Raw genomic sequence first — 550,934 nt, 5'->3', positions numbered from 1 at the left:
CTGTGCCCACATCTGTCCTGCTCATTCCCTCATACTTCCTGCAGTCTCTGTCAGCCCTTGTGTTTCCCATCCTCTCCACTACTGTACAGTAACTTATAATATCACAGATTCTGCTGTTTCTGAATGTTTGTTTCATCTGTTTTACATGTTCAGAATAATAAATCATTTTTTTGGGTGTGGAACCAATTGTCTGCATTTCTATGATTTCTTATGGGAAAATTTGCTTTGGTTTAAGAGTGGATTTGGATTACAAGCATGGTCCCGGAACGAATTATGCTCGTAATCCAAGGCACCACTGTATTACATTACTGCAGCTGAGTCATATGACCTTTTATCTCCCACCACATTGACTTGCAGAATACAGTCTGTATCCTCTATCTTTTTTAATCTGCTATCAATCCCATGATGCACTAGCACAACATCACATCGGCAGCTACAGCCAGTACCATAACTGGCTGCTGGGAGGACAGTGTATTAATTCTCCTCTGTATGTATCTCTAATTAAGCTAAGAGATGTAAGTAAACAGTGAGGCTAAACTGTAATCAAATCCATTGTACCTGTGTGACGAGAGCTGCATAGGAGTATCTGTCTCCCTCCATGTGGACAGCTACTGTGGAACAGTCCTTGCTGCTTTATAATATAGGAAGTTCTGGCAGAGATGACAACCCCAGTAAGGGTAGGTTCACACTGCATTTTAGATTTACATTTAACATGTACAGTAGACTGATACGTTTAAATGGATGAAACAGGTGGCATATTAGGGCCAGTTCACCCAAAGTAAAACTGGCAGAATTCCGCGACGCAGAATCCTGCTAGCCTCCGTGTCATACTGGCAGTCTATAGGAGGGCTTGCGCGCCTCCACTCTCCCGTTGGAAGATTTGACATGTCAATTCTTCCGCACGGAGAGAGGAGACACGAGCCCTCCCATAGACGGCCTGTATGACACGTAAGCTGGCGGAATTCCACCAGTTTTACGCTGTGCGAACTGGCCCTTATTGCGTCCAACTATGTAAAAAACAACAACTAAGGAGTGTGGTATGGGCATACACTGAGAGAGAGATGGAGAGGCAGAAACAGCTATTATTCTGAATATGCGTTGGGATCTTTTACGTATAAATCAAGTACTATGGTTATAAAAAAAATTGACTGTATCAGGTTTACCCTATCAATTATATTAGGGACTCTCAAGGTGCGTTTCACACCTTGTATATGGCGTTACATCAGTACCCTGACAAATTTAGTGACTATCTCCCCATGTCAATCCAGACATTTCAAGAACTACTTGTTCGACTTTGTGACAGGCTCCAAGGGCAGGACACCACATTTAGGAGGAGTATTTGTCTAGTCGTGACATTGAGGTGTATGTAATTGCCCCTACAGCATGAAACAGGCTACTAGATATGGGGTTTGCGAGACTAGAACTAAGGGACACAATCATTTGTGTTAAGTATCTGAAACAAATTGTTAAAACTGAAAGAGTAGTAAATACTTGGAACAAACTTACAGATGAGTTTGGTAAATCTACAATAACTGAATGTAAACCTGCCAGGGATAAACATATATCTATGCTAAGCGAATAATAAAGGAAATACTAAAAAGACAGTTAAAGGAGAAGTCCGGCCAAAATAATTTTTTTATGTTATTACTGATGGAAAGTTATACAATTTTCTAATGTACATTAATTATGGGAAATGCTCATATACTGCTATTTCCCTTAATTTAGTGTATCAGGAAGTGTTAAAATTCTATCAGAAGCAGTGACGTCACGACGAATGGTGTAATTCCTATGGAGTGTCCAGCAGGGGGGCGCACTATATATAGAAGTCAATGAGTACCATTGATTTTTATATATAGTGCGCCCCTGCTGGACACTCCATTGGAATTACAATGGATGTGTATGTAAATGTAATATACAGTGTTTTTGATTGAATACATTTATGGAATACTTTGGGGAGCAAGTGTCCTTGCTCCCCAAAGTATTCCATAAATGTAATAAATCAGTACATCACAGTAAGCCCGCCGAACCGCCACCCGCCAAACCGCCGCCGCTCTGGACTACACTCAACTACTACTCTCATCACCTGCTCATAGCATGAGCAGGTGATGGGAGAGTAGTAGCTGGGTTATATTGCTGAGCTCGCAGCCGCTGATGCTGCCGCGCAGGGGAGCCGCTCATCACTTTGCAGCTATCATCCCCCTCTGCTCCCCCCTCCTGCTTCTTCCTTACACTATGTAATGGCTGACTCCCCGCCCGGCCGCCGCTCTCCGATCACACGTGCCGGCCGGGGACACCAGGAAGCATCGGGAGCCGGCACGTGTGATCGGAGAGTGGCGGCCGGGGGGGGAGTCAGCCATCAGATAGTGTAAGGAAGAAGCAGGAGGGGGGAGCGGAGGAGGATGATAGCTGCACAGTGATGCGCGGCAACCCCACTCTGAACCATCGCGATCCCGGGTGCCCCTTGTAGCCCGGGACCGTGGCAATTAGCATTTTAAATGCAGCTGTCAGTTGCATTTAAAATGCTGCTTTGTCACTTCCCTGGTGTCTAGTGGGGGAGATAGCCCCCCACGACGTGGTCGCAAAGGAACGATCCCTGCATCTATCCCGACTCGGCACTGTGTTGCTTTTGGCTGCAGCAGCCAAAAGCAATAGAGTGCCTATCTCATGGATCTATGCAGTATATGTATACTGCATAGATCTCTATGAGAGATCAAAGCAGGCATACTAGAAGTCCCCCAGGGGGCTTCTAGTATATGTGTGAAAAAGTAAATATTTTTTTATTAATAATCACCTCCTAATAAAAGTGTGAATTGCCCCCCTTTCCCCATTTTATAAAAAAATAAAAAGAAACATATTTGGTATCGCCACGTGTAGTCACCTGACTATTTATTTCATTCCTGATCTCGTACGGTAAATGGTGTAAGCGCAAAAAAAATTCCAAAGTGCAATATGTTCTAACGCCGCACTACCCCTTTAACATAACTGCAGATTAAATTCTTCTAACATGTTATTTGTTTAAAGGGAACCTGTCACCGGGGACCCCCCCCCTTCCCCGGTGCAGCCCCCAGATACTTAATGACGAGTCCCGTTCCTGGACGCGGTCCCGGGACGAAGATATCAGCCCCCCGAAGCCATGCGCGCCCATAGATGAGTCCGCCGTCCATAGAGAATGAATGGAGCCGTCATTCTCTATGGCCATCGGACTCATTCCAGCAGCGCACGCACGGCTTTAGACGCTGATATCTTCATCCTGGGAACGGCTCCAGGAACGGAACTCGGCGGAAAGGGTAAGTATCCGGGGGCTGCACCGGGGGGGTCGGGCGGGCTCTGTGCCCATGTCCCCGGTGACAGGTTCCCTTTAACTATGTCTCTTTCCTGTAAAACTGAGCAGGAGGCATACACTGTATGCCTCCTGTCTGCCACAGGGGCAAAAGCCTTCTGCTCTTGACTAGGGAACCCAGTTCAGAGCAGGGACTCCTGTGATCATGAGGGGAGTGCAGGCTCCTGTACAGTAAGCAGTGGTGCCTGGGCACTCTGCACCTGACTGATGGAGTGGAAAACTCACAGATTTGCTACCCACTGCAGATGTTGACACATACAGCATCTTTTGCAGATATCAATGTAAGAGTATGTTCACACTGAGTAATACAGGCGCACTCTCACCTGTTTTAGGGTGGTATTACACGGGCCGATGGGGGCTCGATAATACCTGTAAACGTGCAGCGATCTGCTAGATCGTTGCTCGTTTACTGGACCTATTACACTGCCTGATAATCGTTAAACAAGGGCTGCAGGGACATCGTTACCGATGTCCTTGCAGCCCTTGCTTAACTATATACATTACCTATCCACGTTCCAGGGTTGCTGCTGCAGTCTTCTTCTCCATGGGTCCCAGGCACTCTAACTTCAGAGTGGCTGACAGGCCGCTCAGCCAATCACAGGCCGGGAGCGCCGCGGCCTGTCAGCTGACAGGCCACTCTGAAGCTAGAGCGCGCAGGACCCGGGGAGAAGAAGACCGCAGCAGCAACCCTGGAATGTGGATAGGTAATGTGTATGGCATACCTCTGAACTTTTGAAAAGAGGGACATGTGCGCTGCGGTCCCCATAGCCATGCCCCCATAGCGACCTTCCATAGCCACGCCCCCATATCAACCCTCCATAGCCACTCCTACAGTCACCACATGCTGCTGACTGAATAGTGCCCTATACAGTATCCAATCCCCCCAAAAATGCCCTATATAGTATCCAATCCCCCATTATAGTGCCCCACATAGTATCCAATGCCCCACATAGTAGCCAATCCCCCATATAGTGCCCCACATAGTAGCCAATATCCCCATATAGTGCCCCACATAGTAGCCTATGGCCCCATATAGTGCCCCACATAGTAGCCTATGGCCCCATATAGTGCCCCACATAGTAGCCAGTGCCCCACATAGTAGCCAATCCCCCCATATAGTGCCCCACATAGTAGCCTATGCCCCCATATAGTGCCCCACATAGTAGCCTATGCCCCCATATAGTGCCACACATAGTAGCCAATCCCCCCATATAGTGCCCCATATAGTAGCCAATCCCCATATAGTGCCCCACATAGTAGCCAATCCTTCCATATAGTGCCCCACATAGTAGCCAATCCTTCCATATAGTGCCCCACATAGTAGCCAATCTCTCCATATAGTGCCCCACATAGTAGCCAATCCCTCCATATAGTGCCCCACATAGTAGCCAATGCCCCATATAGTGCCCACATAGTATCCAATGCCCCATATAGTGCCCACATAGTATCCAATCTCCCTAATATAGTGCCCACATAGTATCCAATCCCTAATATAGTGCCTACATAGTATCCAATCTCCCTAATATAGTGCCCACATAGTAGCCAATGCCCCCACATATGTCCCACATAGTATCCAATCCCCCATATAGTGCCCCACATAGTAGCCAATCCCCATATAGTGCTCCACATAGTAGCCAATTCCCATATAGTGCCCCACATAGTAGCCAATGCCCCCATATATGTCCCACATAGTATCCAATCCCCCATATAGTGCCCCATATCATAGCCAATCCCCCATATAGTGCCCCACATAGTAGCCAATCCCCATATAGTGCCCCACATAGTAGCCAATCCCCCATATAGTGCCCACATAGTAGCCAATGCCCCCCATATAGTGTCTCACATATTATCCAATCCCCCCATATAGTGCCCACATAGTAGCCAATCCTCCCATTTAGCGCCCCAAATAGTAGCCAATCCTCCCATTTGTGTGGCCCCACCGAAAAAACAATAAACCAGTAACTCAGCTGTCCGCCGGGCCCAGCAGCTCCCCTCCCGGCAGAGCGCGCACTCCCGTCATCCTCCGGGGGGGGGGGGCAGTGGGGGGGGGGGGCAGGCAGTGGGGGGGGGGGGGGGGGGCGGGCAGTGGGGCGGGGGCGGGGGCAGGCAGTGGGGGGGGGGCGGGCAGTGGGGGGGGGGGGGGGCGGGCAGTGGGGCGGGGGCAGGCAGTGGGGGGGGGGCGGGCAGTGGGGGGGGGGGGGGGCGGGCAGTGGGGCGGGGGGGCAGTGGGGCATTAAGACACTGTGCCAGAAGTAATTCATGACAGAGGCTACAGGTCACTTCCGGCACAGTGTCTGTATACCCCGCTGCCCGCCCCGGAGGATGACAGGACTGTGCGCTTTGCCGGAAGAGGAGTTGCTGGGACTGGCGGACAGGTGAGTTACTGGTTTATTGTTCTTTTTCGGTGGGGCCACATATAATGCGGGATACTGGGTGCCGTCCCGGCATTGCGGGACAGCACCCCCAAAACGGGATTGTCCCATGGAATTCGGGACAGTTGGGAGGTATGTATATGGTCAGTTGCTGGCCCCGCACCGCTATTACACGTAGCGGTGTGCGGTTGGTGCCCAACGAAAATAGGTTCAAACCTATATCAATGATCAGCTGATGATCGTTGTTATGGGCTTATCATTGTATTTATTAGATGGAGTGTCAATCGGCCGATTATCGTTCCGTGTAATAGTACCCTTAGTGTGTCATTGCCTGTCTATGGGAGAGTGTGTGCTTCTCCGCTGAAAGAAGTGAGTGGAGAGGGGAGGAAGCGGACGTGTGTGCCCGCTCTCCCATTTACTCACAGCAGGACACTGAGCATGGTGGGATTGTTCTGTGTGAACATAACCCTAGCAGAATAAAATCTGCTGCAGGTCCTATATGTGTGAATGGGCCCTTATGTGTGTCACACGCATACACATCCGTATCTAGCCCTGTGTGTATAGATTGCATGCATATATGATTAGTTCATACACGCAGGAAATCTCGTACTCTCACAGTGACATCCCGCGTCCGGAAGATTTAGACCAGGGATGGGGAACCTTCGGTCCTCCAGCTGTTGAAAAACTACAATTCCCATCATGCCTGGACAGCCGAAGCGAAGCTTCGGCTGTCCAGGCATGATGGGAATTGTAGTTTTGCAACAGCTGGAGGGCCGAAGGTTCCCCATCCCTGATTTAGACAAACGATGGCACAGACGGTAAGGGAAACTAGTCACGTGACCCACCCCGCGTCACTGAAAAAAATACTTTCCTAATGCACTTTAGGACTGTTATGACGTAAATAACCATAAGAATCTCGCGGAAACCTCTTCATGGCCGGCGCTAGGACCAAGCGAGAATTTCTCGCGCTGCAGATCACAGACTCACACCTGTTGCTCTGGTCCTGCTATTGGTCTCCCAGATGCATAAACAACCAATCAGCGGTGTGACTGGACGCTCTTTCATATCGAGGCGTAGAGCGCAGGCGCTTTGTTATTGGCTGTGCGTATGTGACGTATTTCCGCTTCCTCACCCTGGCTCACCGGAAACACCAGTCAGCAGCTGCATTGGAGAGCGGTATGGTGGGGGTTTCGGGGATGTTGTGCGCTGTGTTATAGCTGAGAAGGTCCTGTACTGCAGCTTGGTTGTGCGGTCATTGGCTTGGTAGGAAGTCCCGTTACATGGCAGGGCTGCGCGGCTGTTATGGAGCTGTCTGTGCTCAGTGCCGGCAGACTTCTTTAGCGCTTGGGGCTCATTACTTTTGCTTGTCCACAGTTAATGTATTATTGGGCAGGGACATAACTTGTAGGTCTCAACCTGGCACCCGCTCGCTTTGTGCTGCTACAACTCCCAGTGTGCCCAGACAGCAGGATGCTGGGACTTGTAGTTTCTCAGCTATAGAGCCCCAGCTTGTAGGCCCACAGCACCATCACCGGGGTAATGAAGAATTACACTGTGCCCATTGAGATTGATGTGTTCTCTGGAAACAAACAGGCCCTCCAGAGAGAGAAGTCTATTGTCACCTCCCAGCAGCAGTCACCCCATCGCTTCTATGAACAATTTACCAGCAGAGTATATGCATTGTGAATTTCAAAACCAGACGACCCCTGTGAAATATGTTCATTTGCTCAGGAATCTTCTGGGACTGCCCTATTCATATGAATGGGATTTGCGGAATATATGCAAATTAAGTGTTATAATCCTTCCGTCTCTTCGTATACCGTATTAAAGGTACTAACACACTTGTTTGCAGCGATCCCGGCCCTGTTTACTCAATGGCAGACAAACTCGCAGCAGGGATATACCGCTGCAGAGTCGGCAAGTGGGTTTGTACCCTAAAAAAATGTATGTAAGGTTGCCGTCGACTTAGTAGTGACCCCACCACTGCTGGAATAGCAAAATGACCAACTTCTTGTAGTCGGATGTTTTCCAGTACCACAAATAAAAGAAAAACAAAACCATCCAGCTGGGTAAGGGAAGCTTTAGAGAAATCTCCCCATGTAGCTTCCTCTTTTTCTTCTGTGATGTTACAGCGTTGTTCTTTCCCCATTTCCTTTTGCGATTGGTCTAAATACCCAAACTTTGCCAGATCAAAATATTTGACATGGTTGACAGTGTACTTTCATCCTCTGAAGTTTACACTATAATATGGGGGACAGAAGTGTTTTTCTATCACAATTTACACATCTGTTTAATATATATAATTTTTTTTTTATTGCAGGTTGGTAACTGTAATATGCACTTGTGAGTAGACCAGCCATGGCAGACCTGAAGAAGCCCCATACAGATCCTGATAGGTAAACTAAAGCTATGGAAATTTTAGTAAATTAAATTGTCATTGCAGCTTCTGGTCAGGTCACATGAGTATATGTCTATTATAGATAACATGGCCGTAGAGAAAATAACTTCCCATTGTTTAACACAATGGGGGAGATTTATCAAACTGGTGTAAAGTAGAATTGTCTTAGTTGCCCCTAGCAACCAATCAGATTCCACTTTTCATTCCTAAGAATCTTTGAAAAAAGAAAGGTGGAATCTGACAATTCTACTTTACACCATGTTTAATAAATCTCCCCCCAATGTTTCTGAGAGGGTGTAAAAATAATTCAGATTTTGCCCTTTAATCTTAATTTAAGCAATTGATCATTTTTTCTTAACGATATGGGATAAAAGCTGATAACTACCGCCTTATTGACCCATTTTTGTTTGTTTTCTATTTTTCTCCAGATTTATCTGCATTTATCCTGCTTATATTAATAGTAAGAAGACTATTGCGGAGGGAAGGAGGATCCCTGTAGAAAAGGTTGGTGTGTACATTGTATAATACAGACACTGATATTCCTAACAGGAAGAATATGCACTGTATTTGCTGTTCACAAACCAATCTATGAGTTATGAATAAGAGAAACCTCCCACACAGATCATTAGCAATCCATATGTTTATTAAGAAAAACAGTTTTGCAATGGAAAAAGGCTAGCAATCCATGGATGCACTCTGTGTGATGGATTAATAACTAGAGATGAGGCGAATATATCGTAAACAGGACCAAATCATTTGTTGTGGGGATAATTTAACTTAAATTAAAATACCCCTTTAAAGTGTTGTCCACCTTGAACAATGCATCTTTGTTAGAGAGGTGTTTCTGCTATATGATGATCACTGGTTGCCCAGCTGGGGGACCCATAGGAGTCTGTTGTCAGGTGTGTGGAGGGCTTGAATCTGCCAGCATTGGTTTAGTTCTCCTACAGCAGGGGTAGGGAACCTTGGCTCTCCAACAGTTTCAAAACTACAATTCCCATCATGCATTGACAGCGAAAGCTTTAGCTGTCCATGCATGTTGGGAGTTGTAGTTTTGCAACTGTTGGAGAGCCAAGGTTCCCTAACCCTGCTGTAGGAGAACAGTGTCACCATTGGGTATATTAAAGTGGTATTCCCCCCCCCCCCCCCCCCCCCCCCCCAAGAGCTAAAAAAAATAAAATGCTCCCAAACATAGCTGGTCTTACTCACCAAATGACACCCCCCACCCCCGAGTATTTTGAGCCGCCTCCTCTCTTTCTAGCTGCTTCCGTTCCATAGACAAGTTTTTTTTTTAAAAAGCCAATCTATACCCAACATGGCGCCAGCCAGAAAACTACATCTCCCATCATGCAATGCTTATGCCTGATTGTTTCATGGTGTAGCAGAGCTGATATCCACAAGATATAGCAGAGTTGAGGCAGCGGCATAGCAGAGTTGAGGGGGGGGGGTTTGCGAGTGAGCACGGGGAGCCGAACTGTGCACAGGGCTGCTGAGGTGAGAACGGGGGCAGGATGGTTGCCCGCACTGTGGACTTGACGGGGGGGGGGGGGGGGGGGGTAATGCCGCTGATGAGGGGGGGTGGGGAGGAGGATCTGGCTGCACTGTGCAGTGGACCTTGGCGGGGGCCACGGGTGAGCGAGGGGGATCCGGCCGCACTGTGCACTGCACAGGGGGGAGGGCCACGGGTGAGAACGGGGGGGGGGGCAGTGTTGGGGGGGGCCACACAGTGTCGGAGGGAGATAGTGATCAGCAGCTGTCACTGTCTCCGTGTCCTCCCTCACTTCAGTGAGCCGGGTTAGTAGCGCTAACCCAGCCCATTGAAGAGACGGAGGACACGTGATCCCAACACGAAGGGGGGCCAGGAGCAGGGAGCTGTGTTGGACTGAGATTTGATAATTTTATGCGTTGTTTGGGGGGGGGGGGGGGAGGGGAATACCCCCTTTAAACATTACACATCGCTTATTGAAGTCTGTTGTTTTTGTATTCTGGTCCTCTAGTAGTGAATAGAGCACCATGTAGAGTGAGCCACTGCTGGGTCAAGAGATCGCATACAAATAATATAATGGTTGTGATCACAATCACTTGTATTCCCACATATGTAGTATTAAAGGGGTGCTTCGGCGGGGGGAGCACTTTTTTGGGGGGACCGGGGAGGAGGTGGCTGAAATAAAAGACGTCCACTTACCTCCCCGGTTCCAGCGGCGGGTCCCGCATCACGGCGCTCCGGTGCCCGGTTCCCAGACGCTTCCGGGTGTCTGACGCGGGCTCGAGACGTGACGTCTCAGGTCCGCTCACCCACTCAGTGAAGGAGGCGGGATCCGTTTGAAGTCCGCTCGGATCCTGCCTTCTTCACTGAGTGGCTGAGCGGCCCTGAGACGTAGCGTCTCGGGCGGCGTCAGACACCCGGAAGCGGCCGGGGACCGGAGCGCCGTGATGCGGGACCCGCCGCTGGAACCTGGGAGGTAAGTGGACGTCTTTTATAAAAGTGCCCCCACGCTGGAGCACCCCTTTAATGGAATGAGATGCTTACCACCTCACCCCCCCCCTTCCATTTTATGTTGATGTTAAATATGCAAGCAGTAAAAAAAAAAAAAAAAAAAAAAAGGGCCATCACCCAGAGAGTTTATGTAATAAGGTCACTGTTTATGTAACAGCATAGCTTCTTCCAGAAGAGGATTTGGCATCCTATTGTCACCATGGTGATATGAGGAACTTACCAGCAGATGCAGAAATGTGACTGTATCTGTGCTTGTGTACAATCCATTTACATAACATAGTACAATTGCAGTTGACATAACAAGGCATTTCATTATTTATAAATGAGAAGCTCTGGTCACCAAAAGTGAAATGTTATTTTTCGTGTTCTAGACATGAAAACTTTTCACACTCCTTTGGTGCCTTCCTTTCCTCTTCTTTTGATGGGATTTGATGACATTCTTATCTTATTTCAATGACTGCAATGTTGTGTATGTCCATGTAAACTGAAGAACTGAGATACCTGAGAAACAACGGAGAATGGAGGAAGTGTTAGTGTGACCTAAACCTATTGTTCATTTATAATCTTTATTTTCATGTCTGCTTTTTACTGCCCTGAGTGTGGGCTCTTCTTTGGGCTTACTCCAGAAGGACAGGAGATTCTAGCGCTTTCCACCTAACTGGGAGACCTCCACTGTCATCTTTCCTAACAGGTTATTTGGAAATGTTTTAACTAAACCAGGCAGTTCTCAGTTAATAGAGAATCGTTCTCTTTTTCAGGCTGTACAGAATCCAACATGTGTGGAAATAGCAGAAATATGTCGAGCCATGAAGTTAAATGTCATTGTTGAGGTGATACATTATTATGTTGTGGTTAGTTTGTCTTTCTGTAAAAAAAAAAAAAAAAAAAAAAAAAAAAAGGAATTTTAGTGTAACATCAGCTTCTCTACTCAGGGGGATAAGATGTACACACGTGAATGGAACCGGGATGTACAGTACAGGGGCAGAGTACGTGTGCAGCTGAGAAATGAGGATGGCTCAGCCTGCGTGGATAAACTTTTATCAAGTAAGTAATGTAAGGGTCCATTTACACAGATTATCTACCAAAAATGTGAAGCCCCAAAAAAATCTCAGGCTTTCCTTTATGACCTGATCTCTGTTTATAGTCTTTCTGGCTTTGGCTTCAAATCTTTGGCAGATAATCTGTTAAATAATCTTTGTGTAAACAGACCCTAATTGTTTGGAATCTATTCACCAAACAGTAATTTAACCCCCTCCTAATAGTCTGTAAACTCATGCATGCAAACAGGGCGCTCACTACTCATGTATGGATAATTATATGTATCTCACTGAAATGATTGCTTTTTGTCTATGTATGCACCCCCTGAATTGTAAAGTGCTGCGGAAACCTTTGGCGCTATATCAATAAAAATTATTATTAAAGTATCCCTAAACTGCATGCACTGCAGCAATGGGAAACTGCAACTGTTCATTATATATTGGATATTAGGACCCAAACTTATCAAAGGGTGTATAATTGGTGTAAACTGCTCAGAGCAATCAATAGCAGCTCACATGCTGAGCTTTGATTGGTTACTGTAAGCACTTTACAACTATTTCTGTTTTACAAACTTTGATAAATCTGGTCCCAGGTATTTGTCTTGTTTGTTTTCTTCCACTTTGCTTCCAAAACTGACATGAAATGCTGCTTTATCCCGAACAAGGGATTAAAGGGGTTATCCAGCGCTACAAAAACATGGCCACTTTCCCCCTACTGTTGTCTCCAGTTTGGGTGGGGTTTTGAAACTCTGTTCCAGTAAACGGAGCTGAATTGAAAACCACACCTGACCTGGAGACAACAGTAGGGGGAAAAGTGGCCATGTTTTTGTAGTGCTAGATAACCGCTTTAAGAGTGGATGTCCTTATTCTTAATATGTTTTCCTCATTATACAGTAATTAATGTTTGTCTCTCTGTTTTTAAAGGGAAATTAGTGATGCTTCGTGTGGCTGAGGATATCCCCAAACTTAAGACAAGAACACAGAAAAGTGGAGGTGGAGATCAAACTGTCCAGGTGGGCGAAGGAAGCAAGAAAAGTAGGAAAAAGAAGAAGTGATGGACTTCATATGATGATGAAGCAGAGATCAGGATAACAGTGCAGCTAAACAACAAATCGGAACCCTTCATAGTTAAGAAATAAAAGCAGCATCTCCAGAATCCGCTTCTTAAATAAATAGACTCATCTAAAACTGGATAGAAAGAAGTTACTGAGAACACATCCAGGAACTGGCGAAGATCAGAGTTTACTTTCATTTTCACACTGCATATGATTGGAAAGTGCAGGGGAGAACTTGGTTCTAATGCCTATGTTCTAGGTTAACAAAAATGCAATGTTAGTTCGTATTGTATCACCAAGAAACCCTAGAGAGATGAGTTGTTTTATTGACCAGGCTAATGAGTCTAAGCTGCTTTTTTTTTTTTTTTTTTTTAAATATATTGTTCACCTGTTCTAAATGAGTATTGTTTCAGATGCTGGGGCTTTGTTACTGCCTTATCTGTGACTGTACACGGTAACAATGAAACACAGATTTGTTTGAATAAACTAAGTTAAACAGATCACTGTCTACAGACTAGTTCTTTTAAGAGGAGAAAAGAATAGCGTAAGATAATTGTCAGTGATTAAACACAAATCAAGGGACCAAACAATAGCTGAAATATCAGTTTCCATTCCATTAAAACAGTGTTTAATATTAAGAGAATAACATCACAACTGCTTAACATCTATTCATCTATTAAACATAATGAAGCTTTTACTTCTCTTTATAACTATTAGTAATCCTATTTCATGACATCCAAATTAGGAGGCTTGATGCCAATGTTCCCTCACCTGTTAAGCTTAGTTGTTGCAAACTACAACCTCCATAAATGATATTGGCCTTTTCTACAACTACTACTTATGAACTAATGTGAATAAGTCCTAAACTATTGTTTTGGGGGGAAAACCAATGTTAATGCTAGATTATGGTAATAATTTTAGTAGCTGCTAGTCACTGGAAACAGGCTAGCAATGTTTAGTGTTGCCAAACTGTGAATGAATGCAAAATCTGGTGTAGAATATTATATGCAATGAGGCACATAAAGCCCACAAAGCGGTGGTTAAGTTCCTCCAGTGTTTAGGCCTATAGTTAATTGATTGACAACTGCCAGGAGGAGGTTTTAAGTTATTGTGTGTTTAGATGGAATTATCTGACAGATTTTTGAAGCCAAAGCCAGGAACAGACTGTGAACAGAGAGAAGGTCATGAAAGAAAGGGCCCTATTCCACAGTAACGATAATCGGCAGGATTAGCCCGATTCGGCCGATTATCGTTCGGTGAAATAGAGAGAACGATCAGCCGATCGTGTCATCGGCTGATCGTTCATTTAGGGCCAGACCTAAAATCATCGTTCCCCCACCACGCATCGCTACGATTGAATAGCGGTGTGTGGCGGGCGACCGACGATTTGACAAGCAGCAGCATCATACATTACCTGTCCAGGCGGCTACTCCGCGCTGTCTATCATCAGAATGGCCGGTCAGCTGACGGAGCGCTGCGGGACCCAGGGATGAAGACAGCGTGGAGAAGAATCCTGCACAGGTAATGTATGATGCTGCAAGGACATCGATAACTATGTCCTTGCAGCCCTCGCTCAACGATCATCAGGCCGTGGAATAGGCCCAGTAAACCAGCTTTGGTTTAAAAAATCTGTCAGATAAGTCTTTCTGTGTAAACCCACCATTAGGCACATGAGCCAGGTATTGTCTTAGGTGCCTGTGTGAGACAGCATAACTGATGTTAATCACAGGGGGAGGTTTAATACACTGGGGCTTAACCACGCTGGGCTTTTGTAGTTCTTGGGAACACCTCATGGTCTTTAAGTGCTCATTTGCATTAAATAATTAAAGAAAATACGTCCGCTCCCGGGCACTACCTAAGGTGTTCAGTGTGCTGTAGCTGGCAGCCCCCAGTAAGCATGGTGGCTTTTTGGTAATTTTCCGTGCAGCGGATTATGTACAATCTTATGTCTCCTCCTGTCACAGAGCTATTGTTCGTGCCACACTTGTCATGCCTCCTCCTCCCTCTTCATGAATAATCAATGCTGCCCGGCCTCCTGCATGCTCAGCTGTTAGATTGCAGATCAGTCCTCTGTAGGCAGGTTATGTCTGAAAGAATCTTTCCTCTGTAATGTGTTGGAGCTGTGGTCTAGGGGTAACTCTCCTGTCTAGAGACCTGCCAGCAGTTCATTCTCTGGTTTGAATCCCCTGATGGAAATTAATTAAATGTCTTTTTTTTTCTCATTATTGTATCATTTTTAAGGCTATGTTTACACACAGTATTTTTGCTCAGTATTTTCGTCAGTATTTTGCAATCAAAACCAGGAGTGGATTGAGAACACAGAAAGGCTATGTTCTCACACTGTTGAAATTGAGCAGATGGCAGTCATTTAATGGCAAATATCGGGCGTTGTTTAAAAACAAAACAAAAAAAACAGTAATTATTTGCTATTAAATGACAGCCATCCACTCAATTTTAACAGTGTGTGATTATAGCCTTTCAGTGTTTTCAATCCACTTCTGGTTTTGGTTGCAAAATACTGAGCAAAAACACTGTGTGTGAACATAGCCTTAAAAATGATACAATAATGAGGGGAAAAAAAAGACATGTATTTAATTTTCATCAGGGGATTCGAACCACAGAATGAACTGCTGGCAGGTCTCTAGACAAGTGAGTTACCCCTAGACCACAGCTCCAACACATTACAGAGGAAAGATTCTTTCAGACATAACCTGCCTACAGAGTACTGATCTGCAATCTGACAGCTGAGCGTGCAGGAGGCCGGGCAGCATTGATTATTCATGAAGAGGGAGGAGGATGCATGACAAGTGTGGTACGAACAACAGCTCTGTGACAGTAGGAGACATAAGATTGTACATAATCCGCTGCATGGAAAATTACCAAAAAGGCACCATGCTTACTAGGGGACTGCCAGCTACAGCACACTGTCAGCACCTTAGGTAGTGCCCGGGAGCTGACTGATTCCCTTTAAAATAACTTGCCTTCAGGTATGACATACCACTGGTGAAACATCTATTGTTCCTTCTCTTATTGTTTTTTCTCTTCTTGCCCTATGACTGCACCCCTGGAGAGCACCACTTCCTACTCCCATTGGACAGAAAACAGGGCCACTGGGCCTTTAAAAGAAGCGAAGCGCCCCACCAGTTACTGTTGGAGAGGTTTCTCCTTCTCTACTCTGCATCTTTAAGATGGGACTAGGGATCACCGGTGCAGGTCCTACTCACTGGCTTCCTGGGTGTCAGCCCCAGTCTGGCTCCTGCCCCCACACCTCCCAGTGGAACGGGGCCCTGCTTGCTCCCCTGGTCACTCTGCGTCTGTCGGCATCCCTCTTCCTCCTCCTGATTGGCTGCCATGCATGGTATGACATAACCGGGGTTTCCTTCGAAGGCGGAATCAACTGCAAGCCATGTTTTGCAGTGTCTGGGCTGCGTCCTGTCAGGGGATGGACTATGTCCGAGCAGCGGGATGGTGAGCCGCATTAGTGGCTCCAGCTATTTTGGTGCCAAATTTAAATGGCAGCAGAGACTCAGCGTTCTGAGTGCTCTGCACTTTCAGGTGTCTGTATTAGACTGTGGTGCAGTTCCTGGACACGGTTTTGCTACTACTGCCTGACTTCCATCCTCACCTCTGAAGCTGTGGAGCTGATGGAGTCCCAGGGCACTGAATCTGCTAAAACTCCACCGGTAGAGACTTCTCTGGTAGGGTGGGGTAAGCGGGGCTCCCACCATATTTGCTGTTTTGTATGGCTTTTATTACATTCTGTACTATTTGTAATTTATGACAGGAGGAGGCTGCTAAGAAGAATCATTCTAAGAGTAGAGACTGTCCCATCTGTAAGAAGAGACTGAGTAGTTAAAGGGGTTATCCAGCGCTACAAAAACATGGCCACTTTTCCCCCTACTGTTGTCTCCAGTTCAGGTGCGGTTTGCAATTAAGCTCCATTTACTTCAATGGAACGGAGTTTCAAAACCCCACCCAATCTGGAGACAACAGTAGGGGGAAAGTGGCCATGTTTTTGTAGCGCTGGATAACCCCTTTAATACAATAAAGCATTATTTGGTGGGTGTATGAACATAGTGCTGGAGGACCAGGGGTCTTCATTTATGAGAAACATGAGGGACATGATTTGGTAGGAAATTAAGGTATGTACTTGCCCCCTGTATTGCTTTTTTCCTTTGCTCTTGCCAGTATAAGCACAACACTGGTTTTTGTTTGTATTGCATGTCTTAGCGTGCCTTTAAGAGATTTATCAGACAGATTTCTGAAGTCAAAGCCAGGAAAAGACTATAAACAGAGAACAGGTCAAGGAAAGACTGAGATTTCTCCTTTTTAAATCCATTCCTGGCTTTGGCTTCAAAAATCTGTCAGATAAATCTCGTCGTGTAAAGGCCCCCCCCTTACGGGCTTCCCTGCCTTCCCAGATACTAGTGAGCCCTCCTTGGAGGCTCCTTCTGAGACTCCTCCTATTGAGATCCCTGGGCCTAGCAGACCTGCACCTCCCCTCTCCTCCTGTGGAAGAGGATCTAACTGTCTGCACGTTCTACTGCCTTGTCAAATTCCGCTCTAAGGACACAATGTTTGAAAGAGTGGAAAGGAGGTGCGAAATCAAAAGCAAAATTATACGCAGTGCCCTGTTTGGCTCTGCGCTTAATGCTATCCTGAAGAAAACCTCCGATAAAAAGAATGTTTTCCCCCTGATCCCTCAACAGATCAGACAGGGGTAGGGTAGGAAGACCAGAGGTGGCGGCTGAGCCAATTTGAAAAAGTTGAGGCCTGATAAGAAGGGGAAGGTCTTTCTGTTCCCTAGCTCTGATACTAAAAACCCATCACAATGAAGCCAGGTATCAGTGGGGTGGGGCTTGGTGGCGGCTTGCATATTATGTCTCAGAATGGTGTAACATTTCTACTAGTTTGTTTGTTTTAGACAAAGTTTGGTTTAAATATTTCTTTCTTGTCCTCCCCAGGGGAAAGATTTGTATCCACTGACCTATCCTTAGACCCTGATAAACATCCGGCCCTGATTTTGGAAGTTCACTCATTATTGAACAAAGGTTTGGGTTCCTATGCCTGAAGACCAGAGGGGAGTAGGATTAGGTCAAGAGACCTAATGTTTCCTATAGAGCCATCATCAACCTGAAGCCATTGAACAAAGTTCTCTCTTACGAGAAGTTTAGAATGGAATCTATTTCCACTGCCATTCTGAATCTTTCGGAATTTCTTCCTGACTACCTTGGACCGCAGAGATGTGTATTACCACATTCTGGTACATCCTGATCACCAGTGGTTCCTCCCAGTAGCAGTCAGGAAGGAGGACTTTGTTCAGCTTTACACTGCTATGCCTTTTGGTATTTCACAAGCATCTAGGGTCGTTATGGCGGAGGTTATGGCCCACATAAGAGAGACATTATAATCCCCTATCTTGATGATTTCCTTTTAGTGGGTAGTTCTATATCCTCTCTAGAATCTAACATTCAGTTTGTGGAGGGTGTCTTTTTTTTTCCCCCCTTGGGTTGACAGATTAACGAGGAGAAAGCTAACAAGATTTCCCTCAGCTGTGTAACATTTTGGGTATTTGCGCACAGAAGTCCTTCCTGCCTGATTACTCAGATTCCGATGAGAGGGAAGTTATGGACCAACCCCTCACCTATGTCTTTATTGCAGTCCCCTGGGCTCAATATCACACTAGAGTGCTTCATTCTTAAATCCTTAGTGAATGGAATGGCTTGGAAGATTCCCTAGATTCTCCTTTTCTTTTCTCTCTGCAGAGTGTAAGGGTGGTATTACACGGGCCGAGCAGGGCCCGATACCTGTAAACGAGCAGCGATCTGCTAGATCGTTGCTCGTTTACTGGGCCTATTACACGGCCCGATAATCGTTTGACAAGAGCTGCAAGGACATTGTTACCGATGTCCTTGCAGCCCTTGCTAAACTGGCATACATTACCCATCCACGTTCCAGGGCTGCTCCTGCCGTCCGCTTCTTCCGGGGTCCCGCGCGCGCTCTAGCTTCACAGCGGCCTGTCAGCTGGTAGGCCGCTCAGCCAATCACAGGCCGGGACCGCCGCGGCCTGTGATTGGCTGAGCGGCCTATCAGCTGACAGGCCTCTGTGAAGCTAGAGCGCGCGCGGGACCCCGGAAGAAGCGGACGGCAGGAGCAGCCCTGGAACGTGGATGGGTAATGTATATCGTTAGTCGCCGGCCACGCACCGCTATTACACGTAGCGGTGCACGGTCGGCGCCCGACGAAAATAGGGTCTAACCTATATCAACGATCAGCCGATGATCGTTGTCATCAAGGGGTCCATATCCTCATTGCACCCCTTGTTAGGTTTCTTGAGGGGTGTAGTTTCCAGAATGGGGTCACTTGTGGGGGGTTTCCAGTGTTTTGGCAGCACGAGGGCTCTGTAAATGCTACATGGCGTTCATCATCCATTCTAGCCAAATCCAACCTCCAAAATCCAAATGGCGCTCCTTCCCTTCGGAGACTTGCCTTGCACCCACATGGCGCTTTATGTCCACATGTGGGATATTTACGGACTCAGGGGGAACTGCTCTACACTTTTTTTTTCTCTTTTAACCCCTTGTGAAAATGATAAATTCAAGGCTAGACCAACATTATAGTGTAAAAAATGTAATATTTCATTTTCACGCCACATTGTTCCACATTTGTACCCGTCACCAGTGGGGTCCATATGCTCACTACATCCCTTGTTACATTCCTTGAGGGGTGTCGTTTCCATAATGAGGTCACTTGTGGGGGAGTTTCTACTTTCTTGGCAACACAGGGGCCTTTTGAATGCAACATGGCCTCTCGAAATCCATTCCAAATGGTGCTCCTTCCCTTTGGATGCTTACCCTGCACCCGCATGGCTCTTTATGTCCACATGTGGGATATTTCCGTACTCAGGGGAAATTTCTCTATACATTTTGTGTTTTGTTTTTTTTTTTATCTTTTAGCCCCTTGTGAAAATGAAAAAATCAAGACAAGATCAATGATTTAGAGTAAAAATTTTTTTAAAAATTACACTAAATGTTGATCTAGCCTTGATTTTTTCCATTTCCACAAGGGGTTAAAAAAGAAAATAAATGCAAAACGTGTAGGGTAATTTCCCCTGAGTACGAAAATACCCCACATGTGGATATAATGTGCCATATGGGCACAGGGCAAGCCACCAAAGGGACAGAGCGCCATTTAGAGGCTGGAATGGAGGATGGAGGCCATGTCGCAATTAAAAAGCTCCTGTGCTGCCAGGACAGTAGAAACCCCACACAAGTGACCCCATTAAGGAAACTACACCCCATAAGGAATCTAACAAGGGGTGCAGTGAGGATATGGACCCCACTGGTGACTGGCACATATGTAGAACATATGATGTGAAAATAAAAAATACAATTTTATTTCATTTTCACGTCCCAAATGTGGCCGTCACCAGGGGGCCATATCCCCGCTGCCCCCCTTGTTAGATTCCTTATGGGGTGTAGTTTCCAGAATGGGGTCACTTGTGGGGGGTTTCTACTGTCCTGGCCGCACAGAGGCTTTGTAATTGCATCATGGTATCCTCTAATGGGAATGGCGGCCATACCTACTTAGCTGGGGAAAAGGGACAATTCTAATTTATTTGGGGGTATTAGGCCAATTATTAGTTTATAAGGTTGAAAATGACAGGTGTCCATCAAATTCAACCTGTGTTGATCCAGAGGAAGGCAAAAACCCCTCGTGAGGCAGACGACAGTAGCCTCATCACAGGGGAAAAATTCCTTCCCGACTCCATAATGGCAATTAGAATAATCCCTGGATCAACGTGACCCCTGAAATAGGAATAAGGGACAGAATTTAGACAATGTAGAACACCAGTGACGTGTGGTGCGCCTTGAAGCGATCCAGTATGCAGAGGCCGGGGTGATCAGGACAGGTGTCACACTGGAAAATTGTGTCCTTCCTGATCCGCCTGTTACGGCACACTCTGCACTTCTTCTGGGGTCTCCCTTTCTCCAGTGTGGGGGACGTCACCTGGAGAATGTTGTCCTGGTGCGATACGGGGTCCTTCATATCCAGAAGCGCTGGGTCCGCGCCATGGCTGCTAAATATTAGGGCGCTATTACTGCTTCTGATATGTTCGGATCGTGCCGCAAGCTACAGTAGTTCGGGCAGTGACGGACCAGAAGAGGGGGGTGCAGGTATAAAAGTCATCCCCGTACGGGTGGTGACCTTTATCCAGCAGTGGGAAGATCAGTTCCCGCCCGATCTTCCCACTAACTCAGAGGATTGGGGGGAGGGGGCATCTGGGGGCTGCATTCTGGTGTCCCTTCCTACATACACTCTAAGGGTACGTGCACGCTGCAGAATCGCGACCGATAACCCTTCACGCATTCCGCAGCTGGCACCCGCCAGCGGACTGATGCGGGCACGCACATCTCCACACATGTCATAGACTCCATTCTATGTACAGACGGATTCCGCTCTCCGTCCAACGTATTCATTCTTTGGACGGAAAATAGAATCCGCCCATGCATAGAATGGAGTCTATGACACAGGTGGAGACGCACGCCTGCATCAGTCCGCCGGCGGGTGCCAGCTGCAAAATGCACAAACGGTTATCCTTCGCCATTCCGCAGTGTGCACGTACCCTAAATCTGTAAGTGTACCCTGAGGTACTCTCACAGAGTTAGTAGAATTTCACGCCATACAGTCATCTCTTATTGGGACGGTACTGGCGGAAAAGACGTGTCTGGGGGGCAGCGTACGCTACCCCCAGACACGTCACTGGATGATTAGGACGATGAGGATGAATGGAGGAAAAAAAGAATCCCCCCATTCATCCTCACTGGCTGTTTCGGTGTCGGAGGCAATAATAACGTATGCGTCTGATACCGAAAACACGCCAGGGGCCACTTTTATATGGAGATTGGTATATGGGGTATGTAGTGGTGTAGTGTAAAACTTTAATGTAGTGTGGTGTAATGTAGTGTTTTTTACGTTTTTTTACAGTAAGTATATAAAATAAAAAAAACCTACGCCAAAAATGGTGCACTTATGTGCGGCACTTATCAGCAGACCGTGGCAGTAGGATATAGAAAAAAAAAAAACACCCTACGCCAAACAAGAAGGAGTTGCTGATTAGCAGCGCACTTTCGGGCGATAGGGTGCGGAAAATAGAAGAAAAAAAAATTTGAAAAAAAAAACTTACTACATGCTGAACATCCCTATAGCTGCTGATACGTGTATTACACATATCAGCCGCTAGAGGGCAGCAGAGCCCAAAATCCGGAAAAAGACGGCACTGGAGCCGAAAAAAGCCGAAGGGGACCCTACGGAAGAAGCCGAAGACCAGACAAGAAGACGACGCGAACCCGGAAGATGCCGATCGGGACCCCGGGACAGGTGAGTAATGTACAAATACCTACTCTGGACCCCTCAGCTACCTAACTGAGGGGTCCAGAGCAGGTATTTATTACTTTTGGGGACTTTTATCACTGTGCCACCGGCCCGATCGCCGGTACCGGCCGGCCGTTCACGGCGATCGGGCCGGTGGCACTGTCACCACCATTACTTTTTACAGTAATGGCGGTCGGTGCCGTCCACGGACAGCACCGACCACCATTTTTTCCGGGTCACCGCAAAGGTGCCGATTGCCGCTATTGGCTGATCTAAATTGATCAGCCAATTGCGGCGGATCGTCAGCACAGGGGTGTTAATCACCCCCTGTGCCGAGAAGCTAAGATGGCCTGCTATGACTTATAGCAGGCCATCTTCCCTGATCGCTGTGTGTTCACAAACAGCGATCGGGGAAGATGGCCTGCTATAAGGCAGATTTACGCCCTGTTGCGTTAAAGCCCAGGCAACGGGGGCGTAACTGTACGCCCAATGTCGTTAAGGGTTAAAGCAAAAAGTGTCACATACTCGTTAACTGGCAGCACCAAATCTACTGTGTAGAAGCGAAAGGTATTGAGAATCTAGAGACCATGATTCTTGTGCACATGTGTATTTCAATATAGCAAGGTGTAACTTTTCCTGTCTCGGCCAGAGATGTCAGCAGAGAGGACTGTGTCAGACCAAAAATAAAACATTTCCTACAGGACATACAGCAGCTAATAAGTATGGGAGACTTGAGATTTTTTTAATAGAAGTAAATTTCATGCTGGCTAACCCCTTTAAGTCCACTCTAAAGAACATACAAGTCCGTGTAACAGATCAATCAGCTGTCACTACTTAGTGGAAACCTCTAATACTAGGCAGGGATGAAAGACTGATGAACATTCATTCTTAAGCAACAATTTTGATTGTACGAATAAAATGGGAAACATAATGATGTTATAGATTCTGTATTGCGTGAAGGTTATTTCTAACAAAATGCAAGAAAGTATTGTGGTATACTGAAAAAAAGAATACATTGGTTAAATATAGAATTGGGAATAAACTAATAGTAATGGATTGTTGGGTAGACAAGGTGCCTGAAGTAGAGCCTGTGCTCAGAATTCTGGCTGTTTCTCTCTGTGCCAGCCCTTTCTCTACATTATTTATATATTCTATTAAATATTCATAAGTAGCAGACATGTCATGTCAGGTTTTCCTCAGGCCTGAATTTCCTGTTTACCAGCAAGAAAATCAACTGCACCTAAGAGCTTACTGGTAACATTCCTCTCCTCTGAAAATACAGTAGTGTAAAGCAGGGGCATACCTAGGATTCATGGGGCCCAATAGCGTAAAAAAAAAAAAAAAAAATGGGGTCCATGGATCCTGTACGCCTCCCCCCCATACACACCTGGCCCGGGCCAGAGTCCCTCCAGCATCCCTTCATTCTCCCAGCTCCCCAGGACACAAGTCATGCCACTGCCTATGGTGGTTGTCAACTCCCAAACACACACACACATACATTACATTCATATAAATGCATACACAGAGGTACAATTAACACATATACAGATAGCACACCATGAATATACCATATACAGGTTAATCATCTCCCAAGTGTAATAAGAACTATTGAACCAGAAATATCTGCTGCAGAACATCTTTATATAGAGATATGTCAGTCACCGGTTGTTGGAATGAGAGACAGTATAAGCTGGAAAGCATTTTCTTTTAGTGGTGGGTTCTCTTATAAGAGTCCAGCATTAATAGAAGCTGCTGCAAAACGCCTTTGGCAGCACACCTGTCAATCATTTGACACTGCTGACAAACACACACCACTGTTACAGACACTGACACACACAAAGATACATACAGTAAGATACACACTGACATACATATATACCCACAGACATACATACACTCACTGACAAACATACAGAGCACTTACAGCTCTCAGGCTTCCTCATCCTCCTCCTGTAGTCAGGCTGATCTCCACACAGTAGTATTGAGCAACTGCGGGCCATGTGATCAGGTCCTTCACAACTTTGTGTGCAGGTTGTTGACAGGTCCTGCTCCTCTGCACTAGTGAGTGCGCTGAACAGTACAGTGGCCGGCTCCTCTCCCTCTGAGCCCCATAGCAGTTGCGTGGTCTGCCTTTATAGTAGCTATGCCACTGGTGTAAGGTGTACTAAGTGGTTTTTCCCATTTTACCCCCAGAAACATAATTAGATTCTGGCTGGAAAAAAAAAATTATCACCTATTCAGTTTTTTCCAGGCAGCCAGAGAAGGATCAGGCAGGAAGAAGCATATAAGGGTTATGCAGGATTAGAAAAAAAAAAACATAGCTGCATTTTTATAGTAACAGCACCAGTTGTCCTGTTTGGGTGGGGTTTTGCAGCTCAATTCAATTGAGGTGAATGGTGCTCATTTGTAATAACACATAACCTGAAGATAGGTGTCACACCATTTCTTTGGGCAGATTTGCTAAATACATTTAAATGGCAAAGATAACATCCCCTATGGGTTCATTAACAGGTAATGGACAAGTCAATTTTTATTTGCAATGATTTCTCTAATATCAGGGAAAAAGGAGAGGGAAAAAATTGTGACACATGACAGATCTTCTCCATATTTGGTCCTTGTTTTGTTTAGTAGTAGAAAGAATTGCACCCTATTTCTCTGTAATTTGGGTGCACTCTTGGTTTTGGATAGGAGTCCTGATTATGTGCTATATGTGATCTCAGCCTAAGATTTTGTAACTGTGCTAGACTCTTGTAAGGTTTTTGTTACTATGCTAGGATTTGCTAAAGACTTTCCACGGGAAAATAGTGAGGAAAATTAGGATTTCACCTGTTCCATTGATTTCAATGGGAAAACATCTTGACAAATCTGCAACATAAACTGTGGAGTTTTTAATCCACAATTTATGTTGCAGCTGAATTTCTGCGTGGAAAATTTTTCCTGTGTGTAGAATTAGTAACCTTTACTGGTATTGTAATCCGCTGTTTATTTTTCATGTGAAATTCCACAAGAAATATCCGCACCAAATCTGTTGAGTGCGCTGTGTGCGCTGCAGCTCATGCACTCTACACACTCCTAATGGATTCCCTACAGACCCAGATTGTGAGCAGACAGAAAATGCCTTCAGTAGAGAGGAGCACAATTCGAGCATGCTTTGGTCTGTCCAAAGGTGAGCGTGCAGCATTTGATTAGCGGTAGCTGAAGACGTTGGTTGCAGCCCTAAGGCTGCATAGAAAACATGGCTACAGCCATAGGCTATACCTATGTTTTCCAATACTCCCTGGGCTGCATTCAACTTCTTCAGCCACCAGTACTCAAATGCCGCATGCTTGGGTTCAGATTGACCCAAACATGCTTGAGTTGCACTTCTCTCTAGTCTTCAGTTTCACTGTAAGGAACTCAGATTTCTCAAAAAGCCTAAGGAAAGGGTTCAAATAAAACCTTAGTGAAGCCATACAATTTCTTAGATCTGCACAGGTCACTTTTAATACCTCAATATCAACACTAAGACTAAGAGATGGGGTGTTCAGTATGGTGACTGTTTATTGTGGTCCAGTAAATGCAGGACAAATCAATACATATAAAAGCCTTTCCCACACTGACTTTTTGAAGCTTTGGACACTTGATGGCTTTTAAATAAAAACGCTGACCTCTATAGACAACAGCAATATAGTACAGCTACTTCAACACATTCTTGTCTTCATATCAAAAAAACAGGTTTCCAAGGCAACAATATTATTACCCCTCGGCACCAGCGAGGTCTGAAACGCAGAGCTCCCCAATCTGTGGTCAGCCATGTGTTCCAGGCCCCCGGTCAGAGGAGAAGTACATATGATACCAGTGTCCCATATAACACAGGGGTGCTTAGTAGGGACTGCTTCCATCCACATGTCCAGGATTAAGTGCTCTTCTTCTCATCACCAAGCAAGTTCACTGTGGCCCGCTTAGCTAGAAGAAAAACAAGATATTAAGTCAACGCTCTAACATCTGTTAAGTCATTTCTCCCATAGAGGAGTAGCAGTCTGTAATTCAATCTATTTATAAGACAGACAACCCAAAACAAAGTCCTGCCTAAATAAATCTACTGTGCAACCAAACCTACACACACAACCAAAGAAATTGCACAAATAATCTAGAAGTATAACAAATCCTTTATTACCCCTCTTCATCAGTGAAGAGAGCGAAACGTGCGTCGGGCTTGTGGGCCGGACAGGGGTAAGATCTCAGTGTGTGTGGGGTGCCTGGACGCTGGAATGTGGTCACATATGAACTGCAATTGTATATGGCATTTTACTTTTGGCGCTCCTTTGTTAGTTGGTGGCCAGCTGAGGAATTACGTACCTGTTTTCCTCTATAGATTATATAGTACTGGTTTAGCTGTCCACTTCTATGTTGAGGTGTTCTAGTTCAACATTAATGCCTGTACTTTACTATTAGTGACCACCAGATGGCAGCGTTGTAATTGGCACATATTACACTATAGCACTTTAGCATATATGTGTATATATATATATATATATATATATATATATATATATATATATATATATATATATATATATATATATATATATGTATACTTGGTTGGTTTACCGCACTGAGATCTTCCTCCCCCTCTGGCCTTAGTGTTATCTGTGTCATTCCCCATGGAAATTTTGAGTTTTTAATATTATGTATATGATGTATATGGTAATAAAGGATTTGTTATACTTCTAGATTATTTGTGCAATTTCTTTGGTTGTGTGCAATCTATTTATAAGGTGCATAAGACGCTCTATATTGGCAAGACTAAATTCAATCCATATTTATGGGTTATGTCTGAAGGATACATCTGCAAAGCACTAATATGTTTCTGGCCCTTATCTAGACCAGATACATGGCCTGCTATAGATTGTCAAATCTGCAGGAAAGTTGTGAACAAATACCTTCTTTGCCAAAAGTATCTGCAGTCTCTGCAGCCTTGTCTTTAAGATCCTTCACAATGCGATCCATCTGGCCCTCGTGTTTCAGGAAAAAGGGGCGGATGATTTTCTTGTATAGCAATTCAGCACCATTGTGGGGGCTGGGAGACATACACCATAAGAGGAATCCACACTATAATAAGTAAATCAAATGTCAGACACCGCAGCGGGGTCTTCACTCTGCTAGGTCTCATTCTTACCGGTTCATCATGCTAATGCCTATAATGTTAATGAAGAATACTAGCCACTGGGATATTCTGAGGTCCTTGTAATATGGTGGACCGCACACCAACTACTGTAAAAGCCACAACAGTTATGTTCCCTGTATAGAACACCAATCGGCTGAAGAGGAGCACTGATTGGCTGAAGAGGAGGCGTTTGAAATTCCCAACTCCCCTCTTCAGCCAATCAGTGCACTGAAGATCGGAGGGGGGCGATCGAGCGGGCCGGGCTGCGGGCGTGCGATCGCAAAACGATTTTTCCATACGATATATCGTACCGTCTAAACGCTGATCGTTATGAAAAAAAAATTGTTACTCCGACATCGTTAATCGTACGATCGGGCCAATTATCGTTTCGTGTAAACGCACCATTAGGGATATACTAGCAGCATTATGACAATACAGTAAGGGCCCCATTACAATGGACGATTATCGTGCGAAAATAGTTATATCGTTCGAATTTAAACAATAATCGTTCTTTGTAACTGCAGGCAATGTTTAAAAAAATCGTTCGTATGTCAGATTTAGATCTGAACCTAAAATTATCGTTAATCGTTCGCTCAAGTTCCGCGTTTTTTCACTAATCGTTCAGTGTAATTGCACATTGTTTATTGCATTGCTGGGATCAGAAGGAATAAACGATCATAGTAACGATCACAATAACGATCATAGTAACAACCATCATTCTGTATAATATGGTGAACGATTTTAGCTTAATGATAAACAATCTCGTTTGCAATCGTTTATCGTTAGTCGTTAAAAGTCGCTCCGTGTAAAAGGACCCTAATACATTGCAATAGAGTTGTACTTGCTTCCAGTAGAAAGCTGCCTGATGACCTAAAATTAACAACTATCAGAGGGAATTATTCCCGCAGACAATACAGGGGACACCTGTGAGCCTTACAATGGATGGAGTAGGCTGCAGATTATCCTTATAGTAAACAGGGACAGAATTATCAGAAGACGTCTGATTTAAGGTAGTAAAACACTTGTGAACATGTGTTATGTGCGCCATGGCCGGTTTATTTAACTATGAGGTCACACCCAGCCACTGACTTACAATAAATAAATATTTACCAAAGGCTATGGGTGTGAACACAATGTATAGTCACAAAGCTCCTAGTCAGAATTCCAATAGAGCCACGACTATGTAGAATGCAGCTACATTATTAAAGTCTCAAGAGCAGAAGCAGCTCAATGCATTCTTTGTAGTATGTAAAACGCAATAATCATTCACTGTACAAAAATAGAAATGGATAGATGTAGACTGTGCAGAAGGGAAATTCCTATAGCAGAAACAACCCCCCCCCCATCCACTATTCTACAATGGAGTCTAAGGGTCCTATTACACAGAGCGATTTTTAACGATTAACAACTAACTATAAAGGATCACAAACAAGATTGTTTATCGTTAACCTAAAAAAGTTCACCATAATACACAGAACGATAGTTGTTAGTTATGATCGTTACTAGAGATGAGCGAACCTCGAGCATGCTCGAGTCCATCCGGACCCGAACTTTTGGCATTTGATTAGCGGTGGCTGCTGAAGTTGTATAAAGCCCTAAGGCTATGTGGAAAACATGGATATAGTCATTGGCTGTATCCATGTTCTCCAGACAACCTCAGAGCTTTATCCAAGGTCAGCAGCCTCAGCTAATCAAATACCAAACGTTCGGATCGACTCGAACCTGAACCCGGTTTACTCATCTCTAATAAAATAGTTACTAAAATAGTTATTGCGATCGTTACTATGATCATTTATTCCTTCTGATCCCAGCAAAACAATGAACGATGTGCAATTACAATGAACGATTAGTGAACAAATGCGGAACTTGAGCGAACGAACGTGGAATTACAGCGAACGATTAACGATAATTTTAGGTTCAGATCTAAATCAACGACATATGAACAATTTTTCGATTGTTGCCTGCAATTACACAGAACGATTATTGTTTAAATACGAACGAACGATATAACGATTTTTCGCACGATAATCGTCCCGTGTAATAGAGCCCTAAGTCTAAGCAAGGCTAAAAAATTCTACAGCCAGTACTAGATATCAGCGGTCCTGTTCTCTGTGTCTTTAGGAGCTTGTAAGGGTTCAGACTACGTAATTGTTCCCTGGAATTCCGTTGCCGCAGAATTTATCTGCAACAATTCCCTAGTCTGAACCCACCCTGTGGCTAAGCATGCTGGCAACTAGATATTCTATGTATGGTCTTTTATTTCTAGGCCAAGTGTAACAGGAGACTTTTACCTAAATGCTTATAGCCAGCTCCAATCATTTAGAAGAAACAGCTCCTGGGCCCCAGCTATGTGCCCAACAACCACAAGACTGACTATATGGGTCTAAATTAATACATTTATGAGGAAAAGCTATTAGTTAAAAAAAAAAAAAATGTATATATATATAAAATGTAATCTGTATGAAGAAACCCCTGATGTCTGTATTCCTTAGCAAGCTTGGGCATGGTAACACAGAAATAAAGGGACAGTGTGGGCCCCCATAATAAATAGCATAACACAAGTTATACACTGACTTACCTTAATCATGTAGTAGAAAGGAAACCAGGAGAGGAAGATATCAGAGAAAAACTCAATGATGCTGAACACTCCATACACTACCCAGTATGTCAGCCACTGCGTGTCATCATCCTTGTTGGGACTTTCAATGGCTTTGATTCTACAGGGGAACAAACACGTAAAGTACGATGATTTACAGGTAAAACACATTCTGTTTGGAGGATACAGAACGTTCAGAGAATGGATGTCTGGTAAGGAGAAGAGACTTCTGTGCCAGCATTGTAATCTCCTCTACTTTGCCAGAAATAACACATGTTCTTTCATTTTCTTCTACATTCCTTTGCTGCAATACTAAAAATAAGGGCTGTATATAAGGGGTCCTGGTTGAACCTCCCTTCTCAAATTAGTTCAGAAAATATGAATGATGCAACGTGTAATGCTTAAGTTTTCCTGTAGGAGTGCTGCAGAAAAAAAGAGCACTTTGTAATATATTGCTCCACGAATTACAGCCAATCAATGGCTTTGTTCCCACAATGTAGAAATAAGGGCAACTAACAGCCATGATCATGATCTTTAAAGGGGTTGTCCAGCAAAAACCTTTTTCTTTCAAATCAACTGATATCAGAATATTACATAGATTTGTAATTTACTTCTATTTAAAAATCTCAAGTCTTTCCGTACTTATTAGTTACTATATGTCCTGCAGGAAGTGTTGTTTATTTACATTGAGTAACAGTGCTCACTGCTGACATCTCTGGCCAAGGGAGGAACTTTCCGGAGCAGGAGAGGTTTTCCATAGGGATTTGCCACTGCTCTGGACAGTTCCTGACTGATATCAGAAAGTTATATAGATTTGTAATTTACTTCTATTAAAAAATCTCAAGTCTTCCCATACTTATTAGCTGCTGTATACCCTACAGGAAGTGGTGTATTATTTTCAGTCTGACACAGTGCTCTTTGCTGACATCTCTGGCCGAGACAGGAACTCTTGTCTCGGATTTCTATGAATCCCCATAGAAAACCTCTCCTGCTCTGGACAGTTCCTGTCTCGGCCAGAGATGTCAGCATAGAGCACTGTGTCAGACTGAAAATACACCACTTCCTGCAGGACATACAGCAGCTAATAAGTATGGGAAGACTGGGCTAAAACTGACTTGTTATATATGTTCCTCACGACGTTACGATTACAACGATATGTAACATGTATAACTTTTTTTGTATCTGATGGCCTGTAAATAATTCAAACCATGGTTAACAAATATATGTTCCTTAAAATCGCTCCATTCCCAGGCTTATAGCGCTTTTATCCTTTGGTCTATGGGGCTGTGTGAGGTGTCATTTTTTGCGCCATGATGCGTTCTTTCGATCGGTACCTTGATTGCGCATATATGACTTTTTGATCGCTTTTTATTACAATTTTTCTGGATTTGATGCGACCAAAAATGTGCAATTTTGCACTTTGGGATTTTTTTGCGCTTACACCGTTTACCGTGCGAGATCAGGAATGTGATTAATTAATAGTTTGGGCGATCACACGCGGCAATACCAAACATGTTTATTTATTTATTATTTATAACATGGGAAAGGGGGGTGATTCAAACTTTTATTAGGGGAGGGGGCTTTTTATTAATAACACTTTTATTTTTACACTTATACTAGAAGCCCCCCTGGGGGACTTCTAGTACAAGTACACTTATCTTTTATTGAGATCTATGCTGCATAGATATGCAGCATAGGTTAATGAGAGAGGCACATTGATTGCTTCCGGCTGCTGCAGCCTGAAGCAATCGAGTGACTAGCCGGGATCAGAGCGTGGCTGCCGCGTGGCCCCGCTCTGAACACATGGAGGCGGCCCTGGACGTACAGGTATGTCCAGGGTCGCCTAGGGGTTAATAGAAGTAAATTACAAATCTATATAAAACTTTCTGATATCAGTTGATTTGAAAGAAAAATATTTCACTGGACAACTCCTTTAATAATGGCTGTTATTTGTCCTTATTTCTACATTGTGGGAACATAGCCAATTACTAGTTTTGCTAATTTCTGGTCGCTTCATGTGAACAGGGTTTTACTATACTGCACTGTGATTTGGTGCAGAATTTAGACAGCAAATTCACCACATCTATTATAATGTCTAATGTAAATACACAACTTATCTAGTTAATACAGTTCCTCGTATTAGCAATAAATGTTATAAATTGGGAAGGAGCAGAAAAAAAAAAAACACACACATACACACAGTTCTGGAGGTCTGAGTTTCCATATTTCAGTAGACCATTGAAAGGTGGATATTAATAAAACAGAGTTTACATTCTTAAACACATTATTGTACCGGCCCTTGTAAAACTAAATTTGAGGCAGGCATACGAAATGTAAAGGGTTTGATGGCATATCAATAAAAAAAAAAAAAATAGGGCAAGCAACCCAGATGAATGGTGGGATTTGATTGGTTGCTAGGGGCAACTAAGACAATTCTACTTTACACCAGTTTGATAAATATGCCCCTTAGTCTTTTGTAAATTTCAAATTTTTTACCCTTTTTAAATAAACGCTAACATCTTCCATAATAGTAGATAAGAGAAGCCATTAGATACCCCAATGCATCTCACAAGGCAGAGTTAATTCTATATTCTCATTAAATGCATTATACTTTCTGCAAATAATTCTTATAAAATGAAGTTACACTATTTTTCGGTATACTTCTGCAGTGGGGTTTCTTTGTGCAAAACCACATTAAAAGCATTGCAACTGTGCAGAATCTCTTCATGTTTATTTTTCATTAAAAACACAGCACAAGTCATATACAGCATGATTCTGCAAGGTTTCTAACTTTATTGGCCAAAATATCATGTGATCAAAGCTGCCGTCTATGCACTTTTATAGGGGTGTAGCCAGCTCTACTGCAGATCTAACAGCAATCAGGCTATTAGAACAAATTGTTACTACAGGTAATGAAATTACATTAACAGCCTGCATTGCCCTAAGCAAACACTTCTCCAGCCATAAAAAGGGATATGTCAGGCTAGTCAAAATTAGATGGTGTAGCTCATAAGCCTGTTCTGTATTATCCAATAGGTAAACACCACTGAGCTACGACAGTGGAAAGATATGACTAGTCTAGGAAGCCTTTTTTGTTTTGTTTAGATATTGTGGAATTTTAAGTTATTAGAAAGGAATCCTACACTCAAGATCCTTCACCATGAAGCAAACAAAGAACAGAAGCAACAATAAGCTAGCAGGTGTAGGTTTATTATCATGATTTATGCCTGCAAGCATAAATCATGATAAATCAGGCATGGGAGGCCTTGTGTCCTCCCCGCCTTGCCGTACCGCTTTCCCGCCATCGGGTGAACATGGGATACAGCTGGTGTACACCACAGAAAAGGGCCAAATCTCACCCTTTTAATGAGGCGTACGCCAGAGGCGCATGTTAGTAAATGTCCCCCTAAGTGTCTAGATCACCTTTATTGGACACTGTGTAATGCTTCAGTGTTCCTGTGAGTGTGCTGCAGAAAAGCAGATCACCTTGTCATAGACTGCTCCACAGATTACAGGGGTAATTACTAGGGCTCCCAACAACTGGCTCTGATCTGCTAATTAAAGTGACACTGCCCCTTTGTGCATTCTGACTTCTCTACACAGGTGTAATGGGTAAATTTAGCGTTTTTCATACCTTATTTCATATCATACGTCATGGTGCTTGTTCAAGTAAAAAAGTGTCCTTTTATCAACTGCAGGTTGTATTAAGTGGGCGTGGCTTCACGGCACTAGCACCACTTAGCCCCACCCACAACAGCACCCTTGACGCCCATTGGTTGGCCGACGTAAAGGGGGGTTGGGTCTAGACCTTTCGGACAGCCTGTTTCAATGGCCCGCTTAACACAATATGCAGTTGATAAAAGATGACTTTTTACTGGAACAAGCACCATAACGTATGATATAAAATAAGGTATGAAAACCGCTAAATTTACCCTTTACACCTGTGTAGAGCTGTCAGAATGCAAAAAGAAGGTGACAGTGTCACTTTAAGGGTGAGTTCACACAGGACGACTCGCAGCGAAATCCGCTACGAGATAAGGTCCTGGCAGGTCCCTGTGAATACTCGCAGGGGTCTAAAAGCCAATTAAGGGGTTAGGGGCGGCTGAATTACATACATATGGCTGATCGGTTGCATGTGTGTGCAAGCATGACTATAAGTAACATGTAAAAAGCCTGCACATCTTAGAATTTATTTAAAGTGGGTTTTCTGCCTTTAGGGTTCAACTTAGGTCAGTCTTTCACATACACGAGCTTTCATGTATTTCCTGCAAAATGTTACAATTAGATACTGTCAGGGATGAGGGGTTTCAACATAAATGCGTAATATTTTTTTTGTGCCTTTCCTGTCTGTCTCAGCAAGACTTCTAGGGGAGAAAGGCTCCAGCATGTGATGAAACCGGACACAATCTGGATTTCCAGGACAGGAAAGAACTTTTTATGGCAATGAAAGTACATGGAGTTACAGTAAGGCCCTGTCACCTTTATGAGGTGCCTCCATGGGTGCTTTGTGTCCGTATAAAGCAGCCATGTGCATGAGGCCTTACGGTTTACATATTAAACATGCGCAGGTGGAAAAACTGGTTTGGGAATTGCAAATCTCCTATTGACCTTAGAATAAAAAAAAATAATAATAAAATGGGGTAACACACCTATAAGCTCCTCCAACCCTATAAATAACCATATCCTCTGACCTCAGCTTTTACTCATGATGAACATCTGCCTTGGCTTACAGCAACATCTTTGCAGTGTATACAAGTGCGGACTGAGGAAGGATTATGGGGGTCCATGTGACTCATATACACACCCTAAGCACAGTATCTAGGTGACAGGGCACATTTCCTCTGAGCAGATGAGTGTAAGAAAACCAAGACATTTCTTAGAGCGTGACTCAGAGAAAACACCCTGCCAGAAAGAAATCTGCCATCTCAGTGAAATAGACTGGAAGTTGTGCAGATTACAGAACATGACTTGGAGGCAGTGCTGCACAATGTAATGTCAGTCAGTAACATCATTTACATGAAGCAACAGCAAGCGCATACTAAACAAAATGAGACAAAGGTTTACATGATACAAAGGTTATATGTATAATACAGATATAACCAGAGAAGAGCTCATGAAGTAACGGCGGCCAGCTGGAAAGATCTGCCACTTCCTTGCAACTTTGTGTGGCCACATGTAGAAACCTTCATAAGAATAGGCTCTGTTACAGAGAAATCATAGAAGCCGGAAACTAAAAGAAATACAATCCTAAAAGAAAGTCTAATGTATCATCATAAAGTTACAGAGATCTCAAGCCAGCATCATGTGGTCTGCCAGCAGGCACTGAGGGAGATGAACAACAACTGTCTGGTTTTAATCTAGACATCTTAACCATTTAAGGACCAAGCCCAAAATGACCCAGTGGGCCGCTCAAATTTTGATCTTCATGGTTTTGTTTTTTCCTCCTCACCTTCTAAGCGCTCTAGCCTTTTTATTTTACTATCTACAAGGCCATGTAAGGGGATGTTTTTTACAGGAATAGTTGTACTGTGTAATGGTGCCTTTTATTTTACCATAACATGTATGATGGAATCCCAAAAATTATTATTTATAAAGCTATAGGAGAGGAGAGGAGAGGAGAGAAAGATGATAACTACCTGCCAGTGGTTTGATCGAGGTCTGCCTCCTTCCTTCCTGAGGGCGACTGGCTGGATCCTGGATCCAAGGTAGGGGGAAGGCCTGGTGTTCCGCGCCTTCCCTTTCTGTGACGGAGTGCACTTGGGTCCCTCTCTGGAGGCTCCCTGTCCGTAGTGCCTCGCACACCCATCCGGGGAGGGAGAGCAGGACAACCGACACCGCAATAGGAGGGCTGCTCTCCCTCGTGTGCGGCCTACTTCCGGTGGAGTCGTGCGGCGGCCGGAAGTCAGGCCTGGAGCGTAACCTCTGGTGAGGGGACGCTCTGACGTCACACTGGAAGTATCGTCACTTCCGGTCCGCGGCGGGTTTGAAAAGCAGTCTTCGCTGGTCTGAGGTCTGAACTGTCTTGCTGGTCTGAGGTCTAGCTGGTACTGGTCTAAGGTCCAAGCTTTGCTGGTCTAAGGTCCAAGCTTTGCTGGTCTAAGGTCTAAGCTGTGCTGATCTGAGGTCTATGCAGTCTGACTACCTGGAGTAAGCGATCCTGCTGGTCTGAGGTCTGGACGGCATCATGGAAGAATCCTCTCCTACCACATCAGACAAGCCCTCTCAGCCGCCGATGGCGGTAAGTGTGCCTACTTTGGCAGCCACACAAAGGGGAGGGGGGGGGGGGGGGGAGACATACTATATGTGGTTAATACATGCAGTTAGGCATCGTTCATCCACTGTAGGTCTCTCCCTATACCCTTACTTGGTATATACTAATAGCTAAACAGACCCTCATAAATATTATTATGCTCTGTTTAGGAAAAAGAGAAAGGCAAGAGTAAAGACAAACAAGATCTGCTTCTGTGAGGAGATGCATAAATTGTAATGCAAGACTCTCTTCCTCATGGAAAAAGAACATATGTTCTGCCTGTGTGAATGATATCATAGAGAAGGACAGAACCTCGTTTCTTGCTGATATCAGGAAAATGATGAGGGATGAGATTAATGCATCACGTGCAGCTGAAACTCCACCCGCACCTAATGTCTCTGCTCCACAGGAGCAGGTTATTCAGCCTCAATTAACCCCTGCTTCCATTGAACCTCCTGAACAACATTCAGCAGTTTCTTTGACAACTATTCAGGCTGTTAACCCTTCAGTTGCCCCTCCAACCTTCCTATCTCCAGCTGCTCCATTAATTCTGCCATCAGTTACAGGATCAGGATTTGGAGAAGGAAGTATATCTGTACAATCTGACAGGTCAAAAAGACGCAGACAGGCATCATCAGAGTCTGAATATGAGTCGGGCCAGATTTCAGATTCCGTAGAGATCATTTCGGATGGTGAACCTTCTCATTCTGAAACAAGAAGTATTATTTCTCCTCTGAGCGCACGGACAATCTAATACGTGCCGTCCATCAAACTCTGGCCGTAGAGGAAGTACAGGAGGAGTTATCCGCAAAAGATAAGTTTTTTGCGGGACTCAAAGCAAAAGAAAAGTTGACTTTCCCTGTACATGAGACTTTGCAGTCACTCATCACTGATGAGTGGCAGGACCCAGAAAAAAGACTTACAGTCCCAGGGGAGATGAAAAGGCATCTTCCTTTTAAAAAGGAAGATTTAGAGAATTGGGGTGAAATACCCAAAATAGACGCTCAGGTGGCAAAAGCCGCTAAAAAAATCTCAATTTGAAGACTCCTCACAACTGAAGGATCCAATGTATCGGAAGGCGGAGAGTCTTCTTAGGAAATCATGGGAGACAGTCTCATATTCCCTAAAAAATAATATTGCGGCAACCTGTGTCGCTCGAGCAATGTATGTGTGGATAGACCAGCTGGAGGAACACTTGAGGAATAGAGAGACATCAAGGGAACAGATAATTGATTCTCTCCCTGTTCTTAGAGACGCTGCGTCTTTCTTGTCGGACTCCACAGCAGACTCAGTACGAGTAGCCGCAAAAGATGGGGCCCTGACTAATGCAACTAGAAGGGCATTATGGATGAAAAATTGGTCTGGAGATAGTATTTCCAGATCTAAATTATGTGGCATTCCCTTTGGAGGAAAATATGTGTTCGGGTCAGTACTGGAGAAAATTGTAGAAAAATCAGTGGACAAAAATAAAGCGCTTCCAGAAGTAAAAAAGTAAAAAGCGCAGAAAAAGAAAGAACAGCAGTATAAGCGCCAAAAAACTCAGGAGTTTTATAGGGGGAAAGGTAAAGGGGGGGGGGGCTTGTCGATGGAGCTACCCTAAAGGGGGAAATAAAAAGAATATTTTTTACACCCCCAAATCCTCACAGGATAAACAATGACACCGGTCAGGTGGGGGGAAGATTGACCAGGTACCGAGAAGCCTGGTCAGGAATAACAAAAAATCCCTGGATATTGGACATTGTCAGCCAAGGTTACAAAATAGAATTTTTATCTTCTCCCCCCAGGAGGTTTCTGATTTCTCGACAGTCTTCTCCAACACTACAGGATTATCTGGTGAGATCAGTGAAGAAACTAATCTCATCGAATGTAATCATCCCTGTCCCAGTGCGGAACTGGGGACAGGGCATTATTCAAGCCTATTCTTGGTTCCAAAACCAAATGGAACTTACAGGTTAATAATAAACCTAAAACCTGTCAACAAATTTGTGAAGTACAAGCGCTTCAAAATGGAGTCAATCAAGTCCACCACTCCTCTAATATGGAAAGGCGCAGTGATGGCTTCCATAGACTTAACCGACGCCTACTACCACATACCAATCCATCCCGAGTCTCAAAAGTTCCTGAGATTCGCAGTACGGATAGACGGTAAAGTACAACATTACCAATTTAGAGCTCTTCCATTCGGAATCTCTTCTGCTCCCCGCATATTTACTGCTGTTATGGGGGAAGTAACCTCTTTTCTCCATATTCAGGGTATAAGTGTTGTTGCGTATCTTGATGATCTGATCCTCATTTCAGAGTCCTCGCAGAAACTCCCTTCAGGACCTGAGAACTACGTCCGATCTTCTCAAATCTCTGGGCTGGCTGATCAACCTACAAAAATCAGATCTCACTCCGGGTACAGAGAAGGTATTTTTAGGAATTCTTCTAAACTCCAATAGACAGATGTCCTTTCTCCCTACAGAGAAAAAACAATCCTTACCCCAAAAGATTAAAATCTTCAAGGCAAAACCCTTCTGCCGTGTTAGAGAAGCGATGTCCATCCTGGGATCCATGACGGCCTGTATTCCAGCAATTCCATGGAGTCAAGCTCACTCTAGAGTTCTACAGAGCCAGATCTTATCCATATGGAACAAAAGTAAGTCTGGTCTAGACAAAAAAAAATTCTTTGTCTCCCCAGGTTCGACGCTCCCTAGACTGGTGGTTGATACCGTCCAATCTAGAAAGGGGTGTTCATTGGAATCCAGCACCCAGGAAGATACTGTCTACAGACGCAAGCCAGACCGGTTGGGGACTCAAATAGACTCTCAGCTCTTCCAAGGGAAGTGGACAAAAGAAATTGCAGACAGGTCCTCAAATTTCAGAGAGCTCATGGCAGTATGGATATCATTACAACAGGCAGTGAGTATACTAAAGCAATCTCACGTTCATGTCCTCTCAGACAACGTAACAGTGGTGGCGCACTTAAGACATCAGGGCAGTGCAAAACAAAATTTACTGAGACAGATATCAGACAAGATATTCGCCTGGGCGGAGGAAAATGTCCTTTCCATCTCAGCAACACATCTCAGGGGGACAGAAAATGTTCATGCAGACTACTTGAGCCGACACACCATTCACCCGGGCGAATGGTGTCTAAAGCAAGAGATCTTCGATATGTTGGTACACAGATACGGACATTCTTTTCTCTAGATCCGAGGGATGGTCCGCAGACAATAGATGCTCTCTCCCAAACTTGGGACTTCTCTCTGGCTTACGGGTTCCCTCCGATACCCCTAATTCCAAAAACCCTACAGAAAATACAATCAGAAGGAACGACAACAATTCTACTAGTTCCTTACTGGCCCAGGAGAGCATGGTTCGGACTTCTCCAGACTCTGGCCCTGGAACCTCCCAGTTCATCTCCCCAGGATACCGGACCTACTACATCAGGGTCCATTCCACCATCCGGATCTACTCTCATTAAAGATGTCAGCATGGATCCTGAGAGGACGATGCTGAGAAGCAAAGGTCTCTCAGAGGAAGTAATTACCACCTTACAAAAAAGCAGAAAACCAGTCACTTCCAAGATATATCTTAAAGTCTGGAAGGTTTTTTCCTCATGGTGCCCAGAAGTAGTAAATACCTTTCCTGATGACCCAAATTTTTCCACAATACTAAACTTTTTACAGGCAGGATTAGAAAAAGGTCTAAAACCAGCCACATTAAAGGTCCAGGTAGCAGCATTATCATCCATATATGATTGTAATATCGCATGGATTATCCACAATATCGGTGGATTAAAAAATTTTTAAGAAGCGCTACTAGACAAAATCCCACTATTAGGGACTTACACCCCCCATGGGACTTGAATATCGTCCTTGAAGGACTATCCAGACCCCCATTTGAACCAATGGAGGAAGCAAATATAAGATTTATCTCCTTTAAAACCGCTTTTTTAGTGGCAATCGTCTCAGCCAGAAGGGTAGGAGAAATTCAAGCTCTTACAACTCAAGAACCATACTGTTCTGTTCAAGAAGATCGTATTGTGCTAAAGACTGATCCAAAATTCCTACCAAAGGTCATGTCGTCATTCCACCGCTCACAAGAGATAATCCTTCCTTCCTTCTGTGCAAACCCAAAAAATGATCTAGAGGAAAAATTTCATTCTCTAGATGTAAGAAGGGCAATTATACATTATCTACAAGCTTGTAGTGCCTGGAGGAAGGATCAGTCCCTGTTCATACAATTTCAGGGTCCTAATAAAGGAAAGAAAGTTTCAAAGAGCGTTTTATCCCGTTGGATAAAGGCGGCGATAGAAGAGACGTACAACATCCAAAAGATTCCATGTCCTCTCCAAATAAAGGCTCATTCCACCAGGGCAGTATCCACCACATGGGCAGAAAGAGCTTGTGTATCAATAGACCAAATCTGTCGAGCCGCAACATGGTCGTCTCCACATACATTTACCAGGCATTATAGACTGCAGCTTCAGCGTAATGAGGATCTAGCCTTTGGCAGGAAGGTTCTCCAAGCTGTGGTCCCGCCCTAAGGTAATGGTTGGTATTCTCCTGTGGTGCCGTCGTGAAGATGAGGAGAGAAAAAAGGGTTAGTCTTACTGGTAAGACGTTTTCTCCGAAGTCTTCACAACGGCACCAACATCCCTCCCTATAATGTGTATTAAGTTACACTCACGTGGTGCCAGATATGGTTAAAATTACACTGGTGAGAGTGGGAAGGGGAGGGGCTTTTAACCTCTCGTGTGTGTTTTTCCTGTCCCTAGGGTACGAGTTAACTCCTGTGGTGCCGTCGTGAAGACTTCGGAGAAAACGTCTTACCAGTAAGCCTACCCCTTTTTTTTTTTTTTTTTTACACATTTTAAGTCCTCTTGGGGGACTTTTACATACATTACTTTAATTTACTACACTGATCATTGCTGTGCCTCTGGCATAGGAATGATCAGTGTAATAGGCGATCTGCTCATTGAGCCTGCCTGCGCAGGCTCAGTGATCGGACCGCACGGAGGAAGGTAAGAGACCTCCGGCGGTCTGATACAACGATCGGGACCTCCGCATTCACACTGCGGGGGTCCCGATCGGTAAGCGACAGGGGACTGTTACTTACACTTAAACGCTGCGGTCTTTAAGGGGTTGACATGCTGCAGCGCGATCGCTGGAGTCTGTAATTAACAGTGAGGTCCTGGCTGCTCACTGCAGCCGGCCCCCACCTCCTACGAAGCGTGCTCCGCTGCGAAGCGCGCTTCATAGCAGGAGAAACACCCTGGACGTTCAGTTACACCCAGGGTCGTCTGGTGACAGACTTCCGTGGCGTAACTGTACGTCCAGGGTAGTCTAGGGGTTAAAGGGGTTATCCAGCGCTACAAAAACATGGCCACTTTCTTTCAGAGACAACATGACAACTTGTCTCCAGTTCAGGTGCGGTTTGCAATTAAGCTCCATTCACGTCAATGGAACTGAGCAGCAAAACCCCACCCAAGCTGGAGACAAGAGTGGGGCTGTCTCTGGAAGAAAGTGGCCATGGTTTTTTTTTAGCACTGGATAACCCCTTTAATACACACACAACATCTTAATACACACACACACACACAATCCTCTGACCAAACTTCAGGAGTACAGATTAGCAGAGCAAATCTGATAGATCTAAGGGTCTATTTACACAGAAAGATTATCTGACAAAGATTTGAAGTCAAAGCCAGAAACAGACTATAAACAGAGATTTCTCCTCTTTTCAAATCCATTCCCGGGTTTGGCTTTACATCTTTGGCAGATAATCTGTCAGATAATCTTTCTGTGTAAAGGGACCCCTACACTAATGCCCTGTATACAAGGAAGCCCAAGAAGATTTGTAGAAAAAGATTCTTAAGCAATAATGCTCCCATTCACGGACTTTAAGATCTCTCTGAGGCAAATATAATAATAACAGTATATTATGTAATGTGTCAAAGGGTTTGTCTGAGGCCATAGAGGGAGTCTTAGTGCTCTGGACTCCTCCCCCTTCTATGGCCTCCATGTATTGCTAAATTGCCTCTGCAGTGACTGGGGAAGTGTGACTGACTGTGGTCTTACCTGGCAGCCCTTCTCAGCTCTGCACAAGACTGGACGCAATGTACAACATATCTGTTATGTTTGGTTGTGACTATTGATCGCATTTGGACAATGTAGTCAGGTCTGATAATAGAAACTGTTCTATCCAATGCCGTCAAATAGACATAATGCACCATCCAGACAATATCTGAGCAGGTGATAGGTCCATAGAAGATAAAGCAGAACAGTATCTAGACCATTTTATCTGACTCTAGATATGAACGCTTTATCATATCTGTATATATAATTACGGGGTATCCATTAACATAATTACTTCGCTCGCAATAAAACCAGTAGATGGCAGCTCAAGTGCAATAAAATCTCGCACTGGCTGAAAACTAGAAGAGTCCGGAAAAAGGAATGAATGCAAGTGAAGTAAGCAGCTCAGACCAATGTGAATATGAACTATGACAAACGCAGAAGCTGAAAAGACTGGGTGCAAAGCCATTTCTGCCTGAATAGATGTCAGATTACGTAACACACCCAACAGACTTAGCATTGTGCTCTATGCAAACACAAAGCCCGAGGAGCATTAGATCAGGCTGATATTCATGCTAACTGAAGCAAGTCAGGTACAGACAAAGCACAGATGGAGAACTAGTGAAACAGGTTAAAAATATATTCTAAATTTGATAGACAGGTGTGCAGAAATCTCTATTCAAGTCTGAGATTTACAAAAACAACATAGTAACCTGCTAGACTTATATGGGAAAGCTGGGAATCCTACCTGCCTGTGAATATGACATAGATGTCTATAGTGCATCAGTTTTTCCATCGACTCCCATTTTAAAAACAAAAACAAAAAAGGATTTAAAAAAAAAAAAAAAAAAAATTATTGAAACGCACTGTTTTTTTTGTTGTTTTTTTTTTAGCATACACAAAAAATTTGGTCATGGCTCAGGAGTGCCTTTTTTTAGTATAGATTTTTCTGGAATGGTTTTTGGAAACAATGTTGCATGTGCACAACACTGAAACACTGGGAACCCTAGAAAAGTGGCTTCATTTTGTAATCTACACCCCTCAAGGAATTCATCTAGGGGTGTAGTGAGTATTTCTACATGTTCTCCACAGTGTTGTTGACCAAGTTGAGAGAGGTTAATGTTATTACTATGAAATGTAACTTTTGTAAGGTTCACTGCCTCAGAAAAGCTGCGGAAAATGCAATATGCCAGAACTAAATTAGAATCAGAGAGATAAAAGGTCCAGGAAGAATAGCTAATCCCCATGCTCTGCTACCTTACTTTGCCTCTCAGTTGCAACATTTGCAATATTATTGTCGCTTCTCAATTGCAACATGTGACACACCAAGGGCAGAGAGAGTATGGGAGTGATGGGACGGCTCATTTCTCAATGGTCTGGAATTCCCCTGTGTATCTGCCGGTAGGGCATCTGGCAGCCATTCTCCAGCTCCTACATTAGGTACAATTTCTAGAGTTTTGGACAGGGTAAAGGTCTTCTGGGGGTAACCAGGTCCACTCCTATCTGGCACAATCCTAAAATTGCCTTAGTATAAAGTGAAGGGACTTGACAGATAAAGGCATATTCTATACAAATGACATCTTTAAGAGCTTTGAACACGATCAGCACCAGACTAAGGGCCCTATTACAGGGAAAAATCATTGTGTGAAAAACTGTTATTTCGAAGTTTAAGCCATAATCTTTCCGTGTGTATGCAGACAACGAGTGTACAGACAGTCATAACTAATGACCATCGTTCCAGATATTAAGGTGAATGATTTCAGGCCGTTCACAAATGCACTCATCTGCAATTGTTTATCTAAGAAAACAACAGATAACTCCATCTAATAGGACCCTTACTTTGTTCTGTATCACAGGCCGTTTTCCAGCATTCACAAACCAGACTGACACGCACACAACTCAACTGCAAGTGTCACACCGGACTGTAGAAACCTAGATTAGATTATTACCAGTATAACTGGTTAGGAGCCCATAAAGGTTTCATCTCTAACATAAAAACATTCATGATCCCTAAAGTTTCCAATGCAGGGTAAAATAAAGTGGGAGCCAAAAGGTAGGGCTCCTATCACTGGATCGTAGAATGATGTATTGGAGCGTACTCCTATGTAAGGCCAAAGGGATAAAGTGATGAGTTAATGGAAAGTGTCCTCATGTACAATACGCCCATATGCCCCCAATTTAACCAAGCAGCACACAAAAGTAATAATTTTGGACACTGGAGAAACAACATGTTTCCAGATAGCCCTATATTCTATACATACACTGCTCCATCTATAAACTCAAGTGACCTCAAGGGATTACACAACCTGGGAATCATGTTCTGTCCATTTCTCAATCTTCTGCCTTCTTATATTATGTCTGGTCTTGGGGCTATATGATATGTCTAGAGAAAAGAATGTGTCAGCTTTTTCTGCTATCCTGTAATGCTTGAAGTAAGATTAACTGAGCAGTAAACATGGTATTTGCATCACATTTTGGTGATACTAATGTATACTGTACCAGGGGCAGGTGACTATAGATTTTATTTTTCTACAGCTCCGCCAATGTTAAGATGCCCGGATACCCTTTTAATGGACTGAAACATAGTCTACTAGTGAACATGATGTGTCCATTTCCCAAATGTATACTTTTTTTGCACAGGATTCAAAGACGCAGAACACTACTTGTGGGCCTAATGCGATTACACTATGGTCAGCATATAATTTTGCTGATATCTTGAGGTACACCTAAGAATATGTGACGTGAATGGGGCCTTAACAGAATGGAAACAAGAGAAAGAAAGGATTTGTACACTAAATTACACAGATACTTAAAGTGACACTGTCACCCCTTTGTGCATTCTGACATCTCTACACAGGTGTAAAGGGTAAATTTAGCGGTTTTCATACCTTATTTTAGATCATACGTTATAGTGCTTGTTCAAGAAAAAGTCATCTTTTATCAACTGCAGATTATGTTAAGTGGGCGGGGCCTCGCAGCAGTAGCGCCACTTAGCCCCACCCACAATGCCACAGTTAGCCCCGCCCCCTCACCAACCATTGGAACAGGCTGGCCTAAAGGTCTAGGCCCCACCCCTTCTAGGTCGGCCCACCAATGGCCGGTGGCGTTGTGGGCGGGGCCATGTGGCGCTACTGTCGCGAGGCCCCACCCACTTAACACAATCTGCAGTTCATAAAAGATTACTTTTTACTTAAAACAAGCACCATGCCGTATGATATAAAATAAGGTGTGAAAACTGCTAAATTTACCCTTTACACCTGTGTAGAGATGTCAGAATGCACAAAAGGGGGTGACAGTGTCCAATAATATGTCCACCAAATCAAACTCAGCATTATATACAGAGATAACATTTTCCTGCCCCGCCATGATGCGCAGGCTGGTAGTTGCAGGGAAAGTAGTGAATAATTTAGCCACAGATTAAATGACATCTTGGAATAAGGCGCAGCAGAAGCAGACAGCATTACATGCCGATAACTTATACCCATAGACACTTACGAGATGTATGCTGGATAGGCAAATCCAATCAAGTTGCAAAGCAGGGACGCTCCATAACCGATCACCAAGTAAACTGCCAAGATGCCAATGGCCGCTGTTTTAGGAAATAAGAAAACAAAGGAACCTTTTAATATGAGAGGATATACTGTGATGTGCACATAGTATACGCAGAAAAAAAACTTCCATTACCCCTTCAGGTTGGGGAAATGTTACTTCCTCAATTTTCTAACAAAAACGTCAGACATTTGTGAGTTCAATGAGTTCCAGACTGGGAAGAATGCAGTTCAGCCATAGGACTGGATCACTATATGGCGGCTCTCATACAAGTGTTTCTGATTAGCAAGGGGCAGAACTCCAATACCACAGAACATTCTCTCTCCTACACAGAAACCTGCCACAATCCATGCTTCTACAGACAGATGGAAGATTTACAATGAAAACTCTGTTCTGCCGCTTACCTGCTGCAAGGAAGCGAATCATCTTCCAGAGTGCTTGGCTGTGGCTTCCTATAGTGCACGTCAACGCTAGTGCTGCCAAGTCTGCCTCCCTCTCTTCCCTCCTACACATGCAAACAGTGTCGGACTGGGGTACCTTGGGCCCACCAGGGAAATTGATTCTAGGGGCCCACCCTACATACATATACATAACCAGCGCCAAACCTTTAACCTTAGTAAAGCAACATTGCATTCAGCAGTGTATGTGACCAGCGACATAGCCCACTGTCAGTCACAATCGTTTCTATGGCAGCATATGCAAATAGCATAGAGTGACATATAGGTTTCTTAGATGAAGCAGGGACACCTATCATCCAGACAGGAGTATAACTTGCAGTAATCTACCAGGTTTAGAGAATTTTCCTAGTACTTAGGCTGTGTTTACACATGGCATTTTTGTTGGGTTTTTCATGCCATTTTGCCATAATTTTAGCTACGGTAAAATTGTGCTACTTTATCATGATTTATGCAATAGCATTAAAACACCATTTATGTAGAAACTTCACTGAAAATGCAACAATATTGCTGCAAAAAAATATAAAACATAAAAAATGCCACATGTGAACACAGCCTTAGAAACATAGAAGATAAGAGAAAATGACCATCCACTCCTTTATTAAAATCTCCAGCCGAGGAGACCATGACGGAATATTCTATCCTCAGAACATCAAGGGGTCAGGCTAGAATAAGACCTTTAAGGACTGCCATGAAAGGCATATCAGTGGTCATTAAAGCATTAATGTCAATATGAAAGACAAATTTGACATGTCAGACAGATATGATAAAAATTATTGGTCGAATGTGCATTCTTCATGACTCTTAAAGCCCCTTAAATGTTTCTTTTTTATATATTGATACCAGAGCCTTCTATTTCCACCCCCTCCCCGGCCGTACACGGATTATACAGCTGGCCCGGAGTACCCCTTTAAGCTTATATGTACAGTCTACATTCATACTGCATACATTTTAAATAAAATCTATAGAAAACTTGTAGAGAGCCTACTATTTCTGTCTCCTCTGTATATGTCTCTAAACATCTATAGAACTACACACTACATAATATACACTGTATACATAATAGAGGTGCCCACACACAGACAGGCACATGACACAGACACAAAAATGCAAACACACCAAGACCAACATACAGACACAAGCAGATTACACACACACACACATATAGAGAGATAACACTCACATGAACAGACACATGATATACATGTACAAACACTCACACTAGGGCTGGGCGATATGGGCAAAAAATAAAATCTCGATTCTTTTAAAAAATTTTCTGGATTTAAATCTCGATTTTTTATTTATTTATTTTTGGGATAATTATGATGGGTGTAGTAGTAGAAGCATAGTGGATAAGGGGTGTAGTAACAGAAGCATAGAAGATTGTGTAGTACTTATATACACACACTGACTTATATACCCTCACACACACTGACTTATATACCCTCACACACACTGACTTATATACACACACTGACTTATATACCCTCACACACACACTGACTTATATACCCTCACACACACACTGACTTATATACCCTCACACACACACTGACTTATATACCCTCACACACACACTGACTTATATACCCTCACATACACACTGACTTATATACACACACTGACTTATATACCCTCACATACACACTGACTTATATACACACACTGACTTATATACCCTCACACACACACTGACTTATATACACACACTGACTTATATACCCTCACACACACACTGACTTATATACACACACTGACTTATATACCCTCACACACACTGACTTATATACCCTCACACACACTGACTTATATACCCTCACACACACTGACTTATATACCCTCACACACACTGACTTATATACACACACACTGACTTATATACACACACACTGACTTATATACACACACACTGACTTATATACCCTCACACACACTGACTTATATACCCTCACACACACTGACTTATATACACACACTGACTTATATACACACACACTGACTTATATACCCTCACACACACTGACTTATATACACACACTGACTTATATACCCTCACACACACTGACTTATATACACTTACTCACACACACTGACTTATATACACACACACTGACTTATATACACACACACTGACTTATATACACACACACTGACTTATATACACACACACTGACTTATATACACACACACTGACTTATATACACACACACTGACTTATATACACACACACTGACTTATATACCCTCACACACACTGACTTATATACACACACTGACTTATATACACACACACTGACTTATATACCCTCACACACACTGACTTATATACACACACACTGACTTATATACACACACACTGACTTATATACACACACACTGACTTATATACACTTACTCACACACACTGACTTATATACCCTCACACACACTGACTTATATACACTTACTCACACACACTGACTTATATACACACACACTGACTTATATACACACACACTGACTTATATACACTTACTCACACACACTGACTTATATACCCTCACACACACTGACTTATATACACTTACTCACACACACTGACTTATATACACACACACTGACTTATATACACACACACTGACTTATATACACTTACTCACACACACTGACTTATATACCCTCACACACACTGACTTATATACCCTCACACACACTGACTTATATACACTTACTCACACACACTGACTTATATACACACACACTGACTTATATATACTTACTCACACACACTGACTTATATACCCTCACACACACTGACTTATATACCCTCACACACACTGACTTATATATACTTACTCACACACACTGACTTTTTATGCAGGAAGCTCCAGGGGTCCATTAGTCTCCATCTTCAGTGTCTCCTCTTCCGTGCAGGCTGCAGCCTCTCCCCCTTCTCCCCAGCACCGACTCCACACACAGCAGCAGGAGGGGGGAGACATGACTGCAGGGGGATGGAGGAGGCCATGCTGCTGCTTCTCTGTGCAGCTTTCTCCATGTTCCTGCTGCCACATGTGGTCTCCTGACAGGCAGGAAGAGAGACACTCCCGAAGCTAATCAGGACCGGACCGTTCCACTTACAGTACAGGGGGAGGGGGGCCTATGAGTTTACAGTAGTTGTGTGAAAGAAGGGGCCCTGCTGCCATTCTTCCATCATTAGAGCAGCGTGGAAGGCAACAGAGGGCCCCTAAATCTACCGATTATAGGGAGATCCTGAACATGAGGCCCACCTCTAGCTCTGGGCCCTTTAAGGGGGGGAGGGCCCACCGGGGGATCCCCCGGCCCCCCGGTGGCCCAGTCCGAGCCTGCATGCAAATGACACGCACTCCCATACCCACAGCTGTCGCTCTGCTGTAACTACATGGGCCGCTCTCAGCTTACACCAACAGCTTTTTATACCACGGCTGATCAGTATGTATTATATATAGTGTAGGTATAAGAGGACAGATTACACCAAACACATATGTACTACACAAAGCTTCACCATTGCCCTGGCATTCCACACTTGCAGAAATGTCTCAGGCAAATATTGCCACCAATGAAGCACACCATAAAAATGCCATATAAAATTATTACATTACTGATTTTTTTTTTCTTTAAATTTATGTTCACATCAATTTTTAGCTTTTTTTTTTAAATAGAGAATTATTACAAAGGAAAGGCCTTACCCACCACCACTCTACCAGTAGGATGTGCATATTCTGCATATGGGCATGGTGCCTGGCTGGCAGTTCATGGCCTACAACCTGAGTATGCTAGATGAGGGTGCCATGAGTGATACTCTCCGCTACAATTCATACATATGATATCTGATGGAGCACCCTGCAATTTATGGCATTTTTTTTTTTTTATAAATCTGGAAGTATACAGATGTATATTACAGGCATGTGCAGGAGTCCATTATGTAAATGGTTCTGATCATCAGCATTTACAGGGCTAGAGCCTTAATTGCAGATGTAGACAAAGACTCTGGCCTGCCCCCAATAAAAGTAAGGCTATGTTTACAAACAGTAAAATTAGAACAAAATATGGTTGGAAAAATAAGTGAATAAAATACATTTGTCTTAGTTTTATAACATGCGGCGAAAATAAACAGCATGTCCCCAAGTGTGCTTCAGAGAAAAGAATAGATAGGGTCTATTGACATATGCAGGATATGAGGCAGCAGTATATCCTGGTGCAGACTCTGAGAATACACATCAAGTCTAGAGAGAATAGATCCTAAGGGCCCCCATTACACTGCCCGTTATTAAGGAGCAAGTGAGCGCCGATCTGTCCGGGGGGCCCATAGAAGATAGCAGCTGTCTGCTGCCTGCTACATGGAGCCATGGCCAGAAGACACTCGCCACCGTTCTCGTTTTAATCCAACATGCTGAAAGACAACGACCAGCCGACATTATGCAGAAAATAAAACTCTTCTCCCTCTTTCTGTGTGTAAAATTCTGCAGTGTGTGGATATAATGGTTTCATGGTCTTCCTAATGGTTTCATAGTTACTAGTTTATGATCTAGGAGTATATATGGGTGCAATGCCAGCCACAGTCACCCACACGTGAGAAGGGCAATTATGCCCGGCACTACCTGATCAACCAGCCGCCAGCTGATAGATTTATGGGTGTGAATGAGACTCTGAAAAGCCATTAAATACAATTACTGAGAGGCGGAGAGGGATGCTGCTTCCACTGTTATCAGTCTCATGACTGCGCACAGTTGGGGTTAATCACACATTACGTGTTGCCGTGCAGATCACATGTCATCCCTACATTGTGGTATAATCCAGCAGACAGAATGATGTCCCCGAGCGTCCTTACATTAAGATTTGTTACCCAAATCATATGCTGTGCCTTGTCTGTGTCAATAGGAACACTCAAAGGTAATTTGCATAATACAGAGGATCAGAGGGGATAAGAAACTTCCATCCCTCTCCTGGCCTTACAAACACCGACCTGAACAAACAAGAATCTTCCACCTTAAGGGCGCGTTCACATGTACAGGATTTGCAGCAGATTTCATGGCGCAGATTTGAAGCTGCAGATATACTTTAAGTCTGCTCCATCAAATCTGCTGCAGATCCTGTGTGAACGCACCATAAGACTGAAATCCTGGAAATTTGTTGTGGATTCTCTTAACCGAAATAGAGTGCCGACTCTTACCTCCCCTTTTGACCCAGTTGTGGGACAGTAAGAGTTGTCATGGGACCCCCATTCTCAGCAGAGTGCTGTGCCCATTCTCTTTCATGCTGGCACTGCTTGTGGTGGTGTACAGAGGACACTGCACACTTGTATGTCCAAGCTGAAGAAGCGGCACAGCTACAGTATGCACTCCTGCGCCCAGACACCGGCCGATCACACCATGGGCTTTGGCTCCTTTCACACCATGTCTGTAGTGTGAGTATACCCTGCAGTATATGTGTACATGGGAGTCTGTGTATGACAGACGACACAATGGCAGCCGCAATAGCTATACCATAGAAGTATAGGGCATCTATGTCCGCCCCCATCGGACGCCACATGAACAGGGTGTGAATACTGCCAGATTACACAGCTGCAGAGCTGCCACTACCATATGTTACCTGCCAGCAGTGGATGCAGCACGTGGAGGAGCGGCAGGTGTCCACCTGTTATTCTCCTGTACAGCAGTGACCTCCAACCTTCAGCAGTGAGGGCATGCTGGGAGTTGTAGTTTAGCAACAGCTGGAAGCCACAGCTTGGAGATAACTGCTGTTGTGTCCTATGAGCAGCAACACCTGGCAGGTAAGCAGCAGCCGCCCATGTACCACCTGTCTGTGGGGGGGGGGGGGGGGACTCTATCAGTGGAAAGAACAAAAGGAACGCACAATACATCTGTATAGTGTCAGGAATAGGATCCCATAACTTGTCACATGAGACACAGACTCTCAGGTCTAGCATGCATCCACTTTTAGAAAATGTCGCAGATTTGTGAAATAAAATATGTCTCCCAAAGCAGCCCAGCCACCTGCTGCCACATCTGACAAGTAGCTGTGTCTATGCGGTTCCTGCACTGGTCGCACAGCTTTAGTGCATGCAGCGCAAGTTAAGGCTGAATTGCGACATTTCCCCCCCGCGACACTTCTTATACTGGAGTCATGTGCGCCTACAAGGGCTGATAACAGAGAGCAGCAGTGCCCCTTCCCCAGGTGTGCCCGCGCCCTTTGTCATCCAGCCCTCCGCACAGATGCGCCTTATGTGGCGCTCACACACAGATCAGCTGATCGGGCGCAGCACTGCTGGCCGTGCCTCACCCAGAGCGATGTAGCGCCGGTTCACCCCGGTCTTGGCCTCGATCTTCTCCAGCAGGTCGGTGCAGACATTCTTCTGGTTCAGGAACTTGTCGAAGCCGTCCTTGAGTGCCGCAGCCATGCCGAGCTCCGAGTGTGATGGCTGATGTGTGACCCACGCAGCGCTGCTCGGCCCGAGGAGGAGGAGGAGGATGGGAGGGGCCAGTGGGCGGAGTCTACAGCCGAGCTGACTTCTCGTCAGCATTTAGGGCAAGTCAGGGAGACACGAGCCGTCAGCTGGCAGCCCGCCCTGCCCGCTTCTCCTGCCATTCCCAGCACTGCAACCACACCCAGAGCACACCGCAGTGCTGCCAGCCAGCAGCCCATTGTCTACCGGGAAGAGACGTCCGTCCGCCCGCCCGGGCTCCCTGCACCTGTGTGTGCGCCCAGTGTCCCGCTAATTAGTGATAATATCAGGGGAGACCAGCAGCCAATCAGATCACAGCTTACTACTCTAAAATACGGTCCAAAATGTAAAGAAAGAACGTGATTGGTTGTTTCTCTGTAGACGTGTAGTCAAGCTTTAGCTGCTGTGTGTGGCTGATGGTTGCATCTAAAATGTACAGAACAGAATGTGAACAGAGCCCAAACGGCCTTATGTTTATTTATTCGCACTATTAGGCTATGTTCACACAACGTAAGATCAGTATTAATCACGGCCATTGTTGCCAATTTTCAACAACAGTCGTGATTAAAGGGAACCTGTCACCGGGCACGTGGGCAAAGAGTCCACCCAGTAACAGGTCTCGTCGGAAAGGGTAAGTATACGGGGGGGGTCGGGCGGACTCTGTGCCCGCGTCCCCGGTGACAGGTTCCCTTTAAAACTGAACTTACATTGTGCCTTAGCTAGAGGGAATCCCGGACGGACCGTACAAACATAGTATACGCTCCAACCGGGATCGCTAGCAGCCCTGCAAAAAAACTGACGTCAGTTTTCTGTGGCCGCTATTCATTAAATAGCGGCCGCAGAGGACCTGTCAGTTCATACAATGGAGCGTGTGGCTCCGGTCGCATGCTCCATTGTATGCAGTGGAAAATTGAGATGCGGGCGCACACGGGTGCACCTGCATCTGAATTCAGCAGAATTCAGCAAATACTGCAGTATCGGCCAGGATGATCTTCTCTGACACCGGCCGTTCTGTAACCTGGACAAGTCACAGAACAGCCGGTGTCTTACGCCATGTGAACATGGCCTTATCCTGTACTCTGTATATCAGTGTTTCCCACCCTGTGGCCCTCCAGCTATTTCAGAACCACAACTCCCATTATACCCTGACAGCCATTCATTCAGAGAGAAAAGTTGGCTGAAACCAAATAAGTAAAATGATTCCAACCCCCCCCCCCAACCCAGTTCCCTAATCTGTGGCTTTTCAGCTGTTGCAAAACGACAACTCCCATCATTCTGCGACAGATGGCGTGAGATTTCTACGGTGAATCAATGTTGTTTCATGATATCTACAATGTAACAGTGTTGTGTCCTGATGTCTACAATGTATCAATGTTGTGTCCTGATGTCTACAATGTATCAATGTTGTGTCCTGATGGCTATACTGTATCAGTGTTGTGTCCTGATGGCTATACTGTATCAGTGTTGTGTCCTGATGGCTATACTGTTTCAGTGTTGTGTCCTGATGGCTATACTATATCAGTGTTGTGTCCTGATGGCTATACTGTATCAGTGTTGTGTCCTGATGGCTATACTATATCAGTGTTGTGTCCTGATGGCTATCCTATTTCAGTGTTGTGTCCTGATGGCTATACTGTATCAGTGTTGTGTCCTGATGGCTATACTGTATCAGTGTTGTGTCCTGATGGCTATACTGTATCAGTGTTGTGTCCTGATGGCTATACTGTATCAGTGTTGTGTCCTGATGGCTATACTGTATCAGTGTTGTGTCCTGATGGCTATACTGTATCAGTGTTGTGTCCTGATGGCTATACTGTATCAGTGTTGTGTCCTGATGGCTATACTGTATCAGTGTTGTGTCCTGATGGTTATACTGTATCAGTGTTGTGTCCTGATGGCTATACTGTATCAGTGTTGTGTCCTGATGGCTATACTGTATCAGTGTTGTGTCCTGATGGCTATACTGTATCAGTGTTGTGTCCTGATGGCTATCCTATTTCAGTGTTGTGTCCTGATGGCTATACTGTATCAGTGTTGTGTCCTGATGGCTATACTGTATCAGTGTTGTGTCCTGATGGCTATACTATATCAGTGTTGTGTCCTGATGGCTATACTGTATCAGTGTTGTGTCCTGATGGCTATACTGTATCAGTGTTGTGTCCTGATGGCTATACTATATCAGTGTTGTGTCCTGATGGCTATACTGTATCAGTGTTGTGTCCTGATGGCTATACTGTATCAGTGTTGTGTCCTGATGGCTATACTGTATCAGTGTTGTACCATGATGTCTACAGTGTATACATATGGGCCCAGATTTATCAAAGTGTGTAAATTTTAGACTGGTGCAAACTGCCCACAGCATTCAATCTCAGCTGTTCATTCACTTTACCAGAGATGGACGCTGAGCTGTGATTGGTTGCTGTGGGCAGTTTGCACCAGTCTAAAATTTACACTATTTATAAAATGCAAAATCTTTGCATACGACTAATCAATGTCTTAACAACCCAACATATTTTCTATTTAATATATGTGAAGAATCGTGGCATTACACTTAAAGTGTCACTGTCGTTAAATTTTTTATTGCAGAAATCAATAGTCCAGGGGATTTTAAGAAACTTTGTAATGGGTTTATTAGCCGAAAAATAAATTTTTATCATGAAAAAGCAGTTTGAAGCTCTCCCCCCTGTCTTCATGGTTTTCCTATGGAGAGAGGAAGTAAAAGCAGCAAAACAAGACAACAAAGGGTTAATTTACATTCACATCCTGGGCTCTCTCCTCTGACAGTCACCAGGACCTCTCTGACCTCTAATTAGGTCTCTGAATAGCTCCCCCGCTGAGCAATCCTTTGTTCTCCGCTCTCAGCTGCCGGATAATCTCGCTCCTTCTCCCTCCCCCCTCCCCTCTTCATAGACCAGATAGATCCGACTGATGAAAAAACAGTCGAGATTTCCTGATTCTGAGCAGTGGATGACAGAAAGGAGAGGAGGGGGGCCCTGGGAAAAGGCTTTTTAAATGCAGATAATGGCATATTTGGCTAGTAAACCCAATTACAAAGTTTCTTAAAATCGCCTGGACTCTTTAAATATGTGGTTGGAAAAATTAATGCAATTTACCATGGCACATCCACTGAAAGGCATGGAACACATATTTCATGTGGTTTTCATGTATTCATGGTTCCAATGGCCACTGCATGAGGTTTTGCTTTGAAACTTAAAAAATTTACAAAACCAATTTTCATGTACCTTATTATTAATGGGAGTGTGTCACCTAAATTTTCTTTTTGTCAGATACTAAAGGTTGTTCTTTTATTCTAATCTGTTTCTATTTTCTGACTCTTTTTATTTCACTTTTTTTACATTATTATGGGGGGTTCTTAACAGCATTTAGTGACATGCTTTACAGCAAGCCCCATGGACATAGATGAAAATAGACAGACTGTCAAGAGATAAACGAATATCGAACATGCTCGAGTTCATCCGAACCCGAGCGTTCGGTATTGGATTAGTGGTGGCTGCTGAAGTTAGATAAAGCCCTAAGGCTATCTGAAAAAGATTAATATAGTCATTGGCTGTATCCATGTTTTCCAGACAATCTTAGGGCTTTATCCAACTTCAGCAGCCAACACTAATCCAATGCTGAACGTTTGGGTTTAGACGAACTCGAGCATGCTCGATATTCGCTTATCTCTTAAGGGTGGTATTACACGGGCCAATGGGCGCCCGAAAATACCTGTAAACGAGCAGCGATCTGCTAGCTCGGCGCTTGTTTACTGGGCCTATTACATGGCCCGATAATCGTTTAACAAGGGCTGCAAGGACATCATCACTGATGCCCTTGCAGCCCTTGCTTAAACTATATGCTTTACCTATCCACGCTCCAGGGCTGCTCCTGCGGTCCGCTTCTCCGCGAGTCCCGTGCTCCTGTGCCGCGGCGGTCCCGGCCTGTGATTGGCTGAGAGCTGACAGGCCACTCTGAAGCTAGAGTGTGCGGGACCCAGGGAGAAGAAGACTGCAAGAGCAGCCCTGGAGCGTGGATAGGTAAAGTATATCGTCAGTCGCCGGCCGCGCACCACTACGTGGAATACGCGGCTGACGAATATAGGTTCTAACCTATGTCAACGATCAGCCGATGAACGTTGTCATCGGCTGATCGTTGTATTTATTACACGGAGCGATAATCAGCCGAATCTCGTTTCGTGTAATAGTACTCTAACTCTGTCCCCTTGAGATAAATGTGAAACATTACTAAGCATTACATTTCTAAACATTACTAACCTTTGAAAGGGTCATTCTACAGGGAGCTGCTATTGTCTCCTCTACTGGTGTCACATGTTGCTGCAATGCTGTACAGATCACTTTACAGAGGCCTTCTCTTATCACCACACACAGAATAGGAAGTCTCAGCTTAGTTTTACTCCCAGTGGTGAGAATTAAAACTGCAAGATTTCAGTATTATTTTATAATGTAGACAGAAAAGAAAAAGGAAAAAATGCCACCAAAAATTCTTTAAAAATATGTGTAACGTAAAAACATTATTTAACCCTTAGGCGAGCCTGGACGTACCCGTACGTCCAGGGCCGCCTCCCTGCGTTCAGAGCCTCCCTGCCGCTCTGAACCGCCGCAATCCCGGGTGCCGCATGTAGCCCGGGATCGCGGCTATTAGCGGGCACGGTGTGATCGCCGTGCCCGATAATCAGGTAATCGGAGGCAGCTGTCAAAGATGACAGCTGCCTCCGATTACCGGCTGCAGCACTTCCCTGGTGTCTAGTGGGGGAGGTTGCTCCTCCGGGACGTTGTCCCGGAGGAGCTATCTCAGTACCTGATGCCGGCCGGGGACCTCTCCAAGATGGCGCCGTCCCCGGCTCGGCACTCATTTGCAGTGGCGGTTTTTGGCACCAAGCACCCCAAGCGATCGCTTAGGGCCCCCGACATCCAGGGGGGCCCCCATGCCCCGCTCTTGTGCTCAAGACCGCTGGACAGGGCCGCTGCCGCGCTCGCTGCTGCCATCTGAACTGTAACTATGAGCACTCGTAATGAGCGCTCATAGTTACATGCAGCAGCACTGACAGGGCGGGACACTGGCTCCCTTCCTGTCAGTCACTCCTGTGCCCACACAAGGTGCTCCAGTGACATAACTGGAACATCGGCGCCAGGACAAGGAGAGTGCGGTCTCTTGTGATCGCAGGGAGAACCCTTCCTGCGGCCACAAGAGTGAAGAGAAGACACCCGGACCCAGGTGAGTATAAGTGTTTGTTTTATTGTGTTATATATATATGGGAGGGGGAGCACACAGGGGTCTGTTTAACTGGGGAGCGCACATTGGGGGTCTATATAACTGGGGGGAGCACACAGGGGGCTATAGACTACTGGGGCTTCACAGAGGGGTCTATATACTACTGGGGGCAGCACACAGGGGTCTATATACTACTTGGGGCAGCAGAATGGGGTCTATATACAACTTAGAGAGCACACAGGAGGTCTATATCCAAGTGAGAGAGCACACAGGGAGGCTATATACTACTGGGGGAGCACACAGGGGTCTATATACTACTGGTGGGGCACACAGGGGGTTTACATACTACTGGGGGAACATACAGGGGGTCTATATACTACTTGTGAGGCACACAGGTGGTCTATATATAACTGGGGGAGCACACAGGGGTCTGTATACAACTGGGGCAGCACACAAGGGGTCTATATAATACTGGTGGGGCACACAGGGGGTCTATATACTACTGGGGGAACCACACAGGGGGTTTATATACAACTGGAGGAGCACACAGGGGTCTATATCCAAGTGGGGGAGCACACAGGAGGTCTATATCCAAGTGGGGGAGCACACAGGGGGGGTAAATACCCCTGAGGGAGCACACAGGGAGCCTATATACTAGTGGGGGAGCACAGAGGGGTATATACAACTGGGGGCAGCACACAGGGGGTCTATATACAACTGGGGCAGCACACAGGAGGTCTATATACCTCTGGGGGGAGCACACGGGGGGCTATATATAACTGGGGGAACACACAGGGGTCTATATACTACTGGGGGAAGCAAACAAGGGTTATATACTATTGGGGGAAGCACACAAGGAGTATATATTACTGGCAGTAGCGCACAAGGGGTATATACTACTGGGGGCAACACACATGTTCATTCTTCAGCGCGCACAGAGCAGGAGCGCGCGCCTCCCATAGACTCCCATTATGAGCGGGAGGCTAACGGCATTCCGCGGCGGACAATTCCGTCGCGGAATTCCGCTACCTTTCCTCAGTGGGAACGGGGCCTAAGGCTGTCAGAAATCACTACCCATAAATCCTTCTCTTCTGAAGTCTTTTCCAACACAGTACTGCCGAAATGATACTCGGATAGAGGATTCCTCCTCCCCAAGTGCATTATTTTACATTTGGAAACATTTGGACCACTTATTTAGCAAAGCTAAATCATTTCCCATATTGCTGACACCTCCAGGAATATCAACCCTATTGCACACTTTTGTGTCGTCAGCAAACAGACAAACTTTACCTACCAACCCTTCTCCTATGTCACTTACGAACATATTAAAAAGAATAGGACCCAGAACAGACCCTTGTGGCACACCACTTACCTGTCTCTGCTAGGAATACACACCATTAACAACAACCCTCTGATATCTCTCCTTCAGCCAACCACAAATCCACTGAACTATCCAGGGATTAAGTCCAACTTTTCTCCAACTTCTCTATCAGCTCTTTATGGGGAACTGTATGAAAGGCTTTGCTGAAGTCCAGATAGGCGATATCCACGGCACCTCCTTCATCCAGCACTTTTGTGGCATAATCAAAGAAATCAATGAGATCAGTCTGACATGATCGTCCCTAAGTAAAGCCATGCTGGATTGGATCCATCAAATTGTTGATTCTTATGTGATCCATTATCTTCTTTTTTCCATCATTTTCACTACTACAGATGTTAAGCTCACTGGCCTGTAGTGTCCCACTATTAAGTGCCTTATGCACCTGTTGCAAAGTTCTCACTCCAGGTTAAGTGGTGATGAGTCTTGTTGTTCAAAGCACAGCTGAGGAAGGTAATGGGTTAATGTTATTGTTATACCATGTGTTCTGTGCCAACCAATAGGAGGTGCTTTCTCTTCTTCTGCCTATCCCTACTCTTCACACACTCACCCCCTGTAGGGGGAAGTGAGCAGTGCAGTCTAGTCTAGACACGAGTATGTACAGATGCAGCTAGAGACAACCAGTTCTTCCTTTACTATTGCTATACCTACTATGCAGTGCTGAGCACTTTGAGGGAAGAGGAGTCCAGGAACACCCTTACCTATGCCAAGGACAAGTCTAAAAGCAAAGGGCAGTATCCTGAACACAAGGAGGAGGATTTAGCCTGGATAGGACTATGGCTATGGCTGTATCCCAGTTTTCTAGGCGGTCCTCAGGCTGTATCCACCCTCTCCACGGAGCGGGCAGACAGCGGGAATCAGACGCCAAGAGTTCAGGTTCATACGAACCCGAACCTCGGCCGGTTCGCTCATTTATAATTGCAAGCTGGGTAATAATTGGTATTGGTGTCATCAAGATCAATGTTGCCTATCGGTGAGAGATTAGCCTCAGTATCACTGAAGTCTTTATAAGATGGTAAAGTCGGCAGCGGGAGAAGAATCATATGAAGGAGGAGATTAGGGGGCTTAGGGGAGGGTTAGGCAGGATTAGGGGTATGGTTTAGCAATAAATTTGCTGTAACTCACAAAGTGTGCTGTCATATGTCAAAAGTTGCATGGAATGCTAGCAAAAAACAGTAACCGTACCAATATTTATAGCTATAGTATACATATTTAATAAAATGCCTTCCTGCAGGGGTCCCGGGGCCTGTTACCCAGTGATTTAGGGGCCCGGGAAGAGGAAAATAGGTATTTTTAATTATGTTCCCCCCTGCCCCTGCCAGCTGACAAATTTTAAAAAGCAGCTGCTGCAGAACACCTTTAGAAGCAAAACTGCCAATCACCTGATTGCTGAAAAAAACTAAAGTGTAACATGAAAGGACAATATTTATGGTGCCTTCAATGTGTGGTGGGGGCCCCTTTGATTATTAATGAATCCAGCATTAATACCAGCTGCTGCAGAACATCTTTGGAAGTAGACTTTAAGTGGAATTATAAGCAGAAGTATAGCAAGATAGGACAGTATAGAGGAAAGACATCTCAGCATGAATAGCAGCTGCTGAGGAAACTCTTTGGAAGCAGACCTTTCAATCTCCTGATAAATACAACTCATCTACAAAATGGGTACAAATAGGGGAAGCATCTTTTATGTGTAATGGGCTGGGGTGGGGTCTTATAACGAAGAAAAAAAAAAAAAAAACGGGGCTCATCATAAATAGCAATTGCTGCATACACAAACTCACACTGACTTAGACACCACTGACAAAGACACATACTCCACTAGCACAAACACCACTGACACACACACACTGTCATGAATGTGCCTGGGGTGAACTCCGTGCGCCCCTTGGCTCGTGCTGCGCGCCTGAGATGGCGCTGATATTCAGAGTTTTTGTATGTTTGTGCGGTGTCCTGGGCCTTGTCTGAACACTGGCCTATTTCCTTCTGTGTTTGTTCAGCCACACCCGCTTTGCCTGAGATACTCCTGGCCACTCCAGGAGTTAACTCTGATGCTGGTTAGCTTGTCTGGTCAGGTTGCTCTTGCCCCAGGTGTTCTGAGGAGATCAGGGGTCTGGTCCAATCAGCTCCTGCACTGGACCTCTGGTCTCCTATATAGTGTCTGCCAGCCTGCCTCTCACTGACGGTTATTGAGCTTGTCTCAGCCTGTTTCTGCCTCTGTTTAGCTCTGTGTTTATTCTGACTATTTTGCCTTGTATTCTGACTATCCCTGCTTGCTGCCTGCCCCTGACCATACTGCCTGTTTATTGACCTTGCTTTTTGGATTGTGTTTTTGTACTGCGCTGCCCAATTGTTGTGACCCGGACTGTCGACCATTCTTTACTGTGTTTTGTCTGTCTGTCTTGTCTTTGTGTCCCACCTAGCCAGTGCAGGGACCGCCGCCCAGTTGCTCGCCGCCATCTTAGGGCGGATTGTGGCAAATAGGTAGAGGACAGTGGGCGGGGCTGAGCTTAGGGCTCACTGTCTCTGTGTGTCTGGTGTCACCGGTTCCTGACACACACACTCCACTGACACAGATACAAAGACACACACTCCACTGACACACACTCTGCTGACAGAAACACTCCACTGACGCAAACACCAATGACACACACACACTCCACTGACACAGATAAACAGACAAACTGGCTGACCTACAGATACATACATTTACTCACTGACATGCGGCAGTTATGGCTCAGTCTCGCCCTCTTCCCCTCAGGCTGAAGTCCCCACACAGTAAATATAAGGGCCTGTTAGTCATGTGACTGAAGTCTTTGATAATTCTCTTTCCCTTTCTGTGCAGCTGTGGTATCCCAATAGGAGTGTTGCAGTTATATACACCCTTTGCAAAAGTCTGTACTTATTGTATTCTTATTGTGATGAAAGTAGTACCAAAGTTCACCACTAGATGTCGCTATATTATGTATATGTATATGGGAACTGCACAGCTGAAGGATTTCAAAGGTTTATTGTCTTGTTTTATTGTTTGTGTCTGACCAGAATCTGTAGATCAGTCAGAGTTACTGCTTTCTTCTTTCCTATCATCTCCCTCCTTTCTTCTTCTATTGCACTCTTTCACCCACTTACAGTGCACCGTACACGCCTGGGAGGAAGTGAGTCACACAGGAGACAGGAAGGGAAGAGTCTGTCGTTCTGGAGGAAGGACACGAGCCAGATAGCTCTCCACAGTGGTCCTTTCTGGGCCCTGGCCCTCTGCCAGGTCCCCATACCCCAAAGCACAGTCTTAGTCAGTACCCCGCATGGGAAGGATGCAAGACAGCACACTGCTATCAACCTCTTCACTAGTAACACTCCAAAGCACTATGCCCTGTTAAACTCCTCTTAAGAGAGGACAAGCCAGAGACAACGTCAACCCACGCCGTGGACTAGGAGAGTCACAGAGCAGGACAGTATCCACAATAGAGCCAGGAACTGATCCGGACAGAGCAAAGTTGCAGTAGCCTATGAACTCTGTCTCACAGCGTGGGTGTCAGCAGGAAACCTTCAGCATTCCGCTCATCCCAGGTAACAAGGTCTGGGGCCAGTGTCACCCATTAGGAAGGTTCAACCGAGTCTAGTGGGCATAAAGTGGTGTGAAGATTGAAGTCAAAGGTCAATACACGGGCACTGGTGTTCTTCTTATTCTTCTTTTTCTTCCTCATCCTCCAACATCTCGGCAGAGCACAGTACTACATGGGTTGGGACTCTCACGGCATCCTCCTCTCTGCTGCTCTACTTCTTGTATTACTCAGCACAACTCAACTAACACGATTATATCCTACACTGCACTTATACTACAGATTTGTTATTAAGTGTTTATTGGAACTTTGTCAAGTGTGTCTCAGAGACTTTATCCAAGGAAACCTCATATTGTCTATTCTGTATTACCTGCTGCACATTTACAAGTAGTAAACCAACTCAACTTTATTCTCAGCCTCTGTGATTATTCGCCACCACCGACACAGCACACACCGCAACCTTGGGACTTTCTCCCCTTTCTGTGGGTGGAAGGTCCTATCATCCGGGAGGGTCACTATACCACTCTGGCCATCCGTGACATAACCCTAAGGGACCCAGTAGCAACACAGCAGGACACTGACCACAGGGGAAAAGGGGACAGCTGACCTGATAAAATAAAAGCAGGCGTGCCATCACACCTGTGTGCCCAGCAGGCACTGGCATCACGTGACAATATCCCAAGGTCCGGCTGTATCTCGGCCATCCACCATAGAAGTAGTGTCACACTACAACACCTAGCAAGTGACCTGCCGCTCCTTCGATATAACATCACACCAGGGGTACACCACACCACCCCTCCTAGTGTAATGGGTGGGCCCGGCTATAGTACACACCATCCCTGGTAAGCCAGTTTCAGGACAAATGTCCTGAATGGCAAACCAGGGACATTACGGGGCTAAGCAGGCCATCTGGCCCTCTAATGTGGCGGGCCCCGTAGCAGCCGCTGTGGCTGTTCCACCCCTAGTTGCTACATAAAAATTTTATGAATAAATATTTGATTTCTTCTCTTCAGACTTAAAGTTTTAATGTCATTTGGAAAAACTTTTGAAATGTTAGAGACAATCAAAAATTTTGATCAGCCCTGACAGTCTGAACACTGGTCCTGCAGGAAGTGGTGTATTCTTTCCAGTCTGACACAGTGCTCTCTGCTGACATTTCTGTCCAAGACAGGAACTCTCCAGAGTAGGAGAGGTTTTCTAGGAAAATTTGCTACTGCCCTGGACAGTTCCTGTCTTGGACAGAGATGTCAGCAGAGAGCACTGTGAGAGCAGAGAGACTGAAAAAAAACACCATTTATTGCAGGACATAAAGCAGGTGATAAGAATGGGAAGACTTGAGATTTTTAAATACAAATTAATTATAAATCTATATATTTTTCTAAAACCAGTTGATATAAAAAGATTTTCGCTGGATAACCCCTTTAAGTACAAGATGCAACTATACCAGTGATTTTACTTAGCAAGTTCAAAATAATCTTTGCTTTTAAGTACACTTTGAAGTCATATTGTTTTGTCAGGCACCTCACCATGTGGCTTCAGGTTGGCTTCAGTCCAATGCCAATATCCGCATTTGTATGCCTTTGTTCACAGGTTACATAGATTTCACTTCTAGTGTTCCTTGTATCAGATTGGCTACAAAACTACAGCTCTTCTTATTCAGTTGTTTGTCTAGCATATGATATTTTGCAGTAGTTTTCATTACCCAAATTTTAATTTCAATGATTTTATGGCATGGTTGTCATAAGCCTCACGGGATGGATGTACAGCAAATGTGTTAATTTTGCTGCAGATTTGTTGTGTAATTGTGGATGGTCTTTTATACTAGTGAGCGGTAGAATGAGTTTGGGGGCTGTTTAGAAACAGGACTTGTAGTCACTAGCGCCTATGCTCTACTATTTATGACCCTACTCTGTTTTTTTTGGGCTGTATTTGGCTGTCTGTCCAAAATACAGAAAAATATGCAAATCTGGTAAAAATGGTAGGGAATGTCGATTTGTCGTCCTCTATAGGCAACCGAACACCTCATCCGTTTAATCCCAAATTTGGCACATACGCACATTGGGTGCCCAGGAAGATTTATGAAAGGTCCTGACCTTGCCAGATGTACACAGCATTTGCTAATTGTGGTTCTCTTTTATCAGCCATTGTCACAGCCTGTAGTCTATAGGCATCCAAACGCTTGAACAGTTTGGGGGGTATTTATCAAGCTGTATTATAATAACATTCTCTTTTTTAACCCATAGGAACTAATCACAGCTCAGCTTTCATTTTAGTAGAGCAATTTTGCCCCAAATGTACATTGGGTGTTTTTGTAAAAATCCTGACCTTGCAAGACATATACGGCACTCGCTTGTTCTCTGTTATAAGGGCGTGATGACATTTTGGACTATACACTGGAAGAAGTAGATCTTTTCTGTTGCACTATTAATCCAGTTACACAGGAGTGTAATATGAACTGAGTGCAGGTTAATATTGTAAACATAGTGATCCGTGATGCTGTAGTTCAAGTCATGAGATATGGGCACAAAAATGGCCTGTATTATACCAATGTAAAATCAGTCTCTGGCACAGTCTCCATGATCCAATGCTTCTAATTTGAGGATTTTTCTTTTTACATTTTTATCTGGTAGTGGCAGGTAGTGAACTTTGCAGTGAAGTCATTGCCCATACAATAATTACTACTAATAGTGTAGTGTCCTAGTATGGGTTTTCCACTAAGTGTTATTCCACCTGAGTGCCTCTGTCAGGTATCGCACATAAGGGGATGAAGATGTGATATGTATTTTCCCCACTAGGTGTCACTGTCTTATTTATTTTCTGTATTGCCCAAAGCACAGCTGAAGGAAAGCCATGGGTTAACTGTTTTATGTCACATGTTGCCTTTTCTGCTATCACAGGAGCAGGTGCTTTTCCCTCACTTTTCTACCAGTTACACTTCTCTTCTTTTCTTCTTCTACAACTTCATCAATCACTGTGAAGCTTAGTTGCCCCTATAAAAGGTAGGTCAGTTTCTGATGGGAGGTCTTTAGTCAGTCGTCTTTTGTCAGTTGGTGTGGAGGGACTAAGACACAATCTTACATTTCCTCAAGCAAGTAACCTGTTCCAGTATGCACTGCTAAACCCTTAGGAGAGGTAGCTGTCCTCTGAGGAAACCTTACCCACACCTGGGATCCCTCTCCTATATTCTCAGGTCAGTAACCACAGCTAGTTACTGATCCCCAGTAGGACAAATAGCTGAAGCTGGTGTATCCTACTTACTAACGCACGGCTCTTCTGGGTTGGGTGGGTGGAAGCCAGTCATATAGCACCTAAACCTAAGGGCTCTATTACACGGGACGATTATCGTGCGAAAAATCGTTATCATTCGAATTTAAACGATAATTGTTCTGTGTAATTGCAGGCAACGATTGAAAAATCATTCTTATGTCGTTGATTGTTGATTTAGACCTGAACCTAAAATTATTGTTAATTGTTTGCTAATCGTTCGCTGTAATTCTGCATTTTTTCACTAATCGTTCAGTGTTATAGCACATTGCCCATTGATTTTCTTAGATCAGAAAGAATAAATGATCGCAATAACGATTTCAGGTTAACGATAAACGATCTCGTTTGCAATTGTTTATTGTTAGTCATTAATAGTTAAAAATCGCTTTGTGTAATAGGACCCCAAATGTTAGTACTGTTATTCGTCTCTTATGTTCTCTTCTACTACGAGCTCATCCTGGAAGATTAAAGTACTACTTGGATAAGGCGTCCCACTGTTAAGTGCCCTAGGCACCTGTCGTACAGTTCTCACTCCAGGTTGAGTGGTGATGAAGGTAGTATTTGGTAGTTTCACCACTGGGTGTAAGTGTTATTTCTAAGCCTTGTTATCTCATGCACAGCCGTAGTTAGCAATGGGTTAATGTTATTGTTATAGTTATTGTTTAGTACTGACCTATAAGAGATGCTCTTTCTTATTCTGCCTCTCCTTGCTCTCCACACACACACACACACCACTGTGTAGGAGGAGTTAGATAGCTCCCGTGTGGAAGGAAGTCAGCACAGTGCAGTTCGGTCTGGTCTAGTCTGAAACGCGTGTTGTCAGATGCAACTAGCGTTAGTTCTTTCAGTACTTATACTATATCTACTATGCAGTGGTAAACACTACTAAGGGAGAAGAGTCTGGGAACATCCTAGCCCATGCCGTGAACCAGTCTAAAAGGTGCAGGGCAGTATCCTGATACAAAAGAGGAACTAGATTGGATAGGACAAAGCTAGCAAAATGTTTACTTATCCTATCTCGCAGTGCAGGTAACTGGGATGCCCCGGGAACTTAGCATCATCCAGGTAACCCCAGGTAACTGGGGCTTGTATCAGTCACTCGACACTGTAGGGCAGAAGATGGTGAGACTATAGTCTATACACGGGTACAAGTAAACTTCTCACTCTATTCTCTCAAGTTCCGGCAGAGTACATTGCTACATTGGGTTGGAACTCCGTTGACAAACTCCTCTGCGCTACTCTACCTTACTTTCAACTCTTCAAGCACCGCTACAACTACCTCTACTCTACTTCTTCAAACATCTCCTAAGCACAGACAAGTTCAAGCACTAAAGTCTGTGTAAAGATTTATCTATTTGCTGCCAAAGTGTATAGTACTAAGAGACTGTACAGTAAAGCTGTTATATTTTTACATCACTGGGACTCAGTCATCCTTTCCTCCGCACCAGCACCTTTACACACTAGCTACACACCTTGGGTTATTTTTCCCCTTTCTGTGACTGGCGGTACCGATAGTCCCGGTGGGTCAATTGCCACTCAAGACTACCGTGAGAAGAGCCCAAGGGACCCATCACAACCTGGCAGGTCACCGACCATTTCTGGGGAATACAGCCAGCCAAACCACAAAGCAGGTACCAACATCACACCTGTGTGCTGGACTAGCACTGGAGTCACGACAATACCACTTTTTGCTGAGCTGTACAACAAAACATTCATCAATCAGTCGCGCACCACATAGGTGCTGGGGACACATAGGGCTACTAGCAATTTCCCCTTAAGGGAGAAGTTCCACAAAACTTAAAAATCACCAGCAGACAGTGGGGTGCGGGAACATAATAAAGAAAGTATACTTACCCATCTCACTGCTGCCTTCCTGATTTCTGGCAGCTGCGGCCTCCCACAGCCCATTCTGCTAAAAGGTCACGTACCAGGCTGATGCATTAGTGATCAATCAGTGACTTGGACGGGACACTGACTGGGTGAACAAGCAATCCATCAGCAGGGCCGTCACATGGCAGCTGCAGGAGCTGGGTTTGTGACATACCCAGATGGCAGCTGAAAATTACATGTGACGTTGTTTAAGTGCATCAAGAGTGGCGCAACAAGGTCATCGGGAACAGGTAAGTATACTTTCTTTCTTATGTTCCCGCACCCCCCTGCCTGCCTATGATTTTAAAGTTTTGTGGGCGGCCAGTAGGTGAGGCGGACAGCAGCGGTGACTATCTCGGAGGAGGTGAGGAGGAAGGGGGGGAGAGAAACCTGGGGATGGGGGAGAGAAGCATGGGGGAGAAACAGGGGGGGAGAGACAGGGAGAGAAGCATGGGGGAGAGAAACCTGGGGATGGGGGAGAGAAACATGGGGATGGGGGAGAAACAGGGGAGAGAAACCTGGGGATGGGGGAGAGAAACAGCGGAGAGGAGCAGGGGGGAGAGAAGTTTGATGAAGAGAAGCAGGAGGGAGAGAAGTATGGGGGAGAGAAGCACAGGAGAGAAGTAGGGGGGAGAAGTATGGTGGAGAGAAGCAGGGGGGAGAGAAGTATGGTGGAGAGAAGCATGGTGGAGAGAAGCACAGGAGAGAAGCATGGGGAAGAGAAGCACAGGAGAGAAGCATGGAGTAGAGAAGCAGGGGGGAGAAGTATGGCGGAGAGAAGCACAGTAGAGAAGTAGGTGGGAGAAGTATGGTGGAGAGAAGCACAGGGGGGAGAAGAAAACAGGCCCAGGTTTCACACTGAGTGAGTATAAATACATTTAGAATCTATATTATTAACTATATGTATAATATGTACTGTTTTAGTGTCATTTTGTGCCATTTTGGTTGGTGGTGTGCCCCTGGATTTTTTAAGTATAAAAAGTGTGCCGCGGCTCAAAAAAGGTTGAAAACCACTGCATTCTAATATGCAAATTAGCAGTTTTGGTGCCATGAGGGCATTCCCTAGTCTCCCAGTGCACCAATATGGCCACCCGGCCACTTCCTTACCAAGATTTATGAATGCCTTCAGCAGTGATAGAAACATAGAAGATTGTAGGCAGAAAAAGACCTCTTGACCCATATAGTCTGCCATGTAGTGATGTTGCTGAAATGGAATCCTAGTGTCACAGAGGTGTGCATTGTATTCCAGCCCTCCTGCAGCTTGATGGATAGGCTTGGTTTGGCTCAGACACTAGTTACAAAGGTATAAAATGTATACTTTTATTTTGATGTATTAAATGCATGTATTAAATGCTGGTTCATTTGTAAATTTGTGCTTGACAGGTTTGCTTTAAAGGAGTATTTCTACCTCATCTAATATAGCTAAGCTTTTAGGGCTCGTCAACTTGAATACTCACATATAGGTGTGGACACACTGATATGTGAGTGCATGGTGTTTATGTGTTTATTATGTTTATTCATGCAGATATCTTGTTATAACCGTGTTCTCTTTTATCACCATGCTATGAACTATTGATCATGTTGATCATGCTGGGTTGATAAGTGAATAAGGCTTTTGTAGAGCCCGACCGGGATGACGTTCATTTCCGGTAGGCTGATCTAGATGTGTATATATGTATACCAGTGTACTAGTTTTTCAGTGTCCTAGAGATTTGAGAAAGGGAGCCCAGTGCTCCGGAAACGTGTTATCTGTGGACAATTTGTTAATAAACTTCAGCTATACGCTGTAAACTCTACGGCCAGCGCAGAGGCAATTTCATTTCTTCTTTTGGACATTGTGTGAATACCCGTACCCTTGTGGATTGCGGTGGATGACCTCCTGCAGCGGCCTCCATACAGCCATATTTTCTTTGATGCAGTGTACAGTTGTGACTTTTCACATCCACATCAGGTGAGCCGAATCCTGAAAACTTACTATATCTAAATAGGAATATACTGAGTCACCCTATGAGGCGCTCTGCCTGTGTTTTTCTTTCTCTTATCCAGTGTAACAGAGATCAAACCTTCATCTTCCGCTTGTTGTGTTCTGCAGCTTAGATTTTCAGCTAAAGGACTGCTAAAGCTTCTAGTATAGCTATCAATCCATATTCTAGCCTTCAATCTCCCAATGACAGAATGATATATAGAGGAAGTAGCACTTTTCAAAGGAGGTTTTACTTCTTATTTGTGGCAGGATGCTTGGCAGTAGCTTAGGCCGTAAAAGAAATGTTATTGCTCATAAATGGGGTTTCATAATAGAATTCATAGAATTTCAGCAATAACATGGAGAACATTCACATTGGAATACTTTAGTCCAGATACATTTGCAGCATTGTAAGTTTACATTATCAGGCCATGCAGGGGCGTAGCTAAAGGCTGATGGGCCCTAGTGCAAAATTTTAGCTTGGGGCCCCCCCATCTCCCCCGATCAGGCAAAGTCCTATCTAACGTTATATCCAATTACTCTAATGTGCCACCATGTTCTAATGCCCTGTCACTGCCTCCACCTCATGTACTGCACTACTGCCCCCTATAATTAATGGACTGTACTGTGTCATTGTCTAATCATTGTATTCCAATCTTTGACTCTACAGCTGAAAAACTACAACTCTCATCATGAACTGCCAGTTGGAAACGATGGGGGTTGTAGTGCTGCAACCTGAAGAGCCACATGCTGCAAAACTACAACTCCCATTATAAACTGTCAGCAGGGCATGATGAAGTTTGAACCTCTGCAACCTGGAGAAGTCACCTGATATCACCTGCAGTCCTATGTAACACCACAGATAACAGTGATATCCCTCTGAGTACAGATAATGTAGTAGTCATCTGCAGTCCTATGTAACACCACAGGTAACGCAGTGATATCTCTGAGTACAGATAATGTAGTAGATGTCACCTGCAGTCCTATGTAACACCACAGATAACACAGTGATATCTCTGAGTACAGATCATGTAGTAGATGTCCCCTGCAGTCCTATGTAACACCACAGATAACACAGTCATATCTCTGAGTACAGATAATGTAGATGCAGCACAAGCTGGAGCTCAACGCGGTAAAGATACGGCCATAGGACATAGCTTGGGCCGCCAAGGCAGATGTCTGGAGGAGGGGGCGCTGGTACTTGCTGTCATCTGATTAGGTAAGAGGCCCAATCAGATGACAGCATGTGCCAGCGGGCGCAGCGGGACAGATTAGCGCAGTGCTTCCCAACCTTTTCCACCTCGGGGCACCCCTACTAAATGATGTTCTACAAAATAAGAAAACCGTCATACAGTGACTCACAGGTGACGTCTTCTTTGATCTGAGGCGTCACTTTCCCTTTTCCTCTTCATCCGGCCCAGTCCTCCAAGATGATTCCTTCCAGATACGTTTCATCCCCTTAGAACCTGTGAGACAAACAATTTAGGCTCCGCACATTTCTAGCAACTTCCTTCCCTTCCTCCCTCCTGTAGGCTCCCATAGTAACTGCACTGTTTGGTGTAATGTGCAGTAAAGTGAGTAGGAATGTGGGATGCCCCCTGTATGTAGGATTCCCTGCTGTGCCCCCATGAGCTAATAATGCCCCCAGAGGTGCCCCCATACAATAATAATGCCCCCAGAGGTGCCCTCATAAGCTAATTATGCCCCCAGAGGTGCCCCCATGAACAAATAATGGCCCCAGAGGTGCCCTCATGAGCTAATAATGCCCCCAGAGGTGCCCTCATGAGCTAATAATGCCCCCAGAGGTGCCCCCATGGACTAATAATGCCCCCAGAGGTGCCCCCATGAACTAATAATGCCCCCAGAGGTGCCCTCATGAGCTAATAATGCCCCCAGAGGTGCCCCCATGGACTAATAATGCCCCCAGAGGTGCCCCCATGAACTAATAATGCCCCCAGAGGTGCCCCCATCAACCAATAATGCCCCCAGAGGTGCCCCCATGAGCTAATAATGCCACCAGAGGTGCCCCCATGAGCTAATAATGCCCCCAGAGGTGGCCCCCATAAGCTAAAAATGCCCCCAGAGGTGCCCCCATGAACTAATAATGCCCCCAGAGGTGCCCCCATGAACTAATAATGCCTCCAGAGGTGCCCCCATGAACTAATAACTCCCCCAGAGTTGCCCCCTATGAACTAATAACGCCCCCAGAGGTGCCCCCATGAGCTAATAGTGCCCCCAGAGGTGCCCCCATGAACTAATAATGCCCCCAGAGGTGCCCCCATGAGCTAATAGTGCCCCCAGAGGTGCCCCCATGAACTAATAATGCCCACAGAGGTGCCCCCATATACTAATAATGCCCCCAGAGGTGCCCCATGAGCTAATAATGCCCCCAGAGTTGCCCCCCATCAACTAATAATGCCCCCAGAGGTGCCCCCATGAGCTAATAATGCCCCCAGAGGTGCCCCCATGAGCTAATAATGCCCCCAGAGGTGGCCCCCATGAACTAATAACGCCCACAGAGTTGCCCCCATGAACTAATAATGCCCCCAGAGGTGCCCCCATACAATAATAATGCCCCCAGAGGTGTTCCCATATACTAATAATGCTCCCAGAGGTGCCCCCATACAATAATGATGCCCCCAGAGGTGCCCACATGAGCTAATAGTGCCCCCAGAGGTGCCCCCAAGAACTAATAATGCCCCCAGAGGTGCCCACATACAATAATAATGCCCCCAGAGGTGCCCCCATACAATAATAATGCCCCCAGAGGTGCCCCCAAGAACTAATAATGCCCTCAGAGGTGCCCCCAAGAACTAATAATGCCCCCAGAGGTGCCCCTAAAAAAACAAACATCCTACTCACCTAATCGGCGCTGTGTGGCTGCAGGCAGCAGCTCTCCTCCTCTTCGGGCTCCATCTTGCGAGCCGCAGGGACGGGACTTCCGGCAGACGTGATGACGTCACATCCTCACGCCTGCCGGAGAGGTCACAGCCCGGCCTCCCTCAGGCTGCTGGTATGAAGTGCCGGCAGCCTATGGGAGAGAATACAGGAGGAGGACACTGACAGGTCCTGCTCCTGTATTCTGATCGCTTTAATGTTCCGCCCGCTCACTGTGCGGGCGGAACATCAAAGCGATCTGTGCATCCCGAGAAGCTGCGCGGCCGCAGCTTCTCGGGATGCTTAAAGTGACACTGTCACAAGTGGCAAGGGAGGGCCGTGCGGGCCCCCCTAGCGTAGGGGCCCGGTCGCCATGGCGACCCCGGCGACCCCTATAGCTACGCCACTGAGGCCATGTTCACACAATGTAAATTGTGTATTAATCTCAGCCGTTGTCGCCAATGTGCAACAATGGCCGTGATTAATACACAACTTACTTGCACTGTAGTTCGAGGGAATCCCAGCTGGAGTTTATACACATATATACACTAGAAAAAGACAATGGGCTTAGTTCATAAAAATACAAAGAATTTTTATTATATATAATAGGTACCAATACATAAACAGACTTTTACAGTATTAAATGAAGTTAAAAAGTATGACCACAGTAAAAACACATATAAAACAGGTGTCAGCAGTAAGGTATTTTACCCATAGCAATTTTTCCATATGGGAATATATCTATAAGGTGCGCAGAATCTCGTACTGCCCTAGTCCTGCCAAAACCAAATGACCATTATAACATTTAGAGCTTATTGCACCTACCCATGTTGTCCGACACCACACAAGCCGTTCCTACGTACGTTTCGCTATTGCACGCTTCCTCGGGGAACTGCCTACTTCTGATCTCACCCTCCTTAAATATGCTTCAATTCTAATTAACAACCCTGCACCTTCCGGGACTGCGGCGCGCTGGACCGGAAGCGGAGGCCGCGTCACATCCGGTCTGGCAGCTCACCCCAGGTGCGCATGTCCGCAACGAAAACGTCACAGACATGCGCACACCAGGTACTGAGGCCGACAGGATGCGACGACGACGTCAGCAACCGCCCCAGTGCGTACGCCCGGAAATGCTCGGTCACGGGACTCTATTTGGCCAATCATGGGTATACTCTCTATAGCGCTGAGAAATACTATCAAACCATTCTATACACAAGAAAGCCTGACTCCTAGCTCTACCACTGATATCATGTGCACATGATTGTAAACAATTACCTAATAATCATTGCCATAAAAGAAATAAATGTATATGTGTATAAAAAAGGTGAAGATAGTGAAACATGATTATAATTAAAATATCGCAATTAAAAATTATTGATTATAGTGAAAAAGTGAACGTGTAAAATATATCATTATGTTAAATAACACACAAAAAAACAAAAAACGCATGATGAAAAAATCCATAAATGCATAAATCCATATTTTAGGTTTTCTTACTATTTTAGGTTTTTCATTTGTTTTAAACTATCGGGACTATGAAGAAAACACCACCTAGTGGACATCTTTGGGACCCCCTTCTTTCTAGGGGGAATGAGGCTGATAACGCTGTGAGAAATATTTTTCTACATGGGAAGTGCTATGTAACATGATGTTGAAAAGCAATGTGATGAGTCATGTTACTTTTTTTTATATATAATGAACAACTTCTTGCCTTAGTTTGAAATTTGGGTGTATATACATGTATTTCACTTTGTACATATATATAAATATGAATTACACAATTTTTGGTTGAAAATATAATTTTTGGGAATATACTTTTTTATCACTATTCACATTTATGGATTTTTTCATCATGCGTTTTTTGTTTTTTTGTGTGTTCTTTAACATAATGATATATTTTACACGTTCACTTTTTCACTATAATCAATAATTTTTAATTGCGATATTTTAATTATAATCATGTTTCACTATCTTCACCTTTTTTATACACATATACATTTATTTCTTTTATGGCAATGATTATTAGGTAATTGTTTACAATCATGTGCACATGATATCAGTGGTAGAGCTAGGAGTCAGGCTTTCTTGTGTATAGAATGGTTTGATAGTATTTCTCAGCGCTATAGAGAGTATACCCATGATTGGCCAAATAGAGTCCCGTGACCGAGCATTCCCGGGCGTGCGCACAGGGGCGGTTGCTGACGTCGTCGTCGCATCCTGTCGGCCTCAGTACCTGGTGTGCGCATGTCCGTGACGTTTTCGTTGCGGACATGCGCACCTGGGGTGAGCTGCCAGACCGGATGTGACGCGGCCTCCGCTTCCGGTCCAGCGCGCCGCAGTCCCGGAAGGTGCAGGGTTGTTAATTAGAATTGAAGCATATTTAAGGAGGGTGAGATCAGAAGTAGGCAGTTCCCTGAGGAAGCGTGCAATAGCGAAACGTACGTAGGAACGGCTTGTGTGGTGTCGGACAATATGGGTAGGTGCAATAAGCTCTAAATGTTATAATGGCCATTTGGTTTTGGCTGCCTATATGTTGAATGAAACTGAGGCAGATTCTGCGCACCTTATAGATATATTCCCATATGGAAAAATTGCTATGGGTAAAATACCTTACTGCTGACACCTGTTTTATATGTGTTTTTACTGTGGTCATACTTTTTAACTTCATTTAATACTGTAAAAGTCTGTTTATGTATTGGTACCTATTATATATAATAAAAATTCTTTGTATTTTTATGAACTAAGCCCATTGTCTTTTTCTAGTGTATATATGTGTATAAACTCCAGCTGGGATTCCCTCGAACTACAGTGCAAGTAAGTTGTGTATTAATCACGGCCATTGTTGCACATTGGCGACAACGGCTGAGATTAATACACAATTTACATTGTGTGAACATGGCCTCAGTGGCGTAGCTATAGGGGTCGCCGGGGTCGCCATGGCGACCGGGCCCCTACGCTAGGGGGGCCCGCACGGCCCTCCCTTGCCACTTGTGACAGTGTCACTTTAAGCATCCCGAGAAGCTGCGGCCGCGCAGCTTCTCGGGATGCACAGATCGCTGTGATATTTAGTGGTGTAGGCTGGTACTGCAACCCATATTTTAAGATCATCTCTCACATCTATCACAAACCAGTGTGTGTAATAGTTTATACACATAGTATACTCACCAGCCGGGATCACTAGCGGCCGTACAAAAACCCTGGGAGGAGCGACACGAAGCAGAGCAAACTTCAAAGCCCACAGCCTGATGAGCAGAATGCAGATGGTGACAAAGCGCTTCACTTTTTCCTTACAGTAGATTCACTCATCTCTAATATCCATAATGTAAAATAAATTCTACCACTAGATACAAGATTCATCCTGCAGAATATTAAAGGGGTAGTGCGGCGGTAAAGAATTATTCACAGAATAACACACATTACAAAGTTAAACAACTTTTTAATGTATGTTATGTCTGTGAATGGCCCCCTTAATTCTTTACCGCCGCACTACCCCTTTAAGGACTCAAATAGCCTTAAGGGTCCTTTCACACACACTGGACCACAGCAAATTTCACACAAAATCCATTGCGGATCCAGTGTCAGTGCATCCCTATGAGAATACATACTTGCTGCGTGTATGTAAGTTAAAGGGGTTATCCAGCGCTACAAAAACATGGCCACTTTCCCCCTACTGTTGTCTCTAGATTAAATGGGGTTTTGAAATGGGGTTCAATTGAAGTAAATGGAGCTTAATTGAAAACTGCACCTGAACTGGAGACAACATTAGGGGGAAAAGTGGCCATGTTTTTGTAGCGGTGGATAACCCCTTTAACCCCCCTGGCGGCTGCAGCATAAATTACTTGCTCCCCGCTTTGGCTTGCTTTGGGGGTTCCCAGCATCTGCCAATTTTTCATTTAAGAATAATTTTTACATTTAACTTCTATGTATTCTGGCAGTCATAACATTTTTACTTTTAGGTTTGAAATTTAGGTTTTTATAAGGCCTTGATTTTTACCAGATTATCTGTGCTTTATGCAGGTGCCTTTTATGGTACATATATGGTAGCATTTAAATGGCCACTGTCACAATAAAAGGAGACATAACAAAAGTTTTGAGCAGACAGGGTCTGATTGTTCAAAACGCAACACATCAAGAGAACGAGTCAGGTGAAGTATGTGCTTTTAGACTTAGGGGGACATTTATTAAGTCCGGCGTTTTTTACGCCGGACTTATAAATGTCCCCGCATCTCCGGCGCTACGGGGATTTATGTAGAGGCGAACTGCCTCTACATAAATCCCGTGCGCTCTGGTGCGCACCGCCAAAAACCTACGCCAGCTGAGGACTGGAGTAGGTTTTCGGCATATCTTTTTGCTGAACAGATGGTGAATCGTGCGGACTCTGAGTCTTTGCCCTCCGTTCTGCCTCCTTCACACCCGCCCCCCGGCGCACCCGGCGGAAAGTGCCGATTTGCGAATATTTTATTCGCAAATCGCCCATTTGCGAATAAAATATTGCGCAAATCGGCAATTTCCGCCGAAAACCCCCGGACCGCACAATGATACATGTCCCCCTTAGAGTGACTCCTAATGAAAGTTTATGGGGCCATCTAGGTCTCAGAGCAGGGAAAGAGGCACACAACAGTGGGGACATCTCCCTGCTTATTTTAATGATCCATCAGTGTCTGAACACTCAGACCCTGGCCAATAAAAACTTTTCATATGTCTCTCTGACATGTCAACAGTTTACATCAGCCGGGCACTTCTGTGTCCGGCTCAGTGATTGCCTGCCCAGCCAATCAGAGACTGGGACGGGACAAGTCACTGACTGGCTAAACAGGCGATTGCTCAGCCTTTCAGCTGGAGAGGCCAGGTATGTACCTGGTTTTCAGCTGAAGATGACAGCCAGCTGCTGTGAATGGGACCCAGGTGGAGGGTGGAGTGGGAAAAAGAAGGTAGAGAGTATAGACAGTATAGAGACCCACACAAGCCCAAACACCTCTTTTTGGATTGCCTCTCACCCTTGATATGTTCTTCATAGCTTTTTATGCATAAGGACCTTCAGTCAGGCCCGGGGGAGACTGACAGTGTAGTGAGGCATGCTGGGAGTTGTAGGCACTGACAAGTATTTAAATAGGAAGAAGAAGCAGGAATCAGCTGTAAGATATCAGTGTGTGGTGGGGACTGACAGCAGCCAGACTGGGCATAAAATAGACAGAAAGGAAGCCACTACTGAGTCCTTAATGTGCGAGTAGTTTTTATTTTTTAGGGGGGTGGATGGAATTCTTCTTTAACCTTTTGGGTAACATACTGAAAAATCTAGCCCCCAGGGGGTTAAAGGGGTTATCCAGCGCTACAAAAACATGGCCACTTTTCCCCCTACTGTTGTTTCCAGTTCAGGTGTGGTTTGCAATTAAGCTCCATTTACTTCAATGAAACTGAGTTCTAAAACCCCACCCAAACTGGAGACAACAGTAGGGGGAAAGTGGCCATGTTTTTGTAGCGCTGGATAACCCCTTTAAGCTAGGATACTTTGCATCCCCAATTAACCGCCTGGGGGCCAGACTGATCTTACAGTGCACCTATAACAGAAAGGTGGGGGGGGATTAAGTGCCCCCCCTCCTTGCTGGGAGGGATGCAGTGCAGGATACAGGCACAGGGTACAAACAGCAACTCCCCTGTGCCTGCATCCTCATCTCACAGCCGGCCCGCAGAAGTCATTGCTTTAACCCTTCGTCTTTGGGTGGCTGAAAGAGAAAGTATAAGTGCTGCACACCTATGGATCAGCCGCAACGCACCGATTCCAGATCTTTTTACTGCATAAACTAATAAGCAGATCTGTTGTACTGTGGTCAGTGGTGGGAGGAGCTATTGGAGCACTGAGCCTGCCCCCAGTACAACAGGAAGGGTTAAAGCAATGAATCCCTTCCTCTGCGGGCCGGCTGTGAGCTGAGGATGCAGCACAGGGAAGCTGCTTTCTGTGCCTGTATCCAAGGGCAGTTTCTAGGTCTTTTTGGCAACAGGGCGACTCTTGATAAAAACGCCCCCCCCCCCCCCCCCCCTTCAGTCCTGGGGAAGAAAGGGGGGCTATTATCAAGATTCGGGTTAATAGGAAGAAGCAGTGTGTGTATTATGAAATAGAGCAGTTCCGCACCCCTGACAAATAATGTTCTCCTGAATAGAAAAACATCATTCAGTGACTCACAGGTAAAGTCTTCCTTGATCTGAGGCGCCACTTTCGTTTTCCTCTCCTTCTGGCCTGGACCTCCATGATGATTTCTTGCAGTTAGAATTCGTCTCTTCAGAACCTGCGAGACAAACATCTCAATCTTTGCACTTCTTCAGCAACTTTCTTCCTTTTTCCCACTTATAGGGTCTCAAAATGTAATAATTGTGCTGTTTGGTGCAGTAAAGTCAGTAGGTATGCTAGTTACCCTTTGTATGCTGTGCCACCATATAGTAATAATGTCACCCTGCACTCAACCTATATAGTAGTAATGCCCCCCTGCACTCCCCCCATATGTCCTCCTGCACTTCCTATATAGTAATAATGTCCCCTGCATTGCCCCTATATACTAGTAATGTCCCCCTGCATTGTCTCCATATAGTAGTAATGTCCCCCAGCATTGTCTTCATATAGTAGTAATGTCCCCCTGCATTGTCTCCATATAGTAGTAATGTCCCCCTGCATTGTCTCCATATAGTAGTAATGTCCCCCAGCATTGTCCCATATAGTAGTAATGTCCCCCTGCATTGTCTCCATATAATAGTAATGTCCCCCAGCATTGTCTCCATATAGTAGTAATGTCCCCTAGCATTGTCTCCATATAGTAGTAATGTCCCCCAGCATTGTCTCCATATAGTAGTAATGTTCCCCTGCATTGTCTCCATATAGTAGTAATGTCCCACTGCATTGTCTCCATATACTAATAATGTCCCACTGCGTTGTCCCCATATAGTAGTAATGCCCCCCAGCATTGCCCCCATATAGTAGTAATGTCCCCCAGCATTGTCTCCATATACTAGTAATGCCCCCCTGCATTGTCACCATATAGTAGTAATGCCCCCCAGCATTGTCCCATATAGTAGTAATGTCCCCCAGCATTGTCCCCATATAGTAGTAATGTCCTCCTGTACTCCCTTCATATCACCATACATACTCCCCTTTGGTTGCCCCCAATATAACTCCACCTCCCCCTTGTATGTATATTAAATTACCCCCCTCTGACCCCTTGCATTAACCCCTCAGTCTCAACAGTAATGCCCAAAGTCCGAATAATAAGTCTACGTTTAAAAAAAAACAAAAACACTCACCTGTTCTCCGTTCCAGCGTTGATCGGCCTCATCCTCCTGTAGTCTGCGGCTTACAGGTCTTCTCCTACAGGCGGTGCATGATGAAATGACGTCATCACGCACGGCCCGCAGGAGAGGACGTGCGCCGTTCTTCTGTACAGGAGCAGGGAGTCCCTGCTTCTGTACGCACATTACGTAATAAGCTACGAAATGTACGTACAGGAGCAGGGATTTCGCTCCTCCTGTACTGTAGTGAGTGGAAATGCGTACATTGTACGTATTGCCACTTACTTTTCACAGTTTTGAGCGGCTGAGCGGGCAGCCGTGTGTGGCGGCAGTGTGCAGGGCTTCCCTTTCAGCTGTGTGGCTGCACACCGCGCAGCTTAAAGGGAACACTGCCTGAGAATCTGACGCCCCCTCCAGGACCGCAGAAGCGGCACCTAGAGGTGAGGGGGGAGATGTGGGAGGTGAGCGGGGAGATGTGGGAGGTGAGGGATAGATCCAGAAGGAGGGGGCGCCTCCAGGGGGTCCGTTTTACCGCCCTTAGGGAAGGGGGTTAGCAGGGGTGCTGATGATGCCGTGAGTCCGGGTGGCTTGTCGGGCCCTGCCGTGCGCCCCCTAGCAATCGGCGCCCCGTGCGGTGGCCCGGCCCGCCCGGTTATAGAAGCGGCCCTGCTGTATCCTGCACTGCATGCGGGGCGCAGTAATGTGATAGGTTCTAATGGTAAGCCCATAGCAACCAATCACAGCTCAGCTTTCATGTTCCCAGAGCAATGTGAAAAATGAAAGCTGAGCTGTGATTGGTTGCTATGGGTCTCTTGCTATAGAACAGCACAATACATTTCCCTTAGTAGCCCATAGCAACCAATCAGAGCTCCCCTTTCACTTTTCCAGGGCAAATAATATGTGAAAGCTGAGCTGTGATTGGTTACCATCTGGAAACAAGGACGCTGTGTGATAAATCTACCGAGACCCCACCGGTTGTTTTTGTCTGGACAGCGTATACTCCTACATCCAGTGGCAGAGAGAAGAGCTGGAGAAGGAGAGTGACCAGCAGGGGGCGCTCCTGTGTGCTGTCCACCATGGTTGTAGTTCCCCTTTCCTCCTCACCTCACACAATAACGGTGAGTACTGCAGAGCGGCCATCTTTGGGGGAGCAGAGCTGACAGGTACAGTGTAAGGGCCGGTTCACACTGAACAAACACGGCGCAATTCCGCGGCGGAGCTCTCTGCCGCGGAATCACGCGGTACTCAGTGTGCTGCTTTGAGCGAATGGGAGAGCGCGCGTCTTTCCGCTTCCTCTCCTCTCCACTCAAAGAATGAACATGTTCATTCTTTGAGCAGAGAGTGTCGGCAGCGGACGAATGCGCGCCCTCTCCATTCACTTAACAGCAGGACACTGAGCACAGCGGGATTCCGCAGCGGAGAGCTCCGCCGCGGAATTGGGCCGTGTTTGTTCAGTGTGAACCGGCCCTAAGAGAGGTGGGGTATGGTGTTTTTAGTGTCCCACATTTTGCACACTTACACCCTCGGACGCCTTGCTCTACTGTATAGTGACATATAAAATTCTGGTCTATAATAAATTCCCCTTATGTCTATTTTCTTATAACAAGAAGAACACATTTTTTGCAAAAAAAAACAACACATTTATTTAAGTTTTTAAATCGTTTTGCTGTCGGCTGTAGGGATGTCCCTCGGAGCGTGCTGTGGTGGTGGCGGCGGGGAAGCCGCTGAGCACTTCCTTGGAGATGATGGCCAGGCATTTCCTCAGCTCCTCGGTACTGGTGAAGCATCGCAGGATCAGTCTGATGCTCTGTAGGAAGCCGATCAGCATCCTGCTGGTGGTGGTAGTCCAGGACAATGTCTCACTCGCTGTGATCGGCCATGAGAACCCGATGCAGCGGCTGGTCACCCAAGTGCGTAGCTGGAGGGTTGTGGCAATCCACACCAGCTTCTCACTGATGCTGCTCAGCATGGCTTGCAGATTGCTGGTGCTGATGGTGGAAATCCACATGATCCGCTCACCGGCGGTAGTGGTGGTGATCCAGGTGGCTGTGGTCATCCAGATCTCCAGGAAGCTGGTGAGGGTGGTGGTCCAGATGATCAGATCTCTTGTACTGCAGATCCAGGTGATGAAATCACAGGCGGTGGTGATCACACTCACTCGCTCTACAGTAGCTGTGATGCAGGTCAGCAGGTCTCTATTAGTGAAAGTTCAGCTCAGCAGGCGGCTGGTGGTGGATATCCAGCTAAGCAGGTCAGTGGAGGCGGTTGCTGCGCTCTGGAGATAACTAGTGATGGAAATGAGGTTACAGGGGGTCATATTCCAGTTGGGCAGGTCTCCAATGGTGTTTTTTGGACCCTGCATTTTGATGGTGCTGGAGTTGCTACGCTGCAGGTTGGTGGTGCTGGAGTTGGGCCTCTGCAGGTTGGTGGTAATCTTCCAGCTGGGCTGCTCTCTGATGTAACTGCAGGCCCTGGTGATGTCCCATCATTTTAAATCATTCGCTGTCGGCGGTAGGGATGTCCCTCGGAGCGTGCTGTGGTGGTGGTGGCGGGGAAGCCGCTAAGCACTTCCTTGGAAATGATGGCCAGGCATTTCCTCAGCTCCTCGGTGCTGGTGAAGCATCGCAGGATCAGTCTGATGCTCTGTAGGGCGCCGATCAGCATCCTGCTGGTGGTGTTAGTCCAGGATAACGCCTCACTCACAGTTATCAGCCAAGCACACCTGTTGCAGCGGCTGGTCACCCAAGTGAGTAGCTGGAGGGTTGTGGCAATCCACACCAGCTTCTCACTTATGCTGCTCAGCATGGCTTGTAGATCACTGGTGGTGATGGCAGACATCCACGTTATCAGCTCACCGGTGGTAGTGGTGGTGATCCAGGTGGCTGTGGTCGTCCAGATCTCCAGGAAGCTGCTGCGGGTGAGGGTGGTGGTCCAGGCGATCAGGTCTCTGGTGCTGCACATCCAGTTGACAAAATCACAGGTGGTGGTGATCACACTCACTCGCTCTACAGCAGCTGTGATCCAGGTCAGCAGGGCGCTATCACTGAAAGTCCAGCTCAGCAGGCGACTGGTAGTGGATGTCCAGCTGAGCACATCACTAACAGCAGTCAGCCAGCTGAGCAGGTCAGTGAAGGCGGTTGCTGCGCTCTGGACATGACTGGTGATGGACATGAGCTCACAGTCAGGCAGGTGTCCAATGGTGGTGTTTGGACGCTGCAGGTTTCTGGTGTTGTAATTGGACTTCTGCAGGTAGGGGTTAATCTTGTGGCTGGTCTGGTCTGTGATGGTACTGTTTGGCCACTGCAGGCCCCTGTTGATGTTCTCCCAGCTGAGCGGGTCGCTGATGAAATTGCCCCAGCTCAGCGGGTTGATGAAGGGTTCAATCATGCTGAGTGGTTGTCTGGTGGAAAGACAGCCCACCAGGATTGGAACCAAATAGCAAAGGAGGTTGCCAAAAATGGCAAGCTCCCTGTCAATCCTCTCCTCTCTCTCCATGGATTGACGAAAATCAGAAGCACTAGAAATAACTGTCAGTATACACAGGCAGAATGCAAGGTAGTACCAACAGTGTGATCGCTAGTGAGTCCCTAAGAACAGAGAGTCTGGGGCTCTGCACCTTCTTTTATAGGGCCCTTGGATGACATCACCAACTGTGTCACTTACATGATGTCACAGCTTGTCGTAGTGATGTCATGAGCATGCCCGGGCACGTTGTCAGGTTGTCAGGATGGAAGTTGTTGTTTCAGGTTGGAGCACATTGCACCACAGTCTTATTAGCCATGTCACCCACTGTACAATGTCAGATGTGTATTATACAGAGCAGGAGTCCCGGGGGCAGGAGAGGGAGCATGGGGCTCCTGCCAGCCATCTATCCAGTTGCTGATACAACTGAGTAGGGAGAGAGAGCAGCCTGGTCTCCATGGCGACCGCTGCAACCGCCATAGCTACACCACTGGGCATTTGATTACCGGTGGCAGAAGTAATTGGGTGCAGCCCTAGACCATAGGTTGTATCTATGTTTTCCAGGACTCCCTAGGGCGGCATCCAACTTCTTTAGCCTCTGGTAATCAGAAGCCGAATGATGGGACCCAAGCATGCTCCAGCGGTGCTCATCTCTACTGACCACATAAGCTGGCTGCACTTTATTCACTCAGTGGTCAAGAGACTTGTGTTCCTGGAATTAGTGATGGTCCTAGTGGTCTGACTCCCACCGATCAGCTTTTGACTCTTGATGTTGAGGATACACCTGTATTTTTGCTCAGTATTTCTGGACAGTATTTTGCAACCAAAACCTGGAGTGAATTGAAAACACAGAAAGGCTATGTTCACACACTGCTGAAATTGAGTGGATGGCCGCCATTTAATGGCAGATAATGGAAAATTAAAAAAAAAAAAAATAACAGTCATTTTTTTGTCATTAAATGGCGGCCGTCCACTCAATTTCAACAGTGTGTCTTAACATAGCCTTTCAGTGTTTTCAATCCACTCTTGGTTTTGGTTGCAAAATACTGTCCCAAAATCCTGTGTGGGAACATAGCCATAACAGGGATACGTAAGTGATCCCAACCTAGAGCTCCACAGAGGTTGCAAAACTACCCACAATATCGAAACAGCCTTCTTAATTTACTTTTTATAAAAAATCTCAAGTCTTCCAGTACTTATTAGCGCGGTTTTAGATTTTTTATTTTATGTTGTACACAATAAAGCTTTAATACTTTTTAAGGAGCTGTGGAAATCTTTCGTTTGAATACTTATCAGCTGATGTATGCCCTGCAGGAAGATGTGTTTTTTCCCAGTCTAACACAGTGCTCTCTACTGCCACCTCTGTCCATGTTAGAAACTGTCCAGATCATCAGCAAGTCCCTATAGGAAGCCTTTCCTGCTCTCCAGACTGGAAAGAAAACACCACTTCCTTCAGGACATACAGCAGCTGATAAGTACTGGACGACTGGAGATTTTTTTTAAAAGAAGCAAATTCCAAATCTCTGGCACTTGGGACCAGTTGATAGGAAAGTTTTTTTATTTTGTTTTTGGAGGGGGGTGGGGGCTAAACTGTCCCTTTAAAGCGGTTGTCCTACCTCCTAGTGAGATTGGTCCCCTAAGGTGGAGATGGGGAACCTTTAGCCCTCCAGCTGTTGCAAAACTACAATTCCCATCATGCCTGGACAGCCAAAGCCAGGCATGATGGGATTTGTAGTTATGCAACAGCTAGAGGGCCAACGTTTGCCCATCCCTGCCCTATGGGTTTGATAGCAGAAGGGGGGAGGGGGGTCTGACTGCTGAGACACTAGCGATCCCGAGTATTCTGGACATAATGTGGATTTAGGTCCTTAAAGGGGTAGTGCGGCGGTAAAAAATTATTCACAGAATAACACACATTACAAAGTTATACAACTTTGTAATGTATGTTATGTCTGTGAATGGCCCCCTTCCCCATGTCCCACCACCCCCACCCATGTACCCGGAAGTGTAGTGCTTTATACATACCTGATCCGTGCCGACACGCGTCCGCCATAACTATGCTCAGCCAATCGCGGCTCAGAGGCTGATGACGCGGCCGGCACTCGGGAAGATCGAAGGTGTTCGGGCCGGCCGAAGATGACGTTTGGCACAAGATGGCGGACGCGTGTCGGCACGGATCAGGTATGTATAAAGCACTACACTTCCGGGTACATGGGTGGGGGTGGTGGTACATGGGGAAGGGGGCCATTCACAGACATAACATACATTACAAAGTTGTATAACTTTGTAATGTGTGTTATTCTGTGAATAATTTTTTTACCGCCGCACTACCCCTTTAAGTAGGAAAATCCATCTGAGTTGCTGTGTGTCACGTCATGTCCTACAAAGCAGGTTTTGTGAACTGCTGCCGTCTATGATAGAAAAGTGTCAGGATACACAGAGCCTGCTAGTTTGCTGTATATGAGGCTGCATGGCCATATAATGCACAATAAAAAGTCTATATACAGTGGTACCTTGGTTTAAGAGTAACTTGGTTTCAGAGCGTTTTGGTTTAAGAGCTCACAGTTTTTCAAAATTGTGACTTGGTTTAAGAGCATTGTTTTGGTGTAAGAGCTCCCTGTACTGGGTGGGAGGGGGAGTGGGGGAGGGGCATGTTCTGCATAGCGGGGTCTACAGCACTGTACTCTGACCCAGGAAGTCTCCCTTACCTTCCAAATCATTGCATATCTACTTCAGGCCGAGGCTTACATCAGGGGACAGGACTGTGAAGGTAATCTCTCCATATCTGTAACCCCTCTCTCCCCGGACAGAGTGCTGCATGTATGTGCCCACATCTGCCCTGCTCATTCCTTCATGCTCCCTGCAGTCTCTCTCAGCCCTTGTGTTTCCCATCCTCTCCATTACTGTACAGTAATTTATAATATCACAGATTCTGCTGTTTTTGAATGTTTTACATGTTATTCAGAATAATAAACCATCATTTTTGGGGTGTGGAACAAATTGTCTGCATTTCTATGATTTCTTATGGGAAAATTTGCTTTAGTTTAAGAGTGGATTTGGATTACAAGTGCGGTCCCAGAATGGATTATGCCCATAATCCAAGGCACCACTGTATATAGTTTCATTATTTTTCTGGGTTATTCAGTCAGAATCCTGGTTGTGGCATTCCAGTCTTTCATGTGACAGTATTAGTGACTATAGAGGAGGATCACACGCCATACAGTAGTGCCAGGCCTTGTATTATTGCCCCTTTGGCTCTTTCAGCCTCTGTATAAAAAGACTGTAATGCACAGACAGCTGTAATAGCCAACATCCCATCTTCACCTGATATCAGAGAAGATTCTCAGACTTATTGTCCATTAAATTCTATATATTTTATTACATGATTATTACATGAAGCCATACCTCCCAAGTGTCCCTCTTTTGGAGGGACCAGGGATGCACGATGCACTGAAATATCGATACTACTATTAATATTTTAGGCAAAAAAAACGGTTTGGTACCAGGTTTTCCTGGTATCGATAGTTATCAATAGCTTAACATAAAGTATAACACAGAAAACACGGCGGGCAGCTATCTTAGCGCTGACAATGTTCTCTGTGTCGCCCCCTGGGCACACACAAGCAGACTCTGTTATCAGTGGCAGCAGGAGAGAGACAGAGCGCACAAACAGAAGGCATGGAGAGACGGAGCGCACACATAGGAGGCATAGAGAGACGGAGCGCACACACAGGAGGCATGGAGAGAGGGAGCGCACACACAGGAGGCATGGAGAGAGGGAGTGCACACACAGGAGGCATGGAGAGACGGAGTGCACACACAGGAGGCATGAAGAGACGGAGTGCACACACAGGAGGCATGGAGAGACGGAGCGCACACACAGGAGGCATAGAGGGATGGAGCGCACACACAGGAGGCATAGAAAGACGGAGCGCACACACAAGAGGCATATAGAGATGGAGCGCACACACAAGAGGCATAGAGAGACGGAGCGTACACACAGGAGGCATAGAGAGACGGAGCGTACACACACAGGAGGCATAGAGAGATGGAGCGCACACACAGGAGGCATAGAGAGATGGAGCGCACACACAGGAGGCATAGAGAGACGGAGCGCATACACAGGAGGCATAGAGAGACGGAGCACACACAAAGGAGGCATAGAGAGATGGAGCGTACACACACAGGAGGCATAGAGAGACGGAGCGCAAACACAGGAGGCATAGAGAGACGGAGCGCACACAGAGGAGGCATAGAGAGACGGAGCGCACACACAGGAGGCATAGAGAGACGGAGCGCACACAGGAGGCATAGAGAGACGGAGCGCACACACAGGAGGCATAGAGAGACGGAGCGCACACACAGGAGGCATAGAGAGACGGAGCGCATACACAGGAGGCATAGAGAGACGGAGCGCACACAAAGAAGGCATAGAGAGACGGAGCGTACACACACAGGAGGCATAGAGAGACGGAGTGCAAACACAGGAGGCATAGAGAGACAGAGCGCACACACAGGAGGCATAGATGACCTGAGAGGAAACCAGTGTGTGTGTGTGTGTGGGGGGGGGGGGGGAGACCGGTCTGTCGGCGGAGACAGGTCTGTCGGGGGAGGGGGGGGGGACACGGCCTGGACTGCAAGTGAGGAGCTATGTGCACTGCCCCCGAACTGCTCCACACAGAGGTTACAGGGCACCGGCAGTCAGCAACGGGTTAACCAGTGTGGTGCCGGATGACATTGCGGTTGCAGGGTTCTGTCAGTGTGCTTGGCGCTTTACACATTGTGCAGGGTGTGCAGCCACTTTGGGAGGAGGAGAAAGAGGAGAGCGGCTGAAACTTACTAAACCATAGACAGTGGCTGCATGGCCTGTCGGGAGAGGAGGGTGCTGATCTTATAGGGGAGGCCACAGGTCACAGCAGCACAGAGGATGTCAGGAGAGGAGGGTGCTGATCTTATAGGGGAGGTCAGAGCAGCACAGTGGATGTCAGGTGAGAAAGGTTCTGATCTTATAGGGGAGGTCACAGCAGCACAGAGTATGTCAGGAGAGGATGGTGCTGATCTTATAGGGGAGGTCACAGCAGCACAGAGGATGTCAGGAGAGGAGGGTGCTGATCTTATAGGGGAGGTCACATGGTCTCAGCAGCAGGGCCGGACTGGTGCTTAAAAGCAGCCCTGGCACACAAACCCCACCAGCCCACGTATATATCTCCCCACACACACACCCATTGCGCCAATGTCGAGACGAAGAATTTCTATTTCTACTTTGTCACATCATTTTCTTACATACATAAAGCATAGAAATATCAGAGAGAAAACTAGGTGTACACTACCAATATAATCACTAATACCGCCATACACTGACCATATAGCCATCAGATACCAGGTGTACACAGATGCTGCAGAGTATAGAAGAGTATACAGCAGTGATCAGAAACAGTCACAGAATACAGAGCCATTACAGAGGATCTGTCTGCTCTCCTGTCATTGTGCTGTTCCTCTATCAGACTCCTAAATAAATTATCCTAGACCCCTGACTAAATGGAATCCACAGACCCTGAAATAAATTCATAACTTGGCCCCAAAATAAATTCATACCCCAACATGTAACCTCAGACCCCAGGCCACATTAACTTATACTCCAAACACCAAAAGAAATACAGATCCTGGCCTCCCTCCCCCCACACAGCTTAATCCCCTCAACCTCCATTCCCTATAGTGCACCAACTCCGTACTCTGCCATTCCCCATAGTGCACAAACTCCGTACTCCGCCATTCCCCATAGTGCACCAACTCCGTACTCCGCCATTCCCTATAGTGCACCAACTCCGTACTCCGCCATTCCCTATAGTGCAACAACTCCGTACTCTGCCATTCCCCATAGTGCACCAACTCCGTACTCCGCCATTCCCTATAGTGCACCAACTCCGTACTCCGCCATTCCCTATAGTGCAACAACTCCGTACTCCGCCATTCCCAATAGGGAGCACCTCCTCCTCCAGGTAACACAGAGGGGGCACAACCAAAGTGACACTGCCAGGAGCCGCCCTGTGCGACAGTGTGCGATGTGCTGCATCACCGGCTCTCACACACACCTGTCCTCTCTGATCGGCCTCTTTCTTGCACAGTAAACACTTAAAGGAGAAGTCCGGCCAAAATTATTTTTTTATATGTTATTCCTTATGGAAAGTTATACAATTTTCTAATGTACATTAATTATGGGAAATGCTCATATACTGCTATTTCCCTTAATTTAGTGTATCAGGAAGTGTTAGAATTATCTCTGAAGCAGTGACGTCACGATGAAAGGTTTAATTCCTATGGAGTGTCCAGCAGGGGGCGCTCTCTATATAGAAGTCAATGAGTACCATTGACTTCTATGTATAGTGCGCCCCTGCTGGACACTCCATAGGAATTACAGTGTATGTAATGTAATGTAATGCACTGTACTTTTGTGACTTCATGAATACATTTATGGAATACTTTGGGGAGCAAGTGTCCTTGCTCCCCAAAGTATCCCATAAATGTATTCAATGAATACATTTGCTGGGCACCGAGCAGGGAGGGAGAGAGGTGCCATCTACCTCCCCCCTCCCTCCCTGCTCGGTGCTGGGAACATATACAAAGTACTACTCCCCCATTATTTGCAGATAATGGGGGAGAAGTACCTTTTGCTATCCCTATCACCGCCTGCGCCGCCGCCGCTCACACAGGGGCTGCTTTTCATGCCCCCCACCGCTCCCCCTCCTCCTCCCGGCATCAAACTTACTATCGCGCCGCTGATTCCCCGCCGCCCGCGCCGCTCCTCACTAACCGCCCGCTCACCCGTCCGGTCGCCCGTTCGCACGCCCCGTTCCTCACACTATCTGGCCGCCGCTCTCTGCTCTTGCATGCCCGCCCCCACCCCGGCCGGGAGCACAGCGCTTCCTGGTGTCCCCGGCCGGGGTGGGGGCAGGCTGACGCGGCCGGCATGCAAGAGCAGAGAGCAGCGGCCAGATAGTGTGAGGAACGGGGCGTGCGAACGAGCGGGCGGGCGCGGCGGCGCGGGCGGCGGGGAATCAGCGGCGCGATAGTAAGTTTGATGCCGGGAGGAGGAGGAGGGGGAGCGGCGGGGGGGTAAAGAAAAGCAGCCCCTGTGTGAGTGGCGGTGGCGCGGGCGGTGATAGGGATAGCAAAAGGTACTACTCCCCCATTATCTGCAGATAATGGGGGAGTAGTACTTTGTATATGTTCCCAGCACCGAGCAGGGAGGGGGGAGGTAGATGGCACCTCTCTCCCTCTCTGCTCGGTGCCCAGCAAATGTATTCATTGAATACATTTATGGGATACTTTGGGGAGCAAGGACACTTGCTCCCCAAAGTATTCCATAAATGTATTCATGAAGTCACAAAAGTACAGTGCATAACATCGATATATATATCTATATATAGAAGTCAATGGTACTCATTGACTTCTATATAGAGAGCGCCCCCTGCTGGACACTCCATAGGAATTACACCTTTCGTCGTGACGTCACTGCTTCAGAGATAATTCTAACAGTTCCTGATACACTAAATTAAGGGAAATAGCAGTATATGAGCATTTCCCATAATTAATGTACATTAGAAAATTGTATAACTTTCCATAAGGAATAACATATAAAAAAATAATTTTGGCCGGACTTCTCCTTTAATGATATTATTTCTGTGTCACAGCACTAGTACTACTATATAGTGTGTGAGCAGCAGGACTGTCCTCATAAGATGCAATATTAGCAGTCAGCAGGACTGGACACAGACAGTAGAGGACCCCTGTGGGAGGATGTGCCTGAGCCCCCCATAACCTAATTGTCCCCCCACTCTGCTCTCCCATATAAGTGATTACACTGTAGTTACATCCAGGGACTTACAGGTGACGTCTTCTCTGATCACTTTGCTTTTCTTCCCCATCTGGCCCGGTCATCATGAAGATTCTCCTGACCACAACTCGTCTCCATAGAATCTGCCAGACAAACAATTTAGGCTCCTGGCATTAGCACCATCCTCACCACTATACACAGTCCCCATGTATTGCCCCACGCTGTAATATAGTGTATGTATGTATTGTGCTTCCATATAGTATACATAGCCCCTTTTGTGACCTCATAAAGTATATATACACCCACTGTGAACCCATATAGTGTATTTATACCCCCTCTGTGCCCCATATAGTGTTATATGGCCCCTCTGTGCCCCATATAGTGTTATTTGCCCCCTCTGTGCCCCATATAGTGTTATATGCCCCCTCTGTGCCCCATATAGTGTTATATGCCCCCTCTGTGCCCCATATAGTGTTATATGCTCCCTCTGTGCCCCATATAGTGTTATATGCCCCCTCTGTGCCCCATATAGTGTTATATGCCCCATATAGTGTTATATGCCTCCTCTGTGCCCCATATAGTGTTATATGCCCCATATAGTGTTATATGCTCCCTCTGTGCCCCATATAGTGTTATATGCCCCCTCTGTGCCCCCTATAGTCCTATATGCCCCCTTTGTGCCCCCTATAGTGTTATATGCTCCCTCTTTGCCCTAAATAGTGTTTTTATGCCCCCTCTTTGCCCCATATAGTGGTTATATGCCCCCTCTGTGCCCCATATAGTGTTATATGCCCCCTCTGTGCCCCATAGTGTTCTATGCCTCCTACAATGTATTAAGGACTCCCGTGTGTGTATATATACCCCCTCTGTGCCCCATATAGTGTTATATGCCGCTTCTGTGCCACCTATAGTGTTTTATGCCCCCTCTGTGCCCCATATAGTGTTTTATGCCCCCTCTGTGCCCCATATAGTGTATATACCCCCTCTGTGCCCCATATAGTGTTATATGCCCCCTCTGTGCCCCCATATAGTGTTATATGCCCAATCTGTGTCGCATAGTGTTCTATGCCTCCTACAATGTATTAAGGACTCCTGTGTGCCTCTTAGTTTTTATATGTCCCTCTGTTCCCCATAGTGTTCTATACCCTCTGTGCCCCATATTTTGTACCCCCTTTGTACCACAATTAGTTTGTCTATGCCCCCTGTGAACCCCCTCTGCCCCTGTTTACCCCATATCTTTTATTTTAAGTGCAATCTGTGCCCCATACATTTGTCCCCTCTATGCTCCAATTACTCCCCCCGTGCAGTGCCCCCACCAGGAGAGGAGCTGCTGGAGTTTTTTTTTTTTTTTACCTCTGGCCCACCACACTGTCCTCAGCCCGGCAGCGGCCCTCGCCTGCTGATTAAGCAGCACAGAGGCGGAGGGCGCCGGCTGTGCTTTTTTCTTATAATAATGTAATTTTTTGTAGTCCAGGCGGCCCATGTACTGGTAATCCGGCCAGCCCAGCGGGCATTTGCCCGGTTTGCCAGATTACCAGTCCGGGCCTGCTCAGCAGCACAGAGGTTGTCAGAAGAGGAGTTTGCTGATCTTATAGGGGAGGTCACAGGTCACAGCAGCACAGAGGATGTCAGGAGAGGAGGGTGCTGATCCTCTAGGAGAGGTCTTAGCAGCACAGAAAATGTCAGGAGAGGAGGGTCCTGATCTTATAGGGGAGGTTACAGGGTCACAGCAGCACAGAGGATGTCAGGAGAGGAGGGTGCAGATCTTATAGGGGAGGTCACAGGTCATAGCAACACAGAGGATGTCAGGAGAGGAGGGTGCTGATCTTATAGGGGAGGTTACAGGGTCACAGCAGCACAGAGGATGTCAGTAGAGGAGGGTGCAGATCTTATAGGGGAGGTCACAGGTCATAGCAGCACAAAGGATGTCAGGAGAGGAGGGTGCTGATCTTATAGGAGAAGTCACAGCAGCACAGAGGAAGTCAGGAGAGAAGGATGCAGATCTTATAGCAGAGGTCCCAGCAGCACAAAGAATGTCAGGAGAGAAGGGTGCTGATCTTATAGGGGACGTCCCAGCAGCACAGAGGATTTCAGGAGAGGAGGGTGCTGATCTTATAGAGGAGGACCCAGCAGCAAAGAGGATGTTAGGAGAGGAGTATGCTGATCTTATAGGGGATGTCACAGGGTCACAGTAGCATGGAGGATGTCAGGAGAGGAGAGTGCTGATCCTATAGGGGAGGTTCCAGCAACACAGAGCATGTCAGAAGAGGAGGATGGTGATCCTATAGGGGAGGTCACAGGGTTCCAGCAGCACAGAAGATGTCAGGAGAGGAGGGTGCTGATCTTATAGGGGAGTTCCCAGCAGCACAGGGGATGTCAGGAGAGGAGGCTGCTAATCTTATAGCGGAGGTCACAGCAGCGCAGAGGATGTCAGGAGAGGAGAGTTCTGATCTTACAGGAGAGGTCCCAGCAGCACAGAGGATATCAGGAGAGGATGGTGCTGATCTTTGAGGGGAGGTCCCAGCAGCACAGAGGATGTCAGAAGAGGAGGGTGCTGATCTTTTAGGGGAGGACCCAGCAGCACAGAGGATGTCAGGAGAGGAGGGTTCTAATATTATAGGAGAGTTCACAGGGTCCCAGAAGCAAAGAGGATGTCAGGAGAGGAGGTTGCTGATCTTATAGGGGATGTCACAGGGTCACAGTAGTACAGAAGATGTCAGATGAGGAGGGTGCTGATCTTATAGGGGAGGTCCCAAAAGCACAGGGGATGTCAGGAGAGGAGGGTGCTGAGCTTATAGTGGAGGTCACAGCAGCGCAGAGGATGTCAAGAGAGGATGGTACTGATCTTATAGGGGAGGTCCCAGCAGCACAGAGGATGTCGGGAGAGGAGGGTTCTGATCTTATAGGAGAGGTCACAGGGTCCCAGCAGCACAGAGGATGTCAGCAGAAGAGGGTGCTAATCTTATAGGGGAGGTCCCAGCAGCACAGTGGATGTCAGGAAAGAAAGGTGCTGATCTTATAGGGGAGGTCACAGCAGCACAGAGGATGTCAGGAGAGCAGGGTGCTGATCTTATAGGGAGGGTCACAGCAGCAAAGAGGATATCAGAGGAGAAGGGTGCTGATCTTATAGGGGAAATCACAGGGTCTCAGCAGCACAGAGGATGTCAGGAGAGGAGGGTGCTGATCTTATAGGAGACGTCCCAGCAGCACAGAGGATGTCAGGAGAAGAGGGTGCTAATCTTATAGGGGAGGTCACAGGGTCCCAGCAGCTGAAAGAATGTCAGGAGAGGAGGGTGCTGATCTTATTGGGGAGGTCCCATCAGCAAAGAGAATGTCAGGAGAGGAGGGTGCTGATCTTATATGGGAGGTCACTGGGTCTCAGCAGCACAAAGAATGTCAGGAGAAGAGGGTGCTGATCGTATAGGAGACGTCCCAGCTGCACAGAGGATGTCAGGAGAGGACGGTGCTGATTTTATAGTGGAGGTCACAGGGTCCCTGCAGCACAGAAGATGTCAAGAGAGGAGGCTGCTGATCTCATAGGAGACATCCCAGCAGCACAGAGGATGTCAGGAGAGGAGGGTGCTGATCTTATAGGGGAGGTCACAGGGTCCCAGCAGCACAGAGGATGTCAGGAGAGGAGGGTGCTGATCTTGTAGGGGAGGTCACAGGGTCCCAGCAGCACAGAGGATATCAGGAGAGTAGTGTGCTGATCTTGTAGGGGAGGTCCCATCAGCAAAGAGGATGTCAGGAGAGGAGGGTGCTGATCTTACAGGAGAGGTCCCATGAGCACAGAGGATATCAGGAGAGGATGGTGCTGATCTTTGAGGGGAGGTCCCAGCAGCACAGAGGATGTCAGAAGAGGAGGGTGCTGATCTTTTAGGGGAGGACCCAGCAGCACAGAGGATGTCAGGAGAGGAGGGTTCTAATATTATAGGAGAGTTCACAGGGTCCCAGAAGCAAAGAGGATGTCAGGAGAGGAGGTTGCTGATCTTATAGGGGATGTCACAGGGTCACAGTAGTACAGAAGATGTCAGATGAGGAGGGTGCTGATCTTATAGGGGAGGTCCCAAAAGCACAGGGGATGTCAGGAGAGGAGGGTGCTGAGCTTATAGTGGAGGTCACAGCAGCGCAGAGGATGTCAAGAGAGGATGGTACTGATCTTATAGGGGAGGTCCCAGCAGCACAGAGGATGTCGGGAGAGGAGGGTTCTGATCTTATAGGAGAGGTCACAGGGTCCCAGCAGCACAGAGGATGTCAGCAGAAGAGGGTGCTAATCTTATAGGGGAGGTCCCAGCAGCACAGTGGATGTCAGGAAAGAAAGGTGCTGATCTTATAGGGGAGGTCACAGCAGCACAGAGGATGTCAGGAAAGCAGGGTGCTGATCTTATAGGGAGGGTCACAGCAGCAAAGAGGATATCAGAGGAGAAGGGTGCTGATCTTATAGGGGAAGTCACAGGGTCTCAGCAGCACAGAGGATGTCAGGAGAGGAGGGTGCTGATCTTATAGGAGACGTCCCAGCAGCACAGAGGATGTCAGGAGAAGAGGGTGCTAATCTTATAGGGGAGGTCACAGGGTCCCAGCAGCTGAAAGAATGTCAGGAGAGGAGGGTGCTGATCTTATTGGGGAGGTCCCATCAGCAAAGAGAATGTCAGGAGAGGAGGGTGCTGATCTTATATGGGAGGTCACTGGGTCTCAGCAGCACAAAGAATGTCAGGAGAAGAGGGTGCTGATCGTATAGGAGACGTCCCAGCTGCACAGAGGATGTCAGGAGAGGACGGTGCTGATTTTATAGTGGAGGTCACAGGGTCCCTGCAGCACAGAAGATGTCAAGAGAGGAGGCTGCTGATCTCATAGGAGACATCCCAGCAGCACAGAGGATGTCAGGAGAGGAGGGTGCTGATCTTATAGGGGAGGTCACAGGGTCCCAGCAGCACAGAGGATGTCAGGAGAGGAGGGTGCTGATCTTGTAGGGGAGGTCACAGGGTCCCAGCAGCACAGAGGATATCAGGAGAGTAGTGTGCTGATCTTGTAGGGGAGGTCCCATCAGCAAAGAGGATGTCAGGAGAGGAGGGTGCTGATCTTATAGGGGAGGTAACAGGGTCACAGCAGCACAGAGGATGTCAGGAGAAGAGGGTGCTGATCGTATAGGAGACGTCCCAGCTGCACAGAGGATGTCAGGAGAGGACAGCGCTGATTTTATAGTGGAGGTCACAGGGTCCCTGCAGCACAGAAGATGTCAGGAGAGGAGGCTGCTGATCTCATAGGAGACGTCCCAGCAGCACAGAGGATGTCAGGAGAGTGCTGATCTTATAGGGGAGGTCACAGGGTCCCAGCAGCACAGAGGATGTCAGGAGAGGAGGGTGCTGATCTTGTAGGGGAGGTCCCAGCAGCATAGAGGATGTCAGGAGAGGAGGGTGCTGATCTTATAGGGGAGGTAACAGGGTCACAGCAGCACAGAGGATGTCAGGAGAGGACTGTGATGATCTTATAGGGGAGGTCACAGGGTCCCAGCAGCACAAAGGATGTCAGGAGAGGAGGGTGCTGATTGCGGGTGCAGGGAGCTGTCAGTGTTCTGGGCGCTGTACACCTTGTGCAGTGTGTGCAGCCATGGCAACGTGCGGCTGCAGCCATGGCAACGTGCACACTGTGGGGCTGTCAGGACCACAAGTCTCAAGAACCCTGATGCTGAAAGTTGTTGGTATATTGGAAGGTTGCTGCTGCACCACTGAAACTTGAGGCAAACCTCTTTGGACACTAGAACTCCCAGCATACCTTCTTGTGCACAAGGGGTTATGCTGGGAGTTGTAGTGCTCAAGGAGGTATGCTGGTAGTTGCAGTTGTGCCGCAGTAGCCTTCCAATGCAACAACTCCCAGCATACCTCCTTGTGCACTACAACTCCCAGCATTATATTTGTTTTTTTTTTGGAGGTATCGAACTAGTATAAAGTATCCAAATAAGAAAGCTGCTATCGCTATTGAACTCAAAATTCTGGTATCGTGACATTATTAGGAGGGACAGTCCCTACTTTTGATCCTTGTCCCTCATTGCCGCTTACATGTCCTTCTTTCTGACCTAGGAATTAGATTGGTATTAATAAACTTTTTATGTTGCTCTAGAAAGTATCTGGTGTCTTCCTGTATAATCAACTCAAAACCTGCAGATTATTCCGCCATACAGTTGTTGTAGGAGTGGCAGTAACAACCAACTCAGCCCTGCTACACACTAGTATATAGTAGAGCACAGCTGACTATGTAATAACATATAATAGTCCAGTGGCAGCCATGCCTGGGGCAGACACAATGGCCACAGCCTCCTCCGTCTCCTCCTCGCCTCACCTTGGCCGGCTGTGTCCTGCCGGAGGGCCACCTCTGCCCGGAGCGTGTCCGGGAGGAGATGAACTTCCTGTCCGGGCCTTGCAGGGCGCTCCGCCGGGTCTTCACCATGTTGCTGTTGGCGGCCGCTGCCTGCGCCTTTTTTCAGTGTTTGCACTTGGAGGGGCCATGGGTTTCTATTAGCTACTTTTTTTCATTAGATTTATGTGCAAATTTTCATTTTTTTGTGCAAATCCTCCCCTAGCGTAGCTTTTTAGCCAAGTTGTTTTAGGCTGGGTGCACACTGCATTTTTGCAGTCTGATTTTTTTTTCCCATAATTTTTTTTGCAAAAAACTAATGAAAAATAGAGGGAAAAAAAGGGATGCATTTACGTGCCTCTGTTGTGATAAATTTTCCATTGAATTCCATAAATAAATATTAATCAAAAAACAGATCAAAATGCATCAGTTTTTTATAGCAGTCACAAAAAACATAGTCAACCTTGTTTTTGGGTAAGTTTGCAAAAAACTCAGCGTGAAAATTGTGAAATAAATTGTGTGAGATGTATCAAGGCACTTGGGTCTAATGATGATTTTTGCAAAACCACCGTAAAATTTTGCATAGCCCATAATAAACTGCTTCTGCTCAAACATATCGGGGCGATTTCTATAGACCGGCGTACAAGTATTCCAGTCTTATATTAGGCCCCGCCGCCTTTTCCATGTCAGGATTCATTAAGAGGCGCATGTCTCTTAGTGAATCCAGCTATCCGGGCGCACAAATCTGTGACCGCCGTACGCCGCTTCCAGCAGGTGTAGATTTTGATCATGAGGCACGGAAGGAGGACACGCCTCCTCCCCGCCTTATCACGCCCCGCAAGCTCCACCAGCCATTGGGGAGCGGGGCCAGGGAGGCGTACGCCAGGGAGAAGGGGCGAATCTGCCCGTTCTCCCTGGCGTACGCCTCGAGCGTACCTAAATGTCCCCCATAGTGCAGATGATTTACCCATGGGCAACGGCAGGGGCGGTCTTGGCATTTCTTGGGCCCCAAGCGAAGTTATGTCTGGGCCCCCCCTCTCGACACGTGTTCCAAAACAATAGACTGCTGTGTGTTGCCCCCAGTAGTATATACCCCTTGTACGCTACCGCCAGTAATATATAACCCTTGTGTGCTGCCCCCAATAGTATATACCCCTTGTGTCCTGTCCCCAGTAGTATATACCCCTTGTTTGCTTCCCCAGTAGTAAATAGACCCCTGTGTGTTCCCCCAGTTATATATAGCCCCCCCCGTGTGCTCCCCCAGAAGTATACAGACCTCCTGTTTGCTGCCCCAGTTGTATATAGACCCCCTGTGTGCTGCCCCCAGTTGTATATACCCCGTGTGCTCCCCCACTAGTATATAGGCCCCCTGTGTGCTCCCTCATAGGTATTTAGCCCCCGTGTGCTCCCCCACTTGGATTTAGACCTCCTGTGTGCTCCCCCACTTGGATATAGACCCCTGTGTGCTCCTCTAGTAGTATATAAACCCCCTGTGTGGTTCCCCCAGTAGTATATAGACCCCCTGTGTGCCCCACCAGTATTATATAGACCCCTTGTGTGCTGCCCCAGTAGTATCCAGACCCGTGTGCTCCCCCAGTTAAATATAGACCCCCTGTGTGCCTCACAAGTAGTATATAGACCCCCTCTATGTTCCCCCAGTAGTATATAGACCCCCTGTGTGCCCCACCAGTAGTATATAGACCCCTGTGTGCTCTTCCAGTAGTATATAGCCCCCCTGTGTGCTCCCCAACTTGGATATAGAACTCCTGTGTGCTCTCCAAGTTGTATATAGACCCTATTCTGCTGCCCCAAGTAGTATATAGACCCCATGTGTGCTGCCCCCAGTAGTATATAGACCCCTCTGTGAAGCCCCAGTAGTCTATAGCCCCCCTATGTGCTCCCCCTGATATATAGCCCCCCTGTGTGCTCCCCCCATTTATATAGACCCCCGATGTGCGCTCCCCCAGTTAAACAGACCCCTGTGTGCTCCCCCTCCCATATAGTATATAACACAATAAAACAAACACTTATACTCACCTGGGTCCGGGCGTCTCCTCTTCTCTTCACTCTTGTGGCCGCAGGAAGGGTTCTCCCTGCGATCACAAGAGACCGCACTCTCCTTGTCCTGGCGCCGATGTTCCAGTTATGTCACTGGAGCACCTTGTGTGGGCACAGGAGTGACTGACAGGAAGGGAGCCAGTGTCCCGCCCTGTCAGTGCTGCTGCATGTTACTATGAGCGCTCATTACGAGTGCTCATAGTTACAGTTCAGATGGCAGCAGCGAGCGGGGCAGCGGCCCTGTTAAGCGGTCTTGAGCACAAGAGCGGGGCATGGGGGCCCCCCTGGATGTTGGGGGCCCCAAGCGATCGCTTGGGGTGCTTGGTGCCAAAGACCGCCACTGGGCAGCGGCACCTACTGTTAGTTCACTGTAAGCACTGTACTGTATTTCCCAACAAGAGGAAGCAGCTGTGTATCTGAGTACGAAAAAAAATTAGAGATAAAGTGAGAAAACCAGTGAAGTGATAACATTATGAGCTGCAAGGATTTATTCTGGCCTAAGCTATTTTACACCCCCTGGTAGGGCTGGGCCATATGGTCAAAAAATTAAATCTGGTTTTTGTTTTTTTCTCAATCAAAATTTTTTTATTTTGATGGGTGTAGTAGTACAGGCTTGGTGGATAGGGGGTGTAGGAAAAGTAGAGGTCTAAAAGATAATGGGTGTAGTTGTAGATTAGGTGTAGATAAGGGGAGTAGCAGTAGTGGGATAACTAGTATCAGGAGTAAGGGTAGTAGTAGCCATAGTAATGGGAGTAGTAGCATCCGGGGTGGGGTTGGTAGTAGCCATAGTATTAGGAGTAGTAGTATTAGGAATAGGGGTGGTAATATCCATACTAATGGAAGTAATAGTAATATCAGGAGTTGGGGTGGTAGTAGCCATAGTAATGGGAGTAGCAGTATCAGGAGTGGGGGTGGTAGAAGTCATAGTAATGGGAGTAGTAATATCAGGAGTGGGGGTGGTAGTAGCCAAAGTAATGGGAGTAGTAGTATCAGGAGTGGGGGTGGTAGTAGCCATAGCAATGTGAGTAGTAGTTTTAGGAGTGGGGGTGGTAGCAGCCATAGTATTAGGAGCAGTAGTAGTATCAGACCTGGGGGTGGTAGTAGTAGTCATAGTAATGGGAGCATTAGTATCAGGAGTGGGGTGGTAGTAGTAATAGTAATGTTAGTAGTAGTTTTAGTTGGGAAGACGTGTTATCCAGAGGATTTCGGCTGTATCGTTGGACTACCAACTTTTTTTTATAGATAAAATGGCCAACGAGGGGTGTGGACGTGTTATTTTTTAAATAAAAAACTTTTCTCTATTGTGTTCTGTTTTATTTTTATTTTCTTCCAGGCCTAGTTTTGGAAGCTGTCTGATAGATGGAATCCATTACTAAGTCTGGGCCTAAGGTTAGCCAGTATAAAATGGCTAACACTAACCCCCTCCCATTATTACCCTAGTACCCACCGCAGTAAAGGTACTAGGAAGAGCGGTGCCAGTAGTCCAAAATAGCCACAGTCATAGGCTGTATCCCAGTTTTCCAGGCGGTACTCCCGCTTTATCCACCCTCTCCACGGAGGTTTAAGACAGCCGGAATCATTGCCGAGAGTCCGGGTTCGTACGAACCCGAACCTCGGCAGGTTCGGACCATCCCTAGTCCTAAAGTATCAAATTTGGCACTACTGGACTGGGCGGTAGCAGGCTAGTATTATTAGGCTGGGGAGGGCCAAGAAAAATGACCCTTCACAGTACTACAAGGCTGCTGCTGTTTGGTTGTAATCCTGGCTGGTTATGGAAATAAGGTGAACCCTATGCGATTAAAAAAAATAATAATTTAGAAAAAAAAACGTGTAGGGTTCCCCTTATTTCCATAACCAGCCAGGTTTAGAAAACAAACAGCAGCAGCCTAGTAGTACCAGGGTGGAAAAGGACATTTTTCTTGGCCCTTCCCAGCCTAATAATACTGGTCTGCTACCACCCAGTCCAGGAGTGTCAAATTTGACGCTCCGGGACTACTGGAACCCGGCTCTTCCCAATACCCCTGGTGCGGTGGGTACTGAGATAATGATGGGTAACACTAGGCCCCGACTTAGTAATGAATGCCATTTATCAGATAGCTTCCACTACTTACCCTTTAAGAAACAAATAAAATAAAAGACAACACAATAGAGAAACATATTTTATAAAAAAAAAAACACCTCGACACCCCTCGTTGACCATTTTATAAAAAAAAAAACAAAACGCTGGTCATCGATTTAGTCCAACGATTCCAATATTTGAAAAACAAAAAGGACAGACACAAAAGAGGCAGGAGCAGAACACCCATCATTTTGACAGGTGTTCTGCTCCTTACAGTATGCAGCATCTTTCCAGAAAGCTGCTTACAGTCTGGTACCCAAGGGGTTTAGCAAGGATGTATCCTGCTTAAAGGGGTATTCCGGCCAAAAGCTATATTAAAGTATTGTATTGCCCCACAAAAGTTGTATGAATGGTCAATAGACACTAATCACGTATTTTGTGCCTTTAGTACTTTCTTTCCTGCACTTACAGCCACGGGAAGTCTTGTAGTCCTATCTAAAACTATGTCATCATGTCAATGTAGCAAAAGTGTCATTCAGCTCACCTGGTGGGTGCTCGACCTGGGGTTTCCAATTCCCAACAACACAGCAGATAAAGAAGAAGATTGGTCGGCACTTCCAGAGTAAAAAATTCCAGCTTTATTTAATCCATAAAATTCATGTCACAAATCCATAAAAATAACACACGGGTGCACGATCTGACGCGTTTCTGGCTGACGCCCTTAATCATAGATAGCATGCAACTGGCAACCATAGCACTATTAGTAGGAGACTAGAGCCCTAGCTCCTCCCAACATCACATGCAGGCTAATGACTAATTAGTATATATCACATGATAGCCACATGTAGATGGAAAATTCAGCAACAAAATAAAAACATATACAATATTAATAATTAAGTAACAAATCAAGTCTATGGTTAAGTCCTGCAGGAAAAGATGTATCCATCATCAAGATCCAAAAACCTTCCCGGTTTAGAAGTTTCTGTTTCTTGTCTCCACCCCGATCAGGGTTAAACACCCTTTCAATGCCAGTGATGGTCAAGGCAGATACATCACCTGCGTGAACTGAAGCAAAATGTTTAGATACATTAGAAGGGTTACGTACGTTGCTATTTTTAGCTCCATATATATGTTCCCTTACACGATCTTTCAGACGGCGGCTAGTGCACCCAACATAACCTAATTTACAGATGGTACAATTTATGTAATACACTACCCATTTGTTGCGGTTTCGGTGCGGTTAAGTGAGAAGGGGACAATAAAGATCCTAAAGTTGGAGGTCTTTTGGTAGAATATCTACAGCCTGTTTCTAGTACCTTTTTAAGTTTTTCGTCCTGATACAGGACTGGCAGATATTTAGAGATGATTTTACGTACTGACTGATATTGCTTAGAGTATGTAGTTACAAAAGTTGGTGCATTACTCTCAGTAGATTTTGTATTCACTGCATTTTTTGAAACTAGCATTTCTTTTCTATCTCTATTTTCTACTTTTTTATATGCTCGGGTGATGGTGCTGTCACAATAACCGCGTCTTTTTAATGTAGATGTCAAAAGTTCAGCTTCTTGTTTAAATTGATCTAATGTTGAGCAATTTCTCCGGACTCGGACAAACTCACCCACTGGTAAACTCTTTTTGGTGTGTCCTGGATGACAAGAATCCGCTCGCAGCAAAGTATTGCCTGCGGTCGGTTTTCTGTAGTTTTTGGTCACAACTTGGTTGCCGCAACCGATCAAATAAACATCCAAAAACGGTATTTGATTACAATCCCATTCATATGTAAATTTTAACGAAAAGGGATTGTTGTTGCAGTAGGCAATGAAGTCTGGTATGGCCGCCACATCCGACGCCCATACAATGATGACGTCATCAATGTGACGGCCATACCAGACTATATCAGAACAGAAAGGATGAGAAACATCAAAAATAAACTGCTCTTCCCACCATGCAACGTCCAGGTTCGCCAACGCAGTATGTCATCACGTCACACTGCCTATGTGGGCGCCATCTTGGGGCTGTGATGTGGCCTATGTAATGTAATCTTAGTGGGGCCGGGCCTGAACCTGGGGGCGTGTATGCTGCTCTTCACACTTCCCCTGTCTCACAATACACTTGTCTCCAGCACAGAGACAGAGGAAGGGGCCGTGACGTAACGGCCCGCTCTCCTATGCCTGAGAGACATGGAACCCTGTCCCCCTCTCCCTCCCTTCGTGGTCGGCTGGAACATGGTCCTCCTGGAGATACGGACTGTGCAAGGGATGCACACAAGGAGTGCTGGCTACATGGCTACCAGTATGAGGGTTACCGGGGCCACCACTGCTAGGACAGCCAGGTCAGCAAGAGCCGCATCCTCCTCTTCCAGCAGCGGCTGCACATAGGATAGCAGCTCTGGTGCGACTAGAGGGAGGGTAGAAGAGTCACCGGGATGAAGCTTATATACAGGTCACATCATCCCGGTGCTCTCCCTCCTGTCCCCCACCCAAGTTCTGGGCTGTTGTGTGTGCAGTACGGCACACATGACAGATCCCCGATGTGAGCAGAATACAAGTAACCGGGGATCTCCTGGGTGAATAACTGCACTGGTACAGGATGGAGGAGAGACCTCCGTCCTGCATCGCCGCGCTGCTAGCCCCGCACATTGCAACGACTACTGGCTGGGTGCTTCAGAACTATACACACTCTGCTCAGGAGCGCTCTACAAACTCTGTGACGGTGTGCGGTGTGCGCTCTACAAACTCTCTAGGCGGTGTGCGGGGCTGGCAGCGCGGCGATGCAGGACAGAGGTCCCTCCTCCATCCTGTACCAGTGCAGTTATTCACCCAAGACATCCCGGGTTACTTGTATTCTCCTCACATCGGGGATCTGTCATGTGTGCCGTACTGCACACACAACAGCCTGGAACTTAGTGTGGGGGACAGGAGGGAGAGCACCGGGATGATGTAACCTGTATATAAGCTTCATCCCGGTCACTCTTCTATCCTCCCTCTACTCGCGCTGGAGCTGCTATCCTATGTGCAGCCTCTGCTGGTAGAAGAGGATGCGGCTCCTGCTGACCCGGCTGTGCTAGCAGTGGTGGCCCTCTTACTGGTAGCCATGTAGCCAGCACTCCATTTCTGTACTGTGAGAGCCTGTGATGGATAGGAGACCTACGAGCACATGGAGAAGAGCCTGGCTGTTTGTGGTGTCCATCACCGCAGCCTCAGGGGAGATTCAGCATGGGCAACACAGTGACTTCTTGTGTGTTCCCACTCCCTGGAAGCCAGTCCTAAACTAAGGCCGTTCCGCGGAGTGGTGGACCTGCCAGATCAGTACCAGGTACACAGGTAGTAAAAGTTCTGCAAAATAGAAAGTGACAGCTTGCAGAGCTACAATCTGTGGCTCTCAGGTTTGCATAACTACAACTACCATCATATGCCAATTATAAGGCATGATGGTGGTAGTAGTATTTCTTCAGTATTCCACAAGAGGTACAGGGAGGCAGGGAAGTAAGAATAGCTAGGGATAGAGGCTGGAGAGGGGGTGGAGATTGAAGTGGGAGGGAGACTGACAGTGTAGTGAGGCATGCTGGGAGTTGTAGGCACTGACAAGTATTCAGTAGCGGTCTTTGGCACCAAGAACCCCAAGCAATTGCTTGGGGCCCCCAACATCCAGGGGGGCCCCCACGCCCCGCTCTTCTCTTGTGCTTAATACCGCTAGACAGGGCCGCTGCCCCGCTCGCTGCTGTGATCTGAGCTGTAACTATGAGCACTCGTAATGAGCACTCACAGTTACATGCAGCAGCAGCAGCACTGACAGGGCTGGAGCCATTGGCTCCCTTCCTGTCAGTCACTTATGTGGCCGCAGGAAGTGTTTTCCCTGCGGTCACAAGTGGCTGCTCTGTTCTTGTGGTGTCGGTGCTCCAGTGACATCACTGGAGCATCAGCGCCAGGACCAGGGGAGCGCGGCCTCTTGTGACCGCAGGGAAAACCCTTGCGGCCACAAGAGTGAAGAGAAGAGGAGACGCCCGGACCCAGGTGAGTATAAGTGTTTGTTTTATTGTGTTATATACTATATGGGAGGGGGAGCACACAGGGGCCTGTGTAACTGGGGGAGCGCACAGCGGGGGTCTATATAAATGGGGGGAGCACACAGTGGGGCTATATAACGGGAAAGACACGGGGGCTATATATAACTGGTGGAGCACACAGGGGGGCTATAGACTACTGGGGCTTCACAGAGGGGTCTATATACTACTTGGGTCAGCACACAGGGGGTCTATATACTACTTGGGGCAGCAGAATGGGGTCTATATACAACTGGGGGAGCACACAGGAGGTCTATATCCAAGTGGAGGAGCACACAGGGGGGCTATATACTACATGGGGAACACACAGGGGGTCTATATACTACGGGGGTAGCACACAAGGGGTCTATATACTACTGGGGTAGCACACAGGGGTCTATGTACTACTGGTGGGGCACACAGGGGGTCTATATACTACTGGGGGAACACACAGGGGTCTATATACTACTGGTGGGGCACACAGGGGGTCTATATACTGCTGAGGCAGCACACAGGGGGTCTATATATAACTGGGGGGCACACAGGGGTCTATATACTACTGGGGCAGCACACAGGGGGTCTATATACTACTGGAGGAGCACACAGAGGTCTCTATACTACTGGTGGGGCACACGGGGTCTATATACTACTGGGGGAACACACAGAGGGTCTATATACTACTGGTGGGGCACACAGGGGTCTATATACTACTGGGGGCAGCACACAGGGGGTCTATATATAACAGGGAGCACACAGGGGGTCTATATATAACTGGGGGCAGCACACAGGGGGTCTATATACTACTCGGGGAACCACATAGGGGGTTTATATACTACTGGAGGAGCACACAGGGGTCTATATCCAAGTGGGAGAGCACACAGGAGGTCTATATCCAAGTGGGGGAGCACACAGTGGGGCTATATACCATTGAGGGAGCATACAGGGGAGCTATATACAAGTGGGGGAGCACACAGGGGGTCTATATACTAGTGGGAGAGCACACAGGGGGTATATGTAACTGGGGGCAGCACACAGAGTATATACGACTAGGGGCAGCACACAGGGGGCCTATATACTTTTGGGGGAGCACACGGGGGGGGGGGCTATATATAACTAGGGGAACACACAGGCGTCTATACACTACTGGGGGAAGCACACAAGGGGTATATACTACTGGCGGCTGCGCACAAGGGGTATATACTACTGGGGGCACCACACAGCGGTCTATTGTTGTGGAGTGCGTGTCGAGGGGGAGCCCCAGACATAACTTCACTTGGGGCCCCAGAAATGCCAAAACCGCCCCTGCAAGTATTTAAATAGGAAGAAGAACCAGGAATCAGCTGTAAGATATCAGTGTGTGGTGGGCACTGACAGCAGCCAGACTGGGCATAAAATAGGCAGAAAGGAAGCCACTACTGAGTCCTTAATGTGCGAGTAGTTTTTAAGGGGGTGGATGGAATTCTTCTTTAACCTTTTGGGTAACATACTGAAATATCTAGCCCCCAGGGGGTTAAAGGGGTTATCCAGCGCTACAAAAACATGGCCACTTTTCCCTCTACTGTTGTTTCCAGTTCAGGTGTGGTTTGCAATTAAGCTCCATTTACTTCAATGAAACGGAGTTTCAAAACCCCACCCAAACTGGAGACAACAGTAGGGGGAAAGTGGCCATGTTTTTGTAGCGCTGGGTAACCCCTTTAAGCTAGGATACTTTGCATCCCCAATTAACCGCCTGGGGGCCAGACTGATCTTACAGTGCACCTATAACAGAAAGGTGGGGGGGATTAATTGCCTCTCCTCCTTGCTGGGAGGGATGCAGTGCAGGATACAGGCACAGGGTACAAACAGCAGCTCCGCTGTGCCTGCATCCTCATCTCACAGCCGGCCGCAGAGGAGGGAAGTCATTGCTTTAACCCTTCCTCTTTGGGCGGCCTGTGAGCTGAAAGAGAAAGTATAAGTGCTGCATACCTATGGATCAGCCACACCGATTCCAGATCTTTTTACTGGATAAACTAATAAGCAGATCTGTTGTACTGGGCCAGTGGTGGGAGGAGCTATTGGAGCACTGAGCCCGCCCCCAGTACAACAGGAAGGGTAAAAGCAATGAATCCCTTCCTCTGCGGGCCGGCTGTGAGCTGAGGATGCAGCACAGGGAAGTTGCTTTCTGTGCCTGTATCCTGCACTGCATGTGGGGCGCTGTAATGTGGTTACCATCTGGAAACAAGGATGCTGTGTGATAAATCTACCGAGACCCCACCGGGTGTTTTTGTCTGGACAGCGTATACTCCTACATCCAGTGGCAGAGAGAAGAGCTGGAGAAGGAGAGTGACCAGCAGGGGGCGCTCCTGTGTGCTGTCCACCATGGTTGTAGTTCCCCTTTCCTCCTCACCTCACACAATAACGGTGAGTACTGCAGAGCGGCCATCTTTGGGGGAGCAGAGCTGACAGGTACAGTGTAAGGGCCAGTTCACACTGAACAAACACGGCGCAATTCTGCGGCAGGTGTGCTGCTTTGAGCGAATGGGAGAGCGCGCAGCTTTCCGCTGCCTCTCCTCTCCGCTCAAAAAATGAACATGTTCATTCTTTGAGCGGAGAGTGGCGGCAGCAGACGAACGCGCGCCCTCTCCATTCACTTAACAGCAGGACACTGAGAACAGTGAGATTCCGCAGCGGAGAGCTCCGCCGCCGAATTGCGCTGTGTTTGTTCAGTGTGAACCGGCCCTAAGAAAGGTGGGGTATGGTGTTTTTAGTGTCCCACATTTTTCACATTTACACCCTCGGACGCCTTGCTCCAATGTATAGTGACATATAAAATTCTGGTCTATAATAAATTCCCCCTATGTCTATTTTCTTATAACAAGAAGAACACATTTTTTGCAAAAAAACCCACATTTATTTAAGTTCTTAAATCGTTTTGCTGTCGGCTGTAGGGATGTCCCTCGGAGCGTGCTGTGGTGGTGGCGGCGGGGAAGCCGCTGAGCACTTCCTTGGAGATGATGGCCAGGCATTTCCTCAGCTCCTCGGTACTGGTGAAGCATCGCAGGATCAGTCTGATGCTCTGTAGGAAGCCGATCAGCATCCTGCTGGTGGTGTTAGTCCAGGACAATGTCTCACTCGCTGTGATCCGCCATGAGAACCAGATGCAGCGGCTGGTCACCCAAGTGCGTAGCTGGAGGGTTGTGGCAATCCACCCCAGCTTCTCACTGATGCTGCTCAGCATGGCTTGCAGATTGCTGGTGCTGATGGTGGAAATCCACGTGATCCGCTCACCGGCGGTAGTGGTGGTGATCCAGGTGGCTGTGGTCATCCAGATCTCCAGGAAGCTGGTGAGGGTGGTGGTCCAGATGATCAGATCTCTTGTACTGCAGATCCAGGTGATGAAATCACAGGCGGTGGTGATCACACTCACTCGCTCTACAGTAGCTGTGATCCAGGTCAGCAGGTCTCTATTAGTGAAAGTTCAGCTCAGCAGGCGGCTGGTGGTGGATATCCAGCTAAGCAGGTCAGTGGAGGCGGTTGGTGCACTCTGGAGATGGCTGGTGATGGAAATGAGGTTACAGGGGTTCATATTCCAGTTGGGCAGGTCTCCAATGGTGTTTTTTGGACTCTGCATTTTGATGGTGCTGGAGTTGCTACGCTGCAGGTTGGTGGTGCTGGAGTTGGGCCTCTGCAGGTTGGTGGTAATCTTCCAGCTGGGCTGCTCTCTGATGTAACTGCAGGCCCTGGTGATGTCCCATCATTTTAAATCATTCGCTGTCGGCGGTAGAGATGTCCCTCGGAGCGTGCTGTGGTGGTGGTGGCGGGGAAGCCGCTAAGCACTTCTTTGGAAATGATGGCCAGGCATTTCCTCAGCTCCTCGGTGCTGGTGAAGCATCGCAGGATCAGTCTGATGCTCTGTAGGGCGCCGATCAGCATCCTGCTGGTGGTGTTAGTCCAGGATAACGCCTCACTCACAGTTATCAGCCAAGCACACCTGTTGCAGCAGCTGGTCACCCAAGTGAGTAGCTGGAGGGTTGTGGCAATCCACACCAGCTTCTCACCTATGCTGCTCAGGATGGCTTGTAGATCACTGGTGGTGATTGCAGACATCCACGTTATCAGCTCACCGGTGGTAGTGGTGGTGATCCAGGTGGCTGTGGTCGTCCAGATCTCCAGGAAGCTGCTGCGGGTGAGGGTGGTGGTCCAGGCGATCAGGTCTCTGGTGCTGCACATCCAGTTGACAAAATCACAGGTGGTGGTGACCACGCTCACTCGCTCTACAGCAGCTGTGATCCAGGTCAGCAGGGCGCTATCACTGAAAGTCCAGCTCAGCAGGCGACTGGTAGTGGATGTCCAGCTGAGCACATCACTAACAGCAGTCAGCCAGCTGAGCAGGTCAGTGAAGGCGGTTGCTGCGCTCTGGACATGACTGGTGATAGACATGAGCTCACAGTCAGGCAGGTGTCCAATGGTGGTGTTTGGACGCTGCAGGTTTCTGGTGTTGCAATTGGACTTCTGCAGGTTGGGGTTAATCTTGTGGCTGGTCTGGTCTGTGATGGTACTGTTTGGCCACTGCAGGCCCCTGTTGATGTTCTCCCAGCTGAGCGGGTCGCTGATGAAATTGCCCCAGCTCAGCGGGTTGATGAAGGGTTCAATCATGCTGAGTGGTTGTCTGGTGGAAAGACAGCCCACCAGGATTGGAACCAAATAGCAAAGGAGGTTGCCAAAAATGGCAAGCTCCCTGTCAATCCTCTCCTCTCTCTCCATGGATTGACGAAAATCAGAAGCACTAGAAATAACTGTCAGTATACACAGGCAGAATGCAAGGTAGTACCAACAGTGTGATCGCTAGTGAGTCCCTAAGAACAGAGAGTCTGGGGCTCTGCACCTTCTTTTATAGGGCCCTTGGATGACATCACCAACTGTGTCACTTACATGATGTCACAGCTTGTCGTAGTGATGTCATGAGCATGCCCGGGCACGTTGTCAGGTTGCCAGGATGGAAGTTGTTGTTTCAGGTAGGAGCACATTGCACCGCAGTCTTATTAGCCATGTCACCCACTGTACAATGTCAGATGTGTATTATACAGAGCAGGAGTCCCGGGGGCAGGAGAGGGAGCATGGGGCTCCTGCCAGCCATCTATCCAGTTGCTGATACAACTGAGTAGGGAGAGAGAGCAGCCTGGTCTCCATGGCGACCGCTGCAACCGCCATAGCTACACCACTGGGCATTTGATTACCAGTGGCAGAAGTAATTGGGTGCAGCCCTAGACCATAGGTTGTATCTATGTTTTCCAGGACTCCCTAGGGCGGCATCCAACTTCTTTAGCCTCTGGTAATCAGAAGCCGAATGATGGGACCCGAGCATGCTCCAGCGGTGCTCATCTCTACTGACCACATAAGCTGGCTGCACTTTATTCACTCAGTGGTCAAGAGACTTGTGTTCCTGGAATTAGTGATGGTCCTAGTGGTCTGACTCCCACCGATCAGCTTTTGACTCTTGATGTTGAGGATACACCTGTATTTTTGCTCAGTATTTCTGGACAGTATTTTGTAACCAAAACCAGGAGTGGACTGAAAACACAGAAAGGCTAAGTTCACACACTGCTGAAATTGAGTGGATGGCCGCCATTTAATGGCAGATAACGGACAATTAAAAAAAAAACAAAAAAACTAATTTTTGGTCATCAAATGGCGGCCGTCCACTCAATTTCAACAGTCTGTGAACATAGCCTTTCTGTGTTTTCAATCCACTTTTGGTTTTGGTTGCAAAATACTGTCCCAAAATCCTGTGTGGGAACATAGCCATAACAGGGATACGTAAGTGATCCCAACCTAGAGCTCCACAGAGGTTGCAAAACTACCCACAATATCCAAACAGCCTTCTTAATTTACTTTTTATAAAAAATCTCAAGTCTTCCAGTACTTATCAGCGCGGTTTTAGCTTTTTTATTTTATGTTGTACACAATAAAGCTTTGATACTTCTTAAGGAGCTGTGGAAATCTTCAGTTTGAATACTCATCAGCTGATGTATGCCCTGCAGGAAGATGTGTTTTTTTCCAGTCTAACACAGTGCTCTCTGCTGCCACCTCAGTCCATGTTAGAAACTGTCCAGATCATCAGCAAGTCCCTATAGGAAACCTTTCCTGCTTTCCAGACTGGAAAGAAAACACCACTTCCTGCAGGACATACAGCAGCTGATAAGTACTGGAAGACTGGAGTTTTTTTTTAAAGTAGCAAATTACAAATCTCTGGCACTTAGTGGGACCAGTTGATAGGAAAGGTTTTTTTTTTTTTTTTTTTTTGGAGGGGGGTGGGGGGTAAACTGTCCCTTTAAAGCGGTTGTCCTACCTCCTAGTGAGATTGGTCCCCTAAGGTGGAGATGGGGAACCTTCAGCCCTCCAGCTGTTGCACAACTACAATTCCCATCATGCCTGGACAGCCAAAGCCAGGCATGATGGGATTTGTAGTTATGCAACATCTGGAGGGCCAACGTTTGCCCATCGCTGCTCTGTGGGTTTGATAGCAGAAGGGGGGAGGGGGTTCTGACTGCTGAGACTCTAGCGATCCCAAGTATTCTGGACACAATGTGGATTTAGGTCCTTAAGTAGGAAACCCCATCTGAGTTGCTGTGTGTCACGTCATGTCCTACACAGCAGGTTTTGTGAACTGCTGCCGTCTATGATAGAAAAGTGTCAGGATACACAGAGCCTGCTAGTTTGCTGTATATGAGGCTGCATGGCCATATAATGCACAATAAAAAGTCTATATACAGTGGTTCCTTGGTTTAGGAGTAACTTGGTTTTAGAGCGTTTTGGTTTAAGAGCTCACAGTTTTTCAAAATTGTGACTTGGTTTAAGAGCATTGCTTTGGTGTAAGAGCTCCCTGTACTGGGTGGGAGGGAGTGGGGGAGGGGCATGGTCTGCATAGCGGGGCCTACAGCACTGTACTCTGACCGAGGAAATCTCCCTCACCTTCCAAATCATAGCAGATCCACTTCAGGCTTGGGCTTACATCAGGGGACAGGACTGGGGAGGTAATCCCTTCATAGCTGTAACCCCTCTCTCCCCGGACAGAGAGTGCTGCTATACTGAGCGCACATCTGTCCTGCTCATTCCTTCATGCTCCCTGTAGTCTCTCTCAGCCCTTGTGTTTCCCATCCTCTCCATTACTGTACAGTAACTTATAATATCACAGATTCTGCTGTTTTTGAATGTTTTACATGTTATTCAGAATAATAAACCATTATGTTTGGGGTATGGAACCAATTGTCTGCATTTCTATGATTTCTTATGGGAAAATTTGCTTTAGTTTAAGAGTGTATTTAGATTACAAGTGCGGTCCCAGAATGGATTATGCCCATAATCCAAGGCACCACTGTATATAGTTTCATTATTTTTCTGGGTTATTCAGTCAGAATCCTGGTTGTGGCATTCCAGTCTTTCATGTGACAGTATTAGTGACTATAGAGGAGGATCACACGCCATACAGTAATGCCAGGCCTTGTATTATTGCCCCTTTGGCTCTTTCAGCCTCTGTATAAAAAGACTGTAATGCACAGACAGCTGTAATAGCCAACATCCCATCTTCACCTGATATCAGAGAAGATTGTCAGACTTATTGTCCATTAAATTCTATATATTTTATTACATGATTATTACATGAAGCCATACCTCCCAAGTGTGCCTCTTTTGGAGGGACCAGGGATGCACGATGCACCGAAATATCGATACTACTATCGATATTTTAGGCAAAAAAAACGGTTTGGTACCAGGCTTTCCTCGTATCGATAGTTATCAATAGCTTAACATAAAGTATAGCGCAGAGAACACGGTGGGCAGCTATCTTAGCGTCGACAATGTTCTCTGTGTCGCCCCCTGGGCACACACACCCTGGTGCCGGATGACATTGAGGTTGCAGGGTGCTGTCAGTGTGCTTGGCACTTTACACATTGTGCAGAGTGTGCAGCCACGAGGGGAGGGGAGGGGAGGGGAGGGGAAAGAGGAGAGCGGCTAAAACTTACTAAACCATAGACAGTGGCTGCATGGCCTGCCAGGAGAGCAGGGTGCTGATCTTATAGGGGAGGTAACAGCAGCACAGTGGATGTCAGGTGAGGACGGTTCTGATCTTATAGGGGAGGTCACAGCAGCACAGAGTATGTCAGGAGAGCAGGGTGCTGATCTTATAGGGAAGGTCACAGGGTCACAGCAGCACAAAGGATGTCAGGAGAGGTGTGTGCTGATCTTATAAGAGAGGACCCAGCAGCACAAAGGATGTCAGGAAAGGATGGTGGTGATCTTATAAGGGAAATCACAGGGTCACAGCAGCACAGAGAATGTCAGGAGAGGAGGGTGCTGATCTTATAGGGGAGGTCACAGCAGCACAGAGGATGTCAGGAGAGGAGGGTGCTGATTTTATAGGGGAGGTCCCAGCAGCACAGAGGATGTCAGGAGAGTAGGGTGCTGATCTTATAGGGTAGGTCACATGGTCTCATAGCCATAGGCTGTATCCCAGTTTTCTAGGCGGTCCTCAGGCTGTATCCACCCTCTCCAAGGAGCAGGCAGACAGCGGGAATCAGAAGCCGAGAGTCCAGGTTCATACGAACCCGAACCTCGGCTGGTTCGCTCATCCCTAGTTACTAGTAGTAATGTTTTTGGCATTTTGCAGAATCCATCATGCAAAGATCCACTTCAGAATGGGTGCAAGGATGATATTGGTAATCAACAGAGGATAATACAAAATAAAATAAAATACATGGTATATAATAAAGTAAGGATGATGACAATAAAGAATAGAAGGAACGCTCCATTCCCTTCGTCAGGGAATGCATTTTCTTCTATAATTATAATCCTTGTTTTTAGAATAATCACATTGTTATCACTTTAATTGTACTAATGAAAACAATGCTTTACCACTTTCAATTATGAGTGAACAGAACACATGACTACTATATCAACCTAGTGAGAGAGTGGGATTTCAGATGAATAATTTGGATGAATAACTTTTTATTTTTTGTTATGTAATGGAAAGAATCATTGTTGTAGAGGTAGGTGCACCAGAAGTGTTAGGTGGTGAATAAGTCAGTCTTTTATTAAACTATTGAATACAGAAATGCTGATAACAGAGTAGACTGGAAATTTTACAAATGAAGACCCAATGATTTAAAAAGAATAATGTACAGTCCTTGAAAAAAATAACAATGGGAATAGTTATCATAAGGAATCAGAATTAGAGTGCCCACACACATTGCGATCAAACCACGCGTTGCAATCAAAGTACATGTGGTAGCCCTGTGCGTTTTCTGTACTTGTTAGAAATCCTTAGTTTACCACAAATTGCTGCGGATTCCTGGCAAATACAGGGTAACCCCATGTAGTGGGGGGACACGGGGAAGGGGGCCATTCACTTACATAACACACATTACAAAGTTGTATAACTTTGTAATGTGTGTTATTTAGTGAATAATTTTTAAACTCCACACTGCCCCTTTAAGTATTCCTGAAGTAAAGGAGAGTTTATTTATGGTAACAGTGAATATTACTCTAACAACGACACAGTAATTGCACCTTTCGTAGGTCATCTCCCCTTTCTGTGGGTTGCGGTACAGATAGTCCGGGTGGGTCACAACTCCACTCCGGACAGGGCGATGAGGTGAGAGGAGTTTATTGCTCAGGGCGGCAGCTTTGTAGTTGCTTGTAGAGGCGGCATGTTTTATGGAACGGCCATAAATTATATTGTCTGCTACACACCACTGACTTTATTGACCCCATGACCTGCAGATGATAGATGAACACAGACATAGAATGCAAGGAAGTCAGGACTGCAGACACTGTGCAGGTATTGTTTTATGCTTCACACATCACTACTCTACAAGTGATCATTACCCCTGAAGAATTGGAAACGTTAAAACTTTTTCTGTCCTATCCTCAGCAAGGATGGAAGGTAGTGCTGAAACAGAGTGACTAATGGTGGAGCAGCATTGTATATACAGTATATACTTATTATTATAAGGTGCAGGTTTTGTGCACACAAACACCTTACTTATGATTTTCAATAGGCTTGGGGGGGGGGCATGATGAGGTGGTGTGGGCATGAGGGGGGCACCATTTCATGTTTTGCCTCAGGCAACAGAAAACCTAGAATCGGCCCTAACTCCAGACCACCGTGATAAACGCCCAAGGGACTTTCTCACAACCCGCCAGGTCACTGACCACAGGGGGAAAGGGTATAGCCAGCCTCCCTAAACTAAAAGCAGGTGTGCCCCCATACCTGTGTGCCCAACCGCCACTGGCATCACGACAACCTAGCATCTGGCTGAGCTATACTCCGACCAACCACCACAAAAGTGCCGTCACACAACACCATCTGGCAAGTGAACAGTCGAGCCTCACAGTAGTGCACCACACTGGCACTTGTGATGCGGCTAGCCCCCCCCACCCCCTGCGCGCCAGCAGCCCCGAGTCCAGTGAACCCTGCCGCCATGGAATCCCGCCTGCCTCATTGTCAATCAGTGTCTCTATGGGAGGGCTCGTACACCTCCGCTTCCTCCACTCAATGAACTGACATGTCAATTCTTTGAGCGCATAGCAATGGAAGTGGAGGCATGCAAGCCCTTCCATAGAGACACTGATGTAGGCAGGATTCCGCGGTGGAGAGTTGCACTGATTTTGCTCAGAGTGAACTGGCCCTAACCTGGTGAGATGGTACACACTATTCACATGGTTTGCTAAGAACCTCATTTTAAAGGACAACTCCCACAAAAAATTTTTTTTGCTCATTTAACACACATTACAAAGTTATATAACTTTGTAATGTGGTTAAATACCCGGCCTGGCCCCCTTCCCCCACTTTCGGACCCCCGACCCCCCACCCCGGAAGTTAAGGAATGTATACATTACCTATTACGATCGTCACGGTCCTCTTCTCCGGGGCGGCATCTGGTGACGACGACGTCAGAGCCGAGGGGCGGTCCGGGTCTTCTTCCTCCTCGGCGTCTTCATGCAAAGTGAATGGGGATGAAAAGGCTGCTGGTGCACATGCGCACCAGCAGCCTTTTCATTGGCTGGAGCGCATCACATGGCTTCCAGCTTGCTCAGCCCTGATTGGCTGAGCTTGCTGGAAGCCATGTGATGCGCTCCAGCCAATGAAAAGGCTGCCGGTGCGCAAGCGCACTGGCAGCCTTTTCCATCCCCTGGACCCGGAAGTCGGAGACATCGCTGGATGGCGGACGGTGGCGACGGAGAGGCGGACGACGGGCGAATCGAGTGGCGATCGTCACCGGAGAGATAGTGAGTATGGTGTCTGTGTTTGTTTTTTTTGGGGGGTCCCGCGGGAGTTGTCCTTTAATAATATTCTAAAGCAATTTTGCTATTCTAAATATTTATATTATAAAAAAAAGGAAAAAATTGGTCAGCTCTCCTAGAACACTGTTCACACTAGGCAGGAGCACGTTGCCATGGCTGAAATTGCAAACACACAAAAACACAGAAAAATGCAACAGCTCACCGCAACAGCAAGATACGCAACAAAAACGCAGCAGATTAGATCTAAATAACTGAACTCAGCATTAAATCTTCATTGCTGCGTATTTGTTGCGTATTTGCTGCGTATACGGTGTGTGGGTTTGTACCCTAATACCTGCAAAAATAATTGCACCACCTGGGTGAGACAGGTGGAGTGCACGACCAAATAGAGGCAGCCACTCCCCCAACTGGAATACAGAAAAAAGGGAAAAAATTGGTAAGCTCTCCTAGAACACCGTTCACACTAGGCAGGAGCACGTTGCCATGGCTGAAATTGCAAACACACAAAAAGGGTATAAACCCACACACCGAATATGCAGCGTATTTACTGCTGCGATATGCAGCAAATACGCAGCAAACACGCAGCAAAAACGCAGCAGATTAGATCTAAATAACTGAACACAGCATCAAATCTGTACCAACAAATCTGCTGCGTATTTGCTGCGTATCTGCTGTGTATACGGTGTGTGGGTTTGTACCCAAACACAGAAAAATGCAACAGCTCACCGCAACAGCAAGATACAGACCCACCATAGACATGAAAATAATTAAAAGCAGCCCCCCCAACTGCCCAAAAAATTCCCACAAAAATAATGAGTCTCTTGGTTACTATTTGCAAACAGCGTAAACTGCCTCACCACGATAAGGTGGACTCCTATCGAGGCAGACCCTACACTGTATGTACACTATGGCCTCTCCATGGCGTATAACAGTGTTCTAGGAGAGCTGACCAATTTTTTCCTTTTTTTTCTGTATTCCAGTTGGGGGAGTGGCTGCCTCTATTTGGTCGTGCACTCCACCTGTCTCACCCAGGTGATGCAATTATTTTTGCAGGTATTAGACGGATCTTGCATGCCCAGAGCATAGGCGTATTATACGCCATGGAGAGGCCATAGTGTACATACAGTGTAGGGTCTGCCTCGATATGAGTCCACCTTATCGTGGTGAGGCAGTTTACGCTGTTTGCAAATAGTAACCAAGAGACTCATTATTTTTGTGGGAATTTTTTGGGCAGTTGGGGGGGCTGCTTTTAATTATTTTCATGTCTATGGTGGGTCTGTATCTTGCTGTTGCGGTGAGCTGTTGCATTTTTCTGTGTTTTTGTGTATTTATATTATATACGGAATGTCTTAGCAATTGCAGCCTGCTGTTGTGTTCTTCCCTTCTTTGTGATGACAATGCCTCTTAAATATTTTGGATCATTTTTTAACTGGGGGAAGAAAACCAGAACACACTTCTGTCATAGTCATTGGGATCACTTTCAATCCATGTATAAGAACACTTGTAAAGCACATTTCAGTACTTCTGAATTACATCAGTGTATCATGCCCATTGCTGTATCGTGCATGATTGTAGCGGCCACCCGAGGATAACCCCTTTAATGACAGCTCAGCACAATGATGGTAAGAAGCACATGAGACTGTATTAATAACATGAGACGGATGCCAGGAAACCAGGCTCAGTCACGAACACTTTATCAAGACTTCTTGGCCAATATACTTATACTACCGTATAATAAATCCACACATTCAGTAGGAACGCCTACTATCGGCTCCTCGTCCAATCGGCTTACATCTTGTTGCCAGGGGCAGCACTGGAATTTACTGAATGCAGAACGTTGATTGGCTAGACACTTCCCCTAACGTCACGGTGGGATGGTGGGAGGGAGGAGACATAGGTGGCCGTGTTGTCTCGTTGATTGGTTGAGCGTCTTCCCGCTGCCTGGTGACGCTGTGCGCAGCCTATCCGCCGTGCGGCTGGGGCGGAGGTGACGCAGTGAGGCTGCTGAGGCTGGAGGACTGCTCTTGTTATTATTGTTGTTGTTTCGCTTCCTCCTCTGGCCCCGCCCCCCGTCTCCCGCTGCCCACAGGCTCCTGGACCGCGCTGTCTCCGGGATGTGCCTGTGTCCAACATGGAAAACAAGCGAGTGGAGGTTCCCGATGGAGTCCTGGACGACCTGTGCAGGTGACTACGTGCTTGATTGCTTGTGGTACTACAAGCCCCAGCATAAGCTGTCACCCTGCTAGTACAAAGCCCAGACTGCGCCTTACACCTCTGTATGATGTGAGCGCTGCGGTCTCCTCTATCAGTGCTGAGAGCCGTAGTCATCCTGTCTGGAGCAGTGTATCACAGGGCACATTACTGATGCACTACTGACTGGGGGGGGGGGGGCTGTGACTGTGCAGTGTGTATGGGGGGGGGGGGGGCTGTGACTGTCCAGTGTGTATGGGGGGGGGGCTGTGACTGTCCAGTGTGTATATGATGGGGGGGGGCTGTGACTGTGCAGTGTGTATATGGGGGGGGGGGCTGTGACTGTCCAGTGTGTATGGGGGGGGGCTGTGACTGTCCAGTGTGTATATGGGGGGGGGCTGTGACTGTCCAGTGTGTATGGGGGGGGGGGCTGTGACTGTCCAGTGTGTATATGGGGGGGGGGGGGGCTGTGACTGTCCAGTGTGTATGGGGGGGGGGCTGTGACTGTCCAGTGTGTATGGGGGGGGGGGCTGTGACTGTCCAGTGTGTATGGGGGGGGGGCTGTGACTGTCCAGTGTGTATGGGGGGGGGGCTGTGACTGTCCAGTGTGTATATGGGGGGGCTGTGACTGTCCAGTGTGTATATGGGGGGGGGCTGTGACTGTCCAGTGTGTATATGGGGGGGGGGGGGGGCTGTGACTGTGCAGTGTGTATGGGGGGGCTGTGACTGTGCAGTGTGTATATGGGGGGGCTGTGACTGTGCAGTGTGTATATGGGGGGGCTGTGACTGTGCAGTGTGTATATGGGGGGGCTGTGACTTTGCAGTGTGTATATGGGGGGGCTGTGACTGTGCAGTGTGTATATGGGGGGGGGGGGGGCTGTGACTGTGCAGTGTGTATGGGGGGGCTGTGACTGTGCAGTGTGTATATGGGGGGGCTGTGACTGTGCAGTGTGTATATGGGGGGGGCTGTGACTGTGCAGTGTGTATATGGGAGCTGTGACTGTGCAGTGTGTATGGGGGGGGGCTGTGACTGTGCAGTGTGTATGGGGGGGCTGTGACTGTCCAGTGTGTATATGGGGGGGGGCTGTGACTGTCCAGTGTGTATATGGGGGGGGGCTGTGACTGTCCAGTATGTATATGGGGGGGGGGGCTGTGACTGTGCAGTGTGTATGGGGGGGCTGTGACTGTGCAGTGTGTATATGGGGGGGCTGTGACTGTGCAGTGTGTATATGGGGGGGCTGTGACTGTGCAGTGTGTATATGGGGGGGCTGTGACTGTGCAGTGTGTATATGGGGAGCTGTGACTGTGCAGTGTGTATGGGGGGGGGCTGTGACTGTGCAGTGTGTATGGGGGGGGCTGTGACTGTGCAGTGTGTATGGGGGGGGCTGTGACTGTGCAGTGTGTATGGGGGGGGCTGTGACTGTCCAGTGTGTATATGGGGGGGGGCTGTGACTGTCCAGTGTGTATATGGGGGGGGGCTGTGACTGTCCAGTGTGTATATGGGGGGGGGGGGGCTGTGACTGTCCAGTGTGTATATGGGGGGGGGGGCTGTGACTGTCCAGTGTGTATATGGGGGGGGGGGGGGCTGTGACTGTCCAGTGTGTATATGGGGGGGGGGGGGCGGTGACTGTCCAGTGTGTATATGGGGGGGGGGGGCTGTGACCAGTGTGTATATGGGGGGGGGGGGGGCTGTGACTGTCCAGTGTGTATATGGGGGGGGGGCTGTGACTGTCCAGTGTGTATTTGGGGGGGGGGGCTATGACTGTGCAGTGTGTATGGGGGGTCTGTGACTGTCCAGTGTGTATATGGGGGGGGGGGGCTGTGACTGTCCAGTGTGTATATGGGGGGCTGTGACTGTGCAGTGTGTATGGGGGGGCTGTGACTGTGCAGTGTGTATATGGGGGGGCTGTGACTGTCCTGTGTGTATATGGTTGGGGGCTGTGACTCTCCAGTGTGTATATGGGGGGGGGGGCTGTGACTGTCCAGTGTGTATATGGAGGGGGGGGCTGTGACTGTCCAGTGTGTATATGGGGGGGGGGCTGTGACCAGTGTGTATATGGGGGGGGGGGCTGTGACTGTCCAGTGTGTATATGGGGGGGGGGGGCTGTGACTGTCCAGTGTGTATTTGGGGGGGGGGGCTATGACTGTGCAGTGTGTATGGGGGGTCTGTGACTGTCCAGTGTGTATATGGGGGGGGGGGGGCTGTGACTGTCCAGTGTGTATATGGGGGGCTGTGACTGTGCAGTGTGTATGGGGGGGCTGTGACTGTGCAGTGTGTATATGGGGGGGCTGTGACTGTCCTGTGTGTATATGGTTGGGGGCTGTGACTCTCCAGTGTGTATATGGGGGGGGGGCTGTGACTGTGCAGTGTGTATATGGAGGGGGGGGCTGTGACTGTCCAGTGTGTATATGGGGGGGGGGCTGTGACTGTCCAGTGTGTATATGGGGGGGGGGGGCTGTGACTGTGCAGTGTGTATGGGGGGGGGGGTCTGTGACTGTCCAGTGTGTATATGGGGGGGCTGTGACTGTGCAGTGTGTATGGGGGGGCTGTGACTGTCCAGTGTGTATATGGGGGGGGGGCTGTGACTGTCCAGTGTGTATATGGGGGGGGGCTGTGACTGTCCAGTATGTATATGGGGGGGGGCTGTGACTGTGCAGTGTGTATGGGGGGGCTGTGACTGTGCAGTGTGTATGGGGGGGCTGTGACTGTGCAGTGTGTATGGGGGGGGCTGTGACTGTGCAGTGTGTATGGGGGGGGCTGTGACTGTGCAGTGTGTATGGGGGGGGGTGTCTGTGACTGTGCAGTGTGTATGGGGGGGGGGGGTCTGTGACTGTGCAGTGTGTATATGGGGGGGCTGTGCAGTGTGTATGGGGGGGGCTGTGACTGTGCAGTGTGTATATGGGGGGTCTGTGACTGTCCAGTGTGTATGGGGGGGGGGCTGTGACTGTGCAGTGTGTATATGGGGGGGCTGTGACTGTGCAGTGTGTATGGGGGGGGGGGCTGTGACTGTGCAGTGTGTATGGGGGGGGGGGCTGTGACTGTCCAGTGTGTATGGGGGGGGGGGCTGTGACTGTCCAGTGTATATGGGGGGGGGGCTGTGACTGTGCAGTGTGTATGGGGGGGGGGGGCTGTGAATGTCCAGTGTGTATGGGGGGGGGCTGTGACTGTCCAGTGTGTATGGGGGGGGGGCTATGCAGTGTGTATGGGGGGGGGGCTGTGACTGTGCAGTGTGAATGGGGGGGCTGTGACTGTCCAGTGTGTATGGGGGGGGGGGGGGTCTGTGACTGTGCAGTGTGTATGGGGGGGGGCTGTAACTGTCCAGTGTGTATATGGGGGGGGCTGTGACTGTCCAGTGTGTATATGGGGGGGGGGGCTGTGACTGTCCAGTGTGTATATGGGGGGGGCTGTGACTGTCCAGTGTGTATATGGGGGGGGGGCTGTGACTGTCCAGTGTGTATATGGGGGGGGGGGGCTGTGACTGTCCAGTGTGTATGGGGGGTGGGGGGGGGCTGTGACTGTCCAGTGTGTATATGGGGGGCTGTGACTGTGCAGTGTGTATATGGGGGGCTGTGATTGTGCAGTGTGTATGGGGGGGGGGGCTGTGACTGTCCAGTGTGTATATGGGGGGGGGGGGCTGTGGACTGTCCAGTGTGTATGGGGGGGGGCTGTGACTGTCCAGTGTGTATATGGGGGGCTGTGACTGTGCAGTGTGTATGGGGGGGGCTGTGACTGTCCAGTGTGTAGGGGGGGGGGCTGTGACTGTCCAGTGTGTATATGGGGGGGGCTGTGACTGTCCAGTGTGTATGGGGGGGGGGGGGGGCTGTGACTGTCCAGTGTGTATGGGGGGGGGGGGGGGCTGTGACTGTCCAGTGTGTATGGGGGGGGGCTGTGACTGTGCAGTGTGTATGGGGGGGGGCTGTGACTGTGCAGTGTGTATATGGGGGGGGGGGGTTGTAACTGTCCAGTGTGTATATGGGGGGGGGGGGGAGCTGTGACTGTGCAGTGTGTATTGGGGGGGGGGGGCTGTGACTGTGCAGTGTGTATGGGGGGCTGTAACTGTCCAGTGTGTATGGGGGGGGAGGGCTGTGACTGTCCAGTGTGTATATGGGGGGCTGTGACTGTGCAGTGTGTATGGGGGGGGGCTGTGACTGTCCAGTGTGTAGGGGGGGGGGGGCTGTGACTGTCCAGTGTGTATGGGGGGGGGGGCTGTGACTGTCCAGTGTGTATGGGGGGGGGCTGTGACTGTCCAGTGTGTATGGGGGGGGCTGTGACTGTCCAGTGTGTATGGGGGGGGGGGGGCTGTGACTGTGCAGTGTGTATGGGGGGGCTGTGACTGTGCAGTGTGTATATGGGGGGGAGGGCTGTGACTGTGCAGTGTGTATGGGGGGGGAGCTGTGACTGTGCAGTGTGTATGGGGGGGGGAGCTGTGACTGTGCAGTGTGTAGGGGGGGGGGGGCTGTGACTGTCCAGTGTGTATGGGGGGGGGGGGCTGTGACTGTCCAGTGTGTATATGGGGGGGGCTGTGACTGTGCAGTGTGTATGGGGGGGGCTGTGACTGTCCAGTTTGTATATGGGGGGCTGTGTGTGACTGTGCAGTGTGTATGGGGGGGGGGGGGCTGTGACTGTCCAGTGTGTATATGGGGGGGGGGGGGCTGTGACTGTCCAGTGTGTATATGGGGGGGGGGGGTCTGTGACTGTCCAGTGTGTATATGGGGGGGGGGGGGGTCTGTGACTGTCCAGTGTGTATATGGGGGGGGGGGGAGCTGTGACTGTGCAGTGCGTATGGGGGGGGGGGGCTGTAACTGTCCAGTGTGTATGGGGGGGGGCTGTGACTGTCCAGTGTGTATGGGGGGGGGGGGGGCTGTGACTGTCCAGTGTGTATGGGGGGGGGGGGGGCTGTGACTGTCCAGGGTGGATATGGGGGGGGGGGGGGCTGTGACTGTCCAGTGTGTATGGGGGGGGGCTGTGACTGTCCAGTGTGTATGGGGGGGGGGGGGGCTGTGACTGTCCAGTGTGTATATGGGGGGGCTGTGACTGTGCAGTGTGTATGGGGGGGGGGGGGGTCTGTGACTGTCCAGTGTGTATGGGGGGGGGGGCTGTGACTGTCCAGTGTGTATGGGGGGGGGACTGTGACTGTCCAGTGTGTATGGGGGGGGGGCTGTGACTGTCCAGTGTGTATGGGGGGGGGGGGCTGTGACTGTCCAGTGTGTATGGGGGGGGGCTGTGACTGTCCAGTGTGTATGGGGAGGGGCTGTGACTGTCCAGTGTGTATGGGGGGGGGCTGTGACTGTCCAGTGTGTATAGGGGGGCTGTGACTGTCCCATGTTTGTTGGGGGGGGGGGGGCAGTGACTGTCTAGTGTGTATGGGGGGTGGGTGGGTATGCTGTTTATAGTGTATGGTGCGTAGGCATGCTGACTACCCAGTGTGTTGGTGGGTAGTAATGTAAGTAGTAATACCATTAATGTGCAGCAAAAGATACAGTATGTAGCACTCACCCATTTACTTCAGCTGAATGTCTTTATTTGAACCACAGAGAGCGGGGAGGGAGGATCTGAAGGTGCAGATGTGTCCTGGGGCGGCCGTTTCGGGGACTACCCCTTTGTCGACCAGGTCCACATCAGTAGAAGTTTGTTGTCTGCAACCCCGTAAAGCGATCTCTAGCCCACGGCAAGGACTTGTTAGCTGTATCCCTTGAGCTCCCTGTTCAGTGGATTCCCTGCTGGTGTGGTGCGGGTTGCTGTTACTTACTTATTCAATACCATTAATATATTGTAAGGTATTAATGCCACTTTTCTTTTGACAGCCGATTTATCTTACACATTCCCAGCGAGGAGAGAGACAACGCCATCAGAGTATGCTTCCAGATTGAACTGGCCCACTGGTTTTACTTGGACTTCTACATGCAGAACTTTCCAGGCCTGCCTCAGTGTGGGATAAGGGACTTTGCTAAAGCAGATATCCTTTTTATTTAAGTATGCTCAAAGAAGTCTGGTGAACATTTTTATTAAAGTATTGTATTGCCCCCAAAGCTTATACAAATCCCCAATATACACTTAATACAGGAAATGCTTATAAAGAGCTTTTTCCCTGCACTTACTACTGCATCAAGGCTTCACTTCTTTGATAAAATGGTGATGTCACGACCCGACCCCCAGAGCTGTGTGGGCTGTGGCTGCTGGAGAGGATGATGGCAGATGGATGCTCAGTGTCTCTGCAGTGCCCTGTGTCCCTCAGTGTCCCCCCTGCCATCATCCTCTCTAGCAGCCACAGCCCGCACAGCTCTGGGAGTCGGGTCGTGATATCACCATTTTATCCAGGAAGTAAAGCCTTAATGCAGTAGTAAGTGCAGGGAAAAAGCACTTTATAAGCATTTCCTGTAATAAGTGTATATTGGGTATTTGTATAACTTTTGGGGGACAATACAACACTTTAATAAAAAATTTCGCCGGACTTCTCCTTTAAAGGGGGTTATTTGTCTAGCTGGTGTTGAGGATGCAGGATAATTTTCTGGTCAGTACATGCATTGAATAGGCTGGGTTTACTCTGTGCTTATCCATTCTCTAGGTGGTATATACTGGCAGCAGGCCCATTAAGTTCAAAGGGATTTTTCAGTATACAGTATACAGAGCTCAAGCTGTACATTGTATAGGGTCTGTGCCATGTTACTGCAGCTCAGCTTCCATTGAAGTGAACAGCAGATCTTCAGGGGTGTGTGGTGTCAGCAACTCCACAATCGGCTGTTGGTGGCCTATCCTGAAGATAGGCCATCTTTCAAGTTTTCCAGGCAAAGCCTTTAATATCCTTAACATAAAAAAAAAAAAAAATATATATATATATATATATATATATATATATATATATATATATATATATATATATATATATATTTATTTACTTTTATTAGTGATGTGAACTGCTGCACTTTTGAGCCAACAAAGCTAATGTATATGGGCAATAAATGGCTGGATTAAATTGAACTGAATGGGCCCACTGCCACTGCCACATTTTTGTGTGCATCAAAAAAAGGATCTGTTTCAATCTTTGATCGTGACCCCAATAAATTCCTGCAGGTATGCTGTCTCTTCTGACGTAAGCAGGGAACGGAAATCCCTAAAGCACCATAGACTGCATTACAATTAGAGATGAGTGAACCTCAAACATGCTCGAGTCCATCCGAACCCGATCGTTCGGCATTTGATTAGCGGTGGCTGCTGAAGTTGGATAAAGCCCTAAGGCTATGTAGAAAACATGGATATAGTCATTGGCTGTATCCGTGTTTTCCAGACAACCTTAGAGCTTTATCCAACTTCAGCAGCCACTGCTAATCAAATGCTGAACAGTCAGGTTCGGATGGACTCGAGCATGCTCGAGGTTCTCTCATCGCTAATTACAATATAGTCAACTGTGTTCCTAGGAATTTACTGCCCTCATTAGAAGAGACAGCGTACCTACGAGAGTTTTTCAGTGTATTAAAGAATTAGTACGTTTTAATGTATTGCATAAATGGGCAGGTATGGTGTGATGCTGGAGCCACACTGTGCACCTCTATGACATTGATCCATCCCATGTAGGCTGTATGGACAGGACATGTCTTCCTACAAGATCTAGGGCTGCTGGATCTATGCTTCATGTGACAGGCTCAATACTTCAGTCTACTTGCCAATATTTGTGGCACTATTATATTCTGAGTGACTTTCCCAAATTTTCCTTTACAATCCTTGCACTTTTTCAACATTGCCCGTTTTTACTTCCCAATGGTGAAGATGTACAAAGGGTCTTGGATGAATGGAAGGAATATAAGATGGGAGTACCCACCTATGGTGCCATTATTCTGGATGAGACACTTGAAAATGTAAGTAATTTAGGTAAAAAGAAAGGCATAGACCATAGGGTATTTACCTCCCGTATGGAAGAAATGAATAGGTAGACCAGAGTACAGTGTTATGGCATATATCACAGGAATCCTGCCTGGTTAAACTAAAACAAATAACTACCGGCTTTGGTTTAATGACGAAAGATGTAGCTGTGGATCTATGAAAGTATACTGAAGAGGACCTGTTACTACATGAAAGGCTGAAAACCAGGAGGCTTAGCTAGTTGTCCCTGCCTCCTGGTTTCCAGCAACGCTTGTCCCTCAGTAGTGTTGTATGTGAGCTGTACAGTCAGGAAAGCAGCCTGTGATGCAGGAACTCAGGAATTGACAGTGGGGCAGGCATTGTGGAAAACAAGGGTGCAGCAACAGTCAAGGCCCTATTCCACGGAACGATTATCGTCCGTATTCGGCCGATATCGGCCGCTACGGACAATAATCGTCCCGTGGAATAGAGTGCAACGATCAGCCGACATCGTTCATGTCGGCTTATCGTTGCAGTCGCTTGTTTTTTAACATGTTGAAAAACAAGCGACTGATACAGCAACGATCTGCTGCCGGCACTCCGTTGAATAGGAGCATCGGCAGCAGACGCTGCTGTATCCTATGGGCTGCCCGGACGATCAGCGATCACCCTGGCAGCCTCCCCCCCCCCCCCCGCAGCTCCCCGCCTCCCCTCCCGCACTCACCCGCTCACTGCACCGCGTCGAATAGCGGCTCGTTTGCTCCTCTAGACGACCCGTGAAATATGGCAAGCCTCCTGGTGTCCAGCTGCTCATGATGTGCCAGGTCGTCTTTATGTAGAAACTGGTATAGACTGCTCACAGCAACCAATCAAAGCTCAGCTTGCAGCTGTAGAAAAATGAGAGCTTAGCTGTGATTGGTTGCAGTAGGCAAACGCCAGGATTTTCAGCTAGAGAGTAGAGATGAGCGAACCTCGAGCATGCCTGAGTCCATCCGAACCCGATCGTTCGGCATTTGATTAGCGGTGGCTGCTGAAGTTGGATAAAGCTCTAAGGCTATGTGGAAAACATGGATATAGTCATTGGCTGTATCCATGTTTTCCAGACAACCTTAGAGCATTTTTCCAACTTCAGCAGCCAACGCTAATCAAATGTCGAACGCTCTGGTTCGGATGGACTCGAGCATGCTCGAGGTTCGCTCATCTCTACTAGAAAAGCAGTGTATTCCCTTTATTTATTGACTGACTTTTCATTTATGTGTTATCATTTTTTCCAGGTGTTACTTGTCCAAGGGTATTTAGCAAAGTCTGGTTGGGGTTTCCCAAAAGGAAAAGTGAATGAAGGAGAAGCTCCTCATGACTGTGCTGCAAGAGAGGTGAAGAACTGTTCATCCTCATTTGCTTTAGACTGATTTCACAGGAGCAGTTTTCGAGGCCTGACCACTGGTGTGAATACCAGGGCTGTGGAGTCAGTAAGCCACAGCTCTGACTCCAACTCCGACTCCTGAATTTTATCAGGTCCGACTCCCACTCCTTCATAAATGGCCAGTCAGATACCAGGGGAGTTATTTATCACACTGGCTCAGCAGCTTCTTCCTAATGTCCTACATGATCCTGGGGCGACTTCTGAGGGAATAAGGAAAGATATAAAGCAGCTTTGTGTGTGTGTGCGCAGTGGATGCAGCTAGTCTCCAGCCTTCATGTCCTGAACAACTCACAACTAGACTAGATGGAGCAGATGGTCTTTTCCTGCTGACAATCTTCTATGTTTCTAACTAAATAGTCACCATACACAAAGAAACACTGCTATCAATGCCAGATCACTGTAATATAGAGGGGTCAGCTATAGCGATATACAGGGGGTCACACAGTGATATAGAGGGGTGTCACTGTGGGGGCACGCCATAGCATACACACACAGCCTGCTGCGGCCAAAGCTTACACACACACAGCCTGCTGTGGCCATAGCTTACACACACACACAGTCTGCTGCGGCCATAGCTTACACGCACACAGTCTGCTGCAGCCATAGCACACATACACACAGCCTGCTGCAGCCATAGCACACACTCATACACACAGCCTGCTGCAGCCATAGCGCGCGCACACAAACACACACACACACACACACCTGCAGCCATAGAACACTGAAGTAAAATACCACATTGAGGACAGAGGTTACTGCTACACTACTTATGTCTTCTCCTCCTCTATATTACACAAGATATCTTCATATTACACTGCTGCTCATATACAGTCATCCAGCATCCAGGAAGAGAACAACACCGTGTCCTATTAAAATGTTGCTCAAAAAATATATTGATGAGTAAAACTTAGAAAAATTCTTATCAAAACGCGATCCTAAATTTCTGAAAGATTGTTTTTAAAGCTGGAGTCGGTACATTTTTTCCGACTTCAGCCAAAACTACTGTAGCTCCGACTCCACAACTCAGACTCCAGCCCTGGTAAATATGCCCTATATTCCCATTTGATATGTTAAGTTAGGTGTAACAATGAATGATAAGGGACCATTACAGTGTTTTATTCTCCTCTTTTCCCTGCTAGTAATGTTGATTAGTTAACTAGTTGTGCTAATAATTTTCTTACTTGTGGCTTTATTTTTCACATACAATCCCTGTTGGTCCTGCTTTTGGTTTATGTTACAGACATACTGACTGTCTGAATCCCACAGCATTTGCTGTGTGACCTGGATGTCACTTTATCTGTGCATTCAGACTCACTTTAGGCAATTTTAAAAAGCTGCACTGGAAGGGTGGGTTCATACTGAGGGATTCTGGCGGTAATGTCCGTGGAATTCTGCTGTTTGTCCGCGCGCACTGCCGCGTGCCTTTCCGCTGTGTCCATAGACACCATTCTATAGGCCGGCATATTCCGCTATCCGTCAAAAGAAGTGACATGTCACTTAATTCAGCGGAATACGCCGGCCCATAGAATGGTGTCTATGGAGCCGGCAGAAAGGCGCGGCTGTGCACGCGGACAGACAGCAGAATTCCGCGGAGATTATCCGTGAGAATTCCTTAGTATGCACCCACCCGAAGACTGACTTCCAACCCACACAGTAGGCACCATGGATTTGGGTAGTAAGGGCATAGGTTGTAACGGAGATTGTAACAAAGAAATAAAGAAAATTAGCAGTGTGGCGGTTTCATCAGCTTTACTTGAGTGGTTCTCTAAAGAGGATGTCTGGTTTTGAACAACTCTTTCCCACATGGTCTTAGCTATGAGTGATGTATGTGTAACCATTTTTACACACATGCACGCACAATTATGATTCCTGCCATTAAAGGGGTTAGCCACTTTATAGTAAAATAGTTGGTATGATGCTTGGTATTCCACTGGCGAGTTCTGACCAATAAAAACTTCTTCAGTACAGGATAAGTAGGGCTTATGTCTGCTGTACAATCCTATATTGTGTCACCCTATCTGTTCATAGCTTAAGGTTGTATTTTTTCCTTATCCTAACTAGATGTTGATTTGTTTATTGGCTTTTAGGTCCTTGAAGAGACTGGCTTTGATATTAAAGATCGTATGTGCAATAATGATTACATTGAGCTGAGGATCAATGACCAGTTAGCCCGTCTGTATATCATTCCTGGGGTCTCAAAGGACACAAGATTTAATCCAAAAACAAGAAGAGAAATCAGGGTAAGTCTACTCAGCCCTGTGGCCTCTTACATTTATTTGTTAACTTATCACCCCTCATGCACATATATTTCCTGTTACCTGTGGAAGGAAGAACACACATCATTAATCTGATTTCTTCATACCTTTGTTATGATGCTGGAGGATGAGGAATCAATTAGTGACACTGAAGCCAGAACTCAGCATCTAATACTAGTTTGTTTTGTCTTAGAACATTGAATGGTTTCCAGTTGAAAAGTTGCCCTGCCATAAAAATGATATGACGCCTAAGTCAAAGCTAGGACTGGCTCCAAACAAGTTTTTTATGGTCATACCTTTTATAAGGTAAGGTGAGAACAAAACAGTATTTGTTTGGGATTAAGAGGGTCTTTAAAACCCCCAAAGAGGCCAAGAAATAGGAGCAATGTGTCCAGTTTGTTTTAGTGGAGAGGTGGCAATACATGGTCTGTCATATGATCAGTCAAATGTGTGACTATTAGAGATAAGCACAAGTTGAGCATGTTTGAGACTGATTGTTCGGCATTTCATTATTGGTGGCTGAAAAAGTTTGATGGAGCCCGGAAAAACATGAATACAGTCATAGTTTTCCAGGCAACTTTAGTGCTGCATCAAACCCTTGATGGTCATGCTCACCTGCTCCTTACCTCCAAACTGTGCACCGATAAATCAGAAGAAAGTGCAACAAAATATATAGTCCAGCACCCTAAATGGAGTTAAAGGGGTAGTGCGGCGCTAAGAAATTATTCACAAAATAACACACATTACATGTATGTGAATGGCCCCCTTCCCCGTGTTCCCCGCCCCCCCGCCCGTGGACCTGGAAGTGTAGTGCATTATACATACCCGATACGTGTCGCCCCCCCGTCCGCCATCTTCTAACAGTGATGTAATCTTCGGGAGGCTGGCCGACCCGCTCCTGCCTTCCCTCATGCCGGCCCCCCCTCTGCCGCGTCATAACTGTGCTCAGCCGCGATTGGCTGAGCATAACTGTGCTCAGCCAATCGCGGCTGAGCATAGTTATGTTGCGGCAGAGGGACAGCAGGAGTGGGTCGGCCGGCCTCCTGAAGATGACATCACTGTCAGAAGACGGCGGACAGGGGTCGACACATATCGGGTATGTATAATGCACTACACTTCCGGGTCCACGGGCGGGGAACACGGGGAAGGGGGCCATTCACATACATAACATACATTACAAAGTTGTATAACTTTGTAATGTGTGTTATTTTGTGAATAATTTCCTAGCGCCGCACTACCCCTTTAAATCACAACTTTATTTTCATTGGGGTGATACAGAGGAACAAACAAACACTTGGTTGACACGCTTTAGCGAACTTGCCTTGCTCACAACCTCTTTGTGGCTATCAGCAAGGCAAGTTTACCAAAGTTCTTCTTCACCACTGGAGATAGTTGCAAATGTTTCTTTGGGGGTGGTTCTGGAGAGGAAGAAGAAGTTATTTGGGTTATTATTTATAACATTGAACTACATGTAAATGAATACACAGAAGGAGATATATCTAAGTGAAGCAGGCCATGCACATTAGATATTTGCTTTGTTTTGCTGATAATTAAATGTTAATGGAGGCAGCCTATTATGGTTGCAGTTGCTGAGCATAAATCTGCAATCGCCATGATGGTTTTCAGTGTGCCCAGTCTTGCTTTCTATGAGACAAGCGGCATAACACATAACACTTCCTAAAATTTGGAAATTTTAGGAAGCGTTAATTTACCCAATTTCCTTCCAGTAATTATGCTTCTTGACCTTCATATTTGATTTTCTTTCTGGCTATTTTCTTAGAAAATTGCGGGATTGGCTTCAGAAGAGACTGGGTGACTCCTCAGATAGTGATAATGGATTGCTCTCTGCTGGAAGTACACCATCAAAGCCTAATGCAGAGAAACCCAAGTAAGAGCACGGTCCTGTATTGGAGAGGCTTTATATTTGAATGTGTAGATGATTTGTCTTTATCAATTAGTGCCAAAATTTATGAATAAAGTGTACATATTTGTAAGTGTATTACCTGCATTATTTATTGATGGGGTGTCTTCCCTGGTGCCATTTGTGTACGGCTTGATTTTAATAAAATACCATGAGTCAAGCTCCACTCCTGACACCCTAATGACTGACTTTGACAATCCTGCTGATGGCTGCCATTAACTCCTTAAATGCCACTATCTATAGTGATTGCAACATTAGGGTGCTTAAATGACAGAAGAAATGCCTGTTACTTTACCAGTCAGCAGCCTTGCAGTGTGACCGTGGGAATCGATACTCAGAACTGCACCCCTCTTTCCAGGTTAGATGCTCTGTGGTAAATGGTTCTTCAACCACTAATAAATACTGAAGAAATTAACCATGGCACTCTAAGTCAAGTGAAAATTTCTTTTTATTGCAAAGTGAATTTCTTTCAACCAGAATGAATGAGAAATAGTATGAGACCATAAATCCTATTTGGCAATGTTTTGGTCCTCCCGGACCTTTCTCAAGCCGTAGGGTCTATGTACCAAGTATGAGAGTCAGCCAAGTCTGGTGGAGTCACTTGACTTCTCAAACAGCGCTGTGGTTCATTTCCTCTTGTATCTGCAGTGTGACCATGGCAGCCAGAGGTTTTTACTTCTTCTCCATGCTGTCTGATTGCTGATCTGCTACTAGACTTTGCTATATGTTGGAACATAAACGTTTTGTTTCCCATCTTCATCTACAAGTAGTTAAATGACTGTATTCATGGACATTGCATTCCAAAGTTTGAGTGAAAATCAGTAAATATATTTTGTTGCTGTATAACTCAAGCCTATGTGTATGTCTAGACAAAGCCTTGTTCCCTGGACTACCTTGTCTATAATGCTGTCTTCAGACTTGCCTTGTTCAAAGTCGTCCATAGCCTCCTATGTCACAGTAAAAAGTCATGGGGAATGCTGATACCTCCCACTATATAACCTGTATGTCCATAAAAGTGCAGTTGACATTGATACAAACTTAGTCCATATGGTCTACAACTGTTTCAGTGCTTTATCCGAAGCAAAAAAATGCCTTCTTTTTAGAGTGCAGATACGTGTCGTAAATGTAGAAGCATAGAAGATTGTTGGCTGAAGACCACCTGTTTTATGAAGTCTGCCTTTATGTTGCTTTCTTGTTATATCTATCTTCGGATAGGATAGGATATATATTTGTCTCAGGTTTACATTCACTTACTGTGGATTTACCACAGTAAGTGAACCACACTTTCAGTAATGTTTTCTGACATGCCATCTCGGTATCTAAGACTGCAATTTATCTCTTTAATGATGTTAATGCTTGTTTCCTTGTAGGCCCAGAATGCGCTGCATGCCTCAGTTTTCTGAGCTTTCTCCAGGAGAACAATGGACAAAGCCTAAGGTACAATCACAGCCATAAAATCAGTTGTGTAGTCATCCGTTGGACACTTAAATTTATATATTTTAATATTGATTAGCTTGCTAGTGCCACCTATTAACTTTGAGGTGGATATGATGACTGAGCTTTGCCGAGCACCAGTTTGAAAAACCTTATGGGTCAACCTATTCTCTATTGTTCCACAACAGTTAGATTTTAATCCACAATGTTACTTCTGTTATCGATAAACAGTCATTATTACTACATTAACGGCAATGGTATGAAATTATTTATATTTAAGGCACCTTGATTCCAGCAAGCTGTACATATGATAAGGGGTTAACATACAGAGTCTAACATTAAATAATAAAAAAAGGGTATTAAGTAAATAATGCTGGCACATAGGGAGAGAGGACTCGAGGACTTACAATCTACAAGGTGAGGGGACCAGCTGGTCACAGTGCTGTGAGTTGACAGCAGGGTAAGGTTGGTTGTAGCCTAGTGTGAAGAGATGAGTTTTGAAGTTACTTTTGAAGATTGTGATGGTGAGTGAGGCCCAGATGTGTTGGGGTAGTGAGTACCAGGGTATGGGGGAAGCTCGAGAAAAATCTTGGAGGTGGCTGTGTGAGGAGTGGACAAAAGGCGATCACAAACTGAGGTATTGTGAGTATCGAAGATTATGTGAGGGGCGGTATCAGGAGATCAAAGATATCAAGTCAGAGATGAATGAAGGGGACAGGTTGTGGCCGTGTATGTCATGGTTAACAATTTAAACTGAATTTGTTAGGCAATGGGGAGCCAGTGATGGGATGGACAGTAGCAGAGGAGGAGCAAGAGGAGAGGTGGATTAATTGGGCAGCAGAGTTAAGAATGGATTGGAGGGTGTTGCAGTAGTTCAAGCGGGAAATAATATGTACCAGCAGTCAAAATTGAGGAAAGAGCAGATTCAAGAAATGTTTTTCAGGTGGAGGCGACAGGAGGTGGTGAGGGTCTAGATGTGCAGTTTGAATGACAAAGGAATCAAAGGAGGAGACAGAGTGCAGCTATTGACTGTGATTGACAGATTAGATGGGGTGGAGAGATAGACACTCTGGGATCCTGGATAGCAGAAGGGTGATATACGGAACAGAGAGAGGTTTGAGTATTCTGTAATCTGCTCCAGGCTAAATGTGTAGAACATGTTTTTTTTTCCTCTAGACACATTTACATGGCAATTTAGAAGCTATATCTATATATAAATATAAAGGTTTCCCTGGCAGGAATCAGCAGTCCAGCATCCAGCAAAGTGATGAATGAATAGCTTTATTTCTTTCACCACCCAGCGTGCACATAGTGTGGCATTACCTCCCAACCAGACGTCAACGCGTTTTAGCTGCCTTACGCAGTCTTAATCATGGCTTTGATTATTCACCCATGATTAAGGCTGCGTAACGCACCTGGAACGCAATGGTTGGGGGTAATGCCCCCTCTAACATCAATGACAGCTTGAAGTCTTTCGTGGTAGTTGTGGATGAGGCTTTTTATTTTCTCAGATGGTAAAGCTGTTCATTCTTCTTGGCAAAAGCCTCCAGTTCCTGTAAATTCCTGGTCTATCCTGCATGAACTGCGCGCTTGAGATCTCCCCCAGAGTGGCTCAATGATATTGAGGTCAGGAGACTAGGATGGCCACTCCAGAATTATCACTTTGTTCTGATACAAACTTGTATTAAAGGGGTAGTGCGGCGTTCCAAAATTACTCACTAAATAACACACATTACAAAGTTATAAAACTTTGTGTCCCCCCCACCCCCGGAAGTGTGGTGCATTATATTCACCAAATTATACTCCAGCGCGTCATCAGCTGCTCAGCCGCGTTTGGCTGAGCACAGTTATGCTCAGCCAGTCGCGGCTGAGCAGCTGATGATGCGGCAGAGGGGGACCGGCATGAGGAACGACTGGAGCTGTCAGTCCGGCCTCCCAAAGATGACGTCATTCGACCCAAGATGGCGTCCGGGGTCGACAGTAATCTGGTGAGTATAATGCACCACACTTCCAGGGGTGGGGGGACGCGGGGAAGGGGGCCATTCACTTACATAACACACATTACAAAGTTGTATAAGTTTAGTGTGTTATTTAGTGAATAATTTTTAAACACCGCTCTACCCCTTTAATGAATTGAATATCGGGGGCTCTGTAAACACCAAACCACAGTCAGGTAGACCAACAAAAATTTTTGCCATAAAATTGTTCGAGATGCAAAGAAAAACCTACAAATAACATCAGCTGAAATAAAGAACTCTCTGAAAACTAGCGGAGTGGCTGTTTCAAGATGCACAATAAGGGGGCACTTGAATAAAAATAGGCTGCATGGTTGCCAGAAGAAAGCCATTACTGCACAAATGCCACAAAGTCCCTCGCCTACAATACGCCAAACAGCAGAGACAAGCCTTAAAACTTCTGGAACAAGGTAATTTGGAGTGTTGAAACCAAAATCTGACTTTTTGGCCACAACCATAAATGTTACATTTGGCGAGGTGTCAATAAGACCTATGATGAAAGGAACACCATTCCCACTGTAAAGCAAGGTGGTGATTTGCTGTGGTTTTGGGGTTGTGTGAGCTACAAAGAAACAGGAAACTTGGTCAAAGTTGAAGGAAAGATGAATGCAGCACATTATCAGCAAATACTGGAGGCAAATTTGCACTCATCATCAGCCTGGAGGCTGTGCATGGGACATACTCGGACGTTCCAGCATGACACTGATCCTAACACAAGGCCAACTCGACCTGTCATTGGCTACATTACAAAAGTGAAGGTTCTGGAGTGGCCATTTCAGTCTCCTGACCTCAATATCATTGAGACACACTGGGGAGATCTTAAGCACGCAGTTCATGCAAGACAGCCCAGGAATTTCCAGGAACTGGAGGGTTTTTGTCAAGAAGAATGGGCGGCTTTACCAACAGAGAAAATAAAGAGCCTCATCCATAACTACAACAAAGGACTTCAAACTGTCATTGATGTTAGAGGGGGCAATACATGGTATTAAGAACTGGGGTATGTAAACTTTTGATCAGGGTCATTTGGTTGTTTTTTTTTTGGTTGTCATTATAATTTAAAAAGAGAAGTTTGACAGTAAATGACTTCACCCAACCACTAACCATGAATTGAAAAAAAAATTCTCTGTTCTCTGAAAAAAGGACAAGAAAGCAAAAATTCTGCCGATGTATGTAAACTTTTGAGCACAACTGTATGCAAACAGTGTTGCACTGTGAACTCTTATAGAAATAGTGTAGCTTGTGGTTCTACACTGTTTACACAACTTGCATTAACCTCTATGGGAGAATTACATAAACCACCTATTTAACTGTTTTTGGCTTCCTAACCACTTCTGGTGACCAGAAATTGTTAGGGGGTCTTTGATCTTGAGATAAGTGTAGTTCCCAGAGATAATCTCACAAAAGTAGGGTGTGAGCGCACACTACATAATAAACTATTCTAAGGAGTGCAGACAACCTCAGCAAATAAGGTAAGACAAAAAACAAGAGAAAGAATCTGAGGATAATAAAGTTCTGCACATCCAAAAATATATCAAAATTATTTTATTATACAAAAAATGAGAGAAAACACACAGAAAAAACAAGAAAGGCTGTATACAGCAATAAAACCCAACTCTAAGGGGGGAGAATGCAATACATCACCCCACCAACCGGGATCCCCCACATGAACAAATGTCACATGCCTAGATAACAGGCATCCCTCCCAGAAATACATAGAATAAACGGTACATCATACACAGGTAAAAGGTAAATCAATACAATGTATCAAAATACAAAAAATATATATGGTATATATGCAAGGATGTACAAACCAAATTGAAGAGGAGATGAGAGTGACCCCGGTACTGACCCTACCCAGAGATAAAACGCCTATTAAAAAAAATTGTGTTTTTTTGTGTTAGAATCAAAACCTTAAGAGTAACGGTAAGAAGCAACATCAAGATTCTCCAAACCAAAACCAGAAGAAGAAAGCAAATGGCGTTCAGAATCTACAAACTAAGCAGCAACAGAATATCATTCTGGTAAGCTATGACATTATCTGCCATGTTTCCCCAAAAATAAGACCTCCTCCGAAATTAAGGCATTGTGGAGGATTTACATGATAGTTTAAATTAAGGCTTCCCCCCCAAAAAGTAACCCCTCCCCCCCCAAAAAAAACACCCTCTGAAAGTAAGACCCTCACCGCCACCATGCTGCTAATCTCTGCCATGCTCCACAACCAGCTCCTTGTGGTCCTTTACCATAGACGCTGCAGGCATACCACTGGTTCATGGCACCCACATCCTGCCCCAAGTGCGACAACCGTGGTCTCACACTTGTTTCTGCACTACAGTGCTGTTACCGTTACCCGGCAGAGGTACATGGACCAGTCCTGAGGGGGACCAGACAGTGAGGGGAGAGTCAGGACTCATGGGTATAAAACAATATTAGCTTACTGATAAAAAGAAGTGATATCCTGGCTGTGGGGTACAGCAGAGAAATATGGGAAGCCCCTCCAAGCAAAGTATCGCCAGTTTAGAGGATAGGCACCTCTTAGAAATATGACCTAACCATCAATCATCTGAGCATATCCCAAGCAACCATTTGATACTGCATACAGTCCACGTTATCAGATAATATCTAATATCACCTGGTTGCTGTGGGCATATTGCCATGATTTTGGCATATGTATAGCGGTGACTTTCCCCAATCTTAAATACCAAGTTTGGTAGCTCCAACTGTGAATTATGATATTCCTTCAATATCATATTTTCACTTACAACATGTATTCCTAGTACTGATTTAACAGCATGTAAGCGATAAGGGTTAATGCAACGACCTTGTTGTTTTTTTTTTTCTTTTTGATAGAAATCTGATCGAAAGCTTAACCCCAGGAGACTAAATGACACATTTGATGAAGGTTCGTATTGTACTGTTTGGTTTTTTTTAAATACAAAAACTGAATGCTGTTATTCCTTTATGTTGTGGTGGTCACATCCAAAACAGTTATGAGGAGGACAAGATGGTTTAGATCAGGAATTGGGAACCTGTGGCCCTCCAGCTGGTGCAAAACTAAAATTCCGATCATACCAGGACAGCCAAAGGCTTTAGCTGTTCAGGCATGAAGGAATTGTAGTTTGTTTTTTTAACAGTACCAAAGGAATACTAGAGACCTTATAGTTACTGTCATTTGTAATAACTTTTCACATGTCAGGTGTAATTGAGTGTGCGGACGTGTCTCTCCCTGTCTGTCAATCAAATCTGACTTTCACTTTATTCTAGTTTATGAGACGGATCTTTAGAGGACTAGGGAGTGGAACGCACTGCAGTGCCCTCCCCCTGGCTGTATTTTGGGACATGTTATTACAAATGACAGTAACGCTTTAAGCCTAGTGCAGGGCCCGAGGTGCGGTGCAAAGCTTTTTTCTTTTACTTAGTCCTGCAATAAATGGCATCATCTGAAAGAGAAACAAGCCCCTCATCCTTGTAGGATAGGTGCAGTATGAAGGCATATGTAATAAAAAATACAGGTTTTTACTATGTATAATTTTATTTTATTATTTTTTTTTGTACATTGTTGCAGGGGGCTACCATCTTGCCTGAGCTGCAGCAAGCCACATAAAGGGCAATAGATATAAAATTGAAAAAAAACGTAAAATATTAACCATAACTTGATTCAAACAGTAGGTCATTTTCTGATGACAAATTACCTTTGATATTATATGATATTATATTATATGTTTGATTTTATTGTATTTATTTATTTTGCAGACTCTCTATTTGTTGTCGGCATCCCCTCTGAAGGCCAGGAGTACGACTATGGTGGTAATGACACTTGCAATGGGACTCTAGAGTACCCCTTCTCTTCCAAAGCCTTCCTGGGATTCCGGTTTGACAGGGATGCCATCATGAAATCCTTGGATTTCTGACCCACCAGCAGCTGCACAAGGTTATGAGTGCTGCACTATGGCAGCCAACAGTGGGTTATAACCAAGCCTTACCTTCCTCAGGTTTTTTCAAGGATGTGCAGGGATCTACTGGGGGTTAGGAGAAGGTCTGTCCTATGGACAGGACTTGTGACTTGGTTCTGTTCATTCTATGTAATTGTGAGTATCTGGTGAAGGGGGGGTATCTTTCCTTCTTGCACTGTTTTTGCAATATCAGTTTTTTACACACGAGTACCTTTTCAGTGTTCAACTCTCCTGTCATACATATTCAGTGGGCATTGCCTAGATGTAGTTTGTCCTAACAAACTATTCTCAGTCAATTTACTTCCCTGAGATAGATGTGACACTCTGTTTACTATATAGCTCTTACTTGGTGTAGCTTGAATGTAATATGAATGCGTTGTCAATGGTGACTTCAGCCTTGCTGCACACCACTTGTTGAGAGGTCTGTATTTTTGTTGCCTTGTACAATATGCACTGCACATTACCCGACATTAACCTCTGGAGTGGGCTTATAATATTCAGGGTTGGAAGGTCTGCATTACTGTGTCCTTTAATGTCTGTCCCTATCAATGCAGAATAATAGCAGTGACATCTACTGTAACATGTCCATTAGTGACTGTAAGTATACTGGGGAGGACAGAATGGATATTCCTTTAGCTTTCAGCTGTTTAGAGTCTTTACTCTTATGTGAAAAGACACAAGCTTTCCTCAGGCTTCTATCTTCTGCCCCTCTTCTGCTGCTCATTGATAGGACAGCCTTAGATGTACATAACATTTTATGAGGAATGTATTTACTAGGGGATCATATGCCCATAGTCTGTGTTTCATTTTAATGTGTATTGCATCTCCCTATTGTCTTGGCTATTTGTGTAGCCTTTGTCTCATTGTGAGCCAGTGCTCTTCCCTCCATCTCTCATTTTCTCGCTCTGTGGAATCGTTTCAGACATTCTTTGCCATGTTACTCATTTCAGAATAAGGCTGTGTTCATACTAAGTTTTTTCTGTACATTGTGAATGTTTCCTGATTCTTGTCACAGTACAAAAAAAAAAAAAGTATACTGCACGGTGGCCCACTGTATAGAAAAGTGTGGCCTGCTTTTCTTTCCTACACGGTAAAAAAAAAAGGTGTGCTGATGCCTGAACACTCTTGGCCTATGTCAGGTCAAAAGTGTGTGTGGTGGTTGGGTGTCTATGACTTAGTTTGGTGCAGACTTTGGAAACTTTCCTGGTGCGTATGCCAAACATGTTTACTTGAACACAGAGTGAACTAGCCACATCACATTATGATACTATGTTAGATCAAAGGACAGAATCACAAATTACATATTGGGGTGGCAGGACCACTTTTTATTGTGATCATTGGTAGGTGAGGGTGGACGATTTTACTGTATGTCATTGTCCCTAAAAAAGGACATAAGGCAGTTCTGCACTGAAGTGCTATGTGCTATCTGTAAGTTTGATCGTCTTTTGAGGCTAACTGGTAGCACAGCACTATATACTGACCTGTGATCTACAGTTTACCCTGCTTCCTTTGGCAACAGCCTAACCATGTATATGTAGCACAGTCCGATGTTTAGTCACTTTAGACCTGATAACAATAGTATTGGGGACATGGCATTTTTCCTTACTTGCAGGTCTACATATGGTGCCTAAGATAAGAGATATATGCAAAAGTGAACCAGCTGTGGTAGATGCCCAGCTTAGATGGAGATGTGTTCCACCCTTAGCTCATAGTGCAAAATGCCCTCTTATAATAATGATTTTCCGAAAAAAGTCATACTTGAAACCTGTATATTCAGAAGGGTTTAGGACCATGTAAGAACTAAGCTTAGCTCCTGTTGGAGTGGAGGGAGGTTCCTAGGGACACATGGCAAGGTGCCCCCTGTTGGTTAAAGTGTGCCTGTCGTTATTACTTTCAAAATCTAAATCAACAGTAGATGTGAAATAAAGCAAGTTTGCAATATACATTCATTATTTATTTTGTTGCTATCATGCTGTAATACAAAGCTGAAGTTACCAGAAATCCAGGTCCAGTCTCCTGAGGCTCACTGTGTCCATCAGTCACATGACTGCCTTCTCTCTGTGAGCGCTCAGATGGCCTGGGATACACTGGACTTCCTGTGTTTTGACTTTCTTTTTTCTTTCAATGAGTCTAAAAACAGAAAGTGCTGTGTTTTCCATGATAACTAAAAAAATATATAATACATGTAAGTGTATGTGTATGACTTGTTTTATTTCACATCTGCTGTTGATTTAGATTTTGAGTTATAAGGACAGCGGCACTTTAACGATCATGTAAATACATGGGGCATCTCTTATAAAGTACAGGACGAATACTACAAGTTTGATGTTTACTCATTGTTTGATTTCTTTTTGGTGTTATGTTTTTGTTGGGTTCTAAACTCTTATTTATATACAGTCAAATTGTTCACCTTGTAATAGTAACCAAATTTCTTTAGTTTTCACTTGGTTGTAACCCGTGAGGTTTTCATTCTGGTTGCCTGACCTATATCTAGAGCCATTTGTATACGGAATCACGTAAGCACTATGACACTTAGTTTATTACAGCTCCAAATTATATACTAGATGTGTGGAGGCTACCGGGAATTTTGTGTCCTATTACAAAGACACAACCTTTTCTCTTTTTTTTTTTTTTCTTTTAAGCTTTGCAGTTTATTGTAGTTAAATTATAGCATACTTGTCACAATTCTGTCTTCTAAACTTCTCTGTGCAGACGCACGTTCAGGTTACTGTGGAAATGTCTCAAGTTCTGTGCCCTATTCTTCTTAATCGCGTTCATGCAGAGAACTCACAGACTCTTTGGAACCCAAACTTGTGTCTACACACAGAAGTTTAAAAGACTAAACTGTGACAGCTAGGCAAAGAAACTATCTGTATGTGGGGATTAGGGCAGATATGGCTTTACTAGAGGTAAGTTTCTATGTAGGGCCACCTTTTTCAGGGAGGTTGTTTACTTGCCAAGGAGAGTGTACTAGGTGATTTCTGAAGGACAGACACTAGTTTATACATATTCCAACATGTCTATTAATACTCTGCCATATAACTCAATAGAGAGTGGAGGGTGCTGCAAAGTGAGTGACCTCTATTTAGTGCTGGATTCACAGCTATACTGCTTTAAAATGTCCTCTATGCTGCTGCTTCTTGTGGTGTGCCATAAAGAAGCAGAATCCCCTATTTTCTGTATGTTCTGTATATGGGAGACATCATAGCAGCTAGTGCACAAGCCTGGAGGAGAGAAATGGCTGCACATCGCACTTATGGTTGATACGAAAGCCTGTTCAGCTACATTAAAAACCAACATCAGAAGTTAGTATATAATTTAATCAAACCATATTGCCTCATGTACCATATGCAGGTCTTCTGCGCTAAACGACCCTGTGACGGTCAGCGAATGCCAACCCTGCAAAGTGTGCGCAAGGAGGGAAGGGACGGCCATAGAATGGCCCTTCAACCTCTTTGTCACAGGACCAAACCCCAAGGGCCCCCCCAAACCCCGCTGGCGGAGAAGGCGGCCGCCAAGCAACACAAGGTGTTACCGCTCACCATTGCTTCAGCAGGTAGAATGGGAGAAAGAGGAGATACTAACCATATGTTCACAGGTGATTCCTGCTAATTTGGATCACATATCTGTCCTCCAGGCTGGTGTCTCCACCCACTAGTTCAGAGACAAATTAAACTTAGAGATGAAGCCTGCAAGTTATACAATGGATAGAAATGGTGTTACTCGTGTACACATACAGGACAGCTTATCCTGAAAGGTTTGCTAAAAGCTTCATTTTGAGTTATTTAAACGGCGTTGCTCACATACTATGTTTTTGAAACTCCTATTAAAGTAACTGGCTGTTTTAACTTCCCAATCACCTCTGGTAGACACAAGATCTGTTGCCAGATGGGAATATCCCTTAGGCCAGTGCTTCTCAATTTCAGTCCTCAGGCCTTACCAACAGGTCAAGTTTTGAGGATTTCCTTAGTATTTCACAGGTGATATAATTCTACTCAGTGCATCAGGTACTATCACAGGTGATCTTTGTATGGGATAGCCTCAAAACATGACCTGTTGGTGAGGCTTGAGGACTGGAATTGAGAAGCACTGCCTTATGCTAAGTTTACACGAGGCGATTATTGGGCCGATCGTACGATTAATGATTTCGAAGTAAAGTTTTTTTTTTTTTTATAACGATTAGCGTTTAGACGGTACCATATATCATACAGAAAAATCGTTTTGCGATCGCGCGCAGCACGGCCCTCCGCTCAACCGCAGCCCCATGCGCTGCCCCGATCGCCCCCCCGCCGCCCCGGCCACGAGCATACGTTACCTGCTCCGCGTAGCAGGTCTTCGAAATCCACGGCTCCCCTCTTCAGCACATTGATTGGCTGAAGAGATGAGCCGGGAATTTCAAACGGCTCCTCTTCAGCACTGATTGACTGAAGAGGAGCTGTTTGAAATTCCCGGCTCCCCTCTTAAGCCAATCAATGCAAGGCAGCACTGATTTGCTGAAGAGGAGCCGTTTGACATTCCCGGCTCCCCTCTTCAGCCAATCAATGCACTGATTGGCTGAAGAGGGGAGCCGGGAATGTCAAACGGCTCCTCTTCAGCCAATCAGTGCACTGAAGAGGGGAGCCGGGGATGTGGAAGACCTGCTACGCGGAGCGGCGGGGGTGTGTGTGTGGAGGCGGCGATCGAGCGGGCGCAGGGGGCTGTGGATGAGCGGGGGGGCCGGGCTGCGAGCGGGCGGCCCGACTATCGCGCGACGACTGTTTACACGGAACGATCGGCAAATTATTTGAGAACTACGAACGACGATTTATGAACATGTTAAAAGATCAAAATAAACGATTTATCGATTGTTCGCCGCGTTTACACGTACGATTATCGTTCGAATTCGATCGTTATCGTGAAAATACGCCCGATAATTGTTCCGTGTAAACGTAGCATTAGGCTATATTATCACACAGTATTTTGGTCAGTATGTTTTATTGTAAACCAGGAGTGGATTGAAAACACAGAACGGCTATGTTCACACATTGTTGAAATTTAGTGGCTGCAAAGAGTCACTTTAGGCCCAAATGGTGCTTTCTGTTGGATCCTTGATGGGATGTCTGACAGTAATGTGAATACTTCTGCCTCTATGACCACTGCTATATTTTACATATCCCAAGAATGTATGTGAACAGGCTTTGTACTTTAGGTATAGGAGCTTCCAGGATGAAAACATCTTGTTTATGGTCTGCATTTAGACAACAGGATAACAATGCCCTGTAGATTTTAGGTTTCTATTATAATGCTTAGAACCCATTAAAGTAACGTAGGTGGCGTGAAAGCCTAGTAATGTGCAGTGCTTTATGCTTATGGCTCTGGTGCCTGGATGTTACTAGAGGGAGAGGAAGTCAGGTTGCCTTTGCACATCATCTTACATTTTTTTCACTTCAAAAAACTTCTGATATGTCACACAGACACATCAAAGGTTTTAATCTCTTAGGGTCTTTTAAAGTGGCAGAGACAAATTAATGAGGTTGTCCAGGGAGAAACTATTAGTGTAGTGACTGCGCCATGTTACTGGAGTCTTTGCTCCTATTGAAGAGAGTAGGTGGCTGCAGTAACCCAGCTTCACCACTACACTGCTTATGGCCCCAGTGTGCTGTGCAGTTCGTGTGCTGAAAAGCTGATTGGTGGGGGAAGGGGGTTGTTGACACCCCGCTGATCAATAATTTAGGTTTTTTCTCTTTCTGGAAAACCTCTTTAAGAGAACAATGAAATATCATTTTGGTGCACTATATGTTTGTATGGGTGCGTAGGCGTCCTGCGTTTCTCAAGTTTGCCAGACAAAATTTCAGTGTCTGAACACTCAGTTTTACTCTAAATGTAAAGATGGTAAACTCAGCCTAGGCAGCTTTTGAAAACAAAGGTTGAATATTAGGTCACTGTGAAAAGGTGTCAGGCACTCTGGATTGTAGCATATTCCTGGCTGTGATCGCTTACAGTCAGTTCACTCCACTTGCACTGTTGGATATATTGATCAACTGTGGCAAGTGGTATGATAGCCTGTGGCTGCACCATTCCTGTATTTTCTCTACCTTAACAAGTCAGCGTTACCTTTCAATCAATTGATGTGATCTGTACTGTTGAAGCCCTGTTCTGGCAGCTGTAACCTTCTTGTTCGTTTCTCTTTATAATGTTGCATAGCAATACTGTGAAGTTCCTTAATCCCATTTACTGAAATCTCCTCTCTATACATTTCTGTATGAACACCTCCACCACAATGTTGCGCCATGCAGGAAACATTAGTACATCACAAGTGTTGACACCAGTCAGCTTAAGCAGGCCTTATTTTACATGTTTTAAATCAAGGAGGGGGAATGTCTCATACTTTGGGTTTTGAAAGTTTTTTGTTTTTTTTGTCCCTGTTCATTCTTATGAGATCTATGTTAGGTTTTAAGTAAGAGTAATGCGTTACTGCATCTGTAACAATAATACAAATTTAGCCATGTAAATTATTGGTCAGAAGCAAATAAAAATTTAGGAAGCCTACACAAGTCATATTGATTGCCCAGAGTGGTTACGTTTGACTCATGCGATGACACTTTACTGTATTTGTCTTGTTGGAAGCTTTATATCAGTGGCATCTGCCCTCTGAGGTTTTACTTACTCAGACCTAGGTTTTATTGCTAATGATTTGTCTTCTTGTTGTATCCTGTCTAGAAATAACATATTACTAAACAGCAATAAACCAAACTAGTAAAAATATCCCTCAGCTGGTCAGTCTTTATTTTTATTCGTTTGGCAACTTTCTGTAAAGTATATTAAATGGTTATGGTATATAAACTCCACAACAGTGCCCAGTATGGCTGCCTCCACTCATCATTTACTAACGTCACATGAGCCTCCTATTCCTAGCTTCTACATGAAACTTCCTACTTCAGTCAGCAGAGATCAGTGCTCTAATGGTGCACTACTGGCAATCGGTACAAATGCTGTCTGAAAAGTGTTGGCTATTGTCAAAGAGGTGCTCCAGCTATTTTTTGCCCAAGCACATTCCCCAATATTAGGCTTACACTGCTATCACTTTCATTTAGACACAGCTGCATCCTAGCTTTTCTTTACTGTAATGTCATACTGTCATGTGATCATCAGCCTGAACCACTGAAAATCAGCATTTAATGTGTCAGGAAGTGGACTATCCTGGGTCAGCTGACTTCCCGTGAACTACAGGATTATGTCATTACCTACCAGATCCCTCCTGGCAACTTACTTTCTCTCTTACCAGCTCTATGTACGCTGCTTTCTCTATGGGATCAACATATACTGTAGTTAGATACCTCCTTTGAGGCTGTGTTCACACTTTCACCTCAAAATCACCACACAGCCAGGTGTTAAAAATGCAACATATGAACACAGTCTGAAATGTGAAATTTATTGTCCTATAAAACACATCACTTGTGATTAGAGATGAGGGACTTCACAGTATGAACGAAGCACTGTGTTATATCAACCTGCTGCCTTTGAACTCGGTGCTGCTCTGCTTAGTTTTTCTGAAAAAGCCGGATCAGGTCTTGGGAGACGTTTGCCAGGAATAAATTCAGCTTTTTCAGGCACCTGAAGCAGAGCATCACGAAGTTATAAGCCAACTGCTGAGCTAACAAAGCGCTTTGCTTTGTTTATACTGTAAATTTGCTCATCTCTACTTGTGATTATAGGGCAAATCACTTGCCTCATGACTGTTTGTCACTGTCGTTTCAAAAAACTTTTGACATGTTAAAGATGTGAAAAGTTTTAATAGGTCTGGGTCTGAGTGTTCAGACCCATACTGATACGAGTGGGAAGAAGTTTTTCTATTTTGTGAAAAGTTGTTTTTTTTTTAAACTGACAATTTGCACTTTGAATAAGAACACACATTCGAACTTCTTATAATGTGAATGATTGAGGCTTATTATGAGAGGCTCTATGGGGCAGCATTAGAAAATCAATATGGCTGATCTATTCTTTTACCCTAGGATATATTTGGTAACCTGTGTCCATCAATGCTAGTTTTAATACTGTTGTTCAATTGTACTATTTGTTGTCTTTTTTATGTCAATAAATAAAACATTGAACGTCCCACTGCAGAAACTTCTTGGATGATTCAGAAGTAGAGATAAGCAAACCTCGAACATGCTCGAGTCGATCCAAACCCGAACTTTCGGCATTTGATTAGCGGGGGCTGCTGAACTTGGATAAAGCCCTAAGGCTATGTGGAAATCATGGATATAGTCATTGGCTGTATCCATGTTTTCCAGACAACGTTAGAGCTTTATCCAAGTTCAGCAGCCCCAGCTAAACAAATACCGAACGTTCAGGTTCGGATCGACTCGAACCCGGTTTGCTCATCTCTATTCAGAAGGCTTTTGGGGATGGTGCAAACAAGTTTAGCAAAAACACTTCTGATCTGGGCATTCCAGAAACTAAATGTAACAGGAAAGTGTCAGCTCACCATATGCACTTGTATTCTGGAGTGTTTTGGTTGCCCAGGTAATCCAGGATTTACATTGTCTATGCGGCTAGGCCATTCACCAGCTGATGAACGTTACAAAGGAAAGGGAGGAGCCACAGCTCCATATATATATATATTATATATATATATTTCAAATGTATATTTCTTGTCTATAAAAAAACATCTTGAAACATTAAAAACAGGCCAATGTGTTTTGGGAATGATCCCCTAATCATGGCCATGATGAGGATATTTTTTTTATGGACAAAAAAATAAATAAATAAGCATTTGACTTTTTTTGTATATGGAGCTGTGGATCCTCCCTTTCCTTTTGTAAGATTCCAGAAACTGTCAGAAAGAGATGCAGGGAAACTGTGCAAGGTCCCTACTTGGAAGGGAACTTGGATGTCATTGTCCCATGTACAATGTCTCTTGTATGTACTTCAATAAATGTGCAGTGCTTTCATGGCTGGATAATTTGTACAAAGACCTTGTATGTATGTCTTTACCTTTGTTGCTGCAGCCGGTCTCTGATTGGCCATGGTTGTCCAGTTTACTGCAGCATTTATGATACACGGATGGATAAAGCAGAAAATTGAATGAAAGAGGCGTTGAGCCAGAGTAACACACACACAAAAATACCAGCAGAATATGCCACTAGAGAGGCAAAGCTTTGTGGTCCCCCATTGGTCTGTTTACATGCCAGTGACTGGGTCCAGAGGTTACACAGATGGTGCTTTATAGCTGCTGGCAGGGGGGATCACAGGAGTCGTATAGGTATTATGTACTTTTACTGGGACTGACCTGCAAAACCACACCCAAATTGAGCACAAAGTGCTGTTTCTGGCAGAAAGATGACATGTTTTTTAAAGCCCGGACAAATTGTTTAAGTGTAACAAGTTGTGAAATTAGAGCCCCTTTTCCAGAAAAGAAAATTCAGACACTGTTCCACATATGAAGTATTTATTCTGAATATAAGAACATTTGTAAAATAAATGTATTAAAAATTGCTCTGTATAAATAAATGAAGTTTATTTAATTTTTTTTACATTTTTGTATCAAATTAACATAAAATAACAATCTGACAGAAGCAGGAATATCTGAAAAGGCATTGAAACGTGATAGATGGTGAGGAGTGGACAAATACTGTTTACAAAAACTACACAATTTCAATGCATGGTACATTCTGACACTGGATGGACTGGAAAACTGGTAGAAAAATAGTACATTACAGAAATCTCTGTAAAGCATTAATCCATGCAGTACCCCGTAATACAAAGTTTCCATGTAGAATAATAAACAGCTGAGCATACAGTGAAACCCTTGGCTAGAATGATAGAATAAGCAAAACTATGGGGGTAAACTTATAAAAGTGACTGTACCACCAGTCCCAGACTGAAGCACTGGAGGCGGGCCGACCCACTCTTAGTGGGAGGAAACCCCCCCCCCCCTCTATGATAGGGTTCCATTGATTCTAATGGAGTCACGTCATGGAAGGGCTGGAGTTTCTTCCCACTAAGGGTGGGTCGGCCCACCTCCAGTGCTTCAGCCTGGGCCTGGTGGTACAGTCACTTAAAGGTATGTGCCTTGGGTAGATCACTCAAGTCACAAAATTGTGTGACTTTTGGGCAAAATACAGAGAGTCAAGTGGGTGGAGTTTGCCACTAAGGAGGTATGAAGAGGGTGTGTGGCCACCCCTGCACAAGAAACTTAGCAGGTGTAATTGTAGCCGAATTCTAGGCCAGTTTGTTAGCAAAAAAATGTAAAAGATCCTTAGCAACTGGTCGGCAATTTACTATTAAGGGCAGTGCATGTGGAACAGCTAACTCTTTAATTAAAGTTCATTCACACATACAGGATCTGCTGCAAATTATAATTATATCTGCAAAATCAAATCTGCTGGTCCTATACATGTGAATGGTACAAACGCCCAGCATTCAATTGCGCATCCAGCAATGTTGTACACGTCAACTGCAGCAGCTAGAGATGAGCAAACAGTACTAAGCGCTTAGTTGGCTCAGCATTCAGATTGTTAGCGGGCTGCCTTTGAACTCCGCTGCTATGGGTGCCTGGAAAAGCTGGATCCAGCCCTGGGAAGCTTCTCACGACTGCCAAGCTAATGATGCCCATTACTGTAAATTTGCTCATCTTTAGTAGCAACCCCTTACTAAGCGTTTCCCAAAGGTTCATCATTTAAACATGGCCATGGGTAGCAAATTTACAGTAGGAATGACGTGAAGCGCTTTGTTAAGATCAGCCAGCAGCTTCTCAGGCTGCTGGCTTTGAAGTCTGCTGCTCCGCTCCGTGTGCTGGAAAAAGCTGGATCCAGTCCTGGTCAACTTCTCCCAGTTTCCCAGGACTGGATCCAGCTTTTCCCGGCACCCGGAAAGTAGCGGCACGGACTTCAAATCCAGCAGCCTGACAAGCTGCAGGCCGATCCTAACAAAGCGATTTCCTTTAAAATGTTTCTCCAGTGAAAATGTTTTTCTTTCAAATCAACTGATGTCAAATAATCTCCAGTCTTTCAGTAGTTATCAGCTGCTGTATGTCCTGCAGGAAGTGGTGTATTTTTTCTAGTCGTCTCACACAGTGTTCTCTGCTGCCACCCATAAAAAACCTCTTCTGCTCTCCAGACTGGAAAGAATACACCACTTCCTGCAGGATGTACAACAGCTGATAAGTACTAGAAAACGTGAGTGTTTTTTTTTATATAAGCAAATTACAAATTTTAAAGAAAAGTTTTTTTTTTTTTTTTTTTTGTTTTTTTTTTGCTGGAGTGCAGACTGTACCTGTTTAGTGGTAAATACTCATTGCTCTATGTACCATTACCTGATCAGCTGTTGGCAAAATAGAACGTAGAAAGTAGAAAACTGCAGAAGATGCTGCCACCATAGACTGTATCCATGTTTTCTAGGACTTCCCAGGGCAGCATCCAACTTCTGCAGCCCCAGGGAATCAAGCACTGAGCGTTCATTCATGAACCTGAATTTTGACAGGTTTGTTTAATACTAGTCACAAATAAGTGCTAGGAATTTGTACCTACAGCTGACTAGGGCAGTGCCAAACTTCAGACTGGTGACTATTTTGGATCTTTAAGAATAACCTTTCATGCTCTTATTTCCTTAGCAGACTACATATTGAAACCGTAAACCCCGTATCCTATACACTGGTCTATTTATTTTAACATTTCTCGTAGGGCTATGGACGGAATGTGCAGTTTATGCATTAACTGTAGACAATAAACTTGAACAAAACTTCATCTGTAAAACTTACTAAAATAAGGACCTTAACAAAGAAAGTTTAAAGTGCATATTGATTTTACAGATGAGCACTCCTCAACACCGGAAGTTGTACAAAATAAACAGCTGCATTCACATTTCCACACAACTCCCAACCTACCATGACTGACTGACAGAAGCTAATGATAATGGATATATGCTGGATGAGGAACAACAGAAACCAATAAAAACATCAAAATAAAACAACAGTGTGGTCCTAAAGTTGCCATTACAATTAGTGATGGACACACAAGGAAAAATGGATATATATGATATTTAGGCAGAAAAGACAGCCTTTCCGTAGTCACCAACCAATGTCCTCATGTTCCACCTCCAGGTAATGTTTAAGTACAGAATATGATTATAATGTAAGTGGTTGACTTACACAATGACAAACACAATATTCTGTATATATTAAAAAGAAACGCATAAAAAAATAGGCTATGAATATATTTTGACAGCTCCCGGAAGAAGGAAAATCAAAGCACTTTTACTCACAGTGTACTAAGAAAAAACAGCTTCTGCATCAGTTTATCTGAATGTATTAAAGCTGTAGGGTGAGCACCCATCTGGCTGAGCCGATGCAGCGTTTCAATGTATTGGTGAAAACACTGGAGAATCCTCTCCCCAGTAGCTTAATCTTACAGTTTTTGCTGGTAGTCACAGCGCCTCTCTGAGTCCACAAGAGTACAATGAAAGTTTTTATACTCCTAAAGGTGCAACTCTGCTCAGGAGCATGCAGTTCTCTCTGCACACAACACATGGCACGACGTCTCCGCTTGTGCAAGTGTGACATACTTTTGGCACACACCAGTGTCTTAAAATCAGAGTTGTAAACCATCACAAGGAGGGCGTATATTTCCATATGTTCCTGGCAGCAGTATGTAAAGGGCGAGTATATAGTACATCCAGTCACACCCAGGAGCAGACAGCTGAAGAGCTTTGTGTACTGGAGAGAATGCAGAATGGCTCACAGAGAGGTCTCATTAGTATGAGGTCTGGAGTTCTCCTCCTCTAGTAAAGCTATCCTCTGTTTCAGCATCCGCACTTGTGTCTCATGTCTCTCCACCATCGCCATCATCTGGGACTCCAACTTTTTCAGCTTATTCTGGTGCTTCTTCTTTGCCTTTTCATAAGCTGCCACAAGGTTGCTGCTCAGTGGGAAAAGAACAACAGAAACATTATAGGACCATATGAATAATCTAATCATTCAGCGTCTTTATCCATGGGTTAAAACTGCTACTGTGTGTCTCTAGAGGACCCATCACATCCGAGCATTGCGTGTACTTCTTACTGGCTTCAATGGGCATCATGTAAGGTTTACGTTTCCCCCTGGTTACTGCTAGGTTTATACACATATAAAGTCTTTTCATGGGAACAACCACCCTCATTGTTATATCACAGATTTCTATTACCAAAAAAGTTTTAAATAGTTACTGACCTATTCGCTCTCTTCAGGTCATTGACAAACTCTGCCGACTGCTGATGCCGGATCTCACTGCTCTTGGTAAGTCTTTCTAAGGCGCTTACCAGCTCCTGTGCCCGGGACTTTAACTTCTTTTCCCTGCATTAAGGAAAAAAGAAATACACACAACATTTACAAAAGGTGACATCATCAGATCACATAAGTTCTGCAGGAAACCCTGCTACATGACGGAAATGGTGAGAGTGAAGAAAAAGACTAAACTTATAGCTAGACCTGAATCTTCACATGAGTGAAGCAACAAGACAGTTTTAAAGTTATGGCACATCCATGTGGATCTGTGCAGTAATTACATAGTAATGTAGTAAACTGCTATTTACTTCTAAAAGTATTAACAACATAAATTAACATCAATTAATAATATATAGCATACAATATAAGCAAACAATAATTTGAACAAATCTAATACACATAGTTGAGTGGGCTTCCATCCTGTGTAAACAATTCCCTACAATCCCATGTGTCTCAATTAGACAGTAGTGACTGCACGCTACTCAGCTTTTGGAACCCTGTTTCTTTTGATTATTTTTTTTGTTAATGAAAGGACAAAATGTTCTATACAAATCAGTCCTAGTAGAAATCTTGTTACAAAAGTGCTAGAAAAGCAATTACTTATATGTCCACTAGGTGTCAGCATTGCATTAGAGAATATCAAGCTGCTACCCTTAGTAAAAGCTATAATGTCCCTTAGGGTACAAACCCACTTGACGTATTTGCTGCGTGAATCAGTCTTAAAAATAAGCAGGCAAAATGCAGGTTGGCTTTATACGATTGTTCTGCGTTAAAATACGCAATTGCGTATTTTTGAAGCGTGAAGCTTGTTGTTAGCAAAGCATCAGTTGTTAACAACCTGTGTGAAAAACGCATGTAGCTTCACGCTTCAAAAATACGCAATTGCGTATTTTAACGCAGAACAATTGTATAAAGCCAACCTGCGTTTTGCCTGCTAATTTTTAAGACTGATTCACGCAGCAAATACGTCAAGTGGGTTTGTACCCTTAAAGGGAATCTGACAGCTGCAATTCACATTTTAAACGTCTGGCACTGTTATATAGCTGTTAGGACAAGGAGACACATGGTACTTGTCATTTATCCATCCATGGTTCCAGGATGTAGAAAAATGCTTTTATTTTCCTTTACTCTCCCCCCCCCCCCCCTATAAATGAACCTTCTTGAGATTCCAGATATCAATCAACCAGGGAGGGGGAGAGAGGAGGGGTTACAGCTTGCAGCAGATCACAAGCTTGAAAAAGCCTTTGTGACTCCTTGTGCCAGAGAATAAAATATTTTTTTTCTACATTCTGGACACAAAGACAGATATATGTAAGGTACCAGGTGTCTCCCTTACCCAACAGCATCTAACAGTGTAAGCAGTTTAAAACGTAGATTCGCTGTAACTATACCCATTGGGGTGGACTAGATCAAAAAATAATTAAAAGCTTTGTAATATTTCAAATTCTGACTAGTTTTCACACAAACACTGCTGCCCAGTAATTCTTTCTATATTAGGTTGTAAACTGATGGGCCAGATAGCACCAAAGTTACAGGAACAGGGTATTTGCCACTGTTTTGAGGTAAATAAGCAGGATAAATCTGCAGTCAATATACCCACAATATACAAGGATATACCCACAGCAAGACCATGACTAAGCACACCTGCGCAAAATACATCGGTCTATCTGCACAGCACTTTGAATTTTAATATGAATTAATAAAAGTTAAATTTTAGCGGTGACCACGTCCCGAAGTTCTGGCCTCCTCACATCACATTGAATTTAACCATACATTATGAAGGTCTGGCCCAAGCTGAAGTCCTGTACACCCTCCCCAGATCTTCATATTGTTACCTTCTAGCAAGTCCAGGTGAGCTGTATCTCCTCTATATCTTTTTATCTGCAATACCCACAGCATCCCTGGTAACCTTTTGTGAGCAGGCTGTTAGAAGGTCACATAACCCATTCCTCTGTTTTTGCATAATCCCCAACCCCCCTTTATTTTGCACTTCCCATAGCTCCACAACATTACTGATCAGTTTTCTTCCTGTGCTGACTGATGACAAAATAGTCCCTAGTAAGTTTTCCAATTAGTCTTTCCCCCTCCTCTGGCAACCATACAGTTCCCAAGCAGATACTTAGATAAAAAAATTATACTATGGAGTATGAAGAAGAAAAAAAACATTTGATTCTGCTCACAAGCTGATTGTTTTGAGCAGTCTTTGTCTTGCTGGGCCTTCTCTGACCAGCAGGGTGAAGGCAATCTACATTCAGTGATCAGGATCGCTAGGCTGAGAACAGGGATGAGTATGTGGCAGTGGGGAGCACTTAGTATGTGTTCTACCGGCACTTAGCTCAGTAAGTGGATGTGCACATTGATTTACATTTTAAACACCAGGTGGCAATATACCAAGCAGATGCAGATATAATAACTCTTCAATGGATACTTATTGTATTGACAGATATTGTGCTTTTTTGTGTGATATTTAAAATATGTACATTATTAACTTGTAGGAATATTCCCTTACAGTATACAAAGTATTAGGTGAATTCCTGCTATAAGGCTGAGCTTTCAGTTAGTGATGGTCAGTTGTGGGGTAACCTAATTCCTTTCGATTGCTCCTGAAGCCAGTCAACAAATTATAGAGACTACAAGAGGCTCATAAACCTGTCTAGCCTTTTGGCTGGCTGCAGGGTAGCAATTGGGAATTTCTTTACTGCTTCAATGCTGAATCTTAAGATCTTTACTGTATATTACAGAACTGCATATAAAGAGATCCCATCTTGAGTACTAAACTTTGTTTGAGGTACAGTTTAATAGGAACATATATATTTCATAGTAAGAGAAATGGCCTCATGCAGGATGCAACCATTATGAGCCTATATTCCCCAGATCATAGTCATACATTATCGGCCTGTAATATAGAGTGCCCAGTATGGACCTTGACCTCTATATATAACATCACTGGACATAGATCATTGACCGATAGAAAGATATCATTTATAAAATGCATTAGAATAGCACTTCTGCTTTTTACTGAATGCATTTTATTCCACTCCAGTGATGGATATGTAATGATAGCCATGAATGTTATTAACCTGTATTAAATTTACAGCACTAAACTATGGCCCTAATGATTTTTATTTGGACTGTGACCCTGCCCTGCTGGATGTAGGACAAGTATGGCTGTTCTAGAGCACAGCCGGGCCATCAGCAGAGAAAGAATGATCAGTCTCCACTCACAGGGCAGATGTGTAGAGGGCACAGCATGACAACGTTGTCATTGTATTAATTACACTAATTATTACTGCCGCAGCATGTGGGAGAGCTCCTCACTTATCTAATGCAACCCAATGAGTGGCATCTATATAACAGCAGACGGCTAGTGTGGTAAGAGAGTGTGGCAAGAGTCTGCCATAACCGTACACTGCAGTAATGCACCAAACAGCATGCTTCATGTACTATAATGATACTAGAACTTTAGAAGTGACGCCATTTAATGTGTTTAATTCCATACATACAGTCACTGTACTCTCTAAGCTGCGGCCAAAACTCCAACCAGCTAGATAGTTACTGCTGCTATTTGGCTTGTAAACCTTATGAGGCACAGACACAGGTTTTGCACCATATTTTTAGGGTGATGAAAACATTTGTTAAAAAAAAAAAAAAAAAGTAGACCCTGCTGTGATTTCACAAAAAAACATCATGTGGGTATTATGTTTAAATTACCCCCAATTTCCCCAGAAAAATACCTAGTCTAACCTTGGTGTATTGTTTTAACACACTATCCTTTCCAAAGTTTAGAGCTTGGAGAGAACACTGCATACAGTAGATAGAAGGTAAGTTGCCCATGATGCCACATGTCCTGGTGGGGCCTAATACACAATTTTACTCTCACTATGGCCAATCTTATATGCATGGTACATGTTGGGGGAAGAAAAACTAAATTAAATAGGTTTAATAGGTTAACCAGGATCAAAAAACATTGGCACCAAACAGTGCCATTACTGTCCTCAGGTTCTGCGTGATATTACAAATCAATGGAACTCAGCAGCAACGACACACATAAACTGAGGACAAGAGTAGCGCTAATTTTGGAAGGAAGCAGATATATTTTTTTCTACTCTCTTAAATAATCCCTTTAACCCCTTCTTGCAGCTGATACCACATGATAATAGATTGTATGCATCACACAGAAACTGGTGAAAAACTCCCTATGTCCCACATGTCGAAGCCACTGCCTCCACATTGGGGTGGTTTCTATAGAAACACATACAGAGTGGATGCAAATGGAAATGAGCACTGCTATCCTGCATGACAGCGCTCTGTACAGTAAGCATGTCCGCACCCATAGGACACCTATGGGGCAGTCCGTACAATGCCCATGTGCCACCATAACATTTTATTTTAGGGCAGCAGCTCCAGGTTCTAAGAAAAATCACATGGAAGCAACAGAACAGTCAACAATGCAAGTTTCTGAATCAAGGTACAAAGCCATTTTCTTGTGACAAGCGTGCCATGTTCCACAGTCACTGGAATGGAACGCAGACTGCAAGCACAAGCAAGCAAAGTACTGTAATTTTCAATTCATTCCAGAGGAAGAGCGTTCAGTGACAGGTGAAGAGATTTAATATTACATTTCCTTCAGAGGAACCAAAATGGTATTTCAGGCTCCGAGCAGAAAGGCTTGAAACTTAGCAACAGCATTTGTCACAATGGCAGCATAAGAGCTGGGATGGGGGCAGCCGCTGTGTGACCTTTATTATAGAAAAAGAAGGCAAAAAGTGACCAGGGTGTACTCCAGCTACAGAGGTCATTTATGGAAACAACCAGAATGCATGAGAGGATGGTCAAACAAATGAAGGTGGAGGACTAGACTGAGAGGAACCATCATGGTGTATTTCTGGAATATATACTACAGTGGTACCTTACATTATGTCACCGTAATCCAGGGAGTTGGACCATTGTGATATTTGAAATTGCAACCCCAAGAATAACAAGCTGTGTATGAATGGTCTGGTACTATAGCCTTGGACTATTCAAACATACGTCCCCTGTTGGCAGCATTGAGGCTATTAGCCTATATATTCTTATATTCTGGTTCTACCCATAGCACAAGGCTTTCGGAAGATACATATAGATACATATAGTTATATAGTATGATTGGAAAGACACACGTCCATCAAGTTCAACCAAGAGTGGGGGAAAGATGTAATAATTTCATGCGTCATAGCTGGCCATTTCTCTTCCATTCTGTCTTGAAAACCATGTACCTGCTGGTGGGAGGCTGGGAGCTGGACCTTTAATAGGAACCCATGATTTGGTTTTGGGACACAAAACCACTGTCAGGTCTTTATGCAGTATGTTTTTCTGTGTCCTGGTCTGGCAGTATGATACACTATGTAAGATTTTACTCACCAGGAGTGGAATCTGGATTTGTAGCCCCAGCATTTGGTGTAAACCACACTGATAAAGAAGAGACTAAAATCTCAGATAGCACCATGGGGACACTTAACCCCAGATGCATAAAGACAGGTTGGTGGTTTAGTGTCCCAAATTCATGTGAAGGGTTCCCTTTAGGAGGTATTAATGCCTTAACAGATGCTTACATTGCCCAGAATGGTAAAGCCGTCTCCTCCAGGACTGAAGTGTTATGAAACCTAGGATTTAGTCTGTTCAGAATATGATTAAACTTTCAGCTACACCAAGGCTGCATTGAACAATTTGATGACCTATAGTTAGTTTGCAACTTTGATCCATTGATGTGCCTTTATATGTATTTTCCCTTAGTAACTATCCCTACTGCCACAAAATGATACTATTGATTCTATGTATATTTCCCTATGCTTCTCCTTTGTATCTGATTATATGTAAGCAAGAATCGTTTTACATGGTCAATCCATTCTGTAACCATGATGTTATGAAAATGATGGCCAAAGAAAATGCTGAGATCCATAACCTAGATTTTTCTTCTCTATAGTCTTATATCGGGTCATATGTTTATACGCCTTGTGACCTTTGCTTTTTGACCTCACTTTTAGAACCATCCACATTATGGGCTTGCAGGCCTTTGTTAGTTTGATTAATGTTGACTAATGTTCTTGTTTCTGCCGCACTGTCTTAAATGTCAGCCTCTATTTGGGTGCATATGCTACATTCTATTTATGTGGACCTTCAGGTTTGTTTGTCTATATAAAAAAAAAAAAAGTTTGCGAACCAAATCCCCCCGAAACCTGTTTAATTGCAATGATAAATCTTTCTAAGGGTTAATCTTTAATGGAATGTTTCTCACTGATTCCTCTTTTGCTTCCATATTTTTCTATATACAAAATGAGGAACACCTTTCTTTCACAGTAGACATGTCCTTCTAGAAACGCGCATAGAAGGTCAGAATATCTTAAAGGGGTTTTCCAACTTAAAACTAACATGTCCCCTATCAAAGTGGGGGGTTCAACATCCATACACCCCAGCGATAATTAGATCGGCCCCCAACTCCTTTGTTTTGAATAAAGCCGTGGGTACGACATGTGACCCCAAGGCGCTAGTCATTCTCCATGGAGCATCCGGAAAGGGCCAAGTGCTGTACGGAGGATGGACCACCGCGATCTCTTACTTCTCCTCTATCCTGTGCATAGGGAACAAGTTACTTTTAAGTTGGAAAAACTCTCTAAGATCCACATTATGAGCAACAAACCTCTAATATAATACAACTTGCAATGATTTGCCTAATTCTCATGTGAGCTTCATATGACTTAATAGTGGAGTGAGAAAGCCAGTCTGACATTCCACGTAGCACAGCAGACTGGGTAACTTTACAGCCAGAAAGGACTGCATTAAGCAGTAAATGACCAGAAACGGACACCATGTGAACTGTACGACAATATTACACATCTAGCAGTGGAGATCATCCATCATAATCTGTTTGGTATATCCATCTGTACACATTGAATGAACACAATGACCACATTGAATGGTCAAACAACATCCCTCCAATGTGAATACTTGTTATCTTAACATATAACTTAATATCCCCCCAAAAAAGCTCTTAAGTCTTGGCTACTAGGTTTCTCACTTCTCTGCAATCTGTAGTCTACTGCTTGTTGTCTGGGGAAATCTGTCTCTTGTAACAGCCAGCTCAGGACAAAATATAGGACATGGGGATGAGCTTAGCCTGTTCTATGTGCAGGAAAGAGAGAGCCTGAAAAAGCCTGGGCTGTGCCCGCTGAGACGATCAACACTGTTCCTGAAAGCTTTCCTCCTATTTCTTACCACCCATAAAGCTTTGGGCAGCTGTGCTGTGTGTAAACAGCATTGTACTTGCTGTATAGAGAGAATGAAAAAAGCTGTACACCATGCAGGGATTCTTAAAGGCTAAGTAAAGAGCAGTGGGAGCAATAAAATCACCTTTCCACCACTCTAAAATGTTACCAAAGCAATGCGGGCTTATAAAATTCTTCGGAAGGACAAGTACACTTGTTAAAGGTGTTATCCAGCCCTATAAAAACATGGCCACTTTCTTCCAGAGACAATACCACTATTGTCTCCAGTTCAGGACTAGTTTGCAATTAATCTCCATGCACTTCAATGGAACTAAGGTGCAAAACCCCTCTCAAACTGGAAACACGAGTGGTGCTGTCTCTGAAAGAAAGTGGCCATGTTTTTGTAGCACTGGTTAACCCCTTTAATAATGTCACCACCTTAAACACATTGGCTGTGTGGCATCTCACTTGTTATACCATGTCCTCTGCATATTGTTGGGATATTGTATCGTAACTCATATTATAAATATTAAAATACTGACCAACAAGCATAACATACATAAATACAAGCCAGTTTATATAGAGAAATTGCTCCAGCCATGGTATACATCAGGGGTACTCAACAACTTTTAGTGAAGGTCCACTTACCGGGTTCTATTGTCAGGTGAACATCATTAGTTAACGTGTTGTGCTTCCCCAGTAGTATATAGCGCCCCTGTTGCTCCCCCAGTAGTCTATAGACCCCTGTGCGCTCCCCCAGTAGTATATAGCCCCCCTGTGCGCTCCCCCAGTAGTATATAGCCCCCCTGTGCGCTCCCCCAGTAGTATATAGCCCCGTGTGCGCTCCCCCAGTAGTATATAGCCCCCCCTGTGTGCTCCCCCAGTAGTATATAGCCCCCCCTGTGTGCTCCCCCAGTAGTATATAGCCCCCCCCTGTGCGCTCCCCCAGTAGTATATAGCCCCCCTGTGCACTCCCCCAGTAGTATATAGCTCCCCTGTGCGCTCCTCACAGTAGTATATAGACCCCTGTGCACTCCCCCAGTAGTATATAGCCCCCCGCTTTGTGCTCCCCAGTAGTATATAGCCCCCCACTGTGTGCTCCCAAAGTAGTATATAAACCCCTGCTTTGTGCTCCCCAGTAGTATATAGCGCCCTTGTGAGCTCCCCCAGTGCTCCCTCAGTAGTATATAGCACCACTGCTGTGTGCTCCCCCAGTTATATAGCCTCCCTGTGCTCCCCCTCCCATATAGCATATAACATAAAAACCACAAGCACTTATACTCACCTAGGTCCGGGTGTCTCCTCTTCTCTTCCCCTCTTGTGGCCGCACTGCAGTGGTCACAAGAGGCCGGTCTCCCCTTGTCCTGGTGTCGGCGCTCCAGTGACATCCCTCGAGCGCCAAAACAAGAGACAGGACAGAGCAGCCTGTGACCACTGCGGCCACAAGAATGACTGACAGGGAGGCAGACGATGGCTCCCTCTCTGTCAGTGCTGCTTCTGCACAGTAATTATGAGCGCTCGCTACAAGCGCTCATAGTTACTGTGCAGAGGGGAGCAGCGCAGCTCAGTATACAGGTATACTGAGCTGCAGCAGGGGTCCGGACCGCGGTCTGCCAGTTGAGGATCCCTGGTATACATATTAACTGTAGAAGATAATGCTTCATATTACTGGTGCTACAACAGACATACTGTATCTGGTTGCTGGCTCCCCAGTATACTTTTATGCAGATGCTTTTAACAATGTGATAACGTTCTACTGTTTTAATGAGTTTTTATGTATTCTATTTAAGATCCTAAAAGTTTACTAGTCTTCACACTTTTTTCTACTTTTGCACCTTTTTTTTTTTATCCCTTCTAGTCTTTGTTAATTCACACAGAAACTGATGTCACGGAGGGTAAGATTTTATGATGGTATATGGATCTAAGAAAGCAACACAAAGCTTAGCTTGGATTGTGTTTTGACAGAGATCCACTATAAATAACTGCAGACATTGTAGCTGTATGTGCTATGTCTATAGACATAAATTATGACACTTCACTCCCACTATTTGATACAAAGCCAGCATTTCACTGCGGTAAATCCTAGCAGCATGTAGCAGACATCATAAAGCTGTGACATATAAGCCAGTGGTAAACATCTCTATATGACTTGCCAACTTCTCACTGAGCAGAACTGCAGAAGCAGATGTTGTGATCTCACTGGAGACGACATTCCCTCACACGTGTAATAGACAATGCAGAGGTGGATACGTTCTCATTACAGGTTCTCTACCGTGTTAAACAACTGCTCAGCTGTCATCGCTGGCAAGTCACTCCGTTATATTCCCATAGGACAATAAATGTAACAGCAAACTCCAATGATAAAGCACTAATATGCGACTTGTGCTACACTAGTTATATATGTTATGAATGCAGATGTGACATTTGGCTCCAATCTCCAGTGTAACTACAATCCTACATGATACTATATACACGTATATATTTTTCGCTGATTATCTCTCCCCAATGTCTTCTCATGTGAAACAAACTTGTATCAGATAAAAAGAACATCTGCACAAGGCTGTGGTTACACGCACCCGAAAAACTACAGAAATTTTCAGACATTACAAACTAATGGACATTTGGAGATACATCTACTTCTATAAAAACTCAAGTTCATGAACTCAGACCGAAGATGATGCACAATGGACCAACACAAGGTCTGCAGTTGCTAAGAGCTACTCAGGAACTAGATCATCAGAAGTGTCCACTAGACAAGAGGATTATCGATGTACTATGCCAAACTAGGAGGATTTCTAGCCCATACAATATTCCTAATGTACGAGGTAAATACCTGGACTAGACACACATGTATGCATTACAGGCCGATAAGTATTCCAATGTACAATAACCTAATTCAGCGACGTTACATGGTCACCCACTGGTCTGCATTACCCTGATCACAGGAGCATTCACCGATCGTGTTAAGTGAACCAAACGCTGAGTGTTCGCATTCGCATAACATTGCGGGACCCGAACATTTTGACAGGTTCACTCAACACTATTCACCACTATTCTTTGACAGCATTGATTCATCTTACCTTTTCAGTGCACTTGTGAGCTCTGTTGCTAATTCAGCATCATTGTAAGTTCTCAACTCAGACAAGGACAAAGATGTTCCATCTATGGAATCCTATGGGATAAAATTTGTAACATTGGTTTTCTTCCCACTAAACCTCATGTACATAGGCACAACAATAATTATTAAAGGAGTATTCCATTAGCACTTTTTTTCTTTTTTTTATATTTGTCTCCGGGTGCTATAAAAATAATAATTAAGGCATACTTATCTGCTGATCCACTGCAGTCCCAATGGCTCCCAGTCCCTGCCACTTTTAGCAGCTTCCTGTGATATATTGTCACTGCAGGAACTGCCTGTTCAGCCATTGACTGGGTGAGTGGGGAGTTCTTATGGGGCTACAGGAATTAGTTGAATGCAGCAAGGACTGGAAATCATTGGGACAACCTATGCAGGGTATGGGGGCAGGTGAGCATGGCTTCTTTTGTACTTTTACAGCATCAAGAGTCAGATACTTCTTTAACACATCACTCCATCAGTAGGTATGAAAAGCCTCTTCAAATCATATGTGTAAACAACAAAGTAAAGATGTTACGTTCTTGTGATGACTATATGAGATATGCCATATATTAAATGATCTACAACCTCTTGGACTGCATCACAGGGCACAGCTAAACAATTGTACAAAATGTATTGACTTGTGCCATGCTAAATGAGAAAGGAAAACACTTTTCCTCCCAAAAAACATATCGGATTGCATGTGGACACTACAGCCTTCCATACTTTCCAGTGACCTCATTAGTAACCTGAGAACAGCAGTTCAATAGACTAGGACTGCACCAGCTGAGGTGACCTATGTAGCATTCACATCATCTCTATAAACAGAATTTTTAGGTTGGACAGTGTCAACAGCAGTACAGGTAAATGTGCCTCACATAGAACTTATTGCCATGAGCGCCAAAACAGTCGGACACATTTCCCACCTTTCCCAACTTGTCCTTGCCACTGCTGCTGGTTGAACTCAGTGAGCGCATTCTCTGCTCTTTCTGCTCCTCCACTTCAGATTTGAGGTGCTCGATATGTACAAGGTAGGCCTGTTCTTGGGCATCTCGAGTACTCAGTTTAAGTTCCATGGCTTTCTTTTCTTTCTCCAGCAGGTACAACTGCGCCTTGAGCTCAGCCATTTCTTCCTACCATCAAAAAGACAAGCACAAGGTTAATTCATAGGTCACAGCGAAAAGGAAGCCCATTTATACTTTAATGGAAGGTGGTTGGTGATCTGTCATATTATTTATAATGAGACGGGGGCTTGTTACTCCATTTTTCACATACAGTAGTCTTACTGAATTGCTGAAACATATTCCTGCACTTCAAGAGTATACCATTCACTATACATTGTAGTCATTGTTAGTGTACGCTTGAGTAAACTATCACACAAAAGGTTAATACACAACGGTCCTAGGGATCTTAGATCATAGACTAAATTGACACCATCTTTAAGTCCGGTGTGCGTCTATTACGACAGAATCCATTTAAAAAAAAAAAAAAAAAGTCTGTTTCCAAGCAAGATATCGCTAATTCTAGATGAGGTGAACAGACAGGAATTGTATTGTGACTAAGTCAGATGTTCTGTTCAGATGTAAAGGGCTGTTGTGATGGACCATGATAGCTAAATATATCCTTGAAGAACTAAGGTCTCACTGAATGGATGCTTTTGTATAAAGACTCCCTTTAGTATTACAGGTTCATTCATTAGCAAACCATATGAGCTCGTACAGCCCACAGACCTAGCAACATATAAAGGGCTATATCTGAAGTGCCTCCTTATGTACCTTTATTCATTCTTTTTCCATCTACCTCTGTCTGGAGAGCTAGCCTCTCTCTCTCTCTATAGATGAGATCTTATTTGTTGGTGCTCCAAATTCTTTCATTATATTCCCTAGGGAGCACAGAGATCACAGGCTGTTCCTCAGCCATTGTCACGCTGTCGCTTAGTGGATTTTTTCCCCCCAGACCTCAGAGGTAAAGTAATGACACATCTTAACCTAGCTGCTAAGACTCAGTGGAGAAACCGCTGCCTGTGACTGTGACGGCAGGGTTTATAACATGCAATATCAATTCTCCATCAAAACTGACAGCTGTAGCTCCACTAAGGGGGACTATACATTTCTCACACTAGTGTTTGCAGCTGGACCTCTGTCTTTTGCAGCAGCTGTGACTAGAACTGAAGCAGTTTGAAGCTTTGTCTGAGTAGCATTTGTTTTGTTCCCATCCGATGAACTAGAGCTGTCCTCAGAAGACGATGCATGGAGGTATATTAAATGCTATTGAATAAACATCACTTACACGACATGCCTATAATGAAGACGCTATTAGCGAAGGGGGGGGGGGATTGCTAGGACAAAACAAAATGAGATAAACAGTAGTGCTCAATAAGTATCCAAGATGCCGTAAATTCTCATTTCATGTTAAAGGACAGGAAGGAAAGGGCACTCTGAGATGCATTGTGCTTATTACTGAGTATTATACTATTCAATGCTCTGTGCATCAAATATGAAACAAGGCAACAAGATCCTAGATACTTAAAAGTTGCTGATCCAAACTTCCTCTGTTCCTATTTGTGATCATACAAATAAATGTTTGGCACTATAAGTCACTATATCCAAATAATGAATTTTTATATGAATCACCATTCATGTATAGTTCAGAAATGTGCACATATTATGCATGTATAAATTTAAGGTCACTGGTTGGTAAGGTGGTATACACCGCCAGCATTTCTTCCACTCCCAGTACCACTATCTGACCACTGCTGTTAGGAGCAGAAAGCATCAAGACTCCATTTATCAGAACCCATTCTGCTTCAGATTATCTAGTGCCAATTATTTCAGCTAGAATGATCATAGATAGACATATACTATTTCTTAATACTTGTTTCCTATAAGGTATGATTTGTAATTCAGTATTTTAGTTGTATTTCTTCCAAAGCAAGCTAAATCCTGAAAAACTTGTATCGTACTCATTGCAGGGATTTCGTTTGCCATGTCTGATTATATCCTTTTTATTACTACATATAATTATTATCATATACTGCATGGTGGGCCTTACTTGTGGAGCTACAGAGGAGAGCTTTGATTTCTCATGGCAAGCCTGGACTATAATTCAACACCATTTACGAGAAATCCACAATCTCTTCCAACCCTATCTGCTGCTCTACTAATATAACAGTCATGATGCATTGCCAGATAAGTAGTCCAAAACCATCTAAACCCACTGCCAGCCACAATATCAATCCCACAGGACATGGGCACAAATGATACCAAAGATATACAGCTGCACAAAACATTTGTGTCAAAAGCTTACGAGTCAAATATAATCCTGAGCTGTACTCAGGCAAGAAGAAACGGACAGTACTGTTCTGCCCGACCACAGCTCCAGCAGTGACCAGGGAGCAGCAGCAGGTAAATAAATAATAACCTATTCTGCAAACAGCATCCACTAGGGGAAAGCTATGAGTATACAGATTTATACAGCTATAAATGGATTCAATCCAAGCGATGCAGTAAACTCCCATTGTTTACAGCTTTTTGTCTAGATTACCAACCACCACTCTGCTCTAAAAGCAGTGGTTTGGCTGGTGGATATGATGGCTGACTGATAACCTAGAGAATGAGCTGTAAACAACAGAGGTAAAGAGCAAATATATTTAACTTGACCATCCCTACAAACGGAGATGGGAATACCCCTTTAATCAGCTCATTTATGACAATAAGCGAGATCCGATGCAATCTTTAACGTTTGACATGCCTACTGACAGTAACATTTTTAGATGACTGACAGGTAAAGTTAATAACTGTTAAGGGGTAAGAGTTCTGTGTTAGGGCGGGTTCACACTACGGAATTCTCGCGGACAATGCCCGCGGAATTCCGTCAGCTGTCCGCCCGCACATCTGGGCGCCTTTCCGCCGGCCCCATAGACACCATTCTATGGGCCGGCGTATTCCGCTATACGCTGAAAGAAGTGTCATGTCACTTCTTTTAGCGGATCGCGTAATACGCCGGCCCATAGGATGGTGTCTATGGAGCCGTCGGAAAAGCGCGTGCCCGTGCGGGCGGACAGCTGACGGAATTCCGCGGACATTGTCCGCGAGAATTCCGTAGTGTGAACCCGCCCTTAGAAGTTGAAAAAATGGGCAAATGTAAGGATCTCAGGGACATTGGCAATGCCACGTTGTGATGGCTAGAATGGGTCTGTGCATCTTTAGAATAGCAGTTCTTGTAAGGCATTTCAAGAAAGTAGTGGTTAGTACCACAAACCATCCATAGTAGGAGGACCAGTGACCCAGCAACAGGATCATTGGCTCAAAGACTCAATGATGCTTACAGAAAGCAAAGACGTGCCTTTACTTTAGGATTCCTTTATTTATATAGCGCCGACTAATTCAACAGCACTTCACATAGATTGGCCAATTTTGGCCCTTGTCCCCATTAGGCCTCACAATCTAAACTCACATATCTGTATGTTTTGCCTGTCTGGTCTGATCAAACAAAAGAGCTAACTACTCTGGCACAAACTGATAAAAAAGTTAATGCTGGCTGTGATAGGTGTCCGAAAACAGAGCATCACAGCTTACTGTGTATAGAGCTCAGTAGCCTTAGACAGCTCACAGTGCTCAATTTGACCCTTGCACGCAACCAAAAACGTCTACAACAGGCACATAAACATGCAGGCCGGGTCATGAAACAATGGGAGAAAGTGTCCTGGTCTGATAAGAAAAGAATTTTTGGTGAGGCTCATTCTTATTTTCTATTTTACTAGCTGTATTTTAAAATAATCCTCACATCTTCCAGTTTTCAGTCTCGCCATTAAGTCTAAAACTATGTTTGTTCTGTACAGATTACTTTTCAGAAATCTCCTCCTCCTCATCAGACAGGATTACCATAATAGTGGACACCTGTACATCGATAAGACAGGATGAAGCAATTCACAATAAGTGATAGTCACAGCTCACCCTCTCCCTGCACAATATTCTATGTGAATTACAGCTGTAGTGCATATATGGCTGTAGGCTTACAACACAAGGGCCACAATGTCTATAAGGGAGGGAATTTGAGTACAAATCCAATATAACCCTCACAAATACAAAACAAAAAACTATTTATCAAGTTTGCATGCTTTACCAAAAGAAATAGGTACAACATGATATAAACCCTATCTGTCTCTATTCATAGAAAAGGCCTCTAAATGTGCTGTTTATTGTTGGTTTTCTGGGAAGGCTTTGTCAGGAAAGATAAAAACAGCGGAGCACCAAACAAAACTGATCACTGTGGCGCTGACAAATGAGGACAACCGGGACTGCTATTCAGGAGAGATATGGGTAAGTAATACCATGTTTTTGCAGCTTACAAGGCGGTGTTAGACCTGATGGATCAAGAATTCTGGGCATTAAAAGAGCAGACAGGAACATTATCAGACTGAAAGGGCATCTGTATTGGGGACTAATATGAGTGATGCACTCCACATGCTAATGAACTACACACCATTTGTTTTCCTGCTGGTATTCACAGAAGATGATGTGCTGGTAATGTCAGCTCCAACTCAGATATACATGCCAATGGGAGATATTTATGCATGTCCCAGTATAACTCTGTGGCCAATTTGCTTCCTAGTTAGTATTTAAACTGGTCAGGACCTGGAGGCCCTAAAAATTGGTAAGGTCTATAATCTGGTATTCATGTGAAAAAGAAAGGATTTGTGGCAATTTTTGCTGGGATTAAAAAAAGTTATACCACATTAAACCTTTAATTTTTCAATCCATCCAGTCATAACATATTCCTATATAACATTTTTTCTTTAAACAGGACCAGTCTCATCAATTTTTCCTAAAGGGGTTATCCGGTATTCCCAATATAACCTACTAATATAGTATTAACCACTAATACTATAGTACTGGCTTCAGCATGCTTTAGCATGATTCATGACGGACAAGCAGAAGAACTACAAAATAAGTATTGTCTACAGTTCCCTGGTTCTTCTTCATAGACAATGCATCATCCTCAGAAGTCCCAGAATATATTCCTTTTCCTTAGCTGTTTATCACAGTCTTCCCATCCTGCCTACTGCCCTTCCTGAGCACTCCTGCCAGTTCCCTCCTCAAAGCTTTCTGCAGAACATTCCATTCACTGCAGACTATTGCACAATCAGCAATGAAGCAATGCAGTTTGGAACTTGTAGTAGTAAGAAACTAGACCAGAAAGTTTAACCACATATTACAGAGCTAAGACCTCAAAAGCAAATGGATTTTTACAAAGCTATATACTTCTGCAGTGTCTTTATTTTTTTTACCAAATGTCCAAGTACCCCTTTAAACATCTGCTAATACTGTGGCCAAATATATACTGCAGATATATCCCTTGTTCTTGTTTTATGCTCTTTATCTCTATTGATATGTTATCTCTATGTTCAGTTAGAGGTGTAAAAAAAAAAAAGATGATGACAGGCTTTTGACAAGTAGATTCTTAATGAAAATGTATAATTCTTGTATAATAGTCTATTCTACTGTAACTGGAATAAAGTGCACTGTAATTACTATTAACATACTGGATAAAAGCATTCAAAAATAGTCTCACAATTTACAATATCCTAAGTGCTTGGAGAAAATGTATTTAGTTAATATTACATTTAATAGAAGCAATTCCATGATATGTCCATGATCTTCTGAATTATATCTCTGAGAGGTGACAGCTAGGTTACTGCACTGTAGTGTCCCAGTACAGGGGTCACTAACTGGGAGCTGTGATTTCCCCCTCCAGCCACTAGGTGTCTCATTCTCTCTTGTGCACATCCTCAGTGTTAAGGTTTAGCTATGTGTGTGTCTAACCAATCACAGGTGCCAGGCACTCTACCCTTCATCTCTATTCTTCTCTTCTTCCTGTCACACAACCCTATATAGGATAGGGGTTTCCTGTTCTGGGGAGTTTGTGCTGAGTTTAGTTACAGTCAGGAGAGAGAGAGGATCTGTTTCCCTTAAGAGACTGAACCCACTAGTATGCAGTGCTAAGCTAGAGAAGTGGGGTAACTGTAGGTTGGGACACCCTTGTCTATGCCGAGGATCTTCTTAAACATCAGGACAGTCAACCCCTAAAAGAGAAGATGGAAATGGAGAAGAAGAAAGAGGGATTGATTCCCAGTAAGACAAAGCAGCTAAGTGCCGACGTATTTTACTGACAATGCTCGTACACCTGGGGGAATCTTCAGTGGGAGTTCAACCTAGAAACAGACCTAGGACTCGTACTACCCTACCTGGCTGTCTCCAAAGTAGTGGTGAAGAATGTGGTCATATATACATAGCCCATAGATGTTTTCTTTTACGTATCAACATTAAAATCCCAGCAGAGTACTGCAGCAATTAGACAAGGGCCTCTACACTATCCTGCTACAACAAGTCTCTCTCTACTTTCTTCAATTCTACCTAAAGTCTACCTCAAGAATTGTATTACCTTTTGCACTAGCACCTATGAGCAGTTCCCTTTGTATATTTTTGTATTGCAATAAAACTTTTATAAGTAAAGTACCAAGTACTGGTTAAGCGCTGGACTCAACTATCCTACTCTTCAAGCGCAGTGCCCCTGGGTCAAGGGGGTGGGTATCACCACTTCTGGCCACCGTGACAAGGTCCCCCAAACACCAGAGCCCACCAGCTGCCTCAAAACCAGTGTGCTGCAGCCTGGGCCACAGCAGCATCATATCTGAAGCATGCATTATAAGACTGACCAATCATACCTAAAGGGCTTTCTAGAACCATTAAATTGAAAATACAGTCCAAACTGCAGGCTGCATAGAAAAGAATAGGAGAGAAGTAGAACGGACTGAAACATAGTTTTGACAATTCCATAACTTGTCATTTATTCATGTAATGACTACCAAGTAGTTATGTGGGAGGTCCTACTTAGTGCTATACACACATGATAGTATTCATTAATTTGTTAGCAACATTTTAACAGTAATAGGAACATATGGCTGTTTCTGTTACCTTCATGGCCATAAGCTCTTGCATCAGGACCGCATTCTCCAAATCTAGTCTCTGACTGTCTCCCCGTGGCTTTACATCATAGCTCAAAGGATCAATATGGATGCTCTCCAGTTCCAGCATAGTGAGTTTAACTGCAGCACGATCATTCTTCAGCTGCTGAATGTAATCCTTCAACCTCTGCTCATCCTCTTTGGTAAACTCTGTGTCACAGCTACTGGCGGTAGAACTTGTAGTGCTGAAAAAGAAAATTAAGGAAACAGGAGAGAGTAAGATGCTGTCAGCCTAGGTCATTAGTATTAAAACCATCAATACAAAATCACCTGAATCTATTGTACTGGATTTTACAAGAAGAGTTTTATAAGAAACTGGGGAGTACCTAAAACAAAAAAAAGAATTAACCCCTAGACGACCCAGTGCGTATAGTTACGCCATGGAAGTCTGTCCCCAGACGACCTAGGGCGTAACTGTACGCCCTGGGTGTTTCTCCCGCTATGAAGCGTGCTCCGGAGCGGAGCGCGCTTCATAGCAGGTGGGGGCCGGCTGCAATCAGCAGCCGGGACCTCACCGGTAATGACACGCTGCAGCAATCGCGCTGCCGCGTGTCATTAACTCCTACCGCGGCGTTTAAGTGTAAGTGACAGGGAGAGTCCCCTGTCACTTACCGATCGGGACCCCCGCAGTGTGACTGCGGGGGTCCCGATCGGTAAAACGGGCCGCCGGAGGTCTCTTACCTGCCTCCGTGCGGTCCGATCGGCGATCTGCTACACTGAGCCTGCACAGGCAGGCTCAATGAGCAGAGCGCCGATAACACTGATCAATGCTGTGCCTATGGCATAGCATTCATCAGTGTAAAAATCCAAGTTCTGGATGTAAAAGTCCCCCAAAGGGACTTCAAATGTGTGAAAAAAAAAAAAGTTACACTTAACACACAACCCCAAAACCCCTCCCCCAATAAAAGTTGAAATCACCCCCCTTTCCCATTATATAAATAAAACATATAAAAATAAATAAACAAATAAACATATAATATACCGTAGCGTGCGTAATTGTCCGATCTATTAAAATATAACAAGCGTCATTGCGAACGGTAAACGGCGTGCACGAAAAGAGGGAAAAAAGTGCGCGGATTACCGATTTTATGTTACATTATATATTAAAAAAATGTTATAAAAAGTGATCAAAACGTCCGATCTTCACAAATATGGTATTAATAAAAACTAGAGATCATGGCGGAAAAAATAACACCCCATACAGCCTCATAGGTGAAAAAATAAAACCGTTATAAGCGTCACAATAGTCCCATTTTATTTATAATTAATTGCCAAAAAAAAGGATTTCATTTAAAAAAAATATATATAACATTAGAGAATCTGTGTAACCTGCATATGGTTGTGTTCGGGCTGACCTATAGAGTAATAGTATCATGTCGCGTTTACCATATAGTGCATTACGTAGACACAGGAACCCCCCAAAAGTTACCATATTGCATTCTTTTTTGCGATTTCACCAATTTATATCTTCATAAATAATATATTTGGAATTCCATCATACATGTTATGGTAAAATGAATGACGCCATTACACAGTACAACTATTCCTGTAACAAATAAGCCCTTACATGGCTTGTAGATAAAAAACTGAGAGTGCTAGAGCTCTTAGAAGGGGAGGAGGGAAAAACGAAAACACTAAGATCAAAATTTGCGCGGTCCACTGGGTCATTTTGGGCCTGGTCCTCAAAGGGTTAAAGGGGTAGATTAATCAGCAGGCATGACCACCCTGTGGACAATGGACTATATGTCAAATTACTAAAAGTAAAAGGATGAAGAAATAATAGAGAAGTACTACTGTAAAAGAAGTATGCTTATAAGAGGTATAAAGAAACTGGAAGGAGGCAAAACAAACACTGCTAAAGCAGGAGGAAAAAATGGCTGAATCTGTTAAAATGGACATTTTGGTTGTCTCATGCAGTCCACACAACATGACACACAGACAAGCTCTGTCAACAAACGCTGCAGTGTTCCAGAGAAATCATAGGTTTTAGCCCTGCCAGGAACTGGGTAATAAGTCATCAGGACAGTCCCCAGTGGCTGCTCTCTGCCCTGACAATCCTGACTGACTGGTCCATAACTATGTGTGTATATAGGAAGGATGTGTCAATCCAGGCTGGTGTGGCGAAGAGCAGCCACCAGGGAACCATGGCTTTACTGAGGGCAGATCATGTCAAACTAATCTCATTGATTTCTTTGCTGGATGAAGGTGGTGCTTTAGCAAAGCCTTTGATATGGTTCCACATAATGAGCTGACAGATAAGTTATTGAAAATTGGACTTAATCCCTCAATAGTTCAGTTGATTTGCAGTTGGCTGAAGGATAGATATAGCTGTTGTTAATAGTGTGTATTTTGTGCACAGACTGATTACAAGGGACTGTTATGGGTCCTATTCTTTTTAAATAAGTTTGTAGGTGACATAGGTGGTTTGGTGAGCCAGGTTCGTCTGTTTGCTGATGATACAAAAATGAGAAAGTGTGTTGTGGTAACTCATGTAGTAAAGCTAAATAATAGCTACATAAATTCAAATGTAGCTAAGTAAGTTTAAATGTAAAGTATTGCATTTGGGGGAAAAAGAATCCTCCGAGTACCATATCAGCAGTTCTGAGTTATAAAAGACTTCGGAAGAGGATTTAGGAGTAGTGATTTCTGACAAGAGATAATGTATCCACCAACCCACTCCTGCCAAACTACTGGTACCGGCCGTTTGATGAAAGTAAGTCCTTCACGGCCACATCTTTTACAAATGTGCCCCATGCGTTGGTTAGGGTCAATGAAGTGTGTCGTCCATGCCCTAGGCCTGGGACGCCTCTCCATTCTTCCTCCCCACACTCCTTGTCATTAGGAACTCCCCTGGGATTTTTTTTCCTATTCCTCGCTTGTCTAAACAGTGCCCCCCCCTCATTGACTCAACTGCTGCTGATTAGAAGATAATTTTTTACCCTAACCAAGGCACCAGGAGCATTTTAAAAGACAAAGGGGGAGATTTATCCAACTGGTGTAAAGTAGAATTGTCTTAGTTACCCCTAGCAACCAATCAGATTCCACTTTTCATTCCTCACAGACTCTTTGAAAAATGAAAGCCATCCCATAGAGACGCTGTGAGACACTGAGGCAGACGGGATTCCACAGACTGGACCTGGATTTCAGATAACTATTGCTTTGTTTTACAGCTTGATAACTGAAAATAAACATAATGAATATAAATTGCAAACTTGCTTTATATCACATCTATTGTTGATTTAGGTTTTGAAAGTTATGACGACAGTGATACTTTAAAGAACTGAATAAGGTTCTAGAGGGGAGAGTTTTTATTAGGAAACTGAACACAAAAATAGGGGGAGCCAATCTTAGGTTAAAGGGGTAGTGCGGCGCTAAACAATTATTCACTAAATAACACACATTACAAAGTTATACAGCTTTGTAATGTATGTTATGTTAGTGAATGGCCCCCTTCCCAGTGTTCCCCCCCCCCCACGCTAGACCTGAAAATGTAGTGCTCTATACTTGCCTGATTCGTGTCGACCCCCGTCCGCCATCTTGTTACACTGATGTCATCTTCGGTGGCCGGCTGAACCGCTCCGACTGTCCCTCGTGCCGGCCCCCCTCTGCTGCATCATCAGCTGCTCAGCCGCGATCGTGGCTGAGCAGCTGATGACGCGGCAGAGGGGGGGCGGCACGAGGGACGGTCGGAGTGGTTCGGCTGGCCGCCCGAAGATGACATCAGTGTAACAAGATGGCGGACGGGGGTCGACACGAATTAGGCGAGTATAGAGCACTACACTTCCAGGTCTAGCATGGGTGGGGGAAACATGGGGAAGGGGGCCATTCACCAACATAACATACGTTACAAAGCTGTATAACTTTGTAATGTGTGTTATTTAGTGAATAATTGTTTAGCGCCACACTACCCCTTTAACTGGGGCAGATGAGAAGCAACACAAATTACTATTTCCCTGAAAGAGTAGTAGATGCTTGGAACAAACGTCCAAAAGATGTGACAGCTAAATCTACAGTAAGTGAACGTAAGCATACAGCTACCCCAAGAGACAAAAAAACCCGAAAAAATTATAAGGGCAGAATATATAGTCATCATAGTCTATGCAACACAAATATCTATCTATGCATATATATGCATCTATAGAAAACAAAAAAAAAGATACAAATTTTAAAATTGAACTATGCTATTAATAATACACATAGAGGCTCCCTGTTGGCAACATCAATAGGTTCTAACAGCATTTAATGGGTGATACAGCAAAGTCCCACTGGCTGCAATGTCTGTTGCTAGGTAACAGCACACACAGAGCTCATACACATGGCTGTATTATAGCAGCGTTGTTCAGCCAGAAAACAAAACGGTGGCATGCTCTTTTGGATGCTATCTATACAGAAGTATCCTCCCCTACAAGCTCTGTTGCATCTGTATAAAGATATATAGTAGCACGAGCAGAGGGTCCTGCAGTGTACATGGGCCATTATTCAGACAGGAAGCTTAATATGCAGTCTGAAGGATTTCCTAATGTAAATGTACTAAAGCAAGCTTTTCTTCCCATAGCACATGCACAGCGAAAACTTCTGCACAGTGGAACTGTCAAGAGAAAGTTTGCTGACTACGATGCCTAAAAATGCTGAACATTTTAAATGTGTTGCAATGTCAATGGTTTGTGTGAATGCTAGGTGGACAAGCCATTCCCGAGAACTGCAGATGTGGGGCTGTAAAACACCAGGCACTGTCAGCGTTTTCTCTATAGGACAAGCAAAATGACAGAGCAGAAATAACTAAGCTACAAATAAAGTGTAGAAGGGTACATAAGATATAATACACAAAATTTACTTTCACCATATTCCTAAAACTTGTAACTTCATGGCCTTACTAAACCAGTCAGTGACTCAGGCAAGACACCTCTGTAGTCACTAACTGGCTGAATCTTGTGGTGTCATGATGACACAGGAAACGGGAGATTTGGGGGACCAGAGGGTGATGCAGCAGCTGTGGGGGCACCATTACAGGTGAGTATCACCTCAATATGTTTTTTTTATTCTTTTGCCCAGAGTACCCCTTTAAATATTGTTTAAATAAATGTTTTTATAAACATTTCTACATTCTTTTCCTGATTTTTTTAAATCTAATTTTCCATTTTACTATGTATATTATAAAATAATCCTGAAATCTTGCAGTTTTCAATCTCATCACTGGGGCTAAACTAATTTAAGACTTCCTGTTGAGTCTGTGGTGATAAGAGGAGGCTGTTATAAAATGATCTGTACAGCTTTGCAGTGATATGACACCAGTAGATAGAGGAGACAATAGCAGCTCCTTGTGGAATAACTAAAAATGTTTTACATTCATCTAGAGAAGACAGACTCTGTCTATTTTTGTCTATGTCCATGAATCTTGCTGTAAAGCATGTCATTAAAGGGGTTTTCCAGCGCTACAAAAACATGGCACTTTTCCCCCTCTTGTCTCCAGTTCAGGTGCGGTTTGCAACTAAGCTTCATTTACTTCAATGGAACAGAGTTTGAAACCCAACCCAATCTGGAGACAAGAGAGGGGAAAAAGTGGTCATGTTTTTGTAGCACTGGATAACCCCTTTAAATGCTGTTAAAAATAGCTCAGGTAAAATGGAATCCCCCATAACAATGTACAAAAAGTGAAATCAAAAATTACAGTCAGAAAATCATTTTAGTTGTTCCTTAAAGTGTCACTGTCGTTTATTTTTATTTTTTGCAGAAATCAATAGTCCAGGCAATTTTAAGAAACTTGCAATTGGGTTTATTAGCCGAAAAATGCATTTTTATCACAAAAAAGCAGTTTGAAGCTCTCCCCCTGTCTTCATCATTGTGTATGGAGAGGGGAGGGGTGAAGGGAGATGAGGCACCAAAACAGGACAACAAAGAGTTAATTTACAGCTACATCATCGGCTATCTCCTCTGACAGTCAGCACTTTGTTCTCTGTCTCTGCTGTCGACTCATCTCCCTCCTTCCCCCTCCCCTCTCTATAGAACAGACAGGGTTGTGTCTGATGCAACAAGTCACAATTTCCTGATATTTTGCAGTGAATGGAAAAGAGGAGGGAGGGGGGACCTGGGAGAAGTCTTTTTGAATGCAGATAATGGAATATTTGCCTAAAAGAACCAATTACAAAAGTTTCTTAAAATCACCTGGACTATTGATTTCTGCAAAAAAAAATAAAAAAAAAAATACGACAGTGACTCTTTAAATACTGGCACTTTAACCTTCACAGTTTCAGGAATGCTTATCACATTACCTGTATACATTGTTATCTGTCTTTTGCATGTTCCCTCCACATAACGCCACAGTCCCATGCACCAGCTAATCCATTATATCTTCCACATGCGGTCTATAAACCGCTTAATTCTAATCTATTCATACAATGTCAACAATGTCACAATAACAGAAATGAAGAACAGATGAATAGAAAGATCTAGTCTACGACCCATTAACATGAACCCTGGGACAGACTAATGTCCACTTCAGCAGAATTGCTTAAGGAGAATTTTATCCGGAGTTCTGGACACTGTTTCTTGCCCTGATTATTCAATTGTTCACAGAGATCCATTCCCTCCCACAGATGCCAACACAGCCCCCTGACACAAGGCTGCAAAAAAGCAACTTCTGCTGCGCTCTAAGCTAGGCCAATGGCTGTCAATCTGTCGACAAGAAGAGCTGAAAAGCAAGCAGAGAATGGAACAAAGCCCTGAACCACAGAGGAGAATATAATTGCATAGTGTGACATGCAGACCTCTGCTAGCTAACCCCTTCACTGCTGGACACACTATACTCTGCCAACCAGGACACTTGTGGAGCATATATCAGCAGAATGGTTAAGCTCCCTTTGGCATCTCTGCTTTGTCTACTACATGCTCAACCTGGCTGCAGTCACTCTCTTCAGATACCCATCCAGAATGGCAGGCTCCGCTCCAGATCTTAACCTTCTAGCTGTGTCTGACTGCTACTGTGCACTACTAAAAAGATGACATTTGCTTTACTAACCAAGTAACATTTGCCACAGTGAATGGCTGCTTGTGGCAAGGTTTTTAAAGTGGCTCCTTGCAATAGTTCTTTTCTGGATTTACTAAAATTAGGGCATTTCCTATAAAAACACACGGGTTATTACATTTACTGTTTTTTTTCAATGCTCTTTTAGTTTGTCTACTGACAAATATGAGGTCTTTATGGTGAAAAGACATAGAAGGAAGAAATGATATAATGTAACATACTTAATTCTGCACATAGTAATAGAAAATGTTAATACGTCACAATGCTACTAGCATCTCTGTCTAAAATGGACAATGCAGTGAGAGCAATATGGATACTAGAAAGATAAAGAGACCAGGTAAATGAAAAAAACCTTCTTAGCAGGGTTGTAAAACGAAATATTCCTAGACTATGCGTCATCCTTTACTACACCTTACAGGTGAGGACCATAAAACAAGAGTACATTATTATTCAGTGATGCAAATAAAATGGAAATACTTGTGACAGCCACTTGGTCTACTTCATAAAAAGAGAGTGCTTGTCACCATTGATATGAATTGTTCTAATTTCGCGAGAGCATAGAGCTTCTCATGAATGCCTGAGCAACATTAAGCTATGGGCAAATCTGAAATACTCCATGTAATAGCTGTATTACTGTATGCATTGGTGGAGTAACCACTGAATAGCCAAGTGTTATAGTTTAGGATATAGGATTCTCAGTCCAATAGTCAATAAACTCATATCATTATTACAGAGAAAAAAAACGTTACTCCGACATCGTTAATCGTACGATCGGGCCAATTATCGTCTTGTGTAAACGCAGCATAAGATTTACTACTTATCCCATACAGCCACCAAACTTAACCCATCTTCTCATGAGAAATAGACAAAATGGGACAACAAACTCATTGACACTCATGAGCACTAAGGGAACGCACATGGTACTGTAGGAAAGTTTTCACTGCTACCCAGTTTTGTCATCAGCATTGCTTACATTTAGAAAATAAAGCAATTCCTATAATTTATGTAAACCAGAGCATAAATGTAGAATCAATTCCCAAGTATATAACCGTACATTCTCCAAGGTGAGCCTTCTATCATTAGACTAGGAAATTGGATATGGTAATATAAGATTCATATTCCTACTATGTTTGCAGTTGCTGTCACTGTAGCCTACAATGTAATGTACATTCCTATACATTGCACAGGACATGGATATAAAGCTTACAAATCTTACAGGCTCTTGAAGGGAGAGTAGTAGCGGGCAACGTATGTGCCATGTGTAAAGGACAAACTGTTTTAGTCATTCCAAGAAAACAGACACTAGACCTTGACATTAACAGATACAGATAATACTGTCTTGCAGTCATAAAGGAACTGCAATGTAATACTGAGATGACTGTGCTGACTGTGAAGGGTTACAAGCACAGCCTATATGTCTCTATATGCTTTGCATTAGAAAACAGTCTGATGGATCTCTAGAGGACGGCTAATCATCTGCCGGTTGAGGGTTAGGTCATCCATTAACATGTCTGCCTGGAATGTTGAATGATCTCAGTTATCAGCCAGGGAATAACATCCCATCATGTCTTGTATTAAGTTGCACTGGTTCTCAAGCATTAATCAGCATCCAGCGCATTATTAACAAAGAGGCAGTGTGATCCTTCCAGGCAGCATGAAGTTGGAAATATGAAATATTAATAATCAATGCTTTCAAGATGAAGTTTGGAGAAATGTGATAAATTTGTACATAGAGCTTTCACATAAGACTACATCTTCCTATATAATATCCTGAATGCTCTGCTGTATTTCTGTATCTAGAGAAACATTGTGAACATTGACTATCACTTTCAATAAATGTACAAAGTAATACATCATACACATAACCAACTTTTAGCTGACCTGACATAGGCAGTGTCACAGAGAACTGTGCTTGTTAATGTATTTTCCTTACTGTTTGTTGCTTGTTGTATTAGCATTGTACATTGTGATTCTGATCAGTGACTTTTATGACTTCTACACTCTCCAGAGATGTCATCTCTACCTGGAAATATGGACCCACCCTGCCCCCTGCTAATTGATGTAGCAGAGAAGGTGGGTAGTGAGCTGTAAGTGTCTTTGTGTGGGGCAAATGAAGCTGTTTCTGACAGGCAGCGTGTCACCGAATGCTAAAAGCATGTCACAACTCACCAGAAGTAAACAGTTTCATTATAACAACATTGAAGCACCAATGATCCTGGATTAGTTTATACAATTATATGGGAAACCCATCGTACATAAATGTCACACAGTGTGGACCGCTATGACATAGACAAGAGTAATCAACCAGAAAGCCTCAGTAATCCTAATGCTTTCTGATAACGCTCCTCAGAAATGTGATCAGCAACTCTGCTAAAAGGCAATTCAATAGTATGCTGTTGTCACTTGAATGATTTTGATCCATTTCCAAGATAAAGTAATTTTTTTATGAAGTGTATCTGAAGAATAAATAAGTGCAAACTTACTGGAAAAAAATAACTTAAGACCCTATAGTGGGCAACTGTTTGTGAAAATACACATACACAGCGTCACATGCGTACTAGTCAGATTAGCTGTGAAATTATGTCTACTACAAACAATCAACTTGTATATTACCTTGTATGGCTATTTGAGGACAAACTTTCCCAAGGTTGGACACTACATCCAGTGACCGCAAAAGCACCCCCACAGCTGCCGTCCAGCTTCATCAGTAGAGCTTTTGCAGCATTTTCAGCGGTTTTCCTGCAGTCGTGTGCCCTCTTCAGCATCTGTGTGATGTTCTCATCCCCTGTTTGCTCACCTTAATCATAAAACCAGAAATGTCTTTTAGATACAGTCCCCTATGGACACACAGATTATCCTATTCAAAATCACTTTATTGGAGAATGTGGGATATACAGTAGCGTAGCAAGGTAGGCTGTTGCTAGGGAGCCCGTGCAGGAGTGGGGCCCGGGGGAGAAGGCAAGAGCGAGTGTCCTTCTGCTTAACCCACTATGTACTGCAGTGTGTAAGTGACCCAGTATTTCCTACATGCTGCAACACAAAAAAAGGGTTAACAACCAGACGAGAAAGAGATCTCCTCTGATAATCTCTGACCTCTGTTCTCCAGTTGTGGCCATGAAGTAGGAAAATGTGCAGGGCTCCGTGCAGAAGTCAGGGGTTATCAGTGGAGGAGCAGTAAAGCAGATATCTCCTTGACTTTTGAACATTGGGTTACTTACATACTGCAGTACATAAGGGGTTAAGAATAAGGTAGTCCACTCATGCAACTATGTATTAAACCAGAAGGGCATAAGGGAACCAGCCTCTCTGGTTTTAATTGGAGTGGCAACTAAGTGCCACTTTATTGATTGCCTATGGGGCGGCTGAAGAGTTGAGAGTACACCAATCCAATGCCGTAGTGTTCAAAACAAAGGAGTTGGGGGCCCTGTTCTTAACATCACAGGGGGGCCCAGCAGGTGACCCACACCCAAAAAAAAAAAATTCTGACACCCCTCATTCCCATTAAATGTATCTGTAGAACCAAACCACAATAAATGACAAGATATCAGTTCTATGACTTAATTTATACCAAGTTACAGGCAAAAGAATGCTGTGCAATTGAGTGGTAGATGTTGGGGCATGTAGGACACATTTAATCAGTACCTTATATGACAGATGTTTTGTGGTGGAGAATAATTCTTACCTACAGTTCCAACTCCAGCAGCTCTGAACTGTCCCAGAATGAGAGACTGTTCACTCTCTGCAAGTGCCAGCAATAATTCATATGCCTCGATACACTGCTCACTAAACCATAGGAAGAAGGGAAATACCAAATCAATATCTTAAAGTAGCTACTGTACATCATATTAAGACAAGCAGGCAGAATCCTGACATCTCTAAAGGTAGCACTTAAGTCCCTGACCCATTGCTGACCTTAAATCTCTGCTGCGTTATAAAAGTTGATCGGTATTATGTGCCATCTGTGATTAAACTTGAGAATAAAGCAGATACAGAAGGAAAGATGCCTATAAGGAAAAGGATTAGCCCACATGTCTTGTACTTCTGGGAAAACAGACTAAATCCCTGTGATACAGACCACTAACTTTAGATCTTAGCAAACAGGACTTAAATACTAGCTGTGGCGTCATTTTGTTTTTGGATTAGTATATGCTTTAAAGATGAATGGAAATATTCTGAGACTATGACTATTTACCTTGAGGGCAAAAGCAAAATAGAAGATAAATTAATAGATTAAAAATTCCCAGTAAATAACATCTGCGCTCTTAATCCAAGGCTTCTGAAGAGAGGTTACTGAGTTTGTGGTAGAGATCCCTGGCAGACAACATGACTTCTAAAATAGTGGAGGGGCCATAGCTAATCTCAGTGTGGAAATGTCAACCAAAAAAACGTATATAGCCATTAAGACACTGAACCGAAAATGTAAAAACAGAACCAAATAACCAGACGAAAAATATCACGTTATTAGAAGAGACCAATCAAAATCTAGGGTTTATGAATGCGGGTCGGTCTCCTTACAGTTTTGTTCAATTACAGTGTGCTTTCATGATGGTGCTGTGTGCTTTCCACACCTAGAAAAATCTATTTTGCTTTCATATGGGTGTGCCTGCCCACAGATATTCATGTATATCTGTATAGTTCTGCCATTCTTAATAACAAATAGCCATTTACCATATGGACAGCCTAAGCGTATTAGGCCCATTGTCTTGGTTACCAACCACTAATCAGCTCAAAAAGCAGTGGTATATAATATATATATATATATATATATATATATATATATATATATATATATATATATCGATTGCAGTGAAATGATAGAATCTAGTGATTTGATCAAATGCCGGGAAATGATGGAATGGCCGAGCCCTTCTATCATTTCCCTGAAGAAAGTCAGTGATTTGATCAAATCACTGACCCCTTTCAGGGAAAGGATAAAATGAACCAGTACAGGAGTCGCCCCGGCTCTATATATTTATTAAGTAACACAACAATAGTCATTTGAAATGAAAATTTATTTGAAACAAATTAACAAAGGAAACAGAAAGCTGACACAGGTAGCTAAGCTGATAATTTATAACAAATGCAATTAATAAATCATCCAGTTAATTCATCTTTTTATTCATTTTAATCATTTTATTAAAACACATTGTTGATTTGTGGCATCTCGAGTTGCAGAGTACCTTCCCCTTTTTTTTTTTTTTTTTTTTTTTTGTACAGGCACATTTTTTTTGTTTTACATTGCACATTGGACTGTCGGCAGGAACACTTCTGAAATCCTTGCCCTCCAAATAAGGAGAATTTTTCAGCAATTTCACGTAGACTTAGGTCAGTCTGGGGAGCTGTTTCGGTCAGGCAGACTTAGGTCGGTCTGGGGAGCTGTTTCGGTCAGGCAGACTTAGGTCGGTCTGGGGAGCTGTTTCGGTCAGGCAGACTTAGGTCGGTCTGGGGAGCTGTTTCGGTCAGGCAGACTTAGGTCGGTCTGGGGAGCTGTTTCGGTCAGGCAGACTTAGGTCGGTCTGGGGAGCTGTTTCGGTCAGGCAGACTTAGGTCGGTCTGGGGAGCTGTTTCGGTCAGGCAGACTTAGGTCAGTCTGGGTAGCTGTTTCGGTCAGGAAGACTTAGTCGGTCTGGGGAACTGTTTCGGCACCGGATTTTTACAAATGTGACATGAATACAACATGCTGACAGCCGGTTCCCCTTCAGATTTGTTAAAAATTATCAGCTTAGCTACCTGTGTCAGCTCCTTTGTTAATTAGTTTAGAATAAATAAATTTTGCATTTCAAATGACTATTGTTGTGTTACCTAATAAATATATAGAGCCAGGGCGACTCCTGACTGGTTCATTCCATCATTTCACTGAAAGGGGTCAGTGATTTGGTCAAATCACTGACTTTCTTCAGGGAAATGATGGAAGACTTGGCTATTCCCTCATTTCCCGGGATTTCATCAAATCCCTGATTCTATCATTTCACTGTAACATACACCAGCCAGACCATTGCTTTTAGAGCAGAGTGGTAGTCAGTAACCTAGACAACTAGCTGGCAATAGAGAGAAAGGGCAGCATATGAGGAGGAGGAGAAAGGTTAGCTAAATTAAATATGTAACTAAAACTTGTCTATCATTTAAAGATCTAGTGTCTCATATTCATAACTTTGAAATATAGAAAAAGCCTTATAGGTCAGCTGTACTCACCTGTACTGTAGAGCCAGCCTCAGGGCTGTTGCGTTCGATTCATATTTCCCTACTAGCATGCTCATTCTTTCGGCATTGCTCTTACACTCCTCCAGTGTTATCGTCAGCAAATCATTCTGGGATTTTAAGTGCTCGATTCGACTGCAAAGAAAAGATCAATATTTTTATCCTGCCATGTAAATCACAGCTTGTTTTTCTACTTTTCAAGAAGACGGCATTGCACTGAGGGCAATAAATACAGCCAAGTATGCTGAACTTGAGATCAATAAGCACTTAGGTGCAATAATCATAATTATACTGGCCTATTGTTGAGAAGCCCAGTTCAACATAATCTCTGCAAAAAGAATGCATTCCTATTGTGCATTTTCTTCTCACCTATAACAGTCTTGTCACTTTAAAGTATTACAATTACCCTTTGTCAAGTTTGTGTTCTTTGATTTGAAAATCCAATGCTATAAAACCAGCGTGAACTGTCTAAAAGCAACAACTAGCACTCAGAGAACATCGTGTACAAAATCTACTATGTTATACATACAAAAACCCATTTATACCAGTGATATATGGCACAATTGCTTTTACATTTCATCTATAGATAATCGACAATACACAGGTTACAAAATCACCTCTACTGGGCACAGTATTTCTAGGAGATCCTCTGACGATGTACTTACTGTACACTGACTGCAATATTGTGAATGGATATGTTTATTAGGGGGAAAAAAATATATACGGTAATTGAAAGAAGGATCTAGTGCCCTGTTGGGACACACCTAGCCTAGAAACAAGATGACATACAGGTAGGCATGGATGAATACAGGTTCCATATGGCACCCTGTGGCACATTTGCTCACAGATGTTATAGCTAGGTCTCTCAACAAAAGGTACACTACCCAAAGGTAGCCTCTGAGGGCCCTTTAATAGAGCACTTGCAAGAACCGCTGTCTACTCACCCCACACCAGTAATCATTTACATATTTACATAACAGCATGCAGAGTTGTATTACAGATGTATTATGTTGTTTTTCCAAAGACTGCATAGGCAAGATAGGGTGAAACGTTGCTGCTGAAGGCCAAATACAAAGTCTCTTGGGGAGTATTGTACCTGGCAAGAACATGCAGCAAGCCTATGCCTGTAATACAAGGAAACAGCAATTTGCATTCAGACCCAATGCAGCATAAGTAGTCTAGGTTGCCTAAAGGCCCTATGATATGGAAAGATTATCGGCCGTATTCAGCAGATATCGGCCGATAATCGCCCCGTGTAATAGAAGGCAACAATCAGCCGACATGAACGATGTTGGCTGATCATTGCTGTCATTCGTCTATCACAGACAAACGACTGTGATAGCAGCGATCTGCTGCCGTCGCTCCGTGAAATAGGAGACCGCAGCTATCCTCTATAGCAGTGCTTCTCAAACTGAGGCGGGCCTCACCAGTGAGGCGCCCCCTAGTTGTTGGTGAGGCCCAGCTAGGGAACCAGTTTTCACAAATTAACTATGATCTGCACAGTACTTTTGCTTTTTGCAGAAATCTCTATTTTAGCAATATTATTAATATATCTTGTACGAATTTATTAGTATATAGAGCTTGGGAGACGGGTGAAAGGTAGCCCTAGCCTTATTTTCAGCTTTTAAGTAGACTTTCACTACAGATAGTGAGGCCCCGGCATCCTCTTGTTCAGTCTGGTGAGGCCTAGGCATTGCCTTGGTCTGATGGGTGAGGCTCCAGTAGAAAAAGTTTGAGAAGCACTGCTCTATAGTCTGCCCGGACAATCTAGCGATCACCTAGGCAGCCCCCCCTGTACTCACCCACTCACTGCCATTGTGTGTAGTATCGGCGGTAGCGAGCGAGGAGCAAATGAGCGCTGACAGAGCTCGTTTGCTCCTCTATGTCGCCCCGTGTAATAGGGGCTTAAGAAATGCCCCTAAAAAATACACCTCATTTCAGCTGCTTATACCAGATAGATATGTAATCAGTCTAATAGAATAGAAGTCAAGTCCACAAGCTTACCACATGTTTGATATGGATACTGTGCTTAACAAGGGGGAAAAAAGCTAATATTCACGCATCATTTCTTACCTAGGAAATTCATAGAAAGCCAGTCTGGCCTGTCGTTTCAGCTTGTAAATCAAAGCTGCCATTTACACTAGTGGGTTACAAACACTGTGCTATTCTCTATGTAAGGCCATAGCTGTCAGTATTTTGGCATAGATTGCAGCATGGCTTCATTCGTCCCTACCTTCCCTAATAAGATGCCTTGCTTGTTTCCTCAATTCTGAACCTGTGCACACGCTGCTCTAACATCTTAGCAAAACTCTGGATGGTTTGACTCCCCATCAATGCAATAGAAAGCACCTACTTTGTAAAGGAATTAGCTCTCCTGTGAGGATAAACCCTTGAATCTTCTCATTCCTTCTCACCTGTAACCCAGATGGTAAGAGTGATATGGTTTTCACTCACAGATTAACAGCAGATTTATTGCTGCTCAAGAGAGCTTTTCGGATGTTCTCTACCTGCATATTACGGATTGCCAGACATAATAACCGGCTGCAAACGGTTCCATCTGGAATGCGTGCAAAGGTTTCCAAAGCAGCAGCTCTCTGGGAATAAAGGCACAAGGTTTTTTCCTTTACAGTTACATTGTGCTCTCTCCACTAAACGAAAGTAATTTTACTCCTAATGCAGAAAGCGACAGCCTACCCGGCAATCACTGATCATATATCTTCAGCAAAGGTGAAATCTGCGCTCACTAAATGTCACTTGAGATTTTTACAAACAAACAAACTATTTTCTGGCTGACATGCTTTCCAATGTCTGCAATTTAGTAAAGCGCATTTGCCCAGACAAGGAATAAAGTAGTATTTCTTTGTTCCCCTTAAGGATGTCACGTGGCAACAGATAGGGGAGATTTATTAATGAAATTTCTCTAGTTTACTGCCAGCATTAAGGAGTCCTGGCACATATACGGGTGGCTGCATCAGCCAAGAAGATGGTGGCTTTAAAGCACTATGTTGCTGTTAGAAGTAGCAGTAAACTGGACTTGTTCAGTACTTTCTAAAGCTGGCCATACACATTAGACAAGTGTTGGCCAAACCCATTGTGCTGGGACCAGCCAAACATAAAGTGTGAATGATGGCCTTCGGACTTTTCCAAGATTGCTGATATTTGGGAAGAGAAGCATTAAGACTGTTGTATTTCCACTGTCTGATCCTTTTGTTCACAGGGAAATAAAGGCGCTATTACACAAAGGGATGACCGGCTGTATTTGGCCGATTATTGTCCATTACAGCCGATAATTGCTTTCTTATCGGCTGATTGTTGCCTTTCAATATGTTGAAAGACAAACGACCACGATAGCAAGGATCTGCTGCCGTTGCTCCGTGTAATAGGACCGCCACTATCTTCTATGGACCACCCTCCCACACACTTTTACTCACACCATGACTTGCGTGTAATAGCAGCTTGCTGTGAAGAACGTGCTGTGTAATAGGGGTTTTTATGTGCAGAAAGGCTGCCTGTGGCTTTCTCCATACTCCCTATTGCGAATAAGCAAAGTGTGCATATTAAGGGGGAAGGGGGTCTATTAAAGAGGTATTCCCATCTTCAACATTTATGGTATATCCACAGGATATGGCATAAATGTTTAATAGATTTGTTTGCTACCTCTGGGACCCATATCTATCTTGGGAACGACAGTGCCCCTGCCCAATCTGGCTTATTTGCTTAAGGTGGTTGGAATGCAAATTCTGTTTTACACATCCTTCTTTTCTCCTATTCTTTTCTATCTATGGTCAGATGTGATAAAACGTGAGATGTTACTTGTTGTGTATAAAGATAGGTGGACTATGCATGAGACATATGGATAGGAGCATGAATGTGACCAGTGTACCTGTTATGATGATTCCTCACCCAATCAGCCTGCAGTCACACCTGCCACAGAAGTTCGGGTAACTATGGATAAGACAACGCTGGGTCGGTTCTGATCCAATAGGGCTTGTGATAGGGGCTGAATTGGTGTGGTTGTATCCATAGTTACCCAAACTTCTGGAGGGAGGTGTGACTGCAGGCCGATTGGGTGAGGAATCACCATGACAAAATGCATCATGACAAAATGCTGAACATGTTACACAAACAATGCAAACTGTAGTGTAAATGTTTGCCAGCTTGGAGCTAGTGTAGAATTCATGACGCCTATGCACAGCCTCACATACACCTGGATTCATGTGCAGGCATTCATTCTTCAAAGATCCAGGCAGGGAATATATTCAAGGGAAACAGTAACCTACAAAATGCTTGGGAGGCCAAACATGCAACCACAGTGCTCATTGTGCATATATTGCATTAGTACTTTTATAAGTTTACTCCATGGCTTTAAACATTGAAACAGTGCATTTAATCCCCATTTGTAAAATTCAAAGAGGTATTGTCAGTGCCAGTACCCTGCTCTGGTCTTTAACACCTCTTCTGCTAAAATTTTTTTCCCCCGGTTGCATTAAGTTACAAGCAGGGTGTGCACATGTACAGGATTTCCAGCAACGGTCGGAGAGACCTGTTTGTCAATCAACACGGCTGAGGCCAACATTTAAGCACCATGCTGCGGGATGTTACAGATGGGGCTGTAGCACAGACATGTCTTTTTGTCTCTTATAAACTTCCCCCAATTTTCATAGAATTTTTTTCTCACCTATTTAACCTCTCTGTCTCTACCTCAAACTCTCGTATTTTGCTCTCAGATATGGCAGAACCATGGGAGTAGAGCGTCTGGAAGATCTCTTGAATATTGGAGCAGTCTTGTAAGGAATGTGCCAGGTGTTCAGCCACACTGCTTGATACCTACAAAAAAACAACATGGTTTTCATAGCAATAGATATTTAAGAGTAATGTCCTATCCAATAGAAATAAAAGACACACTGCAATAACCACATACTCACCCCAATACTGCTAATCTCTGAGCCAAGAACTGGCCTCTCTGATGAGGACGATTCAGACCTGGTTTTTGACAGCTTTACCCGTTCAGCGATCTGCAATGAATACAGACACCATTATCAGCCAAATGTAAATAGTATTTTCTTCAGAATGTGTCAGTATATTGCTCTTGATTATAATTGGTTTTCAACATTTTTGCTGTAGAAGAATAAAGTAGCAGCCAAGTAGAAAAGATTTTAACAAATTTTATATATATATATATATATATATATATATATATATATATCAGACCGAAATGGACCTGTGGTGTGGATTTTAAAAAGCAACATGACAACTTCTGTAGATGATTTTAACTCTTTTGATTTAGAAGGTTGAGATCTACAGCAAACCAAAGATCCATTTCTGGATTTGCGGTGGATTTTTCCATCCCTTAATATGGAGAATATATGGATGGATAATAAAAACCGCTAGCTGTGAATCTAAATTACGTATTACCCCCTTTTCACTGTTATTACAGTCACAGATTAGTTTTACACATGTATATTTCTATAATAATCTTTTCATTCTTTTTCATTTAGATGAGGTTTTTCATTGAAGCACATGTACCTTAAGAATTAATCGCATAGAGAAAAGGTTTGGGATAATGCCATACACACAATCTCACCTTAGCTATGGGAATGTCATTACTGCTGCTGCTTGTGCTAAGCTCCCCAGTGCTAGGGTTTACTGGTCTACTTGCTGAAGTGAGCCGACCAGGACTGGAAGGACCTGTTGCTTGAACACTCTGTAGCCGCGTCTGCAGCTCCCGCACCTAAAATACAATGCAACAATTATACAAGTTACAACTTCCCTTCCTTACTAACACCTGCACAACACAGTAAAACTTTGTTTCAGTTATTTTATTTAATTATTTTTTATTAAAGGGGTTGTCCGGCGAAAAAAAATTATTCACAGAATAACACACATTACAAAGTTATACAACTTTGTAATGTATGTTATGTCTGTGAATGGCCCCCTTCCCTGTGTTTCCCCCCACCCACGCTAGACCCGGAAGTGTGGTGCATTATACTCACCGCATATCGTGTCGTCCACGGTCTCCGATCGTCAGCAGTGACGTCTTCTTCGGGAGCTTGGCGGATCTTCCCGAGTGCCGGCCGCCCTCTGCAGCGTCATCCGAAGCTCAGCCGCGATTGGCTGAGCATAACTGTGCTCAGCCAATCGCGGCTGAGCTTCGGATGACGCTGCAGAGGGCGGCCGGCACTCGGGAAGATCCGCCAAGCTCCCGAAGAAGACGTCACTGCTGACGATCGGAGACCGTGGTCGGCACGCGACAGGTAATGTATAGCGCACCACACTTCCGGGTACACGGGTGGGGGTGGTGGGACACGGGGAAGGGGGCCATTCACAGACATAACATACATTACAAAGTTGTATAACTTTGTAATGTGTGTTATTCTGTGAATAATTTTTTTTCGCCGGACAACCCCTTTAAAGTGTTTTCCCAGCTTTTTCTTGCCTTATCTCTCTGCCGAGGACAGTGTAATATGCTGGCGCTTAGTAGATAGTAATCACTTCTCTACAGCTGTCCATCACCAAGCTAAGTTTTTGGAGAAGAAATGGCTTGAAATCCTCCTGGATAAATTATTAGCTATAACATATGTTTATGTGGAGCCACAGTGTTAAAGGGGTTTTCCAGAAAAAATATTTTTCTTTCAAATCATCTGGTTTCAGGAAGTTCTTTAGATTTGTAATTTACCTCTATTTAAAAATCTCAACTCTTCCCATACTTCTCAACTGCAGTATGTCCAGCAGGAAATGTTTTATTTTCAGTCTGACATAGTGCTCTCTGCTGACATCTCTGTCCGGGCAGCGGCAAATTCCCATAGAAAGCTTCTAATGCTCTGGAGAGTTCCTGTCTTGGACAGAGACGTCAGCTGAGAGCACTGTGCCAGAAAACAACATTTCCTGCAGGACATACAGCAGCTGATAAGTATGGGAAGACTTGAGATTTTTAAATAGAAGTAAATTACAAATCTAAGGAACTTTCTGAAACCAGTTGATTTGAAAGATTTTTTTTCCCCGCTGGACACCCCCTTTAAACATAATTAATAATTTCAGACAGAGAACGCAGGGCCTGCCACATTCAGATATGGGGTACGTGTAAACTTTTTGACCACCCTAGATGGAGGATGCTGCACACGCAAGCTTTTCATACTTTAACCTTTCTTTTCATATACTATACTTTAGTCACAACCCAACTTACCAGTGGATTTTTACACCATTGTCTCGTACATATAAATAATCCTTTCTTCTCTTTAGAAGGGCCCCCATTACATTTCATATATTATACATAGATTTGTTATCTGTATAGCTCCCTGTTTACCACTATGTATAGCAATAAAAATGTTCTATGTATTCTGTATATTTTTTTATCAGCCTGGCTTTGCACATTTATATCATTTTATTTTTCCAGACCCCGACTGATTATATTTACTGCGCAAACTAATGAATAATTAAGAGTCGGCACATAATGAGGAATATGATTGCATTTGTAGACATGTGTTTGCCGAGGACAGAAAAGCAAAACCCACACGGAATGACTATGTTGCAGATCCCCACTGTCACAATACAGATAAGGCGATAGAAACAAAAGATGGAGGACGTCCCCCTCAGCAATTACCAGGCTTCAGACTGAGATTAGAATTACAGCATCTGACTTTGCACTTGTGTGTACCTTCACCTCTCATCAGTCACATGAGCCCCTGTGATAAGAGACTGGCAGGCTACCAGAAATCCCAGCCCGAGGAGCAGTGATTGATGACAAGCTGAATTTACTCTAATCTCATAAGTAATGGAGCACAGCCAGGGAACAGAAAAGGGAGTCTTAAAAAAGAAGATGCTAATAGACAGGTGGAATAAACCCTGCTCTTCCAGTAGTCAACACCAAACATAAAAAACCCTCTTTCTCTCTCTCTATGTATATATATATAAAACAATTTTTCTAAAATATAAAAATACATGCATTATACACTTTGCTTTTTACGACAGCAGAGTAATAAAACTCTCCACACTTATTCTATGTTACCTTGTTTAAAGGGGTCATCCAGCGCTACAAAAACATGGCCACTTTTCCCCCTACTGTTGTTTCCAGTTCAGGTGTGGTTTTCAATTAAACTCCATTTACTTCAATAGAACTGAGTTTCAAAACCCCACCCAAACTGGAGACAACAGTAGGGGGAAAGTCGCGATGTTTTTGTAGTGCTGGATAACCCCTTTAAAGCAGAGTTGTTGATTAAAGGGGTTATCCAGCGCTACAAAAACATGGCCACTTTTCCCCCTACTGTTGTCTCAAGTTCAGGTGTGGTTTGCAATTAAGCTCCATTTACTTCAATGGATCTGGGTTTCAAAACCCCGCCCAAGCTGGAGACAAGAGTGGGGGAAAGGTGGCCATGTTTTTGAAGCGCTGGATAACCCCTTTAAGGTAGTAGTCAGAACGTGTGTCATAGCATTAGAACGTGGTATCATGTAGGAAAAACCACTGCAAAGTAACAATGTGTTAATATCTCTTGCTTAGAAACTTAGGGGATTATCCCAACATCAAAAGCTATCCCCTACTGACAGGACAGGAAATAACCGGTTGATCCCCAACAATCCTACTAACAGAGGTCAAATGTCCCCCAGAATGAATTAGGCCAAAACATAGATGTGAGGCCAGGGCTCCATTCATTCTCTATGGGGCTTCCAAAAATTGCCAAGCACTGGTTTTATTTTCTAATTATAGAGAGTTTTTTTTGTCTAATTTCTGTACATAGAGCTGGCCATCTTTCCTGAACAGCATTTAGGGATTTGCTTTACAGAAGCCACGTGGACCAAATGAAAAATAGTCTGTAGTGGGCTTATTGTCTATAGCAGAGTTTGTAGGCATGCGCTGTATCCCATGCAGAGGTCATTAAGCATTGAGGTGAAGGAAGTAAGCTGTGTCCATCATATAATGAATGGTCTTATCCATGTTATCTATGTAAAAGGTATCACCCTTCATTGTAAGTCTGCCTGTGATGATAATAAAGACTGCTGGGAATTTTTACTCCATAGAACAAGAAGGGACAGTTTTTTTCATAGACCTAATGACAGAGTGAAAAGATATTTTATAATACCGATTAAAACATAAAACAAGTAAAATCACCACCAAAAATCGGTGGTGAGGTTGAAAACATACTTGTGAAAAATATGGGAAAAAAGGTCTGAAGACATTCCAAATGCAGTGTATATAACTTTGAGAACATTTGCAACTAAATGCCTTAAACCAATTCCTTGACTTATGTCCCTTTCACACGGGCAGATTATCGGCAAGGAGCATTGCTAGAAATGCTTCTTCGGCCAATAATCGGTCTCGTAAAAGTGTCAGCCATCAGGAGCAGGAAAACGCCCAATTCTCGGCTGATCACATAATTTGTGCCGCACTAAAATATATCGCTATTAGCCAGGATGTATAAACCAGGGATGTGTGGCCAACAGCAATATATTTAAATGGAGACACAAATGATACAGTGATTGTTTGTACGGCTCAGCAGTGTGATTTATTATGTGCCTTGTGAAGGCACAGCAAACAAGCACTGATCTCACTGATCGGTGTTCTCTTGTCATAACTCTTATATTTTTTCATATAACAGACCTTTTTAATGACCTCTTTCATATCATGAAACAAAAACTGATCAAAAGACTGACAGAAATACTGTGTGTTAAAATAGCTTAAGTCTGCCTGAGGCAGACTCAATAAGCAAGGACTCCAGGACTGCCACGGAAGGTATTACCCTCCAGCAGCCACAGCAACTGATCGGCACCCCCGTTCTTTGCTGCAGGGTGTGGCTTGGTCCCCTGACAGGTTTGGCACCTGTCGGGTTAGGCTGCATTCACACGTTCCGGGAAGTTGTCCGTGCTCACGGATCCGTGCGCACGGACAATTTTACAGCCCATTGCTTTCTATGGGGCTATTCAGATGTTCCGTGATTTCACGGATCCGTGCCGTTAAAAAATAGGACATGTCATTACTCAGAACGGATGCACGGAAAGGATTCCCCATAGAATTCAATGAGATCCGTGTTTTTCACGGTTGTACACGGATGTGACATCCGTGTTCATCCGTGAAAAACACGGATGTGATGTAATCAATGTCATTTAAAATGCTGTAAGACAGATCCATGAAAAAAACGGACACGGATACAAAACGGATGCAAAACGGACTGTTTTGCACGGATCACGGAGGTAGCTGCCGGACCACGATCACGGACCGGGAAAATCACTGAACGTGTGAATGCAGCCTAACACTGTGCATGTTGCAATAAATATTGATCGCTGCATGCAGAGGGTTAAATTCCCAGGATGGGACTGAAGTCTGCTCCCAGTAATTGTAGAGAAGTAACATACAGCTAGCACCCAATGCATATAGCATGGGCCCAGCCGCCGTAAAAAAAGCATATCAAAATGCCTAATCAATCTGCACTCAATACTCTATAATGAGAATGTGACAACTGAATTTAAGACCTGCAAATTTATTAAACTAAATATCTCATTGATATAGGTATTTCAACAATTTGCTATGACACTTCATATTTAGCTCTGGTGGCCTCCCATATGTTCTTTGAGATGTTTCTACACCTTGATTAGAGTCATTAGTGGTAAATTCAGTTGGACTTGACATGACCTGGAAAGACACAGCCATGTCCATGTAAAGTCTCCCAGCTGACAACGCATAACGGAGCAATAAACAAACCATATGGAAGAAAGAGCTGCCTGTAGAGATCAGAGACAAGATCTGTGTCTCCTTTTCAAGAAAAGATCTTAAATAGGGGAGAAAAATGACTGCTGCACTGAAATTCCCAAGAGCACAGCGGCCTCCCTAATTCTTAAATAGAAGACATTTGGAACAACCAGGACCATTCCTAGAGCTGGTCAACCCACCAAACTAAGTAATGGGAGAATGGTCATTCTGTCTGAGATCTAAATATCCTTTGTTCAGATGGAAGAAACTTCCAGAAGATAAACCAACCACCAGTCTGGGCTTTTTGGCACTAAGGGCTCTATTACACAGAGTGAATTGGCCGATTATAGCTCCATGTACTAGAGAGAATGATCAGCAGATGAAGTTATCAACAGCTGATCGTTTCTTTAGGTCCAGACCTAAAACCATCAGATGTGCAACGCTATGTGTAGTAGTGATGAGTGGCCGACAGCTGATTGTAGTATAAAAAAAATAAAAAGTATTTACTCATTCCCCGATGTCCTCGGGCCTTCCCCGGTCACTGCGGCTGTAGGTCTGCCTGCTGTTCCTGTCTCTGCACCGACAGGCCGCTCAGCCAATTACTGGCCGAGACAGAACCGTGGCCAGCGATTGGCTGGGCAGCCTGTTAGTGCAGAGACCAGAACAGAAGGGGAAGGCCCAAGGACACCAGGGAACGTGGTAAGTACAGTAAATACGTTATTATTCTATACTAAAGATAGCACGCAGCCCTTGCTGTCTGATAGTTGCCTGTGTAACTGCTTGGTAAACAAGCGCCAATCTAGATCGGCGCTCATTTACACTTTATGATCGGGATCCTAAGAAGCCTCTCTTCAGTAAGAGACACAAAAACTTTTCAAGCACCTATAGGACCCATAAGACTAGACAGCATTCTCTAGTCTGTCCTACAGTAAAGCATGGTGATGGCAGCATCATACTGTGGGGATGTTTTTTTAGCAGCTGGGGCAGGGAGACTGGTCTTAATAAAAAGCTGATTCAACTGCACTGGGCCAATGGTTCACCTTCCAACAAAATAATGACCCTAAGCACACAGCAAAGACAACACGGGAGCAGCTTAAGGAGAAATGGTGAATGTCCATGAACGGGTTTTCCCAACTCATAAACACAGTCGGTAATGCCTTCCTAGTAATTCTCCTATTACCTATATCACTTCCAGACAGTCTTTATATCAAACAGGCATTCCACTGCATCCAACCCAGGCCACGTTACAGCAACCCAGCCGCTTCTTTTTCATCTGATATCCAAATTTATTGCACGTTGATACCTATATAAATGTGATTTATTTTAACAGCATTACAACCCATTTGTTTTTTCCTACTACAGACTTAAGTTAGACTCCATAAAATGACATCAAGTGAACTCTCTATGACAGGTTTATCATTCAGTAAGTCTTCTTCAAAGAAAACTCTGGATCCTAATTTCTAACTTTTTATTTTAAAGGTGCCACAATATTCGGTCCCCCCCATTATAGTCAAATGACTCCCAGTATGACTATCTGCTCACCCCTTCGGTGAAATGTATTAAGTAAAGTTATAACAACAACTGGATCCCAGGTTTGATACACTGATGTAATCTTGGCTAATGGTGCGATTACACGAAACGATAATTGGCCCGATCGTACGTTTAACGATGTCGGAGTAACGTTTTTTTTCTTATAACGATCAGCGTTTAGACGGTACGATATATCGTACGCAAAAATCTTTTGCGATCGCGCGCCCGCAGCCCGGCCCGCCGCCCGGCCCCCCAGACAACCGCAGCCCCCTGCGCCGCCCCGATCGCTACCCCGGCCGCCTCTCTGATCGCCACCCCCGCTGCCTCTCCGATGGCCCCCGCCACGAGCATACGTTACCTGCTCCGCGTAGCAGGTCTTCGAAATCCCCGGCTCCCCTTTTCAGTGCATTGATTGGCTGAAGAGGGGTGTCGGTAATTTCAAACGGCTCCTCTTCAGCCAATCAGTGCTGCCGTGTATTGATTGGCTGAAGAGGGGAGCCGGGAATTTCAAACGGCTCCTCTTCAGCCAATCAGTGCTGCCGTGCATTGATTGGCTGAAGAGGGGAGCCGGGAATTTCAAAGGGCTCCTCTTCAGCCAATCAGTGCTGACGTGTGGGCTGCGGGCAGCCGGACTTTCGCGCGACCACTGTTTACACGGAACGATCGGCAAATTTTTTGAGAACGACGATTTAAAAACACAATAAAAGATCAAAATTAACGATTTCTCACTCGTTGTTCGATCGTTCGCTGCGTTTACACGTACGATTATCGTTCGAATTCGCACGATAATCGTTTCGTGTAAACGCAGCATAAGTCTCTCATTTATCCTCATCTTCAAACCCCTTATTTTAAAAAGTGCAACAAGATAAGAATGCATCCTCTTTACAAAGCCTAAGGCCATATTACATCACAAAGACCCTTAGGGATTACTTCACTTTTCTATCCCTCAAATAAAATATATAAAGCAGACCAGTCACCAGACAGTCACAAGTAGACATTAGCTCTAATAATGTCTATAATTCCTTTACAGACATGCTGCAATATATGTTTGACTACTAGAGATGAGCCCTCTCGAGCATGCTCAAGTTCATCTGAACCCGAGCGTTCGGCATTTGATTAGCGGTGGCCGCTGAAGTTGGATAAAGCTCTAAGGTTGTCTGGAAAACATAGATACAGCCAATAACTATATCCATGTTTTTAAAGGACAAGTGCCATGAAAAACTTTTTCCCAGTAATTGAAGCACATTACAAAGTTATATAACTGTGTAATATGCTTCAATCCCCTATCTGCCTCCCCTCCCTGTCTTTTCCCCCCCTCCACCCCTCCACCAGGAAGTGTCCTGACTCACACAGACCTAATTACTGTCGTCACCGCCACCAAGCTCTTCTCTCAGCTCCTTCTCCTGTTACACTAGCCTCCCCCCTCCCCTGCCTTGTCAGGTGCTCAGCTTGCTCACCTCCAATTGGCTGAACAACTGCAAGCCATTACTTGTCACATCTCACTTGCTTATCTTCCCTCTGACTGACTCCGGCACATAGGCAGCTCCCCCCTACCCTCATACCCTCTCTCCTGCTGCTGTGGACTCAGTGAAGGAGTCATGTCACTAGAGAAGATAAGCTGAGGAAGCAGAGTCACCTGACAAGGAGGGGGAGGCTGGTGTAACAGGAGCTAGAGCAGCCCTCCTGCTGATGACTCATCCTTACAAGAAGGAGCTGCCTGGTGACGGTGACGACAGTAATCAGGTCTGTGTAAGTTTAGGACACTTCCTGCTGGGGGTGGAGGGGGGAAAAGACAGGGAAGGGAGGCAGATAGGTGATTGAAGCATATTACAGAGTTATATAACTTTGTAATGTGCTTCAATTACTGGGAAAAAGTTTTTCATGGCACTTGTCCTTTAAGCTAGCTCTAGGGCTTTATCCAACTTCAGCAGCCACCGCTAATCTAATGCCGAACGCTCGGGTCCAGATGAACTTGAGCATGCTCGAGGTTCGCTCATCTCTGTTGACTACCTCTCTGATTGATGGCTTTCTGACATCTAACCGACTACCAGCATAAAAGCTATGTAAATGGAACTGGGGTCTGCTAAGCCTCATATTGGTCTGCTTTTTATAAACATTGCTGTGTGCCTATAACTACCAAACATCGTACCATTAAAGGCCGGCATAGAACAAATGTATTGACATACAATTACATATGTTTCTACAGTATGAAAGTGTCCTTTTTTTAAATTAAAGTATATGTTAGCTATATGGCTCACATGGAAGAGAAATCTGTCTAACCCTATTCAATAGCGTTACTCAAAGTGACTGCAAGAAAAAAAAAAATTAAGGTGATAAATTATTAGCAACTTCTTACTCAACAACTAAAATGGTTTGGTTTATTTGTATTATTTTCAATATTTGATGGTTCCTAAAGAATGAATTCCACACTGCGTAGGTCTACATACATATTTCACACCAATATTGGTTCCTTTCATGTAACCCAGCAGAGGGGTCTGCATTCACAAAAAAAGCAATCAGCCTATCTGTTTGCCACTGACTTATTCTTCCAGGCAGCACTGGGGCTTCTGAGTTGGCGGGAGGATCACATTTCTCTAAACTGTGACCAAGTATTTCTGTCAGCTGTATTTCATTAAAGTATCTGCCTAATTCATTAAGTCCTTTAAGTGTTACTTGCCTCAGGACATGTTCACACGGGAGACTTTTTCTACAAAAAACGTGTAAAGTAAATTTTATAACTTCACTGTCACTTGATTCCCAGTGTTTCATTTTACAATCTTAAGTCAGAGTGAAAAGTCATTCTAGGTACTGTATCTTTCACACACATACCATATTGACAAAACTGCTTCAGTGTGTGTATAAAAACTATGCACCAGGCAGAACAACACATATGATAAGTCATGTTACCGACTTTTGAAGTAGTTTTAGTTAATAGTTATAACTCGCTAATCGGTGTGGAACCAACTGCACCCCCGAAAAAGTACAATGCACCATGTGTACATGGCCAGGTAAAGAGGATTCTAATTGTTCTGAAGTGCATTTCCCTTTGTTCTCAGGATCAGTGTGGGTCCCCATGATCAGCCCGCCACCAATTAGCATGTTATCTATCTCTTGGAGACAGAATAGCTATTTGAGATAGGAATATCCCTGAGGCTGTTACAAACATTTTCTAGAGCATAGGTGTCAAACCCAGGCCCTCCAGCTGTTATAAAACTACAATTCCCATCATGCCTGGACAGCCAAAGCTTTACCTGTCCAAGCATGATGGGAATTGTAGTTTTGTAACAGCTGGAGGGCCTAAATTTGACACTCATGTTCTAGAGTGTCACTAGATGTAAAACTTTATGTTCACAATTTAAGAATAAATGGTTTTAAAAACAACAAACGATTATTTATCTGCCATTTAGAACATGGTGACAGTGACAGAGGTGTGCGATAGTAAATGAACTTCAATTAGGAAAATCTTCAGGGAGTTGAGGATTACTGGATACGCCAGCATATACCAACGCCACCATCACCGTGTACTGTGTGAAGGAAGGCTGCTGTCACTAGATCACTGTCACTGTAAATCACTGCTCCCACTGAGGATGCCGACTGGCACAGAAAATATATGCAGCTAAAAATGGATAATTAACAAAACTCCCATGTTTCCAAAATGTTCTAGTTTTGTGGATTTGAACATCAAAGAGAAAACCGACCGCATGAGAAAAGCCCTTAATGAGAACGGTTATATTCTCATTCATATCAAAGATCTTAATCATAATCTTTCCACAATCACACTGCGCCATCATTATTCACATAGGCAGTCACCAGAATCATGTAGTTACTAGTATTATGCTCCGTCCTAAAGCAACCAGAAAAGGATTTCAAAAGAAAGATTTGCTATTAAATCTTATGGCTGTATAAAAGACAAAGGATTTCAAGGCATATGAATCTGATGTTTATATGCTATAATATAATCTTAAAAAAAATATATGTGCTAAGATTGTGAGATGTATATTCTGTTTATGGCTTGCATGAGATGAATACATAGCTCACTTGTATATACCTGCAAAATGCTAGGAAATGAAGTAAAAGAGGGTATACATTAGTGCCATCAGGTATTATGTGGTCATAGTGAACGGTGAAATGCACCAATTGCAATCCTCAGAGAACCCCAACATCTTATGATTTCATCTTTACACAAGATGCGTGTTAGTAGTAGTATTACCTTTGGCTCACAATACTATAGCATAGAAGATGTCAATAAGCCTAAGGCACCGACACTCTAGACCAGGGGTGTCAAACTCAAATACACAGTGGGCCAAAATTAAAAAATTGGACAAAGTCGTGGGCCAACCATGGTATTTAATGAAGATTGCATGCAGCGTTTCTGGCACTGTCAGAGCAGCGTGCGGCATCCCTGGCACTGCCTATCCTAAAGTAATTTTCCTGACATGAAAGTTACCCATTATATTTCTCAAGCAGTAGGTAATCCCATAATTGTGCCCCATGTAGTAGCCCCCCCAAATAGTGCCCCACATACTAGCCAGGCCTACTATTAGAGACCTACATAGTAGCCAGCCTTCCCAATAGTGACCCATATAGTAACCAGCCCCCTATAGTGTCTTATATAGAAGCCAGTCCCTAAAATAGTCTCTTATATAGTAGCCAGCCCTCTCCAATTGCTTTATATAGTAGCCAGCCCTCCCCAACAGTCTCTTATATATAAGCCAGCCCTCCCTAATTGTGTCTTATATAGAAGCCAGTCCCTAAAATAGTCTCTTATATAGTAGCCAGCCCTCTCCAACAGTCTTATATAGTAGCCAACCCTCCCCAACAGTCTCTTATGTAGAAGCCAGCCCCTATTCATGACTGCCACCTTAGCTTGGACTCACCCTTCCTGCGGCTCCAGTGACTGAAGGAGACACCTGTCGGAGGATGCGCACAATGACTTCACCACATTGCCAGAGTTGGGGCACTACTGAGAAACTTCTAGGCCACAGGCTAAAAACTGCCTGCGGCCTACGAGATTATAATATGGGTGGTCCAAGCAGCTCTATAATATTAATTTGCTGCAACGTCAGGTGGGCCAAATTTACCACAGCAATGGAAAAGCATGGCGGGCCAAAAATAATGGCACCGCGGGCCGGAGTTTGACATGACTGCTCTAGACCACGCCAATTTGACACAGGGGTGCAAGTTTAACTGTTGTTTTTTAGAATAACTACATCAACTGCGGAACAGATCCCAGGACAGATCTTGGATTAAAAGCAGCTGACGGTACAAGCGGTTTGTGGGCGCAGACTGCGGGTACAGAGTCGCTTCAAGGCCCCTTTGCACAAGCCAATAATCATTCATGAGTGTTCCTAGGAGCTCTCACTCACCCGATAATTCAAAAGGGCCAGCAATCTTCTGTACAACTGGTAAAATCATTAAGTAAACAGGTAGTGTGCGGCTGCTATGTATTTTGATGGTCACAAAAACAATACAGGGATCATTTGTGTGCCCTGGTCGTATGAATAATTGTGCCTTATAAAAGGCTGTAGAAGCGAATGGCGCTCGGTTGCGGCTGTATAGGCTACATACTGGGCTGTGTAAAAGGATATTTACAACTCCAGGAAAGCTTGATTAGTATGAAATTTTTGTTTTCTTGTTCTGAGCTGTAGGTCTCATAACCTGAAAAGAATCAGTTCAAAAATTTTTGTAACTTTCTTCACACACTAAAGCAATAACAACAGGATAAAAAGACTCCTGGGGAATCTATGATACAAGACGACTTTGTTTTCCTTCTGATAAACAACACACAAATAATGTTAAATGCTTGGAATTCAGCGACTAAAGGAAATGATTGCTTCAGATCCTAATGAGCCGTGAGAAGCCCAGAATTAGTATCATAGACGTGGGCTCTCTGCTGCTGCTCCTAAACCCATCACAATCTGTTAGTGGAATACATTAAACACCTAATTTAATTACATCTGCAAGAATAGAAGAACCTATTGAGAGCACTTTGTATGATTACAGGCACAAGTGAAAGGAACAGACCTATTGATCTAGACAGCTCCAAATTTACCTCCATGTTACTGAAGGGGAGAGCTAGATAGACAGATAGTTGCACTGTCCTCTGACACACATGCACGGAAAGGTCAGACTAAGGGTCCTATTACACAGGATGATTATCACGTGAACAATTGTATTATATTGTTTCAATTTGAATGATAATCGTTATGAGTGAATGCAGGCAACGATTGAAAAATTGTTTGTGTGTCATTGATTGCCTCTTTTGGGCAAAACCTAAAATCACTGTTAATCTTTGCTGTAATTCCACAATTGTCCAGTTAATTTCACTTCATTCGTTCATTTTCTGGGATCAGATGGAGAAACGATCATAGTAACAATCGTAACTAATGACTGACTTGTGTGTAATATGGTGAACCATTTCAGGTAGCCCTCTTTTGCAATCGTTTATAATTAAAAATCGCTTCGTCTGTAAGAACCCTTATATTCCAGGCTGCAAGTTTAACTTAAGTGCTGAACCATGAAACTCCACAACTATGGAAGCCGATAAAGTCATTGTGCACAGGGTGCTGCAGCCAATCACTGGCCCTACTGGTCGCATGCACTAAAAAGTGCACAGGACTGCCAATTGGCTGCAGTGTCATGCACAATGTATGGCGTCATCACCAGGGAAATTTGAGCGGCAGTGCTAAATTTTAATTAGTCCCCAAAATGCTTTAATAACAAACAGCTACTCAACACCAGGAAATAAAAAGTACATGGCCTGTAGTAATACATTTTTTTGCCTTATGTGTACTATTGCAACTTCTAGAGATCAACAGAATATACCAACACCTGATCAGATATAAAATGAATATGTATCTATACGTCACAAACATGTTTATTGTATCCTCACTGGGTTTGCTTTGCAATCTTATTGCTTCTGTGTGTGGATGCATAAAAAAATCCCTCTAAATATGCCATATTGTTTCTTCACTTGCCATTTATTAGTCATTTCGTATTGCCTTTATAGCAGCAACATGTTGCATAGTGTTGTCTAGATATCATCATTCACACCAGTATCTCCAATTACACACAAGGGCCAAACTCAGAAAACACGCAAGCATTAACATGATGCTGCTGTTGGTTCAATACTTGCTCATACAAGTTAACTCTACAGATGACATATGTTTATAAACTTTTCTAAGATCTCTAGAGTACTCCATTAAATTATGTATCTCTTGACAAGTCTAAAGATAGACGAGGAGAGGTGTCACTGAGGAAAAGTGTGAGTCAGGAGTCTTACATCTTTCTGCCCAGCACAATGAGTGGGTCATGCTGCTTCACTCAATAAAGATTAGTACTGTCAAAGACTATCTAGCTACTAAATGCTCCTTTCTAAAAAGGACTAGACTGGGAGGAAACGTCTGGAAATATTAAAGAAGTAATATTTTCATTTAAAAAATATTACAAATTACACCGAAAAATAATTCTCCCATATAGAAGGATCATTTATTTTGGTTGGAATCAACTTGTAAAGAGTCTTTGAGGTCTTCTCACAACTTTTTGCTGTTTTAACATGATACACTTATTTTTCTAAGAACACACCTTATTAAATTGCCAAAAATAGCATTAATATTGGTCATTTCTCATATGAATATTCACGAACAGACTTTGTGGAGTCTTCAGCAGGATCAAACAAGAAGTAGGTGCTCACCTAGGGCTCCTCTCCACAGAAAGGGTTAGAAGCATATTTTATATATATTTTTTCTGTGCAAAATGGCAAAGACCACAACAAAACTTCAATATGCAATAATTCCTGGTATAAGTGGGGCAGGCTCGGAGGCACCAGAGAGCAGCAACAAGGTTTCAAAGAGGAGGAGTGTTTCAGCTACTGTACAGGTGTATGAGGTCTGAATTTATTTATAGGCAGTGGCGTAGTTACGGCGGTCACACCGGTCGCCGATGCGACTCGGCCCCCCTCCTTTCCACTGCACTGCCCTGAAACTTATCCCCTGCGCCCGCACGCTGCTGCCAAATTGATTGATCACTCTTGTGACCGCAAGCAGTGTTCTGCTTGTGGTCACAAGAGTCAGTGTTGGAGAGACCCCCGGCTGATCCTAGCTCCCTGGGGGTGTCCCCGGGATTCCCGGGCAGCACACGCACCAGGGAGCTGTGTGTGCCGGAGCTGTTACTTCCGGGTTAGGGAGCGTGCCGCTGACCCGGAAGTAACAGCCCCGGCGCACACAGCTCCTTGGTGCCTGTGCTGCCCTGGAATCCCGGGGACACCTCCAGGGAGCCAGAATCAGCCGGGGGCCTCTCCAAAACCACAGAAGAAGAGATGAAAAAGGAGCTGCGATGGGGGAGCAAAGTGTAAGGTGAGTTGTGTGTTGTTTTTTTTTCTTTCTTTGTTTTTATTGGCTTTGTGGAGTACAAGATAAGGGCAAGGGCCATCTATAAGGGGGGGGGGAACATAAGGGGGGGCGAGTATAAGGGGACACCAAGGGGGGGGCAACACAGAGGGGGACAACTCAAGGGAGAGTCTATAAGAGGACACCACAGGGGCAACATATGGGGGACAACAGGGGGGGCAGCATCTACAAGGCGGTGGCAATATAAGGTGGGACAACACAGACGGGCCAGCTATAAGGGGGTGCATCTATATGGGGCACAACATAAGGGTGGCATGTATAAGGGGGCAACACAGAGGGGCTATCTATAAGGGGGCAACATAAGGGGGACAACACAGAGGGGCTATCTATAAGGGGGCAACATAAGGGGGACAACACAGAGGGGCTATCTATAAGGGGGCAACATAAGGGGGACAACACAGAGGGGCCATTTATAAGAGGCACAACATAAGGGGGGCATGCATAAAGAGGCAACACAGAGGGGCCATCTATAAGGGGGGCATCTATATGGGGCACAACACAGAGGGGCTATCTAAGGGGGACAACACAGAGGGGCTATCTATAAGGGGGACAACACAGAGGGGCTATCTATAAGGGGGACAACACAGAGGGGCCATCTATACGGGGGGGCATCTATATGAGGGACAACATAAGGGAGGCATGTATAAGGGGACAACATGGGGGGAGCAACACAGAGGAGCCATCTATAATGAGGACAACACATGGGGGCCATCTATAAGGGGGACAACACGGGAGGCCATCTATAAGGGAAAAGGGGCAATGTAAGGTGGCCATCTATAAGGGAAGGCAACATAAGGGGGCATCTATAAGGGGACAACACAGGGGAGCATCTATAAGGGAGGGAGGGGCAACATAAGGGGGCATCTATAAGGGGCAGCAACATAAGGGGGCATCTATAAGGGGGACAACACGGGGACATCTAAAAGGGGGACAACACAGGGACATCTAAAAGGGGGACAACACAGGGCATCTGTATGGGGAACTACACAGAGGGAGCCATCTATAAGAGGGAATACACAGAGATGGGCAATCTTTTAAGGGCACTACACAGAGGGGGGCATCTATAAGGGGGACTACAGAGAGGGGGGCTGTATACTATAGGGGATACACAGAGGGGACCATCTATAAAGGGAACTACATGGGGGGCATCTACTATAGGGAGACTACACAGAGAGGGGCTGTCAAGGAGATGCACTTGGGGCCATCTACATGGAAGACCGAGCAAGGGGCCATCTACACAGGGGTGGCATATACTATAAGGGGATCATATAGTGTCAGGGCTACCCACTAAACAAGGGTGTAAAGGGGCCAATACAGATAAGCAGTGTGTAGAGAGATGAGGATGGTGCCAGGGTGAGGAGCCTAATATGTTTTTCTGGCAGATTCCGTGGATTCGTGGCTCAGAGAAGTTCTCATAATGGCCCAGGACAAAAGAAGAAGAAAATGAAAAGGGAAGAACTCCGATCAGAGAAGACGTCCCCTGTGAGTCACTGGATATAACTGCACTGTAATGTATATGGTGTACAGAACCTGTGTAGAGCTGGGTCTGCCTCTATATGACTGGATGAGGTTATTCAGTAGCAGCGGTGGTGTTAGTTAGTATGTACGGGTGTCAGTATGTGGTGGTAATATTTGATACTTGTAATCTGGTACTGTGTTTTATTGGATTTGGTATACTGGATTTGGTCAGTAACAATATGGTGGTGATGGTTGTGGTGCGGCGGTAATTTCCCCTTTATATACTGGTATAATTGGCAATATTGGTCTCAGTATACAGGATTTGGCCAGTAAAATTATGGCGGTAATATTTATGGTGATAATATTTACTTTATACTCCTAAATAATCTTCTATCTATCTATCTAGTCGCTTGTTCAAAGAAGGGGGGGGGGTAATATTTCCCCCTTATATACTGGTATTATTGGCAATATTGGTCTCAGTATACAGGATTTGGTCAGTAAACTTATGGCGGTAATATGTATGGTGGTAATATTTACTTTATACTGCTAAATAATCTATCTATCTATCTATCTAGTCGCTTGTTCGAGGAAGGGGGGGGGGGCCCAAGTTAAACTCTTGCACCAGGGCCCAAGGGACATAAGCTACACCCCTGTTTATAGGGTTGGGGATGTGTTGATTAGGAGTTTGGGGTCAAGTACAATGGGTCGAGTCTAGGGTTTGAATCTGTAAAGGCTCGGATCTAGGGCCTGTATTTATTCTGCAATCTGCTCTGTATTTGTTTAGGGGATTTGGGTCTTGTGTCAGTAGTGGTTTGGTCTGTATTTCTTTTAGGTAATGTATTTTTTGATCTATTAGTCTTGGGTGTGAGGAAGGAGTCATATGCATTACTTTTTAGGCTGGTGCGGTTTGTGGGTATGCCCTATGTAATTGGGCTAACATGCTTATCGGACAGCTTACCAAGTAACCAAGAATGGGTTTTGTGAGTAGACGTATGTGTATTTAATGCATATATTTACATTCAGACACAGTGCTCTCTGATGACATATCTGGGGGCACCAAAATGCCTAGTCCAGATCCTGGTCATAGGTCCCTTTGCATCAGTACCATTTCTAGTGACTGAAGTATATACAATTCTGAAGTCCTCACATGCATAAAGGCCCTATTCCACCAACAGATCTGACGACAGATTACCTGCCAAAGATTTGAAGCCAAACCCAGAAAAAGACTATAAACAGAGAACAGGTCATAAATGAAAGACTCGATTTCTCCTCTTTTCAAATCCACCCCTGGGTTTGGCTTCAAATCTTTGGTAGATAATCTGTCGTCAGATCTGTTGGTGGAAAAGGGCCTTTACACTCAAATGTGTAAATATTTGATGTGTCTAATAATGAGTTACATGGTTCTGATATAAGAACGCTAGACCAATGTAAGTGGAAGTATTAGCCATGGGAGTAATTTCGAAATCTAGTTTAAATCAAAAGGGTTGCTAGGAATAACATCTCCACTTTTCTTGTACCCTGGTTTTCATCAATAAGCCCCAGTGCGTTATCCCATAGTGGCAAATCTCCAACGCCATATGACACACTTAACGAGATGCTCGAGAAATGGGATGAAGTGTTAAGATGCAAGGAATATCGAAGTAGAAAGTGAACCATAAAGAAGGTGAGGGTGATACGCTGGGACGAGCCTTGCTGCCAAGGTATAAATGACCTGATGTAATACAGACAGCCACAACAATCTGTCTGCTGGAGAACACCAATCAAAACTACTGTAGCATAATGCAATGAAGCATTCTGCATTCAGGCAGCAAATTAAATGATAGCAGCCAAGGGGCAATCAATATCCCGGGCAGGGACAAAGCCGGCTACAAGAGCCAGCAGCCCATGTTACAAGCAGCTGGAGAATTCTACAATATTGCCATTACTTAGGAGCAGTTTTACAAGCAAACTAATGTGCCATACAGTTTAGTAGCAAAGGGAAAATTGCTGCTTATAAGACACCTTTATTTACAGATGTAAAACAGTGGGAGGTGCGGCAACTAGCAGCACTGCCGTGGGCAAATCTCTGAGCCTGCCCACTGGAGGTCAGGTGGTGCAGTAAAAGACAAAAGGTTACTACAGGGCTCTATAATAGAGCTGGGTACAGCAGTTTTCTCCTGCTGAAGGTACTATATTCTATGCTATTCTCATAGACGTTTTGGACAGTATGAGGTTAAGATTCTCAATAGGAAGACTTTGCTTTAAAAGGGGTTGTCCTGCAAATTTTTTTTTCTTTCAAATCAACTGGTGTCAGAAAAGTAAATAGATTTGTAATTTACTTCTATTTAAAAATCTCAAGTCTTCTCATACTTAAGCTACTATATGTCCTGCAGGAAATGTTGTTTTATTTACATTTGGACATAGTGCTTTCTGCTGACATCTCTGGCCGAGTCAGGAACTGTACAGAGCAGCAGCAAATCCCCATAGAATGTTATTCCTGTTGTTTCTAAACGTTAACTATACTGTTGGCACTAAAGTCAGTGCTTATAGATTTTCTCTTTTGTAAATTGTAAACCTCTCCTGCTGTGGACAGTTCCTGTCTCGGCCATAGGTAGCAGCAGAGAGCACTGTGTCTCTTGATGTAAATAAAAAAAACACTTCCTGCAGGACATATATTAGCTTATACGTATGGGAAGACGTGATATTTTTAAATAGAAGTAAATTACAAATCTATATAACTTTCTGACACCAGTTGACCCTTTAAGTCACATGTTAATACAAGATATTGCATCTTTACAATAATATGCATTTAGAAACATGCCAAGGTACAGCAGGGGTGTGCTATTATAACTCATGGGGATAGTGGTGATATGCATGAGGCCTTAGGGTATATGCACACTGAGTAAATGTCGCAGATAACTCCACACAGATTCCGTCGCTCGCCCCCTCTCCCCCCACAGTTCCGCCCGTCACATAGGCTCCATTCTATGCTTGGGCGGATTCGGTCATTCACTTAAAGAATTGACATGTCAATTCTTAGGGCGCACAGCGGAATCAGCCTGACCATAGAATGGAGTCTATGGGACGGACGGAGAACCAAGCGCAGGGGGGGTGGGGGGGTGGATGTGGGGGGTTGCGCAGGGATGAGTGGCAGAATTTGCACTTGAGTTATCTGCAACATTTGTGTGCATATACCCTTAGACAAGGAAGTTTTCACCTAATTAAAAATTCTGAAAGAAATTAACATAAAAATGTCGCAACTCACAACAATATTACAGGCATATATCATATAGCGTTCCCCAAGTAATGCTGGAACCTGTTGTACAATCTGACATAGTGTTGTGGTCTCGTTATAGTAAGAAGCCATGACGCACACAGTAAGTGTGTAAGTAAAAATAATGCAGGTCAGACCACAAGATAATCACTTTGTCAGGGTCTACACTGATAAATGTGGATATGTTGCATAAGAATTTGCAGGTAAAAGGAACCCATTTTATTTCTGTGTGTTATAGGGACCATACATTTCTTAGACCATTTTGTTGATCATGCTGACACTTCTGTATATGACCCATGTACATCAACATTGATGTAATATTTTATTAGGATACTAAATACAAAGGCAAACTATATTGTTAACTTAAAGCAGACTTACTCTTCTACGAAGTCTATCCCTCTCTTCACGGATGGCGTTCATTGTAGACTTGGTCCTGTTGAGATCTTCCTCTTTGCTGCAGAGCATGGCAGTGAGACTTTCGTTTTCTTCCCGCAGACCAGCCAGCTCTTTCTCCCATCGTGACCTTTCTTCTGCTAAGTTAGGATATAATTCTCGACCCAAGACACCCTCTATTTCTTCCACAGTCTGTTAAAAGACAAGGAACAGTACTAGGAGTTTGTATTTTGTAATATTATGAAAGACATTATGGGTTCATATATTGTACACGAGTACCCACTTTAAGCTGAAGAGGTGTGTGTACTGCAGTGACCTGTATGTGTTTGTGCATATAAGGAATAGGAGGTTCTTTCTGTCTGACATTCCCTAATATATTCATTTTCTGCAAAATATTACAAACTATTTTAGCACATAAGGCATATTAAGAAAATTACCTTGATGGCCAGGTCACAGTGTTCACTGGCTGTTGTAAGTTGCTCGATGTGTCTGTCAACTTCTGCCACTGACAAATTGCAGCTACTCTTTTTCCTCCCACAGACGACATTCTCTAGGCCTGTCAGTACCCTCTGCAGCTCGGAGTTCAGGTCACTGCAATTGTCTACAGTGAATTAAAAGTGTATATTAGAATAAATAGATAACACAAAGAACCTCAAAGCCAAGACCATAATTTAACACTAAGCTATCTGGGCTCAAAATTTTACAGAAAAGTATTTTAAGTAAAAACGGGCACTACCAATTTAAAAAACGTATTACACGGAACATTATCTGCCTAATTAGGTAGATATTTCCCCATGAAAGGATGGGTTCACACTACGGAATCCACACGGATAGGTTCCGTCGGATTCCGTCACTCGTACCTGCTCACAGCCCTCCAATGAAAGAACTGACATGTCAATTCTTTCGGAGGAAGCTGGAATCTGTCCGGCCATAGAATGGTGTCTATGGTCACGGGCGGAAACGTTCCAGCCGTGAGTGGGTATGAGCGATTACAGATGCACGACCGATTACAGGAACATTGCTAACAACGTTTATAAAGCCCTGGCCGCACAATTATTGAGGTTATAAAACCTACACAAAACTATAACCCTATCACTTTACATGCAGGCTGATAACTAACTGCGATGCAATATAAACCATTGTCTCATCTTCTAGCAAAAAAAAGTATTATTTATTAAAGCCTTTGAAGAATTTCTGCTTAACTTTTTAGACTTACAGTAAACCCAGTACTAAATCCAATAAGTAGTTCTAGTGTCAAACTAGCAAGAAGCAAGTCATTCCCTGACACCTTCAAATTCAAAGTTCAAATAAAAAAAAAAAATAACTCTAAATAGCATCAAGACAGAGGTAAGGAAAACAGCAAATGTTCTAGCGATAGAGGTAGCAATTCCAGATCACCTATGATGGCATTTCTGGTGTGAATCTCAATCGGTCCCACTGAAATGGAAGAGGGGTAGTCCCGCTACATAAAATGGCTGTTAGTTCAGGTGGTGATCCAAATGTCTTCTTTTAATAGAAATACACTTTAAGGAGTAAGATTGGATTCTGTCAGGGGCTGTAACGCTGGACCATGTTATAAATGAAGGTCTCACTTTACAAGTATGCAGTAATTCCCAATGGCATCACAAATGAAAATGTCTGTAAGGTTTTTCTTTGGTGTCCTGCTGCTGCTCGCTGAATTCCACAAGTTTCACAAGCTTCTTTCTTTCATATTCAACAGAATTGCTTTATTACACAGCTCTTAGGAAAGCAGGACGTTTGATACATACTAGATCTTCAGCCAATCCATGACATTCACATAACAGGTAGAGGTCTTACTTTGAAAGAAATGATTGAGAATGCCGATTGTGTTCAGTTATCCCAGAAGGACCACTACATACTGATTTATTATATCAAACTCCACTCTGTGCTCTTTAACTGCAATGAAGTCTCCACTCAGGAAGTATTATTCCTGGTTTAAACACATGTAATGAATAAAAATAACCATTATTGAAAAAAGAGAGGGCCCGACCAGTAAGAAGACAAAGGACCTGTCCAAATAATGCCAATCCTTGCTTCTATAGGAAACAAAGACAGGACATAATGTTACCAGAGGACCTGGGACTATGAGCAATTCATTTGGCATACTTATAGGACCCAGCAATTGGCTAATGCACTGGAGTGACAGTGGTCAATACAGACAATGTATTTTTTGGAAGAGGCTATTGAGCCCTGTGACTCATGATGTGATGGGATTTGTGACTTCACTGTAGTGACCATGCCAGGCTAATCCACAATATGTCACTTTATGGAACCCCAATAACCTCTCAATGTTTCCTCGTGTTCTTGAGTTCAATTTCTTTTTTCTAAAAACACTTCTCTCCTAAACCTTTTTTAGTCCTTTAGTCAAATCCTTAAGTCTTTCCTTTCTGTCTTCAGAAAGACACTGAAGCTGCTGAACACTCTAGCAAGCATTCTATTATGTCCCAGTGCACAGCTTATACTACTCAGTTTTGCTGTATTATGTCCTCCATGAAGCTGCTACTTCTGCATGTGTGTTTTAGAGACAGAGGGGAGGTTGATCTTCCCTTATGCATGAGACTCTGGGTCCCTTTTCAGTGACGGTTCCAACAACATACAATCATACATGCATCCCCTATTCTGTGGATTGGCAAAAAATAGTTTTTTTTAAACATTAAACATTTTAGGCTGAATACGGGCAGGGACTGTTGCACATAGCGCCTAAACATATACACAATAAGAATCACTGCTGTTGATTGAGATCAGAAGACATCTGTAACATTAAGCTGCCATTATAATTACAATTTCTGCATCAACATTTGGAAGAAGATTAAATTCATATTGACTTCATTTTCACCCTAATGAATATTGCTGACATACTGTGTCAATGCTACAGAAGGAGATTCTGCACACAGTTTATGAGCTAGAAAGACAAAAGGCAATAAAGCTCTTAAATTCCCACTGCAGATCTCCTGTCCATGGGAGCATGCAGAGTTGTTAAACTGACCTTGAAGCTATTAGACGTTTAAAACCAAACGTTACAATTTACTACAGTACAAGACTTCACCCAAAATACGCCTCCAGGGAAGAGGAGAATCAGTCGGCTCAGAGGAGACAAGGAATCTTTACCCTACCTTTAGAAGATCACAATTAATACATAAATCAGCGCATTAAAGCCACCCAATATATAGCTGCCCTGCTTTTTAGTTTATGATGTTAAGTTATACAAGTTAATGAAGTATGTGTAGATCTACAAACAGCATCAGATGGTAAAGAATTATTTATCACAGAGCAGATATGCAATATAGGAAGCAGGATCATTCACTAGTTTTCTCACCAATAAATGTCATGTGTATAGGCTACACATGGTAACTGCAAAAAGTTCAGGGAATAGACTGAAATACTGTGCAGCTGTTTTACTTATAATTCCCTGAACAGGTTTTGGTGTAGCTTTATAGTTTTTCCATATGGTACCATAAAACAAAGTGATGCATTGTAAACAGGAATCAGCCGTCACAATTAGGACCTGATGCTAGAGATGCATTAAACAGGCAAAAGCCATGGACTCACGTAGTGGCTGCAGGGTGGACAAATGGCTATCTGGTTTTGGTTTCTCTCCAAATCTTAATACGTATACAGTAAAAGGCTTCTCCCTAATCTATTATAGTGCGTATAATAAGCGTCAAAATAAACAATCCCCTCGCAATCAAAGATATACCAGAAAAAATGTGGAAGGTGCCTAAAACTTAACTTTTATTCTGGTCGTTTAAGAAATCCATAAATAATGTCCCCATACTAAAACTATTTACATATAATACAAAAGAATCATACACATCCAGAATGTATTGATTCTTGTTAGTAATACAAATCAGGCAAAATAGTGTAAGAGTAGTGATTACACCTCAATGCCCTAAAATGAGTATCCATGCAGACATGTAAGGGTAATCTTCCAAAGCATTTCTGCCACTGTCCTTAGTGTCATCATCACCATAACAGACCTCTATAGGATGTATCATAGGTCCCTGAATACAGTATTATGGCAACAGCAGAGTATTAGTGCACCTTGTCATATATATCATTTCTATGACTAAGGTTTATACCAGATGCCACTGTATTAGATACATATATATAAGGGCAAGCTGAGATACAAATGTGGTCATGCCAACAGATGGCTATTCACTGGCCCTGAAATCAGTGTGCCTTCAGGTGTAGTATGCAGAAAAATTGTGTTGCCCTGTACATGTCAGCAAGTTAGTGCAGTGGCAACTTATACAGCAAAGTATTGCATCCCTCGGCACAGCTCCGGACTATAGATGTTTACCGCGTCTGCAGTGGCTTATCCCTAATCTATCTCATAAGTGGTGGGAATCAGAGCGTCCCAACTAATCAAAATGTTTGACATGTGCATGTGACATGTGAAAAGGTTTTTAAAATGACGGACTTTTTAGTTTCCCCTGTACTGGTGCTAAAGGGAAACAAAACACTTACTGCCAGATTACAGCTAGGTGTTGAGGACCCCCCCCCCCCCACAGGGGGAGGTGGCCACTTTGTAAACTAAGTAAACTAACTAACCAAGAATGCCTCTAAATGAAAAGCAGGGTATTTCCAAAGCAAAGAACACCTTGAAGCCATAGACTTAGAGACAATACAACCATTTTTAATTTCTCAGATATACAGTGGTACCTTGGTTTAAGAGTAATCTGGTTTAAGAGCGTTTTGGTTTAAGAGCTCCCTGTACTGGGTGGGAGGGGGAGTGGGGGAGCAGCATGGTTTGCATAGCGGGGTCTACAGCACTGTACTCTGACCCAGGAAGTCTCCCTCACATTCCAAACCATAGCAGATCCACTTCAGGCTGGGGCTTGCATCAGGGGGCAGGACTATGGAGGTAATCTCTTCATAGCTGTAACTCCTCCCTCCCCAGACAGAGAGCGCTGCATGTATGTGCCCACATCTGTCCTGCTCATTCTTTCATGCTCCCTGCAGTCTCTGTCAGTCCTGATTGGTCCATGTTGAACACACCTCCCTTCCCCATTGCTGTCATGTGACCACACAGACCTCTGACAGCAGCCCTGCTTCTCTATTCTAGCCTGTTGTACTATGCTACTGCATTATGGGGATCTGCAGTTCCATCCTCTATCTACAAACTGCTGCTGTGTTTTTTAGGTTTATGCACTTTATACTATACATTATACTCCACATGCTGATTGCTGTACTGTACAGTAACTTATAATACCACATTCAGCTGTTTATAAATGTTTGTTTCTTTTGTTTTACATGTCATTCAGAATATGAAATCATTATTTTTGGGGTGTGGATCCAATTGTCTGCATATCAGTGATTTCTTATGGGAAAATTTGCTTTGGAGTAAGAGTGGATTTGGATTTCAAGCACGGCCCCGGAACGAATTATGCTCGTAATCCAAGGCACCACTGTACCTTGTAATGTTAATAGCGAAACGTTTTCAGAAAGCTTTTAGCTAAGGTTTAAAACAACAGCTACATGAAATAATCAGTACAATACAACTGGAAAAACAAGGGGTTTCATATTGTCATCAATGCTACACCATATGGCATTCTTCCAAGAAAACAAGGTAAAGTATCATTTGTGATCAATATTTTAATATACAGTTTTAAAATAATTGTCCTTTATGGTACGCTAAAACAAAGTAGGTAATTCAATGCAAACCTATGTTTTCCCTTGCTCTTCTCAGATTCCCACTATGACAAAACAGACATCTGTGCGGTCTCCTGTGCCCTTTCCATTCTTGCTGTACTATGCAAAGATTCTATTAAGCCTTCCCTATGCAACATGTATAATGCAAAGCCCTGCACACAGCGTCAGCCTAGCTGTCATCACTCTTTTCCATCTGTTCTACTTTTAATGTAGCTATAATCTGAGGCAGGGTGGCCCACACTGACATAATAGAACTTGTAATAACCTCACCCGCGCTGCCAAAACAGTGCGCTGGAACCATGGCATGACGGGGCTTGTGTTATAACTAATTATACATTTACCTGTCATTGACAAGAAAGAACAGATCAAAGTTTCAGATGTTCCTTACAAGGAATGCCAGTCGAAGAGGCAATCGACCAGAATGGGACACACAGCATAATGTATTTGTTTGTTTTCATAGTTTGACCATTTTTTCCCTTTAATTGATATTCGTTGATAGCTTATAGGTAGTAACCATATTATATTACAAATCGGTGTGTACAGCAATCTTCTGGCGTTATTTGGTGATCTCATTGTAAAAAACACAACACATGGTTCTAATAAGAACAACCTCAGACTATGTTGACAGCTGAACCACAACCTTAGAAAGCACTGAATGTGAAAAATCTGCAGCAAAAATTTGTTTGATATGGCGCAGCTCCTCTTTTTTCTACTGGGGGTCTCACTAGTTGGAACATGGTGGTGCCTGTGTCTCGCCACCAGTTATAGCGATTGACAAAATAACGGAAAATATATAAATAATTTTTGCAGAAATCAATAGTACAAGTGATAAGAAACTTTGCTTTTATTAAGTAAAAGAGCATTCTTTTGTACTCAAGGCTGTTTTCTCCCCCCCTCCCCCACACAAACTTCTTATCTGTTCATTATCACGCAAAGTAGTCTACATTAGAGAAGCAAAGTGAAGACGGGTTTGCTGTGTCCATTATACCTATGGCGGGGCTAAGGGGGATGATTAAGCAGGAAGAGCAGACAAGCAGCCGGTGCAGTTTGGAGACTTACTGGCCACAGAAAACACTGGATTCACAGGTCAGACTGCTTCATGCTGGCCCGTTGAACTTTGTGAGGTAAGATTGCAGGATTCTGTTTTGTGCTCCTTTGTCCCCTCAACCCCTCCTCCCTTTATAGACCATAATGGACACAGATAATGCAACAGATAAGTTGAGAGGGGAGAGGTAGGAAAACTGCTTTTTAAGAACAGAAGGAAACTCTTTTGCTTAATAAAACCAATTACAGGGTTTCTAAAAATTGCTTGTGCTCTTGATTTCTGCAAAGTGACAAATAAATAACAGTTACACTTTAAAGTGGTACTGTCAAAAATAAAGAAACAATTATGGTCCTAAATCTTGTGGAGAACTGCCAGGTAAGCATACTAAAGTAAGGTGCTTTACCAGTGTGCTACCAGCCTATCTGCTCCCTTCATGTCGCAAGATATAGCTGGTAGTTATCCAGGGCTGGAACAGGAAATAAAGACTTTGGGACCATCAGAAAATATATCACCACAGGACAGTCATAATTCATGTTTACAGATTTTGCTGCTTTTCATGACTAGAAACAAGGAGGGAAAGGATTTTTTATTATAAAGATCTTATACACAGTCCATATGTGATGAGTTCTCTATACATGCTAAACCAAAGAAAACAGCATTCTCTAAAATATTACCTTGGGCCAAGGTCAGGCTACATACTGTACATACCCCAGAAAAAAAGCATTGTAAATGTTGTTGATAGCTTCCATCAGTGTGCAAGTGTGAACTGATTTGTAAGGGAGGTCTAGAAGCAAAGATGACTTGGGCACCAATAGTAGGGGCATTTATCACAAGTAATAGGAATGCAGGTTTTGTCATCATGGAGCCGAGGGCTTGATGAACAGTTTAGATAGGCCAGCTGGTGAGGTTTACAGCACACAGCCAGCCATCCCCCAAAGGACTGAGGCTTTAATGTGAGAGGTTTCATGATTTTGATGATGGTTTAAGTAAATTGTAATATATCAGGTTTTGCTTGGTGGCTGCAAAATGAAGAAAAGCTGCAGCGTGACTTTTATCCTTCAGAAAGCACAGCATATATTTGATATGGGCTTGAGGTTTCAGGCATATACTGTGAAATAGACACTCACAGCGGAGGGCGGGTTGGGAGATTTAACTAAATAAACAGAGCAAGAGCTTTTGGTAACGGTAGTTTTGCTCAATCGTCAGCTTAGCAGCTAAGGAAAGGCTTAATTTATGACGAATCTGTGGTGTTGTCTTCGGAAAGTAAATAGGAACTATACTTTAAGGTCTGCTTACGAGTCAGTGCTTTCATTGTCCAATTACGTGCCTTTAGATTTTCTCGACCACTCGGGGCCAGTAATTTACTGCATTTTTTTTTCTACACTAGAGCCAAAATATGCAACAAATAACCTCGGCCCCATAACCACCTAAATTACTGCAATGATGTCACCCGAATGGGAAATGTTACTGCAGATGGAGAACATGCTTGGTCAATGTCATTCAATCTTCAGGAGCTGCTATATTTCAGGTAACTAGAGGAAACAGGATAGTAACCCGGTCTGTCACTGGGAACACATAAGCAACCAACAGCTAATAAACTCCACATCCAGCATTCACAACTTCTTACACAAAAGGTGCACATTGCAATATAAGCAACTGTCCCAAAGTCACTACATGGATAAGGTTGTGGAAACTCCAGAAAAGGGTAAAGAAGAGGTGTTGTTATGAAGGCGGAACACATCTCTTGTAACAACATACAGTATCTCCCTTTGGGAGAATAAGATGACTTGAAATGCCATTTTAGTAAAAATAAATAAATTAGACCTTTAGCACCCATTGAACATGGCAGAGCTGAATGTAAACAGGCTGCACATGCCACAACTTTGCCGTCAACTCAGTTCACTAAAAGGGGCATCTCCTCATAGACCACCATTTTCATACCTGGGCATCAAAGTCAGTAAACCGGCACTCCACCCTTAATCCTCGTGCCGTGGTGCTCGTAGATGAAACAGTATCAAGATTATAGGAAATTCTCGGCACTCACGTCTTGATGCAATTATGTTTATTTCATGCAAATAATAGACGCTGCACGCGTTCCGACTTGACGGCCTTTCTTAACAGCATGCTGTTTCCTATAATTTTCATACCTGGGCTGCTGAGAGCACCAGAAAACAGATAAAAACGATCTGGGAAAGCTGCGGTCCATCAGTGGTTTGGAAATGTAGCATTACATGGTGGCTAGTCAGACGAATGGTTACCGTATGGTAAGAGTAATTCTCTAATCCAGCTCATAGAGGTAGGGGGTCAGGGTCCTGAGTAAAAGATCTCTTCCTACAATATTCATAGATGGTGGTTGTCCCTTTTATTGCATATAAACCTTATCAGGTTGGAGACCCGCTCTACACTATCCCAAGCAGGTTACACTGTGGGGGACTCTGCACTACTATTAGATAGATAGCCACTCATGCAAGTGTAATACTGAATTTCCATGTCCTAAATTCATTGGGAAATCTGCTATACAGCTGGAGAATTAAGCTGTTGGATCTAGTAGTGATCATCTGTTCAACAGCATAAAGATGTTGCCCAGAATTAAAAAATATGGCTGCTTTCTCTCAAAAACAGCAATGTTACTGTCAAGGTCATCCCAAGGAGCAGGAATATCAGACATGACAAATGGAAGCCATTTATGAAAAACAGCAGCTAAATTTTTCTTGACGTCCAGTAGGTTCCGCACCTTTAACAATAATTGCAATGTATATGAGCTAAAGAAGTAATTATAAAAGGTTACAGTCAGAAGAAAGGCATTAGAAAATATTAGATGGTAAACTAAATTTACATTATTCTGCTTTTCTGCCTGAAAGAGAATAATATAATACATATATGGAAACTAAGAAATATAAACTAGAAATAGAATTCTGTGTTATTTTGTGGGAGTATAATCTTAACCGGACAGAATTCTGCACTCAATAAAAGTACAATGTGACAAATAGTTCAATATGCGACAGTAATGTAAAAAGCATGCACATATGCTCCGCATACTTTTTTTTTTTTTTTTAAGTCAAAAGCAGAAACATACTTTCCACAATGGAAACATTCAGAGAAAGAGATGTGATGCCAAAACTGCAGTAACCTCAATAGGCAACAGCAATGATGGGTGACAACGATGCTTTGGAATATTTAGTTGTTCCATATGTCAGTAAAGGAAAAGAATAGAGTATTTTATTAATATCCTATATTGGCATCTTTGAAGTATAGAATGGTCTACGCCTTGGCTTAAGGAAGCAATTAGGAAACTTTATGTCACTGTTAAAAGAGAGTACCAGCGAAATTCCACTATTTTTAGTTTGTCCTAGATTTACCTACGTATGGGATTTATAAGATATAGCATTGTCACATAACTGTTCAGTCTGTATCAATAACATTGGCCCATATGTACTAAACGGAAACTAACACGTTTTGCAGGCTTTTTTTTTTCCTTTTTAGGGTCCATTCACACGTTCTGTATTGCAGATGATTTTCATTCTGCTGTGAGAATGTAGACCATAGCTACTTAACTAATTAGCTGCAGAGCTTTAAACAAGGTGATCCTTTACCTGTCTGTGCTCCCACCTGCTTCTCCAGGTCACCGATGGTCTGCTCAGCCAATCAGTGCGCTGTCTTGCCGCAGTGGGCAGTCAGTGAATAGGTTGCCGAAAAAGAAGATGGGAATGTGGGCAGGTAAAGCTTGGCAGCTAATTAGTTAAGGGGGAGGGGGGGGGGGGGGAGTGTCCAGAGCCTTAGTAATAACAGTACAGTGTCACAGCGGATTTTACAGTTAAAAAAAAAAAAAAAAAGTACAGTAACTCAATTAACAGCAACCCAAGCTATGGACACACTACAGGACATGTATACGCGGGTATACAGCATACAGCTATGGACACACTACAGGACGTGTATACGCGGGTATACAGCATACAGCTATGGACACACTGCAGGTTGTGTATACGCGGGTATACAGCATACACAGGGCTCCAGATGGCGACCAAAATGGTCGCCAATGCGACTGACTTTTTGCAAATGGCGCCCAGATTTATCAATCTGGGCGCCATTTGCGACTGGCCCCGGCGGCGGCGGCGTGCTGTCTCTTTAAGATGCGCGGCTGATGCGCGGCTGATGCGCGGCTGATGCGCGGCTGATGCGCGGCTGCCGGGGGTGTCCCGTCCTATCCCCGGCAGCGCGGCGCATCAGTGAGCTGCCTGGGGCCCTGACTTCCGGCACAGGAAGCGCACGTCAGAGACGCTTCCTGTGTCAGAAGTCACAGCCCCGGCGTACAGAGAGCTCACTGATGCGCCGCGCTGCCGGGGATAGGACGGGACACCCCCGGCAGCCGCGCATCAGCCGGGGACAGCGTCCGAAGAAGAAGAGGATCGCCGGGGGAGCGGGTTGTCAGGTGAGTTTGTGTGTTTGTTTTTTTTTAAATATTGCTTAGCATAGAGGAAAGGGGGGGGGGGCATCTATAATGGGGGGAGAAGAGGGGCCATCTTCAAGGGGGGGAGAGGGGGCCATCTATAAGGGGGGGAGAAGAGGGGGCATCTATAATGGGGGGGGGGGAGAGGGGGCATCTATAAGGTGAGGGGGTATCTATAAGGGGGGGAGAAGAGGGGGCATCTATAATGGGGGGGGGGGAGAGGGGGCATCTATAAGGTGAGGGGGTATCTATAAGGGGGGGAGAAGAGGGGGCATCTATAATGGGGGGGGGGAGAGGGGGCATCTATAAGGTGAGGGGGTATCTATAAGGGGGGGAGAAGAGGGGGCATCTATAATGGGGGGGGGGAGAGGGGGCATCTATAAGGTGAGGGGGTATCTATAAGGGGGGGAGAAGAGGGGGCATCTATAATGGGGGGGGAGAAGAGGGGGCATCTATAATGGGGGGGGGAGAGGGGGCATCTATAAGGTGAGGGGGTATCTATAAGGGGGGGAGAAGAGGGGGCATCTATAATGGGGGGGGAGAAGAGGGGGTATCTATAATGGGGGGAGGAGGGGGCATCTATAATGGGGGGGGGGAGAGGGGGTATCCATAATGGGGGGAGAAGAGGGGGCATCTATAAGGGGGGGAGAAGAGGGGGTATCTATAATGGGGGGGGAGAAGAGGGGGTATCTATAATGGGGGGGAGAAGAGGGGGTATCTATAATGGGGGGGAGGAGGGGGGCATCTATAATGGGGGGGAGGAGGGGGCATCTATAATGGGGGGGAGGAGGGGGCATCTATAAGGGGAGGGGGTCATCTATAATGGGGGTAGAGGGGGTCATCTATAAGGGGAGGGGGCCATCTATAAGTGTAGGGCAGACTGGCTGCAGACACTGGGAGATAGATATATGCACAATTATTATTATCAGGGCCCCTCAGGTGTCTGTATTGTAGGGGGTCACTTGCATTAGTCACTAGGTGAGAGATATATCTATCTATATACACATCTTGTGGGGGGTCACTATGGCTGCAGTCAGAAGTCTAGCTCAGTATGTATAGACTGTTGCAAGCTTTTAAAGGGAACCTGTCACCCCCCGTGACGGGGTGACAGGCTCCCAACCCCCCATTAGAACCCCCTATACTCACCTCATCGCGCCGGGTCCCGCTTCTGAAGATGGTCGGGTCACGGAGATCTCAGCCGCTGCAGCCCGGCGCGCACACTGAGAGATGAGTCCAACGCTCAGAGAATGACGGAGCGCTGGACTCTCCCATCATTCTCTATGAGCGTTGGACTCATCTCTCAGCGCACGCCGGGCTGCAGCGGCTGAGATCTCCGTGACCCGACCATCTTCAGAAGCCGGACCCGGCGCGATGAGGTGAGTATAGGGGGTTCTAACGGGGGGTTGGGAGCCTGTCACCCCGGCACGGGGGTCGACAGGTTCCCTTTAAGTTCAAGTTCAGAAGAGTAAGCCTCATTAAAAGGCTAGCCAAGTGAAGCTGAAGTACTGAGTCAGACTGTATATGGTTGTCAAGTTGCAAGTTTCCATGTTGAACGTTTTCAAACTAAGAAAAGAAAGGATCTAAAGGAGGAGGCTGCTGCCGTGGCCTCTGCACACAGTAAGTCCCATTTAACATAACATTAATTTTACATGGTTTAAAATGTTGGCGACCAAATATTCTATTTGGCGCCTAAATTTTTCAGGTTAGGAGCCAATGGCTCCTAGGTAAATTTTTTAGTCTGGAGCCCTGATACAGCTATGGACACACTACAGGACGTGTATACGCGGGTATACAGCATACAGCGGTGACAGTACAGGGACACACTGTATACATGATGGGTATACAGCATACAGCGGTGACAGTACATGGACACAGTTAAGGGGACACTGAGTGGCACATTATAGGGGGTCTGTCTGTCTGTCTGTCTCTGTCCAAAAAGTAGCAGCACTCCAATGGAATGAAAAAACGTGTAGATTTATTCACAATCCATGGAAAAAACAGCTGAGGTTTCTGACCACAACCCTCATCTTTTCTGAAGCCAAATGTCATTTGGCTTGAGAAAAGACCACTGCACACACAGCACACATAAGACATCCTCCAACCTGTGATTCTCAGGGCTCAGACGGGGAAATAGTGAAAATACCGCAGATACCGTCCTGGCAAAGTTGAGGTCGGTTAACCGACGCCAGAGACTGTATCGGTATTTTCACGGTATACCGCCCAGCCCTAGTGACAACCCACAGATTTTCAGTGTCATGACTTCTTGGTGAGTGACACGCAAAATGTGGTGTCATGAAAGTCAGGGTTTTGGCGCAAGCAATTGTTTTTATATCCTTCACTATTTTAAATGTGCAGTCATTTTTTTTTGTCTATGACACATGCCACTCAGACCTGCAGGCGGCCATCCGCATGTAGCATCACATTGGTTCCAGTAAATGAAACACTGCGTTATTAAAACTAACATTAAGGAATAAGAGCAATATATTAAGTGGCAGCTGTCACTCAAAACCTTAAACTGAATATGTCCTCATAAAATTATGTTTCTTTAAAGTGTCACTGTCGTCATAGAAAACTTAAAACTTATTAAGACCCACAAAGATCTTCAGAACAAGCGGGGAGAGGACCGCATTGCAGCACGTCCACTCCCCACTCTGTGTCAGCATAACCAGCCGAGCTCCATAGACTTACATTATGAGCCCGACTGATCACATGAGACAGAGTCGAGAGAGGACTGTGGTCTTCTCCTGGCTCATTTTCCCCATCGGTACAGGTCTAAAGACTCAGACCCAGACCAATCAAAACTCTTGAAATGTCAAAAGTTTTTTTTATGATGACAGGTACATGTTTCCATGTTATATTTTATTTTTTGTGTCCCCGTTTTATCATCTATATAAAAAAAAATCCTGAAATTTGCAGTTTTTATTCTGACCACTAAGCCTAACAAAAAGCTTCCTATACTGTAAAGATCACTTTCCAGCAGTGTCCTCCTTATCACAGAGAAGCGTACAGTAAAATGGGACATCAGTATATAGATAACACTAGACTTCACAATAGATGATATATTAAGCCACCTGCACCCTATGGAATGACCTCTCCACAGGTCACAGACCATGACTAGAAACCTCTCTTATACAAATAATCAGGGTCTGGGTCTTTGCTGGGTGAATGATGCCCTATGAGTTTGTTTGGTCTACGTTTCAGGAGCTTTTTTTAGTGTATACGCCAAATGTCGGCTCATATCATGTAAACGAAAAACTTGAAACAAATACATTATTTAGCTGTTATATATGGCTGATGTGCGTCAAGGGAAGGCCAAGTATTAAGCAGTAAAGGTCTTTGGCACAAGTATCATCCAGGTGTAAACTCAGCGCTGAGTATGCTGTCATGTCTGCCAATACATTCACTTTCCAAATAGCATATTGATTTTTCAGTGACAATAATCTGCACTAGGATGAAAACACTTCCTGATGTTAAACATGATGGCCTCCCTACCTCACAATTAATTCTGCCTAAAGGAAACTTCTTTTTGTATGAAAAGAAAAAATCAACTGGCCGTTTATGACAGAATGCTGCGTTCTATATGAAACCTTCAACATGTCCTACACCTGCTTTAGTAAGTATTCTGTATTCTCATGTAATCTGATCGAGGACACTAGAATGCAGGGAAGCACATCTAAATAAAATGCCCCTCGGCTGCATTGTGACCGTGTAACTGCACCTTATTTCGAGGCAGAAGCCTAGAGGGATGGGTGCAGTTTGGAATCTGCCTTGGATGTCAAATACTTTGCCATGATTAATATTCATCAGAAAGTTTAATCCTGTACAACTAAGCTCATCCCGGTAAACAACCTTACTCTGTAAAGTGAAGATAAATAGTATGGTGTCAATCTTATATACCCAAGTCATATAATTGAAAATAATTATACAGTCTATATATGGATAATTTGAACAGAAATGTTGAGTAACTTGCTGCTGTGAATAACAATGGGTTTTAATATAAATTCTATTTCTCAGGTATGGAGCTAAAGTAATTATTTTGGCAGGAAAAAGTAAACTATTACACAATAAGCATACTGAACATATAGAAAAACCCGACTCTAACACTAGCTATTTAAGTGGACATAACCATACTTCTCCAATATCATACTAGCAAATGATAATACATAGCAAAATACACTCACCGGCCACTTTATTAGGTACACCATGCTAGTAACGGGTGGTCTTCTGCTGCTGTAGCCCATCTGCCTCAAAGTTCGACGTACTGTGCATTCAGAGATGCTCTTCTGCCTACCTTGGTTGTAACGGTTGGCTATTTGAGTCACTGTTGCCTTTCTATTAGCTCAAACCAGTCTGCCCATTCTCCTCTGACCTCTGGCATCAACAAGGCATTTCCGCCCACAGAACTGCCGCTCACTGGATGTTTTTTCTTTTTCAGACCATTCTCTGTAAACCCTAGAGATGGTTGTGCGTGAAAATCCCAGTAGATCAGCAGTTTCTGAAATACTCAGACCAGCCCTTCTGGCACCAACAACCATGCCACGTTCAAAGGCACTCATATCACCTTTCTTCCCCATACTGATGCTCGGTTTGAACTGCAGGAGATTGTCTTGACCATGTCTACATGCCTAAATGCACTGAGTTGCCGCCATGTGATTGGCTGATTAGAAATTAAGTGGTAACGTGCAGTTGGACAGGTGTACCTAATAAAGTGGCCGGTGAGTGTATATTCTCATTTTTTATTGTTTAAAAGTCACATCTCTATTATTACACTCACCCATATCCACTGTGACTACTGTGGACTGATTCTCTTGTACAGAGGTCTGGTCCTGGTCCATGCTACGAGAATCATCATTGGCTTCAAGCTGGCTGTGACTGTGTTCTGACCGCAGCTCAGAATACTCGTCTTCTTCCCTGTAAGAGAGAGAGAGCGAACATCACAGGTCATTCCTCACAGCATGAACAACTGATATTCAGAATGACTCCTTCAGAATGAACCACTGATCAGCAAGAACAGGCCAAAGAATGGACCTCACAAGATCTCTGATGGTGTCTTGTGCTATCTGTTGACAAGAGGTTAATAGCAGATCCTTTAGGTTCTGTAACTTGTAAAGTGGGGGCCCTATGGACGGGATGTGTGTTTTTCAGAACGTCCCATTGATTTGATAACTGAGACCTTGATTGTCAAAGTAGCATGCACAAGAAAGCCAATTCCCAAGTTTCAAAGCAGAATACTGTCAAAGGCTTTCCACTGCTTCCACCAGCTTGTTTGCCTCCCATAGTACATTCTGGCGCTATACCTTCCTGCATGGTCATGTACGAATGCTCATGTGTCCATTTTACGAGCTTGTGCCAGTGGATGGGGTTCAGCATGCATACTCTCTAATAGAAGGGCAAATTAATGGAATATGATTAATCGCTCAGTCATAATATAAGGTAAAATACGGACATGGAGAGAGAAAGGAGCTGCTGCACCTCACACCTATGGCTGCCACCAATGCCACTCGGCTACATTTCAAAACCAACGCCAGGATGATGGTATATAATTTCATCAAACCATATTACCTCATGTACCATGTGCAGGTCCCCTGACCAACATGAGTCCCTACACTAACTCAACACTCTGTCGGTCAGCGACTGCTAACCCCGCAATGTGAGCGCAAGCAGGGGAGGCCAAGGAATATTCCTGCAACCCCACTGTCACAGGACCAAACCCCAAGGGCCCTCCCAAACCCAGTGGGCGCCGCCGGCAGAAGCACATGTGAACACATGGTAAGTACCTCCTATTTCTTCCATTCTCCCATTCTACCTCCGATGCAGTGGTTAGCAGTAAGACCTTGTTCACACTTGTGTTGCTTGGTGGCCGCTTTCTCCGCCGGCAGTGCCTGCTGGGTTTGTAGGGGCCCTTGTGGTTTGGTCCTGTGACAGTGGGGTTGCAGGGCCATTCCCTTCCCTTCCCTGCTTGCGCTCACTTTGCGGGGTTAGTGGGTCGCTGACAGACACAGTGTTGATTTAGTGTAGGGACTCATGTGGGCCAGGGGACCTGCACGTGGTACATGAGGCAATATGGTTTGATCAAATTAATATACCAACATCCTGGCGTTGGTTTTTAAATGTAGCCGAGAGGCATTAGTGTCAGCCATAGGTGTGAGGTGCAGCAGCTCCTTTCTCTCTCCATGTCCGTATAATATAAAGTATATAAATATAAGCCATCATTTCAGAACCCTCTGCATCCTACAACTGTTGAAAAGATTTATGAACATTCCCAATGCACGTCTCCCATGTAGAATACACCAATTGCTTTTGCACTGTGGCCTACAAGGTAGAGAAGAATTATCCCAAAGGACTTTTTTTCTCTTTAACTGAGCACAGACAGAGAGAAGAAATGTCCAGGATACCACAGTGCCCATAGGTAATGTGGAGGGAACTACAACAGAGCATAAGACCTGGTTACCATATAGTGGCTGTAGCACAGGGTTTCCCACCTATCTGTAGATTGGTTCCTAAATCAACAGATCATGGAAAACTTGTTCACTATTTGTTAGTCTGCATAACCTCGGGGTCATGTACCTGATAGCTTGCCACGCAGTTTAAAAACAAATGCATCATTAAATAGACACAAACAGGAAATAAGTATTATTGTTAGAGCTTTAATAACATTTCTGATTCATCTAAAGAGATAAAGAATAATATCTCTCACTGACTATTAATTTACATAATTTTCATTGCAGCTGCAAAAAAACATGCATACACACTGTCTTTGTTTCTATACAATGACAATACAGTGTCTGGTACTTCATCATGCACAAACATATGTACAGATGAGGTATTGCTGCCTATTAAAGCAAGTAAAGTAGATAACAGGGTCCTATTTTTAAAGAATACGTCATGCCGTATGAGTTTATACATCCCTACATTTGATCACCAGATGGAGGGTATTTCTGCATTTAAACACAAAAGACTCAGCAGAGGGAAAGGCCATACTAAACCTACAGAAAAGGCTGTTTAAGTTGCGAGAAGTTCCAGAATCTTTAAATAGAAGTCACATGCCACTTCCTTTTAACCATTTTAAAGACCATCAGTCTTTTTTCCAATCCCTGTTTTACACAATGGCCTCAAGGTTCGTCCCAGTCAAAAAGCAGCTTGAAAGTTACCAGAAAACACATGTACACTCTTTGATGTCATTCTTCTTTTTTTAGGGCAAAGACAAAAAAATAAAAATGTGTCTTGACACTTGAGAGACAAAAAAAATAAATAATGTCTTGAGACTTGGGATTTCAGTTTACAGTGCCCGTCATAGTAGCTTCATGTCAGTCAGCTTACCAATACAAATTTCCTCCTCAGTACTCAGCAGCGATATCTATATCAAGTAACCTCCCCAGCTGCTGCACAACCTCATAACACCCCAGCTGCTGCAGAAGCTGTTGAAGAGCAGAAGTCTGGAGCTAAATGTCATGTTACAGCTGTCATGATACAGTTTGCTGACATACGTTGGAAATCCAGAGCCATGGGTTGTAAAAAGAAGGACACAATGTGCCTGGTGTCCCCTCCTGTGCTTCATGGGCTGAAATGAGGCACAGTGGATGATAAAAACATCGACTTCGGCATTTCTCTAAGGGAAACTATTGCAGATTGATAAACCCTCCATTTTTAGATCCCCCGAGTTTCAGTACACCCACCATTGAGAGGTATAGGATATAGAGCACTAAACTACAAGCTTATGGTTTATAAAGGGAGTGGTTGATCTCTATTATGCATTGGCACAGATGCATCATATCTAATATTCAGCAATTCCTTTCCCAGGTTATCAGCCATTAGTAAGAGGGGAGTTGTCTATGTCACACATCATAATCATGGACGTCCCAGGTGTATATATTAGCACACAATTGTCATCTCTGTCAGCCTCAGTTACAGTATATTATGAATGAAGCTTTACACTCCCTCTACCTTCTATCATACTCTTCTGTAATAACTAGAAATTAAGAATGACAAAATAACATTTCAAACCAACTCAAACAATCAGACAAGAAACAACGGAGGGAACACCCTGAGAATTATCTTCATGAGATGCTGTTCTTATGTGTACAATCCCCACACTATAAACAATGGCGCGCTATGGAGGGAAATAATGATATACATTAAACTGTTAGTCATACTGGGAAGAGTAAGAAAACAGGGCATGCCCCGTCACTGCCTCCACTCAAAGCACATCTGCTCTACACAAAACTACTTGGAAACTACTCTGTTTTATGTACTGAAATAAAACACAGGCTGGATGACGTGTTCATTCACTTTACTAATAGACTAAAAGATTTTATAGGAAAGAGAGAGACTACAGTCAAGAACTGAACATTTGGATTAGGAGACTCAGTGCTCAAAGGAGCCCAGAAAACTGATTTAGAGATTACAGAGCTAATTTGGCTTCCCTCATGTTTGGCCATGAGCAGCACAAAGCCATTTTATTATCACTGCGCTTGGTAAAAAAAAAAAACCATACCAAAAGGTCATGTCCAGCACAGTGTGAATAAAATCTTCAAAACTTGAGTTCAGTTCATAAGAAACATAGTACAAACAAATGTGGAAACATGGATGTGCTTATGGCAGTCTTCTGCCCTTAATCATAAAAAATACAGGAGGATTCCCATCTAACAAAGTTGTCCCCCTACCCACCCCCCGATCTTGAGAATGTGGACCCCAGTCTCCTCTAAAATGTAGCGGTGGGTGGTGCATGCATTCTCTATGGGAGCCACATAAAAAGCAGAGTACAGTGTTTGGCTGTTTCAGTCAGCTTGTATAGAGCAGATGGACCCCCGCAAACAGCTAGCTACCTCATATCTTGCGCCAGATAAGAAAGAGCATACGGCTGCCTAAAATGCATCCATGTTATCTATTTAATTGTACTATGGTTCTTATCAATTAAAAGGGGGAACTCAATTTTTTTTTCTTTCATATCAACTGGTGTCAGAAAGTTATATAGATTTGTAATTTACTTCTATTTAAAAATCTCACGTTTTCCAGTACTAATTAGCTGCTGTACGTCCAGCAGGAAGGGTGTTCTTTCTAGTCTTACACAGTGCTTTATGCTGCCACCTCTGTCTGTGACAGGAACTGTCCAGAGCAGTAACAAATCCCCATAGAAAACCTTTTCTGCTCTGGACAGTTCCTGTCATGGACAGAGGTGGCAGCAGAGAGCAACGTGGGCGGCCCTTTTTTCGTATATGGATTCTATAGGAAATCACCATAACCCTGGTGTAATTGCTAGCTGAACTTCTACTGTTTCATGACTTAGAGGAGAAGTCCAGCACAATTTTTTAAGATAATGTATTGCCCCCCAGAAGTTATACAAATCACCAATATACACATATTACGGGAAATGCACATAAAGTGATTTTTTCCCTGCACTTACTGCTGCATAAAGTCTTCACTTCCTGGACACAATGGTGATGTCACGACCCAACTCCCAGAACTGTGCGGGCTGTGGCTGCTGGAGAGGATGGTGGCAGAGGGACAATGAGGGACACAGGGCACTGGAGGAACACTGAGCATCCCTCTGCCATCATCCTCTCCAGCAGCCACAGCCCACATAGCTCTGGGAGTCGGGTCAAGACATCACCATGTTATCCAGGAAGTTAGTAACTTATTACAATAACATATAACTTTTGTGGGACAATACAATAAAAAATTTTGCTGGACTTCTCCTTCAAGGCTCTGTTCACATTAGCATCCAGGCTTTAGATAACAACATAGTCATGATCATAAAAATAAATACAAATCAAAATTAAAACTGATAGATCAGATTGGCTTTAGTGATTCTTCTCGGGTGTGTATGTTTTAACAGTGTGCGCTTTTCTGAATGGTGTTATGCCCCTATTACACGAGTCGTTTGGAGGAGCAAACGAGCGCTATTAGCGCTCGTTTGCTCCTCGTTCCCCGCTCGCTGCCGCCGCTATTCAACGCGGCGTCAGCGAGCAGGTGAGTGCGGGAGGGGCGGTGGGGAGCTGCTGGGGGGGCTGCCCGGGGGATCGCTGATCGTCCGGGCAGCCCATAGGATACAGCAGCGCCTGCTGCCGATGCTCCTATTCAACGGAGCGACGGCAGCAGATCGCTGCTATATCAGTCGCTTGTTTTTCAACATGTTGAAAAACAAGCGACTGCAACGATCAGCCGACATGAACGATGTCGGCTGATCGTTGCACTCTATTCCACGGGACGAATATCGGCCGAATACGAACGATATTGCTCCTCTAAACGACCCGTGGAATAGGGCCTTTAGTAAATGCACAGTAAGTAAATGGAATCATGCTTGGGATTAATATATATTCATATTAGCCATCAGAAAACCTGACAACACAGTGGTGGCACAACACCAAGAGGGTCACAATGCCTAAGCTTGCAGCGACCATTGCACCCACCTGGTAACAAACATTCACAAGAAGCGCTCATTCGGCTGATAATCGGCCTGTGTAAAAGTGCCCACTTGTTGGCCGATTGGATCTTTTGACCGGCCAGGAGACATTTGGCCGATAACAATGGATGTTGATGGCTGCACAAATGAAACAACAATCCTTTGTGTGGCCCGGCTTGTGATTGCTCATGCCTTCTAAATGTCCAAGGTTATTTTACATTATTCTAAATCCACATTTACAAAGGAGCGACTGAGCAATAACAACTAAATTAAACATACCTAATAGTTGTCCCTTGGAGTCGGTCAATCTTTTTATTTAGTTCTGCAATAATGCTGTGCAGTTCAGTGATTCTTTCCTCATAACGTAATGTTGTCCTTTCTTGTACATCCTCATGTTCCCTCATCAGATGAGACTGTTCACACTAGTAAAAGTAAGCACACTGTCAATAGGGCAAAGCATTATCCACCTCTAGTAGGCTAGGTATTGACATGAAATATTTTTGTGCTGCACACACATATTATAGGAATGATACCTTTAGTGGCCAACTAAAAATAATAATCTGTTAGCTTTTGTAACACAAAGGCCCCCATATTAGACCTCTTAAAGAACTGACAAGAGCACAACATTTAGGCCTCATTCACACGCCTGTAGTGCTCCCCATGGTAGGGCCTGCCCTATTTTTTTTAGTGCTGTCCAGAATTATGGGCCAGACTATGGGCATGTTAATAAGGATTTAGGGTATGTCTGCATTATAAATTTCCAAATGTTTTAAATATATATGTTCTCCTAGATTTGCCGTGGATTCAACATTATGTATTGCAAAGGGTCAAATCCATGGTGAAAATCTGAAGAAAGAATTGACATGCTACACACTGTTAAGAGGTGTTAGGACATACACTGGGTGATCCATCAATCAGACAAACGATAACAGTAGAACTGATGTCTTTATTACAGATGGAAGGGCAATAGAGGCGATGACCTAGAAATTCAGAGATCTAGAGTCAGTCTGCCGTGGTACAAGGGTGTCAAGTGCATCCATGTAAGGGGTCATAAATCCAGGTGTTAGACCAAAGTCCTTGTGCCAATGACCAGATGTTCTTATCAGCTAGAATTTTCTTCTCCCTAATAGTCTTAAATTGACTTCTTACATCGTACATCCTAGTCCAGAGAAAGGTTTACCCACGGGGGTGTCCATATTCCTTCTTGAAATGTAGCTGCTGCTTAGGTGATCCAAGGTATATGGACAGGGGGGTATGCACCAACCCCAAACGCTTGGCATCAGATTCCCGCTGTCTGCCCGCTCCGTGGAGCGGGCGGATACAGCGGGAGGACCGCCTGGAAAACTGGGATACAGCCTATGGCTATGGCTGTATCCCAGTTTTCCAGGCGTCCTCCCGCTGGATCCGCCCACTGCACTGAGCGGGCAGACAGCGGGAATCATTACCGAGAGTACGAACCCGAACCGAACTCTGTTCGGACCATCCCTACTCAAATCCCATTCAGACTTTACAGTTGAGGGTGATGCTATAACAGGATGCTACATGGTAAAGAATAGCATTACAGTGTCACACAGACATGCACTAGTTATTATTCTGGGACTTCTTCACATTAAGGTTTAATAGGGATAACGGATAATGACATGTTTACAAAATACTGTCTAAACATTTCTCATAGTGATGAGAAAGCTATGGTCCCCTGCGACTGGTAATAATTTATCAGTGTCTAAAGAACAATTGCTAGTTTAATACGCACACTATAATAATTCTGCCTAAAGTAATGCGCCACTATGGCCATCTTTACAGACTGGCAGAGCTTATTAATTTATCGCTTCTCACAAACATTAATTGTTTCAACTAACTGCGGTTAGGATTCGGAGCCTTGTTAATTTCCTTGTTAAAAAGAGAAGGGGAAAAAAAAAATAAGTAACATGGCAAAACAACATTGCCTTATTCACAAGTCCCGCAAAGTGATCCACTTGTTCCTACTGTTTGGCTATCTTTTTTTAGCTATAGCTAGAACCTTACAAAATAATTGCAATGAGATAGGCACATTGATTGCTGATCGAGTGCAGTGTCAGGATCAGCGCCATTACGGCGCAGACCCCGGACGGGGTAGGATGTGTTGTCCCGGAGCAGCGATCCACCCCACTAGACACCAGGGAACGGCTGCATTAAGTAATCGGATGCAGCTGTCAACTTTGACAGCTGCATTCGATTACTTTATTAGCGGGCACGGCGATCGGACCGTGCCCGCTAATAGCCGCGGTCCCGGGCTATGAGCGGCACGCTCTGAACACATGGAGACAGCTCTGGAAGTACAGGTACGTCAGGGGTCGCCTAGGGGTTAAATGGGTACTCCACTTAAAGATTTAACCCTGCTCATACTCGACTCATAATCTAAGCTTGTTTATAATAGGTTTCTATTACATGAATTGGGCTGTCTGTCTGCAGTACATCCTGACATACACCCTAAAGCTGCAGAAAATACTCACTTTCTGATCAACTCCTTCTTGGCTCCTTTGTCCTCTCCCTTCCTTCTAAGACCAAAGTCACATGATTTCTGTTTTTTCTGTTGCCAGGCAAGCTGTAACACCTCATCTGTAACCCCGCCCACCACTGACATCACACCAATTAGTGAGCACCTGGCTAAGGGGCGGGGAAACAAGAAAACAGTGACAGCCTCCTGAGCGGTACAGGAGAAAGGTAACAGTTGTTTCATCTCTCTCTTTCTAGATAGATAGATGGATGGATATTTTGTTTACAGTGTAAAGCAGAAGCAGAATGAGCCAGCGATACGCAGATACTTGGCAGTTGGCTCTGAGGTGCAATGCATGCTGGGCAATGTAGCTTCCTGGCCAGCGCCATCTTGGAAATACATCGGCTTTTAGAAAAACTTGTACTTCAGGAACAGCGGCAGCAAGAAAGACGGCAAATGGCTCAAAATACTTAAAGGGACTTGGTGAGTAAGACCAGCTAGGTTTGGGAGCATTTCATTTTTTAGATTGAGTGGAATACCCAATACCCAACTTCGGCTGAATGCAAAAAGGGACATAGACATGCCCCAACCACACTCACAACCTAAGGCACGCCCATAACCACACCCAAACACTTCATTCACAACCATAGGGCAGTGCAACACTGAATTTCTGCTTGTTTGCTCTTCCTGCTCACTCATCCCCCTCAGCCCCTGCCCCCTCCATAGGTTATAATTAGGGATGGTCCGAACAGAGTTCGGTTCGGGTTCGTACGAACCCGAACCCTCGGTAATGATTCACGCTGTCTGCCCGCTCCGTGGAGCGGGCGGATACAGCGGGAGTAACGCCTGGAAAACTGGGATACAGCCTATGGCTGTGGTTGTATCCCAGTTTTCCAGGCGGTCCTCCCGCTGGATCCGCCCGCTCCACGGAGCGGGCAGACAGCGGGGAATCATTACAGAGGGTACGGGTTCGTACGAACCCGAACCAAACTCTGTTCGGACCATCCCTAGTTATAATGGACCCAGCAGCAGGAAAACAGATTTTTTTTTTAAACAGAAAGAGGCCTAATAAAACCTATCACACAGTTTCTTAAAATTGCATGTACTATTGATTTCTTCACAAATATCTTAAATGACAGGCACACTTTAAATTGCTGCCAGACCAGCAGTGAATTAGCTACCTTTTAACTCCAACTACCTGATCCTTCTTTGCCTAGACACCTGTCATCAGGAGAGGCCCCACATCAGCTGGTCAGCCAATCCCACTAAAGTACAACTGGGCCAACTTTGATCCAATTTGTATGGCCAATTTAAGCTTAGCAGATACAGCTATTTCAGTAGCATCAGCAGATAGATACATAAGGTCTGTGGTCAGTGTAGTTTACAAATAAAGCAAAACCTCCTGATGTATTAAATGTTTTAGACCTTTGGTGCATATGTCTTTAAAGCAAACAGCATACAACTGGAACATAAAAAGTGGAAATTTACTTAAAACAAATACAGCTTATTTGCTATGCCAAGAACAGAAAGCAGAGAGAAATAAACATCACTTTAAAGGCATCCAAAGTCTGTACAAATACATCTCCAGGGGCTCCTCGAGTAACTTGAAGAAGGGGATTCGTTTGTACAAAATAAATGAGTTTTTTAGAAATTCATAAAATCAAAGACAATTAAACTTCCAGTTTATGTCAATTTAAGAAAAAGACACCAGATGTTTCATAAAAAGCATTGTCATTTCAGGCTAATAATACAATCCAAGCCATACAAATGAGAGGCTCATCGGACACAGCAATGCCATATAAGCAGAGTCATATAGTGGTGGCCTGAATAGGGTACACACGTGTCACTGTAAGGGTATGTTCCTACTACAGAACACAGGCATTAAGTTCAAGCGGAGGCCCCGCGGCAGACTCTGTTCGAAGTTCCACCTGAATTATAATTTCAAGCTTAATCCGCCGTCTGCCCAAAGAATTGACATGCAGCCTCAGCTTAAAATTTCTGCGCATTTCTGCGCAGTAAGGGAACATACCCTTACTCATCATTACAGAATATGATGCAGAATACTCTAATATATTCTTATCAGATACTCCCTGACGTACAGACCCATAGAAGTCTATGGCCCTGAACATGTAAATATGTGCCCTTTAGACCAATATTAGCAACTTCACATGGTAGATTTGGTTACACACTTATATTTACTAGTTTTTACTAGGCATATAACATTGGGCTCAATTTGCATAAACATTCTCCTTTAGATGTACTGCTTCTAGGCAAGAATATCTCTATACCAATGGAATCTAGTAGTGTTGGTATGGACGTTTTTAGAGGTACAGCTCTGTAATAAGGGTACATATAGTTGATAAGTGCTGGTTGGTAAATATACAGTACCTAAAAGAAAACCTGCCTGGGATAAACATATATCCATCCTAAGATAAGAAAGTAAATCCTAAAAGTGAAGACTAGATGGACCAAGTGGTCTTTTTTAACAGACAACCTTCTATGTTTAAGCCTTAACCAGATAGGACAAGAACTATATGTTACCTGTCTTTGTCAAACAATTGCCCAGATGCACTACAGTCACCTGAGTTACCCTTTATGCGGAATACTCCAGATAAGTTCTATGCCTGCATATTAGTATACAAAGAACATGGTAAGAAGAGTGGTGACCTGAAGATTAATAGAGACAGGACATCCTTTGACTTCACAAGCAGCAATAAGAACACAACTTACTGCCACTGGTGTTTCTGCAATAATTTATAGGGATGCGGCTTGATAGCTCTTAAGATGAATGTTGCACTTTTTTCTGCTGTGGCCTTGTACGCCTTATAAAAACTCAACTTATCGGCCATTATTAAACCACATCAGTCAGTATCTGTCTGTCGGATGAGAGATTTATCACTGTATACTCCCACATATGTGATGATTGTAATAGGAAACAGCAGGTATTCAGTTTTAACACAGAGCTGTACATAAACATCCTCAGCAATAACTTAACTGTTGCAGGAAATTGAAGTTTTGAGGACTAGACCTGTACGCTTTCAGCCAACAAAAATTCATTTGGTGCTGACAGAATAAATATTTTTAGGATCAAGACAGAAAAAAACCTATATATCACAGTCACTAACTCAGTATTTACCCACCAGATTCCCTAGAACCCTGGGGAAACTCAAAAGCCTAGGCAGGGATACCCCAAAAGACAACACCAACACCAGAGAGAGGTAGTTTACACAGTAGGACGGCAAACTAAATCAACCCACTCCAAGTCTTAGGCTGCATTCATATATCAGTAGATTTTGGGAACCTAGAAACATGCAGCGGGGAAAATGTTTGAATCTCTGCTGCATTGTAATGACAGAGCTGCGCAGATTTTGTGGACCTATGGACAGTGAATGCCTATCCTGGATTGTTTCCCTGCCCCGGCATGATGATGTTGATACATCATGCCAGGCAGGAAAACAATCCAGGTCAGGCATTCATCATCCATAGGTCCGCAAAATCTACAGACATGTAAATGCAGCCCAAGTCCAAAAGCAACAATCTTAGTCCAAAATGGTTATTAAATCCAGAATATAACACTAGACAAATTATGGGCTGCCTTATGTGCCCCTAGACCAGGGTAGAGATCAGAATGGACACACTTCATTAGTGAAAAAAGTTAATTTCTCCCACAGCAAAAACGATAACTGGTCTACAGGAAAAATGCAGCCATTTTGCCATTTGTACTTTGCTTGATGACTTCTATAGAGCACACTTGGCTTTATAGCATATCTGTTGCTAATAAAAACTTTAAACATGTTCTAGGAACATGTCAAAAGTTTTTATCAGTCAGCATCTGAGCGTTCAGACCCTGACCAATCAGTAGAACGAGCAGATAAACAACTGCGCTGCTGCATGCTCCTCTCCCTGCTCTCTGTCTACATAGACCTTTATACTAGGCAATAGGAGTCTGCCCGGGTCACATGACAGAACTCTGTAAGCGTGTACTTCTCTTGGCTCATTCTCCTGGCAGCACGTCATACATTTGTGGATTTTAACTAAAGTGAAATAAAGCTGAAAGCCAGTTTTATTGGATGCTTGAGCCTTCATTTCTTTGAAAGATTAAAAGTTCAGATCTGAAAGGTCCCAGTAAGGAAGAGGTGAACTGGAAACGTTTTTGTCCACACTGCTGGATGGAGCACAAATGCTGATAGTTAAGGTCTGTAATATATAAATAATATAAGCTTTTCCAAGGCAGCCTACTTCTCAGGAAACTGTGTAAATAACTAGAAAAAGAGCAGAAACAAGAAATATGGCAAGCTGTAAGCTGTCTACTGAAAGTGAGACTTTTGGGGAGAAACTGTGTAGGAACAGAGCACTACGGAGACCGTTTTACAATCACGCTGTAGTCATTTGCTGCAACAACTCCCAGCTTTCCTACTGTGTCCTATATAGGAAGCTTGCCAAGAGAGCATAGCACGCAGAGGAAGTTGTAATATAATGCTTTCTCCTTCATCCCTGAGGAATCACATGTGTGGATTACTACATAATTCATAACACACAGTGTAATAAGCAAATGACAATGTAGCAGAGGACAAAGGAATATTTTCTCTTTCTTTAAAACTACAGAACCCATTATAACATTATAGATGCTATATGTGACGACTTACCTGAGATTTGGCAAGCTTTTTCTCTAAAATGTCTCTCTCCCGCTCCGTCTGCTGAAGACGCTTATTCAGCTCCACTATGTCTCCTTTTAAGGAAGCCAGGGCTGCTAGATGGAGCTGAAAAAGAGGAGACACAAGGGTTACTACAAAACAGCAAAAACACTGAATATATAGTTCCCAATAAACAATGATCATTATGTTGCCTAAAGATCAATGCACTAAAAGGATAGACAATAAAACTTTATCATATCTCCTATCTGACACATACACAAAAGTAGGATGCTTTCATGATTTCCATTCTAATTTTCCACATTTCATGTAGAAACCAAATTATGTCTATATCATTTTACTAGGTTTTCAATTAGAACATAGTCCATTTGTGTCAGAATGAAGTTTACGGTTAAGCGTACAAATAGTGATTTACATCCTATAGATGAGGGCCAATCCACATCAATGAGACTATATGAGGTATATGAGGTACATTCTATTACACTACTTACCTGTCCGTAGGTTCCATGTTACACAGAACAGGTGCCTGCCCCCTTACTGTTGAGCTATCTTGTGGATAGCCCATTGGTACATTCCGCCAAGAAAACCCCTATTACCTGAAAAGTGATGTGAATGTGGCCTTATGTTGCATCTTTCTGAATGAACTATTTCAGCTGTTCTGGGTTGTTGGAAACTATCTTTCCTAACATTAAGAGTATAAACCCACACACCGTATACGCAGCAGATATGCAACAAATACGCAGCAGATTTGTTGGTACAGAATTGATGCTGTGTTCAGTTATTTAGATCTAATCTGCTGCGAGTTTGCTGCGTGTCGCAGCAGTAAATACGCTGCATATACGGCGTGTGGGTTTATACCCTAAGGTTATGTCCACACATACTTAATCAGAGCTGCAGATTTAAATCAATATAAATAAATAGCTGAAATCTGGAGCATTAAATCCACAGCAGATTAAGGATTAAGCATGTAGGAAAATCTGTGATTATCTACACATATAAGCACTATACTTGAAGACTATGTAAATATATGTGACGATAGCGATAACCTTTATCAGTTCAAGATCTGCTAGTTGGAGCGCAAAACCAAAAATTATTAAGTACGGTATATTTTATTGATTTTACTCTTCGTCTTCACAGTGATGTCCTCCATTCTCAATAATTATAGTGTTGTTAACACTGCAACTATGTAGCGGCCTTCAGGAAGATTCTCTCATGATAAGGTTCATCTGTGGGACCCCACTGTGGCCTGAGAGCTAAGGATTTTTTTTTTTACATAACTTCTTATAATATATCAGGTTCAAGACGAATTACTAAGATGACCGGCATCAGGCCCACTTACAAGGCACTTATCTCACAATGGCCATGTGAAGCAATCAGAAAAGACATTTATTTTGATAATCTTGTTGCTCCAGAAGCGGCAGCACATGCAATCAGAGTAAGTGTGATTTATGGCTACAGCACGGAGAGGATCCTCTGTGCAATCAACCCCTTCACCTCCAGCCGGGCACCAGCAAATGCACACTCTGTCTGCCAGGTACTGGTTAGAAAAGGGGCTAAGGCACAGGTCTAGGAAGCTGAAACTAAGGAAAGAATGAGCACTTTGCAACTGGTCCCATTACCACTAGCTCACAATGAGAATTGATACAAAGCGCTCTAGAAATCCCACTTTAGGTTATGTGATAAATCAATGGATTAACTAACAGCTAATCGTATGCCATACAGACACATTTGGGATACATCTGGCTAATGATACACTATGGGGGAGTTTATTCAGACCAGCACCTCACACTCTGGTTCTCAGCAGTTTAACAGCAGTAGAGCCATGTCAAAGGTTTTGATGAGGGTCTGGGTATTCAAACATTCACTGATCACTAAAATGAGCTAGAAACTGAATGGATATCCTTTTTAAGGGAGTCAGCTAGTTACCATACATTATTAATGGGAACCTAAAAGCATGAAAATACAGTCCAATCTACTGGCATCATGTTATAGAGCATGAGCTACTGAGGAGATTGATATAAAGTTTTTGGGGGGAGACCCATTATAACCCATAGGGTGGGGCAATTTAACGACAGCAAGTCTTCCCTGCATAAGTATTCATAGATAGCTGGCAGTCACCAATAAGGACCACCCACTAGGTCCAGAATAGGCAAGGAATCTGAATGTTATCTTAGTGTATCTCAGTCTGTTCCTCCTGCAGCAGCATGTTATAGACGTATAGATTGTAACAGGTTCTCTTTAAACCTACGAAATACAGATATGGTATGTTTCCATATATAATCACTAAACTTTTACTGAAATCAGCTGGAAAGTTTGCTTTCTCATAAACCTGAGAAACTCACAGCCCTCCACTGTTGTAAATGAGCGCCAATCTGCATATTATATGGTCCACTAATCGATTAACAGGGGCTGTATGGACATAGTTAGCCATGTCTGTGCAGCCCTCACCAAAACAGTCAATACTTTGCCTGTCCAGGTTCCAGATGTTCTCCTGAGCTCTGTATGTGTCCCAGCATAGCATGCTTCAGCTTCAGAGCGGCCTGTCTGAGCTGACCGTCCACTCAGCCAATCACAGGCGGGGGGTCCTGACCAGTGATTGGCTGAGCGGCCCGTCAGCTCTGACTGGCCGCTGAAAAGCTGCAGTGCGTGGTGCTGGGACACATACAGAGCTCAGGAGAACACCCAGAGCGTGGACAGGGAAAGTTTTTAACTGTTTGGGCAATCGTCAGCCTTGCATCACTATTACACATGGCGATGCACGGTTGGCGCCTGTTGATTTTAGGTCTGGGCCTAAAGAAAAGATCAGCTGATGATCGTTTCATCAGCTGATCGTTGTCTCTACTACACAAAGCGATAATCTGCAGAATCGGGTCAATTCAGCCAATTATCGCTCTGTGTAATAGGGCCCTTAGCAGTGAGTATTTCATTACAATAAAAATACCTTTACTGCTTTCCTGTAAGAAGGGCATTGGTATCTGAGGTACATCAAGCAAAAGGTTTAATAATTTACATTTCTCTTTTATTCTTTTCTTTTTTTTTTTTTTTTTTTTTTTTAGGGGGGAAAAAAAAGCTCAAAATCTTTATGATATATATCTGGGGTATTAAATGGAGTGGAGATCAAGGCTTCATTCTGTCCTGTGATTTATGTGAGGACAAATCACAGGCGTATGTATAACCTGCATACCTTATTCAGATCCCTGGATAATACTGTAACAATATTGGATGAAAAAGCAGAATGGAATTGCATTTCATGGGACGCTGTTACATTGATTGATTCTGATCACTTAGAGCTTTAGCATGATTTAAGTGAGGGACACATGGAGTTAGCCCCTCTACTCGTACAGAATGTTAAGTACAAACCAGCCAGAAAACATTTTACTACAAATCATTCCTGAAAAATTACAGGGATTTCAGAATTCTGGCAGATATTACAATATCTAGGAAATGTTCACTTTGTACTATTAGTTATACTGTAACATACTGGCAAAAGCTCAAGGTGACTCTTTGCCGGCCGGCACACATCAAATTTCCTGGTTCACAGCCCTGTAACATAACTGGTGGCATCTTTGCCATTCACACAGTCTAAGCTGTGCCAAGCATCTTAAGTGGCTTTTTGATCTTGGTAAGTTTCCAAAAATCGGTCACCCATAGTATTATTATAGCTGGTTTATTAGCTGGGCACAACACATCTATATTTAAAAAAAAAAAATGTATATGTTTATATCGAAAAAGTCCCATTAAAAATATATTTTTCTGTTTTACAACAATATAGAAACGCTAAACTGCTAAGATATAGAGATGATAGGAGTCCAAGGTGTGGTGGACCATGCCCAAAAATAGCTGTAGTAGAATATGTTTAGTTGACTAAAATCAATGGCATACATTAATGTGCTTTCCCTATGGCAGTGATGTACCCCAAATATGTCATGTGAATGGGGCATTATGTTTTTCTGTTTGGCCACATTCACATGTGGCTTTTTTGGAGCAGATTTTCCAAGCAGATTCCACATAAATAATCTTCTACCTTGCATGTTTTGTAACTGATTAGAGCTAGATTGGTTTTTGTTTTCCAGTTGTAATTTGCTTATTTTCATGTTTTTGTACATTGCCTCAGATTTCTGTTCAGCATTTAGAGATATGCTTTAAAGCAACTAAATGCACATAAACCATTGCGGTGCTGATCCATGAATTTTACAGGAAAGCTTTCTAGGCATGCTGTGTGATCAGAATACGCTGGGGAAAAATATAATAAATAAGGCAAACATTGATGTAAAATAACCTACAATATAAAAAAATAAATAAATCGTACTCGTTGCGTCGAATGACTTTTAGGAAAAGCCATCCTATGTGCGTACTTAAGTAGCAGCATTATATCTGGCCTTTATTAATCTTGTATATGGCAAGTTTTAACAGATTTCTGCTCTGCAAGTTTTCTTTTAGCTGTCTCTCCCTCAGCACTTGCCCACCAATTTTCCTCCTCCCTCCTCCATAGACTTGTAATCTGATCCCTCAACTAGCTATGTTGTAACTAGTATACTAAATATGTTGCTAATGGCCCTATTCCACGGGCCGTTTTAGAGGAGCAAACGAGCGCTATTAGCGCTCGTTTGCTCCTCGTTCGCCGCTCGCTGCCGCCGCTATTCAACGCGGCTGCAGCGAGCGGGTGAGTGCGGGAGGGGCGGCGGGGAGCTGCGGGGGGGCTGCTCGGAGGATCGCTGATCGTCCGGGCAGCCCATAGGATATAGCAGCGTCTGCTGCCGATGCTCCTATTCAGCGGAGCGACGGCAGCAGATCGCTGCTATATCAGTCGCTTGTTTTTCAACATGTTGAAAAACAAGCGACTGCAACGATCAGCCGACATGAACGATGTCGGCTGATCGTTGCACTCTATTCCACGGAACGATTATCGTCCGTAGCGGTCGATATCGTCCGAAAATGAACGATAATCGTTCCGTGGAATAGGGCCATAAGCTGAATTTGAGAGTGGATGACAGTTTAACAGGAAGGGGGGGGGGGGGGGGGAGGGAAGATCCCTTATAACAGAAGTAGGAAGCATTTTTGTCTGGCAAGATATATTACAAAGTTTCATATATTAAGGCTGCATTTACACGTTTTGCAGCAAAATCAAAAGCGATATGCAGTACAGTCATGCCCTATGGCCTCTGCATTCTTGCAGCGGATTTGTAACCTGCTGTGAAAATGTAGTCCCTCTGCCTTTTTAACTAATTAGCTGACAGTGCTTAGCCAATCAGTGCATTGTGGAGGGACATCACGCTGATTGGCTGAGCGCCGGCAGGTAATGTATGTGCTTCTTTAAAGGTCTAGCAGGTAATTAGTTAATAAGGAAGAGGGGCTACATTCTCAGTCTGCTCCAGAATCCAGAGGCCATAGAACATAACTGTACAGCATATGGCTGTGGAATTCGCTGCGGAAAATGCGGTATGTGTGAGCGCAGACATACTATAGATCTATGCAAAGTTTGCTGAAATGATGGTGATTTAAAATGACCGAGTAAAAATATATATTTTTCTATTGTCCATTATATCCTCTTTCAATCATTGCTGGCAGCAGGCTTCTAAGAATGTAATAATAATATCATGCTGACCTGCTCTACGTAACTAAATACAATGTAATCTGCAGGTCGCCTGTATGCTTGCTTCTGATAAATTCCACACAGTTTATAATCTCCCCATTTTTGCCATTTACTTGACGGAAGATTGCTTTGAATTAATACAAAAAATTCTGTGTCGTCTTATTGCATTTTTTTATTTGAAGCAACAACAACCAGAGCTGTTAATGATTAAAATCGTATTGATTCTTCCATTAGATGACATGTTTGGATTCAACGCCATTCTAATGTTTTATTGTGGTTCACAGTATTGTGAAAATATAATCGAGGAGGTGATTTTATAATGCAGTCGGTGAAATGAGGCATCTCTGACCATTTTTCTGATAGCAGCGGAAACAATAACTTGATATTGCAGTCATCTAGTCTCAGAACTGCTTTAGGAAAGAACAAGACATGAAGAGAGAAGGGGAAACTCTGCTGGCTAGCACTACCAGCACAAAGCCAGGAACCTGACAATGAAAGCCACAAAATTGCATCTTTCCAACTGCATCTCGAATTGTCGTGAAGAATTCAAGTAACCACATATTCCACATATAAGTCAATCAATAAGTCTATGTTCAGACTAGTCACATAAACACAAACACAAATACACAGAATAGCAGGGTATGAGGGTAGTGCATATTCTTCAACAACCAACGGCATGTAAAATGAGTGTTCCACACCATTACATGGAGGATCCATGGTTGTCACTGTAGTACTGCAGTCCTGTAAAGCTACATATTTTGGCTAAATAAGGACAGGTAGAAAGGTGAGAGGGGTGACATTATCCCTTTAAAGTGGTGATCCACAGTATAGTTTATAAGTGTTTGAGCGCTGGGGTCTGACTACTGGGATCCGTTGGAATCTCAAGAACAAGGGTCTATTGCTCAATTCTGATGGAACAATGGGGACCCCGTTTTTCAAGATCATTGGCGGCTAAGAGGCACAATACCTCTCGCTGTATTCCTGGTTCTGCAGCAGAAGCGTTACCTGACAGCTTAGTACCCCGGTGTTGTACTCTCCCAGCTCCCCGCACCCAGGCTGCAGCCTTCTCACTATTGTTCCCCCCCCCCCCCCCCCCCGGCTTCCACTCCCAAACCCCACACACAAGCCACAGCCTCTTCACTATTTGTCCCACTGTGCCATCACTCAAGGACCCCACTCACATGCCGCAGCCTCTTCACCCCCACCCCGCTGTCACTTCCAGACCCCGCCGCACACAGGCTACAGCCTTTTTACTATTTGCCAAAATCTGTTAGATAAATCTCTCTGTGCAAAGACACCCTAAAGGGGGACATTATATTAGTATTTTTATGGGGGGGGGGGGGTTATATGTCATTAGGTATCAACATGGTATTGAGGTTTGGTATTGTGACCTGTGACATCACTAGTCTGAGGGTAGCTTAACACAGTATAAAGACGATGGCAAAGTGAGAAAGGTAAACTTCAACTACAATTTCTCCCTCTGTTTGACAGTACAGATATGTTCACACTTCTGCTTCATTCCCCTCTAACAGAAGTCCTCATATCAATAAGAGTATGCCACCCATGGAGGGGGAAAGCACATTATCCAGGAGGATGTTATACTGGGACAGACTGGCTTCACTCTCTCTTTGTGAGTGGCTGTGTGTATGTAGCTGACCTCTGGCCTATAAGCTAAAAGAAGAGCAAAGTCCCTGGTGAAGGCCTACAGGTCAATGGGGTTAAACAGTTCAGTGATGTCTGACAGAGTTCATGTGAAACCTGGGACACTCATGCTCACCAGTCCCTTATGTTGTCACAGACAAGACACAAGGCTTTATGTATTGGAACTTTTTCCTTCTAGCAAAATATGTATTTTCAACCAACCAATGGAGAAAGTGGCGTTTTGGCCCTGAAATCAATTTCATCTATTTGATTCCATTAGAGGTGACGGTATTGATTTCATGTCTGCAGTTTATCTGTTAAATATATTAATAGCACGAGCGGAAGAACAAATAGACTGAAAGTAATTACATCTATTTAATCAAACTTATGGTTTTAATTACATTTTGTTTTCCTTTTTTATTCTTGGTTCCAGAAAATCCAACATTCAATCAGACAAAAAGTGTAGACAATGTCCAATCATAATTTTAAAGAGACACACACCTTTAATTTTTTTTCTCTCATTAATTTGGATTACTCAGCGGTATTCAACACAACCCCAAGTCGCTCTCACCACTGTTCGACGTATATCCATCTAGCTGCCATTAGCTTACTAGACCAAACAAAAAGAAACACTTTATACTTCCTTCCATTATATGGTAGTATGCTAGGGTAAAAAACAGAGAAAAAACAACCAAACAAGAGAAAGTCTATGTATGACAGATGACACTAAGCCAAAGCCAGGAACGGACTATAAAAAGAGAACAGGTAATAAAGGAAAGACTGGATTTCTCTTCTTTTCAAATCCATTCCTGGCTTTGGCTGTTAAAATCTGTCAGATATTGGTTGGTATAAGAGGGCCCTAACCCTTATGTCATACCTATGCTTCTGAGGTATATGTTTTGGGGGGGTCCACACAACATACTTCTCTGCTGAATGCTGCAGTCTGAAAAAGAACCTTATTAGGACTCTGGAATCAACTGAAGGAAAAAAAAAAAATCAAAAGATGATTGCAATAGACTGGAAAAAGAAAAAATTTAGACAGAATATTTTACTCATATCTGTATGGTAAGGCTAGGTTCACACTGAGTTTTCAGCATCCGTTTAACGCATCCGTTTTTTGCAAAAAACGCATGAAAAACGGATTGCAAAAAACGGATTCATTTGTGTGCATCCGTTTTTCCATTGACTTCCATTGTAAAAAAAAACGGATCCGTTTTTTTGACGGACCAAAACGGACAAAAAAACGTTGCTGACCCTATTTTTCTGGACGTTAAAAAAAACGGATCCGTTAAACGGATGCTGAAAACGCAGTGTGAACCTAGCCTAAGTTACACTGACTCACTTTAGGATCACCATCATAATGACAACAGTGATACAATTTGCAAAATCAAAACACATTCAAGGTTTAGGCTCCGTTCACATGAAGCAAAAACAGACTGAATCCTCCACAGCGGAATCTCGCCAGTCTCCATGTTCTAATGACCTGTTCTCCCTGTTTTAATGCGTATTGGAGGTTTGCGCGCCTCCTCTCTCCACGCTGAAGAATGGACATGTCCATTCTTTAGCGCGGAGAGACGCCGAGAGAGGACACGCGCGAGCCTCCCATAGACCATCATTATGACAGGGAGGTTGGCGGAATTCCGCCTGTTTTGCTCCGTGTGAACAGAGCCTTATTAAAGACTAAATACTAACCTACTGAACACTGACTCAATATTGTTCTGGTTCACAGATAAATGGTGTCTGCACCTCCGCTGCATTTCTCTGCAACACAAGACCCAACGTGAGGCAATTTACACATTGATAACCACTTTAGAAAACTTTTTAGGCTAGGTTCCTTATCACTATATACATGACTATGTACTGTCCAATAAATGAAAGTTTCCATCCAGAGTTACACTGTTCCCCATGCACCCGAAGGGGAAACTGCCAGTCTGCTTTCTATACTTTATGACAATGGATTCAGTAAAAGTAACAACAACCTTGAGAGCAGAGGAATTAATCAAAGCTGTGATTAGCTGTCAGGAGAAGAACATGGAAGTGCTCAGCATCGGCCGCTATGTCCTGCAAGGGTTATTACTCATTTTCCTGCAGATTTTCATCAACATATAAATAACACTTCTTTTCATCTTGTGAAAATCTTGTATACAGGCATGTGGAAAATCAGGATCACCAAGTGTAATATAACTGTACCTGTTACACCTCACTTCCAAATTCACATCATCATCTAAAAATAAAGAGAAAGTAAAGCTGGCTTCACACTGCAGATCTGTTTGGATCTATTTTTCCACTGACTTCCAGTATACAATAAGGATAAAAAAGCAGTCATTTTTGAGCGTACACTAAAATGTGATCGACCATGAGTTTGAGTGTGGTAAAAAAAAAAAAAAAAACAGCACAGAAAACCAAGGTAAGAAAATTATCTTCATCCTCGGCGCCCTATAGGGTCATATCAGCAGGTTCGATGCTTCTGAAGGCTGCTGTAAAGTGGTCTGTGCAGCATTGCAGCGTCATGTAATACCAGTACATGGAGGACACAATAGCAGCTCCTCAAGGAGACAGACTCACTATTGTCGTCTCTGTCCACGCATGTTGCTGTAAAGCATGTCACTAAATGCTGTTAAAAACAACTCAGGCAAGATAGCATAACAATGTACAAAGAGCAAAAAATAAAAATACAGCCAGAAAATAGAAACAGATTGTCTCCTACTCATCACCTGTGTCAGCCCGGCACATGGGCTGGATCGTTAAGGCACCTGTGCAATGTTCAGACAGGAGTAAATGTTCTAGGAGCATTCCTAATGATGAGAAGGGTGGGGAGGAGGGATGGAGAGGGTGTGCCAGCCTAATGCATACACAATCTAAGCCACGGTCGCTGGGCACGGGGCTGCCAGTTTAACCCCTAGACGACCCTGGACGTAGGGTTACGTCATGGAAGTCTATCCCCAGACGACCCATGACGTAACCTTACGTCCTGGGTGTTTCTCCCGCTATGAAGCGTGCTCCGGAGCGGAGCGTGCTTCATAGCAGGTGGGGGCCGGCTGCAAACAGCAGCCGGGACCTCACCGGTAATGACACGCTGCGACCGCGGCGTTTAAGTGTAAGTGACAGGGGGAGTCCCCTGTCACTTACCGATCGGGACCCCCGCAGTGTGACTGCGGGGGTCCCGATCGTTGAAACGGACTGCCGGAGGTCTCTTACCTGCCTCCGTGCGGTCCGATCGGCGATCTGCTACACTGAGCCTGCACAGGCAGGCTCAATGAGCAGATCGCCGATAACACTGATCAATGCTATGCCTATGGCATAGCAATCATCAGTGTATAAATCAAAGTAGTGAATGTAGAAGTCCCCCAAAAGGACTTCAAAAGTGTAAAAAAAAAAAAGTTCAAATCACTATTACACTACCCCAAAGCCCCTCCCCCAATAAAAGTCTAAATCGCCCCCCTTTCCCATTATATAAATAAAACATATAAAAATAAATAAATAGATAAACATATAATATACCGTAGCGTGCGTAATTGTCCGATCTATTAAAATATAACAAGCGTCATTGTGATCGGTTAGCGGCGTACACGAAAAGAGGGAAAAGAGTGCGCAGATTACCGATTTTATGTTACATTATATATTAAAAAAATCAATAAAAAGTGATCGAAACGTCCGATCTTCACAAATATGGTATTAATAAAAACTAGAGATCATGGCGGAAAAAATGACACCCCATACAGCCCCGTAGGTGAAAAAATAAAACCGTTATAAGCGTCACAATAGGCCCATTTTATTAATATTTAATTGCCAAAAAAAAGGATTTCATTAAAAAATACATATATAACATTATAGAATCTGTGTAACCTGCATATGGTTGTGTTCGGACTGACCTATAGAATAATAGTGTCATGTCGCTGTTACCATATAGTGCATTACGTAGACACAGGAACCCCCCAAACGTTACCATATTGCATTTGTATTTACGATTTCACCTATTTATATCTTCATAAATAATATATTTGGAATTCCATCATACATGTTATGGTAAAATGAATGACGCCATTACACAGTACAACTATTCCTGTAAAAAACAAGCACTTACATGGCTTGTAGATAGAAAACTGAGAGTGCTAGAGCTCTTAGAAGGGGAGGAGGGGAAAACGAAAACACTAACATCAAAATTTGCGCGGTCCACTGGGTCATTTTGGGCCTGGTCCTCAAAGGGTTAAAAGATGTTTTTTAGGACACTAACTGCATCACCTGCCAAACGGACACCAGAACAGATCTTGGATTAAAAGCAGCTATCCGAAGGTACAAGTGGTTTGGGGGGGGGGGGGGGGGTCAGATTGTGGGTACAGAGTTGCTTTAAAATGAAAGAACAAGTTTTTGTATCTGACTAATCAGTAAAGGAAAATTTAGTTGACACAATCCCTTTCAAAAGGGTAGTTAAGCAAAAAAAATTTGTAACTTACTTCTATTAATAAATCTCAAGTCTTTCAGTACTTATTAGCTGCTGTATGTCCTGCAAGAAGTGGTGTATTCTTTTCAGTCTGACACAATGCTCTCTGCTGCCACCTCTGTCCAAGACAGGAACTGTGCAGAGCAGTAGAAAACCTCTCCTGCTCTATTTTTGTAATAGAAGTAAATTATAAATTTCTGGCACTTTGTGGCATCAGTTGATTTGAAAGAAAATACCATGAAAACAATGAAACACAAAAGATTTTCAATCAATAACTAACTGCGGTAATAGCCAAATTTTACATATTGACTGTATAGCTGCATACTAGATAATAAAAAGAAATATTTAAAGATAATAAGGAATCAGCACTTATGTTAGAAAGCGTTGTATCTTTTCATGTAGGCTGGGTTCACATTGTGTTTATGCTGTCCCTTTAAATGGTCAAAAATGGATGAAAAAAATTAATGAATTTGTGTGCATCCGTTTTTCCTTTGACTTCCATTATAAAATACGGATCAAAACTAAAACACAAAAACTTGGTTGACGATTTTGTGTAGGCTAAAAAAAAGGATGTGTTTTTTTTTTATAATAGAAGTCATTGGACAAACATGCACACATGCAAGTCATCAAAACACATGCACACAAATGCACTTTAAGTGACTGTACCACCAGGCCCAGGCAGAAGCACTGGAGGCGGGCCAACCCACCCTTAGTGGGAAGAAACCCCTCCATGACGTGACTCCATTAGAATCAATGGAACCCTAGGGTTCTATTGGGGCTAGGGTTTCCTCCCACTAAGGGTGGGTCGGCCCGCCTCCAGTACTTCTGCCTGGGCCTGGTGGTACAGTCACTTTAAAAGGAACCATTAAATGGACAGCAAAAGCACAGTGTGAATTACATTTTCTTTTTTAACCTTTCTTTTTTTGCCATCCTACAGTGTTTTAAATGTCTTAAAGGGACTCTTGTCAGCCACAAATCACATTCCAACCCACTGACACGGTTAGATAACTTTTAGATTGTGAAGGCACATTTTACCTTTCATATATCCATCTGTGCTTCCAGAATGTAGAAAAATCATTATATTCCATAGTAAAAAGAGTAAAAGAGGCTCTCCAGTACCCCCCCCCCCACACACACACACACACACACCTCCCTATACCTGAGCCTGCTTGGGACTGCTTGCAGGCATGGTTAAACTATCAAATTTCCATCCATATGTCTGAAGCCTCGAACACAGACTTTCACTATATACCTAGTACCCATGTGTAGTGTTAGAATACAGGAAAGCTTGCCATTACAGTAGCTTAAAAATAGCACATAAAAACAGGTGATGCCATAAAAAAAAATACATTTCCAAGCCTAGAGAATTCTGCAGTCTTCCATATGTGACTGCTATCATCCCTGTTTAGAATAAATGTACTGATCCTGGTGATAGGATCCAGGAGATTGGTTTGCAAGAAGGAACGATAAAACAATCCATTGGATATGACTATTTACACATATCTGTTACATCAGATATCGATGTTCAGGTCATTGCAATAACGCCTGCCTGTTCTCCTGCCTTATGAATCATTTCCCCATTCACACCATATTGTATTAATTTCGGGTACCTTTTCTGCTAATATGAGGCACACCAAAGCCGCGTTTTTATCCTTTGACATGAGATGCATATGCACAAATATATGTTTACTAAGGTTTTAATCTGCTTTTTTCAACAATATGACTGGTCTTTTTTTTTTGCTGTATAACCATAGTATTAAATAATAAAGATCTTCTTACTCGTACCGTTATAAATGCCAGGGGCTTAGATTTCACAAGCAAATAGAATATAGCCAGAATTTTCCTGCGGTAAGACCACAGCAGGCATGCTTAGCAAGAAGAAGGAGCAGCTCAGATAAACTATTTATTACATCCATCCAAGGGAAATCTTCACTCACTGGTTCCAGCTACTGATGGGTTTGTTCCAAAAATGTAGATTGATAAAATTTATGTCAAGTGATCCCGCCACAGAGACGCTGCATTCATTATTCTGTCTCTGGGTTTATAGCAAGGCATCTAATATCTACAGCTGTGCATCGGGAAGGACATAACATATCTGCAGAAGGCCCAGTAGGTAAGGGGGATCCCCCATCACATTGATGACCAGAATCAGTAACTGGTTTCAGGTCAAGAGACCTCCAATCTTGCCGGACTTGTGGACACAGATGGGTGTATTGCAGTCCACCCCACTGGAATTGCCACAAGTGTCACTTATCATGAAAAAACTAAAAAGTTTCTAAAAAGGGTTAGTAAACAGTCACGGAAACTCAGATGTATGGAACGGATTTATGCAATCATTGATCATGCACTGAAAATTGTGACAAAGTGAGACCTATAGTTCCATAGAATTTATGGTCTGAATAACATAGCTTTAAAGCGCAAGTAAAGAGCTGTGAGTGTTATGTCATTGTTGGGGAATTGCGACGCCGAACATTTCACTCTGCGCTATAAAGAAACATTCCAAGCAACTGTTATTTGATTCCATCCTTCAACTGCATTCACCTCTGTATGATCTGAGGAGTTTTTACTGTAGCCCGCAGCCTCAGGTATTATAATAACAATGACTTAATATCTAATATTTTGCACTGTTAACCTTCTGCCAACCACCTTGCTGGCTAGAAATCCAGTTGTGGCGTTCCATAGCCTGCAGCAACAAACCTCACAGTAACATTAAAGCTGCTGAGGACTCATTAAGAAAAGAAATGATGACGGAAGACCATGCTGAGAATGCTTGGCTCAATTTAGAGGCCCTGTGGCAAAAAAACACAGGGGGAGACATCAAGTATTGACCCATCTGGTAAATGGTGAAAAGTACCAAAAATAAAAAAAATCCATGGGGGCAGTAGTGGGAAGACAGAAGCCATATTTCAGAGCCAAGTGTTTATGGCCTAAAGTAATGAATTAGCCATGTGACTGTTACCCCATGGCATTCAGCAGCCGCATACATCAAATTTCCATAGCTGGCAATAATCCCTTGAGCACAATGAAGAAGCAGTTTTAATATATTTCTATAGGTAAACATAGAGAATACTGAAAGCGCTATTTAATAATGCAAGCAATGGCTTTCCTACTATTATTAACACAGTTATTTGCTTAATTAAAATAATGAGATGTATCCACATAATCCTTCAGGTAAAGTAATTGATGATATTAATCACACAACTGTTTATCGCCATGCACAGGCCAGAAAGAGGATATTAGAAGTCACTTGATATTGTTAGTGTGCACTAATAATGGAAGAAAATTAACAAAAGGCTTCTTAAAACTTTAATAGCTGAGGAAATATTTTAGTAGCCTTTGGCTGTGTTCACAAGTGAGATTGGTGCTTGTTTGCTGTGCCTTTACACGACACAACATATCAGAGACGCAGGCTGCACGAAAGATCCTAATATTGTTTAGGCTGCCCAGGAAACTTACATTACGGATATGTATATTTCTGAGCTGTCAGTTTCCAGGTCACAAGCAGTCTATACTTACCACACTGCTTGTGATCCGACATCTGGCTTCTCCAGTCTTCCAGTTGCCGGTTTTATCTTCGGGCCCAGTCTCCTCAGGCTGTCAATCATACTGAAGTAGGTGGCGGCCTGAAGTTACAGCAGCGACTAGAGGACCGCAGAAGCCAGATAATCACAAGCAGCAGGAAATGACAGCATGGATATAAATATTTCTGTGCTGTAACTTTCCCTTTATCTTTATCGTGTGGGCATCTCCTGTTTATACAGGGAGATCTGTGGATGAGAATGATACATTTTAAAGCAGTTTCAAAACAGACCCTCATATGCCAATAATCAGGCATTTTCCCGGACTTTGATTGATGTCACTTAATCAGGTGACAATAATCAGCTTGTGTAAAAGGCCCCTTAGACACTTCTACCGCTGTTCCAGAGATATAGGGATCTTACTATTTGGCTTACTGACAGTGGCCCCAGCAGTATTCCACGTTATTTTAAAGGGATGATCCAGAATTAGAAAGACACAGCTATCTTCCAAAAACAGCCTCACACCTGTCCTCTGGTTGTGTGAATGATGTTTCTGGAAGAAAGCCGACATTTTCTAATCCTAAATAACCCTGTTAATGGAATGCTGTAGTCAACTAGTGACTATGTTTGGTGAATTTCCTAAATATATACGCTAATTCTGTGGGAATCAATAACAATGGTAGACCACTTTATGGACAATGGACTGAACTTAAAGCATAACTGTCATGTTTTTTTTTATTGCAGAAATTAGTAGTATAAGCGATTTTAAGAAACTCTGTAATAGGTTTCATCAGCCAAAAAAGCCTCCTTCTTTACTCAAGAAGCAATCTCCCAGCCTCCCCCCCTGACTTCTTATCTGTGCATTATCAGGCAAACACGTCTTCATTACAGAGAAGCCAGTGAAGACGGCTCTGCTCTCTCCATTGTAAGCCTATGAAGAGGGGAGGGGCTGAGGGAGATGAGGGAGCAGGAAGAGGTGACATGAAGGTCAGCTGTTTGTAGACTCTCTGGGCACCTAAAACGCTAAATTCAGGTGTCAGAAAGGTCAGTGCTTATCTATGAACTTACTGAGAGAAGATTGCAGGGTGTTGTGCTGTGCAGAAATCCTCCGTGCTCAGTCACTCCTAACAGCCCCTCCCCTCTCCATAGCCACATAATGGACACAGAAATCCTGCTTCATTTGATGTGAGGGGGGAGGCTGGGAGATTGTTTTTTCACTACAGAAGGAAACTCTTTTAGTACATAAAACCTATTACAGAGTTTCTTAAAATCGCTTGTACTGTTGATATTTAATGTTTTCAGAAAAATGACCCTGAAATGACAGTTACGCTTTAAGTCACTAGTTGACGACGTCAGTCCATTAAAAGGCAAGTCCTGCGAAAAAGAAAACATACAAATAGGCAGGGGGTGGGGAAAAAAAATAAACAATATTAACTTAAATATCCTTGTGCCCCATAGCGCCTCTCTCCAGGGTCCCTTTCACAGTAGTAGGTGACCTTCAGCTCACCTAGCTGCAACGTCATGCACCCAGCTGACTGATTGCCCCCTCAGTCAGTCAATAAGTGACTGGGGTAGGACACCACCCCAGTCACTGACAAGCTAAGCAGGCATGACGTTACAGCTGGAAGAGCCGGGTCCGATTTTCTTTCCGACTGGCAGTGGTTCTATTTGATAATCATGAAGTTAGCTGTACCACGTGTATCCTTCCCATCACTGGTCTAATTTCAGCCATAAACAGAATGTGATGATGAGCACAATCTAAATAATTGCTTATTATGATACAGAAAATATATGCAAACATGACCCGCTATAAACTAAGTTATAATTTGATGCCACATGATGGTTTCATATTCTTTAAAATAAGCAGGATGCATAAAATATCTAATTTACAAGACTAAAAATGTTTGTTATTTAAGCTGCTCCATCAATTTCATGCCAAGTCTCTAACTCAAAATAGCACAAGACTTCTCAATGCTTATACCTCCAGGATATGTCTGTCAGAAACCAAAATCCAGATAAGACACGCCAATCTGGTTGCTGCTGGATTCATCTCTTCTACAACTGGTCACCTGTACATTAGCTGTACAGCACAGCCCCACTCCACTGCAGTAAGGTGAAATGTAGTGCAGCTTTTGTGTCTGTTTTTTTTTTTTTTTACTACATTGTATTACTTAAGATATAAAAATATATATATAAAAAAAAAATATATATATATTTTTTTTTTCTGGAATATCCCAAGTGATGCAGTACTATGGTGTTTTGGATAATCAAAGGCAAATTTAGCTTTTTTCACCTATACAGGCTTTCATCTAAATATGTATGGGATACAATGATTATTCCCTATGAGCAAGGAAAACAAAGATTGGGCATTCTGGATTTTAATGTGTAAACCAATAAAGCAGGACACACACCAATTGCTTCAAACGTGCTTCTTTGTTTAGAAATTTATAAACATTACATATAACTTTTTTGAGCGGATAAATCACCACAGTGTTGCAGAAGAGAGGCAGGTCCTCACGTCGCAGAAGTCTAAATAGAGAAAAACAAATCCCTAGGGGGCTTTTGTGGACAAGTCAAAAAATTAAGAAGCCAGATTATATTTTTGGTTGCCATCTGGAGCCCTACTAGACAGAACTTAATGCATTCTATTTTATGACTGCGGCTGTATGTCTGTGCAGTGGGTAGTGAGCACTGGATCAGAAATACCCAGTTTAACGAACATAGATTATGAAATGAATGAGTAAATACATTTGGACTAAACAAAACAAACATGGTAATAAAAAGGTAGAGATTAACTATAATTTGTTCCCATTCATTTGTCCTGGCAACTGGACACTATTGCAGGGGACAGTAGAAGACAGCAGAGTACAGTGCTTGGTTGGCTATATGTGCACTCATGTAGACAATGGCTGGAGAGATGATAGAGTATGGACTGACGAGACAGTAGAGTATGGAATGATCCATTAGAGTTGTACTTCATGAGGCCCGTTCTAAAGATCATGCAGCGTATCAGCTATTGGATCCCTTGTAAGCAAGCACTTATCCCCCTATTCCAAAGAGTCCATGGAGCTCTCTTTAACATGTGGCTTTTATTATGTAGAGATGAAAAAAACTATTTGTCCAATTCTTCTTTTCTGAAATTTCTGCTGTCAGGGATGGTTCGTATACCCCTATACAAATTAAGAGGTTGTCTGACTGGATTTCTGACTACATGTTCAAAGAGCAACATGAAACATGCTTCATAAACCACACACAAAACCCCCCAACCTATCATTATACAAAACACTGCCAACTAGCCAAACTAATTCTCCATAAAATATATCCTATTAATAGAAATGTGAGAGAACATCTTGGCCCCAGCCGCAGAGCGCATGTAAACAGAGCAAAGTGATCATATAGAGAAATTAGCTGCATGAAAGAGCAGAAACACATTAGAGCTAATCTTCTTAGCAAAACTCTACGGGTCAAGGACAGACTGACAAAGACTAAAGGTGGGCGCACTAGTCAGTGGTCCTCTGAAGTCACCAGCAAATCCTCATTTCAGTGTCTAATTTAATACTATTTTCAGGTCGCAAGAGAAATAAGGGTGGGGGTCCTGGGGTAACTGACAAATAGGGAACAGCACCATGGCTTTTTTTTTTTTAGTCCGGCTATACTTATCCGTATTATTATTTTAATATCCTTGTTACACTCATCCTACAAAGCTTCCCATTTACATTTAAGACATTTCCTGCAGGTATACGTTTATCTCCACCAAGAGACAACATATAAACCTGAATGTAAGAGAACTTGACATAAATAGTCCCTCACTTTACTCTGCTGAACTCTTTGGACCTGATTTATTAAAAACTCAGCAAAAAGAAACACATTTTTGCTCAATCTAATTTGCAACTTTTTGCTGGGTGTGAGCTGTGTTCGCTAACTGGATAGGCTTGACAGATTATTATGCTGCCTTATATTAATTAGATTTGCTACTTTAAAGCAGATACTGTATTCACCAACCCACCCCTCAAACTGCTGGTATCTTCCGTTTGATGAGAGTCATTCCCGGACATGTTATCTTTTATTCTGCAGCAGTCAAGTCAGAGGTCTGGCCTAGAGTGTCTGTGCCCTGGGCCAGCAACACCTCTTCTTTCTTCCTCTCCGCCTTCCTCATCATTAGGAATGCCCCTGGCAGGATTTCTCCTATTCATTGCGTATCTTAACAGTGCACATGTGTCGCTTGGGATTGTTAAGGTACATGTGCACTGTTTAGACAAGTGATGAATAGGAGAAATCCTGACAGGGGCGTTCCTAATGATGAGGAGGGAGGGGAGGAAGAAAGGAGAGGCTTCGCAAACCTATTACAGACAATCTGAGGGCCCTATTCCACGGGCCGAGCAACGATGAAAACAAGCGCTGATCTGCTAGATCAGCGCTCGTTTACTGGGCCTATTCCACAGCCCCGAAGATTGTTTTGCGAGGGCTGCAGGGACATAGTTACCGATGCCCTTGCAGCATAGATTACCTAGCAGGGTTTCTCCTGCGCTCAGTCTTTCTCCCCGGGTCCCACGGCGCAGCATCAGCTTCGGTGCGGCCTGATTGAGCTGTCAGATCACTCAGCCAATCAGTGGCCACGGCGGTCCAGGCCTGTGATTGGCTGAGTGGTCTGACAGCTCAGCCAGGCCGCTCCGGAGTTGATGCTGAGCGCGGGACCCGGGGAGGAACACTGAGCGCAGGAGAAGCCCTGCTAGGTAATCTATGCTGCTTGGATCGTCGGTCGCCACCGCGCACCGCTATTCCACCGTAGCGATGCGCTGGTGGCGAACGACAATTTTAGGTTTGAACCTAAATGAAGGATCAGCCAATGACACGATCATCGGCTGATCGTTCTCTCTATTCCGCCGAGTGATAATCGGCCGAATCGGGCCGATTATAGCTCCCGTGAAATAGGCCCCTCTAAGCCATGCCACATTGACTCAGCTGCTGCAGATTAAAAGATAGTCTTTTACCCTAACCAAGGCACCAGGCACAAGACCGGGAAGGACTTACTGTCATCAAACAGACGGTACCAGCGGTTTGGGGGAGTGGGTTGGTGGATACAGTATCGCTTTAAAGAAATAAAGCCATAAACAGTAACAGAATTCTAAATCATAAGATAGAAGATGCTGTCATCTGCTGTCATCTGGTAACACCAAAATATACATTATAAATAGAAAACTGAACCACCACTTTCATGTCACCATTCATTCTCCACTTAATGTAAATCAATAAACAGTTGTGCATGTGACTTCCAGAATCCATGGGCACAAAAAACTTCAAGCAATCTCATTGATCTCTATTCTACTGTACGGCCACGTTCCTATTAACACGCTCAATGTGTCATCAGGCAATTATTTCCTTCAATAGAGAGATTAAGCTGCAATTCCATTTTCAGGAAACATCTGGGTGTAAATAAATATGTTTCTAACGTATGGTTGTCTCTACTTTGTATTCATTGGAATCAGTTCATGCCTGCAGGGCATTATTAGGGGTAATCAAGACAGTATTAAATGCACGACCATCCCTGAAGCCGCCCACACAGAAAACATGCCAAGATACAGGCACAGCATTTCATCTCTGGAGTAATGTGACAGCATACAATCAACTCAGTGGGTCCCCCATAAAGTAAATCAAGAGTGATATAGGTGTGCAGGATCAGTGCAGAAATTAAATGGAAATGAGCATCCAGAAATGTAATGCATCCTGCAGTCCCCTGGTATCCGCAATAAAAGCTTTAGTCTGGGAATTAGGGGGATATTTACATTAGTTGTTTTTAGTGCTCTTTTTATTTTTCATCTGTCAATATTCACAAACATGCATACTGAGGCTGGGCATTGTCCCTTTAACACTAGAGCTTTGAGCACAGTATACAGCTGACAAATTTACTTTAATATATGTATAAGTGTATTTGTGGATGAAATTTACCCTCAGCCTGTGGCTGGGGTTGACAGAATCCTCCTTTCAGTAGGAAATATTGGGGTAGAAACAGAGAAACAAGCAGAAGGTCCCAGCACCCCTAGTCTACACCCTATATACGCTTGGTTTACTTTACTGCACGATATCTATCACGTTTAGCAGTATGACCACGGCTGTATGATTGTTCCAAACTGTATAATGATAAGTGTTTCCCACTTATTCCTGGTAATTCACTGTGCTGCTATTCATTGTTCCATTGCAAAAAAAAATTCTTTTGCAAATTACTGTTGCATCAACTTGCCCAGAAATCTTTTATTATATTAAGAGGGGATATAGCAAGATTACAAGGGTCTTTTGTACCCCAAGTTATTGGAAAGTATGTGCCTGCTCGACCACTGCTCTATTTACTTGCTATGTAACTACAGAAGAAAGAATATAAGGCCCTATCTTCAATAGCTTCATATTCAATGAATGGACAGTCAGTCTGAAATGTGCAGTGAAACTCTGCTGAATGATCCCTTAAAAAGCAATCATACACAGAGTTAGGGCCCTATTCCACTGGACGATTATCGTTCAGATTATCGTTAAATCGTTCGAATCTAAACGATAATCGTTCGGTTGAAATGCAGTTAACGATTAACGACCGAACGAGAAATCGTTGATCGCTTTAAAAGACCTGGACCTATTTTTATCGTTGCTCGTTCGCAAATCGTTCGCGTTGAATAAGACATCGTTCGGTCGTTCGCAATAGATACGAATGCAATAGCGAATAAATAGCGAAGAAAAAACGATCGCAATTACGATCATAAGTAACGATTATCGTTCAATGGAAATGAGTGAACGTTTTCAGGTCTTTCGCAATAGTGGTCGTTTGACATCGTTAATCGTTAATGATATGCAAACGATAATCGTTTGGTGGAATAGGGCCCTTAGCTGAACCTGCTGATTGTACCATGACCAGGCCGCATGTCAGCGGAGAGAAGGATCCGGCATGTTGAATTTTAACTGACTGATCCTTTGTCAATGCAGAGATAAACTGCCACCAGAGTCATCTGACAGCAAAGCAAAGTGTTTTGGGAGGAAAGTATTCTGGTGGAATTCCCCGCACAGAAAGTGTTCTGCCCGGAATACCCTCTGGTAGAATTCCGCCAAATTCTTTAATTTTTGCAAATTCCGCGCTGAATTTCTGCAAACATTCCATGCTGAAAAATTTCAGAGCAGAAACTCACTGCTAGATTAATTACAATGGGATTCCGCCAGGGGAATGTCAATTCTTCTGGCAGAAAATTCTGTGTTGAAATTCCGCTGTGTGAACTGAAGAGCGCAAATTCTATTCAACTCTGGAATTTGGCTCTGCGCTATATTTTTGGGTTGAATTTTCAGTGAGGAATTGGCGTTTATTACTAAGTGTGAACTGGCACTTATTAAGTAACAGTGGTTTTATTTGCCAATCTTTAAATACAGATCATGGACTGGTGTAGATTTCTAACAAAGATACAGTCAATCTTAATAATGTGCAAGAGGCTGTACATTTACCAAGCACAGAGAGGGTTAAACTTCATTTATGTGGGGATATTACATTTGGCCAGCAGAACAGGGAGGAAAGTGCAGAAACTCCCACAACTAATAAAAGTGGAATGATTTGTCTCAGTGTAGAAAGAGACGGCAAATAATGACCCTTCCCCGAAAGAAATCATTAAACCAGCCTAGTACAAGGGTCTCAATCTCAGCGAGACCAGTGGACGTGACAACATCCCACTGTGTCTAGACTATTCAATATTACAAAGGGCCCTGGGGTGATGGATACAGCTCTCTGGCATTTCACAATTGCACTCCATCAGCACAGTTTAGCCAGGAATCTATGATAGCCTCACATCTTAAAATAGAAGGTGACTGATTAACTGTGTGACAAAGTGGACACTACAGTCCCCAACCTCTATGGTATACACTTGAATCACAATAAAGCCACATCCTCCATTTTGAACTGATCCGCTTATGTAGGTGAATGGAGCCTAACAAAACGGATACAAACTGAGCAACCTTCCCTTTACAACTATCACCATAGACCTTTAATGGTATAATTTAAATATACATTCTCTTTTAGAGATTACTCCATGTTTTAATCTCCACTGGAATAACAGAACAAACGTGTGCAGAGACAAAATCTGACCTATTGAAGTCAGTGGGATATATTTCTTCTTTCCTCGTACCTCAACATAACAACCAAACAGAAATGGGCAGGAGAGCTCAAATGTAGATGTAAACCTAGTCTAAGGGCCCTATTCCATGGGACGATTATCGTTCGCATAATTGTTAACGATAAACGATCCAAACGACCGCTATTGCGAAAGACCTGAAATCGTTCACCCATTTACATGGAACGATAATAGTTACTTATGATCGTTCTTGCGGTCGTCTTGTCATCGCTATTGCGTTCGTCACTACTGCGAAGGACCGAATGACGTCTTATTCAATGTAAACGAGCAACGTTAAAAATAGGTCTAGGTCTTATTAAACGATCAATGATTTCTTGTTCGGTCCTTAATCATTAACTGCTATTCAACCGAACAATTATCGCTTAGATTCGAACGACTTAACGTTAATCTGAACGATAATCGTCCCGTGGAATAGGGCCCTAAAGCATGGAACACCTGAGGACTCTTCACACTGCTATTAAAAAAAAAAAAAAAAAAGCTAACAAAAATAACTGAAGAGGGCCAATGTAGCTCTAACAGTCTCTAAGGATTTCGTTATGGCAGATGGAGCCATCATTGCAGCGAACCCACTATACATGCTGCACCCAAAGGGTAGCTTCACACTTACTGGATCTGCAGCGGATTTCACGCTGCGAGTTTGTGAAGTTGAATGGGTCACATACCCGCAGCGTAATTTTCATTCTGCTGCCAGTATGTGGCCCGGCCTCTTTAACCCCCTGCCGCCCGCAACCCCTGGCCCAGAACATACACTACCTGCTCGGCGCCGTGGCTGTGTGTGAGGCTCCTGGCTCCCAATCAGCGAATCAGTGCACGGCAGCACTGATTGGCTGATGGGGACCGACAGGAGCCAGAAGCCTCACACACAGCCACGGCGCCGAGCCGGTAATGTATGCTCCGGGCCGGTGGCTGCGGGCTGCAGGGGGTAAAGGGGCCGGGTTACATATCCGCAATGGAATAAAAATTCCCCTGCGGCTATGTAACCACATAGATCTTCACACTGCCAGGATCTGCAGCGGATTTCGCTGCAAACTCTGCAAAGCGTTAAGTCCGCTGCGGATCCGGTGTGTGTGAAGGTACCCTAAATGGGAATCACAAAGCATTCTGTCATGATCACAATCTTGGTTTTGCTAAAGAAACAGCTTTGTGGCTTTGCAAGCTAATAGAGGGGGATCTCAATAAGCAATGGCACTTTTTCAAACCTCTAAGATGAACATTTTGGGGAGAAGTGTCCTAGCTGGTGGTGGCACAGTCATCTGGCTATGTCTTTCCTAGAAGCTGTGAGCAGAGTGTCCTAAATGTCACATTAAGATTACTGATATTACAGCACTGGCGTTAATTCTCGGGTATGTAGGTATCGATTAAGTTGAACAGTTGTACTGTTAAAATTTTGTCCATTTACAGTAAAGAAATCTTGTTACAATCGTTCAAAAACAAACAAATCATTACTATTGCTGTGCATAAAAGGAGCTTTATATGGGATACAAATAATCCACCAAGACAACAAAAACACATTGCACTATTATTTGCAATTTAAAACCTTACTTCTAAGTCTTTTGGTAGTCTTGGACCATATTAAGGAAGAAAAGGGAAAAAAAGAGAAAAAACATGGCCAGCCTGAATAAGCATAAGGCACAGAGACATTTCATCTAATCCCCGACAAAGCGTTTATATGCTGCGGCGCACTTCACTTGTCATGTTCTGTCTGCTGCTAGTCATTTTTCAGTTCCTGGAGTTTTACTTGTAGAGCTTAGTTTGCCTGCGGGCGAAGAAAACCTTCTGGTAATAAACTCCCTTGTTTTGTTCAAAATCCCAGAAGAGCACTTTTCATATGAAGGCAGAAAAAATAGAAACCGAGAACAACGTACATAACATAGGGTGCCTGCTGCTGCTGCTTAACGAACTTGGGGAATATCAATCATCGCAGAAGACAAAACCAGAGCACACAATTACATGGCACACAAAGCAGAGCACAGCTAAATAAAACCTTCCTGCTAGAATACAGAACACTTCATTCACTGAATCACATGGGAGACTCGATTCATAAGTTGTGGCTTAAAAATCATTCATTACTCCTACGGCTACTATTACTATAGTCACTAGAAACACCAACCAGAAATGTCCAAATCACGTGTACGCACACGTGTATCATACTGCAAGAATGACACACAATTTGAGGCAGAAGCATGTAAGGGGTTACAGACCCGTACAAGGCTGTCTATACATATTCCTCCCAACCACCCCTATATATTTCTTGTTCTGAACGTAGTGGGAGAAAAAAGTGCTGCCATACACTTCAAGTGGCAGCTTGCCTAGTATGAGAACAAAAGGATCAAGCCTGTTGACCTTCCCTTAAAATATCTGCACTGGGAGAAAGTCATCCTCATACACAACAGATGGTTAGCCTTACCCACCAAATTGGCAGGTATAGCTAAAATGAACTACGCTCCTGCAAAAGATTTTCAGCACAGATTTGTAATTTTTTTTCTATTAACAATCTTAAGCCTTCAAGTACTTATCAGCTGCTGTATGCCCTGCAGAAAGGGGTGTATTATTTCCAGTCTGAAACAATGCTCCCTATTGCCACCTCTGTCCGTGACAGGAATTGTCTAGAGCAGGAAAGCTTTTCTATGGTGATTTGCTTCTGGGCAGTTCCTGTCATGGACAGAGGTGGCAGCAGAGAGCACTGTGTCAGACTGGAAAGAACACCCCAATTCATGCAGGTCATACAGCAGCTAATGAGGGAATACTTGGTTTTTTTTAAATAAAAGTAACTTTTAAATCTGTATAACTTTTTGACACCAATTAATTAAAAAAGAAAAGAAAACAAAAAAAATCTCTAGAGTACATTTGGATGGTACACATCATCTGTGGCAGGATCACCTTGAAATATACAGCTAGATTTTCTCTGCAATGGGCAGGATTGGAGCGAGCCAGTTGATAAATGTGCCCCTGGTGTGCTCCTTTTCCATGTGTACAGCCTGCTTGCCTAATTTATCATGATTTACACAAGGAACAGGTATATATTTCTGCATCGGCTGTCTGGCAAGCGTAGGTCCTGGCGGATTTACTAAGAGGTGTGCGCCTCTTAGTAAATCTGGCGGGGTAGATGGGGGCGAGGTCTAATTCAATAACTATCCCCCATGGACTAAGGATTACAATGTATAATATGGATTTTAATACTGAAGATAAAATTTGTCTACTTGTAACTACTTTTTGGTTAGTTTTACAATCATATATGTTTATCTGTGGGGCATAAGCATGTAGTAAACGGTGTCCCACAAACAAAAGGTGTATGGCCAGGGCACAAACCAAACATGATGTCAACTTTGCCTATATAGTATAGAAGTGTTAAAAAAAATACTCGGAGAGGTAGAAGATGATGCCCTGTAAAGGCCACATCCTTTCCCCCAAATCAACAACAAAATATGAAATGTTTTGTTATTTTTTGTTCTATATTGGTAACAATCCATATGTTATAATGTAACGTAATCCTACTGCGTATACTTTGTAAAGATGTCCATAAATGCAAGAAAAAGGCAGTGAGTTTGCATCAAACATAGTCCATGCCTCTGATGTATAGTTATACATTCTAAGAAGCAGCCTTCCGGTATCATCTACCTCCCCTTGAACTATTCTCCTGTAGTAAAGTAATGTGAACATCCCTCCAAGCATCATCACAATGAATATTTATAGCCCATTAAAACAGAAACTAGAATAAGAGTGGCTGATATGCTGGCATGACCACTTACATCTCTTTTCTTTTGTTAGATTTCTACAGAAAATAACACCAGTTCTTCCTTCTCCAAGTCACCTCAAGGATTCATCCAGGCTGTATAACTAGCCCAGGGAGACAGGGCTGATAAGAAAACAGCTTTCTCAATGACCCATAGGAGCTGAGACATCATTTAACTGACTTGACCAGGACCCGTTTCTTTGTCATATCATCTTCTTATCGGGATAAATTACAAGGTGTAGATTCCCATGGCAGAACAGCAGCTTGTTAAAAATGTACAACGTGACAGCAATTCCTGTGTACTACAGAGCGTTACATACTATCCAGAGTGGATTATTTCTAGACACAGACATGTCAGAAAAAAAATCTTCAGAAAATCTACGAGCAAAGGGAATGTATTCATAATGGTAAGGTACAGGGAGCAGAGCGCCAAGTCAAGACTTTGTTGTATAAAACAGATTATGGAAAGGTGTTTTCCACTTGTACGGTTCCTTTTATAAATAAACCAGAAGTCTTCCCTACACCATGCCTATAAGAGAATATTAGCAATAAGGTGTTCATCCGTATACCGCAGCGTGCCCATAGGGTATCAAACGTAGTAGTCTATTTGTCGCTATGCTTAACCTGCTTTGCACGTTATACGTTTTATTTGTGAAATACAATAGAGGAATCGTCTACGCCACTCTCTCTCTTACAAATGAAACGTATGGAGGAGTAAAGTGGGGCAGGAAAATATGATCTTCTGAACTTTTCTACCTAATAAATTAAACAAACTGGCTCAACATAGACTCTGGTATACACAGCAGTGAATGTTGGTGGACAGTGGAAACATGAGGTGAATAGGGCCACAGACATACAAAAAAACCCTCAAAATTTAAGTTGGTAAAATGTTTATTTAATAGAATTCATACAATGCAATAAAAAGAAAAAAGTGCATATCCATATAAATAACCCTAAACAATGACAAATACTAAAAATGTGTATATGTGACATAAGTTATAGACTGACTTTCAGGACAAGTTTTCCTAGACAACAAGGCTTGGATGCACTTTAGGAGATCATCCGGGCTGCTATTCCTAGAGGTCAAAGCAATAATAAAGCAAATGTCCTGAAAGAAATAAGATGGACCGACCCCAGGACTGCAACCAGCCCAACCGACCAACCAGTTACAAGATTCTCCTAGTCCTGTCAATAGACCTGCTATAAATACAATGTTTGAGGACACCTTTATTTCTGTAAATCTATGTGCATGACCTATTTATTGCAAATACTTCAGCAAAACAAGTAGAGGACATGTCGTCAATGATTCACGTGAGCTCTACCATCTGCTCACATGAGACGCATAGTTCTGTGCAACTGTCAAAACAGGCTACATCGATATGGTGCGCTCACTGAGGCTGGAATAAAGCTCCACAACAAAATCTGGTAGACAATTGTCATGTGCTTTTTTCCTTCCTATAATTTACCTTACTAAAGTCTATTTTTCTGGGTAGATTGATAATGGCAGCTGTAACTGGCCAGCACTCAGTAGACCCTACATGTAAATGCTTTACTAAGCAAAACTAAGGCTGGGTTTACATATATAAGTTGGCATCAGTTGCGTTTTTTGCCTAAAAACTGACCACAACTGATGTCACAACTGATGCCAAAAATGCATCAGTTGTCATCAGTTTTTCTATCCGTCTTTTCATTAAAAACCATCAGTTGCCATCAGTTTCCATCAGTTCCCATCAGTTGTCACAAGTTGCGCTCATCAGTTGACATTTTTTTCCCCAGTATGTTTTCCTGTCATTTTCAATGGGATTTGCGGGGGAGCGCATGGGGGCTATATACTAATTGGGGGAGCTCACAGGGGGACTATATACTACAAGGGGAGAGCGCACAGGGGGGCTATATGGGAGGGGGAGAGCGCACAGGGGGGCTATATGGGAGGGGGAGAGCGCACATGGGGGGCTATATACTATTGGGGGAGAGCGCACAGCAATGCTGTATACTAATTGGGGGAGAGCACACAGGGAAGCTAAATATTACTGGGGGGGCAACAGGGGGGCTATATACTACTGGAGGAGAAACAGGGGGGGTGATATACTACTGGGGGACCAAGGGGGGACTATAGGGGAGGGGGAGAGCACACAGGGGGAGATATATGTTTATTTTGTGCTACTATTTGACTGAACGCCGGATGCCAGAGCCGAACGGCATGCGTCCTGCCCGGCGAGGCATCCGGCGCTCTATTCGATTGTATTGGTGCTGCGCCGCATCACCGGAGCGGCGATCCGCCAGGACGCTGCAAGATGCGTCCTAACGCACCGACGGTCCGGCGATGCGGCGGCCACTAGTTCACCGCCGCACATTTTGAACGATCCCATTAAAAACAATGGGATCAGTTCAAAGATGCGTTTCCCTCCGGCGGGAAACGCCGCCGCACCGCCGGACATATGTAAACCCGGCCTTACTGATGACAGCATTGAGAATGCAAGACTACATGTCTTGCTTCTTCCAGAACAAGGAAATATACTGGACGATGCTCTGCAGTCAACAAGATGACTTAAAAGGGGTCATCTAGTTGCTTTCCTACCAAGACAGCACCACCCTGTTCTCAGGTTGTGTGTGGTATGCAGCTCCATTCACTTCGATTGAACAGATTTGCAATACTACACTCAAACTGAGGACAAGAGTGGAGCTGTTTCTAAAAAAAAAACAACAAAAAAAACCAAAACAAACATCTGTTTTTCTAATTCTGGATAAACCCCTTAAAGAGGACCTGTGGTTAATATAAATAAACCAATCATTTTCTACATCATTTAAAGTCAATGGGTGCAAGATTTGGGTCAGTGACACTTTGCTGTTATAAAAGTGGAAGCAAACCAATTTTCTAGGTCCAAAAGCCTGAGGCTCTATTAAGAGTATGAACATCAAACTTCCTTGATCATATTATAAATGATCTTGCTTCAGTGTTAAAAATTAAATTCAATTTCTACTTCTTTTATTGAAAACACAAGACCAGGTAATTCAGTCATAGAATATCTTTCTACCATCATTTGAAATAAAAAGGGGGGGGGTATTTAAATACAGAGAATGCTAGAAAGAAAGAAAAAAAAAGAATGATCTTTGTATGCCACACTATAAATGACACGGTGCACCCCTGTAACAAGTACAAATTCTGTAAAACAGGCTGAACGTTGCATAGGACAGACCCTGATCCACTACTTATTTCTATCATGCATCTTATGCGTCATCCATTTAGCAAAGGGATCAATTATCCCTATTTTAAGCTCTTTCTTTCTTTCACCATATGGTGAATGTAACAGGTCAAACAGGGACAAAACTGTCAGAGCACATCTATTCTTATGGCTGGATACCACCGAGAATAAATGCAGTTGCTATTCCATATGAAGGTAACTTCTCCTAAAGGTGTGCATACAAAAAGACAGTCAGTTTATTACCAGGATAAACACAGCAATTCCTCTAAATAAGCAAAGTTGTCCACAGAAGAACCTCCAAATACATTCTTCTCCATCCACTATCTAGGAAATGATCAGAGGAATATCACAAGTTATATCTCATCATGGAAAAAAAGACAAATTTGGTCAGCTCTCCTAGAACACCATTCATACTAGGCAGGAGCGCGTTGCTATGGCTGAAATTGCAAACACAAAAACACAGAAAAATGCAACAGCTCACCGCAATGGCAAGATACAGACCCACTACAGACATGAAAATAGTTAAAAGCAGCCCCCCAAACTGCCCAAAAAAAATTCCCACAAAAATAATGAGGCTGCCTAGTGTGAATGGTGTTCTAGGAGAGCTGACCAAATTTGTCTTTTTTTCTGTGTCCCACATGGATGGAGTGGCTGCCTCTGCTTGGTCGTGCACTCCACCCATGCCACCCAGGTGGTGCAATTATTTTTTCAGGTAAAAGACGGATCTTGCATGCCCAGAGCATAGGCGTATTGTACGCCATGGAGAGGCCACAGTACAGTGTAGGGTCTGCCCCGAGCATGAGGCCACCTTATTATGGTGGGGTGGTTTACACTGTTTGCAAATGGTTACCAAGAGCCTCATTATTTTTGTGGGAAATTTTTTTTGGCAGTTGGGAGAGCTGCTTTTAACTATTATCCTGTCTGTAGTGGGTCTACAATCTTGCCATTGCTGTTGCATTTTTCTCTGTTTTTATATCTCATCATGGGCTGCAGATATTGGACTTTCTAGATGCCTTAGGATCCATTTAAACAGAAAGATTATCACTGCAACTAAGCAACTCAAGAATGCATCAGTAGGCAATGAATGGCCTAAAACCTAACTTCTTAAATGCTTTGGTTGCTCTGTGGCATCTACACAGTTTAATAGCTGGAATCTGAGTTATCACCAATCCTGGCTGCTGATGTTGGGAGTCAGCTGCAGTTACTAGCCAGTAGCTGAGCTCAATCCATACTCCCTGTCCTGACATTTTAATAAAACACATGTCAAAAGTTAGGAAGCATTAAATCCATGTATGTTTTGGGATCTGGAGAAAATCCACAAGAACACATGATTATACAAACTCCAAGCAGATTTTATTTTGAATTCTAATGCAGGATCCCAGCACACTGCTAACTACTGAGCCCACTTAATAAAAAAAATTCCAAAAATAACACAGGAACACATTCTATAGGAAGAATAAGAACAATTTTCAAGAAACCTTATACCAGTTCCCTCTTCTTTTTCTTAGTGAATGAAATAACCCAAAAAGGGAAATCTAGGTATGTCACGAGTGATACACTTATTTATTAACATAAATGTAGGCCATTAGCATTGCCTCAATAACTATAACAATCTCATGTCATAGTTTACTATAACCAAAAACTATTCGATGACACAAAATATAGTAGACAATGGAATATTAATAACAGAAGTGTTTCCTGAAAAACATGTTTTTAAAACAATGCCGTCCTTCATCCTGAATTTCTACAATGTACAAGCAAAACAGACGGAAAGGTGAATATAATTGTACTTAGACCTAGGATGCTACACTTAACCCTGGTACATTGTGAACCCAAGTGAATTCAATAAAATGACTTTTACAAGACAATAAATTGTATATAGTAAATGCAATGGGGTTGAATTACGTGACAATAAATGACACATAAAATCTGAAGCTTTGCATGTCATTATGAAGATTGCTGCTGGATTATAGGATAATAAACATACGACGACAGAGAAACCATTCCCTAACATACACACGGCAAAGGTCATTTACAGAAGGCAAAATCTCCAAAGTGTCATAAACCTTCAGGACGTGACAAGTCTGGGCTTCCTCTATGTAAATGTACAACAAAAGGAATTATTCTGACTTAAATAGATTCCCAACACGTACTCTATTTAGTGACTGGCGGCTATACAAACGCCAAGCAATAAATACTGAGTGATGCCGAATCTTTTCCCAAACTACATGGCAATCGTGTATACACAAAAGCCTATTGGATACAATGGAGAGGGCTGGAGGAGGACTCCCAACCTGTAATTATAGGTGTCATATACTTCAGATAGGCCGAACTCTTTGCGGGCAGACAGCTTTTCCTACTGAGCCCGACACACACATGCATACTTGGCTCAATAAAAAGGAAAAGTCACTGACAGACACCTTGGATTGACACTTTTAGTACAGCTACAAAGTTTGCATGTCGTGGCCCTCTTAAACAGATGACTAAAGAGGTGCCTGGTGCTGGACCCCATCAATCTTATATTGATAGCCAATTGAGAGTACAGGCTATCCATATTATACATATTTTTTTCCCCTGCAGACAATGCTGATGAAATCCCTATCCACATGCACTAAAGATAGCGGAGTTCTCAGCTAATCTGTGACATGTAATCTTACGCTGCGGCTATAACTGGACATAAATGGCGCACAAAATGACTATTTTACACCTGGGTTTAGATGCAGTTTAGTTCCTGACTGGCTGCAAATTTTACTCTTTGCAATGACTGGCACTAATCCGTTTTTTTTTTTTTTTTCTAAAACCAAATCTGTGGTAAAAATAATGCCAAAATAGGAGAAGCAGATGCATTTATGTTTATCTGCACTCTGCTAGATGTAATCACAATACATGCTAAGGGTATGTTCACGTGTAGTGTTTATACTGTGGATATTAGGTTATGTTCAATTATTTATAATGAATCTTCAAGCATAATTAAATCCACAGCAAATATGCTATGTGTGAACATACCTCAAATTAATATTTCCTTAGAACAATCATTCAATAACTAGATCAAATACGGTAACCTACCAGCTAAATACGGTAAAGGACCAAAGGGAACCCCGGTAAAAAATGTCAACTCCTCCAACCTTAATAGTTTCTATCTTATAGTTTGGTGAATAAACAAACCAAACTATACTAGAGCAATGAAAAAGGTCAATGAAATTTATCTAAAACACTCTGTTGCCAAAGATAATACAAGAAAGAGCACAGTTCTAGGAGCCACAGGTGTTAACTCCTAGTTCTTGTTGATCTAGTAACCAATGTGCCCCCAGGTCAGAATACTTCAGTCGCAGTGGGGGGCATAGGGGCCACCTGTGATATGAACAACTCTTGCAAAGCTTTTCTTCCAACAATAAAATGTCACAGGCAGAAAATGTGAAGAAACAAACTCATCTAGTAACATCAGTAGTCAGGAAGAAAAGTGCAGAGCCACAAAATGGTAATGAATGGTAAGTTTATATGTAACCAATGACTTAAAATCCACTACTGAATAAATAAGGATTTGTTTGATGTACATGATGTTGATATAATGCTAGGAAATGTAAAGGTAATATCTGCAATGTAATCACAGTTTTAATATTCACTGTTTCCTTTATTACTGGGGACAACATCAAATCTTAAGAACCAAATCTGTGGTAAAATCTGCAGAATCACATGTACAGCACTGGGTGCAGATATCATGCAGAGAAACTCAGATTGTTTCCTGTGTGTGAACAGACCCTAAAAGACATAGCAGATCCCATGCAATACTTAATGACCTTAATAAACTAAAAACCAGTAGAGTTATAAAAAAAAAAAAAAAACACACACACACAGGGATACATATGCTATTCTCGCACACAGTTTTTTTTTTTTTAGACATCCTACTCACCTTGGGCTTCATGTAGGTCGGAATACGTCCTTAAGTGAGGAAAAGGTTTCCAAAGACCATAGAGTAGCTTGAAGTAGCCCCAACACGGAGCTGCTCTCTGATGAGAGTGAGAAGACACTGACAGAACTTTCGCACAGTCGCTCCCTCCTCTGTAGTGTGAAGCTCAATGAAGCAATCAGCCTCTAACACTGAGACACCCTAAAGCCAACTTCCTAAAAGGAAATCTGAGCAGTCCCACCCTGAATCTTAATAAACACAGCCTAACCTTACACAACGTGAACATATGCAGTCAGCCACTGGTACACCACATCATGGGGATCTACCCAGGAAATCAGTGCATCTGAGTCATGGCCTTGTTTCTATCCTAGTAAAAAGGTGACAGCTGCTCCAGGGAATGGAATCACTGGGATTGCTGGTAAAAATGAGTACAACACAAGGAGAAGGGAAAGTCAACTGACTAATACAATACCAGCAGTATACATGATAAATAATGTGCACGAGCAAAAAAACAAAAAAAAAAACAAAAAAAAAAAAACACACAACACTTTGATTACAATAATCTGTAAGCCGAGACCTGACCAATGACTAGGCAACTAGTTTTTATATATCTCTCCTGCATTTTGCAAGAAGCTATAGAGCATAAAAAGGTGAGCAATGGTTTTCTTCCAGCTCGTGTTAGCCACCATGTTTATTTTTATAGGGGTACTTTTTATTTGCAATGGGCCATATACTGTAAGTAGCTATACATTGACTATAGTGTTGTAGAGCTGGACTCCTCTTCTTCACTACTTACATTGCAGACAGCAGATCTCACCGCAAGGCTTTAGTCTGAACTTAGAACAAAGCAGCAGAATCTGGCCACAGGTCAAGAATACAGAGGAAAACAAAAGTCTTCACAATAGTAACTCCGGACAAGGCAGTATGTCTGGCATTTCCCAGTTTACTTCCCTCTTCCTTAGCACTAAAGAAGAATGTCATGCAGAGGAAAAAGCGTTCTAGTAACAGATTAGTCTGGTGACCGCACTGAAATGTCCCAGATTTATAGCTCCATCCGCTAGTCCATGGTATCAAGCATGTAGTAATGCAGCAGCATGCAGGAGAAAGCCATGTTCACACTTAGTATTTTGGGGCTTTTATTAAAGCCTACAGAAGATATCCTGGATTTTATTGTTTTGCTTGATATTGCCTAGGCTTAAAAAGAAAAAAAAAACAGCAGTCACAGACTGAGATTCCTTGCCGCCACTATTCCAATGGTACCTGGTCCCCGCCACTTACCACTTCTCGGTTATGCCTCGACACAAAGGAGTACCTTTGTACCTGGCAACTGTGGTAACACGTCTCAGACAAAAAATGTCCGTTTCCTTCTGTTGAGATATTACTGAAAAGTTGTATGCAATGAGAATCAGGCATTTCTGGAACAGTATCCCAGGAAATTATGACAGGTGACTACAACTTCTCTTTTTCAGCCTGCCTGGCCAGTAAAACCATAATACATTTGGTTGAAACAAAGTGTGTGCAAGGTCTTATAAAATAATACACAATAAGATCTGAGGGTTTTCAGATACTTTAAAGTATTTGCACACTATCAGCGAAGCAAGTTCGGCTGCTGTACTGCTGCATTTCAAGCATTTTCTGGCAGCATGATATAACACATTATAGCGTAAATGGCTTTTGCTGACACCAGTAATTCCTGAAATCATCCATTAGCATGGCAGTATACTGTACTAGGGTTTCATGTCCATGATCACACCAGCAGAGCATTACAGGAACTGGGAGAAGTTAACCACTCATGTAACTGTGAACTGCATCAGTTTCAACCATTCAAGCAGATAACACCATGTAAGAAATGTACAATGACATTACATCTCATTATTAAGTATAAAAACAAAGCCAGATAAGTTGTCATTAAATATATTAGACTTCCTTTCCACACACAACATTTTTCAGGAAAAAACAATGCATTGGGTGACTCTTTGATGTTGCATCTAGATGTTAGCTGGGGGTAAAAAGGAAAAGTACACCTACAATGGTTTTTGTGTTTTTTTTATTGTTTTGGATAAGTTTTAGTTTTACCAAAATGATCAACTAGTTTGTATTGTTTTTTTCTCTATTAAATCTATATTTAAAATACATGTGTAAATGTGTATGGGTTTTTTGGCTTATTTTTCTCACATTTTTCCATAGAAATCCTTGAAATCACATGATCAGTACAGTGGTGCCTTGGATTACGAGCATAATTTGTTCCGGGACCGCGCTTGTAATCCAAATCCACTCTTAAACCAAAGCAAATGTTCCCATAAGAAATCATAGAAATGCAGACAATTGGTTCCACCCCCCCAAAATAATGATTTATTATTCTGAATAACATGTAAAACAAAGAAAACAAACATTCAGAAACAGCAGAATATGTGATATTATAAATTACTGTACAGTAATAGAGAGGATGGGAAACACAAGGGCGGACAGAGACTGCAGGGAGCAGGAAGGAATGAGCAGGACAGATGTGGGCACAGTATAGCAGCACTCTCTGTCCAGGGAGAGAGGTGTTACAGCTATGGAGAGATTACCTCCACAGTCCTGTCCCCTGATGCAAGCCCCAGCCTGAAGTGGATCTGCTATGATTTGGAAGGTGAGGGAGACTTCCTGGGTCAGAGTACAGGGCTGTAAGACCCCGCTATGCAGACCATGCCCCTCCTCCATTCGCGCTCCCACCCAGTACAGGGAGCTCTTAAACCAAAGCAATGCTCTTACACCAAGTCACAATTTTGAAAAACTGTGAGCTCTTCAACCAAAACGCTCTTAAACCAAGTTACTCTTAAACCAAGGTACCACTGTAATTTAAATAAAAAAAAAAAAACACGCCAACTGAAAAGACAAAAAAGTGTGTACTAATACACAGTATCTTAGGAATAGGGATGGTCCAAACCTGCTGAGGTTCGGGTTCGTACGAACCTGAACTCTCTGCAATGATTCCCGCTGTCTTCCAACTCCGTGGATACAGCCGGAGGACCGCCTGGAAAACTAGGATACAGCCATAGCCATAGGCTGTATCCCAGTTTTCTAGGCGGTCCTCTTCTGCACGCTCCATAGTGTGCACTGATCGGGTTTTCTGTGGCCGCTATTCGCTGAATAGCGGCCGCAGAAAACTGACATGTCAGTTTTCTACGGTGCCGCTAGGGATCCCGGACGGAGTGTATACTATGGGGTAGATTTATCAAACATGGTGTAAAGTGAAACTGGCTAAGTTGCCCCTAGCAACCAATCACATTCCATCTTTCATTTTCCAAAGTGTCTGTGAGGAATGAAAGGTGGAATCTGATTGGTTGCCAGGGGCAACTGAGCCAGTTTCACTTTACACCATGTTTGATAAATCTCCTCCCATGTGTATACACTCCGGCCGGGAATCCCTCAGCCTGCAGCACTACGCAAGTACCACAGGAATCACGGGCGTTGTAACAGCGGCCGTGATTTCTGCCGAACTTACATAGTGTTAACGTAGCCGTAATGTAAATCTTGACACATCCACGGTAATTGATGATGCAGGGAACAATAGGGTAGCACACTGCAGGTGCATGCAGGCACTGTTCATGCACAGTGCTTGGCGCTGTCTATCAAGACTGTACGAGCTGGAGAAAAGGAGCAGAAAGGCAGTGCCAAACGTTCTTGTGTATGGAGTGGATGTAGCCAGACAAAAAAAAAACCTCCGGCTGTCAGTTATTGAAGGTGTATGGTCACTAGAAATAAGCGACCCTCGAGCATGCTTGTTTTTTTTAGTTGTGTGAACAACGCTTTATCCTAAGTAAACAATTGTAGACCCATTTATTTGTGACTTGTGGGTCAGATATGTATTGTTTTTATTTGTATTGTTTACTTGATACACATTACAACACGTAGCTCAATGCTATGTACAGTAATACAAGGGTGAACCAGGCCTAGCTAGTAGTGCTGTTTGCAATTTATACATTCTGTGAAGAATTTTCTTTTGCATGATCATTGTATGTTAATTGTCATATAGCCAAGGCATATTGTAAAGGCACAGTCTAGGACCTATTTTCTCTTTGCATCTCTTATACTGAATACTAAAACAGCTTTGCAACATATGGGAAGGGGATTTATTAAACATTGCCCCTAGCAACCAATCAGATCCCACTTTTCATTTTCCAAAGGGTCTGTGAGGAATGAAAGGTGGAATCTGATTGGTTGCTAGGGGCAACTGAGCCAATTTCACTTTACACCATGTTTGATAAATCTCCCCCATAAGGGCGGGTTCACACTACGGAATTCTCGCGGACAATGTCCGCGGAATTCCGTCAGCTTTCCGCCCGCACGGGCACGCGCTTTTCCGCCGGCTCCATAGACACCATTCTATGGGCCGGCGTATTCCGCGATCCGCTAAAAAAAGTGACATGACACTTCTTTCAGCGTATAGCGGAATACGCTGGCCCATAGAATAGTGTCTATGGGGCCGGCGGAAAGGCGCCCAGATGTGCGGGCGGACAGCTGACGGAATTCCGCGGACATTGTCCGCGAGAATTCCGTAGTGGGAACCCGCCCTAATAGTGTTCATTAAAAATATTCTGCCTCCCTCAAGGGCCCACTCCCTACTATACGGAGTGCTGCTGCACAGAAACATTGCAGCAGTGCTTAAGCATAACACATGGGGCTTCCACCCACTCAATGTCTTTGCAAAGTTCATGATACAAGTATATTACAAAGACAAGGTTTCCCCTGCAGCCGGCTCTCCCTTCGGCAGCTCCTTGCCAGCTGCATAAACATGTAGGATGAATTTCCACATGGCAGGATGGATTGTGAACAGGTAAAAGCAGCAGCAGATTACCGTACATGCAGATCAGATTGTAGAAGCCTCATACACACACTGAGGATTATTTCAACATGGAAACTCACCTATAAAGCACATTTTTAAATCCCCTGCAGGTAAATGTCCATTGTGGATTTCAATAGAAAAAGACCCCTAGCCGAGGAAAGGTTAAAACTTGATGTCCATTTTTTCTTGATTTTTTATTTCTTTGTGATGACAAACTGTACAGGCCATAACACAAAAATGCAAATATAACGCAGACAGGTTTTGACCATTAATATACTGAGCCGTCTCCCATCTTTCTAGCTGCTGCCGTTCCTGAGTTATAATTTTTTCTAAAAGCCGATCTATAACCAAGATGGGAAACTACATTTCCCATCATGCAATGCTTATTCCTGAAAGATGGTGAAGTAGCAGAGCTGAGATGGTGTTGATGCTGAGGATATAGCAGAGCTGAGATGGTTGTAATGCTGAGGATATAGCAGAGCTGAGATGGTGGTAATGCTGAGGATATAGCAGAGCTGAGATGGCGATGCGGAGGATATAGCAGAGCTGAGAGGGTGATAATGCTGAGGATATAGCAGAGCTGAGATGGCGATGCTGAGGATATAGCAGGGCTGAGATGGTGGCAATGCTGAGGATATAGCAGAGCTGAGATGGTGATGCTGAGGATATAGCAGGGCTGAGATGGTGGCAATGCTGAGGATATAGCAGAGCTGAGATGGTGGTAATGCTGAGGATATAGCAGAGCTGAGAGAGTGGTAATGCTGAGGATATAGCAGAGCTGAGATGGCGATGCTGAGGATATAGCAGAGCTGAGAGGGTGGTAATGCTGAGGATATAGAAGAGCGGAGATCGTAATGCTGATGATACAGCAGAGCTGAGATGGCGATGATGATGATATAGCAGAGCTGAGATGGTGGAAATGCTGAGGATATAGCAGAGCTAAGATGGCGATGCTGAGGATATAGCAGGGCTGAGATGGTGGCAATGCTGAGGATATAGCAGAGCTGAGATGGTGGTAATGCTGAGGATATAGCAGAGCTGAGAGGGCGATGCTGAGGATATAGCAGAGCTGAGAGGGTGGTAATGCTAAGGATATAGAAGAGCGGAGATCGTGATGCTGATGATACAGCAGAGCTGAGATGGCGATGATGATGATATAGCAGAGCTGAGATGGTGGCAATGCTGAGGATATAGCAGAGCTAAGATGGCGATGCTAAGGATATAGCAGAGCTGAGAGGGTGGTAATGCTGAGGATTTGGCAGAGCTGAGATGGTGGTAACGCTGACTGAGCTGTCAGGCCGCTCAGCCAATCACTGGCCGCGACCGCGATTGGCTGAGCGGTCTGGCAGCTCAGTCAGGCTGCTCCGGAGTTGATGCTGTGCTGCGGGACCCGGGGAGGAAGACGGAGCGGAGGAGAAGCCCTGTTAGGTAATGTATGCTGCAAGGGCTGCAAGGACATCGGTAACGATGTCCCTGCAGCCCTCGCAAACGATTGTCGGGCCGTGGAATAGGCACAGTAAACGAGCGCCGATCTAGCAGTTCGGCGCTCGTTTACATCTTTGATCGGGCCCTGTTCGCCCGTGGAATAGGACCCTTGGTGTAAGAAAGACAAAGATCAGCAGATTAAACGATCATTGGCTGATCGTTCTATTCTAACACTTTAAGGCTGGGTTCACGCTACGTATATTTCAGTCAGTATTGTGGTCCTCATATTGCAACCAAAACCAAGAGTGGATTGAAAACACAGAAAGGCTCTGTTCACACAATGTTGAAATTGAGTGGATGGCCGCCATTTAATGGCAAATATTTGCTGTTATTTTAAAACAACGGCTGTTATATTGAAATAATGGAAGTTATTTACTGTTATATGGCGGCCATCCACTCAATTTCAACATTGTGTGAACAGATCCTTTCTGTGTTTTTAATCCACTCCTGGTTTTGGTTGCAATATGAGGACCACAATACTGACTGAAATATATGTAGTGTGTACCCAGCCTTAAAGGGGTTGTCCAGTGAAAATCTTTTTCTTTCAAATCAACTGGTTTCAAAAAGTTATATAGATTAATAATTTACTTCTATTTACAAATCTTAATTCTTCCTATACTTATCAGCTGCTGTATGTCCTGCAGGAAATCTTGTTTTCTTTTCAGTCTGACACAGTGCTCTCTGCTGACATCTCTGTCCGAGACAGGAACTGTCCAGAGCAGGAAGGGTTTTCTATGGGAATTTGCTGCTGCTCTGGACAGTTCCTGTCTCTGACAGCCCTGCAAGTGCTCGCCAGACCTAGCCTGACTGCTATTAGGTACCAAGATGAGATCCTCAGACTCCTTGTGGAACAAAATGCTGGTGCAGTTGGCCCTGGGTTCCTCATAATCCAGGACAATACTGGACCTCATGTGGCTGGAGTGTGTCAGCAGTTCCTGCAAGATGAAGGCATTGAATCTATGGACTGGCCTACTCATTCCCCAGGCCTGAATTGAGCACATCTGGGACATCATGTCTTGCTCCATCCACCAACATCTCGTTGCACCACAGACTATCCAGGAGTTGGTGATGCTTTAGTACAGGCACGTGAAGGCCACACACAATACTCAGCCTCATTTTGACTTGTTTTAAGAACATTGGATCAGTCTAGAGTGTGTTTTTCCACTTAAATTTTGTGTGCGACTCCAAATTCATGCCTACATTGGTTATTAAATGTGATTTCCATAGATTTTTGTGTCATTTTGTTGTCAGCACATGCAACTTTGTATAGAACAAAGTATTTAATGAGAATATTTCATTCATTACTAACTAGGATGTTATTTAAGTGTTCCCTTTATTTTTTTGAGCAGTGTACTTACCTCTCTTATGATCATCGAGCAGTCTAATAGGCTGCCCATGTGGCCCATCTGTAATAACAACCTTACTAAGTTATAGTATAAAAAAAAAAGCATTGTAAAATTCAGTAATACATTATATTACAACATTCAATTAAAAATGGGGGGGGGGGGGAGATCTCCTTATTCCAAACAAGGATATTAAAAGTTACTGATCACCATCAATACTATAATAATCCAATAGACAGGCATTGGTGGCCACTGTGTAGAACATTAGCATGTTTGTCACTGTCAGAAATAATAGAGCAAACTGTTTATTAGCTAGTACTGTTCTATATATAAATAGTCATCAAAACATGGCACGGCCGACAACCCTATAACTTATGTTTAAACACTGAAAAGAATTTAAAAAGGTCCTGTCAGACACAAGCCAGGAAAATCAGCTGCAGCCCATCAATTCCACAATGGCTGGATGATACAGATAGTTGGTGGAAGGAGCGCTGCTTGGTACCATTAATCTTATGGAAATTAACTATGCTTGCAGACACTCTGACAGCAATATTGAGGTCTTCTATTCCTTCTTCTGGAAGCTTTATAACAAATCAATTAATCAATTCTAGGTGGCGCCAAGGACACCAGGGAACACAATCATTTACTGGGTACAAGCGATGAGCAGTGGACAACAATAACTCCGTCTTCTGTACACAACATAAAACTAATGCTGGGAATAATGCAGCCAGACGTGTCTGTCACAGGCAGTGTTGGATTTCTCTCAATAGCTGACTACTATCTGGGGAAGCTAAATAGGTTTTCTCATCTAAGCAGAGCGTCTCTACTGTGCTTCCACACCTTCACTACATGTAAAGTATCTATAAATCTATATGTAACTAAGTATTTCAAGGGACTACTTTACTGCTGAGAACTGCATCAAAGAAAACTATACAAGATGACAAAGATGGGGAGGATCTACTATCATAAACTCTACATACTCTACCCTACTGTCCAATGAGTACTAAAGTTTGGCATTTACTATTCCTGTGAACTGTTTGGGTGACAACCGTTTTGTTTTTTTGACCAATTCTTGTTTAGAGGGTTCTTTCCTGAAAATTAGAGACTCATTTTGCTTGTAAAGAAACAAACTTTAAACCTCAAAGGAAACCTGTCATATTAAAAACGCATGTTAGCATGTTACAGAGCAGGAGGAGCGGAGAAGGTCTATATATAGATTTGTGGGAGAAGTGCAGGATATTCATGAAAATCTCTGCTCATTCTGGGCTAAGTAGTCATGTGGGCGGTCCTACTTAGTGACCGTTCTACCCACCTGGCTATTTAGCCCAGAGTGGGCATAAACCATACTGCAATCTCCTCGACTCTTCATGCTGTCTGCACTTTGTGTGACAGGTACCCTTTAATGTCCTGCTTGGGCACAAATGGCACCCCATGAGTGTAATATAACTATTATGCAAATATAGCTGAGTAAGGTAAGTCAAAGCCATTTTGGAGCTGTAAGAAATGTATGAGATGTTACCATTTTAATACAGTAAATCTATTATAATATGTGGGGTGGGCAGCAGAGACCAGGGACCATTCCAATGGCTCGGAGACCAATGTCACACCATCATCTGCGTAATATAGAAGCTTGGCCTTGCTTGATGCTGCTGATGATTTGGGCAGCATGACAAGGTTTTATATTGATAATGATGTGAGGTGTATTTTAGATAAGAGTACATATAAAATCATGCCATGTGACATCCGAAGCATGCCATCTTCCGTACAGCTTAAAGAAAGTTGCGTTCTAACTGCACATCAGTTTAAATAAAAATCTCTGCCGCATTAATAACTCTAGACTGATATCTTATAAGAATTAATGAGTGAAGTAACTCAACTTCCAGTCCTCCAGGGAAGGATGCATTAGAGGGCAAGGCTGAAGCATTTTAATCCATTAGACAATTGTCAGGCAGAAGTAAGACCCATTTACTTGAAGGAGAGAGAGTGTACAAAAAGCAATGAGGGTGCCTATAAACTGTGTGCTATGTAGCAGAGACCTGAAAACTCTTTGCATTTTGGTTTTTTAATGTGTGACTGTTACAGGTTAATTTGAGTGAAGTTTGTACAATGACCAGGCATGGGGACCATTCCCCCAACGTGAGCTGTGTCTTTCCATGCTGATCTGTGAAGAGCACAAAGCATGGTAGCATGCCAGTGACCCTACTTTTTTGGGACACCAAGTTAAAAATTAATGTTCTTAGATGTAAAAGGAACTACAGTGTGGACTAAATCATGTAGGCTGTTTTTACACACACAGCTTTTTGGAGGAAAAAAAAGCACAATCATTTTCAGGAACTAAAAAAAAAACAAAAAAAAAAAAAAAAACACAAAAACAACAAGCTGTAGCTTCATATACTCGGGATAATCCCAATTCCCAATTTAAATTACATTCTATAATGCTGCAATGTTTACACAGCACGATTATCATTCGAATTTTTTCGAAACGATCGCGTTATAGCGATAATCGTTCCGTTTAAACACTGCAAACGATCAAACGCTGAGTGAAAAATCGTTCACTTTGGATTTGTGAACATGTTCACAAATCATCGTTGGTCGTTCGCTAAAATTTCGCTGATCGCTTCGTGTAAACCATCGTCGAACCACCCGCAGCCCGGCCCCCGCAGCCCAGCCACGCATCCTACAGCTGCCTGCCGAACACCCTCAACACACCCCCTTCCCCCCGCCGGCACGATCAGCACCCCCACCACCGCTGATCGCCACCCCGGCCCCGAGCATACGGCTGCGAGGGTGAACGGGGAGGCGGGGGTGAACGGGGAGGCGGGGGTGACGATCGCAAAACAATCGCAAAAACGATTTTACAGACGAGTTATCGTCCCATGTAAACACTGGTCATTATAAAACAAAACTCGTTGCCGCAAAATCGTTAAACGATCGATTGGGCGAATTATCGCCCCGTGTAAACGTAGCGTAAGAATTTCCCATTTTACTCTCTCTTTTGTAAAATCATCAGGAAATCTTGCCATTTTCATTTTCACCACCAATTCTAAAGCTAACCTGAGACTTCCTGTTCTGTACAGATCACTTTCCAGCAGTGCCCACCTTATCATTAAAGGGAACCTGTCACCGCGGAAGCAGGCACAGAGCCCGCCCGACCCCCCGGTGCAGTCCTGGGACCGGCTCCAGGACTGGAAAGGGTAAGTATCCGGGGGCTGCATCGGGGAGAAAGGTGATACCAGTGTATAGATTAGACCATTCACAATAGCTGAAGCTCAGAGTTCAGCCTCCTCCTCCCTGCAGAATGACTTCAGTCATGCTTAGAAAATGCTCCCATTCTAGTGAACAGGGGTCTTCTCCACTCTATTGTTTCCTATATCCAATATTAAAATGATGGTTTTATTGGTCTCCTTACGGGACCTATGTCTTTTCTAGGTCCTTCTCTGAAGGGATATCTGGCTAGTCCTGGCTTTTAACTGAGGCTCCGCGGAGCCTTTTGAACGTTGATGTTTCCCAGGGGCAATGCACCTAGGCATTCACTCTGAGTGCTTCAACCAGAAGCTGACAGTGTTATCTTTAGCTGGTCTCCCTGGCATCAGTGATCTGTTTACCCTATGTTAAAAATGGATAAGGGAAGGTAGCTACCCCATAAGTGCCCGTTCACACTGAGTAAAGCAGGTGGAATTCTGTGGCAGAGCCCCGCTTGCCTCAGTGTGTCAATGGGATGCCTCTGCTCTCCGCATAAAGAATTGGCATGTCAATTCTTTGAATGGAGACCTGGGGAGTGCGAATTCTGCCTGTTTTACTCAGTGTGAACATACCCTAAGGCCCTGGCGCCATAGTGTAAACGAGTCAATTCTTTGAGCAGCGAACAGAAGTACGCAAGTCCTCTCCATTAATACTGATAGTAGGCAGGATTCAGCGCAGAGTCCGTGAAGGGCAGTTCTGCACAGAATCTCAGCGCCAATTTCGTAGTGTGAATGGGGCCTAATAGTGTATCAAAGAATTAAACACAAATAACTATCAGAAAAGTAAAGGAGAAATCTTGTTGGATTGTTGGATGGTGCATGAACCATAAGCAGGGTGTACTAACAGAGTAAACTATAATGCAGTCTGAAACACTGAAGCATTTCAGAGAAATTATAGGTATATAAGCCACAGGGTATGGTGCAGCTAGTCTTCAGAGTAGTCCCTGGTGGGTACTTCCTGCCCCTGTCCTTACTATGTTCAAGTATATCTTTCAGGTTCTGTGCACACTGGTTTTCTGCGGGTCACGTGGTCATGTGACCTGCACTCTGAAGCCCCAGCACTACACTTCTCATTATCTTGTTAGGACTCATTTACTTTGTGTGGAAAGCTAAAAGAGCTTCGGCCCGTTATAATAATGTTTTTCATGGTCCTACATCTCAAATTGCATATCAACAATAATACAAACTAGTAAACAGAAACACACCTGTGAACAAAAAAAAATAAAATACAAACACCTCAGTGGAGATTTAGAGCACTCACCAACTGGACATTAAAAGGGCCTACCGTAGGGACTGTAAGAAAACGTGGTGTGCCACATGAAAACGCTGTCACCCGATTTGTGCGTGCTGAGACCTTGTAACAAAAATAAAGACGTCCAATTGGTGAATGCTGCAAATTTGTTCTGAGATGTATGGATTACATTGGACTTGAATGTATTTGCTGCTTAGCTTGCAGAGCACCATCAGGACTGGTTGAGCTTCCAGTGTACCATAGTTTGCACAGCTCCAGGTAATATATTTCTGTTTCTTTTTCACTATTGTTTAAAAAAAAAAAAAACACACACATACAAAAACCATTCTAATCCCACAAAGTACTCCCTACCTGTACTTTGCAGAACAGATCTGCAGGTGCATGACTATAAACAGAACTTGCCTTTACTATTTCAAGCATCCATGGGGACAATACTACAGAAAATCTTTAAGCCTCCTCATTAAGAGCCGGCTCTGTCATTACAAGTATTAGCTGAGCTTTACATGCAGCTCTGGTCAAGGTGCAGAGCACTAGATTAGAAAGTGGTGAAAAACTGAAAAGAGGTGATGGCTGTGGCGTGCCCGCTGTCCCACAGGAAGAAATAATCTGCTGAGTGAAGGGATAAGACACAAGCTCTCAGGCAATGAAATGAAGGGCTTAACTTCAAAGCAACGGTGCCATCAGCTTGACCATTATTCATCCCTAAATCATCTAGAGGCCCGCCAGCAATGGTCAGCAGATTTCCTCCCCACGTGTCTCATCCTAACTACATACAGGACACAAATTTCCTCAGCATTCATATTTTTAATGACACAAAAAATGCATTTTCAAAAGACTAGGAAGTTTAGTTGACAGTAAATCTCTCTGTAGCAACCAGTGTCCGGCAGCTGCTGTCAAGGCAAAGTCATGGTTCACGGGGCACATCCAAAGGTGCTAGATGCATATGATGAAGGAATAGCTTCAGCACTGGACTCATTATTAGTCAGACTGCACATATGATACAGTATAGAGTTATGGGCACAAAACAGAATAGCTAGAACAGATATAAAGGCAGGCAGCAACTAGAGTATTCAATAGAATGGGTGGACTACAGTACAGAGCAACCATAAAAATTAGTGCTATTTCAGAAAATTATATAGCCGAAAGGTGGTCTAACAAGGGGCAATATACAGATCTCTCCCATGATTTCTTTATACCCAAGATGGTAACAACAACAGGGGGGAATCCGTACCTGGCAGAGAGGTGCAAACAAATACGGATAAGGAATGGCATGATAAAACAAATCATACCTTTGTATTTGGTGGTGGCCATTTGTACAATTATAAAAGTGGATTTTTCTATAGAAGCTCAATTCTCACAGCCCCCCTCCCCCTGGTCTTCATGATAGATGTACAGGGCTAGGATTGCAGCATGGTGTGGCAGAGAGGAGGCATGCATGCTGCAGCTCAGTGCTACAGAAAAATGTGCTTTTATAACTTTACAAATGGCCACTAGCAAATGCAAATGTGTGATCTTTCCTTTCACCAATCTGAATGTGTCTGCAGCTCCATACCTGGAATTAAGCTGACAGATTTCAAGGCATGAATATACACTGATCAGCCATAATATTAAGACCAATTTGCAGCTACATAGTAGTGATGGCAAAGCGCTCTTTGCTGCTCCAGAAGTGTACACTGACAGATCTGCAATCTAAGATGCACATGCTCCAGTGTCCATACAGAGGCACAGCCTGATCCAAAGCACTGTGCGTTCGGACACCTTTCTATCATAGGCAGAATTATCTTTTCCAGCAATGCATGCTACAGCAGCCCTTCTGTCAGACTAGACTAGAAGGGTTAGTGTTCTCTCTGTGCACATCAACAAGCCTTGGGTGCACTGGTTCCCCTTCTTTGGACCACTTTTGGTTGGTAATAACCACTGCATACCAGGAAAAAACCCTGAGAACTGTTTTGTGGATGCACTGACCCAGCCATGACAATTTGACTCTTGATTCTTTCAGTTATTTCTGCTTCTGAATCATAATCAAGATCTGAAAGCTCATTTGATGCCTTATATATTCCACTCCTGACAAGTACTATTACCATAATATAATCTGTGTTATTCACTTAACCTTTATGTTATGGCTGACCAGTGTATACAGATGAGTCACTGACTGAAAACCATCTTTACCTCTCACTAATCTGATGTCATGTATCAGCTCCAACGGACAATACTTTTCATGGGAATAGCTCAATTAGTCATATAATACAAGAAATAAAGAATAAGAGCTGAAACAGAACAAAGACACTCACCAAGAACCCCGTCATGTCACGTCCAGCCAAATAAGTTAAAAGGAAATCTCAATGTAGAACAGCCGCTCCAACTGCAAACTACATATGCTTTAGATTAGGAGAAATCTGGGTTCACTTATTAACTTGCTGTAAAAATCCTATTTTTACTTGTGCAATATGAAATCATCACGTGTAGTGTTGTCTCCTATCTTAAAGTGACAGTCCAGCGTGAGGAAAAGACAGCGTCATGTGAGCAAAATAAAATAAACTTCTTCTGACTAGAAAGGTTCACAAAAAGGTCCTAGTCATAATAGCTATAATATAAGGAATCCTATACGGTGGATCTCAGATACAATGTTATATTAATATAAATGTATTGTGCACAGTATTGTAATAGTAATGATAACAATGGAACAATGCAATGTAACAAAAGGAATAATGAATAACCCTAAAAATAATCCTAATCACCAAAGGGACCAAACTAACCAGTAACAGATGTGAAAAGGCCATAGGGGTAAAAGCATTTACATTAGTTTGTGCACACCCCCACAAATCCTAGATTTTTTTACTCTGATATTCTATATGGGAAGTGTAATAATTGGAATGACCTGTTTGCCAGCATTACGGCACCTGTATGGGCCTTGCAGACACGTCCTCTGAGATCATGCTCCTAATTGATTGGACAGGAATACTTTTTGGTTGGAGGGTATCCATGGCTGTTACAGGAACTGGAGAGAGCTTGGATGTCTTCCACATGAGGAAAACAGATTGCCCAAGTGAGGGCTGTCCAACTTTAGTAGTATTTCATTTCCCTGGAAGAAGCTGTACACAGGCATTTAGCTTCCTTGCCTGATTTGCGAAGTCACATTTCCTCTCATATAAATAGCTTATATAACAGGAAGGACAAAGTCAATAAATACAATAATATCTTCACTTGAAGGCTGTTATGGACCTTAAATGGGATATCCAGCGAGGGAAAAGTTTTGATATATTGTTGCAAGTATATACAAAACAATAAAGAAGTTGGATCATTCAGCAGGGGACCCCAAAACCCTTAGGACACCAAAGGCGTGCAGAGAGGTAAGTGTAGCTCCTTTATTGTTTTCTATATACTGTACTTACAAACATATATTGAAAAGTTTTCCTCGGCAGATTACCTTGTACTTTTAGCCAAAACCAGGAGTGAAAGCAAGAGAGAAAAACTCTAATGGAAAGATTTGCATCTTTTCTATGTTTTCGACCCTGGTTTTCGTTAAAAAATACTGACCAAAATACTATGTGTAAACATAGCCTAAAGTTCCCTGGCAGTTTTTTCCCTGGTGGAGATTACAGCTGACAAGGAGCAGACTGTAGCAGTCTGTCAGTATACAGGTCTCTAAATACAAACTGTACTGGCGGAAGTAGTTGTAGCCATCCACTATTTCCTTTATTATATAGGCCCTATAGAAGCGCCCCATCTACTATAAATGTAATCGATGGCTAACATCCTCTTTTAGGGTACAAACCCACTTGACGTATTTGCTGCGTGAATCAGTCTTAAAAATAAGCAGGCAAAACGCAGGTTGGCTTTATACAATTGTTCTGCGTTAAAATACGCAATTGCGTATTTTTGAAGCGTGAAGCTTGTTGTTAGCAAAGCATCAGTTGTTAACAACCTGTGTGAAAAACGCATGTAGCTTCACGCTTCAAAAATACGCAACTGCGTATTTTAACGCAGAACAATTGTATAAAGCCAACCTGCGTTTTGCCTGCTTATTTTTAAGACTGATTCACGCAGCAAATACGTCAAGTGGGTTTGTACCCTTAAGAAATGTAGCAGAAAATATAGCTGGAGCATCACAGTTTTTACTCCGGCAATGGCATGCTACAGACCAAGAAGACATAACTAAATGTTAAAGGGGTTGTCCGGCGATAAAAAATTATTCACAGAATAACACACATTACAAAGTTATACAACTTTGTAATGTATGTTATGTCTGTGAATGGCCCCCTTCCCCGTGTCCCACCACCCCCACCCGTGTACCCGGAAGTGTGGTGCGCTATACATTACCTGTCACGTGCCGACCACGGTCTCCGATCCTCAGCAGTAACTGTGCTCAGCATAACTGTGCTCAGCCAATCGCGGCTGAGCAGCTGATGACGTGGCCGCGTCATCAGCAGCTCAGCCGCGATTGGCTGAGCACAGTTATGCTCAGCCAATCGCGGCTGAGCTTCGGATGACGCTGCAGAGGGTGGCCGGCACTCGGGAAGATCCGCCGGCCTCCCGAAGAAGACGTCACTGCTGACGATCAGAGACCGTGGACGACACGAGATGCGGTGAGTATAATGCACCACACTTCCGGGTCTATTGTGGGTGGGGGGAAACACGGGGAAGGGGGCCATTCACAGACATAACATACATTACAAAGTTGTATAACTTTGTAATGTGTGTTATTCTGTGAATAATTTTTTATCGCCGGACAACCCCTTTAAAGCTCCTTGAAGTACAGACGTACTGATATAATTCATATTTATACCTCTGGGGAGGACAGCACCAGTTTATGTTTTGCCTAATAGCTAAACTCCCTTAAAGCAGCCCTGGCAATAAAGAACCTATTTGTGGCATGTAAAAAAATCAATGCAAGTAGAATATGAATGATTGCTGTGTATTCTGTAGTGGGAATTACCGTATTTTTCTGACTATAGGACACAGCTCTACATATTGCATACTAAATATTTCAAACTGACTGGATCTATTACACGTGTGAAAAACTGGCTTTAAAGTATCACTGTTACAAAAAAAAAAAAAAACTTTTGACATGTCAGACACATGTCAACAGTTTTGATCAGTCGGGCCTGGGTGCACATAGAGAACTAGTGGAGAGAAGGGCTCGTGTAAGCGCTTCTCTCCTCATATCCCCTCGAAATGTTCCATAGATCTATCTGTAGTATCAGTCTCCTGCAGTGAATGGAGAAGCTCTCAGCTGGAAACTTCTCCCTGTTTGCTCCAGCGATCGGCGGGGATCTCAGCACCGACACAAAAAAAACTTTTGACATGTTTTAATGATTGAGAGCTGTATTTTTTTTTCTCTCCCACTCTCTATGACAGCACAGTATATACACACACAGCTCAGCAATGTACATATACCATATTACACCTAGCTCTGCTATATAAACATACATACACAGCTTTACATCAGCATACACACCGCTATGTTACATACATGCACACACAGCTCTGCTATATCCGCATACCCATGCACAGCTATATACATACTTATGTAAATACACACACATTTTATTACAGACAAGTCTCTTCTACAAGTAAAGTCATATGTTCAAACTTTACCAGAAAAGGAGGTTTAGGACCTGGCATGATGTTAATAAAGGTCCTACAGGACTCACATCCCATTTGGGCAAGTCTGAACATAGGTCCTTAAAGGGAACCATTCACCCCGTGGCCCCCGTTAGAAACAGACAAACAGTTACATAAAGGTCAATATACTTACCATATCGCTCCCGGTCCCGTCCCGCATCTCGTTGTTGACACGGAGAAATCGCCGATTCTTCTTCTCCCGCCCATTATGGTAATGAGCCGAGATGAGTCCAACGTCCATAGGAAACGACGGACGAGTCCAACTTATTCATGAGGTCCTCTTCTCGTCGCCGCCCATCCACGCCTCCTGGAAATTGATTGACGTCTTCAGTCTTCAGTCTCCTCACGAATTCCCGCGCAGGCGCCGTTGCGAAGGTCTCGTCATCTCTTCTGCGCCTGCGCGGTAAACAGGATACGTGCTCGTGACGTTCCTGTGTACCGCGCATGCGCGAAGTCCAACACGTCGCTTCAGCTCTGACAATCGGCGCACGCGCAGTAAACATTGAAGCTGTGGAGCGGCTTCAATTGTGAACTGCGCATGCGCCGAAAACGACCGTCACGGCGCCTGCGCGGGATCCGGCGAGAAGAAAGAAGACGAGGAGGAAGAAGACCCGGCGTCAATCAAGTGTCGGAGGCGGGGAGAAGGCTGGACTTCGGGCCGGCGGCGCTCATTACCATAATGGGCGCGAGAAGAAGAATCGGCGATTTCTCCGTGTCAACAACGAGATCCGGGACGGGACCGGGAGCGATATGGTAAGTATATTGACCTTTATGTAACTGTTTGTCTGTTTCTAACGGGGGCCACGGGGTGAATGGTTCCCTTTAACTTGCAAACGGAAGCTGGATGCAATGTGCCCAACATGTCCAGCTTCCTCTCCTGTCAGGCATGGGCAGATCAGAACTGGCCGGGGGGGGGAATCCTTGAATACTAGTGGTGGCCAGTAGGTCATACATATGTGGGTATTTTCATTACATTTTTTTTTTCTCAAGTGGAAAGCGACTATGCACATGTATGTTCGGCTATAACCATCATCCAAGATTCTCGAAGATTCTCCAATTCCGCATCACATTGAAGCTTAAAGTGTCACTGTCATAACCTTTTTTTTGCAGAAATCAATAGTATAGGCGATTTTAAGAAACTTTGTAATTGGGTTTATTAGCCGAAAAATGAATTTTTTTCATGAAAAAGCAGTTTGAAGCTCTCCCCCATCTTCATGGTTCTCCTATGGAAAGAGGGAAATGAGACACCAAAACAGGACAACAAAGAGTTAATTTAAAGCTACATCACCAGGCTCTCTCCTCTAATGTCACCACTGACCTATCTGACCTCTGAATAGCACTCTGAATAGCTCCCCCCTTAAGTAATCCTTTGTTCTCTGCTCTCTGCTCCTCAGTCTCTCTTCTCCCCTCTCCATAGCACAGACAGGATCAGTCTGATTGAGATTTCCTCATTCTGAGCAGTGGATGACAGAAAGGAGAGAAAGGAGAGGGGGGGGGGGCTGGGAAAAGTCTTTTTAAATGCAGATAATGGAATATTTGCCTAATAAACCTAATTACAAAGTTTCTTAAAATCGCCTGGACTATTGATTTCTGCAAAAAATTTTAACGACAGTGACTTAAAGGCTGAAGTCTCAACTGCAAGTCATTAAATACTTTGGAGAGAAAATTTCTTTGAGGCATTTACATATCTTGCCAACTTCTTTCAAGAAAATTTGTGACAATTCTGCTTTCAGTTTAATATAAGTAAGGGAAGCAGAAAAAAAAGTGTAAAAGCCTCAAAAATTTTATTTTCAAGGTCTTACCTGCACGGAAAATTAAAAAGTGACATGTTCCACATTTTCATGATAAAAGATTTGCGTGAGATATGTATTATATAGGTTCACATTTAGATACATAGAATGTAAAGTTTACCTTTGCTTCACCTTTTCGTAAACCGCTTTATTATAAAAGCAGTTCCCTAGAATACATTTACTACTGTTAGCAGACAGCTGTATGCTCTGCATGTTAAGGGATCAAAATTTACCCAACCTCAGAGACTTAAAAGTGTTATTCTTATCTAAAAAACAAACAAAAAAAAACGTATGTGTAATGCTTTAAAAGTTATGTATACTGTATTTGCAAATTGTTTTAATTACATATGAGTGGCCCAGGTCTTGATATATTTTTATTGCTCTTCCCCTGAATTGCCTAGTGTTCCAATCACTGTCTGGACTGGTGACGTCATTCTCTAAATTCAGCATCAGGAAGGCTGGCCATCCAACAGCACTTAAAGGGGTTGTCCGGCGCTAAAAAATTACTCACAGAATAACATACATTACAAAGTTATACAATGTATACATGCATGCATACATACATGTATGTTATGTCTGTGAATGGCCCCCTTCCCCGTGTCCCACCACCCCCACCCGTGTACCCGGAAGTGTGGTGCGCTATACTCACCTGTCACGTGCCGACCACGGTCTCCGATCCTCAGCAGTGACGTCTTCTTCGGGCGGCCGGCGGATCTTCCCGAGTGCCGGCCGCCCTCTGCAGCGTCATCCGAAGCTCAGCCGCCATTGGCTGAGCATAACTGTGCTCAGCCAATCGCGGCTGATGACGCGGCCACGTCATTAGCTGCTCAGCTGCGATTGGCTGAGCACAGTTATGCTCAGCCAATCGCGGCTGAGCTTCGGATGACGCTGCAGAGGGCGGCCGGCACTCGGGAAGATCCGCCGGCCGCCCGAAGAAGACGTCACTGCTGAGGATCAGAGACCGTGGTCGGCACGTGACAGGTGAGTATAGCGCACCACACTTCCGGGTACACGGGTGGGGGTGGTGGGACACGGGGAAGGGGGCCATTCACAGATATAACATACATTACAAAGTTGGATAACTTTGTAATGTGTGTTATTCTGTGAATAATTTTTTATTGCCGGACAACCCCTTTAACAGTTTTCAGTTCCATGCAGATGTCAGGGCGGGAAACTATTACTGGGCGCATAGAAGTGCTCAGAGGACTGCTTCTGGGTGCACGCACCAGCTAAGGCGACATCACCACAACACTGCTGGCCCAGAGAGCCAAAGCGGAGGCACATGCCAACCAACTGAACCAGGAAGTGTGAGCAGGGCCAGCTCAACATGGAGGGTGAAAGGGGAAACACAAATACCCGATTTGGAGTGAATTTTTTTGCACTGTACCAGGTAAGGAGCTGCAGTTTCCAACAGATAGATGCTAGGGGAAAAAATTAACCACATCCTTAGTTTTGCAGGAAAATGTAACATTGCTTTCTGCCATATTTTTCCATGCAGAATCCACACAGGTTAGCCAAGAATCAAATCTGCACACAAAGCCACAATGAAAATAGCTGAAAACAAAGAAAAAAAAAATTACAAATGTGATAACATGCCTCAGGTCTCAAAGTCTTTGCTGGATTATTCCACCATGGGATCCTGTCCTGAAGTTCTACACTAATTAGTGGGCTACATGTCAAATTTAATGAAATACTACACTGTAAATAGCCATATTCACAGCCAATTCAGTGGATATATGCTAAGAACTTACAGTTTCACACATAGTAATTTCAGTAAAAGTTTACGCAACAGCAGAGCCATAGAGTAACTAGTATGATTGATGGGTCTGCTTTGCTGTTCTTATCGATCACCGCCCCTGAAGATTGGGTGACTGCCTGAACATTAATTGTGCGCAGTGAGCCAACCTAACTACATGGGACTGGATTATTGGTCATTACTTTCATCCACTTGAAAAGAAAAAATAAGATCAATGCTTTTCCAGGCTTTAGATTACATACAGAAACCATGTTTGTGGGACATAAGATGTACAGCAACAAAAGGAATGGGCTACACTACAAAGCAATGCATTGCTGTTTAAAGCCCCTATTACAAGATCTGATGGTGAGGAGCATGCGAGCGCGTACCTGTCAGATCAGCGCTTGTTAGTTTGCTCCTTGTTCCTTGCTGCTGGCGCTATTACACGTGCCGACAGCCAGCGGGTCAGAGTGGGTGCAGAGAGCTGCGGGAGGGGCTCCCCCGACTTTAGATCATCCAGGAAGCCCACAGTAGATAGCAGTGGTTGTTGCAGGTCAGCTGATCATCGCCTTTTAACAGGGGCTATTACACCAAGTGATTATCAGCCGAATACGGACGATAATCGCTTGGTGTAATAGAGACTTGAGTAAATAACAAAATGTGCACCCGCCCTTATCTGCACAGGTTATTTCAGGATCCGATGGTTATCTGTGGCATAGTTCACTAAGGAAACAAAAGCTTACACACAATTCAAGAAACTTCAAACACTTCTGAGACCAGAGGCCTGGGGACACTCTGAGTGAGTACTTAAAGAGTACAGCGAGGGGGGTTGTCCAGATGTTAAACCTATTTTAAACATCCATGAATAATAGCTGGAGGTGCAGCCTGTAATATACAGCAGGATAGAGTGCGGCACCAGCACATTCACTGCGCTCAACATTTACACTGACAAATTAATCACCGCATGAACGTCCAATGACGGCTCTAATCTGCCCTAAGTCAACTGGTTAAGGGCAGCTAGACCCTGCTAAAAATCAATAACATTCCCAGCATCCGGATGGCTGGCAGTGTGGATATACGGTGTGCCTTATCAGCACTACAGTCAGTAGTGGCCTTCTCATGGTCTAAATCATCTAATCAGAAGGGCATTTTACTGAAAAGATTACCTGGAAAATATAGGTTCCCAGGAGACCTGAAAATACATTCTTCAACTAAATGTAGATGAAGTAAAAAAGGTTATTTATATGATAATAAGATTCAGTTACCGTGTGCCAAAAGGCCTTTATATATTTAATCATTTCACGTTATTCTGTATCCCCCTGTGTGGGAAGAATTGTCAGACATGAACCTTAACATATTAAGGCTATACAGGACCCAGCAGAATTGTAAATGGAACTAAAACAGTAAAGAGAAACTTTACACCCACATACACATAGGATTTTATCTTTACAGATGTATCTGTGTCCTTTGCCCAGTTTTCTGGTATCTAGGAATTATTGTTTGAGTTACTTTTATCCTCTTGAAACAGTAGACAAGAAAGTAGCATACATAAGACTACTGATCACAGTGGACCCACCAACCCCAAAAGTAGTCTATTGGGCTCTACTGGTTTCTAATGGTAGAGTCTGTAGTGCATGACCTGGACCATAATCACACAATATACATTTCCACTATAGATGAAATGATCAACCCCAAGAAATCAGCCAGTGGCTAGATTCTAGTAACTTGGTCTGAGGGCTTTCTCTTCCTTAACAGGTTGTCTGTGATATCTGGACAAATCCCAGGGGCCAGAAAGTCTATGCACAATAAAACATTACTGATATCTAATTGCTCGCATTGTTTTATAAGGATTAAAAAAATTCAAAAATGTCTGCTACAATTTGTCTACCCATGGTTCAAAAGTTAAACTCTTGTCAGAAGTTATTTTACCCTCCAAGCATAAGCAAGTTACTTTTCACCCACTCAGCAAACGCTGTGTAAATGGGCAATGGGGACCTGGGTTGACATAGTGAAACAGAGTACCAAAGAAAGAGGGCCATATAGGAGGAGAAAAAGGGGGAGGGGTATGGTTATCCAGTGCTACAAGACCACGGCCACCTTCTTACAAAGACAGAACCACTCTTGTCTATAGGTTCAGGGGAGGTTTGCAATTAAACTCCATTCACTTCAATAGAACAGAGTTACAAAACCTACATCCACACTGGAGACAATAGTGGTGCTGTCTCTGGAAGAAAGTGGTCAGGTTTTTGTAGACCTGGATAACCCCTTTAAGGCAAGTGAAAAGACAAAAATCAGAATAAAAGTAGGTTTATTAGACAGCAGCAAAAACTTACCCCATTTCTTTGCCTGCAACAGGTACCTGACAAGTTACGCCTTACCTTCACTAGGGCTATGTTCACACATGCACTATTTTGCCACAAATTGCACAATTCCCTGTAACAGTACAGTGTAATAGTGCTACTTTTGCTGCGATTTAGACGATGTGTGAGCGTAGCCTAATGCTGCGTTTACACGGAACGATTATCGTGCGAATTTGCACAATAACGATCGAATTCGAACGATAATCGTACGTGTAAACGCAGCGAACGATCAAATGACAAGTGAGAAATCGTTCATTTTGATCTTTGAACATGTTCTTAAATCGTCGTTCGCAAAAAATTCACAGATTGTTCCGTGTAAACAGTCGTTCACCGATTTTACCCATGTGCGAGATAGGCTTAAACGAATTTTCCGTACGATATATCGTTCCGTCTAAACGCTGAACGTCATAAAAAAAATTGTTACTTCGAAATCGTTAATCGTACGATCGGGCGAATTATAGTTCCGTGTAAACGCAGCATAAGACAAATCTCTACCCTGCACAGATGGAGGTGGTAATGAACACATCAGTCTGTCCACTGTGCATAGAAATGGGAGGTTGTCTACTCATAAAACATCATTTTTAAGACTGCTATAGACAGCAGACTGATCCTATGCTTTATAACAATGTAAGAACCCCTTGTTATTATAGGCCTTTTCTACCATATTAAAAGCTTACAATTTGTTGCAGTATTTAAAGCAGTGGAAATGAGCATAACAAATCCTATTACCCCAAAGGTTCTTACGCCACAACCCCTAAGGAAAAGCACTTCTTACAGATGATGCTGACGTGTTTATATCTTCTCTATACAAGACGTCATTATCTGAAGGTCACTTTAAGCCATACAAAGTGTGAGAACTGTTTATTTTCATAGAGGAAAATATATTAAGTGAAAGGCAAAAAGAAGTTCAGACAAAAATGTCCTGTTTCAGGGGGGTATTCCCATCTCAGCAAGTTATTTCCTATTCACAGGACAGGGGATAATACTGATTGATTGGGGTCTGACCGCTGGGACTTCCACTGATTCATAGAATGTAATTGAAATGTCCTCCAGAACGAAGACGAGGCCAGCGCTCTAATTCCCTGTCTATGGGGCTTCCAAACATTTCTAAATCAGCATGCACACTGCTTATTCCTGGGGATATTACACCTACGTTATACAGATAAATGGGGGTCCCAATGGTCAGACTCCCACCAATCTAATGTTATCCCCTATTTTGATCACTTTTAGACCATTTTAAGCATGCCATTTTTGTACATATTTGGTATAAGTAAATAGGGTTATGAAAACAACAGTTTTAGATAATAGAATAGAACTGTGTACAATATTGGTTTTCCAAGGAACTTGTAAAGCAGATCCTGCTTTTAAATAGCTGCACAGACAACCTACTTCATCTCCTCGGCTCCTATACTCAGCCAGTGCCGAAGAATCACAGTTCATAGGTATGAGTAGTGCACAGATATGCAGTCAGTCCATGTGAACTATTTAAAAGCAGAAGTTGCTATTAGAGTGCCCTCATACACATTTTTTGTGTGGCGTTTTTCAGGCCAATAAAAAAAAAAAAAAAAAAAAAAAAAAAAAAAAAACATAAAACTGCATTTTCTGGAATTTTTTCTAGCATTTTTTACTTTGTGTGTGAATCATCTTTTTTGTGGTGTAGGCATTTTTGTGTACCTGACTTTTTTTTTTCCTCTGCCATCACATGACCTAGGTGTTGGACCACACAAGGTGACAAAAAGAAATGCAATACGCACAGCAATGGTGTTTTTGAGACAACCAGAACAATCCCATTGAAGTCTATGGGAGAAAAAAATGCCACAGTTTGCTGGGAAAAAAAAAAAACAAAACAAAAAAAAAATGCTGCATTTTGAAAAAATTTCCACAGAGCCTCAAAAACGCCAGAAAGGGGAGAAAAACGCCACACCAAAAAACCACTACGGGGGAAATTTATGAAAGGGTGTAAATATACACCTGGTGTAAACTGCCCACAGCTCTTCTTATATTTTACCAGAGCTGAAATCTGAGCTGTGATTGGTTGCTGTGGGTATTTCACACCAGGTGTATATTTACACCCTTTTATAAATCTCCACCCACGTGTGTAAGGCATATCATAGACTTCCATTGACTTCCAGCTAACATCTGGCCACTGGCGTTTTTGCAAAAAGAAGACGCCATGTTGTTTATTTTTGCCTTTTTCCAGGATTTTAGGCAGTGTGAATCAAGCCTTAGTTAAACACTATAGCTTTAACTTCTGCACTGTAAAAAAAAACAAAAAACATTTGCAGCCTGCCTATTACATTAGTTATTATCTGCAGATTTTAACCGGGGGATTACTACCCACTGCAATGCAAAAAGGTCAAATCTACACCAAATCTGCATATAACATATGCAGAATTAGCTACGGATTTGTCCCTGCTGTGTCTGCACTCATCTGCTCATTGTGAATACTGTGATAACATAGCAAATAATTATTGAGGTGTAAGAACCAAAAGAATGTTCCACACCACTGAAATGAGCTTTTGAGTTTTCCTTAAACCTAGACTGCAGAGTCTAATAGCAGGCTATATGCAAGTCATGCAGGTTGTTAACACAAAATAATTTATAGGACTTTTATTGAATAAAGCTACAAACAAACTTCTCATGTGAGCTTCATCCCAGAAAGCAAGGATAGGGAACCTGTGGTGCTTCAGTTGTTGCAAAACTACAACTTCCATCATGCCTATGTAATAGAGAGACCCATGGGTTCTTCCAAAGCTGTAGACCAGTGTTCCCCAACTCCAGTCCTCATGGCCCACCAACAGGTCATGATTTGAGGGCATTCCATACAAAGGACAGCTGAAATAATGCCTGAGTACAATTATATCACCTGTTAAATACTTAAGAAATCCTTTAAACTATGGCCTACACAATGGGTGGATCTTGCAGTAATTTTGGCCACAAAATGGCAGCAAAGTTCTAATACAAGCAGTAACCTATAGCAGGAATGTTTTTGCTATAGCATCTCCGTCACCATATCGAATTGTGTAACCTTAATAATTGAGAAATGGTCTTGAACACGTCTTATGGGTTTGGTGGATTGAGCTTTGTAAAAGTTCTTTATGGCAGCTCAATAGAAAGATAGAGATGTGTTACCGAGTGCGGGCAGATATTCAGTTGTGGACTGGGATTTTTGTGAAATACTGACACAAAGCCAAACTCCATGTTTTTGTGTCAAAGTTTCTCACTTGTTTTTTCTGTGTGATATAATTATAGTGTGGGGGAACATTTTTACAATCTGACACCCCTCTATTCTTTCCCTTACAATTCTCAAGTGTTTAGTTGTGTTGCACAAGGCACAAACACATCCGTTACACTACACCCCGGCTAGTTCTTAAATGTCTGAGCAAATGACAAGCGGCACTTTCAGAACTACATCTGGAAGCAATATGTCAATATATGGTAGGCTAAACAGCACTGATAGAAATGTTATTATCAGAATGTGAGAGAGTCTCACAGTTACTGGGATTTAAGACAGCAGCCAGAGAAAGGAACATTAGTTCACACTCACATGGCAGCATTTTGATCCATATGTTACATAACTGTAAAATAAGGGCTAATGCACACATTTGCAAAAACTTGTCCGTGCCCAGATGGTGTCCTGCTGAGTGGACCTGGGATCTCCCAGTATCATGAATAATTATGATGTAGGGAGCTCAAATTCTGTTTGAAAGTTTGCGCTAGTGTACAGACACAGCTGCACGGCTGTGTCAGTACACTAGTGCGAACTTTCAAACAGTGCACGGACGGGTTTCTGTGGACATGTGCATTAACCCTAAAAGTGGGAATGGAGGGATATATAATGGAAAGATCTGCCTCCCTTCTGGCTTACAAATGCTGAAAAAATACAGATCAAAATAGTGCTGTCTGTTAGATGGCTGATCACTAAAGAGTCTATTACGTGGCTGGACCACTGTGCAGTGAGGAGGAGAGGGCTGCAGAAACGATTGCTGGACTGTTCATGAGGCCCTTAACTTCCATCATTTCTCAACTGCTAATCCCTTCACTTTTTTTTTTAAGCAAGGCAAAACAAAGCAAATTGTCATTCGCTTATTGGTCAGCTGATTGCTGGTCCTATTACACAAGGCGTTTATGGCCTGTTTGACCCATTACTGCTCCTTTACAAAAGGACCCTAAGGGTATAAACCCACACACCGTATATGCAGCAGATATGCAACAAATACGCAGCAGATTTGTTGGTACAGATTTGATGCTGTGTTCAGTTATTTAGATCTAATCTGCTGCGATTTTGCTGCGAGTTTGCTGCGAGTTTGCTGCGAGTTTGCTGCGTATCGCAGCAGTAAATACGCTGCATATACGGTGTGTGGGTTTATACCCTAAGGGTGAGTTCACACCTACAGGATCTGCAGCAGATCTGCAGCAGATTTGATGCTGTGTTCAGTTATTTAAATGAAATCTGCTGCAGAAAATCAGCTGCAGATCCTGTAGGTGTGAACGCACCATAAAGGGTTTTTTTTTCCAGCCAAAAGAGATTCCCAAGTATCTCTCCATAACTCTTTCCATTTAATTTCAAGAGAAGGAATCTTATGAAGAATAGAGAGATTAAGAAAACACACAGGATCAGTACACATTCACAAGTGATGAGCCAGTTCAGGAATGCTATGAAATACAATGCTCTCTTTACACAAGTGTTCATTGCTGGTGGCTGCACAAATTCCAGGATCAAAGACATCAAAATCTGCTGGACACAAGGACTGAAGCATAAAACTGTGTAAAAACATGGGGCATGAAGCGTGAATGAAGTGTTCCTTTAGATACCCACAGCAAGAGCATGCAAAAACTGCACTGCCTGCTAAACAAAATAGAGTCACTTTTACTCATAAGACAAGGAATAAAAAAAGGTTCTCCTCGATATATTAGAAGCAGAAACAAACCAAGGACTTCTAATCAGATTTGATACAGGATCAATCTGCTTTTACACACTAAAATCAAGGGTTGTCAAAAATATTACATTAAAGGAAAAGTCAGACGAAAATTTTTATTAAAGTATTGTATTGGCCCCGAAAAGTTATACCAATATACACTTATTACGAGAAATGCTTATAAAGGGCTTTTTCCATGCACTTACTACTGCATTAAGGCTTCACTTCCTGGATAAAATGGTGATGTCATGATTAGAGATGAGCGAATAGTGAAATATTCGATTGGATTCGATTTGAATAGCTCCCGATATTTGACTATTCGATCGAATATTAAATCCCATTATAGTCTATGGGAGAAAAAACCTTGGGACCTGGAAATCAAGATTCAACGTATTGGAGGTCACCAAGTCCAAGACATCTATAGAAAGTGATGCACACACCTCTGGAATGCATCTGGAAAAGCAGGGAAACAGTATTACAGGAATCTGTATTACCGGGATTAGCGATCCCCGGCAATAATGCTGATTCCAGTAATAGTTAATATTTAATTAATAAAAAAAAAAATTCTATCTAAAAAAGTTATTTTCATTGTTCAATAGCTTAATTAAAACAAATCCATGCTTTTGCAATTAAATATACTGTTAATATAAAAATAAATATGTAATTTATTTACAGCATATTTAATTGCAAAGGTATGTATTAGTTTTAATGAAGCTATGGAACAACGAAAATAACTTTATTAGAACAAAAATGTGTTTTATTAATTAAATATTTACTACAGGAAGCTCTATTGCCGATAATAAAGCTCAATGTACTAATAAATACTTTACTTTAATTAAAACAGCAAATGTTTCTTCTAATGATGCTATTTTTTCTATCACAATAGCAACATTAGAAGAAACATTTAGATTTATATGTCCACTCAGCTGTTTGGCTGAGCGGACATATAAAGAGCCGGTCCCGTCACACTAAGCTCAGTGTGCCGGGGACCGGCGAAGAGTGAGGATAGAAGACATCGGAGGGGTCACTTAACCCCTTCCTTGCTGGTATGGGTGCGGTCTGACATCAGCCTGGCCCCCAAGGGGTTAAGTAGGGACCCTTACTTAACCCCCTGGGGGCCAGATTGTTCAGTATGGCACCCAAAGGGTTAAAGGGGATGCAATGCATCCTCCCTTAACCCCTTGGGTGCCACACTGTAAGCAGCAATCTGTAAAGATGCTGCATACTGTAAGGTGCACAACACCACTCACGATGATGGGTGTTGTGCTCCTGTTTGTGTGGGGTTTTTTTTTGTGTGTTTCTGCCTTTTGTTTCTGCCTGTGGATTACGGCGGATTCGATGGACTACGTCGATGACCAGCGGTTGTTTGGATTTTTTTTCTTTTTATAAAATGGTCAACAAGAGGTGTGGGGGTGTTCTTATTTGAATAAAAAATATTTTTACTTGTTTCGTGTCTTTATTTCTTTACTATATAGACTTAGTAGCAGAAGCCGTCTAATAGACGGAATCCATTACTAAGTCGGGGCCTAGTGTTAGCCGGTATAAAATGGCTAACACTAACCCCCCATTATTACCCCAGTACTCAATGCCCACAGGGGTACTGGGAAGAGTCGGGTGCCAGTGGTCCCGAGGTGTCAAAATTGGCGCTCCTGGACTGGGCGGCAGCAGGCTGGTAATATTAGACTGGGGAGGGCAAAAAACAATGGCCCTTCCCACCCTGGTGTTACTAGGCTGCTATTGCTTGGTTTTTAACCGGGCTGGTTATAAAAATAGGGGGAACCCTATGCATTTTTTATAATTACGATGCAGTAGTAAGTGCAGGGATGTCAGGTGGAAGGTTTCTGAAGAAGCGAGATGACACCTCTTTGAGGGACAAACGGTCAACCCCATAGGCGACCTAGGTTAAATAGAACTATAAACGCATCTATACATATGTGTATATATTAGTTTGTTTTTTTGTTTTAAGCGACTCTGTACCCACAATCTGACCACCTCAAGCTGCTTGTACCTTCAGATAGCTGCTTTTAATCCAAGATCTGTCCTGGGGTCCGCTCTGCAGGTGATGCAGTTATTGTCCTAAAAAACAACTTTTAAACTGGCAGCCCCGTACCCAACGGCCAGGGCTTAGATTGCATATGCATTAGGCTGGCACAACCTCTCTGTCCCTCCTCCCCGCCCTCCTCATCATTAGGAATGCTCCAGGCAGATTACCTCCTATTCGTCAGCTGGATCGTTAAGGCACCTGTGCGATGTTCAGACAGGAGAAAATGTTCCAGTGGCATTCCTAATGATGAAGAGGGTGGGGAGAAGGGACGGAGGGGTGGTGCAAAGTTAGGGCACAGATACTCCCGTTGGGCACGGGGCTGCAAGTTGTTTTTTAGGACAATAACTGCATCACCTGCCGAACGGACCCCAGGACAGATCTTGGATTAAAAGCAGCTATCCGAAGGTACAAGTGGTTTGGGGGGTCAGATTGTGGGTACAGAGTAGCTTTAAATCAAAACGAACTTATAAAAAAATGAGTGTTCCAAGACTGGAATCCTCAAATCTCCTCTAACACTTCTGTTTTATATTCCTTTAATCCACCTCTGATTCCAGAATAACAGATTCTTTATGCAGACATATTCTGTTGCTGTGATCTGATGTATTCAAAATGCAGATCACAATCACAGAGTGAATCCCAATGACACATGGCAAAAACGCTGTCCTCCCGAGACCTGCAGTTTTCTAAATATATCACCCTTCAAAGAACACCGTATTATCCACATTTTCAAATGCTATTGATTTTACAAGATAAAACTCATTTTTAGAGTCATTTGTTGGAGGCTTGGCACCTGGAGGCTTTTCGCTGTCTCAAAGGCAATGTATCCAAATATACACGGCAGCTCTTACACCGAATACACTGTACAGGAGCTGCCTGTTACATCTACCTGATCTGAATTTCTGAATTAGAAGGCAGAGAACAGCGGCTCATCCAGTATGAAGTTCTTACACAAATCAGACATACAGTATTTACTATCCCACAGCACACAACTACAAGTCACACACTACAAGCAGCGGAACGGGCTGGGAGTGACTCCATAAAGCCCTAGAAGGCTGTCACAAGTATCTGGAGCCATAATGACTGCAGGGCAATTGCTGAGGGTGCATGGGGAAGGCTCTACATACGAGTGACCACAATGATTGAGGTGGTCTCACAGATGCTTAACTGGGTTTAAGACTGGGGAATAGGTTAGCACTTGGTAGTCTTGGGCTGTATTCATACGTTCCATAAATACGGTCCATGAACAGGCTATGTGCCACGGACTAGACCTTGGATGGGATCTTCCAGGAAGACAATATAACATGGATAGAAAATGTCTGACATTGGTTGAAATACCATGACCAAGGCCACATTCACACATTCCATAAATACGGTCCATGCATAAACTATGTGACAGAAACCAGACCTCGGAAGTCCCAGCATCATCAGTCATTATAATGCTGAGAGCTCTGAAATGGTTAAATTTCCGTGCTACTGTACTAACACGGCTGTGTCAGTACAGTGGCACAGCAGCACAAAGATTTGGCAGTTTCGCCACGTGTTGCAAGTTCTGGTACGTAGCACATAGTCCCTGCATGGACCCTATTTATGGAACGTGTGAATGCGGCCTTGGTCACGCTATTCCAACCAACATCAGAGATTCTATCCATGTTTCATTGTCTAGCTGAAAGATCCCATCCAACCCTGGGAAGAAAATCAGAATGTATGACGTGATCTTTAAGGAAGGATTCAAACAAGAAATGGGTAATAATGCCTTAAACATGGATGAGGAGACCCAGAGAATACTATGAAAACATCCCCCAGACCATATACCAATGGTTGCAGGGTGTTTGTTCTCTATACACTATACACTTCCTGAAAGCAGACAAGCTGACAACCAGTCTTAACTGGCTACAAACAGCCATGTACATAGATCCAAGTGGAGTTTTACACACAAAATATATTACATCAAGGTGTCAAAAGTTTATTTATATATGTATTAGAAGCATCAGCAAAAGCTTGTGCATTCAAATATTTAGCTGTCAGACACTACATTTTCATGTTTTTTTTTTTTATCAATGTGCATGTTCCAATGGCTTTGTATCTTCACTATTTTAGCACATAGAACTCAGTAGGTTTACTCAGTAAGAATTAAACATGTTCTGTTGTATAGTTCAAAAGCTTTTGACATGTCATTAGTTTTGATCCTTCAGGGTCTGAATGTTCGGAGTGACTAATAAGGAATGAGACGGGGAAACAACCACGCTGCGTTGTGTCTCCCTCCCCACTCTGTCTGTGGGGACATCTCGCTTACACAGACAAGTCCTTATTACACTAAACGATTTAATTACGATGGCAACGATCAGCTAACATGAACAATGTTGGCTGATCGTTGCAGTCGTTTGTGTTTCAACATGTTTTCAACATGACAAATGACTCCATCTAAGCAGAAATTACTTTTGGATTAGCCAATGATACCAGGTTACACAGTAATTTATTCTGTTACCTCTCACTGAAGAATACAAATATTTGTAGCAAACAGACCTATCACATCGATCAGGAAATCTGTCAATATTTGTTTAAAAAGTATGTTCAAGGTAAAAAGTTCTGAAGAGTTTTCTGTTGGAGATCCAGTTTTTCTGTTGAAGACCTATAGGCAGTGGCGTCGCTAGGCCTAATCATTCGGGGCCAAAGCCCCGAATGATTTCAGCCTAGCCCCGAAAGTCTTTTTGATCCCGCCAGCACAGAAATAACAGCAGCCGGGTCTGAGATAGATCACTATCAGAGGCCCCAGGCTGCTGTTACTTCAGTGCTGGCGGGCCGCGGGAGTGGGATCAGCCGGCACCACTTCCGGACGCCTTGTGACGTCATCCCGCTCCTTATTGGACAGAGGGCCGCAGTGGACGCTGCACGCTCCGGCCTGCCTCTCTCCTGCGCTCCCGGGACGTCAGCACAGGGCGCCGCCAGCTGTAGACCCCTCCTGCCCCAGAATCCGCGCGGACCCCGGTGCCGCAGCTACAGCCCCTTCACCCCCTCTGGAATCTGCGCTGACAGGTGGCGCCGTGCCGGGAGATACAGCCCACCCCCACGGACCCCTGGCGCAGATACAGCCCCCCCACACCCCGAGTGGACCCCAGCTCCCCCACTTACAAGGACTCCCCCTCCTGAATCCTTGCCAACAGAGGGATCCAGCAGCCACAGACGCGCACCTCCAGGACCCGCGCCGCAAACCCGCCACCCCCTCGGACCTCACTGCCAGGCTGACTGGCTGGAGAAGACAGGTGAGTAAAATGTTTTTTTTTTGTTTGGCTAGGCTGGGGCAGTAGTAGTGTGTATGGGGGGGCTCAGATGGGGGTAGTAGTGTGTGTATGGGGGGCTCAGATGGGGGTAGTAGTAGTGTGTATGGGGGGCTCAGATGGGGGTAGTAGTAGTGTGTATGGGGGGCTCAGATGGGGGTAGTAGTGTGTGTGTATGGGGGGCTCAGATGGGGGTAGTAGTAGTGTGTGTATGGGGGGCTCAGATGGGGGTAGTAGTGTGTGTATGGGGGGCTCAGATGGGGGTAGTAGTAGTGTGTGTATGGGGGGCTCAGATGGGGGTAGTAGTGTGTGTATGGGGGGCTCAGATGGGGGTAGTAGTGTGTGTATGGGGGGCTCAGATGGGGGTAGTAGTAGTGTGTGTATGGGGGTCTCAGATGGGGGTAGTAGTGTGTGTGTATGGGGGGCTCAGATGGGGGTAGTAGTGTGTGTATGGGGGGCTCAGATGAGGGTAGTAGTAGTGTGTGTATGGGGGGCTCAGATGGGGGTAGTAGTAGTGTGTGTATGGGGGGCTCAGATGGGGGTAGTAGTAGTGTGTGTATGGGGGGCTCAGATGGGGTAGTAGTGTGTGTAGGGGGCAGGTTTACTGTAGGCAGAGGGGGGGACTTACTATGGTGGGTACAGTAGGTGCTATATTACTATATAGGGGGCACAGCAGTGGGGGCATTTTTACTATGGGGGACAAAGCAGGGGGCATTATTACTATATTTGGGTGCACAGCAGGGACATTATTACTATATGGGGCACAGCATGGGTCATTATTACTATATGGAGGCACAGCAGGAGACATTACTACTATATGTGGGCACAGCAGGAGACATTATTACTATATGGGAGCATAGCAGGGGACATTATTACTATATGGAGGCACAGTAGGGGCATTTAACAATGTGGGAGAGCACAGCAGGGAGCATTATTACTTTATTTGGGTGCACAGCAGGGGATACTCTATATGGGAATAATGCACAGCGGGGGTATTTTATATGAGGATGCTGCACAGCAGGGGGGCTATTTTATATAAGGAAGGATGCTGAGCAGGGGGGCTATACTATTTTGAGGCACAGTTGAGGCCTATAATGTATGCAGACACAGAGGGAAGGGCGGGGGCTACAACTATATGGGGGTAGAGAGAAGGCCTATACTATGTGAGCACAGCTAGGGCATATAGGGCACAGAGGAGACCTAATCACTGTGTGTGCTGGAGCAAGGAGCCTAAAATGTTTTTCCTGGCAGATTCTGGAGAGAAGGGTTATGGCTGGGGCCGAATGGAAAAGAAAGAGAAAAGTGAGCGACTCTGATCAGAGAAGACGTCAACTGTGAGTCACAATTTCAAATACTAGCCTATGTGATCATCTGTTTTAAAAAAAAAAGTTATACACACACATGCGCGCGCGCGCACGCGCACACGCATATATATATATATATATATATATATATATATATAGTGTGTGTGTGTAACGTCACTGGAGAAGTCAACTCATGGGGCCTGTGCCCCGGATGTTTTAAGACCCTAGCAACGCCCCTGCCTATAGGGCATGCCATACGCTTTATGGTATTTAGGAGGCTATACTATTGTCTGTTGTAGTTGTATCAGAAGAGGCCAAGGAAAAAGTGCTTGGCGTGTACTCACTTTACATTTTCTTTGGGGAAGTTTTACCTGATCTCCCAGGAAATTATTTGTGTGCCAGCTATTTGGAGTTAGGCTGCGTTTACACAGGGAGATTTATCTGACGGTTATGGAAGCCAAAGCCAGGAACAGACTATAAACAGCGAACAGGTCATTAAGTAAAGACTGAGATTTCTCCTCTTATCAAATACATTCCTGACTTTGACCTCAGAAATCTGGCACATATCTCTCTGTGTGTAAACCCACCATTAGTCTTATGCGTGTCTGTTCAAGACAAGAAATTGACAAGGCCTATGCAAAGAACAAACAAATTGACAGATTTCAGAGCGTTTCGGTGTACCATTACTGATCATTTGCTAAATGTATTAATGGATAAGAAAAACAAAACTGTGTGTTAAACTGCAGCAATTCTATAAAACAGCATGTAACCTCTTTGTCAGAAATCCTAGCCTCCAAACATTTCTTGCCGCTAGCTCACGGTCATCACATTCCCATTCTGCTGTCTTGCAATACGCATGCTTCAGATCTGTCTGAGATTTTAATAATATTCCAGCCTTGGGACTGTGAAGGCCATAACAAAAATACAATCTTTTCTGTGTCTGCACAATATTCACAGTGTCACCGGCTGCCACCACAATCCAATTCCTAACAGAAGCACATGAAGTGGGCACAGAATTTTTACCCCATTATAGCCCCCCTATTACGGGGGATAAATGCCCATTGATTTTGGCTGAAATAATAAGACATCGCTGTGGCCAGTGATTGGCTGAATGGGTTGTCACTGCACAGGGCCAAACATTATATATATATATATATATATATATATATATATATTTAAATATATATATACACACACACACACACACACACAATTATATATATATAACCCAGCTTTGGAGGCACTTGTAGTTTAATTCAAAATCGCGTGTCCAAAGGTACAAAGTCACTTGCAAGTTTTTGGGCCAGTTTTAAAAGGTGAAACAAACAGATAGACCTTCTCCAATATGCACAACACCTAACCAACAAATATAACCATGAGCCAACTGTATAAAATGTATAACCTGAAATGGACAGTAAATTGCATGCCTTGTCTATATTTATTATCGTGCTGCAAGCCAAGTCAGTAATAAATGCAAAAAAGGATTCTATTTACAGTGTGCCAGCTATTGCCCTGCCAATACACAGATTCATTTTTAGCTTAATCTGTCTTCAAGAATAGCTGCACACGAATCATAGGTTACAATAAGTGGCTGACGCCTCTGCAGTCAGGATATGCTCAGTATGTCCCTTACAAATATAAAAATGTAAAAAATTAATTCACTTTATACAGATTTTACTTTATTTACATGACTTATGTAACAACTGTAGAGCCCATCCCTACTACTGCCCGACACCAAAGGTCACCATGTAGGGGTATGGGTGGTGAGTGCATTTTCCTACTAGCATGTTCATGCTGCATACTATAAAACAGCCTCTCCCATTGCTCTACCTGTACCTGCTGCAGACCAAGCAGACCAGCCAACCTGGCGTCATTGCCAGGGTCACCCAGCAGTGCCGCTGACAAGCTATTTTATACCATCTATAAATAACAGAAGTAATTCATGTCATGGGAAAAGCTGTGTAGGTGTCTTTTTAGTGTAAACTCCCATCAGAATATGTTGAAAGTTAAGGCCGTATTCCACCAACAGATCTGACGACAGATTATCTGCCAAAGATTTGAAGCCAAACCCAGGAACAGACTATAAACAGAGAACAGGTCATAAAGGAAAGACTGGATTTCTCCTCTTTTCAAATCAACTACTGGGTTTGGCTTCAAATCTTTGGCAGATAATCTGTCGTCAGATCTGTTGGTGGAATAGGGCCTTTACAGAGGTTGGCAATGTCTAGGAATCTGAGCCTGTCATCAATCTGTAAATCATCAACAGATTCGGTTGAAGGTTCTTGTCACTGTTCTGTCCCTCCTCCATGCTTTTTACTGCAGCTCTGTTTGGGATGATTGGTACATATGGCATCTACAAGCATATCTGCAACACAGGCTCACTAGGAGGGCAAAGCATTAAAGGGGTACTCTAACAAATAAATTTTTTCTTTCAAATCAACTGGTGTCCAGAGACTTGTAATTTACCTCTATTCAGGAACTATCCAGAGCAAGAGAGGTTTTCTTTGGGGGGTTTGCTACTGCTCTGGACAGCTGACACAGTGCTCTCTGCTGCCACCTCTGTCTGTGATAGGAACTGTCCAGAGCAGTAGCAAATCCCCATAGAAAACCTCTCCTTCTCTCCATACTGAAAAGAATACACCACTTCCTGCAGGACATATAGCAGCTGATAAGTACTGGAAGACTTGCGAATTTTCATGAACATTGCAAGCAGTAAATTATAAATCTTTGGCACTTTATGGCACCAGTTGATTTGAAAGAAAAATGTTATTGCTGGAGTACCTCTTTAACGAATGGATTTTCATTACAGAATTAAAAATAAAAGCAGGCAGTGATACCAATAAGATCACATGACGGCTGCAATATACAAACCAAATTTGTAAGTCTTTTGTTTACACAGTAAGGGTATTTTCACCTGTAGCCTATACATTGTATTATGATCAAAATACCAGGAGCAGGTCCAAAAATTAGAAAAAAAGGTGCAAATGTAACCATTCTTTAAAAGGTTCACCATCACTGCCCTATATTGTGGGCAGGGAATAACAAAATCTTGGGATAACCATTTTAAAGCACTTTTTACTGTAAGGTTTCTGAGGACAGCAATAAACTCCAACTCTCAGCAGTGATAAAAAAAAAAAAATAAATAAAGAACTCAACCAACTTAAATGAACGTAAGTTACTGGCAGCATTTTGTACCGACGGCAAAACACTGAAAAAGACACTGCTGTGTCCACTGGCCGCGCACCACAGCTCCATCAGGACAGTGGCGGTGTTGAAGTAAGGAAGATAAGTTACTCCCCAGAATACCCCTTTTAAGGCCACGACCAGGGTATCCCTTCACCCTTGCGTGGCATTTCAGTCAATGCTGACAGTCTTCAGCATCTCTAAAACATGACTGTACCAAACTGCTCTGCTATCTACCACTGATCAGAAAGATTTCTGATAGCTGATGAAGCCCTTTCATCAGATTTTTCCTAAAAATATGACTAAGTGGATAAGCTCTGTAAGCTCACAGGGACAGAGCCCATCCATACTAACAAACAAAGGAGGCCTTCTGGATGTTATTTTACAGCTGTGCAACATATGAACTAAAATACCGCACACCGCATGAAAAATACACGGCACACAAGACCCCGGATGACAGCTGGTTTACATTTCTTTACATTTGTGTACCTTTTACAAAGTGTTATTATACATAATTCTACACAAATTATCAACAAATCCTAAACAAGATTTTGGTCATTTTTTTTTACAGCGCACACACTCAGAAATTCTATATATCCTACCAAAAATGTTAAGTGGGTTTTATGGTTAGGATATGTTCACACTACGGAATCAGCATGGAGTTTCAAGCACTATCTGCGCCGGGGTCTCCACTTGTAGTTCCGCCTGTCCCACTGATTCAATAGAATGTCTCACGCGCACTCCACCATCCGCCCAAAGAATCAACATGTCACTTCTTTAGGCAGATGGCGGAGTGTGCTTGAGACATCCTATTGAATCAATGGGACAAGCACAACTACCACGCTGATTCCGTAGTGTTTACATACATAGTGGATTTATTCACATTCTGAAAACTTAGACAATATGTCAATAAACTTCCTGTATCAGTTGCTGGAACTTTACAATAATTCTGCTTGTACTTGTAATTGTTGAGAATCCTTATTGCTTACTTGAACAAAATGTGTCTTGGACATGTGATGGTCACACAGTTGCCTGGTAATTTCAAGCTCAATAGGGTGATGTCATATGGTTGACTCGTTTTGCCAGTGATACTACATGTCATCAATAATGTAAACCCTTAAATATTCTGTCATTTCAAACAATGTGTCTCAATGTGATAGCCTATGTTGTCCCTAACTACAATATAGCATAAACGGATCAACAACAAAGCATTCAAACTGGTTGAATTAATTGTTCTTCACAGTGATCTAAAGTACAAGTCAGTGCATACAGTAGAGGACCCCAGTACCAACCCCCTCTCCCGAGACTGTAGCCTGAACAGAGATGGATGCTTGGATGACCATAGACCAGATTACTGCTCTGCTGGAGGGAACATTTTATACATTCACCTCTAAATAGGAACACATGGAGGTAAAGTCACTGGATGTATTCATATAGGCAAATATATATATCTATCTATATATATATATATATATATATATATATATATATATATATATATATATATATATATATATATATATATATATATACATACACACACACACACACAGATATACACAATTTATTTTGCACTTTTTAGCATTCAATAGGAGTGTGAGGCTAGCATATTCACCACTAACTTCAATAGGATTACAATTACCGGATTACACGACTTTTCCAATTTGAGGTTTAATGTGCGTGTTAATGACACAATAGAGGGCACCAAAATTTGCAGCCTGGGATTCTGCTTTCCTTCTTTAGTGTTACTGTGGGTAATCTTGCATGCAGCTACTCTGCCAGGGACCAGTTCACCCAGTATAGCCTCCAATATGACAGGAAGCATCACTCTCTCCTTGACCTTGAGCACATGATGACACTTCAATGGTGGAATAGACAGAAGACCAGCAAGTCACCATGTGCATTCAGCAACTATTGCAGTCAGCTCTGCAAAACATATGGGCATTCCTGCCAGAGGTGGCACACCTGAGAAGAACACTGTGTTAGAGCTGTGTCCCCTGCTAGACATGACTACCAAGGTTATCCGGAGGTTTGTCTCTGGCAGGATCCCAGTCCTGATACAAGGAGTAGCAGAAGACATCATGAGAAGACCACAGGACCTGAATTGATATTACATCTTGCAGGAACTAAGATACAGATACAGCAAGTCGTCCTATTATGCAGGTATCTAGTATGGGGGTATTGAGGACACTGTAAGGTACATGGAGGATGCATTGTGCACAATTACAATCACCTAACTGGATGACATTTATTGCTTCTCATCTTTAATCATATCCAAAGAGAGAATAAGAAGGATTCCACCAAAGCCTAGTAACATAGAGCGACCTACAAGATGAAGCTGCAGAGAGAAACAGAAGAAGAGGGAAACTTCCCCAAGGCATCAACTTCCTTCCCCCTCCCCCCATAAAGATAACACTATCCAAAGCGGTCTAATGTTGGGGACATAAGAGACCAGGATAGTGTACGGCCGCTCTACTGCATTATAGCATTGGGCTTGGTTTACATGTAGCATTTGGTCAAACCCAGAGGCAGGTCTAAAACACGGAAAGAGATGAGAGTCTATTTCATCTGTTGTTTCCAGGCCTGATTCTGGCTGAAAATACTACATGAGGACAGAGCCTTACAAATGTGACATATCCTATAGTATCCTGTACGGTAAATGCTGTGGATTTTATGCTTTGTTCCTCTGTTTAGTTCTATTGATTTACACAGCGTATACAATGCCTGTAAGCATAGTGTATGCTCTCACTCAATATATACGCTGCCGACTTTATGTTGGCCAATCAGTGAGTAAATCTAAAGCAGGTATAGTACTATGAACAAGACCATAAAGTGTATCTCGTGCCACCTGGGCTGCATGGTAAGGGTGTGTTTACACAGACAGATTATCTGACAGTTTCTTGAAGCCACAGCCAGAAATGGATTAGAAAAGAGGAGAAATCTCAATATTTCCTTTATGTCCTGTTCTCTGTTTATAGTCTGTTCCTGGCTTTGGCTTTAAAAATCTGTTAATTAAATCTCTCTGTGTAAACTCACCCTAAGCAGGAGGCTTCTGGCATTGCGGCCATCCTTGAAGGAGCTCTCCTGGAATAACAGATAGGATGCATTTGTTATAGGTTGTGCGTTTTGATCCAGCCACATGAAGCAGATTCTAGATGGGTGCACCTGTGGCTGAGACTAGAGGTGAGCGAAGCACTTTGATCAGTGCTCCGCTCATCAAGCCTGTCAGCGCTGCCCCCTTCCTGCCACTCCTCCCAGGATGCCGGAAAAGCTGGATCCAATCCTGGGAAACTGGGAGAAGTTTAGATGAGCGCTTCGCTTATCTCTAGCTGAGACCCCTGAGATCTCCTCTAGAAGACTATACTATACAGTGCATGGTGTACTGTGACAACTTTTTCATTAAACTCTATAGGATGAGTCTGGTCACAGTGGACACTGATCTCTATAGGATGGATGTGGTCAGTGATCAGTATAGGATGGATGTGGTCAGTGATCAGTATAGGATGGATGTGGTCAGTGATCAGTATAGGATGGATGTGGTCAGTGATCAGTATAGGATGGATGTGGTCAGTGATCAGTATAGGATGGATGTGGTCAGTGATCAGTATAGGATGGATGTGGTCAGTGATCAGTATAGGATGGATGTGGTCAGTGATCGGTATAGGATGGATGTGGTCAGTGATCGGTATAGGATGGATGTGGTCAGTGATCGGTATAGGATGGATGTGGTCAGTGATCGGTATAGGATGGATGTGGTCAGTGATCGGTATAGGATGGATGTGGTCAGTGATCGGTATAGGATGGATGTGGTCAGTGATCGGTATAGGATGGATGTGGTCAGTGATCGGTATAGGATGGATGTGGTCAGTGATCGGTATAGGATGGATGTGGTCAGTGATCGGTATAGGATGGATGTGGTCAGTGATCGGTATAGGATGGATGTGGTCAGTGAACGGTATAGGATGGATGTGGTCAGTGATCGGTATAGGATGGATGTGGTCAGTGATCGGTATAGGATGGATGTGGTCAGTGATCGGTATAGGATGGATGTGGTCAGTGATCGGTATAGGATGGATGTGGTCAGTGATCGGTATAGGATGGATGTGGTCAGTGATCGGTATAGGATGGATGTGGTCAGTGATCGGTATAGGATGGATGTGGTCAGTGATCGGTATAGGATGGATGTGGTCAGTGATCGGTATAGGATGGATGTGGTCAGTGAACGGTATAGGATGGATGTGGTCAGTGATCGGTATAGGATGGATGTGGTCAGTGATCGGTATAGGATGGATGTGGTCAGTGATCGGTATAGGATGGATGTGGTCAGTGATCAGTATAGGATGGATGTGGTCAGTAGACACTGATCTCTATAGGATGGATAAGGTCAGTGGACAGTGATCTGTATAGGATGGATGTGGTCACAGTGGACAGCGATCAGTATAGGATGGATGAGTATAGGATGGATGTGATCAGTATAGGATGGATGGGTATAGGATGGATGTGGTCAGTGATCTGTATAGGATGGATGTGGTCACAGTGGACAGTGATCTGTATAGGATGGATGTGGTCACAGTGGACAGTGATCTGTATAGGATGGATGTGGTCACAGTGGACAGTGATCTGTATAGGATGGATGTGGTCACAGTGGACAGTGATCTGTATAGGATGGATCGGTATAGGATGGATGTGGTCAGTGGACAGTGATCAGTATAGGATGGATGTGGTCAGTGATCAGTATAGGATGGATGTGGTCAGTGAACGGTATAGGATGGATGTGGTCAGTGATCGGTATAGGATGGATGTGGTCAGTGATCAGTATAGGATGGATGTGGTCAGTATAGGATGGATGTGGTCAGTGATCAGTATAGGATGGATGTGGTCAGTAGACACTGATCTCTATAGGATGGATAAGGTGAGTGGACAGTGATCTGTATAGGATGGATGTGGTCACAGTGGACAGCGATCAGTATAGGATGGATGAGTATAGGATGGATGTGGTCAGTATAGGATGGATGGGTATAGGATGGATGTGGTCACAGTGGACAGTGATCTGTATAGGATGGATGTGGTCACAGTGGACAGTGATCTGTATAGGATGGATGTGGTCACAGTGGACAGTGATCTGTATAGGATGGATGTGGTCACAGTGGACAGTGATCTGTATAGGATGGATGTGGTCACAGTGGACAGTGATCAGTATAGGATGGATGTGGTCAGTGGACAGTGATCTGTATAGGATGGATGTGGTCACAGTGGACAGTGATCTGTATAGGATGGATGTGGTCACAGTGGACAGTGATCTGTATAGGATGGATGTGGTCAGTGGACAGTGATCAGTATAGGATGGATGTGGTCACAGTGATCTGTTTAGGATGGATGGATGAGTATAGGATGGATGTGGTCAGTGGACAGTGATCTGTATAGGATGGATGTGGTCACAGTGGACAGTGATCAGTATAGGATGGATGTGGTCACAGTGGACAGTGATCTGTATAGGATGGATGTGGTCACAGTGGACAGTGATCTGTATAGGATGGATGTGGTCACAGTGGACAGTGATCTGTATAGGATGGATGTGGTCACAGTGGACAGTGATCTGTATAGGATGGATGTGGTCACAGTGGACAGTGATCTGTATAGGATGGATGTGGTCACAGTGGACAGTGATCTGTATAGGATGGATGTGGTCACAGTGGACAGTGATCAGTATAGGATGGATGTGGTCACAGTGGACAGTGATCTGTATAGGCTGGATGTGGTCACAGTGGACAGTGATCTGTATAGGATGGATGTGGTCACAGTGGACAGTGATCTGTATAGGATGGATGTGGTCAGTGGACAGTGATCTGTATAGGATGGATGTGGTCCGTGGACAGTGATCAGTATAGGATGGATGTGGTCACAGTGGACAGTAATCTGTATAGGATGGATTTGGTCAGTGGACAGTGATCAGTATAGGATGGATGAGTATAGGATGCATTTGGTCAGTGATCAGTATAGGATGGATGTGGTCACAGTGGACAGTGATCAGTATAGGATGGATGAGTATAGGATGCATTTGGTCAGTGGACAGTGATCTGTATAGGATGGATGTGGTCAGTGGACAGTGATCTGTATAGGATGGATGTGGTCACAGGGGACAGTGATCTGTATAGGATGGATGTGGTCAGTGGACAGTGATCAGTATAGGATGGATGTGGTCAGTGGACAGTGATCAGTATAGGATGGATGTGGTCACAGTGATCTGTTTAGGATGGATGGATGAGTATAGGATGGATGTGGTCAGTGATCTGTATAGGATGGATGTGGTCAGTGGACAGTGATCAGTATAGGATGGATGTGGTCAGTGGACAGTGATCTGTATAGGATGGATGTGGTCAGTGATCAGTATAGGATGGATCAGTATAGGATGGATGTGGTCAGTGGACAGTGATCAGTATAGGATGGATGAGTATAGGATGGATGTGGTCAGTGGACAGTGATCTGTATAGGATGGATGTGGTCAGTGGACAGTGATCAGTATAGGATGGATCAGTATAGGATGGATGTGGTCAGTGGACAGTGATCTTTATAGGATGGATGTGGTCAGTGGACAGTGATCAGTATAGGATGGATGAGTATAGGATGGATGTGGTCAGTGGACAGTGATCAGTATAGGATGGATGTGGTCAGTGGACAGTGATCAGTATAGGATGGATGTGGTCAGTGGACAGTGATCTGTATAGGATGGATGTGGTCAGTGGACAGTGATCAGTATAGGATGGATCGGTATAGGATGGATGTGGTCAGTGGACAGTGATCAGTATAGGATGGATGTGGTCACAGTGGACAGTGATCAGTATAGGATGGATGTGGTCACAGTGGACAGTGATCAGTATAGGATGGATGTGGTCACAGTGATCTGTTTAGGATGGATGGATGAGTATAGGATGGATGTGGTCAGTGGACAGTGATCAGTATAGGATGGATGAGTATAGGATGGATGTGGTCAGTGGACAGTGATCTGTATAGGATGGAGGTGTATAGGATGGATGTGGTCAGTGGACAGTGATCTGTATAGGATGGAGGTGTATAGGATGGATGTGGTCAGTGGACAGTGATCTGTATAGGATGTAGGTGTATAGGATGGATGTGGTCAGTGGACAGTGATCTGTATAGGATGTAGGTGTATAGGATGGATGTGGTCAGTGGACAGTGATCTATATAGGATGCATTTGGTCAGGGGACAGTGATCACTATAGGATGCATTTGGTCAGTGGACAGTGATCTGTATAGGATGCATTTGGTCAGTGGACAGTGATCTATATAGGATGGATGTGGTCACAGGGGACAGTGATCACTATAGGATGCATTTGGTCAGTGGACCCAGTGTCAGACCCTCTCCCTGCAGGGGACTCTCCGTAGTGACAAGTCCCCGGACGTGCAGTGACTGATGGAGCCGCGGACAATGACCGGGCGGAGAAGTCACTCACCTCACTGATGTCCACCTGGGAGTCGTCCCCGTAGGTGAGCCCCAGGCCGGCGTTCATGGCTGCAGCCTGTGCAGTGGAGGCTTTCCCGGCAGCCACACTTCCTGCCGCTACGGCACACACATGGGAGAGCTCCGGGAGCAGCCGCACACATCCCCCGCTCCGCACCCGCACAACTTCTGCCGCCGCCGGCCGCACACATAGACCCGGCCGGGCTGAGCGGGGACAGGACGGGGCGAGCAGCCGGGCACGGCGACGGCAGCGACGGGGAAACTTTCCGCTGGCGGAGCGTGTGGCGAGTGAGAGGAGAGGCGGCTGTCTGCTGCACCGAGTAACGAGGGGCGGCGCTGGAGCGGGACACTGGGGAGGGGGCTGTGCAGGGAATACTCCTATCCTCCTCTCCTCACAGCACTCACCTCTGCAGCTCTAACTAGACTACAAGTCCCAGCATACCAAGAGCCAAAGGTCGGGGAGCACGGCTGCAATATATAGGGTACCCCACTTCTATGGACACCCAACTTTTCTATAGAATTATAAAGCACTTACCGCGAATTCACACACAGGAGATTAGTGGCAGAAACGTCTCCCTGTGACTGCTCTGCAATATCCCCATATGGATGAATGGAAAGGATGTTCAGCCCCAGGACCTTCTGTAACAAATAACCAGACGACAGGAGCGGGACTCTTGGAATATCACCCACATGCTGACAATGTTTTCTAGGTGGAAACCGCTGCGGATGTGGCGCAGACTCTCATCGTGAATGTGACCCCTCTCTGTGTAGCAGAGGGAGTCCGCACCAAAATCCTCTCTATACAGGACGAGGCTGAAGTTGGTTTCTTATTCGGCCAGTTTCTTATTCGGGGCTGAAGTTGGTTTCTTATTCGGCAGTTTCTTATTCAGAGGATTTTTCTTTTTCCTGTTTTAGCCATTATTCTTACAGAAAATGTATAATATTCATACCCTACCGTAAGTGAGGGGCCCTGAGAGGACTGGTGATAAAAATGGCCAAAAGGACCCCACGGCTGGCATAAAAATGGGCATCAAAGTTAAAACACTAAATTCTGATTTAAAAATAAAATTGACTTTGGGCCACTGATCTCACACTGATATTACACAGAGAGGGATGCCCTGCATCACATCCAAGAGAGTCCAGCCTGGCCCAAAGTGGTTCTGGGTATAAAAACTGGCATCAAAGTGGGCATGTAGGCATTTTTCATGATTTGAATAACAGGTGTTTTCAAAGGGTTAAATGAGTTTGGGCCACTGATCTCACACTGATAACACACAGAGAGGGGCTCCAGTTCTTATAATGGTCTGTATGTACAATGGAGCAAATGCCAAACTGTACCACAACGGCATCGAGGATGAAGATAAGAGACATCCCTTCATCCATGGCGTCTCCGCTGCAATAGGGACATATCAGCAGGTTAGATTACTCCCACCTCCAGGTAGTTCCCCTTTAAGGCCAGTTCACACGGAGTAAAATCGGTGGAATTTGGCAACGGAACTCTCCGCCTGCCTCTGTGACATACAGTCTGTCTATGGGAGGGATCGCGCGCCTCCGTTCTCCTCGTCTCGAGTGGAGAGACGCGGAAAACGGAGGCGCGCGATCCCTCCCATAGACAGACTGTATGTCACAGAGGCAGGCGGAGAGTTCCGTTGCCAAATTCCACCGATTTTACTCCGTGTGAACTGGCCTTAAAGGGGAACTACCTGGAGGTGGGAGTAATCTAACCTGCTGATATGTCCCTATTGCAGCGGAGACGCCATGGATGAAGGGATGTCTCTTATCTTCATCCTCAATGCCGTTGTGGTACAGTTTGGCATTTGCTCCATTGTACATACAGACCATTATAAGAACTGGAGCCCCTCTCTGTGTGTTATCAGTGTGAGATCAGTGGCCCAAACTCATTTAACCCTTTGAAAACACCTGTTACTTTTTCAAATTAGAAAAAAATGCCTGTGCCCACTTTGATGCCAGTTTTTATACCCAGAACCACTTTGGGCCAGGCTGGACTCTCTTGGATGTGATGCGGGGCATCCCTCTCTGTGTGTACGTAGTGTGAGAGCAGTGGCCCAAACTTATTTAACCCTTTAAAAACAGCAGTTACTTATTCAAATTAGGAAAAAATGCCTACGTGCCCACTTTGATGCCAGTTTTTATACCCACAACCACTTTGGGCCAGGCTGGTCTCTCTTGGATGTGATGCTGGGCATCCCTCTCTGTTTGCTATCAGTGTGAGATCAGTGGCCCAAGCTCATTTAACCCTTTGAAAACAACTGTTTCTTATTCAAATTAGGAAAAAATGCCTATGTGCCCACTTTGATGCCAGTTTTTATACCCAGAACCACTTTGGGCCAGGCTGGACTCTCTTGGATGTGATGCAGGGCATCCCTCATTGTGTGGGCAGTGTGAGATCAGTGGCCCAAACTCATTTAACCCTTTGAAAACACCTGTTACTTATTCAAATTAGGAAAAAATGACGGTCTGCCCACTTTGATGCCAGTTTTTATACCCAGAACCACTTTGGGCCAGGCTGGACTCTCTTGGATCTGATGCGGGGATCCCTCTCTGTGTATTATCAGTGTGAGATCAGTGGCCCAAACTCATTTAACCCTTTGAAAACACCTGTTACTTATTTAAATTAGGAAAAAATGCCTATGTGCCCACTTTGATGCCAGTTTTTATACCCAGAACCACTTTGGGCCAGGCTGTGACAAGGGCATGCCCACACTGTGATAAGGGCATGCCCACCCTATAAGGGAATGCCTACACTGTGATAAGGGTAATATGGGCATGCCCACACTGTGATAAGGGCATGCCCACCCTATAAGGGAATGCCTACACTGTGATAAGGGCATGCCCACACTGTGGTAAGAGCATGCCCATCCTATAAGGGCATGCCCACACTGTGATAAAGGCATGCCCACACTATAAGGGGAATGCCTACACTGTGATAAGGGCAATAAGGGCATGCCCACACTGTGATAAGAGCATGCCCATCCTATAAGGGCATGCCCACACTGATAAGGGCATACCCACACTGTGATACGGGCATGCCCACCCTATAAGGGAATGCCCACACTGTGATAAGGGTAATAAGGGCATGCCCACACTGTCATAAAGGCTTGCCCACACTGTGATAAGGACATACCCACCCTTTAAGGACATGCCCACACTGTGATAACAGTATGCCCACACTGTGATAAGAGTAATAAGGGCATGCTCACACTGTGATAAGGGCTTGCCCCCACTGTGATAAGGGAATGCCCACCCTGTGACAAGGGCTTGCCCTCACTGTGATAAGGGCATGCCCACACGATAAGGGTATGCCCACCCTTATAACAGACCCTATAATGGGGAATGGAAGATATGGACCACTGAACTAGGGATAAGTGGCTTCCTCCTTGATCAGACTTATTCCCCACCCTGTGCATAGAAGATACATTTATAGAACCAGGGAAAGACAAATGTATGATTAACATCACTTCCCCAATTTACATCTATTTCCTTCAGTTTACAGAGGAGTGATACTACTATGGTACCCAGAGATAAAAAGATCAGTGACTGATCAGAAAAACTCGAATCGGTGCAGTAGTGGGTAGAAAGAAATGGCATGTCCTGCAAAAAGCCCTTAATACTGATCACCTACATAAATTCTATTACTATGGCGGTCACCACTGACCCTCACTATAACTGGGCTGAGATCCACCCCCTCTATCCCCAACTGGAAAAATAAGAGAGTGAAACCTTAAGCTGCCCATACATCTTCACTAGCTGTCAGCCAAACAGCTCTCTCTTCCATCAACATCATATACATGAACACTCAGTTCCACCAAGCATGTGTGTTCTGGGGAAAAGAGGAGAAAGCCACTGCTAGGCAGCTCTGGCAGACGCTTATTTCTTGGAAAACAAAAGTTGTTAAAATCCAAACGGGCCCAATCATTCTGGACATCATCTGTCATGAGACTGCTATACCCCTTCATAAGAAACTAGCATTAACATAACATCTTTTCTTTACAAGGAAGAAAGGTAACAATGCAAACCATTTTCACATAGCACATATTTCTACCTTGCAAAGTAGAAGATCAGCCAATATTGCCAGCAGTTTACAATTATAGCAGTCTAGAAGGTGAACTTCTTGCCATGTCTTGCTGTTCTCTTTCTGCCTCTAGAGGGAGCACTGGGCCACTGGTTTTGTCAAACTCCAGTCTCCCTTGCAGACAGCTAAGCTGAAGTACTTGATCATCATCACTGTCTAAACATTTACAGCTTTCTGACAGTACTGAAGTAATGGGAATAAAAAGACACAAATCCGTACAGGGGGAACTGGGGGAGATAGCTGTCGGCCAAACAACTATTATCTTGAATGTCTGGCCAGTTTAGGAGTCACCTGATGTTACAAAACATCACAAAACAAATAGACAAACAAAACAGCAGCCTATTATAAAAATTATATTATAAAAACCTTAGAATTCCATTGATTGGGCCATAAGGCTTAGCCTGGTATTAACTACATGTGGCTGTGACTGGTATTGCTGTTCAGCCCAATGTAGTAGAAGCAGCCACAGGTAAACAAGCTAAACAAACACGAGGTGGGCTACTGCAATCTCGGTTAAAAAACTTGACATATTAAGGATGGCCGTGCAGCACATTATAAAGTAAATCCAGCCTTAATGGGGTATTTTTTTCAAACATAACTTTTCATATGTTCCTGCCCATGGTGAGACTAACAACTGATTCCATACAATTACCTATTTAGTCTCCTTCCCCCAGTTCTGAGCTGCTGAAATATGTGTGAGCTTTTCTCTCTGTCTCCCCCTCCTCCACCCTTCTTTCCAAGACAACTAATGTAAACAAGCCTCTGACAGGCTGAGGTCACATTGCTGATGAACTCGCTGTTATTAATCCTCCCAGCATTACAAAGGTACTACAAAGTTGCAGATAGGGACTTGTTTAAATCAGCCATCTCTGAAGGGAGGGAGGAGCAAAAAGCTCAAACACAGTTTTTTGTGTCTTCAGCAGAAAGCAGCAAGCTCAGAACTTGGGGAAGGAGACTGAATAGCTAGTAACAGGTATGGAAGGAATTTTTAGCCTCACTATGGGCAGCAACATATGAAAAGTTATGTTTGAGCAGAATACCCCCTTATGATATGGCTCCATTGATTCTAATGGAGCCGTGTCATAGAGGGGCGGGCCTGCCCACCTCCAGTGCTTAAGCCCGGGCCTGATGGTACATTCACTTTAAAGTACCACTGTAAGGTATGCGAACTATAAGGTGGTAAAACAGGTGCTAAAAGTACCCAGGATGATTTTTGCAGATTTTGCAATCTTGGAAGGTTGCATTCTCACATGCCTAGGAAAGTATGTGGCCAAAACTATGCCCAAGTGTAGTGACCAATAGCCACACAATGTTAGAAAAACACGTCTACTTTCTTCTAGAAATAGCGCCACTCTTGTCCTGTGTTTGTATGGGGTATTGCAGCATAGCACTACAAAGCTGTAATACTACACACAAAATGAGGACATGTGTGGTGCGGTTTTTAAAAAAAAAATGAAAGAAACCAAGTATATTTTTCTAATCCTAGAGAATTCCTTTAACTTTTTGTCAGTAATCCCATTAAAGTCAGCCCATAATAATTGCCTTTAGGAAGTAGACTGCATTAGACGGTGAAGCAAATGAAGCCAGTTTAGTGTCCCTTTAAATACTATTTATCTACTCCTTAACCCATAGATTTAGCAACGAACAGTTAATCTGACTATACAGTACACGGAAGGCTTTAATGGAAATGAGCCAGGATTTTGATTCCTCAAGCTAAGCATCTGTTCCAGCTCTGGCTCTACTGCAGCCTGTGCAGTCAGAAAATCACCTAACAGGCCAACAAGGGGCCAGTGGCAAGTCTGTGACTGCATTTTTCAGCACATAGCAAAATCATTCTGCTTGCTGAATAAAAAAAAAAAAAAATTTAAATGTCTGATGCAAGTGTTCTGGCTGACATGAAATACTTTGCATCGGATGTGTCAGTGATGTGGTAGCCACTTAAAGGGGTATTCCACAGACATGAGAGGGTGTTTTTAAAATGCAGCAATGGTGATCAACTGTGGTCGGTTTTTGTGTCAAAAAGCCACAAATTATTGCCGAATGATTTATCTACCTTACAAAATGTGCTTTTGGTTTCTGGTCCACCTTCTAAGATTTCTAAAACTTGTGCAACAGCATGAAATATTCTTATATTTCTGGCTGGTCTTATAGGCAACATCAAAGTCCCGGAGGAGCGATCTCCCCCACTAGACCCCAGGGAAAGGTTGCCTCCGATTAGCTAATAGCGGCGGTCCCGGGCTACATGCGGCACCCGGGAGCGCGGCTCATCAAAGCGGGGTCGCCGTGCGGCCCCGCTTTGAAGTGCTAAGGAGGACATATGACGTACGGGTACGTCATATGTTCTTAAGAGGTTAAGGACCCGTTTACATGGCCCAATATTAAGGAGCAAGCGAGTGCCAACCTGTCAGGTCAGCACTTGCTTGCTCCTCGTTCCCCGCTCGCTTTCGGTGCTATTGCACACATAGAAGATAGTGGTGGTCTGCTGCTGCTACTCCTATTGCACGTGGTGACAGCCAGCAGACCATCGCTATCTTTGTCATTCTTTTTGAACAAGTTTAAAGACAGCCTTTGAACATGAGCTGTTACACCAAACGATTAACGGACGGATAATGGCCAAATACGTCCGATAATCACTTGGTGTAATAGGGTTTTAAGAACTATCCTATATGTAACACTCTCAGAGTTTCATTCTTTGACATGTGCTGCATATTAGACAAATACACAAAAACTAATGCCGCTATTAGTATTGTTTAGAGAACTTGTACATTACCCAATGTTTATTTAAAAGGGGAAGGATTTTCACAAAAATGTGCAAAACGTTTCAAATTTAGATTGCACTTCTGAAGCCTGAACTATACATCTGCTGCCAATTTATTATTAAAGTGTACAGATGGTGCCTAATCTAGTAACAACACTTAGCCGAGTGACATTATATAAACCACAGTGCATCATATTCCCTAAGAGGAAGGACCAGGCTTCCCAGAGATCTGCTGTGTAAACGAAAGTCACCAGAGATATATTCTCCTAGTCCGTCTTGCAGCCTGATAAAATATTATGGCTGTTAATAAGAGATAAATAAAGAGAGAAAAGTGCTTCAAAATAAACATACGTCTTCCTAAATATTTACTTCTGTCACAATGTGGTGGGATAATATTATGCCTTCCCTTTGGGATAGAGTAGGGCTGTGCTGCTCATGTTTTAGGCCCCATGTACACAGCAACAGTGCCTTGAGAAAGTATTTGCCCCCCTTGAACTTTTCAACCTTTTGCCATATTTCAGGCTTCAAAAATAAAGATATATAATTTTAATGTTTTTGTGAAGAATCAAGAAGTGGGACACAATCGTGAAGTGGAACAAAATTTATTGGATCTTTTAAACTTTTCTAACAAATAAAAATCTGAAAAGTGAGGCATGCAATATTATTCAGCCCCTTTCAGTGAGGCAAACTCCCTCCAGAATTTCACTGAGGATCTCTGAATGATCCAATGTCATCTTAAATGACTGATGATGAGAAATAGAATCTACGTGTAATCACGTCTCCGTATAAATGCACCTGCTGTGTGACCAGGGAACACACTAGGCAGGTCCGAGATACTGTTGTGGAGAAGTATAAAGCCAGATCGGGATACCAAAAGATTTCTCCAAGCTTTAAAGAGGATGTACCACCCGGGCTGTGATATTGAGATATACATACCATACTGTTGGCGCTGACTTGTACAATACGCTGGCATGGAGCATTTTTTATTTAGCTGCTTGGTCGTCGTTATTTTTGCCACCAAACTAGTATGCAAATGAGGTGGGGTAAAGCACTGGAGGCGGCCTATTACCCCTTAAGGACCGGAGCAAATTTGATAAATTTGACCAGTGTCACTTTATTCATTAATAACTTCGGGATGCTTTTACCTATCTGGCTGATTCTGAGATTGTTTTCTCGTGACATATTGTACTTCATATTTCTTGTAAATTGGAGTCGATACTTATAACGAATCTTTATGAAAAAAACCAAATTAGCGTGAAAAATTGTGAAAAAATGCATTTTTCCAACTTTAAAACTTTTCTTCTTATACAGAAAGTGGTTATGCCACATAAATTATATATTAAATAGCATTAGCAACATGTCTACTCTATGTTGGCGGCATTTATTAAACTATATTTCATTATTTTTAGACAATAGAAAGCTTAAAACATTAGCAGCAAATTTCCAAATTTTCAGTAAAATTTCAAAATCGGATATTTTTAGGGACCTGTTCAGGTTTAAAGTGTATTTGAGGGGATTGTATGTTAGAAAGCCCCACGAAGCACCCCATTTCAGAAACTGCACCCCCTAAACTCTGCAAAAGCACATCCAGAAAGTTTTTTTAACCCTTTAGGGGAGTCACAGAAATAAAAGCTAATTGTGTAAGAAATTTGAAAATTTTAATTTTCTGTGCAGAGATTTTATTGTAATCCAATATTTTTCATAATTATAAACTTATTACCAGAGAAATGCACCCCAATATTTATTGCCCCGTTTCTGCAGTTTATAGAAATACCAGATATGTGGCCCTATTGCGCTATTTGACGCAACCACAAGCCTCAGATATAAAGGAGCGCCTAGTGAATTTCAATGGCTCCGTTATATTTGGTCATTTCTGACTGTACCACTTCAGGTTGGCAGAGGCTCTGGGGTGCCAAAACCTAAAAAACACCCCTAAAGGGACACCATTTAGAAAACTACACCCCTCAAGGAATGTAACAAGGGGTGCAGTGAGCATCTGGACCCCACAGGTGCTTCACAGATTTTCCGAACAATATGGCGTAAAAAAAAGACAAAAGTATTGTTTACACTAAAACGTTGTTCTAGCCTTCAATTTTTCATTTTCATAAAGGGATAAAAGGAAAAAAAAAACACAAAACATGTAGCGCAGTTTCTCCCGAGTACAGAAATACCCCACATGTGGACATAAAATGCCAAGCGGGCGCAGGACGAGCCTCCAAAGGGAAGGAGCGCCAATTGGCTTTTGGAAGCTGGATTTCACTGGAATGGATTTCAAGGGCCATGTCGCATTTACAGAGCCCTCGTGCTGCCAAGACACTGGAAACCCCCCACAAGTGACCCCATTCTGGAAACTACACCCCTCAAGGACTCTAACAAGGGGTGCAGTGAGGATATGGACCCCACTGGTGACGGGAACAAATGTGGAAAAATGTGACGTGAAAGTGAAAATTTTCATTTTTTCACTTTCACGGCACAAAAGTGCCCGTCATCAAGGGGTCCATATCCTCATTGCACCCCTTGTTAGATTCCTTAAGGGGTGTAGTTTCCAGAATGGGGTCACTTGTGGGGGGTTTCCAGTGTTTTGGCAGCACGAGGGCTCTGTAAATGCGACATGGTGTTCATCATCCATTCTAGCCAAATCCAACCTCTAAAAACCAAATGGCGCTCCTTCCCTTCGGAGGCTTGCCCTGCGCCCACATGGCGCTTTATGTCCACATGTGGGGTATTTACGGACTCAGGGGGAATTGTTCTACACATTTTGTGTGTTTTTTTTCTCTTTTAACCCCTTGTGAAAATGATAAATTCAAGGCTAGACCAATAGTGTAAAAAATTTAATATTTCATTTTCACGCCACATTGTTCCACATTTTTGCCCGTCACCAGTGGGGTCCATATGCTCACTACACCCCTTACATTCCCTGAGGGGTGTAGTTTCCATAATGGGGTCACTTGTGGGGGGTTTCAACTGTCTTTGCAACACAGGGGCCTTTTAAATGCAACATTGTCCCTCGAAATCCATTCCAGCCAAATCCAGCCTCAAAAAACCAAATGGCGCTCCTTCTCTTTGGAGGCTTACCCTGCACCCGCATGGTGCTTTATGTCCACATGTGGGGTATTTCCGTACTCAGGGGAAATTGCTATACACATTGTGTTTTTTTTTTATCTTTTAGCCCCTTGTGAAAATGAAAAAATCAAGACAAGATCAATTTAGAGTAAAAATAAAAAAAAAATTACACTGAATGTTGGTCTAGCCTTGATTTTTTTTTCCATTTCCACAAGGGGTTAAAAAAGAAAATAAAAGCAAAACGTGTAGGGTAATTTCCCCTGAATACGAAAATACCCCACATGTGGACATAATATGCCATATGGGCACAGGGCAAGCCACCAAAGGGACAGAGCGCCATTTAGAGGCTGGAATGGAGGATGGAGGCCATGTCGCAATTACAAAGCTCCTGTGCTGCCAGGACAGTAGAAACCCCCCACAAGTGACCCCATTTTAGAAACTACACCCCATAAGGAATCTAACAAGGGGTGCAGTGCGCATATGGACCCCACTGGTGACGGGCACATATGTAGAACATGTGCCGTGAAAAAAAAACAAAAAAACATTTTTTTCATTTTCACGTCCCAAATGTGGCCGTCACTAGGGGGCCATATACCCGCTGCCCCCTTGTTAGATTCCTTATGGGGTGTAGTTTCCAGAATGGGGTCACTTGTGGGGGGTTTCTACTGTCCTGGCCGCACAGAGGCTTTGTAATTGCATCATGGCATCCTCTAATGGGAATGGCGGCCATACCTATTTAGGGTGGGTTCAGACTGCGTTTTTTGCAATCCGTTTAACGGATCAGTTTTTTTTAACGGTCAAAAAAGTAGTGTCAACAGTACTTTATTGTGCGTAAAAAAAACGCATCCGTTTTGATCCGTTTTTTTTAATAATGGAAGTCAATGGAAAAACGGATCAAAAACGGATGCACACAAATGCATCAGTTTTTTGCAATCCGTTTTTTGCAAAAAACGGATCAGTTAAACGGATGCTGAAAACGCAGTGTGAACCTAGCCTTAGCTGGGGAAAAGGGACAATTCTAATTTATTTGGGGGTATTAGGCCAATTATTAGTTTATAAGGTTGAAAAGGACAGATGTCCATCAAATTCAACCTGTGTTGATCCAGAGGAAGGCAAAAATCCCTCGTAAGGCAGACGACAGTAGCCTCATCACAGGGGAAAAATTCCTTCCCGACTCCATAATGGCAATCAGAATAATCCCTGGATCAACGTGACCCCTGAAATAGGAATAAGGGACAGAATTTAGAATATGTGGAACCCCAATGACGTGTGGTGCGCCTTGAAGCGATCCAGTATGCAGAGGCCGGCCAGGGTGATCAGGACAGGTGTCACACTGGAAAATGGCGTCCTTCCTGATCCCCCTGTTACGCCACACTCTGCACTTCTTCTGGGGTCTCCTGTTTTCCAGTGTGGGGGACGTCACCTGGAAAATGTTGTCCTGGTGTGATACGGGGTCCTTCATATCCAGAAGCTCTGGGTCCGCTCCATGGCTGCTAAATATTAGTGCTCTATTACTACTTCTGATATTTTTGGATCGTTCTGCCAGCTACAGTAGCTCGGGCAGCGAGGGACCGGAAGAGGGGGTGCTGGTATAAAAGTTATCCCCGTACAGGTGGTGGTGACCTTTATCCAGCAGCGGGAAGATCAGTTCCCAAACGATCTTCCCACTAACTCCGAGGATGGGGGGCATCTGGGGGCTGGATTCGGGTGTCCCTTCCTTCATACACTCTAAGGGTACGTGCACACTGCGGAATGGCGAAGGATAACCCTTTGTGCATTCCGCAGCTGGCACCCACCGGCGGACTGATGCGGGTGCGCGTCTCCGTCCGTGTCATAGACTCCATTCTATGCACGGGCGGATTCCGCTCTCCGTCCAATGTGTTCATTCTTTGGACGGACGATGGAATCCGCCCGTGCATAACATGGAGTCTATGACACGGATGGAGACACGCGCCTGCATCAGTCCGCCGGTGGGTGCCAGCTGCGGAATGCACAAAGGGTTATCCTTCGCCATTCCGCAGTGTGCACGTACCCTAAATCTGTAAGTGTACCCTGAGGTACTCTCACAGAGTTTGTAGAATTTCACGCCATACCGTGATCTCTTATTGGGACGGTACTGGCGGAAAAGAAGTGTCTGGGAGGCAGCGTACTAGGGCTGGGCGATATGGCCAAAAAATAAAATCTCGATTTTTAAAAAATTTTGGCCGATTCTCGATTTAAATCTCGATTTTTTTGTTTTTGCTAAATAAATAGGACATTTTTCTCCCTGCAGCATCAGATACGATTTTATTGACGTTTGAGACAACTATATTGTTTCCCAGTGTAACAGTGCTCCTCCTGTGCCCCCATGTAGTAGACAAACACATTGTGTGCCCCATATAAGTAGTTTTCCCAAATATGTGCCCTATGTACTCTGTGCCCCCATATAGTATAGGCGATCTTCTTTGTGCCTTCATCTAGGTAGGGAGTAGTAGTGAGGGTATAGTGGATAAGGGGTGTAATAGTACAGGTAAAGATGAGGAGTGTGGTAGTAGTACAGGTATAGATGATGGGTGTAGTAGTACTACTGAGGGGGTATGGGGTGGACTGGGGGTCACTGAGTGGGTATGGGGCAGGCTGGGGGTCACTGAGGGGTATGAGGCAGGCTGGGGGTCACTGAGGGGTATGAAGCAGGCTAAGGGTCACTGAGGGGTATGGGGCAGGCTGGGGGTCACTGAGGGGTATGAGGCAGGCTGGGGGTCACTGAGGGGTATGAGGCAGGCTGGGGGTCACTGAGGGGTATGGGGCAGGCTGGGGGTCACTGAGGGGTATGGGGCAGGCTAAGGGTCACTGAGGGGTATGGGGCAGGCTAAGGGTCACTGAGGGGTATGGGGCAGGCTGGGGGTCACTGAGGGGTATGAGGCAGGCTGGGGGTCACTGAGGGGTATGGGGCAGGCTGGGGGTCACTGAGGGGTATGGGGCAGGCTGGGGGTCACTGAGGGATATGAAGCCGGCTGGGGGTCACTCAGGGGTATGGGGCAGCTGAGGGGACACTGAGGGGGTATGGGGCAGCTGAGGGGGTATGGGGCAGCTGAGGGGACACTGAGGGGGTATGGGGCAGCTGAGGGGACACTGAGGGGGTATGGGGCAGCTGAGGGGACACTGAGGGGGTATGGGGCAGCTGAGGGGACACTGAGGGGGTATGGGGCAGCTGAGGGGGACTAGGCAGGCGTGGTAAAGTGTCAGGACTGCGCGGTGAGGTGCAGGGCCGGCAGTCAGGAGAGATGTGGTACCGGCGGCTCCAGCCTCTTCACAGAGCCGCGGCTGACCTCTCCCGCCCCTTACACGTTAGTGCCGCGCTGAGCTGCGTCCCGCTCTCTTACTGTCACACGTGCAGGTCCTGTTCTGTGGAGGAGGCGGCAGGGATCGCAGCAGAAGGAGAGAACGTCGCTGCGGGTCCTGGAGCTGTACAGCGGGCAGCGACGTTCTCTCCTTCTGCTGCGATCCCTGCCGCCTCCTCCACAGAACAGGACCTGCACGTGTGACAGGAAGAGAGCGGGACGCAGCTCAGCGCGGCACTAACGTGTAAGGGGCGGGAGAGGTCAGCCGCGGCTCTGTGAAGAGGCTGGAGCCGCCGATACCACATCTCTCCTGACCGCCGGCCCTGCACCTCACCGCGCCGTCCTGCAACTCTCTCCGGACCCGACACTTTACCGCGCCGCCCGCAATGATTTTTTGTGAAAATCGAATTTACGATTTTCACAAAAAATCAAATCGATTCTAACTGTCTGGGCGATTAATCGAATTAATTCGATTAATCGCCCAGCCCTACAGCGTACGCTATGCTACCACCAGATACGTCATTGGATGATGAGGATGAGGATGAATGGAGGAACGAAGGATCCCCCCATTCATCCTCACTGGCTGTTTCAGTGTCGGAGGCAATAATAACGTATGCGTCCGATACCGAAAACTTGCCGGGGGCCACTTTTATATAGGGATTGGTATATGGGGTATGTAGTGGTGTAGTGTCAAACTTTATTCAATGTAGTGTAGTGTGGTTTAATGTAGTGTTTTTTACGTGTTTTTTTACAGTAAGTATAAAAAAAAAAAAAAACCCTACGCCAAAAATGGTGTTGCTGATTAGCAGCGCACTTTCGTGCGATGCTGATCAACACTCAGCGGCGATAGGGTGCGAAAAATAGAAGAAAAAAAATTTGGAAAAAAACTAAAAACTTTTACTACATGCTGAACATCCCTATAGTGGCTGATACGTGTATTACACTTATCAGCCGCTAGAGGGCAGCAGAGCGAAAAATCCGGAAAAAGACGACGCTGGAGCCGAAAAAAATCCGAAAAAAGACGACGCTGGAGCCGGAAAAAGCCGAACGGGACGTCACGGAAGAAGCCAAAGACCCGACGAGAAGAAGAGGACGCCGGGAACCCGGAAGACGCCGATCAGGACCCCGGAACAGGTGAGTAATGTACAAATACCTGCTCTGGACCCCTCAGCTACCTAGCTGAGGGGTCCAGAGCAGGTATTTATTACTTGTGGGGACTTTGATCGCCGGGAACGGGGGCGGTGGTACCGTGACCACCATTACTTTTTACAGTAATGGCGGTCGGTGCAGTCTTCGGACAGCACCGACCGCCAATTTTTCCGGGTCAACGGGTCACCGATGGCCCGGAAAGGTTCCGATCGCCGCTATGGGCTGATCAGCCAATAGCGGCGATCGTCGGCATGGGGAGGGTTAACAACCCCCATGCCGACAGGGAGAGATGGCCTGCTATGTATTATAGCAGGCTCTCTTCCCCGATCGGGACCCGGACGGCTGCGGCGCCCTCCTAAAGGACCCGCGTACCGGTACGTCATGGGTCCTTAAGTGACAGTGATCCATGACGTACCGGTACGTCATGGGTCCTTAAGAGGTTAAAATTCATCTCCTCCCACTGCCCGTGACGTGCGCCGCTTCCTCGAATTATGCACACCTTCTATGCTAATCTGGCAGGTCCTACAGTGTGCCGCACAGCCAGTCTCCTGTTTTCGGCCCGGTCACTCTGTCATCATCCCGAGTGCGGGCATCAGAGCGGGATATGAGTCCTATTGTACCCCGTTCTTAAATCCGCATAGCATAGGAGGTGTGCATAATACGAGGAAGCTGCGCAAGTCACGGACAGTGGAAGGAGAAATTTGAGTAGCTCACTTTCATACCCGTTCGGCTGCAAAAATAACAGCGACCAAGCAGCTAATTGAAAAATGCTCCACGCCAGCGTATTGTACATGTCAGCGCCAACAGTATGGTACGTATATGTCAATATCACAGCCTGGGTGGTACATCCTCTTTAAGCGTCTCAAGGAGCACTGTGCAAGCGATCATATTGAAATGGAAGGAGTATCAGACCACTGCAATATGTTTGGCGTAAAGGCAACATAGCTCATCACCCTGAACACCCCATCCCCACTGTCAGACATGGTGGTGGCTGCACCATGGCTTGGGCCTGCTTTTCTTCAGCAGGGACAGGGAAGATGGTTAAAATTGATGGGAAGACGGAGCCAAATACAGGAGCATTCTGGAAGAAAACCTGCTGGAGTCTGCAAAAGACCTGAGACTGGGACAGAGATTTATCTTCCAACAAGACAATGATCCAAAACATAAAGCAAAATCTACAATGAAATGTTTCACAAATAAAGGTATCAAGGTGTTAGAATGGCCAAGTCACAGTCCAGACCTCAATCCAATCGGGAGTCTGTGGAAAGAGCTGAAAACTGCTGTTCACAAACCCTCTCCATCCAACCTCACTGAGCTCCAGCTGTTCTGCAAGGAAGAATGGGCAAGAATTTCAGTCTCTCCATGTGCAAAACTGATAGACACATACCCCAAGCAATTTGCAGCTGGAATCGCAGCAAAATTTGTATTAACGCAAGGGGGCCGACTAACTTTGCCCGCTCAATTTTTCAGTTTGTTAAAAGTTTAAAAGATCCAATAAATTTAGTTTCACTTCATGTTGACTCTTCACAAAAAAATTTAAATTTATATCTTTATGTTTGAAGCCTGAAATGTGGCAAAAGGTTAAAAAGTTCAAGTGGGCCAAATACTTTCCCAAGGCACAGTATATTTCACCTTTTAGACCAAGCTTAATATTTATGAATCCAACAGAAGAAGTGGTTGCAGCAAAATTCCTTAAAATCCTTCCATTAAAATTAACGGGTATAATATGTGGAAAAAATGTAAACGTCCGCAATGCAATGCATGTTCACCTGCTCCGGCTTCACCCAGGAATCAGTGCTCATGCTTATAGTCACAAATTCAGACTATCACTCTGGGACTAGAGAACGAGCTCATTAGCGCCCTCTGGTGTGACTATTTACATCGGAGAACCAGAAAGACATTTAAAAAGTCACTGTCGTATTTTTTTTTTTGCAGAAATCAATAGTCCAGGCGATTTTAAGAAACTTTGTAATTGGGTTTATCAGCCAAATCTGCCATTATCTGCATGTAAAAAGCCTTTTCCCAGGTCCTCCCCTCCTTACTCTTTTCCATCCACTGCAAAAAATCTGAAAATTGTGACTTGTTGCATGAGTCGTACCCTGTCTGCTCTAGGGAGAGAGGAGAGGGGAGGGGGAGGAGGAAGGAGGGAGTTAGCCGGCAGCAGAAAGCAGATAACAGAGGATTACAGGCTGGGTGACAGCTGTAATCTGAGCTCAGACAGGTCAGTGGTGACTGTCCCAGGAGATAACAGGTGAGGTATTTGTAGATTAACTCTTTGTTGTCCTGTTTTGGTCTTTTCTTTAGCTCTCTCCATAGGAGAACAATGAAGACAGGGGGGAGAGCTTCAAACTGCTTTTTCATGATAAAAATGCATTTTTTGGCTAATAAACCTAATTACAATGTTTCTTAAAATTGCCTGGACTATTGATTTCTGCAAAAAAAAAATCACGACAGTGACACTTCAATTCAATATACAGTGGTGCTTTGGATTACGAGCATAATTCGTTTCCGGGACTGTGCTTGTAATCCAAATCCACTCTTAAACCAAAGCAAATTTTCCCATAAGAAATCACTTATTTGCAGACAATTGGTTCCACACCCCAAAAATAATGATTTATTATTCTGAATAACATGTAAAACAGATGAAAGAAACATTCAGAAACAGCAGAATATGTGATATTATAAGTTACTGTACAGTAATGGAGAGGGTGGGAAACACAAGGACTGACAGACTGCAGGGAGCATGGAGGAATGAGCAGGGCAGATGTGAGCACATACATGCAGCACTCTCTGTCGGGGGAGAGAGGGGTTACAGATATGGAGAGATTACCTCCACAGTCCTGTCCCCTAATGCAAGCCCCAGCCTGAAGTGTATCTGTTATGATTTGGAAGGTGATGGAGACTTCCATGGTGGAAGTACAGTGCTGTAGACCTCGCTATGCAAGCCATGCCCCTCCTCCACTCCCCCTCCCACCCAGTACAGGGAGCTCTTAAACCAAAATTATCTTAAACCAAGTTACTCTTAAACCAAGGTACCATTGTATATACAAAAGGTAATTCCTATAATTTAGACTAGTTGGAAAACTTGACCCTAAATTTAGTATCTAAAATGCTTCTCTATTGTGCATTTTCCTTTCCCAATCACTACCTTTGTTATTGTAAACCTTCTCTATGGCAAAGAAAGAAAAGAACTTAAATTGGTAATCCACTTTAACATAACTTTTGATATGCTGCACCCATGGTCAGACTAACAATTAATTCCATACTTGTTATTATCTACTCAGTCTCGTTCCCTCAGTTCTGAGACGCTGCTTTCTGCTGAAAACACAAAAATCTGTGTGTGAGCCTCTCTCTCTCTCTCTGTCTCCCCCTCCTCCCATCTCCCTTCTGAGACGGCTGATGTAAACAAGTCCCTGAATAGCTTTATCTGCAACACTGTAGCTTCTATGTAATGCTGGGAGGGTTATTCTGAGGTCAAGTTACTAATGAACTCACTGTGATTAACCTTCCCAGCATTACAAAGAAGCTACAAAGTTGCAGATGATGGGTCGGGCGGGCTCTTCCCTCTGTTCTCAGGTGACAGATTCTCTTTGAGGGTGGATTCACACATAGTTTTGCAGTGAAATCTGCTGTGGTACTGATTTCTATTAAAAAATTAACTACTTCGCTCCCGACACTATGCTTGCCTGTCTGCGCACTACCACATGCTTTTCTGGGTCCCTGCTCTAGGTTCTAGCAGCTAAATGGGTTCTGTGTACGCCCAGAAGGCGCAAGGCGCACATAGGCTTCAAGAAAGTGGCGCCGGCACCCTCCCACACTCGGATTAGTGTCGGTACTGCGCACTTCTCTTACGTACCCCAAGGGTAGCTTCGCACGTACCGGATCCGCAGCGGATTTCACGCTGTGATTTTCATTCCGCTGCCAGTATGTGACCCGGCCTCTTTTACTCCCCGCATCCCGCTGCCACGCCCCGGAGCATACATTACCTGCTCAGCGCCGCGGCTGTGTGAGGCTCCCGATGGTCCCCATCAGCCAATCAGTCAACGGCAGCACTGATTGGCTGATGGGGAGCGAGGGGAGCCGGGAGCCTCACACACAGCCGCGGAGCCAAGCAGGTAATGTATGCTGCGGGGGGGGGGGGGGGGGGGGGTTAAGGGGCCGGGTCACATATCCGCTGTGGAAGTGACCCCATAGACCTTCACTATACCAGAATCCGCAGCAGATTTCACTGCAAACTTGCAGCGTGAAATCCGCTTCGGATCTGGCACGTGTGAAGCTACCCTAAAAGTAAATGCACATTTATAGATCTGATCCAGAAATTTGCTGCAGGAAATCTGCAGCTAAATTTCCAAAGCATCATGTGGATTTAAAAATAGTGGAGAGAATGGTGCCAATTTGGTGTGGATTTTATCTTGTCCATCTACTTTAATGGAAAAATCCATGGCAATCACTTTGGGCTAAAAAAAAAAAATCTATACTGCAAGTCCAGTTCTGTTTGTATCTGTGAATTGCAAAATATCACATCTGTTTTTTTTTCTATGTGAAACTGTGTTAAAAATCCACTGCAATTCTGTCTTCCCAAGATTACAACTTATCACCTCGTCCACAGTATGCATGATATGACTGCTTGGAGTCTAACCACTGTAACCCTACAGATCAGGAGAACAGGGATCTCTAGTGCCCGTTTGGATGGAGCAGTGATTGGATGTGTACTGCTTCTCTATTCACTCACAGAATGCTGAAGAAGCTTCAACCAATGGAGTTGAAATATCACAAGCAACCTGGAGACAGATGTGGTACTGTTTTTGCAGGAAAGTTGCGGTGTTTCTCCTAATTCTGGATAACCCATTTAACTCTGGGACACTGAGATCCCAGCAGATCACACACTATCCTGTGATATTCCATTAATATTAAAGTCCTTGAAAATCTCTTCAGTACCTATATTCAACATCTATAACTGAGAAAAAAAAATTAGAAGAAAAGGGCCAAAATGAAAACTGATATGTTTAAGTCTGTGACAGTGGTGATTTTGCCGCTGTCGAAAGCTTTTGTTGGTCACCAGGCCTCCTGTAAAATACATTTTAAGTCCTGCGTCTGTCATATGATAGCAGCCATGATTTCTTTCAATGCCAGAACTTGAGTCATTGGCTGCAACAACTCCTATGCTCGTTGCCAGTGAGAAGCATTGTTAAAGAGGACATCCTCAGTAACATATGACATTTCTATTTTAAAAAGTTTAAATAGCAAAAACTTTTTTACTAAAGCTCCTGCACGCTGATAAAACCAAGCAATAGGTCAGAACATCCATGGTGTCTCTGTAATTCTCAAAGAATAAGAGAAAACCTCAACCTCCCGATCAGTCCCCAGCAGGGAACGCTCATTAAGGCGGCAGTAAATATTCACACAAATCTGTTAAGCTACAAGTACAAGTGAGTATCCATAACAGCGTGACTTAATGGCTGCAATCTGCCGACAATCCTCTTTAGTGTAGTGGCATCCTCTGATGGTGTACAGCTACCAGATTATATGTAGTGTGACGGATTTCAGGTCTAGGGGATCTAGAACATGGCTTACAACTGTAAAATCCTGCTATACAGATAACTCATTTGTTTACAAAAAATATATATTAAAATGATGTACTTATCAAAGCACTATGGAAAGCTGCAGGTGCTTTATAACAGAAGTAGGTAAAAAGCTGCAGGTGCTTTATAACAGAAGTAGGTAAAAAAACAAACTATAAAACAGGACTAAGGCCGGGTTTAGGTCTTTTGTGTCACTAGTAGACTATGATCGCTCCATGTACAAGTAGCACCTTGTCACGGCCGCGGCGGCGTCCCGTGCTCCGGGCCGCCGCCGCGACCTCCCTCTGCCCCATGCAGCTGCCGGGGTCCATGTGCAGGGACCCGGCGCTGCTACCTGTTCGGCCCCGGGGGGCGCCTTACCTTGCCCCGCTCCTGTCTCCGTTTGTGCCGGCCGGCGCGCGCGCGCCGGCTGTCTCAGATTTAAAGGGCCAGTCCGCCCCTAATTGGTGTATGCACACAATCACTCCCTATAAATTCCAGCCCTGCCCCACTACAGGTGTTGGAGCCTCTACATGCTTCCCATAGCGTTTGGCCCAGCTCCCTGTTGTTCCTGACCTTAGTCCTTGTCCCTTGTTCCTGTCTTCAGTCCTTGTCCCTAGTCCTTGCCCGCTGCCTTCCCATTGTTCCCGAGTCCTGTCCGCCACCTGCGATCACGTCTACAGTCCTCTGCCTGCACTATCTCCTGCCTACTGCTCCTGCCACGCCTCGCCTGCCGTCACTAGCAACCAAGCCAGGGGTAGCAACCTGGGGGTCGCCTGCCGCAGCAAGTCCATCCCGCCTTGCGGCGGGCTCTGGTGAAAACCAGCGGCCCCTTAGACTCCGCTCCCTGGTGAGGTTAGTGCTATCGCTAGTGACGGTCCAGTGGATCCACTACTCCAGGCGTTACACACCTTATGGAATTTACAGCATCAGCAACTGCCTGACCATCGAATGTCACTGCATATGCATAAAACAGAGCAGATGAACACACAGCTCCATTATGGGTGGAATGTGACACTGTAATTTAACAGCTTCCCTGAATTGGCTCCCATAAACTTAGATGGAGTAGAACTGAGTAGAACTGCTTACTGCTCCTTTCAAACAAGGTTACTCAGGATCCAAATTCTTGCGATCGTGGAGATCCCAGGTCTTACACAAGGCCAATAACTAAAGATTACAGACGAGCGAATCTCGAGCATGTTCAAGTTCAACCGAACCCGATCGTTCGGCATTTGAATAGCAGTGGCTGCTTTAGTTGGATAAAGCCCTAAGGCTATGTGGAAAACTTGGATATAGTCATTGGCTGTATCCATGTTTTCCAGACAACCTTAGAGCTTTATCCAACTTCAGCAGCCACTGCTAATCAAATACCGAACGTTCATCTCTACTAAAGATTAAAGTCATTTTATTTATCTCTCTCTCTCTCTCCAAGGAGGAAGTAGAGGACTGCTGCAAATCTAGTTTACTCCTACTCTGCCCCATTAAGAATGAAATGAAATGAGAACAGTCTATAAGTGAATAAAACTAATAAACAGCGTAAACAGCATTCAAGCTTTAATGGCCGACAGGTGTCCTAAAGGATTTTTAAGTAGCTCATAGAAAGAAGGCTTTATTTGTCCCGGTTACCTTACTTACTTGCATGCATGGATTATAAAGAATTATTGCCCAAATTTACTATTGTCACTGCTGAAATAATGTTGTTGCAGTCTGCGCAAATATCTGCCTTACATGCCTTCTTCCACCTTTAGGCCAAGTTCACACGCTGTAAGACACCAGTTGTTTTGTGACCCAGCCGTGTCACAATGCTGGCCGGATGAACTTCATTTGTGCTCAATTGGGATGTGGGCGCACATGGATGCGCCCACATCCCAATTCAACATAGCACACAACGGTTCAGCCGCACTTTCCATTGTGAAAGCAGTCAGTTCTGTGCGGCCGCTACTCAATTAATAACGACCGCAAAAAACTAGGCCATTAGGAATCTAGGCCATCCACTCAATTTCAACATTGTGTGAACAGATCCTTTCTGTGTTTTTAATCCACTCCTGGTTTTGGTTGCAATATGAGGACCACAATACTGACTGAAATATACGTAGTGTGACCCCAGCCTAAACATGTAAATGTATTAATCAGGTTCTAAATCTGGGGCTTTCTGTTCTGAAGCAAGACATGCCATATTTGTCTGAACTGAGTAAGCAGTTGCATGATGGGCAGGTTTAAATATTCATAAGAAACTACTGTCTCTGATATGGTTTTAGACTTGATGATAAAGCATCCAGGGACCGGTGTGGTGGGACTATTAAACTGTGACGGCGAATACATTTACTTAAGAAAAATGTGCTTACCGCAAGTCTGCTCTAAATTACCATCCATTTACTAAATGAATACGCAAGTGCCAGGAATCTCAGAAATTGTGTGAGCAGCTCTCATGGAAGACCATCTTTCTTTTCATCATTTATACACAAAGCAGACTGCTAGGTTCACATCTGTGCTACCAAAAATAACCAGTGCCAGAACAGATTAATCACGTAATGGGTACCAACAGTGTCTATTGGATCATATGGTGTTAGACTATTATAGGGTTCATTGGGTATCTGTCATTTTACCAGAAAAATATAAACATAGATGGATCCTATGATGCACACATGAAGAAAGCCTAACACATGTATTAGAGGATATGTACAGTTTCCTTCAATAAAGAAACAAGATTCTGTAATTTCCTTTCTGGGTAGCAAGTCACTTTAGTATGATATTGTCAAAGCCCCTGATGTAACCCCCACTGACAATACAGCACTGTTTCTAACTGATTATAGATGAAGTACTCCATCTTCTGCTAAAAAATTGAGAAACAATACAGACAAGTGGCCATTTTGTTAGCAGGACACAGAGATCTATACGTACAATTTATACCTTGAGAGATCAATGAACATAATCTCTTAAGTACTATAGATTACTAAATGTGGCCACTCAAAGCACACAAAGCTTATCACTACCTGAACATCCGCTATACTCACATAAACAATAGCTATATTTGATATTCATACTATAAAAGGACATTTCGGCTGATGCTGAACTGAGTGTACACTAACTAAGAGCCTTAAGGAGTTAAGCACATTAGAGTAAATGCACCCTTGCATCATTCTTCATCAAAATTTTATTAAATAACAAAGCCCTTACTATCATGATAATCTATTCTTTCCCATGAGGTCATAGGCTATTAGTTACCAGACCAGCTTGCAGCAACGGTGACAGTAACCCCAACACATTCAGCTAGGATAAAGGCAAATATAAGACCACTTTCCTTGTTTATGCATTGTAGCACTATGGCCTTAGGCAGCATTCTGCAAATAGGGAAAAACTAAAATTCTGTATAAAGGCTCTTAAATTTTATATATACACGTACACCCAAGGTTTATAGATAACAACATTTTCTGAAAGGTTATCTAGAATTAGAAAACCTAGGTGCTGTCTTCTGAAAACAGCACTATGCCTTCCATCAGGTTGTGTGCAGTATTACAACTCAGATCCATTCACTTCAATGGACAATGGAACTGAGCTGCAATATCACACAGAAAGAGGTCAGGTATTCATAATCCTGGTTAAAATACAAGTATTTCCTAAGTGTTGCACCTTTCCTCTGGTAATCTTGCTAGAAATGTATGACTAAATAGCCAAATGTCTGACAGCTTTGATTGGATAGTTTCAGAATGTAGGGACACCCCCCCAACTGGTAACACCCAGTTGGCTAATTAGTCATGCATTTATAGTAAGAAACAAAGTAGTGACAACACAGAACTTTAAGAAAAAAAGATGTTAAATACCATATACTGTAACTAGATGTATTGAAAGCTTGGTGACTGCAGCAGGCACTGTAAATGCAACCATTTCATGATGTCATCCTGCAACTGTAGGATTCATGCAGAAGACGATTCATACATTTTGAAAATCATTAAGAAATACAAACAAAACTGAAAACACTTCAAGAACTTCCACTTGATGTAATTATCTTAAGTATAAGAGGAAATGCTCTTTAACTGCTCTCTACTTGAGGAACTACCTGTCGGTGCTTTACAGACAGAGGGTATATGCTTATGTTTACTAGCCATAAAATGAGTGATTTACTTTATATGCTAAACAACCAAATGTGTGCCTGGCATACCGTTCACCAAGACACGGTGTACTGATGAAATGGGCCATTCTCATCACTCGGAGTATGGACAGTTTAACAGCAATGTAATTTATGTCACACATGGTGTAAGCAGATGCTCGCTTTCCGACTGTAAACAGACAAGCTCAATTCAGCATTTATGTTACAAATTAACATAAAACAAACCTTTAATGTACATTGCTGTAAAACCCCATAAATATACTAAAAGCTAAGTAATAAAACACCTAGTACATGTGCAACATGCTCCTATATAAACAAAAGATAGCAAGCAGTGCCCTATGCAAATCCAGCAGAAGAAAAAGACAGGCCTTTTCCATCTGCGTACACAGACGCTTTTCATTGACCGCTGTCTGCATTCGTCCATTTGGCAAGGACTACCTAAAACACTGCATTTCAAATGGAATGGGTGAATTCCCCAGTATCCAGTATTAGCTTCTAACACATTAAAATCCGGAGAGCAGTCATAAAACATCCCACTATGTAAGGACAACTCACGTCACATTTTACTACACAAATAATTCCTGAAGTGCTACTTGGCAGCAGAGCTTTGCATCATCGTATGGGAAGTGTGTCTCTAGGGTATAGTGACTTTGGCACCATGTCTTCAGACTGCAGGGGGAGAGAACAGTGAAGGTGGCTGTGCTGGGGAAAGACTGGGCCATTAATCTGTCTGAGAACTCCCCCTCATGACCAGTCATGGAAACGCAGAGGGGAAGACACAGGCTTGCTGCACAAACACAAAGTTTATCTTTGAGGAAACCTTTTCCTGCAGTGCTTTCCTAGCACAAATCCTCTAGCCCATGAAGAATAGGAATACTACACAAAATACATAAAATCCATTCATCTATATAACCACTGAATAAGCCATCAAAGCTCTTATATTCAGCTATATCTTCATTATGTCTGTTCCAGAAAACAGGGAAATCAGTTGAAGTGAACCTGTCACATGCAGACTGCTATATGGTCTTGCAGGAAAGGATTCAGTATAACCTATGGATCTACATCCCTGCTCATTCTGGGTTTAGCAATCCAGCAGCGGATGGTCCTATTCAGATACTGACAGCTAGCTCTGTATTCACACTCATAGAGGGAAGGATGCTATTCTTTAAGTGGGACCAGCTACTGGACTCCTAAGCACAGAAGGATTTCTATTTACTGAATCTTTCCCTGTAAAACCATATATCAATCTGCCCAGCTCCTCCTGCTCTGTAACAAGACGGTGGCATATTCAACATGACAGGATGATTCAAAGTGTTACATGGACACATCCCATGAACAACTGGTTTAGCAACTGCTCAACCAGAGAGCTGCACAGTACAGATAAAGACACCCAAATCAAATAATTTTTGGTGGCTTTAGAATTGGGGCAGGCAGGTAAACAATGCTATATTCTTCTGTAGCATGTCAACTTTTTACCTGATGTCAGAAAACCCCCTTAAACTTTGCAACTAAAAACTATACCAAACTCCTCTCCACAGCACCAAAGTGGTAAATGAGATTACTAGGTACCTCATTCCATTGCTGTATGGAAAGTTTTACAACACTTTTATTTTTTATTATTATTTTTTTTTTATTGCACGGCCACTGTAAATACATGATTTAATGATTGTGCGATTTTTACTGGCCGCACAAAAGATTAAATCATCCAATGAGCCGGTGTTTGCTCGCTCAGCGACTGATCTCTGGCTATTTTAGGGCCGTATTAGACTGCCCGATATGCTGGGTAAGTGAGCGTCAATCTGGTAGATTGGCGCTCATTTATACAGCCTATTACATGGCTCGATTATTGTGCAGCAACACCTGCACAGACATAGTTAACAATGTCCCTGCAATTCTTGCCTTATAGGGGTATTCTGGCGTGTAAAGAAAATAATCAAGATGTTGCTTACCTGTCCATGTTCCCCATTCACAGTAGCCGCCGCTGACACTTCCAAACCAGTCTCTGCAGTGACAGTCCATTCAGCCAATCACTGGCGTGGTGCTTTCTCGGTCAGTGATTGATTGAGCGGCCTGTCAGTGCAGCGGCGGGTTCAGAAGTTCTAGTGGCGACTGCAGTCAGCTGGGGACACAGAGACAAGGGAGGAAGACTATGGGAGAATGTGGACAGGTAAGCAACATCTTTCTAATTTTTTATACCTTACATCAACTGTTGGCCGTGCATCACTATTACATGGAACAATAGGCAGTCGGCCGCCATCTGCCCTTCACTTTGTGTAATTGGTGATGTGCGGATGGCAGACAATAATTTTCAAACATATTGGAAGACAATAATTAGTCAATCAACTTCTCAGCTGATCGTTGTCTTTGTTAAATGCGACATTTGCCCAAATCTGCCCAATTCATTAATCGCTCTATGTAATCGGGCTCTTACACGCTCATTAATGATAACTGAACCTTGTGAAAGGGCCCTTTATCTGGTTACACAGTAGATTTTTCACAATTTTCTAATATACAATATCCCGTGGTAAAGGTGCAGTAACTCTTGCCAATATGTAGAGAAGAAATCAGCAGCAAAAGTCCACAACATGGTACTGTATATTAGGTTTTTTAAGTCTCACTGTGAATTCTTAAATGGAGCCATAGGACATGAAACTTCAGATTATCGCAGCGGATTTTGTTGTGGAACTTGCAGTGTGAAATCCATTGTGATACTGTACATGATCTATACTCACCTGATTTGTGTCGACCTCCGTCCGCCATCTTGTAACGATGTCATCTTTGGGCGGGTGGCCGAACCGCTCCGACTGTCCCTAGTGCCGGATGCCCTAGGGACGGTCGGAGTGGTTCGGCCGCCCGCCCGAAGATGACATCATTGTTACAAGATGGCGGACGGGGGTCGACACGAATCAGGTGAGTATAGAGCACTACACTTCCCCCCCACCCACGCTAGACCCGGAACACAGGGAAGTGGGCCATTCACTAACATAACATACATTACAAAGTTGTACAACTTACCGCCGCACTACCCCTTTAAGTAGGCGGTGGCTAACAGTACGGCGTATTGCAGCGGATTTCTCAACGTGAAATCTGCTGAGATACTGTATTTGTGAAGGCATGCTTAAACACATTTTCTGGTGTTTTTAAAGTGCTACAAAAAAACCTAAGGGAAACTAGTGTATGCTGCATATAAAAGCCACAAACCCAAAATACAGCACACATGTATAGAGCTGATCTTCAGCTGCAGAATTTTCTGCAACATATCTGCCACATGTGAATTAACCGTGAATCTACACAAAAGTCTAACGTCAATAATGTAAAAGAAAATTAATTCTCTGTAACTTGCTCTTGAACCTTTGCCCACAGAGGTCTAAATTAGATTTTCCCCCCCTTTTTTTTATTTTTAATAACACGGCAGGGACGAATAAGGTAAATGAGGTTTTGAAAGGATATTTTCTCATTAAACAAAAGCAGAGCTTTTCCCACCCTATTCACAGCATAATATTACTGCGAAAGGAAATTGGATATTGGATAACACTAGAGATGTCTTATTAATATTGGTGTAAGGCACAGTTCCAAAGTCAGACGCATTGCGCTAGGATATATTTTTTACCCTCAACAACAATCCAAAAATTGATACTCGGCACATAAGGTGCATGGTGCCACTCAATGCAATATTAATCAGCCTGGTAATTAAAAGAGAGATTTTTATGATTTGCAGATTCACAGCAAGTTTTACAAGCTGTAAAGCAGAGAACGCTCCTCAGGTTATTTCATGCTAACAAGAGTTGGAGAGGATGGCAACTTATTTTAATTAAAACTATATTTTCTGCAAGTCTTTAAAAAGCAGAACAGCAAACAGGTTGCTTCAAATAAAATGCAGATTTTCCCAATGGAAATAAATAAGCGCTGGAAGGCCCTGTTCACTGTGTGCATCAGAGGGTAAAATGGAGGTCTAGTAAATGCTATTAAAATATAAATATGTAACGTATTTCCTGTTCCTTCTAGAGCACACTGTCACCAAGTACATCTGATTTCCTTAAAGGGGTATTCCCCCCAAAATTATTTTTGTATTAATACATTGCCCACCCGTAGCTTTCCATCTTTCCAATAACAATTTATTATGAATTCTGCACAGTTTTGCTGTTATCCAAATGCATTCACCCCCACCAAACAGATAGAATCATCAAATCTAAGTCCACTCCGACACGCTCCCTGCTCCTGGCCCGCACCCTCCGAGACGGCATCACGTGTCCTCCCTCTCTTCAATGGGCTGGGTTAGCACTTCTAACCCAACCAATCTGAAGAGAAGGAGGACACTGACGGGGATGGCTGATGTTAGAGAGGGAGATAGTGATCAGTGCAGCTGTCACTGTCTCCCTCTCTAACAGCAGCCACCCGGTCACCCATACCGTGTGCCCCCCAGCGCTCCCCTGCACTGTTCCCCCTTACTGCGCTCACACTGACAGCGCTCACCCGTGGCAACCCCCCCCTGCGCTCACCCGCGGCACCCCCCCCCCTCACCCGCAGCACCCATTTTCCACAACCCCCCGCCCCCGCGGTGTCACCTGCGGGCATTCCCCGCCGCCCGCTCTCATCATGCACCCGCGGAAGCACCCGACCGCCCCACCCTGTCTCACCCGCGGCAGCACCCCACCCCCCACCCCGTCTCACCTGCGGCCATCACCAACCCTGTCTCACCCATGGTCCCCTCCCCCTCTCTCACCCGCGGCAGCACCCGACCCCCCCACCCCGTCTCACGGGCGGCCATCACCACCCCGGCCTCACCCATGCAGGGCCGCATATGCCATGAGGCAAAGTGAAGTCTTTGCCTCAGGCGGCAGATCACACGGCCCTGAGGGGGGCGGCACAGCCCCCTGTCAGCTTCCATGTTTACATCACTTGGATGACTGCTCACCATGCCAGGACGTCCTGTGCTGTGAGCGCTGACAGCCACATTACACTGCCTGAGGAGGAGGAGATCTGCTGCACAAGGTGTAGGCACAGTACACAGGGGGTTACTGGGCAGTTCCGCCCCCTGCAGGAGGAAGCTCCGCCAACACACACGGCCGGCAACATACAGGAGAGGGGAGGAGGCCTATGTAAGTACCTCAGCATTGTGTATGTGTAAATATATGTCCCTGAGTGATTGTGTGGGTATATATACCTGAGTGTGTGTGTATGTGACTGTATGTGTGTATACCTGAGTGAGTGTGTGGTGTGTGTATTTGACTGTATGTGTGTATACCTGAGTGAGTGTATGTATGTGACTGTATGTGTATATACCTGAGTGTGTGTGTGTGTGTGTATGTGACTGTATGTGTGTATACCTGAGTGAGTGTGTGTATGTGTGTATACCTGAGTGTGTGTATGTGACTGTGTGTGTATACCTCCTGAGTGTGTGTATGTGACTGTGTGTGTGTATGTGACTGTATGTGTGTATACCTGAGTGTGTGTATGTGACTGTATGTGTGTATACCTGAGTGTGTGTATGTGACTGTGTGTGTGTATGTGACTGTATGTGTGCATACCTGAGTGTGTGTATGTGACTATGTGTCTATATATATCTACCTGAGTGTGTGTATGTGACTGTATGTGTATAAAGTATATGTACTTGAGTGTGTGTGTACATGTGTTTATATGTACCAGTGTGTATACATGTGACTGTGTATATATCTACCCGAGTGTGTGTATATGTGACTGTGTATATATGTACCTGAGTGTGTGTATATGAGATTGTATGTGTGTATACCTGAGTGTGTGTATGTGACTGTATGTGTATATACCTGAGTGTGTGTATGTGACTGTATGTGTCTATATATATCTACCTGAGTGTGTGTATGTGACTGTATGTGTATATATGTACTTGAGTGTGTGTGTGTACATGTGTATATATGTACCAGTGTGTATTCATGTGACTGTGTATATATCTACCTGAGTGTGTGTATATGTGACTGTGTATATATGTACCTGAGTGTGTGTATGAGATTGTATGTATGTATGTATATGCCTGTGTATAGGTACTTGTATGTGTCTTTCTGTAGGTACAGTATGTTCAAGTCCATATGTGTATATGCGACTGTATGTATGTGCCCCCATGTATGTGAGGTTTATTCGTTAACAATATGGTGGTATGACATCATTAGTCAGTGGTAATATGTGGTCAGAATTTGTCCCTTGTGTAGCGTTGTTATTAGCCCTTTATATACTGGGTTTTAACAATACGATGATACCCAGCACAGTGTGGCGGTAATACATGTTCCTGGTGTGGTGGTATTATTTGTTCTGTATATCACATATCTCTCAGTATACTGGATGTGGCCAGTAAGTGTGGGGGCAATATGGATGGGCATATTTTCTGTATACTCTATAGACCATAAACTTTGCTGGTACCGTGGTATATGCAGCAGATTTAAAGTGCGTTTGTTTTGGTGCAGAAATACCGTACAGTAGATCTGTCGCAGGTCCGCAACGTCTGCAGAGGATCCGGTCCACTTACTTATCTTCTTCAGTGCGGGGGGGGGGGGGGGGGGGGGGGGGGGGCGCAGCATCATGTCAATTCTCACCTCAGGCAGCAGAAAAGCTAGAATCGGCCCTGCACCCATGGCACACGTTCCTCCCCCCCCCCCCCCCCCGCTCACCCGTGGTAGCACCATCCCAGTCTCCCTGCTCTTCCGAGGCCTCCCGCAGCTCAGTAGCATCACTGAGCTGCGGGAGGCCTCGGAAGAGCAGGGAGACTGGGATGGTGCTACCACGGGTGAGAGGGGGGGGGAGGAACGTGTGCCATGGGTGAGGCGGGGGTGGTGATGGCCACCCATGAGACGGGGTGGGGGGGGGGGGTCGGCTGCTGCCGCGGGTGAGAGGGGGGGAGGGGACCATGGGTGAGACAGGGGTGGTGATGGCCGCAGGTGAGATGGGGTGGGGGCGGTGTCGGGTGCTGCCGCGGGTGAGGGGGGGGGGGAAGGAACGTCCCGCGGGTGAGACCGGGGGCGGGGGGAGTAACATGCTGCCACGGGTGAGACCGGGATGGTGATGGCCGCAGGTGGGTGGGGGTCGGGCAATGCCGCAGGCTACATACCCAACACCAACTCAACTCGGCTTTGCTACATACCCAACACCAACTCAACTCGGCTTTGCTACATTCCCAACACCAACTCAACTCGGCTCTGCTACCTCCCCAACTCGCCTCTGCTACATCCCCAACTCGCCTCTGCTACATCCCCAACTCGCCTCTGCTACATCCCCAACTCGCCTCTGCTACATCCCCAACTCGCCTCTGCTACATCCCCAACTCGCCTCTGCTACATCCCCAACTCGCCTCTGCTACATCCCCAACTCGCCTCTGCTACATCCCCAACTCGCCTCTGCTACATCCCCAACTCGCCTCTGCTACATCCCCAACTCGCCTCTGCTACATCCCCAACTCAGCTCTGCTACATCCCCAACTCAGCTCTGCTACATCCCCAACTCAGCTCTGCTACATCCCCAACTCAGCTCTGCTACATCCCCAACTCAGCTCTGCTACATCCCCAACTCAGCTCTGCTACATCCCCAACTCAGCTCTGCTACATCCCCAACTCAGCTCTGCTACATCTTCAACACCAACTCAGCTCTGCTACATCTTCAACACCAACTCAGCTCTGCTACATCTTCAACACCAACTCAGCTCTGCTACATCTTCAACACCAACTCAGCTCTGCTACATCTTCAACACCAACTCAGCTCTGCTACATCTTCAACACCAACTCAGCTCTGCTACATCTTCAACACCAACTCAGCTCTGCTACATCTTCAACACCAACACAGCTCTGCTACATCTTCAACACCAACTCAGCTCTGCTACATCCCCAACACCAACTCAGCTCTGCTACATCTTCAACACCAACTCAGCTCTGCTACATCTTCAACACCAACTCAGCTCTGCTACATCTTCAACACCAACACAGCTCTGTTACATCTTCAACACCAACTCAGCTCTGCTACATCCCCAACACCAACTCAGCTTTGCTACATCCTCAACACCATCTCAGCTCTGCTACATCCTCAACACCATCTCAGCTCTGCTATATCCGTATCACCATCTCAGCTCTGCTACATCCTCAACACCATCTCAGCTCTGCTATATCCGTATCACCATCTCAGCTCTGCTATATCCGTATCACCATCTCAGCTCTGCTATATCCGTATCACCATCTCAGCTCTGCTATATCCGTATCACCATCTCAGCTCTGCTACATCCTCAACAGCATATCAGCTCTGCTATATCCGTATCACCATCTTAGCTCTGCTACATCCTCAACAGCATCTCAGCTCTGCTATATCCCCATCACCATCTCAGCTCTGCTACACAATCATCAGACATAAGCATTGCATGATGGGAAATGTAGTTTTCTATCTTGATAATAGACCATCTTTTAGAAAAACTTGTAACTCTGGAACGGCAGCAGCTAGAAAAACGGGGGACGGCTCAAAATACTCAGGGGGGCTTGGTGAGTAAGACTAGCTAGGTTTGGGAGCATTTCATTTTTTTTTTGCTCTTGGGGGGAATACCCCTTTAATCTTATCTAAAGGTGTCTGTGAGCAGCCGCAGGAAACAATGCAAACTTGATGAGATGTTATTCAAACCCACTGTGCCAGTGTTGCAAGACAATGGTGCCTACCACTGTGCCAACCTGCTGCTTACTAAAATAAAGTCCCCAAGTTAAATGGTTAAATGGGTATTCTGGAGAAATATTTCTATATTTAAACCTGCTAAGGGTGGGAATAAAGAAACTCAAATACAACTGATCCCTCCCAATGGTGGTGTTTCAATGGTGCTGGTACTTTTCTCTGTGCCAACATGCAGGAAATAGCCACTTTCTGGCTGCAGAGGTGATGCTGGATTGGCTGAGCAGGCATCTCCTATGTGTAGGGATAGAGAGCAGGAAACGCAGGTGGGAACCAGCACTATTGGAAAAGCATCAGTGGGGTAAGCCGGAGGTCATCACATGTTTCTTTATCTTTCCCCTAATTCAGAGAAATTTTAATTGTGGAAATATTTTTCCACAATACCCCTTTATTGCAACAGTCATGTAACCTGTCTGGACAGTCACTGTGAGACCCCATGGGCCTTCCCCAGCCTGGAAAGTGGAGTCCATGTTCTCTACATCTAGTGGCTGTCATTCAAACAGGTTAGGTGAATGCAAGTGGGTAAGGGCACAGTGATAAAGAGAACATGGGCTGGGCTTTCCTGGGGTCTTGCTGGGCTCTAGGCCTCATTTGTAAATAAAAAATAAAGGCTTATATCTTACAGCTAAACAGGACTACATAGATAAAAAAAAAAGATATGCCCAGCATCATGATGACAAGCCCTATGTGCTTATTTACACTCCTGCTTTTAGCTGACAGATCTGCTTTAATAGTGTTAATACTCCATTTATGCAGTACTCTGGGCAGACATCAGTGAGGGAACCAGTTGTGTCTGGGAAGTTGCAGGCTTCATGTTCTCAGTGTCCAGATTCTTTTTTGTAAACTCCTGCAGGTAAAATAATCCAGGGATGCCTAGGAACCACTGTAAAGCTAATTTTTTATTGGAACTGCCAAATAACGTGTATGTGTGCATGTGTTTGGGGGGGGGGAGGTCACATTGAAATGTCCATATTTTTGAAGCACTGTACTTTTCAATTAAGATAATTTTAAACTAGTCCTAACTTTAAACAAATCTATACATTGTTAATGTGGTAAATGACTATTCTAGCTGCAAATGTCTGGGTTTTGGTGCAATATCTACATAGGTGTATAGAGGCCCATTTCCAGCAACTATCACTCCAGTGTTCTAATGGTACAATGTGTTTGCTCATTGGCTCAGAAGGCTAATTGATGATTAGAAAACCCTTGTGCAATCATGTTCACATCTGAAAACAGTCTAGCTCGTTACAGAAGCTACAAAACTGACCTTCCTTTGAGCAGATTGTGTTTCTGGAGCATCACATTTGTGGGGTCAATTAAATGCTCAAAATGGCCAGATAAAGAGAACTTTCATCTGAAACTCGACAGTCTATTCTTGTTCTTAGAAATGAAGGCTATTCCATGCGAGAAATTGCTAAGAAATTGAAGATTTCCTACAATGGTGTGTACTACTCCCTTCAGAGGACAGCACAAACAGGCTCTAACCAGAGTAGAAAAAGAAGTGGGAGGCCGCGTTGCACAACTAAGCAAGAAGATAAGCACATTAGAGTCTCTAGTTTGAGAAACAGACGCCTCACAGGTCCCCAACTGGCATCTTCATTAAATAGTACCCGCAAAACACCAGTGTCAACATCTACAGTGAAGAGGCGGCTGCGGGATTTTGAGCTTCAGGGCAGAGTGGCAAAGAAAAAGCCATATCTGAGACTGGCCAATAAAAGAAAAAGATTAAGATGGGCAAAAGAACACAGACATTGGACAGAGGAAGACTGGAAAAAGTGTTGTGGACGGATAAATCCAAGTTTGAGGTGTTTGGATCACAAAGAAGAACGTTTGTGAGACACAGAACAAATGAAAAGATGCTGGAAGAATGCCTGACGCCATCTGTTAAGCATGGTGGAGGTAATGTGATGGTCTGGGGTTGCTTTGGTGCTGGTAAGGTGGGAGATTTGTACAGGGTAAAAGGGATTCTGAATAAGGAAGGCTATCACTCAACGCCATGCCATAATCAGTGGACAGCGCTTGATTGGAGACAATTGCATCCTACAACAGGACAATGACCCTAAACACCCTAAGCAGGCAGCTGGTATTCTATCGGTAATGGAGTGGCCAGCGCAGTCACCAGATCTGAACCCCATTGAGCTGTTGTGGGAGCAGCTTGACCGTATGGTACGCCAGAAGTGCCCATCCAACCAATCCAACTTGTGGGAGCTGCTTCTAGAAGCGCGGGGTGCAATTTCTCCAGCTTACCTCAACAGATTAACAGCTAGAATGCCAAAGGTGTGCAATGCTGGAATTGCTGCAAAAGGTGGATTCTGTGACGAAAGCAAAGATTGATGTAAAAATAATGTTATTTCAAATACAAATCATTATTTCTAACCTTGTCAATGTCTTGACTCTATTTTCTATTCACTTCACAACGTATGGTGGTGAAGAAGTGTGACTTTTCATGGAAAACACAAAATTGTTTGGGTGACCCCAAACTTTTGAACGGTAGTGTGTATATATTAGAATGTGTATATATATATATATATATATATATATATATATATATATATATATATATATATATATATATATACTCTAATATAGCAAAATCTAGTTAGGCTGGGTTCCCACTGTTTTTGTAGTTCGTTTTTCCATCCATCAATTTTTACATCACATTTCTGTGTACAATATGTAAAAAAAAATGTGTTTGATCTTTTTCTATAAAGTCAATGAAAAAACGGATCAAAACAGATGCACTCAAATACATCCGTTTTTCCATCCATTTTTTTAAAAAAGGGATGAAAAACACGTAGCGTGAACCCAGCCTTAAAGTGTCACTGTTAAATTTTTATTGCAGAAATCAATAGTACAGTCGATTTTAAGAAGCTTTGTAATAGGGTTTATTAGCAGAAAAATGAATTTTTATCATGAAAAAGCAGTTTGAAGCTCTCCCCCCTGTTTTGATGGTTTTCCTATGGAGAGAGAAAGTAAAAGCAGCAAAACAGGACAACAAAGAGTTAATTTTCATTCACATCAGGGGCTCTCTGCTCTGCAGTCCTCACTGACCTCTCTGACCACTAATTAGGTCTCTGAATAGCTCCCCCACTGAGCAATCCTTTGTTCTTGGCTCTCAGCTGCCCACTAATCTCGCTCCTTCCCCCTCCCCCCTCCCCTCTTCATAGACCAGACAGATCCGACTGATGAAAAAACTGTCGAGATTTCCTGATTCTGAGGAGTGGATGACAGAAAGGAGAGGAGGGGGGGGGGGATCTGGGAAAAGTCTTTTTACATGCAGATAATGGCAGATTTGGCTAATAAACCCAATTACAAAGTTTCTTAAAATCGCCTGGACTATTGATTTCTGCAAAAAAAAAAAAATTAACGACTGACTAACATGTTAATGGAAGTAATAAATATGTACTGAGTGAAAGAAACCTATGTAAACTGCTACCTTTCTCATAAAAGAGCTGGGAAACAGGAAAGAAAAAATAAAAAGTATGCATCTATGGGAAAAATTTTAGAAAACTGCTCATAAAGGATGCATTTCCAATAATATCCACATTCAGCACAAATATGGTTTATGTGCTATGCTAACACACAAATATAACTTCACTAAGGATCAACCCCATGCTTTATGGCACAGTATAGCTAAATACACTATATATGCAGGAAGCAGATCAGCTATTTCTGCCCCTTCCCAGAATACCATAGTGTGCTGAAATCCATCATAATCTGCGTAATGGGGTCATTGCAGAGATCGCTGGATGATAGGATAGACATTAATACTGAAAGGAAGATGAAAAGGAAAATTTACACCAGCGCATACTTTTTGCCTTCTTGACTTTAGTCTGGCAATTACTATCTGTTCTTTGTTAATTAGACTTCTGGCACATATAATTCAGAGCCGCCATCCACAGGGAATCGCTGAGGAATTCTCACACCAGTCCCCAAAATGAAAAGAGACTGGCACAGCTCCATGTTCATTAGAATAGAAGTATGCCCTCAAAGATAGAAATGTACACGGCAGAAGATTACTACCACACACCTCTGGGCAACCTGGGAAGACTCAACTGCTTATTTGTATCAATAATATACACTAGAATGTATGTGATAAAATGCTTTATATTACACATCAGCCTACAACCAATCAGTATCAATTTCTAAAGGCACTCAAGTCTTCTTTTATGGTCATAGGAATATAGCAAAAAACACTGTTTCCGGGCAATTAATTAACCTCTTCACCATCCCACATGGGTACGGCCACACGTACCAGCTGCACTTTGGCCAGACAGTGGCTAATACTTATGGATTCACATGCAGAGAGGAAAAATATGCCATGCATTAAAGTGACAGAAATATTCAGCTCGGATTTCTACCACATATTTTTCTCACTGTAATCGATGCAGATTAGCCCAATTCAATGGAGTCAATCGGTGTTTGCTCCTTTCCCAAGCAATCCACTTTGATGCTTTGGCTGTCCAGACATGATGGGAATTGTAGTTTTGCAACAGCTGGAGGGCCGCGAGTTTGAGACCCCTGGTGTAGAGTATTAGTATCTGTACTCACTGTATATACTGACAACAGCCTGTGTACCTCATAGAACTAAAATCAGACTCCCCTCCTCCAAGCTGGAATCTCCTGCTCTGTGGTGATCTTGTCAATAAAATGGGCGACATTGAGGAGCATGTGACCATGGCCCGCCCCCAGTGTCCTCCATTGACATATACAGGTTCAGTGGTGGATATATGCTCCTTCATGTCAGCCATCTTATGGACAGACTCACCACAGAGCAGGGCAGCACAGCCAGGAGGAGGGGAGTGTGATTTTAGCTCTTTGAGGTACACAGGGAGCTGCTGTCAGTATATACAGTAAGTGCACTTACTAATACTGTAAACTGAACAATTTTACTATAAAGTGGCCAACCCCTTTAATTAACACATAAGGGCACATGCCCCAACAGTGGATTCCAAACATACTTAGTATGCTGTTACCTAGTTTACCACAAATTTCTATAATGGCTTATCTATTATTTCCCTTTTGCAGCTTTAGAAACATAAGATGAGTTTTGCAAAATAGAACACAAAAAAAAAAAATCACAGCAATCATATATAACTTACAGTGTTCGCAAGCTCCAGGTAGCTTCCACCTACATTGTTAGTAAGACACGGGCTTTGAGTAAGAAGTCTCTGTAGGGCTGCTTGAGTCGTGGCCTTACCACCAAACTCCAAAAATTTCTGCATAACTGAATGGTTGTGTGGATCTGGACTTTGGAGATCTCGTGCTCCAGAATCATATTCCCAGCTCTCCCGAGCTCCAGATAAGGCACCTTTAGGAAGTAAAGTAAGAAAATATATGAATATTTAATGTGAGGCGGAACTCCGGGTTCTGAGGTCAAAGTTGTTAATGTACTGACTGTGATAAACCCTCCCAGCAGTACAAAGAAGCTACAATGTTGCAGATAAAGCCTGCCAGGGACTTGTTTACATCAGCTGTCTCAGAAGAAGGGGGGGGGGAGAGACAGAGAGAAAGGCTCACACAAATATTTTTGTGTTTTCAGCAGAAAGCTGCAGCTGAGATTTGGGAGATGGAGACTAAATAGATAATAACAATAATGAAAAGAATTGTTAGTCTTACAAAGGGCAGCAACATATCAAAAGTTATGTTTGAGTGAAATACCCCTTTAAGTATCTTTCTTTCTTAGATAGCATTCACCATGTCACCATGCAGGATAAACCAGTGACACTTTTATAGTTTGGACATTTCCAGTAGAACACAGACAATATTGTGTATGAGTCCCATATGAATGAATAACCATGAATAGGAAACAAAGGCCAACATTTATCAAAGGCCCCATTCACACGTTCAGTGATTTTCAAGGTCCATCGTTCACATCCATTGATTTATATGGGAGATCCGTGCCAAGATCACGCTCCACATTATGACGTATCCTATTTTTTACACAGGATGAATTGCGGATCCGTGAAAAAACGGAATGCGTGATTAGCCCAACTGAAAGCAATATATATTATACACACACACACACATTTTTTTTAAAGCGCAACTATAATTTCAGTAGCCAAAAAATGAAATTCCTCAAATAAAAAGCCCTCGTGTTACCTTTTAAAAAGAGCCCTAAACTGTGTTGATAGCATGTACGCTCGCTGAGATATCCCCAGTTGTTTGGCTCAGAAGAATAAATGAATTTTTCTCCTGGCTGAGAGAAAGTGGGGGTGGCCTATCCCTCATCTCCCTGGCTGCGTCCCTCTATCCACTGAGCAGCACCTTAGCAGATATATCAAACATGGCAGGATTAGATACAGCCCCAGCATACAGTATCACAATGTAAGATTAGATACAGAGCCCCAGCAGATGGTATCACACACAGTGGGATTAGATACAGTCATCTGCTCTCATAACACTGTAGGATAATGTCAGTCATGGAGGTGGGGGCACCTGCTACAGACCTCTGACAGGGAATGTTATATGTACTATGGAAGGACTGCAGCTGTGTTGTGCTGGGACTTGTAGTCCTCCCCTCAGTGACTCACCCACTCTCCCTCATGCAGTACATGCCTGGTATGTCCCTCCTGGGTGAAGCACTGAGTACTTGTGCCTCCATCCAGCTCTTCCCCTGCGCTGCTCCTCACACACAACACCCTCAGCTCTGCTAAGTGACCTCTGTGAGGGGAGGGGGGAGAATGTGCTGCTAGGATGTGAGGGGAGGGGGGGGGCAGGAGGTTTTGTTTATGTTTCTCTCTGTGTCAGGGCTGTAATCTGATCCTCCTGTCAGAGTCTGTACACTAATGCCCCTATTCCACGAGTCGTTTGTAGGAGCAAACGAGCGCTATTAGCGCTCGTTTGCTCCTCGTTCCCCGCTCGCTGCCGCCGCTATTCAACGCGGCGTCAGCGAGCGGGTGAGTGCGGGAGGGGCGGCGGGGAGCTGCTGGGGGGGCTGCCCGGGGGATCGCTGATCGTCCGGGCAGCCCATAGGATATAGCAGCATCTGCTGCCGACGGTCCTATTCAACGGAGCGACGGCAGCAGATCGCTGCTATATCAGTCGCTTGTTTTTCAACATGTTGAAAAACAAGCGACTGCAACGATCAGCCGACATGAACGATGTCGGCTGATCGTTGCACTCTGTTCCACGGGACGAATATCGTTCGTAGCGGCCGTTATCGGCCGAATACGAACGATATTGCTCCTCTAAACGACCCGTGGAATAGGGCCTTAAGTACGGATCTGCAAGGAGGGGGCGTGTCCAGCAGGAATGCAGAAATAACTCAGAGGCAAATAGAGCTCTGACGGGACATTTGGCTTAATGTATTTAAAAAACTGTTCATTTTAGGTTATTAATGTATATTGCAAAAAGTCTTATCATGACCTAAGCTAACTAAAACTAAATGGTCAAAATATTTTATAGTTACGCTTTAAGCATTAAGCTTTGACAAGTAAAATAAAAGTCTGTACACCATAATTTTAAAGGAGCAATCCCCAGCAATATAAACAGATCTCACCAAGGCTGTGGTCACTTCCAGTTGGCCAGGAGGTTATTCTGTCCCGCAGCTTTTTGTTCTTGCACGAGTCATCAGACAAATCCACTTCCTCCTTTCTGATTTCTCGCACAAGTTGCATACGACATTTGGTAAAATCATGAAATGAGATCTTCCCACTCTCATCGGCCCCAAGCTGATGCATGATCTCCGCTACAGATTCCTCCATGTTCAGCTGTCGGCAAACCATTAATAAATCATTCCTGAAAACAGAATAAAGTGGATGTATTGTTACTGGATGGATACAAGTGCTGAACACTTCAGTGCACATGTCTACACGGGAGCTTGCTGAAGCTGTGAACCTCCAGGGATACCTAACAAAGCTGTGTTTCCTGGAAATCCAGGCTTCCCTACAACCTGGTCAGGGATTCCCCAGAACTCAACAGCAACACATGCAACTTATACAGTAGAGATGGAAAAATTATCTAATTAAATAAGATTCATGGCACTACAGTCTAATGCAAAACACATCTAATATTGTACCCCTCTCACCCCTACACCAAGCTTCTTTGGGGTAAAAATGGACATAGAAGATACCCAGGAATGGAGACAATGGGGGAGATTTATCAAACATAATATAAAGTAAAACGGGCTCAGTTGCCCCTAGCAACCAGACTCCATCTTTCCTTTTCTAAAGAGTCTGTGAGGAGTGAAAGGTGGAATCTGATTGGTTGCTAGGGGCAACTGACCCAGTTTCACTTTACACCATGTTTCATAAATCTCCCCCAATGCCTCCATGTGGCCAGCTTGATTGTACCCCCTTCATAAGGATCTCACTTTAAGTGCCCTTTGTTTCACCATCCTCAAGAAGCAGAGATGACACATCAATGCATTGTCCAGGAAGATGTGTAAGAGGCATAAAAGTAGCCATTTTCACACACATTTGATAATGCCAAGTAAACTATTGTTCTTTACTGTCCAGACCATACAGCAAAGCATTAACACTTTAGTGTCAATTAGCCTGCAGCAAGGTAATGGAGGTATTTAAGGCAGCATCCCTGCTGGGAACCTCAGTCATCTCCTAAATCCTCAGGATATATTAGATGTAATGAAGCAAACATCTACAAATTCCACAACACAAAGGCCGTGGTGCATGGACGGCTGAATTTTGAGTAAGCAGAAAGATTAATAGTAGTGAAGGCAGCGGGAGGTGATGACTAGATAGAACAAATAAGTGGGAATACAGTTCAGCCTCATTGCTCAACGAATAAAGCATATGGACGGGGAGGGTAGTCCTACTAGCAGAATCACTTTAATATTGGGGAAAACTTCTCAAAACTGGTGAAAAAGTCAAGAAGTTGCCTACAGCAAACAATCGGATCCCTGCTCTGGTTTTAAGAGAATGAAAAGATAGAAAGATTTAAAAAGACGACTAAATTGCCACAGGGGTGAAGCTATTTTTTCCAAAACTGTTTGCTAAATATTTACCATTCTAGCATGGAGCTAACAGCACAGGTTTACTGAAGCTGTCGAGTGTTCCTACTGGGTGCTAAAGACTAGCGCATAAAAAGAAGTGGACAACAAATCCCCCCATCCCTCTCCCTTGACCTCCATGCCCTCCACAGCAACTAATCGCAAGGGGGTCGTGGCTGGAGGGCACCTACCTCTATACATGGGATCAGTGGAATGGGGTTAAGAATAGAGATGAGCGAACCAGCTTCGAGTCAATCCGAACCCAAACGATCAGCATTTGATTAGCGGGGGCTGCTGAACTTGGATAAAGCTCTAAGGTTGTCTGGAAAACATGGATACAGCCAATGACTATATCCATGTTTTCCACATAACCTTACAGCTTTATCCAAGTTCAGCAGCCCCCGCTAAACAAATGCCGAACGCTCGGGTTTGGATGGACTCGCTCATCTCTAGTAAACCGATAAATGAAGAAAAAAATTTTGCCACCGTCTACAACTTTTATCACCTGTAGATTGAGCAATCCTAATCTGGAGAGTGTAGACTAATCTCTATGATGACTGCACACACTGAAAATGATCCTGCCTCCTTATGTCTCGACAGCACTACCTCAAAAGCAGCAGCATCATGAAGGGCATTATACAACAGTACTAAGCAGTCTAAGCTGTGAATCAAGCCCAGAGGTGAGATCTGATACTCATTGTAAACTTATATATAGTGTCTATGGTATGTTTGTTCTGTCTCTCCAGCTATTCCCATCGTCCCCTCTGCAAAGACTTGTATGGGCTCATGTAAGCTGATCCCTCAGCTGCTACTCTGGTCTCTCCGGACAAATTTGAGCTGTTTTAAGGTTCTATTACACATACAGATATCTGACCAATTTATCTGACAGATTTTTTTTAAGCCAAAGCCAGGAATGGATTTGAAAAGAGGCTAGATCCTAGTCTTTCCTTTATGACCTGTTCTCTGTTTACAGTCTGTTCCTGGCTTTGGCTTCAATACTCTGTCAGATAAAATGTTCAGAAGTGGGAACAGGAAAGGTGCATGATAAGTAGAATCAGATGATTTTCTCTGATAAGATACATTACAGAGTTTCCTATATTCAATATATATTAAGTTTCCCTGAACCAACAGAGCCTACTTGTACAGTTACAACTTGAGGAAGAGGTTTAGACTGATGTTACTCTGTTTTAATATTTGAATGGTAAACATAGCAAACAGCGTTTGGCCGTGGTGCAGCCTAAAACTATGTAGACTTTGGCCTCAAAAACTGCATGAAAACACCTGAATAAGGAAATACACCTAAAACGTGGAGACGAAATTACCACTTACTGAAAAAGACACTTATGGACTGAGTAACCCTGCACTAACCAGGTAAAACACAGAAAATAACCAGATGAAATCTTTACAAAGATTTTTATTCCAAACAAATGTCTAGTAAAAGTCAGACAGGCATCCCGATGACTCTCTTTTTTATGATATGTGCAAGTTTCTGTTATCTTCCCCAACACTCAAACCCTGTAATACAACTATCCTGGCCTTATTCAATGACTCACTGCACCACAGTCTACATGGCTGGCTTGTAATTACTCTCCATCTATATACAATGTCTGTGAGCTTTATTGCTGAGAAGCCACTACAAAGAAAAAGAATGGGGTGGGGGGTACATTTTAGTCAATAATGGGGTTGCCTATAAAACATAGAAAATGTTTAACAGTGGCTATGTTGTTTCATAAATCTGGTGCATCTGTTAAGTGTAAACTAACTATTAGGCTGGGTTCACACTGTGTTGTTTTGTCTGTTTCAATGTTCCTTTTATAACAGATTTCATTTTAATGAACAGAAAAATATTGGAAAAATGTAAAAAAAAAACATTCATACAAAAAAAAATTTAACATTTTATTTTTTTTCCTCAATATTTTGTAACTTTTATGAATTCAAAGACAGGATTCAGCCAAGGCCCCTGAGACAGCATTGGATGATGCTTTGTCTCAGGAGAGGGAGGATCTGGAGACAACTTCCTGTGAGGGCTTAATCAAACAAAAACATGCTGAAGCCAGTACTATAGTCAGAAAGAAATGAAAATATATGAAGTTATATATTAGGGTGGTAGTTTATTACCCTCTCAGCCGTATGTTTTGAACAGGAGCTATTGCTTAAGATAATATATTTAATAAAAATAAATTATCCTTTCAGATCTATATTTCCTAACATCATTGTTTAGTAACTGATTGTAAGATTACAGCACAAATGACTGGATGAACTGATAAAATTTGTAATGTTTAGAAAGTTGTATTAAATATTATGATCACACACAGTTCTTCATACTTCTAATACTTACATCAGCTCTAATCTTTAAACAAAAGTTTATGTTAGACAAAGGGGAATTCTTCCTATCTGCATCAATGCAGGCCTAGTGAAACAGTAGGTGTTAAATGCATTGTAAGGAATGATTATAGTGAAAGTGCTTCTAATAAAAAAAAAATCAGACGCACTGGGGCGAAAGGAGGAAAAATGGAAACAATTACAAGCACCTTCCTGAAAATCACAGCCAAGAGAAAGCGAGACTGCATTCATATTGGATGCATGCCATCCGGTAACAACAAAGCAGCTGCATAGTCCCTGCATATCGAGTCCATACTATTGTGCACTGCTGTATGGGGCCACCATTCGGTATTACATTATTCCCAAGAAGCAATGCCCCCTCGTGGAATCCATAGAAATGTGGGAAAAAAAAAAAAAATTATAAGGTCTGGGTGCCATATTATAGATCTGCATAGACTTGAGAGCAACATGTTGAAAACACAGAATGTCTATCTACTTAGGGCAGGTTGTGATTTATACAGCCAAAGGGCGACATATGGTGCATTGCTTATTCATATAATTACAGATGTACTATAAAATTATTCAAGGAAAGCGATAAGCTAAAGCATCAATCTCTAAGATACAAAACTTAACATTATAGTTAATATTAATGACTTCCCTCTACACTAGAAGAGCCTACATTAAACAGCAAATGTAACCCATACATGTGACCCAAGCAATATGTAGATGACAGCCAGAAGAACAATGACATCACTTTTTATTCTTCTGAATAATTTATCATACCTCCCAACCGTCCCGGATTTCGCGGGACAGTCCCGTTTTCGGGGTTCTGTCCCGCGGTCCCGGAACGCCCCCCCCCGTGTCCCGCATTTTAAGTGGCCCCAGCAAAAAAAAAAATTAACCAGTAACTCACCTGTCCGCCGGTCCCAGCAGCTCCTCTCCCGGCAGAGCGCGCACTCCCGTCATCCTCCGGGGCGGGCAGCGGGGTACAGAGTCACTGACAGTACCGGAAGTGATTCATATAGAGGCTGCAGGTCACTTCCGGCACAGTCAGTGTCTGTATACCCCGCTGCCCGCCCCGGAGGATGACGGGAGTGCGCGCTCTGCCGGGAGAGGAGCTGCTGGGACCGGAGGACAGGTGAGTTACTGGTTTATTGTTTTTTCCGCTGGGGCCACACAAATGGGGGGTATTGGCTACTATGTGGGGCACTATATGGGGGGATTGGCTACTATGTGGGCACTATATGGGGGATTGGCTACTCTGTGGGGCACTATATGGGGGATTGGCTACTATATGGGGGGATTGGCTACTATGTGGGGCATATATGGGGGATTGGCTACTATGTGGGGCATATTTGGGGGCATTGGCTACTATGTGGGGCACTATATGAAGGCATTGGCTACTATGTAGGGGAATATATGGGGGCATTGGCTACTATGTGGGGCATATATGGGGGATTGGATACTATGTGGGGCATATAGGGGGGATTGGATACTATGTGGGGCACTATATGGGGGATTGGCTACTATGTGGGGCACTATATGGGGCATTAGATACTATGTGGGGCACTATATGGGGGATTGGATACTATGTGGGGCATATATGGGGGATTGGCTAATATGTGGGGCACTATATGGGGGATTGGATACTATGTGGGGCATATATGGGGGATTGGCCACTATGTGGGGCACTATATGGGGGATTGGCTACTATGTGGGACATATATGGGGGATTGGCTACTATGTGGGGCATATATGGGGGCATTGGCTACTATGTGGGCACTCTGTGGGGGTTTGGCTACTATGTGGGGCACTCTATGGGGAATTGGCTACTATGTGGGGCACTGTATGGAGGGATTGGCTACTATGTGGGGCACTATATGGGGATTGGCTACTATGGGGGCACTATATGGGGGCATTGGCTACTATGTGGGGCTCTATATGGGGGCATTGGATACTATGTGGGGCACTATATGGGGATTGGCTACTATGTGGGGCACTATATGGGGATTGGCTACTATGTGGGGGATTGGCTACTATGTGGGGCACTATATGGGGATTGGCTACTATGTGGGGCACTATATGGGGATTGGCTACTATGTGGGGCACTATATGGGGGCATTGGCTACTATGTGGGGCTCTATATGGGGGCATTGGCTACTATGTGGGGCTCTATATGGGGGCATTGGCTACTATGTGGGGCACTATGTGGGGGATTGGATTCTATGTGGGGATTGGATACTATATTGGTCACTATATGGGGGCATTGGATACTATGTGGGGCACTATAATGGGGGATTGGATACTATATAGGGCATTTTTGGCGGAATTGGATACTGTATAGGGCACTATTCAGTCAGCAGCATGTGGTGACTGTAGGGGAGTGGCTATGGAGGGTTGCTATGGGGGCGTGGCTATGGAGGGTTGCCATGGGGGCGTGGCTATGGAGGGTCGCTATGGGGGCGTGGCTATTGGGACCGCGGCGCACATGTCCCTCTTTGCTCTTTGCAAAAGTTGGGAGGTATGAATTTATCATCAACTCTGTCTGTGCATACTATTTAGGAGAAAGGATGCCCTGTTTCCAGACCACTGGGTATCATACTAGTCCCCTCTGACAACCACAAGTAGTTCTGACCTGACACGGTACTTTATGGCACACCAGTTATGATGGATAAATGTATCTTCAGGGTACATCCAAGCATACTTGAAGGGGTACTCCAGTATCAGAACACACACAGGCTGTGTCCTACGGTTTTTTTTAAATGTTGAGAGTGACAAAATGTCGCCAACATTAGCTTTAATATTGGCATATATGTGAGGTGGTAACCCTTGACTTTTCCTCCTCCCTCAAGGCAGTGACAGAAATAACTGTCTGCTATATATGCATATATATATATATATATATTCAGTGCTGTTCTGGCTACTAGGAATAGCGACCTATAGCTTTACATAGGACAACACATTCAGCTGGCACATGCACTTGAAGCACTTGTGACAGGTAAAAAGAAATACAGCACTGTCAAAATATATTGGTTAACAGGTATTAGGCTTAAAGAGGTTATCCAGCGCTACAAAAACATGGCCACTTTCCCCCTACTGTTGTCTCCAGTTTGGGTGGGGTTTTGAAACTCAGTTCCATTGAAGTAAATGGAGCTAAATTGCAAACCACACCTGAACTGGAGACAACAGTAGGGGGAAAAGTGGCCATGTTTTTGTAGCGCTGGATAACCCCTTTAAAGGGCTTTTCCCAATGAACAACATTTGTCCCCTATCTGGAAGATAGGGCATGAGTGTCTAAGCAACAAACCACCGAGACTGGGCCAGATGAAGACCCAAGCACTGTAGTCTGCTACCATCTGCTTCATTACTTTTGCCAGCAAGCCCCTGATCCCAAAGACTCATGTAAAGAGCTTTGAAGAGCCTGACCACTATGTGGGAAGGGCCACAAATACAATATGTGGATCATTCATGAAGCTTTTTGCTGCCATCAATCACGAGCCACAAGTCACCTCTTATTACACAGAGAGATGTGTGACCAACAAGCAAAGATTTTTTTCTATGATCACTTAAAGCTGAATAATAATTATGGCACCCCTCAAGAAAGGGGTGTTGCCGAAACGCGCGTCGGGGCGCACCGCATGGGTATAGTGTGAACCAGCACTTTAGGTAATGCTTTACCAGTAGGGTATTCTATGTTACCACTTTATGCTCTCTGACACGTGTCATTCACTGTATTTAGAGCCCCACTGAGTATGCAGACTATCTAATTCACAATGTCAGGCACCTTACTATTTATTATATTGCCTTATGGTTTTTAATATGCCTGCACTTTAGAACATGTACTTTACCCATGCGTTTTTCAAGCAGCTGTTCTGATTCATTTAATGATTTTAATGCATTTTATCTTTGATTATGATTAATAAAATTCTTTTTGATAATATGATTTCTGGGCACAGTATTCTTTTGTAGGTACAGTATATGTATTGTTTTGCTGTGGCTTCACCCAGTATGATACCCCTGCATTTGTTACATTTGCACTAGCTTTATTCATTATTGGGGTGTGATATCAGCTATTACACATTTGTTGATTACTATTAGATTTAATATGTACAGAGGTATTCTCCTTTTAACGTGCAGGCTCCGTGCTGGCGTGGATATACCAGTAAACAAATGAATGTTCTACAAGCATAATGTACCACCAACCTCAATGTATGGCCAATACTGGTCTCAGGCTACATTTAAGATTAAAATTCATGACTAGCATTTTTGTCTCTGCAATCCACAAAGTATCATCTATAGTGCATCCCTATTTTGCAGATCTGCAAAGAAAAGAAAAAGGAGGGTGGCATAAATGGTGTCACTAGCTGTTTTTAACCAAGCAGGAGGAGCTTAAATGATAATGTCACAGATTTGCAGATGGTTTTGCTTAGGCCCCATAGACTTCTATTGGAGTGTCTATACCGCATTTGCGGAACGCATTACAAGTCCTTTTTTTACTTCACGGATTGCGGGTCCTCAAAAATAGAGGATGTGTGAATTACCCTATAGGGATTAATGGGTTGCAAAGCTTATGTGGATGTGTGAATAAAGCCTTAGAATTTTGGCTTTGTTTATGGTTTCTCTGAGGCTATACAACAACTTGGGCCATTAGAAGGGTCACACATCTGAAGACAGCCATTTCGAGTTGTGACTTGTGAGTAGCCGTGGTCAGTCATAGACACTTGCAGGTCATGACACCACTCAATTTACTTTCATAAAATGTGATGCAACAGCGCAGCAATCTTTGGTTACACAGCCTGTGGCAATGAGTAACCAAAATACTGCAAAGTAACACGTAAAATACAAGTAAAAAATCTTACGTACGTTTACATAAGTGGCAACCTACTGAAGAAACAATGTGACAGGGTGAACTATGAATCCACTATTGAAAAATAAATCCTAAAATTAACATGATGCTTTGTCTACTGATTAGCCTATAATTAAATGCAAATTATGTTTTAATAGACATGACCTTTCTTGTTAGTAAGCCATATCCTCCGAGGACGTCTTCTGCTGCCTCTTTCTTAGCAGCACAGCCTGGAAAGTCCCAATAGTATAATCAGCAGACGTGTATATGAGAGAACGGATCATCGACACAATGCACTTCATTTAGGTATTATAGCTCCTATAGGAAGAAAACTGTCTCTCTAGTGCCACCTTTAGGCAGTTGCCCTGTTATTGCATGTCTAACACAGTGTTTCCCACATTTTTCCACTTTGGGGCGTTCACCTTCCCTTTTCTTTTCCATGTGGCCCAGACCTTTATGACAATTGCTTCCAGCTACAATCTTAAGGCTGTATTACAGGGCATGATTTTCCAGGGGAAGCAAGTGCCAGCCTGTCAGGTCAGCACTCACTTTCCCCTCATTCCCCACTCACTGCCTGTGCTATCATATTCTTTCAGGGTGTTGAAAGACCACAGTTAACCAGCATCGTGCATGTTGGCTGATTCTTGCCTTTCAACATGCGCTATTACAAAAAATGATTATCAGCCTGAACAAACAATAATCATTTTGTGTAGTAGGGCCTTTAGGCTCCGAACTTTTTCAACAAAGTCCTTCCCATTTTCCTTCCTATAGTCTCCCAAACAGTAGTAATTCCACTGTTGGTGTCTTGTACAGTAAAGTAAATATGTGGGTTTTCCCCTCTAGGATCCCCTGCTGTGCCCCACTAATATAGTATTAATGCCCCCTTGCTGTGTCTCATATAGTAAAAATGCCCCTGCTGTGCCCTCCCCACAGTGATAATGCTCCTGATGTGCACCCCCACATAGTGATAATGCCCCTGCCATGCACCCCCACAGTCATAATGCCCCTGCCATGCACCCCCCACATAGTGATATTGCCTCTGCTGTGCACCCCGTCATAATGCCTGCCATGCACCCCCATACTGAAAATGCCCCTGCCATGCACCCCCAGTCATAATGACCCTGCCATGCATCCCCCACATAGTGATATTGCCCCTGCTGTGCACCCCCCCAGTGATATTGCCCCTGCTGTGCACCCCCACAGTCATAATGCCCCTGCTGTGCACCCTCCCACATAGTCATAATGCTCCTGCTGTGCACCCCCCACATAGTCATAATGCCCCTGCTGTGCACCCCCACATAGCGATAATGCCCCAGCCGTGCCCCCTCCCCCCACCACTCAAAGTGATAACGCCCATTGCTGTGCACCCTCAAAATAATGGGATCAGTTTAAACGTCAGCTTCCCTCCAATGATTTGCTACTGCACTGGAGGGAAATGGAGTCAGACTGACGGATATATGTAAAGGAGTTCTTATGAGTCAGTCAATTTTGAAAGAATGCCAATGTATACACATTACACGCATGTACATACATTTTTTGTCACAGTATGACGTGCCAAAAAAAAAGTCTGTCAGATTCCATATAAATAAAAAATAAAACAAAAATAAAAACAATGTATGGAGCATTGGTCCTAGGGAGCTTATGCACTAGTACGGTACAGGCTCTCAGTGAATGTGCACATACTAGAGGAGCTATACTAGCCCCCCTTACTGCTGTACACGCTGCTCTGCCATGTCTATGAGCCCTTTACTGCTCTACATTAACAAAACAGTTTTCTGTATAATAGACCACAAAAATGGAACTAAACTGTCGTGTCCCACCATAGGTGTTTCTTATGTCACACCTGTCACAAAAGCCCTTTTCTCAAAGCTAAGTGGTGATGAAGGTAGTCTATTTTCTATGTATGCTCTTATCTGCTGCACAGCTGAAATAAGCAAAGGGTTACTGTTTCTTATATATTATGTATTTTATTGCCCAATAGAGATACTCTTTCTTTCTGACCTATTGCTCTTCTTCTATTCATGCACACGTTTCTTTCCACCACTCACAGGGTCTTTTACACACCACTGTAGGAAGTAGTCACTTGGTGGGAGGAAGTGTAGGGTAGTCCTATTTAGTTTCTCATGGGAGAAGGAGACACAGAGCAGATGTTCCTTCTGTAGCCAAGCCAGGGCTACTCTACATCTACTATGCAGTGCTAGATACTACATAAGGAGAAGAGTCAAGGATAAACCCAGCTCACGCCGAGAACCACTCTACAAAGTGCAGGGCAGTATCCTGATATACAGAGGAATTAGCCTGGATAGGACAAAGCAACCAGAGGGGCTACATATCCTATCTCGCAGTGCAGGTGACACCCTCGGACACTTAGCTTAACCCAGGTAACTACGGCTGGGGCTTGTATTACCCTATTAGGACGGGAAGCTCAACACTGTAGGGCAGGTGGTGCTCAGACATTAGTCTAAACACAGGTACAAGTTAACTTCTAACTCTCGAGTCTCAAGTATTCCTCTAAAGTTCCGGCAGAGCACAATACTACATTGGGTTGGGACTCCCTTGACAAACTCCTCTTCTCTACACTGCTCTACTCTACTACAAGAACCACTACAGCTATGTCTTTTATATTCAGTACTTTCAAGTATCTTTACAGCACAGACCCAGTTGAGCACTACTACCTATACAAAGATTATTTATCTAGTGCCAAAGTGTTCTGTATTGTCCAGAGACTGATCAGTAAAGCTGCTCTACTTATTCACTGGGACTCAGTCATCTCTTCATCTGCACCAGCACCTATACACATTCGCTACACACCTTGGGTTATTTTTCCCCTTTTCGTGGTGGGTCGATTGCCACTCAGGACTACCGTGACAGGAGCCCAAGGAACGCATCACGGTCGGGTAGGTCACAGACCATTTTGGGGAATATTACAGGCAGCCACACAAAAGCAGGTACCAACATCACACCTGTGTGCTGGACTAGCACTGGCTAAGCTGTACAGTGTCACTGATAAAACCTCACTCCCAGTGACAGTGCTATGTACACCTTAGCATAGCAGTACGACACCACAAAACTACTACTGAAATTAAGAAAACCTAGCTGAACGGGGGAGGGGAATCATTGGAAGTTTCTATTTTTCCTGTAGTCACACCAGTGGTTTTAGGTCTCCCTTGCCGCTAAAGGGCATATTTCCGATAATGGCTTCATATTTGCAAATAGCTAAATAGCTGTTTTTTTAATCAAAAATCAGATCTAAACTATAACATTATCTAGGAGAAAATCTGTTAAACAATAGGCGAGTATGGTTTATTCGATTACACAGTCCGCTGCACACCTAAACACAGGCCATTATGGTGAGCACTAGAAACGCCATCAAACCCCTAACAGAATGTGCCATGTGGGTAGCACATGAAAGAGAGTTGCATCACACCTCATCACACAGGATGAAAAGAACCAAGTGAGAACAGGCACACCAGGAAAAAAAAAGTGCAATAAGTAAAATATAATAATTCAATTCAAACTGAACCTGCAGCTGCAATAAATTTTCTTCTTGCAAAGAAATCGCCGTCTGAGGCCGTAATTCTATTTCAATATAAGAAAACCAATTCTAACTGAGTGGAAAAAAGATGTTTTTTTTAAAGCCTATTAACTTGTTTTATTATTATCTACTTGTATTTTTGTTGATATTTTTTAGATGGTTAACAGTAACCCTTCCCTGCCTGGTCTCAAATCATGTTAGGTGTATTTCCACTCAGAATTTATCAGAAAAGTCTCAAAACCTGACATTCACATTCCAGATGACATGACTTTAGGCTGCCAGCTGACGCACTGTATTGCACAATGAAATTTTAGCCAACTTGCAATATACAATAAGGAATAAAGTGGCTAAGAACAACACAATATGTAATGTCAAACTACAGTACACAATTATGTTAGAAAATATGGGGCGCGTCCTATAGCTCTGGAGAATCTAGTCATCGCACTGAATGGTGAGAAACCACAACAAAAAAGGAGCGTGGAAACAAGAGAAGACTTCCCGACGGGGGGGAGACAACAGGAGGAAGCAGGGTGGCAACTTGTCTGGAGCCAAAAAGTCCTAAAATGAGGTTAAAGGGAATGTGTCAACAGATAAAAATTTATTGTTTAAATGGGTACTGTCACTATAACTAACTTTCGACATGTCATCAGACATGTCAGAAGTTATTGATCAGAGCGAGACTCTGATCAGAAGAGATAGTCGGGGAAAGATTGTGGCAGCGCGATCCATTTTCCAGCCACTGCTGTACTCTGTCAATAATTTTTCATAGACTTCTATGGGGAATATGTTTTTGTGTTAAACACATTTTTTTTTTAATTTTCCATTTTACTATCTATATCCTGAAATCCTGCAATTTTCATTCTCACCACTGGAGCTAAAAATTAGCTGAGACTAAGGGCCCTATTACACAAAGCAATAATCGGCCGAATCAGGACGATTATCACTCCGTGTAAAAGAGACAATGATCAACAGATGACAGCAATCATCGACTGATTATTGATTTAGGTTTGGGCCTAAAATTGCTGGGCGCCGACAATTCCCCAAACACCTGACACCTTACCTCTCCCCGCACCCCACTTGTCTCCTGTGCTTCCCACTCCCGGCAGAAGCAGCAGCGTCTGAGCAGTCTGTAAGCTGACAGGCCAGCAAGGGCTGCATGGACATCGTCAGCCCTTACTGCCCAATTATCGGGCCATCTAAAAGGTCCAGTAAATGAGCTCAGATGTAGCAGATCGGTGCTCGTTTACTAAAATGATTGTGCCATAGTCGGCCCGTGTAATAGTACCCTTACTGTTCTGTTTGTAGTGATAAGAGGAGGCTGCTGTAAAGTGATCTGTACAACATTGACGCAAAATGTGACCCCATAGTATCAATACAAGACAAAAGCAGCTCCCTGTGGAATGAAACATTTTTAAAGGTCACATAGGCTTAGTAATGCAAGATGGCAGCCCCCATAACAATGAACAAAAAGTAAAAAAAAAAATATAAAAATGAGTCAGAAAATAGAAACAGATTAGAATAATAGAACTATTAGTATCTGACCATAACCCTTTGAGGACCAGGCCCAAAATGACCCAGTGGACCGCGCAAATTTTGATCTTTGCGCTTTCATTTTTCCCTCCTCCAGCAATTTCAGTTTTCTATCTACAGGGCCATGTAAGGGGTTGTTTGTTACAGGAATAATTGTGCTTTGTAATGGCGTCTTTCATTCTACCATAACATGTATGACGGATTCCCAAATATATTATTTATGAAGATATAAATAGGTGAAATCATAAAAAAGAATGCAATATGGTAACGTTTGGGGGGTTCCTGTGTCTACATAATGCACTATTTGGTAAAAGCGACATGATACTATTATTTTATAGGTCAGCCCGAACACAACCATATGCAGGTTACACAGATTCTCTAATGTTATATATATTTTGTTAATGAAATCCTTTTTTTTTTTTTTTTTTTTTTGGCAATTAGTTATGGGTTAGTTAAAATGGCCCTATTGTGACGCCTTTAACGGTTTTATTTTTTTATCTATGGGGCTGTATGGGGTGTCATTTTTTCCGTACCATATTTGTGAAGATCGGACGTTATGATCACTTTTTATTAATTTATATATATAAACAAACAAAAACACAACAATCACTGAACTCAGGAAGAACAGTGAAAAATTCCAATGGAGTACTCATTTACGAGTCTCCATTGATTGTCCCATACAAAATTTAAATATGCAAAAAAGGGGTCCGTGGAGCCTCAGTTACGAGTCTCAAAACAAGGGAATAGCCAGATATCCCTCTCTCCAGAGAAGGAAGCCCATTGCCAAGGGGTGCCTCCTAGTGGGAGAGCACTAAACCACCCTGATACGTAGTCCCTCAGGTCCTCACTCTGTTGCGAGCTTTAGGACCTAAATAGGGAAACACCAGGGTGGCCCCTGTGAGTCAAAGTCTAACTCTGTGGCGAGTATAACGACATAAGACAAGGGTTACCAAGGCTAGGCATCCATCCACAGACTGCAGTTTCGGGGTATTTGCCCCTCGTCAGTGTGGAGCAGGATTCTGGCTACTGGGGCAATAATAAATAGACCAACAAAACACAACAATCACTGAACTCAGGGAGAACAGTGAAAAATTCCAATGGAGTACTCATTTACGAGTCTCCATTGATTGTCCCATACAAAATTTAAATATGGTGTTTCCCTATTTAGGTCCTAAAGCTCGCAACAGAGTGAGGACCTGAGGGACTACGTATCAGGGTGGTTTGGTGCTCTCCCCACTAGGAGGCACCCCTTGGCAATGGGCTTCCTTCTCTGGAGAGAGGGATATCTGGCTATTCCCGTGTTTTGAGACTCGTAACTGAGGCTCCACGGACCCCTTTTTTGCATATATATATAATGTAACAAATTGGTATCCCGCGCACTTTTTTCCCTCTTTTCGTCTACGCCGTTCGCAATGGCGCTTGTTATATTTTAATAGATCGGACAATTAGGCACGCTACGGTATATTATGTGTTTATTTATTTTTATGTTTTATTTATATAATGGGAAAGAGGGGTGATTTAAACTTTTATTGGGGGAGGGGTTTGGGGTAGTGTGTGTTAGTGATTTTAACTTTTTTTTTTTTTTTATACATTTTAAATCCCTTTAGGGGACTTGTACATTGACTACTTTCATTTCCTACACTGATCATTGCTATGCCATAGGCATAGCATTGATCAGTGTTATTGGCGCTCTGCTCATTTAGCCTGCCTGTGCAGGCTCAGTGAACAGATCGCCGATCGGACCATGCGGAGGCAGGTGAGAGACCTCCGGCGGTCCGTTTTAACGATCGGGACCCCCGCAGTAACACTCCCCCTATCACTTACACGTAAACGCTGCGGCCGCGCCGTGATCGCGCTGCAGCGTGTCATTAACGGTGAAGTGCCGGCTGCTGATTGCAGCCGGCCCCCACCTGCTATGAAGCGCGCTCCGCTCCGGAGCACGCTTCATAGCTCAGGATGTACCGGTACGTCCAGGGTCGTCTAGGGGTTAATTAGTGAAAGGAAATCTAGGTGATACATGCCCTTTAAGTCCCAAGGACAAAGTAAACAGGATGCAAAGAAGCTTTCAAGGGGCCTGGGTAAGGCTCACAATGGTCAAGATGGACCATCTAAAGGCAAATGGAATGGAGGAGAAGAGTATTTCACACCTCCTTCTCCTCCTGTAGTCAGGTAGATCTCCACACAGTGGTACAGTATTGGGCTAGGTTCACACTACGTATATGTCCGGCCGCATATTTTTCGCGGCCGGACATATACGTATGAAACTCCAGCCGGGACTTTACGCAAGTTGCGGCCGGATACGTATGGACCGCGAACTTACGCCCGTAGCGTACTTACGCTTCCCGAGCGCTCTTCGTAGCGATCTAACAGCGGTCTTTTACTTGGAAATCTTCGCCTAGCCCCGGACACCCCACAGAACCTTTTGGATCGGAACAAAAAGCTGGCAAAATGAAGAAATCACCACTACGTACGGGAACGCATGTTACGCTACGGGCGTAAGTTACGGCATTTCCGTACGGAAACAATGGTCTGGTTAATTTTTTACGGCGCCGCACATGATCCGGCCGTAAGTTCGTACGTAGTGTGAACTGTGCGCCCGTAGATCGTATACTTTTCATTGTACGCAAACTACGCAAGTTTCCGGCCGCTTATTCACGAAACGCGCTACGGCCGGAAACTTACGTAGTGTGAACGTAGCCTTGCGGAGCTGCAGGTTATGTGGTCAGGTCCTTCATCCCTCTCCTACGAGTGCAGGAAGCTGCTGGCAAGTCCTTCTCTGTTCCTCTTCTGCTACATATATGTAAAGATGAGTTTTCAGAGTTGTCTCATGTGTGCTCTCTCTCTATGTTCTCTCAAGTTGTATTGAAAGTGAAGTAACTTTATACAATAGCATTGTACTTGTCTAGTGATAAGCTAAAACGCTCCCTTCAGCAACCCAAAGTAAAACAAACACATTTTGTCAGACAGAATTTATTACTGCTCTTTTCAGGTTATCATTAGATAACTGAACCAGCTAAAATAAGGAACCAGCTAAGGCTACGTTCACATTAGCGTTCGTCCTTCCGCCACCATTCCGTCATCCTTTTCCATTTTAGAGAAAGCGAAGCGGAAATTGTCGGATCCGTTATAATCCGTTATAATTTCAACAATATTTTATTGTGCTCCGTTTTACCAAGTGCTCCGTTAGCATGTAATCCGTTCAAGTTCTGTTTTTCTGAACGGGCGAAAAAAAATTGTGTTTGCAGTATTTTTTTTTTCCGTTTTCAAAAACGGAATTTAAACGGATCGATGCAATCCGTTTTTTTTTTTTTTATAATGATAGTCAATTGTGATGGATCGAAACAGAGGGTTAAACCGTTTGCTTCTGTAGTTCAAGTTTCCGTCCCTTTCCTTTTTTTAGTTGGAGCATGCTCAGAAGGGGAGAGAAGACAGGAAGTTCTTCTGGGAAGGAAGGGGAGGAGCTGAAAAAAAAAACCCTGAAAAACGGACACAAACGGAATTACAAATGGGTGACAACGGAAGCAAAAGGATGGCAGACTTCCGCTAATTTTACTAAAATAAATGGATACACTAACATTTTTGGCTATCCGTTTCCATCCGTTAGCAAATCCGTCTTTCATGTAAAAACGCTAGTGTGGCCGAGCCCTTAGACAAATAATTCACATTTACCATGTGAAAGGTTGACAAATGAATTAAACCATTTTTATAAGAACAGCACATAACTATACTGGAAAGGAATCCATCTACAGTATCATAATTTACAAAAAGTATTATTGTGTAACTCTGCATGGACCAAAAGGAAATTGGTATTGATAAATTGATAAATAGTAGAACTATATAGACCAAAATGAGATTATAACTCCTTTATTTTTTTCAGAAAATGGCTGGGGAATAGTATAATAGGCTATTGGTCATTTTTGACCGAACAGTACAAGTGTAAAAAAAAGACGTGGAGCAAAAAGTAAACAAACAAAAAATAAATAAATACTGCTATAAGTAAGAACCCCTCAAATGAGGAAAAGTCAACGAACCACAAGTTTCAGAACCACATAATAAATATTTTAAAAAATATCAAATTCGGTCATTTTTGACCGAACGTTCAGAACAGCAGTGTTAAAGAAAAACACCCTATGTGAACTTGGCCTTAACATGTATTCCCACCCTCACAGTGTATGAAAATTTCTCTGTTTGCATAAAATAGCTATTCTATTGTTTGAAGCGTTAAAATGAAGGGGAGGAAAAAACAGTGCTGTGCCGCAGAGCATGATCAGGAGTATGGTATAGGGAACAAATGATTGCATAATTTTACCCAGATTTTTATGCTATACTGAGTGTCCCGATAACCACAAGTACTCTCGACCAATTCTGCTATTGTAGCATGTAACCTGCTTTAGGCCCCGTTTACACTACGGAATTGGCGCCTAGATCCGCACCCTTGGGGGGGGCTTCTGCACTGAACGGGGCCTTACTGTAGTACAAAGTTTACCTGCTTGCTGGACAGAAGATGAGATTTTCTGAATAAGATCAGTAGGCACAATACAGGAGAATACAGGAGCAGGACAAAAATATCCTCAGGCGATCATTTCTGCTAAATAGCAGAAAAAGACTTCTAACATCAAAAAGCTGCCTCTAATAAAGTGACCCATATACAGATCTTACATAATCCTCCACTAGGGAATTGTAGAAGTTTACTTTAATTACATTCCAAGGCAGTTTGGCTTTTCACATAGTTTCTGTATGGAATTTTCATTTCCATATTCTCATTCATTCAAATGTTCCCTTTGCAGGTACCTGTACATGTTTTCTACAGACAATGGGGCAGATTTACAATTTTAAACTTTGGCGCACATCTTTTTAATTCGATTAACAGTTTGTGTGCCAAAATAAACGCTTGTTTGTAACCAGTTCACCTTTTCTTCCACAGCAGCATGTTGGCAGGCCCTTTGACAACACTGCACGGCCGTTGGTAAACACGTGGGTGCGTGGTTTTGGCCACATGCGTTCTACAGCTTGTGAGAATTTGACCTTAGACTTCTCTTAGATGATAAATACCACCCAATATAATGGCCTTGTTGTAGTCATACTCTTTACAGCACATGCTAAGGCATAGCAGCCTAACATAAAGCAGAATCTCCAGGTAGCTTTCATTGCTATTTATTTTAATTCTATGACCGTTGCATCTGTTGTAACCCAAAACCATGACCTCAGACTGATAGTCATAGAAATAACAGAAATTAAACAGCGCAGGATAAAAAATTCTATAAAGAAAAAATTAAATATACCCAAGAGAATAACACACATGACTCTTGTCAGCAACATGCACGCCAATAACAATATTTTATGAAGCTGTATGGGGGATAGCATTTTCTTATATGGTGAAAAGAATGGAAGGGGAACAGGGAGAGGTAGCGGAAAAGTAACGTACAGCTATACCTTTCAAATAAAGGTGGGTTAACACATGTATCTGCAGCGGATCTCTGTCACTTTTAATGAGGTTACATACTTGCAGCGGAATTGTCATCCTGCTGCGAGTATGTAAAAGGCAGCCCCCTCAACCCCTCGCGGCCTGGTGGATACAGCTCCGTCTTTCTTCGGCTTTTTTAAGAGGACGCCAAACACCTCCAGCAAGTTTGGTGGTGTTCGGCGTCCTCGCCACTTGCTATATTATGTTTTATGAAGATTCTAGAATAAAGTACACAGCACGTATTGGTGAGTGCTTGTTTTATTTCTTTTCTTTGAAAATTATGTGACTGCGTACCTGCAATTCAAGCAAGAGAGCACCACCACGGCAAGTATAGTGGAATACTCCGCCTATCCTGCATTAGATCCAAGCCGCATGGTGGTAGTAGTGCCATTGTCTGTATCCTGAAAAAGGACAGCTTGATAAATCTTACCAATACTTGCTTTCTGCTCTAAAATAAAAAAAAGCAAGCAAACTCACCTGCCCTGATCCTGCTGTTTTTGCAGCACCAGGTCCCCGCTGCTCTCACCTGCTTCCTCCTTCCCCGATGTGTTCTCCCTGCAGGTGATGGCCGCTAAGTCTGCTGTGAATAAACTGACATCTGGGTGTTACCTGTAGGAGTTGTGTCCCTGCATATTCCATCCTCTTAAAAAAGTGATATGGTAACACCCATTTGTCGGCTCATTCAGAAATATCCAGGAAGAATAAGGCAATAAGGCAGGAAGACAGGAGATAGCTTTCGCCCATATGCCCATGGGGCTGTCCAATATCCTATATACTTGCAAGGAGACCAATTATCTAACTTTTCTCTTATGAAAAATTATTGGAAATCAACTCATCCACGCACATTGCAATAAATGTTGGAATGAGGACCCCTGGCCACACTTTCATGACACTTCAGAGCAGCAGTAAAGGGCAAGTCTTAGGCGAATTCAGCCTCAGCCAGGTACAATAAAGGTATGGATACAGAGATATAAAGCCTACATAGCTATGAAGGCAGTTTAGGGTGTATTTTCTAACTAACATTTTTTCCTTAAAGGGATTGTCCAGGCTTACACACACAAGATTGTCACTTTCCTCCAGAAATAGCGCCGCTCATCACTAGTTTGGGTGCAGTTGTGCATGCTTATTTCCGTTGAAGTGAATGGAGCTGAAATGTAATACCACACACAACCTGAGGACAGGTTATAGTAGAAAAAAATTAAACAGTTTGCCAAAAAAAACACCACACTCTTAGCATGCTGCATTTTGGAAAAACTGCCACAGAGCCTCAAAGACACCAGAAGAGAAAAGCGCCACACCAAAAAAACACCAAGGGGGACATGTATCATCCGGCGCACGGATGATTTTTGGCGGAAAGTGCCGATTTGCGCATTATTTTATTTGCAAATGGCCGACTTGCAAATAAAATATTTGCAAATCGGCACTTTCCGCCGAGTACGCTGGGGGGCGGGGAAGGGGTGTGAAGGGGGCGGAACGGAGGGCGCGGACTCAGAGTCCGAGCGATTCACCATCCGTTCCACCAAAAGATACGCCGAAAAAACCGACTCCAGTCCTAAGCTAGCGTAGGTTTTCGGCCGAGCGCACAGGATTTATGTAAAGGCAGTCCGCCTCTACATAAATCCCAGTAGCGCTGGAGATGCGGGGACATTTTTAAATGTAAATGTCCCCCTTTAGCTAACATCTGGCCACTGGCATTTTTGAAAAAAAAAAAAAAAAAAAAAAAAAAAAACACGCCATGGCATTTTTATTGGCTTTTTCCAAGATTTTAAGGCAATGTGAGGCCAGCCTCTAAGTGAGTATGTGAGCTGCAACTCCTAACTGGTGACAGGGTTAGCTCTAAGGTTAAAGGAGAAGTCCGGCAATTTTCAAAAATAGCAGAAAGCAGGGGGGAATGTAATGAGGAGTCCTAACCTACCTCTCCTTGTGCCCACAATGAGGGGCGGGACCAGTCTTGAGAACCCCACGAGAAGGCATTTTCCCCCCTGTGTTGTGATGACAGGAAAATGCCTGTCCCGGCTCACTGACTGGCTGTGCTGCCAGTCCATCAGCCAGGTTGTGATGTGTATACCCTGGAGAAGCGATATAGGGCAGAAGAGGCATGGGAGAGGTGGGTTAATACTCTTTGTTACTTTTCCCCATGCCCCTGCCTTTTAAAAAAAAAAAACATGAAGCCGGACTTCTACATTAGGGTAGCTTCACACATACTGTATCCGCAGCGGATTTCACGCTGCGATTTGCAGCGAAATCCGATGCGGATCCTGGTATAGTAAAGTGCTATGGGGTCACATACCTGCAGCAGAATTTTCATTCCGCTGCAGATATGTGACCTGGTCCCTTTAACCCTGCAGCATACACCACCTGCTTGGTGCCGCGGCTGTGCAAAGCTCCCCATCAGCCAATCAGTGCTATTCTGCACTGATTGGCTGATAGGGACCAACAGGAGCAGGGAGCCTAACACAGCCGCTGCGCCGAGCAGCTAATGTATGCTGCGGGCCGGGGCTCCGGAAGGTGGGGGGTTAAATCGCTGCAGATGCGTTCCCGACCCCCAGCTAGATCCCCTTATACTGACCTCATCCCGCTCCCGGGACGGAGATATCCTGGTCAGAAGTCGGCGTGCGCGCTGTGGAGATAGGTATGGCGTCCATAGAGAATGAATGGAGCCGGACTCATCTCTGCAGCGCGTGCACGGCTCCATTCATTCTCTATGGACGCCATACCTATCTCCACAGCGCGCACGCCGGCTTCTGACCAGGATATCTCCGTCCCGGGAGCGGGACGAGGTCAGTATAAGGGGATCGGGACCCTGTCACCCCGGCACGGGGGGGTGACAGGTCTCCTTTAAGGAGATTTGTGGTAACTTTCTCGTATGCATCTGTGCTTTTACAACATAGAATCATGCTCAGGTGCAAAGTGCCAAAGAGGCATTCTCAAGCCCCTGAATTGCTGCATGCTGCTATGCCTCTTTCCTCCTCTACCTGACCCGGCTTGGAGCTCAGCTAGGCTGACTGTCAATCAAGTAGGAATAGGTATGGGAAGGGGTGCGAGGATGCATTCCAGCTTGTAAACGCCACTTTGACACTTTGCACCCTAGAATGATAGCACTTTTCTACCTTCTGAAAGGACATCTGGATATGTAAAAGGTACCATGTGACTCCTTGACCTAACATCATCAGTAGTTTGGAACGTGAATGACAGCTGACAGATTGACTTCAAGCGATTGCAAAGCGTAGTCGTCTACTAACAAATATGACATTCCTTCTGTCAGTATCATTTTCATTCTACATATAGAAGTGAGTAACGCCTTAAACACATAGCCCAGAGCTACATTCACTGTTCTGCTGACTGTAAGCACACGTTCACACAGGCATGAGCGGACGCTGCTTTCTGCATCAAAAACTTTCACTTAAAAAAAGAACAATTTTTTTATTCAATAAGAGATAGTGAGCCATGCAAAAATCCGAATTCACTCCCTGCCTCAATATGGTGGTCAGTAGCCGCCTCACTAGGCAGGTAGGGGGCCCACATTTCCGGTCCCTCACCTATAAAATCATAGGCAGATCTAAAATGGGAATACTCTTTCTAAAGACAGCGCCTGCCCATATATCCTGTAAGGGTACATAGGTGTCACCCAGGAGGGTACAGTGCCTAGGACACCCACTATATAAGCCACCTCCACCTGGCGAGCCATTCACACTATCTAGGGGTCTGTCTGTTCTGTCAGGGTCACACACAGCTATCTACAGGATCCATCACCTCCCCAGCAGTGTGAATAGCGCCTTATACTGTCCATATCACTCAGCTGGTGCAGCTTATAGAGGGGGGCACATCCATGCCCCCCAGTCCTGGCAGCAGCTGTCAGCCCCAGACCCTGCCAGGAAAGTTACCCATCCCCGGTGTAGTGGGCAGGGCACTGCTGGGACATGTGCTCCGCAGGCTCACTCCTGGGGCTGCAGAGGGGGCAGTGATCCCGGAGGGTCCCCGGCCTCCGCACTCCCAGGGATCCGTGCCCCCCCTGGAGCCAACTATTCAGCAGGAACTTGTAAAGTTGTGGCCGCTCATCCCTCCCTTACCTGCTGATGTAGCCGTCGCCGTCCCCGTCACAGGTCTGGAAGAGCCGCCTCATCCTCTCCTCCTCCCCGGTGCTGGACGTGTCGCTGCTGCCGCTGCAGCTGCTGCTCCCGGTCACTTCCACAGCGGCCGCCATGGTGCACGGCCGGGGGAGCCCAGAGACTGCCCACTGCTGGATGTGCACAGCCCGGAGCCAGCGGCGGACACAGCGCCGGCTCCCCGCCCAGCACTCCCCTCTCCCGGGGGCTGTCCCCTCCCCGGTCCCCTCCCACACCCTCCTTCCCTGGGCTCTCCCGCTGAGGTGATCCTGCTGGAGGGGAGAACTTCATGGCGGGGACTCAATGCTATACCTGTCACCCTCACTGACTCCTCCATCCATCTCATCCTGGGAAAGCTGGGTGACCAGCACTGCCCTGAGGTGAACTCCTGCTGCTGGCACAGTCCTGGATTGTGGCCCTATAGCTGGGCAGATTTCCCATTCATGGTTGGTTATTTTTCCCATGGTTTTTAGTAGTTGTGATGCCAATACACAACATTGTACTGTATATTGCGGACAAAGTTGCCCTTGAGGGTATGAGCACACTATGTGCACACTGAGGGATTCTCACAGATAACTTGCCGCGGATTCCGCCACTTGCCCCCACTCACTCTCCGCCCGTCCCATAGGCTCCATTCTATGCTCAGGCAGATTCCGCCATCAGCCCAAAGAATGGACAAAAACCTGTTGAAACGCATTAATAATTGTGGCTAACACGTACTATCATGGTACTATCGTCAGTGACCTCACTGACCCCTGGGTAATCTGAATCTTATGATGGCATCCTGTGCATCATTAACAGAGTGCACTACCAGCTGGGGCGACTCCACTATGGACGTTCGACACCTGGAAGCATTGTTGCACCAAGCTACTACACCTAAGAACATCTACTATCCACATACGACCCGAATTAGATACAGTGGTACCTCGGTTCTCAAACGGCTTTGAACTCAAACTGTATTTTCAAGGAAAGTAAGCTTTGGTTCTCAAACACTTTTCGGGCCCCCAGGCTTGAAGTACAGTAATACTGCAGTATTCAAACGAAAATTTACCTGGAAGTAACGTTCAGAATTCAGACTTTGCTCAGTATCTGAATGTTTTTGCAAGCGTGGATGGTGGGTTGTACCTGGTGAGTTTAGCACTGGTGCTGATGCCGATCAGAACTACCTATGATCATAAACATGTAGGGCTACATGTATCATCCGGCGGACGGATGATTTTTGGCGGAAAGTGCCGATTTGCGTATTATTTTATACGCAAATGGCCGATTTGCGAATAAAATAATCGCAAATCGGCACTTTCCGCCGAGTACGCCAGGGGGCGGAAAGTAGGCGGGAAGTGGGCGGAACGGAGGGCGCGGACTCAGAGTCCGTGCGATTTATCATCCGTTCTGCCCAAATGTACGCCGAAAACCTACTCCAGTCCTCAGCTGGCGTAGGTTCTCGGCGGTGCGCACCGGCGCGCACAGGATTTATGTACAGGCAGTCCGCCTCTACATAAATCCCCGTACCGCCGGAGCTGCGGGGGCATTTTTAAGTCCGGCGTAAAAAACGCCGGACTTAATAAATGCCTCCCGTAGTGTAGTGTGGCAGACGTGAGTAATGTTCCCATTATTCGGTGCAGCGGCACTGCTGTAACGCGCAGGGGGGGGAACAACTCAGTAGCATCACCTATGCATCCAGTGTACCCTTGCTGGGGACTACCACACCACTTTACTATCTTTCTCTCTGGCTTTGGGATGTCAAGATTTATCAACCGTGTACACATTTTTATAGTCCTGATTACTATACCTTAGCCCCGCTCCTTACTATATGTGTGCCGATACTGACGCTGTTGTGGCTAGCATCCCATGCTGGGGATACCACTGATACGATCCTATTACTCTTATGTGCACTCTCTCTGCATCGATCGCGCCTTATGTATCTTTCACCTTGCTCTATTGTGATGCTGGGAGCGGGGCGGAGTTTCCCATGATCCCTTTCATACGTAACTAAGAACGGCACACCCCCTCACCCTGCAGACTAGACGTCCCTCACACGTGATGTATGTGGAGTAACCCACTGGGGAGGTAGGTGTTAGGCTAGGTTCACACTGCGTTTTCAGCATCCGTTTAACGGATCCGTTTTTTTTAACGTCCAGAAAAATAGGGTCAGCAACGTTTTTTGGTCTGTTTTGGTCCGCCAAAAAAAACGGATCCGTTTTTTTTTATAATGGAAGTCAATGGAAAAACGGATGCACACAAATGAATCAGTTTTTTGCAATCCGTTTTTCATGCGTTTTTTGCAAAAAACTGATGCGTTAAACGGATGCTGAAAACGCAGTGTGAACCTAGCCTACGCGGTACCCGGGCTGCCACTGTCAGATGCTATGGTCACAGTATTGGCACGAGGGTGCAGGGCTAGACCTTGGGAACTTGAGCAAGCGGGACCCCAGGACAATTCTTTATTGCCCCTAGTCAAGGCACCAATAACTAGACCAATGCCAGGGTTCAGAAACAACGGGAGTTGTGCGTTTACGGTGGTTTTCAATAACAACAGTCTCTGAATGCAACCAGTGATAGGCAGATTTAAATACAACTGAGGAGATGGGTGATGTTGCAACAGGCCGTAGTGTGATAGTGTCACTTTGGTTAGAAGAAATCTTAACGGAGGATGAAAGTATTAGTTTTCTGAGAATGATGCTGGGTATAGCGATAATGAGAAGAATACTTGCTGTTAGCGATGAACTGAAGGTAGCGACTTGAGGATGTACCCAGATCTTGAGTAGAAGTAAGAATCTTGAGAATGAGACTGGTCTGGACTGGACTGGACCGGAATATGTCTTAGAGGTAGTGGAGAGGATCGCACTAGGTTGCGGCCTTCTCTCTGAGAAGCAGCAGAGAACACGTCCTTCCCTCTAGAAGGTAGAGGGAGAACAACCACCCTAGAGGGGAAGTGACTAACTGACCCCAGCCAAAAGCTCCACGGCTATTGGGGTTACTATGGCAGCCGGGGAAGTCACGTGACACTAGGTCGTTTGCATCACTACACCATGTGACAAGCACAGAAAAATATGCAAATCAATATACATGGGAGAATATGAAGGATACCAAACTTGAACACTGGGGGGCAATATAAGATGAGCCCTTTGCAGTGGCCATTAACCCTTTCCAGTACAAGAACAAATGGAATAATGGAAGAACCTTTTGTACTGGGACACTGCATATGTATTTAAAAGTATGTGACGCATATGCAGGGCGGAGCGTAGGCGTGATTACGTCTTTTAAAGGGTTATCCAGCACTACAAAAACATGGCCACTTTTCCCCCTACTGTTGTCTCCAGTTCAGGTGTGGTTTGCAATTAAGCTCCATTTACTTCAATGGAACTGAGTTTCAAAACCCCACCCAAACTGGAACAGTAGGGGGAAAGTGGCTATGTTTTTGGAGCGCTGAATAACCCCTTTAAATCTGTACTGCGGGATTCAGTGCACGCCCGTTATTAGAGCCATGGAGGCATGAATCTACACTGCTCCATCTACACCACTTCTGATGAATGCTGATTGCGGGAAACGCGTTGAGCGCAAGGAGTGTGAACTGTCCACAGAAGGGTAAGCCTGCATTCCCACGTTCCGTGTTCCTCACAGAACACGGATGTGGGACGCCTGTAACGGACTCTCCCCCTGCCCGGGCAGCTGGGAGCGGAGGGAACTGTACAGATATGCGCCGCGCTGTAATGAATCAGCCTCATGGCGCTGTCATTACAGCACGGCACATATCTGTACAGCACGGTAACCCCTGTACTGCATACTTGTATGGCATATATGGACACAGTGACGCTGATCTAGGATGCTGCAATAAGGGACCGGTATTATTAAGAACTTTATGAAAAACAATTATTCATTTACAGTATGTTTAATACTGTATACATGTTTAGCACTGGTGAGGCTTCACATACAGTACTGTATAAGACTGCTGGAGGGTATATACAGTACAGTAGTAGTACAGTCATTTCACCACCATCTCCCATCTGTTACAGTACTGTATAAGAGTTGTGGAGTGCATATAGAGTACAGAAGTAGTACAGCCAGTGCACCATCTCCCATCTGTATAAGATTGCTGGAGTGCATATACAGTACAGTAGTAGTACAGTCAGTGCACCACCATCTCCCATCCTGTACTGTATAAGACTGCTGGAGTTCATAAACAGTATAGTAGTAGTACAGTTAGTGCACCACCATCTCCCACCCTATACTGTATAAGATTGCTGGAGTGCATATACAATACAGTAGTAGTACAGTCAGTGCACCACCATCTCCCATCCTGTACTGTATAAGATTGCTGGAGTGCTTATACAATACAGTAGTAGTACAGTCAATGCACCACCATCTCCCATCTGTTACAGTGCTGGGATGGGGGGGGGGGGGACTATACAGTAAAAGATGAGTGAGGAGTTAGTGACTTCTGCACAATAATTGCTGGTTTTGTTAAATGTTTCTTGTTATGAATGTACTGTACAGTATATAATGCTGGTCTGTAATGTACTGTACAGTAGAGCGCTGTTTTGTCCTGTACTGTAGAGATTAAACTGGGCACTTATCAATGTAATATATGTGTACTGTAGGTAATTATTGGCGGCTGCTGGAACCAATTAAACACATTTACATTATTTCCTATGGGAAGACACTGCTCGGTTTTCAAACTGCCTTCCGGAATTAAAGTTCGAGAACCGAGGTACCACTGTACTTAGATAATTTGGTACTACGGTCTTGTACCACTGGATATCATGTTCACCCGGCTTCCTGGTATGTCACAGCCCCACTGATAAATTCCCCACTCAACCAGTCACTGACTGGGTGAGTGGGCAATTCATCAGCTGGGTACGTGTCGATGCAGCAGAAGGAGGCCGGCTGCTTCAGAGATCAGTAAGGCAGCACTACAGGGGCACAGGGATTGGTAATTACACATTCTTTATTATGTTCCTGCACGCGGACGCTTCTAGGACCGGGCGGGCCGGGCCACCGCACAGGGCGCTGACAGCTAGGGGGTGCCACGGTGGTGCCGGACAGCGCCCAGCCCTCCCACACTCACCCAGCGCCGTCTTTTCTCTTGGGCAGCACTGCTAGTTAGAGGCTAAGGGCCGCTGTCGGACCGAGTATCTGGCAGCTCCCTTAGTCCGGTGGCGGCCCTCAGCCACCAATTAGCAGCGCGTCCGCGGCACATCTAATTCTCAGGTCCGGGGGGGGGGGGGGGGGGGGGGGGGGGTTACTTGTCCCTCTCCCCAGCAGCTCTTCTCTCTTATTCCGGCACAGGCAGCTGGGTACAGGGACGCTGCCCTGCGCCAGAAGTGACCTGCAGCCTCTGTCATCTGCAGGGACACCCAGCACAGGCAGAGTCTCTGTACCCTGCTGCCTGTGCTACAGAATGACAGGAGAAAATGTGCTGTCAGGAGAGGAGCTGCTGGGGAGCCAGCACAGGTGGATTACTGTTTTTTCTGGTGGGTGGGGGCACTATGGGGAGAGGGGGCTGGCTACTATATGGATATATAGGGCAGTGTGGGGAGACAGGCCACTATATGGGGCACTATGGGGGCAAACTACTATATGGGGCATTAAGGGGAGGGACAGGCTACTATATGGGGCATTAAGGGGGGACTGACTACTATATGAGGCACTATAGGGGGAAAAACTACTATATGGAGCATTAAGTGGGGACTGGCTACTATATGAGGCACTATAGGGGGAACTGGTTACTATGTGGGACACTATGGGGGAGGCTACTGTAGGGGGACAGGCTACTGTATGGGGCACTATGGGGGTGGACAGGCTACTCTATGAGGGACACTATGGGGGAGATTGTCTGGGGTACTATGGGGGGTGGACAGGCTACTATATGGGGCATTATGTGGGGAATGTCTACTTTATGAGGCACTATTTAGGGTGATTGGCTTCTATGTGGGGCAGGACCGGGGCTTGCTTTTACCAAGATTCGCCCTGTTGCCAAAATGACCTAGAAACTGCCCTGTACCTGCACCCCACTGCCTGCCAGTGCTGGACTTATAGTTTAAGTCAACACAAACTAAATACCCTGTACCAGGGGCGTAGCTAATGTCTCCTGGGCCCTGGTGCGAGAGGTCAACTTGGGCCCCCCCCCCCTTTCACGACCAAGTGATGCTACTGGTAGGTGTATGTGTGTGTATCTAAATATATATATATATATATATATATATATATATATACACACACTCCAAGACAGATATTACCAATAACACCAGCATATAGGAAGTGAAAATATCACCATATATATTACCGCCATACTTTTACTGTATACTGAGACCAATATTGCCAATAATACAAGTATACAAGGGGCAAATATTAACGCCACACCACAACCATCACCACCATATTGTTACTGACCAGAACCAGTATACTGAGACCAATAAAACACAGAACCAGATAACAAGTAACAAATATTACCACCACATACTGACTAACACCACTGCTGCTACTGAATAAGATCCACTGTACACAGATCACTATCACCTCATACAGTCATATAGAGGTGGAAGCAGCTCCACACAGGTTGTATACACCATATACATTACAGTGCAGTTATATCAGGTGACTCACAGGGGACGTCTTCTCTGATCGGAGTTCTTTCCTTTTCATCTTCTTCTCCATCTGCCCTGTGCCGTTATGAGAATTTCTCCGAGCCACGAATGCACAGAATCTGCCAGGCAGACATATTAGTCTCCTCACACTGACACCATCCTCATCTCTATACACACTGCACATCTGTACTGTCCCCTTTACACCCTCATTTAGTAGGTATAGTATATATAGATGGCCCCCACTGCATGTTGCACCCCCTTCCCTTATAGATGGCCCCCTCTCCCCCTCCCCTTATAGATGACCCCCTCCCCTTATAGATGACCCCCTCTACCCCCATTATGGATGCCCCCCTGCCCTTATAGATGGCCCCCACTCCCCCCCCTTGAAGATGGCCCCCTCTTCTCCCCCCCTTATAGATACCCCCTCCCCTTATAGATGGCCCCCTGTCCCCCCCCCTTGAAGATGGCCCCTCTCCTCCCCCCCTTATAGATGCCCCCCTCTCCCCCCATTATAGATGCCCCCCTCTCCCCCCCCCCTTGAAGATGGCCCCTCTTCTCCCCCCTTATAGATGCCCCCCTCTCCCCCCCCCATTATAGATGCCCCCCTCTCCCCCATTATAGATGCCCCCTCTTCTCTTCCCCCCTTATAGATGCCCCCCTCTCCCCCCTTATAGATGCCCCCCTCTCCCCCCATTATAGATGCCCCCCTGTTCTCTTTCCCCCCTTATAGATGCCCCCCCTCTCCCCCATTATAGATGCCCCCCCTCTCCCCCCATTATAAATGCCCCCCCTCTCCCCCCATTATAAATGCCCCCCCCTCTCCTCTATGCTAAGCAATATTTAAAAAAAAACAAACACACAAACTCACCTGACAACCCGCTCCCCCGGCGATCCTCTTCCCCGGCTGATGCGCGGCTGCCAGGGGTTTCCCGTCCTGTCCCCAACAGTGCGGCGCATCAGTGAGCTCCCTGTACGCCGGGGCTGGGACTTCTGACACAGGAAGCGTCTCTGACGTGCGCTTCCTGTGCTGGAAGTCAGGGCCCCAGGCAGCTCACTGATGCGCTGCGCTGCCGGGGATAGGACGGGACACCCCCGGCAGCCGCTCATCAGCCGGGGGCCCTGACGAGCACGCTCTTGTGACCGCAAGCAAATCAATGCTTGCGGTCACAAGAGTAATTTAAGGGGTGAGCAGTGCATTGGCAAGGGGGGGCCCCTTCGCGGGCCCCCCCTCGTAGCGGGCCGGGTCGCAGCGGCGACCCTGGTAGCTACGCCACTGCCTTGTACTGACAGCTGTTTCTCAATTTCTCTTAAGCAGAAGCTCTCACTGAATATAACATTGCGGTCTGGGAAATTTACACATTACTTGTTTAATGGCGTTCAACATGTTTTTATGTTCCACACAATTAAAATCTTAGCTGCAGTGAAATGTCAGAGGCTGCACACCCAGGCCCCGCACAACAGCTGCTGAGGTCCAGAAGAAGTGGTCATGCCATATCATTGGTGGGTGCAGCCTTGTCCATTACTATAAAGCATTCTAGTTAATCCACTGTCCCCCATCATCAAAACTGGTGGCTTACAGACGATCTGGCTCTTAAAACACCATTAGGCTATGTTCCCACTTTGGGAATGGGCATCCGCTTACATAATAACGGCTGCAAATAATGATAAATAAAGAATTTGCGGCCATCATTATCAAGAGATGACCTACATTTCACCCGTAGAGGCTCTGACCCACACCAAACTGGGAGGTATAATCAAATGAGCTAATCAATCTCTTGAAACTAGAAAGTATACCTAATTCCCCATTGGTCATAAAACGTAACTTTTAATTGATACATCTAAAAAATAAGAACAACACAAAATAACCCCGTGAATATGTACAACAATTGGTGAAGTAAAATTGTATGAATGCTGTTAATGACTACAATAGATAAACCTTAACTCTGTTGGTACCGTGCTTATTGCACATCAAAGGTCTCCAACACAATCGATAGACATTGGCAAATCTATAGTAGTACAACATGCACCTTGTGTGCAAACCGACGGGGAGTTCTTTCGAATTTACTATACACAGGAGATAAGCACAAAACACTCAAGTGCATAATGAACTCTCCTTGACTAACTCGCCCTGACTAACCCGGCAATCTACTGAGCGATTTTGATAGTACGCTCGACTATGTCCATCTGACTAGAGCCAACGGTGCAAGTCAATACAGCAACACAAAGAGTGGCAAAGATACAAGGTTAAAACATGCCTAGCCCAACTAACATGTTTCGTCAGCTATCGCCTTTACTTTGAAAAAGTTGGCCATCTCTAAAATGGCCAGAAGCAGCTGCTGCACTGATTTTACTGATTTTACTGCAGTGAAATTAGGTCTATCACGAACTGGAGAGAGTGGAACGGCTGCACATCCCATCTATGGCTGATACTAATGCCGCTAGGCCTATATTAAAAAATCAACACCAGAGTGTCTGTATATGAATTGATCAAGCCATATTGCCCCGTGTACCACCGCGCAGGTCCTCTGGTCCACACGGGTCCCTACGCTAACTCCACACAGTGTCGGTCAGCGACCGCCAACCCCGCAAAGCGTGCACATGCAGGGAAGGGAGGCCATGGAACGGCCCTGCAACCCCAATGTCACAGGACCAGACCCAAAAAGCCCCACCAAAACCCAGCCAGCACCACCGGCGGGGAAGGCTGCCCCCAAACGACACAAGTATGGATATGGAATTACACTTACCATTACTGCTCTAACAGAATGGGGAAGACATAGGGTCCAGACATGTGAGCACAGACATATCCTGCTAATTTTGGTCATGTGGGTCTTATAAAGGAGTGCTAGCTGTTCAGAGGGGGAGAACTGTGAAACACGAACTGGAGAGAGTGGAACGGCTGCACATCCCATCTATGGCTGATACTAATGCCGCTAGGCCTATATTAAAAATCAACACCAGAGTGTCTGTATATGAATTGATCAAGCCATATTGCCCCGTGTACCACCGCACAGGTCCTCTGGTCCACACGGGTCCCTACGCTAACTCCACACCGTGTCGGTCAGCGACCGCCAACCCCGCAAAGCGTGCACATGCAGGGAAGGGAGGCCATGGAACGGCCCTGCAACCCCAATGTCACAGGACCAGACCCAAAAAGCCCCACCAAAACCCAGCCAGCACCACCGGCGGGGAAGGCTGCCCCCAAACGACACAAGTATTGATATGGTATTACACTTACCATTACTGCTCTCACAGAATGGGGAAGACATAGGGTCCAGACATGTGAGCACAGACATATCCTGCTAATTTTGGTCATGTGGGTCTTATAAAGGAGTGCTAGCTGTTCAGAGAGGGAGAACTGTGAAACACGAACTGGAGAGAGTGGAACGGCTGCACATCCCATCTATGGCTGATACTAATGCCGCTAGGCCTATATTAAAAATCAACACCAGAGTGTCTGTATATGAATTGATCAAGCCATATTGCCCCGTGTACCACCGCGCAGGTCCTCTGGTCCACACGGGTCCCTACGCTAACTCCACACCGTGTCGGTCAGCGACCGCCAACCCCGCAAAGCGTGCACATGCAGGGAAGGGAGGCCATGGAACGGCCCTGCAACCCCAATGTCACAGGACCAGACCCAAAAAGCCCCACCAAAACCCAGCCAGCACCACCGGCGGGGAAGGCTGCCCCCAAACGACACAAGTATGGATATGGTATTACACTTACCATTAGTGCTCTCACAGAATGGGGAAGACATAGGGTCCAGACATGTGAGCACAGACATATCCTGCTAATTTTGGTCATGTGGGTCTTATAAAGGAGTGCTAGCTGTTCAGAGAGGGAGAACTGTGAAACACGAACTGGAGAGAGTGGAACGGCTGCACATCCCATCTATGGCTGATACTAATGCCGCTAGGCCTATATTAAAAATTAGGTCTATGTTCACACTTTTTTGAGTGTCATTGTAGTACTGCAGCGTCTTCACAAAAATGATGCAGGAACACAATTACATGCTAAACAGCAAAGAGGATCGGAGCCGGCACTACCAATCCCACCTGGAGAAAAAACAAGGCATAAACAGTATAGCCCATGTAAGATAGTATTGGATAAACTTCTTATTGTGGGACTCAACTTCAAGGATAAAAGATGCTTGATCATAATATGTGCGTTGACATGAAGAGAAAACATTTTTAAAATTAAATTTAAAAGGTTTTTTACTTTAGTCTAATATCAGCATTACAGGTAGAGATTACAGTGCGCTGTGTGGGTGGGAACACAATGAAATGATAAATTGGCAGGGTGGGGAATTGGCAGGGTGGGGGACTGTGATGAACAGCTTAGGGAAAGCATTGCATTCTGGAACCTGTAGTACTATGTACAACTCCTCAACCAGGAAATACAGAAACACAATACAGATGAGTCTGTCTCAGAAGTGAAGGTGGGATCCCTCAGACGGGGACCAAAGTTGACATAAGAGGAAACCAGAAGAGCATAGAAATGTAAGAATACACAATTTAGTTATGTCATACCCATGGGCAGCAACATATGAAAAGTTATTTTGAGTGGAATACCACAAAAAATAAGATCTACTTATACTATGTGGACAAAACAATGACCTATTTACCAATATAGTCTGACAAACATTTGTGAAAGAATGGATTGTGGTAAATCTCACAGATTTCCAGCATTGTACTATATTAGAATGTCAGTTTCCAAAAATGTCTTCCTTCCTAAATCTTCCATGGTCATTTGTGAGTGGTAGTATTAAAAAGTGGAAGCATTTAAGAACCACAAAAAGTTGTGGTTACAGACAGATCAGGTGAAGGAACAGGCAAAGGCTAGGTTCACACTATGTAACTGTGCGGCTGTATTTTTTATGCGGCTGTAAATGTGCGGATGAAACTACGGCCGTGGGAAAAAATAATAAAAAAAAACTGCATAGGGTCCCCCCTATTTTTATAACCAGCCGGGTTAAAAACCAAACGACAGCAGCCTGGTAACACCAGGGTGGGAAGAGCCATTGGTTTAGGCCCTCCCCAGCCTAAATCTTACCAACCTGCTGCCGCCCGGTCCAGGAGCGCCAATTTTGACGCTCCGGGACCACTGGCACCCGGCTCTTCCCAGTACCCCTGGTGGCATTGGGTACTGGGGTAATAATAGGGGGTTAGTGTTAGCCATTTTATACCGGCTAACACTAGGCCCCAACTTAGTAATGGATTCCGTCTATTAGACGGCTTCCACTACTAAGTCTATAAAGTAAAGAAATAAAGACAAGACACAAGTTAAAAAAAAATTTTATTCAAATAAAAACACCCCCACACCCCTCATTGACCATTTTATTAAAAAAAGAAAAAAAAACGCTGGTCATCGACGTAGTCCACGGAATCCAACGTAATCCCCAGGATACAGATATCTGAAAAACAAAAAGGGAGAAACACACAAAAAACACACAAACAGGAGCACAACACCCATCATTGTGAGCGGTGTTGTGCTCCTTACAGTATGCAGCATCTTTACAGATCACTGCTTACAGTGTGGCCCCCAAGGGGTTAAGGGAGGATGTATTGCATCTCCCTTAACCCCTTGGGGGCCAGACTGATGTCAGACTGCACCCATCCCAGCAAGGAAGGGGTTAAGTGACCCCCCTTCCTTGCTGGGAGGGGTGCAGTGCTGGGGAGGGGGTGGGGAGAGCTGTATACTCACCCCGATGTGTCCTCTTCGCTGGTCCGTAGCACAATGAAGTCACTGTGCTGCGGACCCGCTAATTATATGTGCGCTCAGCCGATCAGCCGATCAGCTGAGCGCACATATAATTCTAAATGTTTCTTCTAATAATGCTATTGTGATAACATAATTAGAAGAAACATTGGATGTTTTCATTAAAGTAAAGTGATGATTAGTACAGAATGCTCTTTTGCCGGCAATATGAATTAACGGCTTATGGAGCTTCCTGTACTAATTAATAAAACACATTTTCGATTAAATAAATTCAGTTTCGTTGTTCAATAATTTAATTCTAACGAATCCATCATTTTGCAATTAAATATACTGTCAAAAAATAAATATATATATATAAATATACATTTATTTATATATATATATTTATTTTAATGGTGCGTTCACACCTACAGGATCTGCAGCTGATTTTCTGCAGCAGATTTCATTTAAATAACTGAACACAGCATCAAATCTGCTGCAGATCTGCTGCAGATCCTGTAGGTGTGAACGCACCCTAAGGCTCGGTTCACACGTTGTAAGAGTGCGGCTGTATGTGCGGCTGTAATTGTGCGGCGGTATTTTTGATGGTTCGTGTGTATGCTGGGAAGTATAGGATATGCGGCTGCACAGTGCACACTATCTCTGAATCTACGGCCCTATCGTAAACGGACCCGTAAAAAATGAACAAGACCATTGTTTGCGGCTGGACATGCGGCCGTGGATTGACAGGCGGTCCGTACGGAGTACTTCAAAAATAGCCGGCAATGATGCCGAATGCCGATGCCTCTAATAGTTAATATATTAAATTAATCAAAGACATTTTATTTGTAATCAAGACACTTTCGTTGATCAATAATTTATTTCTAACGAATCCATCATTTTGCAATTAAATATACTGTTAAAAAAAATAGATATATAAATAAATGTATATTTATCTATATATTAATTTTTTGACAGTATATTGAATTGCACAATGATGGATTCGTTAGAATTAAATTATTGAACAACGAAACTGAATTTATTTTCAAGAAAATGTGTTTTATTCATTAAATATTAATTAGTACAGGAAGCTCTATAAGCCGTTAATTCATATGCCGGCAATAGAGCATTCTGTACTAATCATTACTTTACTTTAATGAAAACATCAAATGTTTCTTCTAATTATGTTATGACAATAGCATTATTAGAAGAAACATTTAGAATTATATGTGCGCTCAGCTGATTGGCTGTTCGGCTGAGCGCACATATAATGAGCCGGTCCGCAGTACAGTCACTTCATTGTGCTGCGGACCAGCGAAGAGGACACATCGGGGTGAGTATAGAGCTCTCCCCACCCCCTCCCCAGCACTGCACCCCTCCCAGCAAGGAAGGGGGGGTGAGTTAACCCCTTCCTTGCTGGGATGGGTGCAGTCTGACATCAGTCTGGCCCCCCGGGGGTTAAGGGGGATGCAATACATCCTCCCTTAACCCCTTGGGGGTCAGACTGTAAGCAGCGATCTGTAAAGATGCTGCATACTGTAAGGAGCACAACACCGCTCACAATGATGGGTGATGTGCTCCTGTTTGTGTGTTTTTTGTGTGTTTCTCCCTTTTTGTTTTTCAGATATCGGTATCCTGGGGATTACGTCGGATTCCATGGACTACGTCGATGACCAGCGGTTGTTCTTTGAATTTTTTAAATAAAATGGTCAATGAGGGGTGTGGGGGTGTTTTTATTTGAATAAATTATTTTTTTTACTTGTGTCTTGTCTTTATTTCTTTACTTTTTAGACTTAGTAGTGGAAGCCGTCTAATAGACGGAATCCATTACTAAGTTGGGGCCTAGTGTTAGCCGGTATAAAATGGCTAACACTAACCCCCTATTATTACCCCAGTACCCAATGCCACCAGGGGTACTGGGAAGAGCCGGGTGCCAGTGGTCCCGGAGCGTCAAAATTGGCGCTCCTGGACCGGGCGGCAGCAGGCTGGTAATATTTAGGCTGGGGAGGGCATAAACCAATGGCTCTTCCCACCCTGGTGTTACCAGGCTGCTGTCGTTTGGTTTTTAACCCGGCTGGTTATAAAAATAGGGGGGACCCTATGCGTTTTTTTTTTTAAATAAATAAATAATTTAAAAAAACGCATAGGGTCCCCGACAGCAGCCTGGTAACACCAGGGTGGGAAGAGCCATTGGTTTAGGCCCTCCCCAGCCTAAATATTACCAGCCTGCTGCCGCCCGGTCCAGGAGCGCCAATTTTGACGCTCCGGGACCACTGGCACCCGGCTCTTCCCAGTACCCCTGGTGGCATTGGGTACTGGGGTAATAATAGGGGGTTAGTGTTAGCCATTTTATACCGGCTAACACTAGGCCCCAACTTAGTAATGGATTCCGTCTATTAGACGGCTTCCACTACTAAGTCTAAAAAGTAAAGAAATAAAGACAAGACACAAGTTTAAAAATTTTTATATTCAAATAAAAACACCCCCTCACCCCTCATTGACCATTTTATTTAAAAAATTCAAAGAACAACCGCTGGTCATCGACGTAGTCCATGGAATCCGACGTAATCCCCAGGATACCGATATCTGAAAAACAAAAAGGGAGAAACACACAAAAAAAACACAAAGAGGAGCACAACACCCATCATTGTGAGCGGTGTTGTGCTCCTTACAGTATGCAGCATCTTTACAGATCGCTGCTTACAGTCTGACCCCCAAGGGGTTAAGGGAGGATGTATTGCATTCCCCTTAACCCCTTGAGGGCCAGACTGATGTCAGACTGCCCCCATCCCAGCAAGGAAGGGGTTAAGTGACCCCCCCTTCCTTGCTGGGAGGGGTGCAGTGCCGGGGAGGGGGTGGGGAGAGCTCTATACTCACCCCGATGTGTCCTCTTCGCTGGTCCGCAGCACAATAAAGTCACTGTGCTGCGGACCAGCTCATTATATGTGCGCTCAGCCAAACAGCCAATCAGCTGAGCGCACATATAATTCTAAATGTTTCTTCTAATAATGCTATTGTCATAACATAATTAGAAGAAACATTTGATGTTTTGATTAAAGTAAAGTAATGATTAGTACAGAATGCTCTATTGCCGGCATATGAATTACCGGCTTATAGAGCTTCCTGTACTAATTAATATTTAATTAAGAAAACACATTTTCGTTTAAATAAATACAGTTTCTTTGTTCAATAATTTAATTCTAACGAATCCATCATTGTGCAATTCAATATACTGTCAAAAAATAAATATATATATAAATATACATTTATTTATATATATATTTATTTTAACAGTATATTTAATTGCAAAATGATGGAATCGTTTACATTTAATTATTGAACAATAAAAGGGACTTTATTACAAAGAAAATGTGTTTTATTAATTCAATAGATTAACCATGAGAGACATCGGCTATAGTGCAGAGGATCGCAAACCCCGGTAATAGCGATTCATGTAAACTGTGTTCTCTGCTTTCCCAGATGCATCCAGAGGTGTTTCCATCACTTTCTTAACATTTTATTTGTTATTTTTAGTTGAACCAGATTTCCAAGTAAATGACCGTATGTTTTGAGCCGCATGTCTATTTTTTCCCACGGCCGGAGTTTCACCCGCACATTTACAGCCGCATAAAAAATACAGCCGCACAGTTACAGCGTGTGAACCCAGCTTAACAGTATATTTAATTGCAAAATGATGGATTAGTTTAAATTTAATTATTGAACAACGAAAGGGACTTTATTACAACGAAAATGTGTTTTATTATTTTAATAGATTAACCATGAGAGACATCGGCATTAGTGCAGAGGATCGCAAACCCCGGTAATAGCAATTCATGTAAACTGTGTTCCCTGCTTTCCCAGATGCATCCAGAGGTGTTTGCATCACTTTCTTAAGATTTTATTTGTTATTTTTAGTTAAACCAGATTTCCAAGTAAATGACCGTGTTTTGAGCCGCATGTCTATTTTTTCCCACGGCCGTAGTTTCATCCGCACATTTACAGCCGCATAATTACATAGTGTGAACCTAGCCCCCAAGTGTATCTTTATATCTGAGTCAGTCAATATGTTATTGCCTCTGTTCTGGAAAGCTATGGTCCACTGCAAACTGTGTATATTGTGTCACCCCTCTCAGTATTCAGGTCTGTTATTTCATTTATTTCTCATGCATATTCAGTTATCAGTGCCTAATGGTATTATGTTGCCCCCCATTGTTCAAGTATGGTACTTCTCATGTATACTAGTCCAATGTGCCTAATGGTGTGATGATGCAATGGCTTGGTGTCACGTGACTGCCCCTGCTTCCATGATAACCCCAATGGCCATCGAGCTTTGGTTGGGAATATCATGTGACTTCCTATCCTACCTCAGTCTTCTCTCCACCTTTAGGGGAGAAGGGTGTGTTGCTCTGTTGTTCCTGAGTCCTATCTCCTACCTTCAAGGGGATAGGGTGTGTGTGACCTTTCTCCACTGCCAGGAGAGAGATATGTGTGCTCTGCTGCTCCAGTGTCACAAGAAGTGTTCCGGTCCAGTCGAGACCTGGCTGTGTCTTTATTCTCAAGTCTCTAGATCCTCATCTATACTAAAGATCTGGGTGCCGTTATTCAGTCATTCTTCTCATCATCTTCTCTAATCATCAACAGCAAGTATTTATCTCAGTTTCATTCCGCCCAGCATCTCAACTTCAGTATCACTACTACTCCCATCATCCAGCACGTTACTCTCACAGCCTATTGCAGCATCACCCATTACTCTGCCTTATCCAAGTCTGCCTTATACCCGGTTGCATCCGGAGAGACTGTTGCTACAAGTTACCACCGTTATAATAAATACACTACTGTTGTTTCTGAACCTTGGCATTGGTGTAATTATTAGTGCCCTTACTAAGGACAACGAAGAATTGCTCGACCTCCGCTTGGTCAGGTTCCCGGTCTACAGCTGCTATCCCTCGTGCCCATACCGTGACATACCATCAGGCAAGTGACTAACCGGGTCCCTACCCAGTACTACCACCTACTACTACTCTCAGCGGAGTGGCCAAGCGCACACACACGTATAATAAACACACTGACACTTTATACCCAGGCAGCAATGGGTATACTTTCTAGTTACTAAATAAAAACCACTATGCAGGTGCTCTACAGTAGTTATAGTACATCTATATCCAGTGACATACAGTGAATTACAGACTATGGGGGAGATTTATCAAACTGGTGTAAAGTAGAATTGTCTTAGTTGCCCCTAGCAACCAATCAGATTCCAGTTTTCATTCCTCACAGATTTTTTGGAAAATAAAAGGTGGAATCTGATTGGTTGCTACGGGCAACTAAGACAATTCTACTTTACACTAGTTTGATAAATCTTCCCCTATGTTTTCTTAGAATCATTCTTTTTCATTTTCTTATGGCTGGCCCAGACTGCCATAATGATTTCTTCTAGCCATGACTTATCTCTGCAGAATTTGTTGGGCCATCTTAAACCCCACACTATTCCAGCATCCTAATATTGTTCTACCAGCACAGTTACAGTGCCCTCCAAATAGTAATGATGCCCTCTTAGGAACCCACAAAGTAACAGTTGAAAGTGGTGGAGGCAGTGGACAGTTGATAAGACAGAAAAGGACTCATGGGTATCATAGTAGCCACATGATCTGCCCTTAACTCCCTCAACTTTTATGGGCCCATGTTCTCCTGAACCCATTTGGCTTTTAGCTACACTCAGGAGTAAAATCTTAGTACCCTTTAGCTTTTCGCTATCCCATTCTAGGACGAGGAAGCTAGATATCTGCTGCTAGGGGTACCAGTTCCTTCCCAAGCGTGGTCCTTCTGTGGGTTACCGCTGGCTTGGCAGACCACATCGGCAAAAAAGCACAGTCAGCAGGCTAGGTCATGAACTGGAGAGGTGGTATGGTACACAGGGATCAGGCATAGTCTAAGGGTCTAGGCAGGCAGAACAGGTCTGCTGTCCAGGTCAGGCACAAAAAAGACAGTACAATACAGCAGTGCACAAGCAGAAAAGGAAGACAAAAAACAGATATGGGTCAATAAATGAACAACAAGGTGAGATACAGCACACCTTTAATAATGTACATTAGAAACCACAAAAGAAGCCAAGAGGAGAAAATTACATCTGTAAATAAGTGACCCTAGAAAGTGACTGGCGGAGAAGGGATTTTAAAGTACACACACTGACCCTTTAAGAGTCCAATACTATGTGTGCACAGGGCCGCCATCAGGAATTTCGGGGCCCCATACAACCAAAGTGTCTGGGCCCCCCACATTAATAAAAAAAAAATTGTGTGTTCGACCCACGCCTTGCTGGGAGGTATAATTTGGTTCAGATCAATTCTAGAGAACTGGCTCATATACCCCATTTTCCCCAGTGGCTTAAAATGTAACCTCTGTTATACAGTTATAAAATTGTACAAACTAAATGTGAACAAGGTGCAATTTAAATGTCACCATACAGACACTTACTTGTATAGCTGTCTCTTGTGCTCTGTATGCAGTGCATTATATTCACCCCTGCAACGTACAATTTATAGCGTGTCTACAAGCCCAGCGGGGCTCATTATGATGGAGACTAAAACTTATACAAGAGTGGGGTAGGGGTTCCCCTGTGTTCAGAATGCTGTTGAGTACTAGGCAATGCCACGTTTGGGGTTATTGAATTTCGAGGGTCTGTGGGGCTGTTTGATTTGTATATGTTCACCAATATCCCCCCCCCCCCCCCCCCCCCCCCCCGGTATGCTCACTAACATAGAATATGTTGATAAGGCTAATATAATGAGGCTGTTCCATGTTAGTGAGCATATACAAATCCCCCCCCCCCAGGCAGACTAGTTTAGCTCACCCAAGCCAGTGATAGCGAATACATGGCGGTGAGAACGCTTTCTAGGAGATCCTGTTTGTGCAGCAGAGGTGTCTTTATCCTGCTCTGCATAGACCCTCGAAATTCAATAATCCCAGACGGGGCATTGCCTAGCACTCAACAACATTCTGAATACAGGGGAACCCCTACCCCACTCTTGTATAAGTTTTAGTCTCCATCATAATGAGCCCCGCTGGGCTTGTAGACACGCTATAAATTGTACGTTGAAAGGGTGAATATAATGCACTGCATACAGAGCACAAGAGACAGCTATACAAGTAAGTGTCTATTTGAATTGCACCTTGTTCACATTTAGCTTCTACAATTTTATAACTGTATAACAGAGGTTACATTTTAAGCCACTGGGGAAAATGGGATATACGAGCCAGTTCTCTAGAATTGATCTCACACACAGACACCAGCACACATGTATACAGACACCAGCATACATGTATACATGTATACAGACATACAGACACCAGCACACATGTATACAGACACCAGCACACATGTATACAGACACCAGCACACATGTATACACACATACAGACACCAGCACACATGTATACAGACACCAGCACACCAGGGCACGATGAAGTTTAAACTTCTGCAACCTGGAGAAATCACCTGATATCACCTGCAGTCCTATGTAACACCACATAACACAGTGGTATCTCTGAGTACAGATAATGTAGTAGATTTCACCTGCAGTCCTATGTAACAGCACAGATAACACAGTGATATCTCTGAGTATAGATCATGTAGTAGATGTCACCTGCAGTCCTATGTAACAGCACAGATAACACAGTGATATCCCTCTGAGTACAGATAATGTAGAAGTCACCTGCAGTCCTATGTAACAGCACAGATAACACAGTGATATCTCTGAGTACAGATAATGTAGTAGCTGTCACCTGCAGTCCTATGTAACAGCACAGATAACACAGTGATATCTCTGAGTACAGATAATGTAGATGTCACCTGCAGTCCTATGTAACACCACAGATAATGTAGTAGCTGTCACCTGCAGTCCTATGTAACACCACAGATAACACAGCGATATCTCTAAGTACAGATAATGTAGTAGTCACCTGTAGTCCTATGTAACACAACAGATAACACAGTGATATCTCTGAGTACAGATAATGTAGTAGCTGTCACCTCGGGGCGCCCCTACTAAATAATGTTCTACAAAATAAGAAAACCGTCATACAGGGACTCACAGGTGACGTCTTCTTTGATCTGAGGCGTCACTTTCCCTTTTCCTCTCCATCCGGTCCAGTCCGCCATAATGATTTCTTCCAGATATGTTTCATCTTTTCAGAACTTGCGAGACAAACTATTTAGGCTCCGCACATTTCTAGCAGCTTCCTTTCCTTTCTCCCTCCTGTAGGCTCCCATAGTAACTGCGCTGATTGGTGTTATGTGCAGTAAAGCGAGTAGGAATGTGGGATGCCCCCTGTATGTAGGATCCCCTGCTGTGCCCCCTGTATGTAGGATTCCCTGCTGTGCCCCCATGAGCTAATAATGCCCCTAGAGGTGGCCCCCATGAACTAATAATGCCCCCAGAGGTACCCCCATGAGCTAATAATGCCCCCAGAGGTGCCCCCATGAACTAATAATGCCCCCAGAGGTGGCCCCCCATGAACTAATAATGCCCCCAGAGGTGCCCCCATATACTAATAATGCCCCCAGAGGTGCCCCCATATACTAATAATGCCCCCAGAGGTGCCCCCATATACTAATAATGCCCCCAGAGGTGCCCCCATATACTAATAATGCCCCCAGAGGTGCCCCCATGAGCTAATAATGCCCCCAGAGGTGCCCCCATATACTAATAATGCCCCCAGAGGTGCCCCCATATACTAATAATGCCCCAGAGGTGCCCCCATGAGCTTATAATGCCCCCAGAGGTGCCCCCATATACTAATAATGCCCCCAGAGGTGCCCCCATGAGCTAATAATGCCCCCAGAGGTACCCCCATATACTAATAATGCCCCCAGAGGTACCCCCATGAGCTAATAATGCCCCCAGAGGTGCCCCCATATACTAATAATGCCCCCAGAGGTGCCCCCATACACTAATAATGCCCCCGAGGTGCCCCCCATGAACTAATAATGCCTCCAGAGGTGCCCCCATATACTAATAATGCCCCCAGAGGTGCCCCCATACACTAATAATGCCCCCAGAGTTGCCCCCTTATACTAATAATGCCCCAGAGGTGCCCCCATACACTAATAATGCCCCCAGAGGTGCCCCCATACACTAATAATGCCCCCAGAGGTGCCCCCATACACTAATAATGCCACCAGAGGTGCCCCCCATGAACTAATAATGCCCCCAGAGGTGCCCCTAAAAAAACAAACATCCTACTCACCTAATCCGCGCTGTGCAGGCAGCAGCTCTTCCTCCTCTTCGGGCTCCATCTTGCGAGCCGCAGGGACGGGACTTCCGGGAGGCGTGATGACGTCACATCATCACGCCTGCCGGAGAGGTCACGGCCCGGCCTCCCATAGGCTGCTGGTATGAAGTGCCGGCGGCCTATGGGAGAGAATACAGGAGGAGGACGCTGACAGGTCCTGCTCCTGTATTCTGATCGCTTTAATGTTCCGCCCGCTCAATGTGCGGGCGGAACATCAAAGCGATCAGTGCATCCCGAGAAGCTGTGCGGCCGCAGCTTCTCGGGATGCTCAAAAACAGGTGACAAGGGGGGCCGTTCGGGCCCCCCTAGCGTAGCGGACGGGGGGCGGCGGCCGGCGGGCCCCCCCATGTCTCTTACGATCCGGGCCCCATATGGCAGTACCAGTTGTACTGCCCTATCGGCGGCCCTGTGTGTGCATGATTCCTATGGGTAGACCTGGGGGCTTAGGGAAGAGGATGCAGTAGAAGGTGGGCAGCAATAGTCATATAGCAGGGACACCCATCAGGAGGAGCAGTAAGTCAGCAGGAGGTGTAACACAATGCATGACACCTAACGCTGATACCTAGGGGAATTTATAGAGCTTGTCAACTTTAGACATTTTCTAATTTGACAATAAGATGATAACAATTCATTCCCTGCTGTGACTCCTATCATTCAGTTGTAATTGGTGGGAAATGTAGAATATGACAGGTCCTCCAGACCGAGAGGCACTCTTTATAACCACTATGTGTTATTTATCTTAACCAGTTTGACCTTTCCATACACGTGTTCTTGGCTCCTCCTCTTTCTACCTTTCTCTAAGATCTATGTTACTGACTGTGCTTTTGTCTCATCCTCTGGATTGTTCCATTCAAACTGTTCTCCTGGTGACAACCCTTGGCTTTTCTACATCTTTGCTACCATGCCAATCCATGATTATCATGGGAACCACATCCTGGAGATCTTTCTTCAGAAAAGTCCACACCTTCTTTCAGGGTTAAGAGTATGTAACAGACAGCAAGTGTGGACCCACTGTGCTGCTGTAAGGTACTTACCTTGTCCGGCTCCAGCGGCGTCTCCTTCCAGCTCGGCTCCGGCTGTCGGCTCGGGAGCGCGCCGCTGCTCCGCCCGCCGGAGCCGAGTGACGTCGCGGAGACCCGACGGCGTCCCTAGCAACCGGGGACGCCGTGGGGTCACGTGACCGTCAGCTGGCCGGCCGGCACGCAGCTGATGTGTTTTGCACTCAGGCTGAGTGACAGGTCGCCCGGCCGCTCAGCCTGCAGTGCACCAGCTGCAGTGAGGCTGGACTCAGGAGGCTGGACCAATCAGCCTTTGGTCCGGGCTCCTGGTCCAGTATAAAGTTTCAGTGTAGCCAGCAGGTTATCGCTGGCTATTAGTTGTTCTGATCCCAGCTCCCCAGTCCCTTGTATTCTGTCCTATCCTTTCTCATTTCGACTTGCCCGGATTCTGACCTTTTTGCCTGTCCCCTGACTCTCCGTTTGGTTCCGATTTTGTACTGCGTTGCTCGTTTGGTTACTGACTCGGCTAGTTGACTTCCCGCTTTGTGTTTGTCTGTCTGTCTGCGTTTTATGTTCTGCACGTATACAGCATAGGGATTGTCTTCGTGGTTGTCCGCGACCGCCTAGGGTCGACCGAGGCAAGTAGGCAGGTGACAGTGGGTGGGGTCAGAGTTAGGGCCCACTGTCTAGTGTCTTATCTTCCCCAGCCAATCGTGACAGCTGCTCAACCAGTTTGGCTTTGGGCAACAGCGGAAAGCAAAGCCTAAGTGCCCTTTGTGTCTTCACCTTTTATCTTGCTCCAGAATGCGGAGTGAGCAACAGATGGTTCCCAAAATCCAAATAAAATCAGTGCTAGGCACCAGGAACAAGACATGAATGCCCGGTCAGCAAGCCTGGTTGTCAACAGCACAGTTCCAGGGATGAGACAGGTAGTGTAGTCAGACAGGCAAAGGATCAGGGCAGGCGGCTTCAAAAGCAGGTCAGACAATCCACCACAGTTTGCACTAGGTGGGGACTGATACCATGGGTCACGTCAGTGGCAGTGAGTGAGGGCTAAGTGCGGAAGATGTGGCTTAGGAATCCCTTAAGGTAATTATTATGCTTATAATTCTAGGATTTTGTACATGGTTTTCAGGATATTATTTATGGATTTATATGCTGATGAATTTTGGTAAAAGATATATGATTGTGTATTTGAGGTGACCCGACTGAACCAGATGTGTTTTGCAAGCTGGGAGGAAAATAAATGCATTATATTGGTGGTTTTATTGTATGGTGTTAAGTGCTTGAGAATGGCTCTTTTAGAGCTAAGGGCCGAAACACATAGCCACAATAAAGATATTCTTCATGTACATGGCTGTTTTGACTTGTGTCATTTACCGCAACCTAAGCATGATGGTTCCCCTGTGGTTTTGCCATAGCGGCCAATTCTGCATTCACAACCAGTGGTATGCATATGGTTGACTCTTGACCTTACTAGGTACTGACACCTGGTTTTACGGCACCAGGCTCTTTGAAGACCACACAGTGACAGCCAGCTAACCTAATCTCTTCAGTTAGTGATTGGCTGAGCAGGATGTCACTGCAGAGATAACTCTGCCTCGGAAGTAGAGGCCGGAGTGTTGAGTGTCCTGAAGATGTGACAGGACACCCACCTGAGGATGTGGTAGGTAAGGATAGGTTGTTTATTATTTTCTGTGCTTCCCCAGTAATTTGAAAAAAAAATGAATGCCTGGAGTACCTCAAGGTCTGCCAGAATTTTTCCAAACTAGATATTTATGGGGGTTATAATATTGCCTTATATGGGAAGGTGATGAATGGAAGACTGCCTCCTTAATGTCTCTGCATTTTGTGAATGACATCTGGTTTCAGGTTTCTTGGACTTTCTCTGTTGGATGAACACTGGAAGCATTTTAAAAAGATTCTTAACTCTCTGTGTCTATAATTGAGATGCTAAGCTTGTAAAATGTGAGTTATATAAAGATCTTAGAATTATGTGGTTTGATCCTTTTTCGCCTGGGTATGCAGATGGTTTAAAACTATTGTACACTACTTGTACAGCACTTTTTTTTTTTTTTTTAAATATTTTTTTAACAAAGCATGGTACAACCATCACAGAATAGGGAAGTAAATGACTTTGCCTAACAATTTACTTACCGATCGGGACCCCTGCAGTGTGACTGTGGGGGTCCCAATCGCTTTAACAGACCACCGGAGGTCTCTTACCTTCCTCCGTGCGGTCCGATCGCTGCTCTGCTGATTGAGTCTGCCGCAGGTAGGCTCAATCAGCAGAGCACCTATAACACTGATCAATGCTATGCCTGGTATAGCAATGATCAGTGTATGCCATCTATTAATTGCATGTAAAAGTCCCCCAGGGGGATTTAAAATGTGTGTTTTTTTTGTTTTTTTTAAATACTCCAAAGCCCCTTGGGCTTGGTCCTCAAAGGGTTAAGAGAGAGGTTCAAAAGTGTTTGTGTTTTTCTCCCTCCCCCCTCCCCCCTTGTTATTGTTCCCCTCCCCCTTTATGCTAATGATCTTCTTTTTTCTTCCTTCTGCCCTTAATGTAGGTATTGAGTAGTTTTCTATTTTGATTCTAGTATACTTTATTAAGTTGATATCCACTATAGATATCTCTGCTGTTATATTTGTGTATGAAGATGTTTATTTGTTTTGTAATGGCTATATTTGTAGGCTGTGACCCACATTGCTTTTTTCTAGGTTCTTTTATTCTTTAATAAAAATATTTAAAGAAAAAAAAAGTTTGTGTTTTACTAACGTTTCTCAGAAGAAAGATATGCACAGCAACTCTCTGATGACTTTCAATGAGTCAATGACTCTCTGATGAGTCAGTGTTTTACTCCATTAAGAAACCATAGGACATGACAGGGGATTTAATAAGCCAAGCCAAAGACTCCTCTGATGGAGAGTTTACCCATCTGTAGATAGCTGTTTAAGGGTTATTGCTCTTCAGCAGTACAGAGCAGGGCGCTGGATGGCTGCAGAGCGGCTTGTCCTTGGTTGACCAAAGAGGTAATATTTCTCTCTGAGAAAAGCAACATAAAAAAGTGGCTGGCATGACAGTACAAGGAGCACAGAGGTAAACTAAAGATCTGCACAGCCACACAAAAGATTCCTAGGAACACTTTAGCGATAATTGGTTCATGTAGAAGAGCCTTTAGTATCCTGTGATTTCCGCAATCCCACCACTTTTCCTTCTTACTGTTGGAATTTTAATGTTGAGGAGTATATTAATCAGCTGCACCATGATTCTGTACGGATCTACCAGAAGTTTCTTTATCACATTTCACTACACATAGTTGTAAAAAATAATGATGTTTAATAAAGTTCATAAAAAATATATTAAAAAGTCAAAGCTGCTTCAGCAGAACCACATCAGACCCTGGCCCTATGATAAGGTTTGACTAAATGGTTGTTCACAATTCCCTGCTGAATTGTCATTGTAATGTTTTAAGTATGAGCAGAATAAATGAATTTCTCTCCCATTGTTTGTGTTACCCTACACTTACCCTGACATGACCTGTATAATGAGAAGGAATTTCTGAAATGCACAAGCTCTGAGTTCCTCCAAGTGTTGGCAATAGAGTTTCAAGACTGTTTCAGGTCCTGTGGATTTAAATAAACGGAGAAGTTGGACTGGGGATAGCCTCATTTTTAATGATTTGGCAAAATCTTATATGATATTCACATGCGTAGTCCATAATCTAAATCACTTTAAAGCTTTTATTTTCTGTACTTCTAATGTAGAGAGACTCGCATCATTAAAGGGGTAGTGCGGCGCTAAGAAATTATTCACAAAATAACGCACATTACAAAGTTATACAACTTTGTAATGTATGTTATGTGAATGGCCCCCTTCCCCGTGTTCCCCGCCCCCCGCCCGTGTACCCGGAAGTGTAGTGCAGTATACATACCTGATCCGTGTTGACCGACCCAGTCTGTAATCTTGTCAGAGATGTCATCTTCGGGAGGCCGTCCGACCCGCTCCTGCTGTCCCTCATGCCGTCCCCCCTCTGCCGCGTCCTAACTGTGCTCAGCCGCGATTAGCTGATCACAGTTATGCTCAGCCAATCGCGGCTGAGCGGCTGATGACGCGGCAGAGGGGGTCCGGCATGAGGGACGGCAGGAGCGGGTCGGCCGGCCTCCCGAAGATGACATCTTTGACAAGATTACAGACTGGGTCGGTCGACACGGATCAGGTATGTATACTGCACTACACTTCCGGGTACACGGGCGGGGGGCGGGGAACACGGGGATAGGGGGGCAATTCACATATATAACATACATTACAAAGTTGTATAACTTTGTAATGTGTGTTATTTTGTGAATAATTTCTTAGCGCCGCACTACCCCGTTAACTTCCAGACTATTAGACGGGACGATTATGGTGCGAAAAATCGTGAAATCGTTCGAATTTAAATGATAATCATTCATTGTAATTGCAGGCAGCGATCGAAAAATCGTTCGTATGTAGTTGATCATTGATTTAGATCTTGATCTAAAATTATCGTTAATCGTTCGCTGTAGTTCCACATTTGTTCGCTCAAGTTCCGCATTTTTTTACTAATCATTCTGTGTAATAGCACATTGTCCATTGTTTACCTGGGATCAGAAGCGATTATCGTTCTGTGTAATTTGGTGAATGATTTCAGGTTAGTGATAAACAATCTTGTTTGTGATCGTTTATCGTTAGTCGTTAATCATTAAAAATCGCTCCATGTAATAGGACCCTAAGGAATAAGTGCTGAATTTCAGTGCTGAATCCTCACTGAAAATTCTGCCTGAAAAAAACTAAAGTGATGGAATGTTCTTTTAACCTTACCTGGAAACTTTTTACAGATGGTTTATGAAATGTTCTCAAGCTTCAGTTGGATCTGCTTTATAACCATTGCTAACTAAAACAAAGAATTTACAAGAAGACATATAGAATTTAGTAATACAAAATATGGTCCCGTTCCCACTGAGCAAAACTAGCGGAATTCTGCGGCGGAATCGTCCGCCGCGGAATGCCGTTAGCCTCCCGCTCATAATGGGAGTCTATGGGAGGTGCGCGCTCCTGCTCTGTCCGCGCTGAAGAATGATTGTGTTCATTCTTCAGCGCGAACAGGGCAGGAGCGCGCGCCTCCCATAGACTCCCATTATGAGCGGGAGGCTAACGGCATTCCGCGGCGGACAATTCCGCCGAGGAATTCCGCCAGCTTTGCTCAGTGGGAACGGGGCCTATGAACATCTGACCTTCTGTCGTGATTCTGTCTTTGATACATTATTTCCATTCTGCCAGACTTTTCATTTTGCACAGACTTATTACTCAGAGTTTGGATGCTGGCTTCAGCAATGCGTTATCTCTTAGATGAAGGCAAAAGAGAGAAGGTCTTTGGCATATTCATTGTACTTATTTGTTCTCTGAGAACATCTGTCTAAGTGTTTTAAGGATTGTACACAAGTAAGCTCAGTGTAAAGCTTTGAAACAATAGTCATAAAAAACCCTTCTGTTCAGGCAATTATTTTACAGCCATCCTGCTGCAGTTGTGTTTATCATTCCTAGCAAAGTGGAAAAATCGAGTTGTAGGCAGCCTCAATGTCTCTATTACTGGTAGAAAGGGGACTCAAACTTGTAATATTAGTGGGAATAGCTGTTTGGGTATTAAAGGGAATGTGACAGCTCCCAGGCCCTACCTAAGGTGCTTACAGTGTGCTGTAGCTGGCAGTCCCCTTGTGAACATGGTGCCTTTTGGTAATTTTCCGTGCAGTGGATTATACACAATCTCACGTCTCCTACCTTACTGAAGAGGCAAAGAGGAGTTGTTTGTGCCACACCACTCCACTCCTTCCTCCTCCCTCTTCATGAATAATCAATGCTGCCTAGTCTCCTGCTTGCTCAGCTGTCAGTCAGTGTCTCTGATTGCAGATCAGTCCTCTGTAGGCAGATTATGTCTGAAAGAAATACTCAGATATAGTTGAATCTCTCAGCCCAAATGTGTAGGGGCTGTGGTAAACTGGAACACTGGATGCATCAGTCCATCTACACCCTTTATGGTGCGTCAGTCCTTTTAAATTCTCAAATGTAACAAAGAAAACATAATATAAATGATTATGCACACAATGTCACCAAATGATAGAAAAAGTATACAAATAATCTTTATTTTATTTACCACCAACAAAAAATTAAAAACATTTAAAATAGGACCACAAATGGTCCAAACATACTGGAAAACCCCTACAATACTCAGGGCCAAACCATGACACCAGGAACTGGTAAAGATGAAGAGACTCACATACAAATATTAAAGATAGTGTGGACAGAACCAAAAAAAATACATGAATAATAGGTACAAACAGGTCCTGTTACTGAGCAGTCTCAAAATAGAGAGTGTATTCATAAGCCAACAATACTGAAAAAATAACACAGTTGCTAAACAAATATATGAGCAACAAAGAAAATCGCACAGGTTAACTGTGACATGTAAAACAGTGAGTCAACTCATCCTGGTGCCAACAAGCCAACCCCACATGTTCCGCTATGTCCCCAAAGCTTTCTAAAAGGTATCTGACAAATCAATGGTAGTAGGTGGTATAAATAGGTCAAAAAAGAATAATGATCACTCACAGGTGGGAGTGCAAGGCGCACCTTGTGTGCCGAAGTAAGAGATCCTACGTCCTGATCATGTGACCAGTGACGCCAGCGTCTGCGTCACAGTCACATGCCCGCTATCTGAAATATCCTAATAGGTATACAGAGCAGGTCTTTGCGCATGCGCATACTTCAGATGTAACATCACGGATATATATGCATAAAAAATGATAGAATATAGTAACCAAGTGGATATTGAGGCAAATTCACTATCTATAATCACCCACATAACGCTCATGTGACCGGCAGCTTTAGCGTCCATGTCGCAATCACATGACCACAGCCAATGTCCAAGTCACATGACCGCAACCAATGATACCCTAATATTTGCAGAAAACAAAAAAAACCTGATAAAACCCCACACATGGGACTTATATGTTCATATATGTGAAATATTAAACAACAAAACATTTTTAGCAAGAAACTGAATATAATATGAAAATAAAAATAAATGTAAATTAAAAAAAATAAATAAAAAATTAAAATAAAAAATCTCAACGGCAATCAAAGTGATACCACTCAGCTAGCACAAATCTACGGTTCCATACAAAGTGTTGTGACAAGCGCTTGCACAACCTATTCGGCGTTTATCTAATTAGCCACAATGTAATCAGTGTAGCGTGCAAAATAGACGATATGTATAAAAGCATCTGTGTCCAAATCAATATAATTACTATAAAGTGTAAATACGTAACCTGTATCAAGTATAGACAACGTGTGCTATGGAAATGCTGAAGTGCAATATACTCTGATAAAAGTGCAATATATCCATATATAATTCAGACCGCATAATCTACCTATCTCTTGGAAAAAAAAAGGTAGAGAGTATGTAGTAAAAAATAAAAAATGCCTACATCGAACACATTGGCAAAGTCAGACAGGAACTCAGGAGTCTCTCCTTCCACCGGTAAGGTAATCCAAGGTAATCCCAAAATAATATCAAGTTGTCCATGACTAAAAACTCCAAAGACTCAAAATGAATCGAACCCACCCTTACCTTTAGGGAGGGAGTAACATATTTGACCTTACCATGAGCCAGTGGGGTAAAGTCTGCTCCAGTAATACTCAATACACATTTAAAGAGAACCAATCACGGCCAAATGTTATTTTTTTTTATTGCTCCATTTAATAAGGTTTCATTTTTAATCAATTTTTGTAAATATAATTAATCAATTTTTTTGCCGGGGTTTTAATATATTTGCATTTCCCTTCACTGTCGCGCGCCGGCTCTTTTCAAAAGAGCCTGCGCGCGACAGGAAACTCCCGGCATGCCGAGCAGCGGGAAGGGCTCCCATGAGCCTTTGCCCGCCGCTCTGTAAATACACAATGATCCCGCGCTATACAGTGCGAGATCGCTGTGTATAAATGTCCTAACTGACAGTTTAGTTTATCTCTAAAGATACAGACTGCCTTTGCAGTCTGTATCTTATATTTTACCTAATCCATCCTAGCGGCGCACTAAGGCCGGGCGCTGCCATCTTGGTTATGTCCCTTGCGTTCCAATGGTGCGTTCCACCATCGGGCCGCAAGTGACGTCATCAAGATGGCGCCCGGCTTTACAGCACCGCTACAGAGGACTGGGTAAAGTATAAGATACAGACTGCAAAGGCAGTCTGTATCTTCACAAAGTCTATTGCAGTCTGTGTATCTTCACAAAGTCTATTGCAGTCTGTATCTTATACTTTACCCAGTCCTCTGTAGCGGTGCAGTAAAGCCGGGCGCCATCTTGATGACGTCACTTGCGGTCCGACGGTAGAACGCACCATTGGAACGCAAGGGACATAATCAAGATGGCCGCGCCCGGCCTTACTGCGCCGCTAGGATGGATTAGGTAAATTAGAAAGATACAGACTGCAAAGACAGTCTGTATGTTCAGAGATAGACTTAGGGAGAGAGGAACTTTTACAACAGGGACAGTTAAATTTAGGTGATTGGTCCTCTTTAAGCTGAAGTGGACATACCCCCAGAGTGAACCAGAACCCAGAATTAATTAAAGTAGCAGATGCCCCAGAATCCACATGGGCAAACTCAGAAATACATTTCTCACCCAAAAATAGCAAAATGGGCACCATCAACTTATTCTTAATATCGAGTGGTACCTGTGCGCCTGAATGACCCCCTCGACAATCATTCAGGCACTGGAGTTTTCCGGCGGTGATCCAGGTCTGGAGGTACATTGCCATACACAATGTCCTTGCCACAGTATAAGCACAGATTGTCTGGTCTTAGCATCTGTTGCTCCAAGTTGCATAGGTTCCTCTTGAGATGATGACAGAGGAGGAGAAAACTTAGGAGAGGACACAATAGAGGACAGGGTTTTAACAGAATCAGAAGTACCTTTTTTTTTCCTGCGTCTGTCCCGCATGAGTCTATCTACCCTAATAGCTAGAGTCATGGTCTACTCGAAGGTTTCGGGAGGGGGATAAGCCACTAGTAAGTCCTTCAGCTGGTCCGAAAGACCCACCCAGAATTGATAGAGCAGGGCAGAACCATTCCCGGAGGAGGAGATACACCACTGCCAGAATTCTGCGCAGTAATCTACTGCTCTCTTTCCCTGACGTAAAGAGGTCAGTTGACGTTCGGCCACCGCAGTCTGGTCAGGGTCATCATACAAGAGCCCTAGGGCTGAAAAAAAATAATCAACTGAAGTCAACTTAATAGCATTGGGGGGTAAGGAAAATGCCCACTCCTGTGGTGGGCCTTGCAGAAGGGACATGATGATTCCCACCTTTTGACTCTCGTCCCCAGAAGAGTGAGGACGGAGCCGAAAAAAAAGTCTGCACCCCTTTCTGAAGGATCGGAAATCCTTTATATCTCCCTTACATTTTTCAGGGAGCTAAACAGGAGGTTCTGGGGGTGTGGGGGTTGTCATGGTCACCTGTCGGGGTGCAGCCTCCAGTTCCTGGACCCGCTCAGCAAAACCCTGAACCAGGGTGCTAAGGTTTTGCATCTGTTCCACCAGTGCTTTCATAGGATCCATGATACAAAATTCCTAAATGATTTTGGCTGTGACAGTGAACCCTGACTCTTGTCCCAACCAATGTCCCTGCCTACTTGCCATGGACGGCCCTAGACGGCCGCGGACAACCACAGTCCCGGTCCCTACGCTGAGTAAGTGACACACAGAATGCAGACAAACATGCCGGTCATATGCTCGCGATTTTCATTTTCATACATGAGGTTATGTGGGTGATTATAGTGAATTTGCCTCAATATCATCTTGGTAACTATATTTATTTTATTTTTTATTCATATATATCCCTGGTGTTACATCTGAAGTATGCGCATGTGCCAGGACCTGCTCAGTATACCTATTAGGATACGGACAAGAAGAGAAAATAGTGCTGCACCTCACACCTATGGCTGATACTAATGCTTCTCAGCTACATTTAAAAACCAACTCCAGGATGTTTGTATATAATTTGATCAAACCATATTGCCCCATGTACCAGCGTGCAGGTCTCCTGGCTCACATGGGTCCCTACACTAACTCAGCACCGTGTCAGTCAGCAACCGCCATCCCCGCAAGGCATGCACAACCAGGGAAGGGAGGCCATAGAATAGCCCTGCAACCCCACTGTCACAGGACCAATACCCAGAGGCCCCCGTAAATCCTAGCAGGCACCGCCGGCAGAGAAAGCTGTCACCAAACACCACAAGTGTGAACTAGGTCTAAAACACTCAACACACTCCAGCAGGTAGAATGGGAAGGATAGGAGGTACAAGTCATGTGTGCCCAGGTGTCTCCTGCTAATTGCGGTCATATGGGTCTTACCAGGAGGAGTGCAAACACTGAGAAAAGGGAGAAATGTAAAATACGGACAAGAAGAGAAAATAGCGCTGCACCTCACACCTATGGCTGATACTAATGCTTCTCAGCTACATTTAAAAACCAACTCCAGGATGTTGGTATATAATTTGATCAAACCATATTGCCCCATGTACCAGCGTGCAGGTCTCCTGGCTCACATGGGTCCCTACACTAACTCAGCACCGTGCTTGAGTCGTTTGGGGGCTTGTGTCGTTTGGGGGCAGCCTCCCCCGCCGGTGGTGCTTGCCGGGTTCTGGAGGGGCTTTTTGGGTCTGGTCCTGTGACATGGGGGTTGCAGGGCCATTCCATGGCCCCCCTTCCCTGCACGTGCACGCTTTGCGGGGGCGGTGGTCACTGACCGACACGGTGTGGAGTTAGCGTAGGGACCCGTGTGAACCAGAGGACCTGCACGTTGGTACACAGGGCTATTATTGCTTGATCAAATCATATACAGACACTCTGGTGTTGATTTTTAATATAGGCCAAGCGGCATTAGTATCAGCCATAGATGGAATGTGCAGCCGTTCCTTTCTCTCCAGTTTCCATACCTATTAGGATATTTCAGATCGCGGCCATGTGACTGTGACGTAGACGCTGGCGTCACTGGTCACATGATCAGGACGTAGGATCTCTTACTTCCGCACACGAGGTGCGCCCTGCACGCCGGCAACCACCGGGATCCCAGCTGTGAGTGATCATTATTCTTTTTTTGACCTATTTATACCACCTACTACCATTGATTTGTCAGATACCCTTTAGAAAGCTTTGGGGACATAGCGGAACGCGTGGGGTTGGCTTGTTGGCACCAGGATGAGTTGACTCACTGTTTTACATGTTGCAGTTAACCTGTGCGATTTTCTTTGTTACTCATATATTTGTTTGGCAACTGTGTTATTTTTTTTTCAGTATTGTTGGCTTATCAATACACTCTCTATTTTGAGACTGCTCAGTAACAGGACCTGTTTGTACCTATTATTCAAGTATTTATTTGGTTCTGTCCACACTATCTTTAATGTCTGTATGTGAGTCTCTTCATCTTTACCAGTTCCTGGTGTCATGGTTTGGCCCTGAGTATTGTAGGGGTTTTGCAGTGTGTGTGTTAGGACAATTTGTGTTCCTTTTTTTTTTTCCCAAAAACATTTTTATTGCAAAGAAACAAAGCAGATGCCATATCAATAAAACGACATCAAATGGTAACAAATAATACAAGTTCCAATCTATGTCAGACAAGGTTACAGGACCAGCATCATATAAAAAACAAAACAATCCAAAATAAATTTTTCTAACCCAACCCAAACTCAGACCCCTCCCAGAACCCCCCTCCCCTCCCTTCTCCCTTCCCCTCTCGTCCTGAGAAAGTGTCCCTCAAGTAAGCCTCCTATCAGGTAGTTGTAATTTACCCAAAGAATTTTTTAGCGCCTCCTTGTTGTACCACTCCTAGCACCTAAAAGTCATCATAAGATTTTCTATCTCCATAGTTGTAAAATGGTATTCAATTAAAGGCCCTTCTTTGTGACATTCAGTTTCTATAAGGTTTATGTGAAGCATATGGGACATAGTATCTGATTTCCTTCAAAGTAGGTGTGGAGGACGGCAACCAGTGCCGGAGCAAACATTTATTGACTACTAGAAGGAAGGAAGGACTGAAGTGTGATTTAAGTCTAACTCTATGGAAGATCGCTTTGAGGAGTGAACGGCAAAGAGACCTTCCACACCCTCTTGGCATATGCAAATGCCTCGGGCCATACCTTTACTACTTCAGGGCACAACTATAGGCCATGTAAAAGATTAGCCTTCTCCAACTGACACGATGAACAAGCACGCAAGTAGTGGGCTAGGGCATTTGCACAGGACAAATCAAAAGCGTAGGTGGCCCTGTGGATTATTTTAAAATACATCTTTCGCCATTGTTTGTTAATCATCGCCTTCCGCACACCATCTAGACCCTTCAATATCCCTTCAGGTAAGTCGTCATCGGCTAATTCCCTAGCCCGTCTCTTAAACACCTCGTCTTTCTCCCTGTGTAACATTTGTTTCCTAATGGTGGGACAAAGGAAGGAAATAGAAGCTGCCAGTTGGCCTGAGTCCATAATATCATCAAAATTGGACAAAGGCAGATTGTAATTTTAAGCGGTCTAAATGCTTTAGGGGGGGGGAATCGTCTGCACTGGATACAAAAGAAGAGCAAAGCTAGCCATTTTTAGGAAGTGCGCTCTGCCTACTAATGATAATGGGAGATCTGTCCATCGGGCCAACTCAGAAACAATTTTAGAAATCAGAGGTGGTAAATTTAAGGCATAAAGCTAAGACCGTAATTTGCCTAGCTTGATACCCAAATATTTGATAGCTTTGCTTTCTATTTGTACACGAGGGACAAAACCACTAGGTGCTCCTTTCAGAAAAAGTAATTTACTTTTTTACTCATTAATCTTATAACCTGTAAACTCGGCCGAGCATGAAGTGATCTTGTAGAGATTTCAGGTATAGCAGAAGGTCATGTCAGGATGGTATCTTTGCAGAGCATTATGCGCCCCTCGGCTCATGCTGTGCAGCCGAGAAGGCGCTAAAATTCTTGTATTCTGTTTGTGTTTTTGTTTGCAGTGTGTGAACACTGGTTTATATGCTCACTTTTGTTGGGAGACACACCCGAATTCACCTGCTGAATTCTTTCTGGCCATGTCATGGTTAACCTGTGTTTTGGTTCTGCTGTGACTGACAGGTCATCCTGCCAGTGGATCTGTTTTGTTCTCAGCTGTCTGTGCTTTGAGATCAGGGGGATGGTCCAATTATGTTCTGGATCAGAACCCTGGCCTCCTATATAAATAACCCAGTCTGGGATATCATTGCTAGTTATTGACTTAGGGCCCTATTCCACAGTAACGATAATCGGCCGGATCGGCCCCATTTGGCCCGATTCGGCCGATTATCGCTCTGTGAAATAAAGAGAACAATCAGCCGATGATCGTGTCATCGGCTGATCGTTCATTTAGGGCCAGACCTAAAATCATCGTTCCCCCACCACGCATCGCTACGGTTGAATAGCTGTGCGCGGCGGGCACCCGACGATTTGAGAAGAAACAGCAGCATGGCTGCAGGGCTTCTTCTCTGCGCTGTCTTCATCCCCGGGTCCCGTGCGCTCTATCTTCAGAATGGCTGGTCAGCTGACGGAGCGCTCAGCCAATCACAGGCTGGGAATTGTGGCTTTTCAGCTGACCGGCCATTCAGTAGAGAGAGCGCGGGGGACCCGGGAAGGAGACGGAGCGGAGGACAAGCCTTGCAGCCAGGTAATGTATGATGCTGCAAGGGCTGCAAGGACATCGGTAACGATCTCCCTGCAGCCCTCGCTCAACGATCATCGGGCCGTGGAATAGGCCCAGTAAATGAGCGGCGATCTAGCAGATCGCCGCTCGTTTTCATCGTTGATCGGGCCCTCCTCGGCCCCAGGAATAGGACCCTTAGTCTCTGCCTGCTTGTGGATTCTGTTTCTTTGCATCTCCTGACTACTGCTTTGTATCTCTGACCTCCCTTGCTTGCTGTCTGCCCCTGATCATATTGCCTGTTTTCTGATTACGCCTTTGGATACTGATTTTGTACTTTTGCTGCCCGACTGTTGTGACCCAGATTGTGGACTACTCTTTATTGTGTTTGTCTGTCTGTTTTGTATTTGTGTTCCACCTAGTCAGTGCAGGGACTGCCGCCCAGTTGCTCGCCGCCATCTTAGGGCGGATAGTGGCAAGTAGGTAGAGGAGAGTGGACGGGGCTGAGCTTAGGGCTCACTGTTCTGTCTTGTCCTGCTGTCTGGTTCCTAAAAGAATAACCAGCCTTAATTTTTTTTTTCTCTTCTCTCTCTCCACCTTGCTATGGACCCCATGAAAGCTCTGGTTGAGCAAATGCAAAGTCTCAACCAGCTTGTTCTGGACCTTACGCAACGGGTGCAGCAGGTAGAGTCTTTCCTGGGCCAAAATGCCATGCTATCTGCTGCTGTTCCCCCAGAACCTCCTGTGCAGCTTCCTGATAGGTTCAAGGGCGAGAGAAGGGCCTTTCGAATCTTCAGAGAGGGATGTAAGTTGTTTTTCAGACTTTGTCCCCAGACCTCCGCAGGAGTGGGCCTTTTCTTTGCCTCCAGATGCCACTGAATTGTCTTCTGTGGATCAGTTTTTCCTCTGCATTGGAGTTACTCTATGATGACCCTGCGATGCCCTGGCCCCTGGGGGCCACTTCCGCAGTGCTGGTGTTATGAGCGGGCAATGACCGGGGCAGCTGCAGGGTGTATACTTGTCACGGTATAGGCCTGAGGGCGGCACAGCTGTAGGGCCGGTCTGAGGAATCTGCGGGTGATGATGGGCATGCGATTCTTCGCTGCACTTAGTCAGGGCACCAGTTAGTGGACACCAATGCCAGGGTTCAGTAACAGCGGTTTTATTATAGATGAAGTAACTAGTAGCAACAGTTCTGTCCGGATGCAACCGGGTATATAGCAGGCTTGGACAAATAAAGCAGGAGTGGTGCTGCATAGGCTGTGAGAATACGTGCCGGATGATGGGAGTAGGAGTATGAGAGGAATAGCGTTGCTGGGTGGATTAGCTTGAGAATAATACTTGCTGTGAATCCTTGCAGCGATGAGGAGAGATAACGGAATGACACCCAGATGAGAGAGAAGACTCCGGACACTTGAGCAGGCAGATACAGCCGAAGACTGGTATATAGCAGCAGACTTAGTCACTCTTCTGTGGGAGAGGATAGAACCACACAACCTCCTTGCTTGGAAGCAGGGGGAAGACTCTCTTGTCAGCAGGAAGTGGGAGGTCACATGGTTGCTCCTGGCCAGAGCTAGTCAGCCATTGGAGGAACCATGGTTACAGGTCACGTGATCAACAGCCTTGCATACCACTGTACACTGTAATAATACACAGGAATACATGACAATACACATGAGAATGCACATTACCAGAGAATACTAGGGGAAAACCAGCAGCAGTTGCAGTGCAAACACTTACCAGAACAGGCATTGACACAGCAAGAGAAATGGCCATAATAGGAGTAGTAGTCTGCATGTTCTGGGACACTGCATACCTCCCTAGCAAATTTGAGCCGACCTCGGCGAATCTAGAAGGCAGCAAACATGAATAGACTGGACAATCAAACAACAGGATTGAATGATGAGAGTGAGTGTGATGAGGTGTGTGTTTCCCACGCCCAAGGCACAGGTGAAAAGAGAGAGAGAATGAGAAACCCTAGTGGCAGGACTTCACCTAGGGGTGCCTAACGTACTCTGGCGACCAGGTAGCTAGTGCGTGAACCATCTGACGTGTAAGCCAGGACAACTTAACTGCTGGCGGGTGACCCTCAATATTCCAGCCAGTTAGACAGTAGGTTTTCTGTTAAATGTGTTACCCTACTGGAGGAGAACTGTGAAGACCTGTGTACTACCTTGGCATGTCTGAGTAGTGTCTTGGATACCTGGAAGAGAAAAGAACAAAATAATAAAAGCAAACATACATGGGGAGCTCCCTTTCATACCACTCAATCACACACACAAGCACTCCACAGGCCAAACACACGAAAAGGCATCCAAGGTGCGATATGTATGGACAAGTGTGAAGGTTAGGTATGACTATGTGTGATAACTACTGTGTTTGGACAAGACAGAGGCAAACAAATACTGGAAACAAAAAGGAAGGGAAACACAACAGACAACAAATACTGCGAGGTCTTGAGGAGAACTGGCTCACTTGAATCTGAATGAAAATCTGAGAAAAATCTGAATGAAAATCTGAGAAAAATCTGCATACGAACTGGCTCAACTAAATCTTTCCAGCTATAGATATGATAATAATACACAATAATGAGACTGGATGAGAAAATACACTCCTACATAAACTGGACTTTCTCTGAGGTATATATGGACTGACTTCTCTTACTCAGAGGAGGAGCTATCTGACTTAGACACTGGAAAATATACTGTTTTACAAAAGAGGCACTCTACTCTGAGGCAATCTATGTAACCTTGTGCTTACTCAGAGGAGGAAATACAAAGACTTCGATAACACTGGAATGCAATAGTAGAAAAAGTACAATAATGAAATAAGTGCAATAATACCCTGTGTGGAACACACAATCACAGGAAAGTGCATTAGGAAGGAATGGGTTAAGTGTCTCTGTTAGGTAGAGTCTCTTTTAGGCAATTGGAACATCGTCCATGTAAAAGGCTCTGGGACAGGCACTAGAGAACTTTTTGTTATGGTAAGTGTCCATCAGCTCATGGCTGGTTAGTACAGGGAACTTGGTCAGGAGGACCAGGCACGAACTTTAAACGTTGCAGGAACTGGAACAAAACAGTTAGACAACAAAACAGTTTAAGGGCTCTGGTCTCTGTAAGGATACTTAGCAGAAATGTCCTGGAGGACCCTGAGTAGGCTTCTTCTTTTTCTTCTTCCACGGATAATAGAAGCGTGGAGGGCCCGGAGCAGCAGCATCGCTGGGTGCAGTAGTGACCACAACACTAGGGGTTACCGTGGTGACCGGAGAAATGATGGGGGCCACATGATAGGTAACCGTAGTGGTGGAGCAGGCAGCTTTAGCCACGGCTGTAGAAGCGGCAGTGTTAGCTGCTGTGGACTGCCCCGCTGTAGTGGGAGCTGCGGGAACAATGGTGGGCATGGCAGTCGCAGCTTTAGTGGCAGGCAGCAGGGCAGAAAGGGCCTGCTGAATCTCCTCTATCAGCGGCAGGATCTTTGGCTCACACCCGAACACCCGTTGTGGAAGGGGCGGCGACTCACGCCCGGGAGGCTGCCACAAGCCCGGAGATATGGAGGCTTTGGCCGAGTTCTTCCCCTTAGGGTCGGGGACAGAAAACAATGGCGTCGGTCCACTTACGATCGCAGCGACCTCCGGTGATGTGGACCCTGCTGCGGAGGAGGCAGAATCAGAGGAGCGGGATCGGCCAGGTCCCGGTGAGATACTGGTGTCAGATGCGGGAGGATCCGGTGGCACTGGTACAGCAGAGGCAGGTACGCACCCCCTGCAGGACGCCATCTTGCTACGCACTGGCCGGAACTTGTAGCCGGAAGGGGAGGAGCGCCAGGCTGGAGGATCAGGTTCCATAATCTGCCCAGCAACAGTGACGTCATCCGGCCCAGGCAGCCAATCAGGAGCAGCCAATGGAAAGTCTATGGCGCCGGACGATTCCCGCGCTTTGGCTGCATGGCTGTTAACCCCCTCCTCTCCGGGGTATGGCGCAGCCAGAAATTGAAGAAGACGGCGGCCATCTTGTGTACAGTTCAGGGCCCCAAACACTTCAATCAACCCCATAGCAATCAGCAAAGTCTCTAGGGGGTTTCAGTACAGTTCTGGGGGCACTGACAGTTGGCACCACACAGTCTGTATCCTGTTCGTGACGCCAAAAATGCGATGCCCTGGCCCCTGGGGGCCACTTCCGCAGTGCTGGTGTTATGAGCGGGCAATGACCGGGGCAGCTGCAGGGTGTATACTTGTCACGGTATAGGCCTGAGGGCGGCACAGCTGTAGGGCCGGTCTGAGGAATCTGCGGGTGATGATGGGCATGCGATTCTTCGCTGCACTTAGTCAGGGCACCAGTTAGTGGACACCAATGCCAGGGTTCAGTAACAGCGGTTTTATTATAGATGAAGTAACTAGTAGCAACAGTTCTGTCCGGATGCAACCGGGTATATAGCAGGCTTGGACAAATAAAGCAGGAGTGGTGCTGCATAGGCTGTGAGAATACGTGCCGGATGATGGGAGTAGGAGTATGAGAGGAATAGCGTTGCTGGGTGGATTAGCTTGAGAATAATACTTGCTGTGAATCCTTGCAGCGATGAGGAGAGATAACGGAATGACACCCAGATGAGAGAGAAGACTCCGGACACTTGAGCAGGCAGATACAGCCGAAGACTGGTATATAGCAGCAGACTTAGTCACTCTTCTGTGGGAGAGGATAGAACCACACAACCTCCTTGCTTGGAAGCAGGGGCTGAACTGACTTGTCAGCAGGAAGTGGGAGGTCACATGGTTGCTCCTGGCCAGAGCTAGTCAGCCATTGGAGGAACCATGGTTACAGGTCACGTGATCAACAGCCTTGCATACCACTGTACACTGTAATAATACACAGGAATACATGACAATACACATGAGAATGCACATTACCACAGAATACTAGGGGAAAACCAGCAGCAGTTGCAGTGCAAACACTTACCAGAACAGGCATTGACACAGCAAGAGAAATGGCCATAATAGGAGTAGTAGTCTGCATGTTCTGGGACACTGCAACCCTGACAGGGCAGCAGCAGCTGAGAGGCAGTTGACAGTTTTGAGACAGGGCAAGCGACCGGTGGAGGAGTATTGTGCAGAGTTCCATCAGTGGTGCGTTCCATCCGGATGGAATGATCCTGCGCTTAGATGCAAATTTAAGCAGGGGTTATCTGATGACATTAAGGATGCCTGGACAGGGCATCCAGAACCTTCCACCCTAAAGCAGGCCATGAATTTGGCTATTAGGCTCCGTGACAGACATAGTGAGAAAGTAGGCTCTGACCCTTCTAAGACCTCTGTCCCCTGCTCTGTCAAACACTCTGTTGTTATCCCTGATATACATGAGGACGAGCCCATGCAGCTGGGACAATTGGACGCCAGGACCAGGCGAGAACATCGTACACACAACAGTCTGTGCTATTACTGTGGTGACAGTGGCCATTACATCAGTTTCTGCCACAAGCGTCCCAAGCGGCAAGCTAACCGGCTCCTGGAACATCGGGTCCAGGTGACTCCCAGGAAGGTCACTTGGGCGCACAAGTACCCTCATGTAAAATAAATATTTCAAGTCCTACTGTAACTGATTTGCCCATATCTGATGTGAATTTATCATGTTCTTCTGCTCGTCCTGTCAGTAAGCCTGTTTTCCATGCCATGGACTCTTCTTCTGATGAATGGGAGTCAGATGGCAATCTTCTAAGTGAAGTTGAGTCCTGTGAGGGTCCTGAGGCCCCTCGTAAAAGGGGGGGTACTGTCAGGATGGTATCTTTACAGAGCATTATGCGCCCCTCGGCTCATGCTGTGCGGCCGAAAAGGTCCTGAAATTCTTGTATTCTGTTTGTGTTTTTGTTTGCAGTGTGTGAACACTGGTTTATATGCTCACTTTTGTTGGGAGACACACCCGACTTCACCTGCTGAATTCTGTCTGGCCATGTCATGGTTAACCTGTGTCACTGGCAGAACTACCGCCGTAGCAGCCATAGCGGCTGCTACGGGGCCCCGCCGCATCAGGGGGCCCGTGACGCGGGTCCCGTGCTCCTCCTGACCCAGCGACTTCTTTCCCCAACCATAGGGAAAAGGAGTCACTGGGCCAGGAGGAGCACGGGACTGACCGACAGCGCTCCTGTCAGTCCCCCATCTGATGCGCGGCTGTCGGGGGTGTCGCGTCCTATCCCCGGCAGCGCGCGTATCATAGAGCTCTCTGTGTGCCGGAAGTCGCGGCCGCAGCACAAGCCCACAGAGAGCTCTATGATACGCGCGCTGTCGGGGATAGGACGCGACACCCCCGGCAGCCACGCATCAGACGGGGGACTGACAGGAAAAAGGCTCGACGGGGGAGCGCGTTGTAAGGTGAGTTTGTTTGTTTTTTTTAAACCTGCTTTCCGGGGGGAGGGGGGGGAGGAGAGAGAAGGGGGCTTCTATAAGGGGGATGGGGAGAAGAGGGCATCTATAAGGGGGATGGGGAGAAGAGGGCATCTATAAGGAAGGGGGGGAGAGGGGGACATCTATAAGGAAGGGGGGAGAGGAGGGCATCTATAAGGAAGGGGGGGAGAGGAGGGCATCTATAAGGAAGGGGGGGAGAGGAGGGCATCTATAAGGAAGGGGGGGAGAGGGAGACATCTATAAGGAAGGGGGGAGAGGGGGACGTCTATAAGGAAGGGGGGAGAGGGGGACATCTATAAGGAAGGGGGGAGAGGGGGACATCTATAAGGGAGGGAGAAGGGGGCATCTACAAGGGAGGGGGGAGAGAGGGCCATCTATAAGGAAGGGGGGAGAGGGGGACATCTATAAAGGAGGGAGAAGGGGGCATCTATAAGGGAGGGGGGAGAGAGGGCCATCTATAAGGGAGGGGGGAGAGAGGGCCATCTATAAGGAAGGGGGGGAGAAGGGGACATCTATAAGGAAGGGGGGGAGAGGGACATCTATAAGGGGGGGCAACATAGGGGGAGAGGGGGCCATCTATAAGAGGAAAACATAGGAGGGGCCATCTATAGGGGGCGCAACATAGGGGACCATCTATTAGGGGACAACATGGGGGGCATCTATAAGGGGGACAGCATGGGGGGCTTCTATAAGGGGGGCAACATAAGGGGGCTATTTATAAGGAGGGGCGACAGAGAGGAGGGCCATATAATAAAATGGGATCACATAGAGTCAGCCTTCCCACTAAATGAGAGTGTAAAGGGGCCAATGCAGATGTGCAGTATAGAGAGATGAGGATGGTGCCAGTGTGAGGAGACTAATATGTTTTTCTGGCAGATTCTGTGGATTTGTGGCTCGGAGAAGGAGATGGAGAAGAAAATAAAAAAGGGAAGAACTGCGATCAGAGAAGACGTCCCCTGTAAGTCACCTGATATAACTGTACTGTAATTTATATGGTGTACAGGACCTGTGTAGAGCTGAGTGTGTTGATGGCGTAGTGGTCGATCGAGAGGGGGCGGGCGGGGGGGGGGGGGGGCTGCCGCCCAGTTGCTCGCCGCCATCTTAGGGCGGATAGTGGCAAGTAGGTAGAGTGGGCGGGGCTGAGCTTAGGGCTCACTGTCTTGTCTTGTCCTGCTGTCTGGTTCCTAACAGGTCATCTGCAAAGCAGGAGACCTTGACCTCAATACCTCCTTTAAACACCGTAGATTTGATCAAGTATAAGGCCAACGGCTCAAACGCTTGATCAAATAGTAACAGTGAATGGAGGCAACCTTGTCTAGTCATAGCATTACCTTTAGCCTCCACCCAGTCCTGGACTTCTAACACTGAACGCAGATTGTTGACAGCCGACCGGCCTTGCACTTGGTGTGGGCCGATCAATTTGGGTAACAAAGTGGCTAGCCTATTAGCTAATAGTTTGAACAGTATTTTTACGTTCAAATTTATCAAGGATATAGGCCTGTATGTCTCCGTTTGTGTGTCATATTTTCTGGCCTTAGGTAAGACTCTAATATAGGCCATTATCTTTGGCCATCCATTACCTTTCATAATGTGTTCAAACACTGACAATAATGCCATGGCCGTTTCCTCTGGTAGCGCTTTATAAAATTTAGCTGATAGCCCGTTCAGGCCAGGCGCTTTCTTATTTGGTAGAGCTTTAATGATTGCCAATAGTTCCTCCTTTGTAGCTGCCGCATTCAGAAACTCAGAAAGAGTATGTAAGGAGAGAGAGTCAAGAAATCTCTTCTCTGTCTCCAAATCTACATGTTCTTGACTATACAAACCCTTGAAATAGTCCCCAAACGCCTCATCAATTTCCTTGGGGTCTTGTACGAAGACTTTAGCTTTGTTGTGTACTCCCTTTATATAGGGAGGCACAAATCTGCCCTTGGCCAATTTTGCTAACAGGGTACCAGCTTTGTTGCCAAAGCAGTAAAAAAATTTTTTTTTTGAATATCCCTCTTATAATGCTCCACCCTGTCTGCCCAGAATTTATAAAGGTCTTTCGCCTCCAACCACTTGGATTTAGCCTCCACCCCCGGGTTTGCCAGATAAGATGTGTAAGTCAGCTTAAGCCTATCTCTCACTTCCTTGTAGTGCTTAAGTGATTTAGCTTTCATCAATGCGACATAGCCTATTATCTTGCCCCTCATAACCGCCTTTGCTGTTTCTCAATGCAAGAAAGGTTCGCCCACGTGTTGCCCATTTGTGGCCTGATAATCCATCCACCACCCCTTCAAAAGGGCCATGAAAGTCTCATCCGTAGCAAGAAAGGACGGAAAGTGCCAGATGTTGTCGGGAAAGTGTCCAGTATGTTCAGTATAAGGGGGCATGATCAGATATGACAAGGTCCGATATGCGGACCAACCTAATCATTTGTAGCAATCTATCCTGGACCAAGTGTCGTGTACTGGTGAGAAAAAAGTATATTCCCTCTCAGCAGGGTTCCTAAAACGCCACACATCGGTAAGACCTGTAGCATCTAAGAAGCCTGGTAAGATGGAATCATGAGAAGGGCGGAGGCCTACCCTCTCGAGGATCCAAAACTGTGTTCAAGTCTCCTCCCACTAGAACATCACGTTCTGGGTCAGAGAGGACATCTTTTTCTACGGTATGAAAGAAGGAAGATTTAGTGTCATTGGGACTATATAAACAGTACAAACTCAGCCGTCCCATTTGGCCTTCTAGCAACACTCTCAAATACCTGCCCTCCTGGTCCAAGGACTGAGAAAGAATTTTACAGTTCAACCTCTTATGCAAAAGGAGTAAGACTCCTGCCTTGTCTTCCTTTAGCTGGAGACCCAAGCACGTTAGCCACCCACAATTTGTTCATTCTATGAAAATTACACGCTTCCAAGTGCGTTCCTTGCAAAATCGCACAGTCTACATTCATGCGCTTCAAATGGCGAAGCACCTTCATACACTTGTTAGGGGAGCGCAGTCCCTTCACATTCCACGGATTCCACAATAAAAGGAAAAATGATGACTAGGTTAATAACACAATAATGTATCAGAGACATAAGTGAGGCAAGAATGGGTGACTCCACCAGACGAGAGAGGAAGGAGAAAACCCCCCTTACCCTCCCCCCCAATACCCAACACAAGCAAAAGAACAGAACAATAAATCACAATCCTCGCAATGCTACCATCCATTTGGACTTCACTTTTTTCATGCTTCACTTTAAGGGGCCATTGCAACACCTCAAAGGGGAGATGTACTCACTATAGTCGAACCTCTCATGGACCCTCCTCCCAGGGTCTAACAACACTCCTTATGATCATATTTTTAAACACACACCAACATAAAACCATAAAATGAGAATTAGGTCAGGTGAACCATCTGGCCAAGAACTGCCCTTCTAAAAAAAAAATAAAAGAAAATGAACAAACACGCTGCGTAGCATCATGAACATCTTATTGTGAACTTTGTAGAGTGTCAGGTTAGTGGCCATAAGCAAACAAATGAACATAGTGACAGATCATATAGAACTGCGTGGTCTGTCACAGAACAACATAGTCACTGGGTTGACAGTAGAAGCAGGATCCATTCAATCCACAGGGATATGTGAAGAAGGGGCTTTGTCTCTGCGCTTCCTCTTTCGTGTATCCTCCTGATCCTCCATCTGCTCCTGATAAGACTGTAGATAAGCAAATGTGTCCTCTGGATTGTAGAAAGTCTCAGTTTTGCCATCAATAAGATATATACGCAGGGTGGCGGTAAATTGTAGGAATAAACCAATTAGCGTTGCAATAGGGTTGTGCAGACCGGAGCAAAGGCTCTTCGCTTTTTCGCCACCACTGCAGAATAGTCGCCAAACAATAATATTGTGTGGCCTTGCACCACCAAAGGCGTGGACTTTTATCTTTAAAGGTTTGCAGAATTGATGCCTTTTCCGCATAATTCAGATATCGTACTATGACTTGTCGTGCTTTCTGAGTCGTCGCAGTGGATGGAGAAGCAGGCTGTTTATTAGGGCCTACTCTATATGCTCCATATGCTCTATATGCTATATACACCAGCAACATGCGGGTCGTTGTTGTCAGGGGCCGACATGCTGGTGGAGCTCATAGAAGAGGCTACAGCAGAGAACCACCAGAGGGCGTAACTACCACTGTAGCAGCCATGGCGGCTATGGGGCCCACCTCATCAGGGGGCCACGTGGCCTGCTCTTGCAATACTCTGGGCCCCCTGAGCTATCATCATTTGCAGCACCAGGTGGCCGAGCAGGCCTCCCAGGTTCTACAAATATCCATTTAACTGAAAATGCTGTTGACGAGCACTTGCAGTTATGACTATACTTAATGGCTTTGAGGTCAGTCCAGGGGGGGGGGCAATCAAAAGTTTGCTATGGACCCCAGCCATTTCTAGTTACGCCCCTGGTCCGGGTGTCCTTCTCTTCCGGCTGGGGACACTGAAGAGCCTCTTTGGGTCCGCCTGTGGGCAGTGCTTCGCAACTTGGTGGGAATCCACTGGTTTTGCCACACTTGGGCGGGCTTTTCAAAAGGTTGGCGTAGCAGGCAAATGGCTGGCTGCATAACAAAAGCACAATCCACTGCGGGCTGAAAAATACTGGATACAGTCCCGTTACAATAAAGCGGCGCTCCCCCACTTTTAGATCCCTTGCTTGGCGGTAATTATCTTTGGTGCAATAACGCTTTAGCCGATCAGACTCTTTGGTGGGCTTTTTTAAAGTTCACCAAAATCACATAAAAATTGCACCACACAAATTTTTCTCAAAAATAGGCAGCAGCAAGGTTTTAATCCTGTTCATGACGCCATTTCTGCTGTGTTTGGCTAAAAAGGGAGGTGCCAGTCGGTTGTGTCAGCTACACATGTAGTTTTTGAACTGGTTGTTGCGAATGTTGGAGCACTGCTATTGCCGTCCAGACCCCTCTGCTCCTTAGCCACGTGTGTCATAGAAGAACAAGCCACCAAGCAGTGCTAATGTCAAATCTAAATGACGTTGGGCTAGTTGGACACATAACTTCAACCTTAAAACATGGCAGCCTTGTATGAGGTAGCAGTATTATATGTCATGGGTCCCTCCTAATTCAACGCCTCGGACCCCCAACTCTGAGGTCAGCGTGAGGTAGCTAACTGTATTGGTTGTACACCCTTTCTCAATTCTACTCTTCTACTTGTTCAATTGTTTTAAAATAACAGTAATTTATTTAAATATATAAATGGCCTCTACAAGAAATATAGGGAAAAGATGTTCCAGGTAAAACCCCTTCAAAGGACAAGGGGGCACTGCCTCCGCCTCGAGAAAAAAAGGTTCAATCTCCGGAGGCAGGGGCGTAGCTAAAATGTCATGGGCCCTGGTGCAAAACTTCAATTTGGGGCCCCCCCTTGACCGGTGACGCCATACCACTCCAAACCTACATATCCCCCTAACACCCTCACTCCACGCTGCCATTGCATAATACTACTGCACTGTTACTGCATAAAATCTACTATATAACATTCTCCTTCAGCAGTGACAGCTGGATTCTGCAGATTTTTTAATTGATACATTCAGTAACTCACAGGGGGCGTTGTCTCTTCTTGTGACCTTTTTGCAAGTCGGAGTTCTTCACTCTTCCTTTTCTTCTCCTTCTTGCCCGGCCATCATAAAAACGTCTTCAGCCATGACTCGTCTCCACAGGATCTGGCAGAAAAACATTTTAGGCTCCTCGCCACAACATTGTCCTCATCTCTACAATAACTCTCCATGTGTACTGCGTCACACAGTATCAGTGCCCCTCTGTGCCCTCATGTAAGTAATTATGCTTAATATGTCCCTCCAAATAATAGACAAGCCCCTTATGTGCTCCCATATAGTTTGTAGGTCCCCTCTGTGCATCCCCCCTGTAAGTAGTCCCCTGGTAGTTGCCTCCCCCCCCCACAGTAAATTGGTATGCTCCATGTAGGCAGTTCCTCCCCTCCTAAAGGGGTAATCGTGCCCCCATGTCTCATGACCCCTGGCTGTAAGACCCCTCACCCCAACCATGCTAACCTGGTGGATATTTCCCCTCATGTAGGTAAAAAAAATACATACTCACCAGGCTCTGCAGTCCTCAGGCATTCCTTCTTCCTCCCTAGTGAGCTGAAGGTGTGCCACGCGTGGCATCGGTAGGCAGAGCATCCACTCTATGACCACGAACTAAGGGTATGGGCCCGGCAGAGGATGGCACTAGCACACAGACAGACAGCCCACCACAGATATATGCAGACAGCACAGACCCACCCCACACACAGAACACAGCACACAAGCCCACCACACACCCAGGACACATCACACAAGCCCACCACACACCCAGGACACAGCACACAAGCCCACCACACACCCAGGACACAGCACAGACCCACCCCACACACAGAACACAGCACACAAGCCCACCACACACCCAGGACGCATCACACAAGCCCACCACACACCCAGGACACATCACACAAGCCCACCACACACCCAGGACACATCACACAAGCCCACCACGCACCCAGGACACAGCACACAAGCCCACCACGCACCCAGGACACAGCACAGGCTTACCACACACCCAGGACACATCACACAAGCCCACCACACACCCAGGACACAGCACACAAGCCCACCACACACCCAGGACACAGCACACAAGCCCACCACACACCCAGGACACATCACACAAGCCCACCACACACCCAGGACACAGCACACAAGCCCACCACACACCCAGGACACAGCACACAAGCCCACCACACACACAGGACACAGCACAGGCCCACCACACACCCAGGACACATCACACAAGCCCACCACACATCACACAAGCCCACCACACACCCAGGACACAGCACACAAACCCACCATACACCCAGGACACATCACACAAGCCCACCACACACCCAGGACACAGCACACAAGCCCACCACACACCCAGGACACAGCACACAAGCCCACCACACACACAGGACACAGCACAGGCTTACCACACACAGAACACAGCACACAAGCCCACCACACACCCAGGACACATCACACAAGCCCACCACACACCCAGGACACAGCACACAAGCCCACCACACACCCAGGAGACAACACACAAGCCCACCACACACACAGGACACAGCACAGGCTTACCACACACAGAACACAGCACACAAGCCCACCACACACCCAGGACACAGCACACAAGCCCACCACACACACAGGACACAGCACAGGCTTACCACACACAGCACTATACACACAGAACTCACAGAACGGCACCACAGAGACAGAGTGGCACGACGTGAACGGGCAGGACACAGACTTCACTTGGCTCCGGTGACCGGCCAGTAGTTGCCATCAGTCACTGGTAAGCCCCCGTCGTGGTAAGCCCCACCCCCTGCGCCCACCGCGGCGCTAACTACACAGGGCCAGAGGAGGAGAGACACCATGGACAACTGGAAATATGGTAAGAGACTGACCCATTATACTTACTATACTTCCTGTTGTCCATGGCGTCTCTCCTCCTCTGGCCCTGTGTACTCTGCTGGATAGTTAGCCCCGCGGTGGGCGCCGGGGGCGGGGCTTACCGCGATGGGGGCGGGGCTTACCCGGGACTGATGGCAATTATGTGTGTGGGCAGAGAACGGGTGGGGTGCGGACCAAGAACACATAGACGCCGGCGGGACGCCGGCTGTAACTCATCCATGGCTCTGTGTGACCCATGAATGCAAGCAGCTTCGAGGACACAGCAAGGTGGCATGGGGGGCCCAGCCGGGCCCCCCTGGCTGGCGGGCCGGGTCGCAACTGCGACCGTTGCGACCCCTGTAGCTACGCCACTGTCCGGAGGCGACAAGCCTTCTTTACAATGAGAACTGTGAATCTGTGAAAACAGGATCTGGTCACAGCAAAAACAGTAGAGGGCTTCAAAACCGGCCTAGACCAAAATAATATAAATGCATATGTATAGAACCTATCACCCCTCCCCCTTCCCTGTATCCATCCCCTCCTAGGTTGAACTTGATGGACATGTGTCTTTTTTCAACCGTATTAACTATGTAACTATGTAACCATGTAATTATTTACCATTAAGGGTGCGTTCACACGTACAGGATCTGCAGCAGATTTGATGGTCGAGGTTTGATGGATGAAGTCGCAGTATTATGTCATGGGTCCCTTCTACTTCAACACCGCCTCGGACCCCCCTCACCAATGACCAACGCTGAGGTCAGCGTGAGGTAGCTAACCGTATTGGTTGTAAGTAGAGATGAGCGAACCTCGAGCATGCTCGAGTCCATCCGAACCCGATCGTTCGGCATTTGGTTAGCGGTGGCTGCTGAAGTTGGATAAAGCTCTAAGGTTGTCTGGAAAACATGGATACAGCCAATGACTATATCCATGTTTTCTACATAGCCTTAGGGCTTTATCCAACTTCAGCAGCCACCGCTAATCAACGATCGATCGGGTTCGGATAGACTCGAGCATGCTCAAGGTTCGCTGATCTCTAGTTGTAAGCCCTTTCTTAATTCCCCTCCCCTATTTGTTCTGCTATTGTTTTAAAATAACAGTAATTATTTGGGTGTGTTCACACGTACAGGATCTGCAGCAGATTTGATGGTAAAGATTCAAAGCAAATCTGCAGCTTCAAATCTGCTGTAGATCCTGTACGAGTGAACGCACCCTAAATGGCGGCCATCCACTCAATTTCAACAGTCTGTGAACATATCCTTTCTGTGTTTTCAATCCACTCCTGGTTTTGGTTGCAAAATACTGACCAAAATACTGAGCAACAATACTGTGTGGAAACACTGCGTTAAGATGTTGAGACATTTCTATGGCTACACAAAAGGCTGTATAGTAGTCTCTATGTGTAATGGTGCGTTCACACAGAAAGATTTATCTGACAGATTTTGGAAGCCAAAGCCAGGAATGGATTTGAAAAGAGGATAGATCCCAGTCTTTCCTTTATGACCTGATCCCTGTTTATAGTCTGTTCCTGGTTTTGGCTTCAAAGATCTGTCAGATAAACCTGTCTGTGTAAACGCACCATCAGGCTGGGACAAGATTTAGCTAAAAATCCTCATATACTGTATACCAGTTGATGTTCACAGCCTGTACCTCATTAGTACATAAAGAAGGCAAAAGTATGTTCCAGCTTTTATCAGTCATGTTCACGCTTATCCTCGGTACTAGGCTGAAGAGAACACAATTAGAAAACTCTTATCTTGGAGTTCAAGGGAGCACATGGAGGGTTTGGAGGCATGCCAAGTGAGCAGCATACTGGAGAAGAGAAATACTGGGGGGACATCAGATTATACATCCATTCTGAGAGGTACTATTTCCTGCACAGGGATACAAATAATAAAATAAGTTACACAAGTATGGACAAGTGAAAGAAGAAACAGATGCCTGAATGTGTTTAGAAGCCACGTACAAAGAAGACGGTGAACACCTGCACAGACCTATTACTTTTCATAGATCCAGGTTTGCTATCCAACCCAGAAAAAATACTTTTATAAACATCTAAAACACAAATCTCTGTTTCTGCACAGTTTGCTATAATGTATGAGGCTGGGTTCACACTACGTATATTTCAGTCAGTATTGTGGTCCTCATAGTGCAACCAAAACCAGGAGTGGATTAAAAACACAGAAAGGCTCTGTTCACACAATGTTGAAATTGAGTGGATGGCCGCCATTTAATGGCAAATATTTGCTGTTATTTTAAAAGAACGGCTGTTATATTGAAATAATGGCCGTTATTTACTGTTATATGGCGGCCATCCACTCAATTTCAACATTGTGTGGACAGATCCTTTCTGTGTTTTTAACCCACTCCTGGTTTTGGTTGCAATGCTGACTGAAATATACGTAGTGTGAACATAGCCTGAAGGTGCAAATAGACAATGATCACTTATCTTCACCCTGTGGCATCAGCTCTCCTAGAATCCACACATCTATGAAGATTCGTCCCTTCAATCCGAAGTCAGTAGCAGAGATGACAGATAGAGATGAGCGGACCGCCGGACTTTTGGTCCGACGGCATCGGCGCTCTCTCATTATGCCTGAGATTCCGATCCCGCGAATATGCGGCCAGGATATCCGATCCCGCGAATATGCGGCCAGGATATTCCAGGGAATTCACCATGGATTCCCTGGAATATCCTGGCCGCATATTCCCGGGATCACAGGCATAATGAGAGAGCGAACTGCTTTCGGACCAAAAGTCCGAACAGTTCGCTCATCTCTAATGACAGATACATTACCTTTTGGTAAGCCTCCCCCTTTCTCCAGATCATTGTTCTGCTCCATAACCCAGCTGCACTAGAGTTTTAGGTCATAAACTAACAGGCAGACATTTTATTTCTAATAGTTTCACTGAGGGCCCTATTACACCAAAAGATGTCTGACAGATTTTTTCAGCCAAAGTCAGGAACGGACTATAAACAGAGAACAGGTCGTAAAGAGAAGACTATGATTTCCCCTCTTTTCAAATCCATTCCTGGCTTTGGCTGAATAAGGCCTTAAAGTGGCACTATCAGCAGGTTCTGCCGAGAGAACCTGCTGGAATGCCGAAGAAGCCGTTTACCTTGGGAGCTGATAGCAGATATAACCGCTCCTCTGCGTCTCCACATTCTTTAGTAATTAGCTAATTGCCCCTATGCAAATATAGGGCTTTAGAGCATTTGGGGCAGTGCCTGGGTCCGGGAGCACCACTCCGTCCCGCCCCCATGCGCCTCCTCCAATCCAGCTCACCCAGGCATCTCCCTGTGCCACTCAGCCAGCCCCCTCAATTGCTGCCAATGCCCAGCAGATCAGGAGCCCGGGACAGTATGCTACTTACTGCCACAGTTTGCAGCTGGCAGGAGTGGGATCGGCGCTGGGAGCTTGGGTTGATTCGATCGTGTTCTTTCCAGCTGCATACTGCAGCAGTGAGCAGCACACTGTCCTGGGCTCCTGATCGGGATTCAAGCGCCAGAAGAGTGTCCCCCACACTGTCCCACCAGCTCGGCCCGCCCCCTCCCATGCCGCTGAGCTGACAACCTGCTCCCGGCCTGGGACTGTGTGGGGGACACTCTTCTATCGCTTGAATGCCGATCAGGAGCCCAGGAAAGTATGCTGCTCACTGCTACAGTTTGCAAATGGCAAGAACGTGATTGGCGTTGGGAGCCTGGGCTTACCATCCAGCTCATCCCAGGCTCCCAGCACCGATCACACTCCTGCCAGCTGCAAACTGTGCAGTGAGCACCCTACTGTCCTGATGGGATGGGCATCGGCAGCAAAGGAGGGGGCCTGCTGAGCGGCACAGGGAGATGCTGCCTGGGTGAGCTGGATTGGAGGAAGCGCAGGGGCAGCGGTACAGATGGGGATGGAGTGGGGCTCCCGGACCCAGGAAACGCTCCAATTGCTCTAAAGCCCTATATTTGCATACGGGCAATTAGCTAATTACTAAAGAATGCGGAGAAGCAGAGGAGCAGTTATATCTGCTATCAGCTCCTAAGGTAAACGGCTTCTGCGGCATATCAGCAGGTTCTCCCTGCAGAACCCGCTGATAGTGCTGCTTTAACTGTGACAAGTCATCCAGGCCCCACAGAAGTAAAGTTACCCCAGACCTTCATCGTGTAAGCAATTTGCATATGTCATGGTAGGGTGGATTGTCCAAACAGGTAGGGACAGTGGTCGTGGGGGGGGGGAATGGGGGGGAACACTATGCGTTTTTAATTTAGTAATGGATACTGCCGGCTATCAGACATCTCCCACAAGTAAGCCTGAATTAAAAACAAAAAAAAACACAACACAATAAAGTCTTTAACCCCTTAAGGACCGGAGCAAATTTTATGAATATGACCTGTGTCACTTTATTCATTAATAACTTCAGGATGCTTTTACCTATCCGGCTGATTCTGAGATTGTTTTCTCGTGACATATGGTACTTTACATTTCTGGTAAATTGGAGTCGATACTTTGAACGAATCTTTATGAAAAAAACCAAAATAACATGAAAAATTGTGAAAAAATGCATTTTTCCAACTTTGAAACCTTTCTGCTTATACAGAACATGGTTATACCACATAAATTATATATTAAATAGCATTAGCAACATGTCTACTTTATGTTGGTAGCTTTTATTAATCTATCTTTCATTTTTTTTAGACAATAGAAAGCTTAAAATATTAGCAGCAAATTTCCAAATTTTCTGTAAAATTTCAAAATCAGATATTTTTAGGGACCTGTTCAGGTTTAAAGTGTATTTGAGGGGCCTGTATGTTAGAAAGCCCCACAAAGCACCCCATTTCAGAAACTGCACCCCCCACACTCTGCAAAAGCACATCCAGAAAGTGTTTTAACCCTTTAGGGGAGTCACAGAAATAAAAGCTAAGTCTGTAAGAAATTTGAAAATTTTAATTTTCCGTGCAGAGATTTTATTGTAATCCAATATTTTTCATATTTATAAACTTATTACCAGAGAAATGCACCCCAATATTGATCGCTCCGTTTCTGCAGTTTATAGAAATACCCCATATGTGGCCCTATTGCGCTATTTGACACAACCACAAGCCTCAGATATAAGGGAGCGCCTAGTGAATTTCAATGGTCCGTTATATTTGGTCATTTCTGACTGTACCACTTCAGGTTGGCAGAGGCTCTGGGGTGCCAAAACCTAAAAAACACCCCTAAAGGGACGCCATTTAGAAAACTACACCCCTCAAGGAATGTAACAAGGGGTGCGGTGAGCATTTGGACCCCACAGGTGCTTCACAGATTTTCCTAACAATATGGCGTGAAAAAATAAAAATTTATTTTTTACACTAAAACGTTGTTCTAGCCTTCAATTTTTCATTTTCACAAAGGGATAAGAGAAAAAAAAAGACACAAAACATGTAGCGCAGTTTCTCCCGAGTACGGAAATACCCCACATGTGGACATAAAGCGCAATTTGGGTGCAGGGCAAGCCTCCAAAGGGAAGGAGCGCCAATTGGCTTTTGGAAGCTAGATTTCACTGGAATGGATTTCAAGGGCCATGTCGCATTTACAGAGCCCTCGTGCTGCCAAGACACTGGAAACCCCCCACAAGTGACCCCATTCTGTAAACTACACCCCTCAAGGAATCTAACAAGGGGTGCAGTGAGCATATGGACCCCACTGGTGACGGGCACAAATGTAGAAAAATGTGACGTGAAATTGAAAATTTTCATTTTTTCACTTTCACGGCACATATGTGCCCGTCATCCAGGGGTACATATCCTCACTGCACCCCTTGTTAGATTCCTTGAGGGGTGTAGTTTCCAGAATGGGGTCATTTGTGGGGGGTTTCCAGTGTTTTGGCAGCACGACGGCTCTGTAAATGCGACATGGCGTTCATCATCCATTCTAGCCAAATCCAACCTCCAAAATCCAAATGGCGCTCCTTCCCTTTGGAGGCTTGCCCTGCACCCACATTGCGGTTTAAGTCCACATGGGGGGTATTTACGGACTCGGGGAAATTGCTGTACACATTTTGTGGCTTCTTTTCTTTTAACCCCTTGTGAAAATGAAAAATTCAAGGCTAGACCAACATTATAGTGTAAAAAATGTAATATTTCATTTTCACGCCACATTGTTCCACATTTGTACCCGTCACCAGTGGGGTCCATATGCTCACTACACCCCTTGTTACATTCCCTGAGGGGTGTAGTTTCCATAATGGGGTCACTTGTGGGGGGTTTTCACTGGCTTGGCAGAACAGGGACTTTTTAAATGCAACATGGCCTTTGAAATCCATTCTACCGAAATCCAGCCCCAAAAAGCTAAATGGCGCTCCTTCCCATTGGAGGCTCGTCTTGCGGCTGCATAGTGCCTTAAGTCCACATGTGGGGTATTTCCGTACACGGGGGCAATTTCTCTACGCGTTTTGTTTTGTTTCTTCTCTTTTAACCCCTTGTGAAAATGAAAAAAAAAACAAGTCTAGGTCAATGATTTAGTGTAAAAATGAAAAAAATTTTTACACTACATGTTGGTCTATACTTGATTTTTTCCCTTTTCACAAGGGTTTAAAAGAGAAAAAGAGCTCAAAGAGCAGTTTTTTTCGAGTACGGAAACACCCAACATGTGGACATAAAGCGCCATGCGGCCGCAAGACGGGCCTCCAAAGGGAAGGAGCGCCATTTGGCCTTTGGAGGCTGGATTTGCCTGGAATGGAATTCAAGGGCCATGTTTCATTTACAAACACCCTATGCTGCCAAGACAGTGGTAAACCCCCACAAGTGACCCCATTCTGCAAACAACACCCCTCAAGGAATCTAACAAGGGGTGCAAAGAGCATATGGACCCCACTGGTGACGGGCACAAATGTGGAACAATGTGACGTGAAAGTAAAAAATTTCATTTTTTCACTTTCACGGCTCAAATGTGCCCGTCATCAAGGGGTCAATATCCTCACTGCACCCCTTGTTAGATTCCTTGAGGGGTGTAGTTTCCAGAATGGGGTCACTTTTGGGGGTTTTCCACTATCTTGGCAACACAGGGCCTTTGTAAATGCGAGATGGCATTCACCATCCATTCTAGCCAAATGGCACTCCTTCCCTTTGGAGGCTTACCCTGCACCCGCATGATGCTTTATGTCCACATTTGGGGTATTTCCATACTTGGGGTAAATTCCGCTACACATTTAGTGTTTATTTTATCTTTTAACCCTTTGTGAAAATGAAAAAATAAAGACTAGATCAATGATTTAGTGTAAAAATTATAATTTTTTTTACACTAAATGTTGGTCCAGCCTTGATATTTTTAATTTCCAAAAGGGTTAAAAGAGAAAATAAATGCAAAACGTGTAGGGTAATTTCCCCTGAGTACGAAAATACCCCACATGTGGATATAATGTGCTATATGGGCACAGGGCAAGCCACCAAAGGGACAGAGCGCCATTTAGAGGCTGGAATGGAGGACGGAGGCCATGTTGCATTTACAAAGCTCCTGTGCTGCCAAGACAGTAGAAACCCCCCACAAGTGACCCCATTCTGGAAACTACACCCCATAAGGAATCTAACAAGGGGTGCAGTGAGGATATGGACCCCACTGGTGACGGGCACATATGTAGAACATGTGCTGTGAAGATGAAAAATACTATTTTTTTCACTTTCACAGCACAAATGTGCCCGTCACCAGGGGGGTATATCCCCCGCTGCCCCCCTTGTTAGATTCCTTATGGGGTGTAGTTTCCAGAATGGTGTCACTTGTGGGGGGTTTGTACTGTCCTGGCCGCACAGGGGCTTTCTAATTGCAACATGGCATCCTCTAATGGGAATGGCGGCCATGTCTATTTAGTTGGGGAAAAGGGACAATTTTAATTAATTTGGGGGTATTAGGCCAATTAGAAGTTTATAAGGTTGAAAAGGACAAGAGTCCATCAAATTCAACCTGTGTTGATCCAGAGGAAGGCAAAAAACCCTTGTGAGGCAGAAAACAGTAGCCTCATCACAGGGGAAAAATTCCTTCCCGACTCCATATTGGCAATCAGACTAATCCCTGGATCAACGTGACCCCTGAAATAGGAATAAGGGACAGAATATTGAAAATTTAGAACTCCAATGACGTGTGGTACGCCTTGAAGCAATCCTTTATGCAGAGGCCAGGGTGATCAGGACAGGTGTCACACTGGTAAATGCTGTCCTTCCTGATCCCCCTTTTGTGGCACACTCTGCACTTCTTTTGGGATCTCCCCTTTTTTTCCAGTGTGGGGGACTTCACCTGGAAAATGTTGTCCCTCTACAATACGGGGTCCTTCATATCCAGAAGCGCTGGGGCCCGCTCCGTGGCTGCAGAATATCAGGGCTTTGATTACTGCTTCCTGGAAATCAAGGAATTTCCCCTGGTGGCCGGCACATCGGTACAACACAAAAGCGTTGTACATCGCTGTTTGTACCAGATGTACGGCCACCTTTTTGTACCACGTTCTGGTTTTTCGCGTGGCGTTATATGGTTTGAGGACTTGATCTGAGAGATCAACTCCTCCCATATACTGATTGAACTCTAGAATACAATCAGGTTTGTTCACCACGTTTGTGGTACCACGTACAGTGACAGGGGTGACGCTATTCCTGTGAATTGTGGTCAGAATAAGGACATCGCGCTTGTCCTTATATCTGACCAACAACATGTTTTCACAGGCATAGGCCTTGCACGCACCCCTTCTCATTGTTTCTCTAACAGGGTGACTTGGTAGGCCTCTTTGGTTTTTTCGGATCGTGCTACAGTAGCTCGGGCAGCGAGTGACCGAAACAGGGGGATGCTGGTATAAAAGTTATCAACGTACAGGTGATAACCTTTATCCAGCAGTGGGAAGATCAGTTCCCAAACGATCTTCCCACTAACTCCGAGGATGGGGGGGCATTCTGGGGGCTGGATTTGGGTGTCCCTACCCTCATACACTCTAAATCTGTAAGTGTACCCTGAGGTACTCTCACAGAGTTTGTAGAATTTCACGCCATACCGCGATCTTTTATTGGGAAGGTACTGGCGGAAATGGAGTCTTCCTTTGAAGCTCAGGAGGGACTCATCTACTGAGATGTATTTCTCTGGGATATACTGTACATCTCAGCAAATTTGGATGAGAAGTGCTCTATGACCGGCCGTACTTTGTACAGTCGGTCATATGAGGGGTCATCTCGTGGGGGGCACCTTGCATTGTCATTATAATGCAGGAATTTTAGGAGGGTTTCGAATCGTACCCGTCCCATGGCCATTCTGTAAAGTGGGGTATTATACATAATATCCCCACTCCAGTATTGCCACATTGTGGTTTTTTTTACTAGGCCCATGTGCAGCAGGAGCCCCCAAAATTTAGTCATTTCAGCTGCATCAGTAGGGGTCCACGCCATGGGCCTAGCAAAAGAAGAGGAGGGGTTCTGGGCCAGGAATTGGTGCGCGTACAGATTTGTTTGCGCCACCATCAAATTTACAAGGTCATCAGAGAAATAGAGCTTGAAAAAGTCTATTTCTCTGAGACCTGTGGGGTTAATTTGGATTCCCGCCGTTGCCATAAAGCCAGGAATCCAGGGCTGATGATTTTGGGGGTCTGGGGTCCAGATGGGGTCACCTGTCTGGGGGACGGGGGGCGGGATGGGGTCATCTGTCTGGGTGGCAGAGGGTGGGATGGGATCTGGGGAGCAAGGGGCGGGATGGGATGATGTGTCTGGGGGGCAGGGGGCGGGATGGGATGACGTGTCTGGGGGGCAGGGGGCGGGATGGGATGACTTGTCTGGGGGGCAGGGGATGGGATGGAATGATGGGGGGCAGCCCGAGGCGTTCTCCTTGGACGCCGTGGTGGATAATCATCATCACTGGATGATGATGATGATGATGAGGATGAATGGAGGAATGAAGGATCCCCCCATTCATCCTCACTGGCTGTTTCGGTGTCAGAGGCGATAAGTGCGTACGCCTCTGCCACCGAAAATCGTTTCTGTGACATTTTTATACGGGGATTGGGGTAGGGGGGGTATGTAAATGTAATGTGGTGTAGTGGTGTAGTGTAAAGCTTTATTAGATGTATTGTAATGTAATGTGTGGTAGTGTAGTGTAGTGTAGTGTTTTGTGTTTTACGTGTTTTTCACAGTAAGGGGGGGGGGGAACCTACGCCAAATAAAGAGTTGCTGATAAATGCCGCACTTATGTGCAGTACTTATCAGCAAACAGTGGCGGTAGGATATAGAAAAAAAAGGGTGAAAAGGGGGGAAAAAAAACCCTACGCCAAAAAAGTGGAGTTGCTGATCAGCGGCGCACTTACGTGCGATGCTGATCAGCACTCAGCGGCGAAAGGGCGCCAAAAAAAAAAAAAAAAATTGAGGGAAAAAAAAAAAAAATGCTATTTCTTCACCCCAAAGCCACTGATTAGTGTATGATATACACTAACCAGCCGCTAGGGGGCAGTACTACGTACCTGACGGAAATAGCCGAAGCTCTCCGGAAAAAACGAAGTTACCCGACAAGACCCGAACGAAGACGCCGAACGATGACGCGGGCTTGGCCGGCCAATAGCAGCGATCTGGGGGGTGGCACCATGGCCCCCTCTAGTATACACATTAATGATGATTGGTGCTGTCTCGTACAGCACCAATCATCATTAAATTCCGGGTCCCCGGGTCACCGGGTCACTGTAGTTGGCTGATTTGGATAAATCAGCCAATTACAGCGATCGTCGGCACGGAGGGGTTAATCACCCCCCCGTGCCGACAAGCTACGTTGGTCTAATGTTAGTAACAGCAGCCATCATTACCCGATCGCCGCGTGTTTACACGCAGCAGTCGGGTAAAAATCGGGCGTAAATTTACGCCCTGGTGCGTTAAGTACCAGGCTGCGAGGGCGTAAGTTTACACCCGATGTCGTTAAGGGGTTAAAGTAAAGTGATGATTAGTACAGAAAGCTCTATTGCCGGCAATATGAATTAACGGCTTACTGAAGCTTCCTGTACTAATTAATATTTAATTAATAAAACACATTTTCGTTGAAATAAAATCAGTTTCGTTGTTCAATAATTTAATTCTAACGAATCCATTATTGTGCAATTAAATATACTGTCAAAAAATAAATATACATATAAATATACATTTATTTATATATATATTTATTTTAACAGTATACTTAATTGCACAATGATGGATTCGTTAGAATTAAATTATTGAACAAGGAAAGGGACTTTATTACAAAGAAAATGTGTTTTATTAATTTAATATATTAACTATTAGAGGCATCGGCATTCGGCATCATTGCCGGCTATTTTTGAAGTACTCCGTACGGTCCGCCTGTCAATCCACGGCCGCATTTCAAGCCGCAAACAATGGTCTTGTTCATTTTTTACGGGTCCGTTTACGATAGGGCCGTAGATTCATACATAGTGTGCACTGTGCAGCCGTATATCGTATACTTTCCAGCGTACGCACGAACCACCAAAAATACCGCCGCACAATTACAGCCGCAAATACAGCCGCACAGTTACATAGTCTGAACCTAGCCTCAACCTGAACAGGTCCCTAAAAATATCTGATTTAGAAATTTTACTGAAAATTTGGAAATTTGCTGCTTATGTTTTAAGCTTTCTATTGTCTAAAAAAAATGAAAGATTGTTTAATAAATGCCGCCAACATAAAGTAGATATATTTATTTATTTAAAAAAAACGCATAGGGTCCCCCCTATTTTTATAACCAGCCGGGTTAAAAACCAAACGACAGCAGCCTGGTAACACCAGGGTGGGAAGAGCCATTGGTTTAGGCCCTCCCCAGCCTAAATCTTACCAGCCTGCTGCCGCCCGGTCCAGGAGCGCCAATTTTGACGCTCCGGGACCACTGGCACCCGGCTCTTCCCAGTACCCCTGGTGGCATTGGGTACTGGGGTAATAATAGGGGGTTAGTGTTAGCCATTTTATACCGGCTAACACTAGGCCCCAACTTAGTAATGGATTCCGTCTATTAGACGGCTTCCACTACTAAGTCTATAAAGTAAAGAAATAAAGACAAGACACAAGTTAAAAAATTTTTTTATTCAAATAAAAACACCCCCACACCCCTCATTGACCATTTTATTAAAAAAAAACAACAAACAACCGCTGGTCATCGACGTAGTCCACGGAACCCGACGTAATCCCCAGGATACCGATATCTGAAAAACAAAAAGGAAGAAACACACAAAAAACACACAAACAGGAGCACAACACCCATCATTGTGAGCGGTGTTGTGCTCCTTACAGTATGCAGCATCTTTATAGATCGCTGCTTACAGTCTGGCCCCCAAGGGGTTAAGGGAGGATGTATTGCATCCCCCTTAACCCCTTGGGGGCCAGACTGATGTCAGACTGCACCCATCCCAGCAAGGAAGGGGTTAAGTGACCCCCCTTTCTTGCTGGGAGGGGTGCAGTGCAGGGACGGGGGGGGGGGGGGGGGGAAAGCTCTATACTCACCCCGATGTGTCCTCTTCGCTGGTCCGCAGCACAATGAAGTCACTGTACTGCGGACTTGCTCTTTATATGTGCGCTCAGCCGATCAGCCAATCAGCTGAGCGCACATATAATTCTAAATGTTTCTTCTAATAATGCTATTGTGATAACATAATTAGAAGAAACATTTGATGTTTTAATTAAAGTAAAGTGATGATTAGTACAGAATGCTCTATTGCCGGCAATATGAATTAACGGCTTACTGGAGCTTCCTGTACTAATTAATATTTAATTAATAAAACACATTTTCGTTTAAATAAAATCAGTTTCGTTGTTCAATAATTTAATTTAAACGAATCCATCATTGTGCAATTAAACATACTGTCAAAAAATAAATATATATATAAATATACATTTATTTATATATATATTTATTTTAACAGTATATTTAATTGCAAAATAATGGAATCGTTTAAATTTAATTATTAAACAATGAAAGGGACTTTATTACAACGAAAATGTGTTTTATTAATTCAATATATTAACCATGAGAGGCATCGGCATTGGCATACTGCAGAGGATCGCAAACTTTGCTGTTTGCATCACTTTCTAAAGATTTTATTTGTTATTTTTAGTTGAACCAGATTTCCAAGTAAATGACCGTATGTTTTCAGCAGCATGTCTATTTTTTCCCACGGCCGTAGTTTCATCCGCACGTTTACAGCTGCATAAAAAATACAGCCGCACACATACATAGTGTGAACATAGCCTTAAAGTGTATTTTAGGGGACTGTATGTTAGAAAGCCCCACAAAGCACCCCATTTCAGAATCTGCACCCCCCAAACTCTGCAAATGCACACCCAGAAAGTTTTTTAACCCTTTAGGGTATTTACAGAAATTAAAGCTAAGTGTGTAAGAAATTTGAAAATTTTGGGGGGCGTTGCCTGGCAGCCTAATGGAGTAGTCGCAGGTTGTGTGAGCTCCTACCCAACACGATATTCTAAAGGCTATTAACGGCAGCACACCGGCAGTCTTCACGGAAACGGACTCCTACAGACCTGCTAACATGTTGGGGAAGCGGAAAAGGCACAACAAACCCGTATACCCGCTAAAATTATACTTTACGAGGCGCGCGGACCAAATCCAAGATGGCGCCGGAACCGCAGATGACAACGGCCCCTCGCGCTCTTAGCTTCCACCCAGCTCCACAGGTTCCAGAGATCCTCTTTAGATCCCAGCCTCCATGACCGGTCACCCGAACATGTACCGGCGAGACCATCCTCACCATCCACATCTCCGGTGAGTGAAAGGGAGCTTTCTGATGGCGGCGCTCAAGCGCATTCCCACACCAGGGCTATCGCTACTCTTCCTGCTCCCCAACCCTCCGGAGCACAGCAGAGCCCTAAATCACCTACCCTGGGACTGAACTCAGCAGGCTCCCCCCCCCCCCCAAGACCCCTTTATGTCTCAGGTGGATGCCCTCTCAGCACTGCACATCCCTGATGACACGCTGACACCCACTAATATGATGGACTTTGAGGAAAGCATTCCAGCAAGATATATATAGCCTCTTTAATCCTCTAAAAGCCACAGTTGATGACTTAGGCGACAGAGTCGACCATGTGGAGCACAAAATGGGAGAATTTGCCTCTTCACACAACTCCCTCTTAGAATCCCATGAGACCTTAGATGAAGAAGTACAGCTTCTCAAATCCAAAATGGTCGATCTCGAGGATTGAAGCCGAAGAAATAATGTAAAGCTGAGGGGAGTAGCAGAATCGGTGTTGCCTAAAGACATTCCTTCATATGTGAAAGACCTCATCAAAGCTGCTCTACCACACTGTTCGGATAAAGATCTCAAAATCGATCGTTCACACCGCATCCCCAAACCCAAACACCTGGGTCCTGTGCCACGAGACATCCTTGCTAGAGTGCATTTCTTTACCGTGAAGGAACAGCTCATGGAACATTACAGACGCAATGGCGGATTACCCGCGCCCTACCATACCGTAACAGTGTATGCAGATCTCTCGGCTCATACCCTTCAGCTCCGGAGGGCCTTGCTTCCAGCTACACAAGTGCTCCACCATAACAAGATAATGTACCACTGGGGTTTCCCTACCCGTCTTCTCATCAATAGAGGAAACCAGATCCACGTGGTCAAAAACATGGAAGAAGGCAAAGCCCTGCTCACCTATTGGGGGCTAGAACCTCCTCCGCAGAAGAAGCCTCCAAACCCCCGTTCCCGCATCCAAGATGATTGGTCCGTTGTAAAATGAAGCCTGACAGTTTGGTGCATATAAGTGCTGCTGGAGAAGTCGGTTGGACTACTGCCAGATAGGCTTCAGGTTGGAACTGTACCCCCCCCACGAGGTGTTGAGGCTACTATGAGTCTAGCCATTTTTGTTTCCCTAGTTTTTCAGTTTAAGTGTCTGAGTTCTAATGTACCAGCTATACCCCCTATAATTTGGGTTACTGCATACAATGTGCTGACTTATTGGCAGGGCACGTGCTCTCTGGCTGGGAAGCACGTAAGTGCCTTAATTTTTCTATGGTCTATCACATACTTATTCAGTATTATGTTTACTTACGAAGATGGTTTTAAAAATCATTAGCATGAATGTCAATGGTTTAAACAGTCCCCAAAAGCGTTCTCATACATGGAGAGAAGTGAAGAACCTCTGTGGTGATATTCTATGCGTACAGGAGACCCATCTCCTACAGGAGGATGCTTTTAGGTTTAAACATTCCCTATTCCCACATACTTTCCATTCCCACTATTCCTCCAAAGCACGAGGTGTATGTATAGCTATACGAAATACAGTAGCCTTTTCTTTAGGCTCAGTTATTACTGACCCATCCGGAAGATATGTATTGTTGAACTGTGAAATTAATTCTGTTAAATATTCTCTTCTTTCACTGTACGCCCCTAACAAAGGGCAACTTAGATTCATACGTAAAATGGTGCGACTAATTCATACACAGAACTATGGTCGCCCCATTCTATGTGGAGACTTCAACCTCACAGCAGACCCTGAGGTAGACATGACAAGTACCCCTCACACACCCCCCAATAGCCTATCACGGCTGCTATGGCAGGAGGAAATCTATGACGTATGGCGAATCCATCATGGCTCCTTCCATTCAGTGGTGCACAATAGCTACTCACGAATAGACCTGTTCTTAGTTAAAGCTGGTTTACAACTGGCCACTGAATCCACTATAGAACCTATCACCTGGACTGACCACGGTGCAATCACTCTCTCATTCTCTGAAAAATTCAACCAACCCCCGACATATATCTGGAGATGCAACCCTTCCCCTATGACCCACTCAATTTATGGCCCACTAATACTAAAAGACTTAAAGGATTATTTTATGACAAATACCACCTCACCGATATCCCCATTTTCTTTATGGAACGCGCACAAAGCGTACATAAGAGGTTCCTTTATTAAATTTGGTGCCACCCTGAAGAGAAACAGGGCAAAGCGTATCACTGATATACTCACTAATATCCGTAATGCGGAAACTGCTAATAAAAATCTCTCCTCCCCTACATTAGCTGCTACTCTTAGTGACCTCCGTCTAGAACTGCCGAAACCTGGAAAATCCTCTGATGTCCCCCAAAACTTTAGGCCCATATCGTTATTAAATATAGATCTAAAAATACACGCCAAATTGATAGCTTGATAGCTCTCCGATTAGCCCCACTTCTCCCCACCCTAATTTCCCCAGACCAGGCTGGATTTGTCAGCGGCCGCCAAGCCTACCATAATACACGTCGTATGTTGCACATCCTGCACCATATTGAGAAACATCGCCTTCCTTCCCTTCTATTGGCCCTTGATGCGGAGAGGGTGTTCGATAGACTACATTGGTCGTACGCCTTCTCCGCCCTCCAACAAATGGGGTTTTCGGGAGATATCATGAGAGCCATAGAAGCTCTATACTCTACTCCCACTGCTACGGTATTTGCCAATGGGGCTCTATTAAATTCCTTCCCCCTCACCAACGGAACCTGCCAAGGGTGTCCCCTCTCCCCTTTAATTTTTATAATAGCCATGGAACCGCTTGCCCAATCTATCAGACTAGATTCCTCCATCTCGGGGGTCACCATTAATGGCAGTTCCCATATTATCACCCATTATGCAGATGATGTCATACTCTCTATGACTAATCCTACCCAGTCCTTGCCCCGCATCATGTCCCACATTCACACCTTTGGTACGATATCATATTACCATCTTAATTCATCCAAGACACAAGCCATGCCTATGTACTTGTCTGACCAATCGACTACTAATTTAAAAACCACCTATCAATTTGACTGGACTGACAAAGGCCTTCAATATTTGGGAATTACACTGCCAACCTCCTATAAGTCTGTATACCACACCAACTATACACCTTTCCTTTCGGAAATTGCTAAAGAAGCTACCTTACTATCTAAACATGAAATTTCATGGGTGGGACGGGTTGCATCTTTCAAAATGTTCCTCCTCCCTAAATTTCTTTATTTATTCAGAACCCTCCCTATTGCTGTTCCCCTCTCTTTTTTTACTAAAGCTCAAAGTATTGTTACTAAATTCATATGGGCCAACAACAGACCCCGTCTAGCCACCTGCATTCTCAGCAAACATAAACTTGCTGGCGGTCTGGGAGTGCCGATACTTAAAGACTACTATACAGCCACATTAATCGCACAATTAAAAGACTGGTGGACCCAACCTAAGGACCTTCCATGGGTACAAATAGAAAAAGATGCTGTAGCACCATATACACTACAACAGGTACTACTACTCCCTTTCTGGTCCCAATCGACTTTCCACAATTCTAATCCACTAGTCCTCTCTTCATACAAAGTATGGGTAGCGTACCACGAACGCACAGGAAGCCAAAAATCAATCCCTCTCTCCTTAGTCCCCTTATCTTTCCTACAAACACAACTAATAGGTACTAATCTACCCACATGGCGTACATTGGGCATAAATACGGTTGGAGACTTGATGATAGATGGTAACCTCCTGACATTCCAGCTACTGCAAGCTAAATTCCACATACCGAGACAAGACTTTTACAAATTTTTGCAAATATGTCACCTACTGGCAACCTTTTCTCCAAAAGAGGTACATACTGAGCTTAAAGTGTTTAAGTTTTTTACTCTTAAAATGAAGGGGTTACGGTGTATATATGATATTCTATGTAACTATATGTCCTTCCACAAATCACATCCCTACAGGTCATGGGAAAGGGAAATAAATGTTGTATTTTCTGATAAGACGTGGGTAAATGCCCTTTCTACAGTACACCGCTATCTCCACTGTAGTTCCCACATCGAAGCTGCCTTGAAAACAATTTTGAGGTGGTACTACACCCCCGTACAATTATCAAAAATATATCAGGATGCCTCGGACCGTTGCTGGAGACAGTGCGGGCATAAGGGCTCCCTTCTCCACGTACTGTTGACATGTCCACACATACAAGCATATTGGTCTTCTTTCCAATCTCTCGTTGAGGAAACCATACCAATACGCTTTCAATGGTCTCCCCAGCTGATACTCCTCTTTATGGACTTTGAGTACATCCCAAGACCATACCGCCCATTAGCGTGCCAACTCTTCCTCCTGGGGAAGCTAATCCTTACCCGTTATTGGAAGTCAATTGACTTGCCCCCATTAACAGAACTCATCACTGCAATAAATACCACCTTTATATATGAAAATACTATAACAGTTGGAGCCATGTCCTATAATAAATTTGTTAACAAGTGGAGGCCTTGGATGAATTCCAGATATTGCACTACGTACTAACAATGGACATGTAACGAATCTCCCCCCCCCCTCTCTCTCTCCTCACCTCTATGCAATTATTATCACATCCCCATTTCAGGAGATACCTTTAGTAATGGGACCATAATATCTCCCCTACAAATCTTTAACCTTTTTACTTTAGGGACTGTACTCCAGTACAATATCTGTCATGCCAAATGTATAATCCCATATGCTCTGGGTATTATAACTGTGTACTATGACTGGTTAGCTGGTACAACTTACTGTTTACTTCCTGTTTACTTATTGTTCATTTCTTGTTCATTTTGTCTGGTATAGGATAAGCTCTGTTGTGATTCAATTGTTTACAACTTATTTCTGCTCGAATCGCATTGCCTCACTAACCCGAGTAACTACCTACCGTACTACCGATCGTACGTAACCAACTCCCTCTTGCGATTTGATGACTAACACTGTGTCTACAATTTATTCTGTTACTGTTTACTGTACAAATGTACTGTTTATTCCTTTGCCACTATATTGCTATGATATAACATTGCTGTAAATGACAAAAAACCTTTTAATAAAAACATTGAACCAGAAATTTGAAAATTTTTATTTTCTGTGCAGAGATTTTATTGTAATCTAATATCTTTCATAATTATAAACCTATTACCAGAGAAATGCACCCCAATATTGATTGCCCCATTTCTGCAGTTTATAGAAATACCCCATATGTGGCCCTAATGCGCTATTTGACGCAACCACAAGCCTCAGATACAAAGGAGCGCCTAGTGAATTTCAACGCCTCCGTTATATTTGGTCATTTTTGACTGTTCCACTTCAGGTTGGCAAAGGCTCTGGGGTGCCAAAACCTACAAAACACCCCTAAAGGGACACCATTTAGAAAACGACACCCCTCAAGGAATGTAACAAGGGGTGCGGTGAGCATCTGGACCCCACAGGTGCTTCACAGATTTTCAGAACAATGTGGCGTGAAAAAAGAAAAATTTATTTTTTACACTAAAACGTTGTTCTAGCCTTCAATTTTTCATTTTCACAAAGGGATAAAAGGAATAAAAACCCAAAAACCGTGTAGCGCAGTTTCTCCCGAGTACAGAAATACCCCACATGTGGACATAAAGTGCCAAGCGGGCGCAGGGCGAGCCTCCAAAGGGAAGGAGCACCAATTGGCTTTTGGAAGCTGAATTTCACTGGAAAGGATTTCAAGGGTCATGTCGCATTTACAAAGCGATCGTGCTGCCAAAACACTGGAAACCCCCCACAAGTGACCCCATTCTAGAATGTACACCCCTCAAGGAATCTAATAAGGGGTGCACTGAGCATTTGGACCCCACTGGTGATGGACACAAATGTGGAACAATGTGACGTGAAAGGGAAAATTTTCATTTTTTCACTTTCACGGCACAAATGTGCCCGTCATCAAGGGGTCCATATCCTCATTGCACGCCTTGTTAGATTCCCTGAGGGGTGTAGTTTCCAGAATGGGGTCACTTTTGGGGGGTTCCAGTGTTTTGGCAGCACGAGGGCTCTGTAAATGCGACATGGCGATCATCATCCATTCTGGCCAAATCCAACCTCCAAAATCCAAATGGCGCTCCTTAGCTTCGGAGGCTTGCCCTGCACCCACATGGCGCTTTATGTCCACATGTGGGGTATTTACGGACTCGGGGGAAATTGCTCTACACATTTTGTGTGTTTTTTTCTCTTTTAACCCCTTGTGAAAATGAAAAAATCAAGGCTAGACTAACATTATAGTGTAAAAAATGTAATATTTCATTTTCACGCCACATTGTTCCACATTTGTGCCCGTCACCAGTGGGGTCCATATACTCACTACACCCCTTGTTACATTCCTTGAGGGGTGTAGTTTCCATAATGGGGTCACATGTGGGGGGTTTCAACTGTCTTGGCAACACAGGGGCCTTTTAAATGAAACATGGCCCTCGAAATCCATTCCAGCCAAATCCAGCCTCCAAAAGCCAAATGGCGCTCCTTCCCTTTGGAGGCATACCCTGCACCCGCATGGCGCTTTATGTCCACATGTTGGGTATTTCCGTACTCAGGGAAAATTGCTCTACACATTTTGTGTTTTTCTTTATCTTTTAACCCCTTTTTAAAATGAAAAAATTAAGACAAAATCAATGATTTAGTATAAAAATTTAAAATTTAAAAGCCTTGATTTTTTCCATTTCCACAAGGGGTTAAAAAAGGAAATGAACGCAAAACGTGTAGGGTAATTTCCCCTGAGTACGAAAATACCCCACATGTGGACATAATGTGCCATATGGGCACAGGCAAGCCACCAAAGGGACAGAGCGCCATGTCACAATTACAAAGCTCCTATGCTGCCAGGACAGTGGGAACCCCCCACAAGTGACACCATTATGGAAATTACAGCCCATAAGGAATCTAACGAGGGGTGCAATGAGCATATGGACCCCACTGGTAACAGGCACATATGTAGAACATGTGGTGTGAAAATAAAAAATTCCATTTTTTTTCATTTTCACGGCACAAATGTGCCCGTCACCAGGGGGCCATATCCCCGCTGCCCCCCTCGTTAGATTCCTTATTGGGTGTAGTTTCCAGATTGGGGTCACTTGTGGGGGGTTTCTACTGTCCTGGCAGCACAGAGGCTTTGTAATTGCATCATGGCACGCCTCTAATGGGAATGGGGCCCATACCTATTTAGCTGGGGAAAAGGGACAATTTTAATTTTTTGGGGGGTATTAGGCCAATTATTAGTTTATAAGGTTGAAAATGACAGGTGTCCATCAAATTCAACCTGTGTTGATCCAGAGGAAGGCAAAAAAACCCTTGTGAGGCAGACGACAGTAGCCTCATCACTGGGAAAAAATTCCTTCCCGACTCCATAATGGCAATCAGAATAATCTCTGGATCAACGTGACCCCTGGAATAGGAATAAGGGACAGAATTTAGAAAATGTAGAACCCCAATGACGTGTGGTACGCCTTGAAGCGATCCAGTATGTAGAGGCCGGGGGGATCAGGACAGGTGTCACACTGGAAAATGGTGTCCTTCCTCAGCCCCCTGTTACGCCACACTCTGCACTTCTTCTGGGGTCTCCTGTTTTTCAGTGTAGGGGACGTCACCTGGAAAATGTTGCCCTGGTGCGATACGGGGTCCTTCATATCCAGAAGCACTGGGTCCGCTCCATGGCTGCTAAATATTAGGGCTCTATAACTGCTTCTGATATTTTTGGATCGTGCCGCAAGCTACAGTAGCTCGGGCAGCGAGGGACCGGAAGAGGGGGATGCTGGTATAATAGTTATCCCCGTACGGGTGGTAACCTTTATCCAGCAGTGGGAAGATCAGTTCCCGAACGACCTTCCGACTTACTCTGAGGATGGGGGCATCTGGGGGCTGGATTCGGGTGTCCCTTCCTTCATTCACTCTAAGGGTACGTGCTCACTGCGGAATGGCGAAGGATAACCCTTTGTGCATTCCGCAGCTGGCACCCACCGGCGGACTGATGCGGGCGGCCGTCTCCGCTTGTGTCACACTCCATTCTACGCACGGGCGGATTCTGCCCTCTGTCCAAAGAATGAACGTGTTCATTCTTTGGACGAACGACGGAATTCGCCTGTGCATAGAATGGAGTTTATGACACGGGTGGAGACACGCACCCGCATCAATCCGCTGATGGGTGCCAGCTGCGGAATGCACAAAGGGTTATCCTTCGCCATTCCGCAGTGTGCACGTACCCTAAATCTGTAAGTGTACCCTGAGGTACTCTCACAGAATTTGTAGAATTTCACGCCATACCGTCATCTCTTATTGGGACGGTACTGGCGGAAAAGACGTGTCTGAGGGGCAGTGTACGCTACGCTACCCCCAGACACGTCACTGGATGATGAGGATGAGGATGAATGGGGGAAAGAAGGATCCCCCCATTCATCCTCACTGGCTGTTTCAGTGTCGGAGGCAATAATAATGTATGCGTCCGACACCGAAAACACCCTGGGGGCCATCTTTATACGGGGATTGGTATATGGGGTATGTAAATGTGTAGTGGTGTAGTGTAAAACTGTATTCCGTGTAGTGTAATGGTGTTTTTTACATGTTTTTTTAACATTAAGTATAAAAAAAAACCTACGCCAAGAAAGGAGTTGCCGATAAATGCCGCACTTATAAGCAGACCGTGGCAGTAGGATATAGGAAAAAAACACCCTACGCCAAAAAGGAGTTGCTGATCAGCGGCGCACTTACAGGCGATGCTGATCAGCACTCAGCGGCGATAGGGTGCGGAAAAAAAAAAAAAAAACACTTTCTTCAACCCTATAGCTACTGATATTGTATTATATACACTTATCAGCCGCTAGGGGGCAGTAGAACGCAAATTCCGGAAAAAGCCGAAGTTTGACGATGCTGGAGCCGATGATTGCCAATGGGGACCGCCGGAAAAAGACGAGGACGCGATCGGGACCCGGAAGACGCGATCGGGATGCTGGATCCGGTGAGTATGGGTCAATACCTGCTCTGGACACCTCAGCTACCTAGCTGAGGTGTCCACAGCAGGTATTTAACACTTTTTGGGGACTTATATCGCCGTGATCGGGACGTGGCACCGTGGCCACCATTACTTTTAACAGTAATGGCGGTCGGTGCCGTTCTCGGACAGCACCGACCGCCATTGCTTTCTGGGCCATCGGGTCACCAATGACCTGGAAAGCTGCAGATCGCCGCCATTGGCTGATCTGATTTGATCAGCCAATAGCGGCGATCGTCAGCACGGGAGGGGTTAATCACCCCCCGTGCCGACAAGCAGGGATGGCCTGCTATACATTATAGCAGGCCATCTTCCCCGATCGCTGCACGTGTACACGCAGCGATCGGGGGAAACCGCGGGCGTAAATGTACGCCCGTTTGCGTTAAGGCACGGGTTTTGGGCGCGTACACTTACGCCCGCGGTCGTTAAGGGGTTAATTGAAAAAATAACACCTTCACACCCCGTGTTGACCGTTATATGAAAAAAAAAATAAGCAACGCTGGTCATCGACATAGTCCACCAAATCCGCCTGAGTCCTTTGGATACTAATATTTGAAAAACAAAAGAAAAGGAAAAAGAAAAAAAAACAAAGGCAGGAGCACAACCATGATTTTAAAAGATGTTCTACACCATCTTGGCAGATGCTGCCTAGTCTGCCACACAAGGGGGGTTAAGTGAGGCATGCATGGCATCCACACTTAACCCTTTGTGTGTCAGACTGAGCAATGTGGCCCCAGGGGGTTAAGTGAGGATACATCCTCACTTAACCCCATGGGGGCCACATAGATGTTACAATGTACCATCCCAGGAGAGAAGGGGGTTAAGTGCCCCCCTTCCTTGCTGGGATGGGTGCAGTTCTGGGTGAGAAGGGGGGCCCTGTTGATACTCCCCACAGACGTCTTCTTACTTCACACACAAGTGTGCCAGGTACTGGCTCTTCAAATCTGAAGACAGTGAAGCGTCAAGCAGGCCGCGTCATCTCAGCTAATCAGCGGAGAATATCAGGGGGTAAGTTAACCCCTCCCCGTCAGCAATCTGTATATATACATTCCTACTGCACATACCCTGTGCAGTAGGAATGTATATATACGTTCCTGAAACTGACGGGGCTTCCTGATGTGAGCGGGATCGCTGCAGTGGGAGCGATCCAGCTCACATTAGTGTCCAGGGCCCAAGGTAATGAGTGTCAACTGCGACCCCGCAGCTGCGTCTCATTAACCCCTTAGACGCCATGATCTACAGCAATCGCGGCGTTTAATGTGCTCAGTGACAGATCAAGCGTCTGTCACTGAGTGATCGAGACCCCTGCAACCAGCTCTCAGGCAGGCTCTATACATAGATCGTCGATAACACTGATCTATGCTATGGCATAGCATAGATCAGTACATGCAATCTAATGATTGCATATTTAACAGTAAATGAAAGTGTAAAAAAAATAAAATAAAAAATTCATAAAAAGCAATCAAAATTTTTCTGTTACACCAATATGATTAAATAAAAACTAGAGATCATGGCACAAAAGATGACATCCCAACAAACCCTGTAGGTGGAAAAATAAAAGCGCTATGGCTCTTAGAAGGCAAAGAGGAACATTGCATTAATCTGACACAGACTTTTGTGGATTAAAGGGCTCTGTCTTGAAGGGGTTAACCATCCCCCCACCCTCGGAACGGAGTACAGTCTGGCCCACAGGAGGAGTGGTCTAATTTAAGCCCCTGGGGACCAGACTGTTGCATTCTGCCAGTGAAGTCCATGTTCGGGAAAAAGCTTGGACCCGAAAAAGCCCAAAGTACAAAATGGACATTCACACAAAAATGCCAGAAAAAAAATGCAACCGCATGGGTGTAAGAAATGCAAAAAAAAAAAAAAAAAAAAAGCTGTGTGAGGGCACCCTCACTGCTGTTCCACGTTTTCTCTATTTGTGAACAATGGCTCTCAATTACTTTTTTTGACAGGTGTATAAATCTCTTAGCGGCCTCCCATGCTGCTCTTTTAGAACTTCTAGTTGCTCAGACCTTCTGCTTGACTACGGAGCTGGAAGCACCACTGATAGATTTCAGTATATCCACTGATACCACCAGCTCGGTATGCGGTTAATCAAATCCTGCGTGTAAGGGCCCTTTTACACAGAAACATTATCTGACAGATTATCAGCCAAAGATTTGAAGCCAAGGCCAGGACTGGATTTGAATAGAGGAGAAATCTCAGGCTTTCCTGTATGACCTGATCTCTGTTTATAGTCTGTTCCTGTTTTTGGCTTCAAATCTTTGGCAGATAATCTTTCTGTGTAAAAGGGCCCTAATGCTAAGTTTACACGAGGCGATTATTGGCCCGATCGTACAATTAACGATTTCGAAGTAAAGTTTTTTTTTTTATAACGATCAGCGTTTAGACGGTACGATATATCGTACGGAAAAATCGTTTTGCGATCGTACGCCCGCAGCCCGGATCGCCCGCAGCCCGCCCCCCCGCTCAACCGCAGCCCCCTGCGCTGCCCCGATCGCCACCCCCGCGGCTCCGATCGACACCCCCGCCGCTCCGGTCGCCCCCCGGCCGCCGCTCCGATCGCCCCCAGCCGCCGCTCCGATACCCCCCCCCCCCCCCCCGCGGCCAAGAGCATACGTTACCTGCTTCGCGCAGCAGGTCTTCCGACATCCCCGACTCCCCTCTTCAGCGCATTGATTGGCTGAAGAGATGAGCAGGGAATTTCAAACGGCTCCTCTTCAGCCAATCAGTGCTCCTCTTCAGCACTGATTGGCTGAAGGGGAGCCGTTTAAAATTCCCGGCTCATCTCTTCAGCCAATCAATGCACGGCACCACTGATTAGCTGAAGGGGAGCCGTTTGAAATTCCTGGCTCACCTCTTCAGCCAATCAGTGCGCTGAAGAGGGGAATCGGGGATGTCCAATCGTAGCGGCGGCGGGTGGGGGTGGCGATCGGGGCTGCGGGGGTGATGATCGAAGCGGCGGCGTGGGAGGCGATCGGGGCGGCGATCGAACCGGCGCAGGGGGCTGCAAATGAGCGGGGGGGCCGTGCGGCGGGCGGGGCTGCGGGAGGCCGGACTATCGCGCGACGACTGTTTACACGGAACGATCGGCGAATTTTTTGAGATCGGTGAATGACGATTTATGAACATGTTTACACGTACGATTATCGTTCGAATTCGATCGTTATCGCGAAAATTCGCCCGATAATCGCTCCGTGTAAACCCAGCATAAGGGTCCATTTACACAGAAAGATTATCTGCCAAAGATTTGAAGCCAAAGCCAGGAATGGATTTGAAAAGAGGAGAAACCTCAGGCTTTTCTTTATGACCTGATCTCTGTTTATAGTCTATTCCTGGCTTTGGCTTCAAATCTTTGGCAGATAATCTTTCTGTGTAAATGGACCCTTAATTTTTCACACAGGGACAAGTAAGCTAACCAGCATTCTTCCTGCAATAAATAAAACAATCACTTAAAACAGTATTTTTTGATGGTAACATTTTAGTGACAAATACAGAATCAGTGAACTTTTTTTCCCCTGTTGACTTCCAGCTGTTGCAGTATAAAACCTGTGCAGCCCTATACTCATGAGATTTATCCTGACCCTGCATATGAAAGTCAAGGAGCTCCCTCTAGTGGTGAGTTCATAAAGTATTCATGTGTCAGGCAAAAAATATTCTATATATGCTATAAAGGGCTCATGAAATCTATAAAAAGAGGCATGCAGAACCTTTCCACAGTGCATAGCAGACTGTAGCTGATTTAAAGGGGTAGTGCGGCACTAAAAAATTATTCACAGAATAACACACATTACAAAGTTATACAACTTTGTAATGTATGTTATGTCTGTGAATCGCCCCCTTCCCCGTATCCCCCCCCCCCCCACCCGTGTACCCGGAAGTGTGTGGTGCATTATACATTACCTGATCCGTGTCGAGGCCGTCCGCCATCTTGTGCCAAACGTCATCTTCGGGCGGACGGCCGAATCGCTGCCGCGGTCCCCCCTCCGCCGCGTCATAACTGTGCTCAGCCGCGATTGGCTGAGCACAGTTATGCTCAGCCAATCGCAGCTGATGACGCGACCGCGACACGGATCAGGTAATGTATAATGCACCACACACTTCCGGGTACACGGGCGGGGGTGGTGGGACACGGGGAAGGGGGCAATTCACAGACATAACATACATTACAAAGTTGTATAACTTTGTAATGTGTGTTATTCTGTGAATAATTTTTTAGCGCCGCACTACCCCTTTAAGCAGCTATGCCAAGACACTATAGATCCAGTTTGAGTTATTTAAAGGGGTAGTTCAGGAAAAAAAACAACAACTTTAAAATCAACTGGTGCTACGAAGTGCCAGAGATGTGTAATTTACTTAAAAAAAACTTGTCTTGTAGTACTTATCAGCTGCTGTATGTCCTGCAGGAAGTGGTATTATTTCCAGTCTGGAGAGCAGGAGAGGTTTACTATGGGGATTTGCTACTGCTCTGTCGAGTTTCTGGACATGGAAAGAGGTGGCAGCAGAGAGTGCTGTGTCAGACTTGGAAGAATACCCTGCTTCCTGCAGTACAAACAGCAGCTGATAAGTACAGAAAGACTTGAGATTTTTTAATATACAAAAAGTACAAATTTCTGGCACTTTCTGACACCAGTTCCTGCTATTGTGATACACTTTGGATTACTAACATCCACATGATTAGCTGCAGATCATCTACAGTATATGAGTGTAAGCATTGCACATCAGATTCCTCATGTACAGGCAGATTTATATGCCCGCACATATACAAAGTGCCCCCAGTCCTGCATACAGCAATGCCCTCACTGCCAGTCCTGCACCCAGCAATGCTCTCACTGCCAGTCCTGCATACAGCAATGCCCTCACTGCCACTCCTGCACCCAGCAATGCCCTCACTGCCAGTCTCTGCACACAGCAATGCCCTCACTGCCAGTCCTGCACACAGCAATGCACTCACTGCCACTCCTACACCCAGCAATGCCCTCACTGCCAATCCTGCATCCAGCAATGCCCTCACTGCCAGTCCTGCATCCAGCAATGCCCTCACTGCCAGTCCTGCATCCAGCAATGCCCTCACTGCCAGTCCTGCATCCAGCAATGCCCTCACTGCCAGTCCCTGCATCCAGCATTGCCCTCACTGCCAGTCCTGCATCCAGCAATGCCCTCACTGCCAGTCCTGCATCCAGCAATGCCCTCACTGCCAGTCCCTGCATCCAGCAATGCCCTCACTGCCAGTCCTGCATCCAGCAATGCTCTCACTGCCAGTCCTGCATCCAGCAATGCTCTCACTGCCAGTCCCTGCATCCAGCAATGCCCTCACTGCCAGTCTCTGCATCCAGCAATGCCCTCACTACCAGTCCTGCATCCAGCAATGCCCTCACTGCCAGTCCTGCACCCAGCAATGCTCTCACTGCCAGTCCTGCATACAACAATGCCCTCACTGCCAGTCCTGCATCCAGCAATGCCCTCACTGCCAGTCCCTGCATCCAGCAATGCCCACACTGCCAGTCTCTGCATCCAGCAATGCTCTCACTGCCAATCCTGCACCATGCAATGCCCTCACTGCCAGTCCTGCATCCAGCAATGCCCTCACTGCCAGTCCTGCATCCAGCAATGCCCTCACTGCCAGTCCTGCACACAGCAATGCCCTCACTGCCAGTCCTGCATACAGCAATGTCCTCACTGCCAGTCCCTGCATACAGCAATGCCCTCACTGCCAGTCCCTGCATACAGCAATGCCCTCACTGCCAGTCTCTGCATCCAGCAATGCCCTCACTGCCAGTCTCTGCATCCATCCAGCAATGCCCTCACTGCCAGTCCTGCATCCAGCAATGCTCTCACTGCCAGTCCCTGCATACAGCAATGCTCTCACTGCCAGTCCTGCATACAACAATGCCCTCACTGCCAGTCCTGCATCCAGCAATGCCCTCACTGCCAGTCCCTGCATCCAGCAATGCCCTCACTGCCAGTCTCTGCATCCAGCAATGCTCTCACTGCCAATCCTGCACCCAGCAATGCCCTCACTGCCAGTCCTGCATCCAGCAATGCCCTCACTGCCAGTCCTGCATCCAGCAATGCCCTCACTGCCAGTCCTGCATCCAGCAATGCCCTCACTGCCAGTCCCTGCATACAGCAATGCCCTCACTGCCAGTCCTGCATACAGCAATGCCCTCACTGCCAGTCCTGCATCCAGCAATGCCCTCACTGCCAGTCCCTGCATCCAGCAATGCCCTCACTGCCAGTCCTGCATCCAGCAATGCTCTCACTGCCAGTCCTGCATCCAGCAATGCTCTCACTGCCAGTCCCTGCATACAGCAATGCTCTCACTGCCAGTCCTGCATACAATGCCCTCACTGCCAGTCCTGCATCCAGCAATGCCCTCACTGCCAGTCCCTGCATCCAGCAATGCCCTCACTGCCAGTCTCTGCATCCAGCAATGCTCTCACTGCCAATCCTGCACCCAGCAATGCCCTCACTGCCAGTCCTGCATCCAGCAATGCCCTCACTGCCAGTCCTGCATCCAGCAATGCCCTCACTGCCAGTCCCTGCATACAGCAATGCCCTCACTGCCAGTCCTGCACCCAGCAATGCCCTCACTGCCAGTCCTGCACCATGCAATGCCCTCACTGCCAGTCTCTGCACACAGCAATGCCCTCACTGCCAGTCCTGCACACAGCAATGCCCTCACTGCCACTCCTGCACCCAGCAATGCCCTCACTGCCAGTCCTGCATCCAGCAATGCCCTCACTGCCAGTCCCTGCATCCAGCAATGCCCTCACTGCCAGTCCTGCATCCAGCAATGCCCTCACTGCCAGTCCCTGCATCCAGCAATGCCCTCACTGCCAGTCCTGCATCCAGCAATGCTCTCACTGCCAGTCCTGCATCCAGCAATGCTCTCACTGCCAGTCCCTGCATACAGCAATGCCCTCACTGCCAGTCCCTGCATACAAAAATGCCCTTACTGCCACTCCTGCACCCAGCAATGCCCTCACTGCCAGTCCTGCATACAGCAATGCCCTCACTGCCAGTCCCTGCATACAGCAATGCCCTCACTGCCAGTCCTGCATCCAGCAATGCCCTCACTGCCACTCCTGCATCCAGAAATGCCCTCACTGCCAGTCCTGCATACAGCAATGCCCTCACTGCCAGTCTCTGCATCCAGCAATGCCCTCACTGCCAGTCTCTGCATCCAGCAATGCCCTCACTGCCAGTCCTGCATACAGCAATGCCCTCACTGCCAGTCCTGCACCCAGCAATGCCCTCACTGCCAGTCCTGCATCCAGCAATGCCCTCACTGCCACTCCTGCACCCAGCAATGCCCTCACTGCCAGTCCTGCACCCAGCAATGCCCTCACTGCCAGTCCTGCATACAGCAATGCCCTCACTGCCAGTCCCTGCATACAGAAATGCCCTCACTGCCAGTCCCTGCATACAGCAATGCCCTCACTGCCAATCCTGCATACAGCAATGCCCTCACTGCCAGTCCCTGCATACAGAAATGCCCTCACTGCCACTCCCCTCCACACCACATTAACCTCCCTCCAATAAAGCTCCAAACTGTAACCCAGACCCGCATGAGACGTATCTCCTTTATTACACCAGTCATCCCAGGTAGTACATAACCCCAATACACACACTGCCGTCCGTACACCATAGTACACACTATCCCTGCCAGCACATCGCTCTGCAGCCAGTCTCGCGAACTTTAGGTCGCGCGGGATGCCGTAGCACGTGACTGTTCGTGTCACGTGATCACCCGACGTCAGAAGGTCCTTACTAAGAAAAGAAACTAGCTGCTGCTGCTGCCTGGAGGTGAGCGCGGGCGGGTGTCCATGGACACTGTTATTGGGGTGACGGTATCCAAGAGGGGCTTCGGGGGATGGTGACAGGCACACATCGGGGAGGGGGGCTTGTGACAGGATTACACTGGTATTAATGTAAATGGGACAGGCTTACACTACTATATAAGAATATGGGACAGGCTTACACTATTATGTAGGAATATGTGACAGGCTTACACTACTATATAGGTATATGTGATAGGCTTACAATAATATGTGACAGGCTTACACTACCATATAGAAATATGTGACAGGCTTACACTACTACATAGGTATATGTGACAGGCTTACACTATTATGTAGGTATATGTGACAGGCTTACACTATTATGTAGGTATATGTGACAGGTTTACACTACTACATAGGTATATGTGACAGGCTTACACTATTATGTAGGAATATGTGACAGGTTTACACTATTATGTAGGAATATGTGACAGGCTTACACTATTATGTAGGAATATGTGACAGGTTTACACTATTATGTAGGAATATGTGGCAGGCTTACACTATTATGTAGGAATATGTGACAGGCTTACACTATTATGTAGGAATATGTGACAGGCTTACACTATTATGTAGGTATATGTGACAGGCTTACACTAAAATATAGCAATATGTGACAGGCTTACACTACTACATAGGTATATGTGACAGGCTTACAATAATATGTGACTGGCTTACACTACTATGTAGGAATATGTGACAGGTTTACACTACTATGTAGGAATATGTGACACGCTTACACTATTATTTAGGAATATGTGACAGGCTTACACTACTATGTAGGAATATGTGACAGGCTTACACTATTATGTAGGAATATGTGACAGGTTTACACTATTATGTAGGAATATGTGGCAGGCTTACACTATTATGTAGGAATATGTGACAGGCTTACACTATTATGTAGGAATATGTGGCAGGCTTACACTATTATGTAGGAATATGTGACAGGCTTACACTATTATGTAGGAATATGTGACAGGCTTACACTACTATATATGAATATGTGACAGACTTACACTACTATATAGGTATATGTGTCAGGCTTACAATAATATGTGACTGGCTTACACTACTATGTAGGAATATGTGACAGGTTTACACTACTATGTAGGAATATGTGACAGGCTTACACTATTATGTAGGAATATGTGACAGGCTTACACTATTATGTAGGAATATGTGACAGGCTTACACTATTATGTAGGAATATGTGACAGGCTTACACTACTAGGTAGGAATATGTGACAGGTTTACACTACTATGTAGGAATATGTGACAGGCTTACACTACTATGTAGGAATATGTGACAGGCTTACACTACTATGTAGGAATATGTGACAGGCTTACACTATTATGTAGGAATATGTGGCAGGCTTACACTATTATTTAGGAATATATGGCAGGCTTACACTATTATGTAGGAATATGTGGCAGGCTTACACCATTATGTAGGAATATGTGGCAGGCTTACACTACTATATAGGTATATGTGACAGACTTACACTACTATATAGGTATATGTGTCAGGCTTACAATAATATGTGACTGGCTTACACTACTATGTAGGAATATGTGACAGGTTTACACTACTATGTAGGAATATGTGACAGGCTTACACTATTATTTAGGAATATGTGACAGGCTTAAACTACTATGTAGGAATATGTGACAGGTTTACACTATTATGTAGGAATATGTGGCAGGCTTACACTATTATGTAGGAATATGTGACAGGCTTACACTATTATGTAGGAATATGTGACAGGCTTACACTATTATGTAGGAATATGTGACAGGCTTACACTACTAGGTAGGAATATGTGACAGGTTTACACTACTAGGTAGGAATATGTGACAGGCTTACACTACTATGTAGGAATATGTGGCAGGCTTACACTATTATTAATGTAAATGTGGCAGGCTTACACTATTATTAATGTAGATGTGACAGGCTTACACTATTATGTAGGAATATGTGGCAGGCTTACACTATTATGTAGGAATATGTGACAGGCTTACACTATTATGTAGGAATATGTGACAGGCTTACACTATTATGTAGGAATATGTGACAGGCTTACACTACTAGGTAGGAATATGTGACAGGTTTACACTACTATGTAGGAATATGTGACAGGCTTACACTACTATGTAGGAATATGTGGCAGGCTTACACTATTATTAATGTAAATGTGGCAGGCTTACACTATTATTAATGTAGATGTGACAGGCTTACACTATTATGTAGGAATATGTGACAGGCTTACACTATTATTTAGGAATATGTGACAGGCTTACACTATTATGTAGGAATATGTGACAGGCTTACACTACTATATAGGTTTATGTGACAGGCTTACACTACTATATAGGTATATGTGTCAGGCTTACAATAATATGTGACTGGCTTACACTACTATTTAGGAATATGTGACAGGTTTACACGAATATGTGACAGGCTTACACTACTATGTAGGAATATGTTACAGGCTTACACTACTATATAGGTATATGTGACAGGCTTACACTATTAGGCTGGGTTCACACTACGTATATTTGAGGCTGTATATTTCAGGCCTCATAGCAACCAAAACCAGGAGTGGATTAAAAACACAGAAAGGCTCTGTCCACACAATGGTGAAATTGAGTGGATGGCCGCCATATAACAGTAAATAACTGCCATTATTTCAATATAACAGCCGTTGTTTTAAAATAACAGCAAATATTTGCCATTAACCCCTTAAGGACAGAGCCTGAAATGGCCTTAATGACATAGACAAATTTTATGAATATGACCAGTGTCACTTTATTCATTAATAACTTCGGGATGCTTTTACCTATCCGGCTGATTCTGAGATTGTTTTCTCGTGACATATTGTACTTTACATTTCTGGTAAATTGGAGTCGATACTCATAACGAATCTTTATGAAAAAACCCCAAATAATGTGAAAAAATGCATTTTTCCAACTTTGAAACTTTTTTGCTTATACAGAAAGTGGTTATACCACATAAATTATATATTAAATAGCATTAGCAACATGTCTACTTTATGTTGGCAGCATTTATTAAACGATCTTTCATTTTTTTTAGACAATAGGAAGCTTAAAATATTAGCAGCAAATTTTCAAATTTTCAGTAAAATTTCAAAATCAGATATTTTTAGGGACCTGTTCAGGTTTAAAGTGTATTTAAGGGGCCTGTATGTTAGAAAGCCCCACAAAGCACCCCATTTCAGAAACTGCACCCCCCACACTCTGCAAAAGCATATCCAGAAAGTGTTTTAACCCTTTAGGGGAGTCACAGAAATAAAAGCCAAGTGTGTAAGAAATTTGAAAATTTTAATTTTCTGTGCAGAGATTTTATTGTAATCCAATATTTTTCATAATTATAAACCTATTACCAGAGAAATTCACCCCAATATTGATTGCCCCGTTTCTGCAGTTAATAGAAATACCCCATATGTGGCCCTATTGCGCTATTTGACGCAACCACAAGCCTCAGATATAAGGGAGCGCCTAGTGAATTTCAATGCCTCCGTTATATTTGGTCATTTTTGACTGTACCACTTCAGGTTGGCAGAGGCTCTGGGGTGCCAAAACCTAAAAAACACCCCTAAAGGGACACCATTTAGAAAACTACACCCCTCAAGGAATGTAACAAGGGGTGCGGTGAGCATCTGGACCCCACAGGTGCTTCACAGATTTTCTGAACAATATGGCGTGAAAAAAGAAAAAAATATTTTTTACACTAAAACGTTGTTCTAGCCTTCAATTTTTCATTTTCTTAAAGGGATAAGAGGAAAAAAAAGACACAAAATGTGTAGCGAATTTTCTTCCGAGTACGGAAATACCCCACATGTGGCGATAAAGTGCCAAGGGGGCGCAGGACGAGCCTCCAAAGGGAAGGAGTGCCAATTGGATTTTGGAAGCTGAATTTCACTGGAAAGGATTTCAAGGGCCATGTCGCATTTACAGAGCCCTCGTGCTGCCAAGACACTGGAAACCCCCCACAAGTGACCCCATTCTGGAAACTACACCCCTCATGGAATCTAACAAGGGGTGCAGTGAGCATATGGACCCCACTGGTGACGGGCACAAATGTGGAACAATGTGACCTGAAAGGGAAAATTTTCATTTTTTCACTTTCATGGCACAAATGTGCCCATCATCAAGGGGTCCATATCCTCACTGCACCCCTTGTTAGATTCCTTGAGGGGTGTAGTTTCCAGAATGGGGTCACTTGTGGGGGGTTTCCAGTGTCTTGGCAGCACGAGGGCTCTGTAAATGCGACATGGCCCTTGAAATCCATTCTAGTGAAATCCAGCTTCCAAAATCCAAATGGCGCTCCTTCTCTTCGGAGGCTTGCCCTGCGCCCACATGGCGCTTTATGTCCACATGTGGGGTATTTACGGACCCGGGGGAAATTGCTCTACACATTGTGTTTTTTTTCTCTTTTAACCCCTTGTGAAAATGAAAAATTCAAGGCTAAACCAACATTATAGTGTAAAAAAATTTAATATTTTATTTTCACGCCACATTGTTCCACATTTGTGCCAGTCACCAGTGGGGTCCATATGCTCACTACACCCCTTGTTACATTCCCTGAGGGGTGTAGTTTCCATAATGGGGTCACTTGTGGGGGGGGTTCACTGTTTTGGCAACACAGGGAGTTTTTAAATGCATCATGGCCCTCGAAATCCATTCTACTCAAATCCAGCCCCAAAAAGCTAAATGGCGCTCCTTTCCATTGGAGGCTTGTCTTGCGGCCGCATAGCGCCTTAGGTCAACATGTGGGGTATTTCCGTACTCGGGGGAAATTTCTCTACATGTTTTGTTCTGTTTCTTCTCTTTTAACCCCTTGTGCAAATGAGAAATGTCAAGACTAGATCAACGATGTTGTGTAAAAATAAAATTTTTAACACTAAAACATTGGCCTAGCTGTGAATGTTTAATTTTCACAAGGGTTTAAAAGAGAAAAAACCCACAAAACGTGTAGAGCAGTTTGTCCCGAGTACAGAAATACCCCACATGTGCACATAAAGCGCCATGCGGCCGCAAGACGAGCCTCAAATGGGAAGGTGCACTATTTGGCTTTTGGAGGCTGGATTTGGCTGAAATGGATTTCAAGGGCCATGTTGCATTTACAGAGGCCCTATGCTACCAGGACAATGGTAAACCGCCACAAGTGACCCCATTTTGGAAACTACACCACTCAAGGAATCTAACAAGGGGTGCAGTGAGCATATGGACCACACTGGTGACGGGCACAAATAGGGAACAATGTAACGTGAAAGTGAAAAATTTCAACTCCTCCCATATACTGATTGTACTCTAGAATACAATCAGGTTTGTTCACCACGTTTGTGGTACCACGTACAGTGACAGGGGTGGTGCTATTCCTGTGAATTGTGGTCAAAATAAGGACATCGCGTTTGTCCTTATATTTGACCAACAACATATTGTCACAGGCTTAGGCCTTGCTCTCCCCCCTTGGCATTACTTGTCTAACAGGGTGACTTGGTAGACCTCTTTGATTTTTTCGGATCGTGCCGCAAGCTACAGTAGCTCGGGCAGCGAGTGACCGAAACAGGGGGATGCTGGTATAAAAGTTATCAACGTACAGGTGATAACCTTTATCCAGCACTGGGAAGATCAGTTCCCAAACGATCTTCCCACTAACTCCGAGGATGGGGGGGCATTCTGGGGGCTGGATTTGGGTGTCCCTACCCTCATATACTCTAAATCTGTAAGTGTACCCTGAGGTACTCTCACAGAGTTTGTATAGTTTCACGCCATACCGTGATCTTTTGTTAGGAAGGTACTGGCGGAAATGGAGTCTTCCTTTGAAGCTCAGGAGGGACTCATCTACTGAGATGTATTTCTCTGGGATATACATCTCAGTAAATTTGGCTGAGAAGTGCTCTATGACCGGCCGTACTTTGTACAGTCGGTCATACGAGGGATCATCTCGTGGGGGGCACCTTGCATTGTCATTGTAATGCAAGAATTTTAGGAGGGCTTCGAATCGAAACCGTCCCATGGCCATACTGTAAAGTGGGGTATTATATATAATATCCCCACTCCAGTATTGCCGAATTGTAGTTTTTTTTACTAGGCCCATGTGCAGCAGGAGCCCCCAAAATTTAGTCATTTCGGCTGCATCAGTAGGGGTCCACGCCATGGGCCTAGCAAAAGAAGAGGAGGGGTTCTGGGCTATAAATTGGTGCGCGTACAGGTTTGTTTACGCCACCATCAAATTGATAAGGTCATCAGAGAAATAGAGCTTGAAAAAGTCTATTTCTCTGAGACCTGTGGGGTTAATTTGGATTCCCGCCGTTGCCATAAAGCCAGGAATCCAGGGCTGATAATTTTGGGGGTCTGGGGTCCAGATGGGGTCACCTATCTGGGGGGCGGGGGGCAGGATGGGGTCACCTGTCTGGGGGGCAGGGGGCGGTATGGGATGACGTGTCTGGGGGGCGGGGGGTGGGTTGGGATGACGTGTCTGGGGAGCAGGGGACGGGATGGGGTCACCTGTCTGGGGAGCAGGGGGCGGGATGGGATGACGTGTCTGGCGGGCAGCCCGAGGCGTCCTCCTTGGACGCTTAGGTCGATAGTCATCATCACTGGATGATGATGATGATGATAATGATGATGAGGATGAATGGAGGAAAGAAGGATCCCCCCATTCATCCTCACTGGCTGTTTCGGTGTTGGAGGCAATAAGCGCGTATGGCTCCTCCACCGAAAACACTCTCTGGGACATTATTCGGGGATTGGTGTATGGGGGGTATGTAAATGTGATGTAGTGTAGTGGTGTAGTGTAAAACTTTATTTCAAGTAGTGTAATGTGTAATGTGGGGTAGTGTAGTGTAATGTAGTGTTTTATACGTGTTTTTCACAGTAAGGGGGGGGGGAAACCTACGCCAAAAAAGGAGTTGCTGATAAATGCCGCACTTATGTGCGGTACTTATCAGCAGACAGTGGCGGTAGGATATAGAAAAAAAAAAAGGGGGGGGGGGAAAACCTATGCCAAAAAAGAGGAGTTGCTGATCAGCGGCGCACTTACGTGCGATGCTGATCAGCACTCATCGGTGGAAGGGCGCAAAAGAAACCATAAAAAACAACCTCTTTACTCCAAAGCCACTGATTAGTGTATTATATACACTAGTCAGCCGCTAGGGGGCAGTACAAGTACCTGGACGAAGATATCCAAAGAAAAACGACGAAAGCCGACGAGAGCCGAGCGAAACCGACAGGAGCCGAGCGGAAAATCACGTGGACGCCGCGGGACCGCAGATCTTCCGTCCGGACGACGGGATCCGGTGAGTATGGTGCCTGCACACCACACACACTTTCTCTGCACCTCTTGGCTAACTAGCTGAGGGGTGTAGAGAAAAGTAATAATATTTATTTTTACTTTGATCGTCGCTATTGGCCGGCCGGGCTTGTCCGGCCAATAGCGGCGATCTGGGGGGTGGCACCATGGCCCCCTCCAGTATATACAGTAATGGTGATTGGTGCTGTCTCGTACAGCACCAATCACCATTAAATTCCGGGGCCCCGGGTCACCGATGACCCGGGAACCGGAAAATTGCTGTAGTTGGCTGATTTGAATAAATCAGCCAATTACAGCGATCGTCTGCACGGGGGGTGTAATCCACCCCCCGTGCTGACAAGCTACCATGGTCTGCTGTGTATTACAGCAGCCATCGTTACCGGATCGCCGTGTGTTTACACACAGCGATCTGGTAAACATCGGGCGTATGTGTACGCCCGTTTGCGTTAAGTACCAGGCTGCGGGGGCGTACACATACGCCCGATGTCGTTAAGGGGTTAAATGGCGGCCATCCACTCAATTACAACATTGTGTGAACAGATCCTTTCTGTGTTTTTAATCCACTCCTGGTTTTGGTTGCTATGAGGATCTGACTTGAGGACCAAATACAGCCTCAAATATACGTAGTGTGAACATAGCCTTATGTAGGAATATGTGACGGGCTTACACTATTATGTAGGAATATGTGACAGGCTTACACTATTATGTAGGAATATGTGACAGGCTTACACTACTACATAGGTATATGTGACAGGCTTACACTACTATATAGCAATATGTGACAGGCTTACACTATTATGTAGGAATATGTGACAGGCTTACACTATTATGTAGGAATATGTGACAGGCTTACACTATTATGTAGGAATATGTGACAGGTTTACACTAATATATAGGAATATGTGACAGGTTTACACGAATATGTGACAGGCTTACACTGCTATGTAGGAATATGTGACAGGCTTACACTAGTATATAGGTATATCTGACAGGCTTACACTACTATATAGCAGTATGTGACAGGCTTACACTATTATGTAGGAATATGTGACAGGCTTACACTATTATGTAGGAATATGTGACAGGCTTACACTATTATGTAGGAATATGTGACAGGCTTACTCTACTATGTAGGAATATGTGACAGGCTTACACTAATATATAGGAATATGTGACAGGTTTACACGAATATGTGACAGGCTTCCACTGCTATGTAGGAATATGTGACAGGCTTACACTACTATATAGGAATATGTGACAGGCTTACACTATTATGTAGGAATATGTGACAGGCTTACACTAATATATAGGAATATGTGACAGGCTTACACAAATATGTGACAGACTTACACTGCTATGTAGGAATATGTGACAGGCTTAGACTACTATATAGGTATATGTGACAGGCTTACACTACTATATAGCAATATGTGACAGGCTTACACTATTATGTAGGAATATGTGACAGGCTTACACTACTATATAGAAATATATGTGACAGGCTTACACTATTATGTAGGAATATGTGACAGGCTTACACTATTATGTAGGAATATGTGACAGGCTTACACTATTATGTAGGAATATGTGACAGGCTTACACTATTATGTAGGAATATGTGACAGGCTTACTCTACTATGTAGGAATATGTGACAGGCTTACACTATTATGTAGGAATATGTGACAGGCTTACACTATTATGTAGGAATATGTGACAGGCTTACACTATTATGTAGGAATATGTGACAGGCTTACACTATTATGTAGGAATATGTGACAGGCTTACACTATTATGTAGGAATATGTGACAGGCTTACACTATTATGTAGGAATATGTGACAGGCTTACTCTACTATGTAGGAATATGTGACAGGCTTACACTAATATATAGGAATATGTGACAGGTTTACACGAATATGTGACAGGCTTACACTGCTATGTAGGAATATGTGACAGGCTTACACTACTATATAGGAATATGTGACAGGCTTACACTATTATGTAGGAATATGTGACAGGCTTACACTACTATATATATGTGACAGGCTTACACTATTATGTAGGAATATGTGACAGGCTTACACTAATATATAGGAATATGTGACAGGCTTACACAAATATGTGACAGGCTTACACTGCTATGTAGGAATATGTGACAGGCTTAGACTACTATATAGGTATATGTGACAGGCTTACACTACTATATAGCAATATGTGACAGGCTTACACTATTATGTAGGAATATGTGACAGGCTTACACTAATATATAGGAATATGTGACAGGCTTACACAAATATGTGACAGGCTTACACTGCTATGTAGGAATATGTGACAGGCTTAGACTACTATATAGGTATATGTGACAGGCTTACACTACTATATAGCAATATGTGACAGGCTTACACTATTATGTAGGAATATGTGACAGGCTTACACTATTAGGCTGGGTTCACACTATGTATATTTGAGGATGTCAGGTCCTCATAACAACCAAAACCAGGAGTGGATTAAAAACACAGAAAGGCTCTGTCCACACAATGGTGAAATTGAGTGGATGGCCGCCATATAACGGTAAATAACTGCCATTATTTCAATATAACAGCCGTTGTTTTAAAATAACAGCAAATATTTTCCATTAAATGACGGCCATCCACTCAATTACAACATTATGTGAACAGAGCCTTTCTGTGTTTTCAATCTACTCCTTGTTTTGGTTGCTATACAGCCTCAAATATACAGCCTCAAATATACGTAGTGTGAACATAGCCTTATGTAGGAATATGTGACAGGCTTACACTACTATATAGGAATATGTGACAGGCTTACACTATTATGTAGGAATATGTGACAGGCTTACACTAATATATAGAAATATATGACAGGCTTACACTACTAGGTAGGAATATGTGACAGGCTTACACATTTATTAATGTAAATGTGACAGGCTTACACTATTATGTAGGGATATGTGACAGGCTTACACTATTATGTAGGAATATGTGACAGGCTTACACTATTATTAATGTAGATGTGACAGGCTTACACTACTATGTAGGAATATGTGACAGGCTTACACTATTATTAATGTAGATGTGACAGGCTTACACTACTATGTAGGAATATGTAGCAGGCTTACACTATTATTAATGTAAATGTGACAGGCTTATCTGGAGGGGATGGCTGGACTAGACTAGGAGGCATTAGTAGAATAGTGGAGTAAGTAGTCAACTGCGAGGTTTGTTTGTTTCTCCTCCCCCCCCCCTTTTTTCTTCTTTCCTGCACCACTGCTGCTTTAAAGGGGGGGGGGGGGGGGGGGGGGAATCTGGATTATTAATGTTCACTGTGCCTATGTTTAAACCCTACGATATTACGATTATGTTTGGAGAAAAATCTTGTTTGAGCTCTTTCTATGCCTAAGTACGATGGTTAGTGAACACAAGGTATATTAATGTGATCTGTTTCTAGCATAGAGATTTGATGTATAGGATAGGTGGAGGTCACGGCCTATTAGGCCAGGGCCCGCTTTCTGTATATGTATGTTACACACTAGGCATGGTGACATTTTGTTTTATGTAAACTATCTCTCTTATTGTTATGTATCTGGGAATATATGAAATTTTGCAATAAAAAACTATTTAAAAAAAAAAAAAAAAAAAGTGACAGGCTTACACTATTATTAATGTAGATGTGACAGGCTTACACTATTATGTAGGAATATGTGACAGGCTTACACTATTATGTAGGAATATGTGACAGGCTTACACTATTATGTAGGAATATGTGACAGGCTTACACTATTATTTAGGAATATGTGACAGGCTTACACTATTATGTAGGAATATGTGACAGGCTTAAACTATTATTTAGGAATATGTGACAGGCTTACACTAATATATAGGAATATGTGACAGGCTTACACTAATATATAGGAATATGTGACAGGCTTACACTATTATGGATGTATGGGTGACAGATGTACACTATTATGGTTGTAGATGTGACAGGCTTACACTATTACAGATGTAGATGTGTCAGGCGTACACTGTTACTGATGTAGAGGGTGACAAGCGTACAGATATGGATGTATATGGGACAAGTGTACACTCTTATGGATGTACAGGTGATAGGTGCACACTTGTAGATACACATAGATGAATATGTTACACATGTACATATATTCATAATAATGTATACCTGTCATCCATAATAGTGTCCTCCAGTATGGTAAACACCCTTTAGGCTATGCTCATACTACATAACTTCCGTTGAAATCACGGCCTTTGTTGCCGATTTGCAACAATGGCTGTGATTGCTACAGAACTTACATAGTGCTGCCATTTATGGAATCCCGGCCAGAGTGTACACACATGGTATACACCCTGCCCAGGATCCCTAGCGGCGCCGCAAAAAACTGACATGTCAGTTTTCTGCGGTCGCTAATCATTGAATAGCGGCCGCTGAGAACTTGTCAGTGCACACAATGGAGCGTGCAGGGAATTCGGATGCGGGCGCACACTGATGTGCCCGCATCCGAATTCAGCGGCAGTGAAGATCATCTAGCTGGAATGGCAAGTGTCTATGTCTACTATGTGGGAACATGGCCTAATAGTGTATGCGTGTCACCTTTGTGTTTACTGTAATATACACTCCTCACAAAGAGTTGGGGATATTTGACTTGTGAGAGAAACTTATGAAAAAGGTAAAAAGTTCACGCTACAGTGATACTATATTATCGGGCATTTAAGCAGAAGCAGCTGTGGTGATTTCTTTATCTCAAAAAATTTAACATTCAGAACAAAGCCAACACCAGTGGTGGGATACTCCAACAAAATGTCAGTGTCTCAATAACTTGTCATGTGCCCTTGAGCATTAATTACAGCTTGACATCGACGTCTCCTGCTGTTCACAAGTCGTCTTATTGCTGAGACATGGTATCCCACTCTTCTTGAAGGCTGGCCCCTTACATCACTGAGGTTTTGTGGTGCAGAGTTATGAGCATTTACGCAGCCACTCCGCTGATTTCATAGCATTGAGACAACCTGTCAAAATGTTCGTTATCTGAACCCAAACGCTCTGCGTATTAATCCATGTGGCTGCATAGGACCGTATGCCTCCATGCCCAGCCATATCTCATATTTTGTCCATGCTAGAGGTGGTGCAACCGGGTATTAGATCCTCCTTGTACAGTTTTGACCAATAAATTTATCCTTATGATGTAATGTAATTTTTTTTATATATTTTAGCTCTGGTTCATTAAAGATCTGCGTTATTATTCATGTTATCTTCATGTACTGCAGGTGATGCGGCATATGATTTACAATAATAATGTGTCCTTGTTTCAATTATTGTCAAATATTATAGATGTTATAAATACACCCCAGGGGTTTGCTTCTTTACCTAGTTCAGTGATGGTTGCTATTCCTGTTGTATTCCATTGTATGTGTTAGGCTTCCAGGTGACGTCATACGATTTGGCTTCTCCCTCTGCAGGATCCCGGGAAGTCCCAGGTTTGGACCTTGCGTGTGTTAGTGTAGTTGGAGTAGAGCTAGGCGGTATACCGCAAAAATACCGATACCGTCACTGGCGTCGGTTAACCGACCTCAACTTAGCCAGGATGTTATCTGCGGTAATTTTGTATTTTTATCTCCCAGAGAGCTCCTGCACACAAACTCGCGGCCCGGCGTGATTGCTGCACGTTGTGTGCAGGGACGCCGGAATTGGAGCGGGAGGTGGAGGAGCAGCAGGGCCCAGGTGAGAATGCCCGAGTACACAGCCTTCCCCCCGCACCCGTCCAGTCCGAGCGCCCGACCTCCCCCCGTCCCGTCTGGCGTCCTTGCACACAGGACATTAACGTGCAGCGCTCGCCGGCCGGGGGGTGAGGGGGGGAACCGGCACCAGTACCGTCCGAGCGCCGGCGAGCGCTGCACTTTAATGTCCTGTTTGTGCAGGGACGCCGGTGTGCGCGCGGGAAGTGGAGGAGCAGCAGGGTCCAGGGGAGAATATTCCTGAGTGCACAGCCATCCCCCCGCACCCATCCCGTCCGAGCACCCGCCCTCCCCCGTCCCGCCCGGCGTACCTGCACACACAGAACATTAACGTGCAGCGCTTGCTGGCCGGGGGAGAAGGGCACTCGGTCGGGACTGGTACCGGTCCCCCGACACCCCCCCCCCCCCCGGCCGGCGAACGAGCGCTGCACACGTTGTCCTGTGTGTGCAGGGTAGCGGCCATGTCAGAGCTGAAGGTAGAGGAGCAGTACATGGGGGCGGCTGTCCTGTAGTCCCCTCAGTAACAGTACAGGGCTGTAACATAGGAGGAATAATGGGCTGCAGCAGGCAGGAGAAGTTATTGCTGTGTGTGGTCTGCTGCCTGCTGCAGCCCATTATTCTTCCTATGTTACAGTCCCGTACTGTTACTGAGGGAACTACAGGTCCCATACCCATAGACTCCTGCCCGCCCCCCTGTATACCAATAGACCCCTGCCCGCCCCCTGTATACTGTATACCCATACACCCCTGCCCGCCCCCCTGTATACCCATAGACCCCTGCCCACCCCCCCTGTATACCCATAGACCCCTGCCCGCCCCCCCCTGTATACCCATACACCCCTGCCCGACCCCCTGTATAACCATAAACCCATACACCCCTGCCCCCCCCTGTATACCCATACGCCCCTGCCCGCCCCCCTGTATACCCATACACCCCTGCCCGCCCCCCTGTATACCCATACACCCCTGCCCACCCCCCTGTATACCCATACACCCCTGCCCGCCCCCCTGTATACCCATACACCCCTTCCCTCCCCCTGTATACCCATACACCCCTGCCCTCCCCCCTGTATACCCATACACCCATAGACCCATGCCCGCCCCCCTGTATACCCATAGACCCCTGCCCGCTCCCCCCGTATACCCATAGACCCCTGCCCGCCTCCCATATACCCATAGACCCCTGCCCGCCCCCCCTGTATACCCATACACCCCTGCCTGCCCCCCTGTATACCCATACACCCCTTCCCTCCCCCTGTATACCCATACACCCCTGCCCTCCCCCCTGTATACCCATACACCCATAGACCCATGCCCGCCCCCCTGTATACCCATAGACCCCTGCCCGCTCCCCCCGTATACCCATAGACCCCTGCCAGCCTCCCATATACCCATAGACCCCTGCCCGCCCCCCTGTATACCCATACACCGCTGCCCACCTCCCCGTATAGTAGAGGAGATAGATAGGAGAGAGAGAGATATCTTCACGGCGTGTCAGTGCAGCGCCATCTACAGCCCCCTATAATGTGCCACTCATAATGTCCCCATAACAGTGCCTTTGTACTGTCACCTATACATAACATACTATATACCCATCATATATACTGTACATCCCTGTACTGTCACCTGTATATACTATATACCCATCATATACACTCTGGGTACCTATAGTACATAGCTATATACCGGTATATACACGTCCTGTAGTGTGCACATAGTTTGGGTTGCTGCTCATTGAGCTGCTCATTACTTTCCCTTTTTTTACTTTATTGAAACAAACTATCCCCAGTTTGGCACGGCCAAGTGGGTGTGGCTTGTAAAAGGGTGTGGCTTACAAAGGGGGCGTGTCATAGTTATCGTCCAATTATCGTTACCGCAGCTACATGTGCGATAAACCGCGATATTGATTTAGGCCAATATCACCGAGCCCTAAGTTGGAGGCATAAGTGAGTGGTGAACTGAAAGCATGTGTAGGTGGCTATTACCACCAGCAAATAGAGAGCTGTGGGGCTATCATGTATCTGTGCATTCTTTAAATATAGAATTGGTAATACAAGTATCTTGGGTATCCAAGTCTTTTATATTGGTATTATGGGAATACAATTTAATAAAATTTCCCCTTTTGGTGCATTGGGGTTGGGGCTACTGCACTTTTCTGGCCTTTCCCTCTGCATGAATATAGAGACGGTGTTCTGCAGTGACATCCCGTTGCGCTCATCACTGAAGAGTGAATATTCAGTTTAGATGTCTGCATAGTGATGCCAAAAACTTACGCATTTGCAAATGCATGTTAGTTTAGTTTTTTAATGAAAGTGCAAAAGCAGGTGGGGGAATTGTATGTTTTGGATGATATACACGGGGAGGTGTTAATACCTAAGCCCCTGACTCCCATGCGAAATGCCTTTGTGTCACACACTATGTCTGATGTTGATGTGTTCAAAGAAGTGTGTACTAAGGGGTAGTTTTTCCCCCTCGACTGCACAACAAAATACCACCTGGGGTTTAATGCTATACTTGTTTGTTAATATGGCTAACAATCTGTGAACTTGCTAAATTGTGAACTATAAATACTTTGTGATTTTACAGTACAATTTATTTTGTTTTTGTGCAGTAAAAATGTCTCGTCCTAACAGCATGTCGCCAAGCCCTAGCATAGTTTTAAAACCAAAGGCTTTAAAATGTGGAAAAGCAAAGGGGCTGAAAGATATTCGTATAGATGAAGAGGTGAAGATTGCCGTTAATATTGCACTGGACAGATTTCGCTATAGTGACCAAAAAGGTATGCATTATTACTGACAAGCTAAATAATAGTTACATGAATAATATTTATTTATATAACACCAACATATTCTGCAGCATTTACAATTCTCAGGGTACATAAACAGACAATATTTATTGTAATCAGACAAAATGACACACTAATTGGTCAAATGTGGAAGAAAGACCCCGCTCACAAGAGCTTACAGTCTATGAGGGGATAGGGGTGAGACAAAAAGCCGCTGTGGAGAATGCAAAGTGACGTATACGTCACATGCCCCTCTATCGAAAGCCATCTTATGGTTAAAGGGGTACTCCAGCGTGGGGGCACTTTTGCGCTGGGGACGGGGAAAAGACGTCCACCCACCTCCCCGGTTCCAGCGGCGGATCCCGGATCCCGCCTCCTTAACTGAGTGGCTGAGCGGACCTAAGACGTCAAGTCTCGGGCCCGCGTCAGACACCCGGAAGCGGCCGGGCACCGGAGCGCCGCGATGCGGGACCCGCCGCTGGAATCGGGGAGGTGAGTGGACGTCTTTTCCCTTCGCCACCTCGTCCCTGGTCCCAGCGCAAAAGTGCCCCCACGCTGGAGTACCCCTTTAACAGTGTTCACTAGAACCAACGTTTTAAGATCCACACCTCATGGTCAGTAAGTAGTGGTCAGCTTGGTGCGTTGGCTGCATCATTCCAGTAAGTAATCCAGGAGAGCTGACAAGTATCATTTTATATACAGTGGTACCTTGGTTTAGGAGTAACTTGGATTAAGAGCATTTTGCAAGAAGAGCTCACAGTGTAACCCCTCTCTTCCTGGACAGAGAGTGTTGCAGATATGTGCCCACATATTTCCTACTCATTCCTTTATGCTCCCTGCAGTCTCTGTCAGCCATTGTGTTTCCCATCCTCTCCATTCCTGCTATAATGTGCCTGCACTTCCACTCAGCTATACACACTGCTGCTATAATGTGCCTGCACTCACACTGCCATTCACACTTCTGTATAGAGAAGTTTCTGTCACTGTCCTCCTGCACAGCTCTGTGATTCTCACTTCCTGATTGGTCCATGCTGAACACCTCCCTTCCCCATTGCTGTCATGTGACCACACAGACCTCTGACAGCAGCCCTGCTTCTCTATTTTAGCCTGTTGTACTACACTACTGCATTATGGGGATCTGCAGTTCCATCCTGTATCTACAAATTCCTGCTGTTATTTCAGGTTTATGCAGTTACTATACATTATACTCCACATGCTGATTGTTATACTGTACAGTAACTTATAATATGTCATATTCAGCTGCTTATCATTGTTTATCTGTTCTAGATGTTATTCAGAATAAAAAATTATTTTTGGGGGTGTGGAACCAATTGTCTGCATTTCAATGATTTCTAATGGGAAAATTTGCTTTGGTTTAAGAGTGATTTGGAATACAAGCACAGTCCCGAAACGAATTATGCTCATAATCCAAAGCACCACTGTATCTAGTAATATGTACTTCATTATGTTAACTGTACCAGTAGTTAGACCTTCCAAAATGAGTTTCAATTAACACAGTAGATTGTGCTTTTCTTTTGTTTAAGAGACGGAATTCCCTTCTTCTCTGACCAGCACTGAAAGAGCCTATATCCATCGACTTGCCCAGTCACTTGGACTAATATCTAAGAGCAAAGGGTAAGTTATTGTGTTAACATTACTTTTTTGTAACCGAGTCCCTCTAGCCCACAAATCTAAATTCCTTATATCACATGTCATTTGATACATCTAGTAAAATATTGTTGTACCATGTTAGCCATAGAAATCAGTAGAATACAGAAGAAATCAGCAGAATACAGAAGAAATCAGGGGATACCCTTTAGAGGCTAACTGAGTATATTTATTCATTCAGTAGTGAATGTGACCAAAAGATCACCCGTTTAGTTTGACTTATTCCTCTTAGTCATTCTGTCCCCCTGCCAGAAAACATAGAGCGCTATTTCCATCAATAGATCTTTATATTTTCACAGGAGGTGCAAAGGTGTCCATAGACTATAAAGGGGTTATCTATCTTACAAAAAAAGATTTTTTTAAAAAGTTTTAAAAGGGCCATAATAAAAAGCAACAAAGTAACAAACCATCAGTAACTCACTTCTACCATCCCACACTGATCCTCTGGTTAGCACCCTTATCTCACTGGAGTGGAAGTCACATTACCACCGCAGTCATCAACTTGTCAGAGGTTGTGGGCCGTACTCCTGGGATCACCACTTAGTAATGGGAGTCATAATGCAAGTACATGCATGTATGTTGCTGTTTCATTACCCTAGAAGGCCAAATCCGGTGTTTCCAGCAGCTCCAATATCCAATGAATAGGGGATAAGGGTCCATTTACACAGAAAGATTATCTGCCAAAGATTTAAAGCCAAAGCCAGAAACAGACTATAAGCAGAGATCAGGTCATAAAGGAAAGATTGAGATTTCTCCTCTTTTCAAATACATTCCTTGCTTTGGCTTTAAATCTTTGTCAGATAATCTGTTAGATAGACTTTCTGTGTAAATGGACCCTAACAGGCTGAGATGGGATGGGAATACTCCTCTCACATTATTTCTGATAGTTGTTTTACAGGTATTGTTTGCTTTTGTGAGAGCAGCCAATTGCCTCAGGTCCTGCTTCTGGCACCAAAAGCAAATAGCTGATTCTGTTTAGATTTGATTATTGTACAGTGTTTTTATGTACTAAGTAATCTTTACTTTTTTACTTTTATGTTATATTTTCAGAAAAGGCACTAATAGGTATTTAACTATAAGAAAGAAGGATGGCTCTGAAGCATGCAGAACTCGGATGTCCTGTTGCCTCATACAGAACTCAAAGCTTGCCCTGAGGAACCTCATTCAGCGGTATCCTGTGACCAGTAGGGAAAGAACTGATCTGCTACCAAAGACAGAACGGGAAAATTTGTTTGTAGAAGCTGGTGAGTGTTTCATTGTCTTAGGGGCCTATTCCACGGAGCGATAATCGGCCGAATCGTCGCTCCGCGGAATAGAGAGAACGATCAGCCGAGGATCGTGTCATCGGCTGATCGTTCATTTAGGTTCAAACCTAAAATCATTGGTCGCCACCCGCACATGGCTACTTGGAATAGCGGGCACGGCGGGCGACCGATGTTTTCAAAACATCATACATTACCTGTCCAGGCGCAGGTCTTCTCCTTCTCCCGGTCCCATGCCGCAGCAGCTTCGGAGTGCCCTGTCTGAGCTGACAGACTGCTCAGCCAATCACTGACTGGGACCGCCGCGGCCAGTGATTGGCTGTGTCAGTTCAGACAGGCGCTACGAAGCTTCTGCGGCACGGGACCGGGACAAGAAGACCTGCGCCTGGACAGGTAATGTATGAAACAAGCGCTGCAAGGACATTGGTACCGATGTCCCTGCAGCCCTCGCTAACTATTGTCGGGCCGTGGAATAGGCCCAGTAAACGCTTGTTTACATCATTGATCGGGCCCTGCTCGACCCGTGGAATAGGACCCTTGGGGATCATTCCTCTTAGCAGAGTGATAAACAACAAGTTAGAGGCCTTTTAGACGACCGATGTGCAGCCGATTGCAGGCAAAAACAAGTGTTACTCAACGAGATCGGGGCTCATTTGCAGTGTCTTTACGATGCACGATCAATCAATGCTACCATGTCTCTTTAGAAAGTTGTACTACAGATCTTGAAAATGGGAAGCGTGAGTAAGTATATGTGTTTGTTGAAGCACAGAGTCAGCTGAGAAGTTGTATAATTTACCAGATCTAGGTTAAGTTATTTGAAACTTTTGTTTTTAGAGAGCCGTGAGATCAACAAAACCAGTGGACGGCTGAACAATGGAATCCCCCAAGTGCCAGTCAAGAGAGGAAATTCTGAATTTGACTCTTTCCGTCAATCTTTACCAGTTTATGAAAAGCAAGAGGAAATTGTAAAGATTATTAAGGACAATAAAGTTGTTCTGATTGTTGGTGAAACAGGATCAGGAAAAACCACCCAGGTAAGTCCATATGACTTTTATGTACAGAAGCCTTCTGTATCCTACCCTTCAGAATCCATGTACAGTGGTACCCTGGTTCTCAAACTGCTCCGAAATCAAACAGTTCAGTTCTCAAACAGTATTTTAAAGGAAAGTTTGCGTCGGTTCTCAAACTTTTTTTGGCATCCGGTCTTGAAGTACAGTGATACCTTGGTGTTCAAATGAAAATTTACTCAGAAGTAATGTTCAGAATTTAAACTCTGCTCGGTATCCGAACACTTTTGCAAGCGTGGATGGTGGGTTGTACCTGGTGAGTTTAGCACTGGTGAGGCTTCACATAGAGTACAGTACTGTATAAGACTGCTGGAGTGTATATACAGTACAATAGTAGTACAGTCAGGGCACCACCATCTCCCATCCTGTACTGTATAAGATTGCTGGAGTGCATATAGAGTACAGGAGTAGTACAGTCGGTGCACCGCCTTCTCCCATAATTTACATTGCTGGAGAGAGGGTAGCACTATATAGTAAAAGATAAGTGAAGAGTTGGTGCACTGCTGTACTATAACTGATGGTTTTGTTGAACATTTTTTGTTTAAAATGTACTGTACAGAATAGTACTGTGATGATTATACTGGGGACTTATCAATGTAATAAATGGGTATTGTAATTAATTTTTGTTGGGTGCTGGAACCAACTAAACACATTTACATTATTTCCTATGGGAAGACCCTGCTTGGTTCCCAAACTGCCTTCCAGAACCAATTAAGCTTGAGAACAGAGGTACCACTGTATTAATTTAGCATGTGGAGTTTCTTCATCAATAGCTAGCAAACATATTTGTTGTAAGCATGTCCTTATATCTTAAAGGGTACCTCTCCAAATGGTTCTCTCTAAAGATGGGCATGCAGTCACAGCAGATGCTGGACGATCAGGTTGCAATTGATACGTCTTAAGCTGGGTGAGTTCAGTGCACAAGCCCCAGGACATAATCATGGCAACCTGATATTCCACACTCATCTGTGACTGCATGCCTATCTGTAGAGAGAACCAGCACCTGTTAAGAATAACCAATACCCTTTAAAATACATAAATTAGGCACACATTGTACAGACATATGTAGAATAGTTATAACATCACCTACATCATGCTGCTATCGGCTTGAAGAAATTGCTGACAGGTTTCACTGGTAATATGTAATTTTAAAAGGAATCTGTCAGCTGTAATTAAGGTTCCAAACGAATACGTTTTGGAGGCACAAATTAATATGTGGAGGGTACCGTGTGTCTCCTTGACCTAACAGCTATCTAACAGTGTCAACAGTTTAGAACATTGCTTGCAGCTGACAGATTCCCTTGTAGGGTAGCTTCACACGCACTGTATCGCTGCGTATTTAACGCTGCGTTTTTATCGCTGCGTGTTTGGTGCGATTTTTACATGCGAGTTTTGATTTTCACATGAAAATCATGTGAAAATCAAAACTCGCATGTGTATAATTGCACCAAACACGCAGCGTTAAATACGCAGCGATACGGTAAGTGTGAAGGCACCCTTAAAGGGAACCAATCATGCAGAATATGCCCCTAATGATAAGGAAATGTGCTGGTACATCACCCAGCACGCTTCCTAAACATGCGCCTGTACCCTCTGTGCCCTCCTTGATTACACCGTAATCTTACTTTTCCAACGTCCCGCGCTGTATGGTAATTAGCTCTAAGTAGTCACAATGGGCTGATCTAGTCACGGTCCTGGGCGGTTTTGAGCGCTGTAATCACGCCCAAAGGGGCGTGACTCAAAGACCTGCCCTCCGTTGACGTCACCTCCGGCTTGCGTTCCACGTCCTGGGGCCTGCGTTCCACGTCGGCGGTGCTGCGACATCTTCAGCACGCCACGCATGCGCAGTGCGTCAGCGTCTTTACCCGCTGTACTGCGCCTGCGTGGCGTGCTGAAGACGTCACAGTGTCGCCGATGTGGAACGCAGGCCCCGGGACGTGGAACGCAAGCCGGAGGTGACGTCAGCGGAGCGCAAGTCTTTGAATCACGCCCCTCTGGGCGTGATTGCATCACTCGAAACTGCCCAGGACCCTGCCTAGCTACACCCAGAACTGTGACTAGTTCAGCCCACCGTGACTACTTAGAGCTAATTACCATACAGCGCGGGACTTCGGAAAGGTAAGATTACGGTGTAATCAAGGAGGGCACAGAGGGTACAGGGGCATGTTTGGGAATATTTTATTTTTCACTGTAATGAAATTTTTTTCTTTTTGAGTGAATGCTTATTAAAATTGTGCAGGTATATATAAATCAAATGTAGCAAATATATATACATTTATTAAAGCCGTAAGCATAAGTAAAGATGAAATAAGTTGAAATGCAGAATTTAATTTGTTTATCATTTTTGTCTGTAAGATTCCTCAGTTCCTTCTTGATGACAGTTACAGAAATGGAACTGCTTGTCGTATCTTCTGCACCCAGCCAAGGCGTTTGGCTGCAATTGCCGTTGCTGAAAGGGTTGCTGCTGAACGGGGAGAGAAAATTGGTCAAACTATTGGTTACCAAATTCGTCTAGAGAGCCGGTATGTACTTTTCTGTTACTGTCTGTTACTAAGTTCTAACAACTCCAAATCTGGGAAATCTAATTTTATAGACATTAGATTTGTGAAAGCCCTTGGTGTATAAATAATGTCAACTTGATTCCTAAATGTGCCACTACAGGATTATGCTACGAAAATTTGCTCATCATCATCTATATCACTGCAGTAGTTACAAAGAGAACTGGCTTTAGTCCACAAAGTTGTGAACAATTGTTCTGTTTGATCTCTCAATAATTTCAGGACCTTATCTATATAGTTATATGGTAGTTTGGCTGTGGGTTGAAATTGGAGAGAGTATGTTAAGGTGTTCATGCCTTAAGATACAAATTTCGACATGGGCTACCCTTTTACAAATCAATTCTCAGCTCTCTCACTTGTTACTGTTAATGTATATTGTATATACATCAAATATTTAGTAAACGGAAAGATCAAAATGTGTTTGAGCTTAAAAAATTTTTTTGTTTAAGGTTAAATGGAGGAACCAGAAATATTAACCATTGGTGTAGTAGATTGGTGGAAAGTGTTTGCCCATAGAATATCATATTATATTAAAAGTAATTTTGAAAACCTTCTTGCATTATATATTTAAATCAAAAACATTTTCACTATGTGTAATAGGGTTTCTCCAAAGACACTTCTCACCTTTTGCACCAACGGAGTCTTCTTGCGAACTTTAATGGCTGGAGATTCTACACTTTCAACTGTAACTCATGTCATTGTGGTAAGATATATCATACCATATATATGTATCTACAGTTGCGCCATCCTGCAAATAATGCTATATACTTAGAAGCAGGAGTAGGATATGAGCTGAAAATTAAACAGGTTTTCAGGGATTTTTTGTTGGTCGGTCAGTTTCTGGTTAGTGGGGGTTTTGACATCCAGCACCTTTGCTGATTTGCGGTTTTCCAGGAGCCACTGTGCTCACAGATACAGAGAATGGAGCTGGATAGAGACAGCTGTCTGCATTGTGTAGTGACTGTGCTGGGTTACTACTGCTCATATCCCATTCACTTCAACAGACACTGAGCTGCAAAAAGCTAGGCTCTCTGTCTAGGTGGTGTAGCTCTGGAAAATAGCTGATCATTGAGGGTACCAGATGTTAGACCCCCACCTATCCTTATGATAGGCCATCAGTGAAAAAGTCCCAGAACACGTTTAAAGTGAATCTGTTATCTGCAATTCACGTTTCAAACTGCTGACATTGATAGACAGCCCTGCTTATTCCTGTGGCTGTGTTGACTTGACACATGCAGTAACGCAATGTAAATTGTTTAATTGCAGTTATTAATAATTTAGTTGCGTTAGACTATGTTCGCACTTGTGTTTTTGCCACAATTTTTCAGTAAATTACGCAATGGCTGTAAAATAGGGAAATGTTTCCACGATTATGACCAGATCGCTGCAAAATTGCACTATTTTACCACAATTGCAAAGTTCTCTGCAAGGTACTGTCAAAGTCGCATCATTAAAGGGGTTCTCTGGTGTTTGGTATTTTTTAATACACTGCTGCTGGTGCATATAAACCAATAAACATCCTATGCTATTTCCGAGACAAACTCGTCTTGGGAGTGACAGCCTGCTCAGCCAGTCACTGGCCGCGGGCTCTCCTGCCACAGTCAGTGATTGGCTGAGTGGGCTGTCACTCCCGAGACAAGTTTAGAGGCTCGAAAGTGGAGGCTCTGTAGTCAATGGGGAACACTGGCGACACCAGAAGAGGACATTGGGGAAGTGCAGAGAGGTAAGCATAGGATGTTTATTGTTTTATATGCACCAGTATCAGTATGTAAGTAAATAACAAATGCTGGACAACTCCTTTAATGCAAAATAAACACCATGCGTGAACATAGCCTTAGTGCATCACTTCATTGCAATAAATAATTAATTGACAACCAGCCATCCTTCATTGATTAACACAATGAAACTATATCGTGTATGAACATACCCTGTGCTGTGTATACAGATTATGTGCAGGTGGGAGATTTGGAATCAGGGCTTCTCTTTCAGCAGTCCATCAAAGATAGAGATAGAAGGGGAGGACAAGAGGCATAACAGCTCTCAGCACTTCAAGGGCTTGAAAAAGACACTTTGACATTTTGCACCAGAGAAGCACAGAGAGATATATAAAAAGGTATCATGTGTCTCCCTGTTATTTAAAGGTAACCAGTCAGCCCAATCGGGCTGATGTGGTTCCCTGAACTGGTTTTCCTCTCCGAACTCCCCCAGTGTCCTGTTGTGGCGTCTCTGGTCTCCCTGCTTACTGCAGCCGCCATCATTTCCGGGACAAACTCAGCCAATCGCTGTCTACAGCGCTATCCTTTCTCAGAAAAAGATTGTCTCAGAAGTGGTAGTGGCTGCAGTAAGGAGCAGACACCGGAGAGACTGCAACGGGACACTGTGGAGCACGGACAGGTAAGCGCGAGATGTTTGTTATGTAACCATTATATAAAAAATTTATGCCTGGGTTTCACTGTCATTACAAATAACTTTTGACTTGTCATCAGACATGTCAAAAGTTATTGATCACAGTGGGTCTCACTGCTTACCCACTTTGGTCAGAAGATATAGGGCCACATGTATCATCCGGCGAACGGATGATTTTCGGCGGAAAGTGCCGATTTGCGTATTTTTTTATTCGCAAATGGCCGATTTGCGAATAAAATATTTGCAAATCGGCACTTTCCGCCGAGTACGCCAGGGGGGGCCGAAAGGGGGCGTGCAGCGGGCGGAACAGAGGGCGCGGACTCAGAGTCCGCGCGATTTACCATCCGTTCCGCCCAAATGTACGCCGAAAACCTACTCCAGTCCTCAGCTGGCATAGGTTTTCGGCGGTGCGCACCGGCGCGCACGGGATTTATGTAGAAGCAGTCCGCCTCTACATAAATCTCCGTAGCGCCGGAGCTGCGGGGGAATTTATAAGTCCGGCGTAAAAAACGCCGGACTTAATAAATGCCACCCATAGTCTTTATGTAACACTCCCCAGCCGATCGCTTATTCCACCAGTAATTTATCATAGACTTAAAAAAATATTGACTACTCCGGCCGGGGAAAAGATCACACTACTACAATCTTTCCACGGCTATATATTCTAATCAGAGCAGGTTATAGCAGTGAGACCTGTTGTAATCAATAACTTTTGACTTGTCAAAAGTTATTTCTGGTGACAGGTACGTGTTAAGCACTTTCTTCAGAGGCAGAATGGTAGAGCTCCTCTGAGGTCCTGACTGTTGGTTTTATTTAAACTTGCAGATCTTTAACCTACAAATCCATATTAACATTATATAGCTGTTGCTTTGTAAATAGTAAAACTTTATGAACCCCTCAATAAAGAGGCAGTTCTGGACTTTTCTCATTAGTTAAAAAGAAAAAAAAATGGAAATAAAAATCCCATCCATTTTTACAGCCGTAATTAACTTTAAGGCATATGGGTTGCAGAACAGCTGTAGGTTAAAGCTATGGTCTTATAAATGATGTAAAGAGCAGGCTGGGAGCTTGTAATGTGTTGTAGATGAATGCTAAGGGCACCTTCAACTTTATATTTGTTTGTTTCATGAAGTGATGACTGATGTCCCTGCCACAGTCAAATCGATCTCTATCGATCTAATAATCAAAATGTCGCTTTCCAGTGTCACATGACAGTTTTTATCAGGGTTGTTTATTGCTCTTATTTTACCCTGTAGTTCCAGGTGGTGAGTTCTTGGCTGTTTCTTAGCACAGCAGTATTTTATTATATGAAGGACAAATGTCACTTGCCTCACACTTCACAGTCAGTTACTTTATCAGGGCATTGCATGTGTTATTTTGCCATTGCAGCCATAGATTTCTTTTTTTCTTCATGTACTAAAATACATTTTTTATTTGAAACTTGGTAGTTTATTTGGTAGCTGTATTCTTTTCATGATGGTAAGGTTGGCGTAACAGGTTACAATAAATGTATCTTTATCTTTTTAATTAATAGAAAAGTTTCATGATCTCACCTTGCAGATAAATGTGCATTACAGGGGGATGCCACCTACAACACCTGACCCCTATCCACATGAGACCTCCAGTGATCTATTAGAATGGAGCAGCAGTCTCATGTGCATGCCACCGCCCCATTTACAGTCTGTAAGAATGCTAAAGAATGTGCTATACAGTGCTGTAGTCAGTAAATTGAGCAGTGTAACTGCTGATCCATTTTTAATGGGGAATGACATAGGACCTCTTTTCTCAAGATGGAGGTCCCAAGAGTCCAAAAATTATTTATATATAATACTATATATATATATATATATATATATATATATATATATATATATATAAATTTTTTTAATGCGGCAGGTATGCAAATTACTCCAAGTAGGCATCAGGATGGGGAAACACTAGTCCCCAGGCATGATGTTTACATCACTCACAGTCAGAGATGTAGACACCTGCAGAGCGTGAGCACAGGGCAAGGCACCATGACTAGTTGCCCCTTGCTCTCATCCTGATTCCTAATTGGGATAAATTGCGTAGGATGTGCGCATGAATAAAACTGTATTTCTTACATTTTCTTTTTACTGAATCTGTTCAGCAAGACCCATAATGCAGTCCTAATGCTTTCACATCCTGGTGATAGGTCACCTTTAAACAGACACCGCCCCCAGGGCCTAAAATTTGTTGATGATAGTAAAATAATTTGGCACTTGTTGTCCTTGCATATCATTTGCATATAACATGTTTTACATTAGGATTGTGCTTCTGACTGTGTTTTCATGTGATAGGATGAAGTTCATGAACGTGATCGGTTCAGTGACTTCCTGCTAACTAAACTCCGAGATTCCATACAGAAACATCCAACTCTGAAACTGATTCTCTCCAGTGCCGCATTGGATGTAAACTTGTTTCTGAAATACTTCGGAGGGTGCCCTGTCATGTACAGTAAGCATGTTTCCAATTTTTTCCTGTCAAATTGTTTTTGAGTTTGTTTAGTTTAAATAATTCTGACATTCTAGCTTACTGTTACTGTAGTATTCTAACATTCTAGTTACTGTAGTTTTATTATTGATTGTAGACGCAAAATTCTTCTAAAGGTGTGTCATCACACAATGTGTTATTGTTTAAATCAAGTTTTATGCGCAACATATTTTTTGTATTTTTGGTGTTCTTAATAAAAATTTCCATTTTACCAGTAGCTAGAGAAGACACTACATTTAGCGGCAGGTTAGGCGATCCCAACCTGCTGATAGATTCTAATAGGGCAGGGGGCAGGAAAGCCACGTGCACCTTTATTATATTGGTGTGCTGCAGTGTTAAGTAACTTTTGTTAACATGTAAAGGAGGGCATTTGGCACACTGGGGTAATCCTTTGGCACCTCTGTGCGCTGATCTGCCTGCCAGCTTCTGCAGAATGCCAACTAATTCATACTTTGATATGTGGAGATGTTACTCTAGGCTGCAGTTCACTACAGACCACTGGATGAAAATTCAGGAGTAGGAATTCTGCCGCAGTTGGAGGGTGAGGAGGTCAGTGCTCCGAATGCCCTCATTTACATAATAAAAGTTATGCAATAATGCTGCAGTTCACCTATTTAAGGGACAGGGAGGTCGCATGTACCTTTCTCTCTCATCATATTTAGAAAAAAAGTCCCCCCCCCCCCCCCCCCCCCCCCAGTTTAAAGGGAATCTGTCACTAGGTCTATGCTGCCTTAAATGAGGGCAGCACAAACTAGTGACAAAAATGTTTAACTAACTAGTGACAGAACAATATATTATGTACCTGAAATGCAGGAGAATGGCCTTTGTGGCATGTCACTACCTCCTGCTGCTGATTGATAGCTGTCTGCCTATACAAAGTATATATACAGTATAGTTAGACAACAAGTGGTTGGTGAGCATGAATATCGTGGGCTACTGAGTGAACAATGGAGAGGACTAGTGTGCCGTGCTCAGAGCCCTTGTTATTCAGGAGGACATCTCTGAAATGGTTGCTTAGAACAGTGTAAGTGATACAACATTCTATTCAGCTTCTCCTTCATCAGTTTATGCTGTGCTTAGATAGGGCCACAGAAGTCTCTTTTAAAATGCAGGACTAGAAACATAAGAGGAAGCTGTAGGCAGGGTGGGCTGTGGAATGTTGGTCAGAAACTCTTATATGGCTGTATACCCCCTTTAACATGATGACTGTTGTTGTGTTTCTGTCATTTTAAGTACAAGGACGTCCATTTGAAGTAAAAGAAATGTTTTTAGAAGATATTTTAAGAACTACAGGCTACACAAATAAGGATATGCTCAAATACAAGAAAGAGAAAAAGTGTGGTAAGTACAGTAATTTCTTCTGATACATCAATTTATATAGTTTTCTACTAAGAATTTTTTGCTTGATATCATAGTATGCTGCTTTTGTATGAACCATTTTAGTGAAAAGTTTAACGTAAAAAAAAATAAAAATAAAATGCACTTGTTTATATATAGACCATACTTTCTAGTAATTTATCCTACAGCTCGATATATAGCAGGCTACTCCTGGACGTTACATAGCAGGCTACAGTGACAGAAAAGAACCATGGTGGCAATTTCAGGGACAGGGAGAGGACTGAAGAGGCATTATACATAGTACAGACTATCTCAGTGCTTTTCAATTCCGGTTCTCATGGCCCACCAACAAGCCATGGTTTGAGGATATCCCATACAAAGAACAGCTATAATAATACCTGATGCACGGAGTATAATTATATCACCTGTGAAATACTAAGGAAATCCTCAAAACATGACCTCTAAGGGGTCTGTAAGGACTGGCATTGAGAAGCATTGAATTGATCTGACAAAGAGCAGTTTGTTGTTATGAGACTGTGATCACCACAGAAAGCAGGGGAGTGTCTGCAGCATAGATCACTGAAAGGGATTGCCCCATTGGCTTCTATAATTACATTTTCCTCAAAAGCTACCTGAAAAGGTAGAAATCAGAGCAACGTGAAAATACAGAAATCTTTTAAAATTATATTTTTGAATGTAAAATTGAGTAAGGTATGAGAAGCTGTGCAAATGATTCAGTCAGGAGTGTACATACACTCATCTCTCACAGGTACAACAGAAGTATCTAAGTATTTACATACCTACAACATGCTTTTTTTTTCTTTAAATCATTTGTTACCAGAGGAAAAGCAAAATACAACCCTGTCCGAATGGCATTCAGCAAAAGACAACAGCTTAAAAAGTGACATCCAAAGGCAAAAAAGCATTACCAACATGACTGAGGAGTGCAATTTACTGGAAGATAACGGGGATGCAGTGCTCAGTCAGCCGGTATGGTGTAAATCTTTATTTGTCATGCACCCTAAAAAAAAACTAGATCATTGTAAGTTTATTTTTTTTTTAAACTCCATGTTGGCACAATACAAAGAAGGTTCCTTCTCTTCCATGTTTATGGTTGTTTGAAGTAATATCCACCTTTTAGCACCTTTTTGTTTTATATCCATCATCCTGTGCTGAATGATTTCCTTAAAGGGAACAATCACATGGAAATTACAACTCGTTTTTGTTGGCAGCATGTTAGGGTGGTATTCCACGGGCCGATGGGGGCCTGATCAACGATGTAAACGAGCGCCAATCTGTTAGATCGGCACTCGTTTACTGGGCCTATTCCACGGCCCGACAATCGTTTAGTGAGGGCTGCAGGGACATTGTTACCAATGTGCTTGCAGCCCTTGTTTCATACTTTACCTCACCAGGCTGCAGGTCTCCTCCTTCTCCCGGTTCCGCGCGGCAGCATCAGCTTCGGAGCGGCCTATCTGAACTGACAGACCGCTCAGCCAATCACTGGCCGCAGCAGTGAGGTTAAAGTGTGATATTTTCAAATCGTCGGTCGCCCACAGCGCACTGCTATTCCATGTAGCGATGCGCGGGTGGCGACTGATGATTTTAGGTTTAAACCTAAATGAACGATCAGCCGATGACAACGATCATCGGCTGATCGTTCTCTCTATTACACAGAGCGATAATCGGACGAATAGGACCGATTATCGCTCCGTGGAATAGGCCACTTAGAGAGCAGAAGCAGGAGATTTGATGTATACTTTTGTGGCCAAAGGTCCAGGATAGCTTGTCATTTATACTCATTCTGGACTAAGTAGTCATGTGTAGTCAAATCTGTAAAGTGATCTGTACAGCATTGCAGCAACATGTGACACCGGTAGATAGAGGAGACAATAGCAGTTCCCTGTGGAATGATCTCTTCCAAGGTCACAGAGCACGCTCAGTAATATTTCACATTCAAATCGAGGAGAGAGACTCTGTTGTCATCTTTGTCTATGAGGCTGACTGTAAAGCATGTCCCTAAATGCTGTTAAAAGCCCGGGCAAGATGGCAATCCCCATAACAATGTACAAAAAGGGAAATAAAAAATTACAGTCAGAAAATAGAAACAAACTAGAGAACTAGTGCACTCTTAGTGTCCTCAAAATTCATAAAGATATCAGGAGAATGGCTACACAAAATGGTGTCAATTATTATAAAATTGATTTGTTTTACAAGCAAAAATGTAGCAGCTTGCTAACTTATACTATTGTTTTCTATGACTGTGCTTTAAGACCGAAAAGGATGTGAATTGTCTGGAGCCCTGGCTGATAAAAGAAATGGACTCTTGTCTTTCTGATATTTGGCTTCACAGAGATGTAGATGCGTTTGCTCAGCTTTTCCAACTGATAATGACAGAAAATATCAGTGGTAAGTTTCTATCTTGTTTATTACTCTTTTTCTCGTGCGTCTTATTGGGGGACACAGATACCATGGGGTATAGGCTGCTGCCACTAGGAGGCGCTGACACTAAGAGAAACAAAGGAAGTGACTCCTCCTGAGCAGGATATACCCGCCCACAGGCACTGAGCTAAACCAGTTTAGCTTAGTGTCAGTAGGAGGCAGACACAGGTCTGGGTTCTCCAGACCAGTTTCTTCCTTTATGTTTAGTTAGTTGGTTTTTCTTTTTCCTTCTAGGTTCTATGGATTCTTGGGCACGGTGGGTTATCTAAAACTCACCCTGATCCCCCCACTATGCGACCAGGGAACAGACCATAAATGTAAATGGGCTGTGACCCCTCGGTCGCCACCGGCCGGCAACGTGACACCAGGGCCCCAGATCAGTCTGACTATCTGGTCGCCTTTCTGCGGACTCTGTATCCGCACAGCCCCTTCCCGCCTCGCCCCCCAAAGCTTGGCGCGTAAGGTGAGGCACCCACCGGCTGAAGACGACTGGGTGAGTATGTGCTCCTATATGGTGAGTATATTCCCCCTGCCCTCCCTCCCAGGCCGCCATTTTACTCCACATAGGCAGCTCTCCCTCTCCAGTCACTTGCAGCCCTCCCCAGGCAGATACTCCTCTCCCCTCAGTCGGTAGCAGGCCAGCCCTCTCCAACATTTTATTTTTATTAGTGTCTCTCTCTCTGGGTGCCACTGTGAGGGATGTTCCTCCCCTGACTGGGTGCTGCGCAGGCCGCAGCTTCCCGCATTTTTCCTTTTCATGTGGCTCTAGAGACCATACTAAAGGATGCTCCGCCCCTTTTCCCTAAGCCCCGCCCCTTACCGGGTGCCGCGGCATCCTGCCCTTTTTTCCCTATATTGTGGCTCTCCAGAGTACACACAGGGCTACCTCCGCCCCCTCCTGATATGCCCCGCCCCTTTTCGGGCGCTGCGCGGCCCTCTTCATTACTTCTCATTATGTTTGGCTCTCACTGGAGCCTGCTCTGGGGATGCCCCGCCTTCTCAGGTAAGCCCCGCCCCTTCCGGGTGCCGCGCGGCCCGGAGAATTGCGCCTTTTTTCTTAACTGTGGAGCCTGCACTGGAATGCTCCGCCCCCTCCCGGCAGGCCCCGCCCCCTTCGGGAGTCGGGTGGGCCTCAGCATCCCACCTTAATCTTACCTGTGGCTCTCGGTGGAGCCTTCACAGTAAGATGCTCCGCCCCCTCCCGGTAGGCCCCGCCCCTTTTCGGGTGCAGCGCGGACCGTGGCATTCCCCCTTTTGGCTCTCTCCAGAGCCTGCACTGAGGGATGCTGCTTCCCCCTCCCCCTGCCATGTGTGTGTGTGCGGTCTCCTGATGGAGCTACCACACACACTGCCCTTCTATTCCAGCAGCTTGGGACACTTGATGCATCTCTCCTGCCACCTACTGGTGGAAGTGGTTATTACACCATTACATATATGAGAATGGCTTGCATCATGTTTTATTATGGCCAATGTTCCATATAATGTTCCAGCAACCCTTGGTCTGCAGATCCAGCATTTTTGGTGCTGGTTGACACCTCTGTGTCAGATTTTATATATATAAGATTACATTAATACTTATATACAGACACTCTGGTTCCCCTCCAACCACATACGCACAGACATATTCCCCATCACCATACAGTGTTTCTGTGCCCTCAGTGAGATCCTCTGCTACATGGTGTCACGAGAAGTTCATGGAACCAGACACGTTACCCGCTATCCAGGCGGTGTATCTGTGCTCTGAGCAGAACCCTCTGCTACATGGTGTCACGAGAAGTACATGGAACCAGACACGTTACCCGCTATCCAGGCGGTGTATCTGTACTCTGAGAACCCTCTGCTACATGGTGTCACGAGATGTTCATGGAACCAGACACATTACCCGCTATCAGGTGGCGTATCTGTGCTCTGAGAACCCTCTGCTACATGGTGTCACGAGAAGTACATGTAATCAGACACGTTACCCGCTATCCAGGTGGTGTATCTGTGCTCTGAGCAGAACCCTCTGCTACCTGGTGTCACGAGCAGGACACGGAACCAGACATGTTACCTGTTTCCAAACAGTGTATCTTTGTTCTGAGCAGAACCCTCTGCTACACAGTGTCACGGTAAGTACACGGAACCAGACACATTACCTGTTTCCAGACAGTGTATCTGTGCTCTGAGCAGAACCCTCTGCTACACAGTGTCATGGTAAGTACACAGAACCAGACACGTTACCTGTTTCCAGACAGTGTATCTGTGCTCTGAGCAGAACCCTCTGCTACACAGTGTCATGGTAAGTACACAGAACCAGACACGTTACCTGTTTCCAGACAGTGTATCTGTGCTCTGAGCAGAACCCTCTGCTACACAGTGTCATGGTAAGTACACAGAACCAGACACGTTACCTGTTTCCAAACAGTGTATCTGTGCTCTGAGCAGAACCCTCTGCTACACAGTGTCATGGTAAGTACACAGAACCAGACACGTTACCTGTTTCCAGACAGTGTATCTGTGCTCTGAGCAGAACCCTCTGCTACACAGTATCATGGTAAGTACACGGAACCAGACACGTTACTCGTTGACAAACTATCTCTGAGCAGAACCCTCTGCTACATGGTTTCACAAGCAGGACATGAGACCAGACACATTACCGTTCCTAAGGGGACTACTGTGTTCTTGAGGCAGAATCCTTTGCTAAATGATGTCGCAAGCAGGACATGGAACCAGACACATTACCTATTACTATGCTGTGTTCCTGTGCTCTCACAACAGAACCGTCTGCTACATGGTTTGTTAGACAGGTTATGGGACCAGACTCATCACCCATTGCCAGTCAATGTTCCGGTGTTACTCAGAGCTTCCAGTCCTGTCACTCACATCACCCATTAGCGGGCGGTGCTTCAGACCTGCCTCTCATCTTCATGACATAGATTCCTTTACTACATGATGTCACAGACATAGAACTGGACATGTTACCCCCTCCCAGGTGGTGGTACAAGGTTATTCAGACCTCTCCCCTCTGCTGCATGATATGGCTCCAACTACATTACCTGGCTCCAACTACATTACCTGTAGTTCGGTGTGCACAGATTGTGGTATTCTGTTACACGATGTAATACACCACCTTCAGGTTTGCTCACTATCCTGGTGATGCTGGGCAGTTCTCGTATCCAGTCCTCATTTACATAGGGACACAGTCCTGATCTCTTCCCTGCTCCCAGGGCACACACTGTAGGCTTCTGTTTACAGGTCTGACCAGGCACGTTACCTGTTTCCAGTCCAGGTATTTGTATCTCTTGAATGCTGGTCTTCTGTTACTTACTGCTTGCAGCTACTCTGCTCGTGTTACCCTGTATATTACCTTTCATCCTCGTAGGACTTCCATGATCTGTGCCTGTCACTTCAGGGGATCATCATGGGGTAACTTGTTACTACACCATGTTGTCTTCTATATGTTTCCACTAACAAGTCTCATTACCTGCTCTCAGGCAGCGTAACCTTGTTGTATTCCTCTTGGGCTGTATCCTTTCTAAAACCCAAGCATCCTGCTACGTGTCCCACTACACGAGGTACAGAACCCCTCGCTTTACCTGCCCCTGGACTGTTGGACTCTCATACTCTGGTCCTCTGAGTGGCCGGCAGCATACAGATCCGTTCACTATTTCATCCTGGTACTGTCAGGGTAGTTCTTCTGTCCTTTGTCTGGGCATAACTACCATGTTCTGGCATTTGTCTCGCTGGCTGTTCCCCAGTAGTATGGCTTGAATTGCTTAGGCCGTCCCCTCTTTGATCTGGATGAAGTGAGGCCTCTCTGCTCCTCAGGTAAAACAGTAAAGGGTTTCTTCTACCCCTGGTGTATGTAGGACATCAATTGCCTACATGTCTATCACAGTGCTACTTTAGGACTTCTCCTTCTGCATCTGCCTATGGCCAACATGGCAAGTATTTAGTCTTCTCTCTTAGGCAGCTGCAGTCTCACAGGGTGAGGATTTCCTGTTTTTCTGCCTGCACTGTTTCTCTACCGTTCTAAGCATAGGTGTATGGTCTCTTCGTGGTCTAGCTTCTCCAGGTGTCCTTGCTTGGCCATATGGACTATGAAGCATTGCTCTCAGTTCAGGGTTTTGCAGTGCTCCCGCTTACACCATTACTCCTTCTCCCTGGCTTAATGCACTGTTGTGCATGACCCCCCCATCCTGGGTTTGGTTTTTTACCACTCAGTCAGAAAATCTTCAAGCAGCCCTTCCCTCCTCCAGGAGGATGGAATATTTAGTATAAGTATCCTCCTGAGGACTGCTATTCCGTAATAGCTTCTTCCGACAGGCAGGTGTGGGTTTCTGACCCTCACTGGCCTCTATGAGCACTCCTGCTTGAATTCCTTGTCCTTGGTCTTGTTGTTGACTGGCCATCCCCCTCCCTTATGTTGTCTCCCATGTGGATTCCTTGAGAACTTAATCCCTTAAGGGTTTCCTCTCCTTGGAAACAGGGTTGTTCACTGGCCCATTCTGGCAGGACTTACATTTGCTGTTCTGCTCTTACCAAGCAACGTCTCTGCTCACCCTTTGAGGCGTTGGTTTCTGGATCTAGTTTACATATGGACTCTAGTCTATGTATTACCTGTTGTGCCCATTGTCCTGTGACAACTCCCATGCCCATCAGCCTTACCTTGACCTCCCTTGACAGTTTTCTTCTGGGACTCCAGGCTCTCGAGTACCTCTAGGCTTCCTTGGAGCGGAGTGTTTTATATGATCAACCTCCTTTCTAAGGCTCTAACAGCCCATGGAGTTGTTTTTTCCCCGGCTTACCGGCTTTCCTCTGCTCCTCTTTTCTGCCGGGCACTGCGGGGTACCAGGTACTACTGTACTCCTTCCAGGACAACTTACTCAAGATTCTGATCTTGTTTTTCCTTCCTTCCCTGGACTGCATTATGCTTGGACAGCTTGATTCTTCTTATTAACATGTGTTTCTCAGATGGGATAACTCATGTCATAGGCCTGGCTTCTCCTGTGCTCAAGTTTTGTCTTCTCAGTGAAGACTGTACTCCTAGGCCCATGGAGCTTTCAGCCTGGCCATTCTTCCCAGCTCCATAGTCAAGGACGCAGCTTCTCCTGCATCTCATGTGGCACCTTCTATGAGAGACGCTCAGTCCTCTCTCTCCTTTATTTGACGCCTTAGACCTCTATGTGCCATGAAACATTTTCCAGTCTCTCCCGTCATGGTTGTATTTGCCTTTTATTCTGTTCTACCTCAGAGTAAGTCCCTGCCGCCTGTGGTCACCCACTTGGCTGGGCGTCTGCTTTTTTTCCCCACATATAGCCTACTAGTTCTGTTGGACTCGATGTTACATCATGTTGCTGGCTTCCAGGACGGACACAACCCACTCTGTCTGCCGTGCAGCACGTTGCTCCAGGGACTAGACATTTTTTCCTTTGCTGCGGACCTGTAGGGGTTTTCTCTGATGCATTCAGCATCATCCCTTGCTCTATTCCTAGTTGATGGTTGTGTTGGTGCTATTCTGTGCCTTCTCACCAAGCGCTCTTGTCTAGCGGTTATCTTTCCCACCCCATGGACTGCTTTTGGACGTCCCATGGTATCTGTGTCCCCCAATAAGACGCACGAGAAAAGAGGATTTTTTTACTCACCGTAAAATCTCTTTCTCGTAGTCTTCATTGGGGGACACAGCACCCACCCATTTTCTTTTGGGGTTTTTCCTCGGTATGGTAGTTTTCTCCGTTTTTGGTGTTATTCCTACTTTACCTGTTCTTGACTTCTCCTACTGCTCTGGTACAAACTGGTTTAGCTCAGTGCCTGTGGGCGGGTATATCCTGCTCAGGAGGAGTCACTTCCTTTGTTTCTCTTAGTGTCAGCGCCTCCTAGTGGCAGCAGCCTATACCCCATGGTATCTGTGTCCCCCAATGAAGACTACGAGAAAGAGATTTTACGGTGAGTAAAAAAATCCTCTTATGTTCATACAGATGGCCATATACATAAGATAGAAGTAGGTTGATTGTTGAAAAATTGGCTGATAATTGATGATTTCACTGATGCAGCCATGCACATTTTAGCTTAAATTCACTGTTACAGTTCTTCAGAGTCGTCATCTTTTACACTGGGTGATAGATGAACATTCTGTGAATGTTGTTCATCGACTAGAGGCTATTGGACAAAACTATCAAACAACGCTGACTTAATTTCAGATGAGGTGGTTGAGCAAAACATTTGTTAAATTTCACTTGATAAACAATTGTTTTGGTAGAAATTTGCAATTGTGATCAAATGTATTCTAATAAGCATGGGTACCTTAAAGGGGTATTCTACTTAAATGTTGAATCATCCCCCCCTCCTGGAGATTTAATAATTCTTTACATATTTGTCATTATCTTTTCAGATTCCTTCCCTCAGTTCTGAGCTTGCTGCTTGGTGCTGAAGGCACAGAAAACGTTGTGAGCTGCTCTCTCAGTCTTCCCCTGCTTCCTACTACCTTCTGAGATGGCTAATATAAACAGTGTCCCTTGCTTGTTGCCTCTGCCCTGTGTAAGGACCCTATTCACCGGGATGATTATCGTTCAGATTATCAGGTTAAGTCGTTCGAATCTAAGCGATAATCGTTTGATTGAATAGCAGTTAACGATTAACGACCGAACGAGAAATCGTTGATCACTTAATAAGACCTGGACCTATTTTTATCGTTGCTCGTTCGCAAATCGTTCACATTGAATAAGATGTCGTTCGCAGTAGTGGCAAGACGATCGCAAGAACGATTATCGTTCCATGTAAATGGGTGAACAATTTCAGGTCTTTCGCAATAGTGGTTGTTTGAGATCGTTAATTGTTAACAATTATGCAAACGATAATCGTCCTGTGGAATAGGGCGTTAATGCCCAGAGGGTTAATCTGCTGTTAATAAGAGGGTTAAGGTGCTGATGACCTCACTGTTGATCTCATTTGCCCTTCAGGCATTACAGGGTACAGCCGCCAGGGACCCTGTTTACATGTATTTACGAGAGCCATCTTGGAAGGGAGAGGGGAGGAGGGGGAAATGGAGTTAGCAGCTTACACACAGTTTTCTGTGTCTTCAGCAGAAAACATCAGCTCAAAATTGGGCAAAGATGACTGAAAAGTTAATAAGATGTATGGAACCAATATTTAATTTCCCGGAGGGGGGATGATTCAACATGTGTTTTACCTGAACAGAATACTCCTTTAAATTGGTCAAATTCAGTGTGGACATGTGAGTATAATGGTAAAATGCAATCTCTAATAGACAACTGCACCTAATATTGTGCATGTTGGAGGATTAATGTTTAGGTAATTTAATGCTAACTTTGCAATATTAAACACCAACTATGTTAAAAATACACAGCTGTTTTTACTTTATATATATATATATATATATATATATATATATAGTGTTTATATATTTTCCTTTGTGGTGTTTATCCTAGTTGACTACAGACACAGTGAAACAAGTGCATTTCCTTTAATGGTGGCTGCAGGACGTGGCTTTTTAAGTCAGGTAGAGCAGCTTATTGGCATGGGAGCCGACATCAACAACAAGGCTTCAAATGGATGGTAACTATTGTATCCTGTTAATGCTATCCTGAAAATGTGTTATTCACATTTCTAGATTCAAAAATAGTTTTACAATTTTTCAGTACTTGTGAAGTCCTCCTTCAGTTCTGAGTAATGCTTGAAGTCGTAGAGCGCATGGTATAAACTTTACGCCTTCATTATTTCATTGTTTGCACATTAAGTGGCAATTTAATCGCTCCATTACTAAAATATATTACCCTGAATGTGATTAGTCTTTACAATATACATCATATTCCTAAAAAAAAATTATTATTTTGTTGTATTTTTTTTTTTAAATGAAAAACAAAAAAAAACCTCTCAAGACCCCTTCTTTCTTAGGGTAGCTTCACATGTACCATATCGCAGCGGATTTTCTGCTGCAGATCCGTAGCAGATTCGACTAAATGAATGAACACAGCTTCAAATCCGCACTGTCAAATTTGCTGCGGATCTGCAGCAGATTTGATGGTGCAGATTTGATGCTTTGCTTATTCATTTGGTCAAATCTGCTGCGTATCCGCGGCAGAAAATCCACAGCAATACGGCACATGTGAAGCTACCCTTGAGAAAGGCCTCCATCATATTGTAAGTGCTGAAACAGGTTGCTTTTAACCCCGAGACGACCCTGGACGTAGGGTTACGTCATGGAAGTCTGTCCCCAGACGACCCATGACGTAACCTTACGTCCTGGGTGTTTTTCCCGCTATGAAGCGCGCTCCGCTCCTTCTTAGCAGGTGGGGGCCGGCTGCAATCAGCAGCCGGGACCTCACCGGTAATGACACGCTGCAGCGATCGCGCTGCCGCGTGTCATTAACCCCTTAAACGCCGCGATCGTGGCGCGACCGCGGCGTTTAAGTGTAAGTGACAGGGGGAGTCCCCTGTCACTTACCGATTGGGACCCCCGCAGTTTGACTGCGGGGGTCCCGATCGTTAAAACGGACTGCCGGAGGTCTCTTACCTGCCTCCGTGCGGTCCGATCGGCGATCTGCTACACTGAGCCTGCACAGGCAGGCTCAATGAGCAGATCGCCGATAACACTGATCAATGCTATGCCTATGGCATAGCATTCATCAGTGTAGAAATCACACAAGTGTATGTCCCCAAAGGGACTTCAAAAGTGTAAAAAAAAAAAAGTTCAAAACACTAACACACTGCCCCAAAACCCCTCCCCCAATAAAAGTCTAAATCACCCCCCTTTCCCATTATATAAATAAAACATATAAAAATGAATAAATAGATAAACATATAATATACCGTAGCGTGCGTAATTGTCAGATCTATTAAAATATAACAAGCGTCATTGCGACCGGTAAACGGCGTACACGAAAAGAGGGGAAAAAGTGCGCAGATTACCGATTTTATGTTACATTATATATTAAAAAAAATCAATAAAAAGTGATCAAAACGTCCGATCTTCACAAATATGGTATTAATAAAAACTAGAGATCATGGCGGAAAAAATGACACCCCATACAGCCCCGTAGGTGAAAAAATAAAACTGTCATAAGCGTCACAATAGGCCCATTTTATTAATATTTAATTGCCAAAAAAAAGGATTTAATAAAAAAAAAATATATATAACATTAGAGAATCTGTGTAACCTGCATATGGTTGTGTTCGGACTGACCTATAGAATAATTGTATCATGTCGCTTTTACCATATAGTGCATTACGTAGACACAGGAACCCCCCAAATGTTACCATATTGCATTCTTTCTTACGATTTCACCTATTTATATCTTCATAAATAATATATTTGGAATTCCATCATACATGTTATGGTAAAATGAAAGACACCATTACACAGTACAACTATTCCTATAAAAAACAAGCACTTACATGGCTTGTAGATAGAAAACCGAGAGTGCTAGAGCTCTTAGAAGGGGAGGAGGGAAAAACGAAAGCACTAAGATCAAAATTTGCGCGGTCCACTGGGTCATTTTGGGCCTGGTCCTCAAAGGGTTAATAAACACTATTGTTGATACATTACTTGGACAAGGCTTGATATCTACTACAGTGAAAGCAAGCTCTCTTTTATCTGAATATTAACCTGTCACCTGCGCTGAGGGCTTTGGTCCATTGATCTCGGCTTGAAATTGCTATTTCTGTTAACTGTGCTAGAACCACTAAGAGACCCTGCTCTGTATTGTGCTATGCGAAAGACCTTCATCAGAGCAGGGGATTGGGAACTGCAGGAGTTATAGCTTTGCAGTTCTTAGCACAAACGTTGATAGCAGCAGAGGGGCCCATGTCACCCCTTACTGCTACTAATTAACAGAAGTGGCTGTGTTAATAAAAAAAAAAAAATACATTCATTTATATTAACAAGTCATTTACATTAATCAAAGCAATGTATTAGCTTGTTTTGTTTTTTTAAATAAAACTCTGGAGTTCCCCTTTAACATGTAAATAAATCTGGGTGTAGCATATTTTTTATCATTGTATTAGATCTTTTAGTTTGAGGTTATCTATTTTTTTTATCTTTTGAAGTAAATATCCATATTTCTTTTTAATGTTATAGGACTGCTCTGGACTGGGCTAGACACTTTGGACAGACTGAAGTTGTTGACCTCTTGGAATCCTTTAGGTAAACCACTTGTACAAGATCTATATTTTTCTCCCCATAGACATGCCCACAGTTTAATGTACCTGTCATTTCAGGTGACTTTTCAGGATGCACTGTCCTATGTATGTATATGAGGAGCAGGACTAGATTTCATCATTCTATTACTAGTTTATGCCACCCCCTCCATTGTTAGACTGGGTTCACACTGCGTTTTCAGCATCCGTTTAACAGATCCGTTTTTTTAGCGGTCAAAAAAGTAGTGTCAACAGTACTTTATTGTGCGTCAAAAAAACCGCATCCGTTTTGATCTGTTTTTTTTTTTATAATAGCAGTCAATGGAAAAACGGATCAAAAACGGATGCACACAAATGCATCCGTTTTTTGCAAAAATCGGATCCGTTAAACGGATGCTGAAAACGCAGTGTGAACCTAGCCTTACCACCCTGCAAGCTCTGTCTTTATGTCTGCTTTCCCTATGCTCAGCTGCAGTGTGGATGCAGACTAGCCTCTAAACTGCCTCTTATACACAGTATAGTCACTAAAAACAACATCCTGCAATCCTACCTCACTGTAGCAAACCTTCAGAGGTTCTGTGGCCACAAAATCTGCACAGGCTGTTTGTCTTCCTTGCAACTTTGTTTTTTTTTTTGTTTTGTTTTTTTACATAGGGGCAACATCAATTTTCTTGCAAATTATTGCTAACTTGCTGCACAGCCCTTGAATTGGATATATATATATATATATATATATAAGTTACAAGGGAGACAAACAGCCTGTGCAGACTGTGTGGCCACAGAAAACACTGGATTCATATGTTAGACAGCTCAGTGCTGGCCTGGGAGCTTCTAAAGGTTCTAAAGGTTTGCTACAGTGATGATAAAAAAATATATCTATATATATTGCAATATACAGTACAGTATTAGATGCTGCTTCAGCCTGTGTCCTTATGATGTGTTTTCTTCTGTCAACACTTACAAACAGAAGAGTAGTGTCGGGCCACATGCCATAGAGCAAAGTTTTAGACTAAAGATTTTGCACACAGGCAGCCAGTTGACAGCCATCCCAACCTTCCCATATACTTGCATGTTCGGCTCGGAAACTGTAGCAGCAATTTATATCACCACAGAACAAAGGATAAGGCATGTTGAAATCCTATTGCCCCATCCCTCTGTTGCCCCCCAACATCTGCCACTGGTAGAGAATGAGGTGTCCTCAACACACAACATGGTCCAGCTGACATTAATATGATTGATAATAAATATTATATTTCTTGCACAAGAGTTCTGTCACTGACCCATCACTTAATGTACTTAGGACATTGCAGTGATGAGTCTCCACTCCCCCTGTCTCTTCTAAGGCAGTGTCATTGTGAAAAATGTAGGCTTTATTAGGGGAGTAGGTGTTAAAATGGCGGACATCCATTGCATACCTACAGCTTGTGAAAGTGTACATCCAGCTTTAGACAATCCCTACTTTCTCTATTAGGGCATATTGATGGTAAGTCTGTAATTGGCTATTTACATTAGGCAATTTGTTATTACCATCCACCAATAATTCATGTGGGGATAGTCTGAATGTTCTTTAGTTTCTGGTTCTTAAACAGTTAACATTTGTTCTTGGGAGGTATATGATGTGTCTGGCAGTGGTTTATCTCCCTCCACCTGTGACAACATGTGTGTGTATATTTATGGTGGAGTTAAAGAAGACTTTTGGTCAGTCTTTTGGATGTAAATCAAGCTTGTGGGGGTTGAACATGAGCCTAAAGGGTCTTAACCCTACTATTCGTCACCGAGCCTACCATTGACAACCATTTCTTAAATAAAGTTTCCGCCTATCTGACTATTCAGGGAGAAGTCTGGATAGTTGAACAGGTGGTAAAATCCACGTGTCTACGAAAAACGGAGAACTGAAGGTTAGAAAACAATATTGAAAAAAAAAAGCATTTTGAATACTGACCACAGGTTCTCTTTAGCTGCCATCTGAACGAGTTTGTTAGCTGTAGTGCTTCTTAGCCTGGCAGGTGGCATTGGTGTAGAGATCGCTGTGGTAAATTTTTGCTCATTTGATCTTCGTGTAGTCCTTCCTTGGAGCCTGGCAGTCTAGATGAACGTTCTTTGGTGCAGGATGTAAGCAGCAGCTTGAGTTTGGAGGAACAAGAGCTTCTCAAAGCTTACCACTATAGTTTTGATGATGAAAAAGTGGACATTGACCTAATAATGCACATTCTTTATAATATCTTCCAGAATTCTGAATCAGGTACAGCAATTTACTGTATGTGATTGAAAATAAAAGTGCTGAATATGTGTATTAAGTGTGGTGGAATTATAAAACTGTCCTATATAGAGTATGACTATGTAGCTCTTGTATTGCAATTAGTATTCTATATATTTGAAATACTGTACCTGTAGACTTTGTATCGGTCTGTTTCAGTCATTAACTATACATATAGTAGAAGACATCTGTAAGTTGAACATAGATTAAAAGGTGCACATCCACATTTAGCCTATTATTTACGACTGGACCATTTCTCAAATGTTCAAATATAATTCAGTGTTCTACTTTTTCTCTGTTTTTTGCTCACCTACCAAATATATGCTAGCAAAAATTAATGGACAGATATTGTTAAAGAGGAATATTGCACCACTACACAGATTTAGCTATTGTCATGTGTATCTTGGTCTTTGATTTCACCTTTTAAAGCCCAGGCACTATGCTAGTCACTGAATTTGGGCCATGTTGTTTTTTTCTGTTTTGTAGGGGCCATACTAATTTTTCTCCCAGGGTATGATGAAATTGTAGCATTAAGAGATTGTATCCTGTATGATGACAAGAGGTTTGCTGAAAATTCTCACAGGTAAACAATATATTTACATTTTTTTAAAAAATTTTTAAGGCGCATAGTAAATGGTTACCAAAGCTAGAGGACTAGATGCTTAAAATGTCACTGTCGTTTAAACTTTCAAAATCTAAATCAACAGTAGATGTGAAATAAAGCAAGTTTGCAATATACATTCATTATTTTTGTCTTTGTTATCATGCTGTAAAACAAAGCTGAACTTACCAGATATCCAGTCTCCTGAAGGCAGATTTTCTGACTTGTGCTGGTTGAAAAAAACAGACTTAACACAGGAATTCTGGCTAGTACAGAGAGTCACGGCTCAATGTGTCCATGAGTCACATTACTGCCTTCTCTGTGAGCGCTCAGATGGCCTGGGAAACACTGGACTTCCTGTTTTCTAACTCAATGAGAAAAAAAAGTCAGAAAACAGGAAGTGCCATGTTTTCCATGACAAATAAAAAAAAAATATTGAATGTAAATTGCAAACTTGCTTTATTTCACATCTAGGTTTGGTTTACATTTTGAAAGTTTTAACGACCGGTACACAGGTAAGGGGGTAGGGAATATGTTAGCTAGCTTGGCTTTGATTTTAAATTGTTGACCTGTTCTTTACCATTGTCTAGGACATACTTGGGCTATATCATGCTTGTATGTTTTTAAAGGGGATTTCCAATCTTGTACATTTACCTAGAATTACTGGGGCCCTCGGGTTCTTGAGAAAAAGGTCGGAGTCTCTTGTTAGAAGCCACTACCAACCCATAATATGATTAAAATTATATTTAGAATGTTCTATAATTTACTACTGTGTTTTGATATGCAAAAATTCTTTTCAGACAACTATATACAGAATCGGGATGTATACTATTCATTAAAGGAGAAGTCCGGCCAAAATTATTTTTTTATATGTTATTACTTATGGAACGTTATACAATTTTCTAATGTACATTAATTATGGGAAATGCTCATATACTGCTATTTCCCTTAATTTAGTGTATCAGGAAGTGTTAGAATTCTCTCAGAAGCAGTGACGTCACAACGAGAGGTGTAATTCCTATGGAGTGTCCAGCAGGGGGCGCTCTCTATATAGAAGTCAATGAGTACCATTGACTTCTATATATAGTGCGCCCCTGCTGGACACTCCATAGGAATTACAGTGTATGTAATGTAATGTTATGCACTGTATTTTTGTAACTTCATGAATACATTTATGGAATACTTTGGGGAGCAAGTGTCCTTGCTCCCCAAAGTATCCCATAAATGTGTTCAATTAATACATTTGCTGGGCACCAAGCAGGGAGGGAGAGAGGTGCCATCTACCTCCCCCCTCCCTGCTCGGTGCTGGGAACATATACAAAGTACTACTCCCCCATTATCTGCAGATAATGGGGGAGTAGTACCTTTTGCTATCCCTATCACCGCCCGCTCCGCCGCTCGCACAGGGGCTCCTTTTCATGCCCCCCCGCCGCTCCCCCTCCTCCTCCCGACATTAAACTTACTATCGCGCTGTTGACTCCCCGCCGCCTGCGCCACTCCTCACTATCCGACCGGCCGCTGACTCCCAACCGCCCCATTCCTCACACTATCTGGCCGCCGCTCTCTGCTCTTGCATGCCGGCCGCGTCAGCCCGCCCCCACCCCGGCCGGGGACACCAGGAAGCGCTGTGCTCCCGGCCGGAGTGGGGGCAGGCTGACGCGGCCGGCATGCAAGAGCAGAGAGCGGCAGCCAGATAGTGTGAGGAACGGGGCGGGCAGGAGTCAGCGGGCGGCGGGGAGTCAACAGCGCGATAGTAAGTTTGATGCCGGGAGGCGGAGGGGGAGCGGCGGGGGGCATGAAAAGCAGCCCCTGTGCGAGCGGCGGCGGAGCGGGCGGTGATAGGGATAGCAAAAGGTACTACTCCCCCATTATCTGCAGATAATGGGGGAGTAGTACTTTGTATATGTTCCCAGCACCGAGCAGGGAGGGGGGAGGTAGATGGCACCTCTCTCCCTCCCTGCTCGGTGCCCAGCAAATGTATTCATTGAATACATTTATGGGATACTTTGGGGAGCAAGGACACTTGCTCCCCAAAGTATTCCATAAATGTATTCATGAAGTTACAAAAGTACAGTGCATAACATTACATTACATACACTGTAATTCCTATGGAGTGTCCAGCAGGGGCACACTATATATAGAAGTCAATGGTACTCATTGACTTCTATATAGAGCGCGCCCCCTGCTGGACACTCCATAGGAATTACACCTTTCGTCGTGACGTCACTGCTTCAGAGATAATTCTAACACTTCCTGATACACTAAATTAAGGGAAATAGCAGTATATGAGCATTTCCCATAATTAATGTACATTACAAAATTGTATAACTTTCTATTAGGAATAACATATAAAAAAAATTATTGTGGCCGGACTTCTCCTTTAAGTTAGCTAGAACTTCATTGCAAGGCAGGTTACGAGTTTCCTGTTATTTGTTTTGTAGATAAAACCTGGACTATCTGCGCGAATTAAGGACTTTGTCTCCTGAAATTTGTGTGTAACATTCTTTGCACATGTGTTTATCCAATGTGTCCTTGAGTTATTTGATTATGATATGTTATTATATAAGATCCAATAAAAAAGATTGAACAAGAATGAGGGTCTGGGTATTCAGACCTCCATTGACTGAAAGTTCTTTTATGTGATGGTAATGAATTAGTGATATGAGGTAAAAAAGAAAAGAAAAGTCTTCTCCAGTTTATACCTTTATTTGTGGATCCATTTAAAAGTCTGGGTTGAGCCTTGTTTTTTTCTTTTTCTCTGCAGGTATCAGATATTCATGCTTCACTCGAACATGCAAACTGCTGACCAGAAAAGGGTCCTGAAAACACCACCAGACGGTATCCGCAAAATTGTACGTGAAACATTCCATTAAAGTGAATCTGTGAGATGCAGTTCATGTTCCAAACTGCTTACACTGCTATATAATTGTTTAGGCAATGAGACACATGGTACCTTTCAAATATCTGTTCTTTCAAATATCCATTCTTTAATTCTCCAATGAAAAGTGTCAGAGAGACTTTCCCAAGCTCCTGATCTTCTCAGGCACTGGTTTGAAACTGCGGTCCTCTTGCTGTTGCAAAACTACAATTCCCATCATGCCAGAACAGACCCCCTCCCATGTTTGGAGCTCAGCTTGCAGCTGGCTGTCAGTCAAAAAGGTTCAGGAATGGGAAGAGTAGCTAGGAGGTATTCTAGGTTGCAGCAGATCAGAAGCTTGAGAAAGCATAACCAAGGAAAAAAGGAGAAACTATGGGTGTGCTTAATATTATAGCACTCCTAAAGTAATATAAATAGCTTGATTATAGTTAGGATAGGGCTAAAACCACTTTTTTTTTACACATTACAAATAAGGTATGTATTAATCCTCTCCAATGCTAGATAAAGCTACATCTTGTAGGGAAATGTGGAAATATTGTACATGAATAACTACACAGTAATGACTTCCCTGTGTACAATAGGCTATAAAACAATTTACAAGCAAAGTTATCTGATGTAATATTTGTACGCTTCATTTGGTATTATTGTCTTTTTTGTGTATGGTGTTTTGGTACTGTCAGTTTAACTGGCAGCTACTTGTCATTGTTGTATAAAATGTGAAAAAATTTCAATGAAAATGATTTGATCTTAAACAAAAGAAACTGTTTAGGCCGGGTTCACACTTACTGTATCCGCAGCGGATTTTTTACGCGGATGCGTTACGTGTGAACCCGGCCTTAATGTGATGCTAACTGTGGTGATAGCATATATCATAGTATGGTTAATAAAGGACAGTATACAATATACAGTATACAATATGACCAATATACCATGAAATATAATTAACACTGTCCATAAGGATAGCTGCTTTATTGTTTTTTACAAGCCTATGGAAAGTGTGAAGGCCAGATGTAACCTTAATATTTTGTGTGTTTTGTAGATACTTTCAACCAACATTGCCGAGACCAGTATCACAGTAAATGATGTTGTGTTTGTGATAGACTCTGGCAAAGTGAAAGAGGTAAGTACTGTTAAAGATTTAAGACACAAACAAGTACCATACACCAATAAGTGTAAATTTTAATGTTTAAAGCGACTCTGTACCCACAATCTCTCCCCCCAAACCACTTGTACCTTCGAATAGCTGCTTTTAATCCAAGATCTGTCCTGGGGTCCGTTCGGCATGTGATGCAGTTATTGTTTTAAAAACAACTTTTAAACTTGCAGCGCTGTGTCTAACAGCCGGGGCTTACATTAGTATATGCATTAGGCTGGCAGAACCTCTTCTTCCCTCCTCCCCACCCTTCTCATGATTAGGAATGCCCCAGGCACATTGCTTCCTGTTCCCCTTCTGTGTGCATAATGAACATGGGCTGGATCATTAAGACACCTGTGCAAAGCTGAAACAGCAGTAAATGTTCCTGGATCATTCCTAATGCTGAGGAGGGAAGGAGAGGTGTGCCAGCCTAATGCATATACAAATGTAAGCCCCGGCTGTTAGACACAGCTCTGTAGGATTAAAAATTGTTTTTAAAACAATAACTGCATCCCCTGCCGAACAGACCCCAGGACATATCTTGGATTAAAAGCAGCTATCTGAAGGTACAAGGGGTTTGGGGGGTCAGATTGTGGGTACAGAGTCGCTTTAATGCACAATTCTCTTGTTGTGGTTTTGTATTAGTGTATATTGATGCTTGGCTTGTTGGCAGCAGAGGGAATATGGTTTGAGCTCTCTGCTGTGTTTTTATTCCAGTGGATTGTAATATTCCAGTCGGATGAAATTCAGTTGTAAAAATTTTAGATATTCATGGAATAATTCAGCAATTAAAAAAAACTCCACAAACTCAAAAATAACAATCCTAAATTAGTGCATTCAAACAGTAAAAGTTTTCTTGATACACTTATTATGTTAATTATATTTATGACTTTCAATATGGAATAAACATATATCAAAGACTTAAAGCAACTCTGTACCCACAATCTGACCCCCCAAACCACTTGTACCTTCGGATAGCTGCTTTTAATCCAATATCTGTCCTGGGGTCCGTTCGCCAGGTGATGCAGTTATTGTCCTAAAAAACATCTTTTAAACGTACAGCCCCGTGCCCAACGGCCAGGGCTTAGAGTATCTGTGCCCTAACTTTGCACCACCCCTCTGTCCCTCCTCCCCACTCTCTTCATCATTAGGAATGGCACTGGAACATTTTCTCCTGTCTGAACATTGCACAGGTGTATTAATGATCCAGCCCATGTTAATTATACACACAGGTGAGGAATAGGAGACAATCTGCCTGGAGCATTCCTAATGATGAGGAGGGCGGGAAGGAGGGACAGAGAGGCTGTGCCAGCCTAATGCACACACAATCTAAACCCCCGGCCGTTGGGCACGGGGCTGCCAGTTTAATAGTTGTTTTTTAGGACAATAACTGCATCACCTGCCGAACAAACCCCAGGACAGATCTTGGATTAAAAGCAGCTATCCAAAGGTACAAGTGGTTTGGGGGTCAGATTGTGGGTACAGAGTCGCTTTAAAGGGAACCAATCAGCATGATTGTGCTGATATGGTTCCCTCCAGCACCCCATAGAGGTACTGAGCAGCTCACGGCATGTAGCGGCTGCAGCAGTAGCTTTAGTAAGCAGAAAAAGAAGTTTTAATTTGCTGGGCAATGCAGGGAGAAGGGCGGCAACTAGTCATCTTGGTGGGCAGCCACCCATAACTAGTCACCGCTCTCTGCCTGTCAATCATTATCGCCCTGCACGCTGACAGGCCCATTAGTGGCCTCTCTGCCTTTCAGCGTGTAAGGTGAGGACGATTGACAGACAGAGAGCCTTGACTAGTCACGGGTGGCTGCCCGTCAAGATGACTAGTTGCCGCCTCTCTCCTTGCCTCAACTTCTTTGTCTGCTTACCAAAGCTACTGCTGCAGCCGCGGTAAGTGCCGTGAGATGCTCAGTACCTCTATAGGTACCAGTCGTGCTGATTGGTTCCCTTGAAGCTCAGAAATGTAATGCCATGTGCGTAGATACTTGTCTTACTACAGAGAAATAGTACTATTCCTCTTTATTTTCTTTATTTGACAGAAATCTTACGATGCCCTGAACCATGTGACAATGCTTAAAATGGTTTGGATTTCTAAAGCCAGTGCTATTCAAAGGAAAGGAAGGTATTATTATGTAATTCTATGTTGTTTCTTAAATGTCTTGTTTACCTGTGAAACAGTAAGTCACAGCTTATAGTTGATCAGTGCTTATACAAGTGCATCTCAAGTTAGAATATCATCAAAACATTTTTTTCAGTAATTCAATTCAAAATCAGTAATTCAATTCAAAATGTGAACCAGCTATATAAAGTGATTACAAACAAAATGAACGTTTTCTAATATTCATTTATGTTCATGTTGATGATTATGGCTTACAGCCAAGGAAAACCCGGAATTCATTATGTCAAAAAAATTGAATATTATGTAAGACCAACTGTAAAAAAAGAAAACTATTTAAACACAGAAATGTTGGCCAAAAAAAAAGTATGTACAATACATACGCTCAATACTTCAATGCGGCATAGCATGGAGGCGATCAGCCTGTGGCACTGCTGAGGTGTTTTGGAAGTCCCAGGTGCTTTGATAGCTGCCTTCAGCTCGTCTGCATTGCTGGGTCTGGTGTCTCTCATCTTCCTCTGACAATACCCTATAGATTCTCTATGTGGTTACGGTAAGGCGAGTTTGCTAGCCAATCAAGCACAGTGATGCTGTGGTTATTAAACCAGGTATTGGTACTGTTGGCAGTGTGGACAGGTGCCAAGCCCTGCTGGAAAATGAAAATTCCATCTCCAAAAAGCTTGTTGGCAGAGGGAAGCATTAAGTGCTCAATATTTCCTGGTAGACGGTGGTGCTGACTTTGGTCTTGATCAAACACAGTGAACCTACCCCAGCAGATGACATGGCTCCCCAAACCATTACTGATTATGGAAACTTCACTTAGCCCTCAAGCAGCTTGGCTTGTGCCTCTTCACTCTTCAACCTCTGCTGTTGTTTATTGTTCATGAGTGGCTTGATGCTTGGAATGTGACACTTGTAGCCCATGCCGTGGATATGTCTGTGTGTGGTGGCTTTTGAAGCACTGGCGTCAGCAGCAGTCCACTCCTTGTGAATCTCCCCCAAATTTGTAAGTGGCCTTTTATTAATACTATCAAGGCTGCAGTTATCCCGGTTGCTTGTGCACCCTTTGCTACCACACTTTTTCCTTCCACTCAACTTTACATTAATATGCTTTGATACAGAACTCTGAGAGCAGCCAGCTTCTTTAGCAATGACCTTTTGTGGTTTACCCTCCTTGTGGAGTGTGTGAAAGACTACCTTCTGGACATCAGTCCAGTCAGAAGTCTTCCCCATGATTGTGTTGCCTACTGAACCAGACGAAGGAACATTTTTAAATGCTTAAGAAGCCTTTGCAGGTGTTTTGGGTTAATCTAATTTCCTGAGATAATTAATTTTGGGTTTTTCTTGGCTGTAACCCATAATCATCAAAAATTAACAGAAATAAACATTAGAAAATGTTTACTTTGCTTGGAATGGCTCAGTGTTTCACTTTTTGCATTGAATTACTTAAAAAAATAATAATAACTTTTTGATGATTTTCTTACTTATTAAGATGCACTTGTATTTTACTGCAAATTCATGTGGTAAGTTTAAAAAAATGTTCTGTAAAGTGCAACAAACAGATAAATGAAAGGTACTATGTGCCTCCTTGACATTTTAAACAGTGTCAGCAGTTTGGAACATGATTTACTGCTGGCAGATTCACTTTAAAGGATACCTCTCACCCCCCGTTCCGGAGTGACAGGCTCCCAACCCCCCTCTAGAGCCCCCTATACTTATACCTGATTGCGTCCCGCTTCTTGATCTGGTCCGGTGACTGAGATTTCAGCACCCGAAGCCCGGAGCGTGCGCGCTCCTGAGATGAGTCCGATGCTCATTGAGAATGAATGGAGCGTCGGACTCACCATTCATTCTCTATGGGCATCGGACTCATCTCAGGAGCGCGCGCCTGTTCTTCGGGCGCTGAAATCTCAGTCACTGGACCGGATCAAGAAGCGTGACCCGGCGCTATCAGGTAAATATAGGGGGCTCTAGCCGGGGTGACAGGTCCTCTTTAAGTATTGGTAACTTGTTATGAACACACAAGACCTTTAGCCTGCTTTGCTTAGCTATCTAAGGGGCTTTATGGTCAGTTCATAGTCAATGGTGACTATGCAGGTTCTGGAGGAAGATAGGAAGATAAGTGGAGACAATGGGGCACATTTATCATTAGGCGTACACCACAGAAAAAGCACAGATTTTGGCATTTTTGGTGGTGTATGCAAGAGGTGAATCCTACTCCGATAGGCGGGAGTGATGTGTGTGTGTGTGTGTGTGGGGGGGGGGGGGGGGGGGGGGGCGTTAAGTTGTCATGGTTTACACCTTGAAACCATGCAGAAACGTGCAAGTGTAGATTTCTGAGGAAGTCCAAGTCCCACTGGCTTTACTAAGAGGCTATAGATAGATATTTTGGTCTTCTACAAAGTAAGTTTTTCAGCGAAAATGCCAAATTTAGGTTATATTACATTAGGTACCAGTTGAGTGAGAATCATGAGATGCAATGGGTCCTGTAGATCAAGTACCATATGTGATAATGTGTCTCTTATTCCTTGCTGTTATATATGAAAGCTAATCTGTTTTTAATCATACATCTGATGATGCATTGAAATCAGTTGACATTTTTATACCCAAGAGGCTTGTGAAGTGCTCTGGATGTCAGGCAAGCCTGCAGAAATATAGATTTTGTCTATAATATATAGCATTAGAATCTGTTTTATGCTGTTGCCTTCATATTGATTACAGTTTGATCATGCTGTAAACCATCTACCACCTTTGAAAAATGAGATTGCTAGGAAACGCACTGATCTGTATGGTGATGTGTTTCAGGGCTGGTCGCTGCCAACCTGGTGTCTGTTTCCGCCTGTTCAGCAGACTTCGCTTTCAAAATATGTTGGAGTTCCAGACGCCTGAACTACTGCGGATGCCTCTTCATGTAAGAATTAACCTTCTATACACTATATAACTGAAGATGTCGATTTAAAAACTACTTTACAGTTCACATATAGAAGGAGTCTTCATAGACATTTAAGAAGCACAGAGAATTGATGTGTGGAGATGGCACATTTTCAGTGCAGTGAGGAGTGGATAGACTTCATGCCTGCAGAAGGAAACCATTGCAGTACAACTTTTTTCATTGGAAGACCTTTCAGTCCACTCATACTTATAGATCCTTTACAAATACCATTGGTATTCTGGTATATCAAAATTTTTCTGCATTTTGCTGGAGCTGTAAAAATAAAAACAAAAGATATTGACCTATCATGGTGCCCTGTGGTTCCCATTCCAGCACCTCCCAGTCCCTTTCTGCTTACAGCTTCTCTCTGCTTCCAAGCAGACATGTAGGAGCATGACCTTCCTGCTCAGCCAGCCAGTGGCCGCAGCGTTGTCTTGCCTTGGCCAGCGATTGGCTGAGTGCTAAGGTCCTCTTGGAAGCTGGGAGAAACAGCAAGCAGGTGAGGGGCTGGAACAGAAGCTGTGGGGGCAGGGATACTGTAGGTCAGTAGCTTTTGCTTTTTTTTTTCTTTTTTTTTCCCCCAGCCAAATCTAAAAAGATTTGTTATAGCAAAATACCCCTTTTAAAAACCCTACTATATTCATGAGTCACTTTGTAATTGATTTACATTTTAAGACTGAATGGAACAGTTCATGAAATTTCATCAAATTATGAAGTTAATTACTTTTTTAAATATAATATTATCTATCTAATCTAATTATCTAATCTATCTATCTATCTATCTATCTATCTATCTATCTATCTATCTATCTATCTTTATACAGTTTATTATAAGTCCCATGACACTATGTACATTTTTTATATTTAAAGGAGCTTTGCCTGCATACAAAATTGCTGGCACCAGCAAACTGTCCGATTGCTGATTTCTTGATGAAAGCGCCAGAGCCGCCACCAACTTTAATTGTTCGTAATGCAGTACAGATGCTAAAGGTGAGAGTAATGTAAAGTAGGTGTCTGTCATTTACATTACTTTAGTTTATCCAATAAACATTTTGTGGTTTTCTGTTACCTTAAATGTCACTGAAATGACAGTAATATAATCAACCTTAGTACAGTTGACCCATTCTATTTCGCCAATCTGCTGTATACGCCTGAAAAGCTCCTTGGACATGCGTGACGTGTCAGTAGGCCCCTATTTAGTCTACAAGGGCCTAAGGAGTTTCCTTTTGGCCTCCACAGGATAAATTATTCAGTTTCTTCCATTTGATTGCTTTGTCCTTTTCAGTTCTGCTGTTTTGAATAGTGCAGTCCATTTTTTTAAACATGTTGGAGGCCACTGTATGCCTTGAAAAATAGAAGATCCGTTTTATATCCATTAACTGAATTAATTTGTGTTCATAGACAATTGATGCCATGGAAGCTTGGGAGGATCTGACTGAACTTGGCTATCACTTAGCTGACTTACCAGTTGAACCTCATATTGGCAAGATGGTGCTGTGTGCTGTTGTTTTGAAGTGCTTGGACCCTATACTCACTATAGCTTGCACTTTAGCATATCGAGATCCATTTGTCTTGCCAACTCAGGCTTCCCAAAAACGTGCAGCCATGCTGTGCAGGAAGCGGTTTGCAGCGGGGGCATTTAGCGACCATATGGCTTTACTCAGGGCTTTTCAGGTATGAAATAATTTCTATTAAGTATATCCGTTCCTTTTATTGTTATTTTGGTTTATATAACATTGATTTTGTGTGTACTAACATTCTTAGATGTGCTTATTACATACTAAAAGCAAGCATTCGATTAATACTAAAAATGTTTTTGCAGGCTTGGCAGAAGGCGCGGAGTGATGGGTGGGAAAGGTCTTTTTGTGAGAAGAATTTTCTTTCGTCGGCTACAATGGAAATTATTATTGGCATGAGGACTCAGCTTCTTGGGCAACTCAGGGCTTTAGGTAGTCTGAATTTGTGTCATATTAAGAAAAATGTGACTGTATTTTCTCTGAATGTGTTTTTTTGTTTTTCGGCAGGATTTGTTAGGGCTCGTGGAGGAGGAGACATTAGAGATGTAAATACAAACTCTGAGAATTGGGCTGTAGTCAAAGCGGCCCTTGTTGCTGGCATGTATCCAAACCTAATCCATGTAGACAGAGCGACTATGCATCTTACTAGTCAAAAGGAAAATCGTGTGCGTTTTCATCCTGCTTCAGTTCTAAGCCAGCCGCAATATAAAAAGGTAAAATGGTTCATAAAAAGCATTGGGTGGGTTGATTGGTTTAAAGTGACACTGTCACCCCCTTTTTGCATTCTGACTTCTCTACACAGGTGATACAGGTAATTTTAACAGTTTTCATGCCTTATTTTATATCTTACGTCATGGTGCTTGTTCAAGTAAAAAGTGAACTGATTTTGCTAAGTGGGCGGGGCTTCACAGGGTCCCTCCGTGATGTCGTAGGTACATAGGCCCCCGCCCCCTCGCTGTCCATTGGAACAGGCTGGCCTAAAGGTTTAGGCCCCACCCCTCTAGGTCATCGAGGGGCGGGTTCTATATTTTGATGATGTCACAGAGGGGCAGGGCTAACAGTGGCACTGTGGGCGGGGCTAAATGGCGCTGCTGCCGTGAAGCCTCGCCCACTTAGCACAATCTGCAGTTGATAAACGGTCACTTTTTTTTTTTTTTCAGAATGCAAAAAGGGGATGATTTTGTCATGCAGTGACTACCAGATATGCTATGATATTTAAAATCTATACCAGTTCAGGGCTGGTGTAGATTTCCCTGTGCTAAATGGTTGCAGATTTATTTCTCTTTAGACATTTCTTTTATTTTTCAAAAAATTTACAAAGAGGAAATACAATATCTGCATACATATTAAATAAATCTGACTATAACAACACCAGACCAACCTATCATTCAGCCTATACCCTTTATGACAAGTATATCTCTAGTTGGCTAATCTTCTAAAACAACCACCTAAACCCACCCGATCCCCCCCCCCCCCCAGAATTAACAGGAATTAGTTCCCACTCTTCACCTCCTAGGGGCCTACCTCCTCTTCCCATTTAACTTTCAATCTAACCAACTGGACACCTCCCTGTTCCTGAATTAAAGACTTGTAAATAAAAGACAGGTTTTTCCCCCCTAGGCATCGCAGTTAACTTGCATGTGTATTTATAAGCCATACAAATTAGTTGCTATAAAATACACTTCATAGTTGACCATATCTCAATATATGGCTAACTGTTACCCCAAGTGTCAATTTGAACTTCTCAAAAGAACGCAATTTACCTTCCTCCACCATCTGATCAATTCTCTTTAAGGCTTTTTTTTTCAAAATTGTAGCTCACCTCCCTTCAAAAAATTCCCTAAATTAACATTACCCCAAACGGGTTCACAGGGTAAACTGCCTTTGACCCCCAAAACTCTCTTCAGTGCTTTCCATACTTTAGCGTACATAACTACGTGTGACAAAATTTGGTTCCTCCGAAGCCAGCCTCAACAGCCTCGAAGATATCTGTGTATTCATGGTCTATATTATTCATAACAAATTTTAGTACCAGTAAGTTTTGCCATTTTTTAATGTGGCAGATTTATTAATTGGTTACTTAAAGGGGTACTTTGGGCTGGGGGGCTTTTTTGTCTAAAGGGAGGAGGTGGATGAGGGCAATGACATCCCCTTACCTTCCCGGTTCCAGCGTCGCGTCCCAGATCGCGCTGCTCCGGTCCGCACTGCACGTCCACTTTCTGGTCTCTGCTGGGGCTTGAGATGTGACGTTTCAAGTCCGCTCAGCCAGTCAGTGGCAGAGGCGGGATCCCACCCTGTCACTGACTGGCTGAGCGGACTTGAAACGTGACCTCTCAAGCCCACGTCAGAGACCAGGAAGCGGCCAAGCAGGTAAGGGGACATCATTCCCACCAGGATTCCAGGTGCTCTTGATAGCTTGGACCCGCGGCTATTAGCGGGAGCAGTCTGATCGCTGCACCCGCTAATGAGTCATTTAGATGCAGCTCTCATGGCTGACAGCTGCATCTAAATTGCTATTTCTCCCCCATCCCTGGTGTCTAGTAGGCAGATTGCCCCCCCCGTCATATGATCGCGGAGGCGCAATCCGTTAAATTTACCTAGCCGTGCCTCAGCGTCTGAATGACTCTGATCCTGACTCGGTATTCTGTTGATTTGGTCTGCAGCAGACCAGACCAATAGAGCACCAATCTAATAGATCGGTGCTCTATTATATACGCAGCTTTGATCTCAATGGGAGATCAGAGCTGTGTATATAAAAGTCCCCCAGGGGACTTCTAATAACAGTGAAAAAAATATATATATATTTTTTATTAATAAAAAATCCCCTCCCCTAAAAAAATTTAAATCACCCCCTTTTCCTGTTGTATAAACAAAAATAAATAAATAAACATATTTGGTAATCGCCCTAAATATTAAATTATGCCATTCTTGATTCCACAGATAAATGGCGTAAGCGCAAAAATCTGCCAAAGTGCAAAATTGCGCATTTTTGGTCGCATCAAATCCAGAAAAATTGTAATAAAAAGTGTTAAAAAAGTTGCATATTCGCAATCAAGGTACCAATAGAAAGAACAGAATATAGCGCAAAAAATGACACCTTTACCAGCCCCATAGACCAAAAAATAAAAGCGTTATAAGCATGGTCATAGAGCAATTTTAAGGAGCATTTAGATTTTTAAAAAGGTTTTAATTTTTTAAAAGACATCAAATAAAATAAAAGTCATACAAGTTACATATCATTGTAATCGTAATGACTTAAGGAACATAGATAACATGTCAGTTTTACCATTGGACAAATGGTGTACAACACAACCCCCCCCCCCCCCCTCCCGTTTCATTTTCATTTTTACTGCGCAAATATATTTTTCCCGGTTTTGCAGCATATTTTATGGAAAAATTAAGTCTGTCATTGCAAAGTACAATTAGTGGCTCAAAAAATAAGGGTTTGTGTGGGTCTGTGGGTAAAAAAAAAGGAAGTGCTACGGCCTTTTAAACGCAAGGAGGAAAAAAATGAAAGCGCAAAAACGAAAATTTGCACAGTCCCGAAGGGGTTAGACTTTTCATATATCATAGACTGCAACCGATCAGGGGAAAGAGTAAAAGGGAAGCACATAGTATGATATTTCACTGCCTCACTCTCAGTGATCTCTATCCTGCTATCTAGTGTATGGGGCTGCAGGACAGAGATGATTAACAGTGAGAAACTTAGACTGATGTGTGAAAAGCCTTTCTTAGCAAATCTTACCATGTTTTTTTATTATTTGTTGCCCGGAATGTTGTACATACTTTCCATCATATAGATTGTCCATAGTTGAGCTGTTACTCATTTAGCATTTAGTAGGCATATGTGCAAATTACAGTAAGGAAAATTGATTTTCCTGTTTTTCATTAACAATCACTGTAAACACTTATTTCATGCATGTATGCTTACTCCAAGCAGATGCCAACTGAAAATGGGCAAGCTGCTGCTGTCCAAGTTTTACCTACAGACTGGCTGATCTATGATGAGATGACCCGAGCCCACAGAATTGCTAATATAAGATGCTGCACAGTGGTTACACCTGCCAGTATTGCAATCTTCTCAGGACCTGCCAGGTTACCAAGTAATGCTTTTCAAGAGCCATCTGTGAGATGCCAAGGTGAGGAATTATTTATTATGAATTGATGAAAGATTACTTTAACGCATACCTATTGTTATAATAATATCATTATATGCTATAACAAATGCAAGTACAATAAATGTAAAATTGTAAATGATACAGAGGGAAAGAGGGCTTACAATCTACTGTACATGTTCAATGTTGTACATGTAGATATATGGAAACATAGAAGAGTGCCGGCAGAAAATGACCACCTGGTCCATCTTGTCTGCCCCAATATTATTTCCTTTATTTTTATCTTAGGATAGTTACAGTATATGTGTATTCCTGGCGTGTTTACATTTACTTAATGTAGATTTACCAACCACATCTGATGGAAATTTGTTCTAAGCATCTACTACTCTTTCAGTAAAAATTTTCTATCTTTCTGCACTCACCCATGGCTAGTCCCCTGCCACTGCCATTCCACTGGTGTTGGTCCCTGCTGCTCAGTGCTTCTTTTCTGCAACCACTATGATTGGTTGGCTGGACACTTCCTTGTTTTAAGAGGAGACTAGGGACCTTTGACTCTGGACTCAGCAGGTTCTTACAACAGTTTAAAGGGGAACTATCAGCAGGTTTGTGCAAATGAACCTGCAGATATCCCCCTGCAGCTCCATACCTGACTAGCGCACTGCTGTGCTTCCTGTCTCTGTCGGCCCCAACGTTTCTGTTCAGTTTGGTTAGGATGAAATATGCAAATGTGCTGGATAGAAGCCCTGGGGGCATTTCTTGGACTCCCCCCCCCCCCCCCCCCACTACCTCCTTCAGTGACGCATTCCCTCTGCATATTCATATATGCATAATCAGGCCGGTCTTTGCCGCACATGAATATGCATAGGGAAGGCGTAACCAGCACATTTGCATATTTGATTTTAATCAAACTGAACAAGATCGGTGGAGCTGACAGAGACAAGAAGCGATGCCGCAGTCATCAGGTACAAAGCTGTAGGGGGATATCAGCAGGTTAGTTTGCACGAACCTGCTGATACTTCCCCTTTAAAGGGGTAGTGCGGCGCTAAGAAATTATTCCCAAAATAACACACATTACAAAGTTACACAACTTTGTAATGTATGTTATGTCTGTGAATCGCCTCCTTCCCCGTGTCCCACCACCCCCGCACGTGTACCCGGAAGTGTGGTGCATTATACATACCTGTCACGTGCCGACACCAGTCTCCGATCTTCTGCCAAGGACGTCATCTTTGGGAGGCCGGCCGAATCGCTGTAGCCGTCCCTCATGCCGGCCCCCCTCTGCCGCGTCATCGGCTGCTCAGCCGCGATTGGCTGAGCATAACTGTGCTCAGCCAATCGCGGCTGAGCAGCTGATGTATGCCTCTATGCAGCTGAATCCGTGTCTTCTCCCTCCGTCCCATCACACTGCCTGTCTCTCTCCCCGCCCCTATTATACCTTCTGCTCGATTCCAAGCAGCAGGGTGAGCGCTACTTATCTAAAACTCACCCCGCTGCGGAGCCCCCCCCCCCCCCCGCCTGGTCCCAGCTGGATCAGCATACCCCTAAACAGTCCTGTGCAGGAGCGCTCACCCTCCCCGCTCCTTCCCGGTGGGGTGAGCGCTCCTGCACCTCCCTATACCCGGTCCCTTGCAGGAGCGCTCACCCGCCGCTTGCTCCTGGCGCGGTGAGCGCTCCTGCCCCATCTCATCTGGTCGCCCGGTCCCTCGGAGTAGCTCTCACCCGGAGAGCGTTCCTGCACCTTCTCCATGTGCACCAGTCCTCACTCACTGGACCAGGCGCCGGGCAGCTGATCACTGAGGCGCGGTGAGTACAGCCTCCGTGCCCCACTGCGCCTCAGTGAGGACTGGTGCACATGGAGAAGGTGCAGGAGCGCTCACTGGGTGACAGCTGCTCTAAGGGACTGGGCGACCAGATGAGATAGGGCAGGAGCGCTCACCCCGCCAGGAGCAAGCTGCGGGTTAGCGCTCCTGCAAGGGACCGGGCATAGGGAGGTGCAGGAGCGCTCACCCCGCCGGGAAGGAGCGGGGAGGGTGAGTGCTCCTGCACAGGACTGTTTAGGGGTATGCTGATCCAGCTGGGAACGGGCGGGGGGGGGGGGCTCCGCAGCGGGGTGAGTTTTAGATAAGTAGCGCTCACCCCGCTGCTTGGAACCGGGCAGAAGGTATAATAGGGGCGGGGAGAGAGACAGGCAGTGTGATGGGACGGAGGGAGAAGACACGGATTCAGCTGCATAGAGGCATACATCAGCTGCTCAGCCGCGATTGGCTGAGCACAGTTATGCTCAGCCAATCGCGGCTGAGCAGCCGATGACGCGGCAGAGGGGGGCTGGCATGAGGGACGGCTGCAGCGATTCGGCCGGCCTCCCGAAGATGACGTCCTTGGCAGAAGATCGGTAACTGGTGTCGGCACGTGACAGGTATGTATAATGCACCACACTTCCGGGTACACGTGCGGGGGTGGTGGGACACGGGGAAGGAGGTGATTCACAGATATAACATACATTACAAAGTTGTATAACTTTGTAATGTGTGTTATTTTGTGAATAATTTCTTAGCGCCGCACTACCCCTTTAAAGACAGTAGCAGGGGATCTGGTGTATACACTTTCAATTTCTTTTTTTAATTTGTTTTAATCCCACCCTGTGCATGGTTAAATAAAATTAAACGAATTACATTTCTCATACATATTGGCATGTCATATTCCTGCCAACACATTTATTGGCTGTCCTTTTTAACATCTGCTATCATGGCTTATTAGTGTATGTTGCCTTTTATAAGTTTTTTTCCCCCTTTTTTGAAAATTGTTCTGATTTGGTGTGGAAAAGTGTTTTTCTCTTACTGTCTGTATTTCAGCTGCACAGGATGACTCTGAGAGCAGTGACAGCGAGGTGGAGGACAAAACCATCACTATGTTAGCAACACTAAAGCTGGATGAGTGGTTACATTTTAAGCTTGATCCTGAGGTAATCATTATAGAATTTAGCACTGCCATTGCTAAAAGTATTATGAAACCTAATTAACGTTGATTATATACTTTATTGTCATAGGAAATACTGACAATCTAGTTTAAGAATAGCAGAGCATTCTGGGCCCTTTTTCTGGCTACAAGATCAACCTGTAAAAAATTTAAGCTACATACTATTACTCCCATGGATAATGTTTAATGGTGTTTATTTGCTGTTACTTTGTCTTCTAGTCTGCTAATTTGTTGCTACAGCTGAGGCAGAAGTGGTATAGTTTATTTCTAAGACGGATGAAGGCACCCTCAAAACCTCTGTCTCAAGTGGATGAAACCATAATCCGAACGGTCATTACGGTGTTAACTACTGAAGAGCAGGTATCAGGTTTACACCAGCCTTCTGGAATTGGGCAAAGGCCAAGATCAATGGCTTCTGAGGAGCTACCGGTATCATCATCTTCGAAGACCATTTTTAGTAGCAAGAGTTCAGCAGAAATAGACTTTGCCGACAACTTCTGTAGTTCGGACAGGTACACTCCACTCTTGGTCTCAGTGGTGAAATGTAATCGTTTCTTGATATACTGTAAATATGATCAGGTAAGTAGTTTTAGATTACTTGCTTATATGAATTTTCTTCTGTTTTTACAGCAGCAGAACTATAAAATCACAGTCCTTGAGTTTTTCTCAACAACCGAAACTTAAAGAAAGGGCTTTACAGCCTACGAGAGGGCTTGAGAAAACAGAACCACTGTCTGCAAAATATCCTGAAAACATCTCTTCTAGCCCCAGTGCAAGCCCTTCTCCGCCTGTGTCTATAAAGGTAATATGCTCAATTAGCTGAAAACAACTAGACTAGATAGGTTCCACCTTACCTAGGCAGTCTTTAGGGTGGTTTCACATACACACACTGTTTTTTGGCAGGTTTTTGGTCCATTTTCTAAGCTAAAGCCAGGCATTTAAAAAAGAAAAGAGGAATATAAAGAAAAGCCTCTCACCTCTTCCCACTGGATACACTGCTGGCTTTTAATTTACAGCCACACTGGCCAAAAACTAAATGCTCCCTCTATTAGAAAGACGTTTTGACATATTTGCAGAGACATGTGAAAAGTTTTGATGGGTCTAAGACTTGGTGCTCAGACGCCTACAATCTCTTTATATAGCAAGGAGAAGTGTGTGGCTGAGTAATTTCAACCGAAGCTCCATGCAATCTCCATTATGCTGCATAAGATCAGCCAGACTCCTGTAGGGAGCTTCTGGCTATATCTAGACATTGGTGAGGGGTCAGAACGCTAAACCCCTTAAGGTCAAAGCCAATTTTTATTTTTGTGCTTTTGCTTTTTGCACTTTATGTTTAAAAGGCCATAGCGCCTGCATTTTTTTACCTAGAGACCCATATGAGCCCTTTTTTTTTTGCGACACCAATTGTACTTTGCAATGACAGACTTTAATTTCCCATAAAATATGCTGCGAAACTGGAAAACTGTCAAATTGAAAAAAAAAAGGAATTTGTTTTCATTTCAGGTAGTTTCGTGTTTACATCGTTCGCCCTATGGTAAAACTGACATGTTATTTATATTTCTCACATCAGTACGATTACAACGATATGTAACTTGTATAACTTTTATTTTATTTGATGGCTTTTAAAAAATAAAGTAAATGTGTTTAAAATTGCTCTATTCCCATTGTTATAACGCTTTTATTTTTTTGATCTGTGAGGCTCTGTGAGATGTCATTTTTTGCGCCATGATCTGTACTTTCTATCAGTACCTTGTTTGCACATATACGACTTTTTGATCACTTTTGGATTTGATGCAACCAAGAATGCGCAATTTTGCAATAATGTGTTAATGTGTTATAAATATGTTTATTTATTTGTTTATTTATTTATATTAATGAAATGGGAAAAGGGGGGTGATTTGGACTTTTATTAGGGAAGGGGATTTTTTTCTATTAATAAAACTTTTTTTTTTTTTTACATTAACTAGAAGTCCCCCTGGGGGACTTCTGTATACACAGCACTGATCTCTCATATAGATCAATGCTGTGTATATACACAGCAATGATCCATGAGATCATTGATATATTGCTCTGGCCTGCTGCAGACGAGAGCAATATATTGCCGAGCCGGGATCAGCCTCAGTGCGACGCTGAGGCCCCGCCCAGCCAGAAGAACGGATCTCCTCCCCCCCTCCCGCGAGGAGATCCGACCCACTAGACACCAGGGAAGTGATAAACAGTGCATCTAAATGCAGCTGTTAGGTTTGACAGCTGCATTTAGATGCCTAATTAGCCAGCGCGGCAACGGGACCCGTGGCGGCTAATAGAGGCGCTCCTCGGCCGGGAGCGGCGCTGTTCAGAGCGGGACCCCTCTCTGAACTCCCCCAGTGTCACCATGACGTACCAGATACGTCATGGGACTCTAAGGGGTTAAACACAATACCATAAAAATTCAAACATATTTACATTTTTTTTTATAATGATATGGACACGTTAAAGAATTGTGTGTATCGAACTGAAGAAATTAGCTATGCTTAAAAAGAGTGAAAAAATTATATTCTTAATTCAACAGTCTTAAACAGTCTTTTTCATCAAGGCTGATAGCACATAGCATAGCACTGCAGATTGCCTGGTGAAAACTTTTAAAACTCCAATGTGAACACTTAACTTAGCTGTAAGTGACTGTTTTTCTGCAAATCATATACCTAAAGCCCCTATTACACGGGGCGAATGTGAGGAGCAAACGAGCGCTGTCAGCATTCGCTTGCTCCTTGATCCTCACTCGCCGCCACTAATACACGCGGCGGCAGCGGGCGGGTAAGTGCAGGGGGTGGCTGCCCGGGTGATCACTAGATCGTCCGGGCAGCCCATAGAGGATGGCAGCGGTCTGCTGCCACCGCTCCTGTTCCACAGAGCGGCGGAAGCAAGATCGTTGCCAGCATTATTGTTTGGCTTTCAACATGTTGAAAGACAAACGACAGCAATAATCAGCCAACATCGTTCATGTCGGCTGATTGTTGCCTTCTATTACACGAGATGATTATTGGCCGAATACGTCCGATAATTGTTCCGTGTAATAGGGCCTTTAGCAGTATAGTGAATTTTGCATGTGCAAAACTAAGAAACAAAAATGTTTGGGAACCCTGTTAATGCTTACAACATGTTTATGAAATGAGGATAATGTTACTGTTATTTGTGATGTTGTTTTTGTGTTGTAGAACTCAAATCCTTCATCACCACGACCTTATATGCCTGTGAGATACTTTATTATGAAAAGTAGCAACCTGAGAAACCTTGACATTTCCCAGCAAAAAGGAATCTGGTCCACAACTCCAAATAATGAACGCAAGCTGAACAGAGCATTCTGGGAGAGCTGCGCTGTTTATTTGATATTTTCTGTTCAGGGATCTGGACACTTTCAGGTAAAAATACAAACTTGCTTAATTAGATATTGTCAAATGTATAGGGATATGTTTAAGCTGTAGTTTGTTTTTTGACAGCAGCACAACTTTTAAGGCATTCTAAGCTACCTAATGGGTATTTAAAGGAGTTAACCAGTGGTTCATAAATTGACACGAAAAGTGGTGTATGAATTCTGGCATGCCTACATCAGAAGTGCAGTAAACAGGACAGTTAAGCATTTCATTAGGGCTGGAGTAGATTTTAGATGGTGACAACAAGTACATTTTTCTGTGAGTTTTCAGCAAAATCACCATGTTTTATTTGCAGATTTTGACTGTCTGTGGATCTCACCCATTTGAATTTAAGGGGTTAAATTTGGATTGTTTTCAAATCCTCATTCACATTGCTGGGTTCACACTACGTATATTTCAGTCAGTATTGTGGTCCTCATATTGCAACCGAAACCAGGAGTGGATTAAAAACACAGAAAGGCTCTGTTCACATAATGTTGAAATTGAGTGGATGGCCACCATATAACAGTAAATAACTGCCACTATTTCAATATAACAGCCGTTGTTTTAAAATAACAGCATATATTTGCCATTAAATGGCGGCCATCCACTCAATTTCAACATTGTGTGAACAGAGCCTTTCTGTGTTTTTAATCCACTCCTGGTTTTGGTTGCAATATGAGGACCACAATACTGACTGAAATATACGTAGTGTGAACCCAGCCTCACATTATATTGTAATTTGTTGCATTTTTGTAGTTTGGAATCTGCATTGTAAATTTGCTACATCTGAGACACCACAGTAGAGAAGCAGTGTATTGAGCTTTGATTAAATTATTTGTGAATGAAAAGAAGAATCATGTTTTTTGTTTATGTTAACCATAAATATTGAAGACTTTAAGGGTGTGTTCACACGGTATAGTACCGAATCATCAGCGGATTTAATGCTGCACGTTCACTGCAAAATCCGCTGCAGATACCTTCCCTGTCATTTTCAATGAGATGACATACTCGCAGTAAATTTGTCATTGGCTTGCTGATTGGCTGAGCAAGCTGGAAGCCATGTGATGCGCTCCAGCCAATGAAAAGGCTGCCGGTGCGCATGCGCACCAGCAGCCTTTTCTCTCCTATTCCTATCATTTTATGATTTTTATTTTTTTTTGTAGGGTTTTGCACGGATGTGTTCAGAGATTGGTCCAGAGAAGAGTCAAGACTGGGGATCCACCAGTCTTGGGGGTGTGTTTATGGTAGAATGGATACGGAGGGAGAACCTTCCTTTTCAGCAAGCACACCATTTACTAAACCCATGGAATGACAACAAGAAGGTCCAGATAAGTCGTGATGGACAGGTACAGTTTATACCTGGCATTGTGGAGGAAAGAAGTTCTCTAAAATTTAAATTCTATGTACTGTATTTTCCGGCATATAAGGCGACTGGGCGTATAAGATGACCTCTGACTTTTAATCAGGTTGTCAGGGATTCATCTTATATGCCGGAAAATGTTAACCACTGCCTGACTGCAGCCCTGCTGTGGTCAGGCAGGGGTTAACTGCAGCTAAACTAATGAAAAAAACAAACAGTTAACTCACCTGGGCCCGTTCCCGGCCTCCGTGCCAGGAACGGGCCCCGGTGAGTTAACTGTTTTTTTTTTTTAAATGGTCGCCCCATATGGTGGGGATGCGGGCCATTTTTGAGCCCCCCCACCGTATGGGGCGACCATACCCGGCGTATAAGACGACCCCCGACTTCTGACAAGATTTTTCGGGGGTTAAAAAGTCATCTTATACGCCGGAAAATACGGTAAATAAGATGTACTATATTAGGAGTTTATGAAATAGTGTAGTAATAGTAAATTTATAGTATGATTTACTCTCTTGATTTATCTCTCGTCTGATACATTCTCCACAGCTGACTGATTTCATGGATTCAGCATAAAAAAATAAAAAGCATTTACCTTTAAGTCATGGTTCTCCAAACTGCGGCCCTACAGCTGTTGCAAAACCACAATTCCCATCATGCCGGGACAGCTAAAGCTTTGGATTTGGCTGTCCAAGCATGATGGGAAATGTAGTATTGCAACAGCTGGAGGGCTGCAGTTTGGAGACCCATGCCCTAATTGGCCTCTAGAATGTAAGTAGAGGCCACTTAGAGAACTACACATTTTATTTATTTATTTATTTATTTTTGATTGCTTGACTTGTATATGACTTCTGGGTTAGTTAACCTCAGTGTACCCTAGCAGGCTTTGAGCTGTACCATCCTTCTTTTTCTTTGATTTCAGGGATTTTCTTTTTTAATTCCTTGTTATGTAGAGAGTGTATTTAATTGTATTCCACTTTCTAGGAATTGGAACCTCAGATTGGGGAACAGCTGTTGCTTCTATGGGAGAGAGTTCTGCCAGGAGATAGAACTGTGTCTCACTGATCCCATGTGCCATATAATTTCAGTGAGTATGTTCATGTGATGTGCTGTTTGTTACCCACCAGGATCAGATGACTAAAGTGTCTCATCATGAGAAGGAACAGAGGAATGGCTTAATGCATAGATATACGAAAAGATGCTCCTGATTGGTGTTTTATGGGAAAATCAAGCATTTCCCAAAGCAGACATGACAAATGGTGACAGTCCATGACAAATGGTGACAGCCTTCCTAGTGTCCAAAGTTAACAGGTCTTATAGACCTAGTTATAAGTCTACTGTATTTATGAGAGAGCTCCTTTTAAGACTGGCTTCTCTATGATTGACAGACTGATTTGTATCCAGCAGCCAGCCATTAATCATTACTGACGGATTTGGAGGAGGGAAACATGTTGCATTTAAAATGTTATAGTAATTTATCTATAAATATTTGCTAATATAAATTCTTCAGATTAAATAGGGAGTTTAGTGTACTGTGTATTTTACATGATTAGACTCTATACATAGTCTACTATACTTCTTATTTCAGTTATTGGCATACTTTTCGGAGTAGAACGCTACTTTATGGGAGACAAAAAGTTATATTCATAGTTCCAGGGGTCCTATTAGCATAAGGGGGAAAAAGCCTAGATTTAAGACATTCAGTTTTAGGGCAAATAAGGAATATGCAGTCCTCCTAGTCAGATCCTGGCAGAACACTATTGGCACACTGTTTACAGGCCTCTTATCAAGTAATTAACAGCGGAACAGGAGTCTAGTTATTGGTATTGACATATCAATCTACAACAGCCTATACCAGATAGTATTGAAAAGGTTTTATTCCTCAATTATAACATCCATTGACAGCTGAAATGACAGGAACAGTATTCTCATGGGGAAGTAAACAGATTTTCCTCAGCCTGTTCACAGTAATGATCTTTTTCCATGTCCCTTGATTTTTCTAGTTGTGTAAAGTCAATTTGTAGAGATGAGAGGCTAGTATTGTGCCTTTAATCCCCTATAGATGGATAATGCTTGTTTTAGTTTTCTTTATTATTTGGAATGTATAATACACTTTTTACCTTTTTATATTGTGCAATTGTAAAGTGGGTATAACTGACCAGTTGAAGTCACCAGTTTTTTTTTTTTTTAATCATGCATGCCATCTTCAAATCGCTTTATATTACTGCCTAAAAATGTCTTACAGGAAACATGCAAAAATAATGTGATGGCCTTCATATAATTTAAAATGTAACTATCCTCTTTCATGGAGGCACTGTCAAAATTCTGCCGCCGCGCTCCCTGTGCAGGTGCACGCTGGAGACAGAAATATTCTGGCAGGGCTGTTGATTGCATTGTATGTAGTAGCGCTGCCGGAAGATTTCCATTTCTGGTATAAGCTTGCATAGGGAGCACGACGGCTGGATTTTGACAGCGTATTCTGTCGACCACAAAAGATGATAGTAAACTTTAATAATTAAAAGCACCTTCATAGGCACACCTTTGAATTTGCTTGTCAGTTGATTTTGTGTTTTGTCATATGTAAATGAGCAGCAAGTTCCCATAGTGCCCAGCATTTCCATTTCCTGTTACTGCTTGTTGTCTCCTCCTGCATTTTATTAGCAGACACTGTACTGTAGAGGTTGGAAATGCTGGCCTCTTGCTGTTAATTTGCATATAGGAAAAAATTCTAATTACTGACAAGCTGAAGTTCCTGAATCTTAACATGGGACTGTAAGGGGCCTACTTTACAGAGTGATAATCTGCCGAATCGGCCCGGTTCCGCCGATTATCACTCCTTGGAATAAAGAGAACGATCAGCCGATGATTGTGTCATCAACTGATCTTTCATTTTGGTTCAAACCTAAAATCATCGGTCGCCACCCGCGCATCGCTACGTGGAATAGCAGGCGCGGTGGGTGCCAGACGATTTCACAAACATCATACTTTACCTGTCCAGGCTGCAGGTCTTCTCCTTCTCCCGGTCTCGTGCCGCAGCAGCTTCGGAGCGGCCTGTCTGAGCTGACAGACCGCTCAGCCAATCACTGGCCGGGACCGCCGCGGGCAGTGATTGGCTGAGCGGTCTGTCAGTTCAGACAGGCTGCTCCAAAGCTGCTACCGCGCGGGATCAGGAGTAGGAGAAGACCTGCAGCCTGATGAGGTAATGTATGAAACAAGGGCTGCAAGGACATCGGTAAACGATTGTCGGGCCGTGGAATAGGCCCAGTAAATGAGTGCCGATCTAGCAGATCGGCGCTAGTTTACATCGTTGATCGGGCCTAGAGATGAGCGAACCTCGAGCATGCTCGAGTCTATCTCAACTCGAGAATTCAGCATAGCGGGGGCTGCTGAACTTGGATAAAGCCCTAAGGCTATGTGGAAAACATATCCATGTATTAATGTTTTCCAGACAGCTTAAGAACTTTATCCAACTTTAGCAGCCCCTGCTATGCCGAATGCTCGGGTTCGGATAGACTTGAGCATGCTCGAGGTTTGCTCATCTCTAATCGGGCCCTGGTCGGCCCGTGGAATAGGACCCCTAGGGTGTTGATACGTGGCAATGTGTTTAGTTACACTACATGAAACTACCTGATGGATTCCTTATAAGATGACATCAGAAATAGTCTTTCCATTAGTCTTTCTAGCCATAAAACCTATTGAAAATAAATGCTTATGTGCTTCTTATGTGAGTTGCTGAAGTAACACATTTTATTTTATTCTTTTCAACAGGTTTTGACACCATGAAATAGCTATGAATATTTGGAATGACACTATTTTAGATAAACTCCGTTTCTGTTAACCGCACGTTAATTGTTTACAAGCAGCTAGTTTGAAGAGGTCGACCTCACAAGAAGGCTTTATAACAAATGCACTAAACCTCAATGGGCAGTCCTTGGATTTAGAAAAAAAATGCTGGTGAGGTAAAAGTGGAGATGTGGTTCAGTGATGGTTGGATTATGGAATTTTGCACATCCACTGTTTCTGCACAAAATACACTGTAATGTTCCTTACCTTTTCTAAGCAATTTGCACTGTTTTAAAGGTTCTGTGTTAATTTAATGACTTTTTCAAAATGTATGTCGTATGAGTTAAAATCACAGCAGTTGAAGAAAAAAGTCTGGGTTTATTAAATCTTGAGTTACAATGTAAAATTAATTCACATTTTACTACACATGCTTTATTAGGTAGATGATCATAAAATGATCAGTAATGGGAACAAATATTATCCCCCATCTGGGAGTGTAGTCTATGCATGTACACTGCTCTTCAGGGTTGTAGATGTAATAGAAGAATTCTTGTTTTTTAAAAGAGAATTATTATTAATATAGGATTATTGTGCATGTCCCATTTCATATGAACACATCTGGAGAGACCACCATGAAAGTATTGCAGGTGCAGAGAACGCTGTATCTACATGCTACTGATTTGCAGCATTTGTCAGCATTATAAATATGGGGTCACACATAAAACTACCATGCTGAGATACAGTACCATTAAAAGGTTCTTATGGAAAGAGAAGAGAGTGATAAATTATAAGAAGTCAGTGTTCTACAACATATTGTTTAACTGTGGTTCTTGAGAATTGAAATCTAGACTGTAGCTGCCATAGGGTAGGAAGCATTGTTTAGCTATGTCTCATCTATTGACATTGAGATGCTTTCATGTAGATTAGAATATATAAAACTTATACTGTTCACATATAACTGAGTTTTCTTTTGGAATACAAGTTCCAAATTAATTTTTTGTTTAGTTATATAGAAATACATTTTTTTGCTCTGAAACACTAAGGGAAGGAAATATAAAATAAAGCTTTCTGTCCACTGCCATGAATGTATAATGTACACACATGGTTTCTGTTATTACTTGTTTTGTTGACCAGTTGTTTCAAGTTAAGACTCAGTAATGTTCTGAATTACAAATTGCACTTGTATCTTTACATTGTTTGGTATTTTTATGTTTCATGTTTCACTGTTTTCCGGTTTTAACTATACAATATTAAAGGAAATCCATCTAGATCATGCTCAGAGTTTGTGTCAAAAGAGGCTGTGTTAAGCCTTTAGGGGGTGCACACCTACTTCCTCCCCAATGCTACCGCTTAAACACGAAGTCCCGCCATGTGAAAAAAAAAACAGCCAGCACCTCTCCCGGTGCTTCTCTAGTGCTGCCTCGCTGCTGTGGGACCCCTCCGGGCTATGGGATCTTCCTTGGCAGCAATGTCACAACCCAGTTGATGGACTACCAGCTTAGCCAATCAGTGACTGAGTGGGGCACCGCTGCAGTCACTGATTGGCTGATCGCCAATCCATCAGCTGCATCTGGCATCCCCCCCCCCCCCCCCCCCCCCAAGTCATGATGACATAACACGGGGGAAAATGCCTTCCATTAGGGGTCCCTGCACCTGTGACCCCGTGCTTCTCGGGCAAAGAAAGAGGTAAGTAATGGTTGTTTGTTATGTTCCCCCCTGCCAGCTGTCATTTGTTTTTAATGGCCAACTTCTCGTTTACCACAGCCTCTATGACGCTTCGCTCTGAGTATAATCTGGAACTGACAGAGTCTGCCTCCCGCCTGTATGAAGGCATTTGCAGTGTGTAGTTGGTCACTAGACTCATCACTAGCTCCCACTGAAACTGAAAATTTTCAGTGAAGAAAAAAAGTAAATTTATTTAATGGGGAACTATCAGGCAGGTTAGAAGGATATAACCTGCTGGTAGTTCCCTAATGCACATCGGGCACCAAGGAGGAAGGTATGTCTCTTATCTTCCTCCTCTGCCCCCTTCCTGTGTTGTTAGCAGTTAAATCCTTAGTCCAGAGCACCATTAAGAGCACTGCCCCACCCCCATAATGCCAAGCCGGACCACTCCTTCCAATGATGATCAGTGGAGCGGGCAGGCCGGATTTGCGCTATAGGGATGGGGCAGTGCTCTTAACGGTGCTCTAGACCAAGGGTTAAACCGCTAACAGCATGGGAAAGGGGCAGAGGTAGAAGCTAAGAGCCATACCATCCTCCTCTGTGCTCCTGTGCATTAGGGCGTTATCAGCAGGTTAGGTTTGTCTAACCTGCTTATAGTTCCCATTTAAAGCATGTCCTAGTACATTATATACACTATAATTGCCCCTAGTTAAAATGATTTTCTAATGCCCAAACTTTTATTATCTTCTGTTGGTGCTACACTAGAAAAGTAGCATACTTCCATTTATGCTATGCCTGAAATGTACTCTCTGAGGTGACTGTATCTATATAAGTTACTAAAGTTGTACATTTTACTTCTGAAACTAGACACAATCTTTAAAAAAACCTTTAAAAATAAATTTTTGCAACAAGTCAAATACATTAAAGAGTTGTAAATTTTTGTGCTCCTCACATATGTTGATGTAATTAGTGGATGACATTATTTAAGGGATGTACAGTATCTCTCTTCTGACAATTTCTGGAAGTGTAGATTATAACTGTATATTGTTATTTGGACATTAACTGCACTTGAACAGTTTTTAACTGCAATAAAGTTTGATTTACAGTGGTCATAAACTTATTTAAATTTCTTCTTTATATGAGTCCATTTACTTGTCTTATAACTATGTAAAGTAGACTTGTTTCATGTAGCAGCCAGTCAGGGTTTTTAAGTTGTACTGGTTAAATCTAAGGTGATTTTTTTAAATATAAAGAGCGAGCGCATTGAGGTTTTAGCACAATTTACACTCTGTTGATATGTTTGTTGCCCCCAACATCACTGATTCTTTTATATTTGATGGAAAGAACACCACAGAATGCAGCTAGTTTTTTTTCGTTTATTCTCTCTAATATAATTCAGAGATATTTAATTGACTGACCTTTTTAGAGATGTTCGTCCTAAATCATCCACAGACATACATATAGGTTAATTTCAACTAATCCTGGGCACAGTGTATGCCCCACATTTTATAATAATTGTTAACCCAAGAACAACTTCACATCATCCACATAAATTGAAATCTCATTGGTCTCAACAACTCTTCTTTCCTACCAGATGAACCAGAATTATGGCACAAAGCAAGAGTGTCACATGATACATTATCTGAATACAGGTCCATTTATCATATCCTTAAAAATATATATAACCCCCCCCCCCCCCTCAAAATTACGTGGGATGCCGTTTTTGTTCTTTCTTCGACACAGTACCCGCTACTCAGTTGTATTAAAATCCCTGGAAATGTCTATTCCTGGAATCAATCTTCCTCCTGCATTGGATAAAGCCACAATAATCTTGATGTATTGTTTAATAACTTTTGCTAGTCTTACAGTAGTAAAATTTTAGTCAGTAGTTTAGTATTAGGGCCAGTTCACACTGAGCATCGGAATCCCGCCGAGCTCAGTGTGCTGCTGTAAGTGAATAGAGAGGGCGCTCCCTCTCCTCTCCGCTCAAAGAACTAACATGTTAGTTCTTTGAGAGGAGAGCGGCGGCAGCGAACGAGCGCGCGCCCTCTCCATTCACTTACAGCAGCACACTGAGCATGGCGGGATTAGACAACATAGCTATTTCCATCAGATATTTAAATACACATGTGTGCTGATTACAAGTTACAAGAGATACTGATGTGTTACACATTAAAAACTGACCAGACAGTACTGCATAACAATGTTACCATATCTTATTACAAAGTATTACAGAGCGACCCTGCTCTGAACCGCCACGGTCCCGGGTGCCACATGTAGCCCAGGATCGTGACAATTAGCGGGCACGGTCCGATCGCCGTGCCTGCTAATTAAGGATTCAGATGCATAACTATACAGCATAGATCTCAATAAGAGATCAGTGTGCATATACTAGAAATCCCCCAGGGGGGCTTCTAGTATATTTGTAAAATAAATAAATAAAGTGTCGTTATTAATAAATAATCCCCTCCCCTAATAAAAGTTTGAATCACCCCCCTTTTCCCATGTTATAAATAAACATGTTTGGTATCACCCGAATTAATAATTTATTTCATTCCTGATCTCGCACGGTAAGCGGCGTAAGTGTAATAAAATCCCAAAGTGGAAAATTGCGCATTTTGGGTTGCATCAAATCCAGAAAAATTGTACTAAAAAGCTATCAAAAAGTCGCATATGCGCAAACAAGGTATCGATAGAAAGTACACATCATGGCGCAAAAAATTACACCTTACACAGCCCCATAGACCAAAGGATAATAGCGCTATAAGCCTGGGAATGGAGCGATTTTAAGGAACATATATTAACAATGGTTTGAATTTTTTACAGGCCATCAGATAATATAAAAGTTATACATGTTACATATCCTAACAACTTGAGGAACATATATAACAAGTCAGTATTACCCCAGGGCGAACGGCGTAAAAACAAATACCCCCCAAATAAACTGAATGTGTTTTTTTTTTTTATTTCACCACACATTTTTTTTTCTGGTTATGCAGTGTACTTTATGAAAAAAGTCAGCCTGTCATTGCAAAGTAAAATTAGTGGTGCAAAAAATAAGGGCTCATGTGGGTTTCTAGGTGAAAAAATGCAAGTGCTATGGCCTTTTAAGCACAAGAAGGATAAAAACGGGAGTGCAAAAGTCGAAATTGGCTACATATATGAATAAATAAACTACAATGAAAACGGCAACACTGGAACATATACTGCAGCGGAAAAGCCTCATGTTCACATTCAGTAGCTAATAATGGAAAGTAATTCCTTGTGTTTTTTCATGCCAGCTGGCATGCGGGTGCCCGATGTAAATTGCCAATAGGCTTCTTGATTATGTAAGGTATGCTGGATATCACCTCCGCGCACATTTATGTTTAGTTTTTCTATGCCATAAAGTTTTAAAGCGACAACTGAGCATGCATGTTGCGGAATGAAGTGAAGTGAAGCACCTGATTTTTGTGGATTGCCAGTAATGTCCTTGCAGTGCTCTGGTTTTTAACCTCCTGGTAGAACAACCAACATATTTTTTCTGACACTGTTCACGTTAAATGACATACACAATGTTAGTGGTGTTACAATGTTTGTTTAATGTCAAAATATTTTGTATTGTCATGGTTACTGAGTTTTTCGCACATTTTTACAAACTGACAAGTTCTTCATCGATGATGGCCACAAAAAAAAACAAAACCTTTTCGCTAAAGTCATGTAGTGTTTATTTATTATTTTTTTTGTCACAGTACTGGGAAACAATATGTCGCCCAAAGCTTTTTTCGATGCAATATTACAGCCCCTTGGCCCTTAGCACGTTGTTACCCGACAATGGTTACCAATAAATCTCCTGTACCACTGCGCATGCAATGAAAATGGGTTAGACACAGAAAAAAAATTTGTTTCTCCCAGAATGACATCATTGTTAGCTAGTGACAGAAAGTGTCTGGCACCCATGGAAACACCACTGCATTGAATGAAAATATTTATTTTTTAATAAAAGGCAGTCAAGTTGCTCCACTTTAGTTTCTAGCAGTTTTACTTGCACCATTTATTTTGTTTTACACTGATCACTGGACCTTTTATATGGGCCGTTTATCGACAATGAGTGTTCCTGCTAAAATGGTGTTGTTTTACTGCGATTAGCTGCAAAATTGCAGCAAAGAGGCTACATTTACTATTCCCATCATGCCTTTAGCTTTGGCTGTCCAGGCATGATGGGAATTGTAGTTTTGCAACTGCTGGGAGGCCTGAGTTTGACACCTGTGTCTTAGGCCAATCAGGGAAAAGAAATGCATGATGGGAAATGTAGAATCTTGGACATAGACAGGCTTTTAGAAAAACTCAGGAATAGCTAGAAAGATGAGAGACAGCTCAAAATACTCAGTGGGACTTGGTGAGTAAGAAAAGATAGGTTTGGGAGCTGTTAATGTTTTACCTCTTGGGTGGAATACCCCTTTAAGGTCTCCATACACCTTTATGTCAGCCTATTTGCCACTCATAGTGGCTTTGGACATCCCTATAAAATGTGTGGGGCCATCGACAGATCATGTCGAAAATCTCACTGCCCAACCCCTTTGTTTTCAGAGATATAAGCCTTCCCATAGAAAACAAAGGATAGCTCAGCCTAGCCAAACGTTCCTGTGCTTGGGAAGGATGGGGGCTGGGCGAGAGAGAGAACTAATATACAAAAATTATACTGTAATCATATTTCACTTAGTTCTGAACTTTTGGATGCCCCTAGTTTTGCATCACTGTATATAGTAATGTCTACTACCTACAGTATATATGCAGTTAAACTATGGACTGTATGAGATCTTTTGAAATATAAAGGATGTTAATATCCGCCAGTCCATGTATGGATCACATTGTGGAATATTTGGAATAAAATAAAAGCTACTTTCCTACTTAATATCAAAGTATATGCACCACACTGTTATAAGAATCACAATAATTAACCTTCTCGCTGACATGAGAAATGTGAAAAAGTCAGGGAAATAATTACTGTAATCTGGAATGACTGTAGGGGCCTTTCAGATGGCAGCATGATGGATCAATGAAACATGGAACAATGCTGAAATTATAGGATATTGTATCATGTGCCTGCAAGACTATTTAATCATGGTGGTAATGTAGTTTGAGCCTTAGAAATACTTTATATAAATATTCCCAATGAAATCTGACTCTATGGGGTACCTAAACAAAGCCAATACTGCTTCTAAGTCTAGGTCTGGGTTATATCCTAATTCAGGCAAAGATCCATATACTATTTTAAATAGGAATTGTTGGTTTGAGCACCACTTTTTATAGGAACAAAACAGGCTAAGGCCCCCCTTTGAATCACATTTTTGGTATATATGTCAAAAACAACAATTCAGATGTTTGGACTAGTTTATATAGATTTGTATTAGGCAGCTCTATGCAAAAAAAGTGCATTAAACAGTTTAAAAATATGCTATTTTTAAGTGGATGTTTTCAGCACTTAATGTAATGCATGATGTATACATTTTTTAACTGAAGTCTGGAAAATGGTTTATAGTGAGAGGCACAATCATGGCTGGAACATTTTTTACTGTATGTACACATGGTCTACAACTGTATTAACCAAAAATGCAAATGCAAGGTTAAAAAAGTATATTTTTTGTAAAAAAAAAAAAAAACAAGACACTAACAGATGCTTAAAGGAGAAGTCCTGTGAAAATTTTTGTATTGTATTGAAAAGTATTGGATTTGCCCCCCCCCCCCCCCCCCCCCCCCAAAAAAAAAAAAAAAGTTATACAAATCCCCAATATACACTTAATATGGGAAATGCTTATTACGTGTTTTTTCCCTGCACTTACTACTGCATCAAGGCTTCACTTCCTGGATAAAATGGTGATGTCACGACCCGACTGCCAAAGCTGTGTGGGCTTTGGCTGCTGGAAAAGATGATGGCAGGGGGGACACTGAACACCTCTCTGCCATCATCCTCTCCAGCAGCCACAGCCCGCACAGCTCTGGGAGTCAGGTCATGACATCACCATTTTATCCAGGAAGTGAAGCCTTGATGCATTAGTAATTGCAAAGAAAAAAGCACTTTATAAGCATTTCCAGTAATAAGTGTAAAACTTTTGGGGAGCAATACAATACTTTAATAAAGTTTTTCACTGGACTTCTCCTTTAACTAGCCTGTCTGGTGTAAGATATACTCTGTAAAGTCATTTAGCTTAGATTAACTGTTCTTTGACACAAATCAAAGAACAGTTTTTCCAATGGCTTGTCAATTCCCTAATTCCATGCTGCTGAGAGAGGAAATATGGACTTGCCGCTTGGCAAACAGTCTGTCATTTTGAGGGGTCTTGCATAGACACAATGGCCATGTACAGAGATGATGGTCCTTTTACACGGAGTGATAATTCGTGCAATCTTTCGTTTAACAAATTATGAGGCAACGATTTTATATTTATAACGATCAGCGGTTAGAGAAAAAGATAAATAATTTGAATAGTTCGTTATTGCGATTGTCTTAAGATTGCTTAAGCCCATCTCACACAAAGGGTGAATCTGTGAAAAACTTTACATAGAGCGATCTGAAAATTTTCAGCGAACGACCAACGATTATATGAGAACATGTTGAAACACCAAGATGAACGATTTCTCGCTCGTCGGTTGATCGTTTACCGTGTTTACACGAGCCAATTATCACTCAAATGCGATCGTTATCGTGAAAATCCGAACGATAATCGCTCCGTGTAAAAGGACCATTAGTTGAAAATAATGGAATAGAGTGGACTTTGGGAGAATAAATCTCTGGTTGAGATTTGCAAATGTGGGTATGCAATACATATGTTTGCTACTAGATGGCAGTGTTGCCATTTTGTATTCACTAGCTATATACTTTCCTTAATATATTAATATCTTCAAAATGATCCATTGTTAGTGATTAGAAGGGGAAATATTCCATAATCAGACTTGTATTCTAATAATTACACAACACTTAGACCTGAAAATGGAATGTGAAACTGAGAAATGTGAGGAACCATGGTTTAGCATCATGTTCTAGCTTCACTGTCACAGTATTAATACTGAGAGTCTGTAAGGACAAAAAAACAACAATTCTGCCCTTACATTTTAGAATTCTCTGTTGCCCTGTCTGCATGATGACCCATTATCTCTATGCTTAGTCACTGCCCACCTTAGAGATATCACTTAGAGTGGTCAGTTAGCACAGAAGCTTGTAAGGCATGTGACTGAACCGAGGCACTGAGAAATTCCCCGTCGTCCTAATTAGCCGCACAATTAAAGCGGTTTTCCAGCGCTACAAAAACATGGCCACTTTTCCCCCTACTGTTGTCCTTAGTTCAGGTGCGGTTTGCAATTAAGCTCCATTTACTTCAATGGAACTGAGTTTCAAAACCCAATCTGGAGACAACAGTAGGGGGAAAGTGGCCATGTTTTTGTAGTGCTGGATAACCCCTTTAAGCTCCATTTATTTCAATGGAACTGAGTTTCAAAACCCCACCCAAACTGGAGACAACAGTAGGGGGAAAGTGGACATGTTTTTGTAGCGCTGGATAACCCCTTTAAGGGGTGTCTCTGCCCCTGTGAGCCCGCAAATTATAGAAATATTTTAATGTTTAAGCCAGTAAGCTCCTCCCGCCTCCAGTACATATAGACCCCCTATTGTTTTCCAGCCCTGAGTTATCTTTTGTCCTTGGGCCTGCAGGTTACAAGGAATTGTGTTTTAGGTGCTGCTGTGCTGGTACTTTGTACTTATGTATTGTGCGCTGGCACTGATTTAACTAGTTTGCTCAGAGTTTGTTCCTACTCAAGGGATGGACAAAGAAGTTGTTCTATATAACCATTACAAGTAGATGAATCGGACGCTTCAAGGGCTGAGGTTTAGGCAGCTAGGCTCTACCCAGGGGCAATTAACTTTACCATAGGACCCGGGCTGTTCACCAAGCCTGGGCCCCCCCACCCCACTGTAACTATGGAAGCACTAGCCTGGCGTTCATAGTACAGGACAGATAATCTCATGATGTCCTGATTTGTGCAAAATTGCCATAAAAAAACTGTGATTTTTTGCAAATCATGGCGGAAGTGTAGCCCGGAGACAGTACACCACTGAAAGTCTTTTTGGGTGGTCATGGGCCCCCCCGGAGCTCTTGGCCCCGGGCTGCCGCCCGAAACACCCCTATTATAATCCACTACTGGCTCTACCCCACATCGGAGCCACCATCTTGGCGTAGCTGCGTCATACTAATGGCATGCCATTATCACTAGTGACATATGGAGCAGGAGATCTGGCTTCAGCAACGAGCTAGGTAGTTACAGTTTTCCCTCCTGAGCCTGGCTGAGCATCTTATTAAGATGTTAAGACATACAAATGTCTTGGTCCTTGGTCTTCTGTGGAAACACTCACTAACTTAGAGACAAGCGAGCCCTCCCATAGAGACGCTGTTTGACACTGAGGCAGGCGGGATTCTGTGGCAGAGAGTTTCACCGCGGAATTGCGCCACATTTGCTCAGTGTGAACATACCCTAAGGTTTAACCCCTTAGTGACCTTCATGCTGCCTTTTTACGGCAGTCACATGGGCTTTACTCCAAAGCATGCGCCTTTTAACGGCGAATGCATCAGAATAAACTGCTGCCCCCCCCCCAAACTACCCGCTCCGGGTAGTTTAACCCGTTAAATGCCGCTGTCAAATCATGATAGCAGCATCTAACGGGTTAAGGTGGGTCCTGCTCGATGCCACGGGTATACTCACGTGATCGCGATGTCCCGCGGTGCTGTCCGGTCCCCAGGCTTACCATGGATATGCCATCCTGCTGACAGGCATGGCTGTGGCAGGATGGTCACATTATACAATACACTGCACTACAGTAGTAGTGCAGTGTATTGTATAAGTGATCAAAGTGTTACACTAGTGTACAGTAATGTACACTAGTGTAAAAGTAAAAAAAAGTGCACCAAAACAATCTCCCCTAAGCCCCCACCCATTAATAAAAATGCATTACATTTCCCATATACAATAAACGATTACATAAAACATCAAAAACACAATTCCTATACGTATTTGGTATCGCCACATCCGTAAAGACCCAATCTATAATACTGTATCAATTATTATATCGCACAACACACGCTGTCAAAAAAAAAAAAATACCAGAATAGCTGTATTTTATCAATCTGCTTTAGAAAATACGTCATAAAAGAGATCAAAAAGTCATATACATATAAAACTTGGTATCAATAGAAACTACACATCTTCCCGCAAAAGATAAGAACGCTATCGATCTTGCAATGTGGCAACCGTTTTTTGAGGATTTTTGCTAGGAAGTTAGTTTCTATTGCGCCAAAGTTAAAAAAACCTACACAAATTTGGTATCACTGTAACCGTAGTGACCCAGAGAATACATGTATTATATTAGTGACCGCCGATCTGGGTTTTTACGATGGGCTCTATTCTGCTGCCATCAGCTCTTTATGGCGATAGCACAGAATAGTGCAGCGGCACTGGTAACAGTAGCGAATTATAATAGGTCAGTTTCGGGTGGTAGTCCGGGGCCCTGAGCTCTTGGGGGGCCCATGGCCTCCCAAAAAGACATACTTTTAGTGGTGTATTGTCTCCTGGATACAGTTATGCCTTGATTTGCAAAAAATCGCTCTCATTTTACAGCAATTTTGTACAATTCAGGGCATCATGACATAATCTTTCCTGTATTATGAATACTTCGCTAGTGTTGCCATAGTTACAGTGGGTTGGGGGGCCCAGGCTTGGTAAACAGCCCTGGGCCTATGGTCGGTCCTTTGCCCCTGGCTGGTAAGGCCCGCAGCCCCCTCCTCTCAGCTACTGGAGGTAGCTGAGGGGTTGGGGCAGAATGTGGGGTCAGTCCCAACCGGTCCCCACACTGGCAATCGCCGTTATTAACAGTATAACAGCGGCCACTGGAAAAGGGCGCTGCACGCTTTCATCTCCTCTCACCGTGAATCCACAGTGAGAGGAGATAAATACATGTCTCTCTCTGGATTAACCCTAGTGTTCACAGTGATTTGATTACTAAAAAAAGATCAGTTGTTCCAAATGCTGCCGGCATTTTGTATCCCCTGTCGCCAATAATAATTGATGATGGGATAAAAAGTCAAGTGCCCCGCATTACCTGTAACCACTCAGATTATTCATAACCACTCCGGTTTACCTGTAACCACCCCAGATTACTCGTAACTACCCCAGATTGCCACAGACTGCCCGTAACCCTGCCCCCCCCCTCCAATTGTCTATCACCACCCCAGATATCCAGTTAACACCCCCAGATTGTCTGTAACCACCCCAGATAGCCAGTAAACACCCCCAGATTGTCCGTTACCACCCCATATAGCCAGTAAACACCCCCAGATACCCAGCAAACACCCCAGATTGCCACAGACTGCTCGTACCACCCCAGATAGCAAGTTAACACCCCCAGGATGCCCGTCATCACCCCAGATTACTTGTAATCTAATTTAAAAAAAAAAAAAATTAGCAACTGCACCATTCTAATAACCGATACTAGCTGCAGTTTTGCTCCAGCAAAATGACGCTCCTTTTCTTCTGAGCCCTGCTGTGTGCCCATACAGTGGTTCATGCCCACATATGTGGTACCGTTGTACTCAGGAGAACCTGCTTTACAAATTTTGTGGTGCCTTTTCTCTCCCCTTCCTTGTGAAGTTGAGAAATTTCAAACTAAACAAACATATTGAAAAAAAATCTAGTTTTTCATTTTTACTGTCTAATATTGAATACTTTCCTCTAATACCTGTTGGGTCAAAATGCTCACCACACCTCAAGATGTATTCTTTGAAGGGTGCACTTTTCAAAATGGGTTGACTTTTGTCCTTTCTCTCCTGTTGCTTGTAAAATTGAGAAATTTCAAACTAAACAAAAATAATTGAAAACAATTCTAGTTTTTTATTTTTACTGTCTAATTTTCAATACTTTCTTCTAGTACCTCTGGGGTCAAAATGCTCACCACACCCCAAGATGAATTCTTTAAGGGGTTTACTTTCCAAAATGGGGTGACTTTTTTTTTTGGGGGGGGGGGGGGGGGGTTACTCAGCTGACACTACAGGGGCTCTGCAAACGCACCTGGTGCCTGAAAACTTCTACAGCAAAATCTGCACTGAAAATGCTGATTGTCGCTCCTTCTCTTCTGAGCCCCGCTGTGTGCCCATACAGGGGTTTACGCTCACATATGGGGTACCGTTCTACTCAGGAGAACCTGCGTTACAAATTTTGGGGGGCTTTTTCTCTCCTGTTGCTTGTGAAAATGAGATACTTTAATCCAATGAATTTATTATTTAAAAATTTTTATTTTACATTTTTTATGGCCTAATGGTGAATATTTTCCTTAAGCCCCTGTAGGGTCAAAATTCTAATTATACCCTTAGATTAATTCTTTAGGGTTTCAGGTATACAAGCCTCCTAAACCCACTCAAAAAAGAACTGGTCCCTAAAAACATCAGTTTCAGAAATTTCAAGAAATTTGATAATTTGCTGATACATTTCTAAGCCCTGTAACACCCTTATGGTGCGTTTACACAGACAGATTTATCTGAAGATCTTTGAAGCCAAAGCCAGGAACAGACTATAAAGAGGGATCAGGTCATAAAGCAAACCAGAGATTTCTCCTCTTTTCAAATCCATTCCTGGCTTTGGCTTCCAAAATCTGTCAGATAAATCTTTCTGTGTAAACGCACCCTAAGGCTGCGTTCACACTACGTGTATTTCAGTCAGTATTGCAACCAAAACCAGGAGTGGATTAAAAACATAGAAAGGATCTGTTCACACAATGTTGAAATTGAGTGGATGGCCGCCATTTAAGGGCAAATATTTGGCTGTTTTAGAACAATGGCTGTTATATTGAAATAATGGCAGTTATTTACTGTTATATGGCGGCCATCCACTCAATTTCAACATTGTGTGAACAGATCCTTTCTGTGTTTTTAATCCACTCCTGGTTTTCGTTGCAATACTGACTGAAATATACTGACCGAAATATACGTAGTGTGAACGCAGCCTAAGGCTGGGTTCACACTACGTATATTTCAGTCAGTATTGTGGTCCTCATATTGCAACCAAAACCAGGAGTGGATTGAAAACACAGAAAGGCTCTGTTCACACAATGTTGAAATTGAGTGGATGGCCGCCATTTAATGGCAAATATTTGGCTGTTATTTTAAAACAACGGCTGTTATATTGAAATAATGGCAGTTATTTACTGTTATATGTCGGCCATCCACTTAATTTCAACATTGTGTGGACAGAGCCTTTCTGTGTTTTTAATCCACTCCTGGTTTTGGTTGCAATATAAGGACCACAATACTGACTGAAATATACGTAGTGTGAACCCAGCCTTAGGCTGCGTTCACACTACGTATATTTCGGTCAGTATATTTCAGTCAGTATTGCAACGAAAACCAGGAGTGGATTAAAAACACAGAAAGGATGTGTGCCTTAACGATCCAGCCCATGTGCCGGGATGACACAGGTGGGGAATAGGAGACAATCTGCCTGGGGCATTCCTAATGATAAAGAGTGTGGGAAGGAGGAACGCAGGGGTGGTGCAAAGTTAGGGCGCAGATACTTCCGTTTGACACGGGCTGCCAGTTAAAGAGTAGTTTTTTTAGGACAATAACTGCATCACCTGCCGAACGGACCCCAGGACAGATCTTGGATTAAAAGCAGCTATCCAAAGGTATAAGTGGTTTGGGGGGGGGTCAGATTGTGGGTACAGCGTCTGTCACACTATTCTGTCAGGAGACTGTGGACCCATTTCTTAAAGATTAGAGGGTGCCAACTGCAGGACTTCCTTCTATAATAGACTTATCTTGTGAATAGGGAATAAGGGTCCTATTAGATCAGGCCCAATCAATATATAAATGAGCGCCAATCTGCTAGATCAGCGCTTATTTACTAAGCATATCACACAGCTCGATTACCATTTAGCAAGGGCTGCACAGACATTGTTAGCAATGTCCGTGTAGCTCTTTCCCTAAACTGTTAACTCTTTACCTCTCCACGCTCCTGGTCTTCTCCTGCCCTCTGTTTATTTCCTGGCACGTCAATCAGCTGATGTTCGTCATCATTGGCTGATCATTGTCTATTACATGGAGTGATAATTGGCAGAATCGGCATGATTTGGACGATTCTGGCTCAGTGTAATAGGGCCCTAAAGCTTAACATGCCCCTTTTGGGGTCTATAGTTGTTTAGAGGGAGTCATTGAAGTTACAGAGAGAAGTAATGCTCTTGCATAGGTTATATTCTAGTTGACCTATAGTGAGATTCCAGAGCAATTTCAAGACATTTGTGTTGCCAACATGTTGGGTTATAATCAATACATCTAATACTAATACACAGACACTAACATGGATGTAGCTAGCACACAGGGGAACGTGCACATACTGCTTTTTCACTTTTTCAACATTTAACACGTTTGTCAATATTTAATAAAAAGTCACGTAATTTCCAATATTACCGTTATAACTACAAATAAATGTCTGTCCCTTGACCCCTGTACCAGTGACTGCATTTTCAGAAGAACTGTTGCTAAGAGACAGAGGATTGCAGATGCATTACTATATTAACAAGGATAAGCAAATGGACTAGGCTGCCTTGATATCTCACTGTTTCTTTGCCTATAGAAGTAAACCTTAAAGTGTAACTGAAACAAAGTGTGGACCTGGTGCGGTGTGCGATCTTGCCGACGGAAGTTTGGTTATCTATGGAAAGGACCATGCTAGGTCAGTACTGTGTGTGTGACCCACAGATAGCTGAACTTCCGATGGCAAATGGATTGCATGCCATGGTGGGTCCAAATTTCATGGCAGGTACATTTTGAAGCTGTCTTTGTTGCCTAAAGCAACCAATAAGAGCATAGATTTAATACCTAATGTACCTAATGTGCACTACATAAAATAAAAGCTGCACTGTAATTGGTTGCTAAGGCAAACTTAGACCGTTTCTCTTTCAAGGACCCTTAGGGTCCTTTCACGCGAGATTGGCACTTGCCTGCAGTGCCTTTACTAGGCGTGATCAATTGTGTGTCTGGGCCGCACTAATGATTGCTGCATAGTTTGTGCTGCCATTAAAATACACTTTTATCAGATGCACATCTCCTGTGTAAAGAGATGTGTGGCCCATAACATAACACAAAAAGGGACATCAGCCGTCGAGCAGGCGTTTGCTTGCTCATTGGCTGATCTCCGGCACTTTTACACAGACCGATTATTGGGTGAATGAGGGCTCCTAGGAATGTTCGTAAGCAATAATTGGTCCGTGTAAAAGGCATCGTGATCATGCAGGTGCATTGGTGGAGGGTTCATTCACACATCTGTAGGGGTGTCTATAATTGTACGTACTCATTTATTAGTGATAGGTGATCCGTGCCCTCTTACGGATCCATAAAATTATGGATTATGTAAAAGGATCCATTGAAATCAATGGGTACTATATTGTTCACAATTACGGATTCTGTGGACCGAACTGTGGACAGTATAACAATGATGTGTGAAAGGTGCCTTAGAAAATGATGAACAAAATATGATCATAGCCTTAAACAAAGGGCATGCTAACTAGTCACTGACTGTAGAAACAGTTTGGCTATTATTATGGAGTCCCTCTGGCTGGTCTCTCTCCATTTGATGGTATTCTGACAGTCTGCCCTGGGCAGAGACATTGTGGTAGAGCAGACCTGGACATTGTACAGCGTGTGGGCAACATCCGGTCTGCTAACTAGCTCTGACAGGCTTGCGTCAGTGCGTCTGTGCTGCTGAATTAATGATAAGCTCAGAGTGTCAGTGTCAGCAGCACTCTTGTCGCTGTGTTTATGCTGTACAGGGGGCCCTAAACCGTAATGTTTAGAGTGCTGTTGATACAGAGTATGGGCCCCTGCTCTCCCCTCCCCCAATGAACACTCCCCCGCCGCCACCACATACCGCTTCACTGTGTCTGTTAGCAGGGGCGTAGCTAGGATTCATGGGGCCCCATAGCAAAAAACTGTACGGGGCCCTATGAATCCTGTACGCTCCCCTACCACCCCCCCCCCCCTCGTCAAACACAGACAATGACGCACATATACACACACAGAGGCACCATTAACATATATACAGATACACCACTGACATACACACATTTACATTAGAATGTGATTACACTAGTACAGATGTATACACCATGAGTAGACTGTACACAGGGAAATCATCAGTGTAATAAGAAATACTCAACCAGAAATAAAAGAAAATGCAGCAGATATTAGTGGTGGATTCTTTTATTAGAGCCCAGCATTAATAG

The 550,934-nt window shown here is 44.2% G+C and overlaps 5 protein-coding genes and 1 long non-coding RNA gene across 17 annotated transcripts; 3 read left to right on the top strand and 3 right to left on the bottom strand.

The window, feature by feature from the left end:
- Nucleotides 1-6,807: 6,807 nt before the first annotated feature.
- Nucleotides 6,808-13,199, top strand: SRP19 (signal recognition particle 19). Of its 2 annotated transcripts, none has more exons than XM_069964592.1 (6): nucleotides 6,808-6,888; nucleotides 8,033-8,108; nucleotides 8,539-8,614; nucleotides 11,366-11,437; nucleotides 11,540-11,651; nucleotides 12,569-13,199. In XM_069964592.1, exons 2-6 carry the CDS (start codon nucleotides 8,071-8,073, stop codon nucleotides 12,697-12,699), a joined length of 429 nt encoding a protein of 142 aa, XP_069820693.1. In that variant the 5' UTR covers nucleotides 6,808-6,888; nucleotides 8,033-8,070; the 3' UTR covers nucleotides 12,700-13,199. The 2 variants fall into 2 exon arrangements, with proteins under 2 accessions (XP_069820693.1, XP_069820694.1); XM_069964593.1 differs by having other exon boundaries at nucleotides 6,887-6,975.
- A 12,390-nt stretch (nucleotides 13,200-25,589) lies between these two features.
- On the bottom strand, nucleotides 25,590-52,623 carry REEP5 (receptor accessory protein 5). Its single transcript, XM_069962709.1, has 5 exons — nucleotides 52,429-52,623; nucleotides 45,624-45,717; nucleotides 29,799-29,937; nucleotides 26,997-27,165; nucleotides 25,590-26,019 (listed from the first exon to the last, which is right to left on the bottom strand). The coding sequence occupies exons 1-5, from the start codon at nucleotides 52,544-52,546 to the stop codon at nucleotides 25,970-25,972; spliced, it is 570 nt and encodes a 189-aa protein (XP_069818810.1). The 5' UTR covers nucleotides 52,547-52,623; the 3' UTR covers nucleotides 25,590-25,969.
- Nucleotides 52,624-108,110: 55,487 nt separating this feature from the next.
- Nucleotides 108,111-144,606, top strand: DCP2 (decapping mRNA 2). 2 transcript variants are annotated; one of them, XM_069962708.1, is made up of 11 exons: nucleotides 108,111-108,212; nucleotides 125,088-125,239; nucleotides 127,009-127,136; nucleotides 128,394-128,492; nucleotides 130,630-130,782; nucleotides 130,991-131,103; nucleotides 132,578-132,685; nucleotides 134,089-134,155; nucleotides 138,069-138,188; nucleotides 139,015-139,066; nucleotides 139,918-144,606. In XM_069962708.1, the coding sequence occupies exons 2-11, from the start codon at nucleotides 125,185-125,187 to the stop codon at nucleotides 140,073-140,075; spliced, it is 1,053 nt and encodes a 350-aa protein (XP_069818809.1). In that variant the 5' UTR covers nucleotides 108,111-108,212; nucleotides 125,088-125,184; the 3' UTR covers nucleotides 140,076-144,606. The 2 variants fall into 2 exon arrangements, with proteins under 2 accessions (XP_069818809.1, XP_069818808.1); XM_069962707.1 differs by lacking the exon at nucleotides 108,111-108,212 and adding an exon at nucleotides 118,967-119,276.
- A 4,924-nt stretch (nucleotides 144,607-149,530) lies between these two features.
- Nucleotides 149,531-150,913, bottom strand: LOC138787333 (uncharacterized). Its single transcript, XR_011362344.1, has 2 exons — nucleotides 150,171-150,913; nucleotides 149,531-149,960 (listed from the first exon to the last, which is right to left on the bottom strand). It is a non-coding gene; the product is annotated as an uncharacterized lncRNA (long non-coding RNA).
- Nucleotides 150,914-150,963: 50 nt separating this feature from the next.
- MCC (MCC regulator of WNT signaling pathway) lies at nucleotides 150,964-383,068 on the bottom strand. Of its 6 annotated transcripts, none has more exons than XM_069962701.1 (19): nucleotides 382,861-383,068; nucleotides 359,645-359,883; nucleotides 357,246-357,454; nucleotides 239,368-239,481; nucleotides 232,525-232,667; nucleotides 226,618-226,754; nucleotides 211,116-211,279; nucleotides 210,664-210,870; nucleotides 190,543-190,689; nucleotides 189,884-189,973; nucleotides 189,637-189,785; nucleotides 184,953-185,093; nucleotides 182,443-182,543; nucleotides 181,374-181,557; nucleotides 171,690-171,924; nucleotides 164,640-164,846; nucleotides 163,679-163,770; nucleotides 153,304-153,426; nucleotides 150,964-153,013 (listed from the first exon to the last, which is right to left on the bottom strand). In XM_069962701.1, exons 1-19 carry the CDS (start codon nucleotides 382,992-382,994, stop codon nucleotides 152,833-152,835), a joined length of 2,997 nt encoding a protein of 998 aa, XP_069818802.1. In that variant the 5' UTR covers nucleotides 382,995-383,068; the 3' UTR covers nucleotides 150,964-152,832. The 6 variants fall into 6 exon arrangements, with proteins under 6 accessions (XP_069818802.1, XP_069818804.1, XP_069818803.1 ...); XM_069962703.1 differs by lacking the exon at nucleotides 382,861-383,068 and adding an exon at nucleotides 367,619-367,626; XM_069962702.1 differs by lacking the exon at nucleotides 382,861-383,068 and adding an exon at nucleotides 360,173-360,244.
- Nucleotides 383,069-463,510: 80,442 nt separating this feature from the next.
- Nucleotides 463,511-536,035, top strand: YTHDC2 (YTH N6-methyladenosine RNA binding protein C2). Of its 5 annotated transcripts, XR_011362182.1 has the most exons (32): nucleotides 463,511-463,594; nucleotides 479,345-479,512; nucleotides 481,063-481,153; nucleotides 482,237-482,430; nucleotides 483,283-483,482; nucleotides 485,871-486,037; nucleotides 486,674-486,776; nucleotides 490,801-490,957; nucleotides 492,227-492,334; nucleotides 493,173-493,321; nucleotides 494,605-494,740; nucleotides 502,201-502,327; nucleotides 504,849-504,914; nucleotides 506,971-507,149; nucleotides 507,651-507,747; nucleotides 510,530-510,617; nucleotides 511,683-511,763; nucleotides 513,823-513,905; nucleotides 516,705-516,810; nucleotides 517,702-517,821; nucleotides 518,233-518,505; nucleotides 518,654-518,780; nucleotides 518,856-519,061; nucleotides 522,286-522,487; nucleotides 525,316-525,425; nucleotides 525,659-525,951; nucleotides 526,070-526,241; nucleotides 528,637-528,840; nucleotides 529,998-530,180; nucleotides 531,176-531,278; nucleotides 533,960-535,910; nucleotides 535,967-536,035. XR_011362182.1 is itself a non-coding variant. In XM_069962699.1 (31 exons), the coding sequence occupies exons 2-30, from the start codon at nucleotides 479,350-479,352 to the stop codon at nucleotides 531,254-531,256; spliced, it is 4,263 nt and encodes a 1,420-aa protein (XP_069818800.1). In that variant the 5' UTR covers nucleotides 463,511-463,594; nucleotides 479,345-479,349; the 3' UTR covers nucleotides 531,257-531,278; nucleotides 533,960-535,959. The 5 variants fall into 5 exon arrangements, 4 of the variants coding, with proteins under 4 accessions (XP_069818800.1, XP_069818801.1, XP_069818798.1 ...); XM_069962699.1 differs by lacking the exon at nucleotides 535,967-536,035 and having other exon boundaries at nucleotides 522,289-522,487; nucleotides 533,960-535,959; XM_069962700.1 differs by lacking the exon at nucleotides 535,967-536,035 and having other exon boundaries at nucleotides 526,073-526,241; nucleotides 533,960-535,959.
- The last annotated feature ends 14,899 nt before the right edge of the window (nucleotides 536,036-550,934 follow it).

Source organism: Dendropsophus ebraccatus, chromosome 3 (genome assembly GCF_027789765.1).
Source record: "Dendropsophus ebraccatus isolate aDenEbr1 chromosome 3, aDenEbr1.pat, whole genome shotgun sequence".
NCBI classification, from domain to species: Eukaryota; Metazoa; Chordata; class Amphibia; order Anura; family Hylidae; genus Dendropsophus; species Dendropsophus ebraccatus.
This window is presented reverse-complemented; position numbering and strand designations above follow the sequence as displayed.

Bases quoted from the DNA above. Each gene is read 5' to 3' on its own strand.
- SRP19 (XM_069964592.1), top strand. From the start codon at position 8,071: ATGGCAGACCTGAAGAAGCCCCATACAGATCCTGATAG. The intron at 8,109-8,538 runs GTAAACTAAAGC...ATTTTTCTCCAG, and splicing joins CCCCATACAGATCCTGATAG to ATTTATCTGCATTTATCCTG. The intron at 11,652-12,568 runs GTAAGTAATGTA...CTGTTTTTAAAG, and splicing joins CGTGGATAAACTTTTATCAA to GGAAATTAGTGATGCTTCGT.
- REEP5 (XM_069962709.1), bottom strand. From the start codon at position 52,546: ATGGCTGCGGCACTCAAGGACGGCTTCGACAAGTTCCTGAACCAGAAG. The intron at 29,938-45,623 runs GTAAGTGTCTAT...GTTCCCCTGTAG, and splicing joins GCCTATCCAGCATACATCTC to AATCAAAGCCATTGAAAGTC. The intron at 27,166-29,798 runs GTAAGTCAGTGT...TACTTATTATAG, and splicing joins CTTTCTACTACATGATTAAG to TGTGGATTCCTCTTATGGTG.
- DCP2 (XM_069962707.1), top strand. From the start codon at position 119,224: ATGGAAAACAAGCGAGTGGAGGTTCCCGATGGAGTCCTGGACGACCTG. The intron at 132,686-134,088 runs GTAAGAGCACGG...GTTTCCTTGTAG, and splicing joins CCTAATGCAGAGAAACCCAA to GCCCAGAATGCGCTGCATGC. The intron at 139,067-139,917 runs GTTCGTATTGTA...TTTATTTTGCAG, and splicing joins AAATGACACATTTGATGAAG to ACTCTCTATTTGTTGTCGGC.
- MCC (XM_069962701.1), bottom strand. From the start codon at position 382,994: ATGGCGGCCGCTGTGGAAGTGACCGGGAGCAGCAGCTGCAGCGGCAGC. The intron at 211,280-226,617 runs GTGAGTGTAATA...AATTCACTGTAG, and splicing joins AGTAGTCACAGTGGATATGG to ACAATTGCAGTGACCTGAAC. The intron at 181,558-182,442 runs GTAAGAATTATT...TTTATGATTAAG, and splicing joins TGCTGGAGTTGGAACTGTAG to GTGAGCAAACAGGGGATGAG.
- YTHDC2 (XM_069962697.1), top strand. From the start codon at position 479,350: ATGTCTCGTCCTAACAGCATGTCGCCAAGCCCTAGCATAGTTTTAAAA. The intron at 486,038-486,673 runs GTATGTACTTTT...TATGTGTAATAG, and splicing joins CAAATTCGTCTAGAGAGCCG to GGTTTCTCCAAAGACACTTC. The intron at 510,618-511,682 runs GTACGTGAAACA...TGTGTTTTGTAG, and splicing joins CAGACGGTATCCGCAAAATT to ATACTTTCAACCAACATTGC.